Source organism: Mirounga angustirostris, unplaced genomic scaffold (genome assembly GCF_029215605.1).
Source record: "Mirounga angustirostris isolate CCGP_5_RB_7025 unplaced genomic scaffold, mMirAng1.0.hap1 SCAF_6, whole genome shotgun sequence".
Taxonomy (NCBI): Eukaryota; Metazoa; Chordata; class Mammalia; order Carnivora; family Phocidae; genus Mirounga; species Mirounga angustirostris.
Genome location: NW_026991714.1, coordinates 127,813,007 through 128,389,722, shown reverse-complemented (window position 1 = coordinate 128,389,722; position 576,716 = coordinate 127,813,007). Strand labels below are relative to the sequence as shown.

The window sequence follows — 576,716 nt, the reverse complement described above, 5'->3', positions numbered from 1 at the left end:
GCAGACACTCAACGACTGAGCCACTCAGGCTCCCCTCCAGTTTTCTTTTATTACAAATAAGATTATGATGAACATCTTTTTGTTTAAAGCATTTTAGTTTTTGCATTTTGGGTAAAGCTGAATTCTCTGGAGTGGTGTTTGTGGGTCAAAGGGTATAAACGTTATTAAGGCTATTGATAAGAGATTGCCAAATTGCCTCCTAAAAGGGCCGTGTACCAGTAATACTTTCCTTGATAACGTATAAGTGGCTGTTTCGCTGTACCTTTATCAACATTAAAATCTGTATTAATTGGATACATAAAAACAATATTGTTTTAATATGCTTATTTAAAGTGAAGTTGAACATTGTAGAAAAGTGTTAACTTTCCATATTTTCCCCCTTTAGGGGGGTGGGGGATTTGTTGACTATTTACTTTGCTCATGTTTCTTATTAGGGATGTTATTTTTTTTTAAAGATTTTATTTATTTATTTGACAGAGAGAGACAGCGAGAGCAGGAACACAAGCAGGGGGAGTGGGAGAGGGAGAAGCAGGCCTCCCGCTGAGCAGGGAGCCAAATGTGGGGCTTGATCCCAGGACCCTGGGATCACGACCCGAGCCAAAGGCAGACACTTAACGACTAAGCCACCCAGGCGCCCCAGGATGCTATTTTTTCTTATCAATTTGTATAAACATATACATTAAGCATAGTAATGGTTTTGTGTCTTTGGCTACAAATGTAATTTCCCATATGATTTGGCTTTAATGTAATCACTTTTTCAAAAATCACACAAAATACTCATTTTTAGGAAGTAAATTTCATCTGTATTCTACTTTGTACTATCCTCCATGGCTTTTTATGCTTTCAAAACCCTCTCCCAATCAGAGATGAAAAAATATTTTTTGTTAGGTTTATAATGTTTAAAAAGTCTTTCCTCTCAACCTATTAACTGCTTATTTAGAAATACTCTCCCAAACATATTTGTTATTGTGATGTGAGTAATGTTGAATATTCCAATGATCTAGAATTGTACCACCCAGTAGAAGTTTTTGTGATGATAGGAAAGTTCTATATGTTGTGCTGTCCTATTATGGTAGCCACTAACCACATGTGGTAGTTGAGCATTTGGTATGTGGCTAGTGCAACTGAAGAGTGAATTTTTAATTTAACTTTTTTTTTTAAAAGATTTTATTCATTTATTTGAGAGAGAGAGAGTGAGAGAGAGAGAGAGAACATGCAAACAGGCCAAGGGAAGGAGTAGAGGGAGAAGCAGACTCCCCACTGAGCAGGGAGCCCGATGTGGGACTTGATCCCAGGACTCTGGGATCATGACCTGAGCTGAAGGCAGATGCTTAACTGACTGAGCCACCGAGGCACCCTGATTTAACTTTAAAAAAAAATTTTTTTTTAAATATTTTTTTAAAGATTTTATTTGACACAGAGAGACAGAGCGAGAGAGGGAACACAAGCAGAGGCAGTGGGAGAGGGAGAAGCAGGCTTCCCGCTGAGCAGGGAGCCCAGTGCGGGGCTTGATCCCAGGACCCTGGGATCATGACCTGAGCCAAAGGCAGACGCTTAACCGACTGAGCCACCCAGGTGCCCCAACTTTTAATGTAAATAAAATTTAAGTTAATTATGAATTAAACCAAAATTTACTTTAAAAATTAATTTAAATTAAAAACAAATTTAAATAGATCTGAAGAGGGGCACGTAGGTGGCTCAGTTGGTTAAGCGTCTGAATCTTGATTTTGGCTTAGGTCATGGTCTCAGGGTTTTGAGATTGCGTCCTGCGTAGTGTTTCTCACTCAGTGCAGCATGTACTTGTCCCTCTCCCTCTGCTCCTCCCCTGCCCTCCCTCCAACTCTCTCTCAAATAAAATCTTTTTAAAAAAAAGATCTGAAGACTTAAGGTCTTTAATTTTGTATTTTGATATCCTACATTTGCAACATTGAATGGAGTAGTCTAATTCTGGTCCATTGATGTATGCTTTCCTCTGAGGAAAGATACTCAAGGGAATAGTATCTGTAATACCTAATCAACTGCTGACCTGTATGCAATTATAGCCCTCTTTTCCTGGTGATACAAGGAATTAGCACGGGCGCCTGGGTGGCTCAGTTGGTTAAACAACTGCCTTCGGCTCAGGTCATGATCCTGGAGTCCCTGGACCGAGTCCCGCATCGAGCTCCCTGCTCGGCAGGGAGCCTGCTTCTGCCTCTGACCCTCCCCCCTCTCATGTGCTCTCTGTCTCTCTCATTCTCTCTGTCTCAAATAAATAAATAAAATCTTAAAAAAAAAAAAAAAAAGGAATTAGCACAAGCATTGTGTGTGTGTGGAGGGGCAATTTATGCATCAGAAAGTTGAAGTTTCTTTCTTTTACATGTGTACAAATTCATCTCCAGCATCTTTAGTGGCCTTAGCAAAGCTGCCTTGCTAAAGAAAAGGGTATCTGTGGTGAGTTGCATCATACTTTTAGGCTTATCCCTGTTTTTCTCTGTTACAGACGCTGCATTCAGGTAGTACATAAACTACTTTGCTACCAGAAGAAGTGTAGAGTACGCCTGCATTACACCTGGCGGGAACTCTGGTCAGGTAACTTTCTCTTTTGAATTCATCTTCTTTTCCTAGATCTTTTATGAGCCCCTAAGCCTAGGCACAGATGAATTTTTTTAAAAGTTTTTAGTGTGTTTAGGATGCTTCTATTTTCATTTACACTTTTTGTCATTTCAGCCTTGTTCTTATCCAGACGTAGGCATGGCACATATCTATTCCATACTTCTTCTCAAATTTCTTCTCCCTGTATGTTTTTGTCAGCTGGTAGAAAACAATTGAACGTATCTTGAGCTCTAATGATTCTTGCTTTGAATAAGAGTGAGGTAGGAGGAATCAGTACAAACTTGGATTCTCCCTCAGTTCCATGTGGTAGCAGCATATGGACTATAGGGAGGCTTCTGTGTGTTTCCTCAAGATGAGTAATCTCTGGAGGAATGTCATAGGGAGAGGGGGTGGGGAGGGGGTGGAGAGATGGGGGGGAATCCTGTTCTTTGTGTTACATCTGGCATTATTGCTGTTTACAGACAGTGTCACTTTTACCACTCCCCCTGTGCCAGAGACAAAACCAGCAAATTACAGTGTTTACTTTTGTCTTTGTGTCCATTCGGTAGCCCAGTAAAGTCACAGCTACCCCTGCAGGCGGGAAGTGGTTCTTCTTTAAGGGTACAATTAATGCTGGCTTGCCACCCCTTTCTTTGTGTAACTAAATTGGAGGTTTCAGGAAAGCCAGGAGACATGCTCCCTGAGGCATTTGCTTGCTGATAGGTCCTGTGGCTTTGGTGACCTGATGGTACAATAAAGTCTTCTTTGGATGATTATAGTGTGAATGGTTGCCCCACCCGTGGAAGAGCTTCTCAGCACAGGAGGGTGTGTTAGTGTCAGAGGCTTCGTAGGAAACAGGCCACTAACCCCACCCCCTTCCATGGAATTCATCTCACTTGTTGTGACACATGGTTTCCTCCCAACCCAATTTGGCTTTCTAAATTTAGTCCTCTATAATGGGAAGTAGAGATCTTTAATTAATGGATTAGCAAGTTCTTTGCAGTTACTGCCTATGGTGGTGAAGGGTGGAACAGTAGAGTAACACTAAGTGGTAATAGTGGCACTTTGGTATTTTAGGAGAAGAGTGTGATTGTATGAGAGTTTGAGACTGAGGGGATGTCAGAAGATCTACAGAGATCAGAAGAGATTGAAATGACTAAAGTTAGTAGAATTTCCTAGGTAGGACCAATTCTTATTAATATACAGGACTATTGTGGTTGTCCATGAAGAGTTATATGATTGTTAGGTTCTAAAAATTTAGGATTAAAGAGAAAACACAAAAATGATACAAATCTGTGGATGGGGGTGCCTGGGTGGCTCAGTCGTTAAGCATCTGCCTTCGGCTCAGGTCATGATCCCAGGGTCCTGGGATCGAGCCCCGCATCAGGCTCCCTGCTCTGTGGGGAGCCTGCATCTCCCTCTCCCACTCCCCCTGCTTGTGTTCCCTCTCTCACTGTGTCAAATGTGTCACTCTGTCAAATGAATAAATCTTAAAAAAAAAAAACCAAATCTGTGGATGTTCGTTAATAGTTGTAGGACTTGATAACAAGTACAAATGGTTTATGTCTATAACTAGGATGAATTTACCCATTGTAGTACTAACGAGTTGGTGGTAATAGTTGTTTCTGCCTGCTTTTGATTCTCTTCTGGTTTGATTTTTTCTTGTATTCTTTTTTCTTTCCTTTCTATCCTAGCCATCCTGTCTCTGGTCCCTGGGATCTGTCTGGCTCTTCTCCCATCCTCATCACCTGTGGTCATCTTCCTCGTTGTTCTGTTGCATTGCCTTTTACCATTTACCCTGGTCTGTCTCCCTGGGGCCCAGGGCTTTCCATTACTCTCCTTCCTCCACTTTGTATCCTGTCCTTTGTGCTACTGTTGTCATATATCCTACTGGTACATATGTTAAAATCCCAAAATACATTGCCATCATTTTTGTTTAAAGAGTCAGTTATCTTTTAAAGAGGTTAAGGATGTCTTCTGTATTTATTTTTTCTTGATCTTAGCACTTCCCCATTCTGGCTAGGAAATTGTGAGGCAGGAGACCATTTTTATCCTATGTTGGTCAGTTGACTTTATGTCTTTGAGTACTTTCTGTCATGTGCAGCTCTGTTCGTAATTATGTGCTATTTCAGGACTGATTGACTGGCATCCTAAGCCTTGATAGGTAGAGAGGAGATGTATATGAGGATTCTTTGTGATGCTGGGATGACTTCTTGTTCCTGAGGCATAGGCATTTGTACTAGAGTTCTCTGCCAAGTGAGGTTAGGTCCTTTTCCTATATAGACTGGGTGAGTCTCCTGGAACCCTGGCTCCCTGTATTCATACACAGTGAGATGCCGAGCAGCAGGTGTTAAGGAAAGTTGCAAAATACTATACTACATCTGATGCATCAGAGCCCATAATAACGTATAATATTGCAATCAGTGAATATAAATGTGGTTATGGTGGATCCACCCACCCCTTGGCTGGCAGTATCCCTCATATGTTGGGATGCCCATGTTTTTACTCTTTGCCTTCTAGACTTAAGGATTTGCTGGAGGTGTATGAACCTCACCGTGGTAAATATGCTTATGTGTATAGATGCCCATACTATGCTGAGAACTTTAATTGAATTTTATTTATAAATAAAACTGGGAAGGCGTGTGTTGTTAGATTGGACACACAGAAGCCGTTGGGTGTCTAGGAAGCAGTTGGCTAGGACCCAAATGCCTTTTGTTGTTTGGAATGTGGGTGTGTAGTATCACTGCACTTCGAATGGTGATTTTTATTCCTGTGCTGTTTGACTGCAGTCACTCTTTGTTATTGGGGAGGTAACCAGAGGTCCCCCTACAAATTCCCATATGGAAATTCAGGTGTGCTCTTGTGGACGAGGATGAGGCAGCTGTATTAGTTGGGGGTTTAATCCTGCCTGCTCTGTTGGTTTTATAGATACAAGCCCTGACCTTCTCCCTGCTGCCATTGTCTATTTATATGGTGCCAGTCACCATAGTATCTGAGTATTTGGGGAAATATATTTAGGCTAACTTCAACTAAAATAGGGAAAGGAAGAAGGCCTGCCTCTCTCATTGCCCTCTTTTTAGCAATCACTATTTTTCACCAAGTTACGGAAAATTCAAAAGCTCTTCTCTGACCTCTAGGCTACCCAGATCTCCTGTTTTGGGTAAAAGATTAGGTCTTAAAACTATCCTCTATAGAGATAGAAAACTGGGTTTTAGGATAAGATCCTAGGAAATAGGTCTTTACCTTTGAGAATATAATGAAAGATACAATCTTTGTGTTCAGAAAAATGTCCATTTGCATATACATATTTTGCATATAATTTCAGAGAGTTCATGGACCCTCTGAAGCCATCCATGATCCTGTGTTAAGAATCCCTGTCTTGGGGCGCCTGGGTGGCTCAGTCGTTGAGTGTCTGCCTTCGGCTCAGGTCATGATCCCAGGGTCCTGGGATCGAGTTCCGCATTGGGCTCCCTGCTTGGCGGGGAGCCTGCTTCTCTCTCTCCCACTCCCCCTACTTGTGTTCCCTCTCTCGCTGTCTCTCTCTTTGTCAAATACATAAAATAAAATCTTAAAAAAAAAAAAAAAAAGAATCCCTGTCTTAATTTTAGGTTCCATGGCCTCCCAATTATTTCTGTTTTCACAGAACATCTTACTATCTATGTTAATATTTTTTCTTTATTTACTGATCATACTGTATTTCTCCTGGGAATTTTAGCTTCACAATCTTCTCTCTGAACTTCTTTGGGATAAGGAACACGTTGGTCACTATATTTTATTTCCTGTGTCTTCCTATGGCACTTGGGGTTTCTATTTTAGCATATTGCACTGTTTTGCTATGTGTGCATAAGTCTGCATAATGATTTATTTAAATATCTTTCTTTCCTCTTAAAGTTTTTGTAGGGCAGGGCCTTTGTTTTTATCATTGCTCTGTCTTCAGCACATACTTGGCTTATAACGGGCTCGGAAAACATTTGAATGAATAAATGGATAGCTGGACATGTAGAATTTCTATTATTGATGAATCAACATTCTCTTAAAGCAGTACAGTGCTGTGTTTGGGCCTCAAAACAATAACAACAATGAGAACAACAACAATGATGATAGAACCCAGGAGGATGTTTGTTGTCATGTTTCTGTTGAGCTGACTTTATCACTTTTTTATTTGAATTTTTTTTTTTTTTAAGATTTTATTTATTTATTTGAGAGATTATGACCCCAGCTGCAGGCAGACGCTTAACCGGCTGAGCCCCCCAGGCGCCCCTATTTGAACTATTGATGTGAAAGGGAGTGGCGGGTGATTTCTCTTTCCTTTGTCTGTTTCATCCTTACCTACAGATACATGCATTGCTTTTAACTAAGTAAAAATGGAAACTTTGATGGTTTCCAAGCCATTAACCAAAGAATGAGCAGAATGTTTAGAGAGAAGCATGTAGTTGTTAGAGAGGAAAAGACCTGAACAGAGCTTCATGGAGTCAGCTTATTTTACTTCCACTGCAGGCAGAAGGGGCACTGGGGAGGCAGCCTGCATTTAAATAGTGTAGCTTTCCACAGTCTGAAAACATGGGTCGATTTAAAGGCAGATTTATACTGACATTTTATATTCGACATTTATCTATGGATCACTGTCCTTCTTACCCTTTCACTTTGCCACATCCCTGGGTGATAAGTCATTATTTTTATCACCATTTGTTGGGGAAGGGAGTGGAGGTATAGGAGGGTAAGTGCCTTGCTAAGGATCATGGAACCAGATACTAAACAGAGTCATGATTAGAACTTAGAGTTCCTGACTCCTATGCTCAGACGCAGATCACTAAGGCAACATTTGCCTCCCTGCAGGAAGAAAGGCTCCCAAAGCCCCCAAAACAATCTGTTCAGCTTCACTGTGCTAGATAGCATCCAAAGCATTCACAGCTTTGTGAAAAAGAGAGAAATCGTACATGGCCTGACCTTTTAGATACCTACTGGGACAAATGGAAAACCCAGAGAGTCTCACAGCTTTGTGGATCCAGCTGGCTTTCTCATGACTAGCAGAAGCCTGTGACTTCATGGTTAGGTATACCTTGAGACTGAGAGCTTAGAGGCTTTCGTTGGCAGCTTGTTATATTGTAGTGTTGTCACACAGGACTGAAAATCTTCAAGGGAAAGACTGACCTGAGCCATAGATTGACCTGTGTGTTCTTTTTTTTTTTAAAGATTTTATTTATTTATTTATTTATTTGATACAGCGAGAGAGGGGGGAGTAGGAGAGGGAGAAGCAGGCCCCCCGCGGAGCAGGGAGCCCAATGTGGGGCTCGATCCCAGGACCCTGGGACCATGACCTGAGCCGAAGGCAGACGTTTAACTGACTGAGCCACCCAGGCGCCCCTGACCTGTGTGTTCTTGTATAAGTATAGCTTTGACAGCTTGGTGGTCAAGCTGTCCTGATTTAGGGACTATTCTTTGAACTTCTAATTGTGAGCTTTTTTTGTTGTTGTTGTTTAGTTTCATTTTTAAACTTTCAATTTTGATATAATTATAGACTCACAGGAAGTTGCAAAAATAGTATAGCAAGTTCTCGCACCCTTCACCCAGCTTCCTCCAGTGGTGACATCTTATATAACTCTACAATATTGCTTCTTTTAGTTTTGAAGAAGGTATAGGGAGGAGAGAAGGACACAGCAGTAAACAGCTAGAGTAGATGGGGAGAGGAATTTTGGCAGCTGCTGTTGCTATTTTGTTTTTAAAATTGCTTTTTAAATTGTTCTTCCTCTTTCCCCCAAATTTTCTCTGATGTAGGGGAATATGTTACAAGATGTATTCTAGGCTTGATGTGCCTAATTAAGACTGCTCTAGCTTCCATGTGCAAAAAGATGGGAGGCTTCTTTCTTCTGTGGATAATCAGTTTCTCTCAGAATGTTTTAATATAGGGTCATTAGAAGGCATTTTTGTGTTTCCATAATTTTGTTATGAAAGATTCTATACAGCAGTGTAGAAAGCCCTAGGACTGAAAAAGAATGCCAGAAGACTCTTTTTTCCTTCAAATCACCACATTTGGCTAAGTCTAAAATTTATACTATTTTGACTCTTTCTTTCATCCCCTCAGAAACTTGGCAGAAGCAAAAGATAGGAATTTCTAACAGGTTTAGCCTGTTAGAGGGAGAAAAAGATTCCCTCCAAAAAGCCCCTGAAAAGAGTGAGAAATCTCTGTTCTTTTCTCTGCACATGAAGTCACTTCCTATCCAGAGAAATGTCAACTCTCATAGGCCCATTAGCATCTTGTCAACTAAGACAGAGGAAGGAGTAGCTGTGCTTTTGTTGCTCTGTCGGTACTAGTTCTAAAGGAACATATTCGGTTTCATGAGGTGTCATTGTTCCCTGGATCTCCAGTGAGCAGGACAGGTCTTTTTATTGTTTTTCTCACATTTTGGCAGGAAGTAAAGTTCTTGATTCTACATCACATGCCTCCACTGAGATGTGGTCTCACTGACTATTAGATTTCTTAAAGGGTGACAATTTTGGCTCTCTCTTACCTGGGCAGTGTTGGAAAAAATAAGTAGGTGGTATAGGACCCTAGAAGGCACTGGCTTCTGAGCGTGGTTAGAGGCAGCTGCGCAGGAATAAGGTGTACGGGATCCTGCATTTCCCAGAGTCTGAGTTCCATATGAGAACTTTCACATAAGGGCTCATTTTCATGATAAAGAAGAGGGTAGGTGGTAACTGTGAGAATGGCAGTGTCCCCAGGTAAACAGGGAATTGGAGATAGTGGAGAACCTTATTTTCCCTTTAAAGCAGATATACTTCAACAGCAAGGAAAATGTAACACAGAACTTAACTTCCATTTGAAGAAAGAGTTTGTTCTTTTTTCCAATTCATCTAGAGGGGCGTGGAGCCTTCAGGCAATGCAGCCTGTTGATGTACTGACTTTTTTGTGTGTGTGTGTGGTAAAATACATATAATATTTACCATCTTAACTGTTTTTAAGTGTATAATTCACAAAACTGAGCACCTGGTGGCTCAGTCGGTTGAGCGACTGCCTTCAGCTCAGGTCATTATCCCAGGGTCCTGGGATCAAGTCCCACATCGGGCTCCCCGGGAGCCTGCTTCTCAACCTCTCCCACTCCCCCTGCTTGTGTTCCCTCTCTCGCTGTGTCTCTCTCTGTCAAATAAATAAATAAAATCTTAAAAAATAAAAAAAATATTTATCACATTGTTGTGCAGCCATCACCACCATCTCTGCCCATAACTCTCTTCATCTTGTAAAACAAAAACTCTTCACCTACTAAACGAGAACTCCCCATTCCTCCCTTTGCCAGCCTCTGGCAAGCCATGTTCCACTTTCTGTCTTTATGATTTTGACTACACTAAGCACCCCAAATGAGTGAAATCATAGAGTATTTGTCTTTTTACGGCTGGCTTATTTCACTTAATATAATGTTCTCAGGTTCAAGAAATCAGATTCTCTCTTCCGCAGAGTTTGCTTTTTTCTTTTTTTGTTAATTTTTTTTTTTTTTTAATTGTTATAGGCTGTCTCTGCCCATGTTCAGCCTGAGTGTAAACTTAGTGTCTTCTTTGCTCTCTTCTGAGCCTTTTCCTGGGCATGTGCAATCACTTTCTAATTTTCCCTGTATTTGCAATTGATTTTTGTTTTTTTAAAGGAGCCGCAACACGGGGCTTGAACTCATGACCCTGAGATCAAGACCTGAGCTGAGATCAAGAGTTAGATACTTAACTGACTGAGACACCCAGGCGCTCCTATGCAATTGTTTTTGAATGTTCTAGTCTTAATGTCTGCCTCCCAAAGGGAGAAAGACAAAAAATGAAGGTGGATAAAAGAGGGCACTTGGCCCTTTATTTTTTAAAGATTTTATTGATTTGAGAGAGAGCATGAGCACAAGAGTCGGGAGAGAGAAGCAGACTCCCCAGTGAGCAGGGAACCTGCTGTGGGGCTTGATCCCAAGACCCTGAGATCATGACCTGGAGGTTTAACCAGCTGAGCCACCCAGGCGCCCCATACCTGGTCCTTTAAATCTCGTGGATGTAACTTAACTGGATGGGGATGGGTTTGCCTCAGTGAGAGGAGGTGCAGCAACAATGGTGGCTTGCTTCTTTGTCTGCATCTCTGTAATCAGAAGCAGGAACCAGCTATCCAAGCACAGATCCCCAGTATTTGGGGGACAGGCTCCTTTTTGCCCACCTTACCTCCTAAGAGCTGTGTGCATGCTGCTTGCCACATGGCTGGGGGGGTGGGGTGGGGGATGTGTAGCTGCTACTGTGCTAAGAGCTGAAATTGACTGAAATTAACAAAAATTTACCATCCAAGTCTTCCCCTGGAAGTTGAAAACCTTTACCAGAGTTCCAAAATAGTTAATATCAGACAGATTCTGTCACTGCAATGATTGTCTGGGTAGGGAGAAAGATACCTGGTGCTTTCTACTCTGCTGTCTTCCCAGAATCCTCCCATCAGATGTACTAACTTTTGTGCTCTATTCACCTGGAGGGGCTCATAGCACACAACCAAAGCCATTTCATTTTCTTGTTTGATTCATTGGCCTCTTCAAGTGAGGTGCTTGGGTTTGCAGCCAGACAGATGCCTATATTCTGAGAGGCCACCTATGTATTTTAAAATTATTCTACTGGTAGGTGTTGGCTTCTAAGTTGTCCTGCGCCACTTTGCTGATTGACAGTGAGCCTGCTGATTGTTGGCAGTGTCCCTGGGTAATTGGTGATTTTGTCCAGGGATGCTGGAATTGGCTAGAGTTTATAGTGCCTCTCTGGTTTGGAAGGCATTGGCTTGTTATACTAGTGCTATTTCTAGCCTGTCCTTGGAGTTCCTCTGCCTTTCTTCTAAGCAAGTGAGATGCTAATATTTCTCTTCTATCAGTCACTGTGAAATTATCCATTTCCCCAAATGAGCGCATTTTGATTTGGATCTGTGGCATCTCATCCTAGCTCCATGCCAGGCCACAAAATAGGGCCTGGTTGAGTCTTGTCTTTGCTTTCTTTCTCTTTTTCTTTATAGTATGTTAGAGCTGTTGAAACAGACAGCTCTCTCTGACCTGATTCTTTGGAGACCATTTATTTGTGCTCTGCTAGAGGCTCTCTGTCTCCTTCCTGTTTTTAATATTATTTAAATGTCATTCACTTGGTTTTATAATTAACCCTTCCCTTTGCTTCTCTGAGGCAGACGTCTGAGCTACCACGTAATTGTGTCTTCCTGTAGTTGGCTTGTTCTTCTCTGCACCTGCTTTACCTCAGTGTCAGGGACAGGTTTTAGTCCTGGAGAAGTTCCCATATCCATTATTCATTCTACTCTTCTATGTGCAACACAATTTGCTGCTACTCTCTTTGAATTCAAAGCAGTTTAGGAAAAAATCTGGGGAAGTCCTCATTATGTGGGGTACATTGATGTTAGGGACAGCTCTGCAAACAAGGTTCTTTATGGGGTGAGGGAGACCCGTGTGAGGTGGCAGTATTCTTAGGTGGATGGCATGAAACTCTTCCCATTTGAGAAATAGATCAGCTGCCTCTGGGAATTCACTTGGGACTCAGGGAACCATCAAGGTGCCTATTCCTGGTTCAGCTTCCCAGAACCTGCACGCTATCTTATATTCCACATGCATCTGCATACAGAAGGCAGAACTTCTATGCACTGTTGCCATACTTGATGCGTAAGACTCCCCAAGGGAAGGTTAGGCCAAAGCTAAGTGTGAGACTGGTGCCTCTAATAGAGTCAAAAGAGGCAGCAGTTGCAGCCAATTTGTAGTTCCTGAAAAAGAGCCCAGAAACAAAATTTTCAAAGTGCCTGGTAGACTTTCCAATGAAGAAACAAGTGTGTATGGAGTACCCACTTCCCTACAACTTAACCATATTGCATTTATAATATAATACCTCAAATATCTCACTGACATAGCTTCTCTATTTTTTACTCAGTGTAGGTTAAGAGTATTTGGAGCCAGGTATCTGGAGCCTCACTTAATAGAGTTAGCAAAGATCAGGAGTCTAATCCAGGATACCTGAGGATTTCCTAGACTATTGTTGGTACTTAAGTATATTGGTGGCTTTGATTGTGAACTTTGATTATTATTCTGAAGGCTGCCACAGTGTCGTCTTGAAGGCTACTCAGGATTCATTTTTAATTTGCATTCCTGCCCAAGAGTCCGTGGCTCTCTTTTGATTGAGTATATTTGGCTCCTTTTCTTTAATCCATCAAAGAGGAAACATCTTTGCAGGTTTGGCCGTGCACTCCATGCTGTGTATACCGTGATGTACATTTTAGCTAGTCACTTAACACTGAGGTTATAGAAAGTTGGGATGGATGTTTGTGGGGCTCATGCTAGTGTTGGTAGAAAGAAAAACATTGACCTCTTGTTTGTTTTTAATTGGTAAAACATACATAACATAAAATTTAACCATTTTTTTTAAAAGATTTTATTTATTTATTTGAGAGAGAGAGAGAGAGTTAGAGAGACTGCACGAGAGGGGGTACGGTCAGAGGGAGAAGCAGACTCCCCACTGAGCAGGGAGCCTGATGCGGGACTCGATCCTGGGACTCCCAAGATCATGACCTGAGCCAAAGGCAATCTTTGCCGCTTGACCGACTGAGCCACCCAGGTGCCCCAAATTTAACCTTTTTTTTTTTTTTTAAGATTTTATTTATTTATTCATGAGAGACAGAGAGAGAGAGGCAGAGGGAGAAGCAGGCTCCCAAGGAGCAGGGAGCCCGATGTGGAACTCGATCCCAGGACCCTGGGATCATGACCTGAGCCGAAGGCAGACGCTTAACCATCTGAGCCACCCAGGCGCCCAAATTTAACCATTTTTAAATGTACAGTTCAGTGGCATTAAGTATATTCACATCATTGTTGTAAATTTTTCCACCTTCCATCTCCAGAATTTTTTCATCTTCCCAAACTGAAACTCTCTGTACCCAATAAACAATAACTCTACATTTCTCCTTCCCCGTGCTCCTGGCCACCACCATTCTACTTTCTGTCTCTGTGAATTGACTACTCTAGTCATATAAGTTGAATCATTCAGTATTTGTCTTTTTGTGACTGACTTTTTCTACTTCGCATACTGTCTTCATGATTCATCCATGTTGTAGTGTGTGTCCGAATTTCCTTCCTTTTTCAGGCTGAATATTATTCCATTGTTTGTATACACTGCATTTTGTTTATTGGATATTGGGTTGCTTCTTCCTTTTGACTATTGTGAATAATGCTGCTATGAGCATGGGTGTATAAATACTTGTTCGAGTCCTTCCTTTTCACCTCTTGTTTTTGAGAGTGTGGAGGTTAAAGTGTCCCAGGTCAGTGGGGTGAAATCCTCATATTCTTTTTTTTTTAAATCCTCATATTCTTATGAGAGAGATGCACTTGAACTTACAGGATTTTTTTCATTGGCCACTTTGATATATGAGGGCCTTATCAGTGGAGTTCTGACTAAAGTTATGGTTTGGATTGCAAATATAGGTGTTGACCCTAGATAGCTAGCTCCCCCACCCTCAACAAATGTTTCTTTAATTTAAATTTAGGAGGAACCAGTACAGTTGTATAGACCTTGGCAGGGGGAGTTCATGGACCTTCTTCCCAATATGTTGCCCTTAATGCAGTTTAGCTCCAACTAGCTATGTGGCTTTGAGTAACTTATTTAACCTTTCTGAGTTTCAATTTGGTCATCTGTAAATTGGGACCAATAATACCTTCTTCATTGGATAGTTAAGGGGATTTGATGAGAATAATGTACTTTAAGTGCTTTACATAATGCTTAGCATCTAGCAGGCACTTAATGTATGTTACCTCCCGGGGCGCCTGGGTGGCTCAGTTGGTTAAGCGTCTGCCTTCAGCTCAGGTCATGATCCCAGGGTCCTGGGGTCGAGCCCCGCATCGGGCTCCCTGCTCCGCGGGAAGCCTGCTTCTCCCTCTCCCACTCCCCCGCTTGTGTTCCCTCTCTCGCTGTCTCTCTCTCTCTCTCTGTCAAATAAATAAAATCTTTAAAAAGATATATATGTTACCTCCCTCGCCACTTATGGCCACTGTGTTTCTCCCTTTGAAAAGAGACGAGTGTAGTTTGGGGCAGGTGACTTCTGTAGTTAAGTCTCTTTTTTAAGGTGTTACATAGAGGGCAGTAGAAAAGAGGAAGGTTTGAGATACTTTGTGCGAGCTTCTGGCACAGTTAGTAACTTGTAGTTGTCAGTCAGCAAGAAGATATGATACATTCCTTTATATGGTATGTCTGTCTGGCATTGGCATTTTGGGGCAGCGCATTCCTGGGGCTATGGAGGATGGAAGCTGATGAGAATTGTCTGTTAAGGCCTGGAAGGTTTTGGCTATGAAGATTGTCTGCATCTAAAAGGATACTCTCTGCAATAAGCTCTGCCATTCTGTTTTGTGGGGATGAGCAGCCATTGCTCACCAAATGGGCAACACTATTTACACAGTGTTGAGTTACTATAACATAGGCCCTTCTTCTTTGGAAATATTTCAGACTAAGCATCAAGTCTTTGGTAAGGAGGGGCTTATATTAGCCTCTTCTCCCCTTATAAAAACTATTTAAAAATTGGAGGGGCGCCTGGGTGGCTCATCAGTTAAGCATCTGACTCTTGGTTTCCGCTCAGGTCATGATCTCAGGGTAGTGCGATTGAGCCTCCAGTTGTCAGGCTCCATGCTCAGCGGGGAGTCTGCTTGTCCCTCTCCCTCTGCTCTCCCCCCCAACTCTCTCTCTCTCCCTCTATCTCTAAAATAAAAAAGTCTTCAAAAAAATTGGAAACATGGTAAACCAAAAGGTTATATTTTTAAAAAAAGGACATCCTGCTCCCCTTATTTCCACAATGACTACAACATGTACTTGATACCAAACTCTTACAGACATATGACTAATTAACAGTGTTATGTTTATACAACCAACCTCTTATCTTTTATAGTTATCTTAACTCTTCTCTCTATGTAGTGCTACTTCTGTGACTATCTGTGGAACAGTTTGGCTGGTCATGTGCCCCGATGACTCGAAGTGGTGTCAGATTTCTAAAAATGTGTGTGTGTGTGTGTGTGTGTGTGTGTGTGTGTACGCGTGAATGTGGAGAGTGGTGAGCCAGAAGCCAGCCAGGATGAGCTCTGTACTACTTATGCGTTGGCACTGAGATCCTGAGTGCCAGTTCTCTAGTGTCCTTGACTTGCCCCTGTCTGATAAGAAGCTGTTCTCTTCTTCGGCCTGCAGTTAAATCCTATGCATAGCTCTATACCATAACAGCTTATGAATAAGCTTGGCTATTAATTATTTATACCAGTGTTTTTTGTCTTGTTTTGTTTCAGTTCTGATTTTGCATGAAGAAAGGGATCTTGGCTCTCTTTATTTTTTTTTTTTTAAGATTTATTTGTTTTAGAGAGAGGGCGAGTGAGAGCATGTGCGTGTGCACAAGCAGGGGGAGGGGCAAAGGGAGAGGGAGCGAGAATCTCCAGCAGACTCCCTGCTGAGTGGGGAGCCTGACACTGGCTCAATCTCACGATCCTGAGATCATGACCTGAGCTGAAATCAAGAGTTGGACACTTAACTGACTGAGCCACCCACGTGCCTTTGGCTCCAATCACATTCCATGTTCAGATCTTAGTTTTAAAGAGGACAAAGCTGAGCGAGGGGGATAGGAACAGTTTTAGTTGACAGTTACGTGCTGTTTCTCTCCTTCCCTCCCTCCCTCCCACCCATCCTCCCTCCCTCCTCCTTCTCTTTCCCTCACTCCCTCCCCCTTTCTCTCTTTCTTTCTTTCTCTTTCTTTCTTTCTTCTTTTCTTTTCTTTTCTTTTCTTTTCTTTTCTTTTCTTTTCTTTCTTTCTTTCTTTCTTTCTTTCTTTTCTTTTCTTTTCTTTTCTTTCTTTGATACTACAAAGGAGGCAGAAACAGAGAAAAGGGGAAAAAGGTGTGTGATAGGTGAGCTGTAGAGAAGAGCAACGAGAGCAGATACAGAGGCCCTACTGAGGCAGTTGATGCTGAGAGAAGCTACTTGGGAGTCTTTCCCAAGTTGCGAATGGGCAGTAGAAAGGTAATAACGAGGTATTAAGCACCTGTACTCTTTTTTTTTTTTTTTAAGATTTTTTAATTTATTTATTTGAGAGAGACAGAGAGAGAGGGAACACAAGCACGGGGAGTGGGAGAGGGAGAAGCAGACTCCCCACTGAGCAGAGAGCCCGATGTGGGGCTCGATCCCAGGACCCTGGGATCATGACCTGAGCCGAAGGCAGACGCTCAATGACTGAGCCACCCAGGCACCCCATGCACCTGTACTCTTAATAAGTAGCTCAGGACCAAGAGAAAGAGTGGACCAGATTCATGAAAATAACCTGGAATAGCCATTAGGTGGAGAAAGTTATAAACCAGAGTCAAGAGAAGTGTTGGGAACAGTGTAGTCAGCAAATCTAAGCACACCATTTATAGGTAAGCTTCCCTCCCTTTAACATTTAACTCCATCTGGCACCTTTATTTAATCTTAGTGGAATGGCAAAAGAATGCTAAACAGGAGACCAGGTTCTAGTCTCAGCTTAGTCACTAGGTACTTGGGGTGGTGGGGGGAAGAAGTGTTTTCTAATCCAAAAATGAAGGAACTGGATTATATGATCTCTAAAGTCCTTTCTAGTTCCAAAAATCAGCTATGCTGAAGCCTCACAGACTTAGAACTTCCAATACATCAGGTCAAAGGACAGCAGACCATGTATGTATAGTGATGTAGAGGACACCGAACAGTTGACAGAATGAGTGCAAAGTCAGGGTGATGATGAAGGATTTTCAAAAAGCACTATTCCATGGGATGTTGGGGCATTCCCTCTTGAGGAGGAATTGTGGTTCCTGATGTCAGAGGCTTGTGGGAGCCAATTTTGAGGTTGCTTTGTTCATTTTCTCTGCCTATTAAATTTCCTCTAGAGAATGACCACTTCCAGGTGAGAAAACTCTGGCCTTTTTTGGAGGTTGGGGTGGGGGGCGGAGTAGGGGTCTGCCTGAATTATCAGGGGTAGAATGCAGGTTCTCCCTGGCATTGACTCTCAGAGTATTGCAGTGCTGAATTCTCCTTCTCAAAACTGTTTGGCTTCACTGATGTCCGCGGTAGTTGGGACACAGGTTGCCTCTTGGCCTGTACCAGACTTGCTCTCTTCCTCCCCTTATATTTATCACTTTGTCATCCCTGACTCTGAATCCCAGAGATCAAAACTAGCTGTAGTCCAGCAGAGGAGCAATAAATCATCGCTCCCACTTCCTTTTCTCCAGGTTTTCTGCTCCTTAATTACCACATAACCACTGCTGAGGTTGCATCTTTGTGCTGCGTATGCTAGGGACAGAAGCCCTCATTGATGGGACGTGTGCAAAAGCTGCTTTGTCTCTCTCCAGCCATTATGTTTTGCTGTTCTACCCAGCGCCACGTGCTCTTACCCATCCTCTTCTCTTGTCTCCTGTGAGTTTTTAGAGTCTGATTGTCAGGTGATTTACCCATTAACAGGGCTTGCTAAGCTCTGGGGGTAGTGGGTAGAGTGGGCAGCCCTTAAATAACTCGGCAAGATGATCTTATTAAAGAGAGAGGTTTGGGCTGGGTTAGTCATTTTTATATGGATTTTCGCTAGTCCCCTTTATTCTCTGAGCTCCTGGTAGGAGTTAAGCAGGTCGTGTGATCAAGAATGGGCTCCTATGGAGCTTTTTTTGGGGTCTAGTCCAACAGTTTGCTTGTTAACAGATAACATCAAAAGGGCCAGCTGCCTGTCATTTGCCTTTCCATTATGAAACCTCAGAGAACTTGAGTCAGTGCAAGGGTGAAGAGTTCATAAACGAGGGTGCCTATGACCTTCATCTCTAGCAAGGCTTTTTTGCCATTTGAGGGGAAGAGTCAGGCTTTAGAAATAGAACGGAGACAGGCCCTTGTACTTTTCCTTGCCTGCTGTTTCTTTACTATACCTGTGATTTCAGAGGTTGAGAGTAAGGAGTGTTGTGTGGCAGGCAGCAAGTATCTGGAGAGTCTTACTCCTACTCATCATTCCCTGCTGTTTCAAATCAAAGCTCACATCTCTTCTCGAAGGGTAGTAAACTTCACACAAAGCTCAGCCAAATGGACTTCTTTGCCGGCAAAGCAGCAGATATGGTCTTAGAAAAGGAGAGGTCAAGTCTTTTTTTGTGTCTGTGGGAGTAGAGAAGGTTTAGGGGGAGAAGACAGAAGGACCACCAATTGGTTGCAGCTGCTGAACCCCTTCTTCATAGTTTCCCATCAAGTAGGGGAGGTAGGTACAGCGTCAGTAGTCATGATGGGCACAGAAGTAGGATTTACTTCATGGGTGTGGGTGAAAGAGAACAGGCAACTGATGATTTCTTTTATGCTTAATATTTATTTGCAAAAATGTCTTTATACCTACAGTGTTAAGCTAGGTATTTGGCAGTCAGTCTTTTAACTGAGGTTGCCTGGGTTTTAATCCTCATTAAGCATATCAGGGAGAAAGGGGACCTTTTCAGTAAATGTTGTCATGGTTGAGAGAGGAAAGGGTAAGCTGTACTTTTGTTTGAACAGTTAGGGGCTTTTTTTTCTCTTCATGAGCTCTCTTCCCATCTGGAGCTGAAGTACAATACAGTTGGCACATCTGGTGACCAGTTAGAATTGAAAGGTGCCCCTCTTAGCTATGATGTTTGAAACAAATGCATAGCTAAAACATTGTGAAATGACATGCCATTAGCCTAGGATGAGAGGGGGATCCTCATTTTGATCTATAAATTGAACAAATTTGGTGGGGAAATCACTGTGTGGGAGTAAACTTGGAATACTAAGAGGTCCTTTTTTTTTTTTTAAGATTTTATTTATTTATTTGACAGGGAGAGACACAACGAGAGAGGGAACACAAGCAGGGGGAGTGGGAGAGGGAGAAGCAGGCTTCCCGTGGAGCAGGGAGCCCGATGCGGGGCTCGATCCCAGGACCCTGGGATCATGACCTGAGCCGAAGGCAGATGCTTAACGACTGAGCCATCCAGGCGCCCCCCTGCTTTTTAAAAACATTTGTTTGTTTATTTTAGAGAGGGGGGGAGAGAGCAGAGGGAGAGAATCTCAAGCAGACTCCTCACTGAGCACAGAGCTGGATCCATCAGATCATGACCAGATCCAAACCCAAGAATCAGAAGCTTAACTGTCTGAGCCACCCAGGGGCCCCTGAGATGTCCTTTTTGTAGTCAGATTTCCAAGTTTAATTGCTATTAAAGAAGTGGCACAAAGAGGTCAAACTGGGTCTCCCTTGCAGCAGCTGGAGTCGTGGCAGGACAGATGTTTAGAAAGTTTCTTCCTCTCTTTGGCCAACTTTTAGTGGAAAGGAGAGGTGCCAAAACTGTAACCAGAGGAGGCATTATGCTTCCAGAAAAATCTCAAGGAACTGTATTGCAAGCAACAGTAGTAGCTGTTAGATTGGGCTCTAAAGGAAAGGGTAGAGAAATTCAACCAGTTAGTATGAAAGTTCAAGATCAAGTTCTTCTCTCAGAATATGGAAGCACCAAAGTAGTTCTAGATGATAAGGATTATTTCTTATTTAGAGATGGTGACATTCTCGGAAAGTATGTAGACTGAAAGAAATCATTATTGAAACGGCATTAAGTGAAGCTGCCCATTCCAGTGAAGTTGTGTAATCTTTCATCATGTAATTTTTGTGTCTCTCTTTTATGATAAACTAATAGTATTAAAAAAAAAAGTGGTACAAAGAAGTAGATTTTTAAAAACCTTCTAAGGACAGATAAACAGATATGTGCTTGGGAAGGTCATTGCTTGCTTTAGATATATCTACCTTACCTGCTTTTAAAAAATTCTTGGTAGCTGTGACTTACTTGTTCTAGCCCTATTTGGATTTCTTAAATCTATTTTCATTGTTTGATTTAAGTTTATTAATTACTCTTTGAATACCTTGTTGATGTCTTTTTTTTTTTTTTAAAGCCTTGATAAATTTGCTGAAGTTCCTTATGTCAAATGAGACTGTACTTCTGGCCAAACACAACATTTTTACATTAGCCCTTATGGTGAGTAACAAAAAAAAAATTTTTTTTTTTTTTTAAAGATTTTATTTATTTATTTGAGAGAGAGAATGAGATAGAGAGAGCATGAGAGGGGGAGGGGCAGAGGGAGAAGCAGACTCCCCGCTGAGCAGGGAGCCCGATGCAGGACTCGATCCCGGGACTCCGGGATCATGACCTGAGCCGAAGGCAGTCGCTTAACCAACTGAGCCACCCAGGTGCCCCCCAAAAAATATTTCTTAAGGGGAGTGGGAGGTATAGGCTTCTAGTTGTGGAAAGAATAAGTCATGGGGATAAAAGGTACAGCATAGGGAGTATAGTCAGTGGTGTTGTAATGGTGTTACATGGTGACAGACAGTAGTTCCACTTGTGGTGAGCATAGCATGATATATAGACTTGTTGAGTCACTATGTTATACACCTGAAACTAATGTAATGTGTGTCAATTGTACTTCAATTAAAAACATTTTTTTCCCCTTTTTCTGAAGCCATACCCTAAGATAGATAGGCCAGGTTGAAACAGGAGCTAGTATTCTGGGGACTAAGGCGTAGGGGGAGTGAGGCCTTTATTTTCCTTTTGGATTTGAATCTCTAGACTGGTGCTTCCCACTCTTCCTCTCTCACCTATGTCTTTGGCAAACTTGAGATTCTTTCTCTTTCATGAGAGTGTATTGTTTGGTAGGGACAGGTATGGGTCAGATCTCTGTGAGCCTTGGTCCCCGGTGAGAGACTGAACTACTAGGCTACTATAGTCTCTATGTTGGTGCAGAGCAAAGCCTCTGGAGGTGTCCCAGCCAGATGAATGGTTCCATCATGGCTGCACTTGGTTTCAGAGGGACATTATAGATGCCTATTTATCTGACTGGTTACTTGGGGTAGAAGGAGGACATTGTGCGTTTTGACTGTCTTCTCAGGTTGTTACCCAATGTGTTCATAAATGTTTAACATTTGAGGGGAAAAAGCCCTGATTTGTAGCATTTGTGGATTTCTGTGGTACAACTATTCCCATCATGGCCAATTTCAAGCTGACAATGTGACGTTGTTGAATGTAGAGCTGGGGAGATGAGCAATAACACACCATTATATGATATTCCCACCACACAGGTATAAGAAGTGTAAATTAATCTCAAGAACATAAATAATACTAAAAGATAGAAAATAATTAGGAAGTTTTAAGTTTGAGTATTACCTTCATTTTAATGTAATTTATTGAATTGTAAGTTTATATGTCAATTTGTAATAATGGCTTTTTTGTTAAACAACCAGCTCACAAAATTCCTGAAAATTTTAACAGTCAGCTCTTACAAGCCAATAAGAACAGGCTTCAGCATACTACTGACAATACCCTTCTGTGGTCTTCATAGCACGATGCCTGTGTATGGGCTTTTGCTTCTTTTTTATTTATTTATTTATTTAAAAAAATTTTTTTTTAATTTTATTTATTTATTTGACAGAGAGAGATACAGCAAGAGAGGGAACACAAGCAGGGGGAGTGGGAGAGGGAGAAGCAGGCTTCCTGCTGAGCAGGGAGCCCGATGCAGGGCTCGATCCCAGGACCCTGGGATCATGACCTGAGCCGAAGGCAGACGCTTAACCAACTGAGCCACCCAGGCACCCCTTTTGCTTCTTTTTTAGATTGTGAACCTATTTAATATGTTTATCACATATGGCGACACATTCCTGCCCACTCCCAGCAGCTATGATGAACTCTACTATGAGATTATCCGCATGCACCAGAGCTTTGACAACCTCTACTCTATGGGTAAGCTGTCTTTTCTTTTTACTCCCCTCCCCGCCATCAGCTGGAATTTTTGGCATGTAAGAGGAAAAGACTACAAAAGATTCTCTTCTAGTTGCTTGGTTCCCTGCTTGGCACAGAAATCTAGAAGTCTCTTCTCAGGCAATAGGAAGTTATATGTGGAGTTCTTTGATTTTGGGAACTCAAAATTCATCTCAGGACAAAGCTGGTTAGCAGCCCTATAGCCCTTATGTTTGTGAGAGAGAGAGAAAGTAGGTAGGCTTGTGGATTTAGTGACTGCCAGTGAGATGGGAGTGAAAGAGTGGGTGGAAATTGACAGCGGCAAATAGAAGAGCTTGGATCCCAAAGGAACATTGTGTGATTTGAGAAGGTACAGGATTTTAAAGAGTTTTAATGTACCTATGTATTTTTATCATAACCTACAAGAAGAAGTGGGCAGTAGATAAAAATCTCTCTTGCCATCCTTTTGGTGATTGGCTCAGTGAAAATTTACTTTGTGGCCATAGTAAATATAACTTATTTCTGAAAGAGGACATGTATTTCTGTAAATTTGAGGGAAGAGTCTACAAACCTACCTGGAATTTGAAAGGTCAGGAAGGGTTTCTGTAGATTCCACAGAAACAGAAAGCCCCTCACTAAAGCTTTAAAAAGAACAAACAGACCCTCACTTACTAGCTTTATTGAGGTAAAATTGATATATAATAAACTGCACTTGTTTAAAGTATGCAATTTTTGATGTTTTGACATACATCTATATATACGAAGCTTTCACTACACTCAAGATAATGAACATACCCGTCACCTACCAAAAGTTTCCTTTATCCCTTTATGTCCCTCCTACCACCTCTAACCACCTCTGTCCCTTGCTTTCTTTCTCTGGGCAACCACCAGTCTGCTTCCTGTCACTACAGATTAGTTTGCTTTATCCCTTTTGTTGGGACTATTTGTAAAAACTCTCTCCCATATCAGGTGCAAACTAGAGGGGATTTGGAACAAGTACTAGGAGAAAGAGTAGAAGCAAACAGTAGAAAAGAAGGATTGCCTAGGAGGACAAAATTTTTTTTTCTTTTTTTTTAATAAAGATTTTATTTATTTATTTGACAGAGAGAGACACAGCGAGAGAGGGAACACAAGCAGGGGGAGTGGGAGAGGGAGAAGCAGGCTTCCTGCCGAGCAGGGAGCCCGATGTGGGGCTCAATCCCAGGACCCTGGGACCATGACCTGACCGAAGGCAGATGCTTAACAACGGAGCCACCCAGGCGCCCCAACAGAATGTTTTTCTAATAGATTTTCTTTTTTAGAGCAGTAGAGAAAAACTTTTAAGAGCCACAGATAGCTTTGCTATGACATCTTAGGCAGTGGGAGTAGGGCATTGTATTAGTAGGATGTTTTTACCTGCAAGTATCAAAAAACTCTGACTTAAACTACCTTGAACAATAGGAAAATTATTTCACTTTGCAAGAATTCTAAGGAATGACACTTCCAGAAAGATGTGATCCGATGCTCAAGGACCCGGGTGTTTTCTGTTTCTCCACTTTCTTTCTAAGTATAATAGCTTTAGCCTCAGGTCAGCTCCCCTGAGAATAACAAGTTCCAGTTGTCATACCAAGACACATGGTCTTTTTTTAGGAGGTAGGAAGTCTTCCATGAGAACCCTTTAGCAGACTTCCTATTGCCAAATGTGCTCAGTGTTCCTAATGTGGTTTTGTGTTCACCCAGCTTTACCAATATCCTTGTTTTCGAGAATGTAGAATTTTCCAAGGGTGAAGAGCTGCCTCAGAGGCCTTAGCATCCATTAATAGATGAATAAAGATGTCTTTCAATGAGGAAAGGAAGGAGAGTTGGAGTGGGGGAGATATTTTATAGAAGCCTGACATACCTACTCAATTGGGCCATGTGCACATTCAAATGAGGTAAGCCCTTGTAGCTACAGCAACAAGATAAGAGAGGATATCTGGGCATGCTCAAATCTGCCAAGGCAATTAAAATGTGAACCAGGAGATCACAAATAGGAAAATGAAAAATTTCACTAAATGAAACACAACAAAGAGCATGTTACAGTGCTTTCCATTTTGTATAAAGTATGATGAAAAAACGGTTTTGTTTTGTTTTTTAAGATTTTATTTATGTGTTTGAGAGAGAGAGTTAGAGAGAGAGAGAACATGAGCAGGGGGTAGGGTCAGAGGGAGAAGCAGACTCCCCGCTAAGCAGGGAGCCCGATGGAGGACTTGTTCCCAGGACCCTGGGATCATGACCTGAGCCGAAGGCACATGCTTAACTGACTGAGCCACCCAGGCGCCCTAAAACATTTAGTTTTTTAAGTCAAGTTTTTTAAAGGTATAATTTACATGTGTGGTTTTTAATGTACAATTCTGAGTTTTGACAAATGTGTATAAAAGTATAATTATCACAAAAAATCAAGATATAAAAGAGTTTCATCATCCCAGAAATGTCTCTTGTGCTCTTATGAGGTCAACTCCTTCACTCACCCTAAACCCTCAGCAGCCACGAATCTGTTCCCTGGTCTCAGAGTTTTTCTTTTTCCTTTTTTTCATAGTTTTATTTAAAAAAAAAAAAAACCCCAAAGATGAGATTGTATAGTCTTTTGAGTCTGGCTTCTTTTACATAGTAATTTATTTGAAATTCATCCATGTTGATGCATGTATCAGTAGTTTATTCCTTTAAAAAAAAAAATTATTTATTTGAGAGAGAGCGAGAGAGAGCACAAGCAGGGAGCCTGATGCAGGACTTGATCCCAGAAAACTGGGATCATGACCTGAGCCAAAGGCACACACTTAAACGACTGAGCCACCCAGGCGCCCCTGTTTATTCCTTTTTATTGTGGAATAATATCCTGTTGTAGGACTATGCCAGCTTAGTTTATCCATTTCTCAGTTGAAGGACATTTGGGAGGTTTCCAGTTTTTAATGATTATGAATGAAGCCCCTGTGACCATCATTGTGCAGGGTTTTATGTGAACACAGGCTTTCATTTCACCCGGTTACATACCTGTGAATGGGTTTTTGGCTATCATGGTTAAGTATATGTTTCTTTCTTTTTCTTTTTTTTTTTAAGCATTCTTTTTTTTTTTTTTAAAGAGTTTATTTATTTATTTGAGACAGAGAGAATGACAGAGACAGAGAGCACATGAGAGGGGGGAGGGTCAGAGGGAGAAGCAGGCTCCCTGCCGAGCAGGGAGCCCGATGCAGGACTCGATCCCGGGACTCCAGGATCATGACCTGAGCTGAAGGCAGTCGCTTAACCAACTGAGCCACCCAGGTGCCCTAAGTATATGTTTCTTTCTTTTTTTTTTTTTTTTAAAGGTTTTATTTATTTATTTGACAGAGAGAGACATAGCGAGAGCAGGAACACAAGCCGGGGGAGCGGGAGAGGGAGAAGCAGGCTTCCCGCAGAGCAGGGAGCCCGATGTAGGACTCGATCCCAGGACCCTGGGATCATGACCTGAGCTGAAGGCAGACAATTAACGACTGAGCCACCCAGGCGCCCCTAAGTATATGTTTCTTATAAAGAAAAACACCAAACTGTTTTCCAAAGAGGTGTACTATTTTACATTCCCTTCAGCAATATATGAGTTGTAGTCCCTCCAGCCAGTGCTGGTTTGTTGGTTGGTTGGTTGGTTTTTGGCTTCTTACAGGTGTGTGGGAATATCTCATTATGGTTTTAATTTGTATTTCCCTAATGAGTAATGATGTTGAACATCTTCCTGTTCTTATTTGCCATCTTGTTTGGTTTTGAAGATCTTTTGCCCATTAAAAAAAATACTGCATACCCATGTTCATAGGAGCACTATTCACAATAGCCAAGAGATGAAAACAACCCAAATGTCCATTAATGGATGAATGTATATATGCAGCCTTGAAAAGGAAGGAAATCTGTTATATGCTACAGTGTGGATGAACGTTGAGAATATCATGCTAAGTGAATAAACCAGTCCACAAAAGGACAATATTGTATGGTCCCACTTACGTGAGGTACCTAAAATAGTCAAATTTGTAGATATAGGAAATGGAATGGTGATTACCAAGGGATGGGGGGAGGGTGCAAAGGGAGTTGTTTAATAGGTATAGAGCTTCAGTTCTGCAAGATAAAAAGGTTCTCGAGATCTGTTTTGCAACAATGTAAGCATACTTAACACTTTTGAATAATACACTTAAAAATGGCTAAGACAGTAAATTTTATGATTTTTTCTACCACACACAAACTAAACTCTAGACTTTATTTGGATTCTATTACTTTTTTTTAAAGATTTTATTTATTTATTTGACAGAGAGAGACACAGCAAGAGAGACACAGCAAGAGAGGGAACACAAACAGAGGGAGTGGGAAAGGGAGAAGCAGGCTTCCCATGGAGCGGGGAGCCCGATGTGGGGCTTGATTCCAGGACCCTGGGATCATGACCTGAGCCAAAGGCATACGCTTAACGACTGAGCCACCCAGGCGCCCCTGGATTCTATTAATTTTTCCTCTAATGTCCTTACTGTATTCCAGGATTCCATCTATTTTACATGTAGTTCTTTTTTTTTTTTTTTAATCTTTAATTTTTAATTTTAATTTTTTTTTTAAGATTTTATTTATTTATTTGAGAGAGAGAATGAGAGACAGAGAGCACGAGAGGGGAGAGGGTCAGAGGGAGAAGCAGACCCCCCGCCAAGCAGGGAGCCTGATGTGGGACTCGATCCCGGGACTCCAGGATCATGACCTGAGCCGAAGGCAGTTGCCTAACCAACTGAGCCACCCAGGCGCCCTAAAGATTTTATTTATTTATTTGAGACAGAGAGAATGAGAGAGAGCATGAGAGGGAGGAGGGCCAGAGGGAGAAGCAGACTCCCTGCCGAGCAGGGAGCCCGATGCGGGACTCGATCCCGGGACTCCAGGATCATGACCTGAGCCGAAGGCAGTCGCTTAACCAACTGAGCCACCCAGGCGCCCCTATTTTACATGTAGTTCTAATATCTCTTTAGTCTCTTCTTGTCTGACAGTTTCTTAGTGTTTGTTTTTCATGACCTTGACAGTTTTCAGGAGACTCTTCCTTAATTTTGGTCTGTCTTATGATTTACTCAGGGTTGGACTGGGGTTCTGGGTTTTCAGGAAGAATGCCACAAAGTCCAAGTGGCCTTTCCATAACATTTGGATGTTATGTTATCAACATGACTTATCACTGGCAATATTAACCTTTATCACTTGCTTAGGGTACTATTTGCAAAGTTTCTCCAGTGCAGAGTTGTGGTTTTTCCTCCCTTTTCATACTCTGTTCTTTGGAAGCAAGTCACTAAATACACTCAGCACTGAAGTTGGTAGTGGGGGTCGGGAGGTTAAGCTCCACTTCCTTGAGGGGAGAGTATCTACATAGATTATATTTAGAGTTCTCCTCTAAGGAGAATTGGTTGTTTTTTTGTTTGTTTGTTTGTTTTTTTTGAGATGTGAGGTTTCTTTGTATATTTTGCACAGTAGTCCTTTATCAGTTACGTGTTTTGCAAATATTTTCTCCCAGATTTTAGCTTGTATTTTCATTTTCTTTTTTTTTTTTTTTTTAAGATTTTGTTATTTGTTTGTCAGAGAGAGAGAGAGAGCACAGGAGCGGCAGGCAGAGGGAGAAGCAGGCTCCCCACTGAGCAAGGAGCCCGATGCAGGACTTGATCCCAGGACCCTGGGATCATGACCTGAGCTGAAGGCAGATGCTTAACCCGCTGAGCCACCCAGGCATCCCTGTATTTTCATTTTCTTAACAGTGTCTATTGAAGACATTTTTGTTTGTTTTTTCTTTTCTTTTAAATTTTATTTATTTATTTGAGAGAGAAAGCATGCATGAGCTTGAGCAGGGGGAGGAGTAGAGGAGAAGGGAGAGGGAGGGGAAAGAATCTTGAGTAGACTCCGCACTGAGCATGGAGCCTGATGTGGGGCTTGATCGCCTGAGATCATGACCTGAGCTGAAACCAAGAGTTGGACACTTAATGAACTGAGCCACCCAGGCACCCCATTTTATTTTTCAGTCTCATCCACCAATTAGGGAAAGATTTTTGTTATAATCCAGCTAGCAGATTTCCATTTTTCTTGGACTCAGTTGCAAACTCTTGAAGAAGTTTTTAATTTTGATAAATACAGTTTATTAATTTTTTCTTTTATGGGTTTGTGCTTTTCGTGTAGTATCTAAGAAATCTTTCTCTAACCCAAAGATAAAATGATTCTCTCTCTTTTTTCTAGAAGTTTTATAGTTTTAGTACCTGACATTTAGATCTGAGATTCAGTGCAAGTTAATTTCTCTATATACTTCTGGGTTTGGATTGGGGTTCATGCCTTGAATATGCATGTCCACTTGTTTCAGCACCATTTGTTGAAAGACTTTCTCCATGGGGGCACCTGGGTGGCTCAGTCGTTAAGTGTCTGCCTTCGGCTCAGGTCATGATCCCGGGGTCCTGGGATCGAGCCCCATGTTGGGCTCCCTTCTCTGCTGGAAGCCTGCTTCTCCCTCTCCCACTCCCCCTGCTTGTGTTCCCTCTCTGCCTGTCTCTCTGTCAAACAAATAAAATATTAAAAATAAATAAATAAAGACTTTATCCATTGAATTGATTCTGTCAAAAATCAAGTGACTTTACATATGTAAATATTCTGTGCTGTTGCTATATGTGTCTTTCCTTTCACAAATAACACTGACTTCTTGATTACTATAAAGTAAGTCTTGAAAGAGATAGTGTGAGTCCTTCAACTTTGTTCTTTTTTTTTTTTTTTAAAGGATTTTAAGTGGTTTTGTTTTAGAGAGAGAGTATGAGCGGGAGGAGGGGCAGAAGGAGAAGTAGAGAAGCAGATTCCTCACTGAGCGTGGATCCCGATGCGGAGCTTGATCTCACAATCCTGTGATCATGACCTGAGCTGAAATCAAGAGCTAGATGCCTAACTGATTGAGCCACCCAGGCACCCCAAGATTTTTTTTAAAGATTTTATTTTTAGGGGCGCCTGGGTGGCTCAGTTGGTTAAGCGTCTGCCTTCGGCTCAGGTCATGATCCCAGGGTCCTGGGATCAAGCCCCGCATTGGGCTCCCTGCTCAGCGGGAGGCCTGCTTCTCCTTCTCCCACTCCCCCTGCTTATGTTCCCTCTCTCGCTGTGTCTCTCTCTGTCAAATAAATAAATAGAATCTTTAAAAAAAAAAAAAAAGATTTTATTTTTAAGTAATCTTTTATACCCAGTGTGGGACTTGAACTCACAGCGCTGAGTTCAAGAGCCTCATGCTCCACTGACTGAGCCAGCCAAGTGCTCCTCAACTTTGTTCTTCTGTTTCAAAATTGTTTTGGCTGTCTTAGATACTTTTTCATATAAATTTAAGTGTGTTTTTGTTAAAACCCTACTGGAATTTTGATGAAGATTTTTTAAAATTTTGATTAAGATTATGATGAATCTAGGGGCGCTTGGGTGGTTCAGTTGGTTAAGTGTCTGCCTTGGGCTTGGATCATGATCTCAGGTCATGGGATTGAGCCCTGCTAGGCTCCTTGCTCAGCAGGGAGTATGCTTCTCCCTCTTCCTCTGCTCCTCCCCCTGCTTGTGCTCTCTCCCTCCATCTTTTTCTCTCTCTCTGTCAAATAAATATCTTTTAAAAAAAATATTATGAATCTATAGATCCTTTTGGGAAAAATTGACATCTTAGTAATACATCTTACAGCCTGTGAACATTTATTGATGTCTTCTTTGATTTTTTTTCATCAAACATACTGTACATATTGCACATATTTTATTAAATTTATCTCAACACATTTCGTGGAATTTGGTGCTATTGTAAATGTTATTTTTTAGAATTTCAATTTTTATTTGCTCATTGCTAATATATAGAAAGACTGTTGATTTCCGAATTTGTCATCTTGCTAAACTCACTTACTAGATTTAGTAGTTTGTAATCTTTTTAGAATTGTCTATGTAAATAGCTATGTAGTTTGGGAATAAAAAGAGTTTTATTCCTTTCATTCTAATCTGTATGCCATTTAATTCTTTTTCTTGTCTTATTTCACTGGTTAGGACCTCTAGTAGTATATTAAATCAGAGTGGTGAGAATGGATATACTTGCCTTTTTTCTAATCTTAAGATAATAAGGATTCAGTACTTCATTAAGTGTGACATTAGCTATAGGTTTTTTCATAGATGCCCTCAATCAGGCTGAAGAAATTCCCTTTTTTTTTTTTTTAATTTATTTATTCATGAGAGACAGAGAGAGAGAGAGAGAAAAGCCGGCTCCCAAGGAGCAGGGAGCCCGATGTGGGACTCGATCCCAGGACCCTGGGATCATGACCTGAGCCGAAGGCAGACGCTTAACCATCTGAGCCACCCAGGTGCCCAAGAAATTCCTTTTTGTTTCTAGTTTCCTGAGAGTTATTCTCATTAATGAATGTCAGATTCTGTTTTAAAATTTTAACGTCGGGGTGCCTGGATGGGTCAGTCAGTTAAGCGTCTGACTCTTGATTTTGGCTCAGGTCATGATCTCAGGGTCTTGGGATCAAGACCCACTGGGCTCCCTGGCCAGTGAGGAGTCTGCTTCTCCCTCTACCTCTGCCCCCCTCCCACTCATGCTCTCTCTGTCTCTCTCAAATAAATAAAGAAATAAATACATCTCTAAAAAAAATTTAGCATGGGGCACCTGGGTGGCTCAGTCAGTTGGGCATCCCACTCTTGGTTTGGGCTCAGGTCATGATCTCAGGGTTGTGAAGTCGAGCCCTGTGTTGGGCTCCAAGCTCAGTGTGGAGGTTCCTTGGGATTCTTTCCCCTCCTTCTGCCCCTACCCCCACTCACGTGCATGTTTTATCTTTTTTATATAAAATAAATAAATAAAATCTTAAAAATTTTAGCATTTATTGAGATGATAACATGGTTTTCCTACTCTAAACTGTTGATATAGTGATTAATTTTTGAATGTTGAACCAACCCCACATGATTGTAATTTATTATTATATAATTTTTTAATTTAAAAATTTATTTGAGAGAGAAAGGGTGCGTGAGAGAGCACATGCAGTGGAGGGAGAGGGAGAAGAAGACTCCCCTGCTGAGCAGGAAGCCTGAGCAAGGCTCGATCCTAGGATCCTGAGATCATGACCTGAGCCAAAGGCAGATGTTAACTAACTGAGCCATGCAGGCACCCGTATCTTTTTTTTAAACTTAGTATCATTTTTATGTGTTGCTGCATTTAATTTGCCCATATTCATGAAGGATATTGGTCTGTAATTTTATTTTCTTATAATGTCATTTTCTGGGTTTAGTATCAGGTAATGTTGACCTCATAAAATTCTCTCATCTATTTTCTGGAAGAATTTGTTTAGAAGTTTTTTTTTTTTTTTCCTAAATATTTGGTAGAATTTGTCAGGGAAGCGAACTGGGCCTGGAATTTACTTTCTTGGAAGGTTTTTAACTGTAAACCCAATTTCTTTAATAAATCTAAGACTATTTAAATTATCTATTTCTTCATAGTGACTTTTGGAAGGTTGTATCTTTCAAGGAATTTGTTTTATTTCATTCAATTATAAGTTTTATGGGCATATAGTTGTTTGTAATACTCATTTTTAAAAAAGATTTATTTATTTATTTGAGAGAGAAAGAGAGAGAGCACATGAGAGGGGGGAGGGTCAGAGGGAGAAGCAGACTCCCTGCTGAGCAGGGAGCCTGATGGAGGACTTGAGCCTGGGACTCCAAGATATGACCTGAGCTGAAGGCAGTCGCCGAACCAACTGAGCCACCCAGGCACCACTGTAATACTCATTTTTAATGTCTGTAGAGTCTTTTCTTTCTTTCATTTCTGATTTTGATAATTTGTGTCTTTTCTTTTTCTTGGTCAGGCTGGCTATATATTTTTCAGGTTTATTGATTTTTTTTTTTCAAAGAACTAGCCTTTGGTTTCATAGTGGTTTTTTGTTTGTTTGTTTTGTCTCTCTTGGTTTTTAGTTTTCTGTTTCATAGATTCCTGCTCTTAATTTCCTTCTTGTTGCTTCCTTTCAGTTTTGCTAGTTTCTTAAGATGAAAGTTTAGGTCATTCATATGAGACTTTTCTTTTTTCCTAATATAAATACTTAGTCCTATAAATTTCCCTATAAACACTACTTTAGTTGCATCTGAAACATTTTTATTTGTTGTGTTTATATTGTCATTCAAGTTCAACCCACTTTCTGATTTCCGTTGTGATTTCTTCTTTGACCTTTGGATTATTTAGGACTATTTTGTTTAATTTCCACATATTTGGGGAATTTTATTTTATTTTAATTTTTTTAAGGATTTTATTCATTTATTTGACAGAGAGAGAGCACAAGCAGGGGGAGCAGCAGAGGGAGAGGGAGGAGAATGCTCCCTGCTGAGCAGGCAGCCCAACACGGGGCTCAATCCTGGGACCCTAGGATCATGACCAAGCCCAGGGCAGACACTTAACCAACTGAGCCACCCAGGCACCCCAATTTGGGGATTTTTAAATTTTTTCAGATATCTTTCTGTTAGTAATATTTAGTTTAATTCTGTTTTGGTCAAAGGATATTCTTTATGTGATTTCAGTCCTTTGAAATTTATTGAGACTTGTTTTATGGCCCAGAATACAGTCCATCCTGGTAAATGACTCTTCTGCACTTGATTTTGCTCTTGAAGTAAACTGTTCTGTAAGTGTCACTTTGGTCAAGTTGTTTGATGTGGTCTCTGTTTTCACATATTTTTTTGTGTACTTGTTCTAAAGGGACAGAGAGGGCTGTTGCAATCTCTAACTGTAATTGTAGGTTTGTCTATTTTTTCAGTTCTTTCACTTTTTGGTTTATATATTTTATAGTTTTGCTGTCACATGTGTACACATTTAGGATTATCATATTTTGGTGAGTTAAACCTTTTATCATTGTGTAATGTCCCTCTTTATCTCTGGTAATATTCCTCGTTCTGAAGTGTGTTTGGTCTGATATTAATACAGCCATTGTGGTTTTTCTCTTTTTCCCCTCGTTTTTCAAAGATTTTATCTTTAATCTCTATACCCATTGTGGGGCTGAAGCCCACAACTCTGAGATCAAGAGTTGCATGTTATACCAACTGAGCCAGCCAGGCACCCCTGGTTTTTCTTTTTTGATTAGTGTCTCCATGTTTACCTTATTTATTTATTTTTATTTTATTTATTTATTTATTTATTTATTTATTTATTTATTTATTTATTTATTTATAAAGATTTTATTTATTTATTTGACAGAGAGAGACACAGCGAGAGCAGGAATACAAGCAGGGGGAGTGGGAGAGGGAGAAGCAGGCTTCCCGCGGAGCAGGGAGCCCGATGTGGGGCTCGACCCCAGGACTCTGGGACCATGACCTGAGCCGAAGGCAGACGCTTAACGACTGAACCACCCAGGCGCCCCTCCATGTTTACCTTTTTCTGTCCTTTTACTATTAACTTATCTATATTTTTATATTTAACATGGCTCTCTCTCTCTTTTTTTTTTTTTTAAGTAGGCTCCACACCCAGCATGCAGCCCACTGTGGGGCTTGAAACTCATGACCCTGAGATCAAGACCTGAGCTGAGATCAAGAGTTGGATGCTTAACTGACTGAGCTACCCAGGCCCTCCCAGTTTTCTATCACTTCAATAAAATATAAGAGTTTTCTACTAGATAGTGTTCTGTAATCACCAACCCTCACATTTACTTTGATGATATAGTTGTCGTATGTATTACATGTACGTACATTGAAAATTCTACCAGACAATGCTATAATTTTTCCTTGTGACTATCATCCTTATTCTAAAAATTTCAGAGAGAAAAATATATTTTTTTATATTTACATAGATATTTTCCATTTCTGTTGCTCTTTTTATTCCAGAAGATTCAAATTTCCTTCTGGTATTATTTTTCTCAGTCTTAAAAATTTTCTTTAGCAGTTCCTTTAGAGCAGGCCTCCTGGTGACAAGATTTAAAAATATTCTTTCATTTCTCAGGTATTTTTGCTGGATTTAGAATTTTGAGTTGATAGGTTCTTATCTTTAAGTATTTTGAAGATGTTATTTCCCTTTTTCTGGTCTCCATGGTTTCTGAAAATAAGTCTATGGTCATTTTAATCATTTTTTTCCTTGTTTGTAATATGTTGTTTTTCTCTAGGTTCTTTTAGGATTTTTTCCCTTATCTTTGGCTGTTAGCAGTTTGATTATGATTTGTCTAGGCATGGTTTTTCTGTGAGTTCATCCTGTTTGGGATTTGCTGAGCTTCTTGACTCTACTAAATTTGGGAGTTTTCGGCCATTCTTTTTTTAAATTTTTAAAAAAAATTTTAAAGATTTTATTTATTTATTTGACAGAGAGAGAGACAATGAGAGAGAGAACACAAGCAGGGGGAGTGGGAGAGGGAGAAGCAGGTTTCCCACTGAGCAGGGATCCTGATGTGGGGCTCAATCCCAGGACCCTGGGATCATGACCTGAGCTGAAGGCAGACGCTTAATGACTAAACCACCCAGGCGCCCCTGCAAAATTTTTTCTGCTCCAAGTTCTTTCTTCTTCCTTTTCTTGGACTACAATTACACAGATGTTAGGCTTTTTGATATTGTCCCTCTCTTCCCTGAAGCATTATTTGGTCTCTCCCATTTTTTTCTGTTCTTCTTATTTAGTAGTTTCTACTGTTCTATCTTTAGGTTCACTAACTCCTGTGAGAATAATTGAATAATTTTGGATTACATCTTGGACATTTTTAATGTTACGTTGTGTAGACTCAGGGTTCAATTATAATCCTCTGGAGATTTGTTTGTTTGGTTTTCGGAGGCAGTCAACGCAGATGGGGTTAGACTACAAGTTCTGCCTCACCTCTGTGGGTTGTGGTTCCAATACCAGTTTAGTTTTCAGAGCCTTTTCTGTGCTGCTTTGGATCTGGTCCATGCATGTACCACTCAAGGGTTAGTTGAGGCTTGGACTGTCGTTCAAAAATCCATTCAGGGGGCGCCTGGGTGGCTCATTCTGTTAAGGGTCTGACTCCTGGTTTTGGCTCAGGTCATGATCTCTGGGTCGTGGGATCAAGCTCCACGTCAGGCTTCTCACTCAGCGTGGAGTCTGCTTCAGATTCTTTCTCCCTCCCCCGTGTCCCTCCCTGCTCTCTTTCTCCCTCTCAAATAAATAAATAAATAAAATGTTTAAAACACACACACACACACACAAACCCCACCAAATATCCATTCAGGGGGTGCCTGGGTGGCTCAGTCGTTAAGCGTCTACCTTCTGTTCAGGTCATGATTGCAGGGTCCTGGGATCGAGCCCCGCATCTGGCTCCCTGCTCGGCGGGAAGCCTGCTTCCCCGTCTCCCACTCCTGCTTGTGGTCTGTCTCATGTTGTCTCTCTCTGTCAAAATAAATAAATAAAATCTTTAAAAAAAACCCAAACAAATATCCATTCAGTTCTTAAAGCCTTTGCTTTGCTGCTTATATCTTTGTTCCATATTTGCTCAGCTCAGGCATGAGCCTAAGAATTGTGCAACTATTATATGCAGAATTAGGGGAACACTTTCTCCTGGTTTGTCCAGGATTCTCTTTGTGTTCTCTGACCAGCAAAAGCCCCCTTTTCTGGTTTCTTTCTACAGAAAGGTGAGGTTTCTATTGAAGTTTTAGCCATCTACCTAGCTTCTCCACCATGCATCTCTGTGAAAGCCTGAAAGAAAAATAGGAGAAAAGATAACCTGAAACTCCTTTTGTGGGTGTTTCTCTAAGTTTTGACTCCCTTCTATAATCTGTCTGCTTATACTTAATTTTTAGGGCCCCCAGGTAGTTACTCTTTGAATTCAATACAGAACTTTTAGCTATAATCAGTAAGAGAGAGAGGCTATAGTGGTTTTACTCTGCCATGCTGGAAGTGGCAGCACACCTTCATTTTCCCCCCAGTTTTATTGAGAAATAATTGGCACACATCACTGTGAAGATTAAGGCATATAGAATGATGGTTTGATTTACATATATAGTGAAATGATTGCCACAGTAGGTTCAGCTAACATCCATCTTTTCACATAGATACAATAAAAAGAAAAAAGGAAGAAAGGAAAAAAAATTTTTCTCCTCATGATGAGAACTCTTAGGATTTTACTCTCTTTAATAGCTTTCCTGTATATCATACAGCAGTGTTAGCTAAATCCTCCTGTTGTAGGGTACATCCCTTATTTATCTTCTTTATTCTGTAACTGGAAGTTTGTATCTTTTGACCACCTTCCTCCATTCCCCCTCTCCCTACCCTCCGTCTCTGGTACCCCCAAATCTGATCTCTTTTTTTTATGGGTTTGTATTTGTTTTGTTTTTAGATTACACATATAAGTAAGATCATATAGTATTTGTCTTTCTCTGTGTCACTTATTTCACTTAGAATAATGTCTTTGGGGTCCATCTGTATTGTCACAAATAGGGTTTTCTCGTGTTTTATAGCTGAATAATATTCCATTGTATATATATGTCACAACTTCTTTATTCATTCATCCATTGATAGCGACTTAGATTGTTTCCATGTCTTGGCTCTTATGAATGATGCTGCTGTGAACATGGGGTTGCAGATATCTTTTCAAATTAGTGTTTTGGTTTTCTTTGGATAAATACCTAGAAGTGGAATTACTAGATCATATGGTAGTTTTTATTTTTAATTTTTAAAGATTCCTCATACTGTTCCCATGGTGGCTGCATTAATTTACATTCCTACCAACAGTGCATGAAGGTTCCCTTTTCTCCTCATCCTATCCTTGCCAATGCTTGTTATTTCTTGTCTTTTATTATTAGCCATTTTGACAGGTGAGGTGATATCTCATTGCGGTTTTGATTTGCATTTCCCTGATGAGTATGGTGTTGAACATCTTTTCACATGGCCATTAGCCATCTATATGTCTTCTTTGAAAAAATGTCTATTCAAGTCTTCCACTCATTATTTAATTAGATTGTTTTTTTGGTGTTGAGTTGTAGGAATTCGTTATATATTTTATATATTTTGGATATTAATTTGCAAATGTCTTCTCCCATTCAGTAGGTTTGTTTTGTTGATGTTTTCCTTCCTTCTCTATGCAAAAGCTTTTTATTTTAATGGAATCCCAGTTGTTTATTTTTCCTTTTTCCTCCTTTGCCTGAGGAGACAGATCCAAAAAAAAATACTGCTAAGATTGATGTCCGAGAGTCTGCTGCCTATATTTTCTTTTAGGAGTTCTGTGGTTTCAAGTTTTACATTTAGGTCTTTAATGCATTTTGAGTTTATTGTATATGGTATAAGGAAGTGGTCCAGTTTCTTTCTTTTTTTTTTTTTTTGCATATAGCTATCCAGTTTTCCCAACACCATTTATTGAAGAGACTGTCTCTTCTCCATTGTATATTCTTTTTTTTCTTTTTTCTTTTATTTATTTATTTGACAGAGAGAGACACAGCAAGAAAGGGAACACAAGCAGGGGGAGTGGGAGAGGGAGAAGCAGGCTTCCCGCGGAGCAGGGAGCCCGATGCAGGGCTCGATCCCAGGACCCTGGGATCATGACCTGAGCCGAAGGCAGTTGCTTAACAACTGAGCCACCCAGGCGCCCCTCCATTGTATATTCTTTTTTTTTTTTTTTTTTTTTTTTTAGACTTTATTTATTTGAGACAGAGAGAATGAGAGACAGAGAGCATGAGAGGGAGGAGGGTCAGAGGGAGAAGCAGACTCCCTGCTGAGCAGGGAGCCCGATGCGGGACTCGATCCCGGACTCCAGGATCATGACCTGAGCTGAAGGCAGTCGCTTAACCAACTGAGCCACCCAGGCGCCCCTCCATTGTATATTCTTGACTCCTTTGTCATAGATTAATATATGTGAGTTTATTTCTGGATTCTGTACTCTGTTTCATTGATCTATGTGTCTGTTTTTGTGCTAGTAACATGCTGTTTTGATTACTGTAGCTTTGTAGTATAGTTTGAAATCTGGAGGCATGATACCTCCAGGTTTGTTCTTCTTTCTCAAGATTGGTTTGGGTATTCAGAGTCTTTGGTTCCATACAAATTTTATGATTATTTGCTTTATTTCTGTGAAAAATGCTATTGGTATTTGGATAGGGATTGAACTGAATCTGTAGATTGCTTTGGGTAGTATGGACATTTTAACAATATTAATTCTTTCAATCCATGAGCATGGTATATCTTTCTATTTATTTATGTCATCTTCAATTTCTTTCACCAGTGTCTTATAGTTCTCAGAGTACAGGTCTTTCGCCTCTTAAGTTTTTTCCTAGGTATTTTATTCTTTTTGATGCAATTGTAAATGGGATTGTTTTCTTAATTTCTCTTTCTGATCATTGGGTACTAGTGAATGGAAACACAGATTTCTGTATATTAATTTTGTATCTTGCTGCTTTACTGAATTCATTTATCAGTTCTAATAGTTTTTTTGGTGGAGTCTTTAGTGTTTCTATAAATAGTATCATGTCATATGCAAATAGTGACAGCTTACTTCTTCCTCCCGATTTGGATGCCTCTTCTGTATTTTTAAATATGCTGTTAATCTCATTAATCTTAGTTCATTTTATCCAGTGTAGTGTGCATTTCAGAAGGTTTTTTCTTCCCTAGAAGTTCTGTTTGGACTTCTTTTTAATATGTCCATTTCTTTCCTCATTGTATTTGTATTTTCCTCAGTCTTCCTGAGAATATGGAGCATATTTACAGTAGTTGTTTTAATGTCCTTTTCTGCTAATTCTGCTAATTTTCCTCATGTTTGGATCTGTTTCTGTTGACTGGTTTTTCTCTTGCTTATTTGGTCATATTTTCCTGCTTTGAATGCCTGGTAAATTTTAAATTAGATTTTGGACATTGTGATTTTAATGTTGTGAGTGCTAGATTTTGTTATATTATTTTATATAGTTAAACTTTGTTCTAGAATGTGGTTACATTATTTGGAAATCAGTTTTATCCTTTCAGGTTTGTATTTAAGGGTTGTCAGGGGAGGTTGAGAGCCATCTTTAATGCTAATTTGGCCCCATTGCTAATGCATTATCCATCTGCAGACTCTGTCTGACAACCAGTGTATGAGTAGGTCTTTCTACTCTTGCTGGTGGAAAGACAAATTATTTTACTTGTGGAGCCCTCTGTGAGCTTAACAATTTCTTTTCCTTTCCAGTGGTTCTCTGTGCCCAGCCTTGAGTATTTTCCTCTTCTATATATGCACATCAGTATTCAGCAAAAGATGTAAGAGGACCCTTCTACAGACCTCCAGAGTTCCTTGTCAAACTCCCTCTTCTACAGTACTCTGTCTCACAAATTCTAGGTGCCTTGGCCTCTCCAAGTGTTGGTCTCTATGTCTTTGGCTTGGCAAGACTTCTGGGTTCTGTATAGTTTCCTCCTCCCTGTCCCACAGGCTAGAAACTTCTCCATGCAGTAAGCTGGGGTAATCGTAGGGCTCACCTTGTTTTTTTTCTTCAGGGATCACAGTTCTGTATGCCTGTTGTCCAACGTCTGGTAGTTGTTGTTTCATCTGTTTTGTCCAGGGTTCTGTCATTTAAGGTAGGAGGGTGAATTATGTTTTGTTCTTCTGTCATGGCTAGAAGAGGAAGGCTCACTGAAACATTTTTGATGAAGGCACACATTTAATATTCCTATGACATTAATTTATTGCAGTGAAGTCCACTGAATAGGAAGGCCCTCCAAAGGAAGGAACTGCCCTGAACCATAAATGATACCATATTTTGAACTGGGTTTTTTTTTTTTTTCATTAAAAAAGATAATCATAAATACTAAATAAAAAGAAAAATCAAGATGGAAAAAATAAATTTTACAGTTTCTCCTTTCTAGTGCTATGATTGTTTTCATAGTTGTGTATTAGCCTACACGTATGCATAGTTTTACATAGTTGTAATCATGTTATTCTTCTATTTTGTGGTTTTTTAAAACATATGTCATAAAATATTCTTTTTTTGTACTTTTCTTAAATCTTTTTTTTTTTTTTCAGTGTGGGCTTAGTTTATTTAACCATTCTTTTCATGGAAATTATGGTTGTTTCCAGTTTTTACTATTACTTATGTCTCTATTTAAAATGGGTGTGTAATATGTTACTTTTGTGAACTATAATTTACTACATAAATGATTACCTTAGCTTGAAGCTTTTAGGGCATTTTGAAATAATTTTGTGTTTAAATTTGGTAACAGAAAAGAATGTAAAAGCCTATGGCATTTTTAAAGGAAATGCAGTGATGAGGTCATCTGGTGCCTGTTCACTAAGGAACAGAGCTGACAGAATATTACAGAGAAATAATCATGGACAGAGTTAAATACCTCTCTGAGTTAAGGAGAGGAAAATTCAGCTCAATTCCATAAATGTTTTGGTCCCCACCCTCAGAGAATTTATGATCTAGTGGAGGATCTAGTGAAACACATTTAAGGAGTTTCACAGTTGAGTTGGAAAAGATATGTCTGACCTGCTTAAACAATTGTGTTCATCACATGATTAAATTTGTACATACACTTTAACTAAAGGACCTTTACTTGGAACTATACCAACTTCCCCAGCACTAAATCTTGTAAATTAGAAAAGCAGTGTTCTGATAATATGTTTTATTAAGGCTTCCATACTCTCTTTCATAAAATTGCATGAATTTATAAAAATGTGGTATTGCTAGAATGAGTTTTCTTTCCTGGTTACAGCCAGAGGCCTTCCCTCAGATTTAGCTGCTGCTGTTACTCTCCTTGCTAGAATAATGGGCTGGAGTAGCTAGTGATGGTACTCAGGTATAAAGTTCCTGGGCAAATTGGTTACACATTTCTTTTTTTTTTTTAAATAATAGTTTATTTTATTTTATTTTATTTTTATTTTTATTTTTTTAACATTTTATTTATTTATTTGACAGAGAGTGAGTTAGTGAGAGAGGGAACACAAGCAGGGGGAATGGGAGAGGGAGAAGCAGGCTTCCCGCTGAGCAGGGAGCCCGTTGGGGGGCTCGATCCCAGGACCCTGGGATCATGACCTGAGCCAAAGGCAGACGCTTAACCAACTGAGCCACCCAGGCGCCCCTGGTTACACATTTCTTAATGTTTGTTGGGCTCCACTTTCCTTCCTTTGGGAAAGTCTCAGATATATTCATTCATTTGTTTGGGAGACCATTTATTTAAATAATAATAGCTAATATATAACATTTACTACGTGCCAGACACTGATCTAAGGCTTTATATATATTAACTTATTTAATTTTCATAATAATCTTTTCATGTAAGTATTGCTATTATTGTCTTAGTAAATGGCAGGGGCAGGAACTGGACTCTGACGTTTGGCTTCAGGGTTCATACTCATAACCATTTACTGTAAGTACATGCTCTCGAGTCACATTCTCCAGGTTCAAAGTCTAGCTCAGTTACATACAACTGTTTGAATGACTTAGATCAATTACTTGTCTCCTCTGAGTCTGTTTCTTCATCTCTATGCTATCTTTCATATAACCTAACTTTGTTCGCTTCTTGGCACATAGTAAACTTGGCTCTTATTAACTATTCCTTCATTAAAAACATAAACTTGGGGTGCCCACCATGTGCTTGCTCTTCCAAGGAGCAGTTGTGCTGGTTTGTCTCTTTTTTGTAAAGTCGTATCAGTACTGTTTGTATGGTCCTGAAGCTCTTAGCTGATTGAGGATATTCTGTATTTCGATCATCTTTCCTCCTATTGGTAAGTGTGGAAAAGAGATAGAATGTGGTCAGAAAATGGAAGGCTTTTCCTGTTGATTCATGTTGCAGGTCACACAGTTAAGTCATAGGAGCTAAAACAGGTTACTCCTTGGTTGAAACATGACCATCCTCTATCTAGCAAGATTATTTGCCCTGTTTGACCCAGCTTAAATCTTTAGGAGAAAGGTAAGTATGGAGCAGGAGGGGATACTTATTCAGCCAGCCATTTCCACTAAATCAACCCTAGCCATTAGGGAAATGATAAATGTGGCAGCCAGATTAATCTTACCTTACCACTTCAGTGTAGATTTTAAATGAATGTAAAAACTAAGTATGGAAACCAGTTAGTAGGGAGTAGATGGAGGGGAACCCAAGGTAGAGGAGTATTTTGATAGAAAGGAAAAAAAGCTAGAGAAAAAAAATCCTGGTGAAGATAGTTGAGAATAAGCCCTTAATATTTTTCTCTGAGATGAGGAAGTTTTAAATGGAATGTTGGTATAGGCTCTGTTTGGTTATTCTAATAAAGCTATTCCAAGATGTATCTTTATTCCTCATATTTGTGTTTTATACGGGGGTCTAACAGATCTTTTTTCTTTTCTTCCTTACAGTCCTGAGGCTTTCTACCAATGCAGGCCAGTGGAAAGAAGCAGCTAGCAAGGTGACCCATGCATTAGTTAATATCAGGTAAGGAATGAGAGCTTACCTCTTTCAGCATTCCTTGGCTCATCCTGAGGTTTATTGTACCTTTCTGAGTGGAGTGTGTTGAACACTGCTATTTTAAGCCCTGATATCTGTAGGAGTGGAAGAAATGTCGTACTTGATCAAGAAAAGCAGGAGTGCATGAGACTTTCATATTGTCATATTGAAATAGCTCACAGTGCTGTTCTATGAATTTTCTTACCAAGAGATGGTTGCAAGCCCTTTGTTGCCAAAGTGTTTTTCTGTGTATAGGCCATCTGAAAACTTTTCTCTGAAAAATTTTTTTCTGCCATTCTCTGTGAGTTCAGGGAATGACTCATGGGGATCTGGAACTTTGACGTTTTGCTTTACATGGCTCTTTCTATTTGTGGTAAACAGAGGCAAATGGAGCTCATGGGGCTAAGTTATTTTAGGTTCCTTATGAAACAGCAAAGCAATTACAGAGTGTTATATGTATTGGATAAAATTGAGTCAGACATGGAGTTTGGCTTAGGGTCTTGAGGAAATACCACACACTCACAGGAGTGAGCTGTTTGTAAATGGAGAGAATGTGCTTTCAGTATCATGAAATCTCAAGCTGACTTTCCTTACATTCCTTGTTCCCTTTGTGCCTATCATTTCCCATTTTCTCAACAATTATTAAATTGTTCTTGCAAACAATTGAAAAATTAACACTTGAGTAGAAGAGGCAAACCCAACAGATGGGGAAACTTGATTTAGCTCCAGATGTAAGCCTTGCCAGACATTCCCAGTGATGGTAATGCACATCTACAAGTTGGTATAGATTCTAATGTGTGACAGCGCTGGGATTTAGTGTTTATTTCTGTATCTTTCTTTTCTTTTCCTTTCTTTTTAATATTTTTCTCTCCCTCTCCTTTTTTTAAAAAAAGTATAATGTCCTGTGGTGATTTACAGCGGTATTTGGCACATCTGGGAACAAAAGGAGAAGTGTGAAATGTGTGTGTTGGGAGAGCTGGAGTGAGGGGGCAAGGGGGTGAGATGTGCTAACAAGATTGCACTGAAGGTTGATCTGCCTTACCTGACCCCAGAGACATTTTGCTGCAAACACAGTTTTATAAATCTCACAAATGCTTATCTGTACCTAGCAAATAAACCAGATACTGTAGTGAGGCCTTATGATAAATAAAAAGAATCAGGAATTACAAACTGCCTTCTCCCAAATATCCCTTTGTGACCCAAGGGCAGTATGACAAATGTGGGTGGTTGAAAGAAGCTCCAGATTCTGGGCTAGAGTATGAAGTTCATATGGGTATAATTTATGTTGTGTTTATTTATTCATGTATTTACTTAGGCTTTCCAGGCAGCTCCTTTTCATCTGGGGCCTGTTTCCTTGATCACATTCCTTTATGCTTGCTTTATCTCCTACTTTGTTGCTTTCCCTTTCAGTGGCTTCTGGCTTGGCTGCTGTCCTTATTCTTCCCAAGGGTCGTCAAACAGCTGATTTAAGCGTTTGGCCTATGCTTTTTGTGAATAGCCCAGAAAGGACTGGGCTGAACTTTGAGCGGATGCCTATAACCATGACCTCTTTCTTCTCTTTGCAAGTCTCCATCAGGTCTCTACCTTCATTTCATTCCTCACATTTCTTTGATGAACCTGCTGCAGGGAATAATTAGATTATCTTCACTGTCACTAATGAATTAGACTTGGCGTTTATGTCAAAAGTATCAAAGATACAGTCAATTTTCTCAAGAGATTACAGGAAAAATGTGTTTGAATGTTGCTTACCACACTAAGGCCAGATCAGGGCAAAATAGTTGTGATGCCAAGCCAGCTAAAGTTTACTTTTTTTTCCTTTCTGACACTTATTTTCACTTAATAAGTGCTAAGCTTTGTGCTCTTTTATATACTGTCTTCTTCAGTATTCAAACTCTATAGAGTATATCACAAGCTTTTAAAAATACACTTTTTACCAGTGAGGAAACTGAGTCTTAAAGATATTGTGAATTGCAGAAAGTCCCACCGTTGTTGTTTGGCAAAGCTGAGAATCATTGGTCCTTTAACTCCCAAGTCCAGGGCTCAGGGCTCTTTCTTCTAAAGATTTTTTTATTTTTAAGTAATCTCTACTCTCAAGTTGGGGCTCAAATTCAGAACCCTAAGATCAAGAGCCACATGCTCCACCGACTGATCCAGCCAAGCACCCTGACTGAGCCAGCCCAGCACCCCAGGGCTGCTTCTTCTGTACCATAATGGCTCCCATAGAGTTGCATCAAAGGCTGCCATGGAGGTAAACAGAAAACTCAGCATGATGTGTTGAAAGGAACATGGAAATTTTAGTTAGAGAAGCTGGATTTAAAATTTTTGTCTCTACCACTTAATGTGTGACCTTGAGCAAGTTATTTAGCTCCTCTGGACCTCTTTCCACTGTTTATAAAATGAAGATCACGATGATATCAACTCTTTCACGGGGAAATAGTTGTGAGAACTATATAATGTATGTGAAAGCACTTAGTCAACTATAAAATATTGGCCTGAAGCATAATGTATTTAAGATTCATCTCTGTTGTAGTATGTCACAATTTCCTTCCTTTTTAAGGCCGATTAATATTCCGTTGTATGTATATGCCATGTTTTGTTATTCCATTCATCCATTGATGAAATCCCAAGTGGGTTGCTTCCACCCTTTGGTCGTTGTGTTTTGGTTATTTGTATATGGGTGTACAAATATCTGTCCAGTTCCTGCTTTCACTTCTCTTGGGCCTAAACCTAGAAGTGGAATTGGTGGATCATATGATAATTCTGTTTAATTTTTTTAGTAAATGCCATACTGCTTTTAGGATTAGCATTTTGAGCCTTCCTTAGAATGTTTCTTAAGTATGTCTTCATATATCCCTTCTATAAAACTTAAGATGTTATCCCTAACCTTGAAAGATGTTTTGCTTTTTTTGTAGGTAGATTTTGATGCTTTGAATGAGGATGGTGCAGGGAGTTTCTTTTCTCAGAGTTAGTATTCTCTTGGCTGAGGGTGAAAAAGTGGTATGCCTGTCTGCATTCCACTCCAGTGGTAATGAGTGCTGCCTTATGCTCCCTTGGTTTTTTTCTAAGAGCTTGTGTTGTACATCCATGACACTATTAACTTTGGGTGGTTTAGAAAACAAGAGACTGTGTCAGAAAATTGGACCCATGGGTCTCCCAGGGATACTATGGGATGTTTAACTATTGGCCACCAAGTTTATTAATAAGGATAGAGTATATAGAGGCTTAGAAGTAAAACTCTGAGGGCGCCTGGGTGGCTCAGTCGTTAAGCATCTGCCTTCAGCTTGGGTCATGGTCCCGGGGTCCTGGGATCGAGCCCCGCATCGGGCTCCCTGCTCAGCGGGAAGCCTGCTTCTCCCTCTCCCACTCCCCCTGCTTGTGTTCCCTCTCTCTCTATGTCTCTGTCTCTGTCAAATAAATAAGTAAAAATCTTAAAAAAAAACAAAGTAAATCTGTGATAGCATGCAACATTTACTTTTGTTGTTATAAAGATTATTTGTGCTAATCCCACAGCTGGAAAAGATTTCTAAGGCAGAGTGAACGAACTCTTAGCCACCTCTCCTGTAGTATGTTCTTTGATAACCATGGAAAAGGTTTGGGTTGCATATGAAATTTTCAGACATCTAACTAACAGCTGAGAGGGCCTCAAGGTGGTTTGGTAGTTGATGACAGCTACAAGTTATGTTTTTGGGATCTTCTGGAATGCAATACATCTAATGGCAACCCTAACATAGTATCTTACAGCCCGTGAAAGGCAGAAAGGCTGCAGACTTTAATGTTTTTTGGAGTTCAGATTGTGACAGTGAAAATTAAAAGTGCTTCCACATGCTTGGAGGCCTAAATTTGCTCAAGTGTCAGTCTGTTTGCTTTTCACTTGTCTTTCGTGGCTTAGTCATGCCAGCTCTTTAATTGTCAGAGTTATTTGTGTTTAAACAATTTGTCTCTCTCTTCCTGTTTGATCCTTCAGAGAGATTCTTAAAATGCAGCTGCTTAGAAACTGCTGTTTTTTAAATTGAAGTATAGTTGACATACAATGTTCTATCAATTTCAGGTGTACAGCATAGCGACTCAACAATTCTATTCATTGTGCAGTGCTCACCATGATGAGTGTAGTTACCATCTGTCACCATACATAGTTATTACAATATTATTGATTATATTCCCTGTGCTCTACTTTTCATCTTATTTTGTAACTGGACATTTGTACCTCTTAATCTGCTTCACCTATAACATCCATCCCTTTGCCCCCACCTGTCTGGTAACTACTGGTTTGTTCTCTGTATTTATTTTATTTTATTTTATTTTATTTTATTTTATTTTATTTTATTTTATTTTATTTTATTTTATTTTATTTTATCTTTGAAGATTTTATTTATTTATTTGACAGAGAGAGATAGCAAGAGCAGGAACATAAGCAGGGGGAGTGGGAGAGGGAGAAGCAGGCTTCCGGCTAAGCAGGGAGCCTGATGTGGGACTTGATCCCAGGACCTGACCATGACCTGAGCCGAAGGCAGACGCTCAACTGAGCCACCCAGGCACCCCTGTTATCTATATTTATGAGTTTGTTTTTGTTTGTTTGCTTGTTTGTTTTGGTTTTTAGATTTCATATGTAGGTGAAATCATATGGTATTCGTCTTTTTCTGTCTGACTTATTTCACTTAGCATATTACCCTCTAGGTTCATCTATGTTGTTGTGAATGGCAAGATCTCATTCCTTTTTATGGCTGAGTAATATTATATTCCATTGTGTGTGAATGTATATGTATATATACCACAAATTTATCCATTTATCTCTTGATGGACACTTGGGTTGCCTCTATATCTTGGCCAATGTAAATAATACTGCAGTAAATATTGGGGTGTGTATATCTTTTCAAATTAGAGTTTTTGAGAAACTATTCTTTTTTTAAGTAGCCGTCATGCCCAATGTGGGGCTTGAATTCATGACCCTGAGATTGAGAGTCACATGCTCTACTGACTGAGCTAGCCAGGTGCCCCGAAACTGCTGTTTTTATTGGAATACCTGATGTCATTAATGTACAGGGCCCTATATTTGTTCCTTCCCATAGGCGGGTTGTTCCTTTGTTTTGCCACAAGAAAAATAAAATATTACTGCTCTACCTTTAAAATTCTACTTTGTATAATTGTTAATTTAGCTGCCTTCACAGATCAGCTGGTCCACAAAGGAAAAATACTCTGAGGGGCCAAATGCAGGACTGGAAGGAAAGCATTTGGGAAGTTTTGCTTGGAGACTTATATGCTAAATATTTCCTGCCACCACTTAGCAGGTTACCCTAGTGAGGTCCTATACTTTAGGAAGATGTCTGCTATTAACCTAATTAGTCAAAAGAGAAAAAGAAAAATGTTAGACTAAAATCTGACCTTCATCTAACCAAACAACTTTCAAGGTAAGTAATTTGAAGCCCTTAATGAATCTGTTCAAGTTAACATCTTAATGCTTTTCACTTAATTAGCATTTTATTAGCACCAAGTTCACAATCCTATTCTCTGGTTGCTCACAGAAATAGTGGCTGAATCATTGCAAATAGGTTTTTTCCTGATCTGTAATTTTCTTAAGGTGGATAAAGTTTTAACTCTGTGATTAATATATTAAATTTTTCCTATATTAGGAATGCATTAAGCTAAAGTTTAGTTTTTCTTTGGCAATGACTTTTTATCCATTAGGCCCTCCAGGGCTGACAAGAATGACTTTTTAGATATTGCTGTGATTAGTGACAAGCTTGGGATTTGGAATGAGAATAAATGTCTTAATTGTTCACCTTGTGAGTTTGCCTCTTGTCCCTCTCTTTACTCCATGATCTTTTTGTTTCAGTGCTGAAGTAGTCCTTCCCCTACTTCCTGCTTGTGTGCTTATGTAGCTGTTTTCCTTCATCCTAAAAAATATCCCCTCAAAAAAAAAAAAAAAAAAAAAAAGAGGGGGAGGAGGAGGAGGAAAGCTTTAAATGTACACTCTGCTGGGGAGGCTGGGGAACAAGAATAGCTCTCAGCAGCCTCTAGATAGGGGGGTTCATTGGGCATAGCACCCTTTGGAGCAGGCTGCATATAGAATTCTGAATGTCATGGAGAAAAAGCCCACAGGCGGTAATCAGGGAGAGCACATTACTGTTGATGGCCAGAATTAGGGTTGGAAAGGGAATGTAAGGTCTCAGCTAGGCAGAGTCCCTCCAAATCCCCTTGCCCATGAACCTGTTTGGGCTACAGAATTTGCCTCTTAATCACAGTTCTTTAATCAGAATGGATATTGATGATGAGCTGAGAGGAGGAACAGTTTGACACCAGGCACTTCAGCTGAAGGATGCAATGTAGTCTAATGAAAAGTAAATATGGATCAAAGCAATCAAATGACAGGAGCAGAGGCATTGGGCTGTTGACTCTTGAATAGCAAGAAGTACATGAAAATAAGCTTCTAGACCAGTTGTCTGCTCAAAAGTGGCAGACAGGCAGGCTCAGATTATCCCCTGGGTTAGAATTTATCAGTAATGACCTTTCTTCTGGTAAACAGACCCTGCTGATCTCCCATTACAGAGAATGAAAAGCATTATGCAGATTAAAACAAAGCACCAAAATGAGGCTGCTATAATATTTCCCCAGTGACTGATAGCATTACATATTATTCTAATAATTGCTGTTCTCTAATCTCTTGAGACTACAGCTAGGAAAAAAAAACCAAACACTGAATCCCATGTGGTTAATCATCTGTTTTGCCCTAACTTGGTTTATGCTGCAAAGTGAGGTTTTGCATTAGGTCATAGCTGGGTTTGGTGAACTGCAGTACAGTAAAGAAGTCTTGGTTGAAGAAATTCAGGTATTTGTAATGGAATATTAAGATTTTTAGTTGGGGCTACTGTGATTTTAGGTGAGTATGACTTTAGTATATAAAAGCCCTCCTTCCCTCAATCTGAAATTCCCTTGGGGTCTTTTTCCGCTTTACTTTTTAAATTTTTTAAATTTATCATCATCATTTTTGTTTTTATTTTTTATTTTTTGTTGAACTCTTTTTTTTTTCATTTTTATTATTTTTAAAGATTTATTTATTGGAGAAAGAGAGCCCAAGAGAGTGTGGGAGTGGGAGGGGCAGGAGAGGGAGAGAGAATCTTGAGCAGATTCCCTGCTGAGCACGGAGCCCAACACAGGGCCTGATCTCACGACCCTGGTGCCCCTCACTTAGCCTTTTTTAAAGAAAATTGCAAGAAAATATGCATAACATAAAATTTACTATTTTAACCATTTTTAAGTCTACAGTTCTGTGGCATTAAGTACATCCACATTGTTGTGCAGCCATCACCGTGAGCCATCTTTTTCATATTCTTCAACTGAAATGAAACCGTAACTCCTCATTCCCTCCTCCTAGCCCCTGGCAATCGCCATTCCACTTTGTGTTTGTGAGTTTGACTACTCTAGGAACATATTTATAAGAGCAATTAAACAATATTTGTTGTTTTGTGCCTGGCTTATTTTACTTAGCATAATATCCTCAAGGTTCTTTCCATGTTGTATCATGTATCATAATTTCCTCCATTTTTTTTTTAAGTGATCTCTATACCCAGCATGGGGCTTGAACTCACAACCCCAAGATCAAGAGTCCCATGCTCCACTGACTGGGCCAGCTAGGTGCCCCCCCCCCCCCAACTTTTTAAAAGACTGAATAATACTCCATTGTATGTATACCACATTTTATTTATCCATTTATCCATTGATGGACCCTTGCATTGCTTCCACTTTTTAGCTATTGTGAATAATGCTTCTATGAACATGGGTGTACAAATCTTTGAGAACCTGCTTTTTCTTCCTTTGGGGATATACCCACAAGTGGAATTGCTGAATCATATGGTCATTTTATTTTTAATTTTTGGGGGGAATTACCATACCCTTTTCCATAACAGCTGCACCATTTTGTATTCCTACCAATGTTGTGCAAGGGTTCCAGTTTCTCCATACCCTGGATGACACTCGTTATTTTCTATTTTTTTTTATAATAGTTGTCCTGATGAGTATGAAATGCTATTGAATTGCAGTTTTGACTTGCATTTCCCTAATGACTAGTGGTATTAGTTATCTTTTTCATGTGCTTATTGGCTATTTGTCTATCTTCTTTGGAGCAATGTCTATTCCTGTCCTTTGCCAATTTTTAAATTGGGTTGTTTGGCTGTTTTGTTGTTGAATTTTAAGAATTCTTTATATATTCTGGATTCCAGCCTCTTATGAAATACATGGTTTGCAGATATTTTTTTCTGTGGATTGCCTTTTCATTCTGTTGATTGTGTCCTTTGATGCATAAAAGTTTTTAATTTTGGTGAAGTCCAGCTTATCTGTTTTTTTCTTTTGTTGACCATGCTTTTGGTGTCATATCCAAGCAATCATTGTCAATTCAAGTCCTGCAGCTTTCTCATGTTTCCTTCTAAGAAAAGGAATGTAAGAAAGCTCTTACATTTAGGTCTTTGATACATTTTAAGGGAAGTTTTATATATGGTGTAAGGTAAGGGTCCAACTTCATTTTTTTGCACGTGGCAATCCCCAGCACCCACTTTGCTTTTTTGAGATAACCACAGTTCTGATTTGTTAACTGAAATCAGGCTGAATTAACTGATGAGTGTAGAATTTGAGACTCCACATTTTTTCTGTATGTCCCTGTTCTGTTTGTTTTTTAGCTTTGTTCATTGCTCTGCTTGTTTAAGAGATGGCATAACATAGTGGTTAAGAGCAGGGACTCTATAGAGTTTGGTTCTCTGAGTTTGAGTCTAAGCTCTACCACTTACTTTGGACACGTTTTTTAACCACTCTTTGCTTCGAGTTTCCTCATGGAACCTGGGTCATTGCTGAGATGATTAAATGACAATATATGTAAAGGACTTGGAATAGTACCGGGCACACAGTCAGTCAGTACCTAGTACAGTCAGTTCTATGTAAATGTTCATTATTATCTTTTTTTTTTTTAAGATTTTATTTATTTATTTGAAAGCGAGAGAGATAGCGAGAGAGGGAACACAAGCAGGGGGAGTGGGAGAGGGAGAAGCAGGCTTTCCGCTGAGCAGGGAGCCCGATGTGGGGCTCAATCCCAGGACCCTGGGATCATTACCTGAGCCGAAGGCAGACGCTTAACGACTGAGCCACCCAGGTGCCCCTATTATCATCTTTTTTAAACAATTGTTCTTCCTATGCAAGTCTGGAGGTCTTACAGCCTTGGTTCTGATGATCTGCATGGGACTTCATTCTAGAAAGCAACTCCCTTCCATATCCAACTTTATTCAGTTCCCTTGGCTCTACTTATGTGGACCTAGAAGGGATCAGAAATACAGAATGATACTATTTGCAACCTGACATCAGGGGCAACACTGGAACTTAGGCTGTCAGCCTGCATCTTGGCATTATTGTTGGGAAAATAGTTCAGATGGGAAGAATTTATGTTTTCCATCGCTTCCAGCCCTTTGAGATGTTTGACCGTGAAACTTTGGCTTTATTATTTTATTACTCTGCCTTCTTGCCATTATTTTGGTAAAGGAGAATGTGCCCAAAAGGAATATGCATATAACTGAAAAGATACTAATCAGTGTTTTTTTGTTTTAAGATTTTATTTATTTATTTGAGAGAGAGAGAGTGCATGAGATGGGGGAGGGTCACAGGGCAGGCTCCCCACTGAGGCGGAGCCGGACATGGGGCTCAATCCCGGGACTCCCGGAATCATGACCTGAGCCGAAGGCAGACGCCCATCCGATTGAGCCACCCAGGTGCCCCACTAATCAATGTGTTTTTATCTCTGATTGGAGGGATTATAGGTGGTATTAATTTTTTTCTTACATTTTAAATTTATAAAACATTTGGCTGTGGATTTTTTTTTTAGATGCCCTTTATTTGGCTGAAAAAGGTCCCTTCTATTCCTAGTTTTTTAGTGTTTTTTTTTATCATGAAAAGGTGTTGGATTTTGTCAGTGTTTTTTCTGTGTCTATTGGGATGATCATGTGGTTTTTGTTTCTTATTCTATTGATACGGTTATATTACATTAATTGATTTTGAGATGTTAAACCAGCCCCACTTGGTTATGATGTATAATTCTTTTTATATGTTGCAGGTTTCAGATTGGTAGTATTTTGCTGAAGATTTTTGTGTCCTTATTCATCAGTGATATTGCTCTGTAGTTCTCTTTTCTTGTGGTCTTTGTCTGGTTTTGATATCAGGGTATTGGTAGCCTTATAGAATGAGTTGGGGAAGTGGTCCCCTCTCTTCAGTTTTTTTGAAAGACTATTTAGAGGATTGGTATTAATTCTTTAAATCTTTGTATAGTTCATCAGTGAAGCCATCAGAGGCTGGGCTTGTTTTCACAGGTAGTTTTTTAAAATAGTAATTGAAGAGGCGCCTGCTTGGGTGGCTTAGTCGGTTCAGCATCCAGCGCTTGATTTTGGCTCAGGTCGTGATCTCAGGCCTGCATCAGGCTCTATGCTGGGTGTAGAGCCTGCTTAAGATTCTCTGTCGCCCTCTCCCTCTGCCCCTCCCCCACGTTCTTTCTCTCTCTCAAAAAAAAATTAGTAATTAAATCTCTTTGCTTGTTATATAGCTATGTTCAGATTGTTGTTTCTTCTTGAGTCAGTTTCGGTAATTTTTGTCTTCCTAGGAATTTCTCCATTTCATCTAAGTTGTCTGTTGGCATACACTTTGTATTGCTTCTCTGGCAGTTCTTTCCTGGATTCTTAGCTTTGCGTAATTATACCTACAATGGAACCAGCGTCCTAAAGTCACCAAGATAAATCCTCCTACTCCAGCATCACATGATCTTCTCATTCTACTAGTTAACAAAAAATGTCCAAGGCCAGCCCAGCAGATCCTAATGAACCATACAGTATTGAATCCTGTGCACAGGGAATGTTTTTGGCATATAAAATTTCTAGAAGTTTAAAGGGCTTCCCCTTGGTGAGTTTGCCATGCTCCAGTGAGGTGGCCGTGGGCTCCAGTGCCCAATTTTTATTGTTGAATTGTCTCTGCCTTCATATCTGTCATGACATATCTTTTTTCATTCCTTTACTTTCAACCTATTTGTATCTTTGAATCTAAAATGTGCCTCTGATGGATGGCATATAGTTGGATCTTGGTTACTTTTATCTAGACTGGCAGTCTCTGCCTTTTGATTGTGTTATTTGTTCCATTCACATTTAATGTTGTTTTTGATATAACTGGACTTATGTCTGACATTTCACTTTTAGTTTGTTATGTGTCTCATGTTTTTTGTGTTCCCTCTGTACCTTCTTAACTGCTTTCTTTTGCATTAAATGAATATTTTCCAATGTAGCACTTTGATTTCTTTAATGATTTTTTTCACTATTTTTTTTAGTTGTTTCATTAGTGATTGCTGTAGGGCTTACCATATACATTTTAACTTACTGGAATTAGAAACTGTTTATATTTATACTAAATTCTGGTGAGATATAGAAATATCACTGTAGCTCTATCTAAATAACATACACATGCAACACTCACTATACTAAACTTTATTTGCCAAAAAGTACACTAAAAAGGAGAATTTCATGTATTTCCTGAGAAGGTAAGGATGCATTAGAAACAGGACCATAATTTTGTTCATTTTATCATGTCTGGAGCTAAGACTAGGTGTGAGTGGGGGAAAAGTCTGTATTTAGAGTTTAGATACATTTTGTTTGTGAGACATTTTCTCACATGTAGGTATTAAACACAGCATTCTAGATCCTGCTCCATTTTTTGGTGAGCTACTAACCTACAGCTAAAAATGTATAGAGAGCTCATTGGCTCTTGATGCTTGCATGTTGAACTTTATAACAAAGAAAGAGTATGGTACAAAAGTAACAGCACTAATTGGTAAACACTCGTTTTGGAGGTATATAGCTTTGAGAGAAGGACACAGTACTTTGATGTGGAATGGATAAAGGAGTTGTTAGGTGTGTGCATTTATGTCTGGAGTCAGTGTTCGTTTGTGGAAAATACTCTTTTAGATTTTTATTTTTTTAAATTTATTCATTTATTCAGTAATTTATTTATTCAGAGGGAGAGAGAGAAAGGCAGAGGCAGAGGGAGAAGCAGGCTCCCTGCAGAGCAGGGAACCCAATGCAGGGCTCGATCCAGAATCCTGGGATCATGACCTGAGGCGAAGGCAGACGCTTAACTGACTGAGCCACCCAGGCACCCCTGTGGAAAATATTCTTGTCCTGTGCCCCATCTTTTGCATCTCATTTTCTTCCACTAGTGTGGGTCTGCTGACTGTGCCTTATTTTTGTTGGCTCAGATAAGGGACTGTTTCTGGAGTGTGACTCCTAGGAGAAAAGAAGTCAACCTTGAATTCAGCCCTCTATCCTGAATCAAGCTACTAGACTGTAAAATAGAAGTACCTGTTTAGTGGGTTCCAGGTGCATGCTCTGAGAGTGTCACTTGAGGCCTTCCAGGTGTGGGCCCTCACCTTCTGTAAAGGCTAGGGTTTTATAGGATTGTTAATAGCCAACTGGAGGAAACTTGTAAGAGTGAGTTAGTTGGAAAAGATCTTATATATATATATATCTGGTGACCTTACTTTGAATGTTGTTTTAGGAAACAATTAGACAATCTTTTTACTTGTTAATTACATTGATATTTTTCTCTTTCTTAATGAATTATGTCCCGTACTTACTTGAACATATTGGAAGTGGTTTGGAGGGACTGTATTTGTGACTAAGCCAGTGATACCAGAGTAGCTGCTTCCTGGTGACTAGACGTAATTAAGAGTCCTGGGCCTTGAGGTAAGTTGAAAGGGCTTGATTCTTAGCAGACAGCTGCAGGTGAAATTGCTGAGAGCACTGGAGAAGAAATGTATGATTGTCAGTTTCCTCCAGAATGTTCTAGCTCTTGGTCCCATGTGTGTGAGTGAGTGACCCCCAGGGTAGGAGAGCAAATTCTCTCCTCAATTTTTAGGTTCACAGTCTAACAACATTCTTTGTTTCTCCAAATGTGTATCTACACAGCAAAGGCCTTTGGTTCGCACTTGTCCCACTAATAGTTAATTGGATCTCATACCTATAATTTTATGGTGTGGTAAATTAACTTTAGGTTTTAAACTTAGCATTGACTTTTTTATGGGTATCTGAGATGAGCCATCTGATGTAAGTCCTTTATTCTGCTAATCTTTTAGTTAGTAGGTCCTACCCTATGCTTTTTTCAGTTTTTTATTAGGTAAGCATCAAAAACCTGGGAAGAGAGAAATTCAGAGAAAGAATGAATGAGAGGAAGTGTGGTGTGTTTGTGTGAGGTTGCCTTGGGATCTTTTCTTTAGAAGCCTCTGGTTTTGGGGTGCCTGAGTGGCTCAGGTGGTTAAGCGTCCGACTCTTGATTTCAGCTGAGAAAACGATCTCAGGACCCTGAGATTGAGCTTCACATTGGGCTCCATGCTGAGCACGGAGTCTGCTTTGTCCTTCTCCCTCTGCTCCTTCCCCTCCTCGCTCTCTCAAATAAATAAATAAATAAAATCTTAAACAAACAAAAGAACCAGCAGCCTCTGGTCTTAGGAGCATTTTTTTATTCTTCTGTTTCTGTTACAGCTCCCTTGTCTTTATAGCTGTTTCTAAATGCTAGGAGTTGAGAACCAGAGGGGCAGTCAGGGTGACCTAGAATTGCTGCTCTGTCTTAGTAGGTCAGGAAGAAAGGTATTTGACTCATTTTATAGTAGGGCTATTGCGGTGGGAAGGGACTAGAGTCTAGCAGTCCAAAGCCTATTATTCCTGGGCTTTTGCTTTTTCCCAGCCAGCTCTTCTCATCCTCTGGATCTCTGGAGATGGCCTGCTTTTGCTGGTACAGCTGTCCTTGGTCCTTTAGGGACGTGCTTCTCCCTAATTATTATTGATCCCAAGGTAAGAAAAAGTTTCATTTTCACCTGAGGAATGGTTGGTTTCTTTTTTTCTTCTTCAAAAGGAACTCTTGCTAGAAAGTACAGACAGTTAATCATGACTTAGTTCACAAAATGCTGGTTTCTAATTGTAAATTTTATAAATCCTAGTCACAAATGGGATCAATAGGCATAATTTTAGGTCCCTAATTCCTTTTTTTCCATCCCATATCTAGGGCACTTAAAAAAGGAGTCTTTTTAAATTGTGGGCAATTCTTCATCTTATCCCTTAATTTTCCTTCTCCATTTTTTCTTTCCTAAAAGTCAGGCTGGAACTCTGGTCAATTAACTTAGGTATTCTAATCATGTAGAACACAGTAGATTGTTAATCTGCTAGTGCATTGAGGAAGCCATTACTATTGGGTAGTAATATACTATCCTGTCAGCAAACACAATAGGCATCTCTTCAGCGGATGAAACTTTAGTTTTCTTTGAATATTGTGAACAAAAACAGGAGTGCTGGGGTGGTAGGGATGGGGTGGCTGGGCAATAGACATTGGGAAGGGTATGTGCTATGGTGAGTACTGTGAATTGTGTAAGACTGTTGAATCACAGACCTGTACCTCTGAAACAAATAATACATTATATGTTAAAAGAAAAAGAAGAAGATAGTAGGAAGGGAAAAATGAAGAGTGGGAAATCGGAGGGGGAGACGAACCATGAGAGACTATGGACTCTGAGAAACAAACTGAGGGTTCTAGAGGGGAGGGGGATGGGGGGATGGGTTAGCCTGGTGATGGGTATTAAAGAGGGTACGTACTGAATGGAGCACTGGGTGTTATACGCAAACAATGAATCGTGGAACACTACATCAAAAACTAATGATGTATGGTGATTAACATAACATAATAAAATAAAGGGGAAAAAAAGAGGAGTGTTTTTGGCTCATAGGAACATAATCACTCTAAATTCTCAGATTTATACCAGAATGCCAGGTACCATACCTTCTCTTTTCTACTGGACTTTGATCTTGCAGATTAGCAGTGCCAGGATCACAGAACCTTGAAAGCTGAAAGAACTGAAGAGGCCATCTCCTCTGGTCTCCTTTCCAAAGCATAAATCTTACTTGTTGGGGTCATATCCAGCCTCTCCTTGAACACTTAGTGAAATAGTGCTTAATACTTTAGGCTATAGATTATTCAGTTTTTTAAATGATGAGAATTTTGGGGTACCTGGCAGGCTCATTTGGTGGAGCATGCAACTCTTAATCTCAGGGATGTTAAGTTCAAGACCCACATTGGGTGTAGAGATTACTTAAAAAAATAAAATCTTTAAAAAAATGATGAGAATCTATTCCTCATGTTGGAGTCTTCCTCTTTATAACCTGAACCTGTAGCTGCAACACCAAAAAAAAAAAAAAAATGTACTGTCTCTTCTACATACTGTCTTCTTCAAAGGGCTAAAATGTATACTCCTGCTCTTCTGTAGTATCCTTTCTTCCTTCAATTGTTCATCATATGTCATGGTTTTAAAATCTTTGGCATACTGTGATTGTCTTTTAGACATATTCTAACTTCTCAGTTTACCTCCTAAAGTATGGTGTTCGGGCATGCCTTGTACCAAATAAGCATTCAGTAAATGTTTATTGGATTGAATGACACCTAGTACTGGATCCGGATATGATCTGAGTAGTTTAGATTAGTAGGAGACTGTTAGCACCTGGGATCTGGACACATTTTATTTGCAGGCTCCATTGTGTTAGTTTTTCAGCAGCTGAATTGCATTGTTGGTCCATAACAAGCTTAGGTCCCACTAAAACCTTCAAATTTGCTTGAAGTGACCTGCTCTCAAGCTAACTCTTCTCCGCCCCCATCCTTAAATTATTAAGTTGGTAGTGGTGTTTTGAGTGGTGGTGGTTGTTTATTTGGTGTTTGTTTTAAAGATTTATTTATTTGAGAGAGAGAGCATGCATGCATGCACAGAGTGGGTAGAGGGGGAGGGGGAAGGACAAGCTGACTCCCTGTTGAGTGCAGAGCCCAATGCAGGGCTTGATTTCATGACTCTGAGATCATGACCTGAGCTGAAATCAAGAGTCAGACGCCAACACCTAACCAACTGAGTCACCCAGGTGCCCCTGTTTGTTTGTTTGCTTGTTTTAATGCTACCTGTTCATTATAGAAATTTTAAACAATGCAGAAAAGTGCAAAGAACAAAGTAAAGTAAAATCATCTAAAATCTTACCATTCAGAGCTACTACAACTGTGTTGGTGAATCTCTTGAACATCTCCAGTTGATCTTTTCTTTAAACTAACCTAAATGAAACTCTATCCTTATCAAATGTGTCTTGTTCATTGCAGCTCGTCATTCTAGCTTATCAGGATAATTTTTGAGTCCTGATTATGTCGTTCTATGTATTGGTTTTCTTTTGCAGCTTTGTATCGTCAGCACATTTGATAAATATGCCTTCTAAATTTTTGTCCAGATGCTTTGATCTAATCCTGACTCTACTGATTTGGTGGATGATCTGGGAATATTTTCTCCCCTTTCTGGGTTTTGGCTTGCTGCTCTTATATAAAATGGCCTCAAAGACTGGAAAAAAACCTCCTTAAGAATCAACTGCAAAGCTCTTTGTAAAAAATAAATTTGTGAAGAAAAAACTGTGGGTGGGGAATCATCAGCCAGGGCCAGACTAGAAAAATAAAATCCTTTTATAGAAAAATCAGGGACGACAACCTTCATAGAATGGTTCAAATCTTCCTCTGTCCTCCTACTCTCCTAAAATCCCGGGAGAGGGATTTACCAGTTGAAATAAAGAAATTAAATTAAATTTTTAAAAAAGGGAGGAGAAGAATAAGAAGGAAAAAAGATCGCAGCAAGCATTAGTTCTTCTTATATTGAGAAATTAGAACCTAACAGGTAGAGAACAATGAAGAGGCAGTTTGGAGTGAGGTCAGGTGGGAGGTAAAATTTACTGAGAAAGAAGATGCTCTTTACTGTTTTCTCTTTTAATTAGTAGTAAGTGTGGTGGTCACAGTAAAGGCTCTTCTGAGTTGGGGTCCGTGGGGAGAGAAAAGTGTGAAATTCACTGCTGCCTGTTATTTCTCCTCTAAACAAGCCTTGCCTTGTGCATTGCATTTCCCCGGGGTTCTTAAAGAAGGTGTGTGATCATCTAAAACTGAAACTGAGGCAGCATTTTAAGCTGGCAATTAATGACATGGTAAGAATTTTTAGCCTCAGTACATTAATTGTTAAATGAATTGTGTCTGCATTTTACTGTCATTTTACTGTGATACCAGCCTAATTATAAATATAGTTTTACATAGTGGAAGATAATAATAAGCAGAATTATGCACTCAGTGATCAGACTTCAGGAATTTCTAACACTGAAGAAAGTGTTCTTCTTAAATTGTCTCTTGCTGTTCTTTTTATGTAGGTTTTGATTAATTTTATCTCGATTATACATTTCTCCCTGGGGCCCAGATATTATGCATGCTTTAGCAAAGTGGGCTCCTATTGTAAGAAGTTTAATGAGATCTTTTGTTCTAATTGGTTTCTATGTAATTTCTTTTAAACCAATAACATGTGAGTGGGGTGTCAAACACAGGGTGTGATAATGCATTTTCACTGCCCTGTACACCAATGAACATTAATTTCTCTCTCATTTGACATTATTTTCATATGATGAAAATTCTCAATCTTAAAGAAGTTCCAGATACAGTTGGTTCTCACTGGTCTCTCCTCTCCTGCATTTATGTTGGTGACACCCCTGAAAAGGCAGCAGGATAACCTACCTATAGTTGTAACTCAGTCTGGGTAGAAGAGAGTGGAAGACTTCTGACCAGGGTTTTGACTGTACATCATCTTCCTTATGGGATAATTTACTAGATGGGATTCAGGTAGGGATGTATTAAAATCTGTTCCTTTTGCCCATTTAATTGGAATTAATTTCCTACTTAAAAAATATGAACTATTTGACAAATTCTAAAGAGTACTATATTAATGTATATTTATAATAAAGCTTGATCCTAAAATGAGTATCTGTGAGCTGCTCACTTTAATAAATAGAATGTTACCAACTTATTGAAAACCTATCTTTTTTTTTTAATTGTGGTATTAAATATAGTAAATGTGCAAAATCATAGACAAAATCAATTAGACAACTTTTTTTTTTTTTAAGATTTTATTTATTTATTTGACAGAGAAAGATACAGCGAGAGAGGGAACACAAGCAGGGGGAGTGGGAGAGGGAGAAGCAGGCTCCCTGCAGAGCGGGGAGCCTGATGTGGGACTTGATCCCAGGACCCTGGGATCATGACCTGAGCCGAAGGCAGTCGCTTAACCGACTGAGCCACCCAGGCACCCTAGACAACTTTTTACATATGTATATACCTATGTAATACCATCCAGGTCAAGACTTAGAACATTTCCATCACTGCAAAAAGTCCCTCATGACTCTCCTTTTCCCCAGAATTGTGCACTTTTCTGACTTCTCTGACCATAAATTAGTTTTTCCTGTTCTTGAGTTTCATATAAACAGAATCATATAATAGATCCTCTTTTGCACCTATCTTCTTGCACTCAATATAATGTTTTCGAAATTCATCCACTTTGTGTATATTAGTTCATTCCTTTTTTAAAAAATTTAAACACTTTTAAATTGTGGTAGGAAAGATATGAAATTTACCATCTTAACTGTAGGTATACAGTTTAGTAGTGTTAAGTGTATTCACATTGTTCTACAACAGATCTCCAGAGTTTTTTCATCTTGCAGAACTGAAACTGTATACCCATTAAACAACAGCTCCCCCCAGATCCCCCTCCCCCAAGTCCCTGGCAACCACCATTCTACTTTGTTTCTATGAATTTGACTACTTTAGATACCTCATATAATTGGAATCATATTTGTCTTTTTGTGACTGGTTTATTTCACTTAGCATAATGGCCTCAAAGTTCATGTTGGAGCATGTGACAGGATTCCCTTCCTTTTTAAGGATAAATAACATTCCATTATATGTATAAACCACATTCTGTTTATTTGTTTATCTCTTGGGCACTTGGGTTGTTCCACCTTTTGGCTTTTGTGAAAAATGCTGCTGTGAACATGGATGTGCAACTATCTAGTATCTAGTAGTTCATTCCTTTTTATTGCTGAGAGTATTTTATTATGTAAATAAACCACAGTTAATTTATTTGGTCTCCCCATTTCATCATCAGTTGGATTCTCTAAGCCTCTAGTCTAATCTTCTGTGCCTTTTTCTCTTTTGCTCTCTTCCCTGTGTTCATTCCCTTCACTGGCACCCTCAACACCTGAAGAATAAAATTTTTTTTTATTTATTTTTATTTTTTTTTTATTTTATTCTTATGTTAATCCCCATGAAGAATAAAATTTAAGCTCTGGGGGCGCCAGGGTGGCTCAGTCAGTTAAGCGTCTGCCTTGGCTCAGGTCATGATCTCAGGGTCCTGGTATCTGCCCGAATCGGGCTCCCTGCTCAGCAGGGAGTCTGCTTCTCCCTTTCCGTCTGCCCCCGACTCATGCTCGCTTTCTTTCTCTCTCTCAAATAAACAAATAAATAAATAAAATCTTTTAAAAAGATTTAAGCACGGGTGGCTCAGTCTTTAAGCGCCTGCCTTCGGCTTAGGTCATGATCCTAGGGTCCTGGGATTGAGCCCCGCATTGGGCTTCCCGCTCAGCAGGAAGCCTGCTTCTCCATCTCCCTCTGCCTGCTGCTCCCCCTGCTTGTGTTCTGTCTCTCTCTGTCAAATAAATAAAAATAAAAATCTTTAAAAAAAAATTTAAGCTCTGTATGGCATACAGTGCCATTCTTTTTTTTTTTTTTAAGGCTATTTATTTGAGAGAGAACACAAGCAGGGGGAGGGGCAGAGGGAGAGCAACAAGCAGACTCCCTGCTGAGTGGGGAGCCTGATGTGAGGCTCGATCCCAGGACCCTGAGATCATGACCTGAGCCGAAATCAGATGCTTAACCAACTGAGCCACCCAGGTGTCCCCAGTTCCATTCTTAATATGCTTTCTGGACTCTCTGTCTTCATCGCAGCTATGCCAGACCACCTAGAGTTCTCTGGACAAAACAGAGACACTCACAGTTCTCTGGACAAATTGTTTCATACTCCTGACCCTATATATACATACATACATTTTCTCCCTGACTTGGATGTTCTTCCCCAACTTGTCAGCTTACCTCCTGAAACAGTACACCTTGATTAATGCTTCATCCACAGAGCCAGGCCTAGCCATACTACAGTACTAACTATCTGCTTGCCTGTCTTCTTTACTAGGCTGGGAGCTCTTTGAAGACAGGCAGCATCCATGTCTAACTCAGTAACACAGTGCCTGTGTTCAGTAAACATCTGTTGAATATAGATCTACAGAGTTCCGCTTTCTTAGACAAGTGGGTGTTCAGGATACTGGCTGGGCCTGATCTGGAATGGGCTGGAAGTAATAGTACTTCAGTTACTGTTGGGCTGTTGGAGGGAGCCCATAGGACAATTCAGAGACCGCATTTCAGAGAATCACTGAACAGAAATGTCCGTTAGGCTCTCCAGAAGAGAAATGGACTGAAGGGCAGAGTGGAAGAGTTCAGAAACAAATTGTAGGTGTAAGCCAAGGATAATAGAGCAAAAAGGTTTGGAGAGGAGGGTAAGGTTACAATCTAGAGGAAAATGCCCTGGGCCAAATAGGATATCTACAACAGCTTTTCTCAAGTTGTGAGTACAGTCAGGATGAAGTGTGAAAAGCCTGACTTTCTCTGTACAGTTGAAGAAGTATTGAATGTTTCATGGGATCCAGCATTGGACGTCAAGCAGGTCAATAAAGAGAAAACCACTTGATGCAGCCAGCAAATGCCCGGGACTCTATCAGGTGTTTTAACTTGTAGGAGTTTGCTAAAAAAAAAAAAAAAGAGAGAGAGAGAGAGAGAGATCCCTTCAAGACTAGTACATAAAGGAAAAAAAAAAAGCCAGAGATGGGAATATTAAAGGAAAGACTTACAAGTGCCATGAACTTCCTTGGCAAAGAAAAGGGCAGTTCTTCTAGTCTCAAATATAGCCAAGCAGAGAGGGTGGCTGGGAAGGAGGAGATATGAAGATAGTTTCTTGGACTTTCTTAGCTAGTGTGTATCACTCTGTCTTTGAAAATTGAGGCCATTCAAAAAATCAGTCTGTTGGTATTCTTCAAACTGGTGAAGCTGTTGGGGCCTAGGGAAAATGACCATTGTGGTAGGAAGGGAGGGAGGGAGGGAGGATGGAAGGAAGGGAGGAAGGAAGGAGCCAAGATTTCTTTGAGTTAAATTTCACTGCATTGGTATGTACCCCCCCACACCCACCACCACCCTTTATTTGTTCTGAGATCAACAGCTCTGTTTCCCCCTGTTGTCAGTTATTGAGGATCCTGTCTTTGGGTTTTGGTAATATCTATGACCCATAATTGTCACTCCTAATGCTAAGTGTTTTTTTGTGTTTTTTTTATGAGTCATTTAGCAATTATTTACGGATTTCACTAAACTGACCTAGATTTAGAACTCTTGCAGTTAAGACCTCCATGCCTATTGACATGTACTTCAGCCCCATAACCCTTAGCTCTTTGGGTGCTCAGGGACTGTAATTTGATTTGAAAAGCTCAGTATTCATTTTCACCAGGAATCAGTGTTATACTAAAGCTGACAATTCATTGTCTCCTGGATAATTTTGAGTCTGGATAACAAATTACAGTTTGGGATCCATTACAGATGATAAATGTGACTTCCATAAAGGGAAATCCATTTGTTTTGCTTAGTGTTTCTGTGATTAATTACTTGCCAGATTAAATTGCTCCATAAAAATGCATAGTATTTTATTTGATTGCTCTTCATGGTGATTAATTAGGCCATACTGTTGCTTTGTATGTTAATTATGCTGACATTTTTTTTTCTCTTCTCTAGTTTAATTAATACAGCATATTTTTGAAAGATTGTTCTTCCTAAGATAGTATCCCACCCCAGAAACAAAGCCCTGTGTAGCTTTTAGGCTGGTATTAGAGGGTAATACCTCAAGGTTTCTGTGTGCCCTATCTTGATCCTTGTATGTATCTTTGATTTGCAGAAAGTACACTAACTGCAAATGAGTCAGTAAAAGCTCTGTTTGGTTTTCCTATAATTATTAAAGGTGAGATACTGAAGATTCTTGGCTCAGTTGAAAAGTGATTAAGAACATAGAAGAGAAGCTACTGGTGCAAGATGTAAAACAAGTGTAAAGCTAAATGGTAGTGTGTGGGGGAAGAAGGAGTTTGTTTCTTAGGATGCTGCAGGGTGCCAGTGAGGAAATCAGGCATATTTAACATTTTTATTAATGATCTATGGCTGAAAGTAAAAAACAACAACAACAACAAAACTGTTAATGACATTTGTAAGTGATACTGATTTGGAGATGTTTCCTGCACCCAGGAGGGCAGAGAAATTATATAGATGGACCAAGAAGAGAAGCATCAGAGAAATAGCATCACAGCTATTCTGTTGGGACAATGCATTATCTGCTTTACAGAAATAGTGTACCTAGAACCAGGCAGATATTTTCAAAAGTGGATCTTCCAGCAGCCCACTCCTAGATATTTACCCAAGTGAAATGAAAACTTGGATTGAACAAATGTTTACAGTGGCTTTATCCATACATTCTCTGAAAACTGGAAATGACCCAAATGACCCTCCACTGAGGATTATGAATAAACAAACTGTTGTCCACCCATATAGTGAAATACTACTTAGCAATAAAAAGGAAAGAACTGATGCATGCAACATGTATGGGTTCAGTTGCATTATGCAGTATGAAAGAAACTTGACACAAGGCTACATAGTGGGGTACCTGACTGGGTCAGTTGGTGGAACATGGGACCCTTGATCTTGGGATTGTGAGTTTGAGCCCCACATTGGGTGTAGAGATTACTTAAAAAAAAAAAAAGGCTACATAGTGTATGATTCCATATATATGACTTTCTGGAAATGGCAAAATTGTAGGGACAATTCAGATCAGATCAGCATGGATTGGGAGGAGGGGCAGAGAGGAACTTTTTGGGTGATGGAACTGTTCTGTATCTTGATTGCAGTGTTGATTACATGACTGTATGCATTTTTCAAAACTTGTAGGTTATACATTAAAAAGGGTAAATTTTACTAAATGCAAATTATACCTTAGTTTAAAAATTAGGGGGGAAAATGTCTTCACAAGGAAGAATAGGAAATTCCAACTTTTGACCATCACTACTGTACCTTATATGTGGCAACTTTTTTGAAAATATTTTGAGTAACAGGAGCTAGAATTGGAGGACTTGAATTTTCTTCATGGTGCTTCTAAATTCCAAGGGTTTTTATTTATTTTTGAGTGGAAGCAGAGGGAGGGTGGGTTGTGGTGGTTTTCCTTAGGTGTTAGTATTATATAAAAGAGGGTTGTTTTGAAAAGAAATCACAGGTAAGGAGCTCTTAGACCTTGTTGATAGCCGTCAGACATAGATAAGAGGATTTTTTTCCCCAGTTTATGGGTTGAATCCAGTTATTTGAGGTTGTGTGGATTTAGTTTTAGTTTTTATTTACTTGTTCTGTCTAGGCCCTCCCACTGTTGAATTGTTATAAGACCCAAATAGTGCCCAGAGATGTTTCTGTCCCAGAGCTAACCTCAGAGACAACTTCTATACCTCTCTGCTTTTGGACTGGAACAAAAAGCTTTGTCATGCTCCAGGTTTTATAAAGCAGGTTTGTACAATGTCAGGGAACTAGGGATAGGTGAACCACAAGTGCTAAATCATTGCTGATAACTGTTGTGTCTTTTTCCTCCCTTCCCCCCAAGTCTCCAGTGATACGAACTGTGTGTATAGTGCTTGCTTCTCATGTCCAACTTGGAGCACCTCCCTGAATGCCATACTAGTCAATATCTATTCAGTATCCCTAAAAATAGACCAGTGGGGAAAATGATATAGTGGTAGAAAGTATACAGTGCACTACTTGTAGCAGTAATACTCAGTCCAGCTCTGTGACTGCACCTTAGCGTGCTAACTGCTGAGTACCCCTGAGCAGATGTGTGGCCATCATTCTGGCCCAAATTGAGCAGATTACATTTAGCAAAGTGCTGATTCTGAGTGACTTGCCGAGCAAATGTCTCTGGGTCTTTCATTGTTTTCAGCTGAATGATTTTCAGCACTGGACCTGAAGGGGCTGCGTGGCCCCCAACCAAGACCCCATCTGTTAAAACTTTATATTGATTTGTATCTCTGTTTTAAAAAATCTGTTCCTTCTCCTCCTCTTAGTGTGATAAATAATGTAGATACACTAGATGAAGTCTGCTGTTGGAGCAGAACTCTAATCATTTTGCTTAGGGTTAAACTAAACTAATTTAATTAGAAATGGGACTTTCTCAAATAACCATCTATATCAAGTAGCTTATTGTTTTCTAATTCTGAGTTAGCATGTTCACCAGTACTTGCAGGGTGTAGCAAGTAGTGATTAAAACACTGTAATTAACCTGGTAAAAAAGGAAAACTTCTGGTAGGGAAAGAAATTATAAGATGACATATAAAATTTTTGACTGGATAAATAGATGATAATGAAACACTATGAGATAAAGTCTTATGTTAGCAGTGTATCATGTCTTTTTTTTTTAAGATTTTATTTATTTATTTGAGAGAGAGAATGAGAGAGCATGAGAGGGGGAGGGTTAGAGGGAGAAGCAGGCTCCCCACTGAGCAGGGAGCCCGATGCGGGACTCGATCCCGGGACTCCAGGATCATGACCTGAGCCGAAGGCAGTCGCTTAACCGACTGAGCCACCCAGGCGCCCCTGTATCATGTCTTATTACTGCATTTTTATGCCCATTGTGTCCAAAAAGGATGACGGCGTAGTTTACAGTAGACACATAGCGCTTCATCCAGGCGGGAAATGCAGGTCTATCTTAGCTAACTCTTAATTAGTCAGTAATTACTTATTATGTATTTCCTGTGTACCAACTCTGTGCCCTTAGCTCCTGACCTGCATTATATAGATGGTACCCTATGGCAAGACTTCATAGGGTAAAATGCCATTACAGTTAAGACTTTGGAAGGACATCTGAAGGCCCAGGTACAATCATGTTGTACTGAGATAGAATGTGACCAGGGTAGCTGTGCTCCCACTATAGCTCCTTTGAAAAGCTCCAAGAGATGACAGATGACTGCTTACCATCATTATTTGCTTCCAGACAGTTTCTGAAATGTTTCCTCCCTCCTGTGCAGTCATGAAAGTCACTCCAGGAAGGAAGAGTCCGCATTAAGCACTAAACCAAACAGGAGTGTTGAGCACATTTACCCACTGGAGTGTAGGGGCCTTTGACTTTGTTTAGTCAAGATGGATGTTCTTCCTTCTGTTTGACCTTTCAAGCGAGGGCTTTCTCCTAGAGCAAGGAAATCCCCTCCCCCACCTCTTGAGAATCCTTCCAGAGATAATATGTACATGTAGAAGTATGTTTTGTTTTAGGATTTTTGTTTGTTTATAGTCATTTGAGAAATGCAAAATTGACATCTAACCCTGATAAAAATTCCCAGCATACTAGGAATAGAAGAGAACTTCCTTAAGCTGATAAAGGACATCTATGAAAAACTTAAACAGCTATCATACTAAATGGTGAGAGACTGAATGCTTTTTCCCTAAGATCAGGAACGAAGTGGGGATGTCTGCTCTCACCACCTGTATTCAACATTGTGCTGGAGATTCTAGACAGTGCAGTTAGGCAAGAAAAAGAAACATAAGGCATCTAGATTGGAAAGGAAGACATAAAAGTGTCTTTATTCTCAGACAACATGATTGTCCAAGTAGAAAACCTGATGGACTTTACAAAAAGCTGCTAGAATGAGTGAGTTTAGTGAGGTGGTTTTCCCCTTGGTAGTAAATTCCAGAGATGAAGTTTGGTTGTAATTCTTCCTGCTAGTGTCAGCAGCAGTCCATCAAATACAGCATTTATTTATTCACTAAAGACTAGATATTTTGAAGAGAATTTCAACCTTTAGTGTTTTTAAGTTACCAGGGCCCCATCATTGTAATGATTTTTTACGTTCAAGTATAGACCACAGGAGGAGCAAGGGGAGCAGTAACGGGAAACATTTGCAGCAAGTTCTAAACAGCATGGTCCAATAGAAGTATATTATAAGCTGCATAGAACTTTATTTTCCAACAGGTGAAATTAATTTTAATAATATGTTATTTACCCAGTGTACTCCCAAATTATCTTTGCAACAAATAATATAAAAATTGTTACTGAGATATTTTATATTCTTAGTATGTTTTATATATTAAGTCTTTGAAATCAGGTGGATATTTTATACTTACAGCACATTTCAATTCAGATGATATATTTTCATTAGAAATATTTGATCTATATTTAGATTTCATATAATTTACAGTTGAAAAAGTAGAGTCATACACTCAAGTTATACCTGAGATAGAATGTGACCAGGATAGCTGTGCTCCCACTATACTTAAAAGTTTTCCAGTAACTGAACTGCATACCTAAAAATCGTTTCCCTTTAACATTTGCATCCACATTGGTAAAACTGATTCATCTTTTTTAGAATTTATTTGACTTCAAAGCTACATCTGTCCAGATTAAGGAAATTTGTTAACATCAAATTCAAAGAGGTATGGCATAAATTGTTGTGGCAGTTCTAAAGTTATCAATATCAACAAAGCATTTTCTAAAATTTTCTTGTAGTTTTTGCTACTAGCTAGTGCTGTCAGTTACAGTTAGAGACTTTGGCTCAGGTCATGATCTCAGGGTCTTGGGATCGAGCCCCTCTTAGGGCTCCTGGCTCAGGGCGGGGGAGTCTGCTTGTCTCTCTCCCTCAGCCTCTGCCCCTCCCCCCACTCGTGCTCTTTCTGTCTCTCAAATAAATAAAACATTCAAAAAAATGTATTATCATTGATCTTATGAAAAGTTTTTTTTTTTTAAAGATTTTATGTATTTATTTGAGTGAGACAGAGAAAGCACAAGTGGGGGAAGGGCAGAGAGAGAGAGCAGCAGACTCCCCGCTGAGCAGGGAGCCCGACATGGGGCTCAGTCCCAGGACCCTGAGATCATGACCTGAGCCGAAGTCAGATGCTTAACTGACTGAACCACCCAGGCACCCCTTATGAAAAGTTCCTACTTTAACATAAATACCTGGCCAGGTAGGTCACAAAATAAGCTTTTGCTTTTCTTGGAGCTTCAAATTTAACTCATTAATTTTAAAAAAAGTTTTTAATTATTGAATACTTGGCAAGCATTCCTTTGTTTCAAAAAGATCTTGGGGCGCCTGGGTGGCTCAGTTGGTTAAGCGACTGCCTTCGGCTCAGGTCATGATCCTGGAGTCCCTGGATCGAGTCCCGCATCGGGAGTCCCTGGATTGAGTCCCGCATCGGGCTCCCAGCTCGGCAGGGAGCCTGCTTCTGCCTCTGACCCTCCCCCCTCTCATGTGCTCTCTCTCTCATTCTCGCTCTCAAATAAATAAATAAAATCTTTAAAAAAAAAGATCTTGAGTTGAAAATAACAGTATAATAAATATTTTTTGTAAAACTTCTCACCTGAATCAATGAGCATCAGCAAAGAATTCAGGATGATTATAGTCATTGTCATTAAATTCTCTCAGCTGCTTCATAAACTGGCAATGTTCATAGCTTTTTTGCAGGTATATACTAAATGATTTTAGCAGCTGTATCCATGACATTTATAGAATCTGCTTCAGAAAACTGTGTACAAATATTTTTAATTTGTACCATGCTGTAGAATGAGTAGAGGGGAAACTTCAGTTTTGTTTTAAAATGACAGGGGCGCCTGGGTGGCTCAGTTGGTTAAGCATCTGACTCTGGCTCAGGTCGTGATCTCAGGGTCCTGGGATCGAGCCCCTCATTGGGTTCCCTGCTCAGTGGGGAGTCTGTTTGTCTCTCTGCCCCTTCCCCCATTTGTGCTCTCTCTCTCTCAAATAAATAAAATCTTCAAAAAAATAAAATAAAATGACAGTAAGTGCTGGACTTTTGACCTACATAGCTGGAGCACCATACATGTGATGGAATTTTTTTTTTTTTTTTAAGATTTTATTTATTTATTTGACAGAGAGACACAGCGAGAGAGGGAACATAAGCAGGGGGAGTGGGAGAGGGAGAAGCAGGCTCCCCGCAGAGTAGGGAGCCTGATGTGGGACTCGATCCCAGGACCCTGGGATCATGACCTGAGCCGAAGGCAGTCGCTTAACCGACTGAGCCACCCAGGCACCCGGAATTTTTTTTTTTAAATCTAGTCAAATTTGGGGTGCCTGGCTGGTTCAGTCAGTGAAGCATGCAACTCTTTTTTTTTTTTATTCTTATGTTAATCCCCATACATTACATCATTAGTTTTAGATGAAGTGTTCCATGATTCATTGTTTGTGCATAACACCCAGTGCTCCATGCAGAATGTGCCCTCCTCAATACCCACCACCAGGCTAACCCATCCTCCCACCCAGCATGCAACTCTTGATCTCAGGGCTGTAGGTTTGAGCCCCATATTGGGTGTAGAGATTACTTAAAAACTTTTTAAAAATTTGGGGCGCCTGGGTGGCTCAGTCGTTAAGTGTCTGCCTTCGGCTCAGGTCATGATCCCAGGGTCCTGGGATCGAGCCCCACATCGGGCTCCCTGCTCCGCAGGAAGCCTGCTTCTCCCTCTCCCACTCCCCCTGCTTGTGTTCCTGCTCTCGCTGTCTCTCTCTATGTCAAATAAATAAATCTTTAAAAAAAAAAAAAAACTTTTTAAAAATTTAATCAAATTCTTCATTGACAGATGTAGAAGATTAAAAAGTATTTATGCCAGGGCATCTGGGTGGCTCAGTGTTCAGCTCTTGATTTTGGCTCAGGTCATGCATGATCTCAGGGTTGTGAGATTGACCCCTGTGTTGGGCTCTGCCCTGGGTGTGGAGCCTGCTTAATATTCTCTCTCCTCCCCCCACCCCCCCGTCTCTCTCTCTCAAAAAAAAAAAAGTCTGTGCCATGAGTTCAGATTTTAAAATAGGTTGCAGATTGACTAGATTTCTTTGTGTATTTGGAAGTTCTTCGAGACAAAGTGTACCCAGAGTATTGATGTATTAATTGAGCAGTATCATCCAAATGTAAAGAAAAGTACTTGTAATTTTTTTTTTTTTTTAGTACTTGTAATTTAAAACATTTTGAATCAGTTGACCCTTGATATCATTAGAAATGTCTTATATCCTGCAGGCAAATTGCTTGGTGGTTTAATTGAAGATCTTTCACTTTTTATAAAATGGTTGTTTTTTAGTCTTTTCCTCTCCTCAGTAGAGGATGTAGAGACAAGGGGCAGAGACACAAGCATTCTCAGTTGAATGTCCATAGCTGAAGTAATTTCTTTTACCATCTCTCCATTTAAAAAATGGTATAGTGACCAAAGATACAAGCTCAGATCGTATTAAAAATTATTAAAATTGGGGTGCCTGGGTGGCTCAGTCGTTAAGCGTCTGCCTTTGGCTCAGGTCATGATCCCAGGGTCCTGGGATCGAGCCCCACATCAGGCTCCCTGCTCCGCGGGAGGCCTGTTTCTCCCTCTCCCACTCCCCCTGCTTGTGTTCTAGCTCTCGCTATCTCTCTGTCAAATAAATAAAAAAAAATTAAAATAAAAAAAATCTTTAATAAATAAATAAATAAAATAAAAATTATTAAAATTTTTTGGGACACCTGGGTGGCTCAGTCAGTTAAGCCTCTGCCTTTGGCTCAGATCATGATCCCAGCATCCTGGGATCAAGTCCCACATTGGGCTCCTTGCTTAGCGGGGAGCCTGCTTCTCCCTCTGTAGCACCCCCTGTTTGTTCTCTCTCCCCCCGGGCTGACAAAAAAAGAAAAAAAATCTAAAAAACAAATCATTAAAATTTTCTGTTGGACATTTAATTCTGATTTCAGACAACCTATTTTGCTAATTCATTTGTATTTTATTTAGTTAGTTTTTAAGATTTTATTTTATTTTTTTTAAGTAGGCTCCACACCCAGCATGGAGCCCAGTGCAGGGCTTGAATTCATAATCCTGAGATCAAGACCTGGGCTGAGATCAAGAGTTGAACACTTAACCGACTGAGCCATCCAGGCACCCCTAAGATTTTATTTTTAAGTATTCTCTCCAGCCAACATGGGGCTCAAACCTACAACCCTGAGATCAAGTCACATGCTCTACTGACTAAGCCAGCCAGGTGCCCCTATTGATTCATTTTTAATGTTTTCATGTTAAGAAGAAATTTCTGGGGTGCCTGGATGGCTCAGTTGGTTAAGCCATAGACTCTTGGTGTCAGCTCAGGTCCTTATCTCATGGATCATGAGATCCAGCCCCAAGACGGCCCCCTCACTCAGTTGGGGGCCCACTTGAAGATTCTCTCCCTCTGCCCCTCTCCCCACTCACCTGCTCACACGCATGTGCTCGCGTGCTCTCTCTTCCTCTCAAATCTTCAAAAAAAAAAATCTTACTTTGCATATATTTGCTGACATTTCTTAATAGTGTTTCCTTTATTATATTGAAAAGTGTTTTACACAACAAACACGTTTTTCATTTTGCCTTGCTGAAGCAAATTGCAGTTGCAATTCATCATGAAACTAGCAGTATACCTTCTTCCAGTCTCTCTCTCTCTCTTTTTTTTTTTTTTTTTTTACTGTTTCGACATAGTACTATCATCTGCATCTCCAGTCAATTCTGCATCAGTAGTATGCCTTCATTTTAAACTTAAAAAAACTGTTCCTGGGGGTGTCTGGGTTCCTTAGTTGGTTAAGCGTCTGCTTCAGCTCAGGTCATGATGCCAGGATCCTGGGATTGAGCCTGCACCCCCTCCAGTACCCCACCCCCGGTCGTGCTCCCTGCTGCTGGCTTCTCCCTCTCCTCCCTGTTTGTGCTCTCTCACTGTCTCTGCCTCTGCATTTGCAAAAAAAAAACTAGAAACAGGGGCGCCTGGGTGGCTCAGTTGGTTAAGCGACTGCCTTCAGCTCAGGTCATGATCCTGGAGTCCCAGGATCGAGTCCCACATCGGGCTCCCTGCTCAGCAAGGAGTCTGCTTCTCCCTCTGACCCTTCTCTCTCTCATGCTCTCTGTCTCTCATTCTCTCTCTCTCAAATAAATAAAATCTTAAAAAAAAAAAAACTAGAAACAATTTAATTACAATTTTTTTAAAGATTTTATTTATTTATTTGACAGAGAGATAGAGAGCACAAGTAGGCAGAGAGGCAGGCAGAGGGAGAGGGAGAAGCAGGCTCTCCACTGAGCAGGGAGCCCGACGTGGGGCTCGATCCCAGGACCCTGGGATCATCACCCGAGCTGAAGGCAGCTGCTTAACCGACTGAGCCACCCAGGCGCCCCTAATTACAATTTTAAAACATAAATATTTTACTCTAATTACCAATTCTGATTTTATGGTATCACCGTAACTCAGCGGTTCTCAACTGATATGATTTTGTCTTCCAGGGGATATTTGGCATGTTTCAGTATTCACCACTTGGGGAAGTGGGGGTAGTGCTACTGGCATCTGGTAGGTAGAGACCAGGGATGTTGCTAAACATTCTACAGTGCTCAGGACAGCCACCCTACTACAAATTATCCAGCCCCAAATATCAGTAGTGTCGAGGTTAAGAAACCCTGCTGTCTGCATAAAATATTAAATAAATACATTAAATTGTTTAATTCTTGCAGAGTAAGTCATTTGAACTGAATCAATCCATTAACATCAACTAGTTTGGTAATGTGTTTATTTGTAGTACTAGAAACAGCACACATGCCTGACATGCACTATAATAACAGCAATAATATTGTATACAGTGCAGTGATTAAAGTGAAATGTAGTCCTTCCTAAACAAAGCTGTATTTAATGGAATAATACTTTACACGGCTTTCGTTTTTTTTATTTAAATTAATTAAAATAAAAGTTCAGTTCCTCAGTTGCAGTAACCACATTTCAAGTGCTAAGTAGCCACATATGAATCTCCTAGAACAGTTCTAGACATGATGGGCTGACTAACACCCATCCTCACTCTGTAGGGCACGGGGTGGGGACAGTTGACTGCTTGCTCACCTTAGGGTTTGAAATGGGGCATTTTAACCTGGTTTCTGCAGCTGCTCTATAGCTCTACTTTCTTTCTAAAAATAGACCAGCACGGGGGCACCTGGGTGGCTCAGTCTGTTGAGTGTCCCAACTCTTGATTTTGGTTCAGGTCATGATCCTTGGGTTCTGGGATAGAGCCCTGTGCTGAGCTCTGTGCTCAGTGGGGAGTCTGCTTCTCCCTCTGCCTGCCACTCTCCCTGCTTGTGTGAGTCTCTCTCTTTCTGACAAATAAAATCTTTTCAAAAAAAGAGATTCTTTCTCCTCCCTCGCCGTCTGTCCCTCCTCCCATTCATGCACTCTTTCTCTCTCTCTCTCTCTCAAATAAATAAATAAATAAATCTTAAAAAAAGCAACCAACACATTGTTTTATTAGAATATAACTCCAGATTTTTTTTTTTAAGATTTTATTTATTTATTTGACAGAGAGAGACACCGCGAGAGAGGGAACACAAACGGGAGTGGGAGAGGGAGAAGCAGGCTTCCCGTGGAGCAGGGAGCCCGATGCGGGACTCGATCCCAGGACCCCGAGATCATGACCTGAGCTGAAGGCAGACACTTAATGACTGAGCCACCCAGGCGCCCCTAACTCCAGATTTTAACCCTGCATTTTCCAAGATCATTTATTGCTAGAAAATAGGCCTGACACTGGTGGTATAGTAGATTGCCAACTGTCCCTGTATCCTATGGATGAAACTTCTGGTTCACAACAATTATCCCATTTTCTGAACTTCTATTCACACTTTGTTGAAATTAGGCAGAGAATGGAGAAGTATTCATCATAACTTCTCAGTAAATACTTCCTCCTTGCTTAAAAAGCACTTTTCCATAGATCTGGAAGAGCAAGGAGTTCAAAACACAGCAAATTATAGAAATTCTCAAGTGTATCTGAGTAGGATGCACTCAGAGGGCTAAGGTTTTTTTTCTTTGTCAAACAGGATGTCAGGTTGTCTCCCCTTTGGTGATAACATTTCAAGCAGAGCTTGGTAGCTCTTTGAGGTCTAGTGTTAGGAAGCTGTCTTCTTTCATCCCTGCTTGTTCTACTTTAGGCCGAAGCCTTTAGTCTAGACAGGTGGAAAGTCAGATATAGAATTAATTTAAGGGCAGGGTACCTACCTTGTTTCTCGGGGCACATAACTGACTTTTCCCCCCCTGCAATAGAGAAACCATTGTTAACTAGTAGAAAGTGCTGTTTTATTTTTTTTCCTAACTGTTTTGACCCTACACATCTGATTCTGTGTAGCTCCCAGGGTAAACAAGCTTCACAGTTTTTATTCCCAGCATGGTCTTGCCTCTTGAACTCCATACCCTACCTAGAGGTTCCACAAGTACCTCAAACTTGACATTCCAAAGAATATGCCTTTGCCTTCCCTCCACATTTTAAGAACCATCTCCTATGTTTATCATCTCAGTTAATGATGTCGTTATCTGTTCAGTTCCTACAGTAAAAGTCTTAAGCTTGCTTTAGAGTCTTCTCTCTCCTTCACCCAGTCAGTAGGTTCTTTCACCTTCACCTCCTAAAAATTTTCAAGTAAATTCTTCTCCATTTATACAACCACCATTTTATTTAGTTCAAGGCCTCATAATGTCTCATATTATAAGAGCCTCCTAACTATTCTCTCTGCTTCTAGTCTTCCCCCCTATAGTGGCCACTATTCAGTGTATTCGGTCACTAGAGTTGAATTTCAGAAGCACAGGTTTTTACACTGCTCTTGAGAGTATGTTGGTACTATCACTCTGAGAGCAGGTTGGCAATATCCAATAAAGTCCACGTTACCCAAACCTTTTGACACAGTAATTTCATTCCTGGATGTATTTTCTTGAGGAACTTTCCTAAATGATCACAAGGATGTATAAATAAGAACACTTGTTAAGAATTATTTTTTAGGGGCGCCTGGGTAGCTCAGTTGTTAAGTGTCTGCCTTCGGCTCAGGTCATGATCCCGGGGTCCTGGGATCGAGCCCCACATCGGGCTCCCTGCTCAGCGGGGAGCCTGCTTCTCTCTCTCCCACTTCTCTGCTTGTGTTCCCTCTCTCGTTGTCTCTCTCTCTCTGTCAAATAAGTAAAATCTTTAAAAAAAAAAGAATTATTTTTTTAAAAATTTTTATTTATTTGAGGGGGGGATGGCAGGGGTAGGGGCAGAGGGAGAAGCAGAAGCAGACTCCCCGCTGAGCAGGGAGCCCGACACAGGGCTCAATCCCAGGACCCCAAGATCATGACCAGAGTTGATGGCAAACACCTGCTGAGCCACCCAGGTGCCCCAAAATCATCACATTTTAAATCTTGTGAGTTACCCATCTTTGATAGGATAATGTCCAAACTTCTTCATATGATACCTTGATCCTAGCCTACCTTTGTTACCTTATATACTGTCACTGTCCCTTCTATCCTAAGATCTGGCCAAATTAGACTTAGCCACAGAGTCTCAAATTTCATACCTCTGTGTCCTCGCACATGTTTTTACCTAGAATGTTTTCCCATTCCTCTTTTCACCTAACAAAATCCTGCTTATGCTTCAAAATCTACCCCAGATGTCACCTTCCTTGAAAGCTTCCTGGATTCTTTGAGGCCAAACGATTCACACCAGCATTGCCACAGGACTTCATACATTTCTCTTAGAGCACTTATCACACTGCAGTATGGCTTTTTTTTTTTTTAAGATTTTATTTATTTATTTGAGAGAGAGTGAGAGCATGAAAGGAGAGACGGTCAGAGGGAGAAGCAGACTCCCTGCTGAGCAGGGAGCCCGACACGGGATTTGATCCAGGGACTCCGGGATCATGACCTGAGCTGAAGGCAGTCTCTTAGCCAACTGAGCCACCCAGGCACCCCAGTATGGCTTTTCTTTTATTTTTTTTTCTTAAATTTTATTTTATTTTTTATTTAAATTCAATTAATTAACATATATATATTACTAGTCTCAGAGGTAGAATTTAGTGATTCATCAGTTGTATGTAACACCCAGTGCTCATTACACCAAGTGCCCCCCATGCACATCAGTGCCCATCACCCAGTTACCCCATCCTCCCACCCACCTCCCCTCCAGCAACCCTCAGTTTGTTTCCCATAGTTAAGAGTCTCTTGGGATGCCTGGGTGGCTCAGTCGGTTAAGCGTCTGCCTTCAGCTCAGGTCATGATCCCAGCATCCTGGGATCGAGTCCCACATCGGTCTCCTTGCTCAGTGGGGAGCCTGCTTCTCCTTCTGCCTGCCGCTCTCCCTGCTTGTACTCTTGCTGTCTCTCTCTCACTCTCTGGAAATAAATAAATAAAATCTTAAAAAAAAAAAAAGTCTCTTGTGGTTTGTCTCCCTCTCTGATTTCATCTTATTTTTCCTTCCATTCCCCTATGATCCTCTGTCTTATTTCTTAAATTCCAAGTATGAGTAAAATCATATAATTGTCTTTCTCTGATTGACTTATTTTCCTCAGCATAATACCCTCTAGTTCTATCCATGTCATTGCAAATGGTGATTTTTTTTTTTTTGTTTTGATGGCTCTATAGCTGTTTGTATATGTATGTCCATCACTAGATGGTGAGCTCCTAAGACAGAAACCAGGCTTTCCTTTGCTTCTGTAATCTCTGCCCCTAGCAGAGTGCACTATGGTAAATAAATGTTGGTTTAGTGAATAAATGAATGACTGGAATGAATGGTTTCATTTTCTAAGGCCTTATTGTCTCCCAGAAATATCAGCTGACTTGATAGGGAAGTGGATATTGAGATGCTTGGGAAGTGCTTATAAGGCTCTCCCTCTGATTGTTCTCCCCAGTTCTATCTGTGGAGCTCCATTATACAAGTCTGTTTCAGATCTTAACAGACAACAGGAAAGAGTGTCTTGGCAGCTCCTGAACTAACCCGGTATAGCCAGGAAGTATGCTTGGAATTGTTACCAGAGAGACAGACCCCTTTCTCAATGATGAGCTGAATTGTTTGTCCCAACGCAGTAGAATTTACTGACTTCTAGTTCCCTCCAGGGTAACAAGAGGACAGCCAAAAGGTTTTAATTATATGAAATGGGGCTTTGAGACAACTAAAACCACTTTGAAATGAATTATTGATAGCATTATGCATTGTTTTTCTTCCCTTTTTTTAAGTAACAAGTCAAGGCAATTAATGCTATTTTTTTTAATTAATGCTATTTTTATGTTGCAGATTCACTAAATTTTATTTTATTTTTAAAGATTTTATTTATTTATTTGACAGAGAGAGACACAGTGAGAGAGGGAACACAAGCAGAGGTAGCGGGAGAGAGAGAGGCAGGCTTCCCACTGAGCAGGGAGCCCGATGTGGGGCTCGATCCCAGCACCCTGGGATCATGACCTGAGCCAAAGGCAGACGCTTAACAACTGAGCCACTCAGGCGTCCCTGCAGATTCACTGAATTTTAAAGATGATTTTCAGGATGCCTTAAAAAAATCCTCTCATTGGCTGAGTGATGGGCTCCTGTTCTTTATGTAAGCTAGAGGCCCTGCTGAAAATCTGCATGTTCTCATGCCGTTTTACATGCCACTGTTCTAGGTGTTTGGATGCCTCGCTGCTCTTGGCAGTAAGGTGTCTTTTCAAGCTCTTCATGAGGTTAAAAGTTCTCTCGTGTATTTCTTAACGGAGGACCTTCCCAAATGTATATTATTGTCTTAAAAGCCAAGAGAACTAAGGAAACAGTTATAATTAACAGGCAGCTGCAAAGCAGAGCCATTTAGTCTCTTCAGTATGGTTTGGTGGCGATCAGAGAATAGAGGCTTCAGTGTGGCTCTGAGTGAAGCAGCTGCATCACCAGCTGGAGACTGACATACTGGAGAGGGTGGGCACACACAGCTGAGATCCATTCACTCCCATGTGAGACTGAAAGGCCTGCCTTCAACTTAGCTGCTTTATGCTTACACTTAGTTTAGCAGGAGAGGAGCTACAGAACCTGCCCATCTCCATGAGCATATTGGAGTCAGCACTGAGCAAAAAAGACCCCAGCAGGCAAAGGTCTCATGGCTTTCACAAAGGTATCCTACTGGAAAAGATTTAAAACAAGATCCTGGGAAGGGAAACTCTAACTTTTTTCTTTGGTTTACTGGGAAAAAATTTGGCTGTTTTTGAATGAATGAACCTAATTTAACTTACCTAGTAAGGTTTCTGTAGTCTGATTTAGTAAAAATTGGGTATTAGTCTCTATCCCTATAAGCATCCGTACCAGGACCATCTCACCTTTCCTTGCCAGATTAAATTAACATTTTAAGACTCCACTCACACACCATCTCCTTCAGACTACCTTTCCTAAGCCCCCAGGTTGGGCAAAATACCCTCCTCAGTGCTCCTGTGAGACCTTTTGTCTACTCTTTGTCTAGCCCTTAGCACATCATGAAATTATCTGTCTGTGGTATTTGTCTTTCCACTAATCTGTAAATTCCTTGCTATCTGGGATCAAATTTCATTCACCTCCCCCATTGCCTAGCATAGTACTTGCATGTAGTAGGTATTCAAATGTTTGTCATACAAACTGAACTATTGAGTCACAGGCAATGATAGCCAGCCCTTAGCTTCCGATACCATTGACCTTTTTTCTAGGGACAGAGTGTTCCTTCATTCTGTGGGAAAGCAATCAATTTGATGAGTAAGGGAGGAGGAGAAAAGAGAGACGTTCTCTTTCTAAAATGGTGCATATAGGATAAGCAAAGTTCTGTAATTGCTTTCAAATTAAATTTTGATAGTGTCACCTTTTCAGGAGGGGAAAATCTTACCACTATTTCTGGTATATTGGAGAGAAAACAGCTAATAACATCTTTGTGAGCATAAAACAATTATACCCAGCCTCCTGTAGAGACAATCTGCCAGAGCCAACCGCCTCACCCTCTCCATGCGGGCTTCATTTTCTTACTCCGGAATTTCATAGACTCTCCCCCAAAGACCGTCAACTCATTGCACTATTATGATGAATGTTTGGAGCTGGCTCTCACCCTGGCTCTCACTGCTTTACTAGCTATTACTGGAGGTGCTGTCAGAGAATCAGGCCCCAAATTTATCCTCCCATTAAGTCCTCTCCTGGGCAGCGCTGCTTGGGTCTGTGTAGTAGTCATCTAGTCTCCCCTGCTTCCCCCACTGCCTTTGAATGTAGGGAAGCTGCAGGCCCTGTTGCAAACAAAGAGCTGTGGTAGAAAGTAAGGTTGCAAATCATTTACTACCAGAGCTCTTTGTGCTCTTGTTCTGGGCCTAGAAAGAAGCTCAGACCTAGGAGTACCTGCTCGAGCATGGGCTTTGAGACCATCAATTTCAGCCCCAGCCCATTCCATCTCATTTCCTTAGTTGGCTGGTCCTGTCTCCCAAAAATGTCTTTCAGACCTTCTCTCTATAATGAGTTAGAGATTTATTGGTTTCTGAACATAGGGGCCTTACCTACTTAGCTGTCCACTTTTACCTACTCGTCTGATAGACACATGGCCTTTGATGAGTTTTGAAAATGCTATATGATTTTTGAATTTGTCCTCATAGGTACTCTTAGAGCCTTCCTCCTGTGAAGTTTCTGTCTGATAGAAGCTGTCTGGGTCTCTGACATGAGAGGCTGTCCTTTAGTCTGTTGGGGGCTTTCCTTTTGACTCTCATACTTACTTGCAGAAAGAAATAGGGCCAAAAGATGCACCAGGTGCGGGACACCTGGGTGGCTCAGTCGGTTAAGCGGCTGCCTTCAGCTCAGGTCCTGGGATCGAGCCCCGCATCAGGCTCCCTGCTCGGCGGGAAGCCTGCTTCTGCCCCTCCAACTCCCCCTGCTTGTGTTCCCTCTCTCACTGTGTCTCTCTCTCTGAAATAAATTTAAAAAAAAAAAAAAAAAAAGATGTACCAGGTGACATTTGTAAATCTTAGGATAATTGATAAATACTCATTTCCTCTAGCAAACAGTGAATTTTGTTCAATAATAGATACTGATTAGGTTGTTGAGAAAAATCTCGCTCTTCACCTTTGGCGTTGTCATGAATAAAGCTGATATTAAGGCTGCCATTAATATTGCAAAAGCAATATTCCTCAATAGCATTCCTTTTCCTGTGGAGAAAGTAGTTTGCAGTGATGTTTTAACTTTTTCCCTTTTCATTGAGGGAGATAATATCAACTTCACTTAAGCAGAATGGTTCAATACTTTGAGCGCTTGTTTATTCTTCCCTTACTTCTCGACTTACTAAACTATCTCATTCTCCTTACCTTACTAACCAGACTGCTACCTAGCTCCCCTGCTTTCTCCCACGCCTGTCTTCTCTTTCTCTTAGGGCTCTTTTTTTGTCCCACCACCTGCCACCACTATTTACATGCAGGCTTCTTAGCGGAAACCACTTGTGCTAGGGCCTCTCTGAAGGCAGCGTAAGTCACTACCAGAGCCAGTGAAAGCAGCCTGCTTTTTCAGAGCTGACAAGAAGTTGGTGAAGCTCTCCGTCACAGTGGGCCGGCGAACAAACAGGGCCGAGTAGCACCGCATCTCAGTGGTTAGCACCTGCAGGCTCAGAGCTGACAGTGCACTGTAGTAAGATTCATCTCTGTTCACTTAACTGATGTGGGCTTTATGGTAAATGTTCACTTGCTTAACTGCTTTGGCAGACTCGCTGATTGCCTTTCCTGAGGAGTTCTAAAAGGTCCCCCTGGGATGGAACATAAACCTCTTTCCATGTCTTTTAATTTCATTCTTTACTTGGAGTACTTGAAAACCGGTATGTGATCCATATGGCCACCATTCCCTCTCTCCCGTGAGTGAACATCAGGACCACTCCTTACTAGTATGGTGTCATATGGCCCACACTGGACCACTCAGAAATCTTGACAGCCTTCTTTCTCCTTTGTCCACCTGAAATTCCCCGTCCCTCCTTCCCCACCACTGAGGTATACAGACAGCTCTCCTAACTTAGGGATCCATGTGCCTCTTTTTCTCTAGTATGGGATCCACAGAATATTTCCCTCTCCCTTCAATCTAGCAGCGTGTGATCCACTAAAACAATTTCCCTCTGTTTTTGACGTGACAGGAAAAGAAGCCTAAATTAGTCAATTGCTGATTTTTTTGTCCTCCTCCTCCCTCTCTCCCTGTGCTTAAAAGTTAAGTATCTTATTGGGATGCCTGGCTGGCTGAGTCGGTAGAGCATGCGACTCTTGATCATGAGTCGTGAGTTCAAGCCCCACATTGGGTGTAGAGATTACTTAAAAATAAAATCTTCAAAAAAAGTTAAATATCTTATAATAAATTAATTGGGCTAATGGGAATGATGTGTAATTAAAATATTTCAGGATTTTGGCTCATGCCAGGTTTTGAAAAGTTCTTGAGTCACATTCAAGGAATTGGAACTTCCACCGTTAATTAAAATTACTTCACCATTAATTAGAATTAGATCACTTCTTGGGGTTTTGAGCTGACCCCCACTGCCTCAGAAGCCCTCCCAAGTATGTATTAGGATTTTCTTATGTCCTGAAGTGAGACAGAAAATCTGGTAGACCCTTTCACATGACCTCTTTTGTTCTTTTGTATTTACTAGATGTTTCTGAGAGTGTAGAGGGGCCTTACCTCTGGAGATAGGAAATCCAGGGCTAAAGTAATTGTAAAGGCTGTCAAGGGTTTGCATTCTTTATCCCCAGGAACTCTGCTGGCAACTCCTGGCCTGTAGCTCGAGATGGTGTAAGGGAATCTGAAGCACAGAGCAATGGGATCTGAGTAGAGATGGCTAATCTTGTAGATGTTTTGTCCCTCTGTTCATTTACTGAGAGAAAGGTTTAATAAAGAGCAGGCATTCTTAAGGGGAATGGATTAAGTGATGTCTTTTATGGAAATGTAGATGGTCCATTTTACTTAGTGGTTCCTTCAACTCCTGTGGTTCGTTCTTCTCCATTTACATTCATTCTGATTGTGGAAACAGTGGAAAGATGTCAGGCTGGTATCTAAAGCAGGATGGAATTCCATTCCTTTCTTACACCAGAGCTAGAGGAGATGATTTAGCCAAAGTGTAAAGCCCATGGCATCTTACTTTGCTTTAATCTATGGTTTGGGGCCACAGTAACTAGAAATTAGCTCATTTTTCAAGCAAAGTAGCTATAACCAATTGCTTAATTTCCAGCAGGTGATGAGGTGGAAACCTATATTGGGCAAAGTCATGCATCAAGGTAGAAAGCCCAAACTGCCAAAATGCGTAGTCATGTACACAGCTTCAGAAAATGAAGCAACTGCCCCTCAGGCGTGTGCATGTACATTTCATACACATTAACTCTTTCTTGTTTCCCTCCAGTTAATGAATTGTGAACCTTCATTTGTTTGGTGCCGAGGCTGAATGAAAATGTAGTCCAGTGGGTGAATAAGTTACCTGGTATGACACATGTGTTTCTCACCTAGAAATCAAGAGAAATGCTGAACTCATATCATTCCTTAGGTTGAACTGTGGGGGTTACTATGGTGTAGTCAATGATACACCTTTCCTGTTCCACTCCTTTCAACTAATAAATTTGTGTACATGAATAAATCAAGTTCTCTTTAGTAATAAAGTAGGCCAATTTACATAGTTGGATCTTTGGGTAAATCAAGCAACTAGATGCAATGGCCAGTAGCTCTTCCTTCCTTATGGTTGCCAAAATGCCTTCTCTAGTAGGGTTTAAATGACATGTTTGTGTCTCTGGTCCTGAAAAGAGTGGTCACAGGAACAGCAGTATAAGAAAGGGGATAATTGGCACAAAAGGGTTAAAGCCTAGCATGTAGGGGATGAGTTAGAGGAACAACCCTAACAGGTCAGTTGCTGAAGTTTTGACTAGATAGTTTCAAAAGGGAAAAGGTTAGAAGGTACTCTTATTTGAGGTTTTATTTTGCTTAATGTTAATCGGCAGAGTCTCTGAGGCTTGTAATGCACTGCCGTTAACAGGCATCAAGGGAAATTGTTTTTTGTTGTTGTTGAATTGGATGGGCTAAAGATTCATTGACTCCACGAGGAAGGAAGCTTATTACTGCATGAAATGGGAGTATGTGAGGCAATTCTGAAGGTGAAAAGAAAGGATAGTTTAAAATTAAATAACTTGGGTTGCCTGGCTGGCTCAGTTGGAGGAGTGTACAACGCTTGATCTTGGGGTCGTGAGTTTGAGCCCCACCTTGGGTGTAGAGATTACTTTAAAATAAATAAACTTTTAGGGGCGCCTGGGTGGCTCAGTTGTTAAGTGTCTGCCTTCGGCTCAGGTCATGATCCCAGGGTCCTGGGATCGAGCCCCGCATCGGGCTCCCTGCTCAGAGGAGAGCCTGCTTCTCCCTCTCCCGCTCCGCCTATTGTGTTCCCTCTCTCGCTGTGTCTCTCTCTGTCAAATAAATAAAATCTTTACCAAAAAATTAAAATAAATAAACTTTTAAATAACTCAACCTCAGATGAACCATTTTATCTGCTGCCACATACCACTCAGTCCTACCTTTACCCCTTCTCAGAAGCCAGTCTTTTACCTGTATGTTTGAAGATTTCTCAGGTAGAAGCAGTTATAAATATGATTTTCTTGTCTTTAATCCCAGATATTTGAGAATAAACTCTGTAGTATATTATATCTGGACTGCTTTTTTAGGTCTAGGAAAGGGGAAGCTGCTTGTATTAAAAAAAAAAAAAGTTCCCTTTCGGCAAAGTTAGATGGTATATATAGGAAAACACGGAGGAAAGCTTTGCAAAGGAAATCCAATAAGATGAAGAAACTGATACCAGAGAGCATGGTCTCTTGCACAAGGTCATACAATCTAGAAGTGGAAGAACCAGGATTTTAACTTGGATCTACTGCCCCTAAAGCCTTGCTTCTTATATATACCATGTTGTTCAGGGAAGCCGAGTATTTTAACTGGGCCTTTAAGGGAAAAGTAAGACTTATGCTTTATAGGAGTAAAGAAAATAGCATTCCATGTGAAGAAAACCATATAAGTAAAAGCATGATGTCCAGGTGTATGTGTTTGGCAAGTATTTGAAAATACAGGACTGTAGTGCTTATGAGTTTGGGGCTTGAGATCCAAATTTATTTTTATCAGGCTTCAGATATGTACCCCTAATCAGACTCTTTAATGTAAATCTGGTAGCCTTATAGGAATGATTTTAGAGTGAAACTTTTAAGAATATTCCCAGTGTGTACCATCTTGAGTATACCAGTCATGTTTCTTACTTCCTTGGAGTAAGAGCTACAGAAACTTCTCCTATAAACAGCCTTTGCCTGTTTTTCTCCTTTCTGCCTGAAGGATTTACAGGACAGCTTTTAGAGATAGGCTGCTTCCTTCAAATAGCTCAGTAAGGAAACAATCACCATGTTCTGGGTTTCTGGGTGAAACTATTATTTATTTATTGTTTCATAAAAGACCCTTAGATGCTTTTGTCTGTGGGAGATAGCTGGGGCTGTGAGAATTTGCATCTTTGGAAAATTTGCTTTAGATTTCCTCTGGATATGCGGAAGAATCTACATTTTCTATTAATCTACATTGTCTACATTGTTAAGGAAACATTCTCCTGTATTTCTTGGGTAAGTTGGGCATTAACTATGTGTCTCAGCCATCATCCACCCAGCACTAGGGAAAAGAAAGCTGCTTTGCAGAGTCATGAGTCAGAGAGAATAAGTTAAAAATGGACCAAGAAATCCCTAGCTAGTTTGTGGCTCAGCCTTGCTGTTCCATCTGTCCACTTCATTTTGCTTCAGTTTGTATAAGTGACCCCTGTCTTTGGCAATCAGAAGTTGGCAGTTGCATTAGAGAGTGGCCCAGATTCTTGCCCTTAAAGGTGCCTTGGGTACAGAGCTCTCTCTCCGTGGCTGGCTTTAGTTTCCCTTTACTATGACATTGTCTGTTTCTTTTGCCTTTCCCTTTTGGGACTTCCTGATTCAATGGCATTAGGAGACCCAGTAACAGAGTATAACACACTCCCCCATTCCTTCCCTGTCCCCCCATCCCAAACAAATAAAAACTTAGGCTTACTTTTAGAAAATATTAGATTAATAAGAAATGCCAGAAAGCTTTTCTCTTGTCTCCTGGTAAGACTTAAGAGGAAGAGAAAGCTTTACTGTCTTCAGTGACAACTTTAGTTCCTTCTTTGAAGGATAGCTGTTCATGTCTGAGCTACCTCTCCTCTTGGGATGGGGATAAAACATTTTTATTGTTATTTTCATACTTTTGGAGAATTAGCTGGTGATCATGGACCTCCTTACTTGTGGTGAGACTGTTTTGCTAAAGTCTTGGGAATATATTGGTGAGCAAAATAAATTTGGTCCCTGCTTTCATAGAGCATTTAGTTCGTTTGAATAAAGCTGGAGGAAAAAAAAAAAAAAGCTGGAGGTTTGGTTAGAAATTATATTCCCTTTTGCCACAAAGTTCTACTTCCAGATTCCTTTCCCTTTCCTTGAGCCTTATTTCTTTAAATCTTCTTCCTACTTTTTCTTTTGTCACTTCCACTTTTGGTATCTGAGGAAATCATTGCTTAACCCAAGGTCACAAAGATTTATGTGTTCTTCTAAGATTTGTACAGTTTTTAGATTGTACATTTAAATCTGTGATCCATTTTGTTAATTTTTGTGTATGGTGTGGGGTAGGGGATCAACTTCAATCTTTTGCATGTAGATATCCAGTTTTCCCAGCACTATTTCTTGAATAGACTATTCTTTTCCCATTTATCTTGCCACCTGCTGCCACATACCACTCAGTCCTAATTTTTTCATAATGGCTATGTTTTCTCATTCTTTGCCCACTCAGACCTTCTTCTTCTTCCTACTCCTCTTCTTCCTTTTAAGTCCCCTTTTCTAAAATACTTTTCAGCATAAAAGCTTTTGGCTGGCATAAACTAGGTTTTGTTTAAATACCTGAAAGGCTGTGATTAGATGAAAATCAACCTCAAGATGCAAATGAAAGGAAAAACAAACATCTCTTTCTTAGCCAGTATGTTGTTGCCCATCCTACTATCTTTTTCAGACATTGTCTCTTTTCAGTGTATGTGTGTCTTCTATATGGCACAGGCCACTCAGAAACCCCTGCAAGATCTTTATCTATTTAAGTCTCTCTTTCTCAGTAAAGGCTAAAGGGCCCAGCTCACTCTGCCTGGGAAACTGGTAAGCCATGTAGCTACATTTGTGGCATTTGTGACCGGAACTTTGAGGCATAGGAGCCTAAGGATCCTCTTCTAGGAGGAAAGGAAATAATAACCCACAATATAAAGGGTTTAAAGAGAGGAAGTCACCTACAGAATGAGAAGAAGACTTTATCCACTCTACTACTTTGCTAAAGATGGACTCTGGTTTGGAGTCTGCTTTGCCCAAATGGCCAGGGTCCTTTGGAGAGTAGAATATCTATGTGTTAGTCTTCTCAATTGCCGTAACAAAATATCATAGACTAGGTGGCTTAAAAAACAGATGTTTGTTTTCTCACAGTTCTGGAGGCCAAAAGTCCCAGATCAAGGTTCAGCAAGGTCAGTTTCTGGTGAGGACTTCCTTCCTGGCTTGTTGACAGCTGCCTCTGCCTTGTGTCCTCACATGGTGGAGGGAGGGAAGGGAGGGAGAGAAGGCGAGAGAGAGAGCAATTGCTATTTCTTCCTTGCTGGGACACTCAAATTTTAGACTTAAGCATTAGACAGTTGCTACCTGTTAGGTTTTGATCAGTAAAAGGAGAGAGCTACTGTTAGAATCTATGAGGAGACCCTCCCTCAAAAAATATTCAGAAGAGATGGTAGTAAATCCCTTTAGAGATGGTATCAGTGGGAAGGGAAGCCTAAAGAAAAGAGAGAGGCTCATCATCTATAAATCTGGTATGTCATCTTTTTCCCACTGAATACTAGTCAGGCATAAATCCTATTCTAGGACCTGGCCACGTGGGGCACTGTGGAATCATAACCCAGGTGAGCCCTAGTAGGCTGCAAAATTCCTGGGGAAGGAGCAGCTAAGTATTTCAGTCACTGCAAAGGCATGTGTCACTCAGTGTGGGCGGACTTAGCCTGGTTTCAGTGTTTTGTCACTCTTTGCTATCTCAGAACAAATTTCCATTTCAACAGTATGAAGTCCTGAGAACTTTAATAGGAAGTTTCCAAGCCCTCTCTGAAATTCCCTGCTAAAGAGACTGGAAGGAGAACAGCCAGTGTCAGACAATTTTTCTTACCTTTAGGCTTAGAGCCCTGCATCTAGCATCTCTAGTAGATCAGATTAGTACTCAGATTTTTAACTGTCCCAAAGAAACAGCAAGAAAAATAAAGCAGAGGCATATACCCTATGCCCTTTGTGTGTACTGGGTTATAGACTGCTAACTGGATTTAGACTGTTCCATCTGGCTTTTTAATCGCCTGCTGAGAACTGAGGCTCTGGGGGAGTGTCACAGGGGAGGTTGGAGGATGATTTTATCCTTATTCCAGATTCCCAGAATGGCATATCTTTCATACCCTCAAGATGAATATGCTCAAACAATATCAGCATATATGCCCTGCTAACATAGATCATCTATAGATCCAGCTGACACTTGACAGGTACAACTTTGAGAAGGGAAGGAAATAAGTATACTTTTTGAGGAGAATACTTTCCAGGCTTTTCCTTTCTCTCCCTCATTCCCTATCTCTTCCCTTCCTTCCTCTTCCCCTTCCCTCTCCTGTCTTCTTTCTTCCTTCTTTCTGTTTCTCCTTTGTCTTTTCCTTTTCTTGCTTCCTTGCTTTCTTTGCTAGTGTAAGAATTCCTCGGGTAGAAAGGGAACAGAATTACAGCATCCCCATCAATTTCATTCCCAGGAATTATTTCATTGTCCAGACCTCACCAGCTTCACTGGATTGCCACCTGGGCCCCCATGGCTGCTACTCGCCCACCCACACAGACACGAAAATACTTTGGAGTTCTCTGTTCTCCAAACCTAGGCAAACGAAAACAAACAACCCTAGTTCAGTTGAGTCAGGATTTTTTTTAAACATTTTTTCAAAAGAATTTTACTAAGAAATTTAAGGAAAATCCAAAAGAAAAAACCATTATAAAACCACGAAATGAATGTATTTACAGAGTTCATATTCTTTTTCCTAAAATAACTGAGGTCCAGTTGTAGATAGATTTGGTTACTGTATTTCTTTTTCTTGATCCTGTAGCTCTTAGATGCTAAACCCTATGACTCCTACTCTCCACTTAGTTAACTTTTACTTGGTACTGCTGCTAGGTTTGGGGGTATTCTCAGTGCCTCTCTAAACTTCCTCCCCTGTCTTCTTACTGGGTTTAGGCTCCTGGTTTTCCTTTTCTGCTCTTGTTGTCATCCCTGCCAATACCCTCAAACTTTACTTTCTGAATGAGAAAAATATTTGACCCCTACTTGGTCCAAATTCTTTCCCACTTTGGATTTAGACCAAATTACAACCTTAACTTGCAGATAACATCTCAGCCCTTCTTCGAAGTCTCTGCAAAAATAAGTTACCAGAATTTTCCTCTATTCCTGACCCATTACTATCCCGTTTGATGTATTCATTCTTTGAATATTTATTGCATACCAGCTGTGTGCCAGGCACTGTGCTAGATGTTTGACATTGCTTTATTATATAAATGTTGCAAGAATTCTCTAAGATTTAGTCACTCTTTCGACAAACATTTATTTTATGCCTACAATGTACTATTCCTGGGTACTGTACTAAGTGCTAAGGTAGGTGTTGTTCCCACTTTTTCCCTCTGAGACATGTAGTTTCCTAAAAATCCAAAATAACAAATGGTCAAACCATGATTTTTTTTTGAAGTTTGGCTTATACTTTTATTACCCATATTAAATGGTTCAAGAATTTTATATTATCAATGTTATATTAAAAGAAAACATTGATTTCTATTGCACTGCCACACATTCACATGTATGCACGTACACACCCACACATTTTAACAAACTTAATTTTGGAATAATTTTAGAATTACAGAAAAAGTGCAAAGATAATACACAGAGTTCTTGTATGCCCCTCAACCAGGTTTCCCTCATCTTACATTACCAAGGTACATTTATTCATCACTAAGAAACTGGCAATGATATATTACTATTAACTAAGCTCCATATTTTATTTGGATTTCACCAGTTTATTAATTTTCTCTTTCTGTTCCAGGGTCCAATTCAGGGTATCACACTGCATTTAGTTGTCATGTCTCCCCAGTATCCTCCGGTCTGTGACAATTTCTCAAGTACAGTTTTTCATGACCTTGACAGTCTTTTTTTTTTTTTTTTTTTTTAATGATCTTGACAATCCTAAGGAGTACTGGCCAGGTATTCTATAGAATGCCCCCAGTCTGGTTTTGTCACATGTTTTTCTCATGATGAGACTGAGGTTGTGGGTTTGGGAGTATATAACAGGTAAAGTGCCCTTTTCATAAGATCATACCAGGGGTTACATGACAGCTACATGAATCACTGGCAATGTTTGCATTAATCATTTGGCTAATAAGGTAGTATTTGCCAAGATTGTTTACAGTAAAGTTACTGTTTTTCCCTTTTACTACTCTGTTCTTTGGAAATAAGTCACTAAGTCTATCTAGCCTACCCTCAGTGGGAATGGGAACCAACTCCACCTCCTAAAGGGGAGAGTATCTGCATATATTATTTGGAATTATTCTGTTAGAAAGATTTTTCTCTTTTCCCCATTTATTTAATCAATTTTATATTAATATGGACTTAGATAAACTCTGATCTGAAACCTGTGCTTTTTCTGCTACACTAGACAAGAAATGACAAGGACCTACATATACACCAAACGCATTGGATTCAGAGAACTTTATTTCAGATTGCAGAGATTTTTGAAGAACTAGATTTGATAAGACTTGGTAACCTTGAATGTGAGGGTGATAGGAAGTGTTTGAAAATGACACTCAGATTTTGGTTTGAATGGCTGGAAATAAAATTTTGGTTTGAAATTATTAACTAACAAGTATGAAGATTGGTTCTAGGCTTTGATAAAACTCAGCTTCTTCAGAGATTGTATTTAGCCTATGTATTGGTCCAGCTTTACTGAGTGCCCTATTCTCCCAAGTCAGAGCAGAGCAAACGACTTTTCTTTCTTACTGAAACAGCAGGGCCCCCTAGTGGACAGCCCCCTGGGTCCTGTTTCTTGCCTGAAGGATGCTTGGTTTTGTTTTTTGTTTGGTTGAGATTTTTTTCCCCTTAGTTCATTTGCAGAGCAGAGACATTTGATTCTACTCTTGATCTAAAAAATTTTAAGCCCTACTTATTTCAGAGTTATCAGGTTCACCCCCATGTTCAATAAAAAGATAGTTACCCTCTGACAATCACTCCTATGCACTCATACTCTAAACTAGAGGGTACTCGATACTTGTTTTTAACTCATTTATCTGCCTCTTCCATCTGATGCCATATTAATGTTAATTCTTTTTTTCAGAGCCATCATCAATCACTTTAACCCCAAAATTGAATCCTATGCTGCTGTGAATCACATATCCCAACTGTCAGAGGAGCAGGTAAGCCACTGCCCTCCCCAGAGTGACCCCTAATAGTTGGTGGCTGGGATCAAGCAGTTGTCCTCTCTTTGACAGCAGAGGTATTCTGTGACTGAGCTGGTAGCAGGAACCAAGCTTCTAAGAGCAATTACTAAGGGATTTGTTGATAGTACTTTAAATAGAGTGATGGCTTCTGCTTTTGTGCCATATGAGGGGTTTGTTTAATTATATAGAAGATATGTAGGTGAAAATTTAGTGAATTATTATTTTAGAGTGGGTGATAGGCATTTCTTTTTTTAATTTTAGGCAGAGAGTCATTTTGATTTTTAAAAATAAGAAATGAGAACTTAGAAATGGATAAAACTGCCAATTAGAAAAACTCTGAGTTCAGCTCAATTTGATGCTGTTTGGCTTATTAAAATATGAGCCCTCATTGGGGTAGATTTTCCTTAGTAATTGAGTTCTATTTGCCTTGAACAATTATTTCTGAGCAGGTTTTTCTATGGTATGGACTGAGTTGGAGATGCAGATAGCGTTCTGTGTTTGTTTTCCTTGAGTCTGGCCTGATTTCCCCTTCTCCCAAAGTGCCTGCACTCAGTTCTGCATTATATAAAAGTACAGATGGGGGGTGCCTGGGTGGCTCAGTCGTTGGGCGGCTGCCTTCGGCTCAGGTCATGATCCCAGAGTCCTGGGATCGAGTCCCACATGGGGCTCCCTGCTCAGCGGGGAGCCTGCTTCTCCCTCTCCCACTCCCCCTGCTTGTGTTCCTGCTCTCGCTGTCAAATAAATAAATAAAATCTTAAAAAAAAAAAAAAAGTACAGATGGGGCATTAGCATGGCATGGGATTGAACTTGATGTTTCAGAATGAGACTCTTGAGTCCTGTTTTTAAAAGCACAAAATGAGGGCGCCTGGGTGGCTCAGTTGGTTAAGCGTCTACCTTCGGCTCAGGTCATGATCCCGGGGTCCTGGGATCGAGTCCCACATCGGGCTCCCTGCTCAGCGGGAGTCTGCTTCTCCCTCTTCCTCTGCCGCTCCACCCCCCACTTGTGCTCTCTCACTCTCAAATAAATAAATAAAATCTTAAAAAAAAAAGGCACAAAATGAGACATTCTGTTCACACAATCTCCTTTCTTTCGCACCCAACTCCCAAGATGGAGGGCCCGGGTAGTCATGAGTTGAGAGTTCAGGTATAAGTTCCAAACCAAAAAAACATACTCTGTTCTCCCTTTTTTGCCAGTGTATCAGTATAACCCTTCTCTGAGTCTTTTGCTGGTACAGCGTGCCAGCTCTGGTGTGAGCCTGTGTTCCAGTGTTTCTAAAAGCTCTTCAGCTCACTCAGTGAGGCAGCAGGCAGCCTTTTCCCTGACAGGCTTCTCAGTATTCCCACCAGTGGCTCTGTCCTCAGCCAGATGGATAGGACTCTATTAGTCTATCAGTTGTTCCCTTTGACATATTTGTTCTCTTTTGTGAGGCCAGCTGTGAGATTTCCATCCTCTTATTTAAACTGCTTTTGTAAATGGCTTTCATTTTCTTTTTTCCATGAGTACTGTGTTTTGATGCCACTGCTCTCTGTGAGGTGCTTCAGGATGCTACCTTTCTCCTGTTGGACCAGTTCAGATCAGTTTACTCTATCATTTTTATGCAAAAGAATTCGACATCTTGAGTTTTATACGGTGAAAGAAAGGGTGACTTTCCTACCACAGTGAGCTCTGGTTAGTCTAAAAGCTTTTAAAAAAAAAAAAAGGACACATTTTCCCTGTCAGCCACGTGCAGTATTCACCCCCAGCAGCTTGGGAAGGTCAGGCTGAAATCCTTCTCCAGCAGTAGCAGCCACAGGCCAATAATAAAAATCCATTCTGGCGCGTGAGGCAATCTGGAAAAGGATGATTAGCAAGCACGTGTCCTCACCCTCCTCCAACTTCTCTCAAAGTTAAATGAAGTGATGAAAGTGCCTCTCAAAAAGAGTCCACAAGCCAGAGATGAGGCGATTTCTGTGTGGAGGGAGAGTATACAGCCCTATTCAAGAATGGGGAAAGGATAGCAGCTCTCAAAGATTTACTTAGGGAATAAATAATTACATGCCTGCTGTTTACAAGGTGTGGTGCTGGGTAGTGGGGATAGTGGTGAATAATCTTAAGTGTAGTTCTTGATCTCACAGGGTTTTTGTACACTTAAGTATCTCTCATAGCAATCCTTTTCACTTAGGGAGTGGGGAAAGGGTGATACTATTCTGGGACCCTTTTCAAAACTGCCCTCAAAATAGTTGTTGCTTCTCTTCCCTAACTGACTTTGAAGGGCGCTAAATGACAGCATTACAGTGCACTTGGTTTTATTCTCAGCACTATCAGATTAGAAGTATTTGACTGCCTTGTTAATCTCCAACATGTGTTGGAGCACTTCTCTCCCTTCACTTATGAACATCAGTGCTAATATCACTTAATGTTAAGTGTATTCACAACTTCCCAAAGAGTTTTGGGATCCAGTAGGGCCCTGCAGTTGTTAGCAGCAAACTAAGTAGAAAGAAAAAATCAGGAACTCAATCCCCAAGTGGATTCTAAAGTACTCCTAAAATAAAACCTAAAGACCATGGATAGGTGTTAACTGGAATTTATAGCACTTTGCAAAACAGCAGACAAGAGAGGGCTCTTGCTAGGTCTGTGTGCCCAGCCAGCCATTTTGTTCTGGCAAGAGATTTGTGAATTTTTGAGTTCTGACAACACCCAGATATATTCCAGCCTCTGTCTGAGGCATTTCAAGGTGATGTTTGTAAATTCATTATTACTTCTTAAATGAAGTCCATTCTCTCACACACTGGAACTGTTTTTCAGATTTCCAGGAGATCCATAACATTTTTCTGTTACTTTCATTGGCTTCATGGAGGGCAAAGCCTTTTAATCAGTCAGTACCCTCAGTGTGACTGAATGGTTGTACATTATCTAGTATAATAAACTGCATGCATTTTTATATTTTATACACAGATGTCACATTTGTCCAAGGTTGATTGTGGAACTTGTTCATTTTTACCCCTTTTTTGTGTGTGGTAAAATATACATAAAATTTACCATTTTAGGGGTGCCTGGGTGACTCAGATGGTTAAGTGTCTGCCTTCGGCTCAGGTCATGATCCCTGGATCCTGGGATCGAGCCCCACATCGGGCTCCCTGCTCTGCGGGAAGCCTGCCTCTCCCTCTCCCTCTCCCACCCTCCCTGCTGTGTTCCCTCTCTTGCTATGTCTCTCTCTGTCAAATAAATAAAATCTTTAAAAAAAAAAAATTTTACCATTTTAACCATTTCCAAATGTAAAGTTAAGTGGCATTAAGTATATTCACATCGTTGTGTAACCATCACTACTATACATCTCCAGAACTTTTTCATTATTCCATACTGAAAGCCTATGCCCATTAAACAATAACTGCCCAATTCCCCCCCTCAACTTGAAGGTAACCACTGTTGTACTTTCTGTCTCTCTCTATATGTCCTTTTTTTTTTCTCTCTTAAATAGGGTCCATCTTGGGGCGCCTGGCTGGCTCAGTAGGAGGAGTATGTGACTCTTGATCTTGGGGTTATAGGTTCGAGTCCCACACTGACAAATAAATGAATAAAATCTTGAAAAGAAAATATATTTTCACTATAGTAAAATATTTAACGAAATAAATTATTTTAGATGTTATGCAAAATGAAAAAAAAAATTTTTAAGAAGGGGAGCTTGGGTAGCTCAGTCAGTGAAACATCTGACTTCCGCTCAGGTCATGATTTAAGGTCCTGGGATCAAGCCCTGCACAGTGCTCCGTGCTCAGCAGGGAGTCTGCTTGTCCCTCTACCCTTCCCTACCTCCTGTGTGTGCACACGCACATTCTCTCTCTCAAATAAAAAAATGACATACTGATTTACTTCAGCTCTAATTTCCTAATAGGTAAGAGAGGGCTTCATGGTAGAACTTTTACAGAAGATTTTCTAGAGCCCTGAATATCTAGAGTACATAGTCGCAATTTAGGATTCAAGTCAAAGCCTTCTCTGAGCACCTGATTGCTTAAGCTTTTAGTCACATTCATGACAAATTTTGTGACTTTGAAATATCCCATTGGAAAACAAATAAATGATTGGCCCACCTTGCCTTTTTTTTTTTTTTTTAAGATTTTATTTATTTATTAGAGAGAGAGTGCACAAGGAGCAGGGGGAGAGGGAGAAGCAGACTCCCTGCTGAGCAGGGAGCCTGAGGAGGGGCTCTATCCCCAGATGCTCAGATCATGACCTCAGCTGAAGGCAAAGACACTTAAGGGACTGAGCCACTGAGGCACCCCCCACTCTTGCTTTCTTTAGCCTTCATTCAGCTATTAGTATTTTCATTTAGTGCCTGCTCTGTGCTTCAGATTGTGCTAGGCATTTGAGGAATACAGAAGTATGATAAATGGCCTCTGTTCTCAAAAGGTGGAATAAATTCAAGAGATGGCTTAAGACAGTTTATTGATAGCTGACCAGTACTAGCAGTAGGATCTGTGAGCTCCTGTTAGAGGAAGATCTCTGTAGGTTGTGGTGGTCAAGAAAGGCCATATGGAAGAGAGAAGAATTGGGTGGACCTTCAAAGAGCAGGGATAGGGACTGGATAAATGAAGAGGCATAGATTGTAAAATGTACTCAAAGCCAGGACCTGAAAAAAGATAGAAAGAGGGGAGAAGAGTCCCAGAGTTTCTGTAAACCTTGTCCTTGCGTCACAGGGTACCCAGAGGCTGGCTGACTGAGAAATACAATTCAGGGGCGCCTGGGTGGCTCAGTCAGTTAATCATCTGCCTTCGCTCAGGTCATGATCCCAGGGTCCTGCTCCCTGCTCGGCGGGGAGCCTGCTTTTCCCTCTCCCTCTGCCTGCCCCTCCCCCTGTTTCTGTGCTTGCGCACTCTGTCTCTCTCTGTCAAATAAATAAATAAAATCTTTGGGGGGAAAAAAAGGAATACAGTTCAGTCATTTAAATTGTCATCACAACTTCCATAATCCCTGATGTACTGATTCTCATCTCTGTTCTAATTGTACTGCCTTTGAATCAATTCATGAGTGTTCATCAAAGGCCTAGGATGAACCAGCCACAGTGCTAGGCAGTGATGAGACCTAATGGGCAACCAAGCTTTTTTTAAAAATGCTGGTAAAAAAACACATAGCAAAATTTACCGCCTTAACCATTCATTTTTAAGTGTATAGTACAGTAGTGTTGACGTGTGCATGTTGTCGTGGTTGATCTCTAGAACTTTTTCATCTTGCAAAACTAAAGCCCTTTCGTTGAACAACTTACTTTTCCCCCTTCCTCCTCACCCCGGCAACCACTATTATACATCATTTTTCTGGGAGTGGGCAAACCTCTTTTGAAGCTGATGTACCTTTCAGCCAAGTGGTCCAGGAGCCTACTAAAAACTTCTCTACATATAGACTTAGGAATTTTCCAGGAGGATCAGCAAGGTGGTCTGCTAGCATCCCCATATATCACAGGACCATAGCACAGTGTAACCAGATTCTTAAGTTTTCTACTTTAGGAATTTTATGGAGGTTTACCCCCCATTATCTCTTTAAATCTCAACTCTCACTAGGGCTTTGGATTTTGGATTCAGAGGAGGCATGTATAATGTTGTATATTACAAGAGGTACCTTCAAAAGTATTATGACAAAGCAAAGAATCTAACTTATTTGTAGGAGTAGATTAAAGTAAATTAGGGAAACAAAAAATGCTTCGTATCTGAATGAGTGAAGGTTACATTGGAAGCTACTATATCTGTCTATTAGTAATCTTTCTAAACCTTTTGATTTTCTCCTGATCCTAAGATAAGAGCCATTACAAATAAATGCTAGGCATTTAGAAATCCTAATGAAATCTAGCTTTATTTTCCCACAGAGGAGTAAGATAGTAATAAGAGGAAAGCCCTAGTCCGTGGGGCAAACATTGTTAGGGGCTCTGGGTGGCACCCATTACTTGAGAACATCTAGGAGGAAGCACAGAAAGATCTCGGGGGAGATAATCCTAAGAGCTTCAGGGTTTATGAGGAAATGGAGCTTGATACTTCAGCTTTAGAGTTGGTGGCCCTTGGTGTGCTAGTATATGTTTAACAACTGCTGACAGAGGTGAGTGTTGGGAAGGGGGCTGATTTGTAGTGTTGGGTGTGAATGCTCCCACTATGGCTACCAATGTGAAGCCAAGTGGCTCTCACAATGCTTGAAAATTTAACTGTCAGCTGTCACAGGCCAAGCGTGTATGAGCCAGCTCCAGCACATCACTGGTTGTTGAGGTTGACTGGGAGAAAAGGGGGCTGTAAAGCTATGAGGCAGGGCTTTCTGAGCAGAGGTAAGTGTACCTTACTTTCCCCTTGGGAGCCACTGATAGAAAGTTCTCCCCAGGGCAGTTGAGACCTCTCAGTAGCCCACTCTGAGAGCCCCTGTGATGTTTTTTCATCTTAGAGCAGGGCCTTAACCACCATGCAAAGCAGCCTTAACAGAGACACATGCTGGAGATCTGAGATTTAGGATTCCTATGATAGCCATGACTCAGTTTCTTGTACATGGCATTGTGTTTTTCTACAACAAGCTGTAGTTTTGCACTGCCTCTCTATAACCCTGAGTGATGGTTGCTGTGCAAACTCCTCTTGAGTGTAAGCATGGGACACAGCATTGGCTGTGTGACCCTACCTTCTCTGTTGCCTTCATTTAGACTCCAGCTTTCTTTTTTTTTTTTTTTTTTTTTTTTTTTTTAAAGATTATTTATTTATTTGAGACAGAGAGAATGAGAGAGAGAGAGAGCACATGAGAGGGGGGAGGGTCAGAGGGAGAAGCAGGCTCCCTGCTGAGCAGAGAACCCGATGCGGGACTCGATCCAGGGACTCCAGGATCATGACCTGAGCCGAAGGCAGTCGCTTAACCAACTGAGCCACCCAGGCGCCCCAGACTCCAGCTTTCTTTCAGTTGACCTGTTTAGCAGAAAAAAGTTTGGTATGAGTTGTTCATTAAGTGGGTTCACTAAAGCAGGAAAGACAGAGGCAGAGGCAGAGGGATTTTCTTACAAGCTGTTTAACCTTGGAAATCAACTTTATGTTATATAGGACATCATGAGAAGGTCCACATAAGAGTGTAGGCTGATGGTATGCTGCTAGGATCAGGAGGTGGGCTGCACCGCCTAAGAAAGGAGAGATGATATCTTAGATTTTAAGAGGACATTAATAGATGAAAGGAACAGCTAATAGTTACTGATCTAGGCACTTTGACATAGGTTATTTACTTAAGCGATATATCAACCGTTTGGGGTAGGTGCAGTTATCATTTTTTTTTTTAAGGTTTTATTTATTTATTTTAACAGAGAGAGAGAGAGACAGCGAGAGAGGGAACACAAGCAGGGGGAATGGGAGAGGGAGAAGCAGGCTTCCTGCCGAGCAGGGAGCCTGATCATGACCTGAGCCGAAGGCAGACGCTTAACCGACTGAGCCACCCAGGCGCCCCGCAGTTATCATTTTATAGATGAGGATGCTAAAGAGGCTGAGTAGTTTGCCCATGGTCCTACAGCTGCTAGTGCAAAGCCATAACATGATCGTAGGTCTGTCTGACACTGAAGTCTGAGCTTCTTCCACTTCATCAGGCTGAGGCATGTGTGACAACCTGAGCTTGCCAGGTATTCTAAAGGAAGAGGGAGGCCAGGGATAGGAAGGTGGAAGGAGAAGCAGGAATGGTACAGATAACAGGGCTTATTCCTGGGGGATGGGGAAAAGGTCCTGGTTTGGGAAGAGACCATTCAGTTGAGGAAGTTAAGTACTGAACAGGGGCTTGGGGAGTTTGCCTGCCAGTTAGGCAGAAATGTCTAAGTAGAGGCTCCTGGCACATTATGATAACTTTATAAATGAGGAAAGAGTCTCTTTATTCCATCAAGCAGGTCTGCAAAGTTACTATGAGAAATAAAGTTTTTCCACACACCAAAGGAACATGGTGAGTTTAAAAAAAAAAAAAAAAGAGGGGCGCCTGGGTGGCTCAGTCGTTAAGCGTCTGCCTTCGGCTCAGGTCATGATCCCAGGGTCCTGGGATCGAGCCCCACATCGGGCTCCCTGCTCTGCGGGAAGCCTACTTCTCCCTCTCCCACTCCCCCTGCTTGTGTTCCCTTTCTCGCTGTGTCTCTCTGTCAAACAAATAAAATCTTAAAAAAAAAAAAAAAGATTTTATTTTAATAGATAATGTATTTATGTGGTCAAACTCTAAAAGGTGGCACACTGAATTTTAATTGTTTTTAAAGTAGTAGTTCCATTTTGCTGAAACAACAGCAACAAAACAAAGACTCAAAATCAATGTCCCACAGCCACGCTAGATGAATGCAGAGGTCACTGGTGAAGAGCTCAGCTTAATATTCATCTCTGCCACTGACAGCATTTTCTCTAATTAATTATGAATTTTGAACTGTGCATCACATGAACTTCTGGTCTTCCTCCGTCAGGCTTCATTGCCAGTGAAGCGTCATCGGCAGTGCACAGAGGAATAGTGTTGCAGCTTATAGGAATTCCAGTAGTTGTCAGCTTTCCCAGAGGTTATAGGAGACGGCAGCCCTTGCTTTCATGGTTTAATCTAAGAAGGATCCTTTGTTCCAATTATTAGATGAGAGTGTATAAGTAGGACTTCCCTCTTCAGTTTGTTTTTTAGCCACCTCCTTCATTCCAAATAGATCTTTGGGAACTTTTGTTTTATTTCCACTGCAACCGCTTCCTCGGGAGGTAGTTCAAAACTCTATAAGGTGTGCTAGAAAGAGGATGATTTGCCACTGTGCTAACATCAGAAGCCAAAAATGTTGCCATGCAAACTTTTATCTGTTATAGGCTGTGCTAATTGGAAATGTTTTTGCTAAATACCATAACAGCACTTTGACCTTTCACAGTGATACTGTGCAAAGGAAGTTGCAGTCTTAAAGATCACCCACTCAGCTAGAGGGAAACTGTGGGTAGCCCCCAACTGGGATTTCTGTTAAAAAATTCTTTTAGGGAGGGATAGATAAGTGAGGCCTGGCAGGGAGGCAGAGACCCATGTCACATTGCTGGTGAGCTAGGATTAGAGACAGTGTTTTCTCTCTCCCTCCCTGAGATGTGATGTTTCCAAACAAAGAAACCTCAGGTGGGGAGGACAGAGACACCCGCCTCTTGGTTTGAGCTGGGAGAAGTGTCCTGCCTACAATAAGCCACAGAGAAGGAGAAGGCCTGATGGATATTTGTGTCATGATTCCCCCACCCCCATTATCTTGGCTGCCTCTTAGTGTGATTGCATGCCTTGCTTGTGGAGGGTAAGGGCCTGGACACGTTGGATCTGTAATTAGTGCAAAGAAAAGCTTCACAAGGGCTACCTAGGGCATCAGCCAAATAAAGTCAGAGAGGTGGGGCAACTGCCCAGGGAAATTAAAGAGAGTCACTGTCACCACTCCTTTAACCAGCTGATGGCCTCTCACTAATCACCCACTGTGAGGTTCATTATCTGATCCACGTTACTGAAGGGCAGAGCCAGTCTGTCAGATCAATAAATCTCAGGGCAGTGGAAAGCCCTTTAGTAGCAGGCTTGAAAGACATGAATGGACTGGGAGAATTGGCCAACTTACATTGGTTCTGAAATTGAGTTTAGTCCTGAAGTATACAAGATGAAAATAGAGGGAAAAAAAGGGGAGGGGGAATGTCTACGTATCATATGCAGGATGGCTGTATAGAGGAAACAGTTACCTTTTAAAAGGCATCATCTTTTTTTTTTTTTAATCCTTAGAGATTTGTGTCTACCTTTTGGATCCTAGATTCCAAACAATTATATTGGATGACTGGGCCCTGGAGAGAGATTCAGGTTATCTTGGATAGAAAGTCACTGTAAGCACACCAGTGGAGGGAGGGGTGCTCACTCAGTAGAGTCTGATTTTGTTACCAGGTTGTTATTTGTTCTAATTCCTGGGCTTTTGGCTTGTTTTCATTGTTTCAGCCACTTTGGGCTAAAGTGTTTTGAAAAAGAACCAATTCTTACCTCTTAAGGAAGCTCTCAGAATCTCCTTGGTCTAAGAATTCTCTACTTCTGAGTGTCTTTGGTTAGTGCAGTAAGACAGGGAATGTATGCCCTCGCCTCAAGTTCCCCAGATTCATTTTTTTTTCAGTGCCAAAGTACAGAAGTATCTGCTGTGTGCCAAGCCAGGGGCTATAAAAATGTAAAATTCATGCATGCCCATGAAGACTTCACAGTATAAGAATCAGCATCACTGCTTTCTTGCTTAGACCTTTGCCTATGTTTCTCCTGTAGACCTCAGCTGATGTATGTGACATGCTTGCAGCAGCCCGACCTGACCCTTTAGAAACCTAAGATAAAACCTTCCCGGGGCGCCTGGGTGGCTCAGTTGGTTAAGCAAGCACCTGCCTTTGGCCGGAGTCATGATCCCAGGGTCATGGGGTCGAGCCCTGCGTCGGGCTCAGCAGGGAGCCTGCTTCTCCTTCTCCCTCTGCAGCTCCCTCTGCTTGTGCTCTCTCTCTCTTTCTGACAAATAAATAAATAAATAAAATCCTTAAAAATAAATTTTAAGAATCTTAAAAAAAAAAAGAAACTTAGATAATTGATTTTCTTATTTTCTTTTTATAAAAGATTTTATTTATTTGACAGACACAGCAAGAGAGGGAACACAAGCAGGGGGAGTGGGAGAGGGAGAAGCAGGCTTCCCGCTGAGCAGGGAGCCCAACGTGGGGCTCAATTCCAGGACCCTGGGATCATGACCTGAGCTGAAGGCAGACGCTTAACAACTGAGCCACCCAGGTGCCCCTGATTTTATTTTCTAATATAAAAATTTAATGTTATAAATTTCCCCTGTGTTAGCAACACCCCATAGATTTTGGTATGCTGTGTTTTCATTTTCATTCATTTCACAGTATTTTCTCATTTCTTTAGTGATATTTAGAACTGTGTTGTTTCATTTCCATTTTGGGGGATTTTTCATATAAATTTCTGTTATTAATTTCTTATTTTTTCCCTGGTAGATAGAAAATATGATTGATTGATTTCATTCCTTTTAAATTTACTGAGATTTGTTTTATGGTCTAGTATATGATTTATCTTGGTGAATGTTCTGTGTGCATTTTTTTAAAAATATTTTATTATTTATTTGACAGAGAGAGACACAGTGAGAGAGGGAACACAAGCAGCGGGGAGTGGGAGAGGGAGAAGCAGCCTTCCCCGCTGAGCAGGGAGCCTGACGTGGGGCTCGATCCCAGGACCCTGGTATCATGACCTGAGCCGAAGGCAGATGCCTAATGACTGAGCCACCCAGGCACCCCTTCTGTGTGCATTTTAAAAGAATATGTTCCCTCCTTAAAAAAGAATATGTACTCTCCTATTGAATAGAGTTTTCTATAAATGCCTTTAGGTCAGTTTGGTTAGTAATGTTTAAATTTCTCCCTTCACTGATTTTCTGTCTTAATTGTTTTATCAGTTATGAGTATCAAAACTTACAACTATAATAGTAGACTTTTTTATTTCTTCCTTCAGTTCTGTCAGTTTTGCTTCATCCAGAATTTTGAAGCTCTCTTATTAGGTACACACATATATATAATCATCTTTGTAATGAACGGACCCTTTTATCATTGTGGAAATTTCACTCTTCACTCCTGATAGTATTTCTTGTTTTTTTTTTAAAGATTTTATTTATTTATTTGACAGAGACATAGTAAGAGAGGGAACACAAGCAGGGGGAGTGGGAGAGGGAGAAGCAGGCTTCCTGAATTTCAGGGAGCCCGATGCACTCTATCCCAGGACCCTGGGACCATGACCTGAGCCGAAGGCAGACGCTTAACGACTGAGCCTCCCAGGCACACCGTATTCCGTGTTTTGAAGTCTCCTTTGTCAGATATTACTATAGCAATTCTATTTTCTCTAATTAGTGTCTTCAGAAGGCTATCTTTCTCCATCTTTTCACTTTCAATCTGTATCTTTATATTTTAGGTGAATTTCCTTTAGAAGATCCTTTGGATCTTAATTTTATGTTCAATCTGACAGTCTCTGTCTTTTGATTGAAGTGTTACATTTAATTTATCAATATGGCTGAGTTAAAATCTGCCATCTTGCCTTTTTTTTTTCCTTTTTCTCCCACCTGTTCTTTATTCATTTTTTTCTTTTCTGCCTTCTTTTGGATTAAGTGCGTGTCTTTTAGTATATTTTATGTTCACTACTGACTTTTTAGCTGTACCTCTTCACTTATTTTTAGTGGTTGCTCTTTAACTTACCACAGTGTACCTTCAAAATAATGTTATATGACTTCATGTAACATGTAATAACCTTGCAATCATTTATTTCTATTTGCTCCATCCTGTCCTTTGTACTAGTGTTGTCATACATTTTTCTTCTAGGTTTTATAAATTTTCTTCCAGGTTTTATAAATACATTGCTATTATTACTATTATTTCTTAAACAGGAGAAAACCAAATTTAATAGTGTACATAGGTACATGAGGGAGTGCACACAGACATGGGAATGCCCACATTGCTCTTATTTTTTGCTTTAAAGAGTCAATTACTTTTTTCCTCATTTTAAAATTTATGTAAAAGTACTTTATATTTATCCATGTATTTACCATTCCAGTGTCCATTCCTATTTATAGATCCAGATAATGTAACTTTCCTTCTGCCAGAAGGACTTCTTTTAACATCTCTTGTAGTGTAGGACTTTTGGCAACATATTCTCTCAGATTGTTTGAAAAGATCTGTATTTCGCCCTCATTTCTGAAAAATGTGTTTGCTGGATATAGAGTTCTAGCTTAACAGTAAATTTTGGGGGGCACAGATAGTATTTTGTTGTTTTCTGTTTATATAGTTTATGACAAGAAATGTGAATTCTGCTCTTTTTTTCCTCTCAATATAATGTATTCTTTCCCCTCTGGCTGCTTTTGATACTCTCTAACACTAATTTTCAGCAGTTTTATTATGTTGTGCTTTATATCTTCCATTTTGTTCCTTATTATGTTTATGGATGTTTTTAAATACTTGAACAAATTTATAATAGCTCTTTTTATTTTAGAGGGGGGCAGAGGGAGATGAAGAGAATTTCTTTTTTTTAAAGATTTTATTTATTTTATTTTATTTTTTTAAGATTTTATTTATTTATTTGACAGACACAGCGAGAGCGTGAACACAGCAAGCAGGGGGAGTGGGAGAGGGAGAAGCAGGCTTCCCGCGGAGCAGGGAGCCAGACGTGGGGCTCGATCCCAGGACCCTGGGATCACGACCTGAGCTGAAGGCAGATGCTTAACAACTGAGCCACCCAGGCGCCCCTAAAGATTTTATTTATTTTAGAGAGAGAGAGTGTGTGCACAAGTGCACAAGGGAGCAGGGGGAGGAGCAGAGGGGAAGGAGAGGAACAAGCGGACTCTGCTAAGCACTGAGCCTGACCTGGGACTTAATCTCAGGACCTGATCATGACCTGAGCTGAAATCAAGAGTCAGATGACCCACCCACTGAGCCATCCAGGCACCCCAGAGAGAGAGAATCTTAAGTAGGCTCCACGCTCAGCACATAGCTCAATACGGGGCCCAGTCTCACAACTCTGAGATCATGACCTGAGCCAAAATCAAGAGTCGGACTCTTAACCCACTGAGCTACCCAGACTACCCTATAAAAGCTCTTTAAATGTCCTTGCTTTTACTTCCAGTATCTCATTTCTGGGTCTCTTTCTTTTGACTAATGCTTCTTTTGGTTATGAGTCACATTTTCCTGTTTTTTACATGTCTGGTAATTTTTTATTGGATACTAGGCATTGTGAATGTTATGTAGTTGAGTGCTAGATTTTGTTGTCTTTATTAAATAGTGTTGGACTTTGTTCAGGAAGGGAGGTAAGTTCTTTCTGGAATAGCATGGTCCGTTGGAAACTTCCTTTTTTGTTGTTGTTGTGATCTTTTTTCCCCCCAGTTTTATTGAGATATGATTGACATACACCACTTAAAAGTTTAAGGTGTACAGCACAATGACATGACTTACGTATATTATGAAATGTTTACCACAGTAAGTTTAATCAACATCCAGCTCATATAGATACCAAAGAAAGGGCAAAAATGTTTTTTTTCCTTGTGATGAGAACTCTTAGGATTCATTCTTAACAACTTTCAAACAGGCGATACAGCAGTGTCAACTATAGTCAACATATTGTACATTACATGATCAGTCCTTATTTATTTTATAACTGGAAGTTTGTTCCTTTTGACCAAATTCATCCATGAAACTTCTTTTTAATCTTTGTTTGGGTAGGTTTAGAGTAGCCTTTACTCTAGGGCTAGTTTAGTTACACTTCTAAGGTGGGACCATTCTGGGGTCTTTTAGGAATGCTGTAGGTATACCATGGGTACTTTTCATTCTGGTTGGTCAAAATTCAAACACCTCTCAGTTCCGTGTGAGCTTACAGATTCTCTTTTTTGGTCTGATGTGGTTGAGTTACCCTATACATGCAATCCTTATTATCAGTGACAGATGCAGTGGGAACAGTATGCAAATTTCTGAAACTCTTTTCTTTGCCTCACCACCTCCTCTGGTAATCTGCCTCACAAGTTCTAGCCACCTCTGTCTCCCCAAACTCCAGGGTGTCCTTAGCCCTGCAAGACCTTCATGCTCATCTTATGTTTTCTTTCTCTCAGGATACCTGTCCTGCACTCCCTATTATCCAGTGTCTGAAGAGGGTTATGTCTTTCACAGTTCTCAATTACTCCATCATGAGTGAAAGTGGAAGTCGTGAACTACTTTAAAATATTACAATATACCTGGAGTTACTTAGCTGAATTTTTTAAATTTCACTCACTTTTCAGAGAACCTTCCCTTGTATTAACTATTCACATACATTGTCCCATTTTACTTCATTCTCTTTTTTCCTCTTTCAGTCAGTAGAAGGGAGTCTTGAATAGATAATGGAAACTATATATATAGTGAGCATTTTAATATTCTTTTTAAGATAATCCACTAAAAGATGTCACTTCCCTTTCCCCATTTTCCCCTTCTGTTCTTGGGCCGAGGTCCCAGCCTTACATTGATCATTTACGCAGGTTCACCCTCAAATCTCAAAACAACAAGGAGAACTGAAACATGAAGCTCCTGCCTAGCTGACATTTTGTCCTTTTAACTGTGTACTTGATCACTGTGTCCCTTTTAGGCCATGTCTAAATGGACAGGCTTTGCCCTGTTTAAGAGAAGGTTAAGCAGACAGTATCTGAAGGAAGTAAACAGTCTTCTCTGGGTACTAGTTAGCCTTGGAGCTCCTGAACCTAATTGTTTCTTCTCCTCATCTTCTGAGATGCAAATGTATTTAGGTAGAGTGTGCAAAGTGCTAAAAATAGCTCAGCAAGACTTTGAACCTGGCCATTCAAAGAACACTGGGTATATCTGCTTAGATTGTTTTGGACAGTTATCTATAATGAGTACCCTGCACAGTTGAGCTGAATTTGTGCAGTTGAAATTCATTGCTAAATTGAACACACCTCAAAAGGACATTTTAGAATGGGTCAAACCTGATTTGAGAAATTGAAGCTATAGATTATGTGTTTGAGAAGTAAAGTAATATTCTTTCCCACCTTTTTAACCCTTTGCTCATCTTTTGTGCAGGGCTTATTTTTTTCAGTATCAGGGCTGAGCCTAAGCAGTCTGCCCCTCAGGTGATGGGACCTGACAGAGCCTAAGCTGTCAGTGCCAGAGTCCCAGACCTGTCAGAGCTAATGGCCCTCCCGGTGGCTGCCATCTCAGGGGCCCTACTACACTGGTGGAAAATTTTGCACTCAGAAGTAACCGACACAGTAATGTAAAGTGGAGGAGATGGTGGACAAAATAAAAGAGATCTTGGATTTGTTAATTTTCCCTGTTTTAAAAGGTGTGACACTCTTTCAGCCGGGCCACTCATTCACTGGTCAGTTTTGCAGCTGATTCCAAACCACACTAAGCACTGCTGGCTCCACCCTGTATGTGCTTATATCTGTGGGTATGTCCTTCCAAGGTGGTTTATCTTGAGTCCCCATTTTGCTTGTTAGCTCCTTAAAGGCTGGACTTGGCTCTGAGGGCTTTAGAAGCCTACCAGAATGCTGGGTGTACTGTGATGGCCTAACTCTAATCTTGTTGTGTGACCTTGATGAGAAATTCCTTTCCTTTTTGGTTGGGCCTGAGTGTTACTAAATTAGTCCACAAGCATGTTGAATGTTTACTGTTTCTTAGGACTCTCTTAGGCATTGTGGAAAATCTATAATGTAACACTGGGTCTCTTCCTTTGGGGGGCTGAGAATCTAGCTGTGACATAGTCTCAGTAAGGAAATTAGTGGTAGTAGTGTGTTTGTTTCTCCAGGAGAGGACCTGCCACTCTGCACACATTCTTTCCTCCACAGGAAATCCCTCTTTGGGAAGGCTATGGAAGATACATCTGTTACAGAAAGTGGGGGAGGGGAAAGTTTGCTAATTTATGGCAAGGCTTGGAATTTCAGGTTCCAAAAAGCAGTTATTTCTAATATTATACTATATGTTATGGGGCACCTGGGTGGCTCAGTCAGTTGAACATCTGCCTTCGGCTCGGGCCATGAGCCCAGGGTCCTGGGATTGAGCCCCATGTCAGGCTCGAGCCTGCTTTTCCCTCTGCTGTGCTCTCTTAAATAAAATAAAATCTTAAAAAAAAAAAAAAAAAAGTGAAAGATTGTTAGAAAAAAAAATACTGTATGTTAATTAATTGAATTTAAATAAAAAAACCAAAAAGCAGTTATTCATGGAGTTATATTAAAATGAAAGAGAATCCTAATAATGTAAAGCACTCTGTGTGTCAAGTAGTATGATTGGCACTTTATATCTGTTGCCTTATCTAATCCTCACAACCACTTCTCTATGAAGAACATTATTATAATCCTCATTTTACAGATGAGGAAACTGAGGCTCACCCAGGCTAACCTGCTAGTAAGTGGTGGAGCTAGGATGAGTTCAGGCAGGCTAACTCTAGAGCCGTACTTTTTTTTTTTTTTTAATTCCAGTATAATTAACATACAGTGTTATTTTAGTTTCAGTTGTACACTATAGTGATTCAACAATTCCATGCATTACTCAGTGCTCATCAAGATAAATGTCCTCTAGGGCGCCTGGGTGGCTCAGTCGGTTGGGCATCTGTCTTCAGCTCAGGTCATGATCCTGGAGTCCTAGGATCGAGTGTCGCATTGGGCTCGCCACTCAGTGGGGATTCTGCTTCTCCCTTTGACCCTCCCCGTCTCCTGCTTTCTCTCTCTCGCACTCTCGTCTCTCAAATAAATGAATAAAATCTTAAAAAAAAAAAAAAGGTAATTGTCCTCTTAATCCCCTTCTATCTCACCCATCCCTGACCCACCTCTGCTCCAGCAACCACCAGTTTTTTCTCTCTAGTGAGGAGTCTGTTTTTTGGTTTGTCTCTCTTTTTTCCTTTAATCGTTTTTTTTCTTGTGTTTCTTAAATTCCACATGAGAGTGAAATACAGCCATACTTCTGACTATGTTCTTTTGAAAATTAGTAGCTATTGGTTGAAACTCTTTTTCAGGGCCCAAGTACAGCTAGACCCAGTAGTGATCCATCAAGGTCTTTACTTGGAGAACATCTTTGCAGTGCTTCTTGTTCAGCTAGTTCTGAACTTGGAAGAATAAATATGGATTAGGGAGGAGGAGGAATTGTCTTTTTGCTTCTTTATCACCTGAATTCCGCTTCCATGCAGTCCAGCACCGTACCAGTTACCTGTGGGATTGCCACTGAGAGGCTGCCCTTACACTGGTGAAATCGCAAGGTTAGGGACAGCCCTTTATTGCTTCTGGGAGAAGAGAAGCTTGTTCCTCCTCCACATCACCAGTTCTGGGGGAGGTCTGGTTTGGGAAGAGTAGAGGAAAGATGGGTGGCTACACAGATTAGGTCCTTTCAGAGAAAAAGGAAGGATCAGACCTGCAATTTCTCTTCAGTCTCTTGCCAGAATTTACAGAGCAATTCAGCCCTATAACAGATTCAGAGAAGGGAGCTAGGCAGTGCCTTGAGTAGGTCATTCTCATTTTTAGAGGAAAGGGTATCTTCCTTTGAGTTTCAGGAAGTTTACTCGGTAGAAGGAAAATGTTTTCAGACTTCCTGGCTGACTCAGTGTGTTCTTCCAGGGACAATGAGAGGAAGATCTCAGTCTGCATTTACCATAAAAACTGCCTGCAGCTACTTGGCCACTCCTCTACCCTCTAGCAATCCATTTGCCACTGACTGTTGTTGAAGGCCTACTCTGCTCAGCACTATTTCTTTAGAGATAGGACATTATGCTACAGCAATGAACAGTTTAGACAGGTGGCGTGGAGAGCAAACCTTTTTAGTCCAGTCTTTTTGGTTCTCTGGGCACCAGGATAGGTTTGTCCCAAAGGTGGAACCATTGCAAGGGATTAATTTCATTTCCCAACAACTTGCCATGGACCAAATTCTTTCATTATTTCTCTGTCATCAGCTCGTAGAATAAGCAGTACTTGGTCAGCTCTCTCAAACCCTGAGAGAGAGAAGCAAAGGCAATATGCAGAGTTACGCCTGGTGATGTTCTTGTTTGTGGTTTCAGAGCCTAATCTCTCAAGCTGTCTTTTCCCACCTTATGGAGAAAAAAATAGAGCCAAAAAAAATCATAGTCTCTAACTAGTGAATAAACATCTGAAATAGAGCAAATAGCCAGAGTCCAGTGGGAGAGATAGATGGAGATTATCATGAAAATCCTCTAAAAAGCCTTTATCATCTTTCCTCCTTACAATTACTCTATCTGTTTCAAATCATCCAGAGATTAATTTTTCTATGATAGGGGGGTTTGGCAGGGTAAAAGAGAAGCGCATGGAAGTGGGAATGGAGTAGTTACAGTCTCCTTCAGAGAATGGAAAATTGGCCTTGAGGTATGAGCATTCATTGTAGAATGTATTTAGGGGCCCCTGGGTGGCTCAGTCGGTGAATCCTGGGACTCTTGATCTCGGAGTCATGAGTTTGAGCCCTATGTTGGCCATAGAGCTTACTTTAAAAAGAGGGGGAGGGGTCACATTGTAGAAGGTATTCATTGAATCTTTTTTTTTTTTTTTTAAGATTTTATTTAGGGGCGCCTGGGTGGCTCAGTTGGTTAAGCGACTGCCTTCGGCTCAGGTCATGATCTCAGGGTCCTGAGGTCGAGCCCTACATTGGGCTCCCTGCTCAGCGGGAAGCCTGCTTCTCTCTTTCCCACTCCCTCTGCTTGTGTTCCCTCTCTCGCTGTCTCTCTCTCTGTCAAATAAATAAATAAAAATCATTGGGAAAAAAAAGATTTTATTTATTTATTTGAGAGACAGCAAGCATGAGTAGGGGGAGGGGGACCAGGAGAGGGAGAAGCAGACTCCCCACTGAGCAGGGAGGCTGAGCAGAGAGCCCAACACGGACTATATCCCAGGACCCTGAAATCATGACTTGAGCCAAAGGCAGACGCTTAATCGACTGAGCCACCTATTTGCCCCTCATTGAATCTTTTTAACACCCCGAGTCCCAAGCCTGGAGACCACCTGATGGCTGCAGCCAAAGAAGCCCATGAAAGATTAAAGACCTTTGTACTTCAAGCTTCTAAATGAGTACTAAATAATTAAAATAGCAACCCAGGGGCGCCTGGGTGGTGCAGTCGGTTGAGTGTCCGACTCTTAGTTTCGGCTCAGATCATGATTCTCAGGGTCCTGAGAGTGAGCCCTGTGTGGGCTCCATGCTCAGTGCAGTCTGCTTGAGAGTCTCTCTCCTTCTCCCTCTGCCCCTCATGCTTGTGTTCTCTCTCTCTTTCTAAAATAAAAATAAAAATAATAAAAATAAAATAGCAACCCAAACTAGATTTTGCTGATAATGAGTTTGGAGTGGTCTGTACAGTTTTGGTGGTAGTTGATACCAACTACAGCAGGGCTGAGCAGGATCTTCAGCTGCTGTTGGTGGAAACTGACAAGTCCTGGAGCCCTGAGGGACCTGGTAGTAATGAAAACTTAAGCATCAAACCAGGCTTTCACCAGATTACCTTTCCAGCTCTCTACAGATCATGCTTCCCACTTCTTAGGAGTGAGTTTGAATTCCTTGAATGTTTGTTCTCTGAAAAATTAAGCTTAGCCTGTAAACTAAGGAATGTGCCCCAGGTTAAACTAGCTTGCCAATATAGGAAGAGCACTGGATTGGGAGTCAGAAGACTTTCTTGTCTAATTCCAGCTTTGTGTTTTTGGGTACTTTACAATCTTCCTGGACATCTGTTTCTTCAACTGTGAAATGAGAGCCATGGATTAGGTAGGTGATTTCAAAGGTTCCTTCCAGAACTATTATTTCTATGGTTCTGTCCCCATAGTAACACTTTGGCAAAAAGAGGTACGGTTGCCTTTCATATCACTCTCCTTATATATTAGTGGGAGCTCCAGACCTTCCTGGCCACCATTTCACCACCTCATTCATCTTATTCGAATGCATCAAGTATTTCCTATTTCCAGTTCTCTTTTTGTTTCAATCTCATTCGCCGTCATTCATTGGCACCTTCTGTTGGCTAGATCTTATGATTTATATTTTTATGTTTATTTCATGTATTATCTCTAATCTTCATAATATTATTAAAAAATTGTATGATGACTGTTTTACTGATAAAAAAACTAAAGCTTAGACAGGTCAAGGTCATATAAGTGCTAGATGATGCTGCCAAGATATGAACCCAGGTTTCTCTAACTCTGTAGCCTCTTTCTATTACACCCCACTGCAAGCTTGATAGATTCCATGTTTATTTCCTCTTCTATAAGAAGTCTCTATTGTCATCTTGTGCTTTCATCCTCATTTGGCCGCCTGTCTAATAGGGAAAGCCGTATATGTTGCCCTGGCTGGACGTGGGCTGGTGGCAGCCTTATGTACTCTCCCCAAATAGGTTATACTGTAGATGTCAGTTCAGATTGAGAAGGTAATGAACCTAAGTTTGCTGTCATGTCACATCCTATTACTTATTTGTCTGCTAATTCTCCTTCTGGGAATTCAGTACATCAGAGATTTGAGACTAAGCAATTTTTTAGGGACAAGGCATAGACCTCTGACATCAAGATTGGATAGCCATTTGCCAGGAACTTTTCCATTGGTGATTCTCCTTTGCTGCTATTTTTAGGCTAGAAGTTACTTCCCATTTCAAAGGCTCTGCTAAAAAAAAATAAAATAAAAAATGGGGCACAGGCTACTGAATAGTCTGTGGGTAATGCCTATCATATGTGCTTGGGGAAAGGTGTGTGTGTCTGAAACCTCAGCAGTTTTGAACTAACTTTTTTTTTAAATAACAAAACAAACTTTTTGCCCTGGGATCTCTCTCCCTCCTGATCCTGACATGGCCAGGAGCCTGACAACTTGTATTATGCAAAACTGGCCTCTCTGGGCAGTTTTTCTTTAACCTGTATCCTCTTGCATTACACCAAGATTGTTAAGCAGTGGGTACTGGACACTCTTTGACTTCTTGCTAATGCATTGCCAGTTACACTCAGGATAGTGGGGTCATTATGGAAGCCTGCTTTCATATTGAATAGAGAAATTAGGTTTCTTCTTTACTAGAATCTGAATGAAGATGTGCAAGGCCCTATCTCCTGGCTTATGGTTAGAACTATCTGGAGATACCAGAAAGAACTTTTCATTGTAAAATTAGTAACCATTTACTGACTATTCCTTATGTGCCAGACATTGGACCACCATCTCGTATCATGCTTATATCAGCTTTATAAGCTTACAGTATAGGTAGTGTTATCCCCATTTTACAGATAAGAAAACTGAGGCTCAAAGAGATTAAGTAATGTGTATAAGTTTACAGAGCTCACTAGTGGTTGATATGGAACCAAAATTTATGTCTCTCTGACCTTAAAGCCTATGTCAGGCCCTTCTCTAGAGACCTCAGGAGGGGTTTAGGTCCCTACCCCACTCCCAGTTTGTTCTTCCCTCACCTGAGGCAGAGTATTTCAAGTCAAAGAAGAGGGTATATGATCTTTGAAACTGAGGCCATTTGTGTCTTCCACTTAAATCCAGAAGATGTTCCTTTGTGGTGAAGAATTATTTATACACATAGGTTCTTTGGCTTAGTTTGAAATAGGTGAGTACTTCCTGGGCTGTGAAGACAGTTCCTCTTGAGTCCCCAGAGCTGTCCAGGTAGCTGTGTAGCCAGTGGGATGATAATGTTTTTATCAGTTGTATGTTACTTTCAGGAATCAAAACGTTTATTCCCATGTCCTTTTAGGAAGGTGACTTCAAATTCCATTTTATAGGGATGCCTGAGTGGCTGAGTCGGTTGAGTGTCTGCCTTCAGCTCAGGTCATGATCCCGGAGTCCCGGGATCAAGTCCTGTATCAGGCTCCCTGCTCAGCCTGCTTCTCCTTCTGCCCCTCTCCCCACTCATGCTCTCTCTTTCTCTCTCAAATAAATAAATAAAAATCTAAAAAAGAAAATCCATTTTATAGAGAGAGACAGGCTGGGGCTCAAAGAGGTTAGGTAAATTGTCTGAGATCCGTAGTAAGAGTGGTATGTGCTATGGTGAGCACTGTGAATTTGTAAGACTGATGAATCACAGACCTGTATCCACATACATTATATGTTAATAAAAAAAGAGTGGGATTCCCAATTAAGTTCTCTCTCTTTTTTTTTTTAAGGTTTTATTTATTTATCTGAGAGAGAGAATGGGAGACAGAGAGCATGAGAGGGGGAGGGTCAGAGGGAGAAGCAGACTCCCCGCTGAGCAGGGAGCCTGACGTGGGACTCGATCCCAGGACTCCAGGATCATGACCTGAGCCGAAGGCAGTCGCTTAACCAACTGAGCCACCCAGGTGCCCCTAAGTTCTCTTTCTTAATATTAGGTCCTTTGCCAGGATCCAGGCTTCTGTCTACTGAGGGCCATATGTGGGGGTGTGAGGACTCCTCAGAGAGCCTATGGCTTGTTGATGTTTTTCTGCTTTTGGAGCTGCCTTGAGCTGAGGTGGTTCTAGGAAGCCCATAAGCCCAACAACCTGATGACAGAAGGTGGGCTTGCACTGGGGAGATAGAAGCCAGAGACTGCAAATTGTGGTAAAACCTAAGATACAGGCACTCTGGGAGATTGCCTTCTGCCTGAGTACTGCCCTTTGCCATGTCCCAGGCCAGTGTGGAATGTGAAGCCCAAATGGGTTATGTTCCTAGAGTCTGAAGCTACAGAAAGCAAAGTCCTAGAATAGGAAGGTAGCCCTACTGCTCCAGAGTCCCAAGTGGGCTAGGGCCCAGACCTGAACTTAGAATATCTTGTTCTCCTGGGAATTTAAGAGAGGTGAGTAGGGTGGGAGATGGAAGAGGCTGAGTGAACTGAAGGGCAGCTTACCTGTGGGGGAAAAAAGAAGAAAGGAAGTAAGACCTGGATAAGAGGAGAGCTGAGATCATGCACTAAGTCCAGCCAGGCCTCTGGTTTCCTTCCAAGGAACTGATAGCTCAAGGACCTTCTCTGCTTTCACCTCCCTTAAAGAAACTGAACTAAATTCTTCTTCTTCTTCTTTTTTTTTTTTAAAGATTTTATTTATTTATTTGACAGAGAGAGACACAGCGAGAGAGGGAACACAAGCAGGGGGAGTGGGAGAGGGAGAAGCAGGCTTCCTGCCGAGCAGGGAGTCCAATGCGGGGCTCCATCCCAGGACCCTGGGATCATGACCTGAGCCGAAAGCAGACGCTTAACAACTGAGCCACCCAGGCGCCCCTGAACTAAATTCTTCTGACAAAAGCCAAATTTGTTGGGAAATGAAAAATCCCTGTTCTGAGTGAGATCTTAGACCTTCCACTTGGCCGTGGCAAGAGGAGAAAGCCCAGGTGATCGGGGCAGCATGGCCTGAGGCCTGAGGCTCTCAGGATGTAGCGTCTCTCCTTTTTTTTTTTTAAAGATTCCACCCATTTATTTGATAAGAGAGACACAGCGAAAGAGGGAACACAAGCAGGGGGAGTGGGAGAGGGAGAAGCAGGCTTCCCGCTGAGCAGGGAGCCCGATGCGGGGGCTCAATCCCAGGACTCCGGGACCATGACCTGAGCCAAAGGCAGATGCGTAACGACTGAGCCACCCAGGCGCCCCAGGATGTAGCATCTCTTGACATGCTGCACCTTCTTCTCAGAATTGGCTTTAGCATGGTATTTGTCTTAACCTGATATCCCTTAGGGAAGACTGAGCCCAGGATGCTGGGTCATAGGCATTGCTGAGGCTGCCCAGAGTTCAGGGTTAGGGAATGCATGTATTATTCTGTTCTGTCTGGTTCCTAGGGGCCGGTTCCATCTTGGAGGAATTTTGCTTTTTTCAGGGTTTGAGACATTCACTTCTGGGCCAAGACCTTGGCTATAGATATTTCAGCTGCAAGCACAGCCCACATGCATGAAAGGGCTGGATTACTTTGTGGGTGACTGCCATTGCTGAGTACTGGTCCTCCTGCTGACAGAGCTGACAAATGGAATTAGAAGCAAAGGAGCCAGCCGATAATAGGGTCCGTGGGACATAGGCAGAGGGACCTTCAGGAGCTGAGTGTCTGGAGGAAAGGAGACTGAGCGTGGAGCCTAGGCCAGATCTTTGCCCTAGCTGTCCCTTCCCCCGCCAAACTTGAGGACACAGCCCTCCCTGTGTTCACCATCATTACTCTCCCCTCAGAAATTCTTGGCAGGCAGAAGTGTTTGCTACCAAGAGAAGTATGTCCTGGCACAAGACTGAATTGGTGAGAACAGCCTAGAGGTACTTTGTGCCCCTCAGGAGGCCATCTTCAAACCCTCTGACCAGTCCTGACTCTAGCTTATTCTCTTCACCCCTACCTTCTGTTAGAATTAAGCCTCACAATGGGACTCCTGAGTGGCTCAGTCGGTTGAGTGTCTGCCTTCTGCTCAGGTCATGATCCCAGGGTCTTGGGATCGAGTCCTGCATTGGGCTCCCTGCTCAGCGGGAAGCCTGCTTCTCCTTCTGCCTGCCACTCCCCCTGCTCGTGCTCTCTCTCTCTCTCTCTCTCCCTCTGGCAAATAAATAAATAAAATCTTTAAAAAAAAAAAAGAATTAAGCCTCACTCATTCCTCCCAAGTTCCTTACTGAGCTGGGAGCTCTCCATGACGTCATAGACTTCGCTCCCTAGTCAGATCCAGTTACAAAATAGCTAGCGCCCAGATTACCACAGTGAACAGTCTTTCCCTCTCCTGGTCTCTCCTTTCTGCCCAGCTCACTTCTATATTGATGTAGTGCCTTTCCCCCTAAGTGTCCTTGCCTTTAATTCATGGTCTTAACAACTGAAGTCACATCAGAACTTCCTTTTGGAACCACAGAGATCCAAGGTTCCTGGAGTCAGTGGAGGTCTGAATCCACCCCCCATAGAAAGTTAGAGAAAGGGGAGAGACCCCTCATCAGAACAAAAGATGCAGTCAGCTCTAGCTTAGTCAAGAAAGTGTCCCCGACATCCCAAGGCTGGAAGGCCCAAAAGTTCGATCCAGGCAATGGATGGGAAGACTGAGTTGGCATGGAGAGATGAAAACAAGTGGCAGATGGTGCTGAGGAACATCCCGGGACTGAAGAAATGTGGTTCCCAGAAAGGGAAAAAGGAGACATTGGCAAAGTCTTACTCAGCAACTGTGACAACCTGGCCAAAGAAAGCTGCAAGATATGGCTGAGAACACATTTATGGTATCAGGATGCTGCTGAGCTCAGACACTCACTGTTCTGTCACTTCTTCTTGTGCTCTTTTACCATAGCCAGAGTAAACAGCCTTGGTGGCCAGGAGGGATGGGTCAGGAAAAGCCAGGAAGAGAAGAGATTAGAAAATGGTCCCAGAGGGCGCCTGGGTGGCTCAGTTGGTTAAACCTCTGCCTTTGGCTCAGGTCATGATCCCAGGGTCCTGGGATCGAGCCCTACATCGGGCTCCCTGCTCAGAGGGAAGCCTGCTTCTCCCTCTCCCTCTGCTGTTCCCCCTGCTTGTGTGCTTGCTCGCTCTCTCTGTCAAATAAATAAATAAAATCTTCTTTAAAAAAATGGTCCCAGAAACTTGAGGAATTGCTGAGGCCAGACTTTTTTCTGGGTGATAAGTAGTGAGCATAGTCTGTGGAGGGACTGAATCCAACCCCCAAGGGCAGCATGAGGGGCGTGGGGCCCGAGTGACATAGGCTTTGAATGGCCTAAGTCCTGCCTGGCCCTTGACCTCCCCAGGTGCTCGAGGTAGTACGGGCCAACTATGACACGCTCACACTGAAGCTGCAGGATGGCCTGGATCAGCATGAACGCTACTCAGAGCAGCACAAGGAAGCTGCCTTCTTCAAAGAGCTGGTGAGTCTGCCCTGCCTCCATCTCTGCCTATGTCTCTTGAGGGCCCTTTCCCAGCCAGTGGGTTATACCGTGCAGCTGGGCATCTAGGGAACAACCACAGTTTGCCAAAGGCTGATGAAGTAAGACTTGAGGGGTCTGCTGAGATTGCGTGTGGAACTTCTCTTCCAAAGCAGCCCAGGACCAGGCAGTGAGAGAAGATACTCCCCAGGGTACTGGTGCCAGGGGGGCAAGGGTGAGGGTTAGGGTTCTCTGAGGCAGCATTGCCCGTCTATCTCTCTTCTGCAGCCACGGAGACAGCCCTTGAACAGCTCCAGCTGGGCCTGGGGTTGGATGTGTGTTCGCAATGGCAGCTCTGGCTCATTACTCCTTATCCTGTCCTCCAAGCAACTAATGAGAATCATTGATTCTTCTCCTCCTTATGCAACACTTCTTCCTAAATTCCTAACCGGCTTCTGGTCTGAGTGCCCTCCCAGTCTAGTTCTCCAGTCTTCACTCCCCATCCCCACCCCCCTTTCCAATCACTCAGCTGCCTGCAGCCCCCACCTGTGGCCACCTGGAGCCAGTGAGCATTTGCTCTGCCTCCTCCTCCACCCCCAGTCAACACTGCCACAGAACCCGGCTCTCCCTGTTGATGGTCTCTGTCGTGCCCTGTGCTCAGAGCTGCTCTCGGGAAAAGCTAGACCTGCCTGTCTCAGTCCTGCCACTCCACCCGCCTGGTTGTAAATGAACATTGTGGCTGGGGGCTGAGACCAGGACACGCCACACCTCTTTCCCATAGCTCAGCCCTCCTGCTGCTGGGGTAGAACGCGCCTCCTCCCCCTGCCGTGTTCGTGATGAAGGTGCGGGGTTGTAGATTATCTGTCTTGTACTAAACACAGTCCAGCTCTGACCCTGATGTGAGATGCCTGAGATTTTGGACTTGCCCAGGGTGAGGAAGATCTGCTCTGCAAGTGAGTGAGTTGGGAACAGGGGGAAGCCATTTATATAAAGAGAGCAGATTCGAGCATCTTTATGGGGTGCATGGCAAGTCTGAAGTTGATGTGGGGGTTTTACTAGGGGTGCAGATTTCACAAAGAGAGTAGGACATTGGAGATGAAAAGACTGTGGAGGAGAGAGTTAGGGGAGCTCTGTCTCAGGCCCTTTGGTACTAGGCACGCCTGACTCAGTTCTCCTTATAGCTATACCTCTGACACAGGGGAGCAAAGAGGGTCTGGTCTGACTTGGAGCTAATGGCCTTGAGCTGCCTGCTGGTTGCCATGCTGCCCTTTCCTCTGCCTCCTGCCTAATGACTTCATTACATTTCCCACAGCTAAGCAGAAATTGGAGGAAAGCTCCCTGGTCTTTGAGGCCCAGGGTAGATACGCATGCTTTTTCTCCTTTTTCCCCCACTTTGTCTCTCATGCACCATTCACTTCTGTTTCCCATGAACGATGCTCCTTCAAGAGTGCGATAGATTTCTCCTAGAACCCACTCAGAGAAGTCTGGCCCTTTGACTCCTTCTCCACAGGTCCTTTCCCCCACTGATATGGGCACCCTTCCTGCAAGGGTCTCAGTCTATGGGAAGAAAGCACGTGAGGGGAGCAGTGGGCACACACAGGGATATGCCCCAGTCATTTCTCTAAAGCAGGGGGGCTTCTTTGTGGTATGGAAAGAGTGCTGGACTGGGAGTTAAACCTGGGTCCTGCTTCCAAGCCTGGGGCTCACAAGCTGTATGACCCGCTTCCGGTCATTGGCCTCCTTGGATCGTACTCCTGCCATCTATGCCAGACAGGGGCTGCATCTCTAGGTGTTCTTTCCAACCCAGGAAAGTAGATAAACAGAGTGAGAAGATCAGAAATGCATTCTCTGGCATCATTTTCTCCTCCTCTGTCAGACCACTGACCAGACCAGTCCCCCTCTGCATGGCCAAGGCAAAGACAAAGGCCTGAGCTCACCCTCCTTCCCTGTCTGTGCTTACCTCTACTTCTTCAGGTCAGATGCTCTTCTCACATCCACTAAAGTTTCTATCTCTCAGCCCCTCTTCTTTCCTTCCACTTATACGTAACTGTTTGCTGATTTACCTGCAGAAATGATAGCTGTTAAGGTTCATCTCCTAAGAGAGAAACATGTAGCACTGCATCTTGGCTTTGTCCCTCAGGCGCTGCCCTCTGTTGTGTGTAACCAACTCTCTCCTCTGTTATCTCTCTGCCTATGCCCTCTCACCTTCCCCAACCTTTTCCCAGGTTCGATCCATTAGCACCAACGTCCGGAGAAACCTGGCCTTCCACACACTCAGCCAGGAAGTCCTGCTCAAGGAGTTCTCCACTATCTCCTGAGGCCACGCATATCTGAGCAGCTGCTGACTGCCCTTACCCATGAGGCTCCTGGGCTGCAGGGGGACTGAGGGGAGAGGGGCTGTCCCCAAGGTTGGAGAATAACACAGATACCGAGTTCTCTCGGTGAAGGCCGTGCTTCAGTGGAGCTTGGACAGCAGGGCCAGGAGGGGCAAACCAGGGATAATCTTATTTGGGGAGGGTTTGGGTGGGCACAGGGAGAAGCCTTCAAGAATATGGGGACTTCCAGCATGGGCTCCCTGGATACCCCCTCACATTTCCAATTGAGATTACAAATTGTGGCTGCTGACTAATTTTCAGGGGCTGTTGGGGGAAGTCTTAGAATGATACCAACATCCTGAGAGTCAGTGGTTCTCCAAGGCTTCTGAAAACAGACTCTCAAATGTAGATGGAGCCAGTTCTGCTTTCTTTGGGCCTGGGGCTGAGCTGGGCTTGAAATCTGTGTCCCCTTCCCCTGCAGGCACTCTGTTAGGACCCTTAGCTCAGCTCAAGGTAGGGTAGGAATGGAGGACCTTTTTTCTACTTTCTAAATCTGGGAGACTGGAGATTAGAATCTGCCCAATGCCCTGCTGTCCGGCCACCAATTTCTGGATTTGATTCTTGGCACCAGGAGTACCTGTTAGCTTCCCCTGCCTTCCAACCCATTGATTGGTCAGCACTATAGGGTCACAACGTTAGCTTCTAATTTTCAGTCTGGTTTAAACTGTCTTTAGGGTGTGTGTGTGAAATAAACATTGACAGGTTTTCTGGAGCCCTCAGGTGCCTACTTTGCTGGTTCCCTTTCCAGCAGCCTCCCCACCTTCCCAATCACCTTCTCCTCTGGGAGCCTCTCCTGCCTCTGCTGAGCTCCCCTCCACTGTTCCGCCCCCTCACCCGGCTGTTGTTTACAGCCAGCCTGCCTAAGAATTTCCTCTGGGGAGGAATCTGTTCCTGCTGGGGTCTGGTGCCTGGAAGGGAGAGAACCTGCTGGGGGCAGGGTGCCCTCCATCTGAAAGGGGCCAGGTGAGCATCATGGAGAGGCCATTCTGTCTGCCCATATTCAGGGTGGGGTCACAGGCGAGTCTTCTGGCCTTTGGGAAGTTGGCCCATGATTCCTCCTCTGGACAGCCTCCATTGGACTACTGTAGGCTTTCCCTACCCCTTGGCTGCTTTCAGAGTAGCTGCTCTGAGATTCCCCCCTTCTAAAGCACTTTCTAAAGCCCTTAGGCTGGCAGGGAACAAGCAGCACAAGAAGACTCTGGGAGTAAGTGCAGGAAACCAGCAGTGAGAGCAGGTCTGGGACCTCCCTGACTGCTATTCCTACTTAGCCTCAAAGCGCTTTAGGGTACTTGCCTTCCCTGGGAACCGGAGTTGTGGCTCCAACATGGAGCAGATACGCACGAGTTCCAGAGAACCCACCAGCCCGCGGCCGTACATAGACGCAGATTTCTGAGAGATCAGGGGCTGAGTCATCTGATCGCTAGATGGCGTAGCTCAGCCTGGGGCATGTAGTGTTCTCCACAGTTATAAACCCCGGAGGAGCTGGAGCTGGAAGCTGGTGGCAAGTTGAAGTTATTAAAAATTGATTTGTATGGTACGGTCTTTTTAGTGTCTTTTGTTCGTTTGCTTTTCTTCATCTCTGTTACTCTGACCTCATTTCTCAAAGACAGAGTTAAGGTAATCTCCCAGGTGCTGGTCCCGTCTGCCTGGGGGACCCCTGCCTACCCTCACTCTCCTCCTAAGTCTCCTGGCCCTAGTGGAAGCCAGTTAGGCTCAGAGAGGTATAGCCTCCCTTGCCTTTGCTGCTTATGGTCTCCTTTCCTATGAAATGAACAAGGACATGAAGCAGAGGCAAAGGACTCCTTGCCCTCCATTGTAAAAGTCCATCTCTTGGCCCATTTACATATATCTGTTCTAAGAACTCTGAACAGGAACCCCATCATCATCTAGAATTCACCCCCTAAAGGGGCTGCCCATGCTCTGTCCATGCCCCAATGTCTATGCCAGGTCTGTGGAGAACCCTCCAGAGCCAGGGGAGAGCCAGGAGCAGGGCATTGCTCCCAGAGAGAATCCTTTTAGCTGCTTGTCCCCGTCTCATGCCTGAACTCCTACCACAATTCCTGCTGAGTTAATTGAATCAAGTGCTTGGAAATTAAATCCAATTGAAGACATTAAATGTGCTGGGGTCACTTTAGCTGAAGCTTTCAGTCTCAGCAGGTCACTCCTCCAGAGGAGCAGTTGGGCAGGCAAGAGGATCACATGGGACATTGCCACCACATCATCCAGACCCACCAGACACTGTTCCCCGCCCCCCCCCCCCCCCGCCTTCCTTCTGGCGGGTTGGGGGCTCTTGTTCTAGTAGTCCAGTGAAGAGCCTGGGGAAGGTCAGACAAGTAGGCTCAGTCACTCAATAGCCATTCCTGGGAGAGCTGGAGGCAGCCCAGCTCAGTGATAGCCCTTGGCTTCAGAAAAGGAGCTAATCCAGGGGAAGGGGGCCTCATAACAAAAGCATTTCTTACCACTCTGTATCCTCACCTGGATCCCCCACACCATTCAGTGACTCCCCAAATCTTCTGGAAAACAGAAGGAATCTAGGACAGGGCAGGTCACAAGAGAGAAGGGCAGGAAAGTTGAAAGGGAAAAAGGAACAAAAGAATGAAGTCTTGAAAAACACCTGGTTCACTCTTTTCCTTTTCTTCCTGGTGGGCCAATGGGGGTCATTAGATCAGGGAAGAAGGTACCATCAGAGTGAATGTAGCCCAGAGACGGATCTTGCAGTGGCTGAGAGTTGGAGTCTTTCTGAGAGAAGAGAAAACTGTAGTCCACTGGCCTGAGATGAGCCTGTTAGAGGCTGGGCTGATCGTTGCTCTGCATCCCTAACCCCCTCCTAGCAGGGTGGGCACTGGCGGGGAGCCACAGAGACCCGTACATGGGAGGAGAACAATAGAGAAGATAGGGGTTGACATGGAGACTGACCTGAACAGGACACACAGACTTACCCTGGCTGGTGCTGATGGTGGGAGAAGGAGTGCCTAAGAGTTGGGGTGGGGGGGCACGGTTTCCTCACAGTGGGTCTTTTCTGGCCCTGCTCCCTCCTCCACCGCCAGGACCCATGGCTTCAGGTTTAGGGGGTAGTGTTGCTGGAGAACCAGTCTCCCTCCCCGCACTTCCCAGCTCACCCTTTCACCGGGTTCCTCCCCCGAGCTGCAAAGAGGAGGGGGCGGGGGGTAGGGGGAGCCAATCCCGGCAGCGCCAAAGGGGGGAGGCGGCGGTGACAGCCGCGGGGAGGGGGCGGGAGGAGAGAGGCGGCTTGGCTCTGGCTCCGTGCTTAGCTCCGCTCTGCCTCCGGCTCTGCGCTCACCTACTGCCCAAGCCTCCGGCTTCTGCCCCAGGACCCCCGGCGGGACCCCAGTCCATCCCAGACTCAGCCCCGGCTCAGACAGCGTGCAACGCCGCCAGGGGGCGCCGTGTGAGCGCCCTATCTTGGCCACCCGGCGCCCCCTCCCACGGCCCAGGCGGGACGGGACGGGGGCGCCGGGGGCCATGCGGGGCCAAGGCCGAAAGGAGAGTTTGTCCGATTCCCGAGACCTGGACGGATCCTATGACCAGCTCACAGGTGAGTCAGGGGCTCAAGGGTCGCGGGAGGGAGTGTAGATTCCATCCCCGCAGACCCTTAAGCCTATCTGACCCTGGCCAGGCCCTTACTCACACTCTACCCTATTCCCAGGCCCCCTCCAGGCTGTTCCGGGCGGCAGGACACCGGGGTGCAAAGCCTTGGGTCCCGTGGGGGGTGGGGGAGACAGGCGCGCAGGTGGGGAGAGGCAGCAGGTGTGGGCGTGTGTGACACAAAGCTAGGAGAGTGTCTGGAGTGGGAGGTGTTACGTGCGTGAGCGCCTGTCATTCTTTGTGTGTGTCTGTGTGTATATGTGTGTGCGCCTCCCTCAGCCGGTTGCCATGTGCCCTAGGCTTGGTGATAGGGTGAGTGTGATTTTGTTGGCTGTGCAACTGTATGATCTTGTCAGATGTTTGAGGTTGTGTAGGACTCTGTTGTACTAATGAAGTTGTTTTGACCATGTGTCTCTGTTGTATGTGCAACTCTGTGCTTTGAGTGTGTGATTCTGTATGCGGTGGCATGTGACAATCCGAATGTGTCAGGGCTTCACTTTATGGGGGTATGTGTCTTTGTAAGACTTTAATGACTGTGGCCCTCCTGGGGCAAGCATTTGTTAAAGCAGATTGTATTGTTTTGTGATTGTGAGACTATGCAGATTATATTGGCGGTTCATGCTGATTGTGTACTTTCATGTGGCAAGGTCTGCAGGGGGTTCTGTGAGTGTCTGTGACTCGTCTTACCCTTGCTTCCTCTCTGGTTTCCTGGTGTAGAAGGGGGCCTTTACCGCACACCACTGCTTCCCTATGTTTTCCACAAATAGCCCAGGTAGACTCAAGGAGGGACTCTAGTGTCTGCCCAGCCTGGCTCCCTGAACAGCACCAGCACCTGGCCCTTATGGGGAGGCTTTGGTTAGTGTTTGGGTCGTTGCCCCCTGCCCCCAAGAAAGTACTGAGATATCATTCTTTCAACTGAAGCTCCTTTAACCCTCAACAACCCTCTCAGAACTTCATCCAATCTGAAGGAAAACATTCCCTCTTGCTTCCCCTCCAGACCCAGAGATAGAAGCTCTTGGCCTGGAAGGTGCCGTGTGACCTTCCCAAACTACTTTGCTGCCCAGGCGTGCTCTGTCTCCCACAGTATGGAGTACATCTGCGCCCTCACATATTCCTGGGTTTGGTAGGCAGACCTACGTGTTTGTGTGGGTGACTGTGTCACCTTGTATACATTTCCATGTGTGTTTTCTGTCTCATTGTGCAGCCTGCCCAGGAACTCCAACAATGAATGGGCGGAGGGAAACTCTCTCCTGTCTCTGAAACAAGTTGGGCAGGTGGGGGGAGCCCATGATCCTTGTCTGTCCTGAGGGGAGTGAGGTTAAGTCTCTAGGATGGGGAAGAGAACTAGGATCTAACTGAGATGCTTGAGAAAGGGTATCCCCTACTCATTGACCCTGGGAAAGTCCTAGTTCCTATGCCGAGACTCCCAGAAGGGAGAGCCCTTTGGCTCAAGCAGGCCCCAGATGTGACCTAGATGTGGTTCAAACTGTGATGGAATCCAAAGGTCCAGCTCTGCCTTGACCTGTGTTCTCACCAACCCAGGATCCTTGGGAGTTTAAGGCCCCAAGGCACTCATGAGCACCACATTAGTCAGTGTTTGCTTCCTGCTTTAATTGATTCTCCCCTTTAGTGGAACCATCCCCTCCCCACTTGGCTATTTGAAAGAGAGACTGGGTGAAGGTGGGGAAGTACTTGTGTTGCAAGGTGCAGGAATGAGCTTTCTATTACTTTTGCTCTCTGGGTCTCACTTTTCTCATCTCTAAAATGGAGAATACTACGTCTTGCCTGTCTGCCTCCCAAGGGAAATAGGTCAAATGTTGACAAGTGTCAGGAATGGTGTTCATCATCAGCATCCCCACTGTAGATAGCTCCACACACGACTTGGAAAGTAGAAATAGCACTACCAGGAGCTCTCCTTTCGAAGGAGGGCTTATCTTACAGCAGGAGACAATTGTGGTTGGGACTCCCCCTGATAAGGCGATAAGGTGCTGGGTGCCTGGAGACGTCGGAGTTGAAGCCCGAAGGGGAGTCGTTGTCCGAGGTGCTGAAGAGCCTTCTGGACGGATGTACTGCCATGCCTTCCTAGTTCCCAAAGTTCCTTCCCTGTGCAGGCGGGATTCCTGGGATGGACATGGGGGTGGTCTTTGGCTTCCGTCATTCTGGTCCATTAGATTGACAGGGAGGGAGTCCTTAAGTCATCAAGGCATCCTGGGTATACACCCGATCATTTTCCTCCCCCACTCCTCCAGACTCAAAGCTGGGGGAGATTTTTTTTTTTTTATGGTGGGGGGTGGGGAGAATCTGAGCCCCACCCCGCCCAGATCTACCCCCTCTGGTCTTCCAAGCCTGGTAGGGCTACTTGGAAGTATGGCGTGGTGGGAAAAAGCAGCAATCAGTGGCAGTCCTGTCCAAGCCGGAAGCTGGGGGAAGATGAGGAGAGAGTTGGGATCTGGCTGGCCAAGGCCTGAACTCGGGTCCCTCTGCTCGTAAATATCGTTTCCCCAGTCTAGGGCGCCCCCATGTGGTCTTAGAGCAGCCATGCTTACGGAGCTGATTCCAAATGGGGATGTCGCCTCCAAATCAAGGGGCAAAATTTGCATGGAGTTTGGAGGTGACTCTCGCCTAAATCATAAATGTAGGATTTTTAGCCAAAAATACAGGATCCCGGTCGGAGGAGTGGAACTATGTCTCTCCTGTAGGCTGTCCCGGCAGTTTGAAGCCGTCAGTGGGTCCTGAAAGGGTTTACTTTGGGTACAGCCTGATAGGAGTCCTGGAAAGGGTCGGGGCTGGGACTGAGGGGAGGAGAGCTTTTCCTTCATGCATTTGGCTGGCAGTCAGCATATGATGGGAGAATGTGAACCCACTGGAGCAAGACAGAGGGACACAAAACCGAAAGTTATGAGAGAAAGGGATTTGGAACAGCCTCTTTTGCCACCCCACTACAATGTGCAGCTCCTCCTCCTTCCTCTTGCTCTCTCCCATTGGTTTAGGAAGTATGGAAGTGTGGGACGTTGCCATGACGACTATGTCCTCTTACCCCCCATGGCTTCTCCATGCCAAATTGGGAGGAGGAGGTGTGCGACAGGCAGAGAAGGAAGGGCTGCAGCGGGGCAATAAAGAGTAAGGTTCATTATCCCCTCCGCCAGCTCCTTTTTCACAACCCGTAGGTGCCTCCCCTCCCCACTAGAAATCCAGAAAACATTCCCAAAGAAGGCTGTGAGAGAGTCCGTCCTCCCCTCCCCCACCCCGCCCAGTCTAGGAACTTTGAGGACGGGTGCTTCAGATGACGGGGCCAGGGTACGTTTTCTCCCTTGCAGCCCAGAGGAGAGAGCGAGCGGAAGATTCTGGTCCTGCCCGTCCGGCCCTCCCGCGCCGCCCATGCAGGGCCCACTGGAGTGGGGGCGGAGACCCGACCTCCCCGGGCCTTGGGGGCGGAGCTTCGCCAGTGTGCTCTCAGCAGAACCATGAACCGATGCCCCCGCAGGTGCCGGAGCCCATTAGGGCAGGCAGCGAGATCCCTCTACCAGCTGGTGACTGGGTCGCTGTCGCCAGGTATGAGGAAGGGAGGAAGGGAGGAAGGGGCTGGACCCTTCAAAAAGTGAGTGAGGTGGGATAAGAACCTTACAGAGGTGGGGAGGGGAAGGGCCCCTCACAGAGATGGAGGGAGCAGGATCCCTCAAAGGAAAGGGTTTAAAGGGCAAGCTCCCTGACAGAGTGGAACTGGGGATAGGGTTTCTTATAGTGAAGGTGGAGGATAGGGGTCTTCAAAGAGGAGAGGATAGGGGGCATCATGGTCCCTCAAATGGTGGAGGAGGAGGCAGGGCTTCTCACTGAGGATAGAGGAGGGGGCCTTAAGCAGGTGGATGTAAGGGGCAAGGCCCCTTGCAAAAATAAGAGGAGGAAGCTTGCAGCAGAACAGGGAAAAGGCACAACCCTTTACTAAATTGCTTAGTTTAATGGGATCTTAAGATGCTTGGGGTCAGTGTCCAGAAGGGAAAAGTCCTGAGGTGGGACAGGACCAACATAAACTCAGCTAGTGAGTTCATGAATGATGGGATGAATAGACTTGCGTGGCATAAGGATTCTATGTCACCATTTTGTCTATCTCTGGGAGTCTGTACGAACAGGGTTATACATCACTCAGGTTGTAATCACTGGGTCTGTGCATCCTCGGGGTTGCCTATCTTTGGGATTCTGTGACACTGAAACTGCATGTACCTGGGGTTCTATGCTTTAGAGTTGGGTTGAGGGTTCCTGAGTCACACTGAGTTGTGTAGTCTTCACAAGATTGTACCTTGGTGTGGGATGTGTCGAATTTATGACATGTGGATTGTGGATATCATATCATGGTACTTCTGAAATTTACGCACACCTCCGCCTGGGTTGACTCAGGGCAGCCTGGGCAAGGCCCACAGAACCTAGCATCACCTCTCCACCCGGCCTGGAGAGACCAAAACCACCTAGCCCCGTGGCATTCTGGGATCTGTAGTTCTCTGGCTCTCTCCGTGGTAACCTCTTGAGCCTCTGGAGGCCTCTCCTTGCCATGTGTCCCCAGAAGGAGGGGAGTTGGGGCTGAGCTAGAGCCATGCTTGGCAGTCTCTTGGGGAGCATGCGTCCCTCAAGCCCCCTGCTTGGACCTGTCTCCAGTGACAGATGGCTGGAGCCCGGCAGGGCTAGCTCTCAATCATAACAGGAATGACTTCCAGGCCCCAAAATAGCCCCAAAGCCTAGGGAGTTCATTAATCACCTAATGCAGCTGGGGGCTGCCGTGTCTTCTGGCCTGGCTGGGGATGGAATGGGGCTGGGGAGCTGAGAGAAGAGCTCTGGGGTCTTCACTGGCTGGGGTCTTCACTGAGGGGTCAAGGACTGATGAAAGTGGTACAGCTACATAGGGTGGGTCCCCTCATAAGGCAGTATTATTCCAGGTTTGAACTGTGAGAGATAAACAACTAAATGTTAGGAGTATCTCTGCAGTGAGATTTGAGGGGCCGAAGGAGGGCCCACCTAATGCTTCAAGATAGTGTTCCCTTGAGCCCTCACTCTGCCTGAAGTGCTTCCATTAAGACTTCATTCCCTTGGGTGAAGAGCTAAGTGACACAGGGATGCTTAAGGACAGATCTGGGCAAGTTTCTCTTTGGGCCCTAGGACTTGAAAGGTCTCTCAGTGGGGAGGAAGGAGAGTCTGGAAAACAACTCACTCTTTCACTTACAGACCTTCCCACCAGGGCCCTGGTTGATTAAGAACCCCGAGTCCCTGTGAGGCTGGGTCAAGATCTCTGAATGTTGAGGGTGAGGGTGAGAGACAGAAGAGGAGGGTCCAGGGACAGGGCAACAGCCTACAAGGCTGTCAATCTATCTGTGAATCAGCAGCAGAGAACCAGAAGATGTGACTGTGCTGCCTCTTTCATTCCAGATAGTCTGGCTTGGCGTTCAAGGCTCTATGGAATCTGAGCCATTTTGGTCTTATCACTTACGGCTCTCCCAACACAAACTAAGCTACAGTCATCCAAGGTTCCTTGACCCCACACACATTGGAAGGACAGGCTGGCAGATCTTTGGTCCTGGTTTAAGTCTTGATCCATCCTTCTCCATCTGTGCTATCTTGGGAAAATCACTTCCCTGAGCCTCAATTCTTTCGTCTGCAAAATTGGTATACTACTACTCACTCTGACCATGTCAGCTGTAAACACAGGAGTAATAGACCCTACCTCTCAGGTTTATTATGAGGACTAAGTGAGATGATATATGTAAAGTGTCCAGGACACAAAATGTGCTCAATAAATGTGGACCCCTTTGTTAAGGGACACTGTTGACATTTAGCCATCTTTTAAGAACCAGCTCAAGAAATACCCTCTCCAAGTTTTCCCTGGCCTCCCAGTTAGAGAGCTTTTACAGTTAAATGAGCTTTTATAGCTCATTTCATGGCCTGCACAGAACAGTTCCTACCACATAGTAGGCACATAACAAATATTTTTTGAATGAATAGAAGCCTTATAGTTCTCTCAGTGGGCTGTCTCTCCCTACCCAATGGAAGCCAGAACCCTGTTTAGTTCACCTTTGTTCCACAGAGCCTGGCATTCAGTTTATATAAGTCCAATTTTTAAACATCTTTGCCCTTTAGGAGCTTGGAATCTAGTTGAGGAAACAGGACTGATCCAGAAAGATCTGGGTTCAAATATGCATCCTCTCATCTTAGCTAGGTGACCTCAAGCAAGTCTCTTTATCTCTATGGCCCTCGTTTACCTCATCAGTGAAATGGGCACAATACTATTCAGTCTACCTACCTCATAAGGTTGTCATGAGAAGCCATCAGGATAACAATGTTTGTGGAAATGCTTTGTTAATTAAGAGTTATAGAAATGTAAGGGGGAAGATGTTATGTTATTAATAATGTGCAAACACTTCACAGTTACTCTGTGCCAGGAGTTATTCTAACAGCTTTCCATGTATTAATTCATTTACTCCTCCCAGCAACCATATGAGGTGGCAAACAGGCACACAGAGGTTAAGAACTTGCCCAGTTAATGGCAACTGACAAAACCAGGATTTGAATCCAGGGAATCTGGCCCTCTGGCCCACACTATTCCCTACCATGCTATGCTGCCTCCTTTTACTATTCCCACTTAATAACATTACAGAATTCAGTGCTAAGTTTTGAAGGCCCAACATTGAGTTCACTAGAAATTCAGGTAGTTGGGAGCCTGCTGAGGACTGGAGGTCCTGTCAGGTAAGAACTAGAGAACAGAAGGAGAACAGAAAGGAAGGCATTCATAGCAGGAGCAAAGGCACAGAGATAGCACCGAGTTTGACGTGTTTGGGGGACAGTGAGGAGGCCAAAGTGGCTGGAAAGAAAGGAATCTGCTGATGAGGGTAGGGGGAATTAAATGCCAGGTATGGAATTTGGACAGTGATAGGGAGATATTTGCTGGTTGCATCTGTAAATCTGTAACCTCTAAGGAGTGAGAAGCCAAAAACAGTCCCTAGATTGACTTCTTCCTGGAGGAGGGTGGAGGGGCAAGCAGAGGACCAAGCCAGCCTGTGGCATACCCTTCTTCCCATGCTTTCCACACTTTCCACAGATGTTGTGGGGTGGGGGATGATGAAGGGGTAAAATAAGGTATGAGATGGACGCCTGACCCCCAGTGGTGGCCATGTAGAACTGCAGATCAGTGAACTTCAAATGAAGTCGTAGGGACAGTCCCATCCGGACTTTCACCCCACCGCTGGAGGTGAGACACACTCACCCCAGAGCTGGACAAGGGAGAGGGCTCCCTCTGGGGTCAGTCCCCCTAAACTGGGCCTCCTGAGTGGGCAAGCTGGCTAAGAAGGGAGCCAGTGTAGTGTGACGATTTAGAGCACAGGCTCAGCGTCAAACTGGGTTAAAACTGAGGCTCTGACTCTTACTGATCTTGGTGATTTTCTTAACTTCCTTTTGCCTTAGTCTTACCAGCTGTAATGTGGAGGTAACGATACTTCCTTCATAGGTTTATTATGAAAATTAAATGTGATCATGTCTGGGGGCACCTGTAGGGCTCAGTTGGAAGAACATGTGACCCTTGGTCTCGGGGTTGTAGGTTCGAGCCCCACGTTGGGTGTAGGGATTAGTTAAAAAATAAAATCTTAGAGGCACCTGGGTGGCTCAGTCATTAAGCATCTGCCTTTGGCTCAGGTCATGATCCCAGGGTCCTGGGGTCGAGCCCCACGTCGGGCTCCCTGCTCGGCGGAGAGCCTGCTTCTCCCTCTCCCTCTGCCTGCTGCTCTGCCTACTTGTGCTCTCTCTCTGTCAAATAAATAAATAAAATCTTAAATAAATAAATAAATAAAATTTTAAAAAATAAAATCTTTAAAAAAATGTGATAGAAGGGCACGTGATGTAATGCGCATTGGGTGTTATATGCAACTGATGAATCACTAAATTCTACCCCTGAAACTAATAATACACTATATGTTAACTAAATTGAATTTAAATTAAAAATTAAAAAAACCCTGATCATGTCCGTAAGCACACAGCGTGTGTTACCTAACACACAGTGTGTGCTCAGTCAGTGTTTGCCAGCACCGGCCGTAGTTCAGAGGCTCACTGGCTCTGCGAGCCGTCCCCCACCCACCCCTACAAACACGCACACCCACACAGGCACATACACACCACCACCACCACCACCACCACTGACAGAGAGCAGGGAAGATGGGGGAGGGGCTCCGGGAATGCTCCAGGGGGTGAGGGTAGGTGGTTTCCTTGGAGGGTTCAGATTTCCCTCCTCCTCTGGGCTTCTCCATCAGCTCCGTAACAGTTTTCAAGGAGCAGGCAAGGCTTTGGCAGATCCTGGCTGAGAGGAAGGGAGGAGCTCACTCTCTTCTCTCCCAAGGAATTTGAATCTGTGGGGCCCAGAGGTAGCTGCAATAAGTCCTCTCCCCAGGGGGTCATGATAAGGCTAAGCAGCCTTGTTCCTGCCCAGGCTATTGGACCTAATCCTCCTTCCCTTGGGCCTCAGTTTCCCCATCTGTGGCCTGTGGAAAGAGAGTGCTTCCCACCTCACAGTCTCCATGGCAACCACGATCGATGTTGGCGGTGTCCTCCTGGCTGGAGAGGTCACTGCCTTCCCCCGGCTTATATTCTCATACAGCTCCACGCAGATACAATTACACAATCACTGTAGACCCATACTCCTAATATAGGACACATCTGTACTATCAGTCTTCAGACCCACACCCACAGCCCTGCTAAACACGTACCCCTCATACCCTATACACACTCAAATACTCCAGGGCACGCACACACACATACCATGGACAGCCAGGTCACTTACCCATATAGACAAGACACACACCTAATAGACAACACACGATCATGTGTAAACCATGTGTAAACACACATAAGAGGAGAAACACCTACTCTCCCTACAGTCAGACACAGAAATGCACACAAGAAAACACTTATATTCTGCCACATACATCTATTTTTTTTTTAAAGATTTTATTTATTTATTTGAGAGAGAGAATGAGAGAGAGCACATGAGAGGGGGGAGAGTCAGAGGGAGAAGCAGACTCCCTGCCGAGCAGGGAGCCCGATGCGGGACTCGATCCCGGGACTCCAGGATCATGACCTGAGCCGAAGGCAGTCGCTTAACCAACTGAGCCACCCAGGCGCCCCTGCCACATACATCTATTACTTATACATGTGCAGCTCATAGTTTCCCTCATACACACACATACACTGCCCTTCCCTGCCCTCTCCCTCAGCATAGCTCCTCCCTCTGCCCCCTCCCTTTGGCAGAGTAGCCACAAGGTGTCTGGGGGAAGCTATCCTCAGGGACAGAGGCAGGTCACTGCCTTCCTCCTCTGGCCTGGCCTGTTCTGGCCCATATCCTTCTCGCCAAGGGCTCCTGAGATGCCAGTCTGTAGGCTGAACTGGCCCCGTAAAGAGGAAGAGGCCGTGGCTGGGAGGCATGTAGGGCAGAGGCGGGGTGAGGGGGCAGGGGAGGGAGGAGATGCTGGGAGGGAGAGGGGGAGGGAGGCTGCAGGCGGTCCCTACACGGGCTGGGGAGCCTGAGGGGGAGGTGGTGTGAGGAGGGCTGCCAGTGTGTCTGAGCCTCAGCTGGTGGGGGCCATGCCCCAGGCCCACGATGAACCTGGAAGGGCTGGAGATGGTTGCTGTGCTTGTGGTCCTCGCCCTGTTTGTCAAGGTCCTGGAGCAGTTTGGCCTTTTTGAGCCTGTCTCCTTGGAAGGTAACCCAGGTGTCTGGCTGGGTCTGGGCTGCTGACTGGAGGAGCAACCGCCCGCAGCGCTGGGGAGGGCGTCACTCTGCTTTTATGACTGGGGGCAGGGGTAAACATGTTAGTGATGGGACAGGGCTTCTGGGGGAGGTGTGGAGGGGAACAGGACATCTGAGAGAGCTAAAGAGGGAAATTCAAGGAGTGGGACTGGGGGAGGGGCTTCTAGGGGAGGTGAGGAGGGAATCTGGGGGTTGGGTGTCTGAGGGAGGTGAAGAGAGAGGGCCAGGGGCCAGGGTGTTTTGGGGGGGGTGATGAGGGGCACAGCATGGGAGAACTGGGGTATGGAGATGAGGGGTATCTATCGGGGACATGAGGAGAGGTCTGGAAACAGGCAGGGCTATCAGGAGTAGAGGAAGGAGGTTCCAGGGATCCTGAGATTAACACCAGACTTCGGGGGGGTCCCTTTGGGGCCAGGGGCCCACCGTGGCTCTGAAGACGTGTGTGACTTTCCACACTTCCATCCTTGCAGGTGTAGAGATACAGGGGTGTGACCATGTGTTCATCTGTGTGAAAAAGGACAAAGTGTGTGACTGGGTGAGCCTTTGTATGTGACAGGGATGTGATTTAATGTGTCAGAAGGAAAGGGTATGTGGCTTTGTGAGATGGTGAATATGACTGCCTGAGGGGGACAGGTTGTGTGGCTGGGCCCCTTTGGGTACTGGATTGTGTGTGTGGCTGTTCCCAGAGTTCCCTGAGGAAATACCAGCTCCATACTCAAGGCTTGGGATGGGGGTGGGTTCAGGAGGGACACAAGTGGGAACACTGTGAATGAGACATTTATAGATCAGCTCTGGCAGGAGGGTGAGGGGTAGAACAGATCAGGGACCTTGCTTCCCAGGCCCCCTTGCCCTCCCAGTTTGTCTCAGGATCTCCAGGTCCTGGGCATTGGAAATGAGAAATCACTTCTCCACATCACCCCAAAGTTGAGTGGAGAGAGTGATATTGGAGATACAGAGGGGAGCATGTTCTGCCTCCCCTGAGAGATTTGGCCTCTCCTTCCTCTTCACACCAAGAACTGTGCAGCTCCATAGCACAGCTATTCTCTAGTTCCACCAGGGACAGGAAAATAGGCAAGAACGGTGATAGGAGGGTTATAGGGTAGACACCGGGGAGAACTGAAAGTGGCTCTGGAGACAAGATGAAGGGCCAATGAATTGCCTGCTCTAGGGTTCAGTAAGAGCAGGAAACCCCCAACTTACCTTCCATCCTCTGCTGCATTTATCAGAGTGGGGTGGGTAGCAGGTTGGTCCTAGATGAACTAGGGTTCATCCAATCCTGAAACGATGAAGTCCATTTGGCTCTGACGTGCCGTGCCATGCCCTTTAGACTGTTTGGTGGGAAAAGGGGTCATCCAGGAAACCCAGGTGTTCTGTAGGCTGAAGGCAGCCCTTTCCCTTCCCACCTTTCAGAGGAGCCTAGAGGAAACGGAGTCCTGGGAGCAGGGAGGGGACCAGGGAAGGGGGGGAAGTGTGAAGACCGGGAGGTTGGGAGAGGCGGCGGTGCCGTCCCCCTCCCCCCGCCCTTCCCAGTCCAGCTGCGACCACACCACCGGAGGCCCCAGACGCAATCCGGCTTCGGGAAACCAGAGTCGGGGCTAATGGAGCCCTGGGCTGGGGGCCAGGCCGCCATCGATCCCCTGCTCGGTCCATGGTCTCCCTCCTACCTCTCCATAGCTCTGCGGGGGGAGGGGAAGAAAGGAAGTATCGGAGGGGGAGGCGTTGACTTTAAGCACTTACCTCCTGGGAGTAGGGCCGGGTCCTGAAGGGTGGAGCCTGGTGGGGGGGGCGGGGCCTGCGTGGGAGCTGGGATGCCCTAGTAACCTACAACCCAAGGAAGTTGGGCCCCTCCAGGAATGGACTGATCAGCGTGCTAGGGCCCTGTGGACTCTGGTCCTGGAGTCTGGAGGTGGGTGCTGCGGGAGACAGGCACACCAACGCAGAGCCCTCCCTGGGATGCAATTAGAGCTGTAGGACACAGGTGTAAATAAGGGGAAGTGAGGGGAGCTGTGGTCAGTGGCTCTGGATAGCCCCACATTACAAAAAATACTCATCTCCAAGGTCTGTTATTGCTTCAAAGTTTGCTATCATGTCACCTTCAAAAACATGAGAGGGGGCACACTTTTAGGGTGGGTGAGTTAGCTGATGAGGAACTTTGTTCCACTGGTAGGGAGATTCCAGGTGCTCTGGGATGAGGGGTTCTAGGAAGGAAAGGTGGGCAGAACAAACATGGGTTCTGTTGGTGATGTGCAGTCTTAGGTAACTGGGCACCTAAGTCACAATATGATATGGGTATGTGTCGTGGTGACCTTGATATGTGTCATAATGTTATAGGGTCACAGTATATTATAGTGTGCTTAACACACCGTGTCATGATGTCCCATGTGCTTTTGTATGGTTTGATCATGCTGCATGTAAGATGGCCTATGTGGGTCCTCATGTGTGTGTGTCGTTTTTCCTAGGCGACATTTGTATGTTTGTATCAAGGAATTCTATGTCAAAGTGTGTGTGTGCCTGCGTGTGTGTGCATGTGTTGGGCCTGCTTGATTAGGCCATTGGGTTTGAGTGAGTTGCTGGGTATCAAGCTGTCCTTGTATGGCATCCATCACTGTGATTTATCATTCTGTGTGTCACTGTACACGCTTGTCACTGTGTGCGTGAGAGAGAGAGAGAGAGAGACAGAGACAGAGAGGTGTTCCTACCCAGGCAGTCCTTGGGTTGGATGTCACCCTCAGACGTCCAGCTATAGCACCGGAGCCAAGGGCACTGGGTCAGCAGGCACTGAGGCCAGTGCCACCTCCCCTTGGTGGCCTCACTGTCCCCAACTGCGTCCCATTATACAAGATGCCTGAGTGGACTTTTTATGCCTGTGAAACCCACTGGGCTGCCCTCGCCCAGCCCCAGCTATTCTCACCATTCTCTTCCAGTCCTCTCCCAACACCCCTTCCCCTCAGGGTTGATTTGTGATGGTGGGGAGGGGAACGGAGGGATAGTAGAGGTTAATGTGCCTTCCTGGGGTCTTCTCTCTTCCCAGGCCACCCTCCAGGGCCCACTAAAAAAGCGCTGAAGCAGCGGTTCCTCAAGCTGCTGCCTTGCTGCGGGCCCCAGGCCCTGCCCTCAGTCAGTGAAAGCAAGTGCCTCTCCTGTGCTTCCGGGGGCGGGGCCCGTGTGTGTCGGGGTGTGGCCAGTGTGACAGAAGCGGGCCTGCGTGTGTGTGTGCGTGTGCGTGCGCGCGCGTGACCGGTGGGGGTGGGTGGGCGCCGGTAGGTGCCAGTGTGGGGAGGGCCTAGCTTCAGTGCCAGGAGCAAGCGGAATGTGGGGCGTGGCCAGTTTGGGGGCGGGGCCCAAGTGTCTGTGGGCGTCACGGCTCAGCAAAATGAGTGAGCCCCGGTGTTTGGGCGTGGCCAGTGTGGCAGGGCTGAGGCCTGAGACTATGTGGGTACGGCCAATGTGGCCGAGCAAGACCAGTCTGCTGTGAGGTCTGTGCGTGGCTTAGTGTCTGCGACTGTGGCCGCCCGCTTTGTCCTGGGGAATGTTTTGGGCCTGGAGATGCATGTCGTCCCTGCCCTGACTGGATGGATGCAGGTGCCTACGATGGATCCCGTCTTCCTCCAGATGCAGGACACTTGGGTTTTCTAGTCCCAGCCGGGCCCGAGTTGAGGGGCCTCACTTTGTCTCCAGGCCTGTTTCCTCAATTGGGCCTTGCCCTCCCCATAGGATCATACTGAATTTTGCAAGCCACAGAGACCCATTTTGTAGTTATTGGAGAGTGTCATTGTGTTTGATTCCACTGGGTCCCACATGGGGGTAGATTCGGGAAAATGACAGGCGTGAGCCCAAAAGCATGTGGGGGGGGGGTCTGTTTCGTGTGTGTCTGTGCTCGTTCATTATTTGTGCCTCTGCGCGTGGGGCTGGGTGTGTGTGCATTGTAACACGCAGGTCTGTGAGATTTGCTGTTGCGTGTGAGGGGCGAGGTGTGTGTCTGCAGTTGGCCGGGTCTTCCACTTTCTCGGTGACAGTTCGCTCCCTTCAGCATTAGCAGTCCCAGCTTCCCTCCGCCCCCACAGACCCCGCCCGCTGGACCCAGGTGACTTACTGTCCTGGTGGGGGCGGGGACGGGGGCCTTCGGGAGCGTGGGGTGGGGGCACTTGCCTGGGGACTGGATGTTGGGAGCCTGGGGCAGGACTGAGATGGGGCCAAGGGATGAAGCCTTAGCTAAGGTTTACTGGGAGCAGGATAGGGGTGGGGTCTGGATGGGCTTGGCTGGAGCTGGGCGGGGCATGGCTCGAGCATGGCTGGGATAGGCGGGGATTGGCTGGAGAGAAGGATCTGGGCGGGGCAAGTGTGGGGCTGGGCGGACCTGAGTGGGTCAGGGAAGGCCCGGAGCCTGGACCCTCAGACGCTTCCTCTTGAACCTATTCTTTCTACTCCTCCCTTCCCGGGATGAAGATGGGGCTGGGGGCCTTCCCCTTCAACGAGGGCCAAGGGCCCGGGGGCCAGCGATGAGTCGGACCCCTGGCTCCAGGGCCAGGCCTGCCCATGGGCCCAGCCACCTGATAGACCTGGAAGCCGACCAGCGTCTTCTCCTTGCCTTGATATCCTCAGACCGGGGTCCAAGGAACTGGCAGGCTGGTCTCTGGTGTTGGAGATGGGGAGGATGGGTGGGTCGGTGGTTTTGAAGAGGGTTCGTGGAGGCCGGGCCTGAGGCGCGGCTGTTCCCCCCTCCCCACACTGCCCCCCTGCAGACAGCGTGGAGGATGAGTTTGAACTGTCCACGGTGTGTCACCGGCCAGAGGGTCTGGAGCAGCTGCAGGAGCAAACCAAGTTCACACGCAAGGAATTGCAAGTCCTGTACCGGGGCTTCAAGAATGTGAGTGCAAAGCAAGGCCAAACTGGGTGAGGGGCCGGGCCTATCTCGGACTTCTAAGATTGGCCTGGATGCTTGAGGAATATGAGAGGGAAGGGGAGGAGGAGGGACCCCTCTTCCCCAGAGACCAAACTTCTAGCCCGAGGCTCCTGCCAATTTGAGGCAAGGTGGAGCCTGTAGACTGGCCTGCTGGTTAGTTCCATTTTTTTAAACTTGTGCACTGAGAAGTCTTGCTCTCCTTAAAAGAACTGCATGGTGAGCCCCCCGAAGACAGGAAGCTTTTCCTTCTCTGGGAGCCTCTGGCATGGAGTAGGTGGTGGTTAGTAGAAGGGGGTTTTGTTTCTGCACTCCATCTGGTTTCTAACTTTCCTCCTACCTCCCAGGAATGTCCCAGTGGAATTGTCAATGAGGAGAACTTCAAGCAGATTTACTCTCAGTTCTTTCCTCAAGGAGGTGAGAGGACAAGGCCTGAGAGGAAGCAGCTGTCCATCTCTAGGCTGAGTTGGGGAGAGGGTTCTGGAGGGGCTGGGAATGCCAAGTAATAAGAGGGGTTCGGGGAACCCCATAGAAGTAGGAAGTCCTCTCCCGTCTGGAAGCCAAACTTATCTACGCTTATCCTACAGACTCCAGCACATATGCCACTTTTCTCTTCAATGCCTTTGACACCAACCATGATGGCTCTGTCAGTTTTGAGGTGAGCTGGAGGAGGTGGGTCAGGGAGGCCTGCTTCTTGGGGCTTCAGGGCCAGGATCCACAAGCCAAACCCATATTGGGGATTGGGTAAAGGGTATCTGAAAATACAGTTCCCCCTTGTCTCCTTCCCAGGACTTTGTGGCTGGTTTGTCGGTGATTCTTCGGGGAACCATAGACGACAGACTAAACTGGGCCTTCAACTTGTATGACCTTAACAAAGATGGCTGCATCACCAAGGAGGTGTGGAGCAACTGAAGAGTTGGAGAGCTTTTATGTGTGGGGGGAGGTGCATAGGGCCCTAAGGAGGAAAATGTGACCCATGCATGCTTCACCAGCAAGGGGTGAGGTCTGCCCTAGGCTCTAGGCCTCCTGATTTGGAGGCTGGAGGCTCTGAGGAAGGATCCTTTTCTTTCTTGGCCTAACAGGAAATGCTTGATATCATGAAATCCATCTATGACATGATGGGCAAGTATACTTATCCTGCACTCCGAGAGGAGGCCCCAAGGGAGCACGTGGAGAGCTTCTTCCAGGTGCCTGGGACTGGGTAGGCTGGAGGGTCCTGGAGTGAAGGGAAGGAGGCAAGGTCCTGGCAGGGAACTTACCTGAATTCTGCCTGCCTCTCTCCTGTCATCCCTCCTGTTCTCTCTACCTGACTACCTTTTTGCAGAAGATGGACAGGAACAAGGATGGCGTGGTGACCATTGAGGAATTCATTGAGTCTTGCCAAAAGGTACAGACCCCTGCCCTCCACATTTCCATGATCTGGACTCAGGGTCCAATTCAGTGATGTAGGAGAAAGCTCCTTTGGGCAGAGTATCGTCTCCCTAACTTGCCCATACTCCCAACAGGAACTTGTCCTGTTCCTCCACAACTCGGGGAGGCCTGTCCCTTCCCTACTTCAGATCTCTCTGGGTGTCTCCTTCCTTGCCGCCTCTCTCTGTCTCTGAATGTCCCCATTTCAGGTGAATGTCCCTCTCTGTGTCCCTGCTAAGCTCTTTTTTATTTCTCTCTCTCTCTCTCCAATCTGCCTCTCCCCCACCATGGCTACAGGACGAGAACATCATGAGGTCCATGCAGCTCTTTGACAATGTCATCTAGCTCCCCAGGAAAGGGGGTCAGTTGTCCTGGGGGGACTATACTCTAGCCCTAGTCCAGGTGGAACTCACCCTTCTCTTCCCAGGTCTGTCCTCATCCTAGCTGGGCCCTGGGGGCTGTAGGAATCTAAGAGTCTGGGGATTCAGTGGTCCAGATTGCTGGAGCTAAAGGGGCCAGGGCATGGGCAGAGTGTATCTGTGGGGTGTTCCCAACTCCCAACAGCTCCCACCCCCTTCCTGCCTGACACTCAGTGCTGAGGGTACCCCCGCTATAGGAAATAAATGGTCTCCACCGTCCATCCCCACTCTAGAAACTACAACACTAGACAGAATGTCTCCGGCTATGGTGCTTTCCCTATCCCTGACCTCATATGCATTTCCTCTAAGATTTCCTTCTCAGAGAGTCTGTTCTGTCTATGGCACTGACTGGCCTTTCAGACCAGGGCCTTTGAGAGCCTTATAGGAGGAGGGACAAGAATGGAGAGGGAGAAATCTTAGGCCTGAGCCAGGTGGTTAGGTCATAGGTGGCTGGGGTAGAGTGCAGAAAGGCCTGGAGATTGTCAGTGACAGCTCAGGCATGCCAGACTATAGCTCTGAGCTCCATAGGTCTACCACCCCCAGGCTATCAGAATTTGGGTTCCAGGCCCTTCAGAAGACTCTGTCTCCTTCGAAATGCCCCAGAAATTTCCATACTCTCCTCAGTATTCCAGGAGAGCCTGGGATCCTGATGTCTGGCTCATGCCTGGAATTCCTTCCTCTCCTTCCTTCCTGTTTGTGTGGGTGGTGGCAGCAGCAGGGGAATATGGGTGGGAGATGTCCCAGCTGATACCTGCCAAAGTTTCAGGCTACCCTGTCTGAAGGCTACAACTTAAGTTTTTATTTGCCATTTCTTCTAGACTTGGAGGCATGGAGTGAGTCAGGGACCATCCAGTGGATGCCTTAGAAGAAAGGGGAAGGAGGGAGGCAGGCATAGCATCTGAACCCTGTGAGGGGGGGCATTCACTAGAATCTTTGATCTACCCAGGCTCTATTCCAACCCCCCACATAGTCTCCTCAATTCCTACTTAGGGTCTTCTTTTGCTCTATTCAGTCTACCCAGAGATGCCCCCGTACACACCTAGAAGGCAGGGACCACTCTTGCCATGCTGCCACCCTTTAATATACCTGCTCGTTCCATTTAGCTCACCCTCCCAGTCAGTCAGGATCTGAGGGGAAGGGCCCCGAGGGAGCCCCCTTTCCCATCAGAACACTGTTGACTGCTTTGCATTTTTGGCTCCTCTGTATATTTTGTAAAATAAAAAAATACACCAATCCAATAAAACACAATGGCTATGCACAGGCTGCTGTCTCTGCCTTTTTGTCCCTCCTGCTCCACACATACCTCACAACACTAATTCCTGTACCTACAGTAGCCTTTTAGATTCCAAAGAAAGTGCCTCTCTTTTTCATAGCATAGCCAACCCTTGGCAGGAGATTGAGACACAGGTTCTGGAAGGGTTGGAAACCTACCTGACCTCAGAGAGGTCCCCATGTGAATCTCTCTCCCACATCCTTAGAGGAGATGAGAGACAGGGTGTTAATATCCCAAAGATTATGCCAAACCAGCTGTCTTTTGGCTAGACATTCTTACAAGTTGAATCAAAAATTTCTAATTTACAGACATCTTAGTTAACCTCAAAGTGCTTTCTTTGGAGGGGGGATTCCCTTTAGTTTCTAAAGAAAGTTCCTTTGTGTAAACATCCCAACCTTGCCTCCAATATGGACATAGTTTGTGTCTATACTCCAGCCAAGAATGATGAGGGATCAGATGGGGTGGACCGAGGCACCATGGAGCAAGTGACACAAAGGGTAATAGAGACTTCCTATGTGGAATGGCTGCCTTTCTTTGTGCTGTTTCTGGAGAGGGGCCACCAGTGGTAGGTTCATCCCATCCTTTCTCTAGGGCACCATTATATGGTGACTAAGCTTCACCATCCATAGAAGGGGGAATCAGGCCTTCTCTTCCATCACTGTACACATTGACAAGGTCAACGGAGGAGTATGGTGTCCAAGAGAGAAAAACTTACTTTCACAAGCCATCATTTTGTCATCTGTGTTTCCTGCTCACATTATCACACAACTATCTGCTCCATAGGATTTCTTTGGGTCACAGCCCCTCTAAAGGATCTGATGGAAGTTATGGGCCCACTGTCCCTATATTTTTGTATCCCTGAAGCCCGGTCATGGACCTGAAGTTAAGAACCTGTGGTCTAGTCTTTTCTCTCAGCCTTCCATTGTACATAAAAGGAAACAGCCCCAAAGAGGGGAGAGGACCTGCTCAAGGTCACCTAGTGAGTTTATAGGAGGATTGAGACTAGACCCGGTCTCCCAAGTCTCTGTCCAGGTTGCCTTGGGACATAGTGAAGATTTGTGAGTGAAAGATGGATGCTATGCATATCATGCAGAGTCTAAACAATTGGCACTGTGACAGGCTCTCATGGTACCCTCTACTTGTCCTTTGTGGCACTTCTCCGTTTGTCACTATATATTTATTTGAGTGATTATCTTCTTTGATACACCATAAGCTCCTGAGGGCTCCCTGAATGCCTGGACTAGGTTTCTTGCCCCCACCCCCACCATCCTATCCTTGAGGCCTAGCATATAATAGGTATTCAATAATTATATAATTGTATGATTGGATGAATGAGCATGGTGATTGTGTGTATGTATCTCAGGTATGGAGATGGTCTCTATGTTTTAGGGTAGATTCAAGTTTAAGGGAAGTTGAAGTCTGAGGCTGAGTGAGGTGAGAAGTGTCCCAGAACCAGGGAACACAAATGGGATCCAGAAAAAAACAGCAGGTTGGCATTCTGATAATTTTTTTCTGGCCACTGGTTGGATTCTGAACGTTGTCAACTGCTCCTTCTCAAAACACTCTTTTCATGCCTTCTGGTATTTCATACTCTCCTGGTTTTCCTCTTACCTTTCTGGCCACTGCTTCTCCGCACCTGCTTGGAGACTCATCCTTTTCAACTGGAATTCTAAACGTTGAGCCCCATAGCTCAGACCTGAGTCCCTTCTCCGAATCACATCCAGTCCCATGGCTCTAAATGCCATCTATATGTAAGGGATTCCTAAATTTATATCCTCAGAATTCTCTTCTGAGCTTCAAAACCCATATATCCAATTGCCTATTTGACATATTCATGTGGACCTGTAATGGTCAAACTTAACGTTCATTTTTTTAAAAAGGTTTTTATTTATTTATTTGAGAGAGAAAGAGAACACAAGCACCGACTGAGCCACCCAGGTGCCCCATTTTAAAAAAATTTTTAGGGGCGCCTGCGTGGCTCAGTCGTTAAGTGTCTGCCTTTGGCTCAGGTCATGATCCTAGGGTCCTGGGATCGAGCCCCACATCGGGATCCCTGCTTGTCGGGAAGCCTGCTTCTCCCTCTCCCACTCGCGCTGCTTGTGTTCCCTCTCTCGCTGTGTCTCTCCTTCAAATAATATTAAAAAATTAGATATTATTTGACAGAGAGAGAAAAACTTAACATGTTCAAAATGGAGTTTTGATTCCTCCTTTTTCGGTGTTTCCATCTTAATAAATGACACCATCTACCTGGTTGCTCAGGTCTTTAGTAGTCTTCATTTTTTTCTCTCCCTCTACTCCTTTATTTTTTTATTATTATATTTTAAGTAATCTCTATGCCTAACATGGGGCTTGCACTCATGATTCCCAGGCTCTACCAACTGTGCCAGGTAGGCACCCCCTCCCTCTACTACTTTAATCAGTCACAATTCCACCACCAAAGGTGCACTGCCTGTCTCCACTGCTCTTTCCTAGGCCAAGCCATTATCATGGTTCACTCACAGATTCCTAGTTATTTTTCATCTGAAGTAGCCCTTCCTTGCTGTGGTTACTCTTTATCACATTACTTGATTTCCTCCCTTCATGGCACTTATTACAAACTGAGACACTGTGTATGTAATGAATTTATTATTGTATGTTTCTCTAATCAGAATTTAAACTGTGGGGCGCCTGGGTGGCTCAGTCGTTAAGCGTCTGCCTTCAGCTCAGGTCATGATCCCGGGGTCCTGGGATCGAGCCCTGCATCGGGCTCCCTGCTCCACGGGAAGCCTGCTTCTCCCTCTCCCACTCCCCCTGCTTGTGTTCCCTCTCTCGCTGTGTCTCTCTCTGTCAAATAAATAAATAAAATCTTTAAAAAAAAAAAAAAGAATTTAAACTGTGAGTGCAGAGCCCTATTTCATTCATTCCACAAGTATTTATCATGGGCCTACTAACCTCTGGTTCCTGTTGGAGATACTAGGGGGTAGAGGTGTGGTTTGGGGAGAGAGTGTGTGGCAGGAATTTCCCTTCAAGTTTGAAAGGTGCAGATATGGAAAGTGGATCTTGCCCAGGCCATGGACCCCAGAGTCTGGACAGTGGATGAAATAGCGGCTGCTGACTTGCTAGCAGTTGCCAAGCATGAGGCAAAGATGAAAGTGTCATGAGATTAAGGGCTGAGGTCAGCTGGAATGATAACCCCAAATCCTCCAAGGGACCACAATATCCACTGAAGCTGCTTATGGCCTCCAACTGGCATCACAAGAGGTCCCCTAAGAAAATGCTTGCCTCTAACCCCCATCTCAACACCCCAGGACTAAAAAGAAAGAGGGACTATAAGAGCCCCTGGAGCTACAAGTTGGGCTACCGCTGGAGTTGAAAATATTGACAATACTAAGTCTTAATGATCAGAATGAGACTGAGATGCTCATTTCACATTTACACCTCGCAAGCTGAAACAGATCTCTTAACCTACGTAAATGTAAATAATGTAAATAAAGTGCGTATGACGGGACTACAGGGAGTTCTGAGCACAAATGGCCGCAAGAGGACCCAAGTCCATCTAGGGCTCAGGGAAGGATTCCTTAAGGAAATGATGTTTATGCTAAGGCCCAAGGATTTCACACAGTTCACGCTCCCCATTCCCAAAGATGCCAGGCCTTTTCACCCCTCGCCACAATTGTACTCTGTTCCACCAGCCTGGAGTGCTCTCTTCGCTTCCCCTCTATTCAGTCTCACTCCTACTCGTCCTTACGTTCTAACTCAAAAGCAAAGCATGGCTGCCACCTCTCACCAAAGGAGGATTAAGTCAGTTCCTCCTCTGAGTTCCCGCAACACTTGGGTACACCATGTGGGGATTGTGCATGTACTTGCTTGTCTCCACCACCACACTGTGAGCTCATAGTGGCCCAAGAGCCCAGCAAGAGGCAAGCTCAATTGGTCTCTGCCGAACGAAGGATGAACTAATGACTTAATTTTTTTAAAGGGGTTAGCGCCAGGCTGGGGGTAGGGGAAAATGATTCAAGGCAGAGGGGTGAGCTGAGCTCCTTGGAATGTCATCTTCACAGAACCGATCCTGGGTCGGGCTGATGTGATGAGACAACCTATTAGAAGAATCTCAATAGAAAATAGGTCAGTTTCTTCCTATCTCTTTAAGAACTAGAGGCTTCGTTTCCGCGCCTGCGCATTGAGAGAGTAAACACCTCTTTTTCACCCCCCCATCCCTATTGCCCCAACCAGCTGCAGCCTCCTCCCATACTCCCCTTCTTCAGGAGAGGTAATGGTCCGTTCCAGGGCGCCCGGCTCGTTCTAGAGGTGGCGAACATAAATGGTACGCTCCACTACCTTCATTACCTTCCGCTTTTCTCGTATCCTCTGTTCTATTTCCCCCTACCAAATGAAGCTCAATAGGCTGGCCCAAAAGAAGGGGGGGAGTCGGGCTGAGGGGACCGGTCTGAGCCGGTCTCCGGCGCAGGCGCAGTGCGGATAAACAGGAAGCGGGCGGTGGAGGCAGCGGTGGAGGAGATCTAGGGGCTTCGGGGGGCAAACAGCGAAGAACTAAGATTATCCGGAGGCAGCAGAGGCTAACTGCGAACAAGAAAAGGAGGTTTGGCTATCTGCCTCCAGGGGACGAGAGGTCGCGGCCTCGCTCTCCGTTTAGGCTTCCGGCTCCCCAGCTTAGGCTGAGGCAGCGGCTGACAAAGGGCTCGCGCCGGTGCCGCCGCCCTTCTCATCCGGGCATTCGGGTCCCTGCGGAGAGGGAGGGGGAAGGGTAGAGGGGGAGGGGAAGGAGCAGGAAGGGCGCGCGCTTGGAGCCGAGGCCCTCTCCAGGGCTCCGGGCCGGCGGCCCAACGGACCGAGGCCGAGGAGGACCCGCAGAGGTGGCGGCGGCCGGGGGCAGGAGGATGGTGCAGAAGGAGAGCCAGGCGGCGCTGGAGGAGCGGGAGAGCGAGCTCAACTCCAACCCTGCCGCCTCCGCGGGGGCATCGTTGGAGCCGCCCGCAGCTCCGGCCCCTGGAGAAGACAACCCAGCCGGGGCCGGGGGAGCAGCGGTGGCCGGGGCGGCAGGAGGGGCTCGGAGGTTCCTGTGTGGCGTAGTGGAAGGTGAGCGCTCTGGCGCGGGCTGGGCGACAGCGTCCTCCGGTTCCGCCCCGGTACTAACATATTCTCTCCTCCTGAAGGGGATGCTTTAGGAGGCTCTAAAAGGGTGTCACTCCTTTGGCTCTGAAACCTGATCCTGCTTAGACGAGGGGAGAGGGGCGACGGTGGGCCAGTCTTTACTCACGCTCGCCTCTCCCCTCACGTTGTTCTGCAGCGTTGGATTCCCCGCTGCCTATTAACTGGCCGGCCCCCACCCGCCTTGGGCTGGAGCCAGGCCTGCTCCTGCGGAGGCGGCGGTGAGGAGCCTGGTGTTAGGCTCCGAGTTGTACGTCTTTGTACCTCGGGATCTTGTTCCCTAGGGTGGTCTCTTCAAATGATAAAACGTATGTAATGCTGCTGTCCTCACCCTTTGGAAAAAAAATCAGCCCACACAGATGTGCTTGTATTCCTGGAGTGAAGAGACGCACGGTCGGCCTAGGGTTTTACAAATTCTCCCTTTGCTTAGTTTTTTTGGTTTGTTTTTGTGTTTTGCTGGCCAGTCCCCACGCCCCCACCCTTTGGAGTTTCTTTAGCAGCCTAGAAAATTGTCCTTAGCCAACTGCTGTGCTTTGGCTCTGGGGGATGAAGCTTTGACTTTAATAGTGTCAGATACGGAATTTTAATTTAGGGCCTGCAGAAGAGGATTAAAAATGCCCTTCTGATTCTCCCTTCCCATTTCAAAAGATGCCGGCTTTTTTTTTTTTTTTTTTGCTTTTTTTTTTCTTTTTTTGGTCTTTGGGGAAAATGGTTTGAAGACTATCACAGTTTATGAATATAGTGGACAGATATTCAACTGAACATTATATGGAACCATGAGTTACTTGTGTTAATTGATTTTGCCTTGAATACAGAATGTATTTTACTTTTCTGAAGTCTTGGCTGTCTGCTTTATTAGTTGTCTCTAGTATATAATGGTGTGCATAGGGGTAATGCTGTATAAAAATCAGGAGAAATAGAAGGGTTGCCCTATTGGTTGACAGCTTCAGCTTTTCCAATGTTAGCATATATATTCATTTGAAGGATGGGTGGTGGTTGTGGTATTTTAGATAAAGTTTATAGGGGAGAACAGACTAATACGTAGTTACAGTAAGGAGTGAAATAATTCACAGGTTAAAGGTCTTGCAGAATTTGGGGGAAAGACAAAATGGAAAACTACTTATGTATTTGGAGTCAGTGTTTTTGAAAACATGATTGCTTTGTGTGACTTAATCTGTTGGTGTATTCATTGGGCTTGTTTCCGTGCAGGGAGAGTCTAGAAAAAGTATGTATTTTGTCATCACAGATCTTGGGGTGGAGGGTTGAGAAGAAGTGCTAGGGGATATAGAAATTTTAGAGCTAGACTAGAATGCAGCTAAGGAACTTGCCTGCTACCTCTTCAGTAATTACAGAGAAAATCTCGTTGTGGTTTAAATAAGTTGGTTTGTTTTTTTCAAAATAGTATTGAAAGGAACTACTCAGAATAGAGTTGTCTGTCATCTATTGTTCCTCCTTCCATATGTATTTTTTTCTTGGTGACTGAGCACCTGATTTTGGCGGGGGGGGGGGGTAGTTCTAAGTTGGTGCCATTCTTAAAAAATGAATGAAGAAAGGAAATAACTGTGGGTATTGGCAGGATTCCTTTTTAAAAAATTTCTTTTCCGGGGCGCCTGGGTGGCTCAGTTGGTTAAGCGACTGCCTTCGGCTCAGGTCATGATCCTGGAGTCCCGGGATCGAGTCCCGCATCGGGCTCCCTGCTCGGCAGGGAGTCTGCTTCTCCCTCTGACCCTCCTCCCTCTCATGCTCTCTGTCTCTCATTCTCTCTGTCTCAAATAAATAAATAAAATCTTTAAAAAAAAAAAAAAATTTCTTTTCCTTACACACCTTTGTTGGTGATAACTCATGTAATAGCGCTGTTTCCTCTTTGTGGTGACAGTTAACCGAAACCATGAACCTGACTCTCAGCAAAGTTAGGGTTTGTGAAGATAAAATGTTTCTTTTATATATTGAAGCAACTCTAAAGGAGTGTTTAATGCCTATTCCTTTAAGAGAAAAATGATAATGCCAAGTGTTGTAGGAAATCTAGAAAGACGTGTATAAAATTTACCTGATGGTTTAAATTACTTGTAAGCGGTAACGCTGAATTGTCAAGATTGAAAGTGCTGCAGTTTCATACATAGGTATGCAATGAATTTTTCTTTGGTTGTCATTGTTCTTATTTGTGACACAGAGTAACCATCCTGTGTAGAGATTGGAGTTTAATGCATTACAGAAATTTCAGTTTTAGGTAGTCTCTTAAGTAGACTGTGTGTGTGTGAAGAGTATTTTGGGTTCATGATATGATCTTAATCGTAGTACTCCTGAGAGGTTGTCTTTACCTCTTGCAGGTGATTAGACAGAGGTGGAAAATAAAGGTTAGGCAAGCTGTAGGGTGTGATTAGCACACGAGGGAGCTGCAAATACCAGGTTGGTGCTTATACCACTGCTTAAGTCATTCTTCTGCGGATTTGTTTCCTGCAATATGTGTTGGTACTGCTTTGCCCCCTTCTGGGACAGTGGAGCAAGTCACATTCTTGAATTTCCAGTTCCGACCTTTGCTCTGGAATTGAGACTACTTGAGATTCCTATTTGGGCCAGCTCCACTGTTGAACTTGTTGTGAATGTAGTTTAAGGCATTTTTGGACCCTTTTATTATATCAGGAACTTAAAAAAAAAAAGGTTATCATAAAATTAATTCAGTCAGATTTTTTTCTAATTCTCTTCCTGATTTTTTTTTTGCCCCTACATTTTTACTCTCCCACCGCCACTCTAAAGTCAGTTTAACTTCTCTCTCAGGTAGTAATTGTTACTATAAGCGGTTTGGGATTACTTTGCTTCCCCTTCCTCTGTTTTAAGATTGAGATCTTTTAAAAAGTTAGGTTTAGGGGCACCTAACCCTAACCGGGTCAGTCAGTAGAGCATCCAGTTCTTGGGTCATGAGTTCAAGCCCCACATTGGGTGTGGAGATTATTTAAAGAAAATAATGAAAAGTTAGTTTTAGGGGCGCCTGGTTGGCTCAGTCGAAGGAGCATGCGACTCATGTTGTTGGGGTTGTGAGTTCGAGCCCCACATTGGGTGTAGAGATGAAAAAAAAACACCTTAAATTAGATTTAAACATATTTGGTCTTTTTTGGCAGTGAAAAGAGATGATGTTATAGGTGTTTTAAAAATAGCTATTGTATAAGTAATAAGTGTTAATGGTAGAAAAATCAGAAAATTTACCTAAGCAAAAAGGGAGTAAAAGTCATTTTATAACATCACCATCCAAAGACACCTTAATGTTTTACTAAATAGCCTTCATATACTGGTATATTGTACACGCTTTTTTACAAAATGGGATTGTACTGTATGTTTTGTAATCTGCTTTTCTCAACAGTTTACCACATTTTGAAACTTGAAAATAATTTCATTCTTACTTTGAATCTAGGATTTTACGGAAGACCTTGGGTTATGGAACAGAGAAAAGAACTCTTTAGAAGGTAAATTTTTTACTTTCTGAAGGAGAGTCTTAAACCATTAACATTTCCTTTTGTTTGAAGAAAAACTAACACTGAGTAGGCCAGGTGCGTTTTGATGATTTCTCAGTTGCAGAAGTTAATTTTACCTTGGTCTTTTACCTCTTCTTCACCTATGCCAGGGGTTTTCAAAGTTTCTTGGGGAAACTGAATAGGTTTTGGGCTTCACCTGTGTCACTCGGAGCTGTTTTTATTTAAGACTTTAATATGTTGACATTTCTTGTAATAAAATTTTTTTACATTTCTACTGGATTACAAAAAGGTTAAAAGCTACAGCCCCAGAATATTATTAGCTGTTTAAGAGATGGAGATGTTCCAAGAAAAGGGAAATGTTGTGATTTATAGCCTATACTGTATTGTTGCCTATTTATACATATGTAATCTTCTTTCCCTTAAGGCTCCAGAAATGGGAATTAAATACATACTTGTATGCCCCAAAAGATGACTACAAACATAGGATGTTTTGGCGAGAGATGTATTCTGTGGAGGAAGCTGGTAATCTTTTTCTTTTTAATCCATAAATTCAGAATATGTTAAGAAAACAGCTATATTTCAGATGTAGTTATACAAAAATTTTATTAAGTATTTCATTTTCTCTTCGTAGGTAGTTTCCTTTTCGTCTTTCTGATAATTCTATGTGAGTTGTAGTGCAGATTGAAAGAGTAGCACTAACGATGCACAGCCATGGTGTGATTCATGGTTATGCCAGTCTGACTCCAACCTGTTCTGTAATCATAAATTGTACTTTTTAACTTCTGTCAGTGGTCTGAACGGTAGGCCACTGGACAAAAGGGTGCTGAAGCAGTAGGCCTAGGGCAAGGCAAGTGAGGCGCTTGCCTTGGGTGCAAAGTTTAAGGGACTCCAAAAAAATCAGTGGTCAAGATAAATAATATTTTAAGCAATTTTTAAACCAGAATTAATGCAAAAAAAAAAAATCCACGAACAAGATACCAAAATTTTAAGGAAAGACAGGATCCGTATTACTGATCTTTTTGCTTCAGACTCAAGTATGGCTTGGTCTTGACCACTTGATTACTTGTCTTATCTATATTTAAAATAAAGATCTCACCCTAGTCTAGGCTTATACTAAAGTGAAAAGCCATCACAAACTATCCTTGCTATGTGTCGTCTTATGTTGAGTTAAGTACATAAAATTTGTACATAAGATGGTACATCACAGAACCTCCTTCTAAATTAGATAAGTGGTACTTTTCTTTGGGGACTTGTAAATGGGGAAACATTTTTATACTTGGAATTAAATGGTATACACATGTAGCTAACAAGATACTTGGTTACAGAGTGTAGCCAAGGCACTGAAGGCAGAAAGTTTTCTTAAATTATGAAGAAGCAATTAAAACGTATTCCATCTCCATCTAGTGTTGTTGCTTACTACTCTATATAATTTAAGTGTGTGTTCAACTTAATTATTTTTTGGTGGTGCTGGTAATGAAATTTTATGTGATCAGTAATCAAAATATAGTCAAATGACTATCTTGAGATACCACTGAAAGTTATGTAAAGATACATCCTGTGATACATAGAATAGGATTTTATTTTACTTAGGAAAATTGTCTGTCACATTTTAAAAACTTAAAGGATAAGGATTGTTAAGGCCATCACTTAACCCTGGTTGTTAAGAACATGTTTTTCTTTTTTTCAATTATAAAGTAGTTATATGTAGATTTTTTTATTTAAGAGTGTCAGTTGTTCAGAAACTACAAAAACAGAAACCATCTCAAATACTGTAGGAAATAAAAATGGTTTATATTCAGTAAGAGAAGTGATGCTTAATTGAATATTTTTGAGAAATGGCAGTGAAAGGAAGAGAATGCTTATTGATTTTAGGGTGACATTAAGTCACATGAGGTTCGTGGCGTTTTATATGGCCTGTTGTCACATTGGACATGACAGTTTGTAAAACTTAAGGGACTTTTCCTTTCTTGAGCTATTGCAAACTGGAGAAAATTACCTCTTCTCTTTAGTTGAAAGGTGAAGGTTCTTTTAGTTTTCTGTGCTGCTTTCTAAAAACATGGACTCTTTTCTTTAGAGCAACTTATGACTCTCATCTCTGCTGCACGGGAATACGAGATAGAGTTCATCTATGCTATCTCACCTGGTTTGGATATTACCTTTTCTAACCCCAAGGAAGTATCTACATTGAAACGCAAACTGGACCAGGTAACTTCGTTACTTTCTCATTATTTGTCCCTAAATCAGTAAACACTGTTTTCTGAGTTGCTTTTATGAAGTTAAAGGGAAGGCAAACTTTGGGGTTCCTGGGTGGCTCAGTTCGTTGTGTCTGACTCTTGATCTCAGTTCATTCAGGTTTTGATCTCAGGGTCATGAGTTCAGGCCCCCTGTTGGGCTCTACACTGGACATGGAGCCTACTTAAAAAAAAAAAAAGAAACCAAATTTATTCTTCTTCTGTACAATTTTTTTACTTTAATGCTCTTCACAGAAGGATATTTTGTGAGTCAAGAGCGCTTTACTGGAGGTACCAGTGCTTCTCAGACTTTAGTTTGCATGAGAACTACCTTAAAAGAAATGCTTAGAAGTGATTCTTAAAAGAATGCTGATAGGGTCCATTTCCAGAGAGTCTTAAACTGACTTGGGGTGGGAATACGGACTTGGAGTGGGGACTTATCTCAGAATTCAGGTTGTCCAGAGTCACATTTTGAGAAACTCTGTATATTATTGGGTACTTGACTGAATTTGTGACCAGGGTTATAGAAACAGGGTTTTACCTGTTAAGACGTCAGTTTCATTTGTTGATATGGACAAGAGATATAATTCAGTCTGGAAATGGTTGGCTGGTTTCCCAAGATTAGAAGGAAAACAGACTAGGTAGACGTGTAAACTGATTAGAATCTAAGTTCTGCTTAACATAAAAGCTGCACATCTTGGGATGCCTGGGTGGCACAGTCTGTTAAGCAGCTGCCTTCGGCTCAGGTCATGATCCCAGGGTCCTGGGATTAAGTCCCTCATTGGGCTCCTTGCTCAGCGGGGAGCCTGCTTCTCCCTCTGCCTGCCACTCCCCCTGCTTGTGTGCATGCTTGTGCGCGCTCTCTCTCCTCTGACAAATAAATCTTGAAAAAGCTGCACATCTTTTCTGGTAAATTTGCTGATACATTACACATATAAATGTGTGCATGTTTCTTTAGGCAAAGGTTTACATTTTTTTAAAGACTTTTTTTTAGGGGCGCCTGGGTGGCTTAGTTCTTAAGTGTCTATCTTCGGCTCAGGTCATGATTCCAGGGTCCTGGGATCGAGCCCCACATTGGGCTCCCTGCTCGTAGGAAGCCTGCTTCTCCCTCTCCCACTCCCCCTGCTTGTGTTCCCTCTCTCGCTGTGTCTCTCTCTGTCAAATAAATAAAATCTTTAAAAAAAAAAAAGATTTTTTAGAATTTATTTTAGAGAGAGTGGGGGGAGGGGCAGAGGGAGAGGCAGAGAGAGTCCTAAGCAGACTCCACACTGATTGCAGAGCCTGCTTGGGGCTCCATCTCACAACCCTGAGATCACGACCTGAGCTGAAACCGAGTTGGAAGCTTAACCAACTGCACCACCCAGGCACCCCGGCACAGGTTTATATTATTGATGGCATTAAGATGATTAAAAATTAATGAGGTTAGGGTGCCTGGGTGGCTCAGTCGTTAAGTGTCTGCCTTTGGCTCGGGTCATGATCCCAGGGTCCTGGGATCGAGCCCCACATTGGGCTCCCTGCTCGTAGGAAGCCTGCATCTCCCGCTCCCACTCCCCCTGTTTGTATTCCCTCTCTCTCTGTGGGTCTCTCTCTGTCAAATAAATAAAATCTTAAAAAAAAAAAAAATTAATGAGGTTAAATTTCCATGAATATGCTTTTTTTTTTTTTAAGAGTGTGGTGGGGGCAGAGAAAGAGTGAGTTTTGTTGTTTGTTTGTTTGTTTGAGAAAGAATCTTGAGCAAGTTCCACGCCCAGCACAGAGCCTGATATGGGGGCTTGATCTCACAAACCTGAGATCATGACCTGAGCAGAAATCAAGAGTGGGCCGCCTAACTGAATGAGCCACCCAGGGTTTTTAAGAGGTTATTTTCCTGTTTGTTCAAATACTACTGCTGCGTTCCTTTAGATTCCTGGACTAGTTAGGTTTATGTGCAAAGATTAGTTAAGATCATTGTGTCTTTGGAACTAGAGCAGGCCTAGGTTTTCCGCCTCTTGAGTTCATTATTTGTGTGTTTGTATTTTTCTGTCTGTTTGGTCTTCTATAATTATCAGCCAAGGAGGTGTAGGATAGGCCATATTGTTGAAGCTTTATTGGAACATACTGCATTCAAACCCAAATGAAAGATGTTTCCTAAACTTGTCTAGCTGTTTAGCATAGAAAATATAAAAACAGGTTTGGCTTTGAACACCCTAAAGAAAATGTTTGATTTAGGTACAACTGTTAAGTGTCTGCTTTAATATTTGGAATCCTGTTTTTTATGTAAGCTCTATGCCCATTGTGGGGCTTGGAATTCAAGATCCCGAGATCAAGAGTTGCCTGCTCTACTGATCGAGCCAGACGCACCTTGTATTTTTACTCTAAAATGAGCTGCTAAAGGGATGCCTGGGTGGCGCTAGTTGGTTGAGCGCCGAACTCTTGGTTTCAGCTTGGGTCATGATCTTGGGGTCCTGAGATTGAGCCCCATTTCTGTGCTGGTCTCCCTGCTCAGCAAGGAGTCTGCTTGTTTCTCCCTCTCTCTGCCCCTTCCCCTGCTTGCGTGTGCATACGCGCGCTCTCTCAAATAAAGGAATAAATCTTTTTTAAAAATGAGCTACTAAAACATCTTGGTTTTTTTGTTGTTTTGTTTTACCTTTTCTAGGTTTCTCAGTTTGGGTGCAGGTCATTTGCCTTGCTTTTTGATGATATTGATCATAATATGTGTGCAGCAGACAAAGAGGTATTCAGTTCTTTCGCTCATGCCCAGGTCTCCATCACAAATGAAATTTATCAGTACCTAGGAGAACCAGAAACTTTCCTCTTCTGTCCCACAGGTATTGTATATAATAGCTTTATATTTAACTAGTCTTAAGATTTTTTTAGAATTTATTTTAGAGAGAGTGGGGGGAGGGGCAGAGGGAGAGGAAGAGAGAATCCTAAGCAGACTCCACACTGCTTGCAGAGCCTGCTTGGGGCTCCATCTCACAACCCTGAGATGGTTTCAAAGAATCCTGTATGGGTTTTACTGTGTTGTCCCCTCTCCCTTTGGTGGTGTATAAAGGTAGGAATTATTTTTCTAGAAGACGTTTCTCAAGGCCTTACACTAGAGAAATTTTAGGGACTAATAAATGGCAACTGAACAAGCAAAAGATTTCATGTATTTTTAGTGCTGGAAGTATCTGAACAGTACATTTTCAGGATTGAAGGAAGGATAGTATTATGAAAATGAAAAACTAGAAAAAAGCAAATTTACATTGCTTTTAACTTAGTCACTTCTCATTTCCTCCTACTTGTTCCTTTTTTCTGCCTGTGCATATCTGTATCCTTTTTCACTCTTCCCACTTCCATCTGGACTCTTATTTCCAGTAGTCAGCCTAGAAAACTTGCCAATTTTTCCTCCTTTCCCTCCCCTCTAGGTCCTTCCATTGAAAATATATTAGCCTCTCTTAGTTCCCTCTCAAAATTTGGCTTATAAGAAATTTCCCCCTGACTTGATTTCTTTTTCAGGAAGAGATAAATAAGTTCTAAGAAATTTTAGTCTGAGTTTATTTAACTTCGTGTGTATGTCTGTTTTCAAGTACTATGAACTGTGAACCTTATCTCAGTGGTCTGATACTACATGAGTACTCAAATAATGTTTAATAAGATTATGTGGGAAATACTTAATTCAGTGCAAATTACAGTTTACTTGCAGTTGAATACTAATAGCCATGGGCATAATGTTGCATTCTTTCTGTTATGATATTACCAATTTGTTCTGTTTGGCCTCTAATTGTTATTGAGAGATGTAGGCAGTTCAGAAGTATGTAGAAAATGCTAAAAATTCCAATTATTTCTTTAGTAAAATTGTGTTTTTAGTGACTGTAGGGTAATAAGGATTGGTCTGTATTATTTGAGGAAGAATATCAGATTTTATGAATTGAGTCACTTTTATTTTTTTGAGTTGATTCTTTAATGAACTACCCACTTCGGAATTTAGAATTGATAGACATTTTTCCCCCATTTAAAAACCCATGACCATTTTATTCCTGACTATTTTACTTAATTTTCCCTCCTACATTCAGAATATTGTGGCACTTTCTGTTACCCAAATGTGTCTCAGTCTCCTTATTTAAGGACTGTGGGTGAAAAGCTTCTACCTGGAATTGAGGTGCTTTGGACAGGTAAGTCTTTAAGATTTACACAGTAAAACTTTAGATAACTAGAACTTAAAAAAATTGGTTGTTCTGCTTAATTGGATACTTTTTGAAAACTGAGCCTGAACCAGAAAACTTTGTTGTTAAAATTATCTTTCTTTTATGAAGTATACATTCTTCATTTAGTATAAAAAACATCTCTGAGGATTTTGCAGTGAATCTGAGTATTGGTTGTTGATAAATAATAGGGAACTGGACTAAAGGATATTGATCTCAGCCTTAGGAGAGTATTTTATTTTATCAAATGAAAGCTATCATGATGGATTGTCAGCTAGTAATCACTGTGTTGTATTATAATGGAAAAAAATTGTTCACATGAAAATTTGTTTCTTAACGTATCAGTTTGAGGAAGCCAGCACAAATCTCTTATCTTTTTACTACTATTTCCATTTTTAATAATGTGATCTGAGGGAATTCCTGGGGGCGGTTGGGTAAAACTGAGTAAAAAGACATGTTGTGTTACTTTGAAAAGAAAAATTGTTAGAAAGTATATATATAACAAAATACAATAAAAAATTGAATGCAGTATATTTTGAAGAGTCATGTTTGAGGGTCTTTTAACAAATGGTCATCATTATTTCTAGGTCCCAAAGTTGTTTCTAAAGAAATTCCGGTGGAGTCCATTGAAGAGGTTTCTAAGATTATTAAGAGAGCTCCAGTAATCTGGGATAACATTCATGCTAATGATTATGATCAGAAGAGACTATTTCTGGGGCCATACAAAGGAAGATCCACAGAACTCATCCCACGGTTAAAAGGAGTCCTTACTAATCCAAATTGTGAATTTGAAGCCAACTATGTTGCTATCCACACCCTTGCCACCTGGTACAAATCAAACATGAATGGAGTGAGAAAAGATGTAGTGATGAGTAAGTAGACAACTTTAGGGGGAGAGGTGGCGTTAACTAGAGCTGTTGGCAAATATGTGTTCCTTTGTCGTCATAATTTAAGAGGTTTTTAGAGTGTGTTGTTTAGTCCTGTGAATGAGATATATATGTGATTAGAAGAAGGGCTGAGTGGCTTTGGACAAATTATTTAATAACTTCTTGGGCTCAGTTCTTTGCTTCCCCTTTTCCCCCAGTTCTTTGCTTTTTTTCTTTTTCCCCAGTTCTTTGCTTTTAAAATGTGACTTAGTCTTTGAAGTCTGAGTACTAGACAAGTAGTCTTTGAGTGTTCTTGTTATCCCTAGAATTATTCTGATTCAGTTTGTATTTTCTGGTGATTTTTATTAAATGGGATATTTAATTTAATTTATTTGAGAGAGAGAGCATGAGCACAAGCCTAGAGAGGAGCAGGCAGAGGGACAAGCAGACTCCTCTGCTGAGCAGGGAGCCTGATGTGGGACCCAAGACCCTGGGATCATGACCTGAGCCGAAGGCAGATGCTTAACCGACTGAGCCTTTCAGGCACCTCATATTTATTGACATTTAAACACATATTAAGATGTGGCAAGTGCACCTTCCTGGCACTAAGATGCAAAGAAGAAAGTAGTCCCCACTTTTGAAGAACATAGTCTGGTTTTGAATAAAGCATGTAGGCGACTGTGCTGTGGTTTGATAAATGCTGAGGTAGTTGTCTACAGAGTGCTGTGGGAATACAGAGGAGAGACTTTATTTCTGCTAAGCAGAAGTGGTGGTAAGAAACAGTCTCATAGAGGAGGGAGTACTTAAACTGCATCAAAGTATGCGTAAAGGTTGCTGGGCCTTAAAGTGTTGGTGGGCAAGAGATGAAAACACTGGACACTGAAAATTTGAAGTTACCTGAATTTTGGCCCATTTAGGAGGTGTGGAAATGTCATTATGATGCTTTGGGTGTGGTATGTAGTCGTATAGTTGTGTTTTTTCCTGAGTTCTGTACTACTACTTCAAAATCTGTTTATTGGGATAATACCTCCCATTAAGGCTCATTGTGGATCTCCCCATTAAAAAATAAAATAAAATTTTAGGCTATTCTGTATATATGGCACCTACCTCCTATATCTCTTTTTTCAAAGATTCCATTTATTTGAGAGAGAGCACAAGCAGGGGGAGCAGCAGGCAGAAGGAGAGGGGGAAGCAGGCTCCCCACTGAGCAGAAAGCCCACTGTGGGGCTCGATCCTAGGACACCGGGAATCATGACCTGAGCCAAAGGCAGATGCTTAACTGACTGAGCCACCCAGGCTCCCACCTCTACCTCCTACCTCTTTTAAGGCAGAGCATGAAGCACATTAAGGAGTAGTAGATAATTAGCCAAACTGGGCCATATGCAGGGAAATATGAAGGAAAGCTAAGAATAGGAGGGTTTTGGGTACTAAGCCAAAGAGTTCAGACCTTATTTATTTATTTATTTTTTAAGATTTTATTTATTTATTTGACAGAGAGAGGCACAGCGAGAGAGGGAACACAAGCAGGGGGAGTGGGAGAGGGAGAAGCAGGTTTCCCGCGGAGCAGGGAGCCTGACACAGGGCTCGATCCCAGGACCCCGGGATCACAACCTGAGCCAAAGGCAGACGCTTAAGGACTGAGCCACCCAGGCGCCCTCAGACCTTCTTTTTTCTAACACTATCCTGGTGCAGAGCTTCATTATGTGCTTATTATCTGTGCTCATATGTGGGTACTCTACTGATTTTTCTCTTCCCCCCTCAATACAGTTATTAATTTGCTTATTATTTTTTTGTAATGATTTGCCCATTAAGTTATAAGCTCTGAAGGGTTGGGAATGTTTTCTTTATGGAAATCATAGTGCCTTAAACCTCACATTCCCGATGATTGGTACTCAGTGAACATTTATGAATGACTTCCAGTGATTCTAAACTTAGTGTTCCGTATTTCAAGTGGGATGTTAACATGCAGCAATGCATTTAGATGACTTATAGGTGAAGTGGTTCAGTTAGGTTGTGTTTGCATTTTTATGTTTAAGTTTTGTTCTTTTTCCTATTCTTTGTTTCGCTAGTTGTACTGTAATAACTGGTGTTTTGCATTTGTTCCTCTTATCAGGAGGCTTTTGTAATCAAAACTGTTTTTTGTGTTCTTTCTCTTTTTTTTGCAGCCGACAGTGAAGACAGTACTGTATCGATCCAGATAAAGTTAGAAAATGAAGGTAGTGATGAAGATATTGAAACTGACGTGCTCTATAGTCCACAGATGGCCCTAAAGTTAGCTTTAACAGAATGGTTGCAGGAGTTTGGTGTACCTCATCAGTATAGCAGTAAGTTTGGCCCTTTTAAGGGAGTTAGATCATATGGTTGAGTCCTAAAGTAAAGAACATTTGATGTGCCTATCATAGGCCCACCAAACAAAATTTAGGAAGGGATCTAGAGAATAAGGTCTTTAAAATCTTAACTTTTGGTCTTAAGTAGGTTTTATCGTGATGGAATGCTGATTTGTTTTAAAAAGTCTTTTTTGGAATAATTGTTTTTAGATCTAGATCTTCAAAAGAGAAGATAACAATATGTGTTGGCATATATAGGGGATGTTTATCATGTTTCTTTTTTCCTCTCTTCCCTCCTTACCTCCCTGATGGTTTAGAGAAATTGCACTTTTTTTTTTTTTAAGATTTTATTTATTTGACAGAGAGAGAGCAAAGTAGGGGAAGCAGCAGGCAGAGGAAGAGGGAGAAGCAGACTCCCCACTGAGCAGGGAGCCCAATGCGGGGCTCAATCCCAGGATCCTGGGATCATGACCTGAGCCAAAGGCAGCCGCTTAACAACTGAGCCACCCAGGCGCCCCATATTGCACTTTTCTCAGGGCTAAGTATTTCTTGGAATCTCAAATTGAGGTTCCAGTTACAGATACGATAAAATATTTCTCAAAAGACAAATATCATATGATCTCACTGATATGACGAATTTGAGAAACAGGACATTTGAGAAACAGGACATCATAGGGGAAGGGAGGGAAAAATGAAACAAGACGAAACGGAGAGGGAGACAAACCATAAGAGACTCTTCTCTCAGGAAACAAACTGAGGGTTGCCGGAGTGGAGGGGGGTGGGAGGGATGGGGTGGCTGGGTGATGGGCATTGGGGAGGGTAAATACTACAGTGAGCACTGGGAATTGTGTAAGGCTGATGAATCACAGACCTGTACCCCTGAAACAAATAATACATTGTATATTAATAAAAAAAAATAAACATTTCTCTAGATCTGATTTGTTCTATTTCTAACTCTGATTATTTTTGTGGTAATTTATCTTTGTAGGTCGGCAGGTTGCACACAGTGGAGCTAAAGCAAGTGTAGTTGATGGGACTCCCTTAGTTGCAGCGCCCTCTTTAAATGCCACAACTGTAGTTACAACAGTTTATCAGGAGCCCATTATGAGCCAGGGAGCAGCCTTGAGTGGTGAGCCTTCCGCTTTGACCAAGGAAGAAGAAAAGAAACAGCCAGATGAGGAACCCATGGACATGGTAGTGGAAAAACAAGAAGAAACAGACCACAAGAATGACAATCAAATACTAACTGAAATTGTTGAAGCTAAAATGGCTGAGGAATTGAAACCAATGGACACAGATAAAGAGAGCATAGCTGAATCAAAATCCCCAGAAATGTCAATGCAGGAAGATTGCATTAGTGATATTGCCCCTATGCAGACTGATGAACAGACAAACAAGGAGCAGTTTGTGCCAGGTCCAAATGAAAAGCCTTTGTACACTGTGGAACCAGTGACTTTGGAGGATTTGCAGTTGCTTGCTGACCTATTCTATCTTCCTTATGAGCATGGACCCAAAGGAGCACAGATGTTAAGGGAGTTCCAGTGGCTTCGAGCAAATAGCAGTGTTGTCAGTGTCAATTGCAAAGGAAAAGACTCTGAAAAAGTGAGTATGCTTAATTTATCCTCTTCTCTATCCTGGGTGGGTCCCCATGCTGATGATATGGAGGAAGCCTTTAATGAGTGTAACTCTGAAAATTGACCACATCTTAGAATATGCTCTGTAAAGTGGATGTGGACTCTGCTGATTCTGGTGCATAGAGTTCCATAGTTTGACCTTAGAGTGAGGAATGAAGGAAAGTCATCACAGTTGATTATTTTAGAAATGTTTGTCAGTTTGGGGAGACACAGACTTACTGCGTATCTGAAGAGTTTAAGCCCAGTGATCCTTTAATGTTTAGGATATGTTGCAGGTACCTGATAATACAAACAGTTTATAATTATGTTTTAGGTTATTTTGTTTTTTCTTGCAGTTTTTTGAGTCATATTTTTATTGATCTTCAATAGATTGAAGAATGGCGGTCACGAGCAGCCAAGTTTGAGGAGATGTGCGGACTGGTGATGGGAATGTTCACTCGGCTCTCCAATTGTGCCAACAGGACAATCCTTTATGACATGTACTCCTATGTTTGGGATATCAAGAGTATAATGTCTATGGTGAAGTCTTTTGTACAGTGGTTAGGTAGGTGCACCAGGAATAATCTCTTCCTCAGATATATTGTCCCTTAAAAATGAAAAAAAAAAAAAAAAAGATTATCCCACAGGGAGAAAAATATTTAGGGAATTGACAGATTTCCAACTCTTTAAATTCTTTGCTTAGATTTCTTTCAAAGGTATAGCCATTGTTGGCAAACTTGAGATGCAAGTCTCCGTAAATACATCAAGCACATTGATTTTTCTCCCTTGGGCTAATTCAGCATAAATATCTTTAAAATGTGTTAGAAAAGTACTGACTTTAACTTGCTCTGACTGAATGCTTCCTGGATGGAACCCTGTATAGCACTTTTATCTGATTTGGAGATGAGACACTATGAATTGTGACTGTAAGCTCTCTGCTGCTTGCTGTGTCGTGGTAACATTAATTGCTGTGTTTAACAGAACAATTGCTGAAATGACCTAAGGGGCCTGGCAAGAGGAAGCTATCCTCCCAGCCCTGTGCGCATGCGAGCTTTAGTGGTAGGCTATTCTGGTGCTACTTGGTATTATTTCACATGGATTTTTCTTTATTCCTCTACCAAGTAATTGGTTTTAGCAGGGGATGAAAATTGCAATCTCCTGAAAATTCTCTCCTTAATTAAATGGACTTCTGTATGTCTCTTTTGAAAACTGATTTTTTTTTTTTTTTTTTTGGGAAATTCTGAACAAACTTGGTAAAAAGCACCAGCATGGCCAAGTTTCTCCAGGGACCTCATTTCATTTCCAGGTTTTCAATCCAGCTATAAGGAATATGTAATGGACTTACATACAGCACACAGCAGGCAGCAAGGCTAACTGACATGTCATAGTTTTCATAGTAGTCACAAATACTGTGATGGGTTACTTGGTCTTTGTTGTGAAACAGTTGTGTGAAACATTGTGAGCTTAGATTAAGAGTAGTAGCAATGAGATTTCTCACCTTCTGCCTATATACTTTTGGACTCTTTTTTTTTTTTTTTAAGATTTTATTTATTTGACAGAGAGACACAGTAAGAGAGGGAACACAAGCAGGGGAAGTGGGAGAGGAAGAAGTAGGCTCCCCGCGGAGCAGGGAGCCTGGTGCGGGGCTCGATCCCAGGACCCTGGGATCATGACCTGAGCCGAAGGCAGACGCTTAATGACTGGGCCACCCAGGCGCCCCTGGACTCTTAAATATTAAAAAAAAAATAATAGGTTTCCTTTGACACAACTAATTAGCAGTTAAAAGTAGTGTCTCTGTTAGTTTGAAAATAACCTTGAGTTTCTGTGTATTTAGCACAACAGCTAGAGAATTTTTACCTCTTGTTAAAAGGCTTCAAGCACCTCTTTTCTGTGATGTCTGTATTTAGGCTCAGGAAAAACCTCTATATTGGTTATTGGATGACAGCATTTGCCTTCCAGGCTTCTGGCCAGGGAGTTATAATTAAATCTCTTACAGGGATTTAAATCTTAATGTTTCCAGTGTGAAGTCTGGATTCTTGAGCTTGGGAAAGTATCATTTAAAACATTTGATATTGAACTTTTAATTCAAGAATTATTCAAAATTAAATTCTTGATTATATACAGTATTGTTTCTATTTCCTCTCAGGTTTTATTTCTGTACTGTGCAAATATGGGGCAGCTTTCCCAAATTGTGTAGATAGCTACTGTACGATCTAAAGGTCAGAGCATCTTAGAAGTTTTTGTTTTGTTTTTTTTTTATTTTATTTATTTATTTGAGTGAGAGAGAATGAGAGCACGAGAGGGAAGAGGGTCAGAGGGAGAAGCAGACTCCCTGCTGAGCAGGGAACCCGATGTGGGACTCCATCCCAGGACTCCAGGATTATGACTTGAGCCGAAGGCAGTCGCTTAACCAATTGAGCCACCCAGGTGCCCAGAAGTTTTAAATAATTATCTTGGCATCCGCATAGCTTTACAAAAAGCTCATGACAAGGAGAGTATTTTCATGGATCTATAGTAATTTCAGGGAGTTACTGGTTAGAACCCTTTGTTTTCCTCCTCTCTCCAGTCCAGCTGGCATTCAGTCCTTTAAAGAATGTGGCTATGCAGTACTTTTGATTACTAACGACTTCTATTATCTTCTTCCCCATTGTGTACAGATGGGAGAATCCTCAGCACAAGTGTCTACTGCTATTGGATGGACAGCGGCAGATGTTCACAGCGCGTCATGATTAATTAGTTTAAATTGAAAGGTTCTATCTGTGAGGTAGCTCAGATTTAAGGGCAGTAGGCATGAACTGAAGTCACGTTTGCGCAGCGACTGAGGCATTAACCATGTTTTCATTTACACAGCTCTTCGTACATGCAGCTTTTTATTGTAATAGTTGGAAGTGCTAGTTATGTTGTAGTCTCAAAGTGGGGGGTAGGGGAAATTGGCTGATCTTAAAGTTTGAGAGTATAGTATTTTTCTGCAGTGTAAATTTACACTGACCTATGGAATGGGGCACATTCTCTTAGCCTAAATTTTGACCCTATTTCATATTTATTTAACAAATTTACATATTATGTATGTTTTCTTAAAGCACCCCTACCCCTAAAAAATGACAAACCTGGATATAATCTCTTAATGGGCCTGAATTGTGAACAAAAAATTGGTTTGCTTTGGGACTGTCTGACTAGCACACTATATCTTGTACTGATGAGACTGTTAACTTGAACAGGAGGTAGAATGCTGTCTTCAAATGGAAAAGAACTATATTGCGCTGCTTTATCTTGTCAGAAGACTAGGCAGGTGATTTTGATTTGGCCTCCAAATATTTGCTTTCAATTATTTCTTGTTGTTAGTTTCCTTTATTGCCTCTGAAGTTGGTTAAGTGGTGACCTTAGTGCTGACTTCTGGACCTTACACCCTGCCACTCTGTGCATGTGTTCAGTGCACTGCAAAGATTATAATGGTCAGTCAGAAGAGCCAGATACTGTCATACTTTTCAGAAAAGTATGTTTTAGCTCTGGATAAATTAGGAGCATCAGTTGGCTCTCCTTAGCTCTTAGAATTTGTCTGACTGCTATTATTATTAGCCAAGTCTAAATTGGATTGTCCTTGTTAGAAAAAATAGTTTTAATTGTGTTTTGTTGTCAACTTACTGAACAATTTCTTTTGTTTATTCTGCTGACCTTAGTTTTCTGACAAGATTAATCCCCCCCCCCTTTTTCCCTTCCTTACCCTTCCTTATAATGTAAAATGTGACTTCAGACAGGTTTAATTCCTTCATGGGCTGTGATAATAAAATGTCTTAACCTATCTCCTTCATTTCACTTCATGATTACTGTAATTTCACTACAGAGCAAGCAGCTGGCTTGATTTTTTTTTTTTACAGCTGTATCTAGGGATATATAAACTTGACCCAAACAAACTTGAGACTGACTTCCAATAATTAGAGGGTAGAACTCTTTACAGTGATTATTCATTAATCAGAGAAAGAAACATTGGTATTGAAATTCCATTACAAATTAAAAAAAATTATTATCACAGCCTTGTTCTGAAACCCTGGATTATTATTGTTAGAGAGCTATTTCCACAAAGTGTTTGTTAGTGTGTTGGACGTTTGAGACCCCAGGAAATCCCCTTTCTCGTAACATTCTCCGCTTGGATCTGATCTCAACAGGGTGTCGTAGTCATTCTTCAGCACAGTTCTTAATTGGAGACCAAGAACCCTGGGCCTTTAGAGGTGGTCTAGCAGGAGAGTTCCAGGTATCAATATGAATTCACAACTGAATTGACATTTTCTTTGTTTTATGAGAAACCTTATGTTGCGCATCAGATGGCTGGAAGGATTGGTCTGCCGAAGGCTTTCTAGTCCCAAATTCAATTTAGTTACATAGCTGGATTTTAAATCAAATTTTCCTCCTCTTTCACAGTAATTTCTGAAGGAGATGCTGCCAATTCCCCCCGCGCCTGCGAAGCGCAGCGGCTCTAGGTATACACTTCACATTGTTTCTTTGCAGGTCGCACACCATTTTAATCTGCGCCCGCAATGCACAATGCGCGCATGCTTGTCTGCCAGTGGAAACTCCATGAGCAAAAAGGATGAATAATTATGCAAGTGAATGGTGAAAGGACTTTTGGATACTTTCCCAATTATTTTATAAATAAAACTTGTACTCTAAAGAACAGCCTGTTAATGAATTTGAACAAAATAAGAAGCTTTTTTGGTGTTGAAATTTGTTCATGGACTTTTCAGGTGCTCTACTTTTCTCCCCCCAACAGGTGCTCTGCTGCGCACAGCAAACTGAAGCGCATTGCTTTGGGAATAAAGCGTCTCCTGGACAGATAACCCTCTTCAGACCAAACCTCTCCTCCTGACATTCTGTTCTGCCATCTTTTAGTACAGAGATGGTCTATATAAGATTGGTTTTAAAAAAATAGATTTGTGATACTGGAATAGATTTTTTTTTTTTACTATAAATTTAAATCCCCATTAATATGCCACTAAAGCTATGTAACTCAGTTTGGGTAATTTCTATTCAGAAGCACCCCCTTCCCCCAGCAAAGAGGTGTTTATTTTAGTAAAGCATAGTACACCCCTCTTCTTTAGGTCTGCCTGCAGTAGCCAGTTAATGTTAAGTTGGTAATCTGCAGTGCACACCCATTTAAAGAAATGGAGATCTTCCCAACACTAATCCATCTTCTTTTTGTTTCTTCCCACAGCGTTTGCTGCCAATTGATGGGGCAAATGATCTCTTTTTTCAACCACCCCCACTGACTCCTACCTCCAAAGTTTATACTATCAGACCATATTTTCCTAAAGATGAGGTAATTGTCTGCCTACGCACTTGGTATATGGTTATGGTGCTCACTTACTACTTTTCCTTTGAACTCCCTGGTTAAAAGAATCAGTTGTGGTGCTCTCTTTGCAGCAAAATTGGAACGATCCAGAGACGATTAGCATGACCATGACCCTTGTGCAAGGATGACACACAAACTGTGAAGCGTTCCATATTTTTAATTTAATTAATTAATTAATTTATTTGTTTAAAGATTTTATTTATTTATTTGACAGAGAGAGACACAGCGAGAGAGGGAACACAAGCAGGGGGAGTGGGAGAGGGAGAAGCAGGCTTCCTGCAGAGGAGGGGGCCTGACGCGGGGCTCGATCCCAGGACTCTGGGATCATGACCTGAGCCGAAGGCAGACGCTTAGACTGAGCCACCCAGGCGCCCCTAATTTTATTTTTTTTTTAATTTTTAAAAGTTTTTATTTGTTAGAGAGCACGAGGGGGGGAACATCAGGAAGAAGCAGACTCCCTGCTTGAGCAGGGAGCCCGATGAGGGACTTGGTTTCAGGACTTCAGGATCATGACCTGAGCCGAAGGCAGTCTCCCAGCCAACTGAGCCGCCCAGGTGCCCTATGTTCCATATTTTTAAAGGAAAAAAAAAAAAGTAGTTCTGTGTCTTCAAAAAGGTACTTTAGGTAGAAAAGTTAACTAAAACATCAAACACAGGAGGGGTGATTTTTTTAAGATTTTATTTATTTATTTGAGAGAGAATGAGAGACAGAGAACATGAGAGGGAGGAGGGTCAGAGGGAGAAGCAGACTCCCCGCCGAGCAGGGAGCCCGATGCGGGACTCGATCCCAGGACTCCAGGATCATGACCTGAGCCGAAGGCAGTCGCTCAACCAACTGAGCCACCCAGGTGCCCAGGAGGGGTGATATTTAAGGAAGAACCTGATAAAGAACTTAGACTCATAACATCTTGAGCTAAGTCCTTTAAGTCCTCTGTATGAAAATCAGCTAAATTGTATTTAGAATTGGAGTTAATCAGTTTGTCCAAATGATACGTTGTCCTTGACTGATTTTCTCTATTAGTAATTCTGTAATTTTCAGTTGTGAAGTATCAATAGGCTGTTGATAATCAGCTTACAGGAAACAGCAAGTCTGTTTAAAGACTAACATGTTTAAAACATTTTGGACATACACAAAACAGAGACTCAACAGCATTATTTGCTGCATTTTGAATTCACTGCTTAACTACCTAAAACTATCCCCTGTGAAGCAATTCTCTGTGTTTCCCATAACCATACTGTTTTCTACTGATATTAACAAATACAATTCTGTAAATAAATATTTAACAAAGCAAGGTGATATTTATGACAGGCCAGGCATTTTGTTATTCCCTATCCTAGAAGTCTGGTCTAACTTACAAGTCTATTGTTAAATTCTGTTGCTGTATTTCTTGCTTTGTTGCTTAACTAGATTATATTTTCAGGCTTCCGTGTACAAGATTTGCAGAGAAATGTATGACGATGGAGTGGGTTTACCTTTTCAAAGTCAGCCTGACCTTATTGGAGACAAGTATGTGATGAAGTATTTGGATTTGTTGGATTTGGGAGTAGCATTTCATAGCCAGGTTTATCAGGTTGAGGGGAAGTGATGAGTAGAAATAAAGTTTCCTAGAAATCCCACTTTAGTTTTAATAAAATTTGAATATATTAAAGGGTATTTTCAGTTTCTTCTTACACCAGATGTAGTTTCCATAGATTGCCATTCAAGTACATTAGACCTACATCACTGAAGTCTAAAGTTTTGTGTTAGAAACTCATTCTGCCCTCTTTTTCTGAGCAGGTTAGTAGGAGGGCTGCTTTCCCTCAGCCTGGATTACTGTTTTGTCCTAGAAGATGAAGATGGCATATGTGGTTATGCCCTGGGCACTGTAGATGTGACCCCCTTCATTAAAAAATGTAAAATTTCCTGGATTCCCTTCATGCAGGAGAAGTATACCAAGCCAAATGGTGACAAAGAACTCTCTGAGGCTGAGGTAATAACAGGTTTAGAGATTATACTACAGTAATTTTTCTTAAGTGAAGTAAGCAGATATATCTTAAAATCTCAGTGCTTTCTAAATTTCCTGTAAGAAAGAATTCTTGCTGCTGATTCTTAAGTGTGATACTTTTTTTTATATCAGACTTTTTTTTTTTAAGAGATTTATAATTTATTTAGAGAGCATGTGTGAGCGGGGGGTGGGGGGAGAGCAGAGGGAGAGGGACAAGCAGAGCCTGTTCCCAGAGCGGAGCCTGACACAGGGCTGGATCCCATGACCCCTGAGATCTTGACCTGCGCCGAAATCAAGAATCAGATGCTTAACCAACTGAGCCACCCAGGCGCCCCCCACTTAAAAAAAAAAAAAAGATTTATTTATTTTAAGGGGTAAGGGCAGAAGGAGAGAATGACTCCCCACTGAGCATGGAGCCCATTGGTTGCAGGGGCCATGGGACAGTTGGGGCTCAATCCCATGATCTGAGTTGAAATCAAGAATCAGACACTTAACGGACTGACCCACCCAGGGGCCCCCTTAAGCATGGCATTTTCCATTGTTCCCTCAGCATGATGGAGTTTTTTTATTTGGAAGTATTATAATACTTTTCAAGTAAAAACAAAATACAGACAGAGAACCTTTTTTTTTTCCTCCCTGTTTTGAAGCACCAAACTTAAATGGTCTCTTTCTTGGGGACTCAGGGCAAGTTTAGGTAATTAAAATCTCTCATTTGCTTGGTTGTCAGGCTCACTTGCCTTCTCAGTAATGTATTTTTCATTGTAATAAAAAAACAATAGGGGTGAGCTGCTCTGAGAGTCTGTTTTCAGATACGAGCACTTTTTTTTTTTAAGTAAGTTCCAAGCCCAGCATGGAGCCCAGTGCAGGGCTTGCTCTCATAACCCTGGGATCAAGACCTGAGCAGAGATCAAGAGTCAGATGCTTAACCAACTGAGCCACCCAGGCGCCTCCAGATAGGAGTACTTGTCATACGTCAGCCCTGTCCCACCTTCACTGAATTTTTCCTCTACAGTTACAGATATACATCAGCATATATATATATTTAAAAATAGTTCCTTTTTGATAATGTTTATGCTCAATAAATACTTTTAGATACATATTTGGAACCTTCTTTTTGTGACATTTATCTTTTTTCTTCCATGTTGTTCCTCTTTTCCTTTTCTGAAATTCTTTACTTCTCTTCCCCATACAAATGTACTTATATTCTCTTACAGTTTATTACTACTTTTTACCTTCTGCCCCTAGCCAGATGGCTGTGTTAAAAGAGGGTGGTGTGGATGGCCTCACTTACTCGGAATTACATAGATATTATAACTACAGTGTACTGATGATTGAGCTGTTGATGTTTTACTGTTCTAAATCTGATAATTATAGTTTTCAGCATAGGAACATATAAAGAATAACCAGGGTGTCTACTACAACATTTTTTACATGCACATTTTGTGCAAGCAATACAAACTTAAATTTTTAAAAAATTTTAAATATTTTTAGATTTAGCAAAGATAATACAGAGTTTCTATATGCCCCTCACCCATTTTCTACATTTGTCCAAGTCTTAAGAAACCAACTTTAATGCATTATTATAAATTCCACATTTTATTCACCTCTTTTTCCACTAATGTCCTTTTTTTGTTCCAGGATCCAATCCAGGATACCATATTACCTTTAGACAAACTTTTAAAAACAAAAATGCTAGAGTTATAAGCTAATTAATTCTTCATGTGATAATTACATAATGACTGGAAGAGTTATTGAATGTTGTTCTCCTTTTCCTATTGCTGGGTTCTATAGTTGGGATATAGATACATAATGACTAGCTGCTAAAAGTCAAGAGATTCTTTCAAATTTTTACAGAAAATAATGTTGAGTTTCCATGAAGAGCAGGAAGTGTTGCCAGAAACTTTCCTTGCCAACTTCCCTTCTCTGATAAAGATGGATATTCACAAAAAAGTAACTGACCCAAGTGTAGCCAAAAGCATGATGGCTTGCCTCCTGTCTTCACTGAAGGCTAACGGTGAGTACGTTATTTGTGTAGTTGCTGGTGTTTGGGCTAAGTGGGGACAGGATAAAAAGTAAATTATGGTGAATTTACATTCCCTTCCCCACCATTTATGGTTTGGCTTCTGAATTATTAGTGGTGTGAGAATTGCATGTGTATTAATAATTGGAAAATGCTCTTTGTTACACTATAAATGCTTGTTTTGAGCTCCGTTGAAATGAGACATGAACACATTGAGGTTAAATTTATTTTGCCAGGAGACTCACTATGATAATTGAAAATTAAATGAACCTTGGGGAGAAACTTCATTTAGGAATGCAGAGTTGCCAATTTTTTTGAGTTTGTTGGTCAAATTCAACCTTCAGAAATAGTTTGCTTTATATTAGTGGTATGAAAACTTTTTCTGTAAAGGGCTGGATAATAAATACCCTAGACTTTAAATTATTTATTTATTTATAAAGAAGATAGGAAGGGAAAAAAGGGGGGGAAATAATTTATTTTATTTATTTATTTATTTTAAAGATTTTATTTATTTATTTTGACAGAGACACAACGAGAGCGGGAACACAAGCAGGGGGAGTGGGAGAGGGAGAAGCAGGCTCCCTGCCAAGCAGGGAGCCCGGGATCATGACCTGAGCCAAAGGCAGATGCTTAATGGCTGAGTACACTCTATGTCCAGTGTAGGGCTTGAACTCAAAGTCACATGCTCTACCTAGTGAGCCAGCCAGATGCCCCTATATAATATATTCGTTTTTTACACAACCTTTAAGAAGTGTAAAAAACTATTTTTAGTTCTTGTCCAATACAAAAATGGACGGCTTGTTTGAGACCAATCCTTAGAGGGTTGTTGATACATGGGAATGCACTTATTTGCATCTTTGTATCATTTGAGTCAGTGGTGTCCCCTTTGTGGAATAATTTAAACAACTCTGAAGATAGCATAATTCTCAGTGTTGTGCTTTGGACAGAATCACGCAGGTATATGAGGTATGTCTTAGAATATACAACATACTCTGATTATATTGGCTTGTGACGTAGGCTGGAATGGCCTTTGCCCTTCGAAGGTACTTTGTATTAAAAACATTAAACAGGAGCGCCTGGGTGGCTCAGTTGTTAAGCATCTGCCTTCGGCTCAGGTCGTGATCCCAGGGTCCTGGGATCGGGCCCCGCATCAGGCTCCCTGCTCCACGGGAAGCCTGCTTCTCCCTTTCCCACTTTGCCCTGCTTGTGTTCCCTCTCTCACTGTGTCTCTCTCTGTCAAATAAATAAATAAAATCTTAAAAAAAAAAAAAAAAATTAAACAGAGGTATTCTTTGCCTTGCTCCATGTATTTTATTTTGAGGTTTCTTAGCCTTTTCCTCAAAAGATTTTCTTTCTGAGGAAGAGTTTCACTGACAGTTGAATTTTTTTTACATTGAGATATTTTTGACAGTTAAGCATTGTATATATTTAAAGTGTACAATTTGATGATTTGAAATCGTGAATAATCACATTCAAGCTAGTTTAACATATCCATCACTGAAGATAGTTGCCACTGCAGTATTTGGTATTGATAAATATTAATATTCATTGAATATTAATATGAATTTTAAAAATTGTGTTATGAAATTTAGGAGCTGTTACAGACAAGTTCTACTATCATCTATTTGAAATATATTAAAAATTCATCACAATTCCTAGCCATGATTCGAACTGACCTTTACATTTTTGAATATTTGTTTTATTTCTAGGCTCCCGCGGGGCTTTCTGTGAAGTGAGACCAGATGATAAAAGAATTCTGGAATTTTACAGCAAGTTAGGCTGTTTTGAAATTGCAAAAATGGAAGGATTTCCAAAGGATGTGGTTATACTTGGTCGGAGCCTGTGACATTTGTTGGCACTTTGAACTGTCCAAAAGTCTCTTAACTTCACCTGGTGGGTGGTGGTTGGGGTCTTCATACAGTTGAGCCTCTGGAGTGGCAACAAATCAGCCAATTGGGATTGGAAACGAAGACTGTGTAAAACTCACCAATCACACTTTGAGATTACTCACTGGTTGGAAGATAGTATTGATGCAAATCCTGTTTGAAACAGATGTGGGCCTCCTTTCTGGGTCTTGTGTTAGGTGCCAAGACCTCTATATGGGCTTATAGGGAGGGGGTCTTCAATAAATGTAGTCAGCACTGTGTTCTGCATCCAGTGTGGTTGCATTTCTCATCTAATAAGAGTAATCAAAATCATTTGTCATCCTCTTTGGCTTATTGAATGAAATGTCTTTCATTCTTTGGGGACATGTCAGAAATGAGAAAGATTTAGTAGGTTTCAGAGGCTTCAGGGTAGAGATTCCAAGTGGGATGATTGTTGGCATAGTTTTAAGCTTATGAATAAATGATTTTAATTTGGGGCAGTTTTTCTGCTCTTTGTAAAGCCATGGCCAATTGTCTCTTGTAGTGACCATTGGTTCAGGCATGTTGTGCTTTTGTAGGGACAATTGTGCAGTTGTTTGTGGCAAAAGCTTAAAAATGGCAAACTTGTAAATTTTTGTATATAAACTAGTTGTAACCTGACTTTTGTGTTCACTGTTTTTGTAATTTTTTTTTCTTTTGAAAATGAAAGGGTGTGGTTCAGGATGGCACTTTGAATAATGTAAATCAGTGGAAGATGGATTTTCTTTACTTTTCCCTTTGTTTTGTTTGTTTTTTGGGGTTTTTTTGTTTTTGTTTTTTTTTAGAAGTTGTATTATTTTTGAAGTGCCTCCCACCTAGGGCTAGGCCATGACCACTTTGGGTACGAGAGCCTAACTTCATGGGACTCAATCTGTTGCAAGGTGCAGTCACTTCTGGAAATTAACCTCGATGCAGGTCAGCATGTGAAATGTTAGTTTTGACATCTGTCAAGTAGGGTTCAGGGACTGATTGGTCCCATATGCCCTGAGATCAGTGTCCTTTAATGTCAAGACCTGTTACAACTGGTTTTATTAAATCAGAGTCTTTAATTCTTGCATGTTTGTATCTAATTTTTAAAAGAAACAATGAGCACACTTTAACCAATGACTTATGGTTACCCTTTTCTTTTTCCTTTAACCACAGATTCTGAAAGCTCCATGTATTTTGATTTAGATTTGGTGTTTTTAGGGGTTCTGAGCATGAGGCTAGCAGGTAATCTCTGCAGGATTCATTTTTTCATCATGACTGGCTGGCTTTTCCATGGATTCAGAACAGTATTTTGTTATCTTGCTTCCCTGCAGTTTTGTTAAATCGGCTGTTTTACTTTGATCTGAGGTGGGAGGGGCAAGGAGAAGGAAACCTGAAACATTTTCCTTCATGAAGTTCCTTCAGTGTGGGCTTGGAACCTTATCTTAAAGCATTGTACCTAGTGGTATCTAGTGACTTTCAACCAGGGCCTGTGAGTGTGCACTGAATTTGTAAGATGAAGGGAGGGGAAGAAGGAGACCTCTTCATTTTCAGGGTAGAAACCTTTAACTGATAGAAGGGTATGATGTTGGAAAGCTGGAACCAAGTTTGCATTTTCAAGGGCTAGGGGGAAGGGAAGATCTCTACAAAATACTGTTTAAAACAGCTTAGTGCCATTTGGTTGTCTCTTTTAAGTACATGTTGTACACTAGTAGACAGTTCTAGCATTTATCTGGAGGATTTCAGGGTCAACCTATGGAATCAGGATTTTTAGCAAGTTTGCTTGTGGTTTTATCTTGGCTTTATAATAATCATTTGGCTGGTCTTCTGGTCATAGATGCTAACTATGAAACAGATGTCCAGGCCTATACTTTCATCACTCTAGGATGGTAAAGTGCTACGCTCTCTTCTATGGTTATGAATATTTATTAAGGTTGGAATGACATTTCATTGATTGTTTAGATCACAGCTCAGTTCCTGTAGAAAACGAACTGTAAAACTATCTGAAGACCATGCAAGAGGCAAAATAAAACTTGAAGTGAACGTGTGTGGTGGTGTACTGTGTAAACCTACTTCTTGTTTCTGCCTGGTACCTTTTCTCCTGCCTTTCATGCCTCATCTATAAGCACGTATTCTCCACAGCTGTTCCAAGTTAGGGGCTGCATCTTCCCATTCTCATCTTCAGCAAAAACACTTCCTTCCAGATTTCCCTCAAGGCAAGCAAGGTAAAAGATGAAAGTAGACTAGTCTTGGCCAAGCCACTCTCTTTCCCACAATTAACAGCCTGGGCGTGAGTTAGGGCAGCTAGTTTGAATGAGTTCCCTTAATCTAGTGGGATAAGGAGTACAGTTTCAGTTTATCAGATTGGTCAAAAGGTGAATGATGGGGGTTGGAGAGTTGCCCTGCCCAAACTATGTGACAGGAGTCTAAGGTGGAAGGATGTTTGGGTTGATTCGTAATAAGCTCCAAAACGTGCCTGCCAGGAGTAGCATCCCCAAATCTGATGTGATATCCTTTGCTAGCAAGCTCCAGCATCAAGGCAGCATCTGAAGCTTAATAAAGCTATGCCTTCTGGATAGTAAACTTAAGGTTGTTAGAGCAGGAAGCATACTAGGAAGAGGACCGAGTAGTTCAAATAGAAAATACCTGTAGCTGAAGTCTTTCAGGATCCTCGGCTCTCCTGGAGCAAAGGCAAATAGCATGATTCCTTTGCTTTCATAAGAAAAGCGCTGCCCTGAAATTCGCCTTTACAAGGGGAGTTGGAAGTGTTTACACTTTTGTATCTATTCTCCCTTTAACGAAAGCTTACCTGGATCGGGGGAGTGGAGACAGCAGAGGGTGAGAGGAACTAGAGAAAATGGAGGCAGGAGCCACCTTCGGGAGCCGTGGTCATGGAAGTAAGCAAGGGTATTAACATTAAAAAGAAAAATCCATGCTTCTGTGATGTTACTCCCCGCAGTCCCGACACAACAGTCTGACCAGAGGCCGGACTGGCTCCCCAGGACCGGTTGTGCCCCGGTCCCTTCTCTCTCAAACGCCAGCGGCTCCTTTAATGGGCGGGGCCGGAGCCAGCGACGAGTCCCTCCGCTTTGTACGTGTCGGGGGCGGAGTTCCCAGACGGCCCTTGCAGCATGGCCGCCGGCGCCGCCGCCGCCTTAGCGTTCCTGAGTCAGGAGAGCCGAGCCCGGGCCGGAGGGATCGGGGGTCTGCGGGTCCCGGCTCCGGTCACGATGGACAGTTTTTTCTTCGGTATTGAAGAAAGGAGGGGATGAAGGTGGTGCTGGGGCGGTCGGACAGGGCTGAACAGGAATGCAACGTGGGTGAACACGACGTGGGTGGGGGCGAAGGGGGCCCCCCCGCACGCTGCAGCCCAAGCGGAAGGGGGCGGTGCGACCCCTTCTCCTTATGTGCAGGGAGGGGCCCAGGGCCGAGTGCCCCAGGTGTTCCTAAGAAGTGGGCCCGTAAATGGCCGGTCTGACCTTGGCTACACGTGACAGAGGTTTGGTGGAACGCTCAGACACACACTGTTACCTCTTACAGGCTGTGAGCTCTCCGGCCACACCCGCTCTTTCACCTTCAAGGTAGAAGAAGAAGATGATTCGGAGCATGTGCTGGCTTTGACCATGGTGAGGGGCGGGGAAGGGTGGTGAATAGTTGGTCCAGAGCAGGCAACTCGGGGGCCTCCACCTGTCCCCCCAATCCCTTTTACTGGGAGTCACCTCTTCCTGACCCCCACATGGGCGATTCCCTGGCTAGGTGATCCGGGGACCACTGGGGCGGGGCAAGTTCTAGGGTAGATGCTTCCACTTGTGGTGTCAACCCTTGTTTGGGGAGACCCAGAGGCCCTGTGTACCCTTCCCAGCTCTGCCTCACTGAGGGGGCCAAAGATGAGTGTAATGTGATAGAAGTCGTGGCCAGGAATCATGACCACCAGGAGATTGCAGTCCCTGTAGCCAACCTCAAGTTGTCCTGCCAACCCATGGTGAGTTCCCCTGCCATGCTGGGTGATGGAGGTGGGGGGTAGGGCTAGGGGTGGGGGTGAGGAATTGAGGACTCAAGGACTAACTCATCAGGAGGTTGGGCAGGCCAGGCCTTCATCCTTGTCTTCCTTCCAGCTCAGTTTGGATGACTTCCAGCTCCAGCCACCTGTAACCTTCCGCCTAAAGTCAGGTTCTGGCCCTGTGCGGATCACTGGGAGGCACCAGATTGGTGAGAGCCCTCTCCTTTGCCTCTAGTGGATTCTCCATCAGGTCTCCCCCACTGCTTCACACTCCTGCCCCATCCCAGACTTATCTCCTAGTGCAGGTCCCATACAGGCTATACCCTCCACTTTCTGTCCTACTCGAGCCTACCTCCTGCATGAAACCTGTCCCAACTTCTCCACCTCCATTAATGTGGTCTCCTTTAGCTCTCTGTCATCTTAGTATCTGAGGTTCTTCCCACCTAGATCATAAGCTCTGGGAGGTCAGGGTCCCTGCAAGCCTGGCACCACAGGGCATGAATAAATGACATATGGTATGAAGGGGGTCTGGCTTGAACCTCCTCTTTCTTTACTGCTTACATTTCCACCAGTTACTATAAGCAATGACGTTTCTGAGGAAGAAGAGAGTGAAGAAGAAGGTAGTGAGGAGGAGGAAGCTGAGTTGTGCCCCATCCTGCCTGCCAAGAAGCAGGGGGGTAGGCCCTAGCCTCCTTGGTGAGTTGGGGGAAGGGGTCCAGCAAGGTCTGGGATGAAGTAGGACAAGCAGGTGAAGGCCTAGATGCTGACCCCTTGTTTGCTCTTCTCAGGTCAGCTAGCTACATGTGCCATGCACCATGTTCCTGTACAAGTTTCAAGAAATTTAAATGTGTCTTCTCCGTTGAAGAGGATGGGTGGGTGGGTGGGGTCTTGGGCTGGTGCTAGGAGAGAGGGTGGTCCTATCCCTCATAGAGCCCTGGTATTTTTCTAATCTTATGCCCTACCTGGGACTTCCCTTTTCTCCAGGATTGGGAGGAACTCTGAACTTCTGTCCTCACCCTCTCTCCCCACTTGCCTATGAGATTGGAGATCAGCATCTGAAGCTCAGGACTGCACATTTTTAATACTTTTTACATTTTTGGATAAAGGTTGAAATAAAGTGATATGGAGTTTTTTGCAACTCATTTGTGTGGCTTCTTTACCTGCTGGTGTGGCATTCCCCTAGGGACCACCAGGTGGCACTGTGGCAGCATCGAGGGTGGCCCTGGGCCTGGGGAGGGTGAAGAAATGTGGGATCCTGCTATCCCTAGGACCCCGGGGGCAGGCCAGGCCTGGGCCCCAACTGCCTTGCTAAAAGAGGACCTCCCAACACCAAGCCCATTCCCAGTCCCTACAGGTGGGGGAGGGCCATCCCAGGAGGTTATCAGCATCCAAACAAGGGGCTTGGGCCTCTGTCAGCACTCAGGCTGATGGGCAGGGGGGCAGATAAGGGGGCTTAAGCAGTCCAAGGAATGTGCATCCCTAGATCCACGAAGGGGCTCAGGCCCTGAGAGGGCCTGTGAGGGGTAGGGCAGAAGCCAGTCTTTACTCCTCCTTCCAGTCTTATGGGCTGTCTCTGAGCGGGTCTGGGCCCTTAGAAACCTGATTCCGGGGGCCAGATGGAGGGGGCTGGCCAGATTGGGTGACAGGGAAACCAGAATCCGGGTGGCCTGGCATATGGGGGCAGAGAGGGGCTCCTGGGATTCAGCCTCCTGGGCTAAGGGGTTCCTGATTCCCAGCACATTGCCTGGTCTGGGGGTCTCTGGTGCCCGTAATCAGGTGTTCTGAGGTTTGACTGCTCCTAAGCCAGGAAGAGAAAGGGAAGTACCTGGTGTGAGCATTCGTGTGTATGTGACCAACTCTGGGGTCAGCAGTTCAGCAGCTGTGTTGATGTGGGGTGGGGGGCGCGTATTTCAGTGTCCCACATACAAACAAACAAACAAGAGGTTAACTCCTGAGACAGCCTGGGGCCAGACATGCTGAGGATGGACAAAGTACAGTGCCTGGTGGGGTGTGGGGTGGTAGGGCCAGGCCCACTCCCTCCCACACTGGCTGCTGGGCAAATGAGTGAACAAGTGGGAGGGGTCCCTAGGTAACCCGAAGAGGCTGGTATTGGGGCAGGTAAGGTAAACTTTGGGGAGTGTCCCACAACACGGAAAAGCATTCCCACTTCAACACACATCCCTGGAGTAGGTTCCCCCCTCCCCGTGGTGAGGAGCTCTAACTTCCCTTTTCTCTCAAGTTGAGGATAAAGGAAGATGATATCTCTCTGTGTTGCAGTGATCGGGGTCGCAGGCCCCTTTCTCCTCTCCAGGAGGGCTTTGCTGAAGTGCTTCCATCGGGAACGAGAGTGGTGGGCCGACCAGGCTCCAGACCATTCACCTTCCTGTGGCAGGGGTCCCGAGGGAGGGGGGAATTGCAGCTAGCGCCCTCTGGTGGGCGAGATTGAAACCGCCTTTGGCCGTGGGCTCCCCACGCCGCCTTGCAGGGGGGGCTACGTGAGTGATCTCGCCCGTGAGTGGCCTGGGGTGCCGAAGTTTAGGCTGAAAGCGAGGAGTACGTCACTGAGGCTGACTGTATTGGTTCTTTGATTGCTTGCTTGCTTGATTGATTCGTTCGCTAGAAGAGCTCTTGTTAGAGCCCTTCTCTTCTTCCTCTCACCCATAACCTCCAGAGGCCTCGGCACGTGCTTGGTTGGGGGCGCGGGAGACTGGCTGAGTGCAGCGAAAAGTCATCTCTGGGGGAAGCCTCCCCAACCCACCCATCTACGCCCTGTGCGTGGCCCAGCTCGGACAGTTACCCCCTGCGAAGCCGCTGAGCGCTCATTGTAAGCCTTGACTGTTTGCTGGGTGGCTCTCCCCGCGACCCAGGCAGGCGCCGAGCGCGCTCCTGCCCGCAGTAGGGGCCCAATCCACATCTTCCCCTTCTTGCAGGACTTTCCCGGCCCGAAGGGGCGCCCGGCCGACAGAGCCGCGAACTGTTTTTTCTCCCTCTCCGCCCCGCCTCTCGGTGCCCGTTCTGTCGGCTCAGCGCACAGTAGGAGCACTGCCAATTCGCTTTGGCCGGGAGCACTGAGGGATGAAGGCGTCCGCCGGGGTTTGCAGACTGCTGGAGGACGGGCAGGCCTGTATTCGGGGGGCGAGGGAGACGACTCCCAGGCAGCGGCCCCAAGTGCTTAACGTAGTCTCGGCGATTTGCATTTGAACAGTCGGTGGAGAGTCGGCGGCGCTTTGAACGCCAGGCGCCGGAGGCGCACAGGGGAGCTCTCGGCAGTCCGGGCGGCCCCGCGCCGGCTGGTGTGGATGTGAGGGGCCCAGGGTGGGCCGGGGGCGAGGGATGCGTTCGGAAAGAGGCTGAAGGTGTGTGTTTGGGTCCCTGCGAGGGCGTGTTTGCGGAGAGGGGCTGTTTGTGTTGGCGAGGAGTGTGTGTGTTTGCAGGAGGCGAGGGCGAGGGTGAGGGTGTGTGTGTGTGTGTGTGTGTGTGTGTGTGCGCGTGTGTTTGCGGAGTGTGGGGGCGGCCGGGAAAGGTGGCCGGGCTGTCACTCAGCGATCAGGTTGACAGGCGCTCCCTCATCAGGGCTGGGGAGCTCTGATTGCAGATTCGAGGAAACAAAATAGCAATTGTAATTACGGGGCTTTGATAAGATAAAGGAAGGAGCGAGCTGGCCGGGAAGGGAGCAAGCGAGGGAGGGAGAGAGTGGCTTGCTGGGGCCCCGACGGAATATTTGCATCTGTCACTCACCGGGCGTGCCCGGGCGGTGCCGGCGCCCTACGTGAGGGTGTCCCCATCTGCTCCCTCCCCCCTCCCCCCACACCCCCACCACAAGACATAGACTTTTGGGGAGATGAGAAGAATCTCTAAAACTGATGAGGGTTCATTTCGGGGGAAGTTGTCAAAATGTAAAGGAATTCTGTCCTATAGAAAGGCCCCTTGATAGAGGTTAAAGTGTATACTAAAACCTTGACCTCCACACTTTTAGGTCCCAGGACGTCCATCTCTTCTGGGGAGTGGGTTAAGATCATTGAGGCTCAGCTCAGGGACTTCAGAACCAGGGTTGTGGGAGCTCCAGAACCAGGGTTGGACCTGAGTCAGATGCTCTCTGGCCTCCACCCCCACCCCAGGGAAGGGCTGGTGCCCAGAGTGACTCCAGTTGTAGCTCCAAGACTATGCACGCTGAGCATGGGCTAGACTGCCCTGACTCCGGCCTGGGTCCTGCTCCACGCTGTTCTCATCAGACTGTTTACAGAGGGCTGAGTCCCCAGTGGGGAGAAGGCCCTTCCCACCCTCTGCTCTCCATCTCTCCATTCACTCATTCATTCATGCACACAAATAAACATTTTCAGGGGCCTACTATGTGCAGGGCATGCGTTTAAGATGGTGAGCATCCTGCCTGATTGCAGCAGTACAACTGGGGGGTGGAGATTCGGCAAGCAGCCTGCAGGCCTCTAAGACAGAGGACAGTAAGGAAAAGAGCTGGTTTGGGCTGTGGGCACCAGAGCCCACCTCACCTGTCTCCCTTCTAATGGGCTCACCTCTTAGTGGGGTTGAGAGGAGACAGTGCAAGTCCAGCCTTTAGCAAATACGAGTGCTCAATAAATAGTGGTGCTTATGATTATTATCCGAAGGCAAGTCTTCCTGGGGAAGCCACTCCTGGGCTGAGGTCTAAAGTCTCAGCCAGTTTCTTCATTGTTCATTCATCAAATGCCAACTGCAGAACAACCCTGCCCAGGCCAGTGCCATGAGCTGCAAGTTCCGATCTAAAAGACGTGGTCCTTGCCTGGAGGTCTGTGTGTGCAAGAGCCAGAAGAGTGAACAGACTCCTGGAGCGGGGGGTGGGGGGACACGGGACAGGAAGGCTCAGGGAGTCTCCTTCTCTGAGGAGGGATGAAGTCTTGAGACAAGTCCTCTGACTGTTCTCCCATCTATGCATTGCTCAGTGTTGGCATTATGGCTGGGAGTAGGAACAGGTGGGGCATCGGGACAGGTGAAGCACGGAGAGAGGGAAGGTAGGCAGAACTTGATTGTACTGCTGGGCAAGGACCTGCCTACTGCCCCTGGCCTAATAGCTTCCCGGGACCACCCCAACCCCTCCAGTCCAACCCCCAAGGACATGGGGTGCCAGTGGGGCAGGGGAGGTCGTGGGTGGATGCAGCAGCTGGGTAGGGCATCATTGGCTCAAGCTGCTCCTCAGAAATGTCAGTCCCAGGGCGTCTCTGCCCACCCAAGCTGCTGCCAAAGAAGCACCATGGCTCAGGGTTTCCAGAAGCCTCTGGGGGGGAGCAATGAGGGGCTGGGAGAGGCCTGGACACTACTTCCTTCAGGGACCCCCCCCATGCTTGACACAAAGCACCAGTCCACGTCTAGTCCAGTAGGTGTGTAAATGCCTCAGTGCACAAATACTGAGGCTCAGAGAGGGAAAGGCAGGGCGGCCTGGATCTGAGTCTCTTCTCCAGGAAAAGCAGCTCACAGTCGTTATTTTTGCCCCCTCCGCCTGCTGCTCTGGGAGGGCGGCAGCGACTATAGGTCCTGCCAGGGACCCACAAGGGTGGCTCATGGTGCCTCTCAAGCTTCAGGTTAGTGTGTGGGGGACGGACGCAGGAGTGAAGGTGATAGTAAGGGAGGGGACATTCCTCGCTCTCAGGGTCTTTTTGGAGACGGGGCGAGACAGAAGAGACCCGCAGCAAGGGTTACTCAGCAGAAAGGCGGGGGTGGGGGTTCGGGTCCCCGTCGCAGGGAGCGCACAGCCATTCCCTCCCGCGTCAGCGGCCACTTCCAGGGGACACACAGGGCCGAAGCACACAGTAGGTGGCTCAGAGACCCGCCGCCTAGTCTGAGGCATAAGCGGACCCGGCCCCACGGTGGAGACTTGGCACCTTCCGACCCCGGCGCACCCGCGGTCCAAGAAGCCCAAGCCCGAGGCGCCCCCCCACCCCCCATCCCCGCGGGTCCAGACCCCTAGAGCGCGCAAGGGGTCAGCCCCGGGATGGGGGGGAGGCGTCCCCACCGGCCGCCCCCCGCCCCTCCCGCCGTCCTCAGACCCCTCCCCTAGCCCAGACCCCCAATCCCAGACCCGCCGGCCGCCCCGCCCCGGTCCGCCCCGCCCCCGCCCCGGGCTGCGTCCGGGCCCCAGCTCCCAGCCGGGGGCTGCGGGCTCCGGCCGCCCGCCCCGCGCTCCCCCCTCGCGCCCGGTGCGGCGCCCCCCGCCCCTACCCCTCCCCCTCCCTTCCCACCTACCCACCCACCCTGCCGGCCCGTTACCCTCCCGCCCGCTCCGGCTCCTGAGCAGCCAGCGGCCACCGGCTCCGGCAGCGGCGCAGAGCCACTCGGCACGGCGCGGCGCGGCGAGCTCGACATTCCACGGGACCCGCGGAGCCGCGTCCGGACCGCCGCCCGCCGCCCGCGCGCCAGCCTTCCTCGGCCGCCGCCGCCCTCGGCTCGTCCGTCGCGGCCGCCCGCGGGCCGGCGCGATCCCGCCGGGGTTCTCGGTGCTCCCCGGGCCGCGCGCCATGGGCAGCCCCCGCTCGGCGCTGAGCTGCCTGTGAGTACGGCCGCAGCCCCCGCGTCCCCGCCGGGCCCGCGCCGCCGCGCCCTCTCCGCTCACCCCGCGCCCTCTCTCTCCCGCCCGCTTTTGTCTCCCACAGGCTGTTGCACTTGCTGGTTCTCTGCCTCCAAGCCCAGGTAAGGCGCACTGCGCGGCGGCGGGGCCCGGGCGGGCCGGCGGGGGCCGCCGGCTGGCAAGGTCGGGCAGGGGCCCGAGGACCGACCCTGCGGCCAGCGCGGCAGGGCTGGAAGGAACCTTAGGATTCCAGCCCCGCACTTGCCCTAGGAGGGAGCTAGGGAACAGAGAGGGAGCGCCCCGCCTAAGGTCACACAGCTGGTGTGCGGCGAGGCTCGAACCCAAGGTTTCGGACTCCAGCGCTGCCTCCCGCGCATCCTAGCCACCCCTAACCTGGGGTGGATAGGGAGCTCGAGGGGCAGCCACACCTGGCTGCCGAGGAAGGGGGGAGCTGGGGCCTGGGAGCGTTCGTTGTCAGAAGTCCCGGTGACCGCCGCAGGGACTCTCTCCGCGGCTCTCTGGGGAGACTTGTGGCGGGTCTGGCCGAAAGATCAGGTGCCTAGGCTCTCTGCGCTCTCAACATTTGCTCCGTAAATTTGTCTTTATAAATGTCAGGGGTCGGGCAGCGCTGTCTCCCTACTTACAAGCGCCCTGCTTTTCTAGGAAGGCGTGGTGGTGCGTGGGGGTTGGGGGGGGGGCGGCGGCGCTGGGCAGGGAGCTTGCTTCCCTGATCCTGGCCAGGAGTCCCAGGGTGTTTCCCAACAGGTAGGTCCAGATCGTTCCATCCTTGCTAGGCTGGGTCTGCCCGACTTTCCTGGGTTGGGTGTTGTGGCCCGAGCTGGCATGTTGGGGGGACCACCCAGCCCCTGCCGGCGGCCTGGGGTAGTGGAGGCGCGTGCAGGGCGATGGGGGCCACTCGGGCCCCTGGGCAGAGTAGCATTATAATGGCGTGTTGTGTATTTTTCAATTTCCTAAAGGTAACTGTTCAGTCCTCACCTAATTTTACACAGCATGTGAGGGAGCAGAGCCTGGTGACGGATCAGCTCAGCCGCCGCCTCATCCGGACCTACCAGCTCTACAGCCGCACCAGCGGGAAGCACGTGCAGGTCCTGGCCAACAAGCGCATCAACGCCATGGCAGAAGACGGGGACCCCTTCGGTAAGGCGAGCTGCACCGGGCAGGGTGAAGGTAGACTGTAGAACATGCCCTCCTTCCCCTGGCTGGCCTGCCCTGCCCGGACCCGCCCGCCCCATCTGTGCCGGCCAGAGGCCTCTCCAGCTCAGAGGGAAGGAGTTAAGGCAAAAAAGCATCTTGGGGGTCAGCTGGAGACGAGAGGGCTAGGAAGGGGACCCCGGGGAGTACTTGGCCCACAGGTACCCCTTCCCTGCCCAGCAAATGAATGAATCCAGGAGTCTCCCTTTCCACCTCCACCATTCACACACCCCTCCCCAGGTGCAGGTGGAGACAGAGGGTTCTGCAGGAGGGGCCACAGGTTTAAGGGAAGCGCTTGAAAGAGGATATGTCACCAGGGTCCAGAAAAGGAGAGTTGGGAAAGAGAAGGGAGAAAAATCCTCACCCCACCCCCAGCCCTTCCAGCTTGTACAGGGGGTGCCACAAACCTTTAAATATTTTGATCAGAAGGGCCAACTGCACATAGGCACTGGGCTTGGGAAGGGGCCCTTTCCACTCCACTGACCCAGGAACCCAGGTGGTGGTCGGAACCGGGCTCCTGACTCCTCATGGGGTGGTGAGTCCAGGGAGCTACTGCAGGGCAGAGAGGCTGAGGACTGATTGATTTCTAAAACATTCAATATTCCTGCCTTGAAACCAGGCCAATTTCCAGAGTCCTGGACGTACCAAGAGAAAAGCAAGCCCTCTGGGCGGCTGGTGTTGTTTTTAGAGAGCGATTATTGTGAGTTTAAAAACCTTTAAATAATGACCAAGTTAAACAAGCATGAAAGGAGAGGGGAAGACTCTATTAAAATGTAATAAAAAGGTGAGGCATTTTAAGAGCTAAGAAGAAAAATGAAGAACGATATAAAACAGAAAAAGAACGAGCCTTTTTTCAGATGTGGAGTTTGAAAGGAGTTGCAAGTCTGTAAACGTTAAAAAAGAGGTTCAAGATTGTTCTCTATGAATCTCTGGAGAGACCCCCGCGTCTGGCAGAGCGATTAAAACTCTTCTTACTTTCACCTTTTTTAACATTTCCTGAATACTTTCTCCTCTTCTCGAGCCAGTTTGGGGGATCGAGTATGTCTCACTGCATTTTTTCTGCATCGACGTAGCTGACTTCCCTTCAAAGCTGGAGAAGGAGACATAATTTTCCCGGGATAAATCTGTCACTGGGGTGGAAGAATAGGTTTGAAAATGTTAAGCTTTCCAAAAGGCTGTTCGGGAAAGCCGCCGCAAACTGCGGCCCCAGCTCCTCAGCTCCATCCAGGAAGGGGAGTGGGGGCTCTCAGTGGAGAGGGTGGGGGGCAGCCTGCCCGGTGGCCGAGCTCCCCCGCTGGGCTGGCAGGGCCAGCCTGCCGTCCCTTTGTCCCTCCAAACTGGCTGCTTGCTGCCCTTCTCAGCTTCCAAGGAAAGGGAACGAATGCTTAGCTCCTCCTGGGTTTACTCCACTGGAGCAAATGGTCCAGCATCCTTGGGTTTTGGGGAGGGAAGAAGAGGCTACGCTGGCCATGGCGGAGCTCATCTTCAGACCTCAGAAGTCTGATGCCCACTTCTGTCCTTACAAGTGTAGGAAGCTTTCCAGGTTCCCTGATCCCTGCCTGCCAGGCAGGAGTGGGAGCTGGAGGGCCCACGAGCAGAGGCGTAGGGTGTGCAGCTGGGACAGTATGAGTCTGGGGGAGAATAGCAGAGAGGTCCGAGTTGCTTCCCTGCGGGTCCCAGGAAGGAAGAGAGGGATTGTTCCAGCCCCGTCTGCCCCATTTGGCCGGAATCCTCAGAGTGGGATCCTCTCGCCCCTTCTCCCGTCAGTGTCCCTCCTGGCCCTAGCAGCAGTGACTCCTTGCTCTGGAAGGCAGATCAGGAGAGGGATGAGCAGACTGGCTGGGTCCAAGAGGAGGTGGGTGGGAGGGGAGGTGACAGCTGCATTTCCCTGGCTGACTTGGAGCCAGACTGGAGAGTTGGCCATTGGGTCCCAGCTCTGTGCTTATGTGAAGGGGTGGGGGGCAGTCACAGGCTGGGCAGTGAGGGCTGCCTTGCTGACCTTGGTACCCATCCCCCCCATTAATTTTGGGGACAAAGAAGGCGCTGCCTTGTTAGTGCAGGCTGGGAGACAGCTCTGGGAGTTCCAGAACTGCTTTCTCAAGGAGGGAAAAGGAGTAGAGAGGACAGGAGACCCAGCCCCTCCTGTCCTATTCCCAACAGCTAAGTCAGCCCTCATTCCCTTCTTGGGCACAGCCTCCAAGGGAGGAATTACACAGGGACGAGACAGGGACCAGGACTTCTGTGGCAAGTTGGCTGTCTGAGGGGAGGGCACAGGGGAAGAAGGCACAGAATTCAGCTCCCTGTCTCATCAGCTTTCCAGACAGAGAGGCAAGCATGCCTGATTTTCTCCCCTCCTCACCCACAGAAAGTGTTTGGTCACCAGGGTGAGAAGCCCAGCTGTGATGGGGGTTGAGAGAGAAAAGACTATTTGAGTCATTGCTTTCTGGACACTGGGGCTGGGGACAGTGGTGACTGGGAAGCGTGGAGAAGAGCAGAAGCCTCCTGGCTGGGGTCTGAGGTTCTGGGGAAGCAGCTGGTAGTGCTCAGGCTGCGTGTGTAGGGAGAGTGGTCCGCATGCCCGTCAGAGCAGGGGTGGGGGTGGGGGGCCAAGGCTGTGAGTTAGAACCCGAGGTGTCAGAAACAGGAGAGAGTGCTTTTAGGTTTCGCCTCAGAACTCGTGTCACTGCTGCACCCCAGAAGTTTCTAGTGGTCTGTGAGGCATGTGCACATACTGCTTTGAGTTTGAAGGATTCCCAGGGATCTTCTGATGAGAGTAGAACTCTAGTCATGAAGCCTTGACGTAGAAGTCAGTACTGTCCGGTTTTAGACGAGGGTCTGTTCAGCTTGATGGCTCTAAGATTCCTCTGCAGAATCCGGTTTGTGCTTCCTGAAATCGTCCATCCCCCCGTGTACCGCCAGCTGAGGGGCCTGAGGCCCAGGAAGGGGACGTGATCCTTCCCAATGTCGCGCAGCATATCGGCAGCTGGGCTGGGGCTGGAGCCCACGTCTTGGGTTCCTGCTCTTGGAGCAGTTGCTACTGGGATGTGACAGGTCTGAGGCTCAGCTGGGGTGAAGATGTGGTACAGTGGGGGTCAGGGCGCTTCCAATAACCATCCCCCCACCTTCCCTGACAGCAAAGCTCATTGTGGAGACAGATACCTTTGGGAGCCGTGTTCGAGTCCGAGGAGCGGAGACTGGCCTCTACATCTGCATGAATAAGAAGGGGAAGCTGATCGCCAAGGTGAGGCCCCAGAAGGAATGGAGGGTCCCTGGGGCCTGGGGAGGGGGCTGGGCTGGCAGAGCTCCTCCAGGATCCCAGAGAGACACAGGGCCACCTTGGGGTTACCTAATGACTGGGTGGGGGTGGGGGAGGTGAGAGAGAAGGAAACTGCTTGAGAGATGAAAAGCTATAAAGGCCAAGGAGGAAGAAGGCAGGCTAGGGAAGGGGCTGGTGGGGGGGTTGGTAAATTCCATATATCTTTTTAACAAATCGCCAAATTGCTTTGCTATTATGTCCAATTACATGGTACCAGCATTTGGAATGTTCGGTAAGCCGCAGGCCCAGCCCCTCAGCCGAGCTCTGAAATGGCCCCATTAGTCACGGCTCTTCTCCAGCCTCGAGCTCCCTGCTTCCTGGGCTCCGCGTCTCCCCGAAGGCCTCCCCTCCCCCATGGGGTGGCTGCCCTGGGGCCCCTGGGGTCCTGAAGGGCGGGGTGGGGTGGGGGGGTGGGAGGGATGTGTGGTGCAGCTGGGGAAACGGGTGCGAGCCGCTCGGCCAGACTGGTGGGCAGGAGGCCAGGGCAGGCAGGGTCTGGGCCCCCTCTCTGGCCCTCTGTGTTGGGGCCCAGCCCCTCCGGAGACAGCCATGTGTCACTGCTGCCCGGGAGGACAGGAAGTTGCCGGGTGGGCTGCGGCTTGTGAGGGATTAGAGAGCGGGTGCCCGGGCGGGGGTGGGGCCGTCGCTCGTGCCCACCCTGCCATCTGCTGGGGCGCCCACCTGCTGTCTGGGGCCGCCTGCCCTCTGCCTCTGCTGGGGTGGGGGTGGGGGTGGGCTGGGGGTGCGGCTCGGGCCCCAGCCCAGTAACGCCCGCGTCTGGCCCCACTACCTGCAGAGCAACGGCAAGGGCAAGGACTGCGTGTTCACGGAGATCGTGCTGGAGAACAACTACACGGCCCTGCAGAACGCCAAGTACGAAGGCTGGTACATGGCCTTCACACGCAAGGGCCGGCCCCGCAAGGGCTCCAAGACGCGGCAGCACCAGCGCGAGGTCCACTTCATGAAGCGGCTGCCCCGCGGCCACCACACCACGGAGCAGAGCCTGCGCTTCGAGTTCCTCAACTACCCGCCCTTCACGCGCAGCCTGCGCGGCAGCCAGAGGACTTGGGCCCCGGAGCCCCGGTAGGCGCGGCCGCCCTCCCCGCCGCGCGGCGCCGCTGCTCGCGGGGGAGCACAGAGAAACTCCGGGAGCCGAGGTCCGCGCTGCTGAAGGCTGGGGAGGAGCCGGGGGAGCCCCGGGTTCTAGCCTTTGATAATTGTTTGCCGTTGGGTTTTTTGTTGTTGTTGTTTTGTTTTGTTTTTTTAAACAAAAGAGAGGCTCTATTTTTGTATTCCATTTGGCTGTGGCGTCTGTCTTCTTCACTTTCGGGAAGGCCGGCAGTGGCCTAGACTGGGATTCTGGCGGGGTTCCCTCCGGGTCGGGGGGCTTTTCCAGGCCAGCAGAGGTGCTCCTGAGATCCCGGCGCCTGCAGGACAAGCTGGCTGGGCAGCCGGGAGCCCACTGCCCCCCACACCCAGGCGGGGGCAGGGAGGAAAGGGTGGGGACTTAGAGCAGGTTTTTTAAGGCTGGGTGTGGGGAGGGGGTGGATGTGTTTTAGTTGTTATTAAATGACTGAAATATTTATTTAACTTGCGTATTAAAAATGTGTTGAAGAGCAAGTCCTGTGGGGGTCAGCCCCTCCCCCTTCCCCAGCTGCCAGGGCGGCCCTAACCCTAACCAGTTCCCACTGGAGCCTCCCTCCAGCCTGACTTAGGACCTGTGCCTGTCATTGTTATGGAGGGGCTCTCCTGATGGGACAGAAGCAGGGAAAGGGGCAAGAAGAGGCTCTTAGCTGGTCCTGGGAGCTCTCAGACCAGGACCTCCTCGCTCCTTGGGGGAGTCATTGCCAACACTTCCCCTAGCCACCTCTAGGGCAGAAAAGAGGGCTCTGCTCGGACCAGAGCTGCTTTCATGGTTTCAGTGAATCTTTATTTTTATTTTTTAAATATTGTATTTATTTATTTGTCCGGGGGGGGGGGCAGGGAGTGGAAGGGAGAGGGAGAGGGAGAAGCAGGCCCCTGCTGAGTGAGGAGCCTGATGTGGGACTCGACCCCAGGACCCCGGGATCATGGCCTGAGCCGAAGGCAGATGCTTAACCGACTCAGCCGCCCAAGCGCCCCTCAATGAATCTTTAAAAAGTGCCTCTGTGTGTGTGTCTAGATCTGTGCGGAGGGCAGGCTGGAGATGCCAGAGCTGGTGCTTTCTGAGTATCAGGCTCCAGCGGATGAAAGAAAAGCAGCTGCCAGGGCCCAAGGTGGGGTTACGCTGGAGGGCAGACCGCCAAGACTGGTGCTGGTGACTGAGACACGGAGCGGTGCTGACTTTTGAAGCTCTGGTTAGAGAGCTGTGAGCGGAAGTTGCTGAGCTTAGGTGCTGCAGCAGGGCCCAGGGACCATGACCCTGGGAGAGGCTGCCGACCCTGGAGAGATGGGGCCCAGAGGGAGAGGAGCTGGGCAGGGGACCAGGAGGGAAGTTCACGGGTGGAGAGCAGGACTCAGACTCTGGCCCCGGAGGAGAAGCAACAGCTCATGGGTCAGAAGGACTGGCCCAAGACGGACCTGCTGTGGAGGAAGGAAGCCCAGGCCGCGCTAGGGCGATGATGGAGCAGGTCACGGTGTGGGCACAAGGGCTGGCCTGTGGTGGGCAGAGAGCTGTGTGTTTGGATGTGGACTGGAGAGCCAGGCATCACAGCACATCGAGGGACAGCCCAAGCCCAGAGGCAGCAGGTCTCCTGAGGGCAGAGCTGGCCCCGTCTTCATAACTGAGGCCTCCCATTCTGGCCGTTTCTGCTGCCTTCTTTTGACAGCGCAGCTACCGGGCCAATCCAGAAACCTCTTCCCTCTGGGCCTCTGTTCCTCGGCACTTCCTTGGAGTGGGGGGCACCCCAAGGCTTCCTAACCACGTGGGCCTCTCAGAGCTGAAGCCGCAGGTTCCAGGGTCATGCCATCCAGGTGGACCAGGAGCTCCATGACTCAAGGGGAAGCCTTGGAGGAGAGAGGCTGGGGATACTCTGGGCTCTGGCCATGCCACCTCCTCTGGCTTGCTATGGGGGTGAGGGGCTCTGGAGAGAGGAGGTGTCTCCCAGGTGCATAGACACAGGGGATGTGGGGAGGGGCTCTAGACATCTCTGTTCCAGCTCCCCCAGCTCTTAGTGCCTCCTCCTCTGCTCCATCTCCTCCACTCCCCCTTTAATTAATTCTGGGTGAGCAGCCTGGCTTTATTGTGCAAGGAGCTCGGGTCTCACTGTGGGAAAAGTCACACCTTCTGAGCAGCTTCTGATGCCATGCAAATGAAGAGACCGTCCAGGAAACGCTTTCATCTGCACGGCCGCCTGTCCAGCCCCCAGCCCAGTAATTGCCCACATTTCATTTGTTTGAGAGCAATTCCTGGGGGAAGCCATAGGGTAGGAGGGAGTCTGGGGTGGGGGTGGAATGTCAGGCTCTCCCTGCCTGTGATCCTGGCCACGGAGTGGCGGCTGGTCACCGGCTAGGCCAAAGCCATTCCTGCAGCCCCCCGGGGCCAGGGACGCTCGAGTTCTCTGGCGTGGTGGATGGAACTGTGCCGTGGTGGCCGTGAGGGAGAAGCGGTGGGCTGTCCGCAGAGCCAGACCTGCCTTACAGAGAGGAGGGAGATGCCTGGTGGTGGTGGCTGGGGGCAGCGGAGAGGTGGCTGGGAGGTGGGGGTCCTCGAGGCTGCCCAGGGCTTTGGGAAGGGCTGACTTCTGGCAGGACCCCGGGCCGGGGACCCATGCGAGCAGAGCCCAGAGCGGTGGGGCCAGGCTGGGCTAGAGCACCCACCACCTTGTTTATCTTTGCCTTGCCGCCTCCATAGAGCCCTCGCTAATGGGGTTTTACAGCCCACTCAAGCTGCAACTGGCCAAGAATCAATCATTACCGGCACTTAGTGGTTTGATAGTTAACAGCCTGAACTGAAGCCAAACTGGTTGTTAACTGTGATAACAACTGATTTCAAGGGGTTATTGCCGGCCCAATATGCTCAGTCCATTTATTTCGGGGAAAACAAGCAGGGAGCCGTGGCAAGGCCCAGAAAAGGGAGGAAGACTGGGCTCTTCTCAGCCAAAAGGTCTGCCACTCTGCCCTAGAGTGGGCGCTGGCTGTGAGGGCCCTGGGGGCCACCTGAGGCCTGTGGCAGGCTTGACCTCCCAGGACTCCCTGAGGACCTGCCTGCAAGCCCAGGGGACCCACACAGAAGGCCTTCTCTTTAGTGCTTACCTCATCCTGATCCCCCCTCCTTTTCTTCTAGCAGTACTGCCCATGAGACCTTCACTGGGACCGACCCGCCATGAGGAGGAAGCAGGCCTAGTGGCCAGGCCTCTGCTCGTCCCCACCCAGAAGGTGGGGCTGGACCCCCTCACTCATCCCTCCCTCCCCCAGGCCTCCCAGAACCCTGCCAACTCCAAACTAGAACCTTGTCTTCCATTTCAAGGCCAGCGAAGACTCCACCCAAGCCTTGATGAGAAAGAATGAATGAGGGCTCTCTCCTCTCACTCCACCAGGTTCTGTCCAACCCTTCCTTCTACCCTAGCCGAATGACAGAAGGGGAGGCTGTGCACAAGCATCATTCTAGAATGCTGCTGCAGCGAAAGACCTCAGGAGTTCTTCAGCATCTATAGCTAGACAGCCTAGGGCCCGCCCGGAAGACACATTTCTAGCTAGTACTAGAAATCAGGTGTTAATTTCCAGACCAAGGCTGCCTCTTGAGGATTGTAGGTCTTTCCCTAATTCCATTCATTCATTTGATATTTATTGAGTGCCTATCGTGGGCCAGGCTCTATTCGGGGCAGAGGGACAAGCAGGAAATGAGACAAAAGCCCTGTCATTATGGAGCTCATATTCTGGGCGGGGGGAGGGGGTGCAGAGCAAATGGTATATAGTATGGCAGACACTGAGAACCACATTGGGAAAAATGCAGAGAACGGAATGAGTGTAAAAGGAGGGTAGGGTTGTAGCAATTTTAAATAGGGTGCTCCGAGAAGGCTTCACTCAAATCTTAATGTTTAAGCAGGCACCTGACCAAGGTGAGGCTTTCAGGTATCTGGGGAGGGGCCATCCAGGTGGAGGGAAGAGCAGATGCAAAGCTTTCTGCATTTAGGGGAAGAGGAAGGAGGCCAGTGAGGTTGAAGCAAAGAAGGGAGGATAGGGGTGTGTTGGGGGGGAGGGGCGTGGAGAAGGCTAGAGGCTGAGGTGAGGCCAGAGAAGTAGAAGGGGTGGTGGTGGAGGGCAGATCACATAGGGCCACTGAAAAGACTTTAGTTTTGATTCTGAATGAGATGGCAGACCATCGGGGGTCTTTGAGCAGTAGAGTGACATGCTCTGAATGAAGTTTTAACAAGATTACTTTGGCTGCTGTGTGGAGAACAGGCAGCTGGGGGCGGGGGGGAAGGCAAGGGAGACCAGTTACGAAGTTATTGCAGTAATCTAGGCTAGAGATAATAGCGGATTGGAGGCAGTGAGAAGAGATTGGGATTTGGGGCAGTTTTTACAAGTGGGGATGGCAAGATTTGCTGATGGATTTGAATATGGGCTGTGAGAGAGAGGGGTTGAGGGGTCTCCAGGGGTTTTGGCCTGAGCCACTGAAAGGATGGAGGGGTCATTTGCTGACACAAAGAAGATTCCAGAAGGGGCAGATTTTGAGGGGAAGAGTAGGAGTTTAGTTTTGGATACATTACATCTCAGCTGACTAAAGAAATATGCAGGGGGAGACGGTGAGTGAGCAGTTGTGCATGAGTCTGGAATTCTGGGGAGGGGTCTAGTGTTGAAGATACAGCTTTGGGAGTATTTGGCGCACAGGTGATTTTTAAAGCAGGAGATGGAATGGGTTCCCTCGGGAGTGAGCATAGCGAGAGAAGAGAGGAGCCCCAAGCCTGAGCCCTGGCGCACTCCAAACATGCAGAGGTCAGGGCGGAGGGGGAGCCTGGGGGGAGAATGAGAAAGTGTGGCCCATGAGGTAGGTGGGAGGAAAACCAAGACAGTGTGGCATCCTGATGATATAGGACCAAGACAACAATTTCTGGGCCCGAAGATTTCAGTGTCCTACTCCCCAGCCAACACCAGGGCCAAAAGGAAGTAGCCGACAAGTAGGGTTGGTTTGACCTGGGAGTCTCCTGAGCTCTTCTTTCAGCCTCTCCTGGCCTCTCATCATGCTGCCTTTACCTCCAGAGCCTAACTCAACTCCAGTCCACTTACTCTTTGACTTCTCCACCACCCTCACCCTGCTCTAAGCCGTCATCAGCTCGTGTCTGGCTTTATGGCAACAGCTCCTAACTGCGCTCCCTGATTCCTCTCGTATCCCCCGACAATCCTTTCTGTGCTCAGTAGTCAGAATTTACAAAACACAAATCTCATCTTTTCATTCCCACCTTATCTAGAATTGAACTCAGACTCCTTTCCGTGGCCCACACGGTCCCTGGCTTGCTCTGCCCCGGCTGTCCATCTAACCTTAGGGCTTAACCACTTAACCACTGGGGTCACACCTCCTTCCAGCTTCTCAAACCAGGCTGGCATCTGCCCCAGGGCCTTTGCACATGTTCCCTCTGCTTGCAATGCTGTTCTTCTCGAACTTGCAGGACTGACTGCTCATTCTGTAGATCTCTGCTATAACTCTCTGCTTTATTTCTTTTTTTTTTTAGATTCATTTATTTATTTATTTATTTGAGAGAGAGAGAGAGAGAGCATGAGATGGGGGAGGGTCAGAGGGAGAAGCAGACTCCCCGCCGAGCAGGGAGCCCGATGCGGGACTCGATTCCGGGACTCCAGGATCATGACCTGAGCTGAAGGCAGTCGCTTAACCAACTGAGCCACCCAGGCGCCCCTCTGCTTTATTTCTTTATTATCTTTATCCCTATCTGATATTATCTTGTTTCTTATTTGCTTGCTTTTGGTCTGTCTGTCCCCCTCCCACCCCCAGGAGAGCAGGGACTTGACTTGCTCACTGATGCATATCTAGTGCCTGAACCGGTGCCTGGCATGTCGTGGGTTTTCAGTAAACGTTGGTGGGAGCAATCAACTGATAAAGTGAGAGGAGACTGGGAGGCTGTTGAATGGACATGCAGGTCGGGCGTTCTCTGTATCCAGGGTTGGGTCAGCCTTGAAATGCCTGAAGGTCAAGGAGACTTGAGGGTGCCTGGGATGGGTGACCCCTGGAGCCCATCCAGACATGCACAATCTTACTAAAAGGAAATCCAGGGCTGTCCGACACAGGCTCATCCCCAATTTCCTCAAGCTGCAATGTCTGTTTCCAAAACTTGGTCAAATGAGCATCTAAGCAGGGCCTGGTGGGATGGATATACCAGAACCACCTCAAATTCTGCTTCCTTCCCTACCCCTGGATGTCCACAGTAACCAGGGGACTTCAAAGGAGAGAGTGAAGGGGAATTAAGAGCCAGAGAGTGGAGGAGAGATGACGAGTAAGTAGCGAGACAGATGGGGAGCTGGCAGGGACTCTGGGGGGTCCCCACGTCCCATGGAACTGTGGAGGGTTGGGCCAGTAAGGTCCTTTTGGTTGCCCTGCTTCCCCATCTGGGTCTCTTGCTGACCCTCAAGAGCTCACTGTCCATCTGGGCAGGCCCCAGAGCTGACCCTCATGCGTGACCCCCTCCTACTGGCTGGCAGATGCTGAGAAGGGCTCCAGCTCAGTCCTGCAGCCTGTCACCTACCCTTAAGATTTTTTTTTTTTTTTTTTGACAGAGAGAGAGACAGTGAGAGAGGGAACACAAGCAGGAGGAGTGGGAGAGGGAGAAGCAGGCTTCCCGCGGAGCAGGGAGCCTGATGCGGGGTTCAATCCCAGGACCCTGGGACCATGACCTGAGCTGAAGGCAGACGCTTAACGACTGAGCCACCCAGGCACCCCCTGTCACCCCCCTTAGCCCCTCTCTCTGGGAAACGAGTTCAGGCTTCTGGACCAGTCTGGGAGCTGCATTTCTTCTCCCTTTCTTCCCAGGTTGTGGAGGTGGAGGGAGGACGTGGTGAAGGGGAGAGTCAGGGCATTAGCCCACACCAACCGACGTCTGTAGCTTTGCAGTGGGCGATGAAGGCCCCAGTCATGAAGAATCAGCTGGGCCCTGGCTGTGGCCTGGTTGGAGCTACTCAGAACAAGGGGCCCAAACTAGACACTGCTGTGAGGAGGTAAGGAGAAGCCTGGACAGAGCTCTTCATGGTTTGCAGCTCCCACTCCCTCGAGCCCAGAGAACCAGAAAATGCCTGGGCCTGAGGCTTGGGAGTGGCAGAATAGCAAGCCCTCGAGGAGCCAGGGCACGGGGCTCTGAGGGGGACCTGCGACATTTAACATTTCAACTTGACAAACATCAACTCTTGCTAAATCTTTCTTCACAGAGAAATGCCCCTGTCCCATCACAACCTATGCTGGGCCATCGCACGCCCTCCCACCTCATTGTCCTGCCCAGTCTCTCCCTGGGCTTTCTGGACACCCTCCCCTCCCTGCCTCCTGCAACCCTCAGTAATGAGGAACAAACTCATAAAACATTCATTGTGGGTAATACACCATGTAGGATCCGCCTGATCTCAGGTCTGATAGGAGAGCCGTCTCAGTAGGATGCTGGGTCTTTGGCTTCCCAGGGTTTGGGCTGACTTCCCCACCTTGGGCTCAAGTTCCAGCCACTTCCATTAAGCCAGGCCTGATCCTCCCTTGTAGAAGGGAGGGTGGGAGGGTCCTGGGGAGAGGTGTTAGCAGCCCAGGGAGGGAGAGGTGGCTTCTAGGGGTGCTCCTAAGTGAGGCATGACTGGCAGCTGGAAGACAAGGTGAGCTGTGACCAAAAGGCTGAAGCCAGAGGCGTGTGCTGAGAGCAGGGAGGGGAACAGGGTCAGAGCCTAAGCACTCAGCGGTGTCTGGAATGGCTGTTTTTGCCCCGGGGAGCCTGGTGAGGCGGGATTGTGTGAGGGACAGAAGGAATGGCCTTGGTGGTGTGCCTCTGTGTGGGGGCACTTCCATCACATCAGTGGGGCAGGTAGAGAGAGGGGAGAGAAGGGACCCTGATTGCCCATCCCCCGCTCCTGGCCAGGCCTAAGCAAATCAGGGATTTTGAAAAATGGCTACAGCAGCCCCTGGAGATCAGCTGGGGCTCCGTGTGACGTCAGGAGTCGGGGCTTCGGAGTCAGACAGAACTAACCTTGCATCCTGGCTCTGGAGCTCCCTAAATGTGTAAACTGCAAGCCACCTCACTGCTCTGAGCTGGAAGAATGGGAGGAGAGAGGAGTGAAGAGAACATGGAGGATCAGCATTCAAGGCTTTCTACCTTTCTTCTCAGCCAATGGCAAGCTTTTCCTTTCCCCAGGGCCTTGAACTGACACATGCCAAGCCTACCGGACACCTCCTCTGTGCCGGACATTAAAGCAAGTATTAAGAGGCAACAGTGAGCAAATCGGATAGACCCCCGACTCCCAGAGCTTCCCTTCCAATGCAGATGGCCAGAGCTGGCAGGTCATTTCTGATGAGGTGTGGAAAAGGCTGAGACAGCTGAGGAGCAGGGGGTGTGCAAGGAGAGAGGGGTCCCGGGGAGGAGGGCACATGGCTCAGAGTTGAGGCCATGCTGGCTAAGAGGCAGCCCGGTGGGAGCGGGGACCCCGGGCTGCTCCTGGTGGAATTTGGCTCAGCTCAGCTCAGCCCCGACTCGGTTCAGGGCACACCGGAGGTGGAGTTGCTGGAGATAAAGGGGTAGACAAAGCAAGGTCCCGGCCTTCAGGCTGCACCCCTTGCATTGGGGTTCACAGACTAATGGCGTGGGCAAGATATGCGTTAGCACCACGCACTCCGCTTGGCTGGATCGTGAAAGGGATCCCAGAGAAGATGAGTCAAGAGGAGCAGCTGTGAAATCCTCAGGGAAATTCATCTTTCCTGAACCTTAATTTCCTCATCGAGAAGGTAAAAGGTTTGAACCAGAGTATTTGTTTTCAAAAAAAAAAAAAAAAAAAAAAATTAGCAGCAGAACCTAATTTCCTGAGGAAAACCTGGTCAGAAGTCTATTTCATAGAAGAGACGTATACAATATTTGCTTCAGTCCGCTGAGGGATTGGCGTCCCCTCAGTTTCTTCCTTCACGCCTGACATTTCAGCTGGGGCAGGTGGTGAAGAAGATGGAGGGTCCGAGCTCTTTAGGGTTCTCTGGGGCATTCGGGGGGAAGATGCTGGCAAGGACCCTCCAGGGAGGAAGGGCCGGTTGGGCTCCAGGCCTTCTGTCCGGGGCCGCCCCCTTGGCCCCGCCGCGGCCGGGAAGGTGCCTCCAGGAGGAGCAGCTGAGCCCGCTCCCTCCTCAGAGCACCTGGACCAGCGGGGCTGTTCCCACAGCCTCTGAGAGGCTCCCGTCTCTTCCTGCACTGACCACTCACACCCAGGTATTATCCCAACCAGAAACTTCCATTCGGAACAAAGCTCCCAGGAATGAAACCTGAGCTGTCACTGAGAGGCTCCCAGGCTAACTGGGAAGTGGCTGGGAAAGGGAGGGAAAGCTTGCAAAGCACTGGGAGCCTCAGGGAGGCCATGAAACCTGAAGACAAACGACCAGCCAGTGGACTGGTGCTGTGGGGCTGCCACTGCCTTCTGCAGGACCAGAGATCGGGGCTGAGCCGAGTGGGAAACGGTGGGGGGGGAGTGGACGCCCAGGCTTTTCGAGGGGAGAGTAATTGGTGCACCTGCGGCTAGGGCCAATATCCCCTGTGAGGCCCTCAGGGTTGGCCTGCAGTCACTCAAGCTGCCCCCCCTTCCCCTCTCCCCCCCAATCCCCTCCCAGCTGCTTCCACTTACTCCAGTGGGGCTGCTGGACCCGTCAGTGACGGGCCGCCAGCTCACCCAAGGGAGGGGAGAGAGGGTCACAGCCACAGTTACCATTTGTCAAGCGCCCATTTGTCAAGGCGTGCTGCCCATGTTATTTCTAACCCTCAGGACAGCCCTGCAAGTTGGGCACTACTAGCCCCATTTTACAGATGGGGAAACGGAGGCTAAATGCTGTAAGTAATCTGCCCCCAGAGATAGAGCTATTTAGTGGTTGACCTCGGATCTGAACCAAGGGCTTTTGGACTCGGAAGTACTAAAGCAACTTCTGCCACACCATACTCTTCAGTCTTAAACTCCCTCATTGAGCCCAAGAACCTTAGTTTTTTTTTTTTTTTTTTTTTAATAAACTCTCTCAGGGCAGCTGGGTGGCTCAGTTGGTTGAATGCCCGACTCTTGATTTCAGCTCAGGTCTGAACGCAGGGTCATGGGATCGAGCCCTGTGCTGGGCTCCGAGCTGGGCATGGAGCCTGCTTAAGATTCTCTCTGGGGCGCCTGGGTGGCTCAGTCGTTAAGCGTCTGCCTTCGGCTCAGGTCATGATCCCAGGGTCCTGGGATCGAGCCCCGCATCAGGCTCCCGGCTCAGCGGGAAGCCTGCTTCTCCCTCTCCCACTCCCCCTGCTTGTGTTCCCTCTCTCAATGTATGTCTCTCTCTGTCAAATAAATAAATAAAATCTTAAAAAAAAAAGTCTTTCTCTCCGCCCCCCCCCCCCCCCCCCCCCCCCGCCCAGTAAAATGAACTCTCTCTTCCCCTTCATGTCATGGTATGACACAAAGAAAGTGCTGTGAGTGGTCCTTTCTCTAGCTTGGGTCCTGTGGCCATGTGAAAGCGACTCACTTCTCTGGGGTGAGGTGTCCTTATTTGTAAAATAGGATTCATTATAGTGCCTAGTTAGAAGTGGGGGGGCCAAAGATAACACATGTAAAATACTTATTTTTTATTTTTTTTTAAGATTTTATTTATTCACTTGAGACACAGAGATACAGAGAGAGAGAGCATGAGCAGGGAGAGAGGCAGAAGCAGGCTCTGTGCTGAGCCAGGAGCCCAATGTGGGGCTCGATCCCAGGACCCCGGGAACACGACCCAAGCCATCTGGGTTAACCATCCGAGCCACCCAGGCGCCCCACACATGGAAAGTACTTAGAAAGTGCTGGGCACAGAGGAAACACTCACTAAATGCTATTGTTCTTGTTGGAGGAGTTCTTTTCCCCCTTTGCCTGGGCAGCCCTGAGGAAGAAGCCCCGCAGCAGCCTGGGTGGATTATCCTCCACCCCTCCCGGCCTGCCTCTAGGGATTCCGATGTAGGTTAGAAGGCACCTCAGAGGGCTAAGGCCTTTCAGGTATTCTGGGAGCCAACAGGGACACTTCTGCTCCCACCTGCAGAGCAGCTCCATGCCCTCCAGTGGCTGAGCCCCCAGATCTTCCACATAAATGAGGCACTTAGCTGAGCTACTACTCGTTTGCCCTGTGTGGTTCTGAACGCTGCTGTGAGTCCCAATCCAGCAAAACACTCCGTTTCTGAGGATCCTGGGAATGAAGCCGACCGGGGCAAAGGGAAGGCAGTTGGACTGGGTCCCAGGAACCCAGCTGTTGTCTAGGTGTGGGACTCCCTGTGGTACTGCCGAGTGGCAGGCAGCTTTGGACTCTGAGAAGGAGTACATTTGCCATGCTAAAGGCCAGGAGCGGAGCCAGAGGCTGCGGTCTTGCTGACGAGCCTTTCTCCTGCAGCCTCCCGAGCTCAGGCTTCCCTGACGACTGTCCCCTGGGCCAGCACAGAGGGCACCAAGGGCTGGTTCTACCCCACAGGTAGAGAGAGACCCTCGCTGGTCCCTGCTCAATTCCTCAACATCTGGGCATCTCAAGGCCTGGCTTGTGGCTGCCGTTAGTGACTGGGCTTAGGCTAAGAAGTCTTTTTTTTTTTTTTAAGATTTTATTTATAGGGCGCCTGGGTGGCTCAGTTGGTTAAGCAACTGCCTTCGGCTCAGGTCATGATCCTGGAGTTCCTGGATCGAGTCCCACATCGGGCTCCCTGTTCGGCAGGGAGTCTGCTTCTCCCTCTGACCCTCCCCCCTCTCATGTGCTTTCTCTCATTCTCTCTCTCTCTCTCAAATAAATAAAATCTAAAAAAAAAAGATTTTATTTATATATTTGAGAGAGAGGGAGAGGGAGCACAAGTCGGGTGAGGGGCAGAGGAGAAGCAGACTCCCCGCTGGGCAGGGAACCCAATGAGGAGCTTGATCCTAGGCCCCTGCGATCATGACCTGAGCAGAAGCCAGATGCTTAACAGACTGAGCCACTCAGGCGCCCCCAGAAGTCCACTTTTGTGATGCCCGTGAGTGAGCCTGGGCAGGCAGCAGAAGGTGGCGACTTTGAGAATGGGTAGTGGGGCTGGCCAGGAGGGTGCTTCCCGGCTTGGGGACGGGCTCCATGTGGAATGTGGGGCTTAGAAATGCTTCTCTCTGCTGCGGTGCACTAAGCCCTAGGTTCCACTCCACTTCTCATCTGCAGAGAGAGCCGTGGTTTTGTTCCTGTCCCCGGGGAGTTCACACTCTAGTAAGAGAAACTGTATATACAAATGATGGCTGGATGTCAAGTAGGCAATTACAAATGGGTGTGCTTTTCAATTTTATTCCAACTATTCAGTGCAGATGAGTCAGATAGTATCATTACCTTTTAAAGATAAGAAAATCAAGGCATAAATGCAATATCAATATTGATACTGAGCCCATACTCATAAATGATTTAAGTTAAATGCTTAGGTATCAAGCGTGCAGTGTGTGTGTCTATGTGTTGTGAGCGCTTGTGTGTGTCTGTAGTAAGTTCACATAAATATTCTTTAGTGAGCGCTTTATGTTTCAGGCACTGTGTTTATATACTTTATTTCAATTATTCCTTCTGTTGACCTAATAACTCTGTGTGTTAAGCATCAATATTCCAGATTTGCAGAGAAGGACCTTTGGGTTCAGCAGGGTGAAATAATGTCTCTAAACCACTCAGCTGGCAAGTGGCTGAGCCAGGACTAGAAGCTGGATCTGAGGACTCTAGACTTTCCACTCTGCAAAGCACGCTGATGACTAATAATGCAGAGCAGAATGTCACGGAAAAGGTGACCTAAGACAGGTATCAGCTTGGTGCTAGGGAATTTCTAGGAGGGAAGAGTTCCCACCTGGTGGAAGGGAGGAAGCACTGAGGAACAGAGACCTACCGGCCCAAGGTCACACAGCCCGTTCATTAGGCGTTAGAGGTAAAATTCCGGTGTCTAGACTCCAAGGTCAATACTGGTTTTGAATGCTACCGACAACAAGAACTCTGAGAGGAACTCACCTCAGCCCTGTTTTGTTAAAGAAAAAATTCCGCAGTCTTTGCAAGTCCCTCAAAACCTGTGTGAAATTTGGCTGAACTGAAAGCTCATAGCAGAGTGGAGAGGAATCTGACCTCTCCTTTCTGGTGGGTCGGGATCTACTGCCCTGCCCCAAAGATTGGGACTCATTTGCACTCTTTCCACTACAGAGTAGCCAGAACAAAAATTTCTAAACAAAGCCAAGGACTTTTTCAAGTCACCTGCATGCTAAAAAATCTCCACTCTTTCCCCATGCCCACTGGATAAAATTCAAATTCCTCAACATGAGGCCCTTCACAATCTGGCCACAACTTTCCCAGCTTCTCTCCTTCCACTTTTGTGGGAGATTCTAGTGATACAGATCTTTTTACTGTTTCCCAAATACTCCGTGCTCTTCCATGCATTTGTCTTTTCATGTACTGTTCCCTCTACCTAGACGAACCTCTACCCCCCTTTCAAAATCTAAATTGTCTCCTCCCCATTGTGTCTCCCAGGCAATCCTCTGTGGTGTGGTCTCATACATTATTCTGTTTATAACACCGAGTTACGACAATTTATTGAGAACTATAATTCTTCATATGGTCTTGGAATATAGCAGGTGCTTCATTAATTTTGGTGAATGAATGAATGAAGTCCCATCTGCTGGCTTAGTGCTTGGTCTTGCCATTATGGGGCAAATAAGAGGGCTGCAGACATGACCAACCATCTCTAGAGTCTGGGATCCTTCAAACACCAGAAGCAGTTTTAGAAAGGAAAATAAAAACAATAGCTAGCATTTATTAAGTGCTTACTATCTACCGTGGACTATGCTAAGTCCTTCATACGTCTCATCTCATTTTACCCTTATGATGATGATACTCTAGTAGCTTGTTATCCCTAGGAGGATTTTATCCCCTAAATAAGTGGTTATTCTCATTTTACGATTGAAGAAACTGAGGTTTGGAAAAGTGAAGGAACATTTTCCCTCCAGTTACGCAGCCAGGATTTAAATCCAGAGCTGCCGGCCTTTAAAACCCAAGTTCTTAACTTCCAAGCTTTTCCGCCTCTGACTCTTCCAAGTGTGAACTTCTACTGTATGGGGGGGGGACCGGATCCCATTGCTCCTCCTGTCTACTTAGAAACGCCACTGGCATGAGGGTTCGGAGCTGCGTGGCATAGGGACCAGGGTTACACAGGTGGCTGTAAGGGATCAGAAGCTCCAGCCTGAAGTCTGTGCTCAGAGAGACCTTGACATGCGCCCTCGGGGGAGGGCGGTCACTAATCATTTAGTTATGACTGCTCCCACCATCCCTGGGATGGCCTAGGCTGACAGCTAAAGCAAAAAATTAGAAAACAAAACAAAACAAAAAACCGATTTAGGATTGACTGGGGTTTCCCTCTTCAGGTTATAGGCACTTTGTTAGAAAAATAAAACCCCTCAATGGAAGCTCAAAAGGACTTCACTTCGAGGACTGAATCTGGGTTCTAGCCTGGCTTTTGTTACTAACCAGCTGTGTGACCTTGGTCAAGGGGTTTAACCTTATAAGCCTTCATGAGTGTGCAGAAAAATGGGCAAGAACACAATGCACTTGGGGAGGAAAGATCCAGATGACATCCAGAGAATGGGAGTCGGAGTTGGAGTACAGGTCCCCCCTGGGAAAGAAGCTCTAGAGCTATTGGTGCTGGTGTCCCATGCTGGACATGAGAGGCCGTTTACCAGCAGGAACCATGGGGAATGGGAGAGAAAACCAAAGACAAAGAAGGCATTCCTTTTTCCTTGAGTGGGGCCATCACAGTCCCTCTGGAAAGTCAAGCTGTGGGTGGGCATCTAGAAAATCCCAAGCTTCAGGAGGGACTAACTCCCCTTCTTCGGGCCTCCCGGTACCCAAAACATTCTTCTGTCTCAAATGCACTTCCTCGGCAACCTGCTCGGTAGCCAGTGAACTGGAGTGAAGGAAACTTGACTTCTTCGTCTCTGTTCCTCAGCCCCTATGCTGACTGCCTGGCACAGTAGGTACCTCGTCGAATTAGTGAATGAATGGATGAATGGATAAATCCCAGGTGAGTAAGAAGAGGTTCAATGTCACAGAGTAAACTTTTATCATTTATTTATTTATTTTAAAGATTTCATTTATTTTTTGACAGAGAGAGAGACAGCGAGAGAGGGAACACAAGCAGGGGGAGTGGGAGAGGGAGAAGAAGGCTTCCCACTGAGCAGAGACCCCGATGTGGGGCTCAATCCCAGGACCCCGGGATCATGACCCGAGCCGAAGGCAGATGCTTAAGACTGAGCCACCCAGGCGCCCCGCAGAGTAAACTTTTAAAGTTCATTACAAAAGAGGAGTTACATGGGGCGCTTGGGTGGCTCAGTCGTTAAGCGTCTGCCTTCGGCTCAGGTCGTGATCCCAGGGTCCTGGGATCGAGCCCCGCATCGAGCCCCGCATCGGGCTCCCTGCTCCGCGGGAAGCCTGCTTCTCCCTCTCCTACTCCCCCTGCTTGTGTTCCCTCTCTCGCTATGTCTCTTTCTGTCAAATAAATAAATAAATAAATAAATAAATAAATAAATAAATAAATAAATAAAGAGGAGTTACATTCAAGAAGAAATAGAATCTCAAATGGCTTGGGGGATTTAGGAGCTAGGAACACCAATCCACGTGGTCCCTGGGACCACTAGTGGCCACAGAATCCTTGCTTGGGTAGACTCTAGGCCATACGTCCTCATTTATACATATTTCCCAGAGTAATTATTAATACTTCAAGGGTGTCCTGATCCTGGCTTGGACGACAAACTTTCTTTTTTTTAAAAAAGATTTTATTTATTTATTTGACAGAGAGAGACACAGCGAGAGAGGGAACACAAGCAGGGGGAGTGGGAGAGGGAGAAGCAGGCTCCCCGTGGAGCAGGGAGCCCAATGCGGGGCTCGATCCCAGGACCCTGGGATCATGACCCGAGCCGAAGGCAGATGCTGAATGACTGAGCCACCCAGGCGCCCCGACAAACTTTCTTTTTTAAGTGGCATTTCCCCCCATCTTTTCTTTTTTCTTTTTCGTTGAGATTCACATAGCACAAACTTTTCCCCTTTAAATTGTACAATTCAGTGGTTTTCAGTATATCATTGTCACTGTCTAATTCCAGAACATTTTTATCATGCCTGTTAACAGTCACTCTCCATCCCCTCCCCTCCCAGACCCTGGAAACTACTAATCTCCTTTCTGTCCCCGTGGATTTACCTATTCTGGACATTTCATATGTTTGGATTCATATAATATGTGGCCTTTTGTGTCAGCTTCTTTTACTTAGCATAATGTTTTCAAGGTGCATCCATGTTGTAACATGAATTAGTACTTGGACAATAAATTATTTGGCCACTATACATATAGCTGTTGATATTGTAGCTGTTGCATTGTGGATGCTCCCCTGGGGTCAAAGAGGAACTGAGGTGGTGGAGGAGTCTGGCTAAGATTCTCTTGCTGGAGGAGCCGTTCTTTGACTTAAGGCAAAGAAACCCTGATGGGGGATAAAAGAGAGCCAAACCTCATTTAGGATGTTAGACTCTTGAGTTGGCATTTTTATTGGCTTTGAGGTCCTTGACTCCCTGATAGTAGTTACAGAGAAATGACCACAGTCTAATCTATAGCCAGCTTTTTGGACAAAAGCAGAACTTAGTGAAATAAAAATGAACCAGGTGGGGCAACTGGGTGGCTCAGTCATTAAGCATCTGCCTTTGGCTCAGGTCATGATCCCAGGGTCCTGGGATCAAGTGCCACGTCGGGCTCCCTGCTCAGCGGGAAGCCTGCTTCTCCCTCTCCCACTCCCTCTGCTTGTGGTCCCTCTCTCGCTGTGTCTCTCTCTATCAAACAAACAAATAAAATCTTAAAAAAAAATGAATCAGGGGAGCAATGAACAATAGACTCTAGATTTGAGAGCTTGCTCAGCCACTGGCTTTGCGTGGTATCGACTCAGTCCCCTCATTTCTCGTCTCTGCAAAATGAGCACAGTGACAGTAAGGAAAACCCCAACACTATTAGGTTTTAAGACATTTCCCAGAATCTTCTAGTGGGTTTTCGGGGCTGTTATGTAGATGTGTAATGCTAAGATCCACACACTCAGGGCAGGCTGGACCTTTTGAAAAGAATATATAGCTCACAGAACTGTCCCAATCATTTGGGTAGTTTGTGTGCTAGGCAGTTAGGCCCAACTAGTTTGGGAATCTCTCACACTCTTTTAATGGCACAGGGTTAATGATGAGGAAATGTTATGGATGTTCCTGCGGATACATGTCTACGGTCTCACTTCCTCTACAGCATTGAGTTACTGGGGCCAAGGGCCAATTTTAATACGATTCTGTCTCTTCTGCACTACCCAACACAGGGTCCTACACACGTAGGGGCCCCGTGTGTCCTGGAAGGAAAGCAAGGGAAGGCTAAGCAAGTAATATTTGTTAGTGTGGAAGTATTTCCTCATATTTGGGAGACTGATTCGCAATCTGCCCAAGACTCGGGGGTCAGGGTGAGGGGCCCTGTAGTTCCACCTGAGGTGCCGATCAGAAACCATCACGAGGGGCCACTGGTCTACCTAGCAGGAGGCAGGCCACCGAGCAGCAAGGGCTGTGAGTTGGTAGAACCAGGGAGGCTGTCCTCAGGGGAAAACTGAGGAGAGCAGGGCATGCGAGCCAGGCCTGCTGCGCTGAAAGCAGCAGACGGGTAATTTCCAAATGACCATTTCAAAGGAAGGTTGAATTTCTCCGAGATAAGAGGGAGAGCAGAGAGCATGCCTATATCTTCTAACCCCCTGAGCGAGCGGCCGTGATAACAGCTGTGGGGTTGGAAACCTAATGCTGATGAAAGAGTTAAAGGATGGCCGTGGGCAGCTATCGGTGACATGGCTAGGAATTGAGCATGCTCCTGGAGCGCGGCTGGGGACTGGTGGTACTCCATGAATAGAGGCCACTCTCAGGGAGTTTTTCCTGGAACAGAATGGGGTCAGGGAGCCGCTTGGGGAACAATGGTTGCCACCGACTAGCTGAATTTCTTACAATCACACACCATACCCCCTGATCAAATAGCTCCTTTGTCCGGCTGATATAAAAACATGTCATACAATGATGATTTGGAAGAATGACACGGGTTTGCCTTTCACAGAGATCAGAAGGGCTTGTTGTGCAGCAGGGGGAAAAACATCAGAGTCAAGGAAAACCTGGAGAATAAAAGGAGCAAATGGAAACAGACAGCAACAATAAGAAAGGGCTGGGTTGCTCGAAAGGCAGACAAGGGCTTGGTTACCAGCAGGGAGAGCGAGCACTCAGGCAGCTCAAGGAGGGAAGAGCCCAGCTGGCTGCTGTAGCCGGCTTCACAGCGCCCCCTTGAAACTCTTGGGAAGGTCAAAGAATTAAAGAAACACAACCTGGAGGAAGAGGCGGTCGAAGGTGGTTGGTGGACGCAGGGCTGTGTGCCCAGACCAGAGGGAATGAATGCAGAGGGACCTGAGAGATTATCCTACCCGCACTGTTATTTTACAGATGGGGAAGCAGATCTGGGGAAGGACGGTGTCTTCACCATTTCCTTGGGTTGTCTAGACTCAGGACTTGTGCAGCGGCTTCTCCTATTTCCCTGACTTTGGAGAGGGACATGCAAGAGCTTCTCAGGCATTCTCTGTTCAGAGAATGGAAGAGACAAGCTTTAGGGGTTGAACTGGGACTCTCGCCTACACCAGTGATTTCTTATATAATGGAACTCAGGCAAGGCAGTGCATTTCCGTGTGGCTCTATTTCCCTATCTATAAAAGGGGGGCCCTCCTGAAGTCAGCCAGCCATTAGTTCAGCCATCATTTATTAAATGCCTTCTGTGCATCTCACTCTAGATGAGAGCACTGGAGAGAGAAGGAATGGAGAACCTCATTAAAAGATAAGCCACAGTCACTGGACCTGGTTAGGCAAATGCTGTCTAGATAGACAGCGTGGACACCAAACACTGCCTCTCAGCTGAGACCTGTAATTGAGGTGGGCAGGTTTCCTGTCTGTTGCAGGTAGGTCAGACTGAGACTTTGTTGTTCAAAGAAAAGAAGGCTCATATAGCAAGATTCCTGCAGCTCCCAGTCATCAAGTAGTTTTACAAAGAAAATGACAATTGTCAATGTCACTAATTAACATTCGTCTTCAGTGCAGCAACTGTAAGTGGATCTGAAGCCTTTATATTAGATTTCCCTAGAACTATGTGGGGTTAAAAAGCAAGAGTATTTTATGTTAATATATTCTCTTTCATTCCCAGATTCTGAAATCCTTTACCAACAGATAGCTAGTTCTCAGTGCTACCCCTGTGGGGAATGTGGAAAAGGCCACTCTCCCCGTTCCCCAGCTGGGAGGTCTGGGTCACAGAAGGGTTCGAACCCCTGCAGTGGGGGATGGAAACCAAGACCGTCACCCTCTCATTCACTGTTCCTGCTTTGGACTACAGAGCAAGGCAGTGGAAAGTGAAACTGGAGGCTAAGCCAACAGTGGACCTGGTATACCTCTGAATTTTAAAAATTTATTGGATTTGAATTTTTTATTGGATTTGTTTAAATAGATAATACATATACCTGGTTCCTCAGAAGGTACAAAGGAGTAGAAAGTAAGTCTCCCCACAACCTCTGTCTCCATGCACACCATTCCCCATCCTGGAGAAGACCAGTGACCAGTGTCTTACGAGCTATTCTATGCCTTTATAAACATCTACATAAAATATTTTTCCTTTCTCACACATGATATATATAAACTATTCTGTACATACAGACCATGTTAAAATGAATATGAAATTAAGAGATAATCAGTGCTCTGTGAATGCAAAGGTTGTCACAGGGTCCTGGGGAGGAGGCCCAGCACTCTCAAATTAAACTGCTGGCTTTCTGGGCCCCAGAGAAAGGTACCCATAACATCAGAGGTGGGTACAGGAGTTCCTCTGAGCTTCCTAGAGAGAACTACCCCAAAATGTGGGTAGTCGTGGTCTCACAATGGTTTTCCACATAAACAATGGGAAGTTAGCTCGAGTTTAAAAATAAGAGGTCAGGGGCATCTGGCCCCAGAGTGTTCTCCTAGCAGAGTCTCCGCCCTCAGGTAGGAACTGAGAGCCCTTTGATGTGATGCATTCCGTGGGGGGTTTAGGGCTGATATTTTGAGTGCTCATTGTGTCAGGCTCTTAAAAAGTGATAAGCACTTTTTACATGTTATGTTGCTTAACCCTCGTCATTTTATCATCTCCGTTGTACCTCTGAGGAGATGGAGGTTTAACTAATACATGGCAGAGCTAGGAAAACTTGACCTTAAGTCTGTGTTCTACCTTCCCACTTACTCCCATGGGGTTCTGACCAATATCTGTACCTGAAGAATCAAATCCAAACTCCTCAGCCGGGACTTGAAGACCTTCTCCCATCTGTACACAGTTCTTTCCTAGGTTTATCTCCTCGCTCCTTGTCAGGCACTGCTTGCTTGAGTCGCACCAGATCACTCGCTGTTACTGGGTCTCGCATTCCCAGGCCTTTGCTCGGGCCATTCCTTCCACATGGGATCCTCTCTCCGCTCTGCCTGGCAAACTGCCAATGTGATTTTTCTAAAACTCAATCTGTCTTACCTTGCTGTTTAAAACCTCTCCATGTCTCCTCACCACCTAATGTGATCGAGATCAATGTCTTAACTTTAAACAGAGGATCTTCATATTCTAGGTCCCACTGACATCCAGGCTCGCCTTTCCCACTTCCACCTCCTACTTTTTTTTTTTTAAGATTTTATTTATTTATTTTTGAGAGAGAGAGAGAGCACAAACTGGTGGGCGGGGAGAGGAGGGGCAGAAGGAGAAGCAGACTCCCTGCCAAGCAGGGATCCTGATATGGAGCTCGGTCCCAGGACCCTGGGATCATGACCTGAGAGGAAGGTAGACGCCTAACTGACTGAGCCACCCAGGCGCCCTTCCACCTCCTACTTAAAAATGTTCCATGCCTGTGATCTGCTTATGGTTCCCTAAACATTTTGGGCACTCTGTTCTAGGTCTTTGCATATAAAATATTCTTCCCACCCTCCCCTTTACTTGGCTAATTCCTACTTGTCCTTCTGATCATTGCTTGGGCCTTTTTAGTCTCCTTCCAAGAAATCCGTCCCTCCCCCACTCCCAGTATATATGTTTTAAAATATCTTCTTTCTATACTGAGCTCCTCAAGGTCAGTTAATGTCTGGCTCCTCAAAGCCTCACGTGGGGCCTGGCACCCAGGCGGTCTCAAGAAATAAGTGATGATTGGAAGAACCAATGAATGGATGGAAGAATGAGCTAGAATTTAAAGTCCCTGAGTGGGGCCTAGGTACACAGTCTGACCTTAGACCTTTCCTTTTTTGTCAGCTCTTCCCTGATAGTCTTACAATTACTCCTATTATTTGGAACCTCTTCACTGCAACATGACCTTGTTTATGTGAATTTACCTCTTTGAGACTCAGTTTCCTCAAATGTAACATAAGAAGGTGGGAGCATATGATCCCTACTGTCCCTTCCAGATCAAATGTTACGTGAATCCATGCGGCTTGCAGAGAAGGAATTTTCCAAGCACCGTGTGCTTGTGTGTGGGGAGACTCCCAGTGCTGCTGGTGGTTGCATGAGATTTTCAGAGACTCTAGCTTAATTCTTTAACTCAGGGTAGTTGGCAAACTATGGCCGATGGGCCAAATCTCTTTCACTGCCTTATTTTGTAGGGCCCACAAACTAAGAATATTTTTTACATTTTTAAATGCTCAGAGAAAAAATAAAAAGAATATTTCATGACATGTGAAAATTATGTGGGATTCAAATTTCAGGATCCGTAAATAAAGTTGTATTAGAATGCATCTTTGATTATTTGTTTGTGCATTGTCCATAGCTGCTTTCATACAACAACAGCAGAGTTGAGTAGTTGCAACAGAGATTGTATGGCCCTCAAGTCCTAAAATATTTACCATCTGGCCTTTTACAGAAAACATTTGCCAATCCCTGTGCTGACTCAAGAATTCTCAATGGCTTCCCACTAATCTCTAACAGCTCTGTCCAATAGAAATATAATGGGAGTTGCATACGTAATTTAAAACTTTCTAGTAGCCATGTTAAAAAATAAAATAACTTTAAAAAGTTATTTTAAAAAGTAAGACTAACAATATATTTTATTTAACATGATAGAGAAAAATATCATTTCAACACACAATCAATACAAAAATTAATGAAATTTTACATTCTTTTTTTATACTAAAATTTCAAAATCTGGTGTGTGTTTTGTGCCTACAGAACACCTCAAATTGGACTAGCCACATTTTGAGAACTTGGTAACCACATATGGCTAGAGGCTACTATATTTGACAACTCGGGGCTGTCAATCAAATTCAAACTCTGACATGAAGTTCTAGGTCCTGCATTCTTTGGCCTTAGTTTCACTCTTACCTACTTCCTTAGGGGCACCTGGGTGGCTCAGTCGTTAAGCCTCTGCCTTCGGCTCAGGTCATGATCCTGGGGTCCTGGGATCGAGCCCCACATTGAGCCCAGCATCAGGCTCCCTGCTCCACGGGAAGCCTGTTTCTCCCTCTCCCACTCCCCCTGCTTGTGTTCCCTTGCTTGCTGTGTCTCTTTCTGTCAAATAAATATATAAAATCTTAAAAACCAAAAAAACCCCAAAAAACTTCCTTAAATGCCAGCCACATGGATCCATTCTAGGCCCCTTAAATTAGATACAATCTTTCTCACCTCTGCTTCTTTGCTCACTCCTTCCTTCCTTCCCTCCCTCACTTGCTTCCTTTCCTCCCTCCCTCCCTCGCCCCCCTTTTCTTCTTTCACAACTTTATTCAGATGCAATTCACATTCTATACAATTCATCCATCTAAAATGTACAATTCAATGGTTTTCAGTATATTCTGAGTTGTACATCATCACTACAATCAATTTTAGAACATTTCATCTCCCTAAAAAGAAACTCCATTACCTTTAACAGTCATCCTCATTCCCCAAGTCTCCCAGGCCTGGCAACCACGGATCTATTTTCTGTCTCTGAATTTTGCTGGTCATTTTATACAAATGGAATCATACAATGTATAGTATTTTGTGACTGGCTTCTCTTAGCATGTTTTCAAGGTTCATCCTTGTTGGAGTGTGTAACACTACTTCATTCTTTTTTATTGCTGAGTAATATTCCATTGCTCCTTCCTTTGTGCTATGCTCTCTTCCTCTAAGACCTTCTTTCAAGAGACTGAACCCCAGGGCCCCAACAAAAACCCAAGAAGGTAAAGAAAAATCTGCCCTTCTTAGTCTACAATGTTTAAGATCAAACAGAAGACCTGTTTAGATTTTATAGAGGATAAAAGGAGATAAAGACTTTTTAAAATCATTACCTTTGTAACGAAATCCATCTTTAAAAAACCCCCAAAACCCCACAAACCACAACATGGCCCAAAGAGAAACCTTTGGATCAAACTGTTGATGACTCTAGAATAGTATACTGGGTGAGCCCATTCGGTGCACCAATAAACTGAACATGGCAACCCAGCCTCAGCTTAGAGATCCCCACAGCACAGGTTAGAAGGCAAGTTCCAACTTGCCTCCATCAGACTCTCTTGCTGAGCTGCTTAGCCATGCTCCATGCTTTCACAGCAAGACAAAACAAACCACAAATACCTACTAAACTCCAACCCTTGTTCTTTCAGCTTTTGGATTATGCTCCAGGTGATCCTTTTTTTTAAAAGATTTACTTATTTTTTTTTTAAAAGATTTTATTTATTTATTTGAGAGAGAGAATGACATAGAGATAGCATGAGAGGGGGGAGGATCAGAGGGAGAAGCAGACTCCCTGCTGAGCAGAGAGCCTGATGTGGGACTCGATCCCGGGACTCCAGGATCATGACCTGAGCCGAAGGCAGTCGCTTAACCAACTGAACCACCCAGGCGCCCCTAAAGATTTACTTATTTTAGAGAGAGAAAGGGAGAGAGAGTAGGGGGAGGGGCAGAGGCAGAGAATCTTCAAGTAGATTCCCACTGAGCGTGGAGCCCAGCTGGGCTGGATTCCATGACCCATGAGATCATGATCTGAGCCAAATCAAGAGTCTGGTGCCCAACCTACTGAGCTACCCAGGGGACCTGGATTATAATCCAGGTGATTCTGACTCTTGAAGTTCCCACTATTATCCTCTCTCCACCTTCTCTGGCTTAAGCCCATGCTGGGCCATGGCTCCATCTTTCCTTCTCCTCTCCTGATTTCTTCTTTCCTATTGCTCCCCCTTAACTCTTCCCTTTCCTCCCCTCGCTCCCTCCCTTTTTAGTCTCTTCTCCTTTGATCTTCCTCCTATTCAGAAACTCTTCTCTCCTTTTCCACATCAGCTTCCTCCTTCCCTTGCCTCCCTGCACTGTCATCACTTTACCTCTTCCCTGTCTTTTCTCTCAGGGTGTCCCACATAAGTAGGTGGAGCTGGGGCGTCCTTGGGCTCATCCCACAGGACACAGCCAAGGATCCAGGAATCAGACCCAAGAATGAAATTCCGCTACATCACTTAAGGTAGCGGAACTATGAGCTAGGTTCCTCAGCCTCCCTTACAGTATTAAAGGTTATGAAGTTGCATAGAGTGAGCCTTGTCTTTTTTCCAACCCGCACTGGAGAGTAGGAGACGCTTGTGCACAGGTCCCAGAAGCACCAGTCACCTCTGCGATCTTTCCTTCACACCTTCTCCTCATCTTGGTGCCTCCCGTGCCCCAACACTCATTCTTTCTCTCTACTTCGGGGGAGGGGGCGCCCTTACGCTGTCTCCCCATCTTTGCTCTTCTCCCACCCTTTCCCCAGATGTACTCCTCTCGCGACCCCTTCCCACTTTCCCACCTCTCTTCCGGTCCCTCCTCAAGCGAGAGCCACTCGGTGCAAGCATTGCTGGCACCCGCGCCACTTCAGGTCACGTGGCCCTCTGGGCCCAGGGGCCTCCGGGCAACAGAGAGACGCGGCTCACCCGACTGCCTTCTGATTGGCTGGGCCTCTCAGACGGGCTTCCCTAGCGCCACTGCCTGTCTCTGCGCAGGCGCGCCCCAGTCACGTGGCCCAGTCCTTGTAGGCGAGGGATCAGTACTGCTGTGGGTGAGCTCGGGGTGAGTTTATTAAAAAACTTCTAAGTTTTCCATGTTATTCTAGTCGCTGGTGCTTGCTAAAGAAACTCGAAGGTACATAAAAGTGGAAATAGGCAATTTCTTTTGTGCCATGCTGCCACTCCCTATCTTAGTGTCTAGGTGGGAATGTGAGCTACATATGTATTGTTAAAACGTTGGAATCCTGCTGTAACAGTAATAGAAGGAAGTAGTGATGGTAGATAAAGTTTATTGATATTTTCTATGTGGACGATGCTAAGTGCTCTTTACACTTAGCTACCATTATTCTCAGTTACAGGTGAGAAACTGAGCAATTTGCCCTAGGTCTTAGAGTTACTAAATAAGTAGTAGTAACAGGATTTAAATCCGAGTCTGACTCCAGAGCCCTTGTACAGCCTCTCCCCGGTGTGGGGTGCTTTTTACATGCAGTGTCTGTTCTCCCTCTGATTTGGGAACAATTCCCCTGTTGTTAACTCTTATCATTTTATGGCCTCTGTGCAACATCCCCTGTTGGTATATTTGGGAGAAGAGAAACGGCAAGCGGGGACTGGGCTAACTCCTTTGGAAAGGCCTATCAGGCCTGACGGAGAGCCAGCTATCCTAAGCTGTCAACAAGGATACCAAGGGCTGGACCACGTAGAGGCTGCCTCTGAGGGTGAGAGGTTCTTCCTGGGAGTTAGTGATCCTGTAGCCACAGCTGCATATGCGCAATAATAATAAGAGTGAGGGCATGGGCTTGATGCCAGGCAATTTATAGACATTATTTCAGTCACCCCTCACAATAACTCTGCAAGGTGGATGAAATGACTTGCCCAAAGCCAGTGTTGTTAGGACTCGAACCCAGGCCTATCTGATGCTAGAATCTGGGTATTTCCATCTTGCCCTTTGCTTTTCTGTGAAAATGTAACGGTTACTAAGAGTGAGTCTCTGTTAGGTGCCTGGTACTCTGCTGGGATCTGTCCATGTATTGTTATCTCACTAAATCTGCACAGTAATCCTGTCAGAAAGATAAGATGATTTCCCTTCTACAAATGAGGAAGCTGAGGTTCAGAAAAGTTCTGTAAGGTACTCAAGATTGTATAACCTATCAGAAGGAGGAACAGTATTCACACGCTTACTGATTGACTCCTAAGCTTAATGCCCTCTGTTTGCTGCCCCATGCCAGGGCAAAGTTTTTATCTGGATTGAGGGTTTAGACCAGAGCTGGGTTCGACCTGGGAAGACACTTGTTTAGGGAACAGGTAAGAGCTCAGATCTGTCTGAAATTTCTTCAGAGCCCCAGGTTCTTCCTGTGACATCCACTATGGGGTGAACCAGAGCAAGGCCGCGAGAGGAGACAGTTGTTCCTCTTTCTATGAGGGCGTCACAAGGAAACTCTGATATTTCCATTGTTGTGCTTTAGTCCCTCCATCCTGTGCATCTAGGTCCTGCTGAGCCTTTGGTTCTCTTGATTTTGTTTAAAAGAAAAATATCCCATGCCACAGATTCACAGGGGTGGAAAGAACTTTGAAGGAGAGTTATCAGTACAGCCTTCCATTTGATGGCTTCTCTGTGCCCCAGTTTCTTCCTCTGTTTCTCAGGATTTCACAAGGTCTTGGGTAGGAGAGGTAAAATAATGGATGTGGTAGCATTAGAACTGGAATAAATAGCTTTTGGTTCTAAACACTTTGATTTTTTTTTAAGATTTATTTATTTGAGAGAGAGAGAGAGAGAGCAAGCCAGGGGAGGGGTAGAGGCAGAGGGAGAGAGAGAATCTCAAGCAAACTCCCCGCTGAGTGCAGAGCCTGACTTGGAGATTGATCCCACGACCCAAGATTACTACTGGAGCTGAAATCAAGTCAGATGCTCAACCAGCTGAGCCACCAGGCACCCCAGTTCTGAGCACTTTACATCAGCAGTTTTCAAAGTATGGTCTGGGGACCTCTGTAAGTTCCTAAGATCCTTTCACAGTTCTGCAAGGCCAAACTATTATTATAATAATATTAAGATGTTGTTTGCCTTTTTCACTCTCAATCTCTCGCAAATATATAGTGGAATTTTCCAGAAGCTACAGAATATGAAGCTCCTGGAAAAGCTTCATTCATTGCATTCAGATTGTTGTATTTATTGCAACAGACTGAATGAAGAAGCAAATATGAGAGTCATGTCATCTATGAAGCCAGAAATAAGACAGATTTGCGAAAGTACAAAACAACCTTACTCCTCTTTGTAATTCATCTTTCCCTACACCCCATCCCCAGGCAACCACTGATCTACTTTCTCTTACCATAGATTGGTTTGTGTTTTCTATAATTTTATGTACATGGATCCATACAGTAAATACTCTTTTTTTTTTTTTTAAAGTAGGCTCCACACCTGGCCTGGAGCCCAATATAGGGCTTGAACTCACAACCCTGAGATTAAGACTGAGCTGAGATCAAGAGTTGGATCCTTAACCGACTGAGCCACCCAGGAGCCCTGTAAGTACCTCTTTTTGTCCGGCTTCTTTCACTTCTGCAGAGTGATTTTGAGATTCATCCATGTTATTGTGCTGGGGATGAGATTTGAACTCTGGTTCTGCCACTTATTAACTGCATGACTTTGGAGGAATCACTTGTCTTTTCTTCAGAGAGGAGACAGTATAACTCCTATCTTGCATAGTTGTGAAGATAAAATGAGTCAATATAAGTAAATAAAACAGTTCAGTTCCTGGTACTTACTGGGCGCTTGATAAATAGTAGTTATTTTTGAATATATGATTGAGATAGGAATTAAGGAGGGTAACTAGTACAGCATGGGGATGGGGAGAATCTTGTTTAGACTAATTTGATTCATAGCTCAGGTTTAACTGTTTGTTAAACGTTTCTCACTTGCACACCCCAAACCTCCACACACGCCAACCTAACCAGGAAATTTTTCTTCAGTGAGGGCTGGGGACATGGAAATTTGTAGCTTTGAAAGTCCTGCCAATTTGGAGTTACCCTGTTGGAAAAAAACAAAATCCCACTAGGCTGCTTTGAAAATGGAAAAGGTGTATTCTTTCTTCATCCTCGTTGATTCCAAGTCCAACTGGCCAGGTTTACTCATACTTGGAATGAAAACTCCATGTCTGGGGATGGTGTGGACTTCAGAAGGTTCTTGGCCAGAGGAAGTGGGAGATTGAGGTTTTCTGTGTGACTCGTTGCAGCTGAGCCTGGGTTGGGACAGAAGTGTTCAACTGAGGAGTTTCTCAGAGAATCCACGCGGGATCCCCTGCTTCTCTGCCTTTCTAAGCACTGAGGGCAACGGGGACCTGTTATAATCATGTTGTGTTTGCTACTGACAACTGAGGCTTCTTGTATCCTCATGCTGCTGGGAGGTAACTGCTTTTTCCTAAGCCTGAAGACACAGCCTGAGAGAAAAAGAACACAAAGAGGACAAGAGAAGAGAGAAGGAGAGAGGAGGGAGGGTGAGAGAGCGCTGAATTGATCGCTGTCTGTTCAGGTCTAGCTGGAAAACACAATGAAGTGAAAAGGCTTCGTGGTTGGTATGCTTTTCTTCATTTTTTTTCCCCAGTGTTTGAAGTGGGGAGGGAGGGATGGGAAAACAGAAAGGAAGAGGTGGAGGATTGGCAAGGCCTGAGCAGAAGCAGCACGAAGCCTTCAGGACTAGGGAGGAGAAAGTAACTTGGGGATTCTGGGACCCTCTTGGGTCACCCCCTTACTGGCCAATCCCTTCCTTCCTCAAGAGGCTGTGGCTCAGGGTGGTGCTGCTGGTACTGCATTTGGAGTGAAGAAAAGCCGAGGAGCTGAAGGCGGCGCATCCCTGCCCTAGAGGAAAAACACCATATAATTTTTCTTCCAGTTGAGTGTGGGATAGGTGTTGATGTTGGTTTTATTTTTTTTCCAGTATAGAGTATTTTGCAAACTTTTATTTTAATATTTTGTACCCAGCACTATTGTAAGTGCTTTACAGGCCTTATCTCAGTTAATTCTTAGAACCACGTTGCGAGGTGTGGTTTCTATTATTAACTCCATTTTATAGATTAAGAAACAGAAGCTTAGAAAGGTTGAGTAAAGAACCTAAAGTAACTGGTAATCGGCAGAACCAGGCTTCCATCCTCAGGTCTGTCTGAACTCCGCTCGGAGCCTGCATTCTTAAGTCTTGCACTATGCATACATTTTGATACAGTCTCTTAAATAGCTCAGGGTTTACTGTTACTGGGAGGAAAGGAGGAAGAGAGACATGTTAAAGCCACTATGATACAGTGTAGTTACAACGGGCCCTACTAGTGAGTTGAAATAAATGCCTTTGGAGGCCAAGGAAGAGAATACTTACTACTTCTACAGGCCTGGATTGATGGGTTTAAGGAAGTCTTTTTACTTCTTCTTTTTTTTTTTTTTAACATGACTTTTTAAAAGGTTAAAAGCGAAAGCTACAGAGCTTACTGCCTGGCATCAAACCCAACTCTGGCACTTATTAGCACTGTAACCTTGTTTAAGTTACTTACAACCTCTCTGAGATTCAATTCTTCATCTATAAGATGAAGATGCATTTATTCAACAAATGTTTACTGAGAGCTGTTTTGTCTCAGGCACTGTTCTAAGCAACAGAGAGATATTGGTGGACAAGATAGAAAAGGCCCGATAATCCCAGAGTTTAACATTCCAGTTGGAATAATAATAATACCTACCTCACGGGGCTAATGGGTCTGGAACATCTATTTCTTTTTTTTTTTTTTTTTAATTTTATTTTTTTAAATTTTATTATTTTTTATATGTTTTATTTATTCATTCATGAGAGTCAGAGAGAGAGAGAGGCAGAGGCAGAGGGAGAAGCAGGCTCCCCGCCTAGCAGGGAGCCCGATGCGGGACTCGATCCCAGGACTCTAGGATCATGACCTGAGCCGAAGGCAGATGCTTAACCATCTGAGCCAGCCAGGCGCCCCTGGAACATCTATATCTTACCTCAACTCAAGCTCCATTTCCAGAGAAGTCTTCCCTGACCTGCCTGACCAGGTCACTTTCCCTAGGCCTGTGGACCTATCCTTTATAACACTAGGCATCATTGTAAGTTGTTCAATTCTTTGGCCAAAGTCTGTAAATTCCTTGAGGGCAGGTGCAGTGTCTGATTTCTTGTTTTATTTTGTTTTTAGCTCAGCAGTGACTGGTTCATGTTAGGCTTTCATCAGATACTTGTTGAATGAATAAATGAAATGAGATAATGTATGTAAAGGACTTGGTGTGTGGACTTGGCACAGTCAGCACTCAATGAAATAGCTTCTGTTATGACTTGACACTTATCCTTCTTGATTGGAAAACTGAAACAAGCCCCATCCATACCTACCTGCCTTTGACATCTACTGCTGTGTCATGGACTCTGTTGGTTGATCCTTAACTGCCATTCTCCCTTTCTTTCCTGTTGGCAGACCCTGGATTTTGTGTGGTTGTTCACCCTTCCCCCGAGACTAGTAAGTGGCACAACTAGGATCTGAATCTAAGCAGTAGGCTCTGTAGCCTGAACTTTTAACTTTATTTTTTTTTTAAAGTTTTTTTTTTTTTAAAGATTTTATTTATTTGACAGAGAGAGACACAGTGAGAGAGGGAACACAAGCAGGGGGAGTGGGAGAGGGAGAAGCAGGCTTCCTGCTGAGCAGGAAGCCCGATGCAGGGCTCGATCCCAGGACCCTGGGAACATGACCTGAGCCGAAGGCAGACGCTTAACAACTGAGCCACCCAGGCACCCCTAAGCTTTTAACTTTTTTTTTTTTAAAGATTTATTTATTTATTTATTTGAGAGCGAGAATGAGAGAGAGAGAGAGAGAGAGCATGAGAGGGGGAGGGTCAGAGGGAGAAGCAGACTCCCTGCCGAGCAGAGAGCCCGATGCGGGACTCAATCCCGGGACTCCAGGATCATAACCTGAGCCGAAGGCAGTCACTTGACCAACTGAACCACCCAGGCGCCCCAGCTTTTAACTTTAAAAAAGGTCACAGGCTGGTAAATATTTGCAAATCATATATCTGATAAGGAATTAATATCTAAAATATATAAAGAACTTCTACAACTCAACAACAACAAAAAATGGCCTAATAAAAAAACTGGGGAAAGGACTTGAATAGACATCTTTCCAAAGATATACAAATGACCAATAAATGTGTGGAAGATGCTCAACATCACTATTTGTTAAGGAAAAGCAAATCAAAACCACAATGGGATACTACTTCATACCAATTAGGATGGCTACTATATAAAAACACCAAAAAACCCCTAAACCAGGGATGTGAAGAGGTTGGAACCCTTGTGTACCATGGGTGGGAATGTAAATGGTGCAGCTGCTTTGGAAAACAGCATGGCAGTTCCTCAAAAAATAAAAAATATTAGACCCAGAAATTCCCCTTCTGGATATATGCCTGTCAGAATTGAAAGTAGGGTCTCAAAGAGGTATTTATACACCCATGTTCATAGCAGCGTTATTTGCAATAGCTGAAAGGTGGAAGAACCTAAGTGTACTGATGGATGATGGATAAGTAAAATTTGACATATACATTCAGGGGGAATATGGTTAGCCTTAAAAAGGAAGGAAATTCTGACACATACTGCAATATGGATGAACCTTGAGGACATTATGTTGAGTGAAACAAGCCAGACACAGAAGGACAAATATTGCATGATTCCACTTACATGAAATATCTAGAGTAGTCAAATACATAGAGACAGAAAGTAGAATGGTGGTTACCAGGAGTTGGGAGAAAGAAGAATGGGGAGTTATGGATTAATAGGTACAGAGTTTCAGTTTTATAAGATGAAAAGAGTTCTGTGGATGGATGGTGGTATATACAACAAAGTGGATGTACTTAATGCCACTGACATTTGAAAATGGTGAAGGGGCGCCTGGGTGGCTCAGTCGTTAAACATCTGCCTTTGGCTCAGGTCATGTTCCCAGGGTCCTGGGATCGAGCCCCGCATCAGGCTCCCAGCTCAGCAGGAAGCCTGCTTCTCCCTCTCCCACTCCCCCTGCTTGTGTTCCCTCTCTAGCTGTCTTTCTCTATCAAATAAATAAATAAATAAATCTTTAAAAAAGAAAAAGAAAAAATGGTGAAGATGGTCAGTTTTTAAAAAAATACTTTATTTGGGGCACCTGGGTGGCTCAGTCGTTAAGCATCTGCCTTCAGCTCAGGTCATGATCCCAGGGTCCTGGGATTGAGCCCCGCATCGGGCTCCCTGCTCAGCAGGAAGCCTGCTTCTCCCTCTCCCACTCCCTCTGCTTGTGTTCCCTCTTTCGCTATATCTCTCTCTGTCAAATAAATAAAATCTTCATAAAAATTTTTTTTTTATTTATTTGAGAGAGAGAGAGCATGCGGGAGAGAAACACAAGCAGACTCTGCACTGAGCATGGAGCCCGATGTGGGGCTCTCGATCTTATGACTGAGATCGTGACCTGAGTCGAAATCAAGAGTCGGATGCCCAGCTGACTGAGCCACTCAGGCGCTCCTAAACATGGTCAATTTTCTGTTATTTGTATTCTACCACAATTTAAAAAAACTTGATTGACAATTTTTTTCAGTTCAAAAAAATAAATTAGTATGGGAATTATCTTTTAATATAGCTAATATATATGTGTATATGTGTATGTATACATATATATTTATATAAAGTCACATATTAAAAATAAAAGTAGAAGGATTTTCTTAACCTCATCATCCCAGGTGTGCAGGCCCACTAGTCATGACCATCCCATTGGTCTTACTGGTGACTTGTGTACTGGTGGGTATGTGATGAGATTCTGGCTGATGGGACATGAGGGCAAGTCTGCTGGAGGGGTTCTGAGAAAAGTTTTTTTTTAAAGATTTTATTTATTTGATAGAGGGAGACACAGCAGAGAGGGACCACAAGCAGGGGGAGTGTGAGAGGGAGAAGCAGGCTTCCCGTGGAGCAGGGAGCCCGATGCGGGGCTCAATCCCAGGACCCTGGGATCCTGACCTGAACCGAAGGCAGATGCTTAACGACTGAGCCACCCAGGCACCCCAGAAAAGTTTTTACATTGATAAAAAGAGTGCACAGGAAGATAGGGCCTGTCTTCTGCTAGGTCTTCTCTTGTCCAGAAGAGAGTCCTAGAACTGTAGCAGCAGTCTTGAACCATGGAGGGTGCTAATGGAGTCTATGTTGATATTATGAGGATGTCAGAATTGAAAAACAAGTCATGACACAGTGACACAATGATGACACAATGATGACATCATTGAATTATAAATTAAACCTGGGCCCTCCTTCCTCCAGACTTTTTTTTTCCTAGTCAATATATAAATTTGTATTTGTCTCAGAAATATTATAAACGGGTTTTTGTTTTTTATAATTGTTAATTTGGGTTTTTTTACATTTACTTTTTATTTTTTTAAGATTTTATTTATTTATTTGACAGAGAGACAGCGAGAGAGGGAATACAAGCAGGGGGAGTGGGAGAGGGAGAAGCAGGCTTCCCGTGGAGCAATAAGCCCGATGCAAGGCTCCATCCGAGGACCTTGGGATCCTGGTGACCTGAGCTGAAAGCTTAATGACTGAGCCACCCAGGCACCCCTACAATTACTTTTTTAAAAAAATTTAATTAACTTATACTGTGTTACCAGTTTCAGAGGTAGAGTTCAGTGATTCATCAGTCTTACTTAATACCCAGTGCTCATTACATCACATGCCCTCCTTAATGTCCATCACCCAGTTACCCCATCCTCCCAAACCCCCCTCCCCACTAGCAACCCTAAGTTTGTTTCCTATGATTAAGAGTCTCATGATTTGTCTCCCTCTCTGATTTTGTCTTGTTGTATTTTTCACTCCCTTCCCCTATGATCCCTATTTTGTTTCTTAAATTCCACATATGAGTGAGATCATATGATAATTATCTTTCTTTCTTTGACATATTTTGCTTAGCATAATACCCTCTAGTTCCATCCACATCATTGCCAATGGCAAGCTTTCATTTTTTTTTTTTTTTAAAGATTTTACTTACCTATTTGACACAGCAAGAGAGGGAACACAAGAGACACAGCAAGAGAGGGAACACAAGCAGGGGGAATGGGAGAGGGAGAAGTAGGCTTCCTGCGGAGCAGGGAGCCCGATGCGGGGCTCGATCCCAGGACCCTGGGATCATGATCTGACCTGAAGGCAGATGCTTAACCGACTGAGCCACCCAGGCGCCCCTGTACCACATCTTCTTCATCCATTCATTTGTTGATGGACATCTGGACTGTTTCCATAGTTTGGCTATTATGGACATTGCTGCCATAAACATTGGGGTGAGGTCCCCCTCTGAATCACTACATTTGTATCTTTGGGGTAAATACCCAGTAGTGCAATTGCTGGGTTGTAGGGTAGCTCTATTTTCAACTTTTTGAGGAACCTCCATACTGTTTTCCAGAGTGGCTGCACGAGCTTGCATTCCCACCAACAGTGTAGGAGGGCTCCCCTTGCTCCGCATCCCCGCCAACATCTGTCATTTCCTGACTTGTTAATTTTAGTCATTCTGACCTATGTGAGGTGGTATCTCATTGTGGTTTTGATTTGTATTTCCCTGATGCTGAGTGATGTTGAGCATTTTTTCGTGTCTGTTGGCCATTTGTAGGTCTTCTTTTTTCCTCCAAACTTCATAGGAGATTACAAATGTTCTTTATTGTTCAAGCCATTTTGAATTGGGTTTTCTGTTACATGTGGCCAAAGACGTCCTAATAGATACAGAATATCATAAAATCAGGACTAGGATTCTCTGGCAGTCAGAATGCTTTTCCTTTGTGCAGCTTCCCCAAGTCAGAGTAAATCACATTTTCTTCTCCCAAGGAAACACTGTTGCTTTGACAGCAAAAAGTAGACAGGATTCCCAGTGTGAGGCTGGGAGTTTGTGGGGCTATGGCTGCACACTGCTCCGATCTCCCTTCAAGGAAGAACTCACCATGTGGCTGCCCTTTTCAGCCAAACCCGTGCTCTTCACAGGCACCCCATGCTAAGCATGGTGGGGTTGCCTGAGCATGGTGGGAGTGCTGGGGCCTGGCCATTTCTGCCTGTGAAGGACTCCTCTTAACCAGCATTCTTTCCTCCAGACCCTTTCCTTGCCCAATCTGGCTTCTCCCCTCTTTTATCTTTCCCAGGTGTTACCGCCCCCTACGCCAGTCAGCTTGCATGCCTCACTGTGTCTCAGTACTCACTTCCAGGAGGACCCAGTTGACAGAGTTGAACATAGTAATGACTCCTTTTGAAGGATTTGTGCAGCCTGGTCTGAAAATAGTAGGCCTGCTTGTTCCTTGTTGTCATTCTCTATTCTTTTTTTTTTTTTTTTTAAGATTTATTTATTAGAGAGAGTGAGAAAGAGAGAGTGTGTTTGTGGGAGGAGAGGCAGAGGGAGAGAATCTCAAGCTGACTCCCTGCTGAGGGTGAGCCTGATGCAGAGCTCTATCCCATGATCCTGAGATCATGACCTAGGCTGAAACCAAGACCCAGATGCTCAACTGACTGCGCCGCCTAGGCACCCGTGTATCATTCTAAACATATTCCTAGTACCTTGAATAACTGATCAGCAGACATTCAGTAATTGAGTAAATGTTAAGTGCTATTCATGCTAGCACTCCTGGAGGCCTTGCATTCCTTATCTCGTTTAATCCTCAAGGAAGTCCTATGAGATGGGCATAAGTAGCCTTATTTACCAGATTGAGTAAAACTGAGTCTTGAAACGTTAGGTGATATATTCCAAGGTCACATAATCAGAAAGTGACAGATCTCATTTTATTCAGATCTCGCTGTCGCCCTCTCAGAGAGCCCTGCTTTCCTGTCTAAAACACCTCCCCTACCTTCATTGTTCTCAACTCCTCTGCCCACTGTACCACTCTTGACACTATCTGTTTATGTGCTTATTGTCTGTCTCTCTCTCCGAAAGGGAAACTTTCCAGGGCAGTGGTCCTGACTTACTTAGTGCTGTATCCTCAGAACCTAGAACAGTGTCTGGCACTGAGCAGTGCTGAACTAGTCACTGAATGGATGCATAAAGGAAACCAAGCTCATCTTTAGGTCATGTTTATATTCATTGTTTTAAATAATAATACACCCTATTATTTGAATAATACTACAGTTTACCAAGTGTTTCCACTGTGTTCTCCTTTGGTCCTTGCAGAAGTCTTTGAGGAAGGACTGACACCGTTGCTCCTTCTGGAGGGTCTTCTCACACTAGCTGGTCTTTCTGCCTCCACTTCTTTGCCTACATCACTCTATGCTTCCTTTGTTACTTCCTTAAGGAGGCTGGCTGTGGTCTTACAGCCCAGGTTAAGAACCCGTGTTACATGCTCTTGGGGCGCCTGGGTGGCTCAGTCGTTAAGCGTCTGCCTTTGGCTCAGGTCAGGATCCCAGGGTCCTGGGATCGAGCCCCGCATCAGGCTCCCTGCTCCGTGGGAAGCCTGTTTCTCCCTCTCCCACTCCCCCTGCTTGTGTTCCCTCTCTTGCTGTGCGTCTCTCTCTGTCTAATAAATAAAATCTTAAAAAAACCCAAAAGAACCTGTGTTACATGCTCTCTTCATACCTTATGAGTCTCTTGCAGGCCTTATCACAATGGTAGTTAAAGAATCATGTAATTGGGCGCCTGGGTGGCTCAGTTGGTTAAGCAACTGCCTTCGGCTCAGGTCATGATCCTGGAGTCCCTGGATCGAGTCCCGCATCGGGTTCCCTGCTCGGCAGGGAGTCTGCTTCTCCCTCTGACCCTCTCCCGTCTCATGTGCTTGCTCTCTCTCATTCTCTCTTTGTCAAATAATAAATAAAATCTTAAAAAAAAAAAAAAAAGAATCATGTAATTATTGTATGACTGGATCCCCTACTAGCCAAGGCTCCATGAAGACAGGCCCTTGCTGTGCCTGTATAGGTCATAAACCTTTGTGCCTGACACACCGTGGTGCTCATCATATACGTATATGTATATGAATATGCATGTATAATTATTCACGCATATGTCTAAAAGGAATTATTTCCACTCAGTAGATGGGGAAGTCAAAATCCTATGTTCTAGGTTGTGGACTGGAAAACATTTTTGTTTGTTACTCATGTAAGAAATTTATTGTCCATCATGACCCCAGGAAACACACATCCACACACCCATACAATAGAGCTTATAGTTATTATGGACTAAGCACTGATATTTTTGTATTCTTTTCAACTTGACTTCATAAAAAAATGTGTCATTCCTATTTATTTCATTGATTTCATGACCAGCTGATGTCTGAACAACCTTGGCCTAAGTGATTTGCTCAAGGTCATCTGATTAGTATAGTGGTGGGATCAGAAAAATAATTCAGTATTCTCATACCTACTATACTCTGGTGGATTTCTTGCCCTAAGGCAAAACTATCACACAGTCTTGTGTCAGTTTTGATAACCAAAGAACCAATTTATTCTTCTGCTTTTCAGCCATAATTAAAGCAATGCCATCTCACCACCTGTAGGCATTTCAGTTTGGTTAGTCCAGATACCTTGGCTCTCTGCAATGCAGCCTTCCAGAAGGTTCCTTCTAGAAACTCTAAAGGGAAAGACTTAGCCTTAATGGGTGCACACCTATACTTGATGGAATTCTCATCTGAATACACCAAACATTAACATATGGGCAAAGGCACATGGCATATTAAATGATTTACTGGGGTCAAAGATCAAGTCAATGGCAGGCCTACAGTTAGCCTGCCACACATCCTCAGAGTCTGCTGGCTGACACAAGGAAGCCTGGGCTAGGCAGCGTGGTCGGCCTGGACCTGGTCAGCCGTCAGCCAGTTAATCTACAACGGCACCTTCTTTTCCTACCAGAGGGAGGTTTGCCTTGAACTCCTGGGAGACCTGCCTTCTTGGAATCTAGATTTTTCTGCTTCAGAGTCTAGTTTGGCTGGTGTTGGATGCAGAAGCTAGAGAAAGCTGAAAGTTGTTTATTTGTTCTTTTATTCCTGGATTTATAATTTGACCTAATATACTGTATGTCTGTACATGTGTTGATCTCAAAAAAATGTTTGAGCTTGCCTGCTTCTCAGGCCATGTTGGCAGGCAGCTGCTAAAGCCATCAGCGATGTTTGCTTCCAGTCACAAAAGAAAACATTCTCTATTTGGGGCTATGTTGTTGTTTTTTTTTCCTTTCCTGATTTAAAAGGGGAAATAATGGTTCCCAGTAGAGATGTGGGGCTGCCCCATCCCCTTCTAGAGCTAAGAATGACTAAGAACCTTTTTCGGCACACCTGGTTCAGCGTCTTTCTAATATTCATGCTCTTTTTCTCTCCCCATGGAAGAATTCTTAGGGGATTTGGTTTGGAATTGTTTGAGCAATTGGGCAGGTTTCTTGCCCTTCCCTGGGGATAGAGTTTATGGCTCAACATCTCCCTCAAATTCTGGTGTGGTGTTAGCTAAGAAAGAGTCAGGTTATGTCCCATTCGCAGGTGCACTGCTGACACAGCTGCTGATGGGACCAAGAAAACACGAGTCATTCTAACCTCTGCCCAGAACCTTTGAAAGAATGCACAAGCCCTGACCTTGCTTTGGAGAGACCATCTGGGGAAAACTTCATTTCCCCAAAATATATATGAAATTGAGAGTTGCTCTGGGTGGGAAGTAGGGAAAACCATATGGCAAATGTGGGGTTTGCATATGCAAATATCTGTTTCGGAGAAAACGATTTAATGTGGTAAGTACACTCTTGAAAGACTGACCTGTACCCTGGGGAAGAACATGGGAGGAGTTGGAGGTAAAGAGGAGTGAAGAACAGAGAAACCAGACAATAGCTGGGAAACAGGACACAGGCAGCATGATTTGCTGGAGGTTGGAGATGCCTTTGGAATCGGCAGACCAAAGCTCAGTAATCAGCTGGAAGCAGGAGAGGTGGGAAGGGTTGAAAACGAGGAATGGAAACCTCCAGGGAAAGTGTGGCTGCCTAAATAAAAGAGGCTTGGAGGAAAAAAAAAAGGACTCAACAAACCGTGCCTCAGAGGAATCCAGCGATGGTTAGAATTGCAGGACAGCTTGGACTGTAAGCTGAAGATGCTGTCTGGGCCACTACATGGAAGATCTCAAGAACCCCAGGATTTCTGACGAAAGGACGTAGTCAAGTTGAAATTGCTAATCACCTGAATGCGTGACTCTAAGAAACAAGACTTTTAAATGGTATCTTTTTCAAAATTTCAGATTCCAGTTGTTTATTGCTGGCATATAGGCAAGTGATTGACCTTCATATCCTGACCTTCTTTTTTTTTTTTTTTTTAAAGATTTTATTTATTTATTTGAAAGAGAGAGAGCACAAGCAGGGGGAGTGGGAGAGGGAGAAGCAGGCTTCCCACTGAGCAGGGAGCCCGATGCGGGGCTTGATCCCAGGACCCTGAGATCATGACCTGAGCTGAAGGCAGACGCTTAACCGACTGAGCCACCCAGGTGCCCCATATCCTGACCTTCTAACCCAGACTCTCTTCCCATTTATCTAGGCCTTTTATGTCTTTCATTGGTATTGTTTAGTTTTCTAGATGTAGATCCTGTTCATGTTTAGTTAGATTATACCTGGTATTTGTTTTTTTGGATGCTATTATAAATGGTTTTTAAAATTTCAAATCTGAATTGCTCACTGCTGGTCTTCAGGAGAGCACAAGAAACTAGAATTTATCTTCTTACTGCCATTTTGAGCTTGTTCCCAAAGACACTCTGAGCGAGAGGAAACTGGGGCATGATGGGTCAATAATCACAGCTGTCTCTGCCCCACCTTTCCCCCCTTCCTCACTCTGTAAATATTTGTTTATTTCATTTGGCTGAGTTGATGTTAGGCTAAAGAGCAGCTGGGGGGGGAAGAGGTGCTGTTGAGGAGTAAGGGACAATGTCTAAGTCTCAAGGTTAAGATCTTTGGAGGAACAGTGTTTGAACTCAGTGTTTGAGACAGAATGGTGGTTGTGGGAAAACTAGCGGTTACAGCTGCATGAGAGAGGGCTTCACCAAGTGATGTGGGTAAAGATGAAGGCATATTGTGCCTGGGGTTCCATGTGAGTGTGCCAAAATAGCATTTAAGTTGAGATATAACTCCTGCTTTTGGCCCAGAGTAATTAGAGCATAAGCAAGCCATTGCTGTGCTCATGTTTATGCTAATGTTTGTCTCAGAAATCAACAAGATAGAGAACAGGACTAGTTCCTGTACAACTTGGGGCTTGTTATGGATTCTAGTCTTGTTGGTTGTGAGAAAGTGGGGCTTGTGGTGGAAACTGGGTTGAGAAAAATGTGAGAAGACTCTTTACCCCACCTTTTTATCCCCCAGGGCCTAGCAAGTAGTTCTCAATAATGTATATTGTATATTGAACAAATATGGAGGCAGCTCAGCAAAGTTGACTTTAGTGCCCAAGTGTCCAAGGTGGGGCAAGGAAGAAATGAGTTTAAGCAACTATTACCCACAGAATCTGGGGTAACAGCTAAGTCAAGATTTATGTGGCTTCCAGGGTTTTTTTTGTTTTGTTTTTTACTGGGACAACAGGTAGACCAACATCCTAGACAGACAAGCTGTTGCTTACTCAGTGACCAAGGTAGCTGAGAAACATGGCTCTGCTTTGGGTTGCCTGCGAACCATCTGTGGTTTCATATCTTCCCTAAATCTGAAGAATGTCTGCTGAACTGTCAGCAGATGAGATATGTAGCTGAGGAGGCTGCTGGGGTGCTAGAGGACCATGTAGTGCTAGCACCTCTTAGCATCTGTTCTAATCAGGATCACTTATGATTCCCGAGAGCTGTGGTTAAAGAGTTGTGCCCTTTGCTGGAGGGACCCTAATTCATGGAGGGTGACTGCAGGGGAAGAATCCCCAGGAGCCAGAGCCAAGGCCTTGGAGCAGAAGCCCCTGAGTCTTGAGGGGTGTGGGTAGAAAATCACCAAAGAAGGTCAGGAGTATAGTGGGGGAACCATTTCTAAGAGGGCTGCTTCGGGTTGCAATTAATTGATATAGTGGAAAAGATACTTTTACCTTTCCACTGTAAGCCCAGCTTTCATTCTGGGTCGCAAGGAAATAATTTACACAAGGTTCTCACCTGGAACATTTCGTTGAGCACTTGCATATCATGTATGTTTCTTTCATGCCTCTGAAAACACTAAAGAAGTTTAAGAACACCACCATCTTTTTCTTAGGCAAGGACCTAAAATTTAATGATAATATTACTTCACAGAGGGACCAATGTTCATTAACAGTCAAATATGGAGAGAGGTTTTATTATGTGAGACCAAGAGCATGAGCTTTGCAAGCAGTAGATCTGAGTTCAGTTTTCAGTTTTGCCATACCCTAGCTTTGTGGCCTTGGACAAATCGCTCAAACTTTCTAAGTCCGTAAGAAATAGGGGTAGTAGTAACAATATCCATTCCGTTGACTTTACAGGCTACTGCTGTAAGCAAGGAAGTGCTATACATTAATTATGATTTGTATTGGGGCAAAATTGGAATCGGAAGTGCTATACATTAATGATTTTTATTGGGGCAAAATTGGAATCCGTGCTCCCTGAAAATTATGCCAGGAGAGAGTCTATTTAGAAGGACTGATACGGGCCTACTGATACAGCAGGTCATGAAGGGCAGGGTAACTGAAAAGGGTCAGTCAACAAATATTTATTTACCGTGTACTATATGTAAAATGTTCTTGATACAGAGGGAGAAAAGTGGGGTGGAGGAAAGAGGTAGGTAGTAGGTAGTAGGCATGGTTTCTGTCCTTTGGAGAACAAAGACATGGTGAAAGTATGGCCAATACCAGGTAGTCTAGACAATTGCCAAATGAATAGTCTAGTCGGGGAGTACTAGGGATTTTCATGGGTGGGCTTTCAAGGGGGCCAAAACATGAGTTTGTTTTGATGACTAGGTAGGATTCCGATGAGAAAGGACTTTTCCAGAAAGAACAGGTGGGACCAAAGGCTGAGAGTCCAGGAAAAATAAGACATTCATGTCACTCCTCATTGTATTAACTTCTTTTACATGCTGTTGTCCAGTATAACATGTACATGATAATCCCGCAAATTAGGCTTTGTCATCCCTATTTTACAGATGAGGACACTGAGGCTCATCGAGATTAAATATTTTGCCCAAGGTCATCTACTAAAGAAATGGCAGAAGCAGGGTTCAAAATCAGGTTGTTGAAGTCTAAGCCCAAAAGTCTTTCCACAGTATGTGCTGCTTGCTGGGGATATAGTAAATAGGTCAGTTTGCATGGAATGGAAGATTTCATGCTGGAGCAATAAGGATGGAGAGAGGTCCTGGGAAACCAGACTCTTGAGTGCTAGGCAAAGGGGTTCATTTTGACTACAAAGCCGATGGGTGGCAGAGGTCTCTGAGTAGCAGAGTGATAGAACTAAAGTTTGTCCAGGATTTCCAAGTCCAAGGCTATGTGGGGGCATAGGCTGTACCAACTACTACTTGGACAGAAAGGAGGAAGAAAGCTCCCTCCTTTATTCCTGGATGATTCCTCCTCTTGAATTTACTTTCTCTGTTGTGTTATTCCTGGGTTTTCTTAAATACTTATGCAATTTCCACCCCAGAGAGAGCATCATATTACAGTAAGGGGCAGAGTGAAAGAGATTCAGATTGGTCCTGGATCCACTAGTGAGCTCCAGTGATGAAAATGCTCATAACACCCGAGTACCCCTGAACCAAGCCTTCCAAGTAAGAGGCTTCTACTACATTCTTTTCCTAAGCTGAAGGTTTCCACATAGGTCAATGGTGAAAGGCGAATTGCTGGAGGGCTAACAGACAATACCCACTCTTTACATTGTGTGAGCGAATTTCTCAACTGATTAAGTAGTAGTTTGCTTGGGGTCTTTAAGTGTGTAGCCTCCAATCCCTCTTTTTAATTGAATTTTAAATTGGATGTTGATCTTCAAAGCTTAAAAAATGTACATGCTCTATGACCCAGCAATATCACTGTTAAGAATTTATAAGCAAATTTAAAGCAAAGTCAAGAATGCGAATATGGAGTACTCTTTATAATGCCAAAAAATTGGAAACACTTAAGTTTCTAGTAATAGGGAATTGGTTGAGTAAATTATGGTACATCTTAGTGGGATGCTACTCAGGCATTAAAATGATATTGTTGAAGAATATTTAATGGCAAAGAAAAATATCAAGGTTATATTAAGTTACAGTTGAGGCTAATTTTTAATTTTTTTTTTAATTTTTAATTTTTAAAAAGTATAGATCTCTTCACACTTATTAGGATGACTATTATTAAAAACAACAGCAACAGCAAAACCACGCAGGGGCACTTGGGTGGCTCATTTGGTTGGGCATCTGCCTTCGGTTCAGGTCATGATCCTAGAGGGGTGCCTCCCTGCTCAGCAGGGAGCCTGCTTCTCTCTCTCCCTCTCCCTCTGCCCCTTCATCCTGCCCCCGCTTGTGCTCTCTCTCAAATAAATAAAGTCTTAAAAAAAAGAAAAAAACCCAGAAAACAAGTTGTTGGTGTGGATGTGGAGGAATTGGAACCCTTGTGCATTGCTGGTGGGAATGCAAACTGGTACAGCCAAGTGTGGAAAACAGTATGGAGGCTTCTCCAAAAATTAAACATAGAATTACCATTTAATCCAGCAATTCCACTTCTGGGTATATACACAGAAGAACTGAAAGTGGAGATTCAAACAGCTATTTGTACACCAGTGTTCATAGCTGCATTATTTGTAATAGCCAAAAGGTGGAAATAAACCAAGTGTCTATTGGTAGATGAATGAATAAACAAAACGTGCTGTATACATATAGTGGAAATTATTCGGCCTTTAAAAGAAATGAAATTCTGACCTATACTACAACATGGATAAGTGAAATAAACCAGATACAAAAGGACAAATAACTGTATGATTCCACTTATGTGAGGTACCTGCATAGTCAAACACACAGTGACAGAAAGTAGAACAGTGGTTGCTAGAGGCTGGGGAGGGGGAAATGGGGAGCTATTGTTTGTTGGGTACAGAGTTCCAGTTTGGGAAGATGAAAAAGTTCTCCAGATGGATGGTGGTGATGATTGCACAACAATTTGAATGTAGTTAATGGCACTCAACTGTACACTTAAAAATGGTTAAAATGGTAAATAATAAATAATAAAACAATAAAATAATTTTTAGAAAAGTATATATACAAAAGACTATATGGAAGGCTGGGTAGCAGATTATAGGTGATTTTATTTATTTTTACTTACCTTCAGTTTGACTTTAAAAATCATTAAGTTTTTAAAAATTATTTTTAATTATATGAGAATTACATATATACATCCTCCTTGTAAAAGAGTAAAACATTACAGATAAGATTAAAATCCCTTTAGATCACCTCCCTCGAGCCCATACATACGTGTACCTGACATATATATAGGGTTGTTTTATACGTGTCATTTTCGTAGTATAATTTGTCAGCTTTTTTTCACTCAACACCATTTCTTAGATATGTTTCCATGTCACTCTTTTCCAGTTTCACTCTTTCAAATCATTACATATTATTCCATAGATGAACATGTTTATTTAGCTAGTTGCCCATTGATAGACATTTAGGTTGTTTAATTGTAGTTTTTGCTATTATAAACAATGTTGGGTGTACGCAATTTATGTTTTTTAAGTTGATTCTGATAAAGTGTGTTACACTTATAAAGAGCAAGTATTTTAGGGGTGTCTGGGTGGCGCAGTAGGTTAAGCATTGGACTGTTGATTTCGGCTCAGGTCATGATCTTGGGGTTGTGAGATCAAGTCCCACGTCGGGCTCCATGCTGAGCGGGCTGTCTGCCTGAGATGCTCTCTGTCTCCCTCCCTCTGCCCCCTTCCCCTCATTTGCGCACATGCTGTCTCTCTTTCTCTCAAGTAAATAAATCTTTATAAAGAGCAAGTATTTTAAAATAGTAAAATATCTATTATTTTAATTTGAGCTGGAATGAAGGCTGTGACTTTATTATTTTTATTTTTTTATTTTATATTTTATTTTTTTTAAAGATTTTATTTATTTATTTGACAGAGACATAGCGAGAGAGGGAACACAAGCAGGGGGACTGGTAGAGGGAGAAGCAGGCTTCCCGCTGAGCAGGGAGCCCGTTGCGGGGCTCGATCCCAGGACTCATGACCTGAGCTGAAGGCAGACGCTTTACAACTGAGCCACCCAGGCGCCCCTGAAGGCAGTGACTTTAATTCAGTGTGTGCACCCATATTTCTAGAGACCAGGGTGGCCCAAGATGCACATATAGCCTTTCCTTGTCGATGTGTTAGGAAACTTGGCCTCCTTTTTTTTTTTCCTCACAGAATTCAGAATATTATAAATCCATCAACTCCCCAAGTTTCAGGATCCATATGAAAACCATAAAGACCAGTGACTGCTACAGATAGGCATTGAATCCCATTCCTTCTAAAACCTCAAATCAGAGGAACTGAGTCCCGGGGAGAGACTTCTCAGCCTACAGAGGGGAGGCAGTAACGTGAGATACAGCCACCCGTGTGGCACATCAGAATTCTCCAGTGGAGCTGAGATCATTTGATTCCTTGGATATGCAACCACATTAGCTCCTGTCACCACTGGATCTTCAGCTCCCACCCTTATACTTGGGATGCTGGAGACGATGGAATTAATGAGGAAATCAGCAAATTCCTAGCACCTTCTGCTTAGTACCATGTCATCTTTAACCGAAGGTGCAACTGAGTGTAAAATAAGTAAAGTTCTTGCATTTGCTAAAATGAATTACAACACAAAGGCTCTCCAGTTAAAAAAAAAAAAAAGAAGAAGAAGAAAAAGAAAAAAGGAAAAGAAAGAAACTCCCCTCCCTCTAGCCTCCCCTCAAGCCTCTAATCTCATCTGTGAAAAAGAACTGTACTTTACTGTCCACAAAACAGTCTATTTTCAAAGTGAGAGGAGAATTGCTGCGCGAGGAGAGCCATCAGTGACTGGGGTTCATGAATTCCTGCTTGTTTATAGAAAGCAGTGACTAAGGATAGACACTTTGAAACCACCTGTGAAAGAATTAAAGACCAAGGGGGGCGAAACCTCCATCACAAACAGAATCTCACTGATCAAGTGTGAAAGAAAGGGAAGAAAGAAAAAGCCAAGTAGATCTTTGCAGGCAACCACTAGATGGACATAGAATTCAAAAACATTCTTTAGTGAGATCAAGGATGGCAGGCTTTGAAGCCTGGAGGGCTGGCGAGTCTCAGAACCGGCCTGGCCGTGGCAATCCCCGCACTGACGCGCCCACAGTCTTGCACTTGCTGGAGTAAAGCATTTAAATTGGAACAATGTCAAATTTCACAGCTATCTTATGTCCAGTGACCTTACGGGACCCCGGGGAAAGACAGATAAAAAATGATTGTTCTCAACACGTTCCTGAAAGCGAAGAAGTCACACAGGCAACCTCGAGAAACAACTTTTTCAAAATGCAAACACCCACAAATTCTTGCTTGCCGGATGGCAAGCAAATTGTGCTTATTTATTTATTTGTTTATTTATTCTTTTTCCTGAGGACTCCTATTCCTTATAGAACACATGCAAAGATCAAGTTCCATCACAATGGCACATAAATTTGTGAGGATAGTGTTATTGTGGGAAAAGAGGAGGTAACAACTCTTTTGAATTATTTAATCAATTTGAAACAAGTTTTATTGTTGTTACAAAGAAAGTGAGACATAAGTTCTGTCTGATAGAAAAGCCCTCTGTATGTTATGTGAAAGGATAATTTGAGGACAAAGATGAGATCTCAAACCTCTGCTGTGTTTTTAGATGAGAATTTCAATGACCCTTCACATCCCCTAACTATGCCTAAGTGAATCATCTTAGCTTAATGGTTTTTTTTTTCTTTTAAAGGAAATAGATGTTACAGATGTAGCTAAAATTTCCTTTCACCACTACCCTCAATCTCATTTCCCACCTTCCTTCCCAGAGGCGGCCATTACCATGAGTTTAAGATGTATAGTTCTGTTCTCTTTTTTGTACTTTTACATACATATATATGTTCCCTCAAGAGTTAAGATACTGTTTTTTGTGTTAATTTTTTTTCATAAATGGCATCATACTGTATATATTGCTTCAAATTTATTTATTTTGCTATTACATTCAGCTTTATGCTTTTCCCACCTAGCCAGATAAATGTTTCATTCCTTTTGGGGATTTAATGTTTTAAAGGAAGAAAGCAAGGAGGAAGAAAAGTTTATTCACACCAGAACAGTTACATGTACCTATATGTTTCTGCCTGTCTCAATTTAGGAGACTAACGTCAGGAGGACTTCTTGGAGGAAGGGCAACCTAAATTCAGTTTTTAAAAGAGATGAAAAAATGCTAAGTGACAAAGAATGTCATAGGGCATTTTAGAGATACCCTTTAAAATAATGTCCTAAACTAGTAATTGTGAGGTTTGCTATATGGTCTTTCCTTCACTATTTGGAATATAGGTTCTATGTTTTTTTGTTTGTTTTTTACATTTGGCTAGATGAAGGTTTCACTGGGAAAGATATTTAAAAAGGGATACTATACTAATCAAGTAGGGATTTACTAAAACCAGACCACTCCAGAAATTCTACAAAACACTATCATTTAAATCCAACAGGTGGACACACATACCAATTACAAATGAAAGAATCTTTGATTAATGGGAGTCGTTGGTGTGTGCTGAATAAAATCCATTCAAAATCCAAAATGTATTTGTAGTGTGAGGTGAAGATACGGAGGTCACAAGTGAGTGCTGCTTATGTTAGTAGCTTTAATTTTACCCTGTTGGAGCCCCTGTGTACAAAACTTGAGAAAGCAAGACCTTGATTTGCTCAGGTTTCCCTGAGGAGGGGCCGCAGAATCCTTGAAGCATGATTTGAAAAAGATGGATAAGATATTCCACCCAAAATTCAACATCACCTTTAATCTTGCCCTCTCCTCCTCTAATCCCTAGGTAATGTTTTGTGCTTCTTTTGCAGGAAAGCAATTTTGTTAATCACTTTAGCACCAATTCTTGCATCCCTGGCAATACTCAGAACTGCCTCCATCCAAGTCTTTGATGTGGGAAAGAAACACACACACTCTTTCACATGTAATCTGAAAACAATTCACCTCTTGCCAATGAATGCACAGCACTCCACTTTAATAGAGAGCAAGTTTCTGTGGAGGTTTCTAATCCTTTCTGCCAAAGAAGAGAAGAGAGAGAATCACTCAGGTAGCCCAACCTCATTCAGGAGTTAAAATCACTTGGAATGTTTTGTGGTGGGTTGGGAGCTTTTTAAAAAATATTACTTGCTGAAGATTACTGCTCTCAGGGGAAATCAAAACAACTCAAGATTTAAAAAAATTAATAAATAAAAAAAATAAAAAAAATAAAGATTCCCCATCCCCAACTCAAACAGGATATTCTTCTCAACTCAGATAACTCTTGATCTAAGTGTATTACAAGAAACCTGCTTTAATCCCTCAAAGCAATGGTGTTATAGATAAGTAGCAGTAACTCAGGTGGCTTAAATTCCAGAAATGTACAAAAGATTTGGTTGGAAACAAAACTAAAGAAGAAAGGAAGCTCAATCTGCATTGCTGTGACTTGAAGAGGTAAATTTAGGGCAGTAAAAATGCAAAGAATGACCCCTAAAAAAGAAATAGCCATAAAGTTCAGAATTGTCTTAATGGTCTTATCGGCTGCTTACAGCGTGTGTCTGAATGTGTGTGTGCTTTTGGGTGTGTTTGTGTAAGTGTTTGAAGACAGTGAAATTGTTTTACTGATTTCAGGATCTGCTGGAGTTCATTTGAAAACTTATTTATACATTTTACCGTGATGCTACAACATTCTGAAGCTATTTCACAAATGATTTTCTTCCTCCTTTTATAATTTGTAGTTGAGTTCCAGTATTTTCTTCCTGCTCGGTCCTTTTTCCTAACATATCACTGCTGACTTAAAATGCAATGAGATGGACTTGATGCTTTTTCCTTCTGTGAGTAATCACCATATTTTCACAGTCTGGGTATTCATTTTGATCTACTTTCTGACATCCCAGTTAACAGATCGCAAAATCCCCCTCCCCCTTGTCAACTGTAGCTCTCTATAACAAAATAATGACAATTTATTTCATTATGGCCTCTTCCGTTTACCCAAAATGTGCTTGAAAATGCCCTTTCACTTTTTAAAGTGTGCCCCCTTTTGAGAGGTAAAGCTTGTGATATGCTAGGTGATACCTATAAATAGTTAATAGTTAAAAATTCAGAAGGTGTAAAATAGCATGCTACCCAGGTCCCCTCCTTAGAAGCAAACATTGGTACTAGATTTTTGTGTAACTCTCCAGAGATTTTTGGCATACAAAAGCCAAAGCACACAAATGTAGTTTTCCCCGCAAATGGCAATATATTCTACACACTCTTCTGTATCTTGCTTTTTTCACTCAGTGTATATTAGAGATCGTTCTGTAACAATACGTATGATCTTCCTCATTCTTTTTCTTTTAAATTTTAAATCGATCTTCCTCATTCTTTTTCACAGTTGCTTAGTATCCTATTCTACAGATGTTCCATGATTTATTTAAACAGTTTGGAATACATTTGTTCCAAATGCTTCTATTCTCTGTCAGTGGCTTGTTTCTTCACAGGTGGTATCTGTAACTCTGTCCCTGGTACTGTAAATAAGTGACTGAGTTGAAACGTGGAGGGCTCTTGAACAAATTTTCAAATTTATTTTCTAAACATTTAAAAACTTTAAAAAAAAATACCCAAAGGGGTATGGGTATATAGTTTTCAAAAAAAAAATAGCGTTATGGAAGTTGTGTGACGCCAAGACTTTGAATGATTTTTTGAATTATTTCCTCTCAGTATCATCATGGATCCCACCAGGATTGTGTCATGACCTAACTGCTTAAACATTTAAAATTCCATTTTTCATGGATTTTCCTATATGTGTTAACATAAGATTCTGTATTGAGAATTTCCTTCCAATAGCTGATACGAACTTTGATTCTCTTAACCTATGAAATATTATTAAATGTTGCTTCATACACCTTTAATTAAAAACCAGTTCGACATGCTATCTCATACATGACTAAGGACTCAAATCAGAGAAATCGGAACTTCTAGTTGACCTCAACTCTTTTGGGAGAGCGAGACAAGCTGTGGGGCCTGCCCATTGTGATTCCTCTCCTATTATTGAGTGGTCTAAGTGATGAAGATCTTGGGAGGTTATAGATTAGATCCCCTGAAGCAGGAAGAGGTCCAGGCTAGCCCCTGGGTTGTGCCACACATCCGCCAAGATTGGTCATGCTTAAAGCATGCATGAGGACCTGGGCAAAAATTTCTCTCATGGTTGCTCCACAGCACTTGGAAGCCCACACCCTTGCCAAGTGAGGATTTGAACTCTTAACTCAGCCTGACCAGGGCTAATATCTATGTGATTATTGTTTGGTTCTACTGTCAGACCAAGTTCAGTTTCAGCTTTTTAATGTGTTCGTTTTGGCTCCTGATTTATGAGCTTCTATTGCAGAGAGAAGTTTAGCTTTTCTTAGCTCACTCTTTTACTGAGAGACTCTTCTGGCAGAAAGCCTGTCATCTGTTGTAAAGGAGAGCTGGTGTTGACTTGAAGCAACAGAGTTGGTGGTCCAGTAGCCATTGTCCTGTGTTAGGAGCAGGTGGTCTCACTAAGCTCCATGTGTTTGGAAACTTCTCTGACCAGTGCTTGCACTGCTAAAGGAAGAAGAGCTCAAGCTGTACTCCTTGTTTTCCAGGTCAATATACTGAACCTGGGAAAATCCCCAGGGGCTAGCTTGGACCTCTTCCTGCTTTTCTCTCCATGGTGGATTTTAAATATTGGGGATTTTCCTCATTCATCTCTGCATTTGTGTTCGAAACAGCTGCTATAGAAAAGAGAATAGGCACATTATATAGAATATATAATTTTTAAGGAGCAGTGACACAGGATCTCAAAGGATAACAGTGCAGTTTTAGTACAAAGGCCATAACTGCTCTTGATGTAGTATATGAGAGTGTGTGTATATATCCATTTTTTTTTTTACCAAAGTAAAAACCAAAAAAATTAAATAAGACTTATCCTTATTCCATTTACATCCAAACTTTTGTTCATGTTTAACAATTGAACACAACCCACCATCTATTCAAAATAATGTAATTGAAACTCCAGAAGAGTTGCTTTTTGTGTTTCTCTCTCTCTCTCTTTTTAAGAGAGGGAGAGTAGGGGAGAGGGGTAGAGGGAGAGGAAGAGAGAGAATCTTAAGCAGACTCCAAGCAGGATACAGGACTCAATCTCATAACCCTGAGATCATGACCTGAGCCGAAATCAAGAGTTGGACACTTAACCGACTGAGCCACCCAGGTGCCCCTGTATTTTTCTCATTTTTAACAGACTCTAAACCTAGGACAAGATAAATTATATCCTGCGGTTTCATTCAGTGTAATGAATGTCTCAGATGAAAAAAATTAGTTGAAGTTAGGCATTCTTAAATAGTAATAATAATTATAGAATCAGATATAAGAATTTTATATTTGACCTGGCACTTTCTTCCAGAACTACTAAAGATACTTAATTTTTTTCCTAGAGCTTAATTATCACTCTTTTCTTGGAAGAGAACTCGTAAGATCATATGTGCATGTATTCTATGTTTTTTTTAAAAAAATATTTATTTATTTCAGAGAGAGAGAGGGAGCAGGGGAAGGGCAGAGGGAGAGAGAATCCCAAGCAGACTCCCCGCTGAGTGCAGAGCCGCAGGTGGGGCTCAATTTCACAACCCTGAGATCCCGACCTCAGCCAAAACCAGGAGTCGGTGCTTAACCGACTGCGCCAGTTAGATGCCCTGCATGTATTCTATCTTAATGATAACCTTATTTTTATTTGTCTATGTATGTTTGTATGGATATTTGTTTATAAGTGTATATTTATTTATTTAAAGAAATCCCCAGTTGATCATGAAAATTTCACAAGATTTTGTGGTTTCCTTCATCTTTAAGTTTTATATCTTTCATCATCTTGTGCCAAATGAGTCTTCCTACTGACAGAGATTAGAAAAATCACAAATTCTGATGCCACATGGCAACACAGGAATTTATCTTATCCTAATGCTGATTTTCTGTAAAAGTCAAAATGCTAAAACTTTAAGAAAAAACTTTTATTCTGTAGAACAGATTTAGATTTACAGAAAAATTGTGATACCAGTATAGAGAGTTCCCATATACTCCCATTATCAACATCTTACAGTAGTATCATGCACTTGTAACGATTAATGGACCAATCAGAATTCCTCAGTTTTTACCTAACGTCCTTTTTCTTTTTTGCTCCAGGATAGCCCATTACATTTAGCTGTCATGTCTCCTTGGGTCTCATACTTCCCTTGTTTTTGATGATCTTGACATTTTTGAGGAGCACTAGTCAGGTAGTTTGTAGAATGTCTGCCAACTGGGGTTTGTCTGATTTTTTTTTTTCATTGGTAGACTGGGATTACAGGTTTTGGGGAGGAAGGCCACAGAGGTAAAGTACAATTTTCATCACAATATATCAAGGGTACCTACTATCAACATGACTTATCACTGTTGATGTTGGCCTTGATACCTGGCTGAAATAGTGTTTGTCAGCTTTCTCCACTGTAAAGTTACTCTCCCCCATCTTTTCGTATTGTACTCTTTAGAAGGAATCACTATGTGCAGCCCTTACTTTAGGAGTGGGGGTGGGTGAGAGTTATGCTCTGCCTTAGTGAAGATGAAGTATAACACAAATTATTAGGAATTCTTCTGCATGGGTGATATGTAAAATGAACTTTAATATTAAAATGAACTAATACTAAAATATTAAAATGAACTAATTTAATTATTTCTGACATTTAGATATAAATACTTCTTTTTTTTTTTTAAAGATTTTATTTATTTATTTGAGACAGAGAGAATGAGAGAGAGAGAGCACATGAGAGGGGGGAGGGTCAGAGGGAGAAGCAGGCTCCCCGCCAAGCAGGGAGCCCGATGCGGGACTCGATCCAGGGACTCCAGGATCATGACCTGAGCCGAAGGCAGTCGCTTAACCAACTGAGCCACCCAGGCGCCCTAGATATAAATACTTCTTAAGATTTTTCAAGAACTGATTATTTATGTAATACATGTTCACTGCAGAAGACTTAGAAAAATGCAGAAAAGTGTAAAGCAACAGCAGAAAGAACTACCCATGATTCTACTTCTCATTAAGTATCCATTTCTAGCATTTGGTCATATTTCCTTCTGGTTTTTTTTTTCTGCATAAAGTAACTATTTTTAAACAGTACTTTATTATTTATTTTTATTTAAGTTCAATTTAGTTAACATGTAGTGTATTATTAGTTTCAGGGGTAGAATTTAGTGATTCATCAGTTGCATGTAACACCCAATGTTCATTACATCAAGTCCTCTCTTTAATGCCCATCACCCAATTACCTTAAAATTGTTTCCTATGAAATAAAAATCTTTTATCTTTGAATATGACAAAGACGTTGGAATCATAAAAAACAGAAGATCTTGGTGGTATGTCTAACATGATGAATATAAACTACCAACCTTATGATAGTTTCTGAAAACAAAACTTCAGACTCCGTCCTTCAACTTGTGAGATGCTCACATGTTTTTAGATACAGTATTTACAGTGTTCACTGTTAGGCCCCTTATTTCTTCTCTTTTCTAATACTCTAACTTGTTCTTTATTTTACTAATGCATGATACACATTTTAAATGGAATAAATAAAGTTTAACGAAACTTAGGTGACTAGTTAAAAATTCTGGTAATAATCTAGGCTTCAGATCTCCAACTTTCTTGTTGCATGGTGTGTTTGGACTCATGACAACTGTTTTTCTTTTTGAGAGACTTTATTGATCTTGTAAAAGTGATACATGCTTCTTATTTTAAAAAGTCAAGGAATACAGAAAAGTACAAGGTAAAATCCAAAAATTTATTACCTAGAAATAACCATTATTTTTTAAAAAAAATTTTATTTGAGGGGCGCCTCAGTTAAGTGTCTGACTCTTGATGTCAGCTCAGGTCTCGATCTCAGGATTGTGAGTTCAAGCCCTGTGTTGGGCTTCATGCTGGGCCTGGAGCTTACTTTAAAAAAAATTTTTTTTTCATTTGAGTATAGTTGACCACAATGTTATATTAATTTCAGGTGTACAACATACTGATTCAACTTCTTTATATGTTATGCTATGCTTACACAAGAGTAACTACCATCTGTCAGCATACAACGCTATTACAATATCATTGGCTTTATTCCCTATGCTGTGCCTTTTATTCCTGTGATGTGACCTTACTCATTCCATAACTGGAAGCCTGTGTCTCCCACTCTCCTTCACCCATTTTGCCCAACCCCCTACCCCTCCCCTTTGGCAACCACCAGCTTGTTCTCTGTATTTATAGGTCTGATTCTACTTTTTGTTTATTCATTTGTTTTGTTTTTTAGATTTCACATGAGTGAAATCATATGGTATTTGTCTTTCTCAGTCTGATTTATTTCACTTAGCATATTACCCTCTAGGGCCATCCATACTGTTGCAAATGGCATAATGTTATCCTTTTTACGGCTACATAATATTCCAGCATGTGTATGTGTGTGTGTGTGTTTGTATACATATACCACATCTTCCCTATCCATCTTGTACTGATAGACACTTAGGTTGTTTCTGTATTTTGGCTATTGTAAATAATGCTGCAATAATATAGCAGTACATATATCTTTTCAAATTAGTATTTTGTTTCCTTTGGGTTAAATACCCAGTAATGGAATTATTGGATCATATGGCATAGAAAGAACCATTATTAACATCGTTTCACAAAATCTCCCTTTGTATATTTACAAATAGGGATAAATTTACAAAAAAGGCTTATATAATATGTACCGTACATATATGGTTATTTATATATTTTTATTTATTTATTTTTAAAAATTTTATTTTTTTACTTGAGAGAGAGCGCAGAGGGTGAGTGAGAGGGAGAAGCAGACTCCCCGCTAAGCAGAGAGCATGACATGGGGCTCAGTCCCAGGACCCCAAGATCATGACCCAAGCCAAAGGCAGATGCCTAACCAACTGAGCCAACCAGGCACCCCCATGTATTGTCATTTAAATTTAACAGAGGGAGTTGAAGCTGAAGCAAATTATTAAACTTCAGTTAAATGTTCTTTTGCAAGATAGATTAGTTCCTACAAGTCCCTTTAAAGTTTTGCAAAAAGATTATGAATAGCACTAAGAGGCTGGAGGTCTACATAGTTAACGCTTAAAAAGTATTGGAGATAAGAAAGGAGCTACTTTAACTGCTTAGAAGCAGCTTTTATTTAGATACCAGAACTGCTTGAGGTAAAGTATAATATTATTAAGTGTGTCTTTATTAGTTGCAGGGAATCTCAGAGGACCCTGAATTGAGTGTCCTATTCCATTCTCTGCTGTGTATGGCAAAGGCATGGTTCAGAGTACAGCTTTGGGGTTAGACTGCCAGTTAGGAACCATGTGGCCACAGGCCTCAGTCTCATCTCCTGCAAAAAACTGGGTTAATAGTATCTTCCTCATGTGATTGTTGATAGGAATAGGATAATACATGGAAAGCTCTTATAATACTGCTGGATTAATAGTGTTTAAGCTATTACTATTATACAAGTATAATGGTGAGCATCTGAACCAGTATATGCCATTGAAAACTGTCATTCACAAAATCATCTCTTTCTAATTCATCTCAGAATGATCCCCCTGTTAAATCTGCCTACTCCTAAAGTTAAAGGCTGGGGCCCTGAGTGTTTGACCAGTGGGTACATGGGCTCCTGTCTGAGACTGCCGCCTGTGTTTATAAGAATGGACAGAACAGGGGCGCCTGGGTGGCTCAGTTGGTTAAGCGACTGCCTTCGGCTCAGGTCATGATCCTGGATTCCCGGGATCGAGTCCCGCATCGGGCTCCCTGCGCGGCAGGGAGTCTGCTTCTCCCTCTGACCCTCCTCCCTCTCATGCTCTGTCTCTCAAATAAATAAATAAAATCTTAAAAAAAAAAAAAAAGAATGGACAGAACACACAATTCTAGTGTTGTTTACAATCCTAAGCATACATAATTACCTATAACAGCAATAGTCACTACTATGCACATCACTTACATGGACATACACAAAGAACTTTATTTCTATACTTAAAAATCCTCCTTAAAAGTAAATAATATTAGTGTTTCTAAATACCGAGTATGAAATTCATATTGAATTTTAAGTTTTAATATATTTTCAGCTTCATGTTTTTGGCTAAGTTTAAAGTAGTCTAATGCTCTCAGTTTATTAATATGCAAATTTAAATTTTTAATAAAAAGCTTTATAAAAATAAATTTCACCCCCTACATTATTATTTTTTTTAAAGATTTTATTTATTTATTTGACAGAGAGAGACACAGCGAGAGAGGGAACACAAGCAGAGGGAGTGGGAGAGGGAGAAGCAGGCTTCCCGCGGAGCAAGGAGCCTGATGCGGGGCTCGATCCCAGGACCCTGGGATCATGACCTGAGCCAAAGGCAGACGGTTAACGACGGAGCCACCCAAGCGCCCCCCCTACATTATTTTATTATGATTGCTTCCTGAATTTGAACTTGAAGAGAGTTGATGACTTTTCTTAAAAATATTCTAAAGTCCACTCTACTCTATCTCCCTTTTGGGGAGCTATTAATATATTTATTTTCTTGACAGTAAAATGCTATTCAGGTACTCTATGAAGATATACATTTACTTTCATTATAAACCCATCTTTCAGCCATAATTGTTTTTTTTTTTCCTTTTTAAGTATTTTCGCCCAAAAAAGAATTTTGAGAGTAATAATTCTAGCTGCTTCTCTGAGCTAAGACTATAGTTTTGGGTTTCTTTTCATGCTCAGGACTTTAGGGACACACATAACCACCAAGTAACAGAATAAATGCCAATTTTCCATTTTGGCTTTGCCTTTCTACATAGTGAGTAGGCTTTTTTTTTTTTTTTTTGGTAAATCATTAAACCATAAATTCTAGTTCAAACAGTTCACTTGATTTCTAGTTTGGGTGTGAAAGAGGGTGATTTGATGTTTTAAATGATGGTTTGGTTTCTCCATCAATTAAGGTAACAGGGTAAAGAGTAAGTTACATTTCTGTGACTTTACACTGACTTGATTTATGTTGGGTTAATTAAATAATTTTTTGTGTCTTCAAGTTCTCCAGTAAAAACTAGGTCATGTGCATAAACTCAGCTTTACTCTGTAGAGGAATGGTTAAAAAATAGTCAAAGAGTAAGAAATTACATGAGTAAGAAAAACATGTCTAACACAGTCTGAACACAAAATGTAGGAACCATATGCTGTATTCATCTCTGTCTTCCTTCCACAGTGGCTCATGGTACACAAATGTAGCAAAATTAAATAATGTTGAGTTGATGACCTTACCTCAATTTGTAGTATTCCTACCTCAAACCTTCTAACGGTATGATACCTATGAATAAATTTCTTTATAATGATCTTTAAGAGATGGTCCAAATTCTTTAGTTTTACTGAAATGTCATATCAAATATTGTTTTTATTTAAGTAAACCACTGGCTGGAGTTTGGAAACCTTTTTCTAATCAAAGCCTTTGTTGTTTTTTTTTTTGTAAGGGTATTTTTTGTAACAGGATTTGACCTGTAACTATTATTGAGAATTTTCTTAAAGGAGTTCAAAGCATTTTACAGGGATCATCTCATTTATCCCTCGAAAGTAAGGCAGAGGCATTATCTCCACTATAAACTGAGAACACTAAAAGGCCAAGATAGGTGGGGTTTTTTGTTGTTGTTTTGCTAAGATCAAAAAGTAATTCTAGGGCAAAGCCAGGTTCTGGTCTGACCTTGTTACATGATGCTTCTGCAGCACCATAATGCAATGTAGTAGCTTTCTTAGGTCTCCCCTTGGCTCTCCTAGGTATTGAATAATTTCCAGAGTTGATTTCTCATTCATTCTTGCTCCCTAAAAATGGGTCTTCAGATGTAAATATAAAATAAAACCCTCAAACAGGACTTGGGGTACAGGCTACACAGGGTTAGTCATCTTCCTCCCATCTTACTGCCTAGTCCAGTGCTATGTATAGAAAAATAATTGGGGCCATAAATGCAAGTCACATGTGTAATTTAATTTTTATTTTTTAAAAAGATTTTATTTATTTATTTGACAGACAGGAAGAGGGAACACAAGCAGGGGGAGCAGGAGCAGGAGAGGGAGAAGCAGGTTCCCCACTGAGCAGGGAGCCCAACTCAGGGCTCGATCCCAAGACCCTGGGATCATGACCTGAGCTGAAGGCAAATGCTTAACAACTGAGGTGCCCCTTATTTTATTTTTAAAGATTTTATTTATCTAGAGAGTGAGAGCATGGGCAAGCAGTGGGGGGAGGGGGGGTGCAGAGGGAGAGAATCTCAAGCAGACTCCCTGCTGAGCACAGAGCCTGATGGAGGCTCAGTCTCACAACCCTGAGATAATGACCTGAGCCCAAATCAAGAGTCCAAGAGTCCATGCTCAACTGACTGAGCCACTCGGGGGCCTCTATAAATTACCTAGTAGTTACATTAAAATATATTTTATTTACCCATTGTATCAAAAATCTTTATCACTTCATGTAATATGGAAGTATTAAGATAATTAACATGCTTTTTCTTGTATAAGTCTTCAAAATCTGTTGTGTATTTCAAATGCCCAATAGCTACAATGTGACTAGCGGGATGTGTTGGACAGCATGTCTGGACTTCAGTAGGGTTTTCTTAGCTCTCCCTTCAGATCGGTGCCCTTGTGAATGGAATGGGTGGTGTGGGGGAAGGACTCCTGGGTGACCCTGGAGAATCCATTTGCACTTGTGTGGTAACTAGTAAGAAGCCTTAGGTTTTGCCATTTCCTGATAACATCACTGGTAGTTATGGATTCAGGATTTAGAGGACTGCAGCCTCCCCAAATGTCTAAAATACCAGCTCACTGTCGGGACCGGGTTCCTACCCTGTGGGAGGACCTGGGCTAAGGAAAGTGCCAAGTTCCAGGGCTGCGGTTTCATGGGGCCCTGGGAGGTGGCCTGTGGAAAGGAGGCATCACCCACGGAGAGGAGGGTTTCTAGAGAGGGAAGGCCACCCAAGTGGATGCTTCTTGAGGGCAGAGGCACTACTAGGTAGATTCCTGGAAGGCGGAAGCTCTTCTTGGGGCCTTCGCCGCCCCGCAGCCGGCCTCACATGCCAGACGAATGAATGCATGTGCTTCCACCCGGCGCTCCCGGCGGCCCTGCCGATGGGGGAGGGGGTCTGCTCCCTGGCCTGGCCCGCACCCCGCAGCGGCTCCAGGGCCGCGGGTGTGAGGGGCGGGCCCAGGTCTTGGCCCGCGCCGCCCCATGTGACCCGGTCCGACATGGTGTCGCCTCCTCCCGCGGCGGCGGTGGCGGCGGCTCGGCTGTGTTTCGGGCCGGGCCTGCGGCCGCTCATGGGCAGCCAGGGCCACCCGGGGCCGCCCGGGAACAGCGGGCCGGGCGAGGGCGAGGGCGGGGAGGCGAGGAAACTGCAGGGAGGGAGGGTCGCGAGGGGGAAGCGAAGAAAGGGGAAGGGGAAGGGAAAAGCGGGAGCAGGACAGGGCGGAAGAGGAAGCGGGGCGGAAGGGAAGCCGGGGCTGCAGAAAGCGAAGGAGGCAGCGGCGCTGGGGGCCGAGGCGGGAGCCAGGGCAGGCCCAGGGGAGGAAGGAGAGGGAGGCGGAAGCGTGGAGGAAGGGGCGAGAAGGATCGTGCTGGGCGATGAGGGGAGCGCAGGGGCGGGGAAGGAGGCCAGAGGAAGAGGTGCTGGGAAAAAGGAGGAATGGAGGGTCAGGCCTGGGCGGCGGGAGGACGCGAGGCCGGGGAGAGCGCAGGGACGAGGGGGTCAGGCGTGGGGCTGCATCGCGGGGGCTGGGGCGGCGGGGGTGGCCATGGCGGTAGCCGCCGAGGAGGCGGCGGCGGCGGCCCGGGAGCCGGCCGGCCGCCCCGCTGCGGGGCCGGCGCTCTTGCGCCTGCCGGAGGAGCTGCTGCTGCTCATCTGCTCCTACCTGGACATGCGGGCCCTCGGCCGCCTGGCGCAGGTGTGCCGCTGGCTGCGGCGCTTCACCAGCTGCGACCTGCTCTGGCGCCGGATAGCCCGGGCCTCGCTCAACTCCGGCTTCACGCGGCTCGGCACCGACCTGTAAGCGCCCGCTCACCCGCCCGCTCCCTGCCCCGGGCCGGCCCGCGTCCCGGGAAAGGGCGGGGCGCCGCGGCCTGGTCGGCCCGGGGTTGTGTCGCACCCCGAATGCGAGGCCCAGACCCGGCCTCGGCGGGGACCCCTCCCCGAGCGCCCCTCTCCTGTCGGAGGTCCCCCTCCGAGAAAGCCTCCCATGAGCATCCCTCAGTCGGTACCCTCCTTGGGCGGCTTCTCACAATTAGCCATCTTAAGCACTGCCTTCAGACGGTGACTGGCCAGGTGCCTCAGCCCCCCAGGAGCCAGGGTGGTCTGAGGCTTCGGACGCCTCCTCCGGTTCAGGTGTAGGACCCATATCCACTATGTAGTCTATCAGAACGTTTTTATGGGTATTCATCCGCTCACCCTCTTCTGAAGGTTGTTAAGCTGCAGGGCTCAGGTGAAATCGAATATGGAGAAAAGGGCTCAGACCTGAAAAGAAGGCTCCTGGTCCAAGTGTCAACTGTAGTTTGACTTGATACAGGCAGAACGACACAAAAAAGGGTGCCTGCTTATGGCAGGGGACTGGATTAGGTCTAGGTGGTATAGAAAGGCGTGGTATTGCAGTTTGGCCTGTTTTGGGTAGGATCTGAGACCTGTGCATGGAAAACTGACTTGAACGATTTGAGCTGTTAAATAGGAAAGGGGGGAAAAAAAAGAATTGGGTGAGTAAAAGCTTTTAGATTGCACCTAAAATTCCATCCAATTTGGGTTTTAAAAAAGGTAATTCTAAAACAGTATAACAACATTAAAGAGTTTTTTAAAACATAAAACGCTATAATACCATTACCTTTAGACAACTATTCACTATTTAAAATTACTTTTCAGTTGTATACTTTTTCCCCCCTCCCAGTTGCTGTTTTACTGATCCTGACAGAATAGGTGCATAATAAATGTTTGTAAACTCTACCATAATGAGATTAAAAACATTCTTCTAATATTAAACTTTCATGTTGTGTCTAGATTTTTGCTATTATGGATAACAGTGAAACAAAGCATTTTTGGGTAACAGCTTTTGATATATGTCACATACCACATATATGCCTTTTTATTTTTATTTTTTTGAGTGATTTTCTTTTTTAAATTTTTTATTAACATAATGTATGATTTGTTTCAGGAGTACAGGTCTGTGATTCATCAGTCTTACACAATTCACAGCGCTCACCATAGCACATACCCTCCCCAGTGTCCATCACCAGCTACCCCATCCCTACCACCCCCCCTCCACTCCAGCAACCCTCAGTTTGTTTCCTGAGATTAAGAGTCTCTTATGGTTTGTTTCCCCCTCTGGTTTTGTCTTGTTTCATTTTTCCCTCCCTTCCTCTATGATCCTCTGTCTTGTTTCTCAAATTCCTGGTATCAGTGAGATCAACATACGCCTTTTTAAGATTTTTTTTTTTTTAATTTTTATTTATTTGAGAGGGAGAGAATGAGAGAGAGCACATGAGAAGGGGGAGGGTCAGAGGGAGAAGTAGACTCCCTGCTGAGCAGGGAGCCCGATGCGGGACTCGATCCCAGGACTCCAGGATCATGACCTGAACTGAAGGCAGTCGCTTAACCAACTGAGCCACCCAGGCGCTCAACATACGCCTTTTTAAATTAGTTCCTTAGGATAAATGCTCAAGATTGGCTTTATTGGATCAAAGGTTATGGTTTGTAAAATTGTACTAAGTTACTGTGGCACCAGCAAAGAATGATTAAGCCAGTTGCATATGAAAATTTAAAAATCTGTTTTAGTTGGGCATATGATTGTATCCCAAAGTTTTATTTTTTTGCCTTTTTTTTTTACCACTGACCCCAATAAATATTTTCCCATGTGTTTGTTTCACCTGTGAGATTGTCTATACCTAGTCTTTGCCCATTTATTATTGGGATTTTGATGTTTTTCTCATATATTTGGAATCCTGTGGGTCATAGATATTAGGGTCTCATCTGTCATCTTTGATGCAAATATTTTCCCCAGTCCTTTTTACTTTACTGTTTTTAGCCTATAGAAGTTTTACACTTAAATATATCAGAATCTGTCAGTCTTTTGTGATTTTTTTTCTTTTTTTACCCCAAAACTGAGAAATTTACAATTTCTCCACAGACCTGATGAATCTTCTTTTTGATATTCTGCTGGTTTTCTTATATTTGATTTTTTAAAATAACACTTTCATCAATATCAGTTTTGTTCTGGTGCAAGGGTGAATTTAACTTTTTTTTTTCCTAAGTGGCTACCTAGTTATCACTGTACCTTTTGTTAAATAATTCTTCTCTTTCCCTTTGTTTTAGAAAGCTTATGTTGCCAATTATTAAGTTTATGTGTGTGTATAGACACACACACACGTATGTATGCACATCTGAACTCCATTTTGTTCCATAGATATATTTTTCCATTTTTCTACTGTTTTAAATATTGTTTTTTGGTAGAGTCTGGTATTGATTAGGGTTAGATTTATCCTTGTTGTGTGTGTGTGTGTCAGGTCTCCACTCCCATTCAACTCCCCAGCAGAAAAAGATACTGTGCCTTTTCAAAAGTTTCTGTGGTTTTCACTGTAAAGTTTCTCTCTCTATATATAGTCAAATTTATTCCTAAGTATTCCTGTATGTGTTATGCATTTTGTTTTTATTGTGAATGCAGTCTCTTTTTCAGTATGTTTTTCAGCTGGGTGTTACTAATGGTGATGTACAAGATTACTATAAGCTTTTGTAAATTTTGAACCTGATTATTTTGCTTAACTTATATTCTAGTATGATTTTGTCTAGTTATCTAGTCAGGTTTGTTATCTAGTATGATGATAATGATTCTTTGGGATCTTTTGGCATGCAGTCTTGTTACCTTCATTTCTTATAAGAAAAATTCTTTCAAAGGACCTATCAGTTGACCTTTAAGGGAAGTTGGCTAAAGTGACTGAAACCCAAGCCAGCTAAGGCAAAGCTTGGCTTTCTTTCCTTATAGAGATTGAATGAATGAATTGATGTTTATTTTTCTTTCCTTTTCAAATGCTCTAAAAGAGAGATAATGGGAATGAGTGTTCGTTCTGTGAGCAAAAACAACAAAATGAAAATGAGTTTGTAGTATAAAGTGCTTTGAGACTGTTAAGTGATACGGCTTTATTATTTATTAGCCATGTGTGTTTTGATTTCTTGCCCATGTCCTAGGATGGGCTATCTCCGACCTTCTAGGGAAGTTGTTTTACCACAGCATTTGATAAAGAGCAGGGTCACTGCTCATGTTTTCTGAGTTGAGGGGAGAAGTTATGTGTGTTACAGCAGGTGGAGAGAATGTTTACCAGTGTGGTCTGTTTCTGGACAGCTGCAGAGACGTGATAAGCCACCAAGAGAGGTGGTTGTCATCCTGGAGGGAGACAGCATACACCCAGTCCTCGTAGGGCATCAGAGAGCCTGGGCCCAAAGTATGAGACTGTGGCTGCTCGGATAGTGGCAGGGCTGTAGTGTATGGTTTGGGCTAATTAACTGCAGACTGGACAGTGGGATGTTTTTATGAGCACAACACAAAAGTTCATTTTATCAGAAGTTACACAGCCTCACTGGACCTGAGTTTTATCATCTATAAAGAGTGGGAAAGACCTACCCAGTAAAATGAGGCTTAAATGTGCAATTGTGTACAGAGTTAAGCACATAGTAGGAATTCAATAAATTGTTGTAAAATGGAACTTTTTAATTGCTTGGCTTGTCTAGTCAGTTTGTATTTAGCAAAAGAGATGGTTTGAATTGGAGGTGCTGCCGAAAGACAGGAGGTGGGGGAAAACACACACACACACACACACAGGGCGCTTAGTTTCTCTCACCTGTCCTGAATGCTTTTGGAAGCATGACAACAGAACCTGTGGGTCTAGGATCTGCACTCCCTGCTATAAGATCCTCTTGATTCTCAAAAACACGAACTGCTAAGGTTTACTGACCTTCCGGCCCAGGGCAAGTCCCTTTCAGTTTGGCTGTTCCTAACTGATCATAGCTTTGTTGAGTAAGATGAACTGCTTTGGTTCCTTGTGATTTGTTAATGGTCTTATACTTGTGCTTGAAGGCATTTTGGCCACTTTTAAAAACCACAAACAAATAACTTGCTTCCCTTTAGGCCTCTGGCCTAAACAGTGAACATGGGTAGGTAGCTGAGCTTTTAAAAAAAAAAAAAAAAGTGAACACAAAGACAGTTTGAGTCAGTCATCTGGTTTAAAATCAGTTTTCTTTGAAGGTTTTATGAAGCCTGGGGGGAATAGAAATATCTTTAATATAAAAATCAAGGAAATGTTTCATATAGCGGTCTTTTAAGTTTTCTCTGAAGAGTAGGGGGGAAACTAACATGGTTCAGTCTTCAGGAACAAAACAGTGAAATTTAACCCTCCCAGTTTATAATGAAGGCTAAATGCAAGAAGTAGACAGACAATATGACAGGTGGAAGAGCAGAGGTGCTATCTGTAAGTTCTAATACTGGAAATGAACAAGGGCAAAGAACAGAATACAGTATACCTGTATATATAATCTAAGGGTTTTTTTAAAGATACTTCTGCCAGTCTCATGTTAATTCCTCCCAAATTAAGTCCTGTGTTTTCAAACTTCAATTTTATTTTAACCATCCTTTGAGCAATACCTGGGTGCTCCTTTGCATTTACTTGTGGTAGATTTGCCTAGAATTAACAATAGGTGTTTAGGAAGTAAGGCTCTGAGGTGTTTGCCCTGGCATGTACATTCATTCCTCAGCCAGGGTCTTGCAGGCTTGGAGCTCTTTGAGGCTGGGGAGCAGGGTATCTATTTCAGTGATGATTAACGTCCAGAGTAGTGAGATGGACACAGATAAGCAGAGTGTGTTTGTTTGTTTTAAAATGATTATACCTAAGAGCATTTTTTTGGCCCAGAAAGCATAAAGTTTCCTTTCCTAACTCTGACCTGGAGAAGGCATTGCTGCCTGGTTGCATTTAAGGTCTGAACAGTGATTTTCAGAAAACAATTAGCAACTTAAAGTAGCTTAGGCTCTCTCCTTCGCCTTTCTGCCTAACCCAGGAAGGGGAGTCACTTATTTGTTCTCTAATTGATTGAAAAGTTTCATAGGTGGGTGTATTTCTCTTTAGCTGTTATGAAAAGGCCTTATTTTTAATCGTTTTGTGAGTTAATAAACGTTGAGTTCAATTTACAAGCTTAAAATAAATAATACACCTGTGGAAGCAGGAAATGGCCCAGTGTAGCTAGTGCCTCCAGATCCAAACTGGGAGAATGGAAGAGGCCTTTTCCTCCAAGACTGTGAGAATATAGAGCTGTTTATATCATCTCCAGTCTTGTAAAACTTGAGTAGTAGAGGATGAATTTCCTAACATTCAAGGCAGAAACATGGAGGAAACCCAGAGTCTTCACAGTCTGTAAGATGAGCAACTCCTGTTGAGATGAGATCTCTGAAAATATTTCAGTGCTCTATACTTTGAATTTTCTGTGCTAGCACCTTCGAAGACCTTGTAAAGATAGTGAGCTGCTGAAATCAAACTCACAGTGAAGTTACTGCGGAACCATACAGATTAAAAAAAATTTTTTTTTTGAGTGTTTGCCATAGAAAAGAATTATCTTTGTGTGATAACGTAACCTTACCTCTGGGTTGACCCTGGCATTGGACTAGTTTCTGGTTCTGACTCATAACCGTGGAACAGGGAGTATTTATTTATTTATTTATAATTTTTTTTTTAAGATTTTTATTTATTTTTTGGTCAGAGAGAGAGGGGACACAAGCAGAGGGAGCCAGAGACGGAGAAGCGGGCTCCCCCCTGAGCAAGGAGCCTGATGCGGGACTTGATCCTAGGACCCTGGGATCATGACCTGAGCCGAAGGCAGCCACTTAACCGACTGAGCCACCCAGGCGTCCCAGAACAGGCAGTATTTCGGTAGATTCTTCTTAAGGCCAGTAAATTTTGAAAATTTAAGATGAGATAAGCTGTTTGAAAAAGTGAGGATAGTCAAGTTTTCAATTTTCAGTGAAAATTGGGATCCCCCTCACTCTGATCTACAGAAACAGATTTTGTCTAAGCTCCAGAATTTATTTCAGGTGCATCAACCATCAGACCAGGTTGAGAATCCAAAGATTTGGTTTCTTCTTCCTTTTCTTTGGGAAGATTTTATTTATTTGACAGAGAGAAAGAGAGAGAGAGCGCATAAGCAGTGGGGAGCGGCAGGCCTCAGAGGGAGAGGGAGAAACAGGCTCCCCCGCTGAGCAGGGAGCCAGACACGGGACTCAATCCCAGGTCCTGGGATCATGACCTGAGCGGAAGGCAGGCGCTTACCCGACTGAGCCACCCGGGCACCCCAGATTTGGTCTATTCTTGAGGAAAGACTTTTCTATTCAGCAGTCTTGCTCAGATTTGAACAGAATTCAGATGGAAATCCAGTTGTAGTCAATGGAAATTAGGTGGTAGTGCTAAGTAAGAATATGTTTGTGAATTCTGAATCATGTGACCGCTTGAACTGGATCTAAAGCCAAGGATGAGACTATCTGGAGAAAGAATTTATCTTTTGTTAGAGATTTAGCTGCCTTGTGTCAGCTCTGAGTCAGTTCTCCATTAGACCCAAACCATCCTCCTTGCCCTCCCTAGAAGTCTGGGCCACCCAATGGGCCGTGGGCTGCCCCTCTTTAGCCCACAATTAATTGCCAGTACATTCTTTCTTCTTCTCCTTCTTTTTGGTATTTGACATGAGCTCAAATTGCTGAGAAAGGTGACAACTGTGAAATGAAGACAGGGCTTAGAGACACCTTAAAAAATACATGCAAAGGCCACTAAATGACAAGAGCAGACCGCCAGGCTCTTTCAAAACATCGCCACGTCTGTTGACTTTCCATTCCTTGTCTGCAGCACAAAATTGGAGGTCAAAGAATCATAGGAGTTAGAGATGGAAAAGACATTTGGGGTCAGCCAGTTCATCCCTCCACCTTCATCTGCCCCTGATTCCGAATCATTCCTTACATTATATTTTCTCCCTCAGCTCTTGTACAGTTTTCACGGTCTTCACTCAACCTCGGCTGTCACCTTTGGGGAATGATGCTGGAGGCTTCATCCAGTTTCTCCTCAGCAAAGAGAGATATTGCCTCTGCCCCCAGTTGACATTCATGAACTTCTTTGTTGGTGGTCTCAGCTGAGAGACTGAAGACTAGCTGGAAGTCTCTCTGCTGCCTGGCATGGGGCTTTTCTAACAGAACTGAAGCACATTTAGTGTCTGATGATGTTGGGGAAGGGTAAAGGGCTGGGATACGGTGTAGTCATTGCTGAATTTCTTCCTAGACTTTTGTTTTTCAAGGCTCTTCACCTGAAAGGAGGTTGTGGTGTGTGTGTGTGTGTGTGTGTGTACAAGGCATGTGGTATTGGGGAGGGGGACAGTGACAAGGAGATTACACTGAATAGGAGTTTGGTAAAAATCCAAACTTGGAAATTGATGGGTTAAGCAAACAAAAGATACTAGTCCTGTGAAGTAGTAGGGGACTATTTCAAGAAACGCATGTTAGGGAAGACACAGAATGGGGCGTACTGTACACAACTTTCAGCTTACAGTCAAGTTGAGGACATCAGATGGGTGGAGGCAAGTATTTTGGACTAGGGGATGCTGTTGTTTTTGGGGTCTCTCCTTTAAGAAAGTAGGGAAAGACAAGTCTTACGTTCACTGGATGCATGGTTTGGCAGGGGGAATGGTCATTTTAAGAGGCAGCTTTGGAAGGTTACCCCCAGCTCCCCATCTTGCTCCAGCAGCTGTTGGGAGCAGTCTGAAGGGGGTATTATGTTTCTTCTGGTAACTCTGCCAAGAATGAGAGGAAATCCACAATCTGTGGGCTTTCTGGGGGGAATGGGGATGGGGTGGCAGGTGATGGGACAGGGAAATTAAATTGTTTTATGGTAAATATGTTGAGATACTTTTCCTGGAAAGCTATTTCACCAGAAAGAATGATATTTCCCCTGCTCGCGAGCTTGTAATGGGTTCTTTCTCTGCAGAGAAGGGGAAATAGTTTTCTTCCAGTACATCTTTTTCTTTCTTTCCTGTAGCTCCAACTTTGACCTCCCATGTTTCTTTAAATTTTTTTTTAGAAAGTCCATATTCAAAAGGTGAGTCAAGATTCAGGTACAGGTGCTGTGTGAGCCTAAGAGAGTCCTCTCTTTAGAAGTGAGTTACTAAAGAAGAATCTGTCATTTATCCGGTATCTTGGCTGCAGTTTGACTTTATCATAATGGCCTCAAAACTGGAGATGTAAAAACTTTCTGGGTGGCGTCTGGTTCATGTTCTTTCCATCCCTTCATCCAGGCTGGAACGGCACCAGGGATTTTTGAAGCCTGGCTACTTGGGCTGAGAACCTGTTTTAGTGATTAATATGGAAAACAGTTGCAAGATTAAAAACAATAAAAAACAACCCTGAGAAGCAGAGAGGGTAATTATTCCTTACATTTCAGATGGGGAGCCCAGGGAAAAGTCATTTTCAAGGTATGAGAACAAAGTCCACTTGTGAAGCTGTTAGTACCTAATTCATGACTCACTGAGCAGATGGTCTGTTCACAAAAAATAGTGGCATCTTTCTTGCTGTTGTTTATGCTCAGAAACTGCTAGATCAGCCTTTCTGAAAGTTGTACTGTGGGGTTCGTGAAAAACTGATTCTGTGATCAAATGAGTGTAGGAAGTGCTGTGTTCCACATTGCCTCTCTTGGAGGTTCACAGTGCCCATTGGTAAATTAAAGACACTGAGAAGTCCTGCGATCGAGAGACCTGTTTTATTTTGTTTCAGCTAGCATTGTCTAAAGTGTTTGAGCATAAATTTTCCCCCCTGCTAATATCTCTTAACATCTTGGAGAACATACATGGGTCAAGTGCCCTGCAAATACAGAACTTGACCAATAGTAGGAGGAAATGAATGTGAGTGTGAACATAACCCTAAATCCTATACTCAGGGTTATGAATTAGGGTTATGCCTACTGCTTCTGAAACTTCTTTGGACAGCTTTGACATGTGGTACCACATTAAGGTAATTTATCTGCTCAAGTTCCTTCCCTCGAGCTTCTCTGGCGTAAGAATTTGGAGGCTTTGGTTGAATTCCTAAAGGTGTGGTCTATTATACATTTTTAGGAAGGGACTTTGGATCTAGAAGGTAGTGTGTCTAGGCTCCTGAAAAGCTACAAGTATTGTTGGAAGTGTGACTTGCCAAAGGGAGAACTATACTTTTGAGGACTTACTTAAGCAGTTCCTAAGCGGTATCTATCAAAATACCTATTATGCTGGGCCCGGGGTTCTCCCCTTTTGTGTCTAAGACATACTTTTGTATGCTGTTAGAATTTTTGGTAGTACACGAAAGGATTAAAAGGTAAATTTTTTTAAAAAATCAAGCTTTAGAAAGTTGAAGAACCTGTATATTTATTTATTCACCATGTGGTATGTTACTGTTCTAGTAGAACTGTTTACTGCCCTGATCTTGTTCTCTTATATCCTCTCATATACCTTCCTCCGAACATACAATCTTCATCTTATTTGTAGCAAATTGGGCCAGGGGCCACATTGTGGCTCTGTGGTTTGTCTGAAGTCTTCACGAAAGTTGGTGGATCTTTAGTTGAATGAAAATCAATTCTATAAATTGTTTAAAGTTTGATGGCCCAGTTATTCAGGGTTCCTGGTATACCACTGCTCTGCAGCATGCTGGCTGGGATGTACTTTTAGAAGTACTGAGAGGTTAATATTTGATCCTGTGGAATTTATGACTGTACTGGACAAACCATAAAGCTGCAAAAAGTTAACAGTGCCTCAGTTTGTGTTAGGTTCAGCCCAGGGGTTCACATGAGAGGGAGCAGACTGTTTGTAGGACTTAGGAAAGTAGAGGCATAAGCTGGATCTTGAAGAATGGGTGAATTTGACTAGTGCCCAGAAGAGGGAAGCAAGCGTTTGTCAGGGACAAGGTAGGCTGGTGCTGGCAATTTAGGAGAAGGTACGGAGGTAGGGATGAATGTAGAAGAGAGGGGCTTGGCTGGAGTTTGCTTGCATGGGGTGGGACCATGGGAGGTAAGGTTGGATGAGCAAGGTGAGGCCTTGCAAGGGACAGGTGCGTCTGCTGCCTCACCTTGTGCATGGTCCTATCATCACTGTAGGGAGCAGTCTCATTTCACTCGCTGGTGGGGCTATTCCCCTGTTTCCTGGCCAGAAGGGTAAGCAATTTAACACAATATAATGATTTTTCATTGATTGAAAAAAATCTTAATTGGGGCGCCTGGGTGGCTCAGTGAGTTGAGTGTCCGACTCTTTGATTTCAGCTCAGGTCATGATCTCAGGGTCATGGGATTGAGCCTCATGTTGGGCTCTGTCTTGGGTGTGGAGCCTGCTTAGGATTCTCTCTCTTCCTCTCTGCTCCTCCCTCACCTTCTGCTGGTTCTCTCCCTCTTGATCGTAAATAAATAAATAAATAAATAATAAATAAAAGTTTTAAAAAATCTTAATTATAGACCTCTGCTGCTGAGGCTGTTGGAGGATTTAGTCTGATGCAGGTGTAGACGAAGAGTGAGAGGTTTCCTTGGGCTGTGTAAATACCATGCACTGACAGCTGCACCTCCACACTTGCCCGAGCCTTTTACCCTGGGGGTTAGCATTTTAAAGAGACCCCTCAGGAGTTCTGGCCGCTAACTGCCTCCTCCCCAGCTGGGAACTGTTGACAAGACTCTAACTAGTGATGTTTGTACCATCAAAGACTCGATTTTGTGGTTTAAGAAGAATAAAATTGACTACATTAAAAAAATACATTAAAGGGGCACCTGGGTGGCTCAGTCGGTTAAGCGTCTGCCTTCGGCTCAGGTCATGATCCCAGAATCCTGGAATCGAGCCCCGCATCAGGCTCCCTGCTTCGCAGGAAACCTGCTTCTCCCTCTCCTACTCCCCCTGCTTGTGTTCCCTCTCTTGCTGTGTCTCTATAAATAAATAAAATCTTAAAAAAAAAAAAATTAAAGCCAAATTCTTAGTATTGGTAGAAGGTAGGGTAGGTATAGGCAATACAAGGGACAGTCTTTCTGGAAAGCAAGATCAAATAAAGAGGCAGTGTTAAAATTCCAAGCCCCGAGCATCATTTTGCATAGCCCTGTCGCCCCTCCTTAGCCCAGTGCACCCTGAGATGCCCTTGTTCTCCATTTGTGGACGGGATCCCCTCCTTTGCCGAATTCCCAAATCAGCAGGGAGCTATGCTTATGGAAGTCATGCCAGTCATGCAGGGAGGCGGCATCCACAGCATCAAGGGGAACCGAACTGCAAGATGGGGCAGGAAGGGAAACTGAGTTGTGATCCAGGAGTTTACTGGTCTTAGAGACCATGCAAGTTTAAGTCCTCTCTGAGATACCTGCACTTCCTGCTCCTTCACTCTGAGGCATTTTTATTCAGACTTATTTGCTTTGAGTTTGGGGGGTGAGGGAGGAGAGCTGAAATGAAAGGGGACTCTAGATAACTGCCTAGATTAATTTCCGTCCCTCTGGACTCACTGGTTGCCAAGATTTGAAGGGGCCCCGTAGCGTACCATGGATGCATGTTGTGTTGTTTTTGTTTGAACTAGGTCTTGCGCCCAGGAATGCAGTCAAACTGTAATAGTGACTAAGTGCCGGAAAGCTGAGAGGGAGGGGGCCCAAGTGGAAAATGAGCCTGAGGCAAGAGAAGGCAGGCTGGGAAAATGGAAGTTCCACCAGGCCCACCAGGCCGGTTGGAGATTCCTGCCCGCATTAACAGCCCTGTGAGAGGTTTATTTACAGGGCACTAATCATTTTGGGGGGAGCACACCCACTTTAAACCAGCAAGTGTGTTGGAGAAACAGCCAACCAGAGAGCATTTCAAAGATGGGAACAAGGGTCCTTATTGAATTCCAAGGGGCATCTGCTCCTATCTTCTTAGGCACGTCTGCTGCCTTGTTCTACCAACCCCTTTGACTAGACTGTGACAGGTCCCAAGGGGGGGGGCGGGTACCTGTTTTCAGAGAAAGATTATTTTATTCCTTCTGATTTTTCAGGTGCTGAAGCTAATAAGAATATACGTATGATTTTGCCACCAGCTAGGGAAACTAACCATCAAAGATGATGGAGTAGACAAAAGGGATGAAAAAGCTGAGTTGTTAAGCTGCTTTTAACAAAGTGGTACTATTTCTCAAGTCAAAGCCAAAGGGAGTGGCTTTAAAAAGTCGAAATTTGATTTGAAGGGCCAGAGCCAAGTATCGTGAGGATGGCGTTGCTTGTGGGAGAGGACGCCTGCACCTGCTGTTTGGTAGCAGTTTCTAAAGTTCAACTTTGGAAGTTTCTTGCTGATCAGGCCCGCAGGGCAGTGCTTTGACCCTTAGTAAAGTGTCAGCAAAGGGCAGTTAAATGATCGGAGAGATGAGAGAAGTGTTGTCCTTAACCCAGTTCAGGAAATATGTTGATTCTTTCCCCCATACTTCCTTCCTGCTGTGATGTAGAATATTCAATTTTTGTTCACCTCCACCTCTTAGCTTGGACCTAACTCCAGAGGAAAGGTGAGCTACGGAGGATGCCTTCTTTTATACCTGGGAGGGATTTGCAGATAAGATTTGACACGGAGTCTAATCTTTCTCATTAAGAGTTCAGTTCTTTGGTCCATCCTGTTAACTGTCTTTTGCTGTGCTTAGTTCTCTCTCCATCTGGTAGCGAGGCTTGCTCTCTATCAGTGTGAAACCGGGGACCGCATTCACCCAGTGGACGAATCAGTAATATATTTTAGCTTTACTGTGTATACACCCAAATCCTTATCATTCAGCCTGAAAGAGGACTAATGTTTGACATTAGAACAATTTCTAATAATTGTAGTTAAATTAGAAGAAAAATGAATGGTTATTGGATTAGCTTCAGGGATGACACCATTAATCGATATTAACTATTACCTATATTTATCTTTATGTAAGAAGAATAAACCTTTTTTGTACTTACACTGTACTTTAGAGAAGTCAGGTAACCAGAATTTTATAATTAGGAAGAGGCAGAACTGGGATTCAGATCCCAGTTTCCTAAGTGTGCATTCTGGGCTTTTCCCACAACTTCACTGAATTTACTATGTAGTTAAAGGTAAATCGAGAGACCTATCAACAATTATGTGAGAGAGATATGTAGAAATGTGTAAGATCTATAAACTCACTTCCAAAGTACCATCTATTTACTTCTTCTGACGTGTTTATGGAGATGTAATTTTATGTAGCATCTCTTCACTTCTACCTTTATAAATTTGATTTCATTTTAAAATTACCATTGCTTGCTACGGTCATTTCCAAAATGTTTGGCAGTTCCACATTTGTCATTTCTAGCGGCAGTGTATTACATTGCATGAGTATACTGTTCTCCCCCACAGACAAACATTTGGGCTATTTCCAGGTTTTAGCTCACATATATCGCCGCAACTATAAATATCTTTGTAAAAAATATATTTTTCTTTTGAATTATTTCTTTGTGATTTAGTGCCAAAAATGGGAATGCTGGGTCAGAAGCTGTCATATAACAATTCTCGACGGAATTCCTTCCTGAGAAGCTGTACTGGTGTGCTACCTGCTGCCTGCGATATATAACCAAACACAAAGCTGGCTATCAAACCAAAGCCAGTTTCTGTTTTTTCCCACCTAGTAATAGATGTGAGGTGGCACTTTAATAATTGTTTTAGTATGCATGTCTGTATTAATGATGTGGGATGTTTCCCCAGTGTTTAGTTATGTGGACACCGTGTGACTGTTCTTATCTGCTGTTGGTTGTAGATAAGGGGGTATTGGAGACAGGGTGTTATTCTGGTAGATTTCTATCAGTCCCTTAAAAGTTTTAGAGATAAAACTTGTACCTATAGTATTGTTAATTTTCCCCTGCTGTTGACTCTGTTTTCATTTTAATCTCTTTTTTCTTTTGTGCAGCATTTAAAATTGAAACACTTTAAAATCTTCTAGTCAAAAAAAATATTTTAAATTCACTCTCATTTTGGGGGGATTTATTATATTGGGTTATGAGATACCGTCTAAATCAGTTTTTTCCTCCATTGATACCCAGTTTTGTCACCAGCATTAATAATAATTTATTATTTTAATGAGTATTTTCCTCTTCACCCAAATATTACAGTGTAGAGAAATTGGAAAATACATAAAAACACAAAGAAAATAAAAACACACGAAGTTGGCTATCCACAGTTAACGATTTTGTTTTTTTACTTTTAATTGTTCATTTTATAAATATTGCATTGGTCTGACCATTCCTTCACTGTCCTATAGCGTCCCCAATAAGTGAGGGGGGGTGGGACCTAGTTTACGATTTTAGAGTATTTACTTCCCATGTTCTTTCTAAGGCATGTATATTCCTCTTCCCTCCCTTCTTCCTCATAAACTTGGGAACATGCTACATAAACCCAACAACACTAATGAAGTAGTGATTTCTTTCTTTACTTTAAAATTTTACTTTGTTTGTTATATATTAAGTTCATATCAGTTTGGGTCATTTCTGGCTTTCTCTTTTTAAATTGAAGTGTCAGCTAGTTTGCTTATCGCTTATTTCCAAGGTCTTCTAATTGGATAAAATACAGGAAGTATAATTGCACTATCAACAAACACATTGATACTTAATATGCATAGGTATTGGGTAAATGGAAAACAGTTCCTGGCACATCATAAACACCATATTAAATGTTAAATAAATTATCTTTGGAATTATGATCCAGAGAGATTAAAACATTCTACGTCATTTTAAAAATAGTATTCAGTTGGGTTAACTAAACTCTACTCACTATGTTGAAAGATTTTCCATAGTAAAATTGAAATAAAAATGTATTTTGGGGGCGCCTGGCTGGCTCAGTCAGTAGAACATGTGATCCTTGATCTCAGGGTCATGAGTTCAAGCCCCACATTGGGCATGGAGCCTACTTAAAAAAAAAAAAAATCTATTTTGGGTTGATCTTCTAGCCAGAAAATTAAAATAAGCAACCCCTTCCTGAACATTTACTCTCTTTAAAGGGTTTCAGAAGATTGACATGAAGTCATGGATATGTAAAAATTTTTTAAGTGTCCACATGGATAAAATGCTATAAAAAGAATAATAAATTGGAACAAAATTGACAATACAGATTATATAAAGAGGCTTTACACACTCACAAGAAAAAGACCAAAGTCCTCATAGCAACAGGGACAAAGGGTATGAACAAGCATTTCCCAGAAGAAATGCTAATGGCTTTCAAACATATGACCAGATATTCAGTCTTATCCATAATTAGAAAAAATACTGTACACATTTAAACAACAGGAAGGAAACTTTTTTTTTTTTAATTAAGATTTTATTTATTTATTTAACTGACACAGAGAGAGAGCTAGAGAAAGAACACAAGCAGGGGGAGTGGGAGAGGGAGAAGCAGGCTTCCCACCAAGCAGGGAGCCCGGTAGGGGGCTCGATCCCAGGACCCTGGAACCATGACCCAAGCTGAAGGCAGCCACTTACCCAACTGAGCCACCCAGGTGCCCCAGGAAGGAAACTTTTTAAAAAAGATTTTTATTTATTTGAGAGAGAGAGATAGAGAGAGTGGAGGGAAGGGCAGAGGGAGAGAATCTTCAAGCAGACTGCCCACTGAGCACAGAGCCTGACACAGGACTCGATCCCACAACCCTGAGATCATGACCTGAGCCGAAGGCAGACACTTAACCGACTGAGCCACCCAGGCGCCCCTAAAACCATCCTTTCTAACCTGTATCTGTTGTAATCTTGAAAGCAGGACTTGATTGCTGACTTTTAGCAAAGGGTAGTAAATGTGAAGGTATAGCAGAGACTGGAAGAAATGCATGTCTCTCTTTTTTTCTCAATAGACCTGGTAGTTATTACTCTGTTCCAAGCAGTGTACCTTTATTGTCCAATGGAGCAGGCCAGGGAAACACAGGGGAGCTATGGGGCTTAAGGTGAAGTTTTCAAATTCTTGCCCATAATTGCAAAATTCTGTCCAAAGGTACATTTTCAGAGGGGCTTTGTGGTCTTCTCCCTGTCCCCTACCACTCCAACCCAGTCACAAACTATGCCATTCCTGTTGCTGGTGCGCTCCCTTCTCTCTTACTGCTCTAACTTTCCTCACCCAGAAAGTACTATTGACACTCCCAACATTTTCTTAATTGAAAAATTCAAAACAGAAAAGTTGAATGAAATGTACCATGAACGCTCATATGCCCACAACCTAGATTCTATAGTTAACATTTCACTGTATTTGCTTTATCATGCATTTCAAAGTGAGTTGTGGATATCAGTACACTTCACTTGTAAACACTTCAGCATGCATGCATATAATTGGTATATATTAGTTTATGGGCTTTTTTGTTTAAGAAAAATTTCTATACAGTGAAATGCTCAAATCTTAAGTATATCATTTGGTGCATTTTTTTTTTCCATTTGGTACATTTTTTTTCATTTGATGCATTTTTGACTAAAGCTACATACCCGTGTAACCCAAATCCCCTTAAGATTTAGATATAGAATGTTACTCCAGAAAGTTTCTGCATGTTCCTTCCCAGTCAATCCCCTTCCCAGTGATAGGATTCCCAGTGGTAATCACTGTTCTGATTCTTCCATTATAGATTAATTCTCCTTCTCAAACTTCACATGAACAGAATCATACAACATGAACTCTTGTGTAATGTTTCTTTCTTTCTTTCTTTTTTTTTTTTTAAGGATTTATTTATTTATTTGACAGAGAGTGAGAGAGCACAAGTAGGCAGAGCGACAGGCAGAGGAAGAGGGAGAAGCAGGCTCTCCCCTGAGCAGGGAGCCCGATGCGGGGCTCGATCTCAGGACCCTGGGATCATGACCTGAGCCGAAGGCAGCCGCTCAACCAACTGAGCCACCCAGGCGCCCCATGTGTAACGTTTCTTTCATTCAGCATAATGTTTTTGAGATTCACCAACATTACTGTGTATATCAGTAGTTGTTTCCTTTTTATTGCCGAGTAGCATTTCATTGGATGAATATATACCAAAGGGTGTATGCCCATTCTCCTCTTGATGGCTGCCTGGGCTGTTTTCAACTTTTGGCTGTTAATGACTAAAGTTCCTATGAACATTCTTGTGCAAGTCTGTTTGTGGACATATGCTTTCTCTTGGGTAATTGCTAAGTCATAGAGTAGGTATATGTTTAGATTTATAATAGACTTCCAGACATTTCTCCAAATTGGGTGTACCATTTTGCTTTCCCACCAAGATTGTAACAGAGTTTTTACTGGCCTTCAAAAAATATATATTCATATACATATGTATATAAATGTGTGTGTGTATATATATTTGTGCATATAATTGAGTGTTATATATTAGTTTATATATATACAAACACAATTACAGGTATAAAATTACATATACATATATAAATGCATATATAATATATACATATGCATACAATTATACATATGTATTTATAATTTCTTCATATTTTCTGGATATAAGCCATTTGTCAAGTATACATTTTGTGAACATTTTCCCCCAGACTGTGGTATGTATATTAATTTTGGTGAGCAAAAATTTAAAATTTTGGTAATGTCTCATTTATTAGACTTTTCTTTTATGCTATTGCCTTTTGTATTTTAAGAGACCTTTGCTTAGCCCCCAAGTTGCAGAGATATTTTGATATATTTTCTTCTATCAGCTTTATAGTTTTAGATGTTATGTTTAAATTTATTTTGAATTAACTTTTCTGTTTGGTATGAGATAGGAGTCAGAGTTTGTGTTTTTCCTTAGGGATAGCCAGTGGTTCCAACTCTCTGTTATCCTTTCTCCATTAGATTGCTTGGGCATCGCCACAGACTCTGTAATGGACAGGCTGTTCTCCTTGGCTTTCTTGGTTATCCTAGGGTGGAGAGAGAAAGTTATTCCTTTCTGGTGTCCTAACCCCATCACTTATATCTAGACGTATTCTAGATACTCCTGAGTTCTGACTTAAGCCTGTGGAATTTTCTCTGGTTGGCAATGAGTTGTCGTGACTGGGTTATCTGTTCTGTCTGAACACAGGATGGCCAGTGTCCCGGTGAAGGAACGGGTGAAGGTGTCTCAGAACTGGAGGTTGGGGCGCTGCCGAGAGGGGATCCTGCTGAAATGGAGATGCAGGTAAGTAGCCTCTTGACTCTTAAAGCTACCTGGGACAGAAAAGCATGCTGGGAGGTAAAAAGTCTGGTCCTAGCTAGAGTGGATATGTGCCTCTCCTGAGGTGTGGCAAAGGGGGCATCGGAGGGACTTTTTTTTTTTTTACATTTGTAAAAATTACCAAAAAATGTACTTTAACAAATTCCACATTTTTATGATTATAAAAATAACACGTTTATTCTATTGAAAAAATAGAAGCATTTAAAGAGGAAATAAAACTTCCGTATAATGCTACCACTCAGAGGTAACCACTGTTAATGTACCTCATCAAAAGAAATAAATGAAGCCAGCATTTCAAACCATCTTGTTTTACAGTTATTTTTCTTTAAATCTACTCTATGGAGTTATGCCTTCACTTCCTTCACTCCATTAGCCCTCTGCCCAACCTTATTAAGAAGGCAAAATAGGACCTAAAGGCTTGGCTATAGATGTTACAGGAGGTAGAGTTCAGAACTGCGAGGAAATTTAGACAGTGGCTTTGGATTGCTAATGCCGCAAATTTTATGCTTCACCGATGCTACGTTATTTCATAGTTATCATTTGACTCCCTACCAAAGAAGTGCTCCTTGTTGATTGGTTGGAATGGATAAGGAACGTCATGTTCCTCATTCCAGGTTGACCTGCAGACAGGCTTCTTCATCTGAAGACCCCTTCGGTCTTGCTGGTGTCCAGTTTCTGCTGCTTTCATGGGTGGTGGTTGCTGTGAGTTATGCGGGGGTCCTGGTGGTAGTAAAGAAACTACTAGGGAGAAAGACTGATTTTTATGGTAAAAAAAACTTTACCCTCTGCCTCCTGCTTTTACCTTTTAATACCAGAAAGTGGAGTTTATTTCTGTATCAAGGTTTTGTCCCTGACGTCTTTTTTGGGGATGGTTTTCAAAGCAGTTTGGCAAATAAACACACAAAGCAGTTACCAGGCTGCCCCAGGATTCTCCACTGTTCACCTGGCATGAACCTGGTTTCTTGTCCTAGGCAAATGGCTGTTTACCAGATGGCTCTAAACACATGCATTCCAACCACCCCACTTGACTGTGCCACAAACCTGTGCAAGGGGATTTTGAAGGGGGAAGTGTATAATGAGTGAGAATGTAGGCAACTCTACACATGTTCTGTAGAATATATGCACACACTTGTAAAAACCCCCTGAGCAGAAACTCAGCTACTACAAAGGCCAAGCTGCATTTAATGGCCCGTCAAGTCAATTTGCAGAACTTTTCCACATTCCCATGACGCTTGTATTAAGGAGTGTGGGGAAGAAACACGGCCCAGTTTGCTCAGACAGGCTTGGCAGTGGGAGATGGTGTCTCTGTAAATGCAGATGAATCAGCTGTCCCTATGCTTTGCTTGGGATCTGGTAGCTCCAGAACTCCTACATAGAGTAGGACAGGCTGCTGGGATGTCTACCTTGGGAGCTTAGTCGCCACCAGAGAGCCTGGGGTCTGGCAGAGTCTGTCTGCCTTTCTCTTCTTTTCTTTTTTCTTTATTCTTTTTCTGTCTATTTCTCTTCTTCTGTGTCCCTCCCTCCCTCCCTTCCTCCCTTCCTTCCTTTCTTTTTCTTTCCTTATTTTAAAAAGATTTTATTTATTTGTGTGTGAGAGAGAGAAAGAGCACAAGAGGAGGAGCAGAGGGAGAGGGACAAGCAGACTCCATGCTGAGTGGAGCCTGTCTCGGGCTTGATCTCAAGACCCTGAGATCGTGACCTGAGTTGAAATCAAGAGTTGGTCGCTTAACTGACTGAGCCATGCAGGCGCCCCTGGCAGAGTCTTCTTTCTTAAGGCTCATTCCGTGCCGTGGGACTGGCCTGTGGCTTCTAACCTTTCTTCCTCCTGCCATACTATAGAGGGAATCTTTAACTATTTGTGGATTTCTCTTATCAGCTGCCTAGGAGAGCTGATTATTTCTCTGGAGCCCCCATATTGTAGTGGACTGCTGCGGAGCTGTGTTTTCCCATTGCCCCACTTACCCTCTAATACAGAAACGCAGATATCCCGTGTGAGGATCTAGATAGCTAACTAGTACATTAGCATCCTTTCCTAAGTGGCCATATTCCTTTCACTTATAAATAGCCCCTTTGCATAGTGGGATAAGGGAATAGGGCTTCTTGGGGCTCACTCTTCTCTTTTCTCCATCTGCTCTGTTGGAGGAAGAGGTAGAAGTATGTGTGGGAGTCTTGGAACCTCGAAACTTATCACTTAACACTTCAAATCAGGGAGGATGCAGAATGAAAGAAAATCACTTCATCTGGGTGGAGGTTTTTTTTTTTTTTAAGATTTTATTTATTTATTTAGAGAGAGAGCACAAGCAGGGGAAGCAGCAGGCAGGGGAGAAGCAGGCTTCCCGAGGAGCAAGGAGCCCGATGTGGGACTCGATCCCAGGACCCTGGGATCATGACCTGAGTGGAAGGCATATAATGGACTGAGCCACCCAGGCTCCCTGGAAGGTTTCTTTTTTAACCCTCTCTGCGCCCCAGTCATTGAATTTGCTGAGATCTGCCTACCCCCAAGAAGTCTACGCTGCCAGTAATTCGAGTCTTAAGCATTCTCCAATTAAGAGTGATATTTAATTGGTCTTGTAGTTCTGACTTTCTTTCATGAAGTCCAGAACTTTCAAAACAAAGTTTTACTTCTGGAAGTGTCTCCTCCCTTTGCTCTTTTCTTCCTTACACTTTGTATTCTGTCAGAGACATGCACACCAGAAAGCTCTGTCTCTCTGGTTTTCTTTTTTTTTCTTTTTTTTAAGATTATATTTATTTATTTGACAGAGAGAGAGACAGTGAGAGAGGGAACACAAACAGGGGGAGTTGGAGAGGGAGAAGCAGGCTCCCCACGGAGCAAGGAGCCCGATGTGGGACTTGATCCCAGGACCCTGGGATCATGACCTGAGCTGAAGGCAGTCGCTTAACCGACTGAGCCACCCAGGCGCCCAGGTTTTCTAAGGGTGGCCTAAGGGTAGGTAGTTTTACAGGAGATTGGGGAGGTAACGGCTGAGCCGTACAAGTTATTCTTGCTAAGTTGGGGATCAGTCAGCCTCTCCAAAGATCGGAGTCCGTTTTCATACTGTATCTCGTTGATTCTTAAATTGTGTTTTACATCTCTGCAGTCAGATGCCCTGGATGCAGCTAGAAGGTGATTCTCTGTACATATCCCAGGCTAATTTCATCCTGGCCTATCAGTTCCGCCCAGATGGTGCCAGCTTGAACCGTCGGCCCCTGGGAGTCTTTGCTGGGCATGATGAGGACGTTTGCCACTTTGTGCTGGCCAACTCGCACATTATCAGTGCAGGAGGGTAAGTGCTGCAGGAGTCTCCTTCTACTTCTTCCTTCGCATTCTTCAGGGAACTTCTGCTTGCCTGCCTCTTGACTTTTCTTTCTCAACTCCAAAGGGATGAGGAGGGAGACCATAGGAAGAGGGAGTGTTTTTGTTTTTGTTTTTGTTTTTCCATATGAAGCAGAGAGATTTACCAAAGGCACTATTAATAGGGTTAGCTGGAGAAGGAAAACAGGAAGAGCCTTTAATGAAAAGTGAAGCTGGTTTTGATACTCTCATAGGGGAAATTTGTTTTGTCTCTCAGCTCTGTTCAGCCCCAAGTGTACTGAAGAAGTAGAGGTGTCTCAAAGCTCAGCGCCTTGTTGAGCTGAATTGCCTAAAACAGCAAATTTGGACATCACTGGAGACTCAGGCTGCTTCTGTAGCCTTGTTCTCTTCCGACAGAGAGAATAATTGGCTATTGGGGGTGGTCTCCCTATTTCTCTCCTAGAGATGGGAAGATTGGCGTTCATAAGATTCATAGCACCTTCACTGTCAAGTACTCGGCTCATGAACAGGAGGTGAACTGTGTGGATTGCAGAGGGGGCATCATTGTGAGTGGCTCTAGGGACAGGACGGCCAAGGTGAGTGGTCTCCTCCTTACGTATGGTTATTCCCTCCTGTCTATAGGGAGTGGGGTGGGAGAGGGTGGATAGGGCCTTGAGTCTTGGGATTGGCTGAGGGCGCTGGGTGGGGGCGGGAGGGGACGACACGATAAAGGACTCACTTATGTGCTTCTGGCATGCAGTTTGCGGTGCCAGACTATGTCCCTGCCAGCTGGCCTGAGAAAGGAGTGGACAGTGGCTGGGAAGCTTGCCACTCACTTGAAATGTGAGGGCCTGGCCAGCTTTTCCTCCCTGCGCTGAATTTCCTCAAGTTTGTGGGCTGAGTTCTGACCCCAATATTTTATTTTAAAATCTCCCTCCTTTTGCTTGCTCTCTGTTTAGGGAGGTTAATTTTTCACCACCGTGTTTATAAGCAATCAGGCTGATAATTAAAATGTGTTTTTACTGCTTCTCTGGAGAGTGATGTGGTCAGCAAGCAGTAGAAAGACAAGGAGGGAAAGGCGTTTCGGTGCGTCATTGCCGAACTGCCTGGGCTACAGTCAGTCATCTGCCAACAGAATGAGGCCGATAAGTAGTGTGACCCCTGCTTTAGGGACTCTGCTCATCCATGTTTGAGTCAAACAGGCCTCCACCCATGAGACAGAGAAGAATGTCTTTCTCCCTCCCTGTGTCCAGCAGCCCTAGGCAGGGCCCGCACACATCTGGTCCTTTGGGGCTGCTGTGGGAACTTCGCTGACAATTCAGTCGAGGTGTAGGAAGCCCGATAGTATCTTACTTGCCTGTTTTCCGGCATCTGGAGACTTCATAGTGCCAACAGGAGCAAAATGCCTCTTCGTGTCAGCAAATAGGCTGCTAAGACACCTAGGGAGGGTCTCCGGAGAGGAAAGTTGCAGTTTTTACTCATTAACTTTTCTGACTCCATGTACCCTCTGGTGATTATCCCTTCATATAAAAATGCCACCAATTTATATAAAAAGGGCAACATATGTTCCTTTTTACTTCTGGAAGTTTCTCCTCCCTTTGCTCTTTTCTTCCTTACACTTTGTATTCTGTCAGAGACATGCACCCAGCACAGGAAGCCTGAGAAAAGCCCAGAAAATCTTTGGAACCAACTTGGAAACTGAATTTCCTATTGCCTGTTTCCCGTTTCCCCTACCCTATACTTACTTCAGGTTTCTGATTGGTCACTGTAGTTGTACCATTCCTTGCAAACAGACTGGCCTTAACCTGCTGTACTCCTCAGAAACAATTTGCATAGAAATCTTTTTGGCAGTGTGACCTAAAAATATTCCCATCTCCTTCTGGCATCTTCCTGTCATGGCTTCAAGTCTCCCCTGGCCCCTCCTTTTCAGTGACATCCCTTTCTTCTATCCTCTTTTCTGTGGTCGGACACCCAGAGCAGTTTAAAACTAAGCTTTTTGACCAAAGGTAGCAATTCAGGGGGATGGACTGCTTGTAGTCAAAGGATAGTAATCCCAATATTTGGGATATTGGGTTAGTTTCATGTTTTAAGTACCGACTCAACCCTATTTGGTGGATTCAGTTCTTTTTAAGCATTAAAGTAGGTACTTTCTAATTACAAAATTGTCACCGCAGTTCATCCTGTTTCCTTTGAGGATTTCTTTTAAGTCAGTGACAGAATCCCCCCTCCCCCGCCCGGTTCTTCAACTCCAGAAAGCTGGCCTGCTGTTTTGGGGCTCCCCAGTGACCTCCAGGCCAGCTCATCTTTGCAGATTTCTGGACGCTGCTTCTGCTCCCTCTCCGTTGCTGTCTTTGCCTCTAGCTGCCTTCAGCTTCCTGACCTGTTTCTACATTACCCAGTGCTAATCTTGTATAACCAGCCCTCCATTTCTTTTTGGTGGCATCTGCGGTCCCATAGCTGCTTCTATAGGCTTCTAATACACCCCAACCTACATGAGAACTTAGTCGTGTTTGCCTGTAAATATCTATAGCCTGTTTGTTGGGAGTTCCCCCAAATACGTACTGTGTTTTAGGAAAGAGATTTGTTTTATTGGGGTGAAAGGAACTAAAACATTTTCTTTGTAAGACTTCTGAGTTAGGAACTGATTAGAGCTAAGCCCGGAGTGGCTGCTTAGTTTGGATTGCCCCTCCATCCTGATATGTGATAGGACTGTAGGAATGTTCTCAGTGGGCCTGGGCTGGTCCTGACCATTCTTTCGTTGTCTCCCTTAGTTCTCTATTCTTCCATTTATTCTTAAAAGTACCTACTGTATGCAAGGCATAGTGTACAAGGCACTGGGGCTCTTCAAAGGTGAGGAAGAGCCAGCCTCTCCTCTTGAGGCGAGCTCAGACATGCCTGCAGTGGCTCTGAAGCTGATGAGAAGTGGCCGGGACTGTGAAGTGTGCAAGGCTCTAGGGAGAGGGCCAGAAAGTTCACAGGGTGGAGAGATCACATCTGGCTTGAAAGGGGAGACTTTATGAAGGAAGGAACATTTGAACTTGTTGTTTTTTTCTTCTTTTAGTTATTTTTCAATGCAGAGGTTTGCTTGTTTATATATAAGTAACCAGGCACGATGCTAAGCACCTTACAATTGTTCATTTTCTCCTTTTCTCCTTTAGGAGAATTGTTTCCCCACAAATTATGCTCATAATATATTTTGGATATCCAATATACCCTACTGTATCTACTTTATTTTATAAGGTTTTCTATTATTATTATATATTTAAGTGTCATCTTCAATGGCTTAATGAGTAATAAGACCCACTGTTATTGAATGCTGGATACCTGCCAGATGCTGGGTTACTATGTTTGGTGCTTTACGCATTTCTTGACTTTTCTGCAGCCCTCAAAAGATAGGTATTATTTTCCATTGTACATATGAAGAAACTGAGGCTAAGAAGTCCTGAAACATCCTTAAGATCAGAGATAATAAATAACAACTGGGTTCAGACCCACATGTGTCTGACTCCAAAGCCCACGCCTGCCCTATCTGCTCTTCCTGCAGCCGTAGGCTGCTGGGAATATTTTTACCATATAGGTTTCTCTTCGTTTTAGAATTACTATCTTTGGGTAGAGTCTCAGCAATAGAATTACTGGGTGTGAGGCTTTGGTCATTTTAAGAGTCTTGATACATATCGTCAACTGCTTTTTGAAAGGACTATATAAATGTCCACTTCTACTGAGTTATATCTTTTGCAGGGATGGGTTTGTTTTGGATTTGACTGCTGAGGGTGAAGATGTGTGATCAGCACGTTGTTGTCACCTCCCCTCCCTCGGGCGTCATGACACTTGGGTTCCTGCTAGGGCAGCGCTTCCCCAACGTCATGCTCAGCACCAGCAGCAAGCCTCCTGAGGCCCTCCTGGAGACCAGACACCTTGTCCTGTGGTTTGCACAGTGTCAGAATCCACCAGCCCCTTCCGTGGGGGGGGGGGGGGGGGGCACTGGTGAGTTCAGGACTGGAACTGTCCCCATAGATTTTATAATCAGAGGGCTTTAGTGTCTCCTCACCCTCCGACCTGCGTTCTAGAGAGTTGGCATCTGAGAAAAGGCAAACCTCTCCTCCGGGCTGGGACTGTGTGAAAGAAGGCATTAGAAGTGCATTTAGTTACAGGCAAAGTGGCATGGCTGTAGATCCAGAAGGGTAAGCCAGAATCCTGGCATTCCAGGAAAGTTGTGGTATTTACCTTTGTTTTCTGCCCCTCCTTGTTCAGGATCTTCTTAAGTTTATTTTCTTTTCCCTATATTGGAAGGAACTCACACCCTCCTCCCCCTGTCATGCATACACAAAATCTTAAAACACTTTCTCCTTTTATAGGGAAGACATGTCATGTGACCCTAAGAAGGCAAGACCACCCCCACTCCGTCACCTGCCCCTTAAACTCAAGGAATGTCTCCTGAAAGTTCTTCCATCTAAGGTCCTGACTGGCTTTTGTGTGTTCCCCCTTATAGCACTGCAGGGACCTTGAGAGGTCAGTGATCCATCTGGCAGCCTCAGGATCCCTCCTTGGCCACTGTCTGGGACAGCCCTGTACATTCAAGGCTTCCTTTCTGTTTGGTTAGAGGCTTATTTCCCCGAGTGTGTCATCTGGGGTTGGGTGAGGTGAGGGGGGCCTTGTGCTTAATGGGAGATTTCTAAATGCACTGGCTGCTGAGGGCTCCCTGAGTGTTGATTAGAGCTAAGCCTGGAGTGGCTGCTAATGTACATTCCTGACTGATAGGGACCAGATAACGTGCTCCAAGCAATATTTTTAACCTGTAGGAGATATGGAAGCTTAAAAGAGTTAAGCTTTTCTGCTACTTTTGGTGACACTAGGTGCTAAATTCCCTGCTGACATGAATAGCACTGGATCCTGGGCATTATCAACAAACAAACAACAACACACCACCTTCGTGCTTTGAAGCTGCTCTTCTTCTTCTTCCATTCTTTCCTTCCCTTGTGTCTTTCTTTTTACTCCTCTCTCTTAATTCTGCTCTAATTCCATCGTTGTTCCCCCATACTGGGCCTTGATCATCCTCCTCCCTACCGCCCAAAGAAAAATCTGGTTGAGAGATAGGAAAAAGGAAAACCCACAAACACAAGGAAGTCACTAAGAGAGGTGAGTTCCACCTGCTCACCCTGCTGAGTCAAGGCTCAGCTGAAGAGTGTGGAGCTTCTGATTCCCTGATACAAGATTGGGTGGTAAAGAAGGGCTCTCAGGTGGATGTTAAGGAGGGCAGTTCGGACTGGGAGTCAGGTGGGTGAGCCAGAGGCTGGGGAGGCTTCTCTGCTCATTCTCTGAACTCGGCATATGCAGGACAGAAAGGAGTCTCCGTTCCCCTCCCCCACCTCCCAGGACACTCACCCCGCATCTCAGTCCCTGGCAGTGCCAACGAGAGCGTCTCCTCTCCTGTTTCCAGGTTTGGCCTTTGGCGTCAGGTCGGCTGGGGCAGTGCTTACATACCATCCAGACTGAAGACCGAGTCTGGTCCATTGCAATCAGCCCAGTACTAAGGTAAGGGAGACGTTTTGGGGTATGGTTTTGTCCTGTATAATAATGCTTTTATTTTCTGAGGTTGGGTGGGCTAGGAAATCCTCCTCCTGTATATTCTAGGTTGCTTTGAGCCTGTCTTCTGGAGATTTTGAAAATCCTCCAGAGGCTTGAAGTCTGTGGCTCACTTCATATGTGTGTGGGGTAGAGACAACATTCCAGAGGTTAACTTCCTAGGCATCTACTCCAGAAATATGAGGGGAAAAAATACCATTAAAATGTGACTGAGGCCAGCTGTTACAAGAGTGCCCCTTCTGGAGCCTATGCCCTCCGGGGTTACTTCCAAAGCAGAGGCCTGTTAGCACCCCGGGGAAGTTACTGCACCAGCCAGCCTGCTCTCACAACCCACATCTGGTTTGTTCCCCTTGGAAAATGTCTTCTGGAGTATCCCTTACAGACCTGAGTCATCAGGAGAGGCGTGGGGCCCATGTCCAATTGGGGACAGGTATGTGGCATAGGGTGATAATTGTAGCAGAAGTGCCAAATTTCTGATGGCAGCTTTACTTTACTCTTTGACCTCTTTTTCTCTAGCTTTACCAGTAAACAAGTGAGCTCTGCATCCTGATTTCTGCTTTCTAGGCTTTCTTGAACCAAGGCAGAGCCTCTCTCCTCCCCAGCAGGGTACATAGACTCTCTCCTGCACCTGCTCTATCAGAGTGTTTGTTTTTCTAGGGTCTTCCCTCACTTCCTTCATCCCTCACTCCTCACCTAAGTGATCAGTGGGCAAGCTGTAGGGCTGCCACCCTCCAACATGGGGTTTAAGTCAGTCACTAGTTTTACGAGAGTTGATTCCCCCCACCAACTCAGCCCCCTTCAGCCTCCCTCTCCTCACCCCATGGAGCCTGCACCCCTCCTGCCCCCTTCTACAACTCCCTTTAAAATTTTTTTCTTTCTAAAGAATTAGAGCCGATTAGCCACGTCATTAATTCTTCAATTTGACGGCTGATATAGCAGGACCTGAAACACATTGCTGACCCCAGAGAATGGAGACCCCGTTCCTTAGCATATTGACGATGGGAGAAGTTAATTAAAATTCCACAGAGCGGAGGTGTCGGCTAACCTATAAACCTGTCGCTGTTCAGAACAAATCATTCTAGCAATCCTAGGAAAGAGGGAAGGAAAGACCAGCAGGGAGTAGAGAGGCCTAAGTGTGTGGGAGCGGACGGTGGAGAACAGAGCCATCGGACACGGTCCCCTCCACAGTGTTTTTCCACTGCTGCCCCTTTTAAAGCCAGTTGGCCAGGCTTGGGGGTCTGTGGGCTGGATGTGTGTAAGGATTGAAGGAAGGCAGAAGAGCCTGTGGGAGGTGGCAGGTGGGCTGGTGACTATCCAGTGGACATCTGCTGGCTTCAGGAGACTGGGATGGACTGGGCTGGGGCCGGTGGTAGAGGGAAGCTCTTCAGGGCTGGAGATTTAGGCCAAAGAACACAGCCAGCTTCAACTAGCACCCCATCCCTTGCTCCAGCCATCTCTCTGGAATGTGTCCGGCTCCCCCGTAACAGAATAGAGCATGACAACTGTTGAAGATCGTTTCAGTAAAAGAGGTTGAGCTCAGAGTCTGCCTCGGCATTGAGAAGCACTTCAGAACACAGTACACTGGGTTTTGTTTTGGCCACGACTTGCAGGCCGGCTTTGAGGAAGGACCTAGCTTTCTGACAGCACCAGTACTAACCTACAGTGGCCCCGGTGTGTGTGTATTAGTCCTTTGCCCTGTGCCAGACCCTTTGCTAAGTCCTGGATGTGCCTCATTTTCGGTGAAAACCTGGGTCTTTTGTTCTCTTCTCATTCTCCTTCAGAGTCTCCTTGTCCTCTTGGTGTATTTCCTTGGCCCTAAGATGACTCTCTCAGTCACTGTTGACTGGCTTTTCAGCTCCTGAACCACAGTTGTTTGAGATGACCTTTTCCCCAGCTCAACAGATGATGTTGTGGACTCTTTGAAAATACTTTGCATTGGGGATCCTGGCTTTATTAGATGCCCAGGGTGGATGCTGCTACTCTCTCCCCCGTTTTCTCTCTGACCCTGAAGTGTCCTGGCTAGGGCGGTTTCATCCCATTATTAGATCCATTTCTTCCCTCCGTGTCCATGAGTTTGAACCTGTCAATGAATGCTTCCATTTTCCCAACCTGGGGAGACCCTGCCTCCTGGCCTCAGGGTCTGTTCTGGAAGACTGAGGTTCTGCTTTGCCACCATCAGCAGGGTGGCCTCAGGTAAGTCATTCCCTTCTCTGAGCCTGTTTCCTCATTTTTTCAATGTGGATACTGCTTCCTTTATAGACCTCACTAGATGATTGTGAGGATGACCTGAGATGATAAGAAAATACTCGGCAGGGATGCCTGAGTGGCTCAGTCACTTAAGCGTCTGCCTTCAGCTCGGGTCATGATCCGCGGGTCTTGGGATCGAGCCCCATATCGGGCTCCTCGCTCAGCGGGGAGCCTGCTTCTTCCTCTGCCACTCTGCCTGCTTGTGTGTGCGTGCGCTCTCTCTCTCTGGCAAATAAATAAATAAAATCTTAAAGAAAAAGAAAATACTTGGCAAAGCTAAAAGGGCTATCTTATCATGTCAAACAGAATCTCTCCTCTCCTGGGTGGCATTTGTTCAGAGGCTTTAGTTGCTCTCATGTCTCCAGCTTGGCTGGGGGCTTCTGTCCCTCCTGGAGCTACGCTGCTCGTCTGCAGTCTTCTTGAGATGCGGGACCCTCAGCAGGAATCTTTCGTCCCCCACCCCACCCCATGTGTTCCTGCCCTCGCTGGCTGTCTTCTGTTCCCCTCCCTGCCACCTACCCTGTTGAGTACGGTCATCGGTGTGCATGTGGTCACTACTGGCATGTGGCCGTGAACCCCTCACAAAGAACGTGAGGGGAGGTGGGCAGCAGCTACCCTCTGGGGCCGGTATTCCTGGTTGACCCGATGACTTCCCAGTCTCTCACTGCTCCCTCATCCCTTTAGAAGGATCCTGAACGGGTAGGAGACGTGCCACATCCCTTTTCTCAATTAATCTCTCTTCCATTGAAAACAGTTTGTCAGAGCTCTGCATCGTATTTATCTATGATGCTGGGGCTTTGCTGCCGCCTTTTCTTAGGTGTGTGCTTAGACACTTGTAAGAAACATGAAACCTCAAGCCTCAGGCTTTATTTGAGGTGCTCGTGACTGGGGGAAAGCCAGTATTCTGTCCTGTGTCCAAATGTCACCTTTCCTTCCTCCCGTGACCTTGAGTTCTTGATTGGTAAACAGCTGTGGAGGGTGATATTTAATACGAGGTCTGGGCTTAGAGCGGTGTTTAGGTGCTCGAAACCACAGAAGGAAAACCAGTAGTCTCCACAGGAGGGTGGCAGACAAGGACCTTTTTCTCTACTTCTTGTGTGCCCTCCTGCCCGTCTTCTTGCCCTGACACCAGGGATCCTGTTTTTAAGATTCCTGACTTACTGGTGAAGCCTTTCTTCCAGAGAGGGGGCCCGGCCTGGAGTTGTTTGATGAGGGAAAGGAGGACAGGCTGAGATGGAAGAGAGGGGAGTTATGGGAGGCTCACCTGGGGCATAAGGGCGTATGTCCAGGTATGCTTGTGTAGCTCACACACAACCTCCTGAGGTCACGCTGGATTCTGAGCACTTTTCCAGGAGTAACACAGAAAAGCAGAATTTTTAAAATGTGCAATAAGTTGTATTGCCATTTAAAAACTATTTCCAGCTGAATAAATTTAGCAAATAAGCGTGAGGAAATAAGGAACTGCTAAACACTCCTTCCTTCCCTCGACTTTCCATCTCTTCCCTTCCTTCTTCCTCCCCGCTCCCCACGTATTGACCGAACCCTTGGTACATGGAGGCTCCTGTGAGGATTTTATTCCGTGGTGAGGTGAGATGGGCGCATAACTGTAATGGCTGCCAGGTGATACTAAGTGCCCGAAACTCCGCCCTCTCCAGCAGAGGGAGAAAGTGAGGCTCGGGGAAGACTGACGCAGGGCACACGTGGTGTGGGACAGAAGAGGTGGCTGTTTGAGCTCAGGTCTCTAGCCTAGAGCCGCGTCCTGTGGTGCTGAGTGACGACCACGAGGCAGGCCCCAGGTCACTGCCGTGCCTTCATCCACCAGCATGATGGACAGTAGCTGTGACCCTTGAAAGACTCTTGGGGCCTGAGGAACATTCTCTCTTCCTAGAGGCCCGAGTTGAGGTGGAGGGGTGGGGGAGAGCACTACATGCCTGAGGCCTGGGCTCACTCAGGCGGCTGAGTGCTCGCACCATCCCGGGAGTGTGAATGCTTATCCATCTTTGGTTTGCAGAGGGTTGGGGGCCTGGGGCCCTGGGGGGTGAAATGAATGCGGAGACCCAGTTGCCCTATTTGCCTGCTAGGGGAAGAGTGAGGAGTCCACAGCTCCTCCTTCCTCTGCAGACACCATATTTATTGCCCTCCGAGAACAAGGAGGTGCTCAGCAGACTCCTTTCTCCATCTCCGAACAACACTTGCTATCGTGTGAGTGAGTGTGGTCAGGAAGGCTTCCCAGGACACTTGGGTTTTAATCCCTTCTCTCTTGTTTCTGTCATTAGGGAAATATATGAGTGGTATAGGTGTAGAAAATTGACTTAGCTGTTATTAAATATACAATATAATTTTGTGTAACTTTGCTTACTGTGGTGGCCTGTTTGTTTTTGGGGGGAATAGTCCAAGTCTGCATGAAATGTACCGATTCAAATTTGTAAAGTGAGTTGTGGCCTCTGGGGGGTTTTGATGGAGGAGCTGCTCCTGCTTGCTTCAATTCTCCCAGAGGTGAGGGAGAGTCTGGAAGGAAAGCAATCACTGTGTACTGTTTGGGGAGGGGGTGGGTTTCTGGGGAGAGCAGGGTGTTTGTTCCAGTGGCTACAGGGTTTACTGTGTGGTGTGTGTGTGGTAAACGCATATTCACCAGCCTGTTGAAATACACCTTTCTTTAGTGAAAGGTAATTGCATCTGGAGTTTTCTCTGACAGAGAGGTTTGAAATATTGGAAAAAGAGACAGCCAGCTTTCAGTTTGGATTCTTTTGGTTCCCAGTGGCTCAGCAATCCTGTGGCCCTGGACTGCATAACTCTGAGCTTTTAGGGGAAAATGAGTCGAAAGTAACAGTTGTGCCTCTGAGTTTTGCTCTTTCTGGTTGGTGATGAGGAGCTGGGCTGTGAAAACGCTAACCTCGATAACCTGAGGAGAGACTCTGATGGCTGACTTTGTCGTGGTTTACATTGTGGCTTGGCCTGTGGCCAACTCGGTCTCTCTGTCCTGCCTTCCCAGGGCCGGGGCAGAGGGAAGCTTCCTCTGGGGCCCATCTAGGGAAAGGAGACCTTCCCTAAGCAAGGAGTGGCTCGGTGTCCTCCTTTGCCAGGCTACAGAGCACACAGGAGGGAGCCGCCTGCGTGTGGTGGTCCTGGATGAGAGAGTCAGAGGCACAAAGACACCGCGGAGGGGCCAGGGGCGGGCATGGCTAGAAGAGGGGGCATGACACCTGGAGAAAGATGGAGCTCTGGGTAATGCTAGATGGGCCTCCTGGTCCAGCCTGAAATGACTGTAAATTGAAAAAGGATCAGTGTAGGGATACAACTGAAACAGAGTCTGGTCCTGCCGAATCTCAGTGCAGTACCCTGGAGTTCCCTGCCTGTGCTAAGCCAAGCCTCTCCGGTGGGTGCACGTGTATCCATCAGTAGCAAAGATGAGATGCCACAGGGGTGGGTTTCACTTCCTCAAGACCCTGGATTTCTGCCACTGCCCAGGGCGGGATGGGCACAGGGAAGCTCATGTGCTGAGCTGCTGGCCTAAGACCAGCAACCCAACCAGCTCTGGCTGGCCCAGAACCCATTTGTGGGAGCCACTTCTTCCCTGGCCAGCAAGGTTGGCTCAGTGGTCAAGAGCGGACTTAAATAAAACATCACAAATAGAAGCAGAAGCCGCTGCAGAAGATAGGGTACTGCAGATGCAGTCGTGCCCTGAGACCCTGCCTGTCCTGACAGGGAGACATGGCCATCCCTCAGTCTTGGTCACAGTCTTTCTCCATCTCCACGTGGCTGTCTATCTGTCTCCCTCCCCCACTCTGTGTCTTGATACTTAAGCAGTGTTACGTGCTAGACCCTGGGGAAGCCACCGTGAACTAGACAGCGTCGTGTGACAGGGACCAGTCCAACGGGTAATATGGTGTGCTGAGTTCCCAGCTGGGGGAATAGCACACTGGAGGGACTGGCCTGCCTCCCGCTCTCCCGCCGCCTGCCCCTCCTGGCTCCAGTCCCTGCCTACACTGGCAGGCGGTTTCTTCTCTCTCCTCATCAGGAAGAGAGCACGTCCTTTCTCTGCCGGACCCTGACTTTTCTGGGTGGTGTGTGCAGTGTGCCTGTGTTTGTCCACCTTTGATCACTGTTCTGCCAACACATAATTTAGCAATCCACATCCCCAGGTGGAAGCATGGAGTTAATGTTAAAATTAGTTGGCGGGTTTTTTTACACACACACACACACACACACACACACACTAAACTTCAGTGGGTGATGAGGCAGAGAGGGAGGCGGGAGGGTGAAGGGGAGCCATAAATTCTGGGCCTGGTGTAGCTGTTCTCTGAGCAGCCGGGAAGCCTCTGATGTCTCCACAGCACTTTCATTAACATTTAAATTAAGGGTTTGTTTTCCAGTCTGTTTTATAGGCAGGGACCTTTCATGGCCTGTCACATGCACTCCCCACCCCTCCACCCCCAGCAGTGTGTAATTGTAACCACTGCTCTATCCTCACTGGGTTGCAGCTGGAGTTCAAAGGGAATTCCTGGAGCTGGAGTTCTGGAGGTACAAGGTGTAACAGTCAGGATGTGGGTGTTCCCTCTAACACGAAGGTGCTGTGTAGGAGCCCTTTCTCCTCTTGTCTGACCTGTGCTTTCCTCTGCTCTTTCAAGGGACACACACTCCAATCTGACTCTGACCCCTTCCCACCCTTCCTTCCCTGGGGCCATGGGATATGTGGGAAAGACTGCACCCGTGAGTGTCTGCTCCTTATATCACAAGTGAGGGCCTGGGACAGATGTTCTAAGATACAGATCTTCATGCTTATCTTCCTCCTTTTGATTTTTTTTTTTTTTTTTTTTTGAGCCTCAGGAATACTTCTTCCTACTCTCCTCAGAGAAACAACAATATAAAAGAGATTGCCATCTGAGAAGAATTTATAATAGGGCCCTTTGGTCCTGAAAACTGCGTTCTAGCATTGACAGATATGTGTACACACACCGTACGTAGTTGCTCGCTCTGAGGGTACGCATGTTTGAAATAGCTTACTGATCTAGGAGCTCATTTGAGACCTGTTCTCTGGCATTCAGAGGAAGCTCTTCTATGCCCTCACAGGGAGAATTGTTTCTAAGGTTCCTTTCATAAGGTATACCTGGCAGCATTTGGGGGTGTTTTGAAAAAGACATGCCTGCTCTGGTCTCTGTCCTCCCCATCAGTATCCTGTTGATGTGTAGATGACAAGAATGTGTCCCAGACACCCCAAAGCATCTCATTAGTTCATAGCCTCAGGGCTGAGCTCACCCACGGCTGGTCTCCAGCTCGAGTGCCCCTCTGGACAGTGAAGAGAGGAGCATTGGTGCCTTTCTGTCTTTCTGTCCAGAGGCTGAGAATTTTCTTTCTCTCAGAGCCCTGACTTCACTGCTTGAGTTGCCGTAATCTTCCTCCTTTCTCCGTGAATCCACGCAAGCCATCCGTGACTTATCTGCAGGACTCAAGGTGGCTGAGTGTCCTGCTGTCCTGCTCCAGGTAGCCTAGTCAACAGGTGGCCACCCTCATGCCCCGGAGTCCTGCCTGAGAGGAGTGCGGGAGTTGCTGGGGCGACCCGCGTGCAGGTGCTGCTGGGCTCGGATTGCAGCCTGGCGTCCAGGCCCCTTCTGGTGGTGATTAATCTGGGACACGGGCCGACAGAGGCCCAGCCAGGGCAGCTTTGGTCCCTCACTGTGAAGACCTTTGGCTCGGATGCTGAGCTGATCTCTGTAGCCTGCTTCGGCTTGAGTTTGATCTGTCAAGGCTAAAGAGGAACCTGATGGCAGGGCGGAAACTTCTAGCCCTGTCTGACTTACGGCACTGATCCGTTCCAGTGGCTCTGTCATGATAATACTCATATATTTAAGAAGATTTCCCCACCTGTTCGCTGTAACACTCAGATCCGTCAAAAGAGGCATCCTCATGAAATATCTGTGATTTTAGTTTCTTGGGGCAATGGAGCTCACACTTGCAAGTGGACTGGGGGGTGGGGTAAGGTTTGTACTGGGCCCAAGTGAATAAGGCAATGATGAGATGTGGCTGGATCAGTAGCATGTGTATGTTTGTGCATTCGGGGGTGATGTCAGGGGTGGAAGGGTTCCCCCCATCCTCCTGCTGTGAGTAGCTGGCTCTTGGGCCATCTGGGACAGATTTTGGTACTTCAGTTTGTAGTCAAGTCTTAAGTTCCTTGTTTTCATTTCAAACCAAGTATTTTGAAAAGGTGTCCCTCTCTCCCCCACCACCTTTCCATTTCCCAGAGTCCTGGTCCCTGGGCTCTCCAGCTGGCAGTCCACAGTGTCTGAGCTCAGGGCGGTCACACATGGCCCTGCTGGGTCATGGGTTTAAGACCCAAGAATGGGATTTCTGCTGCCCATGACCGTTTCTGGGTGTGAGTGAGTTCCATTATTATAGTAGTTCTGTTTGGGAGGTTAGGAGCTGGGGACCTAAGAGCTGGGACAAGAAAGATAGACCCCGTCACGTAGAGCAGCCATGGAATAGGTTGACTATAGGGGAACTGTCTGTAAAGATGCTCAGAAAGCCTGTGTCGACTCTGAATTTTGCTGTGCTGACTAGAGCTTCTCCATAGGATGATGGTAAAGGATGCTTTATGCCTCAGCAAGCCGACCACTGTGTTCTCTTCCTTCAGACCGATTCTAAAAGAACCCTGGCTGTGTGGCTTGGACATCTGCTAATCCTTGTGCCTCTCTAGCAGTTTCTTGAACAGGACTCTTTCGAAGTTTCCAGATTTTAACCTTAGCGGGGAGGGGTTTTTATTTCCTGTCTTGTGTGAATTCTCTTGCCTGTGTGCTGCAGATGAGACCCCTCTGCCTCGGGAGTGCCCTACCAAGATGACTACCCAAGATCCTTGCCCCCTTCCCCCCTTGGCCTTGCTTCTTTCTCTGGCTAGGGCGGTTTCAGAGGGGCTAGTTTGTGACCTGGTCTGTAGTACCCTGTCCGATTGACTTGGCTCAGACAGAAGGTGCTGGCAAGACAGGGAAGAGTGGAGGAAGGAGGAGGGAGGGGGGTATGTGCATGCAGAAGCCCATGGTAATTGCAAAGGGAATATTAATCCAAGAGCTGCTGGCCCAGGAAATTGCTTTCTGCAGAAGCTTTCCTTTTTCATAGTTTGCAATGCAAATTTAAAACATGAATAGTGCACAAAAAAGTAAAGGAGGGGGCAGATGGAGTGCCAGTTGCGATGTGATAACCTCCAAAATCTTGAGCAGGGTCCTAATTTGCAAAAGAGAATTTCAAGTCATGGGGGAGAATCTTTTAGGAGATTAAAATAATTATAAATCATATTTTGCTGTGACCCCCCCCCACGCACACATAGACACACCTATATCTTTTCCATGTTCTTTTTTTTTTTTTTTTAAAGATTTTATTTATTTGACATTGAGAGAGACAGTGAGAGAGGGAACACAAGCAGGGGAAGTGGGGGAGGGAGAAGCAGACTCCCCGCTGAGCAGGGAGCTTGATGCGGGGGCTCTATCCCAGTACACTGGGATCATGACCTGAGCTGAAGGCAGACGCTTAATGACCTAGCCACCCAGGTGCCCCTCTTTTCCATGTTCTTGTGTTCAGACTTGTCTCTGGCCCTGCTCAGCTTACATTGCTCTCCACCTCTGGTTCTTCCTACAGCAAATCCATAATCCAGCTTCTAGAACAATGGTCATGTGCTCATGGTATAATATTTGATCCTCACAGCAGGTTGGACAGCGGCCCCATCTAAAGTTGGTGCACTTCAGTGTGCGCCCTGGCCCTGGGGACGGGAGCCTTGTCGGTGTGCAGGCTGAAGAACCCGTGTCTTGAAGGCAAGAGCTTGCCCACCTGGAGAAGGCATTAAAGCCAAGGCTCCCATCCTCTGCTTTCTCTGACCCTCTCCACACTGTGGGTAGGCTTGATGAAGTCTACCGTGGGGTTACTGGATTTTTTTCCTCTGATTTCCCATGCTTCATCTGCCGCATCTAGAGAGCATGTGTGGCTTTCTGCTTCCAGGCTGCAGATCCTTGATGTCTGGTTGCTTCTGGATGCTCTGGTGATGTTGGAGGTGGGGATAGGCAGGGGATGACCACTACTTTCATGATGCTGGCAGAGCAACCAGTTGGTCAGGTGGGAGGTTTGAGACTGGCTTTTTTCTAGGAGCTGAGCTAGACAGGAAGACACGAAGACAGGCGAGAGGCAAGAGCTTTTCAAGTGCAAGTATGCCCCAGTATTAGAGCCACCGTGCAGCTGTGGGGTTGCTTCCGTCCCATTCTGTATGGCTGTCTTGCATATGTGACAAACACTGGCTGAACAGATAGGGAAGGGAAAGCTGAGCTGTTTGGTGTAAAGTGAAATGTATGTACCCTTTCTGCCTGTGGCCACCAGGAGTCTTCCTTCTTCTTCATTGGGGAATTTTGAGAGAGATTAGCTCCAGACTTGCCCTGGGTGTGTCCTGTGGTGCCTGGGCCAAACTCTGGAGTCTCAGGAGCACACTCCCCCTATAGGATGCTTCCAGATTCAATCGGCCACTGCTTATTAGCACATGCTCCTCACTCTGAACTTGCTGCACCATGGCCTTCAGGGACTGCAGAGAGAATTCAGCTCCGAGCACATGACCCTCCTGTCTCTTTCTCCTGAGGACTCTCTTGTAGGGTGTTTCTCTTTCTCCTGTTACTTTCTCCCTGTCGCGGCTGTAGCTTTAGCTGTCGTGGCCAAGCCTGGGCCTCTTTTCTCTGAACAAGTCAGTGAGTGGACTGGGGCCCTACGGTGAAGGACCCAAGAGAAGGGTCAGCTGGATGTGGGGTGCGATCTGTAACATTTGGCCAAGAGAGAGGGACGCATGGGTTAATGTGTTCACAACACCCTACTTTCGTGGCCATCTTGACTCTTACTAGTATCCAGGGTGAGCTGTGGTTGAGAATAAAAACAAAAAATTAGCAGGAAAAAAAATACAGATTATTCAAAGGATTCTTCCACTTGTTAAAGGTCTGTGGCCAGGAAAATCCTTTGCAGGCGGGTAAGGGTGGATCCAGGAATAAGAGGGAAAGTTAGAGTTTTAAAATTTCATTACTTTGGCAGTGAGTACCCAAATAAAAACATGAAAACCTTTTGACACATAAATTCCACATCTAGGAATTTATCCTGAGACAACAACCAGACAAGTGTGCAAGATGCATGCATAAAGACTTACGTTAAGAACACATAAATATCCAGTAATAGGGGTCTGGCCAAATATTTTATGGTATGTTCACCCGGTAGAAGCCCAGCTCACCACTGAAAGGATGATGAGACCTGTATTTATTGACTCCAAAAGATGTCCTAGCCTTTTATTAAATGAAAAAAAGGCCACAAAATAGTATAATAGTTATTTGACTATCTCTTCAGAGTTATTTCTTATTAGGGGATTTCTGTTGACCTTTCCTGTTTTTTTGTTTTTTGTTTTTTTTGTATTTAAATGTTTTTGTAATGAGCACAAACATAAAGGGCATTTAAATATCCATTTCAGCACTGGGCAACTATAGAAAGAATCCGTCCTTTTTTCTTTACATAGTTATTTAAATTAAGGTTGCACAGACCTACATTTAGCTTTTTTTTTAAACAGTTGTGTGAAAGTATAATTTACATACCATAAAATTTGCCCATTTTAAGAGACAATTTAAGTATACGATTCCATGATTTTCGGTCAATTTACAGAGTTGTACAGCCATCACCACAGTTCAGTTTAGAATATTTCTATCACCCTGAGAAAGTCCTTCTTTACTTTTACTTTTACAGCATTAAACTTGGTTTCATGCTTGGGACCTTTTGTGGGGAAAGAAATTAGCTAAAATATTGGTATTTTTTAAAAAGGTAATGTAAACTCAGAACTATGTGATGTATGTCTGAGTGCCTGCCTTACGGCTGTTTTGAGAATGCTGCTATGTGCAATGTCACATGGGGAGTATGAAGCCCAAGAGACAGCTTTTACTACCCAGGAGCTTGTAGTCCCGTTGGGAAAATAGGGTATGTACTCAGACAACAATTCATCCCAGTCTGTGTAGAGTGTAGATGTAGAGAGTGTGAGTGCCATCAACTGCCAGGGTTCTTGACAGGAAATCGGAGGAAAACAGTAGCCTTTTAGTGAAACTGGGGGGGGGGGGGGGTGCACTTTCTGGGTGACATGGAATTTGAAGTGGGACTTAAGGGTGGCTCTATTTACATTATAGGAGGGAACTTGTGGCACAGGGACCAGGGGAACAAAGACCTGGTAAGGGATGGGGAAGCTCATTTGTAAGTCTGGGGGTTCACGGGAGACCAATTTGGCTGGCTGGGGTGGAGAGCTTACGTAAGGAGTGGTGGGCAGTGAGGCTGGAGGAGACATTTGGGGCAGGGTTTCGGAGGCTTTGAGGAGCAGTGGACTTTAACCTGAGGATGCAAGGGGCCCTTTGGAAGATTTGTGACCAGATTGAATCAGTTACAGGATTAATGTGGCTGCCCAGTATGTAGGATGCTTTGGAGGGGGGAGGGACTGAGGCCATTGGGATATTTTTCCAGGAGTTTGGTTTGTGAGCAATAAGGGCCTGGGCTCCCAGGGAGAGTGGGAAGACGGCCCTGGATTTAGGAATAACTTGGTGGTCGCGGTTGCACGTGACAGGGCGGGAAGGGACCCACATGAGTTCTTCCCTGAGCCTGAGAGCTGAAGGGGGCCTGGTTTTGACCAAGCCAAGTTCTGTCCCCAACCTGTTGGTTTGAGGAGGTAATGGGACAGTCAGGTAGCTGTGACCAGCGACAGCCAGGGATGGTGGCCTGGAGCTCAGTCATGGCATGGAGAAAACAGCTGAAATACCACAAGGGATTTGCACCAAGGGAAAGTGCAGAGAAATCAAGCCAGCCGGGCAAGGGGAAACCAAGAGGCCGAAGGTACCATCAGAAAGGCAGGAAAGCTAGGAGCTGGGGGAGAGAGGCGCATCCCAGTGAGTCGACAGTGGACAACTTACATAAATTAATATATCCTCCCCATTCTATGGGACACATAGGATAGATATGGTAAAAATGTATAACCTTGATATCGATGCACGGATATTTGCAAGCGCTTTATTCTCCTTGCTTGATTTAAGCATTTCGTACTTTCCAAACTACAGTAAATTCCAAGTTTTGCTTTCTCTCAGGTTCTTTCCTCTGGCTCTTGTTCTCTTCTCCTTTCTTCCCTGTTTTGGTTTCCCTCGAGGGCGGCCTACGTCGGGCTTGGTAATTTTTCCCTCAGTTCGGTTTTAGAGGGTCAGCAGCTGAGCTAGATGTGCTAAGTGACAAAGTGAGGGAGTGTCCTTTCCGGTTTTCTCCCATGTTTGCTCCGTGCATGATGCTGTTCGGGGCAAAGGGAGAGGCCGACTGAGGAGAAGGTGAAAAACCAACTGACCACTTCACCGTTGGGAGCAGTTTGGCATCCGAGCCACAGGGGCTGCCCAGGCCCTGGGCTTGCTTGGGCAGCTATGCCTGTCTGAAATCTTTCTTTAAAGGGAATTAAATAGAAACTTTCAAATTCTCCTCAGGTTCTTCACGGTAGTAATTCCATGGGGCTTGTCATTTGTGTTTGAAGCTGCTGGTGAGGAGGGCGGAGTGAGGAGAAGCGAGGGGGTGGAGCTGGGAAGCAGAAAAGAAATCAGAGAGAGAAATTTTATTGAGGGAGAGTTTGCTGGGTTTATGGGAGGGAATCTCTCCCCTCCTCCCCATTCGGATTTGAAAGGGCCGGTGAATCTTTGATTAGGTGCAGGTCAAAAGAATTTACACATTGTGACCTTAATAACTAGAGGTGATTGGCAGGCGGGCTGTGGGGAGGGGGCCGCGGGTCCCTTTCATCTCACTTAGCACAGAGGAGAGACAATGGGCCCGCCGATTTTCCTTGTTGTCCCTTGTTTGAAAAGGTCTGGTGTCTCTACTAGGTACCTGTGACATGGGGGTCTTGATTGGGGTCTCATAAAGGCCCCTGTCAGTATGTCCAAAGGCCAAGAGTACAAAAGCAAGCAGTGGGTGGGGGTCTCAGCTGACCACTGAAGAAGGGAGGGGAGGGCCCGGGAGGCAGTGGAGGGAGAAGCAACCCCCGATGGGAGCCCTTATAGAAGGAGGGGAGGAGGGGGGCAGAGAAGGGCCATTTTTGTCCCTAACTCATCAAGCACATCTGCAGAATTGTCCAGGCTGCTGCCTCCCGGTTTCAAAAGAAAAAAATGATCGTTTGATAAACCGTCCCCGATTCACCACTTTCTCACAAGGGTGGGAGACCCAGCCCTGACCTCTGTATGATTTCACATCAGGACCAGGCTTTCTTTCCCCCACCCCCAAATTGCTAGAGAAACTTTGAAATGTATCCTGTGGCTTTCTCTCTCCCTTCTTCAAGCCCCCCACCCCCATTTCCCACCCTCTCCACCCCACTGGCCTCTGTTTTCTCCCTGGGCGCTCCAGAGTGTAGGCGAGTAATTAGTCCCCTCTTTCTGGGGCACAATGAAGCCAGGGTGTTTGGCGGGCCCCTTCCCACCGCTTACAGAGCCGGGGGCCTGGGGGGAAGGACCAGGTGGTATGTGCAGTGTGTTCCAGGCCTGGACAATCGCTGGGGCACAGGGCCGGGGGCTGAGGGACCAGTGTGCTCCTGCTTCTCGAAGGAATGTGCAGAGGCGCGTGCATTCATGGTCCCCACACAATGCTTGCATTTTTTCTAGCGGAGGCATCTTCCCGGTGAAAAGGCTGCCCAGCCCGGAGCCCGGGCGGGAGCTTGCCACCGCGACGGCGTTCTTTCCCACCCTGCGCTTAGTGGCTTGGAGCTAACATGGGAGACCAACAGGCCGCGTCTCCTGAGAGCCCGATCTTTGTATCCGATGTGTGCTCCCCCTCTGCCCTGTCAGTTTTGTGTGTTCACGGAGTGTTGATTTTAATGCGGGCCTGTGTCGGGCTGAGAGGCCAGGCTGGGGGGCCTTGGGTCTTTGTCTTGCAGGGCCTCTTCTTCTTGGAGGGTCTTCGGCCCTGGAGGCAAGTGGCAGATTTGAGAGCTAGGGTGAGATGCCAACTCTGGCTGGCAGAGGGTTCCCCCATCCATGCGTCTGTCACAGACCACCGTGGGGTGCCTAGAAAGCCAGAGCACCTTGGGATGCTCCAGCACACGCTCGCCTGCCCCCCCCCCGCCCCGCTTGAGGGGGGCAGTTCCTTCTACCGTGTAGGGCTGCCAGCTTGAAATGAGTTACACCCCCCTTGTGACTGAGTCTGGCAGAAGCACAGATTGTGAGCCTCGGGGAGTCAGGGCAGGGCCTTGTCTGCAGGGGTTTGGGGAGGTGGGGACAAGCAGGAGGGGCGCGAGGAGGCACAAGTCTGCTGTAGACGACTACCCAGCAATTGGTAAGGGTCAGAAGAGAATAGGACCAGACAGAGAAGAGGCCAGCGTCTGGGAGAATGTTGGCAAATTGCAAATGCTCCTCTCCAGCACTTGAGGGAAGAGTCCCTTAGAACGTCGGGACGGATGGGAGGTGTATTCCCCAGTGAGGAGAACTACAGCCCCTCACAGGTACAACCACTGCGGACTGTCCGATGGGAAGTCTTCTGTCTTTACCATTCATCTCTGTGCGTCAGGAGTTGGGGGAAAGGGTCTTTACCCATTCTGAGCCCCTGGTCTTGCCGAGAGAAGATGTGTATGCGTGCCTCTAGGAGGGGGAGACTGGGAGCATCAGCCTTGATGTGGCCTGCTCTACTCCTGGGGCGGGGGAAACTCAGGGACCCCTCTGAGTCAGGGAGCCAATGCGTGAGGACCTCCCCACCCACCACCATGGCCAGGCCTTGGCCCTGGCATCTGGTGTGGTGCTAGAGGCTTTTGGCTGAGGAGTCCAGTGTTTAGAAAGGGACGGTGTCCTCACTTCCATACGGATCAGAAGGCAGAGATGTGGGCTGGCCCCTGAGATGAGGTGGCCCTGGGGAGGCATCCCGCCAAGGTTCCCCAAGCACAGCGTCTCCTCTGTGCTGCTGCTGGCGCCCTTCAGACTGTCTCGGGGACTGGTGCCAGCGCCCCTGCCGGCCTGACGAGGGGGAAGCAGCTGGAACCTCAGGGCCTGCGAGGGGCCTGAGTCCCAGAGGGGCCCACCAGCAAGGAGCAGCTCCTACTTTGGGCCACTGCAGGGCAGAGAACATTTCCTTCTTTGAGAAATAGGCAGTCCTGGCAATACCTGCCCCCTCCCTTTTTCCTTTTACTGTTCTTTTCCCTTAACTTTTCCAAATGCTGTTTCTCCCCTCCCTTCTCTTCCATTTTGTGGACAGCTCATAAGGAGCCTAAAAGAGACACAGCTTATGTGTATGGATGTGATAATGGAGGGCGGGGTATGAGGGATGGTCAGGTGGGGGCACCAAGATTGTCAAAAACACCGTTGTCTCCTTCCCCTACCTCCTCGGGCTGTCCTGCCAATGCCTTGCTCGGAGGGCACAACACATCACAACCTTTTAAATGCAAACTTGATGGAGGAAAGAGGTAGAAATGTGGAAAAGAATTAGTTCTAGCTATAGGGGGTGTGCAGCAGGAGAAAATGAGCATTTCCTGCTAGCTGGGGTGCAGGGCATTTCATTATTAAGCTTCATTACAAGGGGGAAGAGTGCAGTCTGCCGCTCTGGGGATCCTCGGGCTGTTTTTCTCCCTTCAAAAGTACAGTTGTGTTTAGGTTGGGGGAAGAGGTGGGAATTGCTATTGGTAACTTCACGGAGCACCCGGGGATTTAAAGCCAAGTTCCCGGAGCAAGGTAGGAGAGAGAGGTGGACAGTGGGAGGGTGCTTAGAGGCCTCCCTCATTCTGTGACAATAAGGAAGTGAAAAAGCCCTGGTGAACGTGGGGACCTCACCTCTGGAACTAAGATTGAGGAATTTGGAATGTTAAGAAAAATGTCGATTAGAAACCCTGCCTTCCTGGGAGACCTGATACCTGACTACTTTGACTTTTGAATTCCAAGTCCAAAATGGTGGAATTCCGATGCAGTGCAGTGGTCTGACACAGCTGTTCTGGGGTGCACAGGACCTTGTCCTCTGGGGCCAGGGAAGGGCTGCCTTCAACTGGGCCTGGTGGGGGATGCATGTTAACTTCCGTCCAGGCCGAAGGGCGGCTTGGTCCTGTCCGTGGAAGATGATGTGATCAGTCAGGTGAGCTTGGCTTTACGGTTCTGACTCCTTTTCCTGCCACTGCTGCTCCAGGGCTCTTGTCCAAAGTATAATCCGTCCCAAGAGAATTCTGATCTGGAGTGCTTGCTCAAAGAAGTGACTTGTCTAGGTTTTGCCGAGTCATTTGGATTATCTGGTGTTCAGTGTTCTCAGGGAAGCTGAGAGAAGATACGTTTTGTCATGGGAGAATTTCTTCCCATGGCCGTGGTACCAAGTGCAGGGGTACAAAATCTCATTTAGAATCCGTGCTAGTTGTGACTTCATCAGAGACCTGGAGGTTTTGCTTTCTCCCAAACTATCCTTTGCTTTTACCACAAGTCTCTGCTTCGCTCAGCCTCCCTGAGGACTTTCAGTACACAGGCTGTCTTCTGGGGCTGGTAGACCTAATTCCTTATGGAGGCCTAGTCCCTTCGTTCAGTGGCCTGGGACTTCCCCCGTGACTGGGTGAACTTGGGACTTAGGAGCTCACCTATAGGAGGTGCTATTTCCTCCCCCCACTCCCACTTCCCTCCATTTCTGCCCCCTCCCAAAGAGGAAAAGTATCCTTCTGCACTTCCCACTTCCCAAAGAAGAGGAGACTCAGATCAATGATCTGAGGAGCTGAGTAATAGGTAGCCAGCACTGCTTTTTGATTTGCAGGTGAAGGATCTCAGCCTTTGCATTCCCGGCTCTGTGTGTATCTGTCCCCTGTCTCTGAGCCCATGCATCTGAAAGTGTGTGTCAGGGTAGCAAGAAGATTCCTTGGTCTCTGGGTGCCCCACCCCCACCCCAAACAAGAGCTCTTCTGAGATGATACACATGGGTTCCTCTGCCTTTCGCTTTCCTGACTTGTGTTGATGTCCCTGCTTCTCCTGGGACAGCATCACCTCAAGAAGGCACCTCAGCATAAGTGAGTGCCCACGTGTGTGGCTTCCTTTGTTTTCTTTTCCCTGGAGCATGAAGGGAGGGCTGGGAATCTGGTCATGGAGTTTTTGGCAGCCCCTGTGTTGCCTGAAGTTCTCTTGTCCCTCTAGCTTATCTCTTGCCCAGGCTTCTCCTTGGGATTTCTCTTCTCTGTGAATTTTCCTCCTACTGGTGGCAGCAGGCAAGGAAATGTTTTCTGGAAGAAGCTGTGCTCTTCTCAAGCGAGTCCCGGCAGGTGGCCCACTGTGGGCGTGTGGGAGAATGCCGAACCTGAGCCGAGAAGGCAGGAGCCGAGGAGTTGGCAGAGGGCCGAGGCCTGTGCGGGATGCAGCTGACCTGAGGCTTCCGAGCAGTTGATCATCAGGGTCGAAACTCTTTGGCTTTTCCACAGAAGGAGCAGAATGTTGGGAGGGGGGTGGGAAGTTGGTTTTCTCTGTCAGCTGCTAACAGTGTCCAGTATTTGGCACGGGCACCGAGTGGCAATGAAAGCCTGAGTGAGGGGGGCACCCGGCCAGTAAATCAGGAACCCAAACCACTGTCAAGTGTGTTTGCAAATTTGTGACACTTGTTTTCATTCTTCTTAAAGATTTGTATCCCATCCCATGTGGCTTAGTGGGAAAGATAGGAAACTTCTAATCAAAGGAGCTTTTTGGTATCCTCATGTTTTTTCAAAGAGAAAAATCAATGCTTTTTATAGTTGGTGATTTCAAAAATGCATGATAAAATCATGCCACCAGAAAATATCTGTTTTAGAGCAAGCATTGGGGAGGGTGGCATGTGGGGTTTGGGCTAAACTTGAGGAAATGGGTGGACTGCGCAGGGAGCTGCTTAGGGAGGGGCTCCCAGGTCCAGTGTCTTCTAAATGGCCTCTGTGAAAACCTCTCCTGTGCCAGAGAGCTGAGGGAATAGTCCTTCCACTCATCCTCTAAGGTGGCAGGACCAGGAAAGGTCTGGAGTTCGTGTTCAGAGGCCCAGGGGAAGGGAGCTAACCAGAGGTAGAATGACCTGTGGGTGAGGACTCTCATCCTAGAGATAATGAAGGAAACAAATAAGTTATGGTCTCCATTGGCATCTCCTCCGCACATTGTAGGGGGCCCTGCCTGAGGCTGGGGCCAGGAGGACCTGATTCTTGGGAAGACGTAGACTCTGGCAGCCCCTGGTGTGAAGCTTCCATTTGAAAGCCGTGCATATTTGTGATGGGCAGGACTGCATGGGTATGTGTGGACCTGGGGAGCTTGAGGTCCTAGAGTTTTATGCTAGGACTGAAGCCATATTTGTGCCCCATCTCTAACCACCCCTACCAAGAGGTAAAAACAAAACAAATGACAACCCAAAAACTCCCCTCCAGGCCTCTTGGGACCAACTCTGGCTCCACTGGGACTTGAAGTCTCAGAAGGAGGGATGCTAGATATTAGGTGCTGTGGGATCCCTGTTGGCTATTTATGATCTGAATCCTGGGTTTGAAATTAATTGGATTGCAGAAACAACTTTTATTATTTTTTCAAACCAACTAAATACCCCAAAACCAAAATTTAAAACTCCCAAACCTTTCATCCTTTTCCCTTTCCTTGTGGCTTTATTTGCTGGGTAGTGAAAAGTGCTTTCCCCAGCCTCCTTTGGGTTGCCATGCTGAACAAAGTGAGAAACCCAGGGAAGGAGGAAGCTGGTGCCAAAAGGTCTGGCTGTTGCCCCCCAGCTCTGCGTCCCCTGGCCTGCCCCAGCCGCCCCACCATCTGGGCCGCAGCCCAAACAAGCAAAGGCGCCTTGACCAACAACAAGCCCTAGCTTTGTTGTGCCTGTGGGGGAACTGCTTTCTGGAGCCCAGGGATCTCCTCTGAGAACCACCTGTGCCTCCCGGCCTCCTGCCTGGCCTGGGCCTTCTGGCACCCGGGGCCCCCACATTCCAGCCAGCAGGCTGATGGCAGAGTGAGGGACGAGAGAGGATGAAGGGGGCCGTGGTCAGTTTAAAGGGGGCACAGATTCCATTCTGCCCCTTCAGGGCCCCTGGTTGGCTCGGAATTTCCTGTGGCCCTGGCCAGGTTAAATTTGTCCTGTCTGTCATCAGCACTGACAGTAGCTTTCTGAAGTGGTCTACAGAATGGGGGCCGTGAGCCCAAGGTCTCCCCTCTTGCCTAGTTCTTGGTGCTTCAGGAGCGGAGTGATGTAGGTTCCCTTTGCAGGCTCCTTCTTGCTGGGGAGTCCCCAGTGTGTCTGTGCTGCGTGGCCAGCGGGGAGGACAGTGATGGCAGCTAAATGCCGAGCGCTGTGCTGAGCACTTTATGGTTCCTTTAATCCTCCGAGACAGGTACTGTCTTCACCCCCTGTTTACAAGGAGGGAAACTGAGGCCCAAGAGAGCTTCATGAACATGCTTGAAGTCAAATCTGGTAATTGAGGCACTCGGGTTGAGCCCTTACATCTGATTCCAGAGTTCTTGCTTTCTAGCTATTGTGCGACCCTGCCTTCCCTGCCTTGGGAGCAGGGGGCCTGAGCCCCCTTTGGGATTAGAACTTGTGGATGGTCTTGAATTTCTTCTGATTTTTTTTTTTTTAATGTTAATTGAAGATTTGACTCTCTGGCTGGACCTTAAGCTGCCTCAGGGCAGGCGTCTGTGAGGTTTTTTTTCCTGATCCCCCTGGCACCCGTAGCACGGGGCTGGCTTGGGTGCACTTGGGTCCTTGTGGAAGGAATGAGGCCCCCTGTCCGCCTCCAGTTCAGGAATGACCCAGGCAAGGCCTTGTTCTATGAGAGGGGCGGTCAGTCCCAGAGCAAGAGCTCTCATCTGAGGACAGAGGGTGGCCTGGGTAGGTGGGACCCGGGACTGATGAGGGACAGTAGAAGATGGGGGACAGAAGCCAGGCCAGATGCGACTGGAGTCAGGCCAGCTGTTGGGAGCAACAGGCTGCTTGTCCCCTGCTGGTGGTTGGTCTGCACTGCTCCCAGAGGGAAGAGGCCGTTTCAGGAATAGCGGGGTGTGAGGGGAGGGTCTGCTTTCATGTGTCTGAACTGTGGCTGTTTGGACTAGCCACCCTTTGCTTTGTAGACTCTTCTGTAGAGAATCACTTTGAACCTCTCTTGCCAGGGCTTGAGGGCGGGAATGGTAGGTAGTTCCAAGCAGCGAGGCTGGGGAAGACCAGGGTGTCAGTAGCATGAGCTATTGTAATAGTACTCGGGGCTAGATCTCAGTGCTGGGTGAACGGGCACATTTGACCTGACCACCTCCTCTAAGCCACAGGCCGCCCGGCTCCAGCTGCCCCCAGCCACAGTTGTCCCTGGACACAGTTCACCTGGGCTCTCGGACTCCATCGTGTATGGCCAGGACGGCCGGTGCGGGCCTGGTCCCGCTTCTCTTGGTGGGTCTGAGGGCAGCCGGGAGGCGGGGCTGCAGAGAGTGGCATGTGCGGTGGGCAGTTCAGCTTTGTTCTTTTTCCTCAGCCCTGGGTTCTGCTGGATTGGAGTGTTAGTAGTGGAGTAGCCCTGGAGACGATCTGCTTCGGTTTGCGGACAGGGCTCTGAAGGTCTGCGTCAAAGGCAAGAGGGTTGGAGGCCACACAGGCGGGCTCCCTGCATCCCCTACTTCTGCTTACATGGAAGAGCCCCCCGCCCCATTTCCAGTTTTATAAATCTGTCAGAGATGGTAGCTCTCACGAGTATTCTGTCGCCTTTTTAACAAGTTACAAAACATGTTCTGTTTCCTATTTTACAGACGAGAAGTGTGAGGCCCCAGGAGGTTATAGGCTTGCCCAAGGTGAGGTAGTTTGTGAGCAGCTGAGCCGGCACTGGACGCTGGCCTCCTGCATCCCAGCTCCTGGTCCTTCCCGGGTGCTGTGTGCCTGCGTGCCTGGGTGCCTGCGCTGGCCTGGGTCCTGGGTATTCTCGCCTGGCAATGATCTCAACTCCTCATTCTCTCTCTCACCCATGCACAGCTCATGTATCAACCAGGCTGTCTGTTTCTGGTTCTCAGTTTTTCATTCTTTGAAGAACTGCTTCTTTCTCTCCTGGGTCTAGGATCAGGGCTCTCCTAAGGGCTGGTCGTGAGAGGCTGGCAGACCTGTTTGCTGCTGGCCTAGTGGTTATTTCCACTGCCGGAGCCCACATTTCTGGCCTTTGGACACCTCAGCGCTGACCCCAGATAAGCCCTTTGCTGCCTGTCATGCTGGGCCTCTCTAGCCTTAAGCCGCCCTGAGCAGAGGGCTGTTTTTCCTCTGCTTAGCTGGGCGGGAGGGGCGGCGCTGGCAGCAACAGCAGACATAAGTGTTCCAGAGGCCCTGGGTCTTCCTGTCTCGGCCCCCAGGAGAGTCTCCTTCCCTAAAGCTTCCCGACTCGGAGGTGTCCGTGAAGGCCCAAATGTAATGTGAGCTCCAGCCCCAGGGCCTCTGGGGACAGCTGGACAGACACAGCACTGTGGCCCTCGGGTCCCCCTGGTCCTGCCCCAGCTCTGTCCACCACCTTTCCCTATTCTTTGCGTCATAAATGCAGGCTGTGGTACTAGGTACAAGTCAACAGTCTCGTCTTGCGTGCCTCCACCTCCCAGAACGCTAGCTGTCTGGGGCCACTGGCCCTGCCTGGAAGACTCGGATTGGGTGGGTGATGATGTAGGTCCCTCGCCCAGGCCCCACTCCCGGCTGCCCCCACCAGCTCTGGTCTGGCTCACCATGGGGCCCAATTCAGAGGCCTCTTTTGTTTGACTTGCACAGAGCAGCCTGGCTCACCATTCCCACATGCCGAACTTTCCCTACCATTCACTGGGAAGGCTGAAAAGACCTCAGCTAATTGCGTTGGGCTGAAAATTACCACTTCCCTGCGTTCCCCTGCTGCTGAGGACATTTGTGTCAGTGCTGTATTTAGGGGGAACAAAGGCCCCCTGTGGGGAGAGCCCAGGTACGAGTGTGGGATGGGGGGAATAATTGCAGTCTCTCCAGGTGAAAGCCCCTGTTAAACTTCAGTAAGTCAGTTAGGCTGGGGGGGAGGGCAGAGACCCCCATGATAAACTGTTCCCACCAAGCAATTAAAGAAAATCATCTTAGCTTTGAGGAGAGAAACTGCTTATTAGAAATTTTGTGGGTCTCCCCCCTTCCCTACCCCTGCCCCTCCCTTGGGATGAAACAACAAAACGCCTTCCTCAATAGAAGTGTTTCTCCTCCTACTACTCATTGTGTGGCCTGAAAGCACTTACCGGGCAGGAGGGCAGAGGGAGGGACAGAGACAGGCTGAAGGGGGCAGAAAATGGCAGGGGCTTAACACCTGGGCTGACTAAACATCACAACTTTGGGTAGAGACTCCTGTGGGCACAGCGCTTACACAGGTTGTGTGGCAGGGTATCTATGGGTGGGACATGAGTGTGTCCACTGACCTGCTGTCCCGTCCTCATCAGGAGTGGAAACATCAAGCTGTGGCGGTGGGTGTGTCTGTGCGATTATGTGTGTGGCATCCTGGGTGCCGCCTTACCGAAGGGAGCAAACACAGGCTGTGTGTGTGCGTGCGCGCATGTGCACTTACATGTGTCTTCTCAGCAGAGGGTGGCAAGGCCAAGACAACCCAGCTGGGCCTGCACCTCTTTCCAAGGCTGTGACTGGGCCCATGTTCTCTCTCCTCCCAGGAGCCAAATACCAGCACCTGGGAGGTGAGCCATGACATAGCTTTCCACCTTGGACAGTCCGGCTGCTGAGCTGAATGGCCAGCAGCCACCTACTGGGCCTGGGCTAGGAATGGGCTGGAGGGGAGTGATGGACGGACATGCTAATCTCCATAGTGTTCTGCCCCACATTGCTTGGGTGGGGGTGAGGTGTGGAGACTCAGCAGGAAAGAAATCAGCGGCCTGGCACATACTTTCTTGGTATCTGACTTGGCTAATAGAGCATACGGTGGGAGTCTCCAGTTGGCAAACCGCCCCCCCCCCCAATCTCTGATGGGAAGCACAAGGTGGAAAGACAAGGTGATCTGATCTTATCTGGGGAAGATGGGAGGGAGGGAGGTAGACTTTTCTATCAGGATCTATCATTTGGTAATTTATAGGTGCATATGCACGTGTGTACCCCCAGATCACAGGTAGCATAGGTACCACACCCCGCCCTGCCCCAAATCTTGGTACTTCAGGGGAGGGCCTGGTGGCGCTGATGGTGGGCATGGCACCGAGTCAGGTACTGTCCTGGCCTCAGCGCTTCCCTGTGGCTCATGATTATTATTATTGGAACATTATTCCAATGTTCCAAAGAGGTGAAATTAAACATCGAGGGGTTGACTTTTCCCAGAAAACAAATATGCCAAGTTATTTGCCTACCAAGGGGCCTTAGGAGGTAGAATTTGGTGCCTACAGGCTGGCAGTGGGGAGGTGAGGGCTGTTGACAAAGTCCTGAGCCGGAGTGGGGAGGGGAGGCTTTAGGGAGAGCAGGGGCTGGTTGGAATTTGGGGGGCTCAGGGAGGGTGTGGAATAGCTCAGAGAAACAGGAATTGGGGCGCTGTTCACTGTGACAGGCTTCACACAGTGGCTACCTATAAGGACATGGGTCTTCAGAGGAACATGTCACGTTTTGTTTCAGATTTTTTTATATAGATAGACTAGGTAGACACACATCAGCACATTCACGTGTCTATTTACGGACTATATGGTGATGTATTTATAAAGTTTTTATACGACATATGATATCATTTATTATTTTATGCTCCAGAATGTGGTTTTCCGTGAATGGGCCTTGGTTTCTTCATACCTGGTTTCTGATTTATGACTTTAGGTGGCTTCCTGACCTAGGTCCAGATTCATTAAAAAGAACAAGTGGGGGGCGCCTGGGTGGCTCAGTTGTTGAGCGTCTGCCTTCGGCTCAGGTCATGATCTTAGCATCCTGGGATCGAGCCCTGCACTGGGCTCCCTGCTCGGCGGGAAGCCTGCTTCTCCCTCTCCCACTTCCCCTGCTTGTGTTCCCTCTCTTGCTGTGTCTCTCTCTGTCGAATAAATAAGATCTTTAAAAAAAAAAAAAACGAGTGGGTTTTTGGGGACTGTTTGAAGTATGTGTGGAGTTCGTTTTTTTTTTTTTTTTTTTAAGATTTTATTTATTTGAGAGAGAACGAGCACACAAGCAGGGGGAGTGGCAGAGGGAGTGGGAGAAGCAGGCTCCCCCCCTGAGCAAGGAGCCCTATGTGGGGCTTGATCCCAGGACCCTGGGATCATGATCTGAGCTGAAGGCAGGTGCTTTTAACCGACTGAGCCACCCAGGCACCCCTTTGCTTTTTGTTTTTTAAGAAAAAGTTGTACCTGCGATGTGTGGGTTTCCTGCTTGGTCCCTCCTGCATTTGGTGTGTCCCTTTAGAGGGATCCAGCAGTGGAATTGAGTTTGCGCATATGGCCAGATCTGTTTTCCCCTTGTGTTGGGAGCTGTTAGTACTGAGTCAGGGTGGGAAGAGAGAAAAGGAGCTGTGGTAAAGGGGTTGCTTGGGGTTACAAAGTTTTACTTTCGTGTTTATATGTGTGTATTTTCAAATTTTTAATCTTGAAAACTCTCAAACACACACAAAGAGAACATAGAATCAACTTCCACGTTCTCATCTCCATCTTACCAGTTGTTCTGTGTGCATCTGTAATTCAGGTCTGATCGATGCTGGGACCCCCATCTTTAAATGAGCCACGCCCTCAGGGAGCTAGCGCTCCAGGGATCCAGGTGCTGGCCCGGGAGAGGTGCCTTGTGGGTGCTGGCCAAACTTGTACTCAGTCTGTCAGGAAGGATCCAAGAGGCCAAATCTCCTAAGATCAGGGCTTTCTGCCTTCAAAAGGATGATCTAGTCTTTCAAGCACATCTTCATTATCTATTCTTTTTAAAAAAAAATTTTTTTTTAAAGTAAGCTCTATGCCCAGTGGGGCTTGAACTCACCACCCCAAGATCAAAAGTCGTGTGCTCTTTTCGACTGAGCCAGCAAGACGCCTTTATTATCTGATCTTGTCCACCCTTTGCTGGGAGTGGGAGAGTAGACTTTTTCCTGGCCCTCTCCTTGGGCCTCAGGGTATGAGAACACTTCATCCCCTTTCGAAGTTACAGTCCAGCCTATGCTGTCCTGCTTTATCTGCTCTCGTGGTAGACACACCAGCTATTGACTTCATGGTTGTGGTGTCCTTAGCCAGGCCTCACGGTGTGCAGTAGGTGCCTGGCAAAGCCTGTTGTGCATCTGTCAGTGAGAAACAGTCAGATGGGGGAGAAGCTCAATAGCTACTGAACAGAGGCTCTGTGGTGGTCAGGACACAGTGGTTGTAAGTGACAGAAACCAAGTCCACATGAACTTAAATAAAGCTGGGAATGTTTGGCTCATGAAATCCAAGGGTAAAGCTGAGCCACCAAGCCAAAGGAGGAGCACAAATACAGCTGGGCTCAGGAGTGGCTGGACCCAGACAGAGGCCACAGTGCTGCCAGGACTTTATCCTTTTGGGGTACTCATCTTTGTTTCTTCCTCGACCTCTGCACCTTTCTTTCCCCAGCTTACCAGCTTGTTCTGGAGGCTACCAAGAGCCCCTGAATTTGGCAACTCATAGTTGAAGTCATGGAGAGTGACTGGCTTCCCCAAAATCCCAGGGCAGAGACTCATTGGCCCAGCTTGGGTCAGCTGCCTACCCCTCGATCCATTAACTGTGGCCAAGGAGGAAGTCTCTCAGGAATCACCCATATGGAGGGAGATTGTAGGGCAGACAGAACAATTGTGTCTATTTTCATAAAGGCCAAATTACTCCATGACATCTGGCCCTAAAGTGTCTATGTGAATGGCATTAGTATGTGGATGGTGACCAAGCTCAGAGCCTTGACCACTAGCTCTCAAACCAAGAGTCTGGAGAGAACTGTTAAACTATAGCCTCTTGCTTCCTCTTCCTCACTTTCACATTTTTTTAAAAAAGATTTTATTTATTTATTTGAGAGAGAGACACAGATAGTGGGCCGGGAGGAGAAGGAGAGCAGGCTCCCTGCTGAGCAGGGAGCACGATGTGGGGCTCGATCCCAGAACCCCAGGATCATGACCCCAGCCAAAGGCAGATGCCTAACGGACTGAGCCACCCAGGCGCCCCTCACTTTATTACTAATTTGCTGATGAGAGATTCCTCCTCTCTAAGCTGTTAATAGAGTCCTTACAAAAACCTGCCGCTTTCCTAACATGACCTGCACAGGGGAAAGGACCTGGCTGTGGATATGTGAGCTTAGACAAATGAACAGTGAGTGGCCCAGTGTCGTGCCAGTGGGGCAGAGAGAGAGAGTCTGGGATGACAGACTCTGACCTGGCTGAGCCTCCTACAGAGGGCAGCGACTAGCAGGAGGCCTGAATGATGCTCAAGGAGTACAGTTTACCTTGCAGAATAGGATAGAAGACAGACTCCTGCCTGTCCTCTCCTGTGCCAGGGTCAGGAGGGCAGGAACAAAGTTCAGATCAGATTCCTGCTGCTGCTAACTGATCTGGAAACGAGGGGGATTCTTAGAACTTCGCCTTCCTGGAAAGCCCTGCAACGGAAGTCTGGCGGGAAAGGACTTCAGTTGCCTTTTCTACCATCCCCTGCTTCCCACTGCCCCCTGTAATGTAGGCCTCGGTCTGTGTGGCCAAAGCAAGGACTCTGGGGCCCTTTCGTCCCGTTAGAAGGAGCGGACACGAGGTACTGGTTGGGTTTGCACACCACGGTCTGCTGCTGGCCCTCCTCTACAATGGAGCCCTTCTTTCTCGAGGGACAGGCTTCCCCTCCTGTGTACACAGACACCTCTCGTTGCTTCTTGTCATGGGCTGTACTTCTGAAGCCCTGCCGTGCATACTTCATGATGCCTAGCAGGCCCTACTGGCCGGTCGGCCTCCACAACACCCCCTTCCCTCTCCTCAACTCCCCGCCCCCCCCGCCCCCCCGCCGCCAGCTTTCAGGATGATGGTGGAACATGCCACAGCAGTCAGACAAGGTTGAGAAGTGGAGAGCTTCTCCTGCCCTTCTCCCAGCTTGTTTGGGTGAAAGGGAAGTGGTCCCGGGATGTGGATGGTGGCGGTGAATCTATAGGTCAACATTCACACCCTCTGCTTGCGTGTTTTTAGTTGGCTGGGTGTCACTGTGGGACTCTCTTTCATCGGTGTGTCACTAGGGCTTCTCTTACTTTAAGCCTTGCTAGAGTTACGAGGCCATTGGAGGAGGAAAGGCCACTCAGTCTTGTGGCGGATCATGTGTATGGGCTCTCCTGACCTTTGTTTCATCAGAAAGCACCTCTTTCTAGAAGGTCGATTGTGCTTTGATGCTTGTCACATGAATATGACATTGGTGCTTCTCACATGGATGCTTATGGAATATTGAGAATAAAAAGGAGAGCCAGGTCCATCTCTAGGGAGTCCATTGCTGGGCCTAAATATGACAGCAGGTCACGGATGTAAGGCCTCAGGATCGTGGATCACAGATTTTTCTTTGACCTGACCTCATGTCTCTTCTCTGTTGGTGTTATAAGTACTTAATGCCCCTGCCCAAATCTGGATTAACTCTGAATTTCGAGGTCCCTCTGTGGTTTGTTAATGTGAGTATGTTTAGAAAGAATCAGATTATATATATATAATTTAAGATTTTATGTATTTATTTGACAGACAGCGAGAGAGGGAACACAATCGGGGAGTGGGAGAGGGAAAAACAGGCTTCCCGCGGAGCAGGGAGCCCAATGCGGGGCTCAATCCCAGGACCCTGGGATCATGACCTGAGCCGAAGGCAGACGCTTAACAACTGAGCCACCCAGGTGCCCCAAGAATCAGATTTTAAAATAAACGTGTTAAGTTTATGTCCGGCTTATCTGAGCAGTTCTCCAGGTGAGCTGTGCTCTCCTCTTTGTTTGTTTGTGAAGCCCCAGTTGATCCTAATGGTTTTCATCCTCCCACCTCATGCCCCTCTTCAAATGCCAGCCACTCATGTTCATCAGCAAACCTGAAAAAACACCAGAGCTTGTCTGGCCTCAGTGCAGATGGTCAGGTGTTTTTCTAGGAGAGATCCTTAGAAGAGACTTGCTGGATTGAGGGATGAGTGCATTTGAAAGTTTTTAGATGCTGCCAGTTGCCCTCCAGTTGGACAGTATCAGAATATATACACCCACAAACAATGTACATAAGTAGCTATTTCCTCTTAGACTTACCAGTACTGGGTAATATCAGGTGGGTTTTGTTTTTTTTTTTAAGATTTAAAACAAATTTTTTTTAAGATTTTACTTATTTATTTGAGAGAGAGAGACAGATAGTGACAGAGATTGTGAGAGAGAGCACAAGTGGGGAGGAGAGGGAGAAGCAGGCTCCCGCCGAACAGGGAGCCTTACGTAAGGGACTCAGTCCCGGGACCCCAGGATCATGACCTGAGCCGAAAGCAGACGCTTAACCGACTGAGCCGCCCAGGCGCCCCAAGATTTATTTATTTTAGAGAGAGTGTGTGTGCATGAGTGTGAGCGAGCAGGGGGGAGGGGCAGTGGGAGAAGCAGACTCCTTGCTGAGCAGGGAGTGAGATGTGGGGCTCTATCCCAGGACCCTGAGATCACAACCTGAGCTGAAACCAAGAGTCGGTCACTTAATTGACCGAGTCACCCAGGTGTTTTGTTTTTTGAAAATTTTGTTTTTAAGAAAATTTTTGCTTCTCTCAGGTAAAAAAATGATCTAATTTTGGGAGTGGTTATAGAAGTGTGATTATGAGCTGGCCTTAAGCATGCCTGGCTGAGGTCAAGTCCTGAATCCTTCCACGTACTAGTTGTGTGACCTTGGTGAATTATGTAACCTCTCTATTCTTCAATTTCCTCATCTGTGAAAGGGGAATGACACTGGCAGTTAATACCTCATAATAACTTAAAAAAAACACACCTTTTTCTTATGGAAATTTCAAAATATATAGCAGTAGAATAATTGCCAATTCTTGGTCAATCCTTCTGTTTCAGTACGCCCCACACACTATCCCTTCTGTAGTTTTGTGAAGCAAACATCATATAAATAAACATTTCAGTGTGTATTCTGAAAGATGGTGATGCTTTAAAACTTTAACTACCATACTGTTTTCATATCTGGAAACTATCATCAAATAAGTAGGAGTATCTTAAGGGTTAAATGAACGAATATACATATATAATGAGCTTAGAACAGTGCCTGGTATGCAGTAAAATACTCTAGAAGCGAATGTAGCCATTGTCACTGTTGGTCTAACTTGTAATTCTTTGATTACTAGAAGGTTTACATCATGTTCCTTGGCCATGTGTATTTTTTTCATAAATTATTAAAAATTTTTGCTCACTGGGGCAGGGGCTCCCTGCTTGCTCAGCGGGAAGCCTGCTTCTCCCTCTCCTGCTCCCCCTGCTTGTGTTCCCTCTCTCGCTGTCTCTCTCAAGTGAATACATAAAATCTTTTAAAAATATATATTTTTTGCTCCTTAATCTATCTTTTCCCCTTGTGACTTATAAGATTTCTTGATATGGGGGTGCCTGGGTGGCTCAGTTAGTTGGGTGTCTGCCTTTGGCTTGGCTCATGATCCCAGAGTCTTGGGATTGAACTCCACATCGGGCTCCTTGCTCAGCAGGGAGTCTGCTGCTCCCTCTGCCCCTCACCCCGCCCACTCTCTCTCGCTTTCAAATAAATAAATAAAATCTTTAAAAAAAAAGATTTCTTGATATGTCCTGCATATGAACGTTTGGGTTTTTTTTAAAGATTTTATTTATTTATTTGACAGAGAGAGAGATAGCGAGATCAGGAACACAAGCAGGGGGAGTGGGAGAGGGAGAAGCAGGCTTCCCGCGGAGCAGGGAGCCTGATGCGGGACTCGATCCCAGGACCCTGGGATCATGACCTGAGCCAAAGGCAGACGCTTAACAACTGAGCCACCCAGGCGCCCTGAACGTTTTGATTATTATATATATTTGGTAATTCCTTTCAGCCGACGTTGATAGTGTCTTCTGTCATGTGGAAGTTTGGTTGTTTGGAGAAGAGTTCTGTCCTCTTTACCTTTATGGACTCAGAGTTCTGTTTCTCCTTAAGAATGTCTTTCCCACTCCAAGATTGTAAAAGTATCTTCCTACATTTTCTTCTAATACTTTTATGGTCTTTCATGTAGTTTTTGAAAAGTTTTCTCCCCTTAATCCAGCTGGAATTGAGGTCTGCTCTGAGGTAGTGCTCTAATATTATTTTTTTTCCAAACGTGTATTTTGTGGTGTCTCTACCCTTTACTGATTGGTTCAGTCTGTCTTGACTGTCTTTAAAAGCCATGTTTAGGGGGTTGCCTGGGTGGCTTAGTCAGTTAAGCGACTGTCTTCAGCTCAGGTGATTATTCCCCGGTCCTGGGATTGAGCCCCATATCAGGCTCCCTGCTCTGCCAGGGAGGAGGGGGGTGCTGCTTCTCCCTCTGCCGGCCCCTCCCCCTGTTTGTGCGTGCACATGCTCTCTCTCAAAGAAATAAAATCTTAAAAAAAAAAAAAAAACCAAAAACCATGTTTAGGATTTACTAATTCCTTACAAATACATGGGTATAACTTTGGATTCTTACTCTAATCCATTGACCTATTCCAGCATGAACATTATACTGCAGCATTAGAGTATGTTTGATATCTGGTAGAACAACTTCTTTCTTGGGGCGCCTGGCTGGCTCAGTCAGTGGAGCATGTGACTCTTGATCTCAGAGTTGTGAGTTCAAGCCCCCCACTGGGAATAGAGATTACTTAAAAAAATATTTTTTTTAAGATGTATTTATTTTAGGGACGCCTGGGTGGCTCAGTCGGTTAAGCATCTGCCTTCGGCTCAGGTCATGATCCCAGGGTCCTGGGATCAAGTCCTGCGTTGGGCTCCCTGCTCCGCGGGGAGCCTGCTTCTCCCTCTGCCTCTGCCTCTCTCTCTCTCTCTCTCTCTCTCTCTCATGAATAAATAAATAAAATCTTTAAAAAAAATTTATTTTAGAGAGAGTGAGTGTGCGCAAGTTGGAGGGGCAGAGGGGGAGAGAGAGAGAGAGAATCTCAGGTAGAGAGATTCCACTAAGAGCAGAGACTGAGGCAGGCCTTGATCCAGCAACCGTGAGGTCATGACCTGAGCCAAAGACACCCAACCAACTGAGCCACCAGGTGCCCCCAAAATAAAATCTTAAAAAAAAAAAACAACAAACAAAAACACAAACCTTCACTGGAATATAGTGCCATTTCTTCCTCTTGGGATCAGGTGGGGCAGTTCTTGTGTTTAGAGGCCATGCAGGTGGACCCCTTCTTTAAAAAATATTTCTTGATTATTCTTGTGCATTTCCACTTCCAGATGAATTTTAGAATCAATTGATTAAGTAAAAAATCTTGTTTGGATGGGACTATTGAATTTATTGATTAATTAAGGAAGAAGTGACAGTTTTATTTTATTTGTTTTTGAGAAGTGACAGTTTTAGATCTTGAGACTTGCCTATCCGGGAACATGGTATATCTTTCTGCATATTCAGCAATTCTGTGACCTTCAGTAAAGCTTTATAGTTTTGTTTTATTTTTTTTAATATGCGCCTGTCTTGTTTTCTGTTGGTGGTGGTTTAGGGTTTTTGTTAGGTTTATTCTTGGCTATTTTACAACTTTTAAATTCTTTTTTTGTGAATGGATTTCTAGTTACATTTTGGTTGGTGATTGCTGGTGTATAATAATAGCTGGTGTCTGCAGGTATTTGCTGTGTTCCACATACCACTTAAGTAGCCTATCTCCTATCATTTTTACAACAAGCCATGCCTAAGCTATATTATTTCTATCTCACAGATAAAGAAGCTGGTTATCAGAGAAATTAAATACCTCGTCCAAGTTCATGTACTTACTAGCTGGTAGAGCCAGGAGCCCCGAGGCTGTGTGCACAGCATGCTAACCCTGCTATTCACTATAATAGTTTATTCAGTTTTGGATCTTCTCAGTAGGCAATTATATTGTCTGCAAATAATGACCATTTTGATCTCGTGCCATGCCTCTTATTGGGCACACAGTTGTGTGAGTCTTACGTCATCATTTCTCAGTCAGTCCGACCCAGCCAGCTTTGCTTCACTGGAACATAGTGCCATTTCTTCCTCTTGGGATCGGGTGGAGCAGTTCTTGTGTTTAGAGGCCATGCAGGTGGAAAATAGAGCATAGAAGCCCTTCTCCGTGCAGCCCCCAACACATCTTGTTTAATTCATAGATTGTACAGTGACTTCTTGTTTTTGGTGTCCTTAATTTTTCCTGTTACTCTGCTCTTCCATTGTAACAGGTTTGTGAGTTCCTACTTTTTTTTTTTTTTAAAGATTTTATTTATTTATTTGAGAGAGAGAGAATGAGAGAAAGCACGTGAGAGGGGGGAGGGTCAGAGGGAGAAGCAGACTCCCTGCCGAGCAGGGAGCCCGATGCAGGACTCGATCCAGGGACTCCAGGATCATGACCTGAGCCGAAGGCAGTCGCTTAACCAACTGAGCCACCCAGGTGCCCCGTGAGTTCCTACTTCTTGAGTGGAATGTGTGCATTTGGGAAGAGCTACCTCAAGATTCCTCTTCTCTAACCTGGGCCAGGATCTTGCATCCTTTTTCGGGCTGAGTTTTTTACATTGGTTAAAATGGAAAATGACCACGTGTGTTTCTTTGGAGGCATTTTCCAGCTGTAGGACTGCCCTCATCCATGGAGTGGTGGCAAACTTTTTTGTTGGTCCTTGTTTGTTAGGGTTGCAGTGGGAATGTGAACACTGGAACCCAGCCTCTGGTCACTCTTGTCTAGAGCCTGACCTTCAAGGTGACCACTTATACCATCCTGTCTTGATGCACTTGAACTAAGAGAGGCTGGGGGGGGGGGGGGGCGGTGTGTGGGTGTGTGTGTGTGGGTGTGACTGAGCCTCCCCCGGCTGTTGGAGTCAGGAGTTGCTCTTGCTTGCAAATGGCTTGTGCCTAGTTGGGAGACAGAGGCCAGTGGAGCCCCTCACTTCTGATCTGGGCTCCCTGACTAACCTTGGGCTACTGGTCAGTCCCAAAGCTTCAGTCCAAGGTGTACCGGGGCCCCTGTTGCTGCCACCTGCTCTAGCAGGAGGCTCTCTATTGGGTCTACCTGCTCTTGGCCACGAGTCAGTAGACAGGAGTCCGGTTATGTTGTGTTTTCCCTTACAAGGCATAAATACAGTTTTCTCTTTAAAAATTAGTGCCTGCTCATTACAGAAGATTTGGAAAATTTAAAAGAAAGAATTGCTAATTACTCTGCTGCCCAAACATAATCACTGAGCATCTTAGCATGTTTCTTTCCACTCTTTCCTTTTCTATGCACAGGCTTTAAAAAAAGCAGTTGTTATTAAGGCTGTTTGTCCTGTACTTTTTTTCTTATAATAGTGTCCTGAGCATCTTGCCTGTACTGCTTGGGAGCATCATTTTAAATGACTGTGTAATATTCCATTAAGTAGATGGACCATCATTTACTTAACGTCTTTTTGGTCTTGACCCCTTGGAGGACTCCTTTCTCTGTTAACACATTTTGGTTCAGTAACCCATGAAGTTGGCTAAACTCCCTTTTGGATTGATATTTTCTGTCTCTGCCATTTCTTTGAGATAATGTGAAACGGACCTTCTTTTTATTTGCCTTAAGCTTGGCGCATTCAAGCTTCAGATAGGCCTCTTGGTCTCATTACCCTTTGGTTTGATGAACACAGTTGTATTTACTGTCCCCTCCCTGGTCCTACAGCTTTGGTTCTGGGCACCCCCCAGCCCTTACAGGCAGGTGCTCCTGTGGACGGTAGGCCCCCCAGTGAGCTCCTGCCCCATCACCGATGTGCCTCTCAGCCTTGTGGTCCGTGTACAGCATTCAGGAGGAGGTTTCCCCAGCTGCAGTGTGGGATGTTTGCCCAAAAGAGAACAACATTTCTTTGCCTCTCTCCCTTTTTTTTTTTTTTTCCTTTCCAGACACATACATTTCCCTTCCCGTTGGGTGGCCCAGGGTGCCCCATTGGCTGGATCTGGGGAGCTGGCTGCCTTACACTTCCACGGCCCCGGCCTGTGTCTCTCCCTTCTCCCCTTCCTGACTTCCCTTGCCCTCGTGCTCCCACCCCGCGGGCCCTCCCTCGCCGTGCTGTCACGGCGCTCCTGCTCCCGGCTGCCCTGGCCCAGCCCGTTTCGGTGACCTCCGCGCTGCATTCCTGCTCGGGGACCGAGCCGTCGTAATGATGGTGGTGGCACAGGTTAGCAGATGGCGGCCGCAGCAATGAGACCTGACATGTTCTAATGACTCCCTCCTTCCCAGCCTTGGAGCAGCCGGGGTTTCCTTGAGGCATTTTCGGAGGGGGCCACGGGAACTCGGGGGGACCCCAGGTGCCGATGGGGCCCGTGACCTTTGCCGCTATAATATCAGTGTTTCACAAGCAGGGCGGTTCAGGAGCCCACTTGCAGCCCATCAAAAATTGATTTAATTGCAATTTTTCCTCCAATTAGGAGCACTGGAGCCTGACTAATTGGAGTAATAGAGAGTAATAAGGCTCAGATAAAAAGCCTTCCTCGGCGGCCTTTGTATCTCGTGTCAGTGCCTGTCAGAGGTCAGAGAGCTTGCATATTCTATTAGGCAGCCCGGCCTTCATTTGTACAAATTAGTTTACCCAACAGTAATTAAAATGCCAATGCGGGTTGAAGAGAACTGAATACACTTGATGGGCATGTTGGTGACTGATGTGACAGCTCTGGTGGCCTCCCTTGCCAAAGTGTGTCAGGCGCGGCTCAGAGGCGGCCGGGGCCCGGGCCGGCTGGGTGGCTCCGGGCCAGCCACAGGGCGCAGCTGCGAAGCACGCCCCTCTGCCGCCGGGCCGCTCGGCCGCCCCTTTCTTCTTCCAGGTGGAGCCGTTGGTTCAGTTGTCCGTTTGTTCATCCGACAAGCGCTCGAGGTCTCAGGCGGTGTCTGGCATCATGCGAGGTGCGGCGAGAGAAGGCACCGGGCCAGGCCCTGGCTCAGATCCCGGCTCTGCTCGTGGCTCCTTGTGGGAGCCATGGGCCTCAGGTTTCTGGCCTGTAAAATAGGGCCAGTGGTATCTGCTGCACCGGGTTATGAGGATTGGATGGGATGAGGTTTTTGAAACCCTTCCTCAGAACCTAGCACATAGCAAGTGCTCAGCAAATGACGAGTGTCATTAAGCGGCCCTAAAGGAGGGGCGCCTGGGCAGCTCCGTGGGTTAAGCGACTGCCTTCGGCTCAAATCATGATCCCGGGGTCCTGGGATCAAGCCCCACGTCGGGCTCCCTGCTCAACGGGGAGCCTGCTTCTCCCTCTGCCAGCCGCTCCCCCTGCTTGTGCTCGCTCTCTCTGTCAAAGAAATAAAATCTTTAAAAAAAAAAAAAAAAAAAAAAGAGGCCCTAAAGGAGCCTACCTTCTTCCCGGCCTGCTCATGCCTGAGTAATTTCCCTTCTTCCCTCCTCCTCTCTTCTGGTTCTTGTTGTTTTCCATTCCTCAATTTGAGTACCAGAACCCCTGATGCTCCTGGGGTCTTTCTCTGATGTGGGGGCTCCTGCATCATCTTCTTGGGCCAGAGGATGATCTCTGTGATGCCAGGTTTGCTTGAGCTGGGACCAGGGGGCCAGGAAGGTAGGTCAGGAATCTGGACAAGGTCTGGGGCAAGATGGGACATGGGAGGAGCCTAGCTTCCTATAGGGGCTTTCTCATCTGAAGAGAGTAGAGTTTATAGAATCAGAATGACTTTTATTTATTTTTTAAAAGATTTTATTTATTTGAGAGAGCAAGAGAGAGATTGAGAGCATAAGTGGGGAGAGGCAGAGGAGAAACAGACTCCCCACTGAGCGGGGCTCGATCCCAGGACCCTGAGATCATGACCTGAGCCAAAGGCGGATGCTTAACCGACTGAGCCACCCAGGTGCCCCAGAATCAGAATGACTTTTAGACCCTCAAGCTGAGAGAGTGTGTGTGCTTGTACAAGAATGTGTGTGTTTGGACATTAATGTGTAGGTACTGTTGGTACTTCTCATCTATAATCTGGTTGGGGTGCTTATGAGGGATTTCACTTCCCCAACGATGTGGGACTGTGGCATGTGTCCTTCAGGTCTGAGTCTGGTGATGTGGGAGTTATTTAGGAAGCAGAGGGACCTCTTCACAGCTCCTAGGTCTAGCTTCCCCGGCCTTGTCGGCTGTGAGCTCCACAGGGCCCTTTCGGTCCAATTCCACAGACTTGGACCAAGTACCTCTTCTAGGCCAGGCCCTGTGCCGGGCACCAGAGGACACAGGAGCCGCTAGATGGTCCATGATCTCAAAGGGAAGATGGGGAGATAACCCCCAAAATACCATGTGTCCCCTGAGGGTAAGATAAAGCCTGGTAGGGACTCGGAAGAAGGCTGGTCAAGTCCCCTGGGGAGCCAGCAGCTTCTGCTTCAGCATGGGTTTGCCGTCCCTGTCCCTAGGACACCCCTAAGAACAAGATGGGACTGAGGGCAAAAGCCATTTGACTCTTCTTATCGTTCTGAGGAGAGCTGGCTTTTTCCGTAACTTCAGACGGTTCAGAAGTTGAGATGATAGCAAAGACCTTTTAACAGGTCAGAGCCCCGGAGTAGTCTCTTGGGAGGCACCATCGAAGGGGTAGTGCGTATGTCCGTTTAGGGTGCCTCCGAGCATTTGTTGGGAACTTCGGGCACGCAGGGCGCAGGGCCGGGCATGGTGAGGGCGTGGACCATCTGCTGGCCGACGAAGGTGGACTGCTGCCCGTGGAGGCCGCGAGATGGCCTCGTGGAGGCTGAGCTCATGGGGGCAGGAGGCCTCCTGCAAGGCGCACATCCCACCCCACTGGCTCCTAAGGTTGGGAGCACCTTATCCAGTGCGGCTCTGGGGAGGGGAGCAAGTGTGCAGAGGGAGTTGATGAAAATCCCTGGGAGCCTGGCTGGCACTTCGTTTTCCCTTCTTGAACGGTGGGAACCATAGCTTCTATCTGGTGAACTTACCGTGTGGTGGGAAGCATCCTTCGGGCGTCCCAGGACTGCGAGTTCCGTCTTCTCTTGTGCTCCACATGTCTCCTACGCTTGGGCAAGACTGCACGTGGGCACACCCTTCTCATCTCCTGACCCTGGATGTGGCTGGTCTGTGGCTTTTGCTTGATGCCTCCTGAAGTCCATGGAAAGTGGAGGGTGAGGCAGGGAGCGAGTGTGGCCGCAAGCAGGGAGGAATAGTGGGAGGTGTGCAGGGCCGTGTCTGCAGCCAGCTTCACCCCCATGAGTCCTGGCGGTCCCCATGGTTTGGGCGTGAGGCCCGGTGTGTGTCCCCAGCGGAACCTGGCTCCCAGGCTGCTTGACTGCTGCTTACGGGGCTTGTACCGAGTGTTAAATTGGATTACACGCTCAGGTCCCCCTGTGTGCCGGGTGGGGGTCGGGGGGGGCTCTCTACTTTCCTTCGTTCTCTTCCTCCCTGCACCACAGGGTTGGGCAAGGGAAGAGGGCGGCTTTTGGAAAGCAACGTTTCTGGGTGCTGTGTCCAGGTGATCATGACAGGCCTTTGTGTGGCGTGAAGGTGAGAGGCACTCCTGCCGGTGGCAGATGGACGGGGCCGGGGTGGGGGTGGGGGGCAGGAATAGAGAGGGACGGGGGTCCCAGGAGAAGGCGCTTGTGGCCCCACCCCAGCCTTCTGGGAGCTGTTGGGAGTGGCAGATTCAGGTTCAGGGGCTTCCTCCCCTTCCCCTCATCTCAGCTTACCTCGTCACTAGTTAGGACTGTGGCCGGTCAGAGGCCTGCCGCAGGCCTCCCTGGAATGTCTGTGCATCCTCGCTGGCGCCCCTCACCTGGCCTGCACCCCTCACCTGGCCTGCACGCCTCGAAAGTCTGAAGGGCCCAATTGCCCGCTCGAATGCTTTCCAAGTGGCTATTATGTTTCCATCCCAAGGTAATTGGCTTTACCAGTTATTAATGGATTACCCTCAAGAGAAAAATGTGGAGGGAAGGGAGGTGAGGACAACCTCTCCTGGCTTTGTAATTCGGGGCTTCCGTGTCCAGTGGCTGGGAGTCACTCGGGGCAGGACAGAGTGGCTGCTTTGGCTGCCATTCCAGTGGAGTGGTTGCTGGCACTCCCGGGACTCGGGAGGAAGGCGGGATGATGGAGCATGTCCCAGGAGGAAGTCTTGGCTTGAGGCATGGAAGCCCCAGGATGGCTCATGTGGCCTTTTTTATCAGCTCAGGGTTGAAAAACAGACACCTGCCGTGCAATTTGGATTGTCCATCAGTGGCTTGGCCAATGCCTGCCCCCATCAGCAACTGCAGGCCACCTCCCCCACCCCACCCCCCGCCGCCCCCTCCAAAGCCTCTGTCTTCTTCAGAGCCCTCGCTACAGAACTGTGTCTGCCCGCTGACCTGCTTAGGACCAGAGAGCCACAGGTGCTGGGCAGGGCCAGGGCGGATGGGCCAACGGGTCATTAGTCTGTCTAGCCCCCTCCCCCCAGTGCCCGACCTGTAGGGACAAGGCCCTTATCCAGCCCCAGGGCTCCTGAGTGACACAACTGCTTTCAGCTCTCCTGCTCTGGGTTAGGGGTTCCAGCTGGAGTTCCAGCTGGGGTTCCCGCCAGCATCCCTCCCCACCCAGCAAGTCCTCCACCAAGGTGTGGTCTGGCACCCAGGTCCCAGGTGCAGCCCTGGGACTCCACCAGCCTGGCTCACGGCGCAGAGCTTGCCCACCTGCCTTGTGCCTCCACCTAAAAATGGAGCTGCACATGGCATGTGTTGAACTTTTTAGGGGTTTAAGAGTTACTCTGGGGAAGTAGTGTCGCTGTGCTCTGAACTCCGCCGCCTGCCACCCCCCACTCCACGGCAGCGGCGCCCCCGCCCCCTCGCCCCGGCCCTTCGCCCGCTCTCCTCCCGGCCTCGTGCACCAGCCCACCTGCAGTTACTGGCCTTTGACGGTTCGCTCTGCGCAGTTCGGTGCCGTTACGTCTGCCCTGGGTTTGCGGCCCGTTACCTAGCTCTTACCGCCTTCAGCAGTGCCCCCCAACCACCCTGACCTCTGACCAGGGCCTCTTCTTCCCCTCCCCAACAGCCTGTTCCCGGGGGGCCTTTTCTGCAGCCTGACAGGCCTGCCCTCTCTTGGCCTGAGGGTTGCACATGTAGAGATGTGGTGTTCTGGCGGGCAGAGACCACAGGACCTTTCTGAGCGGCGAGCTCCCCTGTCCTTTCACCTGTGGGGGTCCCTGGGGGGTTGTAGACCTCCCCGCACTTCCAGTCGTCTTCCTGCAGCTTCTCCGACACGCCCCCCCCCCCAAACCTTCCCTTGTCCTGGCTCCACTCCGTGATCCCCGGAGAACGAGCACTGCACTTGGAGCTCTGTCGCCGTCCCCACCACAGGTTCTGACAAGCCCGTCCTGACTCTGCTCTCCTTTTGTTTGGCAGCTCTTTTGTGACAGGGACGGCTTGTTGTGGGCACTTCTCACCCCTGAGAATCTGGGACCTCAACAGGTAAGAGATTCCTGAGCCCCTGTGGCTTCCCATGGGGGTGGGGCTGGAGCAGCCAGGGAGGCACAGCAAAGACCGTCCGGCCCACCTGCCCCGTTGGCCGCCAGGTGGCCCAGGAGGAGGCTGGGAAGCACCGGGCCCACGACCCACTGACCACCTCCAAGGTGCATGCGCTCTCCTGGCCTCGTTAGAGTTAGCTTGGGAAACTGTTGGAAGGAATTTGTAATAGGTAAATAATTTCACTTAGAAATTAGGATAACAGCAACCATTTGGATTTGTGATACTTTTTCTCTAAGGAGTGTCTGATTATGTGGCTACATAAAATCCCATCTATCCTAAAATAAAGATTTCGGAAGTGACCTACAGATCCATAAAAAGAATTATCCAGAACAGTTAAAATACATCCAGGTTTTATTCACAGTTCTCTGCCTTGGCAGGCTTGACACATTCCCGTCGGATTATCTACCATTCTGATGAGCTTTTGTCTTGTTTTTTTAGCTTTTTATTTTGAAATAATTATAGATTCATAAGAAGTTCCCAAAATAGGACAGCAAGGTACCTGTGTAACATTAGATAATATATAGGATAATACATAATACAAATCAGAACCAGGAAATCGACATTGGTATAATCCACAGAACTTTATTTAGATTGTCGTCATTTCTGTGTGTGTGCGTGTGTGTGTAGTTCTGTGCAATTTTATCCCATGTGTAGATTCACATTACTGTTACCACAGTTAGGATACGGAACTGTTGGAACCGTCACTTGCCCCGTCACAGTCACACCGTCTACCTGCCATCCCCTCTGGCACTCCCTCTTGTCCCTAACATCTGGCAACCACTATGTGTTCTCCGTCTCTATAATTGTATCAGTTTGAAAGCATTATATAAGTGGAGTAATGTACGTAACCTTTTGAGATTTGCTTCCCCCCAGCGTAAGCGTCGTGAGAGCATACAGTAGTTGCGCCGAGAGGGCTTTACCCGAGGTTGCTCGGTAGTGGTCCCTGGTGGGGACGCACCACAGCACTCGCCCATTGAGCAGCACTCCCCCACTAAGGACACTGGGTTATTTTCAGTTTTTTGACTATTGCAGATTAAGTTGTCATGAACATTTGTGTATAAGTGTTCGTGTGGACCTAGGTTTTCGTTTCTCTGGGATTAATGCCCCAAACTCTTTGAGTATCTGTACCATTTTATAATCCAACCCTGGTGTAGGGGAGATCTAGTTCCTTCACATCCTCAACAGCATTTGGAACGATCATTGTTTCTTATCTTAGCTATTCTCATAGGTGTGGTGTCTGGTGGCTTTAATTGGAATTTCCTTAATAGTTAATGATGATGAACATCTTTTTATGTGCTTTTTTTGCCTTCTGTGTATTCTCTTTGGTAAAATCTCTGCTCAGGTCTTTTGCCCATTTTCTAATTGAAGAGGTTGCTTTTTCACTGTGGAGTTTTGAGAGTTCTTTGTATGTTCTAGATGTGAGTCCTTTGTCAGACATGAGGTTTGCCTATACCTTTTAAGTCTGGAGCTTGTCTTTTTATCCTCTTGACAGGATAAAAGACCAAAGTTTTAAATTTTGATGACGTCCAAATTATTGACTTTTTCTTTTTGTGCTCTTGGCGTGAAGTCTGAGAAGTCTTCCCCTAGCCCCAGGCCCCCACGTTGTGGTTTGCAGTGCCGTGATTTACAGGAGCCGTGAGGGGGCGCTCTGCCCGCCTGTCTCCTGCCTCAGCCGCTCTAGCACATCTCCTCCTCTCTCCATCTCCCCAGGAAAGTATTAGCCATATCTTTTTGTTTTCCTGAAATATCTGTCGTATTGTATTTCCAAAAGATTTTTTTTTTAAAGATTTTATTAGAGAGAGAGGCAGAGGGAGAGGGAGAAGCAGACTCCCTGCTGAGCAGGGACACCCCCACCCCCCCGCCCCGCCATGTGGGACTCGATCCCAGGACCCTGAGATCATGACCTGAGCCAAAGGCAGATGCTCAACCTACTGAGCCCCCCAGGCGCCCCTCCAAAAGATTTTTTTTTTAAACACATGAGATGTTTTCATTAAGTATGTTTTTCTTTACAACATTCTCTGGTGGTCATCCAACCAGAGGGATAGGAGACTCCCAGCTTCCCCAGATACCACATTACATCTTTGGATAGCTCTGAGAGTTCTCATGTCTGTCCTTCATCAAGGGTTGATCTGCTTCCAGGAGCTGTGATCCTGGATAAGAAGCAAGTTGAATTGTGCCTCTGAAGACAGGCCTTTAAATATCTGAAAATTTTGGTCCTGCTCCTCCAGCGTCTTCTTTTTTTTTTTTAGATTTTATTTATTTATTTGACAGAGAAAGAGACAGCGAGAGAGGGAACACAAGCAGGGGGAGTGGGAGAGGAGAAGCAGGCTTCCTGCTGAGCAGGGAGCCGGATGTGGGGCTTGATCCCAGGACGCTGGGATCATGACCTGAGCCAAAGGCAGACGCCTAACGATTGAGCCACCCAGGCACCCGCATCTTCTCTTTATCAGGCCAGAAGTCTGAGGACCTTTAATTGTTGCTCATAAACATCAGTAAAGGTGCTTTTGGCTAAAAGTAATGAGGACCTAATTCAAAGTGGCTCAAACAATAAAGGGGTTATTATTATCTTGAATGACAAGGAGTCCATCCAGGAGTTGGGTGGTTCACTGCTTCCAGGATTGATGGGTTCGGCAGCTCAGTGAAAGCTTGAGAGCCCATCTCAGCTTTCTGCTTTGCCACCTCAAAGTGGGTTTTGCCTTTACTTATCCTCAGGCTTGTTCACAAAAGCTCTACCAACCCATAAGGCAATACCCAAAGGGAAGAAGGAAGGAAGAGGACATGTCCCTGCCTGGGGTCTCTTTTTAAGATGGGGAAACCTTTTAGAGGAGCCTCCAAGCAGACTTTTCATATTTAGTGAGCCACAAGTATGTTCCGGTACTCACCCCAAACCAAACCGTGGCAAGGGAAATGGAATGAGCAGTCCAGATTGACCTGGGCCTGGGGAAGAGCCCAGCTTCCCCTACACGCACACAGGCAGTGGGGGAGGTGGGTGGGCACAGAATCCGCTCTTGGTCAGCAAGAAAGAAAGAGAGCAATAGCTGGGTGGGTGACCTGCAGTGGGTGACCTGCGGTGTTGGTCTCATACTTGTTTTAGGACATTCTCACCTGAAAGTTTCTCCAGTTTATCTGATTGCATCCCTCTTTTTTTTTTTTTTTTAAAGGATTTTATTTACTTATTTGACAGAGACACAGCAAGAGAGGGAACACAAGCAGGGGGAGTGGGAGAGGGAGAAGTAGGCTTCCCGCAGAGCAGGGAGTCCGATGCGGGGCTCGATCCCAGGACCCTGGGATCAGGACCTGAGCCGAAGGCAGACGCTTAACGACTGAGCCACCCAGGCACCCCATATATCTTTTTTTTTTTTAAGATTTTATTTATTTATTTGACAGAGAGAGACACAGCGAGACCAGGAACACAAGCAGGGGGAGTGGGAGAGGGAGAAGCAGGCTTCCCACCAAGCAGGGAGCCCGATGCGGGGCTTGATCCCAGGACCCCGGGATCATGACCTGAGCCGAAGGCAGATGCTTAACGACTGAGCCACCCAGGCGCCCCTGGTTGCATCCTTCTTGAAGTGGGATGTTCCCAGCTGAGTCATGAACACACCGGGCGTGAGCTGATGAGTGGCAGGTGCTATATCATCTTCCTTGTTCTAGATGTTTGGCTTTTGTTAACATAGCCGATGGTCGCATCATACTGTTGCCAGCACAGTGGAAACTTCCAAGGCTTCCTTTGTTCTGTAGCCTCTGGGATGTTGGAGTGCCTGCAGTCTGTGAAGGTGGTTCCCGTGGCTTACCCTGCCAAACTCCTGCCACTGGCAACTTCTTGCTTCTGCATGGGACGCAGGCAGAAGGAACCCCTCCTCTGGTGTGTGCTGGGGAGCCTGTGAGGGCTACAGAGGGAGCACAGGCTGCTGGTCAGACAGACTTGGGTTCTAGAACTGACACTGCTGCTGATTAGCTCTGTGATAAGGGGGCCTCTCTGGGCCTCGGCTTCCACATTTGTAAATGAGATTTAATTATCTCTGCTTAACAGAACTAGTATGAAGAAGGCATTATTTTGAAAAAGTGCCCATACAGTACCTGTCTCCTTCACCCCCTCCCTCCCTCACCCGCGGCTGCCTTCCGCCTTAGGACCTTAGAGTTTGCAGAGGCTCAGCTTTTTAATTCTCCAAATACCTGTGGCCTCATGACCACTAGAGGAGGAGCGGTCCTGCTGACCTCGTGGCATAGAGAAGGCTCCTGACGGTCCGTGAGGCTGCAGGCCACAAGAGAAGTGTGGCTGCTGGAAGTCCGTCTCAGTCCCCCTCCCTGGCCTGGGCTCAGGATGGCGAATGAGCCGGAGGGCAGGGGGTGCATCACTGTGGCCCACTCTTCTCTCTGAGGTCAAGTCATCTTGGAGGGCCTCTTCTGCCTGTGGTCTCCTCTGTGGGGGCTACTCCTGGGCACAGATTTATGGTCAGGATGTACTTACAAGGCACCAACTCCTCGAATAGCACTCCCTTATGAAATCCCTAGTCCTCCTAAACCCCAAACCCTGGGTCTTTCCAGAACCCAGGAAGAACCCAGGAGAAACCGCCCTGCTCCCTTTGGGCGGCCCATGGCAGGGCCGCCCGGGGCAACAGGTGGTGGTGTCTCCTCTCTGGCCCTCAGACCCCCCAGGCCTCGTTGAAACATCCGTCCCGTTCGCAGGGAAGCCTGGAAGCCTGAGTGGTGCCGGGCTCGAAGGAAAGATGGCCTGCTGGAGGCTTCTGCTTCTGGTGGGAGGAAGCGGATGGACAGGGTGACTGTCTGTAGCTGTCTTTCCCAGAGAAGCCCAAGCAGATAATAAAGCCATGTAGAAAATAGGATTAAGGTAATGAACAGGCAGGACAGAGTTTGATCTTTCAATAATGCCAAAGCCTGAGTGACAGGCCAATCTGGAAGGTGGAGCGGCGCTGCTGGCAGGACTTGGTGGCGGGCGCTGTGCGGGGCTGGGCGGATTCCTCGCTTTTAACCTGTCACTGCTGAAACCTGAGGAGCGCCGGGATTTTCTCTTTTATGTGTGTGCTGGGACTTGGGGGGAAGGAGTGCTGGAGGGGCAGTCTTGCTCGGAGCATCACCCCTCTGGGCCGCCGTCAGGAGGACGGTGGGGGCTGGGACACACCTGGGGGGTGTGGGGGCCCTGCTGGGCGCGTTTTCTCCCTGCTGTCTCTCGGGGACCCGCTGTCAGGTCACTTAGGCTACTTCTCTTCTTTGAAGGGTGCCCAGGGACCCCTTCAAAATCACCATGGCTCCCTGAGCCCTTCGTTCCATCAAGACTCCTGGAGACTGTTGTCCCTACGGGCTGGGGGGGGGGGGGGGGCTGCCGGCTGGGCTGCACAGGGTGGAGGGTAGCTGTGGGCATACACCGTTGCCTAGATGGCAAGAGTGTGGCCGTCTCTCTCTCTCCCTTCTTCCTTTTCTGCCTTTCTTTCCCCTGGAGTTGGAAACCATGGGCAGGGCCCCAAGACAGGGCGTTTCTAACCTGTCTAAAGCAGGCAGAGAGAAAGATGGAGTCCTTTACCCAACCTGGAGGTGCCAGAGTGTTCCTGCTTCCAAGGGTAGATGGTCTTCAGGTCCAGTTGCAGCCCCCCAAGGACTCCATCTTGACAGAGTGCCAACAGCCAACCACTGAAGCATCATCCCTCACTAGACCCCATAGTCCCATCAGACCCTAAGGAACTGGGCCCAGACCGTCCCGTTCTGAGCCTGGGGTCTGAAGGAATCCAGGCCCATCTTATGTCCTCTGTGTGCATTTGGGCAGGAACCTCAGCTAGGTCCCAGGGAAGGTGCTGTCTGTGTGGTATTCCTCCCAGCTGCTGAAAGGCCTGGGAGGTCAGACTGGCCAGACATCATATACAGCCCTCCTCCCGGGCTTGCTCTCACCATGGGTTCCTCATTTCTGCCACGGGCATTTGAGCTGGATCTAGCAGTGGTGCATGTGGGCAACAGGATGGAGAGGCCTGTGGTCCCGGACCTGCAGGGATCCTAGTGGGTACAGCCACAGCCCTGAGCCAGCCGGGGGGGAACTGGGAAGGGAATAGGGGTGGGCTTAGGTGACCTGGCTACTCCTAGGGCATTGCCGGTTCAAGTCCTAGGTGTGTGACTGTATGTGGGCCCCGGCACGCATCCCCTCTTCTCCCCTTCCAGCCGAGGTCATCCTGGTTTCCCATTACTCTTCCATTTCTATCCTAAAGCCCCGGAGTCTCCTCTTTCTCACCAAAGTTGCGGCAGATAGGCTTCTCACACATTCCGACAGGTGCTCTCTGTTTTCCCCTCCGAGCCTCTGCTCTGGCTGCCCCCTGGGCCTGGATTGCGCCCTCTCCATCCTGCTTACTCTTCGGTGCACCGCCTCCACAAAGCCTTCCCTGATCCTAGCCCCCGTGGCTGGAGTCGGTAACCCTTAGAGCACTCACGGGGCCGCCTTGTCAGCCACCGGGGAGGAGGGACCCCGGGGGGGAGCACAGGAGATGCCTATCAGAGCATTCTAGTGGCCTTTTGAAAGGCGAGGGGTGCCTGGCTGCAGCCCCTTCCGGCGGCCTGCGGAAGGGAGCCGTGTCCCGAGCACAGAGCGGGCCCACCGGCCCAGGTGTGGCTCTGTCTCTGCCTCCGCCTTCGCCTCCACCCCGGGCGGCCCGGCCCTCAGTCAGGGTGATTGGGGAACTGCCCTCTTTAAAGGACCTGTCTTCTCCTTTGAAAGTATTACTGACAGATTTTTTCATTTTCTTTTTTCTTTACCTCTTTAAGGAAACCTGTAATTTCTTTCTTTCTTTCTCCCCCCTTGCCTTTTTCTTTCTTGTCCCCTCTGTCCCCCTGAACTCTTTGAAATTGGCTCTCTGCCTGCTGACACCAAACTGATACTTTGCGTTTCACTTCTCCTTATCCCTTTATGGCAACAGATGTTGAAATTTTGTATCCTTTTATCTGCCCGGCTGCCCCTTCCTGTAATTACGGGCCCCTTGTTAGCAGTACAAAGTGGGCTGCCCGGCTGCCTGGCCTTTGAGCCATTGTGTCTGAACACGTGTGCGCGGGCGGGCGCGGGGGGCCGTGCACGCGCGCACACATGCAGGGGAGAGGCCGTGGGCTCGGGCAGGGCCCTTCCCGCTCGCCTGCTGGGGCCAAGGCAGGCGAAGCTTCCATGGGCCTCTCCTTGTCACCACCACTCTGGTGGTAACATTTGGGACATCCCATGCCTCCTTGATGCCCGCCCTCCCCACCAGAGGGCCAGACAGGACGAGCTCCTCCCTGCTGAGAAGCCTGGTGACTCCCTGCCCCCCCCCGAGTTGGTGCCCCCTGAGCAGTGTGCACCCGAGGGCCGTCACGGCCTGAGAGCCAGATCCCGGGCAGACCGGAGTGCCTGCCAGCTGCAAACATGGCGCCGGTGCCCTGGCTCTGCACGCCTGCTGGGGCGGGTCCTTCAGCTGGGCCATCCCCGCGCTCCTGTCATGGCCTGTCCCACTTCTGGCACTCCCTGGGGAACCACTCCATGCCCACAGGCCGAAATGTTCTCTGATCTGTCCTCTTACGGTAAAACTTTCATTTCTCTTCGGGGACCCACCCGCTCACCCCTTGTATTGTTAGCTGGATACATGACAGACTCCCTCCTTCCCTGGACTGAGAACTCCTGGAGGACAGGGAGAGCTCCTTCAGAGCCGTCCCTGACATCTCCCTGCAGTTCCTACTAAAGCACAATGCCTGGTATATAGAAGGTGCTCATTAAATGATTGTTGCTCAAAGAAGGGAAGAGCGGGAAGGAGAGGGGTGGGAAAGAGGAAAAACCTGCCCTCCTGAGTGACCGTGTCTGGCCCAGTTTGTACCTTCAGGTCCTCTGTCCCCGGGAGCCGACCTGCGGGAAGGTGAACTGTGTGTCACTCTTCCATCCTTGCCGTCCCCTGAAAGCCACTGTTGCGTCTTAGGGTCACACATACATGCCAGGCGGAGGAGCAAGAACTTCTAGGATCTCCAGGGAACATCCTCTGTCCCGAGCACAGACCAGGCCCCGCCGAGGATGGGAACCCCGTGTGTTAACAGTGGCTGTTAAGGGGTGTGGGGGCCACAGGTATTCGTAGGTGCAGGCCGGGAGGTGGGACGGGGATCTGGCTTCTCCTAGCTCGGGGCCCTCTAGCACAGGGGGACTTCCTGCAGGCTGTGGCTTGTGTCGGGAGCAGAGGCAGGCCGGGCAGGGAGGCAGGTGGAGGCTGGGATGAGCGGACTCGGGACAGGGTGGCCACTGGCTTGCAGCTCGGCAAGGCCCAGAGCAGGAGAGGGAGGGGCCCTCCCAACTGGGACGTCTGGGTCTTCAGGGCCAACACCTACCTCCAGTTAGCTGTCCCTAGATGTCCCCTAAAGATGGTGATGGAGGGGTCCTTGTCTTACTAGATTTCCTTCTGTCAGGAAGCTCCTCCCTGGGCTCCCTCTTCCCTTGAGCTGGAATCGCTGTGCAGCAGGGTGGGAGCCCCGGTTCCCTCACCTGCTCACCCCAAGTCCCTGCGCTGAGGCCGCCCTCTGCTTGTTCTTCCCGCCCAGGTACTCTGGGGCCTCCCGGAGAACGCGGCACGCAGCCCGGCCTCCTTCAGGCTGCCCTCCCTGGCCTGCGCTCGTTCATCAAGCTCACAGGGGTGGCCCCATCTGTCTTTATCTTTCCCTGGGTGGAAAGAGAATTGCTGGAGTCAGGCTCGGGAGAGGCTGGGGTGTGGAGGCGCCCCCCCCCACCCAGCCCCCAGTGGCTCCTGGAGGCCCAGGCTTTGTGTGCAGGAGTTGTAAGGGAATGGACTTTTTGTCTGGCCCTCGGTAGTGACAGAGCCGGCCCTTGCTGCCGTCTTGGCCCGGGACTCTGAGGGGCAGTCCTGTTCCCACACAAGTTGTGCGACAGCCAAGGCTCTGCACCCCCCCTCGCGCCCCCCACGGTGAGAGGCCGAGAAGCATTCTTGACATTCTTTCCAGAGAAAAGGGGTGAAACGTCTGAATTTGGGGGTCACCATGTTATACAAATTGCAATCTAATCGTTTTTACAAGAACACACTTGCAGGAAGAAAAGGAGCCCGAGAGGAGGGGCTGAGGAGACAGACAGCCTGTTTTGTCCCCCTTTCCCCCAAAGTTTGAGGCTATTGTTGGGCCGATCTTGCTCCCTTCCCCAGAGCTGTTGAGCTAGAGTTTTCTAGTTAAATTGGTCTTGGGGTGGGGGCCATGAAGGGCCCACGGTGCCATTTCTGTTTGTTTTCCCAAATCAAAGCCCCAGCAGGGCTCCCATGGCGGCGCTGGGCCACTGTTCGGAGAGACGGGCCCTTTCCCAGAGCCAGCTGGGTCCGCGGAGGCCCTGGACTTCACCTCCCGGGCACCGCACAGCAGAGTTGTGAGGGTCCCAGGCCCAGAGGCAAAAGAAATTGTATCTTTTTATTGGCCCATTTGAAGTGTGTGTGGCCGTTTCAGAGAATTGGAGCACCGGGCAGCCGCAGAAAGAAACTTTTCTGTCTCGGGCCAGGCTGGGCCAGCGGACAAGGGGCTGCGGGACTTGGGCTGGCCTCAGGGAGGCTGGTGCTCACTCTGGCCCTCAGGTTTCCCCCGGCGGGCAGGGTTCTGTTTCTTGTCGCAGACACTGGCAGGACCCTTTCCAGGGGTGGCTTGGATGCTGGGACGGGGGCCCAGCGTGGCAACTTGGTCTGGGTATCGCCCTGATGCTGCCGGTCCCGACGCCGCTGCCCCTGTCCAGCCCCCGGGTGCCCGGCTGTCTTTCCCTCTGAGCCCTGGGACCGGGGGTGGGCAGGCAGAGCCATGCTGGGCTTCACGCCCCCAACCCCCACCGCCTTTCATCTTCTATTTCAAACAAACATGAAATTACTTCTGCAGATTAAAGGGGAGAGCTCCTCAGTCATTCCTGAAGGCCTCACTAATGGAAGGGGCAGGGCCCCCAAATCTGGAAGGAGGGAGAACTGTGGAGCCAAACAGCCCCCTACCCGGGTGTGCACAAATGTCCAGAAGTAGCTGTAAAAGAGAGGTGGGTGGGGGGCGGCACGGACTCCTTTTAGGACTCTGGCCTGCCCGGGGTGGGTCAGTCATGGCTGGTGGCCCTTCCTGGGAGCCAAGGTCAGTGATCTCTAGGAGATGCTGATCTGTGGGTGGTAGCCTTCTGCCTGATCCCTCTCAGGGTCCCCCACCACAGAGGCTTACCTTCTACCTCAGACAGAAAGAGGAATATCTCCCCAAGGAGGCTGGGGGCCAGGGTGCTGACTTAGGGCCTGACCTCCCACTGACCGCAACAGTGTCCCTTGCTGGGGGTCACCTCATTGCCCAGGGCTCGAGGGGAAAGGTAGAAGGGAACCCCAGGCTGCCTCTTCTATTCCTTCAGCTTCTGGGGAAGATGGTGGCTGCACTGGGGAGGAGGGATGTTGAGGGTCAGAGTCCGTGTGAGCTGGAAGGCCTGGGACTGAAGTCTGCTTTCACTTGGGGCTGGTAGCATCTGCCTCAGCCCTTTGGTGAACACTGCTTGTGAGATTGTGGCGTCCTCCCTCCCACTGCCGGGGCCCTTTACCTGGGTGTCCTTGGGAAGTGTTCATGGCCTTGCTTCTCCTGTCCTGCCAGGGAAGAGAGCCCAGCATCTCTTGGGTGAAAGTGCTGGATCAGGCCTGGAGGGTGCCCCTCTTCTCCTTCATCCCCCCACCCCCCGCCCCGGTCATTCTGCAGAAACTCCCTGCTTCTCCCCGTTCCCTAGCCACAGGGATTAGCGGGTGCACTTGATGTTGAGGGGTAGTTGCTAGGGCCAGAAGGCCCCCCTACATGGTTGCTAAGGGTCTGGCATCAGGGCGAGGGGTCTGCCCACTGCCGCGGTCACGGAGGGAATTACACAGTCACAAAGAAATTGTTCTTCTCAGTAATCTGCTCTCGGCCACCGGGAGGGGCGAGGCTGGGGGAGCACGCTGGAGCCCAGCAGGCTGGGGGCTGTGATCACACAGGCGTGCTAGCCCCGGGCTGGGGGCCAGCCGGGCCAGGAACACCGGGGACCGGCCCGCTAAGCTGCTTTCTCAGCGATTTTTCTCCCCAGACACAAAGGTGTTTACTTGTTTTAACATCTCCTGGGACTCCCCTTCTCCCTTTGTGTGGTCTTTATCCCCAATGAGGTTTGAGCCCCAGATTACAGGCAGGAATTAAGGCATTGGACTCAGGCAGCTCAGAACTGCATGACCTGCAGGATCAAGAACTATAAAGTAACCAAGTGTGTGTGTGCGCACGGGAGGGGGGCCGGCCCGTCCGTGAGGCCCATGCTTCCTCCCCGAGGGGCAGTGGCCAGGCAGCGAGCAGCTGTGATGCAGGCAGGGGCTGCGGGCCGATGGTGGCCTTTAGCTGCGGGAGGGGCAGCACGGCGACTGGGGTGACAGGGTGGGCATCCTGGGCCATTTCTTCCCTTGGCTCCTTCCTAAGGGAGCCTGATCTTAGCTTGGGCGGGGGGGGGGGGCGGGGAGCTGCGTTTCCCCAGGGACTGAGGCCATTAGGTTAAAAGCTGGTGTGGGGACCGAGGCGGACAGTCTCTCATCCTCTGCCCCTTTGTTCTCTCCCCAGTGGGCAGCTAATGATGCACCTGGGCAGTGACTTCCCCCCAGGGGCTGGGGTGTTGGATGTCATGTATGAGTCCCCGTCCACACTCTTGTCCTGTGGCTATGACACCTACGTTCGCTACTGGGACCTCCGAGCCAGCGTCCGGTGAGTGTGCGGCAGTCCCGGGCCCTCCAGCTGGAGGCTAGGAGTGGCAGCCAGCAGGGTCAGGTCAAGCTTGGGCTCCCCGTCGGCGGCCCTGGTCCCATGGCCTGGGAGACCGTAGCCACCAGGCGCTGATTAAGAGCCCGGGGAGTCGTCAGGGTCCTATCCCTCAGCATCCTGCCTTTCTTTCTGCCCTGCCGCCCAAGTCCTGTGACACACAGCCAGCAGTATGAAGCACAGACGAGGAGGGCCTCATCGGGCCTGGGGTTCGGGCATTGGCGAGAAGGAGCCCTTTCCAGAGGCGGCTTTCCCCGAATTAAGTCTGGCTTCGAAAGAGTCCGGTGATTCAGCTTCTGTCTCCCGGCCAGAATGGATTTCTAAGGCCCCTGTGGAAGCTGGGGTGGAGGGCACCCTGACCCTCCCTCTGATGGCCGATTCCCGGACAGGAAGTGTGTCATGGAGTGGGAGGAGCCCCACGACAGCACCCTGTACTGCCTGCAGACCGATGGGAACCACCTGCTGGCTACTGGGTCCTCCTACTACGGGGTCGTGCGGCTGTGGGACCGGCGCCAGAGGGCCTGCCTCCACGTAAGCGCACCGCACACCTCACACCCCCTTATTAGGGGCTGGATCTGGGAGCGGGGGTGCCTGGAGAAGGCGGGGGAGTCTGCGCTGGGCCCAGGCAGCTGAGGTTAGGGCTCCGCCCTCGGTTGCAGGCCTTCCCGCTGACCTCGACCCCGCTCAGCAGCCCTGTGTACTGCCTGCGCTTCACCACCAAGCATCTCTATGCCGCGCTCTCCTACAACCTCCACGTCCTGGACTTCCAGAACCCGTGACGGGGCCACCCCGGCCTGCGGGCCAGGGAAGCCAGCTACTCAGGGACCTCTCCGCCTGGAGGGTGCAGGGATGCCTCCGCCCCCGCCGTGCCTGTGCTCCTAGACCTGTCACCACAGTGCTTGGGCACCGTCAGGTAAAGGCTGCTGACTCCCGGGAATTTGGGGGTGCCCCCCCCAAGGAACTAATTGGAGAGAAGGGATCTGCTGCTTTGAGGGAATGGCTGAGCCTGGCCGGGCCTTGCTTCCCTGTTGGCCAGAGCAAGGATCTGGTCTGGACAGGCCTGCCCTGTACCTCGCCCCTTCTTAGAGCCATGATAGCTTAGAGTGAGGTGAGGGGCTCCAGCCATCCCAGTTGGTCCCTTTCTGCCCCTTCCTTGGAAGGAGGGGTGAGGCTGCCAATCCTCTGCTGTGGCCCCTACCTCCTCAGTCCCCACCCTTGACCAAGCTCTTGGGGCTCATTCCTGAGGCACTGTGGCCTGGTCTTGCTTTGAACCTGAGGAAGGACAAAGGGAGGCTAGCAGTTTTGAGTGAGTCCTAAGCCAGCCCAGTCTCAGGCCGGCTGCTAAGACATGCTACCATGTTCATTTTTGTAAAAATAAAGCTTGATTGTTCACAGATCCAGTTCCTCTCTGGCTGGGGAGTCCTGGGAGGCCCTAAGAGGGGACCGACATCTTCAAACATGAGGATGGGCATGTTGGGGAAAGGGTAAGACCAGCCTCATGGCTCAGTGTCCCAAAGACCAAACCTCTCATTACCACTCACCCCTTTGCCCCGGTGGTGGGTGGGTGTCACCTGTGGGGTAGAGGACTGTGGAAGGGCTCTGCGCTGTTGGGGAGCTAAGCTACTCCCCATCTGCAGTAACCCTTCTTCACACTACTCTAACACACCCACACTCTTTGCAATGATACAACCCTCCTTCTGCCTTTACATCCACAATGTCTTAATCTCCTGGGCTGCTTTTAAGGTTTCTGTATTTCAAAACCTTCTTTACCTTACCTCCCCTTACTGTGGGGAGCTCATCTGGGCCCTTCTGAAAGCTAAGACCAGGGTCTCTGCCAGCCTAGTGTCCCTCTGAATTTATGCAAACAGGATGGGGAAGATGCACCCCCCGCTAGCGCTAGGCTCAGGGCTTCCCTTTATGTGAAAGGCTTGTTGAAGCCTTTGATGTTGAAGGTCCCTGAGGAGGAGAGAAGGGAATGTCCTCACCAGCACCCTCCCTGGTGACAGCATAGAGGGTGGACAAAAGGGCAGCCCCTCAACAGTGACTCAGAATGACTTTACTTGGGAGATCAGACCATGATATGGGGGCTAGGAGCACCCCCAAGGCCCAGTTCTCACAGAGCCTGGATAGCTCATGGAAGAGAGGACATACCCCTGCACCAGAAAGGGGGTGGCCCAAGCCACAAAGTCCAGAAGAGCCTCACCCACCCGCCATGCTGCCGGAAGGGCAGGCTCAGGGATGCTCTGCTACTGGGTCTTACAGTCCCCGTCACTGCTGTGGGCCGTCTTCACTTTCTTTAGCTCCTTCTGAAGCTCTGACTCAGCCGCCAGGACCTCCTTTGGCTTCTGGTACTGTGGATGGAACCAGGAAGAGCACATCATTCAGCCACATCTCCCCTCCCTACATACACACTCCGGGCCTCCTCTGATCCCATTATTTGAAAATGAGGAAACTGATGCCTGCAAGGCTGAATGATTTGCTCAAGGTCACATGACTGGATAGGAGCCTTCCACCAGAATCCCAGGCCTGTGATTTCCATCCCTCCATGTCACCCTCTGTCTTCTTCCAGCTGTGACTTCTAAGATCAGCTGAGCCCCCCCACCCTGAAGGAGAGGTGCCTGTTCTCTAGCAAGCACAGGCCAGGTGTTGGGGCTGGAACCGGGGACTCCTATGGGATGGGAAATGGCAGGGAAAGGAGGAGTGTCTCCCTGATTCAGTGGCCAAGAAGTCTGGGTAAATCTTACAGAGATGATCAGGGTGCAGTTGGCATGAGCAAAGCTCAGCGAGGACTCATCCAGAGGTAGCTGGTATCTGTCTAGGTCAGGAATGGAGAACTTCTTGTAGTACCTGTGGGAACACCAAGAGGTCATCGGCACATCCAGCAAAGTGACCCCCAGCAACTGGGCAGCAGGCCCTCTGGTGCCAACTTTCTACACTGTTCTTCCACACTTTCCACAGAGCCAAAGAGGAAGAAGGGAAGCCAGTTAGAACATCAGTATGAATGAAAGGCGTTTTGGCGAAGCCAGCAGTGGAAGGGCAGGACCCGTCATGGTTCCTTGATTAGACCAGGGATTAGAGTGACTCCTGGCCTCCGCTCTACCCCAAGAACACGGGAACATGTATGCTAACAAGGGACAGAATAAATCTGGCTAGGGCTGTTCCCCAAAGCTGGGGACCAAGAGTTGCCATTTACATGCAACTTTCTCTGAAGGCCCCAGCTACTTTTTCCCTCTCTTGGGGTCTTTCAAGGCCCTGTGGGCCTGACTCCTCTTGTAGGCCAGAGAGAAGTACATCCACAAAGAGAAATCTAGGAGGACAAACCACATGACTCATCTCAGAAGCTGGATCTCTGGACTACTTTGCTGGCCCTGAAACGTCCCCCCTCCATTTTCACACACAATCCCTATCATCTGTAAGGGCCAGTCCAGAGATTAATGATCCTTTTTAGTAAAAACAAACCCAAAAAACCCAGAGAGCAATACCTAGCCCAGATGTATACAACTGGACTTCATTCTACAGGAAATCTGACCTTTACCGAAGCGGGAGGTAACGGGTCTCGCCTGGCTTCATGGCCAGCTGTCCGTGGAGTCGGGACCCAGCTCCTTGCTCCCGGTCAGGTGCTTGTCACCAAGAGCGCCTCCTCTAGCAGCAGGCCTGTGTGGCGTCTAACCTGGTGCAAGTGGAGCCCGGGGCCTCAGCCAGTGGCCAGCAGACCTGCTCCCCAGGCCTGGCATCCCCCCTGCCGCTGTGGGGCTGTGGGCTGGGAAGGGAAATGCTGCGGGCAGGTACACACAAATTCCAGTCAGGGGCCTGGAGCGGACGGGGCTTTGACTACTTCAGAGGGGCCTGGGCCTGGTGGTGACAGCTACTCCGGGTCCACTTCAAAAGCCCCGCTGCCCCAGGGACTCAGAGTTGACATCAATGCAGCACTTCTGCCCTGCTCTCCTATCCAAATCCCCGGGAGTTCAGCGGAGGCGCTCAGGGCCCCTCTCCTCCCAGGTTCTCCGCTCCCCGCCAAGGTGCTGGGACCCACAGCAGGAGAAGAATGTTTACTTAAAGGCTGACAGTTCAAAAGGAGTGGGGGCTGGGGGATCCTAATGGCACCACAAGCTTGCTTTATTTCCCAAAGCTCTGCCCCAGGGAAAGGCGATCCATCTGCCTGCAAAACCGGGGTGGAATGCGGCCTCATCCTCCTCCTAGCTGGCCAGGCTGAGGGCTCTTCCTGGGGCCCTTGGGCTGGCCAGCAAAGGTGGCAGACACTGATAATAGGGGGGAGTCAAAGGTTAAACAGCAGAGATTAGATGAACACAAAGGCTTGTTAGGAAGTGTTAACATCTTCCCTGCAAATATACACAAGCAGCAGAACTGGGAGAGAAGCAGCCCGGGCACGCGCGCAGCCTAGCCGACGCAGCGGGGCCTGCGTGAGCCTCACCGTGCAGAGCGTGGGGCCATCGTTTCTGCCTGCCTGGCTTGTGCTCCACGTGGGACAGGGACACGCCTGGGTACCCTCAGAGGGGTGCCGGCTGGGGCACTGGGACTGAAAAGAGAAACCCAGGGGGCTTGGCCTCCGCCCACACCTGTCACTAGGAGGCGAGGGGGATGGAGGCAGAGTGAGTGTGGATGCTCTTTGTCTTGAGTCTGTTCTAATGGATTTAGTTTACTGGCTGAGGTTACACAACTTTGATGGGCAGTGTTCAAGGGAGTCTGGGACATCTGCTTCCCCTCCTCAGGGGTGCAGCCCAGCCCCTTCTCACCTCCGTCCCCTGGCCTTGGGGTTCACCCTGCGAGGAACCACACTTGACTTTCTCACTGGCACCTGGACTAGAGAGGGACACACTGTGCTTCTGGAAAAGAACACTCAGCCTCAGGCAACCCTGAGGGGGCAGCAAACACGTCTTTAGGCATCAACTGTGTCCTAGGCCTTGAGCTATGAGCTGGGGATTTAAAGATGAAGAAGAAAGAAGGCCCTATCTCTGCCTGAGGAGAGCTTGTGTTTCTGCTGAAAGCTAGGCCCTCATAGTGCAGCGGTTCCTGGGCTTTTGGCAGACACGTGACACTCCCCTGTTCCCATCTCCTACTACTGTTCTCAGCCTCAGTCACACAATGAAAGGGGATGTTTGTTAATGCTTAGTGGGGCCAGGCACTGCTCCACACACATCGAATCCTCAAAGCAACCCCCTCAGGCTGGTTGCTTTTATTATCCTCTTTCACAAAAGAGAAAACGGAGATACAGATAGGTATCTTGCTGGAGTCACAAAACTGGTCACTGGAGAAGCCCTTATTACAAGTAGTAATACCCCAAATCTCCTGACCCTCCATCTCTCCACACACACTCCTCCAAGTAACAGACCCCTGGTCTAGGTTCCCTGCTGTCCAAGGACGGAGCAGATATGGGGGGATCTCCCTTAGGATCCAATGACCCTGCAGGTCCTCCAGGTACTCTAACACAGTGGCTTTCCTTTCTGAAGGTCAGAAGTTTTCGAAAGACATGGGGAAGCAAAGGCTCTCAGGACAACTCTGGTCCTGGCCTGTGACCCTGGGCAGGCCACTTCACTTCTGGGCCCCGGTTTCTTCCTCCAGATGCCTTCCTCCAATAAAGGAGCTGAATGAACTTTAGTCACCGAACTAGATGAACGAGATGAACTTTAAGTCACTGTCAAAGGGACCAGAAGAGGCCAACTCTGTACCTCCCCCCAAACTGTGCTGAAAGGATGGCTCCTTCACTTGGGCTACTTCAGAAATGACCCACAGTCATACACAGAAATGACCCCACTGCTCTCTGCTGTATCCTCTTCCCAATTTCCAGTTGTTTCCCAACCTATTCTTTGCAGTGAACTGAGAAAGAACACAAGAGGCCAGGCCTCTGGAGACAGACTCGGAGGAGAGGCTGAAAAGCAGAAGCAGGGCCATTGTGGAGAGTTACACGGGCCGTGCCCCACACACAGCTCCGGGGCGCCCTGCACACCCGCACACGGGTTTGGCAAGACTGGGCCTGAGGAGCCTCTAGCCAGTCCCGCCCTTAGAAAAGCAGTAGGCAAACCTTCCTTCTTTCTTAAACATCACAGCTCCAGGCAAGCCGATCATCCCTGCCTACAGCAGCCCTTCCTGGACTCACAATGCACATTCACCAAAGAGAAACTTGTTTAATCCAGTTCCCTAAATTTATTTGACCACGGAATCCTTTTTTTCTAGTGATGCCTATTAACACCTCCCAGTGTTAATGTTACCAGTGTCTAATCAGCCAAGTTCTAATTTCCAAAGAATTGCTGAAGACATGCTTCAGGCCAGCCATTGTCCCGGACGTTTGTATACATATGATTTCATCAAATTGCCCAAACAGTCTGTGAGGTGGGTATGAGTATTCTCCTGTGTGAGGAAGCCTTGCCCAAAATACTACAGTTAGTACGTGGCAGAGGTCAGATTTAAGCCAACCCCTTCCCACTCCAGTGCCCTTGTCCATTCCACTTAATGGCTGCCAGCTTCTAGTCTGAGGCTAAGAATCTTCTTTCTGCACACTCTTATCAGGAACAGGCAGTACCACACTGGGATCCTGGAAAAGCACTTTCTTCCCTGATTCATCCCCTCACTAATACATGAGGCCAAGGACATGATACATTGGAATCAATCCTTTCCAGAAAAGTGACCAACCCAGTCCTTCAGGGACAAGGCAGGTATGGACAAGGAACATTGGCTTTTACTAGTAACCACATTCCAGAATATTAGAACTCAGGCAGGCACAGAACTAGCAGGTAATGGAAGAAGGCAAATCAGAGATGCCATGGTGTGGATACTGCAGATGTCCGGGCAGCTAGACTGTCGCTAACTTTCCCTTTGCAAGTCAGCTCATCACACTGACTTTACAGACACATTTATATAATCATTACGATATAACACAAGAATGAAAATATGTACCCTGCCCAACACTGGATGGTGTGACGATTTTTTTTTTCAAGATTTTATTTGACAGAGAGACCGCGAGAGAGGGAACACAAGCAGGGGGAGTGGGAGAGGGAGAAGCAGGCTTCCCGCTGAGCAGGGAGCCTGATGCGGGGCTCGATCCCAGGACCCTGGGATCATGACCTGAGCCGAAGGCAGACGCTAATGACTGAGCCACCCAGGCGCCCCAGAAAACAGATTTTTAACGTACCCTGAAAAAAAAACAGTATCCTGCTCAAAAGAATAACCACTGAGTTGTTTAATTAGTGGTAGTAAAGGTATAAGACACATTACTGCCCCTGGTAGGAGATGAAAATGCCACTAGGCTCAAGAAAGAGCCGGTTAAAGGTTTAGTGGCCTTTTTCTCCTACCCCTGGGCAGAGGGACCCGAGGAAGGCTGGGCTGAGCCAGGCAGGGCCACTGGACCAGAGGCTCAGTGCGGGCTCCGAAGCGGGCACTCACATACTCCTCTCCCCTCTGTGGGGATCCAGCCCCGGCCCTGTCCCGTCTAGGGGCATTACTTCCATCCCACCTGGCCTCACCCATCAGTTCAAAAATGTCTCCAGCTGCCTCGAGCGCAGGAGTGGGCTTCTAGCCATGTTGCTCCTGGCCAACAGCGCCGCCTACAGCTGGGTATGTGCAGCAGATGGGACCCAGAGGATCTGCCCGCAGATGAATTTTTTGGTGAGCTAGCTGGCCTCTCTCCTCTCACTCCCCAGTAATCACATTTCTGCCTGATATCTGTATTCGACAGTGACCTCTGGGGGACAAAAGGGAGGCAGCAGCCAGCTCTACAAACTGCTAGGCTGCAGATTCAAGTGCTATCAGAAGCACTTTTGTTCCCAGTTTGGACCCAGGGCCTCTTACGCCAGGGAATGCTTGCTGAAGCACAGAATTTGTTTTCCTAAAGGCAATTTCTCTGTTGTCTGAAATTGCTAAATTCCACTTTAGGCGCTGACTCCCATTAATGATGAGAACAATAACAGGAATAAACTGCCTTTTATCTGAGGGCTTCAAAGTGCTTTATAAACGCAAACCCTTATTATTATGACTTTATAGACAAGGCCCACTGCAGGGGCTGCTGGCTACATGAAGAGCAATAATCTTGAAATTAATTCATTCATCTCCACCCCTTCCCCATCCCCTTAACCCTGCCGAAGTGAGAGAGTATGGGGGTCATAAGCAGAGGGCAGAACCCAAGGCTGCGCCGGGGGAGCCTGGGAGCTGTGCAGCTTTCCTGTGGGCCTCGCGGACCTGAGGGAGCTGGGAGGGGAGGCGGCACCACACCCCCCAAGGAGCCGGACAAGGAGCTGGGTCCTCCTGACTGCATGAAACGGATGGATGGCGGCACCTCTGGCCCAAGCTCAGCACCCACAAGGCATGTTGGGTGGCTCCAGTGTGTGGACCAGTCACTCATAAAACCTTCCATCTTAATACCTCAACTGTATTTCATGGGAGTTGGTCCTATACTGCAATTCCTCTGGCCCAGGTCAAGACCAGCTCATTAACACGGTTCTCCTGTGATCAGTCAGAGCTCTGGAAATCTAAATGCATTTCCAAGATGGTCAGCCCAGAAACAGCCCTGCCTGGACCACATCTCCTCCTTGGCCACCTTCTGTTCCCTCTCCCCTTGCCTGCCCCCAGCAGAACAGTAGGAGAGAAATAAAGGGAAGTTAGGTGCCCCTTCTGAAACAGAACGCAAGAGACTTCCAGGAGGCCAAAGTACCTGCCTATTGCCCGTCAGCCCCGGGCGGGATAAGGTTGGCTAACCCCAGACCAGTACTTTAAGTCCTCTAACTGCCACCTCAGCTGGGTGTGCCCTCTAGGCCACGGCTCCCTGACAGCCCCGACAGTGATGTCACCAGGCCAAGTTCACCATGGACTGGATCCAGCCAGGGGGTCAAGGTAATAATCAAGGAACCACCTACGATCACAAGTTAATGGCCAGGTGATTCCTCGTCCCCTCATTCAACAAATATTTGTTGAACCCCAGTATGTGCCAGTTACCGGACCAGACATTCCTTGTTCCAATTTCCCGCCCTGAGGGAGCTGATTACATTATTCAAGCTGGTCCTGCGGAGAGGAAGCCCTCCCACAGGCCGGCAGGTGCCCATCATGCCACTTACTTTTTGTTGGTTGTTCGGACAACGATGCAGCGCTCCTTCTGGTCCACACAGACACTGTAGACATCCTTAGGGTAGGGGAGGTTTCGAATCCGCCACTGGAAGCTCATCTTGGTGTCCTTGCGCATGAAGATGGGCTGCAGAAGGCAAATCCAACTTAGGACCACTCTTGGTGAGGGCCAGCAAGGGATGGCTTCCTGCTCTGCAAAGCTCTACCCGGGGCCCACAACAGGAGACCCTCAGCTCTTCCCACAGCTCCCCCCTGACAATGCTGTTGCTGTGACATTCCAGGCCTGGAGCCCTTGTCCTGGGATGACCAAGCCAAGCATTCATTCATTCATTCATTCATTCATTCAAGGATGACCATACCCAAGTATAGGTATTCATTCAGGCAAACACTTCCAGAACTCTGTGCCCAGGTGGGCATGGGAGACAAGGTGGTGAATAAGACATGGTGTCTGCCCTCCAGGCCCACTCCCACCACCCCCTCCTCGACACCTAACAGATAGACATACATTGGCATTGTCTTCCTTGATGAATTCAGACCCCAGGCTCCCTGCTCCTGGGAGTGCTGGCTCTCCCACCTCAATCTGCCATTGGCCCAAGGCTCCCAAGGCACTTTTCACTCGCCACTTTCTCACTGGGGAGAGAAGGAAGCAACGGGATTACTGGGAAGGAAGGGACTCTGCTCTTCCTGCTGAATCACATTAGATGATGGGAAGGGGAGAGAAGTGGGCGGGGCATGGCCTTTACACCAGCTCTGTCCATGTGAGCAGGACCTCCCAGCTGCCGAAAGCCCAACGCCCAGCAGAGCACTCCGATACTGGATAACCTGGAAAGCCCGTATCACGGGTACCCAAACCAAAGGGATTGAACAAAGCTCTGAAAGGAATCGAGTGGAGTTAAGAATCCTCCAGGTGTGATTTCAAGCAAGGGAGAGATGTGCTGGTTAGGAAAAGGGGAGCTACTGGTAACGGGGAACATTTGGATCCCAACAGGTATGAACTGAGATGCATTTTTTTCTGTCTACAAATGTGTAAGGGAAAAATAAATTAAGAAGATGAAAGCTGACAGGCAGATTTGTCTCATGATTTGTAAAGTCCAAATACAGAAATTCACTCATTTCAGGTATACCTGGCTTAGAACAGCCCCAGAATTGTATTTAAACAAAATGTTAGGCACATACCAGATTTTAAATGCATTATTTATAGAAGATCTCATGTGAGTATTTTTTGTAGAGTAGGATCATTCTTTTAAAATGCAAACAATTGTCTCTATTTTACCTTGGTTTACAACCCACATGTTTACGGAAGTTTTTTTTCCCCCCAAGTAAGGTGCATTCGGTATGGCAATTGTAAGTGAAAAAACCAGTTCAGTGGACATTATCTGAGGACCCCTGCCAGGATTCTGGGAACCCCAGTCATCCATGTCCCCCATCACAGCAGGGGATCCTTCCCTGCCCCCCACCCCCAGCTGTAACCCCAGGGCTTCTCTCTCTCCCTGCAGCATCCGCGTCCTCTAGGAGGGCAGCCTAAGTGCCACCAAAGGCCAGCAGCCTTCCTGAAGCCCTTGTAAGCAGCTACAAGGTCAGAAAGTGCCTGGTGCGCCGAGGCTGCTCCCGGCCCCTCCTCTTTCTGGGCTGGGGGGTGAGACCTGGAGCCGGAGTCTCAGGATGGGTTTCTTCGAGACCTTTGGAGCTGCTGTGCCAAACCCAAACACCCTCCCTGCTCCAAGTAAGGCACGCAAGCTGAACACAAAAGTGTGCTGTAAAATTAGAATTTTCCCTTGAATATGTGCTTTTATAAGGTCTGCTGCATTCTGCAGTGTGATTTTATTATGTCTTAGGGCCAAAAATTCTCCCTAGAAACACATTTCCAAGTTTATAATGAAAATTAATAAGGAAGAGTAAAAACTTGGAAATATGCTTTACAGGCAACTTTTTTTTCACAAATACTTCTACTCTCTTAAGTGAATGGACTGTGACTGGGAGTATATCCAAATCTATTCGTGTAATACCTCGCTTAACTGGAGGCCAGCCTTCTGGCTCTTTCACCACCCTTTTTTAAAAAAAAAAAAAAAACACCTTGGGATTAAATTCTTTGCTAGAATGTAGAAGAAAGTCTCCCTGGGATGCCTGGGTGGCTCAGTCAGTTAAGCGTCTGCCTTCAGCTCAGGTCATGATCCCAGTGTCCTGGGATCGAGTCCCACATCGGCCTCCTTGCTCAGCAAGGGGCCTGCTTCTCCCTCTGCCTGCCTCTGTCTCTCTGATAAATAAATTAAAAAATCTTAAAAAATATATATATATATTTTTAAAAAGTATATTTAAAAAAAAAGTCTCCCTACTCATTCCATTATAAGATCCAATAAACGGTTTTGGTGAAGTCCTTGTTATTTTCCCCATGTATATGGGCATGAATGCACACGTGCAAATACTCACTTTGTCTTGTCTTTCTTGTCCTGTCTTTGTTCCTAACTCAAGGACAGTTCCTGCAGCAACAGAGGGCTGTTTCCACCTGCTGTCACTCTGATTTGATTATATGTTAAACCCAAACTGGTGTGTGGAGGGTAGCTCCCTGGGACGCTGTCGCATCCTCGAGGCTGAGCCAGGGCCAGTCCTTGGAAAGGAGCCTCTCAATGACCCTAAGGGGTCTGATGGGGAGTATGTGAAGGAGACAGTGCCTGGGGGCTTCTTCCTGAGTCAGCGGGAAGCAGGCTGATGTCCTTGACTGCTGAAAGGAAGCCCCATCTTTCAGGTGGGCTGGAAAGTGGAGGTCCTACAGGCTCTTTCCCCAAAGCTCCAAGCCATGGCCTGCTTCCAGTGTGGATAATTACATTCCCCTTTCCTAAATACTCCCTGCAGCTTAAACTGGATGCAGGATTCTTCTTTTCTGCCCTAAAACACTGCAACATTGCTCTGTGGCTATTAAACAGCTGCCGCATCCCATCCCTGAGGAGGCGGAAGGGAATCGAGTGGGTCATTTATAAAGCCGGTGAAGTGCTTGGGGATGAAAGTGCTCAATATCCTCCAAATGCAGCCTGGGGTGGTTAGGCTGGCGGTCAAATACCAAAGCAGATTAAGCCGGTAATCCAAGGTAATCCGAATGTAACAATGGGGGATGGCCTGCCCTTCAGCCTCTGCGCCCCCCCCCCCCCCCCCCCCCGACATGCTGTGTCCTTCTGGGGCTGGTTTGATGTTCCGATCATTGTTATAGGGCCCTTCAGGTTTTCCCCCTATGACTACATACAGCACTCATTGTGCGGGGTGGGAACGAATAGCATTAGACTGTTGAAAAAAAATATGACACCACTATGCTTATTAACACTGACTGGAAGAACTCCATGCTACACAGATGCACCAGTGGCAAATTACTTTCTGGGTTTCTCTAACAGAAAACCAGTTTAGCCAATTATCAAATTTGTATAGTTAGCTGGAAAAATGGAAACGATTCCCATTTGTGGCCATCACAACCCTGTCCGTATTTTACTTCAGAGAGTGCTCGAGCTCAAGTTAGTTCAGGCCCTGAGATTGTTTATACTTAAAAATTAATAATTTTGCAAGGGCAGCTGGTGGGGGTAGGGTGGAGTGGTTGGAGATGGGTAAGAGAAGGACCAGCTGTTCAAAGGGTCCAGTGGTTTGCGTGGGGTGTTCCTGTCTGCCCATCTCTGTCCTGCTCCCACCAGCCCCTTCTCAGTCATTCTGGGGGGAACAAAGTTTAAGAAGAAGAAGAGAGAGCAGGATTAAATATTCTCAACTCCCAATAGTATGTTGCTGTGCATTACAGCATGGACTCTTAACCAGGCAGACTCAGACTTAAATCCTAACTCAGAAACTAACCAGCTATGGAATTCTGAGCAAGGTGCTTAACCTCTTAGAGCTTCCATTTTTTTTTTACTGTAAAAGGGGACAACAGTGCATACCTCATCAGGCTGTAATGAGGATGATTCAGTGAGATAACTCATATAAAGCACTTAGCACAATGCCTAAAAAAAGTTATGGTATTAATATCATTATTAGGTAAAGTTTAGCCAGTGTTCTATCAATCTCCATTTCTGCTTTTAAGAAAAAAAGGAGTTTGTAGGCCCTTGTCTATTCCCCACCTGCCAAGAGAAGTGACAGGTTAATGTGGGATGCTACAGAGGAAGGTACCAAAACTTGTTTTTCATTTTAATTTCATATCCAAGCACAACGAAGAGGCTGGGGGTTATCTGTTTGCTTGTTTTTATGGCCACAGCAGCTCTAGGTGGGTTATTTGCTCTGAATGGAGGAGAGAGGTGGTGCTGGGGGCTGCGGGAAGGAACTGGCCTGGCAATGGTGGTGCTTAGCCCACGTGACCTCTGCTTTTATAAGCTCGCCCCTGTTAGGCATTCCAAGGCTGTCACCCCCTGGGAGCGCTATAAATTACAATGCATTGTGAGGATATTACTACTGTATTGGTTTCCAACAAATCAGTGTCATATGCTAAACACATCAAGATTTTTAATAGCACCAGACTAAACCAATTGGGACTGGAACCCAAGCAGCTCATAATAAGGAGGGATCAACACTTCACTCTGCGACTGAACATGCGCAGGACACACATTTTAAGACTGGAGACTAAGAAAATGCAAACCAGTGTAATCCGTGTTGTTGGTTCTAGACATTTATGAGCTGTCAGAAAAAGGGAAAAAGAAATTCCCTTGCCAATACTACCTGTCGATCAGGCCCACGAAGAAATTAAAGTCAAGAATAATGACAAGAAAATAACCCAAGCCATGATTCCACCATTGGATTTAGCATTTCAGGTGGAACTTAATAAAGACACCAACTCCCACTGCTGAGAGCCCCAGGCCCTGGGTCAAATCAGCAGCCACCTAGCTCTGGGAAGTCCGTTAATGCTGATGTGCATACCTGGGCACAGAGGATGGACAAATCAAGTAATTCCCAGAAATCTGAGCTGGAGCCCCTATTCATGAGACTAGTGTTAGAGGAAAAGAGCTGCAGGAAAGAAAACAACAATGTTGCAAAATCCCCATTTCTACTCACGACCCCCTCTGATTCAGACATTTTCCAAGGCAAGGGTCAAATTTAACAGTGCAGCCTCTGAGCCTGGACCAGTACCTGCTGCGGCTGTGGCTTCAGAAAACAAACAAACACACAAACAAGCAAGCAAAACAACTGCAGTTAAAGCCTGCCCTTAACTCTACCCACTCAGCCTGGAGTAGAGGCCCACTTCCAATTCTGCCTTCTCTCCACAGTTCTTTTTTTTTTTTAAGATTTTATTTATTTATTTGACAGAGACACAGCGAGAGAGGGAACACAAGCAGGGGGAGTGGGAGAGGGAGAAGCAGGCTTCCCGCTGAGCAGGGAGCCTGATGCGGGGCTCGATCCCAGGACCCCAGGATCATGACCTGAGCTGAAGGCAGATGCGTAACGACTGAGCCCCCAGGCACCCCTCTCTCTGTAGTTCTATCCCAGCAGTTTCCCTACAGAAGACTTTCTCACACACTCACTGATCTAGGGGTCTGGTAGAGTTTACCCCTCAAGCGGCCGCCCACTCCACCCCTGGTGGCCAGCCCTGACCTCACATTATTCTCAGGAACAATCTTGCCTTGAAGGCCTCAGTCTCCCCTGGCTTCCACCTTTGGTGCTCAGTTCCTCCCGCAAGCCTCAGGCTAGAACTGCTTACCCGTGCTTTAGGACACCCCAAGTGTTCCTATGGGCCCAGTGGAAGCCCCTGTCACTTACCAAGTAGTTCGCCTGTCTTCTCATCATATTCTTCGGCCATTTCCTTTCCATCTGGGAACAAATAGTGCACCTTCCTTCTCCCTACGCACAAAGCAGAGTGCCTTACCTTCACGCCTCTTCTTACCTTGCGCCTTGCACATCAAGGGATCTACCTGGGAAATACCAACAGCCTTGGGCTTGGGCATGAGAAACCCTCCCATGAACTCCTTACCAATCATTGCCCACCGCTACTTTAAGACAAGTCCCAGGACGCCTTTCCTTTCTGCAGCTTTCTCTGAACGTGCCTTTGCTCTGCTGTTCCCTCTACCAGCAAAGCTCCATAATTCTTCTCATCTGTTGAACTCCTTGCCCTTCAAAACCCAGCTCAAATGTCACTCCACTGGGAAGTCTTTAGCCACCCTGGCAAAATTCATCACTTCCTTATTTGTTTGGGCCTCCCTAGTGCTTTATTCATATCCATAGTGGAGCATTTATCATATAGTATAGTACTTTTTTTAAAGAGCATCCTCTCTCCAGGAACAGTGCTGTATTTATCTTTGTCTCCCCAGTTCCTAAAACCAAGCCTATGTGCTCAGGATAATGAACTGGGTTTCCTGACCAAGCACTCCATCTAGCCACATCATTGCTGTGCCTTCTGCACGTCTCTAGGCCATTCCTAGCACACAGCCACATGTTAGTCCTCTTATGTTTTCTTCATGGCACTTACCTCTGTTACGATTTGTGATTCTTTGATTATCCCCTGTCTCTATTAGATAGGAGGGATTTTATCCTGCTTGCCTATGGTTTCCCTAACACCAAGCATAGTACCTGGCATATGTCAGGAGCTCAACTAAGTATTAATTGAAAGAATGAACATTGATTCAACTTTCATTGAAAGAATGCAAGAATCCAGGGGAGTTTTCTAGCCCAACTCTTCCACCTATATATTATAATCGTATTTTTTTTAAAGTGACTGTGTAATTTCCCCTATTTTTACAAATGGGTGAGTTGACATAGATAGGCTCCTCAGTGAGCCTAATAACAGGGACAGGTACCCAACCTACACTTGATAAATAAGAGCTCCAAGGAGCAGCTAAAGGAGTCACTACCTAAAATTTGCAACTGTATCTGATCTACCAAGACTTTTTCCCATTTAATTCATTCCCCTGGACACAGTTTCCTCGAGTCATTCCTAATTTGTATTCTAGGGAAACTCATCTCCAAATTTGCAGGGCTTCTCAGCACCCTAAATCATTTGGATGGCTAATAGAGCTGGAAGGGGTTTTCCTGTCAGGAGTGGGATAAAAGGTGCTGCCTGTGAGTAGCTGAAGGTTTCTGGCCTGACCCTCTTCTCCCCCTGGAGTCCATCTTGAGTCCAGGCAGGATGCAGTGCTTACTACTGGCCAGGCATTTTATGTGTTTCATTGAATTGAATTCTCAAAATAATCCTATCTGCCCCCATTACTTGTATTTTACAAATGAGGGAAACTGAGGCTTAAAGGTCATGTAACTTGTCCAAGCTCATAAAGCTATGAAAGGACAAACCCAGACTTAAGCTCATTTGAGGCCAAATTCCATGCTCTAATAACCATACTAGGATAATGTCTATAGCTTTAAATATTTGTAAGGTTGAACACTGTTCCAAAGGTTTATTGGTCATGTTTCTAGTCAATTATTACCTGTTTAGACCTTAGCATATTTTATTTGGGTATTCATCTTTTTCTTACTAATCTGATTGACCTTTATGATATTAACCATTTAATTTTTATATAGTCAACGATTTTTTCCTTTGTGGTTACTACCCAGGAGTTGTGCTCAGAATTTCCTCCCTTACCCGAAGATTATATAATAATTATCTGTACTTTATTCTAATACATATTTACTCTATAGGTATATATGTAAATGTATATATGCGAATAAACAATTTTTTTTTAAAGATTTTATTTATTTATTAGAGGGAGAGACAGTGAGAGAGGGAACACAAGCAGGGGGAGTGGGAGAAGGAGAAGCAGGCTTCCCGCGGAGCAGGGAGCCTGATGTGGGGCTCGATCCCAGGACCCTGGGATCATGACCTGAGCCAAAGGCAGACGCTTAACGACTGAGCCACCCAGGTGCCCCGATAATAAACAATTTTATTAGTATACTTTGGTAAAACAAAATACATGTATGAGTGTACATGCATGGAAGAAATATGGAAGTTTATGCATGAAAATATAAATTATGGGGGTGCCTGGGTGGCTTAGTCAGTTGAGCATCCAATTCTTGTTTCCGTCTCAGGTCATGATCTCGGGGTTGTGGGGTTGTGGGATGGAGCGCTGCGCTGGGCTCTGCAGGGAGTCTGCTGGAGATTCTCTCCCTCTGCCCCTCCCTCCATTCGTTCTTTCTCTCTCTAAAATACTAAATAAAAATCTTTTTTTTTTTTTTTAAAGATTTTATTTATTTATTTGACAGAAAGAGACACAGCGAGAGAGGGAACACGAGCGGGGAGTGGGAGAGGGAGAAGCAGGCTTCCCTCAGAGCAGGGAGCCCGATGCGGAGCTCAATCCCAGGACCCCGGGACCATGACCTGAGCCGAAGGCAGACGCTTAACGACTGAGCCACCCAGGCACCCCATTTTTTTTTTTAAGATTTTTATTTAGGGAGCTTCTCCTGCTCCCTCTGCCATACCCCGTTTGTGCTCTAATAAAGAAAATATTTTTTAAAAAGTAAATTATGATTATCTCTAGATGGTAGTTGATGGGTGATTTTACTTATTTTTCATATTTCCATAACGAGCATAAATTCTTTCTGGAAAAAATTTGGAGTATTGGGTTCTTATTACCAATAGCAGTGCTTTTTCGTGGGAGGGAGGTAACATCCTCCTCACAGCCACACATCCATCAGGAGGGTAAATCTATAGGAGAGGTTTGACAAGACGTATCCATACACTTAACATTATTATTGTTTATTATTATTTGGTTTGGGGAAAAAAGACCAACAACATTGTTTTGTGATGCTACTAACAAATAAACCTAACAAAATCCTAGATGATGAAATATTTGTTTAGATACCATCCTGTGACCAAAGGAAGTGAAAGCAGGGACTTGAATATTTGTACCCCCATGTTCACAGCAGGATTATTCACAATAGCTAAACAAATGGAAGCAACCCAAGTGTCCATCAACAGATGAATGGATAAACACAATGTGATGTATGCATACAAACAGTGGAATACTATTTAGCCTTGATACATACAACACAGATGGACACTGAAGTGAAATAAGTGGATGGTAAGTGAAATAAGCCAGTCACTAAAGGACAAATATTGTATGACTCCACTTAGGTGGTTACATTCCTGCCGTAATCAAATTCATAAAGACAGAAAGTAGAATTATAGTTGCCAGAGGCTGAGAATGGGGGAGTTAGTGTTTAACAGGTACAGAGTTTCAGCTGAAGATGAAGAAGTGCTGGAGATGGATGGTGGTGATGGCTGCACAACAATGTGAATATACTTCATGCCACAGAACTGCATCCTTAAACATGGTTAGAATGGTAAATTCTAGGGGCGCCTGGGTGGCTCAGTTGGTTGGGCGACGACTGCCTTTGGCTCAGGTCATGATCCTTGGGGTCCCAGGATCTAGTCCCACATTGGGCTCCCTGCTTGGCGGGGAGTCTGCTTCTCCCTCTGACCCTCCCCCCTCTCATGCTCTCTCTCTCACATAAATAAATAAAATCTTAAAAAAAAAAAAAGGTAAATTCTAGGTTATCTTTTTTTTTTTTAGATTTTATTTATTTATTTGACAGAGAGAGACATAGTGAGAGAGGGAACACAAGCAGGGGGAGTGGGAGAGGGAGAAGCAGGCTTCCCCGCGGTGCAGGGAGCCCGATGTGGGGCTCGATCCCAGGACCCTGGGATCACGACCTGAGCCGAAGGCAGATGCTTAACGACTGAGCCACCCAGGCGCCCCTAGGTTATCTATTTTTTACAATAAAACCAGAAACCACAGTCCTGAGAAAATGTCCAAAATCTTTAGCTTGGCAAAGGAGATCACAGCATACCCCAATTTATCCAAAATCCCTCTTCATTTCCCACCATTTCTCCTCACTGCTCCTTGAGAAAAGAGAACTTTTATTCACCCTTGCATCCTAGCACCTGACATAGTGTGGGGGACTGTTTGACTGGGGGAACGCTTAAGCCTCACTAAAATGTTGTTATTCCCGGGCGCCTGGGTGGCTCAGTCGGTTGAGCGACTGCCTTCGGCTCAGGTCATGATCCTGGAGTCCCTGGATCGAGTCCCACATCGGGCTCCCTGCTGGGCGGGGAGTCTGCTTCTCCCTCTGACCCTTTCATGCTCTATCTCATTCTCTGTCTCAAATAAATAAATAAAATCTTAAAAAATAAATAAATAAATAAAATAAAATGTTGTTATTCCCCTAGTAATCAGCCATATACTTCCACAAATCCATACCTCTCTTTACATGTGGGTCATTCCCTCTTCCACACTTAGCAAACCGTATTAATTCTTTAGGACCCATAAACATCACCTTTTCTGGCAGATCTTCTTTCAAAGGGACGATCATTCCCACCTTCGTGCCCTCATACACTTTATAGAAGATTCCAACCTCTACTTAACACACACTCTTATTCATTTACATATCTTTTTTTCCCCCCTCTCTGCTCTAGTACACAGCCTAGTACATAGTAAAAGCCTCCTTAAATGCTGCGTGAACGAATGAACAAATGAACAGGTGATTTTAATTTCCGTGCTTCCCTGATTGGCCTCTGCCTGTGGATGTGCGCCTCCAGCTGGTCTACAAGCTACAGAAATTTAGACCTAATTCATCTGGCTGCCAAGGGGGGGGCAAGGAAAGGACCCCTGCAGCACTGGGGGTCCTACATCCGTCAATCCTAGGGTGAGACAAAATCAGGACTCCCTACCCCCTATGCCCACCTTTTCCAAGCACAGGGCTGGGACCCTTGCTGTTTTCCCTACAGACCCCAGGGAACATTTAGAAGTTCACTTACAAACATTACAGCTGGAAAGGACATCAGCTCACTTTACAGATGAGGAAGATAAGGCCCAAGCAAGTAAAGGGGCTAACTATGACTTAATGGCAGAGTAGTAACTAGAGCCCAGGTCTCCCGCCTCTTCATGACGCCAGGCTGCGTTCAGCAACAGAACCCTACTGACTGGACGAGGGGCTAGGGCTGGTCTAAAACCCTCTTTCATTTGTTTCCTCTTCTGTAAAATGGGGTGGAAAATTAACAGCCTCTTGGGACAGCTCTCGGGAGCAAATGACATAACGAATATGAAAGGAGTTAATATTTATTAGTAACAGAACTCAGAGCGGGGCGAAGTGGTGTAGAGGAAACTAGGAGGTATCCAGAGACGCGTGTTCCAGTCACGTCATCTCTCCGGGCCTCAGTTTCCTCATCTGCCAATACAGGACTGGGCCTAGTCTGGCAGCCGCGGCCCTTCCAGCTTGGCCGTCCCAGGCTCGGAGGCCCTTCGCGGAGGCGCCAGCGCGGAGGGCTGCACCCTGGGGGAAAGGACTAGGGAGCTCGTGGGGGCCTCGAGTTACCGTCCTGCAGCAGCGCCGTCTTCTCGGCGGTCCGCAGACTCTCCAACCAGCCGGTGACCGCCATCTTCCCTCTGCCCAGCCGTGCGACCGGCCGCTGCCATGGCAACCATTCCGCCTACGGTCACTTCCGGCCGACCCGGAAGGTGTTCTGGGCATTTGCCCCCTCCCCCCCACTTCCCACCGGCCACGCCCTTCGTCCGCTCTCATTGGCTGCCCTGGTAAGTGGTTTACTCGTGCCCACCCGCGGGTGACCCGAGGGGCCTGAAGTTGACCGCCCCCCCCCCCCCCCCCGGCTGACCGAATCGCCGCGGCGGGGAGGGGCCCCTAGGGCAGGGTCCGGACACTCCAGCCCTCCTCCGGTCCCCAGCTGGGAGTCGCTGGCGCGCGCCAGCTGCGAACGCGGCGGGGGCCCCACAGCTGCCGGTTGTCTTCACCCCCAGCTGTGAGGCCGAGACTCCCCCAGGCTCGGAAGGCGCCCCACACCTGCTGCGGCTATGCTCCATCTCCCCGCAGCCGCGGGGCTGAGCACTCCCGTGACAAGAGGCCCGCCACCGGGGCAGGTGTAGAGCGTTCCCCCACCTCCCGAACCCCCGCCACCACCAGGGTTTCCTCTGCCGGTCTGTGATGGGATAAAGATCATGTGGGGTCTATATGTAGAGGCCTCTCAGTCCTTCAATTGTCTTGGGAGCCCAAGCCCTTTCTAAAGATGTAGCTCCATTTCCTAGCCTGGCATCCCCTTTTGGTAAAGCCCTTTCAAAGTGGGCTGCAGCAGGGCAGACACTGCACTGAATCTTTAGAGCAACCCCTCTGGGGAGTATCATTTTGTACCCCTCAAGAGTTCCCCAGTAGTCCCATTCTTCCCCTTATTTCCCCCAGTACTCTGACTTTGAAAGGCTGGTAAGTGCTATGCTAAACTGCTGAAGTTCAGTTGGGTTTTGGGAGACCCCCAGGGACTGAGCTACTGCCCCCAAAGCCTGGTCATTAGAGACGCCCACCTCCATAGGCAAAGGGTTGGGTAACCTCAATTCTGGGTTTCTACATGACAGTTGCCCTGATCAAACCTAAAACCCTAAGGCAGTGATCTGGCCGTACCTCAATGGACCCTGGGGGCATCTTGAAGGCATTTCCCAAGCGGAGGAAAATTCATGCCAATCCATCATCAAAAGCACTTACAAAGATTACCAAGCAAGAAGGTGGAGAAGAAGCAGGAGGTGAGCAGATCCACCCTCAGAACCCTCACGTACTTGAACCCTCAAGCTTCCTATATTGTTTATGTCTAGAATCAGATATTAGAGCTGGTTCTGCCAGTCCATGGCCTGCAGGTTGGTTTGTATCTTCATTGCACTAGGCTTGGGCCCCAGTCTTTGACAGGCCACTTGCTGTGTTCTTTTCTACCCCACCCCTAGACCTCCATCAATCAGAAAATACTCTCTGGTCCCTAAGGAAATGACTAGCAGAAGCCTTTGTTCTCCAGGAGGTTGCCTGAAGAGGGATGGAGGGGGTGGGAGACTCAGGTTCCCAGAGCTACATTATTTTGCAGCCAAGCTGACAAATAACAGCTCACGTGGCGGGTAGGGGAGGGGAGTAGTTCTTACACGATGAGGCCTGTAATGGCAAGTCATATGTGCCTTATGCCTTGTGCAGAGGTAGGTGTCTATTAATACTTGAAAGAATAAATGATCAAAGGAAGCAATATACAGGATACCTACAATGTGCTCCAGCAGTGTTTAACTGTTCTAGGTTACATGAGGGAACAGGACATATTGAAATCCTTGCCCCTTACATCGGGTGATGGTTCATGGGGAAATTAACTGTATGCTTGCATCAGAATCCCCAGAAGGCTGGCTCTCTGGATGGAAGGAAAATGATCGTTTGGGGGCACAGGACTGTAAAGGGTTCGTTTGGATCATATCTGACAGTTATGACAATAGGCATCTGGATGTCCCCTCCACAGAGTGGTTGAGCTCCCTTCGGGCCCATGTTGTGCCCAGTGGCATTGGGCGAGCCCGGGCAGAACTCTTTGAGAAGCAAATTATCAAGCATGGTGGCCAGATATGCGCTGCCCAGGCCCCAGGGGTCACTCACATTGTGGTGGATGAAGGCATGGACTGTGAGCGAGCCCTCCGCCTCCTTCGACTGACCCAGCTACCCCAGGGTGTTCAGCTGGTAAAGTCGGCCTGGCTGAGCCTGTGCCTGCAGGAGAAAAGGCTAGTGGACACAGCAGGATTCAGCATCTGCATCCCCAACAGGTGAGCTGGCCTCTGTCTTTCCTCAAGTGCTTCCTGGCAGCATCTTGAGCTTTCTTCTTGGATTATTAAAAAAATAACTTTCATTGTCTTAATTGGACACATTAGAAAACCAAGATTTCAGAATAGAGGATTGGGAGCAGAGGAAGGGCCAGGCCTTTGGGTGTTAAACTTGCCATCACCATCCCTGCAGGTGCCTGGACCAACCACAGCTCAGCAAGGCAGACCAAGACTTTTCTGTGCCTCCTGGAGCCCGTGAGGCTGTGCTCAGGACAGCCCTTTCTCCTTCCCGTCCTCCCACCAGGCCTGTATCTCCTCCCCGGAGGACAGAGGAGGCCCTGAGCACCCAAGCCCAGGTCAGGAGCCTCCCAGCCCTCAGAGCTCCCTTCCCCTGGGAACTAGGTCACAGAAACAGGGAGGGCCTGGTGGTTGTTCAGAAGGTCCCAGGCCCCTGACAGAGGAAGGATCTCTTTATTGTGAAGCCATTTGGCTCTGCCCAACACTCATCATGCCTGCATTTGCCCAGGCCCACAGCTACCACACACCACTGGGGATTCTAGGGCTGGGCACTGGGGGAAGCCAAAATGAACATGGCCCCACAGTTAAGGAGACCCAGGTCTGATGCAGGAGACCCAGCCTCATTCCTGGGTCTGACTAGGAGACTCAGCCCCCACCTTTGAGGGGCTCTCCTGGGGGCCGCTGGGGGCATGAATTTCTCGTCTCTTCTCTTTCCTTACCTCAAGCCTGGCATTGATGATGAAACCAGTGACGAGGAAGAGACCCAGGTTAGCGCAGCTGATCTGGAAGCCTTTATCAGCGGCCACTACTCCACCCTCCTTGAGGGAGATGGTGAGCCTAGTCCAGCCCCTAAGGGCCTGGATAAGTGGGTCTGTGCACAGCCTTCGAGCCAGAAGGCGATCAACCACAACCCCCACCTCACAGAGAAGCTGGAAGTGCTGGCGAAAGCCTACAGTGTTCAGGGAGACAAGTGGAGGGCCCTGGGCTATGCCAAGGCCATCAATGCCCTCAAGAGCTTCCACAAGCCTGTCACCTCCTACCAGGTACCTGGGGGCCAGGGCAGGGGATGCGGGGAGATGGGGGGCTTTCTGTTTACTGGGCACCAGTCACAAGTGGGGATCAGGTGGAGTGCTTAAGATTTTATGATGTCAGAGACTTGCACAAAAGAAATAAAATGGAGAGATGGATTGAAAGCAGATTGATAGAACCTTGATAATTATAGAAGCTGCTGACGGGTAATGGGGGTTCATTATACTGTTCTCTCTACTATGGGAATTTTTCCCATAGTAAAAAGTTTTTAAAAAGTTTACTCTGGAGGCCAACAGACCAGGGTTTGAATTCTGGTTCCCATCATTCATTAACTGTGTGATTCTAGGCAAGTTACTTAAACTCTTTAAGCAATGAAAAGGAACTAAGACTAGTGAGAGACTCAGGTGCTCCTGGAGGACCAAATGCCATGCTCCCTGCAGTGCGGGACCTGATCCGCAGAAAGGCTTCAGTGAATGCCCCGCTCTCACTGTTGCCATGACAGTGGTGACTAGTGTGGTCACTGCTGCCTTTTCTCTACTTGCTGTGCTGATCTCCATTCCTCTGAGAACCAAAAGACAAGTGACCCAGCCCATCCCATCCAAACTTCTCATCTTCATTTGTGCCCAGGCTTTACACCAGCTGCTAACGGGCCAAGCTGGCTTTTATTCAGATATCTGCTAAAGGAGTCTGCTAACCCACCGCTGGCTCTACACCTCCCATCTTCTCACTCTGCTTTTCCTGCCTCTGCCTCCCCCTACCCCCAGGAGGCCTTCGGTATCCCCGGGATTGGAAAGCGGATGGCCGAGAAAATCGCAGAAATCCTGGACAGCGGGCATCTGCGGAAGCTGGACCATATCAGTGAGAGTGTGCCTGTCTTGGAGCTCTTCTCCAACATCTGGGGAGCTGGAACCAAAACTGCCCAGATGTGGTACCAACAGGTCACACCATGTCCCAGCACCCACTTCGGTTTTACTTTCTCAGAGGTCCTGCCCCCTAGTTTTCATACCCTGTGCTCTGATGGGAATGAACCAGGACTAGAGGGAGACCACTTTTCAAGGGGACTAGGGCTCATGTAGACCCCTCTCTTGCTCCCAGAACTGCCCTGTTGCCTGATAGCCTCAAGGAATTAATCAAGGAGGCAGAGAGACAGGAAGTGTGTTTCTCTGTCTCCCAGACTAGCAAGGGCCTTCCTGAGAAGATCAGGCCTCAAGGCTGAGTATCCAGATCAATGGTTCCCCAACCTGGTGATGCCCAGAATCCCCCAGACCAACGGACTTATGAACCAGTATTTTAGGGTTGTGGCAGAGCTGGATTGGGGTGTGTCTCCCATGCTCCCTACCTTTCTTGAGTCCCGCTGATTACAGATCCAACCACTCCTGGGGTTGATCCTGCCTCAGGCCTTCCTTGGAATCTGGGGGTGATGGAAGCCTTGTGTATGTGCTCGTTCACTGCCTCTCCATTGGTCTTGGCTGCTCATAGCCTCCTCATCTGGCTTGTTTTTTCCAGGGTTTCCGGACCCTAGAAGACATCCGCAACCAGGCCTCCCTGACTACCCAGCAGGCCATTGGCCTGAAGCATTATGATGACTTCCTGGAACGCATACCCCGGGAGGAGGCTACAGAGATTGAGCAGACAGTAAGCAGTTGTCCCAGAGCAGTGAGGAGAGCCAGGCCTTGCTATAAGGTCAGGACCTGGTTCGAAGTCAAGAACACCTGATCCCTCAGCTGGGGAGCCAGGTGGAGGAAGCTGTGAGACAGAGGTTGGGACCAGTGGGGATAGGGCCAGCTGAGACTGAAGCTGGAAGTGTGGGTGGCTGTGGTAGGGAAGGGCTGTAACAGCAGGCCTCTGGATTAGGGTAGAGTAAGCATTGGTTTAGATGCTAGCATGGCGTTAGGGCTGGATTAGAGGCGGATTACTGTCAGAACTACTTGAGGATATTGCGGTTTGAACTGGATTAGGTCAGGGTGGGTCAGGACAGAGGTTCTTAATGTTCTTTGATTCACAGACTTTTCTGAGAACCCAATGAAAACTATGGACTCTTTGTCTCCAAAATTTGTGCAGATGTACAAAGTTTTCTATTTCCAGATGTGCAGACCCTCTGAAGGATCCCCCCTCCACCCAGCCCCCTACAACCTGAGGCTGGTTCAGGGTTTGGGTTAGAGTTGGTGTAGAAGCACAGTGCCAGTATGATTAGGTTTGGGGTCAGAGGAAAGCTTAGGTTGAGTTGAATTAAGGTTAGGCCTGAATTAAGAGTAGGGTTTTCTTAGTACTGGATGCTTTTAGTTAAGATTTGTTGTTGCCCTAAAAATAAGATTTGGCCAACATTAGGGTTTGATTTAAAGTTGGGTTAGGGATTAAATTCCTATAAAACCTAGATTAGAAAGAGACTAGTGTATATTTGGGGTTAGATATATAATTTGTTCAGTTGGTGTCAGGATTAGGGGCTGGTTGCTGTGGACAAGGTTTGCTACTTTGGAATCAGGTTTTGATAAGTAGGACTGTATGGAGACCCTGGCCCACCTTAGTTGAAATCAGCCTCCAGCTCTACTCCAGGCCTCCAGCCTCCACGCTCTACTTTATGGGACTATGAGCTGGCACAGGATGGATGAACAGGCCCTTTTGTCCATCCATCACCAGGCCTTGGTGCTAGTGATGACACTGTCACTCAGCCACGGTGTCCAGGCACGGAGAATGTCCCGGTGAGCCTCCAGCCCCCAGCCCATTGGAAGGGGCTTCCCACATGGCATTGAAGGGCTCTAGCTTTAGTTTTTGATGGGATTACTCATCCTAGGTCTCCTCCCATCCTCTTGGGAGGCTCAAGAAGGGAGTGAGGGGATTAGCAGAGCCTGGCCTGTCAGGAGAATTGAGGTGTCCTGGCCAAAGTATCCAGGGTCCCAGAAATCTCAGTGTCCTGGGGTAAAGGCGTGGAGGCCATCTGCATACGAAAGGCTTCCATGTCGCTGGGGTAGAGGCTAATGGGCTTATTTCCCTCAGTGAGGGATGATCCTTCAGCTGACAGCCCCCTCTTTCTTGGCTCCCTCTCCAAGCACCAAGCCTCCTTCCTCCAAGTAAGGGTGTGAGCACTGGCTCAGAATTGCCTCCCTCTTCGCTTTTTTTTTTCTTTTCTTTTATTGTAGGTACAGTTGTATTTCTGGGCTCCATTTCCCCCTAGACCTGGCCTGGGGCACCCTGCTAGCCACCTGCTCAGGCCTCAAGCCCCAACTCACACACTCTGCCTTTAGCTCTAGATCCATACCTGGGGCTGCTGAGACCTGGCAGAGGGCTTCCAGGCATCTGGCCCTTTGTCCTAAGTGGACAGACCTGGGCACATGGGTCGGGGCAGGGGCAGAGAGAAGGGGTGTCTCTCTGCTCTTAAAGAACCCTAGGAGGAAAGATCAGTGCCTTCCCTCAGAATCCGAGTATACGCCTCTTAGCTCGCTCTTCAGGCTGAGTCTGGTGGTGGGAACACATTTTCTTTTCCATCCTAGTGAAGCTGGAGAACTGCCATTCCCCAGGGTAGATTGCTGGCTCTGCTCCTTGAGGCTTTCCCTCACTTGTATCACACCTCTGGGGATTGGCTCGGGCATCAGCTGGACATGTGGGCTCCTAAGTCAGGGAAGTCTCTCGTGCTGCCCTGGGAGAGGAACTCCATGCAGGGCTTGAGGCCCACAGGCCCTCCTTGCTGCCCCCTGCCTCCCCTCCCCCCCGCTCTTTCCCAGGTCCGGGAAGCAGCTCAGGTCTTCAACCCCAGGCTGCTGTGTGTGGCATGTGGTTCTTACCGCCGGGGGAAGGCAACCTGTGGTGATGTGGACGTGCTGCTCACTCACCCGGATGGCCGGTCTCACCAGGGCATCTTCAGTCCTCTCCTCGACAGCCTTCGGCACCAAGGTATAAGCTCTGTCTCTGGGTGAGTGGGCTGGCCAGGGCAGTGCAGGGAGGGCGACCCCTGGGAGGGAGAGGCTCAGAGTCGCAAGCTCTAGGCAGGAAGCAGGGGAGGGCTGCTTTGTGAGAATACCACCTCTCCCTCGAGGCCAGAGCCATTGCAGGGAAGAGACAAAACAGCCCACCACTCCTCCCCTCAGTAATAGGTGCTCACTACTGCCTGCAGGTCGAGGTTCATCTCACCTGCCTGTGACACTGCAGGGGGACATGAGGAGGAATGACTATGCATGGTTTAAAGAGGCAGGCCCAGAGAGGGCAAGGTCAGCCAGCAACGAAATTTGTGAGCTGGGAATGGAGGACCCAGGGATGAACAGGAGAGACCTGGGAGGACGGGGCAGCCCGGGCCTGGCTCCCTGCCCTCCCAGCGGCCTTCTGATGTTGCGCCAGGGTTCCTGACAGATGACCTGGTGAGCCAGGAGGAGAACGGCCAGCAGCAGAAGTATTTGGGGGTGTGCCAGCTACCCGGGCCGGGGCGGCGGCACCGACGACTGGACATCATCATTGTGCCCTACAGCGAGTTTGCCTGTGCCCTGCTCTACTTCACTGGCTCTGCCCACTTCAACCGCTCCATGCGGGCTCTGGCCAAGACCAAGGGCATGAGCTTGTCGGAGCATGCCCTCAGCACCTCTGTGGTCCGAGACACCCAAGGCCTCAAGGTGGGGCCTGGTCGAGTGCTGCCCACCCCCACTGAGAAGGATGTCTTCAGGCTTTTAGGCCTACCCTACCGAGAACCAGCTGAGCGGGACTGGTGACCCACGGCTGGGGGGAAGGAGGCGCCAAGCTGGACTGGCTGCCCCACCTGGCCATCCAGTACTTGGCTCCAGCCTTAGTAGGCTGAACCTCACCACTTCAGCCACCTGGGCCTGAGGGAAGGGGCCAGCCTGGCTCCCAGGCTCGGCTTGGCCTGGCCCTCTTCTCAACAGGAGCAGACTGCTGTCCTTCTACCTCACCAGTGCCCCTGGTAGAGTTTTGTACACGGCCCCTTGACCCATTTTAAGCAAGAACAGGTGCTGGTGTGAAGCCAGCTTCCTGTGCTGAAGGCCCATGACACCCCTCTTCCCTACCCAAGGAGGGTTTGGCTGCTGGGGGCGGGGCGGGGGCTGCAGGGGAAGGGGCAAACAGCTGTGGCTGAGCATCACCTAAGACCCTTTGGAGCAAGAGAATGCGCTACTCCACATGGACTCCTATGCGGCCCGCTTCCTCTGCAGCTGGAGGTGTGGGGAGGGGGCAACCGAGGCTCGGTAAGGACAGCATTTGAAGGCCCAGGGGCCCAGTAAAGTGCACTTGACATTCCGACTCCCTAGTGTCTGTGAGCGGCTGCAGTCCCTGCCTGCCTTCCACCCGGGTGGGGATGGAGATGGGAGCTGAATGGGGGCCCAGAAAGACAACTGCTCTCTAGACGGGCTGGCCTGAGTCAGCTCCTGAGCTCAGAAGGGGGCAGGGGTGGGTGGGTAAGAGAATTCATGGAGTCAGGCATTAGGAGCGCCTGTCTCCCCATCAGCAGCTCTTGTGGGCCCTGCCCTAGAACAGGCTATCGGGATATAAACAGAGGTGACAAGACTCATTAGGAACAACTAAATGGTGACTTGTGTGCCACCAACAGGGCTGAGGCAGTCAGAGAAGGTTGCCTAGAGGAGGGGAGGGGCAGGCTGGCAGGGAAATTGCCTGTCTGGGGACAACTAAAGACCGTGCTTTAGATAGAATGCTTCTGCCGAAGTCAGGAGGAGGCCAGACACGGAGGACTGGGAGTCAGGCTAAGGGGCTTAGTTTGATAGAACAGATAGGAGCAAGCCCAGCTGGCGGGACCAGGATGGTGCTCGGAGGTTGGCCCTTGCAGGATGGCATCGGGCATACCAGCTATGAAGAATAATGGGCATAAGGCAGGAGAAGGTGGCTGTGTTGGAGGAGCCTGGAGAGGCCTGATGGCATGGGGCGTTTGGTGACTTCAGAGATGGACTCAAGCTGGAGCATGCCGGCTGGGAGGCAGGACTGGAGGGTAGGTGCTGAGTCCTGCCTCTCTGTCAGTAATGAGAGTCCCAGAGCTGGCCTTTGTTGGCCTGATCTTAGTCAGGGGCTCCTGGCAGCCTCAGAATAGGCACCCTAGTTCAGAACCCTGAAGTCCCAACCCTGGGGCCCCACCTACATGGGTCATGCCAGGAAGGAATCCAAAGCTCATGGAGTCTGGGGGACCCTTACACAGCCTGGTACCAACCAGAGACAGTCAATCAAAGGCTCAGAACTTCTGTGAGAGGTGAGTTCCTCAGAGCTTCCACTCCCAAGGAGGCATGGCTGACTGGCACCTGGAATGAATAAGCTGGGTAAGTTCCTGGGCCCCCAAGGCTGCTTCTGGCCCCCGCTCACAAGCTCTGCCAGTTCTATTCTGGACTGGACCCCCAGTGTCTGCCATCATTCCCAGCAAGGGTCAGAGTTGGCAGATACCCAAGCCTGGAGTGTCCAGGTCCAAATGTGGAAGTTGCTTCTCTCCTTTTGCTTCTCTCTTCGGGGCCCTGGCCTGCTCAGCAGCCTTTCCAGGCCCAGAGGAATAGGGCCTCCAGGGCTACAAGAGGGAACCAATGGGTCATGGGGTAACTTGGCCAATTAATCCCTTCCCACACACAGGAAGTCCCCAGAACCAGAGAGAAGGACAGTGCTGACTTCTGTGTCTGAAAACAGGGACCTGACCCCATTCCTGGCATCTCCTCCTCCTCCTCCTCCTCCTCCCAGGAGATTCAGAATTCCAGACATTACCTTCAAACCATGTAAACTTATGGTTCCACCTTCTGGCAAGGACAACAGGAAATCGGGATAGAAAGGGAGCATGCCCACACCTTCCAGAGAGACCCATTCTGGAGGTGGTATCCTCTTGGTTGCTCAATCTGACACAGGAGCCCAGGAGAAGAGCTGACGGAGGGATTTCTATCTTGAGAAAGGCTGCCCAGTTTGGGGTAGTTCTCCAAGTCCAAACTAAGCAAAGAGTGTGTTGGAAGGTTCTCCAGGTACTTCAGAGTCTGGACTTGGTTTCTGAGTAAGCTTGCTGCCCAGTGTCCCATTCTGCTGGAAACCTGGTGGGAACTGGCATCCTGTCTAGCAACTGAGTACCCCAAAACTACCACCCAGTCACCATGTGGTTCTGAGGAGGAGAAGGGCCCACAAGCCTGCTTTCTGCCCCAAACCCAGCTGTTATCACTCTATGAGCCAAAGTTGTCCCTGGCCAGACCACATGAATGGTAGGCAGAATAATGGTCCCCCAGAGATGTCCACATCCTGATCCTTAGAACCTGTAAATATGTGACCTTGCTTGGCAAAAGACATTGCACATGTGATTAAGGTTAAGGATTTTGAGATGAGATTATCCTGTGGACCCAATCTAATTATGAGTCCTTAAAAGTGGAAAACCTACACAGAGAGATGTGACAACAGGAGGAAGGTCAGACCGATATGATGTTTCTGATTTTGAAGATAGAGAAAGGGGGCCACCAACCAAGGGATGTGGGTGGCATCTAGAAACTGGAAGAGGCAAGGAAACAGATTCTATTCAAGAGCCTCCATAAAGGAACGCAGCCCTGCCAACGCCTCAGTTTTATTCCAGTGAGACCTGTGTCAGACTTCTAAACAGTAGTACTGTGTGGGCATAACTTCGTGTTGTTTTAAGCCACAAGTCTGTTACTGCGACATTAGGGAACCAGTAAACTGGCTGTGTCTTGGTCTCCTTTTATAGTGAGTGGAGGGACCTGCTGTGAGGCAGAGGAGGTCCCCCCACGATTGCAGCTGGGGTGTGGGGAAGGGTGGGAGCCTCATATGCCTGGAGTAGGGGAGGGTCATGTGGTGGGCAAGGCCCTGGGTCCCAGCCCTCTCCAGCTGGCTGCCACTTGGTCAGTGTGAGCCTCCCTTAATTTCAGTTTCCCTCTGACACTTTGTGCCCAAGATACAGACCTCTCTAGACTGCTCTGCCCCAACCCCGCCAAGCTGGGAGCCTCATCTTTTCCCAGGGGCTGGGGGAATGACATTGATCTTGACCCCAGACTTGCACTGAAAGTGGAACAAGAAAAGGCCACACTCTTCTCCTGGGTTCTGGCTGCTCATGGGAGAGTAGGTGTGGGCACAGGGCCAGGAGCCTCCTGGCCTGGAGTGGACATGGCAAGGTGGGCAAGTCCAGCTATGTCCTACTCTCCAGGTTTTAAGGGCTGGGAATGGAAACCCCAGGCCCTTTGTCTTGCTTCTGCAGGAGAGTTACAGGATTCCTGTCCCTTTAAATGGGGTGGGCTGGGGCACCCAGTTGGTTAAGTGTCTGCCTTCAGCTCAGGTCATGATCCCAGGGTCCTGGGATCGAGCCCTGCATCGGGCTCCCTGCTCAGTGGAGAGTCTGCTTCTCCCTCTCCCTCTGCATCTCTCCCTGCTTGTGCTTTCTCTCTCTCAAATAAAATCCTTAAAAATGAATGAATGAATGAATGAATGAGATGGGCTGCCTTTTGCCAGGACTAGGGACTACAACATGGAGAAGACATTGGCCTCACTTTCTTCACTCCTCAGGAGAGCCCCTTCCAGCCCCTCCCACCATCCCAGAGATCAGCCTCACTGGGAGCTACAGCGGCTGGCGCACCTGCTGCTCCCTATAGCCTCCGCAGACACCTACGCGCTGCCCTGGGCCTGAGGCCCAGCCTCAAGACCTTTAGCCCCTGTCCACTCTGCCCTTCAGCTCAGGCACCAGCCAGCTAGTTTTCTAGAACCCCCAAGCCACCGCGCAGCCCTGCTTCTGAGCTCTCGAACAGGGGGCCCCTCAGGGCTAATTGGCCTCATAAATTGTAAAAGCTGGCCTGAGACTCTGGGCCAAACCTCACCCCATCGTCTGAACCGGGGCCTCCCCAAGCCCTGGTCGTCCGCACTGGAGGTCAGTGCAGAAGCTGAGCCCCAGCGAAAGACCCAGAGGGAACATTCCTGAAGAAGGGCCTGAAGATGAGAGGACCCAGGGGTTGGAGGAGTGTGGGGGAGGGCTCTGAGGATGCCATGGAGGACATCTCCCGAATCCAGCGGCACCACATAAGGGGGCCACTGCTCGCTGCTTGAGTGGCTGTGGAACCTCACCTGGCCCGTGGCTCTGCAGGACTCTGGTCTGGCCCAGACCAAGCAGGCCCATGACCCTAGACACGGTGGTCCTGCCGCAGCAAGACACCCTCACCCGCTGGGCTCCGGTCCTCAGCTGAGCTGTCACTGTGCCTTTCGACTGCACGTTCATTTGTCTGTGTGTCTAATGTGCATTCCGGGCCGAGTGTGTGCGCTGTGCGGTCAGGATTTTGTATCTGTACGTGTGGGCAGCCCCACATAGGAGTCCGTGCGCACATTGATCCAGACTCCGTGGGCACATTGATCCGGAGTCCGTGCGCACATTGATCCAGACTCCGTGGGCACATTGATCCAGACTCCGTGCGCACATTGATCCAGACTCCGTGGGCATGCCCCTACGTTGTCAAGGGCCTGGGCAGGGCCTGGGGGCCGGAAGGGCGGTCCCTGGAGTCCCCGGCAGCGCTGGGCAGGGACTGCAGAAGGTGGAGCCCTGGCTGGCTCCGGACTCTGGGTCCTCATGTCCGTGGAGGCGGCCGCAGGGCGGGCCGCCTGCGTCAGCCTTGAGCGGCCATCAATAGCGCGCGGTTAATTAATTTGATGGGAACAGCAGGGACCGCCGTTTGCATTTAGTGAAGTTCCAGGAACTTCCAACCTCATCTTCATAATTGGCCTCATAAATTGTAAGAAAGAGAGAGATCAGCAAAGCGGGAGGGAGGAGGGGCTGCCCGTCCGTCCTTATTTAATTTTATTGCTGAAATTCATCTTTTTAGCCTCCTCCGGAATCGGCTCTCCCTGCCGGATTTGCCTAATCATGATAAATTAATATTCATTTCCCCGCCTCTTACCCAGCTCCCGCGCTTGGATGGAGTTGGGGAGGGTCTCCTTCCAGCCCCTTGGCCAGGCCTTGGTGGGAGCCCTGAAGGGGACCTTTTGTGAAGAAAAGAAAGTGGAGCCTGGGGAGAGCTGGAGGGGAGCCAGGGAGAAGAGGCGGCTCTGTTACGGTGGGGAGGTGTGTGTGTGTGGGGGGGCTCCAGGGGGATTGACTGGGGCTCCCGGAGGAGCGGCTCCTGAGGCCCCCTGCCGGTTCTGGGGCAGGAACAACCCAGACGGTCCAGGGTGTGAGGCTCAACTACCCCTGCCCAGCTAGGGTTAGGTGGGAGGGGCAGGAAAAGTCTGAGAAGGCCCTTTTGGAGACCCAGAGGCCCAGACTGGGGGCAGACAGGATGGATTCAGGAGATGGATTTTGAAGGCTAGTTCCAGTTGAGAAGTCGGGGGAGGAGGGGGGTCGGCTGCGTGCCTGACCTGTCTTTGCCCCACACCCCTGCTGATGCTTGGTGCAGGCCACCTTGCCCTGGGCAGACTCCAGTGGGGACCTGGCCTCCTCTGTGGGGCCTCACAGGTGCCCATGGGCTCTGGCCAGCTGGGTGGCTGGACCTCGGACACTGGCTACCTTGGCTAGGCCATGTGATTGCCCAGGTTACTGCTCTTCCTTGGTGAGGCCCTTTTCCGAGGCCTGCAGCAAGGTGGCTGGGAGGATAATGCAGGCCTGCTCTTCTCAGTGGGGCCCCACAGTCCAAAGGGGCAGAATTCTCTATCTTCTTGAATCACAATTAGTATGTGAAACTGGGAGGGATTTAGACTGTACCCAGCTCTTTGCCCTATCCTACAGACAAGGAAACAGGACCAGAGATGGGAGGTGACTGGTCCAGCCAGGGCTCACAGAAGTCACGGGGATGGGACTAGGATAGAGGGATGCTTTCACCCCCTCTCTGGAGGCTGGGTGTGGTGGGCAGGATTCAAAGGAAACCCTCAGTGACCTTTACCCCTCTCTCTTGAGTGTGGCTGGAGCCTTCAACTATGATGAGGTATTATTCCCATGGTTATGTTACCTTATATGGCAAAAGGGAGATGATCCGGGTGGGCCTAGTCTAATCGCAGGAGCCCTTTAAAAGCAGAGTTTTCTCTGGCTAGTAGTGAAGGGGCAGTCAGATTCGAAGCATGGGGAGGAGTCAACACACCTTTGCTGGCTCTGAAGATGGAGGGGGCTGCATGCAAGGACCAGGAAGAGTCCAGCGGACAGCCAGCAAGGAAATGGGGGACCTTAGTCCTACAACCACAAGGAACTGAATTCTGCCAACAGCGAAAAGGAGCAAAGAAGCTGATCTTCCCCAGAGCTTCCAGGTGAGAACCCAGCCTAGCCAACACCTTGATTTCAGCCTTGTGGGACTATAAGCAGAGAATCCAGCTGAGCCTTCCTAGACTTCTGGCCTAAAGAACTGAGAAAATTAATGGATTTTGTTTTTAGGGGCTAAATTTGTGATGATTTGTTATGCAGCAATAGAAAACTAATACACAGACTTAGGGGAAAGGTGTCTTAGGAGGCTTCTATGATGAGAAGGAGGGAGATGAAGTTGGAAGAAGTCTGGGGCTCTATCCTCATGCTATTTCCCTTCCCCGGTATTCCCACCGGGCAACAATGGACTAGAGCTGCTCCCCAGCTGCCAAAGTCCTCAACATTCCATCTATTATTTTACCTGGGACCCAACCCTTATAAGCATTTAAATCTGTGACTCCTGCCAGGTGAAGACTGGACCCCCAAGTTATGAGGAGCAGGGATTCACCTCTCACAGGAAAGGGTCCTTGACAGGAGGAATTTCTATGGAATTGGCTCAGGCAGAGCCTTCTAGGATGCAGGTAGAAGCAGGCTGATAATTCAGTATTCTTGCAAACCAGAGATTCCCTCCCTATCCCAAACCAGAGTTTTAAAAAATATTTATTCAGGGGCGCCTGGGTGGCTCAGATGGTTGAGCGTCTGCCTTCGGCTCAGGTCATGATCCCAGGGTCCTGGGATCGAGCCCCGCATCGGGCTCCTGGCTCAGCGGGGAGCCTGCTTCTCCCTCTCCCTCTGCATCTCTCCCTGCTCATGCTCTCTCTCTCTTTGCATCTCTGTGTCTCAAATGAGTAAATAAAATCTTAAAATAAAATAAAATAAATATTTATTCATGGAGACTGGGTGGGTGCTGGAAGGAGATATTTTTGATTCCTAACTGGAAGGCACGACCTTCTCTGTAGGTTGGAGAAGACCAGTTGACATTTTGCAAGTTATGGCAAGAGTCTCCAGTGAGGAGACCTAGGTTAGCTGCACCGTATTTCTGGTTTATTTTAGGAAGATTTTAGCGGTGTTTATTGGTTAAGCCTGGCCAGTCCCCCTCTAACCTAGGTCTGCATGTGGATTATATCCTGTAACTTTCCCAACAGCCCCCCGGGTCGTTGTATTTCCTCATTTTGCAGATGAGGAAAGTGAGGCCCAGAGCGGTGTGTTCACTTGTGCTAAGTCACACAGCACGTGAGGAACAGAGCTGGGTTTTAGCTTTGATCTCTGTGACCCAGAAAGCCCAGTTGGTTTCCCTAGCTCCTCTCTAGCCAGATCCCACTGGGCTTTCTTTCTAACCTCTCTCTCTCCTTCTCCCACAGATCTAAAGCAAAGAGACCTAAGTCGTCAGTCTGTGGAGAGTGCTAATACTGTGAAGGACATAGTCCCTGCCCTGAAACCTGGGGTTTTGAATCAGCAAATGCCCACTTGCCCTGAGATGGGAGTCCCTGACCTCTAACCTCCATTAGGGAATTAGTGGTGTGGGGGGCACAGACTCTAAGCTCCAACCCGGGGGAAAGCAGGGGTCCTGGCTCTATAGCTCACATATATCCCTATACATGCCTGACAGATGGCCCCCACCCATGTCCCTGCACATACCCGACTCCTCCCTTTCAGCCCCACACATGCCTGACTTGATCTCACATGGGTTCCACACAGGGCCTGATGGGTGCCCAGCCTGGCCTGAGAGGCCCCCCCTTCCCCCAGCTCGACTTCCCCTGAGGGAATCACTGTGACCTTGGGCTCAATGATGCATGGGAACACTTTGACAAGGGCCTCTGGTCAGGCCACCCTACCTACCTGCCAGGCCACAAATCCACTGGAAAGGAATCACCCCCTGGCCTGTCCTTCTTCCCGCCCCCCCCACCGCAAGATGCCTAACTGGGAGACAGCCCAGGACCCTTAGTGTCTGACCCCAGGAGAGAGGACCCTAGAGGCCATGCCCTTCCTCCTCCCATGACAGAGAACAGTCCCAGAGCTCTGGGCAGCTCCAGCTTCTCATCTCAGGGGCCAAGGACTGCAACCCCCACCTCAGAGATTCTGAAAGCCAAGGTTCCCCACCCCTCACCTTGAGGGCCTCCATGACCCTCCCCCACCCAAGGGCCTATGGAAGCTGCAGGACCAAGTGAAGTAGGAGGGCTCCAGCAAGATGCCCTGGAGAAGCCCTACTTGCTGCCCAGTCTGTAGTATGCAACCATGTAGCTTCACGGTCTCTACTGTGAAGTACAGACTCGGACCACAGATGCTCCTCCGGAGTCTGGCTCCAAAGGCAAGAGGAAAGCTCTCTCTTCTCCATGCTTCAAGTTCTATTTTTCCGGACCTCACTCCCTCCACCCGGTAGGAACAGACAATCAGGCTTCTCTGGGATCTGGAATGGGAGCAGCTGTTCCGACGCAGGGGGATGGCGAGACAGAGGAATGCTCCAGGGGTCAACTTCAAGGACAGGGGCATCGCCGCAAATGGGTATCCTGCCGGCGGGCCTTGGGGTGGGCTGGGCCGCTACTGCCAGGTGTATAGGGCGGGGGACGGGGCCCGTATTGAGGCCAATGGGCGCGTTTCCCCGAACACGCCAGCAGAGGGCGCGCGAGGACCAACGAAGAGGACACGCGAAGAAGCCGGGCAGTGTGCGAAGGCCAGGATGGGGGTGTGGCAGAGAGGGCGCCAGGTACCGGGAGGAACCGCCCAGCGGAGCTACTCCGGGGTCGGGACAGGAGAGGAGGAGGATAGGGCTGGATGGGTCCAGAATGCGCTGCCTCCACGCAGCCCCTCGCTCCTCCTCCGGAGGCGGCCACTGGGGATGTGGCCTAGCGCCACTCCTTGGGTGGGTAGACCCTCCCCATCACCCGGCAGGGAGACCGGGTGACCTTGGACTGGTGACCTGGTGACCTTGATGCTGAATCGGGTGGGACCCTTTGCCCCGACTCACCTCTGGTCCGGATTCTCTGCCTCAGTTTCCCCCTGCGTGAGTTCTGTCCTTGCTCCTGGAAGCTCTAAACTGGGAGACCAGGTGGGGTGAGACGACCCAGTAAGAGGGTACCAGTTAGACCAGTACCTCCCCACTCCTTTCCATCCCCCTTCCGTCCCCAACCTTGTACTCTGGGCTTGAGGGAAAATAGAAAAAGATGGGGAGAGGAGAAAAGAGTGAGTGATGGAGGAAGAGGTGGTGCTGGAGGAGCAAATGGAAGGGAAGAGTGAAGTGGGAGGGCAGTGGTGGTGAGGGTGAGTATGAAGAGGGGCCTAGCCTCTCTGCGGAAGCCCTCCCAGGGCTTGGGCAATCTGTGAGTCTCCGGACGGGTGGCACTGGGGGTTGAGCTCTCCACTGCATCCTGGGAATCATCACTCTGCCTGGAGCCCCGCTCCAGCCGCCAAGATTTATAGCTGGGCCAGGCCCAGCGACCTTGGACGGATAACTAATGACGGGTCAATAACGCTACAGAAAAAGTGAACTGGTAAGGGAGGAGGGACGAGGCCCATTAGCCGGCATTTTCTTTCTAATCCTGGTGCCTCTCACTGCAGTCTCCTTGCTGAGGGTTTCCCTGAGGGCCTGTTGATAGGTCTGAAAGGTGATGGTTAACACAGCTAAAATAGGAACCAGAACATACTGCAGAGACCCAAAGTGGGTCCCATGACAGTGAGGGAGACAGGTGCCCGGGCCTGGAAATCCTTCCCACTCCCCGCATTCTGTAGACAGGAGAAAGTCACATGTTGGGGAGCTGAAGTTAGCAGGTCAGTTCCTGTCAGGCAGAAGGCAGGGCGCCCTGGGAGAGAAATAGGGAGGAACCCTGGTGCCCCCCAATCCCCTCCATCTCCTCCACCTAGCTCCCTCCCCTTGCCCATATATTTGGAGGTGTCCTTTGTCTCCCCTCACCTAAGTTACCCAAAGTCAGAGTGTTTACTTTAGTCTGGGGGCACCTAATATTTGGCCTGTGTCCCTGCTTGCAGGTGGGCTGGGGAGGCAGGGAGGGGCCTGAGTCTCAACTCCTAGGTCATCTGATTTCTATTGATAGTGGACCAAATTCCTCCCAGTCTGGCAACTCCTCTCCCCTTCTTTGGGGTCACTGAGTCATCCTCTGGGTCCTCAGTCTGACACCCCAGGAACCCCAGAGTTGAGGGGAAGGAAACAACTCTCTCAATACCTGACCTCATAGATCTCCCCTAATAATCTCTGTGGGCTGTACAAATGCTTTTCCACCTTATAGTCCCATTTTATGGATGAGGAAGTTGAAGCTCAGAGGCATAGTCAGCAGAGAGGAGCTGAGACTTGAATTCAGATCCTCTGGCTCCATATCATAGCCTCTTCCCTACCCTGTCATCCCAGGGTCCTGGGCTCCTCTCCCATCAACTCATCCCGAACTCCTGCCCTGCTTTGTCTGCAAAGGAGACACCCAATGAAGGGACCACTGAGGCAAGGGTGTTCTTTTGCCAAAGTAGACACAGGGTAACAGAACAACCCTGGACAAAGTATAGGGGGGTGGCAATGGGATGAGAGAAACATATTTGGGCTGCATGTACCCCTCATGTTGTGTGTGTACATACGTGGACTCGTGTGTGCTCATTCACACTTATTCCTTCAACAAACAGGTATTGAGTGGCAACCATGTGCCATGCCCTGGGGATATAGGGGCAGCACTTGGGAGCTTATATTCTAGCAAAGGGAGTACATAGGTCTGTCTATGACGTGTGGTAGTGAATCAATTCCCTGCAGAGTAGAAGCAAGCATGAGCAGAGACATATGCAAGGAACCAACTCCCCCTCTGGCGATAGAGACACTAAATCTTCACCCATCAGCTCAACCCCTCAATCCACATCCAGACTCCCAATGTACCAAACCTGCTCCTTATACTGTCTTACTCAATCAGCTTGGAAACCTAAGAGATCCCTGGCTCCAGGACTGGCTACATAATTTTAAGGGCCCATGGCCAAATGAAAATTCAGACTCTTTATTATAAAATTATAAAGAATTTCTTTTTTTTTTTTTAAGATTTTATTTATTTATTTGAGAGAGAGAGAATGAGAGACAGAGAGCATGAGAGGGAGGAGGGTCAGAGGGAGAAGCAGACTCCCTGCCGAGCAAGGAGCCTGATGCGGGACTCGATCCCAGGACTCCAGGATCATGACCTGAGCCGAAGGCAGTCGCTTAACCAACTGGACCACCCAGGAGCCCCATAAATTATAAAGAATTTCAAGACAGCATTAAACCAAGCTGCTGCCCTTCTAAATGCAGGGCCCCCTGGTACTGCGTAATTCATATGCCTGTAAAGTTGGCCCTGTCTGGCACTTCCCCATTCATTGACCTTCTGGTCCTCTCCTTTTTTTAAGATTTTATTTATTTATTTAAGAGAGAGAGAGTGCATGTGCATCCACAAGGGTGGGGGCCGGAAGGAGCTGAGGGAGAGGGAGAAGACTCCCTGCCCCCGCTGAGCAGGGAGCCCGAGGCAGGGCTTGATCCCAGGACCCTGAGATCAGGACCTGAGCCGACGGCAGATGGTAAACCAACTGAGCCACCCAGCGCCCTCCTTATTTTTTTAAGTTTATTATTATTATTTTTAGTAATCTCTACACCCAACGTGGGGCTTGAACTCATGACCCCAGAGATCAAGAGTTGCATCCTCTTTGGACTAAGCCAGCCAGGTGCCCTGGTTCTCTCCTTTTCTATGTCTGGTGCTGGCTCAGGCCTTGCTGGTCACTCATGCGGGCCTGCTCCAGCCTCCTCGCTGGCCCTCTAGCCTCCAGCCTCTTCCCAGCTCTGGCATCCTGGCCCTAATCTATGTGATAAGTCTCATTCCCACACACTCACCCAGTGCCATTCGCTTGGACTCTTGGCCCCTTAGACTCCTTGGCCCCAAACACTCCATACAGGTTCCCATTTTCATACCCCCTTTTTTTTTTTTTTAGCAGAATTCAGTTCCTTTTGAGAATTTATTCTTCCTTTAGGCACCTCCTCCAGGAAGACTTTTCTGATTTTTCTGTTGGAAATCTCACATTACAGCTAGGTACTTGGGTCAAAGCACAAATCATCTTCTGCCTTCACTCATAGCCATTTGCTCCTTCTAGTAGACTTAAAATTCTGGAAGACAGGGGTGATGTTATATTTATCATTTTAACTCCACAGTACCTGGCTGACATGTAGGCGCTCAGTTAATATTTGTTGATACAGCTGTGTGTATGTGTGTGTGTGTGTTTGGAAGCCCTGAATCGTGTGCACAGAGCTGTGTAGGGCTGTGTCCACAAACAAGCATATCTGCCTATGTGATACCAACTTCATATCCATGCATGTACAGGCATGTTGGGAGCATACATGTGCACAGACACTAAGTGTTGTTTCTGTAGCGATGTGTACTAATCGCAGGTGCATGGGTATGCAAGCTCTGTGTGCATGGATTTATGTTGGTGGGTGTGTACCTAGATATGGGTGGCAGATGTATGCCCATGCATGGCACAGAACACGTGTCTGTGGTCCCGTGAGGTGGGGGTTGTGCCTGGACAGGAGCTGCAGGTGCACCGTGCAAGGACACAGGCGGCTGGCGCGTGTGCGGGCCATGTGTGTGCACAGCTGCATGTCCTGGCCGCAGGCAGGCCTGCCGCCCAGTGCGCCCAGCGCTCCCGCTGAGCTCACCGCTTTGTTCCTACGCCGCGGGCGGCCGCGTGGGCTCCGGGCTCCTGGCTCCTGGGCCTGGGCGTCTCTCGGCCCTGCCGTGATTGGCGGCCGCGTGGGCAGCTCCGGCTCCCTCCAGGGTGGGCGGAGCCGGATCGGCTCCGTTACCGGTGCAGGGGGTAAGGGTGGGGGTGGGGGTGGGCGCCAGGCCATCCATCTTCTGTTATTACAGCGTAATGGGGCTGCTCGGGCGCCCGCCCATTTGTCATCGGCCTCGTTCGCTGATAACGGGCATTTGTCATCACTTTCCTCTGCGCCAATGTCATCAGCGCCGCTGACAGGCGGGGCGGGGGGCGGGGGGAGTGTCGTGTGCATGAGCACAGGCGCGCACACATGCGCGTGGGCCTGCTGGACACAAGCTCTTGCACAAACAGGCACACGGAACCCGGGGGGGGGGCACACTGAACCTGGGGGGACACATGCCCCTGTGTGTGGATCAAAGCTCCCCAGAGACAGACACACATGCAGACACACACTCAGAACAGCCTCATCTGTCAAGCAGCTATTCCCAGCTGGAGATCTCTTCCCCAGTAGAGGAGACGTGTGCTGGGGGAGGGGCTGGTTTGTGGTTAATGGCAGCTTGAGTGCAGGTGGCCCTCTGCCAACTCCCTGTGTGCACACATGTAACATCAGCCACCAACATTTACTGAGCCCCTTGCAGGCTCTACAGGCTTGTGTGTGATTGTGTGTTCTATTGGCAGAGTGTGACAGCGCAGGGACAGCCACATGGCCTCTCAGACACAAGGACTTTGGGCAAGTCTCCAGGGCTGGATGGTGGGGTCATGGGCTGGTGGAGGTGGTGTTTGGTGGTGGGATGGTGGATGGTGGGATGATGGGTGCTGGTCCCCATGATGCCTTCTTCCCAACCCTCCAGAGACAGTGTAGCCTGGGAGTTACCCTTCCACTCCTGGCCCTACTCAGGCTCTGAACCTAGGCTGATTTGCAGCAAGAGGGACTCAGCAAAGACTCCAGGAAGAACTTCCTGTCTGGATCGGGTGCAAAGCAGTTTGGGGTAGGCATGACACTGGTAGCTAAGAGGGGAGCTTGGAAGGGAGAGATCTCTTGCCCATATCCTATGCCCTCTGGACTGACTCAGGTCCCAGCCCAACTGGGACAAGGATGATGTGTTCCTGGTGCTGCCCTCTGGCATATTCACTTCAGAATGGTGTAGGGGACTCCACTAGCCCTCATCAGGGAGGGAGACAGCTCCCTCCCCAATCATTCTGGTCCCTAGTTGTCTGACACATACTAGGTGCTCAATAAGTAACTGTTAAATGAATAAATGATTGAAGATAGAGTATGTGGAGGTGGGGAGTCTCCCTAGTCCCTCCCTGAGTGGCCACCAGCCACTAATGGCCCAGATCTCATCTCCTGCCCACCCCCCTCCCGCTCCTTTCCTCACTCCTTTGTAGCCCCCCCCAAACTCCTGTTCTCCCCCAGCTTCTCCCTCCTGGGCTGAGGGGGAGGGGGTGGGGGCAAGGGCCCCCGGCAGAGCAGGGCTTGCTTGTTCCTTGTAAATGAAGACCATAATTAACATTAAATTAAGGTAATACAAATGAAGGCAACATAGAGGCTGACAAGATGAGCGTTTGGGGAGGCAGTGGGGAGAAGTGATTCATATTTTTAATTTACTGTACGGATGGGCCGTGTGGCTGGGGAGCGGGCGGCTCGAGTGGAGGGGGTGTCGCCCCGCGATGTTTGCTGGGCTCTGAGCAAGCACACAATGACTATTAAACTCAACTGTCCATATAATGGGACAGATTCGACATGACGCCCACTGGAGCACCAGGAGCCTGGCTGACCAGGCTGTAAATCCTGCCCACACAGTGCCTGCCTGTCCACCTGCTGACCTAGCCTGGCTTGGCCCAGGCCTGGGTCTGGTGGGCACAATCCCCAAGGGGCCTGAGAGGGGCCTTTGACCTGGGCAATCATAGGGGCCAAAAGGGTGCAGGTTCCTGGCCCTGGCTGAGCTCAGGGTTGAGTCAGGGGCACTGGCAGGTCACATCTTGATCATGCTGGGGGTGAGGTGGGCCCTGGTAATATCCTCTCAGCACAGGACCTTGGTGTCAGGATGGGGCTGGAGCTCTGTGGCCCCACAAATGGTCTGATCCAGGAAATGAAGACACTGGTGTCCTCTTCCAAAGGGGAGCTGATTGTTGTCTGCATTATCACCATCACAGCCCATTTACCAAGCACCTACTACTATGCACTGACCCCCACTTCTGACTCATTAACTGGTTCCTCACACCGTCCTATAAGATACTATCCCCATTTTACATATGGATTAACTGGGGCTGAGAGATAGGGAGTAACTTGGTCACAGAGCGTGCAAGTAAGTGTCCCCTGCCCCTTCCCATGCCTCCAAACCCCAGAGCTTGGGGCTACCCCTGGATCTTGTAAACTCTGTACACAGAATGAGGGCCGGCATCTCATGCGGCCCTCACCCACTGGACCCTAAGCCTTAGACACAGAGCTCTCTGGGAACGTGGGTGTGGGTGCACTTGCTCCACCCTCCCTCCAGTCAGGAGAAAGGTGCCAACAAATCCCAGGCAGGCAGGGAGGGATCCCTGCTTACTCACTCTGCAAACAGAGCCTAAAGATGCTCGTCCCTGGGATGAGAGACGCAAGTGTAATTTAGGTTTTGATATTATGAAAGTCTCGCTGCTCTAAAACAGCAGGGCACTCGGTGCCTCATTAATAAAGGATAAACTTGGAGTCTATTTACAAGGCGCTTTTTGGGGTTATTTACTCTCCAATATACATATGTAATGTTGCGCATACTTACCGCTAGGTACTGCGCATCTTTCCAGCCTGGGTCTTGGAGTTACCCTGGGGAGGGGGGATCTCTGCAGGGTGGAAAGGGTCACTGGGGAAGAGGGACTGCACAGGGAGCCACCCCTGGGAGTAGGGAGGCTCTGTGGAAGATGACAAGGCCCCATGGAGGGAGGGAAGTCATAGAATTTTAGAGTTGGAAGGTAGAAGGGGTAGAGGGTGGACTCCACCTGTCTCCCCTCCCCCTCTCCCCCCTTCCTGAGGCTCAGCACCCTTAAAGATAAGGTAGGCGAGGCTTCCCTGCTGGGCCCCCAGGCTCTCCCTCCCAGCCCCTCCCTCTCTGTATGAGGCCAGGACATGGTGGCCTCTCTCACCAGGGCTCCTACTCTGACCAGATTCTGACCACACTGGGGAAGAGCCCCTGTAGTTGTGAAAGGTGGTCAGCCAATTCCTATATCACAAGCATGTCCTGTGCAACTGCTGTGCACCTTATCTTACACCAACCTGATCACAGCCCTGCCGCTCCCCCCACTGTGCCCAACAGTGCCTGCAGTGGGCATGGCCTTCCTCAAACCAAGATGGAGGCCACCTGTTTGCCCCGGGTGCCAGGAGGCAGCCACAGCAGAGATGGGTTCCCTGCAGCGGCTGCCACCTTAGCCTGGACTCTACCATATGTGCAGCGGCTAAGTGAATCTGCAGACATCTTATGAAATAGGGCACTGGTTTCGTCTTCATTTTATAAATGAGTAAACTGAGACATAGGTTAGGGAACTCACCCAATGTCATATAGCCAGAAGGTGCCAGGCTGAAATTTTAACCCATATTAGGGTTCTTATTCCTTGCAAGGCCTCCTCAAGGGTCCTTGGGCCTTAACTGCCCATCCTGGTCCCTCTGCAAAGCCTAGGCTCCGACCAGCCTATGGCACATAATGAGGAGCTCTAAGCCCCGCTCTCCCAGAACACATCTCCACTCACTGCCTAATGTTCATTCACTTAGTCATTGAGCATCCACCACATGCAGACTTGGGCCTGGACCTACCACCTGGGTTAGTGTAAGCTTATGGCAGTGGAGGCCTTGGTTGGTTGGTTAATGCACAGGAGAGCTTAGAGATAGGACTGCCTGCCCATATATCCCACAGCTTAGAGTTGGAAGGCTTTCTGTGCTTGTCAGCCCTGTGGATGAAGAATGTGTGGCCCAGGGCCCAGCCGGGGGATGGGGGGTGGCGGAGATGGGCAACAGAGCACCGCCCCCTCCCCAACCTGGCCAGTTTGGACCAAGGAGATATCTGGTGGCCTTGCCTTTTTGTAGGGAGCCCTGGGTGGAGGTATCAGGGTCTCACCAGTCCCTTGGGAGTCCCCATGGGTCTTAAAGGACATAATCACTATTGGGATGGAGCTCATGGCTGCTCTGGGCCTCAGGTTCTCGTATTCTTCCCAACCCCTGAGTCGGGGGAGAGCTGACCTGCAGGGTGCCGGACAGAGGGAGGATGGCAAGCAGGAGGATCTGATCCATCATTGTTGGTGAACAATGAGCCGTCACCACCCTAATTAAAGATGTAATTACAGCAAATACATTCCAGGCTGAGAATGAATGACGGATGGCAGGAAGGCACCTTGTAACCAGCACCCAGGACATGCTGCCCCCCAAAGCTCCCTACTCCAAGCTAGGGAACTGTCCTCGCAGCAGCGGCCCCCAGCCAGGGACAGGATGTCCTGGTGCCTCCTGACAGGACAGCGACAGGCAGGCAGAGATTGAGGCTGGGGCGGAAGGGCCAGGCAGGTGCCAGGGGCTGGGGTCTTGTTGGAGGACTGAAGGTGGAAGGCGGCCAAGAGGCCAGCATGAGGGGGACTGGGCTGGTGTGCGGCAGGCAAGGGAGCAGGGCCAGTGAAGAGTGGGTATCTCTGTGAGAGTATCACCAGAGCACAAAACAGGATTTCAGGGCCTACCAGCTTGGGGGTAATCGGGCCCCTGCAAAGGCCAGAGGGACCCATGGCCATTGACCCTTGGCCCTAGAGAGTGAATGCAGGGGGTAGGCCAAGGGGACTCACCTTGTATAGGGTAACCATAGTGGGGGATCTGGTGGGCCATTCTGGCTTTCAGGCCTGGCCCAGGTGTCAGAGGGTGGGGGTACTATCCTGAGGCCTGAGTTGTCCTTATCTGGGGTCAGGGTACAGGGCAGAGGACTGGCCACATGAAGAGGAGAGAGGGGGACTCCTCCCGGTGACTCCCTCCTTCAGGAGGATAGGCTTCCAACTACCCCCTCCACCTGCCCAGGGCCACCTCAAAAGTTGTGGGCACTGGCTGTCTGGGAGGCCGGGGCTCAGGATGACTTCTCTACTTGGGATCTGAGGGGGCATCTGGATTCCAAGACCTGTTTGCCCTGGTCCCCCACCCTCACTTAGCCTCAGGGAACAGGAAACACGGAGCACAGGGTCAGGTCACTCCGAGGCCAGCCTGAGCTGTGACCATCCTAGGGCCAAGGCATGAAGGCCTGCCTGGATGGGGAGCTCGATGGCCCCAGCCTCCTGGCTGTCTGCTGTGGTAGCCCCTGGCCAGGGTCCCTCAGGGCGTATGGGCTGACCCCAGGGGAGAGAGAGCTGGGGGTGGGAAGGGTGGGGAGACCAGGCAGGCAGGCAGAGGGGAGGGAGGGAAGGCCACTGACAGCAGAACAAATGCTTGTAATTTTATAACCAATCTCAGCGTGTCCGTGGGGGGCCGTTTGCGCCTCCACTCAGGACCAATCAGCCTGACAGAGCTATGAGTCTGCCTGAGTGAATGTGAGCAGCTTCCCCCCCCAACACCACTTACTGCAATCTCATTACCCACCCAGCCCAAGACTGGCCAGAGCTGAAGGGAGGCAGGGAAGGGGGATCCAGCCCACACTGGAGCGGAGCCAGGCCTGGGCCTGGGGCCAGGAGGGCAGGTGGGCGGCCTTGGAGGTCCAGTGGCTCAGGGGGAGGAGGACGGGAGGCAGGCTCAGGAAACGTTTACTGAGAACCCACTGGTGGCTGAGCACGTAGGATATGGACAGGGCACAAACCCTGCCCTCAAGGGGCTTGCAGTCCGCTGGGAGCAGATGGAAAGATTAGAGGGATGGGGCCTGGTGAAGGTGGAGATGGAGAAGTGACCCGAAGGTGAGGAGGGGCAGAGCCCTAGAACAGAGCCGGCACTGGGCATGGGGCAGGAAGGTGGGGGTAAGGAAATCAAGGGAGAAGGAACCAGAGGAACCTCAGCAGTGCACGCGGAGCCCCAGCAGAGAGGTACAGGGCATGGGAGAGAAACGCCCATCTGGGAAGAGAGGAGGGCAGCCAGGAGGAGCTGGCTGGGCAGTGGTGGATATTAAAAGACGGCCTTGCTGGATATCTGGCTCTGGGGATGGCTATGTGCCCATTAGTCTCTCTAATTGTCAAAAATCTAATTTAGTGTCTGGAGCCCGGGCCGGCCTCGGGTTAAATGGAGGGAGGCAGGCCTAGCCATAAATCTGCCCTCCCAGTCGGGGCTGGTGCTAATTCTACAGTTAAGTGAGGGGGTGAGGAGCGCAGCAGGACGGGACAGGGAGGGTTCTGGAGAGGGGCTAACTCCGACCCTGCATGCCAGCCTCCTGTGCTAAGTCATAGCCAGACCCTCCTCTCTTACTGGAGGAAGGGGACTTCCCTGGGCTCATGTGGACCACGCAGAAGAAGTGCCTCCATGTGTGATGAGCTCAGGACAAGAGTCCTCTCAGGGTCTTTTGTGGCTGGGATTGTAAACCCATCAGCCCCTCCTCCTCGCAGGCCCACTCTGGGGCTGTGTGGGCTCAGCTCCTGCAAAGTGATCGGTGGGAAGATTATATATACTTCCTAATAACATAGTGAGCCTTTGGTGAGGAAGGGGGCATGGGGATTCACACCACATGATCAAGTGACTGGTCATCCTGTTCACCAAACAATAGCCTCAGTGATGGGGACCTGTGGGCCATTCCTCAGTGGGGAGAACAAACACAAACCCTTGAGTGGCCTAGCCTCTCCTTCCCTGGGTCATTCCAAACTAGGTGCATGGACAGACTGGCAGCCGGACTGCGGCAGTCCCCGGGGGCCTCGTGTGTCCTTAGGCAGGGGAAGGCTCGGTAATGACCTCACTCCCCTCAGAGCTGCTAATTGAAAGCAAGGGGTGTGGCAGGCGCAGCAGGAAACGTTGGGGGACTGAGGGTTCCCTAAGAGGCTCTGCTTCCATGGGGGGAGGAAAACAATTTCTCCTGGCTTTGGCTCCATCTCACCAGGCACCCACCTGGCCTCTCCTGCTGCTAATGAAGTGCCTTTAATTAGCAGCCTAATAAAATGCTCTTAATTGGCAAGAGCCAATCAGGAAGAAGAGAGGTCTCCTCCCTTAGTCATTGCCGATGGTGGTGCAGCTCTAGGTTTCAAGGGGAGAGGGATTCCAGGCCAGCCTCGCTTTAGTGACTTCAGGGCCTTACACTGGTTTGAAGGTGAGACCCATAAAACCCAGGCCCGGCCTATGCTCAATTCTGGGCTCAGGAGACCGGCTGGTGAGTGACAACTGAGTAGATGCCAGTGGCCCGGGGGGTGGTCCTCTGCTGACTCCTCCCTTCCTGTCCTTAGTTGTTAGGGAGGAGACTCTACTGTGGTCTCAGGCAATGTGAGGAGGCCCCCTTTCTTGCTACTCAGGTTCCCCACCTGCAAAATGCCAGGTGTACCTGAGGCTCTGATGTGCCTTCAGTTCAAGTAGGGTAGTTCTGCAGTAGGGCCCTGACATCTAACAGTCTGAGAGAGCTCCGATGACCACAGTGTCAGTCCAGGTATGACAGGCACTGAGACCACGGGGTGACAGATCCAAGGAGTCTGGTCAAGCAGGGAGGAGCACTACCACTGAGAGCCCACAGATGGAAAATAAGAGGGAGTAGAGGGGGGTCTGTCTATGCTGATAACCTTGTACCCATCTTCCAAGGTTTGGCCAAGGTTTGGTTTAAGTAGGGAAGGGGGTGGGTTCACCTGGAGTAGCAGTGTTTTCCCTCAGATGGTCAATGCACCCTTCATTAAAAAAAATTTTTTTGGGGGGGGGACACCTGGGTGGGTCAGTCGGTTAAGCGTCTGCCTTTAGCTCAGGTCCTGATTCCAGGGTCCTGGAATCAAGCCCCACATCGGGCTCCCTGCTCAGCTGGGGAGCCTGCTTCTCCCTCTCCCTCTGCCTGTTGCTCCCCTCTGCTTGTGTTCTCTATCTCTCTGTGTGTCAAATAAAATCTTAAAAAAAAAATTTTTTTTTTTTTTTTTAATCTCTACACCAAACATGAGGCTCCAACTTAAAACCCTGAGATCAAGAGTCACATGCTCTGCCTACTGAGCCAGCCAAGCACCCTGCTCCCTTCATTTTTGTAGCTTGTTGGGAGTTTCTCTGGAAATTGCTTCTGAATGTGAGCTCACCTTTCCAGAAACTGACAAAATGGGATACAGGGGTAACCCATCTCAGTCACAGAGGAGTCAGAGGAAAATCTAAGTTCTGGGCCCCGGCTGGGTTGTGGCAGGCTGAGGCTATAGTGACCAGTTCCCAAATTACCCATCACTTTGGCTTTGGTTTAATTCAACATGGAACATTAGTTGTCTTCCAGGGGCCCCAGATTTTTTCACACCATTTGGCCCTCACTTCTCTAAATGTTTTCTCACGTCAGATTATCTTAAAAGATATCTATGCACTCCCTCAATTGATATATTGAAACTCATTGTCCTCTTGATGTTGGGGCAAAGAGACAAGACACTTAGAAAACTCACTTTAATCTTATATTTGTAATTTAAGTTACTTTTTTCTCAACAGTTAAAAAAAAAACAAAAACCAGAACACACTATTTTACCATGATCCTAGGTTCTGAACATACTGGTACCTTGACTACACATCACGAAAACATAACCACAAAAGTCAAAGCAGTCAGTACTTAAGAGTCTAGAGAACAGAGAGCTGAGCCAACTGAAAGCTCTCAGGGAAGCTCACACTCGTTGCCAGGCCTGCCCCATAGCTGGAGTCCAGCGAACATTCCTCACAACAGTCTGGGTGGGCTTAGGTGATCACTGATTTGGGAAGGTGGTAGTTTCCTTGGTACCCAAAGGTCTAACCCTCCTTGTTGGTCTTTTCCTTCAGTGTCCAAGAAGAGAAAGGGATAGAGGGGAAGGGACACTTTATAATGCCATTCACCACACTGATCCTTAAACACACACAGAGCCAACCATGAGCTGAGAGAGCTGGGTAGACTGGAGAGCATATGTTTTAGAGGTCATCGGCCTCCAGGAAATTTTGGATCATAGGTACTCAACTTCCAACAGAAGAGGTTTCCAGATATCAATGCTTTAAGTTCCACCAGAAATCAGGCAGCCATAATTGTGCTTTTTTGGTTTTGCTCCTCAGTTCCAAGTATTCCGAAGTCACAAATTAACTACAGATAAAAACAGCAGAAGCAAAACTCAGCTTTATTACCCTAAGAGATGGCTATCTTTCTGGCACTGATTGCGTTGAGCCAATGGTAAAGTAAGGGGCTCTGCTCTGTCAGTGATCAGCTATGTGGATGAAGCCCAGGGAGATGAACTCTGCCTTCAGGCTTTGGGTGTGCTGGTTACAAGTGAGAGTTATTCTAGGAGGGAAAAGGAATGCAAGGAGAAGCAAGGGCACCTTTTCATGTTCTCCGGGCTCTTGGAAAGTCTGTTCAGCTCACCCAAATAGGGAAGATCAGAAATGTGGATTAAACTCACATGGTAAACCTGATCATCAAAGAGCTGTGATGGTCACAGGTGGTGGGTATCTAAGCATCCCTTTTTCCACTAGGAAGTACCTTTCGATTCCTCCCGAATTAAGCTTGGAGCCTAGGCTCTCACGCCTGCACTATTCTGGGTTGGACTGCTCGCACTTCAGGCAGGAAGGTATTATCATCTAAAATAAATGGAAGATGCCAAGAAGGTCAACAATACCAAGGTATCTAATCTACTTCTAGGAAAGAAAAAAAATACCCTAATTATTTCCAATATCCCCTACCCCCCTCCACCCCAAGCCCTTGGTTTCCACATACAATCAAGTGCTAAGTAAGGAGTAGACCAACCACAGCTGTTCCGACCAATGGGTACCAGGAGACGGCAGAGGAGAAGAGTGCATATTTTCTTCTCTTCAGCTTATGACTTTACAAAAGAAAAATAAGAAGGATTTTTCTTACTCAAGCAGAAAACAGAATGATTTAGGGGTCCCAGGTTTGGTTTTTTTTTCCAGTTCAGAAACAAGTTATGAGGGCCAGACTTTATTACTTGTCAATAGAGTTCCAGAGAGTCCTGTCTCTGAAGTTTCTGGTGAAGAGTCACCAGAAAAAATCTTGCCAAGGGACAAGTGTAAAAGGCCTCCATTCACAATTCATGTCCACTTTCAAACGGCACATAAGAAAGGAAAAGGATGTTCTCAGCAGTGAAAATACACACATGTGCAGCAAGGCATGCTGGTTTTGTCCAAGCAGCCCAGGTGTGACTGGAGAGCTCCTGAGTGCCCAGAGAGTTCCAGGGTGCAGGCGCAGGTGCGTGCACACGCTCCTTGCGTGCCCGCCTTTGAAGGGGCTTCCTCCCATCTTTAAGAAACGCCTCTTTCAGGCCCACACTGGAATTTTAGTGAGAAGAGACTAATCTACAATGGAGACATGCCATTTCAGAGCCAACAGACTCCTTCAGCTCCTTTTCTACCATTCCTTTCAATGTATTGAGACTTTCTTTGTTTCTCTTTTCTTTTTAAAAAGGTCAAACTTTACATTTATTCTAGCCCAGTTGGGGATTAGTGATAATCAATTCCGACCGAAATCATGCAGAGATGGTAAGTGGGGTTTACCTTCTCTGGAAATGAACTTCTACTTACCTGATTATTTCTTCTACAATGAACTGGTAAATGACCCCCAGAGCTGAGAAATGAGACTGACTCAGTTTTTCAGACCACTTAACTTCATTCCCATTTCCATCAGCAGCAAAGGACAACTTGGAAAACATGCTCAATGGAGCTAATGGCTCCAGACTGCAGGGTCCACCCTTGATCTCATTTATGATGTACTGGACAAGCTTCAAAACAATCTTAGAAATAATCTACCTTCAACTGAACCTAGATGGGAGAGCAAAACCCCGGGCACCAATGAATATTCAACAGCTCCCACTTTTAAATAGCAGCATATAACAGAAGGGCTATTAAAGTTATGGCTATTGGACAATATTTTCAAACAGCTTGAAATCCACGCCCCTTTAATGCCTGACCTGTGTGTTACTCAGGGCTGATGGCCCTCTGTCTCACCTGTAGCAAAATCCTTAACCAATCAAAAAGCCAAAAATAGTCAACACAATAGACAAGGAACTCTGATGACAGCTAAATAGAAAACATTTCTCTGTAGCATTTGGGTGGGTGGGAAGGGACTTATACTCAGAAAATATTTCCCAGGCAATGACATATTACACTGGGAAATATTTTCTGAATATAACCTGGAACCAAAAGCTTAAAAGCTCTCCTGAAGCCGGAAAGGAAAAGCATATATGCATAACTTGCCCCTCAATACATAACAACAACATTCAGTCACATCAGAAGGGAAGGGTGAAGATGGCTTTCTCTCCCTCTCCCCCTTGCTTAACTAAAGGTGGTCTGGCTCTGAGGTCATCTGCAACTGGCTTCCATTCTGATGTTTTTACAGCAGCTGGCTAAAATGGGGCTTTCTTTTACTCAACTGCTTTGCTTAGGAACAGAAACAACAGGCCTGACTAGCTGCTCAGCTTCCAAGGGAAACTAGAGACTGCAGTGTGGCCTTGAACCTGTAATGGGTGTGCCCACACCACACGAGAGGGCTGATGCAGCCCCGTGCCTCCCCCGGGAAACAAGCTGGGCACATGCTGGTAGTATTCCGTGTTCCCAAGTTGGGGTGGCACACCCGCCCTGCCCGACACTTATACAGCTGCCTTTTAAGTGGCCAGGTTGGCCTGGCCCTTGCTGAGGTCCATTTGTTTATGTTGCTTACCAACTTCCAGAGAAATTTTATTGGCTGGGGAGAGTGGAGAGTTAAATAAGGCCGGAGGAGGAAGAAAAGAAAAGCGAAGGCAATTTCTGCCCCATTAGTAAACCCTGTGTGCCAAACTTCACCCTGATCCTCTTTCCGGCAGCTTTGCCCTTTTGTAAATACCAGGTTTGGGAAAAGCAGGAGGAAGGTTCTGCAGTGCAAGGTTGAGATGATTAGCTTGCTTTCTGAGAGATGATATTTACTGTTCTAAATGAGAAAGAAATCCACTTTTACCTCTGACCACCTCTCAACTACTCTGATTGTGGTCTTGGCAAAGACACAGGAGCTGGGTGTCCACAGACCCTGACGAGCAAATCAGAGATGTGAACCATTATGTGGACTGCACCCAGCGACTGGCTCTGGCCATTTCAAACCTTTCTTTAGGCTGAGCCTTACCAGTGATTTAAGATGAAGTACAATGCTTTTTATTACACATCTAATTGTTAATGAGAGGAAATGCAATCAGCAACTCCTTTGCACACTCTACATGGAATCGAGGAGACTGCTGAGTCCAGAAAAGATGTGGCCATTGATGGAGCCCAGGCGATTTCTGCCCCCACCCCCACCTTTTTAAACGGACAGGGGGTGCTGTTAGGAGAGAGAGAAGAGTTGCAAATATGATGAGAGTACCTTCTAAGAACCCACTGCTGCCCCACAGGGTCACTTGCAGCAAAAGCCTGGGTTTGAAATTTCAACTGGACAGCATTTAGCTCTTCCAAGTGTGGCATTTTCTCTGATTTGCCTCATGTTAACTGAGAACCTCTCTTCATACTCTTTCTTCTCAGGTGCAGCAGAGAAACAGGTTGAAGGAGAGTGGGGGAAAAGGGAGGAAGGACAGAAACAGAAAAAGATGAAAGGAAAGAGGCCCAGATCTTCCAGTGTGTATTTTTGTTTTCTTTCTTTCTCGCCCCAAAGGCCATACAGACAGCTGTCTTCTCCTAACCACAGTGGGGCTGGGCTGATCCTGCCAGGTGCTGGGCATTCCTGGAGTTCACAGGGAGAAAATGGGTGCTGTCTGGCTTGAAGCTGTACCCCCTGTCCCCTAGAAGTTGGTCTCCAAGAAGGCTATATAGGGAAACTAGTTCTTCTGCTTAATGGCAAAGCAAGAGAGATTCTGGCAAAACACTAAATATATTTATAAGTCATCTTTGTCTGGAACCAAATGAGGAAAAACAGGTGCAGAGAGGAAAGGAGGGGAGGTGAGGTGAGGTTTAAAAGTTCCAATCATTCACAAAAGATAAAAGACATCTTCTGATAGCAGCACGGAAGCAGTCAGCTGTGCTGAGTAGACCATCCTGGGTCGACTGCAGACCAACTGTGTCCCAACAGGAGTCTCAAAGCCCCGTTCCTCGGCTAGTCCGGGGAAGTGGGTAGTAGTTTGATTGTTACTGTTGTTGCTCATCCTGGTATTGGCAGATATGTTAAATACCGCAACTTTAATGAGTCCTGTGTGAAAACAGAGCACAGAGTCATTAGTCCCTTTCCCTACATTTCTCACTTGTTCTAAGAGGAGAAGAATATTAACTTAGCTGTCAAATGGGAGAAAGGCTCAGAGGTCCTTCCTAACACCTGCTCTCTGCCCAGGCCAAGCAGGAGCTTCTGTCAAGGGCTACACAGGCTGCGTGGGGACACGGTGGGGCTCACGGACATGCTCAGGGCCGCAGCGCTTGTGCAGTGTGACTCTGACGTACGAGTGACTCCGGCAGGTATATCATCAAGGTCTCACCTGCTCCCTGTGATGGTGGAGTAGGTGAGGCCAGCTCTGAGGTTCTGGCCCTGAGCGGCCAGAAGCATAGTTGTGCCACCAGCAGAAGGGGGGCAGCTGGGTGAAGCTGTCCAGCCTCCTGGCTGGAGGGCCCTGGCAGAGTGGATGAGGGTAAAGTCTGATTGTTAGAAGTGTGCACCAGACATGCTCCTTGTAACTTCAAGGACAGGTGTGTAGGTGGTGGCTGGTAATGTGGCCTGGAGATTAAGACAGAGGTTGGGACTAGAGATACAAATTTGAGGGTCACCTACAATGAGATGAGAGCTGAAGCCTCGGGAAGAGAAACAGCAGCCAAAACAGGAAGCTTTGATAAGGAAAAAAAGTCCGAGACACACTCTTAGGGGATGTCTGTTTCAGAGGTGAGAGGAGAAAGGAGACCAACAATAGAAAGCCAGGAAGAATATTAAAAATGGCAAAATGCCATAGTAATCTAATGAAAATTTTGTCAAAAGGAGGGGATAGATACATGACGATTACAGTATTACTAACGATGACCACTTTTTACTGAGGGCTTGTTCTGTGCTAGGCACTGTGCTAAGCACTAAGAATTTTACATAGGACATTTCAGTGCAATCCTCACAACAGCTCTGTGAGGTAGGGATTGCAATCCATCTTACTAATATGGAATCTAAGGCTCTGGAAGTTGCTTGCCCAGGGGTACACATCTAGGATTCTCACCTGCCTGGGTAAACTGGCTGAGGGATAGGAACGGTGTGTCCTCTGTGAGAACAGTGAGCACTGAAGTGAGTCCAGCAGGGCATGGACCACCCCACTTAGAACCACTACAAAAAGATACGCAGAAAAGTGTACTAAATCTGTACTTCGGCCATTGAACTAAGGTAAGTGTGGGAAATAAGAAATCATAATGACAGTACATTCCCCAGTAGTGCAGTTTCCCCAACCCAATGATAACCTCATTAATGGATTTGAACTGCTTGACGCTGGGTGTGATCTGAATATACCATTACATAGATAAAGATGAAATGTGGGATGTTCTCCTTCCTCAGAGGGAGGTTGGAGACTTGAGTGGGAGAATAAATGGAGTTGTCACCAACTCCGAACTACTATCAAGGTCTTTTTTGGAGGGGGTGGGGAGTGGGGATGAGGATAAAAAAGCCATGTTTTATAATCCAATGACACTGACAAGGCTGTGAGAAGTCAGCCAAGAGCTGTCACCAAGAAATTTTCTACTCACACATTATTTACTTGGTTTAAAGGGTCTCTTATTATAGGAACTGGTTTGATCTGGGAACTACAAAGTCACTGGCCTTATGGCTTACTCTCAGCTTTGAAACTGATTCAAATCTCATTTTATTTTCTTAACAATCCTATTAGATAACTGGGGCAGAAATTATTCATTCAAATCTAGATCAAGAATCATCTAGAATTGAGGCTAGCTACCTTGATGAAAGACAGTGTCCAGTGCAGCCCCAGCCCTGTCTCATGTTGTTGCTTCGCCTGCTTTATAGGAATTGGAGAGAGAAAGGGTACGAGAAGGCTCCATGAGCTAGCAACAGCCAATATTCCATCTCCTACCCACGGTGCTATTTACACAATTCTTTTTCATACCTGGGCAAGTATGAGGTCACTGTATGATTATTTATCTGGAGATGTAGGTGTATGTTCGAGAAGGGGAGCGGGGGGGTTCAGCTTGGGCAGCTGGGTCGTTTAGGAAGTCCCAGATGAGGATTGTGTCATCATGTGAACTACTGACAATCTGGAATTCATCAAACTGGAGTCGGAAAACTCTTCCAGAATGCTCCTAAAGCAGCAGAAACAAAAACTTTTGAACTACTCAAAATCAAAAGGACACAAATTCAGCAACATGTCAAAAGAAGTCTATGGAAAGACTAAGTGTATGATGATAATCTCTAATATTTAGCTGTTTCAAGAACACAGAAAAAAAGCAATTTGGATTAAAGGCAGAATGGAGAAAGTCCAATATTGGGCAGTTGATTTTGTACAATCAAAGGTATATTCACTAGAGCTGAGCCATGTCAAACAATATGCTAGTTTCTCACTGCTAACTCTCCTTGGTTTAGGCTGAATGAGAACATTTCTCAGTACCTCCCTGGCCTTATTCTCTTTCTGTATTTGTTGGATTCTTCTACAGTCAGAGGCCAAGGATTGATGAGCAATAATACAAGGTGGGCTGGTAAATGTTTATCAACTAATTCTCCCCAATTTGTAAAAGCATTCACATATTTTTGTGGTGTAAAAATTCCTACAGTGGTTAATTTCAAGCTACCCATGTGAGGTCAACAAGCTTGCAAAACTCATGACAATTTGACAACTGTCTCTCATTAGCAGGTGAAGCTGCTCTAGCGCACACTGGCAGTAACTACCACCTTGGTCAAGATGTAGACTATTTCCAGCATCCTGGGAAGTGCCCTCATGCTCCTTACTTCTCAATACTACTTCTACCCCAATGCTTTCATCATCAATTCATTTTTTCTGTTCCTAAATTTCATATAAATACACTCATACAGCATGTATTCTTTTGTGCCCGGTTTCTCTTACTCAACAGTGCAAGATGCATCTTCGTTACTGCATGTAATGTTCTTCTCTAAAATTACTGGTTGCCATTCCATAATACGAACACACTACATTTTATCTTTTCTCCTACGGTGGACGTATGGGTTGACTGTAGTTTTGGCTATTTAATAAAGCTGCTATGAACATTTATGTCCATGTTTTTTGAAGGATATATGCTCTCATTTCATCTAGTAGAGCTGCGGGGCCATGGAGTAGGTATATGTTTAGCTTTAGTATGTACAGGGAAACAGTTTTATTTTTTTTTCAGTTTTACAAAAGCTGTGCTAATTTATACTCCCACCAGCAATGTATCAGAGTTCCAGTTGCTCCACATCTTTACCAACAAACTGATACTATCAATCTTTTAAATTTTAGACATTTTGATATGTTACTGGAGTTTCAATTTGCATTTTTCTTTATGAAGTTAGGAAGTTCCCCCTCTATTCCTAGCTTGTTGAGAGTTTTTATTACGAATTGACACTGGATTTTGCATGTACTGATATAACAATGTGATTTTTCTTCTTTAGCTTTTTGATGTGATGGATTAGATAGCTGAATTTTTGAATACTAAACCAGTTCTGTCTACCTGGAATAAATGCCACTTGGTCATGGTGTGTGTATACACACACACACAGACACACACACATATATTATACATCGTTGGATTCAATTTGCTAATATTTTGATGAGGGTTTTATTTTTAAGAGTTACTTCATTTTCCTGGCATACTGCTACCTTTTAAGTAAGTATAGAAATTTTCTTTACTGTGAAATCACTAAATATAAGGACAGTGACAAGACTACACTTAGATTTTAAGAAAAGTGTTTAAAATATTACCAAAAAATCCTGCATAATACTCATATTAGTCATACAACTGTGTTTGCCTATTTTAAAAATATTTTAATTTATATTATGGAAAAGACCACATAAAATTTATGTTTATCCATTGTTAAGTGTACAGTTCAGTTTTTTTTTTTTTAAGGTTTTATTTATTTATTTGAGAGAGAGAGAGAGACAGCTAGAGAGGGAACACAAGCAAGGGGAGGGGGAGAAGGAGAAGCAGGCTCCTGGCCGAGCAGGGAGCCCGATGTGGGGCTCGATCCCAGGACCCTGGGACCATGACCTGAGCCGAAGGCAGACGCTTAACAACTGAGCCATCTAGGCGCCCCTACAGTTCAGTGTTGTTAAGTACATTCACACTGTTGTACAATCAATCTCCAAAACTTTTTCATCTTGCAAAACTGAAATTCTAAACCCATTAAACAACAACTCCCTATTTCTCTCTGCCCCCAACCCCTGGCAACCACCACTCTACTTTCTGGGTTTGACCACTGTAGATACTTCATGTAAGTGGAATAGTACAGTATTTGTCTTTTGTGACTGGCTTGTTTCACTTAACATAATGTCCTCAAGTATTATCCATGTTGGAACATATGACAGTATTTCCCTTCTTCTTAAGGCCGAATAATATTCTACTGTACGTATATACCACATTTTGTTCATTCATTCATCTCCTGATGAACACTTGGGTTGCTTCCACCTCTTGGCTACTGTGAATAATATTGATATGAGTATGGGTATGCAATTAACACTTTGAGATCCTGTTTTCAATTCTTTGGGATATACACTTAGAAGTGAGGGTGCTTTACGGGCGCCTGGGTGGCTCAGATGGCTAAGCGTCTGCCTTCGGCTCAGGTCATGATCCCAGGGTCCTGGGATCAAGTCCCACATCGGGCTCCCTGCTCCTTGGGAGCCTGTTTCTCCCTCTGCTTCTCTCTCTCTCTCTCTCTGTCTCTCATGAATAAATAAATAAAATCTTTAAAACAACAACAGAGAAGTGAGGGTGCTTTATCTTTAATATTTTGAGAAACCCCATACTGCTTTCCGTAGAGGTTGCACTATTTTACTTTCTTTACAAGAAGTAAATGAGCTCATAGATTATCATCTGTGTTCTTGAGACATATGATCTGCACTTTTCTTGTAATACCTTTTTTTGCTTTTGGTATGAGGGTAATGCTGGCTTCATAGAATGCGTTAGGAAGTATTCACTCTGCTTCTATCTTCTGTAAAAGATTGTGAAGAATTGGTATAATTTCTTCCTTAAACATTTGGTAGAATTCACCAGTGAACCCATCTGGGCCTGGTGCTTTCTGTTTTGTAATGTTATTAATTATGGATTCAATTTCTTTAATAGGCATAGGCCCATTCAGATTGTCTACTTCTTCCCATGTGAGTTGTAGAAGATTATATCTTTCAAGGAATTGATCCATTTCATCTAGGTTATCAAATTTGGGGGCATAGAGTTGTTCATAGTATTCCTTGATTACTATCCTTTTAATGTTCACGGGATCCAAAGAGATGTAAAATTGGGTTTAACATTTGGATGCACATAAAAGTGGTTAACAAAATCCATTCCTAACTCTCAGCAATCTAGGAATATAAAGAAGCTTCCTAATCCCCTGATAATGGGTATCTACAAAAAATCTACAGCTGACATGTATCTATATATATGTATATACAAAATGGTGAAAGACCAACTGTCTGTTCCCAAGATAAGGGCATCCACTCTTACCAATTCTTTGAACTTTGGATTGTAAGTCTTAGTCAGTACAATAAAACAAGAAAGAGAAATGAAAGGTACACATATTGCAAAAGAAGTAACAGTGTATTTCTATATGCTTGTAATACACAGCTCAGAAATTAAAAATTTTAAAAGCCCCCAAAATTAAAATATCATTTACAATAGCACTAAAAATATGAAATATGTAGGGATAAATATGACAAAAGATGTGTCAAACCTTTACACTGAAGGCTATGAAACATTGTTGAGAAATTTAAAGACCTAAACAAATGGAGAGAGATACTGTGTTCATGGACCAGAAGACAGTGTTGTTAATTCTCTCCAAACTGAGCTAGATTCATCAAAATCCCAGTGAAAATCTCATCTTTTTTTTTTTTTTTGGTTGTTAAAATTGGCAGATTCTAAAATTCACATGAAAATTCAAAGGACCCAAAAAACTTTGGAAAAGGAATGAAGTTGAAGGACTTACACTTCAAGAGTTAATAAAAAGCTGCAGTAACCAAGAAAGTATGATACTAGCATCATGACAAACAAAAAGATCAATGGAACTCAATAGGTCCATAAGTAGACCCACATAATAGAGTCAATTGATTTTTGACAAAGCTGCAAAAGGCAATTCAGAGGAAAAAGGATAGTCTTTTGAATTAAATAGTGCTGGAATAATTGGATATCTGTATGAACTTTGATCCATACCTGTACCATCTATAAAAACGGACTCAAAATAATCACAGGCCAAAATGTAAAGCCTAAAACTATAAAAATTCTAGAAGAAAACACAGGGGAAGATCTTTGCGACTTTGGATTTTTAAAGATTTTTTTTTTTTTTTTAGATACAACTGCAAATGACATAATCCATAATAGAAAAAGTTGATACATTGGACTTAACAAAAATTAAGAATTTCCAAAAGGTGCTCATAAAAGAATGAAAAACCAAAACATGGACTGGGAGAATATGTTTGTGAATCACTTATCTCAAAAAGGGCTTGTATTATCCTGAATATGTAAAAGAAATCTTAAAACTCAGTAAGAAACCCAACCAATTAAAGTAGCAAAAGATTCAAACAGATAACTTCACCGAAGTAGATATACAGATGGCAAATAAAAGCAAGAGAAGATGCTCAACATTATTAACGTTAGGTACATGCAAATTAAAATCATAATGAGATACCGTGACACACTATTAGAATGACTCAAACTAAGTATTAGTGAGGACGTGGAGTAACTGGAACTCTCATGCACTGTCACATGATACAACTGCTTTGGAAAACAGTTTGGCAGTTTCTAAAAATATGAAACATACACTTAACTGTTCTGCTTCTATGAATTACCCCAGAGAAATGAAAGCATATGTTCATTTCATTCTACACAAATGTTTATAAAAACTTTATTTATAATAGCCCCAAATTAGAAACAACCCAAATTTTCATCAACCAGCAAAAGGATAAATAAAGTATGGTATAACCATACAATGGAGTACCTAACTCAGCAATTTTTAAAAAGAAATGAACTATTGATATAAATCAGAATCTCAAAATAATTATGCTTAGTGAAAAGAGACAAAAAAGAGTAAATACTGTACTGTATGATTCCGTTTATAAAACCTAGAAAATACAACCTAATCAATATTGACAGAAAGCAGATCAGTGGTTGCCTGGGGATTGGAGTAGCAGGAAGTGGGGTGGGATGGGAAGGAGAGATTACAGAGGGGGCATGAAGATATGTTCATTATCTTGGTTGAAGTAGATGGTTTCACTGGTATGTACATGTATCAAAATTTATTGAGTTGTACACATTAAATATGTCCCCTATATTGTATATCGATTTTATCTCAGTAAGTCGGTTTTTAAAACTTAAGACAACTCAATAAATAAATGAGGACAAGATTTGAACAGATACTTCATAAAAGAAAAGCAAATAAAAAGATGTTCTACACCATTAATTATCACAGAAATGCAAATTAAAACTACAACCACTACACACCCACTCAAATGGCTATGATTTTTAAAAACTGACAATACTGAGTGCTATCAAGGATGTGGAAAAATGGAAAAATGGGACTCTTATACATTCCATCAGTGGAAATACAAAATGGTTTGCATTTGTGAACTCCCAAAATGCCACTCTGGGAAACAGCTTGGTAGTTTCTTTTAAATATAAACACAAACTTATCATAGGATCCAGAAATTGCACTCCTAGGTATTTACCTAAGAGGAAAGACAACAGTATGTATACACAAAAATCTGTACGGGAATGTTTTCAGCATCACTCCAAACTGGAAGCATTCCAAATGTCCTTCAACTGGTAAGCAAATAAACAAACTGGCACAACCACACAATGGAATACTACTCAGCAATACAAAAGAACAAAGTACGAACACAGGTAACAACATGAATGAATCTCAACTGAAGTGAAAAAAGCCAAATGCAAAAAGCTACATACTATATGATTTACTTCACAGGACATTCATAAGATAGCAAAAGCATTGGGAAGAAATCAGATAACTGCTAGGGGTGGGGGAAGAGGGGATTGATACGAAGGGGCATCATTTTTGGGGTGATGGAAATGTTCTAGATCTTGACTGAGGTGTTTATACACTGCAGAATTCAGAAAAAATACACTGAAAAAAGGTAAATTTTGCTGTATGTAAATTATACCTCGCTTGGATGTAGACTAATTGTAGATGAATGAAAGTACACATTTTAAAAAACGTGTGTGAAACACGCAGGTAAAGCAGGTCTGGTGCTGCAAGAATGAGCTTTAAATCCAAAAAGGAAGACAAAGAAACATCTCTCCTCTCTCTTCCCCAGAGCAGAGACCGCCAGATGTTGAGAGTTAGGATTCAGAACACTGGGCTTCACATGTTAGCTCTCCTCTTTTTCCTGAGTTGTGCTCCCTGGTGCCCCGCCTCATCTGCTTTTTCGAAGGGCAGCAGCTTTTAACCTCAGGCCATTTTCTCACGCGGGCGGTTGGTGAACACCATGATAAAGAATTTAGTGCTTTCAAAGGTGACTTTCCTCCTTTTGAGTCACTTCTTTCCTCAAATGTCAAGATGTTCTCGGCAAGGGGGTATGTGAGGAATAGAAGACATGGGATTCACGTGGCTGGAGGCAGCACGCCTTGAATAGGCTGCAGAGCCAGGGGGCTGAGCGGGGGCTCCCACAGGCTCCCACAGCACTTTTTGCAGGCACAGGTGTGCAGGTCCTCAGCTTCTGGACAGGTTCCAATTTGAGTAATTATGTTCTCGTCCCCTAAGTAACCCCTACTGTTTCTGGTAGATACAGAATTCTTACTCACTTCCTGTACTAAACTGTGGTGTGGAGTTGCTGTGCAGCCGTTAAACAGCTGCCACGTTCCTCTCCATATACAGTCTCTAACGCACTTTTGGATGAAAGGCGCTACATAAACATATTTTATTGTCATGTATTGGTTGCCTTTCCACTTAGTAGTAGGTTTTGTGAGCTTCTAACTATCAAATCCAGATCTGTATTCCACAGCACATCAATGTTCAATTTCTTCTCCTTCCTGTCCCCCAACCCCCTCTAAACAACGAGGCTCTTACCACAAGGGTCCGTAGACAGAGAGTCCCTGCAGGAGCACGGGGGTCCAGAGCAGCTACAAGATCCCACACTTTAATTTTTCTAAAGATCAAAAAGGGGACAAAAATCTTAATTAAAAGCAAAATTAAGGGACCACAGGAAGAAAAGCAAAAAGTCATGGCAATAAATATGTACGGTGAATGTGATTTATACGATAAATGCAGCTCACAGGAATATACAAAAACTTTTTTGTTTTGGAGACTTGGTTCTTGCATTCATTCTTGGGTAGAGGTTATTGGTCTTAACAGGGGAAAATGTACAGGTTTAACCTAAAAAACGAGAAATAGGTTAGCTTTAACCAAGCTGAAGATAGTGAATGGTAAAGTTACACCATATTTTGGGGCCAGGAAGAGATCTTATACATTAGACCTCTTAATGATATAAGAGGTCACTTAGACCGAGAAACCTGTAATTCTGAGGCATCTTATTTCCGGTCAATTCTAAGAATGGCCCACGTAACATGTACCAGAGGACTGGAGCCCACTGAAGAACTATGTAGTTTATACAAGCAGATGTTCATATTTTGATTTAAATAAGAAAAGTTTAGCCCTTCTAAAAATCAAATATAGGGTCATGTCTCCTCAAGGTAAATAACAGACAAAATCCAAGAAAGGTGGGAACAGATCAAAACCAGGGCAATCAGAAAATATAACGTAGCTGGAATATGTCCTCACACCCTGAACAATTTCCCAAGGGTGGAACAGTGATGGCTGACTCAAAGCAGAGGGAGTGGTCTATTCCTGCTGCGTAAGTTGTCTTCATCACTATAGCCAGCTCCAAAACTAAGGTAATGTTGTAAGGTAGTTTCTGGTATTTAAAAAGCTGTCAGTATGTGAACTACAGCCTTCCACCCCCCACGTCAGGCACCCTGACAGGAAGAAATGAGAAAGAGGCCTTCATAAGTGAATAATACACTTTTGTACGAGTTTACTAAGTGTTTAGCAGTGCTGGACATGGGATCCATTCACAACATGAATGGATTCTAAAACCACTGGAAATTAGACCAAAGAAAATAAAGATTACTAAACTTGTTGTCACCGAAATGCTAGGAGAAGTGAAGACAAGAGCGCTACACTTTTAGGAATTACTCAAAGAGATCCATATTCAAGGGCCTACCACACTATGCCCCAAAGATACTGCCTCCAATATTTCAGTTTTATTAGTAAGCCATTATTTTACACACATATCCTGGTATACTGGGTTTTCCCAGTTCTTTGCTTTATACGGTAAAACAGACAAGTATATAACCAAATAACTAAAATGTTAATGAAAATCATGAGCAAATAAATGATTGGGAAGAACATTTTAGAAAAGTAAACAAAGGAGAGGTGAATACATAGATTAGACACAAGAAATATTGTATCAGATGCTTTCTGTGAAATCCATAATCTTTCAGAGTCAGGGAAATACTATATTTAATCATCCTCAGCGAGGAGAGATCAAGATGTACATTTTTTTTTTAAAACCTGTTAGCCAACTCACCCATCGTAGGCCCCACTGACAATCCTCTTGTTATCGAATCGAATACAGCGCACCAGTTCCTCGTGACCTTCTAAGACTCGTAAACATGCACCACATTCTATGTCCCATAATCTGGAAGAGAAAATTGAGTCAAGTGAATTTTCATGTATTCTTTTCTAAGCTTGGCATGTTATAATAATATACTTTGTATGTCTTTAAAAAATTCACAAAAATAAAATCAATCAACATTCATACAAAAATGTGGTTGATCTCCTTTCTGTTGTATAATTCAGGCAGACAAATGTATGACTGAAGTTCATATGAAGTATATATTTTCAAAGCACAAGGCTTTATATAATCCTGTAACCAGGGTCTCCAGGGTATAAGAAGGATGAATTCAATGTACCCAGTTGCCTATGAAGGAAATGACCAAGCCAAGAAAAGTAATGCTTCCTGAAATCACCAATAAGAACGAGATGCAGAGTGCCAGTGATATCCTGTCCTCACAAAGCATGTGCACCTCTGTTACTAAGGACACTCTCTGTTTTCACCCACTGTCCAGGACAGTCTTTCTCTATAACGGAAACAAAAAGCAAGTTCTCAAAAACATTTATATACTAACTTAAAAAACTGGGGTTGCCTGGCTGGCTCAGTCAGAAGAACATGAGACTCTTGATCTCAGGGTTGTGAGTTTGTGAGCCCCATGATGGATACAGAGATTACTTAAAAAAATAAAATCTTAAAACTGTATGCTTTCAGGGGCACCTGGGTGGCTCAGTCGTTAAGCGTCTGCCTTCGGCTCAGGTCATGATCCCAGGGTCCTGGGATCGAGTCCTGCATCGGGCTCCCTGCTCCGCGGGAAGCCTGCTTCTCCCTCTCCAACTCCCCCTGCTTGCTTCCCTCTCTCGCTATCTCTCTCTCTAAAAAAAAAAACACAAAAAACTGCATGCTTTCAGACAAATCCAAATGAAATGACAATTTCCTTCGATATAACAATAGTTCTGTTGTTTTTTTAAATGGACTTTTCACCCTCTTAGTACTTTTTGAAGGAAGGGAGAGGATTGACAGATCTCCCAAATTCTATTCATATCTCTGTCATTCATCTTTGTGAAGGGAAACACCAAAAAGTAATTCGATCTACGGACTCTTCATAATTTCAAAGACTGGTAACTCCCTGGATAATTACATAATGCGAAGAAAACAAAAGTACACAAATTCTAGTAGGGAAACAAATCTTTTTTCTCTTTTTCTTCTTCTTTTTATTTTTAAGAACACTGGTGGAGAGAAAACACAGTTGGCTATTTATTAGCACTTTCCAACTGTACACAGGAGGAATTTAAAGAGGAGGGCCTTCAACCTCCATCTACTTATCACTCTTGTCCACGTCTTCATTCAAGCAGTACCTTTAAAACAGGTCTATCTGGTAATAAAACTATTACAGGAAGGAAACACATCAACAAAAGGCTTTGCTGTGCTTTCTTTCTGCTTGGGGCAAACTTTTTTTTTGGCAAACTTTTGACCTATAAGAAGCTACAGAAAGGAAAAACATTTGGGGCACCTGGCTAGCTCAGTCGAAGGAGCGTGTGACTCTTGATCTTGGGGTTGTAAGTTGGAGCCCCATGTTGGGGGTAGAGATTACTTAAAAATAAAAATCTTAAAAAAAAGAAAAAGAAAAGAAAAACATTTTATTATAAATATAACACACTCGAAGGTAACACACCCAGACTTCTGTGCGCTAATAATGAATGGCAGGGTAACAGTGATCCCTTCTGGGTAAGAGCACCTGCTGCTCACCTGATAGTGTTGTCAGATGAGCCACTCACGACCAGCCTGTCTCTGTACTGCAAACAGGCAATGCCGCGTTTGTGTCCATTTAAGGTCCTTACAAATTCACAAGTACTTGTGTTCCATACCTGAAAAGGAAATAGCATTTGGCAGTTGATTTGGTGTTTTTACTACTAAGATCTATGGCATTTGGAGTCTTGGGGAAGCAGAAAATAGCACTGAGCCAACAGGGCGAAGTCGACTTCTCAAACCACACCAAAAAGAGAGAGGGAAAAAAAGGGACAAGTTTAATTCACAATAACAAAGGGCTAATTTATAGCTGGCTGATATCACATGAGAATTCCTCAAATTGATTTACTCTTATGTGGTTAGTCTGGTTTGCAGACAAATTTTCTTGAAGCTAAATTTACCCCTACCCTTCTCATACTCACCATTATTTACAGGAATAAGATACCTAACTAAGATTTTCACACGGCTTATCTCACTCGTGGCCTTTTTACACATAGACTAGTGTCTGAATTAAATATTAAATTACTCTACACTGACATTTAAATATGAAATTTCCTTTGATCGGATTTTCACATGAACTCCCTTACTCTATGTTGGGGACTTACTGAAAAATGCCTCATTACCTTTATAGTCCTATCTCCAGATGCAGAAACGATGTACTTGTCATCAAAGTCTACAACATTGACAGCAGCTCGATGTCCGACGAGCACCCTCCGGAGGGTGATGTCAGTTGGGGAGGCCATATCCCATACAGCAATGGAACGGTCTTTGGAGCAAGTCACCATCATGCCATTATTGAAACGCAAGTGCAGAACTGCTTCACAATGGTGAATCAAAGTGTTTAGCATTTCACCTGTATTTACATCCCACACCCTGGAACAAACAACATTAAAAAGGTTATCTGAGGTTTCGAGGGTGCTCCTGGCTATAATCCTATTTGACCACCACATTCCCCACACATCCCGCCCCATTTTCATAATTAGTATTACACTCTACTCTCTAGCAGCTTTGAGGCTGAGGTGAGGTGAAGAGTTCTGATGGACCATGGGGAAGTGATAGACAGAGGGCTGGACTAGGAGAGCAGGAAAAGGAAGGGATAGGATGCTGCCAATGTGAAACCCTTAAGACACACTACTTGAAATCTGGGTGAGTTATGGGGAGTAGGAATGAAGATGCAACCACCATCACCTACTAACTGGGCCCAGACTTCAAGATTATTACAAAACTTCTGACATTCAGTCTGATACCTTTAATGAGATACATTTTAAAGCAGGCATCTGATCAGTAAGAGTAGCATTAGTGTCCCACGAGTAGCCCTCAGGAAGCAGAACTGACACAGGCCAAGAAACTTCTGTAACAGACTTAGTACTACGGATTTGAGCCTAATAACCCTGGATCTTCGATTTCACCATACCGGCCAGGTGCAAGATGAACTATACTCTTAAGTCTGAGGCCCTATTTCTGTGCCTTGAATGGGGGGTAGAGATCAAGAATAGCCATCCTGTTGTAAATGGGGACTTAAAGCAGCAGGGTGTGGGACGTTTGGATAGCTTGAGAATTTTGTGTGATGATATATTTAACTTTGATTACTCTCTTTTTGTATATTTACTTTGATTTTCATAACACATTTTATTTCCTTTTCCAACTTAACCCCATCTTTTAGAAAATCATTTTGTCCCTTATCCTATAAATGATGTTAGTCTCTACAATGTTTTAGCTTCCTTGAGGCACTCCACAGCATCAAGAAATGTTAAATGTCGGTAACTGTAAGAACTGAGTTTGCTATGCCTTTAAGTCAAAAGATAAGAAACAGGAACAGCCTTTTCTATTCACAGAGGATAATTTCGAATGGTAAACATTTAACTTCAGAGAATCTAACAACGCAGTTAACTGCCTTTTTTTGTATATATTTTTTTAAGTTACTTTTGATGCATTATGTTTTCTAAATCCTTTAGCTTAAGGCAAAACTCCTAACAGAGGTTTCCAGCAGTGCTGCTGGTACCCAGAACTCAAGCTACACTGGACTCCAGCAGCATAATGGCTGTGTCATCAAATCACTAACGCCTCTGGAAACTGAAGGCCCCTCCCTGAGTAAAGCTTGCAATTAAAAACTGCAGGGGACAGCAGGGGAGGGGCTGGCAAAGAGAGAGCATTGCTCACCTGTACACATTTTAAAGGAGATAATGCATGTCTATACCGCAGTTGTAACCACCTGAAAGGAGGCTTTATTCCATTCACATCATTCCTCTGTGAGTTGGTTTTTGTAAAGAATGCAAGGTTTATCAAGTTTCTATAATGGATGATTCCCCCAAATTAAAATAGAATACATAGTTTCTTCAGTGTGCAAAAATGTAAACTTGCCTTAATCATTCCTAAATCAAGGTTTCTAGGTGGACACAATGATGTGGAGAGCTGATGGTTTATTCTTCTTTAGTTATGAAGTTTCAGAACTGTGTTCATGCAGTTATATACAAAATTACTATCTATGACTAAGAACAGAGCAGATCTGATTTTCCAGAGTTCGAAAGATCATTGGAAATTTTCTACCTGACCGTGGAATCCGATGATCCAGTTATGATCACCCTCTCATCATACTGGAGACACAGGACAGAACCCGTGTGGCCTGTGAGAATTCGCTTGCATTCCAACGTGCTTTTATCCCAGATCTAGGACGGCAAACAAGATCCTTTTGATCAATGTGATAATGGGGTGCTGCTGAGACTTGTTGGCTTTATTATGTGTTTAATTCTCCAAAAGAATCAAAGCCCAGAGCAATGTGGAATGCATTCTTTCCTACAGGTATAGCTAAGCACTATATATATGTGCCTTCAATACTAATGCAGACTTTATCCTTTTCATTAAGGAACAGGGGTAGCCCTATAATTATGTGAGGCTCAAAGGAGGAACAGCACATTCAGTGTACTTTAGACAGAGTTTAACCCTAGGACTATCTATCTGTACATGCTTCTGGCGGGAAGCAGGTAACTGTCCTTTGATTCTGGCTTTGGGACTGGAAACAACCTAAAACTCTCATTTACTTTCTGGAAATAATGCTTAGAGATGATGTTTGGACTGCCTTATTAATGTGGACACCCTTGTTCATTCAGCTACCTTCCCATAACTAAACAGACCTCACCTTGATTGTGTTGTCTCGAAGGCCGCTTACTATCTTTTGATCATCATACTGTAAACAGTAAACTCCTTTGCTTGTTTCACTTCGACAGTGGATTCTCTGTAAACTATGTCTTCCACATCTCCAGTTAGATTCTATTGTCTGAGGAGAAGGAACGGTAAAGAGGAAGTAATTAGGAAAGGACTAGGACTAAATTCTTATCTGACTTTCATGGCAACCAATGACAAATGCTCAATGCTTCACTCTATTAAATATATAGACCTTAAGGCAAACTAAAAATGTTTTTAAAAAGCCACTATTTAAAATTATGTAACATTTTCCCATTTGCAAAGTTATTAAAGATTTATTTTCTAGAGCTCTGCTGCATATAACTCATTCAATTAAATGATAAACTGGTGGAAAGAGGGCAACAGAGGGCAAGCTATGAACTACATAAGGTTATGTGCTCAGTGCTCCTCATACATATGTGGTGGCCATTTCTACTAGTGAACTTCCAGGAAGGCTCAATTCAGAAGATATCTGAATATCACATTATAAGTGCAACTTCAACAGTCTCACTGCTATTGCATGAAGATATCATCTTCTCTCTCTCATTTACCTACCAGTAAACAATCTTTACAAGCTTTAGAATTTTTTGCCTGGCAATTCACTATATTTTACCTACCCTATTTACTTAGAAGAAATTTATTTTTAACCTACATTAATAAACCTTAATGGGTTTGCTGTAACAATGCTGTAACTGAAGAATGCTGATGATTCTCTAGTATTTGGCAAATACTCAAATATACATAGATTCTTACCTCAATGTCTTGTATAATTTTAGGATAAAGTGCTCTATAAAAAGAGTTGGGAGGAGCATTCCCATCAGGAGGTTTGTTTTTGAATAAATACTGTCCCCTAAAAAACAACAAATATTTCCCAATAAAAATCATAGTATTATACATTTACAAGGAGCTTCATAGTACTTCAAAGTGTTTTCACAGTTACCATTCCATATAATATCTATAACTAGCCTGGAAAGGCACGAAGCTAAGCCTGACTTCAGGAGTCCCATGTCAATGAATCACTTTCTGGGTTCTGAGGAACTAGGTCAACACTGATTGTCAACACGATGATTTGCAATGTAGCCATCACAGTATAATGTTATAAGGTCACCAAACAGAATACGTATAATCAGAATTTATCAACTGGTCTTTCAAACCTCTATAACACATAGATTCATTGGTCTTATCTTTTGAAAATTTTGTTGGTGATGGTAACTACTATCTCTGAACTGGGCACACGCCCCACAGTTTTTGTTTTTGTTTTTTTCCACTGAGTAAAGCTGTGCCAGCGTCAGTGGAGCCTAGCATCGTGGCAGGGAGAATGCCTCTGTCGTGGAGATCATTTTTTCTAGACTTCACTTACATGGGGTAAGGTGTGGTGGCAGCTCAGGCACCCAGGCTGCTCGTGATCGGTATAGCTATGCTTTAAAAGGAAAAATTCAGTTCATTTCGACAGAAGACAAAGGGAACACAGGAGTGTCCAGCAGCGGGTACAGAAGAAGACAAAGATGCCTAAGAGCACTGTGCTATCAGATCTAAGGCATGACACTCTTCCACAGGTGTGTCCCTGGCTATGCACAGACATACACTTATTTATTGCCTCTCCTTGATTCCAGTGAGCAACATTTGTTAGTATCTCCTTCCTTATGACAGCACATCTCTGGAATACTCATATCCCAAGCTAGATCTTTGCTACAAAAAAAAAATCAGTAAATGGCAATCACTTCCTGCTGGGTAAAAAATTTAATTCCTCATCCTGAAGTTAAGAACCCACCAAACACGGTGTGGAAGCTAGTAAACTCCACTATGGGTGTACTAACTGCTGTTCTCACTGGCACTGTGCCTTGCAAAGTGGAGATAGGCAGAAATGCCTCTGAGTGTAATCCTGGCACCAGAGAAATCATGTTTTCTCTGGGCCAGTCATCCACTCCTCCCTCTATAGCTCCATTACAATATAATTAATTGTTCAGTGTCTCCAGGAATGCTTTTCCCCTGCCCTCTTCCTACTATACACCTTGAAAATTAGTTGAGGAAATTTCCTATCAGGAAGGTAGCTGGCTTTCACTTCTGTGTTAATACAGGAAGGGAAATCTACAATGGAGAAGCTAAAATAATAGTTTTTAAAAGGGGGCTAATAGGAGCAAGAAACATGATACCCCAACATAAAGGGCAAACAAGACACATTATGAAATAATTCTAGGTTACAAGTACACTTCCCTGAACAATCTTATTCTGTAAACACACTGCAAGCAAACAACAGATTCGGGATGAAGAAATTTTAAGTCTGGTTAATAATTACAACTTCCTAATTTCAATTCCAACATCCTTTCATGAGGTGAGAATCACTACATTTATTTTGCAGATAAAGAAATCAAATGTCAGGGAGATTAGGTAACCTGTTCAAGGTCACATAGCCAGCGAGACACTGGAATTTGAATCTGACTTTAGAGCCTACACTCTTAACTACTTTACTGTCTCCAGGGGCCACCATCCTTCATAGATTCCTGTCCCCCTTTTAATCTCTGGCAATTGAATACAGGCATCCCAGGATTTTCTTCATACATAACGAAACTATCTCTACATCCCAAGAAAAGAGAAAACTCTGATCTCATTTTTTACCTCAGTGTATTTTTCATGCCTTGCCAAGTATCTAAATTTCTTTCAAGTTAAAGGTGCTACAAAAAAAGGTGGCAAGGTGTTGAAAACTGGTTTTTCAGTCTAGATCTGTGTTGTAAGTCAAAAGCTTTTATGATGGAAGCTCTCCGACAACAGGGACCACTTCTATATGAAATGCCTAGTACCTTTGAGAATGTGAGTACATGATAAATGCTAAATATTAAATTTAGAATGTTACCATAAAATGTGATCTGCTGATTAAGAAAATGGGCTTCCCCAAGTGATCTTTTATTATACTTTTAAGAGTTACCATTACTGAACAGAGAGAGCACACTCAATGTTGTTATTCAAGACAGAAAATGACAGAGTTCATGTCATGAACTGTCAAATTCATCTAGATATAAAATACAACAGTGGAGTAGAAGTTAAGCCCAAAGCTTCATTAGAGAACTAGATTTACTTATTTATTTTTGGTTGGAGGAGATGGAAAAAACTTTCAAAGCCAGCATTTGGGGAAAGGTATAACAGAAAGACTTTATTGACACAGTAGGCTTAGTAAAACAATCTGAAAGAAGATGAGAAAGTGATCATAGATTAAATTTTTTAAAAAGTGGGGGAGGACACTAACACAAGAAGAAAGGCAACATTTAAAAATAGAAGCAGCCACAGAAAGTCAAGGGGATATTAGAGGAGGTCTTCATGGTGTGGACAAATACTTGTAATTTCACGGGGCTCTATCAAGCCAAGATGACAAATGTGGCCAAAGACAAAGGAATATGGTCTGAACTCCGAAAGATACTCAAAAGAACAGGAATGGGTTCCTGTGGTTGAACAGACAGCAGAGAGAGTGATAATTAATACTGGATCCTAGATTATTCCTCAGCCATCCCTTCACATACCCCTTTAAAAGGCCAAAAGGCCATCTTTTCAATGATCTTCCTTCCTTTCTTTGTAACTAACATAACAGATCTTGCTATTTACTGCCACCCCCAAGCAAAACTGTGGAGCCTACGCTTATCTTTGGCATTTTCACATGCATCTGCCTTCTTCTTGCCTTCAAAAAAAGAAATCAGTAAACTCCCAATGTCTGATAAAGGTTTACTGTTATTTACACTCCAAATGGGAGCAAAGGATATTTTAACAGGGAAGAAAACCATTATCAGCACTATGGGAGTGAATAATCTCTGTGATAGAGATTTCAGGCCAGGAGTTCCAATTTGGAGGAGAGTCTCTTTTCTTTTCTTTTTTTCCCATGAGGGGTAGTGGAATATTCCTAGCTATCCTAAAATTCTCCTATGTCATCAACTGCTCTATATCTAAGGCTGGTCCTGACATGCTTAGCAAAATGATGGACTTTGAATCCCATACAACTATATACTTTTTTGCTTTTTTATACTATAAAGAGTTTATTTCCAAAGTATGAAGTAAGTTATGAAAAGGCTTCGGGTTTTTCTATATAGTGAAGTGAGAATAAGAAAAAACATATTTGGGAAGAGTAACACTTTGCTTTCATTTATTCATTTTTATATAGCCAAAGAATTGCCTGACATTTGCTTCCTTTAACTGAATTTGAGAGAAATTTTAAAGTCTTCCTAATAGCCAGAATGACAAAAATTTCTTGAAGCATTTGGTATAATACTTAGAGGTCATTATGTTTATTATATATTAATGAATTTCAAAGATGCAACAACAACAAAAAAGAAGCCAACCATATTTTAATGAAAATTGCTAAGAAAAGCTGATCCTCTTTTCTTAACTGTTTTGTATCTCTTTATGGTCCAAGATAAATAATTGATAAAATTAATTGCCTAAGATATCCCTTAGCACACATATGCCTACTGGTGCATATCTATCAGCTAAAATACTTAATATGTCACCTTTATTTTACTTATGAAATATTCACACCTGACTTTCTTATAGTGACATTCTAGAGACATCCTCTGAAAGTACATATAGAAGGCATCTTCCACAAGTTCGAATGAAATGGTACCTTTATGTTAAAAGAACAACAAAATTGGTTAAGTCTCTTAGGCTGCTAACTATATAATGCCTTAAGGAATTTGGGATTAAGCAGTATAATCTTGAGAAAATATGGGTCTTATGAAGGAAACAGTGATATACACTAGGATCCCACATTTCACTCTTTCTGATGGCTAGAGTTCTTATTCTAGTTGAGTGTAAAAATAATTTTGATTACAAAGGTGAGAAAACACCACAGGCATGGATTAAAGACAAGAAATCTTCTGAAGGAGAAAATACTTATTTGTTCAGGATTGTTTCAGGCATCTGATGGCTTCTGTGTGATTTGAAGTCACCTGTCTTACAAACTGCCTATCAGACCTTTGTCAGGACACTAGTTTCTGCCCAGAGAACAGAATGCTCTAAATGGAAGTCAGTTTTTGGGTGCCTGGGTGGCTCAGTTGGTTAAGCGACTGCCTTCGGCTCAGGTCATGATCCTGGAGTCCCAGGATCGAGTCCCGCATCGGGCTCCCTGCTCAGCAGGGAGTCTGCTTCTCTCTCTGACCCTCCCCCCTCTCATGTGCTCTCTCTCTCTCATTCTCTCTCTCTCTCTCAAATAAATAAATAAATAAAATCTTTAAAAAAATAATAATAAATGGAAGTCAGTTTTTAATAATTTTTGCAAAGCAGTATTAACACATTATTATGTCACTTATCAATGATTGGTCAGAAGAAAAACAGCTAAGTACATGTACAAATATTTTACATTTTGTGCTATAAACCAGCTGAATCATTATATTAAATGATAAGCAGTCTCACTGGTTCCCAGTGTTATTCCAATGATTCTGAATGGCCAGGTCCTGAAGCTCATCTATAATAGCAAGAAAGTTAAAAGGCTCACCACCCTCTTCGTTCTGCCAGGCCTCTCCACAGAGAATCTGTCCTGACCATTCTCTCAATGAGCTTCTTCCATAACATGCCATCAGATGTCACTCGGTACCATTCCTTACATACAAGTTCAGCAGCACATAGTGATTTGGCATCCAGGTATGACAGAATGTTCTCAGCAATGTGATCCAAACCCCGAGCTGTTGGGGGGTGGAGGCCAAGAAGAAGAATATAGGTGGTGAATGATTTTTCACAAAAGGTCCTTGAAAACAGAACAGCATTTATTCTGCTCTGAAGGCACATCATTGTCCCTAGTGTGGTCCGGTTTCTTTTTCAAACAGAAACTTGGGTAAAATGAGTGTCAATAATTTTTCCATAAGGTTACAGAAATGAACAGTATTTTCCATCTTCCTTTAGATAAGGAAGTTAAAGCTAACAACCAGCAAACCCCCCAAGACATTAAAAATAAAAAGGATTCCAGAAAACAATTCACATCTATCTATATGGATTTCAGCACTAGGGGATGTTCTATGGATGGCATCTCAAAGTCTGTGATTCAGACCCCCCCAAATCTCTATATTAGGTCCATTTCTCATTCTGTTTCTATTACTGCTGCAGTTCCAAAGCTGTTCAGTAAAAGAAATATCCTTTAAATGTACTGGAGGAGAGGCACTAAGTCAGAATGTGCTGGGTTATAGAATTTTGGGCATGCAGAAAGGAGAGAAGAAGGAAATACAGATTGGTATAGGAATATCCCGAGAGGAAAGACAGAGAGGTATGTTTAAGTTCAAGTATGAGTTTAATTTCAGATGTTTAAAACAACTATATTTGACAGTAGTTGCTGCTATAAAACCTAAATGACAGTTGACCAAAAAAACAAAACCAAACAAAACAAAACTCCAGGCCAATAAATAACTTGGTTAGCATTTCAGAGACCGTTTTGTAGGATGCACAGAGGAAAACAGTGGAAGTAGATCTTGGGCTGCCTAAACTGGATGCCCTTCCCAATTAAAATACTCTACCACCCAAATCTCTACTGAGGCCTCAGAGGACTAGATCCTATAAAATAGGATGATCATACTAATAAAGCTTTTGGCTGCTGTTCTAATTCACAAGTGAGACAAACACACTCAAAGTTATTTCTCTTTCAGGTTACATATCAGAGGTTTGCTAAAGACTTAAATAGTGCAGAAGGATTCCTTCATACTCCGACTCCCTGAGGCACAAACTTAACAAATAGGAAAGAGAATACCACATTTCATTTTGTGCCTTTCCCTTGAATCACACAAAGACACACTTGGACGCCATTAGCAACAATCCAAATGTGCTTAAACATTATTCTAATTATAAAATTGTATGGATAGCAGTCACATTTTTCAGCAGATTTGGAAAAGAAAGCATTAAATGGATTTTGTTTGGCTGGCATCACATGTTCATATTTAAGCATAAGCAGATGGAGGCATCCATCACCTAATTCTTATTAAAGGAAAATGACTATAAGCCAATTAAAGATATAATAATTAGTTCTTCATGCAAAAAACAGTGATGGTACAATTCCTGCATGTTTAAATTGAAACTTTCTACACCATCAGAAGTTTCCAAAATCCACTCCTGTGTTTTTAATGGCTATCATCAAATTGTTCCTGATCTTTCACTGTCCCTACAGTAAGTCTTTGGAAGTAATTTCACCTAACACTCCAAACAAACCCATTACATTAATGGATTATAGGCATTTCTGGACGTAGTTTGGTTTACTAAATGTAGCCAGATGGTGTAGGTTTGTAAGTTAAAATGGCCATAAAACATTAGACTGATGATTTAATACCTTATAAAGTGGTCAGCAGATACACACCAGGGATCAGGATTAGGCAAAGGATGCACAGGTCTAATCAACTCCTGTTCAATTCTTAGTGGTGGTATATGCTTGAGATAGTAGCATGTCTCGGAAATTGGGGAGAGCACAGTAATGAGGTACACACAGATTGTTCACACAATGAAAACTGTTTGCCTATGGCTCAAACAAAATCCAATGAGTGAAAAAGGGGCAGAAGTCTATTCTATTTAACAAAAAATATAGGTAAAAATTTAGCTTTAAAATGGTTATTTCTAAGCTATAAATAGGTATTTCTTTTGTTTTAAAGGGTGATTTAAATTCCAATTTTGGAAAAACAAATTAAAAAAAAGATAATTGGCAAAGATTAAGCAAAGTAGTAATACACAGTTTTGCAGAGGGTTGGTATATTTTTCATAGAGGACAGTTTGGCACAAGTATTAAATCTTGAAACTGTTCATAATTCTTTAATATAGGAATCCCACTTCTGTTATTTTTTCCTAGGATGCCCAAAAGATCAGTGAGTAAGAATGTCCACCACAGCAAAGTTTATAGTAAGAAAAATATTTTGAACTACCTAAATGTTCAAAAAAGGGGTTAAATAATATGAGCTTTGGCCATCAGAAAGAATATGTAATACTATAAATAATTATGTTTTAAAAGAACTCTTAGGAAAATACATTAAGAGAACATAGTAAGAAAAAAATGCTACAAAAACATACGATCCCAGCTTTAGAAGGAAATATACACAACTAGAAAAAATAGTAAGGCCAAAATATTAATAGCACATTAGCAGCTCTCTCTGAATGGTGGGGTTCTGGGAAATTTCATTTTTATATTTTAAACTGTTTTGAATTCCCTAAATTTCCTATAACTTCTGTAATCAGGAAACTGAAAAAAAAAAAAAAAAACCAAGATATGATATTTTATAGATTCATTCATCTTTGTACTCTATTTTCTTCTTTTTTTGAGAGATAGAATGCTAGCAAGCCAGTGTGGGGGAGGGACGGGGGAGAGAGAGAGAATTGAGCCCAAGGCAGGGCTTGATCTCCCGACCCTGAGATCATGACCTGAGCAGAAATCAAGAATCAGACGCTTAACCTGACTGAGCCACCCAAGCACCCCTGCACTGTATTTTCTTCTAAAATAAACTTTTTTTTTTAAGATTTTATTTATTTATTTGAGACAGAGAGAATGAGAGAGATAGAGCACACGAGAGGGGGGAGGGTCAGAGGGAGAAGCAGGCTCCCCGCCGAGCAGGGAGCCTGATGCGGGACTCGATCCAGGGACTCCAGGATCATGACCTGAGCCGAAAGCAGTTGCTTAACCAACTGAGCCACCCAGGCGCCCTAAAATAAACTTTTAACAAAGAGGACAACCTTATGTTTTCTTGAGATAGCATTTGCCCCCAATACTGATGTCTACATAGTGTCCTAGGATCACCATATTGAGCATTCAGTAAAACCACATCATCCTCCCCCCACCCACAAAAGTACTTTAAGTGTGTGTGCGCATGTGTGTATTTATTTATTTTATTTATTTTATTATATTATGTTAGTCACCATACAATACATCATTAGTTTTTGATGCAGTGACCCACGCTTCATTGTTTTCATATAACACCCAGTGCTCCATGCAGTATGTGCCCTCCTTAATACCCATCACCAGGCTAACCCATCCCACGCATGTGTGTATTTAAACATATATATAGTTTACGAGAGCTATTTGGTTACTGAGAACAGTGAGACTGCAAAGCCAGGAGTTTACATATTTAATGTCATAAGACTCCTGAGATATTTTTCTTTCTAAAATACTCAATGAAAAATGTTTCCTATTCAGTCCTATAATTTAAATATTCTGTTGATAAATTCCCATAGAAATCTAAATCCAGGGCACCTGGGTGGCTCAGTTGGTTAAGTGACTGCCTTCAGCTCAGGTCATGATCCTGGAGTCCCAGGATCGAGTCCCACATTGGGCTCCCTGCTCGGTGGGGAGTCTGCTTCTCCCTCTTACCCTCCCCCTCTCATGAGCTCTCTCTCTCTCTCCCAAATAAATAAATAAAATCTTAAAAAAAAAAAAGAAATCAAATCCAAGTATATAAGTTAGCATATCTTAAAAACTAAGACATATTATTGAGTAACACTTCAGAAAATATATCATTTGCATCTCTGAATGGGTTAAGAACAGGATGACTAGAAGGGCATGAGATATGGAGAAGACAGTGGAAAGAGGAGTCTCTAATTCCAGAGTGTGACCTGGGGTATTTATACCTCAAGAAGGTACGATTAAAGGACTCAGTTTATAAAAATCAAGCCAATAAAGACTTTTAAAAAGAGAGATGAAGATCCAGTTCCATTACCATTGTAACATGTTTTCCAGGCAAATTAATGGCCCACAAATACCCGTAGACATACCTGGCAAAGCAGTTATGAAATCCCTCTGCAACATAGGTTTAAGATACGAGTTTATGTGCCCATGTTGGTAATGACACATTTGGGATATAAGATGTTCCACAAATTCCACTTGATCGGACTCTGACCACTGCTCAAAATATTTGACACACAGTTCCTTTTCCTTCTCATAGCTTGCTGAGAGTTTTCGTTGCTTGGGCACAATCATACTGGAAGTGCCATTGGCAAGTTTTGTCTGTAGAAGGAGTGGATTAAAAGAAACAAAAAACAGTAACTATCGAAAATGAGGGAAATAAATACTTTTCTGATCTGGCATGCTATGTTACGTCTGTATGTTGGAGCTCACTCTGTTACTCATTAAAATGAATTGGATTTTTGTGAACAGCGATTACATGGAAAGCCACACAAAGACCACAGTAAATTGGTAAATCAGGAATAATGCTGGACAACTAGGCGTCCATTTCTAAAAGTTCACAAGAAGATATTATTTGGACATCTACACATGAAAACTGAAAGCTGAAAGCAGGTTATTATTACTAGCAAGTGAAAAAGCTAATTTGCTTTTTCTTGTATACACGAGTTATTGGACATTTATACAATTACTTACTCACAACTTCTTTTTTAATATAAGAAACCTTCCATGCAAAGAAAGGCTGATGAATAATTTGAGACTCTAGTACCTTTGGAGATAAAGCTTTACTGTAACATTTATATGCTCAATCTACCCTTTTCCTTCTAAAAAAGAAATCAAAATTACATGCCATAAAATCTTTTTATTAATTAGTTCATTCAGTAAATATCAATTGGACACCTACAATGTGTCAAACACTGTCCTAGGTGCTAGGAATACAACACTGAACAAAAGTAATGGTCTCTATCATCAGGCACTTATACTGTAGTGTGTACAGCAAGATCAAACCATTAAACAAATAAATGGAAAATACAATGTGGATAGTGCTATTAAGAAAAATAAGGAGATAGAAAAAAATGTACGGGTTATTGTAGTAGGCAAAATTCTAAGATGATTGCCCCCAAGATTCTTGGCTCCTGGTGTACACATACCTTCTCTCAGCTATGCAAACAAACACATAGGTACTGCTTTGATTTAATTAAGGTGCCAAATCAGCTGACCTTAAGATAGGGAGATTACTGTGATGAGCCCTTTAAAAGCAGAGAGTCTGCTCCAACTGGTTGCTGAAGAAGAAGGGGGACCACATGGAAAAGGATGTGGTCAGACTCTGGGAGCTGCCAGAGCTGCCAGATGACAGCCAGTAAGGAAATGGGGACCTCAATCCTACAAAGGCAAGGAACTAAATTCTGGCAACAATGATCTGAGAAGAGGATTTTCCCTCAGAGCCTCCAGATGTGAATTCAGCCTGGTCACCATCTTCATTTCAGCCTTGTGATACTAGGAGCAGAGGACCCCCAGCCATGCTGTGCCAGAATTCTGACCTAGAAAACTCTTGAGCTGATGAATGGGTGCTATTTTAACCTGGTAATTTGTTATGTAGCAATTAAAAAAGCACAAAAAAACTAATATAATTATTTAAGTCTGAGGGGTCAGAGATAGTTTCTCTAAAGAGATGACATTTAATCTGAGACATGAATGAAATGAGGGAACTAGACATTTTGTCACATGGGGGGAAGAAAGGTCTAGGGCAAGGGGAATTTGAGGGCAAAGGTCCTGGGTGGCAGTCTGTCTGGCATTTTCAAGGAACAGGCAAGAGGCCCAGGGTGGTTTGAAACAAGTGAACAAGGAGAAGTAAAGTTGGAGTAGTCCAAGCCAGATCATCCAGGTCATTTAGGTAGCGGTAGCTAATCTCCAATGATGGCTTGAAACAATTCCATCCCTCCCTGAACATGAATGCTGTTCCTCCCATGAAAAGGTAGAGTTTTATCTTAGCTTTTGAATCTGGGCTTTGGCTAACAGAATGTGGAGAAAGTGACATTCTAGGACTCCTGAGCCCAGGCAGCTTCTGCTTACTTCTTCTAAGAGCCCTGAGCCACCATGTAAGAGATTCAGGATACCCTGCCGGAGAGGGAAGTTGGGAAGATGGGAAGCTATGCAGAGAGAGGGGTCACATGGAGAATCACCTAGAAGCCTGAGAGTAACATGATCTGACACCTTCTAAAAGGATCACTACTGTGTGGAGAACAGACTGTAGGGGGCATGAATGGAAATAAGGAGACTAATTAAGAGACTACTTCACAGTAGTCCATGGAAGAGAACAATCTTTTGGACTTGAGGGGTTGCTATAGAGGTGGTAAGAAATAACTGGGACTCAATGTATATTTTGAAGGCAGAGCAAACTGAATTTGCTGACAGACTGGATATGGGGTATGAGGAAAAAAAAAAAAAAAAGAAGACAAGGATCATATGCAAGTTTGAAGGCGGGGACACTAGGAGAAGATCCAGAAATCAACTGAAACTTTTGCTGCTCTGAAGAAAGTTGGCTTTCTTTAGAGGATATCACAAAGTGGTACAACTGGGTACTTTTCAAAGTAATTTGATAGATCTTCGGCATATTTGCCTGAGGCAATCCCAGTTTGGCAGGGAGGCCAATGTTACTATAAAGCTTATACCTGCCTGGACATATTTAATGTACCATAAAACTATCAAATTTGGATAATCAACTTCTGCTATTTAGGGCATAGGCTGGCTTAATTTCTAAATGTTAAATCCTGCATATAGGCTTCTTTACAAATGATTCCCGATACACGTCTGAAAGTATATTTTCAAGAATGGCATAAAAAAACTGACACCTGTAAAGAGCAAGCCCTGGTGGGGCGCCTGGGTGGCTCAGTCGTTAAGCGTCTGCCTTCGGCTCAGGTCATGATTCCAGGGTCTTGGGATCGAGTCCCACATCGGGCTCCCTGCTCCGCGGGAGGTCTGCTTCTCCCTCTCCCACTCCCCCCTGCTTGTGTTCCCTCTCTTGCTATCTCTCTCTCTGTCAAATAAATAAATAAAATCTTTAAAAAAAAAAAAAAAGAGCAAGCCCTGGTGTATGGAGTTGGATGTTTTCTAGCATAAATGCCATTGTTGTCTATGATATAGACTAAAAATGATTAATAAGAACCTTGTTGGATACAGGCCTTGGGGGGCTTTAGAGCTGCCTTTTGTGTAGGTTATTTGTTTGCATTTCAGAAAAAGAAAACTTTTGAAATATGAAGTAAGATTTAGTGAGCTAATGAATGGGGGTAGGTGTACAAGCTTCACCAGATGCCACCTCTCATCTCAACAACCCAAACCTCCCACTCCATCATCTTTTATAAATTTGTCCTTTTGTCTTTTAAAAGGTAGAAATGGACCGGAGTTGGATGCTACCCAGGGTACTGTTTTCCAGAAATGCCAGTAACAGAGAACAATAATCAGCATGGTAATGAAATGATTCTATTTATAACCTTCAAGAAACCAGATGTTTCTATAATCACAGGGAGTCATGCTTTGATCAGTAGTTATCAGACTAGTAACAGAAAAAAATGCCTAAGGATTTTACAAGTTTGATTATCCCACTGCAGGAGCTAAAGTTCAGTCAGGACTTTACTTTATATATATATATAAAAGATTTTATTTATTTGAGAGAAAACGAGAGTGAGAGAGATCACAGAGGGAGAGGGAGAGGGAGAAGCAGGCTTCCCTCTCAGCAGGGAGCCCAATGCAGGACTCGATCCTAGGACCCTGAGATCACGAAGACTGATGCCCAACCAACTGAGCCACCCAGGCTCCCCAGGATTTTCTTATATTTCCAATGATCAAATCATAAATGGGACCTAAAACGTTTGGCTATTAGAAATGAAGTATAAACTGAGAGTTCATGAATTTACCAACTGTCTAGGCTACTCCAGCTGGTATTGCATTTTAGTTACTACCCCAAAACAGAGTATTTCTCTGTGAGGTAGAAAGACACACACCTCAGATCCATCATCACTTTGAACGAGTTACTTACTCTTACCACTACACCACACTGTATTAAGAGCTTTGGTCCTACAATACAAAGACCTGGTTTCAAATTCTAGCTCCTCAATTTACTAGCTGTGTGTCATGGCATAAACAACTTGATTTTTTTCCCCTGAGTCTCTGTTTCCCTCATCTGCCAAATTACAGGATATATTCCATTGGGTTTTTGTGAGGATCAAATAAAATAATCTAAGAAAACCATGCTTAGCTCACCACTTGGCACACAGTAAAATGCTCAATAAATCAACACTCTTAATGAACTTCTGACACTTCTGGAGTTGGACTTTCCCTCTCCTTTTGAAAATACATCCTTCTTTCTCACTGTGTAATATATATTTTTCTGTTTTAATTTTCATTGCAGTATAATGCACATAAAATGCATAATCTCAAGTGTATAGCTAGATAAATTTTCAGAATATAACTAGCACCTAGAACACGAAACAGAGTGCCATGAGCCTTATGAGCCCTGCCTTGAGCTCCTTTTATTGGGTCACTAGCCCCACCAAGGGTAAGCACTTCACTTACTTCATTTTTGTAAAAAATGTACTTTTTTTTTTTTTTAAAGATTTTATTTATTTATTTTGACAGAGACAGAGACAGCGAGAGAGGGAACACAAGCAGGGGGGAATGGAAGAGGGTGAAGCAGGCTTCCCGCTGAGCAGAGAGCCCGATGTGGGGCTCGATCCCAGGACCCTGGGATCATGACCTGAGCCGAAGGCAGACGCTTAACGACTGAGCCACCCAGGCGCCCCAAAAATGTACTTTTTAAAACTGTTTGCCTATACAGTTTACAGTAGCATTTAAAAAAATATGGGTGCCTGGGTGGCTCAGTTGGTTAAGCAACTGCCTTCAGCTCAGGTCATGATCCTGGAGTCCCTGGATCGAGTCCCTGGATCGAGTCCCGCATCGGGCTCCCTGCTCGGCAGGGAGTCTGCTTCTCCCTCTGACCCTCCCCCCTCTCACGTGCTCTCTCTCTCAAATAAATAAATAAAATCTTAAAAAAAATTGAAATAAAAAATAAAAAAAAATGTAATACTTGGGAATAAACTTAACATATGTGTTAATACCTGTAACTGAAAACAACAAAACAGTGCTGAGGGAAATTTAAAAAGACCTAAATAAATGGAGAGAGATACTATGTTCACAAATGGGACTCAACATGGTTAAGATATTCATTCTTTCCAATCGATCCACTGAGAAGAGTCAGTGCAGTATCAATGGAATTCCAGCAAGCAAACTAACAAGCAGATTCTAAAATTTGAATGGAAATGCAACGGACCTAAATGTTAGCCAAGCGATCTTGCAAAATAAAAACAAAGATGGAAGACTCACACCACTGAATTTCAAGACTTAACAATAAAGCAATAGTAATCAAGATAGAGTGACTTTGGTGTAAGGACAAACATGTAGATCAATGAAACAGAATACAGACTCCACAAAGAGACTTACATATGGCCAGCTGATTTTTGAGAAAGGTGCTAAGGTAATCCAGTAATGAAAAAATGATCTTTTCAAAAGATGATGTTGAAACATCTGGATACTCATATAGTACTATCAACCATGTACAAAAGTTAACTTAAGTGGATTCTGGACTTATGTGTAGGAGCTAAAACAGAATGTCTAGAAGCAAGCATAAGAGAAAATCTTGGTACTCTTGAGACAGGCAAACATTTCATACACAGGGCACAAGAGCACAGACTTTTTTTTTAAGGAAAAAAATAGATAAATTAGCATCTGGCAAAATTTTAAACTCCTGATTTCTAAAAGAAATAGTTAAAATAAAAATACAAACCACAAACTGGGAGAAAACATTTGCAATATATACATTTGACAAAGGATTTGTATCCAGAATATATAAAGAACTCCTAGAACTTGGTAATAAGAAAATAACCTTAGTCTTTTTTTTTTTTAATGAGCCAAAGATTTGAATAGACATTTCACAAGAAAAGAATCATGGATGTCCAATAAGCCCATGGAAAGATGTTCAACATCATTAGTTACTAGGGAAATGCAAATTAAAATCACAATGAGGGGTGCCTGGGTGGCTCAGTCATTAAGCGTCTGCCTTTGGCTCAGGTCATGGTCCCAGGGTCCTGGAATCGAGCCCCGCATCGGGCTCCCTGCTCCGCGGGAAGTCTGCTTCTCCCTCTCCCACTCTCCCTGCTTGTGTTCCCTCTCTCCCTGTCTCTCTCTCTGTTAAATAAGTAAATAAACTCTTTAAAAAAAAAAAATCACAATGAGATACCACTACACGCAAGAATGGCTAAAATGAAAAAGACTGAACAAACCATGTACTGGCAAGGATGAGGAGCAATTGGGTCTCTCATACATTGCTGGCAGTAATGATTAAAGATACAACTACTTTAGAACACAGGGAGCAGGTTCTTATAAAATTGAACACATACTTATCATATGACCCAGCAATTCCTCTCCTACAAAATGAAAACATTTTTACACAAAGATTTGTATATAACTGTTCATAGCTGCTTTATTTAGAATAGTCCCAAGCTGAAAAAAAATCTCAATGTCCAGCAAGAGTTGATAAGAAAAAAAAAAGAGTTGATAAGCAAATTGAGATCTATCTGTAAAACTGAATAGTATTCAGCAATAAAAGGAATGAACCACAGATACATAAAATCACAAGTATGAATCTCAAACACACGCTGAACAAAAGAAGTCAGGTACCAAAAACTCATACTTTACAACTCTACTTATATGAAACTCTAGGAACAACAAATCTAATTTATAATGATAAAAACAGATCAGTGACTGACTGGGACTGGATGTGGGGATCGGACTGACTGAGTAAGGGTGCAAGGGAAGTTTCTGGGGCAATAAACATGTTCTATAGCTTGACTGTTACACAGCTGTATGTATACATTTGCCAAAACTCATCAAACTGTATACTTAAAATGGGTGTAATTTTACTGTATGTAAATTATATTTTAATAAAATTGAAACTTCTAAGGATAGAGTATTCCTAAGGATAAATGTCACTGCAATATTAATTTCATTTGTAACTAAGATATTACATTTATAGAGAGCTCAGGAGATAAAGGTCTTTGTTATCAAGCCTCTTCCCTCAATCATTCTCCCAAACAGATTTTTCTACTAATGGCTAAAGTAAAAGTAGCAAAATTTCAATTTCAGAACCTTTGAAAATCCACAAGGGCACAGTGAAAAGTTCCATTATTAAAAAATCAAAAGGTTGTATATTAGAGTGTATGGGAGAAAGGGTAATGGTTACTGGTGGCAACAGAATTGATTTGGTTTTCCCAACAAAAGCTTGATGACTCAACCACTACGGTTCAAATGTCTAGGAAAGCGGACAAACCACCTCAGTTTAATGGTAACACTAACTTTCTGCCACCCCTGCACAGCTCTTCTGCTTTTCTGTTTACAATGAACAGTTAGCTCCAAAGGAAAGAAAAGAAGAAGCTGTCAGGTGACAGGTACATAAAACGAAAGGACTTAAGTATTTATACGGCTGTCCTCAGCTTAGTCCTCAAAGGCTAAAGGCTAACATTTCCCACCCCCCACCCCTGAAAAGTATTACAAGCACCACTTTCAAAATTACCATGACTTTCTTTGAAGCTGGGCCAGGAGGGGAAAATACAGACTTCAACTAGCCTAACCACCACCACTGCAATATCAAGGGTGCTCACTTTGCTAACTGTATTGTGTGTAGGTTGGAAGATGCAGCATGGACTGGCTGAACCTGATCATGAATTGACAGATGTTTCCAGTCGGCAATCAAACCCTGCTTCAACCAGAGGGAAGGGTGTGGTAAGTAGAGAAAGAAAAATGTTCCAGACACAGGACACCCTTTGGAACTGGGGATGTAAGGGCTAGATAGAGTAATATTTATGACTAGAGAGAGGCAAATGATATTTAAGGATTCTCTCTGGCCATAAGAAGGGCTTTGAGAAGGGGGCTTGAAATAGTAAATGGGGATTAAGGAGTGCACCTGCTGTGATGAACACTGGATGATCAAAATAAAAGCTTTTAAAAAAGGGCTTTGAGGAAAGACTCAGGCATTGAAACCCATTGTAGGGGAAAGGGGATATAATGCTTAAGATGATGAATGAGTCTAAGAATAAAATGGGCAAGGGTTGTACTGGGGATAAGGCTGTAGCCTAGGCGGGATAGCATAAGAACTTCGACTAAGGCTGGAACCTTAGAGTTATCGATCAACCAACATCCATTTACTGAGTTACTCCTCTGTCTGGGTACTTTTCTAGGTGCTATTGAAATTGTAGCACCACAGTTTCTTTACCTTCTCTAGAGAGGAGTGGAGGGAGAATATATAATAAATGCGTTAACTTCAGAAACCAATAAACATTGTCAAGAAAACGAAATGAGGTAACATAAAAAAGGGAGGGAATAGTACAGCCTACTGTAACTGAGGTGGTCATGAAATGACACAGAAGGAGTTAACACTGGAGCTGAGATCTGAATAATAAGGGTCAGTCTCCTGAAGATCTGGGAATAGGCCCCCAGACATGAAGGAGTCAAAGGTGTGTTCAAGTGAAAGACAGAAAGAATGCTAGTATGGCTGGGGCAGAGTGAATGTCGGGAAATGAGGTTAGTGAGGTGGCCTGGGGCCAGATCACAAAGGCTTTCTGGGCCACAGTAAGGAGTCTGGATTTCATCCTAAGTGTAAAGGAGAACCCCTGGAGGTTCTGAAGGAGTCAAGTATGACATCATCTGATTTATCCTTTAGAAATATTTATACTAGCTGCCATATAGAGAATGCTGAGGGGATAACAAGAGCAGGGGGCATGAACACAGGAAGACCAATTAGCAGGGCGATAAAATAATCCAGGCAAGAGGTGATCATGGCCATGATTAGAAGAGGCAGATTAGGAAGTATTTGGAAGAAAGATATTTTATCCTCAAGAGAGGAAGGAGGACCTGTTGAGAATACTAAGTTTGGGTTATAATACACATTTATTTCAGTATAATAATTTACTTCTTCAATAGGGCTGATCCTTCAAATATTTAATCTGGTTATTAACCTGGAAGGGGAGAGAACCAGGGTTCTTGTTCCTATGGCCAGAAGAAACAAGATAAAACACTCAAGAGCTTTGAGGGGGGGTAAAGGGAGGATTTTTAAAAAGTCTATACTATACCCTCTATTGGCTGTTGCCAGGTTTTAGTTAAATAAGAATCTAAAAGCACTGATTACATTTTTTCTTACTGTTTTTCCTTGATTTCTTTGTAAAAATCTCTCTTCCAGAAGTTCAACATTGTCTTGGCTAAATTAAAAAGAGATGGTATTGTCTGCATTTTGATTAGGACCAAAAGAGGTAAGTAAGCACACAGAGGGATGGGGCCATGGTGATGGCAGAGAGATCCACAACAGCTCTAGAGCTCCCAAAGAGCTAGGACAGAAACAAAAAAGGAACCCAGAAAGGTTAAGGCCCACTGGCATTTGGGTATCTTTTATTTAACAGGGGTTTTCAAGAAAAACTGAAAGGATCTGGCCATAAATTGAACGTGCAGAATGAGAGGAAATGAGTGCTCAAAAGTGGGATCACAGCTTTTACTGTTCTAATTTTCAGTTAAAAAACCTTTATAACTTTCAGCGACCAAAGAAGTAGTCCATTATCCCATTCTCTTTTGGGGGGCGTGGGGAGGGTGGAGTGAGAGTGCAAATGAAAAGAAAATGGTGGCTCTACATATAGAATGGGACATACGTTTCAACAGAAGTAAACATCACATTTCTCGGTGGGATTATTATATTAATATTTTAACAGCTTCTACTAAATATGATTACATATTAGGTGAACTCATAAATATGTCAGATCTGATTAGTGAACATGGAAGACAGGAAGGGGCAGATTTGTCAGCAGAAGGAAAGTTCACATTATGAATCTGGGTTCTAATAACCAACAAGAAAAAGCCTGCAATCACTTCAATTCTTTCAAATAAAACTCACTAGAAACAAGCTCACAAATAACCCAGTAAATATGGTTATTTTAGACTGGACACTTGCCTTTTTTTTTTTTTTTACTAATTATAGAAAAAGCCATATAAAAAATTCACCAAAATCAAAACAAAGCCATTTTGATTATTTCCAGGTTTCTGGGGCAGTTAAAGAGATAAGATAGTCACTTAACACTGTTAGGTTTCAAAACTGGGGCTCTCGTTTCTGTAGTGGGTTCCCTCATGCAACTTCATAGCTGCCAGGGCAATAGGTTCTTTTGTTCCAAACCAAGAAATTCACAGCAGCTTAATTTACTGCTGTATTATTATAGCTACTAACTACACACACCTCCAAGGCTGGTAAACCCACTGATGTAGGCAGTGCCACCTTAAAAGGATTTTTGGATGGGTCTTAGTGATGGGGGGAAAAAAAGGACATGTTTAATTATAAGAAATGATTGAAATAGGCACAGACATACCCCGGGTGCCTCTGCACTGCAGCAAGCTCTAAACTTGTTATCGTTAATGGTTTAAATTTCACTGTGCTAATCATTTCAGGACACAAGCCTTTCTTGATAATCTAATGAATTATTCCAACATCCTTCAGCAAAAAAAAAAATCCTCCATGACAGCACTAATTACAAGACGTTTTCCCAGAGCTTATGTAAAATATGACAGAGCAGCAGCTTAGGGAATTGCAGAAAACTGCTTCTAATTTCCACTGAGAAACTGACAAACACCTCTCTTTCATCTCTCCCAGCTCTCAAGTAAGATTTAACTTTCTCATTTAGTTAATTACCGAGTGAGGATCATCATTTCCCCGGATCGGAGCGGCACAGAGCCTTTATCGTGTTAACTTGTGAACTTGATCGATGGCTGCTGCTAAAACTTAATAACTTCACCCTCTGGCAAATTGTAAGATAAATATAATAGGAGAAACTCTGACAGTAAAAACCTGCCAGAAATGAGCGCTGTGTTTATGTTTCTTTGCAGGCAGCAAAAAAACAACCGACAGCTTATTACTGGTTGCGTGTTACTTATATTTAAAAGACTCCAGGCAGTTAACTTCCTACGTACTGTTAAAACTTTGCTCACAAGATGAGGAAAAATGGGAAAAAGCACCAGTAATGCAGACTTGGGGAAGTGAGGAAAAAAGAAGAAAAGGGAAAAACAAAAAAACAAGCCAAACGAACAGGGAGAACGGCAAGACAAGAGAACAAATATACTGTGTAAACGCTTTTAAAATGTTATGTTTATCATATAAAATGTCCAACCTGCATAAATAGGCATAAAATTCTTAAAAAGAAAAAAGAATTCAGGACTTCTAAGACAATGTATGAACTATATCTAGGAGCAAAGCAAGAGAATTTTGCTCACTCACATGTTTTCAATGACCGTAAGTCCATGCCTGAAGAATTCAATTAACTGCATAATTTCTAGATCTCTTTTCAAAAACCCCTGCAGCTAGAAAACCATTCACGAACTACACCATTTAACCCTTTCTTAAATGAGCACACTATAGCTAGGAAATGCGTTAACTTTGTCTCAAATAGTCCATCTAATCTTATGTTCACCTGCCACACTTCAGCTAGCCAATGAGAAGGAAATAGTCTGGAAGTTTTTCTTTTGGTCAAGCTTGAATCTGAACTTGGAATTGTAACACTTAACTATAACAGAGTTGATATCACAGCCTAGTACAGCATGAATTTTATGCCTTTTATAACCAACAGCACCACGGGCAGTAAACAAGGTCCAATAATGAGGCATAACAAAAATAGAATGGCTGCTCACTAATACCAGTTCCCTCTAACCCCTAAAACTGGTAACAGAGCTGAAAACAAATCCATGTACAAATCACCAAGTCTGTCACACTGACAACCCTCACAGTATAGAAGATTGCAAAAAAAAAAAAAAAAAAAAAAAAAGAACTAAAATTTTGGGGAGGGCAGAGAAAGGCAGAAAAGGTCTTGTAGGACTTTGAGTTAAGTCTAACTCGTGAGACTGTATTTAACATCCATCAAGTGCTATGATAGAGCCAATAGCTGAAGGCTTCATGCTGCTGTCCAAGGGGCCACAGTTTTGAAAGTTAAAAGGATTTGGAAAACTAAACTTTAAAATAGCAAACCAAATGCATACTCGCTAGAGGGTCAAATCTGATTCTTCATTTTGTTTTGTTTTTCTTTTCATTAAATAAGGATCTAGTGGGGTCAAGCAGAGAAAGACTGATTTGTTTTTAAAAAACAGCATTTATGATAGACACACTTGTGACAATATGAAAACCATAGAAGCACAAAAAACATAAAAATTGCCCATTATTTCTACAATCAACAAATTAAGAACTTACATTTTGGTGGGTATATATCTTTCTAGTCTTAAATATATATATATATACCAGTCAATTATTTGATGTATAGGGTAGGAGGATGTTTCTGTGCCATCTAGAGGACTTTTTTTGGTCTATAACATCAAATTAATCAGAGCAGGCAAAATTTATCTCCTTTGCTTCAGAGAAGTCAAGATCTGATCCTGGAGGATAGAGAATTACAGATCACTGTGACTGTGGAGAGGAGGAGAGAGAAAAGGAGGGAGAAGAGGAAAAAGGAGACAGGAGGGGGGAAGGCTGGAGGAAAGGGAAGGGGGGAAAGAGAGAAGTATCGTGAGAGAAGGGGGAGAGGGAGGAGGAGAGGAGAGAAGGAAAAGGAATGACAAAAGTGCCTGGGGATAGGGGAAAGGAGAAGAATTGGGCGCTTGGGAGGGGCGGGGAGGGACCTGAAAGAGCTGGGAGAGATAAGCAGGGGTAGGGAGAGATGGGAAGGGGGAGAACAATGAGGGGCTAGGGAAGAGATGGGGAGGTATGTAGAGAGGGAGAGAGATGAGAGGGACAAGAATAACAAAGGACCTAGCATTGCCAAGTTCACCTGCAATATGCTCATTGGACAAACAGGTCCTCTCCCACACAATAAACAATGAACATCAAGAGGGAGAGGAGATGAAAAACCATTTTCCTAAACCACTACTTAATGTTTCAGGCAGAGTAATAAAGTTTAATTGTCTGGAATCTGGTTGCTCTTTCTGTAAACTTTCTCAGATAGAGGTTGCTCATCTGGATGTTAAATAATGTTAATATTACCAAAATAAAATTTCCGTGATGGAGAAAGTTTAAACTAAGAGTCTTCTCCCCAACTTCCCCCTCACATCCTCCCTTTATTTTAGCATTAGAAAGTTAAGTCCTACCATAAATAATGGGGAATGGATGGAAGCATTGGCTGCCAGAGGAAAACAGACACACACACAGCACAATTAAAAAGTGTACATGGGGAAAATATAGCCAGTTTTAAATAAGGAAAGAAAAAAGGTGCCCTCCACCTCTTTGTGCTCTAATCCTTACATTTTTGTGTCCAATAAAAAGGTCTCAATGACTTGGTAAAACTTGCTCCTGAAGAAAGCCTTTGAGAAGGTATATCTAAAACCTGGATTAGGAAAATACAAGGGTTTTTTTTTTTTTGGATAGGATCTTAAGAAGCCAACTCAGCTTTCCAGAAGAAATGCAACTCTTTCCAAATGCTTGTTAATGCATGTTAAATGCAGCAAGAAATAATCCTATGAGGCAGCAGCACAGGCCTCTCTTAGCTGCAGTGAATGAAGTAAATGACTTGTAACTTCTGGAAGTCTTGGTTATCTGCAGGTAAAACTTTAATAACCCTTGGAGCATCAAGGGACTAAAGACATTTCTCTCTGGAATACGTGGGTAATTGTTTTCTTAATTTATCCAGGAGAAGCTTAGTTTGGATGCAGCACCTGTTTTTTTAGCAGAGCTGATCAAAATAACTTGCTCAGATGCACATAAGTTAGTTGAGTTCAGACTAAATTTCAAAATGCAGTTATGTAAAGTGAACAGTTTTTCTAAAATGAACTTTTGGCCCTTCCTCTTTTTAATGACAATAAAGTTCCAGGTCAATGACTGAGACTAAATGTAAAAGACCAGGACTGCTTTGTACAGATGGATAAATACATTTTCTACAGCCAAAAGTGTTTTACATGAGCACCAAGACCACAAGTGCCCCACTGAAGCTAGTTCAAATGTCATTTTGAAGGAATTTATGTTTATGTAATGGAATATCCTAAAAAATGACACCATAATTTGGCACTGCTTCTATCCCAGCTCTACCATATACTCAGTGTGTGTCTTGGGTAAATTACTTAACAGATCTATCTGTGCCTCAATTTCCTCATTTGTAAAAAGGTGATTCTTATAGTACTTACCTGGAGGGGTTAATGTTAGGATTAAAAATAATACATGTAAAGACATTCAGGAGAGTACCTGGCACATAGTAAGGACATGGGCTGTCATTAGCTTTTATTTATTTATTTATTTTTTTCATCATTATGCTTTTAATAACTAGAGAGGACTGTAATACACTTAGTTGCTGATTATAATTAGCATTTAATGCTTTATCAAATACAATCTTCTTTGCTTTTATAATTATTTCCAGAAACCTTCACTTTCACATTAGATTTTAAACTCTGAAGGTTACAAATTATGACATAAGCCCTTTATATCTATGTAACAGCAGCTCAAAAATATTTGGTAAACTGAATTTTTAATCCAAACTAATTCAAAGAGTAGATACTGCTTTTTGAGAGTACAACAGTAAAACATATTTGGAGTCCCCTTGTCTCACCAACAAGGATGCGACTATCAGTACTGACGCTTTGTCTATAAGTTAGCTAACGTGGCAATCTTTAATCCACTGTTCTCTAAGTTTCATTTCAATGTTTCTGTGTAGTAAAATATGTAAAATATTACTATGCAAAAACCGAAGACTCAAAGTAAGACTGAAGTTCCAAAAGGAATGATGATTATCATTGATTGATTTTTCCATTAAATTTAACACTTGGGAGAGAAAGAGAAGAGCAAAAGGAAGACATCGAAGTAAGTTCTACAATATGGAATAAAAGACATGTGCACATTTTTTTTTCATTTTCAATCTTTCAGAGCAATTGCCAAAACATTCCCGTAACACTCCAATTTAGTGAGGGAAGAGCAATAAGGAAATCATTAGAATGGTAAGAAGACTTTCAATACATTATTCTAATTTCTAAAATCCACTTTACTGGTTTCTACCAAAGAGCTAACATCCTGTGTACAGAGCACATTTTGCTTCCTTCAGACTTTGTACTTTGTTTTAGTGATCAGCAAAGACAGAGCTGTGCTGAAACCAGACTGAAATTCCAGCTGTCATCAGCACCCACCTTCCTCTCTCTCAAAAACTGGCAGAAAGGGGCGCCTGGGTGGTTCAGTAGGTTAAGCGACCAACTCTTAATTTTGGCTGAGGTCATGATCTCAGGGTCGTGAGACTGAGCCCAGTATTGGGCTCTGCGCTGGGCGTGGAGCCTGCTTAGGATTCTCTCTCTCCCCTTCCCTCTGCCCCTCACTTCTCCCCCTCAAAAAAAAAACCCAACCAACCAAACAACAACAACAACAAAAAAACTGGCAGAAAAACTATTCCCATGTGATTTTGTTTCAAGGTTATTTAACTTCCCCACCAAGGGCAATATTTGTGGGCCAGAGACTGTAGATTTTTGATGTTTCTGAAGAAAGAGGGTCACAAATTTTTTTTTTTTCAGAATAGGACAAACTTCCACCGGGGATTTTGTGTGTGTATTTGTTTGGGGTGGAGGTGGGAGATGAAATCAGTAAGAAATGAAAATCAAGAAGACAGTTACTTCATAATGTCTATGCACTTGATTTAGAAATAGAAATCATATCCTTTCTTTGCAGAACTTGGCCTTTCTTAAAGCATGAAATGGTTTCTATAAAGATATTTCCTGGTTTACTACCCAACTTTTTAACTTCACCTGGGTGTAGCTTAAGCTCACATGGAACACTATAAATATGAACCTCAAGGGTACCAACTTTTTCTCATGAAATTTTTGTGTCAAATGGTCTGAAGTTACTCTATGTTTAGTTTCTGTTTAAGGAATACATACTGAATGTTGGTACTCTGGAAACAAACCATCATGAAAAGTTTTCTTATAGTAGACAGACATAAACAGGCCCACAGCAATAGTGAAGCAACATGATGGACCAGCCTTATCACTTAGTAGCTATGTGATCATGGGCACATTTCTACTGTCCTGGGACCACATCTGTAAAATGAGTGGGTGGATGGGATAATCTGAGGCTCAGTCTGGCTTTTATATTTTGAGTCTATATGATTCAGTTCCATGGTAAATAGAGCTGAGTAAGTAAATTTAAAAATAAAGATTCATTTCTCATATTTTTTAAAAAAGATTTTATTTATTTATTTGACAGAGAGAGAGACAGTGAGAGGGAACACAAGCAGGGGTAGTGGGAGAGGGAGAAGCAGTCTTCCTGCTGAGCAGGGAGCCCGATACGGAGCTCGATCCCAGGACCCTGGGATCATGACCTGAGCCGAAGGCAGACGCTTAACGCCTGAGCCACCCAGGCGCCCCATTCCTCATATTTTCTTACTCGAAAACTAAATTTAGAATTTAAGTATGCCCCTCAAGTGAAAAGAAATATTTTCCTAATATTATTTGGACAAGCAATATATTCCAGAACTCGAAGAATAAGTCAACCTTTTCTAAAATGATTGAATTTTTAATGTAAAGAAATGCTATCATTCTGAGTGACAGGTACACAGGTAACATTATTATTCTATCACTTTTCTACATGCTAAAATATTCCACAATTAAGAAATTAACACTTTAAAAGTGATTAACCTTTCTTAGGGCTGACACTAAAGACTGACCTAATAATGTCATCTTGAAGTTTTCTGTGTCTTTTTTTTTTTTTTAAGATTTTATTTATTTATTTATTTGAGAGAGAGACAATGAGAGACAGAGAGCATGAGAGGGAGGAGGGTCAGAGGGAGAAGCAGACTCCCTGCCGAGCAGGGAGCCCGATGCGGAACTCGATCCCGGGACTCCAGGATCATGACCTGAGCCGAAGGCAGTCGCTTAACCAACTGAGCCACCCAGGCGCCCGAAGTTTTCTGTGTCTTAATATTAACTTATTTCTTTCATATTTACTCTCATTTCTTCCATCCACCTCTCTTCATAGTTCCCAGTATTTAAGGTTTTCTAGAAAAATGTCCATAAATGAACGTATCTCTCTATCAAAAACTCCTTCATGGGTTAGCAAAAAATTGTATCAATTTAATACACCAACTTGTCTTATTTAGGGCCAAATCAAAATAGTAGGGCTACATGAAGAGTCTACCAATAGATATGAAAAACCTACTGGGATCTTCTTAATGCTTTATCAAGGTTATAGTGCTCATGATCAGATGGCTATTGTTCTCTACCAGTTTAATTTTCAGCATTATAGCCCATAGCTCGCTGTATCTTAGAGATCTTTTTCTTTCAGATTCCAAAGGCCATCAAGTGTCCTCAAGGTCAAGGTGGCATATTTAGCTACTGTAACAAAAAAATGAATATGGAAAAGAACTGAGCCTTAATTTCCATTTGAAAGATTAAGTTTCACTGGAAATTACGAACAGAATTTGTAGCACATCTTCCATGGTGATAGTATTTTTCGATGGTGATCAATCTAACAGGCCTACACTGTATATTAAGTAAGGCTGCAAGAGTGGGCTGGTATCAGAATGGACATGGACCAAAAGAGTAGCGGTGACAATGTGGGGTGAAGCTGGGAAAAAGACAGATTCAAGACATTTTGGTAAATACATTCTTAGGGATAACAGCAAGGAGCCTGGGTATTACTTAAGGACTAAGTAAAACAACTTACTATTTTAAAGGTAGTGTTAGACAAGCCTTGTGTCAGCAATGTACAAACTGTGTACATAGGCTTGAATGAGCTGGTTACCCAGCTTGAGGTGAAAGCCTCAAGTTTTTTCACCTGCAAAGGGGAACAAATACTACCACCTATTTCCCAGGGTTGTTAAAAGAAATAACAGGAGATTATGTATAAACTGCTAAGCATATACAGTGTGGCACACAAACACTCAATAAAGGTAGCTGTTATTGTTTGCTAGTACATAAAAGCCATCTAGGCAATGCAGGCTGCATCAGGATCTGCCCACCAAACTCTGAAGCTAAAGTTTTGGGTTTTTTTCCCCAAAGATTTTTTTTTTTTTTTTAAAGATTTTATTTATTTGAGAGAGAGAGAGAGAATGAGAGAGAGCACGAGACGGAAGAGGGTCAGAGGGAGAAGCAGACCCCCTGCCAAGCAGGGAGCCCGATGCGGGACTCGATCCCGGGACTCCAGGATCATGACCTGAGCCGAAGGCAGTCGCTTAACCAACTGAGCCACCCAGGTGCCCCTCCCCAAAGATTTTTAAAAATTTATTTATTTGACAGAGAGAGACACAGCGAGAGAGGGAACACAAACAGGGGGAGTGGGAGAGGGAGAAGCAGGCTTCCCGCAAAGCAGGGAGCCCGGTGCGGGGCTGGATCCCAGGACCCCGGGATCATGACCTGAGCCGAAGGCAGACGCTTAACGACTGAGCCACCCAGGCGCCCCTGAAGCTAAAGTTTTAACTGAAACTCCATATCACATTCCTTAGGAAAAGAAATTATGAATTGGAATATTTTAAACTATGCTAACTTGTTTGGCCACCATTAGTTGATATGATCAGGGACAGAACTGTGAGGAAAGAATGAAAATTTAAGATGTGATTAGACTGTAAGTGCAGCCCAGTAGAGCCAGGCTCAAAGGCTCTGGGTGAAATCAGAGGAAACTACAACTTCAGGAATTTTTGTGTGCACTGAGTTATCTCATTTAAACAAATATATTAAAGACTTTCTGTGTGTGTTATACTAGGTGATGCAAACAGAGGGTAAACACTGACAAGCTGATTCTAAAATGTATATGGAAATGCAAATGGCCAATAAACATCAAGGTAATACTGAAGAATAACAACAAAGCTGGAGGGCTTACTCTCAGAGTTCAAGAACTGACAAAGACCTATAACATAGGAACACCTGGGTGGCTCAGTCGTTAAGCATCTGCCTTTGGCTCAGGTCATGATCCCAGGGTCCTGGGATCGAGTCCCACGTCGGGCTCCTTGCTCAGCGGGGAGCCTGCTTCTCCCTCTGCCTGCCTCTCTCTCTGACAAATAAAATCTTTTTTTTTTTTTTTAAACCCTTTATTTATTTATTTTGACAGAGAGAAAGAGATAGTGAAGAGAGGGAACACAAGCAGGGGGAGGGGGAGAGGGAGAAGCAGGCCTCCCGCGGAGCAGGGAGCCCGACGCAGGGCTTGATCCCAGGACTCCGGGATCATGACCTGAGCTGAAGGCAATAAAATCTTTTTTTTTTTTTTAAAGGACCTATACATATATGGTCATGTAATTTATGACAAAGGAAACAGTGCAGTACAGAGGGAAATACACATTTTAATAAATAGTGCTGGATCAACTGATTATCACATAACAACAAAAAAGAACTCTTACCTCTACCTAATACCAAAACACACAAAAATCAAATGGATTGTACATCCAAATGTAAAAGGTAAAACAATAAAAATTTTAGAAGAAAACAATATCTTTGTGACAGTGGGGTAGGCACAGATTTAAGTAGATTGTAAAAATTCTAACTATATATGGCAAAGACTGATAAAGTGGACTATACTAAAATTAAGAATCTCTGTTCATCATAGACAACATTAACGAAAGTGCAAAGACAAAGCACAGAATAGGAGAAAAAATTTGCAACACATATATCATATCAAAGGATTTTGTATCCAGAATTTATATAAATCATTAAGAAAAATACATAAAACTCAATAGAAAAATGGGCTGAAAACCTGAACAGGCACTTCACATCTAAGTGGGTCAATCAACATATAAAGAGGCTCAATTTTAACTTTTAAGGGAAATTTAAATTTAAAAACACAATATGACAGTGTGTATATACTTAACACTACAGAACTGTACACCTAAAAATGGTTAAGATGGTTGGGGTGCCTGGGTGGCTTTGTCGGTTAAGCGTCTGCCTTCGGCTCAGGTCAATCCCAGGATCCTACAATTGAGTACTGCGTTGGGATCCCTGCTCAGCAGGGAGCCTGCTTCTCCCTCTCCTCCCCGCTTATGCTCTCTCTTGCTATGTCTCTCTCCCTCAAATAAATAAATAAAATCTTTTTTTAAAAAATGGTTAAGATGGTAAATTTTATGTTTTTTAACCACAATTAAAAAAAGAAAAAAAAGAAAGAAACCCGCAGCGTGATTCTGCTATACACCGTCAGAATGCTACGATGAAAAAGCAAAATACCAAGTGTTGGCTAGTGAGGAAACGGAACAATGGAACTTTCATTCACTACTGTCAGGAGTATAAATTGGTACACCAGTTTAGAAATTCCAATTCCCCTCCTAGATACATACCCAATAGGATGCATGTATTCATTGTACATGTTTACCAACAAATATACACAAATTTTTTTTGTAGTTATCAAAATCTGAAGGCAACCCAAATGTTCATCTACAGCAAAATGGATAAATTTGGTATATTTATATAAGGAAACACGACACATCAATGAAATTTTAAAAATTAGAACTATATGCAATGTGACTCTTAAAAAACATTATGTTGGGTGAAATAAGTCAGACAGTAAAGAATATGTGTTGTATGATTCCATTTATACGAGGTTTAAAAACAGGCAAAAATAATAGAATGATGTTAGAAGTGAGGATAATGTTACCCTTGGGAGGGGAGTGACAAAGAGGACAGGAATGGGCTTCTGGTAAGGTTCTTTTTCTTTCCTTCTTTTTCTTAAAAAACAAACAAAAACTCCGTGATTACGCAGGTGTGTTCACTTTATGAAAATTCACAGAGCCAAATTCAGGGTCTCCTGAATACTGTGTTAGAAAGGAGATGATTATATTCATAGAAAGAGGGATAAGGGTGAATTAAGTCCTGTTTGATTGCATACAGACAGTCCTAACTCTTATTTTCTAATATAAAGGAAACAGGGAGTTCTAATAAAGATTTAAATTTCTGCCACGTAACAGCCTTAGCCTCTATCTTCACTTGCGACCCTATGGCCACATACAGACAATTGTTCCCACATGCCACAACTCTGAACAAGGTTAGAGCTCCCTCTAGCACTTTTAACTTAGGAAACACCACAGGCCCTTCCAGAGCTGACACAGTTTGGCGCTGCCCACGGTTAAATGCAATATGGCGATTTTTATTTTTAATTTGCTTTAATTGTTGCTATGATATGAATAATTAATAGGCTGCCTAAGCCAGTTTTGTAAAGTTCACAATACAGAAAGCCAGGAGAGAAATATCTACTTAGAAAGGAGGCTTAAAAATGGTTATAACTGCTATAATATTAGGGAATTCAGAATATTTATTCATGATTTGTGGCAACATTATGTCTTACCAACAAAGAAACATGCTACCAAGCACTTCCCACTAAAAAATTCTTCTGGTCTTCACTTATCTTTCCCTCCATGGCTGCATAACCGTTGTATCTATAGTACCATATAAGAGCAAAGTAGGTCAGTGGTAGGTGAAACTTGCTCTTCAATGGAGAAGAGAAAGGTTTGGTTGTAAACACTTAACCTAGTTCCATCTATTCTAAAACCAGTATTTATTAGCATTAAATAACTCCCTGGCCAATAGAGACCTATTCAAATTGAAGCCTGTACTCTTTTCCCATGCTTGTAAACTCCCTTCTTCACTGACACCTTAACCACCGGAAATTATATCAGTGCTTCCACTCAGCAATGTCTATTTCACTTTTAAATATTGCCAGAAAGTATAATTTAGATATGATGTTGTAATTCTACGCAATCCAGACAGAATGTGAGCAGGCTCTAAAAGTTCAATGATTATGATACACACAACCATCTGGGAATGCAGCCAGAAATGAAAGGGACTTCATTTGTCATTATTGGATTTCAAATCTTCCCCACCCTGAAAGAAACACTGCTTTCCAACACTCTTGTTAAAATACAAATATAAAACCAGCTAATAAAAAGTTCCTTGAATCAAGGAGGGAGGATGAAAGAATGAAAAAAGAAGAGAATGTAAAGAGTCACCTTAAAAGTAAATTCATTTTAGTGAAGACTGTTAGTGTTATTCATTACTCTGCATTCTAAAATTAAGAAACAAATTTTTTTAGTGATAATATGAACAAACATTTCTTATCAACCTTTTTTTTTTCTTTTCAAGCTTACGGATTCCTAAAAAAGTGTGTCCATAAATAAAGGAGACTTTACCAATTTCCAAGGAAATTTTTACCATTTTGTTTTTCAGCATTCTGAATAGAAATTAATACAAGTCAGTAGGATGTTCTCTCTCACGCTCTGGTTACACACAAGCAGCTTTCTGCAATGATAGTACACAATGGACATCATCAGTCCTGGATCTTTCCTGCACATACCACAAAGCCATGATGCCACATCACCAATTAGTTTGGTTTTGCATCACATCTGCTGGTCACATGAATACAGCCACATGCATTCCAAGGGCAGCTCAAACTAGGGGTGAAATATTGTCTGAAAACAGTTCTTCATTAACCTACTGAGAGCCTCAGTCATGACTTGTGTTTTTCCTAAGACAGGATTCACTATTGCTTCTCTTTCAATTCACCCAGTCTCTGTTGGGAGCTGTATATCATGAACTGGGACAAGAATGACAGATCTAAATTAACATGACAGAAAAGCTATTTGATGCTGCCTCTTGGTTTCTCCACTTTCTTTTGTGGCATCCAAAGGCTTCAGAACCCTGGCATTAATTAAGCAACAGTTTTTTTTTGTTTTGTTTTGTTTTGTTTTTAAAGATTTTATTTATTTATTTGAGACAGAGAGCACATGAGAGGGGGAAGGGTCAGAGGGAGAAGCAGGCTCCCTGCCGAGCAGGGAGCCCGATGCGGGACTCGATCCAGGGACTCCAGGATCATGACCTGAGCCGAAGGCAGTCGCTTAACCAACTGAGCCACCCAGGCGCCCCTAAGCAACAGTTTTATTACACACAATCAAAGCCTGCAAAGAAAAACCTAACAGACAGCAAGAGGAGATTACAAGGTTCAATTAACAGTTTTACTTTTTTGCGGTTGCTAATTGAGGTATTTTTAATTTTTATCATCTCACTGGAATGCTGAAAAGGAAAAACACTGTAAGTGCAAGAGAAGATTACAAACTAAAATGTATTACTATATCTTAATTTTATACAGCCAATGTTCATACTTCTGTGTTTTCCAAATCCTGGCTACTTGTTAGTAAATTGTTAACATTTAATAGGCACCACAGAGAACTTTATTTAGATTAACCCCCTACCCCAACACACACACACACACACACACACACAAACCCTAATTTCTATGTACTAAAATTCACAAACCACAGTGGTTGAAAGTACATGGCTATGGGGCCAGTATGGGTTCAAATTCCAGTTCTGCAACATAACTTGGGCAAGTTGCTTGATCTCTCTAATTTATTTGTATGCAAAACGGGGTTGAATGCTTCATGAGACTGTTGCGAGGATTTAAGTTAAGAGTGTAATACCCTTAACCCAGCGTTTGGCACATTGTAAATATTCAATAAATAATGGTGCAAAAGGCTATCAAATTTGATAACACAATCTTAATACTTCAAAAAATATATTTTACAATTTTTTTTGTTTGGAAGTCAATTAGACTCACCAAATAGAATTTGAGAATGGACCTTCTGCAAGTGAACATTAGTTCCATTCAAACTCTTTTGAATTTACTTTTGCATACCATTTGCCTTTTATAAAGAACCTGTTTTACACATTTTCAACTGAGGGGAAGCAGGAAGTACATAACAATCTAAGTCTCACACTTCTGAAGTTTCAAGAGCACTAAATAATACTATTAATTGGCAATCCACAGCAACCTAAAGAGTATACAAAAAAGTTAGTTATAAAAAGCTCTCACTTAGAATTTACCCTTATTGCATGTTCTCATGTTATAATGCTGAGATAATGGCTCCTACGTAAGTGTCCCAGTCTAGATGTAATCGTTTACATGACTCAGTACCCAAACCTTTCAAAAACATCCTATATTCACAAAACTGTTATCACCTCAAATGGAATCTATTGCAATGTGGATACATGTGGTGCCTGTTACCTGCTCCTTAATGTTCATAACAAAATATAAAGGATAGCTATATTTCTTGGACTTAATTTCAGAACCCACCTCTTCCTTAAATATCACCCAGAGAAAAAGTTAATAAAAACTCCACCAACCTATCAATTTTAAGGTCAAAAATGACACTATACTAATCCTACAAAAAACACATAAAGCAAGATTCAAGGAAACTGATTTTTTTTTTTCCCCCAAAAGTTCCCTAATAAACTGTCAGGTTCTAAGCATTCCAATCACAAGAATAACAGAAAACAGACAAAAAAGAACCTCACACATAGATGTAAATAAAGCCACTCTTTAGGTTGCCCATTAATCCACAAGTGGCATATTCATCTTATTTACAGTATTATACCCCCTACCATGATATTCCATTACAGAGTCACGCTACACACTCCATAGTTAACACTGTAGGAACCATCTCTTTTTAAACACGTTTTTCTCTGTATATTTCCCTTCTGGCTTGCTCTTAGGTTTAAAAAACAAAACAAAACTTTACAATTAAATTCCTTATGCTATTAGATATTCCAAGAAAATGTCTATAAAGAAATGATGTCTGACATATAAAATATAATTACATTTAGTTCACTCTTCTAGAAATATTTCAACATTCCTGTTTGTCATAGTCTTAGTGCTCCATGTGAGCCAAGTATTTCTTACATATTTTTACAAGTCTGAGCATGAAATTTATGTCAACCATAACTATCAAAAACTTCTATTCTTTCCATTAGAGAATATGCAGGGAGATTCTATGTGTGTGTACGTGCTAATAGTCATGTCTGTTTGCTTTTTGTTTTCATTTGCTTTCAATGTTTCTTTATAATGACTCACTCCTCTCCCAAGCTGCTTCTCTCCTCTCTGAAACAGAGGATTTTAAGGTCCAACTATTAATTCTGATATCCTTACCACATCTTTGCAATCACCAATCTATCTAGATGCATGTAAACAAATATAAAAATATTTACTGAAGTGTTTTCATGCTTGGAAGCCTTAAGGGAAACTTTTTTTTAATTGACAAAATTAATAACCAATCTTAATCAGGAAAAATAAAGTTTTGGTATAAAAGAACTGCCAATATATACTTACAATGTAAATCCTGACACAGACAATAGGATGAGATCTGTATTCCAAAACAACTTCTAAAACAATTAGGAAGGTGTGAGTCACCACCTTGAGCTGGCTGTATTGGACTCATGCTGTCCCACTCATTTTATATGTAGAACATGGAGCATGGAGCCATGAGGTCATCTTAGATACTTTAAAGACCTATGTTGATAAGGTAGGTGATTATTATTGAGTAAGCATTTGAAGTTACATAGCAGAATTACTGACTAGGTAGCCTAGAATAGAGATAGTTAAGTTTTCTGCATACAGTATTTGGCTCAGTTCAGTCAGACCAACATATCTTACAAGCAATAAAGGAGAGATGAAGAAATAACATTTGTTAGATGTCAAAAGTGTTACAGAAATCAAATGGAAAAAAGCTATAGGTGCTTTGTAGTGTGAAGCCAAGTATAATGGTAGGAGAGATCTATAGGGCCTCCAAATACTATTTGAAAGGCAAGCTGGTGTAGTACAGAAAGGACCCTAAAGTCAGAGAGATTGGAGTTCAAAACTTGACACTACAACTTAGGGATGTGAAAACTTGGGAAAAGGCTTAACTTCTCTAAGTTTCAGATTCCTTATCTATAAAATAGGGGATATGCATCCATCTTATCAGGTTCACATAAGGTCTGAAATAGATAACACAGCTAGCACTATAGAGCCTAAACATCAGGCTTAATAAATATTAACATATTCTTGGAGCACCTGAGTGGCTCAGTCGGTTAAGCAAGCGTCTGCCTTCAGCTCAGGTCATGATGGAGGCTTGTGTCAGGTTCCCTGCTGAACGGGGGCCTGCTTTTCCCTCTCCCTCTGCCGCTCCCCCTGCTTGTGCTCTCTTGCTCTCTGTCAAACAAATAAATAGGATCTTAAAAGAAAGAAAGAAAGAAATAGATAACACAGCCAGCACTGTAGTGCCTAAACATAGGGCTTAGTAAATATTAACATATTCTCTCTCCTCCTCAAACTCTTGAGGAGTACAAAGTAGAAGGGAAAAAAAAAAAAAAAGGTCTTCTATCCTGAAGATACAGGAGTAAAAAATGGCCATTTTCCAATTCTTTTTTTTAAGATTTTATTTATTTGAGAGAAAGTGAGACAGCATGAGTGGGGGAGGAGGTAGAGGGAGAAGCAGACTACCCACTGGGCAGGGAGCCCCAACATGGGGCTTGATCCCAGGATCATGACCTGAGCCAAAAGCTGATGCTTAACCTACTGAGCCACCCAGGCACCCCTTCCAATTTTTTATATAGGAACGTATCGCTAAACTAAAAATCAGGGGGATGGGGAACTTAGAAAGGACTGTAACAGCATCAGAGATTCAACTGGTCCTATACATAAGAACTTTAAATAAAGGTGTATTAGGTGAGCTCCAAAGGACTAGACTAATGAAAATTTCTCTAAAGTGAACCCTATTCATGAGATTTGGGATTAGTAGAATTTAAGGTGACTTGGTAATTCTAGCTCTGTTAGGAAACAAAAAGGAGTTTCTTGGTCATTCAGCTAGTTAGACATTCTGTAATTACTAATATATACAAAAAAAAGATGCCCTCAAAAAAGAGACTTTTAATGTCAATGCTACCTAGAGCAATCTACACATTCAATGCAATCCCCATCAAAATACCATCCACTTTTTTCAAAGAAATGGAACAAATAATCCTAAAATTTGTATGGAACCAGAAAAGACCCCGCATAGCCAGAGGAATATTGAAAAAGAAAAGCAAAGCCGGTGGCATCACAATTCCGGACTTCAAGCTCTATTACAAAGCTGTCATCATCAAGACAGCATGGTACTGGCACAAAAACAGACACATCGATCAATGGAACAGAATAGAGAGCCCAGAAATGGACCCTCAACTCTATGGTCAACTAATCTTCGACAAAGCGGGAAAGAATGTCCAATGGAACAAAGACAGTCTCTTCAACAAATGGTGTTGGGAAAATTGGATAGACACATGCAGAAGAATGAAACTGGACCACTTCCTTACACCACACACAAAAATAGACTCCAAATGGTTGAAAGACCTCAATGTGAGACAGGAGTCCATCAAAATCCTAAAGGAGAACACAGGCAACAACCTCTTTGACCTCAGCCGAAGCAACTTCTTCCTAGAAACATCGCCAAAGGCAAGGGAAGCAAGGGCAAAAATGAACTATTGGGACTTCATCAAGATAAGAAGCTTTTGCAAAGCAAAGGAAACAGTTAACAAAACCAAAAGACAACCGACAGAATGGGAGAAGATATTTGCAAATGACATATCAGATAAAGGGCTAGTATCCAAAATCTATAAAGAACTCATCAAACTCAACACCCAAAGAACAAAGAATCCAATTAAGAAATGGGCAGAAGACATGAACAGACATTTTTCCAAAGAAGACATCCAAATGGCCAACAGACACATGAAAAAGTGCTCAATATCGCTCGGCATCAGGGAAATCCAAATCAAAACCTCAATGAGATATCACCTCACACCAGTCAGAATGGCTAAAATGAACAAGTCAGGAAACGACAGATGTTGGCGGGGATGCGGAGAAAGGGGAACCCTCCTACACTGTTGGTGGGAATGCAAGCTGGTGCAGCCACTCTGGAAAACTGTATGGAGGTTCCTCAAAAAGTTGAAAATAGAGCTACCATATGATCCAGCAATTGCACTACTGGGTATTTACCCCAAAGATACAAAAGTAGGGATCCGAAGGGCTACGTGCACCCCGATGTTTATAGCAGCAATGTCCACAATAGCCAAACTGTGGAAAGAGCCAAGATGTCCATCGACAGATGAATGGATAAAGAAGATGTGGTATATATATACAATGGAATATTATGCAGCCATCAAAAGGAATGAGATCTTGCCATTTGCAACGACGTGGATGGAACTGGAGGGTATTATGTTGAGTGAAATAAGTCAAACAGAGAAAGACATGTATCATATGATCTCACTGATATGAGGAATTCTTAATCGCAGGAAACAAACTGAGTGTTGTTGGAGTGGGGGGTGGGGTGGGAGGGATGGGGGGACTGGGTGATAGACACTGGGGAGTGTATGTGCTCTGGTAAGCGCTGTGAATTGTGCAAGACTGTTGAATCTCAGATCTGTACCTCTGAAACAAATAATGCAATATATGTTAAGAAAAAAAAAAAAGAAGAAGAAGAAGAAGGTAGCGGGAGGGGAAGAATGAAGCGGGGGAAATCGGAGGGGTAGACGAACCATGAGAGACGATGGACTCTGAAAAACAAACAGGGTTCTAGAGGGGAGGGGGGTGGGAGGATGGGTTAGCCTGGTGGTGGGTATTTAGGAGGGCACATTCTGCATGGAGCACTGGGTGTTGTGCACAAACAATGAATCATGGAACACTTCATCTAAAACTAATGTTGTAATGTAAGGGGATTAACATAAGAATAAAAAAAAAAAAAAAAAAAAAAAAAAAAAAAGAGACTTTTATTTAACACTGACCTTGCAGAGCAAATCTTACTGGAAAAGAACTCTAACAACAAAGAACAAATATTGGCAAGATCACTAGGTCAGATGGAAATCCAGAATCATAGGAAAAAAAGGAAAAAGACTAATTTTATTTTATAGAAAGTTGGTATAGAGTAGAATAGTCATGTAAATTCATAGCTCATTTGCCTTACAAGCTGAAGTCATGACACAAGAGTAAGATTTTACATATATGGATCCTGAGCTCATGCGTACTGAAAGGCTCAAAAGGAGAGCTCAAGTTACACAAGCTTTGTAAGTGATCTATTTACACCATATGACTAAGAACGCATCCATGGACAGCTTATGAGCCCAGGCTTCTGTCAAACTAGGAGAGAGGAAAATGAACAGGCACAAAAATTCATAAAAGCTGTAAGTATAAAAATCTCTCTTCCAGATTAAGCAATGTAGAAAAGTATCACCCAAAATTCTACAAGTGGGCTTTAAAATATTAATATGCACAGTAGCACCATTCTCTTAGAGTGTGTGTGTGTGGGCGGGGGGGATGTCCTAGAGACTATTTAATATTAAGTCACTGATCCTAAAATACTGAAGATGATATTTTCAGGAAAAGCTTGCTATCAATCAAAAAACCAAATCAAACCAAAAATCAGGTTTCTGACAGAATTCCAAAATGTATACTAAAGATTTTGGGGGGGAAGGGGGTGGGAGATGGGTACTACAGGGAAGTGAAGTGACTTTATTCTATAGGTTTTGCATAGGGGTATAATATCAAGGACTTACTTTCTATAAATATAGCATCTTAGGGCTGTAAGGCTAGAATCTCCATTAGTTATAAATAAAATGAAAAAAGTTCTATTAACTATTAACTATAACTATGACACCTAACCTCAATATTTCATACTATACTTTAGGCTCTTTACTGTTAATTCTGCACTCAGATGGGTACCTGATAACTGGTTTTTATGTGTTTGTACTTTATGTTTTTTAATTTTTTTAAAAAATATTTTATTTATTTGAGAGAGTGAGCAAACAAGAAAGCACAAGCAGGGGGAGAGGGAGAAACAGATGTCCCTGCTGAGCAGGAAGCCCAACCTGAGGCTCGATCCCAGGACTCTGGGATCATGACCTGAGCAGAAGGCAGACACTTAACAGACTGAGGCGCCCAGGCGCCCCTATGTATTAGTACTTTAAATAAATGCCTAAGTCAATTAACTGTTAATATAAAAAAACCCACAAATTTATTTTATAGTCTTTGGAAGATAACTGGATTCATTTACATATCATACATTATATTCTTGCTTTTACACTAAGCAATTAAGCTTAAGGTATAAAGATTAAAATACTGAAAACCTCATACCTTTCCCAAAGCTAAAGCCTGTCAAAGTAGGCCTAGAAAACAGGCACTGATATGGCAGGGAAAATCTGGCTCATTAATATCTTCCATAGCTTTATACCACATTTTCCAATATTACAGGGATAATTAACAAGGTTTCAATTTTAGTATAACTGAGCTTTAAATGAATGAATCAGCCTTTAGTCTCAGTCACTGCATAGATTCCACCCCCCTTCCTCCTATAAACACCATACTTCATTGATATTCAATTCTCAATTATATAAATTGAAATAGCACAGCCCTCAACACTGAGAAGTCAATGGCAGGGGGAAAAACAGTTATTTTCCTAATAAACAGAACCAGGAAAGGAACACAATTTAAATATGCCTTAGCTTACTGCCTGGACTTTGCACCTCTTGTAAATAACTCCAAGTGACAAAAGTGCTCCAAACCAGAAAACTCTCATGCTACTTGCAAGAAAAACTCTATAAATTGGAGGGATTGGGTGGTGGGAGGTCGACCAGAAAGACCTTCTTAAAATTTGATTTCTTTGCTTCCTTGATTAGAAAAAAATAAAAAATTAAAACCCAATGTGCAATGCCAAAGAAAGTATACTGGTAATCAAAACCTAAATGACCCCTGACAGAATTACAGCCTATAGATCACTAATACATCAACTACATTTGTGACTAATTACTTTGCAAAGTAGGCAGTAAAGTCTGTAAACCAGCTCTCGAGTGGAAACATAATGCCTGTATATAGCAACAAAAATATGATGTAAAACCCACAGATTTTTTTCTTTCTTCCCCCTTTCAGGAATTGTGCCTGGCACTGTGCAGCTGTGGTGCTGCCTTCATCATTCCCTGCGTTTCCAATCTTGCTAATTAAAAGGTTGATCACAGAACAATGCTCTTCTCATTAATTTCAGTGTTCTGATTGGGCAGGATCCCTGCTTACCCCACCTGATCTTTTCACACTGCTGAAGTTAATGTGACAGGAGCCCGAAGATGGATTACCTGCTGCCATATTGCCCATCGCCTCCAATCAGGAGCTATCTGTGTAAACTGATTGTTCTAATTTGCTCTCATTATTTTTACAATATCAGGAGAAAATAACGCACACAGCTCACTGTCAAAGCCATGAAAATCAGCCATTAGTTAAACCCAGACACTGAGTGGCTTTATTAGAGGCACTGCAGTTTATTGATGTAGCTCCAGTCAAACAAGGCAGCATTTGCTTCAGTAGAAGGAAGTGTTTATACTGAAAGTAAATATTTAGTGTAATAATACCCACAGCAACATGATATTTTGAATAATCCTGTTCTTATTTCAGAAGCTTTGTTTTGACACAAATTAACAACAATGAAGAGTTGGGTTGGCATAAGAAAGTAGGTAACATTTAATACACACTCAGTAGCATGAAAATCTGTCTATTAACACAAATCTAGGAGCACTCCTCACCTCCTATACCTTGTATAAATAAACTCTATACTGTGACTACAAACGCTAATCAATCAATCAATAATGGAGGTTCTATTCTGCTCCACACAACAACAAATATTTTTCCAAAACAGAAATTTTATGACTTAGGAATCAAAATTATTTCTATAATGATCATACAGGTATGGTTTTAAATAAGAAAAACTGTATTCTTGTACAATGTAAACATTCAACAAGAAAGATGACTAACCCTAGTATCACAGACATTCACAATATATTGTGGAATAGAAAATAAGCAATGTTGTGAAGCCAGCTAAGCAAACAAGCTAGGTTTTAAATCCTTCAGTAAGAGACGGTTTCTTAAAGCGGAAGGCAGAACTCTACAGAAAGGTTTGATAGTCAATGAGATAATTAAAAGATTTATTCTGTGCACAAAGAAAATATATTTTCCTGTTGTAAAGAAAATGCTAAACACTAGAAGAAAACAGATTTAAACTTGGCATTTCTAGTCTTGTCTGGCTATGAGCATTTTGTAAAAATGTTAGCTGAATGCTGCCTGAACAGCATTTTGGGGGACTGGAGAAGGGGAGTATAAATAATATAAACTGATGCTTTTTAAAAAAGAAATTTAGTCCGCATACTCTTCCCCCTTCTCCCCCTTTAGTATTGAAGGAAACATGGCTTCCTCCTGTTTTCTTTCTACACTAACACTCCTAGGTAACGTGAAGGCAAGAGTATGCCCTTCTTGCTGCTCCCCTTTTAATGGCCACTTTTCTTTTTCTAAGAAACGTGTGCCATGCTTTTCTCCTTAAAATTCCTGCACTAAAAGACTGCACCATACTGCACTCCACAAAACGTGCTGATGGCGCCAATTACAAGCCCCCAGCCGAACGCTCCAGCCCCCACCATTCGGGCAGATTTATGCGGACTCTTGCCGACGTTATTACAAGTCAGAGTTTATTGGGAAATTGTTACATTATGCGGAGTGTCTAACAAATTGCTTATGCTGCTATAATTGGATTACAACAGCCGCTTGCTCCCACCGGTAAGATTAGGCAAGTAGGACTCCTGCCGATCTCTGAGCGTTAGCAGTAATTTTATTTGCCTTGCCTCTCTCTTTCCTAACAACATGCCTCTCTCCCTGCCAGCTGTCTGCTGAAAAGGCACAGGCTTGTTCCTTGGCCCTAACAATGCAATTACAGCCCCGCAGATCGCACTGTTTGTGCATTAAGTACAGAGCCAAAACGAGGCGAATTGATCGTTTGACTTTTGGAGAAGCCATGTGATCTCTCGATGCGGGTGATCCGACATGCATCAGCAGGCAATACTGCAGTCAATTCTTGATGAAGAACTTTCTTCCTTCACCCCTCTCTCTCCCAACCTTTCCTTTTTCACTGAGGAAAACACTGACTGGGCTCATCTGCTAATCTGGACCAATCCACAAAGACAAACTTAATCTTATTAGCTCCCTGGCTAGAGAGAAATGTGAATAGGTCCTAGCGTCTTGAAGTGCCTCAGTCAGATATATCAGTGGTTCTCAGCAGTTGAACCACTGCTGCTATCTTAAAAAAAAGGTTCATAAAGAGTTCACTGAGGAAAAAAAGTTTACAGAAACATTGCAGTTCAAAAGAACTACAGAAAGTTTCAGGTTCTGGCAAATAAAACTGCCTTGGAAAGGCTTTGTTTGAAGCTCTGTCTATATTCAAGGGCCCATCAAGAATCAGCATGGAAACCCGTGTCTGCCTTTCTCTGAAGGTCTGCTCTGCCGGAAGATGCTGGCGGCCAACACGTAGAATCAATGCAGCTGGCTTCAGGCTTAACACAGCCAGTCTGATCCCCACTTGTGGCAAAGTTTTACACATATTTTGTTGACAGCTTTCTGCTTCTTGTTTCTTTCTCCAGTGTGTTTAGCAATGAGCGCAGGTAGTAAGGAGACTGTGTAAGCAGTTCTCTCACTCAAGGGCATAATTCATGAAGATGCTCACTGGGGTCTGGACTTCTTTTTTTCTTTTGCAATTAACTCTCTTGAAATGGTTGAAAATGATCCTAAATTTTACCAAATTAATTCAGACCAGGATTCCTGTTCACACTTTCCTCTCCAACGGCATATGCTACTTAGGGTTCCTGAAGATGATTATACAACAAATGTGCAGTCGATCTGCTGATCCACTTTGGTATCCCAGTCTGTATTCCTAAATATCATGCACATCTAGAAGGTTTTATGTTCCTGCATCCTTAACCTGACAAACACATAAACTCTTGTTTATAACAATGGTCCCTGAGTATTACCTCAAAGTGAGCTGGGAAAAGTCACTTTACTAGTATTTCTCAGAACCTCTCTATAACTCCCATTAACACTCATTAAAATCACATGACCCATTTGAAAATGAAAGAAAAAAATAGTACTATCTGAATTTTATTCCTGCCTTTTTGAAATAGCAATATGGTAATGTGTAACATGTTATATTCCAGAGTTTTTCCAACCTCACTGGCCTCGACGATATGGTTAAATCTTAACATATTCTCCACAAAGCTAATGTTTAGACCCGAAAGAGAGGCCTGTGCAAAGAATGGCCCATTTGACATGCTACTTGTGGAACAGTGTATTAAAGAAGCCTGTTAACATGTAGTTTAAAACTCAAAAGAAACTCTGAACAGCTGAAATGCCTTATAAATAGCGCAGACCCAGAGGAAGTGCAAACGTCTGCATTGTGAATTGTAGATCTTAATTACCGACAATGGCTGGTACAGCAAGTAGCACGAAAAAAAAGTGAAACCGTTGCACTGTTCATGGTTGGCAATAATTCTTCAGGAAAATATTTACTATCAATCAGTTATGAGAAAAGGGACTCTGTGCTCGTAAAACAGCACGTTGCTTCTCATACCAGGACCATTTTGCTTCAGCATAATCTGAATTTAAACAGCTTGTTTCCTGCGGATATAATTTTGGAAATAAATAAAACAAGTCTTCTATCAAAATCTGGAGTGAGTGGAAAGGAACATCACGTTTTTCTGTCTCAGTCAGTTGCAAACAGATTATGAGTCTCAAGTAAAAAACAATCATAACAAACAACCACAATACAGAACATCTACAAAGGACTACTGAAGAGGTTTATTTTCCAAACATAAAGAGGCAGAACTTCTCCCACCTGGGCAGGAATCTAGGTGGATGTGTTCAAACAACTTAATTTTAATTCTGTGCATGCATGTGTAAAAAGTAAATTAGGAAAAACCTGAAACCAAAATTTTCGGTAATATTTAAATAAAAGTCAGCAAAGAGATAACATAAAAAAATTAATGCTCTTCATTTTTCTAGTTAGTTTTCTTCAATTAAAAAAGATCATGAAGGTTGACAATTAGGTGCAATGTGATTATTGATTTTAAAGACTAAGTTGGCAGTCAATAATGACTATCCATTTAAAGCTACAATAAATACAGAGCTCATCATGTTCCAAACAAATCTCATGAACTACAGGGCTATAATTAGTAAGAAGGAAGGCTTTGGACAAAAATAAAAGACATTTCAATGCCTCCAAATATTAGTTGGACTAAGTTACACTGATAAAACGACCCATCCTTCATTTTTATTTTTAAATCCTTTCTTAGGTCTCGTTCTTCAAGTTGGAGATTCAGAAGATTATTATTAACCTAGAGTGGCTGTAGTTTGTTTTACCACTTTGTTTTCTTATATTCTAAAGAGTACAAATGGGCCCCTCTTCATAGATCTATTATAAAACATTTATGGAAGGTATTTCTGGCAAAGAAGAGTCACATACTACATACTACAAGGTCTGAACGTAACAACTTTGCTGTTTTTCAGGGAATGACTGGTATTAATGTCTTCTCTAAACCTCATAATAAACAATATTCAATAATTATAATGACTATCTCCACCAAATCAAAGTCACTCTGAATTAGCTCCTTTGAACTAGGGGACAAAAATGTTGTTATCACTATGTTATAGTTGCTCTCACATGGAGATGGTTGGATATTCAAGGCCACTTTGGAGCACAATCTGAATCAACAACAGACACTTGTATCAAGTGAAAAGCTACTGCAGCCATATCAAGTGTAGCAGATGAAACTATTCAGTTAAGGGCTAAAGGTGAAGAGCAGGAAACAGGGACAAGCTTGCAGACCTACAAAAATAATGGCAAGTCATTACCTTTCAAAGGTCAAGCAATAAATGAGGCAAGTAGAAACAGCACAGAATCATGAGATACATATAACACATGTAAATAGAAAAGGGAAAACTTGTTCTCTATTCTCATGTTATTGATACTTCACTGGAGGCTGTTAAAAGAAAGAAAATTTTTTAGCTACATGTTTTTATTTGCCATTGACCAATGGCAAATACACTACAGCTCAAATCTGAAGCAATGAACCAGAAGCCAGGATGTGGGCCAATAAAAGGAACCAGAAAGTTAGGTGGGTTCCAATAGGAAAGGACAGAAATCATTATTAAATTAGGGTATTGAAGGAGATGATGAAAGGATATAGGTGTCAGAATAATGTTAAAATAAGCAAGAATGGGATGAGAGGGTCACCATCTGGGAGCAAAAGAAACAGACAGATGAGCAGCAATGAACAAACTTATTTCCTCACCCAAGAGCACAGAAGAAATTATGCCATTGTGCCAGATGCCAGAAGATTTCTAACCATGCACCACTGAAGTAGAGGGTGGGAGAAAAACAAAACAAAACACATCATACAGACACACACCAACATGACTATAGCTTAGAGATCCTGGCTTACAAAGTATGGAGAAAACAAAAGGAACAGATGCTCACTTGGCCAGCTCTCAATGAAACTCATTAAAATTGTCACCCTGTCCTTGGATCGGTGCTCATGCTAAGATTTTACCTTGTTTAGCCAGAAGTCACCCACTTGTGATGAAACTGAGCAACGTGGCGAAAAAGGAGAAAGATTATTTTTAAAGGCCGAAATAACTGATTCCCCCATTTCAATGTACAAATGCTGGATACAAAATTGGGTCAATTAGCACTTGCTGGTTGTGACTTAATGACTGAAAAAATAAATATATGTAATTTATTATTTTCATATTTTACAGCAAATTACTAAGACACTAAGAGACACTTAACTATCTTTTTAAATTATAATTTTAAATAAATTGACATTCCTTATATGGTTCATTTTTTTTTTTAGATTTTATTTATTTATTTATTTGACAGAGAGAGATAGAGAGAGACAGCAAGAGAGGGAACACAAGCACGGGGAGTGGGAGAGGGAGAAGCAGGCTTCCTGCTGAGCAGGGAGCCCGATGCAGGGCTCGATCCCAGGACCCTGGGACCATGACCTGAGCCAAAGGTAGACGCTTAACGACTGAGCCACCCAGGCGCCCCTATATGGTTCATTTCTAATGGTTATAGTTTGTATGATACTTTCAGTTGATTAAGCAGATTCAGTGACTACTGCATGTTTTAAGAAATAAAATAAAAATAATAAGAAATGTTGCCGTCCTTTGATTTTTGTAGCAAAGGATGGAGACTACCTGATGACCAGCTCCAACTCTAATAATAACAGTAAGTAACTGAGAGCCCTAGTGTATAATAAAATAGACTAAACTAAAGTAGTTAAAGTTGGGAATGTTCTAACAGTGACAAAACCCTGAACAGTTATTAAGGCAGTAATTTTGCATATATGCAAGGTAAAAGTCTAGAGATAGAGCCCCTACTGGAATTTTACTTACTCTTGGAATAATCAAAGTTGCTGTTATCTAAATTTAGGTCAAAGTTCCTGTGTAATCAGAGATACTTGGAAGATTAGAGCCATAGTTAATACAATTATTAGACCATAAGGTCTCTAATATGTGGTTACTTTTGTATCTATAGATATGCACGTTTTATACATGAGAAAAGGTAGCTCATATGCATGATAAAACACACCTGTCCACTCAGATCAAAATCACCAAAAGCAATATTTCTATCATTGACCACTTAATAAATAATAATAGCGATAAAATAATTGGATTTTCTATAGCATACTTCACAATCCTTGCAATGGTTACTCTATATTAATCGCATTTAAAACCCATGAACCAGCTTATAAAAATAATTGTATATTTTCTTTCACAAATCTTACTTATTTGTAATAATCTAGTGTTTTAGGGTCAAGTAACTAGTGTCAAATAACAAATGCGAATTAGATGGAAGTGTGACTGGAATGCATAACCAAAAAATTCTTTTGCAACTGAAGAGATGGAGACTCCAACTTACAGTCTGCTTTGAAAATGATGCCTGCTGTATTCCTTTCTAAATATGAAATCCTGTGATAATCTTTAATAGCAATACTGAGTGAAGATGTTTATAGATAAAGCATTGTTACAATGTGGTACAGTAATATTGATGAGTAGTCTTACTTACTTTGGCCACACAATTTTCAGTCTTCATAGCAGTGCTTGCTAGACATACTGTTTCTTGGTTTAAGCAGAGTCTGGCACAGCTGTTATAAGTCTGTAAAGAGAATTTTTTGGAAACAGGTTTAAATATTAAAATGCGGTCACATACAGTTTTCAAATTCTGTCCTATTCTCAAAATCAACACACGAAAAGACTTATATATAAATTTCCAGATTTATGGGAACTGGAAACAAGGTAGGCAGGTGGAAGAAAAGAAAATGAGAGCCCACAAGAGCCACTGATGAGCTCATGAACAAGAATGTAAGCAGCAGTGGTCTTACTGTATGTATGGAAGGTAGGGGTGCTATTCAAAAATGTGCAAAGGACTTGAACAGACATTTATCCAAAGAAGATATACAAATGGCCAACAAGCACATGACAAGATGCTCAACATCACTAATCATTTCAGAAATGCAAATCAAATCCACAATGAGATACCACTTCATACCCACTAGGATGATTACTGTTAAAAAACAGAAAACAGGGGTGCCTGGGTGGCTCAGTCATTAAGCGTCTGCCTTCTCTCTCTGTCAAATAAATAAATAAAATCTTTAAAAAATAAAAAATAAAAACCAGAAAACAGCAAGTGTTGGCAAGGATGTGGAGAAACTGGAACCACTGTGCACTGCTGGTGGGAATGTATATATATACACAGCTGTGGAAAACAGAACGGTGGTGGTTCCTCAACAAATTAAAATTGGAATTACCATATGATCCAACAATGCCACTTCTGGGTATATACCCAAAAGAAATGAAAGCAGAATCTTGAAAAGGTTTATGTATATCCATGTTCCTAGCAGCATTATTCACAATTGCCAAAACATGGAAGCAACCCAAGTATCCACTGACAGATGAAGGGACACACAAAATGTGGCATATACATCAAATGGAATAGTATTCAGCCTTAAAAAGAAAGGAAATTCTGACTTATACTATGATATGGATGAACCTTGAGGACATTATGGTAGGTGAAATAAGCCAGTCACAAAAAGATAAATACTGATAAAAAGATAAATAAATGATTCCACTTGTATGAAATACTTAGAGGAGGCAAAATCAGAGAGACAGAAAGTGGAACGATGGTTGCCAGAGCTGGAAGACGAAATAGGATGTTATTGTTTAATGGGTACAGGGCTTCAGTTTAATAAAATGAAAAGAGTTCTGGGGATGGATGGTGATGACAGTTATATAACAATGTGAATGTATTTAATCCACTGAACTGTACATTTAAAAATGGTTAAGACGGTAAATGTTATGTTACATGTATTTTACCACAATTAAAAAATTGGTTATACTTTATGGTAAGCAAACATTATTAATAATTGGCCAATATAGTAAAACAATGTTGTTTTTTAATTTTATTTTATTATGTTATATTAATCACCATACATTACATCATTAGTTTTTGATGTAGTGTTCCATGATTCATTGTTTGGGTATAACACCCAGTGCTCCATTCAATACGTGCCCTCTTTAATACCCATCACCAGGCTAACCCATCCACCCACCCCCCTCCCCTCTGTTTTTAAGTTTTCACTGACGGTATAAATCATGATTCTCAAAGTTTAGCATGCATCAGAATCATTAGGAGGGCTTGTTAAAAACAGATTGTTGGAGCACCTGGGTGACTCAAGTCAGTTGGGCAACCGACTCTTGATTTTGGCTGGGGTCATGATCTCGGCATCATGGAATGGAGCCCCACATCAGGCCCTGTGCTTGGCATGAAGTCTGCTTGGGATTCTCTCTCCCTCTGCCCCTCCCCCCATTCGCTCACTCTCTCTAAAATTAAATAAATAAATAAATAAATAAATAAATAAATAAAATCTGGGGGGAAAAGAAAACCAAACCCAAACGCACAAATTGTTAGGTCCCACCCCCAGGCTTCTGAGAATTTGCTTTTATAACAAGTTCCTAGTTGATATTAATGCTGTTGGTTTAGGAACACTCTTTGAGAACTACTATGTTGGAGAACTATATGTCTTGGAATTAAAGAGAAAAATCTTAAGACATAGGCAATCTCTCATAACCAACAATAGGAAAGAATCCATTTTTTAAAATTCTAGATTACAGAGTAGTTGCAAAATGAGTTTCTGTATACCCTTCCCCCCAGCTTCCCCTTATGTTAATGACTTACATAACCACAGAACACTTATCAAAACTAAGTAATTAAGTTGGTACAATATAAAGAATTTCTTTTGAGTTTCACCAATTTTCCCCCTACTATCCTTTTTCTGGTCAGAATCTAACCCAAGATGCTACACTGAATTTAGTTATCATGTCTCTTTAGTTGCCTCTAATCTGTGACAATTTCTCAGTCTTGTCTTTTAGGACCATGACACTTCTGAAGTGTACTGATTAGTCTATATAATTTCTCTCAATTTGGCCTTGTCTCATGTTTTCTCATGATCAGATGGAGGTTATACATTATTGGGAAGAATACCACAAAGGTGATGTACCCTTCTCAATGCATCAAGTCAGGAGGCATGTTATTAAGTATTTCTAGTGATGGTAAACTTTATCATATGCCTATGATCATACCTGCCAAGATTCTCCATTATGAGTTTGTTATTTTTCCTTTAGGGATTACAAAATATATTGGGAGAAATATTCTGAGATGATGAAAATACTTCGTTTCTATTTCAACTTTTGCCTGCTAATTTTAGCATCCATTGGTGGATCTTGCCTATGGTAATTTTTACTGTGGTGTTCTGATGGTGATTTTTAAATTTCCCTTTTTCCTTCCACATTTATTTTATTTTTTTAAAGATTTTATTTATTTATTAGAGAGAGAGAGAGAGAGAGAAACAGCATGAGAGGGGAGAGGGTCAGAGGGAGAAGCAGGCTCCCCGCTGAGCCGGGAGCCCAATGTGGGACTCGATCCCAGGACTCCGGGATCATGACCTGAGCCGAAGGCAGTCACTTAACCAACTGAGCCACCCAGGCACTCTCCTTCCACATTTATTAAATGGAATTTTTTTCTGTGACAAAAAGCTATGATTTCTCCTATTTACTTATGTCAGCAGTGGATTCATAGATGTTTTAAACTATTCATTTTTGGTCAATTATCATTCTTTGGAAAGATGTAGGTAAAAAAATTTAAGAAAATGGAGAAAAAGTATTATAAAATTGGTTTTCCATTCAAATTAAACTTTAAAAAATTTATATCCACTTAACTGTTTTATTCTTATATAATTTAAGTTGAAATTATTTCAAAACCTATTTTAAAGATTTTATTTATTTATTTGTCAGAGAGAGAGAGCATGCACAAGCAGGGAGAGGGGCAGGCAGAGGGAGAAGCAGACTCCCTGCTGAGCAGGGAGCCCGATGCAGGACTTGATCCCAGAACTCTGGGATCATGACCTGAGCCAAAGGCAGATGCTTAACCGACTGAGCCACCCAGGTATCCCCAAACATACTTTAAAGGAATAAATTGGATCATCTGACCTTTGTGTATAGCAGCTACTGGTGCATGTATCTTCTGGGGTCAGGTTCAGTACTTCTTTTGCAACTACTAATACCACAAACATTTATTATTCATGTATAGACAACATAAAAGTTTTTGGTTTTTTTTTTTAAGATTTTATTTATTTATTTGCGAGAGAGAATGAGAGACAGAGAGAGCGAGAGGGAGGAGGGTCAGAGGGAGAAGCAGACTCCCGGCTGAGCAGGGAGCCCGATGCGGGACTCGATCCCGGGACTCCAGGATCATGACCTGAGCCAAAGGCAGTCGCTTAACCGACTGGGCCACCCAGGCGCCCAACATAAAAGTTTTTAAGTAAGGGGCACCTGGGTGGCTCAGTCGTTAAGCGTCTGCCTTCGGCTCAGGTCATGATCCCAGAGTCCTGGGATTGAGCCCCGCATCAGGCTCCCTGCTCGGCGGGAAGCCTGCTTCTCCCTCTCCCACTCCCCCTGCTTGTGTTCCCTCTCTCGCTGTCTCTCTCTGTCAAATAAATAAAATCTTTAAAAAAAAAAAAGTTTTTAAGTAAAACTTCCTATCATTTAAGAGACATTTACGAATTGATTCATATATACTGAATAACATAAAAAATGTAAGCCAAAGAGTTCAAGTTCCAATAATGCCAGAGATGCTTACATGGGATTAACCCTCATAAGATAACAATTATAAACCATGGGAAAAAAAATTTAGTAATAACTACTTAAAGGCACTGGAGAATGACCTAAACTAGTAAAATGGGGGAGAAGAGTAGACTGACCTTCAAGGGGAGAAACACGCAGGGTAACATCCATGTTTATGTGCTTTCTCCCCTGAGGGTACTCACCAATCTACTTGATGCAGGGTGACTTAAAATTCAATTAGAAAGCCAGTTTATTGGCTTGATATGCCAAAGGATGGAGTTCAGGGCTACCATAGTGGCTGGAGATTAAAAAATCATAGAAAACAGACCCATAGGGGAGGCTCAATTCTCCTCTAATCCATGGCTAATCCCCAAACTACACATATGAATGGGAGACTATAAGGATTCCAATGGAAAATAACAGAAGACTGGAAGACTGGAGCAGGGATTGCAGCTGTTGCCCATGAGGGGAGACAGAATTTAGAATCTGATTCCTACTAAATTAGAGGAACTTAACAGGCATTTCAAACTTTTGCTGAAAACTTGAAATGACCCTGTATTGAGAGTAAACAGTAAGTCTTAGGAGTAAAGGCTCTACCTTAGGACCAGGGGAAAAATCAAAACATAAGTGCCCTAACAAATATAAACCAACACTCTGTGAATTTACAGTGATCAGTCAGTAAGTTAATCAGTAGAAGATAAAAGAATCCAGAGTCTCTGCAATGAGTTATTTATAATGTCCACTATATAATAAAAAACTGCTAGATATAAGCAGCAGATAAATGGAACCCATAGTCAAGAGAAAAAAGAACGAGTAGAAAATGGCCCTGAGATTATCTAGTATGGGAATCAGTATATAAAGTCTTTATAGAAGCTATAATAAATATATTCAACATCTTAAATGAAAGATACAATCATAATGGATAAACAGATGGAAATTTTCACCAGAAAAATGAAAACCTAAAATGAACCAGATAGAAATTCTACAACTGGAAAGTATATTATCTGAAATTTAAAATTTACTGGATGGGCTTAAAAGCAGATTGGAGATGGCAGAAGAAAGGTCAATGAAATAAAGATGGATCAACTAAAATTATCTAAACTGAAGGATAGAGAGAGTAAAAGAAAAAAAAATGAACAGAGGCTCAGTTATCTGGGGTAAGTGTTAATGATCTAACATATGTGTAAACTGGAGACCCAGAAGAGAAGTGAGAATGCAGCACAAAAAAAGTTCTAAGAATAGTGATCAAATAGTTCTCAAATTTGGTGAACACTGCTGGCTTACTGATCTGAGATCAGCAAACTCTACGGAGATTAAATACAAAGATAACAAGAACTAGGCACAAACAGTCAAAACTGCTGAAAAACAGTAACAAAGACAAAAACCTTGAAAGAGCCTAAGAAAAAAGAGATGCTCCATACATGAGAGCCAACAATATAAATAAAAGCAGACGTAAAGTTTCACCATAAACAACGAAGGCTAGAACACAAGAAACAACATGTTTAAAGTGCTAAAAGAAAAAAAAAATCTCAAACCAGGTTTCTTACTATAAGAAAAGAGAATTATAAATACGAAAAGGGAGTGATCCAGAACAAACTCTGTGGCACTGAATTAGAATTAGAGGTACCAATATAAATTCATGGTTTTCAAAATATATCCATATAGATGTAAAATATAAGTTAATGTTTAAATCTTGGCTTCTAAATACCATTTTACACTGAAAGGAACCATAGCTCTCTGGAGAAATGGCTGATTCCAGGATTGGATAGGGAAAATATAAGATGAACCTGGAGACACACAGGGAATGACAGAGATATGTCAAAGGGGTACAGATGCCAACCTAAAGGGGCTCTCGTTAGCCCAATATAGAATAATCTGAGTATTAAAATAAAAAATATGAACAGATTACAACCTGTTGAGTAAAAGAGGGCACATTTCCTGGGTGGCTCAGTTGTTAAGCAGCTGCCTTCGGCTCAGGTCATGATCCCAGGGTCCTGGGATCGAGCCCTACATCAGGCTCCCTGCTCAATGGGGAGCCTGCTTCTCCCTCTCCCACTCCCCCTGCTTGTGTTCCCTCTTTCGCTGTCTCTCTCTTTCTCTGTCAAATAAATAAATAAAATCTTTAAAAAATAATAACAAAATAAAATAAAATAGGGTACATTTCTTGAAAGACCCAAATTACCGAAGCTGACACAGTAAGAGAAAACCTGAATAGCTCTGTATCTATTAAAGAAACAAATTGTAAGTGAAAATTATTCCACATAAATTAAAAAACAAAATCTTCCCCAAAAAGAAAACCTCTAGCCCAGATGGTTTCATTGGTGAATTCCATTAAATATTAGGGAAGAAATAACACCAGGACCATACACAAACACTTTCAGAAAATAGAGGCGATGGGAAAACTTCTCATCTCATTTTATGAAGGCAGCATAACTCTGACACCAAAACCTGACAAAGACATTAGAAAGAAAACTACAGGGGTGCCTGGGTGGCTCAGCTGGCTAAGTGTTCAACTCCTGATCTCAGATCAGGTCTTGATCTCAGGGATGTGAGTTCAAACCCCGCACTGGGCTCCATGCTGTGTGTGGAGCCTACAGGAAGGAATGAAGGAAGGAAGGAAGGAAGGAAGGAAGGAAGGAAGGAAGGAAGGAAGGAAGGAAGGAAGGAAGGAAGGAAGGAAGGAAGGAAGGAAGGAAGGAAGGAAGGGAGAAAAGGGGAGGGGGAGAGGGAAGGTAAAGGGAGGGGCAGGAAGAGGAGAGTGAGGAAGGAAAGAAGGAAGAAAACTACAAACCAATATCTCCCATGAACACAATGACAATAACAACAATAAAACAAAATCTCAGCAAGCTAGAAATAAAAGGGAACTTTCTTAATCCCATTAATGACATCTAAAAGAATTTCAACTAACATCATACTTAGTGGTGAAAGACAGTCCCTCTGAGACTGGGAACAAGGCAAAGAGGTTCTCTTACCACATCTATTCAACATTATATTGGAGGCCATTGCCATTGAAATAAAGCAAAAAAAGGAAACAAAAGGCAAATAACTTGGAAAATAAGAAATAAAATTGTCTTTATTCATAAATGACAGGAAACAAGGTCAAGAGTCAAAAATCAAATGAAAACATTTACAACAGCATTGAAAAATATTAAATAGGAATAAATCTGTGTAAGAAATGTACACTGGGGGCGCCTGGGTGGCTCAGTCGGTTAAGCGACTGCCTTCGGCTCAGGTCATGATCCTGGAGTCCTGGGATCGAGTCCCGCATCGGGCTCCCTGCTCAGCGGGGAGCCTGCTTCTCCCTCTGGCCCTCCCCCCTCTCATGAGCTCTCTCTCTCTCTCATTCTGTCTCAAATAAATAAATAAAATCTTTAAAAAAAAAAAAAAGAAATGTACACTGAAAACTAAGAAATAATGCTTAGAAAAATTTAAAAAGAACAAAATTAAATGGAGATATATACCATGTTTATAAACTGGAAGACTTAATATTATTGTGAGGTTAATTCTACTCAAATGAATATACACATGCATGTGTATATGTGTGTGTATCCCAAAATATATACAAATATATATATAAAATACATATAAAACCCCCAGACTTCTTAAAAGAAATTGCTAATGATTCTAAAATTTATATAGAAATGCAAAGTATCTATGATAGCCAAAACAATATTAAAATTAAGAATATTAAAGACTCACATTACTTGATTTCAAGACTTACTAAAGCTACAATGATCAAGACAGTGTAGTATTTGGTGCATTATTTACACATAACAGAAGAGAATACACTGCTGATACACACTTCTAAAAAGAAAGAAGACTTGAGCTTGTCTTCCATGTGGGGTTTAAAGAAGGGGTTGGTCAATGCCTCAGATGCTGTTACCCTTTGCTCTGCATCCAGCAGCAGCCTCTTCTCTAGGAGGTTCAGGAACAGACTATACTTGTACAGCCAACTGATTTTTGACAAAAGCACTCATGTAATTCAATGGGGAAAAGGAAAGTCTTTTCAACAATGGTATCAAAGCAACTGAATAAAAAAGTATGGGGAAAATAATGAACACCACACATAAGAATTAATTTGAGATGGATCACAGACTTAAGGGTAAAAGCTAAAACTTACAAACCCTCTAGAAGAAAACCTAGAGTATCTGTACAATCATGAGGTAAGGACTGATAGACTGGGCTTCATTCAAAAATTAGAACTTCTCATCAAAACACACCGTGAATAAATAGGCAAGCCACAGCTTGTGAGAAAATATTCAGAACACATATCTCACAAAGAGCCTGTATCTAGAACTCAATACAGTTGAGTTCTAGAACTCAATAAGACAGACAATGCAATTTTTTTAAATGGCAAAAAACTTAAACAGATACTTCACAAAAGACAATACCTGAATAGCTCATAAGCACATCAAAAAGTATTCAACACGTGTTCACCAAAAAAGCTTTATATAAGAACATCCATAGCAACTACATTTATAAAAATGCAAGTAGCTTAGGTGTCCATCAAAAGAATGGAAAACAAACTACAGTATATTTATTCAACAGAATATACAATAAAAGAGAATACATTACTGATACACACAGCAGTATAGATGGATCGCATAAACATTACACCCAAAGCCAGACCCCAAAATCTATTATTCTATTACATGAAATTCTAGAAAAGGTGAAACTAAGCTATGACAGTAAGTTGATCAATGTTTGATTCGTTGGCAATGGGAAAAGTGGCTGGGAAGAAGACCCAGGAAACTTTCTTGGGTAATAAAAATGTTCTACAGCTTGATGAGGATGTGGTTACACAGGCAGACAGACTTACAAATTCATTGACTTATACAATTAATATCTATGCAGTTCATCATATGAAAAATTTACTTCAATAAAAATATAAAGGTATGCAGTTAGTATTTTTGGGGAAAAAGAACTAAAGGTTTGTCTAATTAATTAATAAAAATATTACGCTATTTTCTGGGGGAAAAATAGTCATGGCAGGTTAGAAAACTAATTTGTTTCCCTCCAAAATTCCTTTTCCCTCAGAAGTGATTACAAGACACTCAGGGGAATATTAGATAGATTTGGAAACCATTTCTAGACCTATAAGTGTTTCTAGGGTAAGGATATACATAAGCTTTTATTTTCTAGCCATTCCATCTGTAAAATGGGTATATGATCTTGCTTACCCCCCAAGGAAGTCACATAGATTAGTAAATTAAAATTTGTCACAGTCCTAAGATCACTCTGGAATAAAAAGGTTAAAAAATTCAGTATTTTACATCCAATATTTTACTATTGTAAGACTCCTTCCAGGCTAAAATTAAACTAGTGAGTATAATTGCCACTGGCAAGATAGGCTCTGTCCCCATGCAACATTTGAAAAGGTAGCTTACATTGCTGAACCAGAAGCAAAGAGTTTTGCGTTGGAGTACTTCAATACGTTTTTATATTGCATATAAAGCACATAAACATAAACCAGTAAGATGCCTTGCTGAAAACTACCTTCTTTGTGAAAGCAGGCTGTAATTCTGAACAAGTTTTCAATTTTCACAGTGCTGCTAGGGTAAAACATTTTAAAGAGTTTAATTTTTTACAATGGATTCAATGACATAGGATTATCTAACAAAGTAATGGCTAATCAATAGAAGGTTTAGTTGTCAGGTAAAACATATAACACACTAAAAGGGATTGATTGCCAGACTTCTCCTTATTTACTAGAAGGTATATATTTAAAATGACACAAACTTGTTACCAAGCTGCATTCTTTTAACCTTGCAAAAAGCTGCTTAAGAAATCTGTTCAGCAGCCCTATAGCAAAACAAGATAGAGTATAATGAAAATGGCTAGTGATTGGGGGGCAGGAAGGGGGGCGGGGAAGACAGGGACCTTCAGATATATGGTAACATCAAATCAAGTCCCCAGCAAGAATATGGGATAGAAGGGCGCCTGGGTGGCTCAGATGGTTAAGCGTCTGCCTTCGGCTCAGGTCATGATCCCAGGGTCCTGGGATCGAGTCCCACATCGGGCTCCCGGCTCAGCGGGGAGCCTGCTTCTCCCTCTGACCCTCTCCCCTCTCATGCTGTTTCTCTCTCGCTCGCTCTCTAAAAAATAAATAAATAAAATCTTTAAAAAAAAAAAGAATATGGGATAGAAAAAGCAAACTACCAGGCGACATCTAGGGAAGCTGGAACTGGGCTTTAAAAATGCCACACTAATCCTACCCAATCTCGTTCAATGGATGCAATGCTGTATTCTGATCTCATTCCAAGTTACTCTTAGGGCAGATTTTTAAAAGACTCATACAAAAGGGCACAATAGGCATCCCCCCCACCCATCTTTTTGTTTTTCTTAAAATGGTAGATCCACATTAAGCACTGAACACAAAATGAACTGGGTCCATATGGACTTCGACCAGCATATAAGCTGGTAAATTATAAAATAAATTTATAATTTATTCACAATATCTCAAGTCTCTATATGAAAATACACTACTTTATGGTCATTGCAACCCGGGAGTTCAATAATATTTTTTCTACTAAGTCAGTGATTACACAATTTATCAAAGAATGATTACACTGAAATAAAAATAAAACAAAACACCAACCCCCTATACAGTCTTCCTTCCTCAAAGTAATTTTAAGAAAGCTGGTTATTAAATTGCTTCTTTTTGAAGAAAGGTTTTTGTAGCTAGACACAAATTGCCAAACCATGTTTTTTTAAAAAAAAGTTATTAGACTCTGAAGGATTCAGCCAAAGTGGGAAGTTAAGTAAACAAATCACTTCATCAGACTTGGAAAGATCACTTTTGTCTTACTTAAGAGACCTACATTAATTACCTTTAAGGTCTTTTACATGGACTATTTAAAATAAGTACAATTTATTTATTTATTTCAAATGAGGTGCTTCTTCCAAAGTATTAAATAATGTCTACAAATGCAAAAGCATTTTTATAAATAGGTAATTAAAACAGATGACTAAAATTAAGTCAAGCTGCAAAACATTACCCAGGATGCACTGTGATTTTTTTTTTTTTTTTTTTAATAAACATCTCAGGCAATTTTTTTCCATCCAAAGCCCAAAACACTTCGGGGGGTGGGGGGGGAGGAGAGGTAGAAAGTTTCATAGGGAAAAAAAACACACATATATAATGAAATAATGCCAAACCCCAAACTAAAGTATTTACAAGATAGTCCCTTAAGCATAGTTTGTCATATTGCAATTACACCTCGCCTACTGCCAAATCAAAATGCTTACTATTGCCACTAGAGGGAGAAATGTCTTAACACAAAGCAACGGCAGATAGGGAATGGGTTTTCTTGAGCAATTATCAGAACAAAGCTCCCCTGGCTGTGTGTACCTTCTAATTACTCAATACAATTAAAATGACTAACCTAAAACAAATAGAAAAAAAAAAAAACTTGCCTAGCTAATATCAGGGACTTCATTAAACCTTTTCCCCTCATCAATCAAATCAGAAAGAAGGGAATGCCATCATATACAAACATTATAGAGCTATTAAAGGAAATAAATTCAGTGAGTTTCTTCTTTTTTTTTTCTAAAGGAAGAAAAGAAGTGGCTCTCTTGAAAAAAGAAATGTCGTGGTATTTACCCATCCGGATGCTGCCTGAAAACAAATTGTCCTCCAAAGAGCAGAAATACAGTATGTTTTCTCTCAGTTCACTGGCTTATGAATGACTTTTTGTTGTTGTTGTTGTTTTGTTAATACACACTATAATGTCATTTTCTGTGTCAGTGATGTGCTTTTTCCTCCTATTCATCCAACTGTATAAAGGAGCTATGCCAATCAGACCTCCATGCTTATATGGGGCTGTTTAAGTTCTTCACGGCTGTTTTTTATGGATCTACTCTAAGGTAATATTTAGAACAACATAGGAATTTAGGGGCATGGTGGTAGGAAAGGAAAACATCTACTTTTTCCTTCTAAAAGGCTTATGTAGTTCCCTTTATAAGGCCCAGTCATTAACAGAAGATGACAACAGAGTCATTTTTCTTTCAGCTGACAATTGTGACATTTTTCCAGCAGCGTGCAAGGTGTTGAAAACCTGGCAGCTGTTACCTCCTGGGATGAAGATACTTTTTTATCCTCCCTTGACAGTTTAACTCAGTGGGTCAGCACCTTTAAAGACTGCAAAGTATCCTTGAAGAGGATGGAAGCTTGAATTACGGCTCCCTCCCTAATCAATGTAAACCCTCACTGCAGGTGAAGTCTCCATCTATAGAGGTGCACGGGGGAGGAAAATGTAATGCCCTGAGCCAGATGGTTTTTATCTTGTTTTTAAAGAATAAAGGAACAAGCTAACAAGGGAGACAGCTACTTTGTTAGCTTCTTGGCCTCTCTCATGGCTTTGCATCCCCAGGGTTCCAGCTACACAAGAGAAAGAATACAGAAAAACGTAAACACTTAAAGAAATATAACTAGAGGGCTGGCATCATGCTGCTTTCAAAGAGTTGAGAGAGCTCTACTCAATGCTTTATTTATCACTGCCCACGTTCTCAGGATGGTAAGTGGACACATAGACAAAGGGAATGGGGGATGGGGGAAGGATTAGACAGAGGTCACAATTTACTCAATTACAGAGAAAGGCAGGGCTGACAGATCCTATTAGCACCAATGTGAAGGAAAGAAGGAGTTGCATGTTGTAAGGCTACATTTTCAAAAAGTAATGAGTACTTTCCTGTATCCTCCCAGGCCTTTGCCCTTGTTTGCAGATATGAATAAAAGCTCTGAAAACAGTTGCTATGGTTTCCTTGGCTTCACATTTTAGGAACAAAAAGTAGAAAGAAAATTGTAGCTGCTGTGTACATTCTTTAAACAAAAGTTCACACTTTACTTAATGCGCAGAGGTAAGATGATTATTCCCAAATTCAGAGACTTAAAAGGATACATTGCTTCTCTTTCCCCACCAACTCTCCTGCCTTCTGATATTGGAAATGAAATGGAAAGACAGGTATACAAGATGGCTTGGTGACACAGGGCGTAGTGTCTCCTGACTTTCTCCTTCAATATTTTCGTTTTCTGCTAACGTCTTTGTCAGGTTTTGGAATTATGGTTATGGTGCCCTCATAATACAGTCAGGAAATGTTCTTTCCTTCTCTATTTTCTGAGTTTGTACAAGAGTAAGTTATTTATTCCTTAAATATTTGATAGAATTGACCAGCGAAACCATTTGGGGGCCTTTTGATAATGTGATTTCTTTAATAGACATCAGGCTATTCAAATTTATTTCACCTCGCATTGGTTTCAGAAAAGCTGTATTTTTCAAGGAATTTGTCCATTTCATCTAAGTTGCCAAAACTGTGGTTTAAAGTTGTTCATAATATCCTCTCATTATCCTTTAAATGTCTGTAAGAATTGTAGTGATGACCCTTCATTCAGCTCCTCCAATGATTAAATAACTCAAAGTTACCACACAGTGGTTATAGTCTATCATCACCTGTGAACTTAAGAACAATATACGTAAACTATAAAATCAGTTTAAAACAATACTAAACTTGTTAACTGAGTGTTTTAAAATCAACAGTGAAAGAGTTCCTGAAATCCCATTAGAAATACCTGCAAAAGAATTTCAAGGGATTGGCCTACATGATGCAAATCCTACTTACATCAACACTAGGTAAAACACTAGGCAGCCTTGACATCTTTTTATCTGTACAACTTGACTAAAGTAGGGGGGTGGGTGGGGAGCAAATGGCACTTCATTATTGTCATGCAACAGGGAAAAGAGGGAGTTTAAACAGCTTATATATTATGTCCTACATTTAAAAAATCAGCAGTGGGGTAATCAAGTTCAGGGCAATCTTGGACAGCTGCCCTGTGACCCGCTTCTATTGACCCCTGCTATTCATCACTCTTCCCTAAGATTGAGAGGGCAAGCTCCTAGGGAGTGACCACCACAATAGACAGACACAAGCCAACAGTAATCTGGTTCGAGCAAAAAACCAGATGGCACTGCAATAAATTTACAAATCTGCATTCATGGGGCTGTTAAAACACCCAGAAGCTAAAAGATTCAGAGGGCCCCAGGAGGATCTCCTACTTCCCTGTTTCTAAAGGCCATTTCTCTTTCCAAGAACACTGAGTTCATGCTCTTCATAAAGAGAATAGAGATAAAGCCCTTTACAAAAGAGAGGAGGGGAAAAAGCCTCATGACCTAATTAATCTCCAGAGCTTGGATCTCAACACTGAATGACAGATACTAGAAAAATCATTTTGGAGCATTAGGAGGAAAGACAAAAACAAAACCAAAATGGTTGTTATATTAAAGTGGAGAGGGTGAAGTGAATCTGCTAAAAAGCAATGAAAAAGCCACAGCATATCTCTTTCAAATACTGCACACAACTGATCTTGCAAGTAGAAAATGATTCAATAATGTTTGCATTTATTTTTAAAATGAATCAGATTAGTCCCATGTGTGACCTGCTGGTCCATCTGTATGTGCTGGACTTAATAGGCACGATTCTCTCTCTTGCTTCAGTTTGAAGTATGAGAGAGATAAATTTAGTTTAATTTTCAACAGATCAGCCTATCCATTTTCCAAATGGACCATCTGGATCAGCCTATTAAAATTAATTTATAACTTTGCAGAGTGAAAATTCGTTTGTTAGCTTAAATAAAGTTGCCAAAACTTTTTGTCGCGTCATTGTTTTCTGACAGTTGTTTCTGTATAGTGGGCAGAGTCTTTCCACATCTAAATTTATCTTACTCAATACTGTTCTATTTATTTAGATTTATATATCAGGTGTTTGTCTCCAAATAGTTAAAGTTGTAACTATGCAGTTTCAATTATTAATCATTCAGGTTTTTTATAAAAGCTTCCTGAATGGATTCAGTTCTATTTACTAAACAATTATTTTTATCAAAAAGGAAAAGTGCCCATCCCCAAATTTTTACCATATAGTAAATAAAAAATGAGTATATCACAGCGTCAAGTACTTTTTCCCTATAATAACACTGTTATATGAACTGGAATCAGAAGGCAGAAGTAGAAATGCTTGAGCAACATTGAGATCTGGGTTTTAAATCACTGACGAGCTAATAAGCAAGTCATTCAACCTCCCTCAGTCTCCATTTTCTTCATCTATAATCGGAAGCCCTATCTTCCAACTTTGTAGGGTGATTGTGAGGATGGAATGAAACAAATAGCAGGTTTGTGGTGGGCACTAAACAAATATTAGACCTCTTTTTTTTTTCCTAAGAATGCTGTAAGTGTAAGTAAATTGAAATTATTTTGGCTACTGCTGGTGCTCATCTTATCCAAAAGTGAAGAGGTGGTATACCTATTCTCTGGCAACACTGTAAGAACTTGTTTTTGTTGCTAGTGGGAGACAGAAGATGTTAGAGGTTGCTGAAGGCAGTGAAAAGAGCAAAATTTTTAAGCAAATGTTTTTGGACATTTTAATTTTTAAAAAGAGAGCACCATGGAATTAACTTTCAAAGTAAAATGTGTTACCTTTGGGGAGTGGCGTACAGTGAGGAAAAAAATTTTTTTAACGTTATCATCAATAATGGCCTTTACTTTTAGAAAAGGCAAACAAATACTGCTCAGACTAAAAGGAGCTACCTTCACTAGAGGCTGATCCCTTCTGATTGTTAATTTTTAAAAAATGTATTAAGAATCTCACAAGGAAAATAAGATTTAAAGCCAACTATTCTACTATTTGCACTTAAGCATTTCAAGTTATTTTTCCTGAACAAGAAAACTTTTCTTTGATGTTGTTTTCACTAAACGTAAGCAATCGACCTGTCCTGTACTTGTACACCTAGGATATTTTTAAATGACTGGGAAAACAATGTTACCGGATTGAAATTGATGGCTATAGCCACCTCAACTTCAGAGTACTTTTAATTTAAGCTCCAGTGCTTATCGAATGGCAAATTGAGGGTTTCCTGTCTTTTGTTTTGTTGTTGGTAGTTTTTTATTTTAAGACAGACTGAATTTCATACCTGTCTAAGTGAATTCTTCTCTGGTATTATCTTCCTAGGGGGTTCGCCATTATTACAGTCTTCTCTCTCTGAGGAATTCTGTGAAAGAAAGTAAGCTTTAATTCAGTTCTCATTATCTTCAATCTTATTCTGTGGGAGTAAACTGAATTACATTTCTAATTCTGTAAGCTAGAATACCATGTATATTTCTGCATTTATTCATTTGAAGATTTATATACATACAGACATACACTTATGTAGAGGAAAACATATGCCCATGTATATAAATAAATGTAAGTAGGGACCTAGGTGGAAAGTATTTCATCTGTATTTAAGCACTGCCCAGCAGATCACAGTCATCAGAAATCTGGTTTATTGCTCTTTGAAAACGCAGGTTGACACTGGACACAAGAAAGCTCCAGTTTATACTTAGCTGGCAGTAACTTAAACCATGATTATTACCTTCTCTTTTAAATAATTAGTTTTAAACTATAGTAAATGTTTGGTCACTAGAAATTCTCAAAGTCTGGATCCTAAAATAAATAGTTCTTTCTCTTCTTCCTCTTCTCAGATTTGATTTTCTTTTATTAAAAATAACATAGTACTTAGTTCAAAACAACATCATTTCATCAATGGTTTAAAATTAGAGTCCATTCTTGCCACTATCACCTCAAACGGCAGCTAGAAGACCATAAATGTCAATGGGATTTTTTAAATACTTAAGAAAAGGGGAAAAAACAACAATCCACTTGAAAGCGACTTCAGAATTCTAAATATCAACAGAGTAATAAAATAGCAACCCATGGGATGGGAGAAAATATTTGCAAATTACGTATCTGATGGAGGATTAATATCCAGAATATATAGGGGTGCCTGGGTGGCTCAGTTGGTTAAGCAGCTGACTCTTGATTTCAGCTTAGGTCATGATTTTGGGGTCCTGGGAGGAGTTCCACATTGGGCTCTGCGCTCAGCAGGGAGTCTGCTTTAGGATTCTCTTTCTCCCCCTCCCTTTGCCCCTCCCCTCCAATTCATGTGCGCACGCGTGCACACTCTCTCTAAAATAACCTTTTTTTTTTTAAATCCAGAATATAGAGAGGTTGTAAAACTAAACAAACAAAAAACCCCAAGCAAACCAATTCAAAAATGCACAAAGGACTTGGATAGACATTTTTCTAAAGAAGATACACAAATGGCCAACAAGCACATGAAAAGATGTTCAACATCACTAATCATTTCAGGAATGTAAATCAGAACTACACAGAGACACCACATCACATTCATTAAGAAGGCTCTATCAAAAACAGACAAAAACTAAAATATATATTGGCAAGGATGTTGAGAAATTGGAACTATTATGCACTGTTAGTGGGAATATAAAAGGATACAGCTGCTGTGGAAAACAGTATGGTGGTTCCTCAAAAATTAAAAACAGGATTATCATATGATCCAACAATTCCACTTCTGGATATATACTCAAAAGAACTGAAAGCAGAATCTCAAGAGACAATTTGTACACCTGTGTTCAGAGCAGCATTAACCACAATAGCTAAAACATGGAAGCAACCCAAGTGTCCAGTGACTGATGGAGGGATAAATAAAATGTGGTGTAATACATCAATGGAACAGTATTCAGCCTTAAAAAGTAAGGAAATTCTGGTACATACTACAACATGGATGAACCTTGAGGACATTATGCTAAGTGAAATAAGCCAGTCACAAAAAGATAATTACTATATCAATCCACTTATATGAGATACTTAAAAGTAGTCAAAATCATACAGAAAGCAGAATGGTGGTTGCCAGGGGCTGGGAGAAGTAGGGGAATGGGGAATTATTGTTTAATGGGTATAGAGTTTCAGTTTTACAAGATGGAAAGTTATGGAAACGGACAGGGGTGATGGCTGCAAAATATTATGAGTATATTTAATACCACTGAACCGTACACTTAAAAAATGGTTAAGATGATAAATTTTATGTTATATGTACTTTTAAATGCTAAAATTAAGTGTTTTATGTAATACAAACTTAAGTCAGTACTGAATTATAAACTTAAAACTTGCAAGTAACTATTCCCCAGACCATGAAGTTCCACCCTCCTTTAAATAAAATATCATTTATAATCCAAACTGGTTTAATTCAATGTAAAGTCCTATATTTCAACATTAATTATGTTTTGTTAAAATGTCATCATAATAAACTTGGAAGCCTATTTTGGTAGAAGTTTGTAATAGTGAAGTTGTTATAAATCACTTTTACTCTATAGGTGACTGGGGTGAAACAAAATTGATGGTAAACTATGTACTAAATTACATAGTAAAAATAGTAACGTGAATGTAATAGAATGAGCAGCATCTAGTCCATATCCACAATTTTCTTCCTCCTGACCCTCTATTTTATCTGATTTAGATGAGGAGCTGTTGAGTGGTTATCACTAAATTTCTGTTGTTACCTTAAAATAGAGGTAGGGACATTAACAAGTTATGATATCAGGAGCAAGGAGTAAGGTACCCTTCTAACAGTGAAGAGGAGAGCCAGAAAGCCGGCAAAAAAGCAAATAGGAGATGAATAGTTCACAGTCTTGAGGGTGGAGGGAAATGATGAAACACCCTTGTATAACTAAGTGGTCACCTCAGCGGTTCTCAAAGCCTGTGTGTTCTCCAACATCACCCAGGAGAGCTCAGCAGCACAGTTATCCCTCTTATCTTTATCATGATGCATCCCAATAAGCAATGTTCATTAACTGTCTGGGTCATCAAACTAAATCATATCCAGTAACTTCTATTTAAGGGTAACCACTTGATAAAAGCAAGACTCATGCCACAAATTAGTGGGTTAAAGTTAAACAAGTAACAGGATAGTTACATAATCTTAAAATACGGCTCCATGAGATATTTAATAATTACAAAAGGAAAAACAATAACCTCACAGTAGAGACATATGGTAGACACCACCTTAACATTATGTGCCTCTTAGGCGCCTGGGTGGCTCAGTTGGTTAAGGGACTGCCTTTGGCTCAAGTCATGATCCCGGGATCCTGGGATCAAGCCCCGCATCGGGCTCCCTGCTCAGTGGGGAGTCTGCTTCTCCCTCTACCCTTCCCCCTGCTTGTGATCACTTTTTTTTTCTCTCTCTCTCTCAAATAAAATCTTAAAATAAAAAAAAAACAAATAAAACATTATGTGCCTCTTGATATGATGTACGAGAAGAACACATTATTACTTTTGAGGTAGCCTTGCCCAAAACACATAATCTCAATCTGATCATAAGAAAACATTAGACTAACCCAAATTGAAGGATAGTCTAAAAAATTACTAGTCTGTACTTAACAAATAATGTCAGCGTCATGAAATACAAAGAAAGACTAAGGATCTGTTTCAGGTGAAAGGAAACTAAAGAGACATGACAACTGAATGCAACCTGTGATCTGAGATTATTTTGGGGGGTTAAAGCAAAATCGATGGTAAACTTCTCTATACAGAATTATATACTGAAAAACAGTGATCTGCACCTAACAAGATGAGTAGTGCCTCTCTAGCCCATACCCACAATTTTCTTGCTCCTGATCCTCAATTTCATTTGATTTTGACAGGTAACTATTGGGTGGGCATCATGACATAATGGTATAAAGGACATTATTGGAACAAATGGGAAAATCTGAATAAGTTCTATAGATGATCTAGTAACACTGTATCGATGTTAATTTCCTGATTGTTTCCCCACTTTTAAAACTTATATATAGAAAAATTCACTTGTTTTGGTGTACAATTATATGAGTTTTGGCAAAAAGCATACAGTTATGTAACTACCACCATAATCAAGATGTAAAGCAGTTCATCATTTCCCAAATTCTCTTACACTGCCCCTTTACAGTCAACCCCTTTCCCTCATAATCACAGATTTTTTTCTCAATAATTTTCGTTTCCAAAATGTCATAAAATGGAATCATATAGTATATAATTTTTTAAGTCTTTTTCTACCTAGCTTAATACATTGGAGGTTCATTTGTGTTGTTGCATATATCAGTAGTCATTTCCTTTTTTTAAAAAAATCTTTTATTTACTTATTTTAAAGAGAGCAGTGTGCACAGGGGAAGGGAGACGGACAAACAGACTCCACACTGAGCCCAGAGCCCGACGTGGGGCTCAATCTCACAACCCTGAGATCATGACTTGGGCCAAAATCAAGAGTTGGATGCTTAACTGACTGAGCCACCCAGGCGCCCCAGTAGTCCTTTCCTTTTTATTGCCAAGTAGTATCACTATATAGATGTACCACCATTTGTTTATACATTCAATTTCCTCATTTCGATAATTTGTACTATGGTTATTTAAAAGAATGTCCTTGTTTTTAGGAAACGTAGAATGAAACACTTACGTTGGTAAAAGGACATTATGTCTGTAACTTGCAAATGGTTCAGAAAAAAATAAGTAAATGGATGTGAGCATATATATGTACGTATAAATAGAGCAAATGTGGTAACATGTTATCATACAGAGAATTTGTGTGAAGAGTATAAGGGGATTCTTTGCACTATTCTTTCAACAGTTCTGTAAATCTGAAATCATGTAAAAATAAAAATTAACAAGTAAAATAGATGAAACCTAGAAGAAAATATCTTAAAAAATGGAAAAATAGAAGTCAGATAAATGAAAAATAAATTTTGGGGGAAAATTCCCTTGAATATAAATAATAAAAGTTATATTCTACTACTTAACCCTGAGCCAATTAGAAAAACCTGACTGCTTCAAACAACTCATTTGTAACACTCAGATTGAACATTTCATTATAGTAAGTACATCTGCAGAATGTATTTGTAGTCCTGGAGTAACAATATGATATAAATAGTAGCTTCATATTAAAATATTTCTGAAAAAGATACTACATAATTTGTTACCTTTCACATTCATGCAAATATTTCTCTCTTCGCCCAGCATTTACTAGTTTAGAATTAAAAGAGGCAGACTAAAAGTCTGGCTGACAACTTTGAATTGTAACTTCAAACTGGAAGCATTTGGGTGTAACACCTATAGACATAGTAACAGACGTTTGGATAGGAAAAAGTCAGTAAAGTGAAATAATGCTGAAGCTTGTGCATTAGATCTCAGGGATGTATTTTGGATAAAATGTTTCCAGAAGTAACCTGGGGGTGAATAAAAAAGACAAAGAAATCACCTCAAAGAAAGTTATTTAGATGATAAATTTAAATAAACTGTCTCAAAATCAACATATCCAAGTTTAAAGCACTCTTTTACCATTCTTACCCATCCTAGGCCACCTCCTTCCCTCCCAACTTTTCTTTCCATCCCAAACTTAAATCCTCAGCAGATTTTTATTCATCCTCCCCCCCCCCACCTTTTTTTCTTGGAATGTATCTAACCAATTTTCCTTTCAGTCATCTATTTTAAGAGATCTAACCCTGGGTTTGTATTTCCATAACGTCTACTCTAGTCTTGACCACCAACACCTATTACGAGTGCTATTACTACTGAGATAGGCTTCTGATACCCTTGCCTAAATCCGTATCTGAGCCATTCTATACACTACTGTCAGAACCATGTTCTAAAAAGACATTTACCTCACCCTACCCCACACCCTGCCCAAAACCCTTTTATAGCTCTCTGTCACCTACAGGATTAAGTCCAAACTTCTTAGTATAGCAACCACAATCTGGCTGTTTTACCTTTCCATCAGTCTCTGGAACCACTTACATGACATTATTTTATCATTCTCCAACGTATGAAAAGCGCTCTCTTATCCCTGTGCTTTTGCTAATTCTATTCCCTCAATGTGTAATAGACTCCTTTCCTGGGGCACCTGAGTGGCTCAGTCAGTTAAGCATCCGGACTCTTGGTTTCGGCTCAGGTGGTGATCTCAGGGTCCTGAGACTGGGCCCCCATGAGACTGGGCCCCACGTCAGGTTCCATGCTCAGAGGGGAGTCTGCTTAAGATTCTCTCTCTCTCCCTCTGCCCCTCCCCCTGCTTGCTCGTTCTCTCTAATAAATAAATAAATTTTTTTTAAGATTTTATTTATTTATTTGAGAGAGAGAGAATGAGAGAGAGCAAGCACATGAGATGGCGGAGGGTCAGAGGGAGAAGCAGACTCCCCGCCGAGCAGGGAGCCCGATGCGGGACTCGATCCAGGGACTCCAGGATCATGACCTGAGCCGAAGGCAGTCACTTAACCAACTGAGCCACCCAGGTGCCCTAAATAAATAAATCTTAAAAAAAAAAAAAAAATAGACTCCATTCCTGATCTCTTCATCATTACAATCCTGATTCAAAAGTCAACTAAAATGATACCTTCTCTGAGAAGCCTATGCATATCCGTTCTTCTCCCTACTCTCGCCCCCACTAACCCCAAGTTGGAACTGATTACTCTGAATTAGCACTTTATTTCTATTTTGGCACTTATGCTTTATATCTCCCTTTATTGTATCTCTCTATGAACAAGCTTCCCACTCCTACCCCACACTATAAAATTCTTTCTGGGCGGGGCCAGTTTCTTTTTCATCTTCATTTTCCAATGGCTCAGCAAAAGTTTGAGAACATAATTACGGAGTTTTTAAGTGTTTGTTCGACTGAATGCTATTGCCAGATTAATCTTTCTTAAATACCACTAATGTCATGGTGGTCTTTCTCCCTCAAAAACTTTTTGTGACCCTTTCTTTCTATGAAATCATATATGAAGTTCTAGGTCTGGACTCCAAGACCTTCCAGAATTTTCTGCTGTATTACATCAAGTTATTTCCATCAGCAAACATTTTCTGCCCTAGTTTAAGCAAGTCTCTTCATAGTCTTATAAACATGTGACATAATCTCAACATTTTCAGGCTGGAAGGACCCTTAATTTTAGTGTCATTCCCTCAACAATTATAAAAACACAAGAAAAAAATCTAATCTATTCAAGTCCCACCCATTCTTGAAATGAATTTCAAATGTCATATTCTCTAAGAAACCATACAACTATTCCATCTTTCTCTACTGGAAATTCCTTAACATTATCTTGGCCCACACAATTTAGCACTTAATTGGATAAATGTTTGCATGTTACTCTCAACTACCCAGTAACATTGAAAGCTTTTTGGGTGAAGTCTTTGTGGCTCCCTCTACTTTGCAACACATTACATAATATATGGATAAGTGCTCAATAAATAATTGAAGCCCTATACTCACACTGTCCAGCTAGCTTTAAAAAAGGTTTTCAAAGCAGAAAACCTTCAAAGTGATAACCCAACTACAGTCCTACTATCTTATCACTTATCATGCCAGTATGACAACTTAAGAGTTAGTAAGCTCCTGCTCCAAACAGAGTTTTTGCAAATAATGTTTTAATGAAACTCAGCCACCTCCACTCATTTGCCTTTTATCTATGGCAACCTGCATATTACAACGGCAAAGGTGAGTAATCATGACAGAGATTCTATGGCCCACAAAGCCTCAAATGTTTATTGTCTGGTCCTTTACAGTTAAAGTTTGCCAACCCTTGATTAAGAAAGAAAAGTTCTTCTGTAGATAAGCAAAGCATCCCTGATTCTTCAGAGCTGGGTTTTTTGGTTTTTTGTTTGTTTGTTTTAGTGTCTAAAACAAGAAGTAGACAGATTTTGATGATAGCACACAGCAGGTTTATGGCTAGGGCAATATTCTCCATGACCTAGTAAGTGGCTTATTTACTGTTTTCAGTTATCTATTTGAACACACAACTCCTGATGACATGGATAATCAAGAGTTGATTATATAATCAAATGAAAAACTAAACTAATTTACACAGTGATGAAAAGTCAAGCCACTCATAATGACTTATCATAATCTTTGAATAAGCATCTTGCTCAAGGTTGGATAGTGCCACAGAGCCTGAGCCTGTCTGAATAGCCATCTGTTATAAACAAAACAGTCAGCTCCAACACTAGAAGTAACATTTTCCACCGATACTACATTCCTCACTGAGAAAATTCAAAGGATTCTGGAACCAGGAAAGTTATATTAATGAAGTGGGTAAGTTGTGGTGAATTATAACTCTTGACTTTGAACACATTTAAAAAATGGAGTCATTTGATCATCATCATGTAGAATGACAACCACATGAAGAAAAAAAAAATCTAGAGACCAATTTCTAATAGTTGCAAACATCATACAGTAGGCATGACTGGTAAATTAGTAATTGAATTAATCTTTTTTCCATTAAGTTATTATATCATTTGAAGCTAATTATAGCCTCCAAATACATATGATTTGCAATTCTCAAAAATAGGAATAATTATTCTTTTACAAGGTTAAAGGTAATTTAACTACATGGATAAAAATAATTTAAACTCTTCAGTGAAAGATGACATAAATAAAACACTCTGTGTGTCTAAACAAATTCTAATTAATCCTTCTAGGATACAATGGGAACAAACATAGGTCATTTAAGTTCAGAAGCTGACTGAAGAATCCTATTCAAGGACCAGTTTTAGGGAGGACCTGAAGTGTCCTCATAAGATAATATTCTCTGGCATGTTTTCATGCACACTGCTTCTCTAGCACGTTTATCATTTGACATACTCGATTAAACCACAACCACATCAAAGCCTCCCTATCCTGCTAAACTTCAACAAGATCTACCAGTTAAAGCTTTCAAGAAGTGGTATTTTCTAGCAATCTACCAATCCAAGCACAGTGCTAGAAACCAGATGTAAGGGAAAGCACTCTCAGACAACCAAACACACAGGACTTCCATTAGTACTGCCTTACGTTCTAGGACAGAAGTAAAACAAAAAACGAACACCAACTAGATTTTTTTCTCCTGCTACACTGTCCGACACTAATTATAAAACATTACAGATGCAGCCTTTCTCAAAATGCAAAGGGACTGTGTGTATTTGCAAAGAGCAACTATTTTTTATGCTTCCAAATTCTTAATCCTGTTTGGAGCTGTCAGTGGGGGTTAATGGAAGCCTTGGATAGGAGAATTCCAATCTGGTTGGCAGATGGATAGGTTGGTTATAGCTGCATAACTATGTCTTGCCTGCAGGCACAATTCAGAACACTGTTAAAGCAATATAAAGTCTCTGTCAAGCTGAACCATTTGGATCAGTAGCAAGGAGAAATAATAATAAAAAAGAAGTTCATTTCTGGGCCTTGTGCATTTATGCTAGTATGCAGAAACTGATTAATTGTCATAGTGTGCTGGTCTTCTATACTTCAGATTTCTACTTCTGGAGTAGATTTTGCATGCTAATATAATCATTCTCCCTCTTGAGACATTAGCAAATAATCAAATGAAAAACAGGATCATAATTTACTGAGATTCGAGCAATTCTCTATGCAAATTTGACTTGTTATTGCTGCTGCCTCGTTAATCTGAATGCCTTTGACAAACTCCTTTGATTTATGAACTCGTGACAACTCCAATGTGTATATATTTTGCTAGATTGACATTATCATTAAGAGTGGGTGGACTGAGCTCACATGAATGGCTGATTTTATTCGCTGGTGTCTGCTGCTCAACAGCTGAGCATCTCCTCCTCACAAAGCCCCTGAGCGTCAGGCTCTTCCCATCTTCCCATCCATTCATCATCTCGATGTTAATTGGCCCAGGCTTTAAGCAAATTTTCAACACGATTTAAAGGCACGATGACACTGATTACTGACCCTCTGCCATACGGTGCCTATTGATTAACCTGACAGAGATGATGAGCTTGAGGGAAACTAGGTGTGTGGGGACCTCAGGGGGAAAAATATATTGTCTATGCAGGCAAACACTTGTCATTACCTCACAAGCCAGAATTTGCACTGCACACATTCTTAAAACACACTACTGCTTTAACACCTACAGCTAACACAGAAAGTGCTTTCTGTATTCAGAGATATTACAGATATGTCATGTCAAAGCACATGACACATTCGGTATTTAGAAGAACTCCCTAGATAGATGGCTGCCTTTCAACCAATTATACTTGTGCTAGCTGATGTATACATTTTAGGTTAAATTCAAAGGAAGTGCTGGGTGGCTTGGTAGTGTTATATCAGAAAAGAATTAGAAGAGGAAAACAAACTAGGTTCTTAAAGATAGAGAAAGGAAGAAAGGAAGGAGTAAAACTGCTGTCATTCCACCACTACTATAATAAGCTGATATTCTATCACTATTAAAATAAGAGATACTCTAAAAAAGGAAGAAAACAGCAACCCGATTTTACAAATTTTGTTTTCTGTTCTTTAAATACTGCTACCCTGATCCCAACTGTCAAAGTATTCCTGGCACAGAAATTACCAATAACTGAGTATTTCAAAATAAAGCTAAGTAATATTTAAGTCTAACAAACATACCAAATTCTTGCTTGCCCATTTTCAGCAGCTGCTATACAAACTGCTCTACTCAGGGAAATTGTTCAGGAGATCTTAATTTCTCAGGATATTCCTGAGAAAACTAAATGCTTCATTATTTGAGGGAAAAAAAGTCCGTAATTAACAGTTATTGAGCTCACACAACAGTAACAAAATCTGCTTTAAAATATTGCGACATCTACAAATGTACACAAGCAAAGTTATGCGGCACACCATCAGGGATCAGACAAAAACCACCTTTAGATAGGGAAGGTGCTTATTTAAGACAAAGCTAACAAAATATGCTCCCTCTGGCCACGCATATCACCTTGTTTACTTACGAGTCCTGGGGGGGCAGCCAATATACAATTTTAAACACGGAGATTTTGCAGCAGCACTAACAGTTATTTCAAAGCTAAAATGACAGAAAACGGAACAACAGCCCAGCTGTAGTCTCTATGACAGTGACATGAGCTGGTAATGTAAGAGATCAAATGTTTTTCAAGTCAAACAGCACTGGTGCCTGTTATACTGGAACATGTAGCTTACTCCCTAAAAGCCTGCCTCCTGCTCTTTTAAGATAAACAAGCTCAACTAAGCACTGAGATGCTCTGATAAGAAGGATGGAAGAGACGGAGCTGCACCAGGGAGTGACAAGGCAAGGGCATGAAGGAGCAGCAAACGTGCTTTTGTTAACTTTCAAGTTATAGAATGTATCGTGATACAGCAGTTTAATACTTCACCGTTAAAAGTATAGCTATAGGAGTACAAATTTCTGTCAATACATATGGGGATTAAAAAAAAAAAAGCTAAAACAGTTACCTGTTTTATGAATAGGAGAGGTATCGCACAGCGTTTGAACACATTCAGCTTTGTGACTTAATCAAAGGTTTGAACATCAATTTAGGAATGACTGTGAGTATATAAAAGAGTTTGTAATTATGTTAATATGCTCCACATCAGAAGTCACAGTCTATTTAAACTCTAAAGGTTTTTTATTTGAAAGGCTTGATTCAAAAACAAAAAACTTCATACCTTGTCCTTTCAAGTAGATTTTTTTTTTTTACATTTTATTCTGCTTAACATCCCAGTGAGGTCAACAAACCACATCTATTTGTAACAATGTGGCTTAGTATTTTAAAAATCCCAAGAGGCTTGCTAGGGGGCATTTATATACTACTGTAGATTGTTTTGCTTGAGAGAACTAAGGCAACTATCATTCATTCAGGAAAAAAAACACAAGGAGTTTCAAGCATATGCTTTCACTGTTTAAAATACAATTGGCAATGCACAAAGTAGCCAAACAAGCATGGTAAAATAAACAAAAATTCACCAGGGAGATCTGGGATTAAAAGTCACAGTAATAAAAAACCAAACTCACGTATCATGTGAACAAAAGTGTAACTAGCTTAATTTGCCTCTCTTACCTTTAAATCTACATGAATCTTAATGTTTTTTGTTTTCTTTTTCAAGATATTACCTTTATGATTAGGTGTTTAGGACAGAGCCTTTCACAATTTTCTTTCCTGCCTTATTTATACAATATTTCATCCAGAGATCCTCTGCATATAGTTTGTGTGAATTAAGAGGCAAACATTTGCTTCTACTAATAAGGACATCTGGTTATTTTTGTAACTCAAAGACATCTGCATTCTGTAGGTCTTTTTGATTTCTCAAAACGGGGTTGAGAACTATAGAACCCCTTAGGATGTATGCCAAAATCCTTTCTCTCTGCAGATTAGTTATTCCTGTCATCCTTGTTCCTGATCTTTTTCTGCTAAATGACTTTCGTCACCTTGGATATCTTCCCTGCTTTGGTGTTCCCATTTTATTACAATTCAACAATGTCATGAAAAAAATTAAAGCCTCTCTACCTATTGTGGAGTAAAAATGAAATCATTCTACATAAGTAAGTAAATGTCTGAAAACCAGACTGGACTAGGTTAAGATTTGTGTTTAGGTGTGTATTTCAATTGTGAACTGTCCCTTGTCTAATCACTCTCCTTTTTTTTTTTTTATTAAAAAAAATTACTATTTTGTGGGCTTATTATCCTCTGGACTTTCCCACTAATTATACAAAACCTTCATGAATTTTCAGGTCTTTAAAATTACAAATATCATCTCCTCTTACATAGACTTATATAGACTTTTGGTTCCCAACGGTGGAAAAACAGTCCAACATAGGCCTTGAAGGATATGCATTAAAGAACTGCAACGTATCAATAAGAAATCAAATATCACACTTTTTTTTTTTTTATATACCTTGCTCTCTTCTTAAAATGCCAAAGAGACTAACTATACTCCTTATTCAGGATACTTGAGTTTAAGCTGTAACTTTTGCTTTTACTGTAAATTTGGCTTTCTCATTTTCTGCTCATCTCCACTACAGAGGCTTAAAAAACTACAATGAGGGAAAATAACGTTTTTCAACAGAAAACAGCTAATATCATTTACACTGACTACATTCTCATAGCCTCTAAGTAGCCGGATACCAAAGTAGTACTGGCCTGAGAGATTGAAAATTTAAGTAAGAGGGCTGCTATTTCTGGAGGGTCGAGGGTTATAAATACCAATTCACGTCTTCAATTTTTCATTTGTTAATATTACCAAACAACAAAATGAAAATAAAACCAACACAGATGAACGTGGAAGTTCTACCAGGAGTAGTTTAACAAATTTACTTGGAAAGATGGCTAATTTTACTGCTCCAGGAATAAACAACCTGTAGGTTTGCTGTAGTTGCTTTAACAATGCTCTTTGATGTATAACAAATTTAAAAATAGTTTTCTTTTTCTCCAATAGAAGATTTGTTTTTTAGAACAACACAAATGGTTTCTACTTAAAAGATATGTTTATGTGTTATTCTAACAAAATTATTTCTCTTAAGCCTACGGTCTTAAATTATTGGAATGCTAGAGAATGGTTATATACGTTAAATCTTCCATTTTGCTAAGTATACAGAATTTTGTTTATGCATTCCTGACAAATCCTACAAATAATTTATGTCATTCCTTTCCACACTATAACTGTTCTTAATCTAAAGAATCACAAGAAATCTATATTTCCTTTTCTCAGAATTACCTGAAAAGTCACTACAATTTTAAAAAGTTTTACTATCATTTAGCAGAAGTAAAGTTTTCTTTGGAAATAGTAATGATCCTTTGTTGACGAAAGAAAAACAAGTGAGAAACATTAATCCAAATGTGTTCCAGAACTATTCAATCTTGGCTCAGCATCTCAATTTTAAAGTGACCTTTTGGGGCGCCTGGGTGGCTCAGTTGGTTAAGCGACTGCCTTCAGCTCAGGTCATGATCCTGGAGTCCCGGGATCGAGTCCCGCATCGGGCTCCCAGCTCAGCAGGGAGTCTGCTTCTCCCTCTGACCCTCCTCCCTCTCATGCTCTCTGTCTCTCATTCTCTCTCTCTCAAATAAATAAATAAAATCTTTAAAAAAAAAAAAAAAGATTCTCTCTCTCCCTCTGCCCCTCCCCTGTCCTAAAAAAATAAGTAAGTAAATAAATAAATAGGTACTGTTTCAAAGACCAAAAATAAATAAATAAAGTGACCTTTTAATTTAAATAATCATGCTAAAATGATAAAAATAATGATTAGCCAAGTTAAGTTGGCTAATTTAATTTAGTTAAAATTAATTAAAATCAATGATTTTTTAAAAATCTGTTATTAGTATCATCAATAGCATATTGTGTTATGGATAAAAAAATGCTTTACCAATTTCAGAGTTTTGTAATGGATGACTGGTTTGACAGAGATCAAACATTAGTTTTAATACCACAGTACTTGCTCTTGCAGCACAGAACCTGTGAACACCACAATAGCCAACTCTGGTGTTAAAGTTGGTTTTACCACAATTCCTTCTTGTGGAAACCAATGTACCTCTTGCTCTTGCAATGAAGTAAATGAAGGAATAGTTGACCTCAAAACCAGTTGCCTATCACTGACTGCAGTACAAAAGGCATTCTGGGTAGTGGTCGGTAAAGAAAGCATAGCCATTTCTAAATGCCACTAGTTCCCAGCATCTCTTTTCCTTCTGAGTGGAATGAAGCCTGCAAGCACTGACTGGTGGGTCATTCGACCCACGAGGGCCTGGAAAGGTTTCAAGAATAACAGAGGTCATGTAATTGCCAAAAGAGCATTAGCCACTCAATCATAATGGATAATTAAATGACCTACATGATTCCTGAAATAGCTGCTCTATATTTGGTCTATTACTTGCGTCCCTCAAGATGAGCTACTCGTCTGGTCTGCCTTGACCCGCAGAAGTCCAACCTGCGCCTGAAAACTAGCTGCATGCTTCTATTGCTTTGTAAATCCGCCCCCCACCCCCCGCACCTCCAAGTAGTCATGCCCCACACTATGCTTTCAAGAGGACACACATAAAAAAAATCAATCTTGTATCCTTCTCCCTATTGTGCTCTCTGGAATACAAATGACTAAAGCAAAGAAAAAAAAAATTAGTAAATTCCTGGTTTAGATCTTTAGGGGATAGAAGGAAGAAACATAAGAACCACAAAGAAGGAAAGTCATGATAACATTTTTTTTAAAGTTTTGCTCAATACGCCTCCAAAGAATTTTACATTTGATTATAAAGCTAGTCAGGGCAGCAAGTCATTAAAACTCCAATTGCCTGGACTGCATTTTTGATGGTGTGGGCTATTAGAATCTTTCCTGGCCTAGTTTTTTAGTCCATACAGAAAGTAAACTGCCTCTCAACAAAATGAAATATACCAGGAACCAATTGTTTATATAATAGAAGTAGCAAAAGGAACAAGAATCTCTATACTTCACATTTTCATCTTTCTATAAATAGTTCGACAATCTCACTATAATACTTGATCAAAAATATAACCAAATAGAAGCAAACAGCATGAAATGGCAAAAATGTACAGAAGTATATGCTTCTTTAGGAGAAAAAGGTCTGCCTGTGGCCTTGGAGTAGCTGCATATCAAGCAAACACAACAGAAAGAGGCAAGAGACAAGTAACCAAAGACAACTACACAATAATGGCAAGGAACAAGGCATGTGAGGGACAAAAGAGCTCACATTTAGAATACCTTGGAGGCTAGTAGGATTTTTCTGTTTCCACAGGAAATTATGTAGCTTGAGGCTACTGACTACCCTGATCTCTTACTAGTACATGAATGGCTTATTAAACCTAGAACGTATCTGTTTTAGTTAACTTCTGGGCAGGGAGGGGGCTAGAAGGGGGAAAGAGAACAAAATGTACTTAAACGCTGAATTTTTTCTCCAGGCTGAATGCCTTTCATCCAATAAGACATTCAAAGCAGTGACCCAGCAAATGGATTGAAAAAGCAATCTTCCGTCCCAGTGCCACATTACCATTCCTATTCAGTATTCTCCATGAGATATCTCAATCAGCTGTGTGTAAGTGACAACGCAGCCCATTGCTGGGTTAATTAAACATTTGACTTTAACACCCTCCCCGTCATTAAGCAAATAAAAACAGATAATTCAAACTGCACTTCATCCTCAGGGTACACAACACACATGTCAAAATTAAGAGAGTCCAAGGCCTCTGGGGAATTCTATTGGGGCTATAATCAGCTTAAATCTTATCTGGTTTATCAATTATTCTATTGATTAAACCAAACCGGTTATATACAACTCCTCTGCCACATGGGATTGATGTCAACAGAGCAAGAAAATAACTCCAGGAGGTTCCAAACTGATTTAAAAAGAGACCAACAGACAGACCAATAATAGTCGATTATTACATACCAGTGATCCATACACTGAAAAGTTGATTCTTAGTTTCAGGCGGGTGAAGTGAACTGTTTCCAATCACTGTGTCCCCTTTGCTATACCTCAGAGTTGGCTTGACTAAATTTATGTCTTGGAAGATCAACATATTTTCTGATTTAAACAGAAGCTACCATACTCAGCAACTGAAATATTTTATAGATACTAACCCTAAACTGTAACACAATCTCAAGGAAAACTAACATTTTTTCTCTTCTTCTTACCTGTCTGCATGTGACCAGAAACACACAGGGATGAAAGTGGACATACTTGAAAGTTCATTCTCCTAAAAATATGCAATCATCCAACTATTCCAGTGTCCCCAAACACCATATTTTTGAAAAAGAGAGATTCTAAGAAATCAGAAAGACCTTACCATAGCTACAAAGACGTGACTCCTTTTATTAATTCCAAAGGTAAACATCTTCAAAGCCACTAGTAAGAACGATGAAAATACAGAGCTGTATCTTTAAATGAACAACATACCAAGTTTCTACTGGATTTTTAAAAACACAATTTAGATACTCCCCTGCTCAATTCATTGTGTAATATCCTTCAAATGTCCAGAATCCTTATCACAAGGCCATGCCCTCCTGTATATGAGAAAAGCAGTAATAAAACCTACTGGCAAAAAGGAGGGGTGGGGGAAGAGACTATGATACACCTGATATCTGTACACTCGTACCTATGCTCTTCAGAAACAAAATTTGTTTACTGCTATGTTGGCACCACATGTGCAATCAACCATAATTTAACTTATCTCCTTCAGATTTTTTGTTTTCAGGCAGACTAAGTAAGAAACCTGCATTAGCATGCTGTATTCTACACTCACCACTAGAAATACTGAGGGTGCTATTTGTAATTGTATTCTTTTTAAGAGGTTTGTTCTCTGCAGCTGTTTTCTGCTTGCAGTGTATTTTGTGTAATCAGCACATCATCATAAATACATTGGCTGTTCCCCTGAGGGTAGCTGTCAGTGTTTAATTTACAGAACAACCTGGCCAATGTGAATTTTAACACTATAGCACTATGGCAAGGAGTTACCACACTCTGTGAAAAACAGGTTTCTATGAATTTTTATATCAAGGGCTGGTCCCAGGACAATTTAGGTGCTAGAAATAGACTGTTTAAAGAAGCATTTTATACCTTGTATGCAATGCACTCTTTCCCATTTACAGCCTTAGAAGAAGCCCTGAACAAACTACCAAACCACAAGTGGGCACTACCAATTCTGGAGACAAGGACTGAAAATCTATGATCTACCAGCAGGAGGCACTGTAATAAATGTTACCCATCTCTTTAAGCTACACATAAAACTACCAAAAACAATACTGACCCCTTAGAAAGTGTCTAAAGGCAGAAGGAAAAGCCATTTAAGAGACAGACTAGTCTGAAATATGCATATCACTCTTTTTGCTGAGATGAGTTATATGTGATATGAACATTAGTATACAGCTTCCTTAGGACTGCTGCTAAGCCATTAAGCTCAATGAATGGGAAAAACACATTAAACTAATGGTTATTCAGTTGTAGTCCCCCCAAATTATATGCACAGTACCTGGTATATAGGTTCTCAATAAATGTCTAATACATAACTATAAGCTCCTTGAGGACAGGGTCTGACTCTTAATTTATGCCCAATACTTTGTACAGTACCTGGCACACAGAAGGTTCTCTATATATGAATTAAATGGAATTGTGGCTAGTTGTGAATGGCAATGTTGTTTGTAAAGCTTTAGATCTATATGATGTCAAAGGCATTCTCTAAATCAGTAAAATGCCCTTAAAGCCTATATAGAGTGCGTATCAGATATTTCAGTCATTTCCATCAAAGCCATTTATACAAAAAAACCTAAGTAGCTCAATCTTACAATAAAAAACAAACTTGCCTACAAAATATTGGATTATTTCAGACTTATTTTAATAAAAATTATATAGAAGAGATTAAAACTTTTATAAAACTTTGTTTCTTTCATACAATAAAATTAAAAGATCATTTTAAATGCTCAGAAAGGTAACCGATAGCACTTCTCTATTAGTGAAGTGGTATTACATGCACGCATACACATTCTATAAATCAAGTGATTACGCATATGTATTTTTCTGTGAAGGGCTATTTTACAAGTCAGAATGCTTAAACTGGATCAAATCAATTCATGCTGAGTTCTCCTCAGTGTGTTTGCTTTTAAAGTTGTACAGAATTATACGTTCATGATATTTTACAAAAAGCATTAAATTGTAACTAACAGATTCTTTTTTTAGAAAAGGAAGAGAATTACCTACTTCACTTCTGAGAATTTCAAACTTGCCCAAATTTGTGGTAAAGTTAAATTTTAAAAGATTAGCTAGAGCAACAGAGATTTGTAGAACTTGCTCTGATACTGCTGTAATTAAAGTGTTTTTCCTATAACAACTTTTAAAATTTTATAAAGCATACTCATGTATAGCAAATTTGTTAATACTCTTAAATTGACTGATCTCAGTATTTTCACAACCATAAGAAATTTTATTTAAGAACCCAAACCCTATAACATTCTTCCCTTCTGTGATGCTAAGACATTTCAAAAAAGTAATTCCTTTTTACATTTGTGTCATATGAAAGGCAAAATAAGAAAGAACATGATCCATTAACTCAGTACATTTGGATTTGTTTTCACCCATTACATTAGAGGTTAGAAGCTTTAAATTCAGTTGAATATTGACAACTTAATACTTCTCAAAAATTTTTGTGCCTAATAAAACCTATCTTTTTAATGGAGAAATTAATCACTTTCTTTCTTCTTAGATTTAGAATTACAAAAACACATCCTGAGACCTTTTGAACTAAACTGCATGGGGTTAGACTGAGGTCACACCAGATCAGGAGACTGCATGATCTCTTCCCTGGAGACCATGTAGTAGTTCCATAGGCTGCCGTTAGATAGCAGCACAGTACACACCATCAGTCATTGTCCCACAGCCTCTCCCGTTAAGGGATGTGTGTGTATGTGTGCGCGCGTGCGCGTCCCGCGCGCACACACTCTAATTCAATTAGTGCAGTCGGCAACTCCAGAAAAGAGTAATTCAATTAGTGCATTGTGGAGCTCTACAGTACCTCTAAGCAGATGTTCACCATCTTCAGGAACTAGAGCTAGGTTTAAAATACCTATACCAGATATGCCACCACATTATGTCATTTTTCAAAGTGCTCACATATGCTTTTCTGGCTTCAAAGAAAAGGTGAGGAAACAAACCCAGGCTAAGTTCCTAGAGATTTTTCTATCCCCTACACCAAAGAAGGATTTCGGTTTTAGGCTGCAGTAATTAAATTACATAATCCAAATTATGTTCAAAACAAGATGTTTCCCTGTACACTACACTATTACACACTTTTGCAGCACTGACTCTAGTTACGAATGCCACATTGTAATAAGGACACTGTCAAGGTGGAATGCGCTGACAAGGAAGGACAACAGAATGATAATGCCCTCCACCAAAATAAGAGGTTATAAAAATGGCAGAAATGAATACTGATATTTTCCAAAGAAATACTAAAAGAACCAGGAATATTCACCCTGAAAACAGAAAATATAAGCAACATGATAGCTATCCTCAAACATATAAATATATGAACATGAAAACAATTACTCTATATTACTCTGAAAGGCAGAATTCTAATCACTAAATGAACAAAAGTTTGACTCCTTCTTGTGAGAACACTTTGAATCAACAGTGAAAAAGAAAACAAGATGCCTCAACAAGTTAGGCTTGGCAGTGATCAAGGAGAGATTATATGACCCCGTGCCAAATATTTCATAAAGGATTCCTAATATGCAACCAAATGGCTTTTTATATCTCTCCCAATACTGAAATTCTAAGGTTCTATGAATACACTGATTTTTGCTCTTAAGGCAAGCCTGGACTTTAGGTAATAAAGCTAATCATTATTATGGAGGTGTGGCTGTATAAAAGCCGTGGGCTCAGGCATTTTCACAGTAACTGATGCATTAATAATACACCAAGAGAAGAAATTTTATAGTTTCTCTGTGTTAAGATTTAGAAGATTTCATAAATGTACATATTTATAGCCTTATTTCTTTGATAAGCACTTGCACACCTCTTATTCTTCCAAGATTGAAAAGAATGGTTTGTTTTTATTCATCCTCAAGAAATCAGACAATGAGAAATCAATTTCTCTTAACAACGATTTCTGAACTCCCCCGCCCCAACTGAGTCAAGATGGTGGGTTCTCGGGGTTCTCCTAGGTTAAATGGAAATCTACATCAATATTTATGCTTTAAAAATAGAGAGCAATACTTAAAACAATAACTAAATCTCAATATTCCTCCCTTTGGTCTTGCACTGTATTTTGTTAAGTGAGGACCTAATTCTGGATACCAGGGAGCAGGGCAGTATTTTACAAATATTATCTCCTCTCTTTCAGCATGACCTCAAAGGAGGTAATTAAAAATGTCAAAAATGATGACCACCATTTTTCCAGTGCATTTCACTATGTATTTATGATAGAGACTAGCTCTCCTGCCTTTCACATTTGCAAAGAGAGAGAGCTAAGCTAAACAGCTGTCCTTTAAAAACATCAATAGTGTTAAAATAACAACCATCAATAGTGTTAATTCAAGTACTTTCAACACAAACCCCTACTTTTTCATTCTCCAGAAGAATTATAAAAGGTCATTCTCACTTAAAACTTTACTGGCAAGGTCTATGCCCCCCAAAATGGATTAAGATAATAGCATACATCTACTGACAGTGCTGCTTTCTCAGGAAGAAAAATCTTAAAAATATAAAATATTTGTTGTTTTAAGATATATTGCAACTGAATACAAACAGCAACAGAAAACACATTCTACTACTAGAAAATATTTACCAAGAATCTATGGTTTGGCTTTTTCAACAAAGATTTTCTATTAAAAATAGAAATTTGTACTAATACAAACATAATGGTTCCCCCACATGACCTATTCATCAACCTTACTATAAATACGAATTTTGCACATTTAAAAAAAGTTCTTTTTCTTGCTAAAATTTTAAGTCTTTCATAATGAGCCACTTCCCAAAGACACTGGATAATTACAGCAATTAATAACATAGCCGAATTAATTTTGATGTGACTGACAATACTGTTATATAGGAGGCTATCTATATAGTAGACTATCAGTTTAACAAACTATGTTAATCCATCTTTTCTCTTTACCCACCACTGCTTTCCCAACCTACCGCCTCCACAGAAACCGAGCAGAGACCTAAACTGATTCTTCCTTACAACAGAGTGTTCCATAAACCCCCAGATTAATGAACTAACCCAACTTCAGTCTCCTTTTGCCCATGCCTCACAGCCTGCACTTATGTTCCAGTGTTAAGTTCATTTGGCTCCATCAGCACCACTTCTCTTTAACATTGTCCCTTCTCATGCATTTAAGGCAACTACTTCCAACCCTATCAATGAGAGCAGACAAATGGGGGAGAAAGGAATGAACTGCAAACACCTCAAACAAGAAAGGTTGCTTAAAAAACCAAGTGTCACATTCTGACAGTCAATATTTCATAGCCAATACAAGGAATGTGCAACGACACTGCAACTTTAAATCTTTTCCTCCTATGTCAGTCTCTCTTTCTCTCATTGTAATGCCAAAGGGAACAGCAATCAGAGTGGAGATGTTCAACGTGATAGAGGTCAGGACACCATCGGATCAACGTACCAGAAACACGACCTTGTTTATTTTTTTTTCCACAGTATTATTGTTTACAGGGTGCTTTGCTCGTGTACCTTGTGGTTCTTAGCTAAAAGATGAAATTACAGCCCAGGATGAAGCGCTCAGGCACACATCCAATTTGTGTTTCCATCTCAGAAAACAAAAAGCTTCTAAGGCCCTCAGGCTGCCATTCAAACTTGGAGGCTGACATTTTTAACAGCATGAACCAGAGACTGGCAGAGAGAATGATATAATGCATTTCTGACTTGTCAATCAAAGACCTCACCTCTGCTGTCTTGTAAACAGTTGGGGGCCATCTAACTACATTCATAAACCTAGGGAGAGCTTACTGCCAGCTGGGGTGCTGGAGCCACATGCTCTGGCTTCTATTCACCAAAATCACGATTCAGTTTTATAATCTCACTGTAAATAGTCCGTAGGCACATTTCCAGGACTACTGGAATAGAACCAGAGTAGGGAATACAAAAGAGATTCTGGTCAAATACTGCATTATTTTCAAGCTGTTGGAATCCTGTACCCATTTTATCCTCATTTTACCAATTCCCCCCAAAGGACTGCACTATGCTGCAACTGAAATGCTTAAAAAAATTAATGGCCTTCCAACTTGAAAATCTAGGGGAAATATACAAATATCATACTAGAAATTTCCCTTATGTTTTATTACCAGTAAAGAAACGGGCACTCACCTAAAAACATGGCTCATGCAAAGGGTAGAAACTGCAATGAACAAAAGCAACTGTATTTTAGTGAAACTAATCATGTGTTTTCTTTCAAATACAAAACTTTACATACTACACAAAAGCTTTGTATTTACTAGTTTGAAGTAGTGCACTATATGTATTTGTGTGTGTGTGTGTGTGTGTGTGTGAAACATGCAAACATAAAATGAGTACTTATCCCTCTACTCTTTCCCTTCTGTTTATGACCTCTAACACACACACAAAAAATAAGATCAAACCAGGCTAAGATTTGAACTTTTGCTAAAGGATCATATACGAAAATGCATATACTCTTTCTTAATGTCAATTTTACAGGGCACAGAATTCCAATTTAATTCATATCAAGACACAGATACTAGGTTTGCAACAAAGGTCTTGAGGATTTGAATGGTACACCTGAGAACTTTAAAAGGCAGATGACAGATAACCCAGCAGGGGGAAAGTACACTGCAACATGCCGTTTCATAATGACGTACTGTATCTTAGACCCAAATAACTATTTCAAAATATAATAGACTTGGTCTCCAGAGGACTGGGCCAGAGAATATATAAAAGCTCAAAGCTACTCAACATCACTCTCAGGAAAAACAAAACTCATGGGTATCACCTCCCAACAGTAAAGTATTACAATTCTTAGAGGCCTATGCAGCTAAACAAGTGAAAAAAATTTTCCCCAATAAGGCTGTCACAAATAACCTGGGTTTCTCTCTTTGTGAAAAATGACAAAGAAGTTTCCTAAATGCTGCCTATCTACCAAGATTGCACATCTTGACAGTCCACATAAAATACTAAGTCTAGAAACTAACACAAGGAAGGACAGCAAGACAGCAAAGCACTACCACACAAAGCAGAACAATAGTGAAAGATGGTACAAATGGCTGTGGCAGTCACAAAACAACCAACATTGACTCCTGAATAGCACAAAAAGAACACCTATGATACTCCGGCCTCAACTCAGCACAAAGATGGAAGTAACGAGAAGGTAATCTTGGAATATAAAGAAAGTAATATGTACCTCAGAAGATCCAGGTCAGTCTTAACTGCCACAGCAAGAATTGGTCTGATAAGGACAGTGCATCCACAGAGGCTCCCATCACCCTTAAAGTTTTCATCAATTCCATTTTTCCAGTCTGTGCTTCCTACCCTGGGGCAACCCCAGGCCCCTTGGGGTACCTGTACTCTTCCTCTGGCCATTAGGGGTCATGTTGAACTTAAAGCAATTAGGGAAAATCCAACATTATTAACATAAAAGCTAAGCCCTCATTATGGAGTGAAGAGTTTAACTTTTCAGAAAGACCTGGGATCGAGCCCCGCATCTGGCTCCCTGCTCAGCAGGGAATCTGCTTCTCCCTCTGCCCCTCTCCCCTGCTCATGTTCTCTCTCTCTCAAATAAATAAATAACAATGAATAAAAAAATTTTAAAAAGAATGATTAGGAAAGAATTTTAAGGAAATCTGATTGTCTCACAATAATTTGGTTTACTCTAAACATTAGATGATAATGCACATCAGCCTGTAAATGAACATTACCAGCATCAGAGACATGTGAAAATACTCAGCAATGGAGCAATCTATTATTACAAAACTTGAAATAATTAGTGTAATTAAATAATCTAAGTGGGCATTTTGAAAGATAAATCGGTCCTAATGATTCCTCCAAGAAATACTACTTCCAGGATAAGGTAAAATGCAGCAAATTCAGTTCATCTCTCCTTTTCTTAGTGAAATTCGTATAAACAAACATTGAAAGGGTAGAAGCTGAACAATAAATTCCAATGCTAGCTAAAATGGTTTTTTAAAATCTATAATTATACTTTCTTTTTAAGAAGTGATCATCAGGGGACGCCTGGGTGCCTCAGATGGTTAAGCGTCTGCCTTCGGCTCAGGTCATGATCCCGGGGTCCTGGGATCGAGTCCCGCATTGGGCTCCCTGCTCGGTGGGGAGCCTGCTTCTCCCTCTCCCTCTGCTGCTCCCCCTGCTTGTGCTCTCTTGCTCTGTCAAATAAATAGATAAAATCTTTAAAAATAATAAGAAGAAAGAAAGAAAGAAAGAAGTGATCGTCAGGGGTGCCTGGGTGGCTCAGTTGGTTAAGCGTCTGCCTTCGGCTCAGGTCATGGTCCCAGGGTCCTGGGATCCCCCAGCATCGGGCTCTCTGCTCATCAGGGAGCCTGCTTCTCCCTTTCCTCCCTGCTCATGCGCTCTCTATCTCTGTCGCTATCTCTATCTCTCTCAAATAAATAAAATGTTAAAAAAAAAAAAAAAGAAGTGATCTTCAATGATAGATTTCCAACATTTTGCACATGTACTTTAATTTTGTGCCTAATCAAGCCTAAAGGGTCACTTTCAGTATGCTTAATGAATTCCATCTTTTCTCTAGACTGTTGTTTATCACTACTATCATCATTTTAATTTTCCCAGTGTCTATTCTTTCATAGAATAAGGGTAAAATGCAATAAAATAGTCAAATAATTGCACAAACACACGCTGTTGTGAAGATAAAGATGTCGACATCATTGAAACTGAACTGTTAACTGGCTGGCAGTGCCACTATTTAAGAGCTTGAAATGTGCACTTGGTCATCAACAAGAGTCCAAATTCAGCACACAAAATCCAATTCAGAGGGGATCATCATAGTGTGAGCTGTATGACAGCCAAATGTGTAAAATTTGAGGACTACCCATATATCAGATTCAGCATGTTTTCATTTTTTCCATGTAAATGCACTGTGGTCTTTGGAATGTTTAATTATCATGACTTCTTTCTGAATACACAACAGTTGTGTGTATCTATGTGTGGTACCATCAGCAATTCAATGCTTTCTCTCCTCCTGCTCTATATATGTTGACAGTTTTCTTCAAATTATTTAAGTCCATTCATTTGTTCAGCAAAAATTCATAAAGTACATACTTTGTATCAAACAGTGTACTTGCCACTGGAAATATAAAATGAACAAAACATAGTCCTCCTCTCAAGAAACTTAAGTCTAGTGAGGGAACAAATGAAATAGTGTATCAGTGCTATGACAGAGATATCTATTGCATGCCCTGGGTACAGATGCTCTAATGAGGTTAAGGGGGAGGGTGAAAAGATCAGCGAGGACCTTTATCCTAGAGGTAAAACTACCTGAGTTGAATCACAGAGATTATTAAGTAGCCAGGTAGATAAATGTGGAAGGTAGGGGGTTAGGGAGAATAGGTGTTTTCTGTAGGGTTCTCCAGGTAGGGAGAACAGAATTTGCAAAGACACAGATACATAAGAGAACACAGCACCTTTAGAGAACTGTAAATCTGAAATGGCTAAGAATTACATGAGAGGAAAGTGGTGGCAAACCACTCAATTACATGAATGGTAAACCAAGTTCAAACTATGTTCAATTTACAAACATGTGAGCAACTGCCATGAGATAAAGAAGATGGAAATCAATGAAAGTGACTGATGAATGTAGAATTTGGACAAGAACAGGACATAGTTAAAATTCAAAAGTGTTAGCTTCAATAAAGTGGTAATATCTAGGAGGACACTTAAAATATTCCTTCTTTCTTCTTGTCTGTATTTTCTACAATACTAAAATTTTAATTTTTATATAATTTTATGCTTAAATGGAATAGAAAGTATTTTAAAACTGAACTACAGGGGCGCCTGGGTGGCTCAGTCGTTAAGTGCCTGCCTTCGGCTCAGGTCATGATCCCAGGGTCCTGGGATCGAGCCCCGCATCGGGCTCCCTGCTCCGTGGGAAGCCTGCTTCTTCCTCTCCCACTCCCCCTGCTTGTGTTCCTTCTCTCGCTGTGTCTCTGTCAAATAAATAAATAAAATCTTTAAAAATAAATAAATAAATAAAAATAAAACTGAACTACATTTGCCCAGACATGCCTGTGTGTGTACCTGCATGCACAAATGGATGTCATTCCAGATTAAAGGAAACTAACATGATGATTATCTTAAAGTGCAAGAATCATGGGTGATACTTTCTTGTTTATAGATTTACCAAATAATTGATATATTCTACAATAAACAATAAAATAGTTTTATAAGCAGGGGAAAATGTGTGTTCCCCGCATCCCCCCCCCCCCACACAAAATAAAGGCATTTTTTTATCTGCCCCTATATGTGAACTAATGTAAAAGCTGTAACTGGGATAAACATAGGTCAAATGTCAACATATGCACAAAAAAGAACTAAATTTTTTATTGTAGAGAAATTATGCTGTACTGAGATTGTTCATATACACTGGGGGGGGGGGGCGGGCATCACCTAGGGCTTGATAAGCATTTCTGTCACGGGAAAATTTTCCTTAATGATATTGTTTTCTGATAAGATTTGAATATTAGTTTATAGTGAGTGTGATAAGACATGCTGCCCTAAAACTTCAAATGTAAAATGAAGACTTCCATATATACATTCTGAATAATCCTTAATTTTCCTAGTACTGTTCCATTTTAACATTTCACTTAGCAGATGGTAAGGTTTAATAGACCTCTATTTTTTTTTTAAAGATTTTATTTATTTATTTGACAGAGACACAGCGAGAGAGGGAACACAAGCAGGGGGGAGTGGGAGAGGGAGAAGCAGGCTTCCCGCTGAGCAAGGAGACCGATGTGGGGCTCAATCCCAAGACCCTGGGATCATGACCTGAGCCGAAGGCAGACGCTTAACAACTGAGCCACCCAGGCGCCCTGACCTCTAAATATTCTTAAACAATAAAATACACTGTCTCTCCTAAAGTCAACCCCCAACAATTTTAACCTTTGACAAGGGACCCTTGTTAATATTAAAATATTACATGGTTCATTTAGCTCAAGATTTCCCTAAAAAACTACAGCTATACTTGACACCTAAAATATTCTAAGGTCATATAAATCTAGTTATATTCTTACTGTTAGAATTTCTCTTCTTTCAATGTCTAAAGAAAATAAAGAATCTTAATTACTCAGCTATTTTTAAGTACTTTCTCTCTACTGCTCATTCTCATTTAATATCATAGACAATAAGATCACCACTTGCTGAGGATCAGCAAATGATTCCACAAAATACATCCACTGTTAATCAACAGAAATCCTCTTAATCACCCATATACTTTCCAGGACAAACCAATGGAATGATGAAATTGAAAATATGTTCAAATTAACTATGTCCTCATAGAATCTATTTAAACAATATTTTCAGCATCTTTTCTGTCACTAGCTTAAAATGTATGGTGTGAAATGTTAATAATCAAACCATCCCAATATTGCCATTTCCATCCGAGTTACTGATGATAATCCAACAGACTCAATAATGATTCTAAGGCTCTTCTTTTTCTATTGTCATAGAATTTTGACTTTGAAGGTACTTCAAATTTACTAAAGGACTGCAATGATTTCAAAGAAAAAAATACCATGAAGCTATTACCAGCTCACATCCTTAAACATATTTGGCAATATTACTAAATGAGTATTCTTTCTGGGATAACTACTTTGAAGATATACTTGACTGTCTCTCTTCTTTAAGTTTTTATTTTAATTCCAGTTAGTTATCATACAGTGTAATATTAGTTTCAGGTATACAATATAGTGATTCAACACTTCCATACAACACCCAGTGCTCATCACAGCAAGTACCCTCCTTAATCCCCATCACTTGTTTCACCCACCACCCCCCAACCTCCCCTATGGTAACCAGTTTGTTCTCTATAGTTAGAAGTCTGTTTCTTGGTTTGCTTCTCTCTCTCCCTCTTTTTTTCCCTTTGCTCATTTATTCTGTTTCTTAAATTCCATATGAGTGAAAGCATATGTATTTGTCTTTCTCTGACTTACTTTGCTTAGCATAATACTCTCTAGTTCCATCCATGTTGCTGCAAATGACAAGATTTCACTCTTTTTTATGGTTGAGTAATATTCCATTGTATATGTATACCACATCTTCTTTATCCATTCATCAGTCGATGGGACACTTGACTATTTCCATTTGATTGTCTCTTTTTAAGTTAAAAATACACTTTGTTTTATGACCCAGCAATTCCATTCTTAGGCATTTACCAAGAGAAATAAAAACAGATGTCCACAAAAGGACTTGTACAAACTGTATAGAGTAGCTTTATTCATAGTAGTCAAAAAAATGGAAACAAGCCAAATGTCTATTAATGGACAAATGGATAAATTGTGGCACAGTAATACAATGGAACATATTCAGCAATAAAAAAGAATAAATTACTGATAAACATAACTAAATGGACAAATCTCAAAAACATATTGATCAAAAGAAAAAAGACACAAAAGAATCTATGCTATATGAGTTTATTTATATGAAGTTGAAGAATAGGCAAAACTAATCTTTGGTGGCAAATCAGAATAGTCACTGCATAGTACTTTTACATCTTTCTAGTTTGGATTTAATTTTATTCACCTATTTAGATTTTTGTTAATGTAAAATTTACACTCAGTGAAATACACAGATCTAAAGTGTACTCTCAGATGAGTTTGACAAATCTATACATTTATGTAACCTCATTCTCAAGATACAGAACATTTTCATAATCTGAGAAAGTTCCTTTCACTGCAGTCTGCTGAACCCAGAGTCACAATGATTTTTTTCTCCCTCATTTTTTCCTATCAGTTTTGTAATTTTAGCTCATATTAGGCCTATGATCCAATCTGAGTTAGTTTTTGTATATGGTGCTATGTAACAGTTGAGGTTCATTATTTTGCACATAGATGTCCAATTGTTCCAACATGATCTGTTGAAAAGATTGAGACCAATGCATTTTAATGTAACAGAGCACAAAAAGTTTACTGATATGGTTTCAGATTCTATACTGTAATAATCTTTAAGAAATTACAACTAACTGAAAAGGGTATTAAAGTACCTCTTACATTTCTGTGTGGTTGGATATTCTCCATATATTCAAAACACTACATCACAACAGATTGAATGCAGAAACAGAAATGAGAATCCAGCTGTCGTTTATTAATCCAGACATTAGAGAGATTTATAAAAAATGTAATACAATGCTAGTCTTAATTTTTTTAGAAAGGTTATTTTTAATAAAATATTTTATTTGTACGGTTTTTTTTTAAGAATTTATTTATTTAGGGCGCCTGGGTGGCTCAGTTGGTTAAGCGACTGCCTTCGGCTCAGGTCATGATCCTGGAGTCCCGGGATCGAGTCCCACATCGGGCTCCCCTGCTCAGCAGGGAGTCTGCTTCTCCCTCTGACCTTCCCCCCTCTCATGTGCTCTCTCTCTCACTCTCTCAAATAAATGAATAAATAAAATCTTAAAAAAAAAAAAAGAATTTATTTATTTATATGAGAAAGAGGGAGAGTGAGAAGGAATAGCAGACTCCCCGCTGAGCAGAGAGCCCGATGTGGGACTGGATCCCAGGACTCTGGGATCATGACCTGAGCCGAAGGCAGATGCTTAACCAACTGAGCCACCCAGGTGCCCTAAAATATTTTATTTGTATTAGCATGTGATAGGGCTTTTTTTTAAAAAATATTTTATTCATTTATTCATGAGAGACAGAGAGAGAAAGAGAAAGGCAAAGGCAGAGAGAGAAGCAGGCTCCCCGTGAAGCAAGGAGTCTGATGCAGGACTTGATCCCAGGACCCTGGGATCACGACCTGAGCGGAAGGCACTTAACCAACTGAGCCACCCAGGTGCCCCAGAATGGGTTTATTATAGTTACTTTAAATGAAGTAATAAATTAATACTTAAATTTTTCCTCAGTTCTAATTTCAAATAGTAAATATCAATAGATATAACCCATATAAATAAAAGCACTTTGGTGTCCTCAATAATTTTTAAGAATGCAAAGGAGTACCAGACCAAAACCAAACTGCCACCATCTCTCTCTTCAATTACTGAAATTGTCCTTAAAATAGCTAGAGTAGGGCGCCTGGGTGGCTCAGTCGTTAAGCGTCTGCCTTCGGCTCAGGTCATGATCCCAGGGTCCTGGGATCGAGTTCCACATTGGGCTCCCTGCTCTGCGGGAAACCTGCTTCTCCCTCTCCCACTCCCCCTGCTTGTGTTCCTACTCTCGCTATGTCTCTATCAAAAAAATAAATAAAATCTTTAAAAAAAAAAACTAAAAAAAAAAAATAGCTAGAGTAATACATCTAAATGCAAATCTGGGGGTGCCTGGGTGGCTCAGTCAGTTAAGCATCTACCTTCTGCTCATGTCATGACCTCGGGGTCCTGGGATGGAGCCCCGCATCATGGGGGAGTCTGCTTCTCCCTCTCCCTCTGCCCCTCCCACCTCCACTCATGTGTATGCTCTCTCTCTCTCTAATAAATAAATAAATAAATTTTTACCAATAATAAGAAAAATTAATGCAAATCTGATCAGGCCAAACTTGTATTTAAGTCCTTTCAACAGCTTACTGTTCTTAGCATCAAGGCTAAGATGACCCACAAATCATTTCTGCATGATCAAGCTTCCCAGTCTTTCCTAGCTCCATTCTCCTCCTTCTCTGAAATAATAGTCTTTTTTCAGTAGAGTCATTAAATGCACCAAGCTCCACCTGTCCCCAGGGTCTTCGCATTGCCTCTTCCTTAGGCCTGAAATGTTTCCCCCTCCTCCCTTTTGCCTAGTTAATTCCTACTCATCCTCAAGACCTTAACTCAAACATTACCTGATCTTCCTTACCCTCACCCTCGGATTAGATCACGTTCCTCATTTATATATTCTTATGGCTCTCTGCACATTTCTCTCATAGGATTTTTCAGTTTGGGAGTTTATACTCTGGGGGTTATGTGATTTAATAGAAATATAATAATTATACATATAACCATTTGCCTATGCGTCATATGCATTTTTCTAAGATCAATAGTTCTCTTCAAATTCTCAAAGGAGTCCATGACCCCTGTGTAGTGAAGAACTAACCTTACCCAGCGATAGGTCTGGCCTCTGCCTTTGGCTACTGGGAGGTGGTATCTAGGCCTCGGGAACTTCTTTACCTAAGAGGGTGTCTTTCTTTGCCTGAGGATTTTGGCCACTGGACAAATGTGACTTACAGTGGAGGCTTTGAGCCATACTTTATCAGTTCCAATCCTGAGAGGAAATGGAGACTGAAAGCATTAGTGTGACCTACAGAAGGGGCTAGATACTAACAGTCAGCCATGCAAGCAGTTTGTAATTGGGCCCCCGAAAAATTCTAGACACAAAAGACTTGGGTAAATTCCCCTCATTGGCAATACCTTGTGTATACTGTCATATACTATGGCCAGGTCATGAATCCATGGGGAGATGATGAAGTTCTAAGTTTGGTCCCCTTGAGAATCTGCCCATGTGTCTCTTTCTTGTGGCTAATTTTAACCTGCATTCTTGCCCTGTACTAAATTGTAAGTATAATAGCTTTCAGTGAGTTCTGTGAGTCCTTTCTAGTGAATTATCAAACATGAATGTGGTCATGGGGGCTCCTAGACTTGCAACTGGTGTCTGAAATGAGGGCGGTCTTCCAGTGACTATTCTCTTAGACTTTGTGGTTTGGCTAAACTTATTACAACCTCCAAAAGATTAAAAACCCACAGGTTAGTCCATGAGCTCCTCAACAGCAGAAACTTTATCAATATGACATGTAGCAAAAGTTTAAATACTTGAAATAAATGGATACTGTCAGGATAGCACTATTCTCTAACAACAACAGCAATAATATGAATGATGATGAAGATGGTAACCACAGCAGCCATTTACTGCATGCCTTTACTGTAGTCCCCATGTACAGATGGGGAACATAAGGATGAGGGTGAAATGACTTGCTCAAGATCATACTAGTGACAAAGACAGTATGTAAGCCGTGATTTAACTAATGTTAGAAGCCTATGCACTTTCATATATTGTATCTCCTAAGACAAGCAAAGGAAGTTTAATATTATGTTTTACAAAGGACATATAGAAATATCTAGCATTATCACCACTAAAACAGTATCATTAAGGACCAGCAATTGTTAGCACAGTTCAGGAATGGAGAATACTTAACTTCCTCTCTTTTAACTAAGACTTTAGTCATAAGCATTCTGATGCTTGCTTACAGCTTGCATTTGAAATTCTTCTAAATAGAGTAAAAACTACATAGGTTAAAAACAAACAAAAAGCTAACTTGTGTATTACTATTAAATGTGAAACACAAACTGCAAATACCTGAGGTGAACAGATAACATTTCTGCCAAGAAAATCAGCATATATAGTACCCTAATCTGTAAGATATGGACATCAAGCTCTTTCTTACATGTTTCTCTACAAATGTTCCATTCTCTCTATAGATTTCTCTCACAGCCTAGATTGTCCTAATAGCCTCTAAGAAAGGCTAAAGGAACTAGAATCTGTCAGTTCATGCAAGACCAGCTGGATTGTTTCAAGCTGAATATTGTACTCAAGGTCTTAAAAGGCCTTTCCACCTTGAAACTAGACCTGTTAATTAAGAGATAATTAAATACAGATCTTACCCCAAAATATATAGAGGAGTATAATAACCAGGAGACACTCTGAATTAGAGTACTTTTTATTTTTAATAATCATAAGAAAAACACAAGAAGGTGTCAAGGCAACTGGTTGTAATTAATTAATTACATTAATTGGCTTTATGTAAGTCCAGAGCAAACATTACATAATAAATGCTATTGGTTGAAATTACTTTAAAATTCACTATCATACTTGTACTAGATATGAAAACCAACAGTCAACTTGTGCTGTATCAATTCTGGCAAACCAATCACAGTAATAAAAATGTCTTAAGAGTGGATCAGTCTGGGTCTACATTAAAAATGAATCGTTAAAGGAGTACTGAGTGATGTGAAATACAGGCAATATGAAGGAGAGAAAGTGAACATAAGTAGAGCATAGGAAAGAAGGAGGACACACGAATGAAATCAGACACACACACTAATGCCCGCAAATAACCCACAGAGACAGAGAAAGTACCTGGAAAGCTGTGAGTGCGCCAGTCCCTGGGTTATACAGGCATCGCAGCGAAGGCATGCTGTCCGCCAGGCTGGAGCAGCCCAGCCACAGAGACCTGGGCATAGAGCACTGCAGAGAGAGGACAACTATGAGATGGGACAGTATGAGACAGGATGGCACAGATTACAGGAATTTTCAAGGCTTGACTGAATGCAATATTCCAGTTGCAGCTGGCCTTTATGACAGAAACATATTCAAGAAACATACTACTTACTATTTCTAACCCCGGAGAGAACCTTGAAAGGGGCGCTAGTGGCCAAAAGGCAAGCGGAAAGAAAGGAGGTTATAGGTAAAAAAAACAAATAGTAAAAAATTTTTGTCTCTGTTCTTTTATGTATGAGTCTAAAGGAAATCTACTTCTTAATCCAACTAATCAATTCTTTTCCTCTGTGCACCTCATCTCCCATAAATTCACCACAGGGTGAAATACTGTAAAGACTAAACAGAAAAAGAACACTTCATGGTAATTTCCTTATTAGGAATGGTATATTAGAAAACAAAATACAACAGGAAAGTTGTTTTTTTTTTTTTTAGAAGGTGGCGAGAAGGAAAAGAGAAAGTATTATACCCCCACAGCTTTGACAGCAGCCAACTCTGCACGGTTTGCGTACGTTTTATGTATCTTGTCAGTCTGCTATTCATTAACCAAAATGCATAGTTACCATAGCAGCTGCCTCTTCCATCTTTCCAGATGGATTGGGGGGTGGGGTGGGGGGAGGACAACCCAAACAGAAGGGAAAACAACCACAATGAAAGAAAGAGAGACAAGGACAGAAAAAGAGAAAGAGAAAAAGAACCCAAAAAAGTTGCTGGTATTAAAATCTTCTAAATAAAAAGGTATGTGTGAGTATAAAAATACATATAATGTATTCAGTAGCAAAAAGGGTAGAAATGATGATTTCTAGTAATACTAATTAAATAGTATTAGTGTTATTGCTTCCATAGTCTTATAAAACACTGTATCCTTTAGAAGAATTTTTACATTCTTCAAGTTTCTCTAAATGTATCCCAGGCTGAGATTTGGTCCATCAACAATCTAACAGTACTAAAAAAACTAAATACCTGATCATAGCACATATAAAAACAGCAATACATATTTTAAAATACAGCAGTGAATACACATAGTATTAAACTGGAAATTTTAAGTCTTAAAGTATTGAATATCATCATGGGACTTTTTATTCTTAAAATATTCTAGTTATAGAAATTAGTATTAGGAAACAAAATATGGTATCCACTGGTCACACTCTCTATAACTGATGTAAGAATAGTGTGCTACGGGCGCCTGGGTGGCTCAGTCGGTTAAGCAACTGCCTTCGGCTCAGGTCATGATCCTGGAGTCCCGGGATCGAGTCCCGCATCAGGCTCCCTGCTCGGCAGGGGGTCTGCTTCCCCCTCTGACCCTTCCCCTCTCATGCTCTCTGTCTCCCATTCTCTCAGATAAATAAATAAAATCTTTAAAAAAAAAAAAGAATACTGTGCTACAAAGGACTCCAAAAAAATAAAGATTTTTGTCTAGATCCTGCTTTGAGGTCATTATTTTCTCATTTTATAGTTAAGGTGACTAATGCCCAAGAAAAATCAAAGTTTTTATTCATGATCATGAATTCAGAATGTAGAGAAGTAGGAACTGGAATGCTGTCCTATTGCTTCTTAAGTACAGAACTCTTCTTCCTGCCTCCATCCATCCCTAGGTCATGTGGAGACATCAGACTTCAAAGAAGGGTATTTGCTAAAGACATCACTGGATAACACACCAACCACAACAGCTACACTGCTTTGAACTATTAAAACAATCTCCTAACTTTGTTCACTGTTTCCAATATTTCTTCACCTCAAGCTATAATTCATTTTACAAACAGCAGCTAAATAGAATAACTGTGTTCACCTTACTATCACGTCACTCTCACCAATAATTCATAATGGCTCCCTTTATCTATTGCATGAAATCCAAGCACTCTATTGATCTGATCTTTCCCAACCGCCTACATTAACTCACCTTCTCTGTCCTTCCAATTGGCCCTGGCTCTCTAGCTAATAACTAACTTGATGTTTTGTTCAAATACCCATCTTAGTCCCATCCTGTGAACTTATAATTTCCTTCTCCCTTTCACCCTGCCAATGTACATCTCTTATTTACTCCAACTTTCCTTAGAACTTTTTATACTAATTTCAGTCTTATCCAGTAGTTCTCAGGAAGAGAGATTCTCATGTTGTCAGAAGGCAACAAGGAGAAGAAAAAGGGAGAGCAGGACAAAAAAGTTTTTCCTTAAGAATCACTGTTCTCCTATTACTGCTCTACACTGGAAGCATCAAGTTCTTCACTAAAATAATTTTTATAAGTAAATGATGTTAAAAATGTCTAAGTCTAATGTTTTTAGTCATTCATCCAACAAGTATTTATTTATTTATATGTATATATACATTTTCCTTGTACTGTTCTAGGCATGAGGGACAGAACAATGAACGAGAGACAAAAATCCATTCTAGTGACATTCTCTCAAACTTAAATTCTTCTATGTTTAAAATCGTTAATGTAAAAAAACACAACAACTTGTTGTTAGTGAGTTTCTCTCATGGTTAATGAGAGACACTGCATATTATTAAGCAGTTGGTTAAAGTTCTGTGGATGCCAAGCATAAGAAAGTCTCATTCTGAAGGTGGGACTGAATTTCAGAAAAGTAGTAGATTGAGAAAAAGTGAAAATAAATAAAAAGAGAGAATGAAAAAAAAGAAGAGGAAAAAGGGAATGGTAGAAAGAAAAAGCAGCAGGCACTGGAAGACAGCTTCACTTCTCCCCTTCCCTTCAGAAGAGGTAGATGGCTCATGCACTTTTAGCCATACTGAAGCCACCTACAGGATCTCTTTCTTTATATTAAATATGCGTATTTGTGAACACTCCTTGGTAAGTTTTTAAGGCATTCCTCTTTGAAATGTTTCATCTCCTTCATTCTATATTAGATCCTGTGTTATTGTTGCAGTATGTCCTTGATTAATTATGACTTTCTTTACTATTAGTCATTTTAATGCTCTTCCTTACTCATTTATTCCTTTCCTCCACCAAACTCCTAGGAATTTGAAAGGACTTACCCTATCCCCTTAAACTAAAATTTCAAAATAAAATTATAATCAATAATGAGCCACAAACACCCAGGAAAGCCACTGGATATATTGGTATGATTTCTAAAATAGCATTAACTTGCAAACACCACACAGAGGATGCATTTTCGATTATTACAAGACAATTGGTGTGGGTATGAAAACTGCACTTGCATATAGTCAGATCTGCACATTATCATAAGATTTTATATATTATAGCTCAATTTAAAAACCAATTTTCAAATTGGTTTGTATTGTAACAATTAATCTTACCCATACTGGTAAATGCCACTTAAAAACACTGAGAAAAAATATAATCACAAAATTAATGGAATAGGCTGTAACTTCTACTCTACCTCCTTCCCTTCTACACATTTAGGAGCATTTTCTAAAGGAAGGGGAAAATCAAAAGAAATTTGGGCAAGAAGTAACAGGGTGGAAAGGAGTGTCATTTTGGTTACTATTCTTATATATTCTATATATTTCAGGGCCATCCTGACTCATCAATTGCTGACAAAGATCTAAGACTTTTTCTGTCCTCCCATGTTTAAGATGTAATCCCCTTTAAAACGTACCTTTAAAAACCTGAAAAGCACAAATCGTTTTCTACTTAAAGTTTAGGCTGCAAAATATTTAAATTTCTAAGGTTTTTTCTCTACACTTAAAAAATGTTTAATTAGGGCGCCTGGGTGGCTCAGTTGGTTGGGCGACTGCCTTCGGCTCAGGTCATGATCCCGTTGTCCTGGGATCGAGTCCCACATCGGGCTCCCAGCTCGGCGGAGAGCCTGCTTCTCCCTCTGACCCTATCCCCTCTCATGCTGTTTCTCTCTCTCTCTCTCTCAAATAAATAAATAAATAAAATCTTAAAAAAAAATGTTTAATTAAAAAAAAAGCAGGTCCTAAACTAAACTGCAATCTAGCAAATGTATTCTCACATTTAAATACTTAACTTCTACTAACTGTTAAAGGACTGTGAATAACCTATTCCTTAAATGTTTCTCCTGCACTATCTCAAAAGCTACAACAAAGTTTGGATCACACATGTGCCTTCATCCTGTCTACACAGCACATATCTGTCTTGTCAGCTCATTCCCACTTGACCTCACTCCAACTAACTCTACTTTGCAAAATCAAAGAAAGTTGGAAGACTATAATAATTTATTACAACTGAAGTTTGTTATCCAATTGAATAAGTTTACTAGCTTTTGAGAAGCACACACAACATTTTTAAAAAATGCTTGAACATGCTTTCTACTACAGGGAAGAATCAGAAAGAGATTGAAATGTTGCAACAAAGGGTCTCTCCAGTGCTTCAAGAATATACTATCTAGTGCCCTTCAGGTTCAACAGCACAAATTAATTTTCACAGAGAACAGTGAAAACCTCAACTCCTCCCCCTACTTGGCTGCTGGGAGAAAAGTCACAGTTCCTCTTCACTGATAGAGGGCCCTGCAGACAAAGGGCTGGCCTCAGCATTTATTACATGAAAGCTGAATGACAAAATCTCCTAAACTCAGGTCCCTGTTGGTCAACTTCTAGGAGTAATAGAAGCTATAATAATCAACAAGAAAAAGATTGCTGCATTGAGAGTTTGTGTATCCTTAAGCCATGGAATAGAAGAATTCCCTTTTTACTACTATATCAACTAAAAAGTCAGTCCAAGAGAACTACAGTATTCCACAGGCCATGTAATACATTCAGACTCTACCTATACAAATTCAATGATTGCCTCTTAAGAATCCCAATTTAGTTCAACGACTTCAAAAATGAAACTCTCACCTGTCAGATAGGATAGTCATGTCTGCCTAGCCTTACTGCACAAGATTGTGGTAAAATTAAAATAAGAATGCAAAGGAAAAAAAAAAAGTAAAGTGATGTCATTACTAAGGCTTCCATGAATGTCACTTGTATTTGAAAATGTTCTGGAAGCCATTATGAACTGCAGACCATAGAATCAGTAAAGTCAACCGTCAATCAAATACTTATTCTTTACCAGAATGGATACACATGGAGTACAAAGAGAGGAGAACCAAAATTTATCAGGCATAAACTGTGCTAGACCCTCTAAATACATTATTCATTTAATGATTACAAACCCTGTCAAAGAGTTATTAATATTTTCACTTTAACAGTAAACTCAAGTTCAGAACAGTTACAGTGACTATATGGCCATAACAGAAGACCCCAATGTGTTTGTTTCCCCTAAACCCAAAGACTCACCCTACAAAGACCTGCTCTCAAGTACTCTTTCTTAGGGAGATTAATTAACCAACACAAACAGTAACTGCAAGGAAAATACAATAACATACTAAATTGTATTTGACAGTAGCTGCTATATAAGTTTAATTAAAATTTAGAAAAGTTCAGACACAGGCTTTAATTTTATTGTAGCACTTGTTACTATATGTAAATTAATTACATATTTGTCTCTTCTACCAGACTGTATTCCTCAGAGGTATGAGTCATATCTTATCTTTTTATTATCTCCAGTATCTGGTCATAGTAGATACTCAATAAATGTGAGCTTAATGATGAGAGATCACTTACAGCTACACACCAAAAAGAAGGAAGCAATTTTTACTTATGGAATAGGTAAAAATACTGATAAGATAATAATGGTTACTTTACTAAGACCAATCTTACCAGACTGGAAGGTCTTACTGGAACAGTATTAGATAAAGCTCTTTTCACAATTATCTTACTGCAAAACAATCTAGCATGGGGCGCCTGGGTGGCTCAGTTGGTTAAGCGACTGCCTTCGGCTCAGGTCATGATCCTGGAGTCCTGGGATCGAGTCCCACATCAGGCTCCCTGCTCAGCAGGGAGTCTGCTTCTCCCTCTGACCCTCCTCCCTCTCATGCTCTCTGTCTCTCATTCTCTCTCTCACAAATAAATAAAATCTTAAAAAAAAAAAAAAAAAAACAACAATCTAGCATGGTAAATAAGATCCAAAGAGGTTAAATAAATTAACAAAAGTTGATAGGCACCCTAGCAAGCAGTAAAGATGGGATTCAAAACTAGATATTCTGGGTACCTAGGACAGTGCCCCATAAAAATGGCACTTAAAAAGGACTTAATAGGACTTAACTAACTATAAGGAAAGAAGGAGGATGAGTCAGAAATAACCATGAGTTTTCAAACTTGAATGACTAGAAGGATGGCGGTAACACTGATAGACACAGCGGAAGGAAAGTGAGCTAGATAAGCTCAGAAATCCTTAATATGACATAATATACCTCTGGTATATGAGTAAAAATTTGGAATGAAAGCTTGGCTATAAATCTGTAAGAATTATATAGATATGGGAATCACTGATTTCTGTGTAAGTTGTGATGTGCTAGGTTAAAAGCATTTGCTGTAAAAATACTAGTGAGGGGCACCTGGGTGGCTCAGTCGGTTAAGCATCTGCCTTCGGCTCAGGTCATGATCCCAGGGTCCTGGGATCGAGCCCCACATCGGGCTCCCTGCTCGGCAGGAGGCCTGCTTCTCCCTCTCCCGCTCCCCCTGCTTGTGTTCCCTCTCTCGCTGTCTCTCTCTCTGTCAAATAAATAAATAAAATCTTAAAAAAAAAAAAATTAGTGAGTTTTTTTTTTTAAATAAAATTTGATTCCTCTTCCCTTGTCTCCTTTCCTACTTGAAGAATTCAATTTGACACTTAATAGTGAGTACAGGCTAACCAGGCATCAAGCTGAGTGGTAGACGTGGTTGCAGTGGCCTAATACATGCTTTTGGAGTCCAAAGGATATGAGAAAGGTGTCCCTGAGGTGGAAGAGGCCTGGCATAGAGCTTCAGAGCCCAAGCTGGGTGAGGGAAAAAAATCTGCACAAGAGGGTGGCCTGACATGGGGTACTACAGCCCTAGTGGAATGAGGAAGGCTTCCACATGGGGGACCAGAATGGCAGTGAGCAGTATGATGAGGAATGTGATGGGGCAGGGCAGTGCAGGGGGGCAGGGCAGCTAGGGTTCCCAAACTGAGCAGAAGACATTCACTGAGAGTGAAGGGATGGATACTGGCCCAGCACTGAGTTTCAGACCCAGTGGGATAAGCAGGGTGGAGGGGCAATGACCCAATACAGTGTTTCAGACCCAGTGGGAGAAGAGCCCAATGCAAATAGTGGGAAACCAAAGGGGTAAGGAAAGCATCCACACAGAGTATGGGGCAGGGAATAAAGAGCCCTCTAACAGCAATAGGAGAGGAGCTATATAGGAGGATGGATCAAATAAGAAGATAGATCAAATACTGAGGATAGTAAGAGCAAGATTTCTCCTAATCAAAAAAGAGTTACAAATACAGTAAGGAAGAAAAATAGAATGAATCCTATGCTACTGAACTAGAATTGAAGAAATTATTGTGAGCTCAAAGCTTACAATACATAGAGAAATTTCTAGGTAAATGATATATGTATATGTGTACCCAAATACAGGTTTCCCTTGCCATCCAAAAGTAGAGTGTTCCTGGGGCGCCTGGGTGGCTCAGTAGGTTAAGCATCCGACTCTTGGTTTCAGCTCAGGTCGTGATCTCATGGATCGTGGGGAACCCCATGTCAAGCTCCCCACTCAGCAGGGAGTCTGCTTGAAGATTCTCTCCTGCTGCCACTCCCCCACTAGCACGAGCATGTGCACATGCTCTCTCGCTGAAATAGATAAATGAATCTTTAAAAAAAGAGAGAAAAGTACAGTGTTCCTATGAAAACTTTCAAAATCCAAAATGGCATAAAGCAAGGAAGGAATTGCCATTAATTTGTATGGAAACATTTTTTAGTGTTCCCAGACCCAAAAAATAACCTCTCTTAACGACTTTCTGATACCTTAGGACACATCTTGCTAATGGACACACCAAATAAAGGGAGATAAAGCACAGATGTTCACAGACACAGTTCAAACTATGGAGCCTTGATGCTGGGATGTGAGTGTGGTTCCCAGAGGAGCTTGGCGGTGCCACTCTCACTGCTCAGGGTGTATGCTGCCTCTACGCATAACAAACACTGAATGCTATTTTCACTTTTCTCCTTTTTTCATGAAAGTGAAAATCCCCTTCAGATTTCTTCTGGGTAGTGAAAACAGGTACTAAAGCAGGTCTTTTGTAAAAGCAAAGTGGTATAAAACAGGGGATACGTGTACACAAAAACAGACCCCCAGCTCTATCAATTGAGAAGACCCACTAACAAGTAACAAGCTAACAGCAATGAATACATTTAATGATCCTAAATATCACTCTCTAAACTGCTTAGAACAATGGCTGATTCCAGGACTTGGGCAAGGAAAAGTTTAAGATGAGCATAGAACATGTTCTTGTGGTACTCAAAGGGTGATGGAGACATGGCAAGATGACACACAGGCCAGCATGAAAGGCGCTCACAGGCTAAATTTGGGACAAATTGAACATCAAAATAAATAATGACAATAATGGATTATAACTGTGGTAGGCAAACTTTAACATGGCCCCCAATGATCCCCACCTCCTGGCATTCATAATCCTTGTATAATCCCATCCCCTTGAGTGTGGGACAGCCTAATACCTTCTAAGTAACATTGTAACTTCTATCTTGCTAACGGACACTATTGCCTTCTCGGCATGGATATTTTAATGAAGTAAGTAGTCCATGTGGCAAGGAACTGAGGGTGGTCTCCAGCCTACAGCCAGCTAGGAATTGAGGCTCTCAGTCCAGTGACCCTTGAAGAAAGAAATTCTGCCAAAAAAACATGTAAGCTTGGAAGTGGATTTTTCCTCAATCAAGTCTTCAAATGAGACCTCAGTGCTGGCCAACACCTTGACTACAGCCTTACAAGAGATGTTGCAGGAGAGGACCCAGGTCAGCCATGCCCAGACTCCTGACCCAAAGAAACTGCAAGATAATAAATGTGTGTTGCATGTTATTATTAGCCACTAAATCTGTGGTATTTGGTATGCAGCAAAAGATAACTAATAAAATAAGCCAATGAGTAAAACAGAAACCCATGACTCTATTAGTAATAGAATAAACTAAAAGTTTGATGAGGAACATGATACTTGAATAGTCTCAAAATACCTCCCCACATAAATACTTATTACAAATGAGAAAACAGTAACTTTGCAGTGGAAAAACCTGGCTGACATCTTAAGCAAGTGGTCAGCATTAATATCACCAATAATGAAATAAATTAAAATCATATGCCATCTGATAGAATACAGTAAGAACAACACAGCATCACCTCTATGATATTCTGCCAAAGATAGATAACCTGTATCTAATCATAAGAAAACGTCAGAAAAATCCAAACTGAAAAGCAATCTACAAAATAATTGGCCTATAAACCTCAAAAATGTCAGTGTCATCAAAGTCAAAGAAGGACTGAAGAACTATCCCATACTGAAAGAGACTAAAGAGATATGACAACTAAATGCTACATATGATTCTGAACTAGATCCTTTTGCTTTATTATAAAGGACATTGAGATTGCTAGAAAAACCTGGATAGGGTCTATAGATTAGTTGACAGTCATGTAACAATATTAATTTCCTTATTTTGATGGTTATTAACAGGTTATGTAGGAGAATGCCCTTGTTTGTAGAAAATACACATCAAAGAATTCAGGAGTGATGAAAAATCATGTCTGTACCTTACTCTCAAATGATTTCTGGCAAAATGTTATTTGCATTTTACTTGCAACTTTTCTGTGAGCTTGAAAATGTTTTTAAAATAATATGAAATTTTAATTAATGAAAATAATACTGGGATTTTGCTTCAGCTATGGTGTATTAATTTTATCAGACTAAATTTTATGCAGAAAAAAACAACTATAAAAGCTGAATAAAATACAAAAAGCTATTTGAAGGCATCAAAGAACAACTAATGCAGCCAAGACTTTAGGAGCCAAAATTTTAGGCAGAATGGAAATGTACTGTGGTGAACCTGACATTCTATATACAATTTCCCCCTGGGCATTTGCTGACGTTTGGGCCTATATTTTGCGTGCAAAGAGTCAGATTTGAAAAACCAGATTTAAAGCATACTTCAGCAATCTCATGGTGCTAAGTTGCCAAAAACTGGCATACAGAGCCCATCAAGGACAAGATGCCCTGGTTAAAAAAAAAAAAAGTCAGGCTTTCAGTTGACACCATGAAAAGGCACCAGAAATAAAGCAGCCTCAATCAAACCAAAGGGATATGTCCATGAAAAGGATAGTAAACCTTCTTAAGGAAGCTATCATTTAGAGTCTCCATCATTTTTATTTCTTTAAATGTTTAGCATTCAATACAAATTACCAAGAATTCAAAGAAAAGGGATCATCTCTTTCTCAAATAAATAAGATCTTTAAAAAGAAGAAATGAATGAAATATAACTTCCAGGGAAAAAAAGGTACAATGTCTAAAATGGTAATTTCATGACATGGGATTAACAGCTGTAGAAGAAAAGATTAGTGAACTTGAAGAAACAGCAATATGCCAAATAAAGCACTAAGGAAAAAAACTGAAAAACCTGAACATCTCAATGACCTGTGGAAATGATCAAGCAATCCAACATATGTATAATTGATGTCCCATAAAGAAAATTGGGGCAGGGGTACCTGGGTGGCTCAGTTGGTTAAGTGTCTGCCCTCAGGTTGGGTCATGATCCTGGGATCCTGGGATCGAGCCCTACACTGGACTCCCTGCTATTGGGGAGTGTGCTTCTTTCTCCCCCTCTGCCCCTCCCCCTGCTCATGAGCTTGCCCTCTCTCTCTCAAATAAATAAAATCTTTAAAAAAAAAATGGGGGAGTTGGGGGGGGAAGGAAGCATAAAATATATTTGGAAAAGGATACTAGATACAATCTATTGGTGAGGATGTGGAGGAAAAGGAACCCTCAGGCACTGTTGGTGGGAATGCAAATTGGTGCAGCCACTGTGGAAAACAGTATGGATGTTCCTCAAAAAATTTAAAATAGAATTACCATATGATCCAGTAATTCCACTACTGGGTGTTTGCCCCCCAAAAAACAAAACCACTAATCCAAAAAGAGATATACACCCCTATGTTTACTGCAGCATTATATACAATAGCCAAGATACAGAAGCAATCCAAGTGTCCACTGACAGATGCATGGATAAAAAAGATGCAGTATATACATACCATGGAATATTACACAGCCATAAAAAAGAATGAAATCTTGCCATTTGTAACAACATGGATGGACCTAGACAGTATGATGTTGAAGGAAACAAGTCAAAGAAAGACAAATACCATAAGATATCACTCATATGTGGAATTAAAGAAACAAAATAAATGAATAAACAAAAAAAAGGAGACAAACAAAAAAGCAGACTGACTCTTAAATACAGGGAACGAACTGGTGGCTGCCAGAGGGGAGATGGGTAGGAGAATGGGTGAAACAGATAAAGGGAATTAAGAGTACACTCATCTTGATGAGTGTGGAGAAATGTATAGAATTTAGAATCATTATACTGTACACCTGAAGCTAATATAACACTGTATGTTAATTACACTTCAATTAAATATATATATATATATATATATATGAGGGCGACTGGGTGGCTTAGTTAAGTGTCTGCCTTCAACTCAGGTCATGATTTCAGGGTCCTGGGATCAAGTCCCACATCTGGCTCCCTGCTCAGCAAGAAGTCTGTTTCTCCCTCTCCCTCTTCCCCCCACCTTCCACTTATGTGTATGAGCATGCCCTCTCTAACAAATATTTAAATAAAATCTTTAAAAAAAATTTTTTAAATATATGAAAAGTGCCAGGCTGCCTGGGTGGCTCAGTCGGTTAAGCATCTGGCTTCGGCTCAGGTCACGATTCCAGGGTCCTGGGAACGAATCCCGCATCGGGCTCCTTGCTCAGTGAGGAACCTGCTTCTCCCTCTGCCTGCGGCTCCCCCGCTCCCCCTGCTTGTGCTCTCTCTCTGATAAATAAATAAATAAAATCTTTAAAAAAAAAAATATATATATATATATGAAAAGTGCCAGAAATATTAACTATGTGGATGGGACTGGAGGAGATTATGCTAAGTGAAATAAGTCAAGCAGAGAAAGTCAATTATCATATGGTTTCACTTATTTGTGGAACATAAGGAATAGCATGGAGGACATTAGGAGAAGGAAGGGAAAAATGAAGGGGGGGGGAAATCGGAGGGAGAGATGAACCATGAGAGACTATGGACTCTGAGAAACAAACTGAGGGTTTTAGAGGGGAGGGGGTGGGGGGATTGGTTAGCCCGGTGATGGGTATCAAGGAGGGCACGTACTGCATGGAGCACTGGGTGTTATACGAAAACAATGGATCGTGGATCACCACATCAAAAACTAATGATGTATTGTATGGTGACTAACATAACATAATAAAATTAAAAAAAAAAGAATCTCCCCACCCCTGGCCAAGATCACACAGGGTCCTGAAGGTACCAGGAGGCAGCGTGTCTCTGGCGATCCCGAGAAGGAAGTCTTTCTACCGCAGAGGGATGTGCTCCAAACCTCGCTACTGGTCAGAATCACCTGAGGAACTTTAAAAATGCAGATTCCTTAGCCTGACTCCCAGAGATGCAGGAAGTCTGAGGTGGTGCCCCTGAGGCCAGCTTTGGGGAAGCCCAGACCAGAAACCACCCCCCCCCCAATGGCTATCTCCATGTCTGGCCACAACCTGGACTAAACAGGCCATTCCAGCCCTGGATCCCCACAAAGCCTACTGCCCTTTTCCTTTGGGAGTCTCTGCCCCCACCCCACCCCCCACCTCCCTCCTAGAGCTCTGTGAGAGCCACCTCCTGAGGCAGTCCTGCCTACATTTTACATAAAAACAGAACAGGCACTGGATCATGCAGCTGGAGCCCGGCTCACCTACATGGCCACATGCCTCCCCAGCTGGTGCTAGCTAGAAGAATCTAGCCTGGAGGCCTGCCTCCTCCCACTGGGTCCCTCTCCATCCTCCCTCCTCCTCCCTCCACTGTCCTCCCCAACCTCCCACTAGGCCAAGGGGAGGGAAAACTCTGAAGTGTGAATTTCTGATTAGAAACCAACTTCTGCTTAAAAAAAAAAAAAAAATCTGTGGCTAACATATGTCTACTGGACAGTGCAAGTTCAAACACTGACAGACTGTTAGACTAAAAGACACAACTATAAATCAATGTATACCGATAAAAGTAAAAGCTTGAAAAGGGTATCACAAAAGGTTATCATAAGGAAGCTGAAGTGGCTTTACTAACATCAAAGTACACTTCTGAACAAGGAATATTAACAGGGATAAAGAGAACCATTTCGTAATGATAAAGAGGCCAATTAATCAAGAAGTCTTGGGACACCTGGGTGGCTCAGTTGGTTAAGCGACTGCCTTCGGCTCAGGTCATGACCCCAGGGTCCGGGGATCGAGACCCGCATCGGGCTCCTTGCTCAGCAGGGAGCCTGCTTCTCCCTCTGCCTGCTCTGCCTGCTGTTCCCCCTGCTTGTGCTCTGACAAATAAATAAATAAAATAAAAATAAAAAAGAAATCAAGAAGTCTTAAAAGTATCTGTACTATTAACAAAATTTCAAAATATAACAAGCAAAATACACAGAACTAAAAAGATAATACACGAATCTACTTACATAGTTTGAGGTTTTAATACCCCTCCCTCAGCTACCGGATAGAATAAGCAAAAAAGAATTGAAGAGCACAATTAATGAACTGGGACCTAATGACTTTTCTAGAACACTGTACCCAACAACTATAGTTGTTTCTAAGCACACTTGCTACAAAAATAAAACTTAAGATGGACCATGAAGCAAGTATCAACAGATTTCAAAGGACTGAACTTGCAGAGAGTATGATATTTACTAGCTATAAAACGGTATTAAAAAGATAACTAAGGGCGCCTGGGTGGCTCAGTTGGTTGAGCAACTGCCTTCAGCTCAGGTCATGATCCTGGAGTCCCAGGATCGAGTCCCGCATCGGGCTCCCTGCTCAGCAGGGAGTCTGCTTCTCCCTCTGGCCCTCCCCCCTCTCATGTGCTCTCTCTCTCCTCTCATCCTCTCTCTCAAATAAATAAATAAAATCTTTAAAAAAAAAAAAAGATAACTAAAAGGGATTCTGGCTCCAGTTAAAATGAAATAAGCACACTCCCTTCTCTATCTCCCATTGAATGCGGTTACTAAAAATGGACAGACTGTATGGTGCAGCTATTTGACGACTCTAAAAAGTAAACAGCAGTAGGCAGATTAGGGAAGAAGACTTCAACATAACACCAAACCAACAATGAATTTACCTTTTTTTATTTTAATTCCTCTAATAACCATCAGCCTAGACTACAGCATGAAACCCAAAAGTAGACATCAGTTTCTTCTGGCAAAGATAGATCCAGGAGAAGCCCTCTAGTTTTGGCCCAAGGAGTGTAAAGCGGTATCCAACACTCAGAGAAAATGGTGGAAAACTTCCATCTTTCTTTAAAGTTCTCTCTACTGCCTCCAAGCAAGTGCATGATGAAAGCCACTGTAGAAAAAGGAGCCCATGGGAGCCTAAAACTCTGAAGTAAGGAGACTCTCTTTGATCAGAGGAGCTGTAATCCTAAAAGGCTGAGGTGAAACCTCATTGCTGCTTTTCCCTCTTCATCCTTCTATCACTTAGCCCCAGATACAGTGCATATTCAGGTTGCAAAGCAGGTTAAATAAAACTCCAGCTTTCTGGCTGGAGGACTGAAATAGGGAGTCTTAGGGAACTAGATAGTACTGGGGAGATCATGGAGAGGAAGAAGCTCAGGAAAGCAAGCCCATAAGTGGTTCGTGAACTCCTGTGCTCACCCGCAAGCTTCATATATGTGGATATGACCCAAAGCAGCAAGCTATAGACTTTGAGAACTGAACTGCATGATAGACTATCATCCAGATCACAGACTGGCCACTGACTAACATACACATAGAATAGACTTCAATAGCACTGCAAAGGCTTTAAAAATGAAATACACTTTGAAATCACACTCCCACATAAGGCTGTTTAAACTTGTAGGCTGACTTCAACTGGGTTGTGAGAGCCTGATAAAACAAAAACATCTACATTTTCAGTAAGATTTAACAAAATTCAGAGTCTTATAATATTAAAAAATGTCCAGGATACAACCCCAAAACTACTTGGTACAAAAGAAAAAAAAAGAGGCAAAATCTCAATTTATATCAACAGATGCCAACTCTAAACTGACACAATTGTTGGAATTACCTTTAGAGACAAAGACTTCAACTAGTATAAAAATATTCCAATACTAAGAGCAAACACTCCTGAAAGAAATATAAAGATAGAAAGTCTCAGCAAAGAAATAACAGATACACCATAGAACCAAATGGAAATCTAGGAACTGAAAATAATTGAAATTCCAAAACTTACTGAATGAACTCAATAGCAGAACGGAGATTACAGACTAATACTCCTTATGAACATACAGGTAAAAATCCTACACAAAATACTTGCAAAAGAAATCCAGGAACATATAAAAAGTTTATGTATCATGACCAAAGGGGATTTACCCCAGGAATGCAAGTGTGGCTACCCAGATTCCTAAAGGCGTTCTATCTAATGCCTGGCTCTCTGTGGTACCTGACTGCACATCTTGCCATTTAGTTCCATGAGTTATCTATGTACCCTAAATAGTTGCCCCTTTTTCCTTAAAGGGAGAATGATACAATCTGTTACTTGAAACCAAAAATACTTGATGAACACAGAAATACAATTCTTTTATTTATTTTTTTTTTAAGATTTTATTTATTTGACAGAGACACACAGCGAGAGAGGGAATACAAGCAGGGGGAGTGGGAGAGGGAGAAGCAGGCTTCCCGCGGAGCAGGGAGCCCAACTTGGGGCTCAATCCCAGATCATGACCTGAGCAGAGAGCAGACGCTTAACGACTGAGCCACCCAGGCACCCCCAGAAATACAATTCTAAAATGAGTATTATACTCAGAGTAGACACCAGGGGATGCTACTAAGTCCAACAATGACATCAATGCCTGAAAAATTTTTTTTTAAATTTAAGCCTTCCAAAATGAAACTGGATTAACTTTATGAGAACAAACCAGTCCTGCCTTTAAGAGGATTATAATCTAGTGAATAATTAGATTTAAAGGTTTGGCCACCATGTTAATATTTATAAACACTGGAAAACATTAAATAAATTAGAATTCAAATGTAAAATATTATTTGTTTGATACCATTATTGTTAAACCATATAAACTCACACTGTTTTTACAATCTCTGGATGCCTAGCCCACTGCTGTACAAATAAGCGTTCAAGAAATCCCTGGTGAAGGGAGCCTGCTTCTCCCTCTGCCTGCCGCTCCCTCCTGCTTGTGCTCTCTCTCTCTGATAAATAAATAAAATCTTAAAAAAAAAAAAAAAAGAAAGAAATCCCTGGTGACATGAACTGTTGAATTATCATGACAACTGAGAGGAGATGTGACACTGACCCAGGAGATAACACATCAGGCTCTGGTGCAGATTTATCCTCAAACCAATTTTAAGTTCTTGAGCAGTTCACTTAAATTTCTATGCACCTCAGCTTCTCCACTGGTAAAATGGAGTAGATTAAAATATTTCTGACAGTACCCTGCAGCAATAAAATTCCATAATTCTGTGATTTAAGCCCATATACACCACTTCTAATATGGATTTCTTTTTTTTTTTAATAAGGATTTTTCTTAGGAATTATTACTTCCACCACAAAATCTGGACTAAAGGGTTCAAAATCCCTTTAAACAGTAAGGTGAAGGGTGAGGTAAGAAAGTATCTCCTGATGCTTCTTTAGAACTGTTAAAATTCAAACTTGGAAGCTTTCCAACATAAATTGTATTCATTATTATTTATTAATATGCAATTAATCAAATATAACACTCTAATAACTAGAATTTTGGCTGCTTTCTAAAATAAATTTTATTCATTATTATCTATTAAGTATGCAATTAGTCAAATATAACACTGATAAACTAGAATTTTGAACAAACAAATGCTTTAAAATTCTAATAACTATGTATAAGCAGTAAATTATTCTTACTTGAATTTCTACTGCTGTGTAGCGCAGGGTTACTAAGTACATAATTACATAAGAGAATCACCCTACTTCCAAAGGAGCCATTCCAGTGAATTGTGTAAATAATATGCTTTAAAAAAACATAACCTCCTCACATATGAATTTAGATTTGCCAGATATGGAGTAGCTGTGTACCTGTGAGACTAGAACATTGTCTTTAAAAGGCCTTCCTAATTATGAATTTACCAGAGAGACTAGAATGACCCAAAGCAAATTAATACATAGACTTCTTTTCATAACTTTCTATAAAGCATTGTCACTAGTCTGTTTCAGTAAACAAAACAAATGATCTTAAAAGTCACTGGCTTGAGAGAATAAGACTATAACCAAATTTTTCTAACACTGACATTCTGGTTTTCTTAATTACCAAATATTTGTGTTTCTCTCATTTGTATCAATATAACAAATTCTAAATATTTGGTCTACAGGTGATCTTACCGTGAGACTGTTTAACTTGAAATAAGAACAATTTTCTTTTTTAAAGAAATCACATAAAATATTCAGCATTAGCAGGCAGCAGGGTATCATAATACCTAGATGCCACATGCTTTCTGTACTGAAAAAGTCATTTTTAATACTCATCTACAGGAAATCAACAAACTTAGTAAACAAATTTATGCATGCAGCCAGGTGGTATCTTTATTCTCCCCATAACAGAACAAAAAGTAAGGATGTTCACTTACATTTTCTTTGCTACATTATTAAAAATCACCTTATGCTAAGTAAGGAGAATTCCTGTTTTGGGGTTTTTTTTTTTTAAGATTTTATTTTATTTATTTGAGAGAGAGAGAATGAGAGACAGAGAGCACGAGAGGGGGGAGGGTCAGAGGGAGAAGCAGACTCCCCGCCGAGCAGGGAGCCCGATGTGGGACTTGATCCCGGGACTCCAGGATCATGACCTGAGCCGAAGGCAGTCGCCCAACCAACCGAGCCACCCAGGCGCCCGAGAATTCCTGTATTTTTGTAGTGCTCATTTACTCAGTAAAACTGCAATTATCTCAGATTAGGTTTTACAAACTCAATCTCCTCTACCTGTACTTAAGACCTTTTAAATCATGCCACAAAGAAATTATTTGGTTATACTAGAATTCCATTGAATTAATCAAGTTAAATCCCATTGTAATAAACTCTTGAGACTGTCCAAATTATTTTTTTGCCCTAGAATGTATTGCATTAAATATTATTATTTGAAGTAACGAGGCCACCAGCTGAGCCCTAGGAATCATGAGGTTAACATTTTTGATGATGTGGGGTTGGCCTATACATAAATTTCAAATGAATGCAGTGCTCACTGGAAGGATTAGGCTTTATATATTTCTGAGAGAGAAGGAGGGAAGAATAGGGGAGAGGAAAGGTAGGGGACGGGAAAAGAAAGTAGGAAAAAAAGGAAAGAAAAAGCTTGGTTGTAACTAGAGAAGTAAAGAGAAGTTGAAGCAGTCTGCCATCTTGAAGAAAAGCATTTGTAATCACTTCCTGTCCAGTATGGATTTACACATTTGTTCACAGGAGTTGCTATGACTCAACAGAGGCTGGTGCCATGTTAATAATCCATGTATTAAGGCAGGCTGGCTGCCATATGAGCAATCAGAGCTCTTCGCCCTCACTTCACAGGCAAAAAGAGCAAAAGAAACCACAGAGTAAAATCCTTTGATTGGGAGGTCAAGGGAGAGGAGACAAACCCTCACACTTCAAGATTATCCCCCCTCTCTACAGATGTGTTTGCGGTAACAATGAGTTCAAAAGGAGAACTATCTGGAGCTTTCTTCTTAGCTGAGAGGGAATCTCTGCTCATGAAAAGGGTCCCCGGATATCAAACAGTATTTCAATGGCTGCAAACCAAGTATCCCAACCCTCTTGGGTACTCCTTAATTTAACTTTTGTGTAGGAGTAGAAAAAAGAAAATTACTTGCTCATTAGAAAGAGAGTAAATGCCTACATAAATAAATGGAACCATATTACATCTGATTTCCTGGGCACCACAGACCAGCAGAAAAGAAACTTGCTTTCAGCAGTGTATTTTTTTTTTTTTAAAGATTTTATTCTTATTTACTTGACAGAGAGAAACACAGCAAGAGAAGGAACACAAGCAGGGGGAGTGGGAGAGGGAGAAGTAGGCTTCCCGCGGAGCAGGGAGCCTGATGTGGGACTCGATCCCAGGACCCTGGGATCATGACCTGAGCCAAAGGCAGACGCTTAACGACTGAGCCACCCGGGCCCCCCTTCAGCAGTGTGTTTACACTGCTATTTGCAAATGGCTGGCTGATTGGCAGCTACAATATATGAAAATAAATAACCATTTCAAAGATCAAGTGTCATGTTCCCTGGTAAGTAACAAAAATGAACATTATCTACCTTCCCCATCCTGTTTATAGAATTTAGCAGGAGAATAGGTTTATTGGCTATTTGATTGCTTGATATGTTATGAGGACATTTTCCATGATGGTGTGGTTATTATTTAGGTTAGATCAAAAATTCTTCTCCTTTCTCTCAGGACATCAGTATTAAGAATTACATATTCACAAGAAGGGTCCAAAATGAGTATTTTCTGAAGCAAGTGAAATGTGACAAGAAATTGTGAAATGGGGAGTGATGAATATATCTAATAATTTTTTTTCTTCCAGGAAAATAAAGTACCTGATCTTCCAATCCAATTTATCACAAGCCAAGATGCAAACTAGTAAATCTCAAATGCATAACCGGATGGTACTGCCCACCTTTAGACACCAATCTAAAAATCAGTTCATCAGATTTTATTTATTTTTTTTTCATCAGATTTTAATGGAAAACATTTATACATATTTACAAAGTAACCTTTAAAAATGTCTGTTCTAAGGTAAGTTAGGAGAAAGGGCGATTCAAATCCATGTGTTACCTCCCAGTCATGCTACAGTATCTAGGCACAACGGGATATGGGCACTTATGCTCCATTTTCACTTTCAAACTCCTTTAAGAAATGTTAGCTAATTTGTTGATGGAGTCTCTGAAGGGTTTGCTGTGTATTTGACCACTTAATAGCTGAAGTCTGATTTAAGTTACATGAGTCATATATGACCTACTACCATTAAATAACAGCAGAAAGGGATAAGTATTTTACAAAACTTTCAAAACAAACACTAAACCCTCTAGCTCTTTTTCCCTGCCATCTTTTTCTGTTTTTTAAAAAGAGGTTTCTTGGGCATACTTGGTGGCTCAGTCAGTTAAGCATCTGCCTTCAGCTCAGGTCATGATCTCAGGGTCCTGGGATTGAGCCCCGCGTACATCTGGCTCCCAGCTCAGCAGGAAGTCTGCTTCTCCCTCGCCCTCTCCCCCTACTTGTGTTCTGTCTCTCTCTCAAATTAATAAATAAAATCTTAAAATAAATAAAACAAAATAAAATAAAATAAAATGAGGTTTCTTCCCTATGCCTACATGAAGGAACAGATTTTGATTAGTCAGGCAAAACTGGGCAATGCTTAAAGTGAAGAGCTTATCTATGAAAACTAATATTTAAGCAAATTAACATTAATATTTGAATTGTGACTGAAAATATTCAATAGATTACTTATGGTCAGTCAATATTCTCTCTCACAACTGACTTATGTTCACGCCACAACATAAGAACATAAATATAAAAACCTCTAAAAAGGGCAAAGGGTAATGGCATTCACGTGTACTCAGGCTCAGGTAGTACTCGACAATTTGCAATTCCATGTAGACAAAAATATGGGAATTTCGACACTGCAGTTTTTAGATAAGCCCCTCAGTTTTACGGGTATTTATAGTATGTGTCCAGTCTTGCAGAACTCCATCTTCTTCCACCTCATTTGTAACATAAACTGCTCTTAAACCACTTCAGTATATTATTACTGAGATACTTCTTTTACACAGTACCTACCAAGCAGCAGATCAATACTCTAATACAGAGATGCCGATTCCATTACCACAAGAACCTGTGTGGGCAGCCAGATGCTGAACAAAGAGCACAGCTTTCCTCAGGTTTATTCCTTACATGTCTCCACTCTACCAGGATGAAATATTTTGCTATGGTGGGCAACTAGAAGTTCGAAAGAAATAATGGCATTTAAAATAACAATTAAGAAGCGTTGATTACAGAGAAAGTTCGAAAGATATAGCTAAAATAAATTTCTCCACACCTACAGGATGCTTATCATTTATCATCAAACCGTCTGTTCATCTACAATCATAATGCTGCACTTGATGCTTTACAAACTGCCAAAACATTAGGTGTTTATGTTACAGTTCAACACAAGACTAAAATGATATGGAAAGGGATTATGGAAAAGAATGGAAATAAAGCATTGGGTGAGAAATGGGGGTGGAGAGGAGGAAATAGGAGAAAAGGAAAACATTTTACTGTTCAAAGCCATTTCATTAACAAAATTTTGACTTCAACTTCTTTCTAAATTTGTTACCAAAAAATCTTTATTCACAAGCTTTTCATATAGTTATTACATTTATCTTCCTTCATACCATCATTATGATCCAAGGCAATAAAACAGAGTTGAAATATGATTAGAAAGGACAGGTATTTGTCTACATGCAGTGGTACTAGCAACATGTGGCACCAGAGGGATTTAACTTTTGTCCAAAACCAATTCTCGCTGTCTTTCTTCCACTATTTACTTCCAACGGACTAATGCTGCAATACATCCTTTCTAGACCAGCTTTAATCATTTTCACAACTATGGTTGCTATGACAACAGGATGCAGCTTATCTGTGCTGTTTTCATTTTCCCCATTTGAGTTGCCATAACAACACAATTATTCTGCCTTTTCTCCAATATGTGACAACTTTATTTTAGGATTGTAATCTTAAGGACACAGATTTCCCCATGAAGAAAGTGAATAATAGAATTTATAAGAATTTTATTTAAATAATACCCAATTTAAAAATCTTTTGAGGGAAGAGTTATTTTGATAGGGACTTTCATCATACAAAAACAAACAACATTAAAAATCCTGGTATCTGCCGAAATCTAAAGACTATCTGCCATTAGTAGTGGCTGATTTTTGTACAGACTTCCACAAAAAAACAGCAATACCATCATGATTATGAGCTGTGGGAAAACGTCCATTAATACCTATCCCAAGTAGAACAATCAAGAATGAAGATAGTTCTACACCACATACTTCGCTGTGGTAATCAACATCACTTGTTATGAATATAACAGCTTGCTGTAGTGGACTTTATACCAAGAAAACTACACTTAAAAATCTTTACCTTTTATCGAAGGTTTTCCATGATAGTAGAATCCTGCAGAAGTTTATACAGTTCAAATTCTCTTATAGTATAAATTGAATATTTATAAAAACTCAAATTCATACAAAAGATCAAAGAAAAGCATTTATTATTCTAAACCAACAGTATAAAATTTTAAAAGTATTTTGGCTACTGGGCCACCATCTCCATTACTAGGACCATCATGTTGGGACATGAAAGTGTGTTTTTAAAAAACTCAATTGTTATAACCTTTTGTTGTACCAGTATTTGCTGTAACAGGACTTTGTATATGCAAAAGGTTATCTTAATTTAATAGCTTATATCACTAAGTTCAGATCTTTTAGCCCTTTGATCAGCTGTCAAAGATACAGCAAAAATTTCTCCCACAGCATAAATATCCATGAATATATATACATATTTATTGCTTACAAACAAAACATGGAAATGTTACTATTTAAGGAGAAAATATGCAAATGTTACTAAATTCCCCTTTAGTTCCCTATAGGCATATAAAAGATTATTTATAATATTATAGTATTTTAACAGGATAGAACTTTTTCACATATTAATGTAACAAGACACATTTTAATGTTAATCACAGCTGAGATAATTTAATAAATTTTATAGTTTGCAATGATCTGAAAAATATGATTTATTTAACCAAACCTGAAGACCAAAAGAAAAATTAGTCTTTCATAGGACAATCACTTTCTTAAGTTCATTTTTCAAAGAAAAAAATCCACTCATTATCCAAACTCTGAAATAACAATTTAACAATTTGGTTTTAGCCTTTTTTAAAAAGACTATGGGGGATGAGTCTGCAAATGTTAAGAGCAAAAATGACTGGCTCAAGATCTTTCCTTTAGAATCCTTTCCACATTGGAAAATGAGGAACTCCAAGACAATGATAATGAAAATAAAGCCACTGGAGCACATAGGGTGGTTACAGGAGAGGTTGAGGGAGGGGTAGCAACAGCACAGAAGGTGCTGAGAAATGGAGAGGCTAGCACAAACTAGATTCCAATCCTAGGCAAACTGGATAGACCCTCATATGAAAATTAAACCAGCAAACTGGGCTAAAATCATATATGAAACCCCATCTCTCTCCAACCCTTTCTTCTTTCTTTCTTTTGTTGTATTGGTAGGGAACCGCAAGAAAATCCTCCTCTGAAAAGCCTACATTGCCCTAAGGAAGCACTACCTTGCAGTGACTTCTAAATTAGCCAGTAGGTCGTAGGCTGTAAGCAAGATGACATAATTTTATTATACTGCAATAATGTGAGTTTAAGTGCTAATGCTGTTCGAATTACGTGTCTCAAAACGATTTTTGTGATGCACTCTGGCAGGATCAGTGAATTATTTGTGCATGTGTGGCCTGGCATTCTTGGTAAAAGCTATGACTCATCCAGAATATCCCTTAAAAGAAAGCCTCTAGCTGCATCTCCAGGTCAGTCGGCTGTGAGCTGACATGCATGCAGATCTGTGCTACTGCTGTTACACCTGCGGGAACTCACTGGTGGAATTGCTATTCCTACCCTGATCTGACATGTCTAGCCATGTACTCCATAGGGACTTACAGGCTACTGGGACAAGCCCCTACCACTCTTCTCAGGAATGTGTTATACCCTGTCAAGAGTGGTAAGAATTTTAACCCTTACTCTTTCTGAACTAGGGCCTTCCTTATTTCTCCTCTCTGCTTCTAAGGTAAGAGGTGGTTTGCTTTTGTTTTACTCATAACTAAGTCTATGATCTCTATGTGTTTTGTGGAAAGGCGATTAGAAGAATCTGCTTTTAGCTTTACCTTTGATACTAGGTAATTGAGTCTAAATTTAAACAGACAAATCCAAGTAACTTGCTATCTAGATAACTTGCTAAACAGGAATAAACTAGTGTCCCTTATTAGAAGCAAAATGGAATCCACAAGCCAGGCCAGCTGCTTGCTGCAAAAAAGTACAAAAGCGTAAGAATTTCATATATTATGTGTAAGAGATCTATATGTACTCCCATGCTCCAAGATACAATGCAGTGATTTCTAAAGTTCTTCCAAATAGAATTGAGATGAAAGTATCTCCCTTTGTCCAGCTAAACAATGTCCATATTCCAGAAAATCTTTAGTTACTAAAGCCTTGGAATGAAGGAAGACCTAGATACAAATTCCTAGGCTTACAGTTAGTCTTATAAAGACATACTATTCCGTATAAGAAGTCTGTATTACACTGGTGATGCTTGTTCTAAGGATTATTTTTCTCATTCAAGTGCCTTTCAATGATGTATGAAATTTGAAGAGAACGTGAGAAAAGACAAAGAACTCAATTCTGCTACAATTAGGCTAGTTGTGTTAGGCCAATTATTTTCCAAAGTGAGGTGTGCACATGCCAGGGTGTAGGCAAGATGATCCTTTGGGATGCAGGGAGGGAAAAGTAGACTTTTATTCAAATTAATTTAGCTTAAAAAAGAAATCAGGGGTGCCTGGATGGCTCAGTCGGTTAAGCATCTGCCTTTGGCTCAGGTCATGATCTCAGGGTCCCGGGGTTCAAGCCCCGACTTGGGCTCCCTGTTCAGTGGGCAGTCTGCTTCTCCCTCTGCCTCTCCCTCTGCCCCTCCCCCTGCTTGTGCTTGTGCTCTCTCTCTCTCTCAAATAAATAAATAAAATCTTAAAAAAAAAGAAATTAATGTTTTCTGATTTTTATAATATAGATTGACACTGGTTCCCTCATTTGATCTGATGTTAGATGGTCAAATGTCACTTGTGAACCAAGTGATTCAAAGGAAGACTGGGAGTCCATAACACAAAGGGGTTGGCAAGAGCACCCTCCAACAACTATTCATTCTCTTTTGGCATACTGCAAAAAACTGTAGTGTGCCCAGGATTTAAGAACATAATCTAGTTTTAAATAAACTGTCAAGTAATGCTTCTCTAATTCCTTGCAGAAGCCCTTCATTAGTCATTTTACAAGGTAAAAATACTACACTAGCCATACATGAAAAAAATGAGCCAAAGACAACATCAAAGCAACCATCTAAAATATGAATTTATGTATATTATTTATATGCATGTATATACACTATTTATAATTTATATTCATAAAGTATATATAATGTAGATACCCTGCCGTAAGTGTATAAACTGTGCCTTGATATAGTAGCTAATGAAAGTAATGCAGACATACACTTTGCAATTTGTAATGTAACAAATCAAATAAAAATACTTAGGATGGGTACTCAAAATTATTTTCTGGTTAGGAGGCCATTGTTCTAGATAGCAAGTTACTTGGATTTATTTATTTTTAATTGAGATATAATTGACATATAACACTGTGTAAGTTTAAGGTCTACAAAATATTGATGAGAATTTTTATATTGCAATATGATTGCCATTGTAGTATTAGCTAACACTTCTACCTCATAACTATCAATTCCCACATAATTATCATTTCTTCTAGCGGCAAGAACAATTAAGATCACTTGGATTTATTTTTAAAAGAATTTAGCAAATTAAAGCACATGCCAACCTTGCCATTTTTTATAGAGTCCCTGAATCAGCTCCAACTTACACACCTGGTGAACAAGAAGGAGTACTTTGTGATGCCTGAACTAGGAGGGCTGAAATCATTCTAAGAAACAAAGGTAATTTTCCATTTGGTATTAGTCATAACAATTGACTCAGGGATAATATATGTGGACAGTACTATATTTTAGTATTATAAATTCCATTTGCTAGTAAATTAGGTCTCTAGTTTGAAAGACTAGATGTTGCAAATGATTAGACAGTCTCTAGTTCCAAAGGGTATTCTCTTTATACATTCCAAAATAATAAATTTCAAAAAAGTAGTTCTCCCACTTGAATATACTTCTAATCCAAAAATATGTTTCAAGGGCTTCCAATTACATGATTTTCCAAAGGTAACCTAAGTCCTCAAGTGTTGTAATATTTTAATCATGGCAGGAGCTGTAGTTGCCATACAGGATAAATAGTAACTTCTACAAGTTTGTTTTTTTTTTTTTTAAGATTTTATTTATTTATTTATTTATTTGAGAGAGAGAGAATGAGAGAGAGCACATGAGAGGGGGGAGGGTCAGAGGGAGAAGCAGACTCCCTGCCGAGCAGGGAGCCCGATGCGGGACTCGGTCCAGGGACTCCAGGATCATGACCTGAGCCGAAGGCAGTCGCTTAACCAACTGAGCCACCCAGGCACCCTGTTTGTTTGTTTTTTTTAAGATTTTATTTATTTGAGAGAGAAGGAGTATGCGAGCGAGAGAGCACAAGCAGGGGGTAGCAGCAGAGGGAGAGGGAGAAGCAGACTCCCCACTGAGCAGGGAGCTGATGCCGGGCTCCATCTCAGGACCCTGAGATCATGACCTAAGCCGAAAGCAGTCACTTAACCAACTGAGACACCCAGGCGCCCCTACAAGTTGTTTTAAAATATAAATCAGATTGTAGGCCATATCAAGAAATGCTGGTTATATACAGACTAGTTTCAGGGAAAGTTCTTCAGGCAAAATGCTCATAAAAACTTTAATAATCAAGGGGTGCCTGGGTGGCTCAGTTGGTTGGGCAGCTGCCTGCGGCTCAGGTTGTGGTCCCAGCAAGCCCCACATGGGCGCCCTGCAAGGTGGGGAGTCTGCTTCTCCCTCCCCCTGCTCTTGTAACCGCTTGCGCATGCGCGTTCTTTTTTCCTCTCTCTCCCTCGCAAACAAAATTTTTAAAAAACTTTAATCTTGATTATTAGAGTAAAATTTCTAAATATGATGTAGAACCATTAATATTTATCTCCTTTCACACAAGCATCAAAATACACCTTTGAATTACCCACATGACTTCAAAAGTATAAAATTAATATTTCTACCTGGTGTGATCACTTGAAAAATGTTTGGAAGCTGCTAGGGACAGAAAAATTAGAAAAGTGTTAGTATATTAATCGTTACAAGTGTTTTTTAAAAAATAAATAAATGAGGGTTGCCTAGGTGGCTCAGTCATTAAGCGTCTGCCTTCGGCTCAGGTCATGATCCCGGGGGTCCTGGGATCGAGCCCCTCATCGGGCTCCCTGCTCGGCAGGAAGCCTGCTTCTCCCTCTCCCACTGCCCCTGCTTGTGTTCCTTCTCTCGCTGTGTCTCTGTCAAATAAATAAATAAAGTCTTAAAAAAAAAATTAAACTAATAAATAAATGGAAGCATAAAAAGTGGTCATGTAGGGTGACAGGATTTTTAAATTTTTACTTTCTCAAATTTGTTCTAATGTCTTTTGAAAAAAAGTAAAAAAGCTCATTTATCAAAAGTTATATGGGACATCAAAATCGAAACGATATTAAGGTATTTTTTTAATATAGCACTTTTTTTTAAGATTTTATTTATTTATTTGAGAGAGAGAATGAGATAGAGAGAGCGTGGGGGGGGGGAGGGTCAGAGGGCGAAGCAGGCTCCCCGCCGAGCAGGGAGCCCGACGCGGAACTCGATCCCGGGACTCCAGGATCATGACCTGATCCGAAGGCAGTGGCTTAACCCACTGAGCCACCCAGGCGCCCCAATATTGGGTATTTACAATATAGACTTTTTTTTTTTTTTAAAGATTTTACTTATTTATTTGCCAGGGAGAGACACAGCGAGAGAGGGAACACAAGCAGGGGGAGTGGGAGTGGGAGAAGCAGGCTTCCCACTGAGCAGGGAGCCCGATGTGGGGCTCGATCCCAGAACACTGGGATCATGACCTGAGCCAAAGGCAGACGCCTAACGACTGAGCCACCCAGGTGCCGCTATAAATAGACTTCTTGAGGTAGGATGGGCTATTTATCATTACCCCCATTTTACAATATGAGAAATATGGAAGGTAAATGATTTCATAAATATTTATTTGCTGCCTATCATGTGCCATACACTGAGAAATACTGGTGAGCAAAACAAAACTTTACCCTCATAGAGTTTCTTTCCTTTATTTTTTTTTTTTTAAGATTTTACTTATTTGAGAGAGAGCGAGAACACGAGTGGGGGGAGGAGCAGAGGGAGAGGGAGAAGCACACTCCCCTGCTGAGCAGGGAGCCTGACTTGGGACTCAATCCCAGGACCCTGGGATCATGACCTAAGCTGAAGGCAGACGCTTAACCGAATGAGCCACCCAGGTGCCCCGAGAATATGTTAATATTTAGTAAGCCTTATGTTTGGCAAAAGGCCAATGTAACTAGAATAGTGAAAGAGGTAGGTAGGAAAGGACCAGATCTGCCTGGCAGAACAAAAGTCAGTCTTATCATGCATGGCCTAAGTGCAAAGGAAAGACAAAAAGTTTTACATTTAGATTTTTGAAAGATCACTATGACTCCTTATGGAAATTGGATTTAATGATTATAATAGTTAGAAAAGTATTATAAATTAAAAGCAATGGGTGCCCGGCTGGCTCAGTCAGTAGAACATTCGACTCCTGATCTCAGGGTTATGAGTTTGAGCCCCATGTTGGGTGTAGGGATTACTTAAAAATAAAATCTTAGGAAAAAAAGGGGGGGGGCGGCGCCTGGGTGGCTCAGTCATTAAGCGTCTGCCTTCAGCTCAGGTCATGATCCCAGGGTCCTGGGATCGAGCCCCGCATCGGGCTCCCTGCTCCACGGGGAGCCTGCTTCTCCCTCTCCCACTCCCCCTGCTTGTGTTCCCTCTCTCGCTGTGTCTCTCTGTCAAATAAATAAATAAAGTCTTTAAAAAGAAAAAAGCAAGCAAGCAATAATAACCTATAGTAAGTGACGGTAGTAGACGCAGAGAGAAGTGGAAGATTTTGAGATATCTTTTAGAAGTAAAACAGATAAAATGTAATAAGGGATTGAATATTAGAGAAAGGAAAAGTGAGGAGTGAAGGGTGATCCCAGGTTTCAGGCTTCAGTAACTGGGTAAATGGTGCTAAATGGACTAGCCAAAAAATAAATAAATAAAAATAAATCAAGATTTCTTTTTTTTTATATAGTAAGTTTGAAATCACTATGCAACATTCAAGTGGATAGTAAGTTAAATATATAAACCTAGGGGTCAGAGTAAAAAGAGGAGTTGGAGATCACTGGCACACTAGGAGTCATCAGCACAAATGGTATAGTAGTCCCCTTTAGCCACAGTGAAAACATTCCAAGACCTTCAGTACATGCCTGAAACCCTATCTATACCAAGCTTTCTCCTATACATACATACCTTTGATCAAGTTTCATTTATAAATTAGGCACAGTAAAAGGTTAACAATAATAATAAAATAGAGGGCGCCTGGGTGGCTCAGTTGGTTAAGCGACTGCCTTTGGCTCGGGTCATGATCCTGGAGTCCCGGGATCGAGTCCCGCATCGGGCTCCCTGCTCGGCAGGGAGTCTGCTTCTCCCTCTGACCCTCCTCCCTCTTATGTTCTCTGTCTCTCATTCTCTCTGTCTCAAATAAATAAATAAAATCTTTAAAAAAAAATAAAATAAAATAGACCAATTATAACATACTATAATAAGAGTTATGTGACTGTGTTCTCTCTCTCAAAACACTTGTACTGTACTCACCCTTCTTGTGATAATGTAAGATGACAAAATGGGTATGTGATGAGATGAAGTGAGGTGAATAATGTAGGCATTCTGAGGTATTGCTGGGCTACTACTGACCTTCTGACAATATGTCAGAAGGAGAAACTGACCACAGGTAACTGAAACTGTGGAAAGCCAAGGAAACAAATGAAATCACCCAGGAAGAAACTATGACAGGAAACGGAAGAGGACCCAGGACTAAGGGCTACGAAACTCTAGCATATAGATTTATCTAAGGGTCAAATGCTTATTAAATGATCTAACTCAACAAACAAAATGCTCTTTCATTAAATCCCACTGCTATTAACATTAAAAAAAAAAAAAAAAAAGCCTTTTTCCCTAGCCAGTGGTTCTCAAAATTTAGTATTTAACCCATTGTGTCTTCTAGGTGAGTCCCAGAAAAACTATTTATAAAATCTAGCAAAATAATAAGAAGAAAAAGTGGTGGCCTCTGGGAAGGAAAACTGAATAAGAAGATGGGGTGCCTGGGTGATTCAGTCGGTTAAGCTGATGCCTTCGGCTCAGGTCATGATCCCAGGGTCCTGGGATCGAGTACCGCATTGGGCTCCTTGCTCAGCAGGGAGCCTGCTTCTCCCCTGCCTGCTGCTCCCCCTGCTTGTGCTTGCTCTTTGTCTCTCTCTTGCTCGCCCTCTCTGTGTCAAATAACTAAATAAAATCTTAAAAAAAAAATTTTTTTTGCTATATATCCTTTCTACTTTTTGAATTCTGTACTATATGTTTCACATATCCAAAAATAAACATTTTAAAAATAACTCCATATTTTGGCTTCCATCAATAATGAACTCAAACCCTAGTGGGTTTATTACTATTTGCCTTTATGTTGTTGTTGCTGAACCTGACATGTTATCTGTAAAATATTTATGAAAGTATAAAAAGTCACAAGTAGCCAAGACTGTTTTGAAGAAACACAAGGTATGAGAACTTAACTACCATATATCATGGCTTATTATAAAGCTATGTAAATAAGGTTGTATGGTACTGACACAGGGATAAATAAAGAGAACAACAGAACAGAATAATGAGTCCAAAAACAAATCAATGCATGTAAGGACATGAATTATGGGGGAGGGAACACTGCAGATCAGTGCAGAAAACATATTCTTCCAATACATGATGCTGGGAGGCTTTAGAAATCCATATGGAAAAAAAAAAATGAAATGGAATCCCTTCCTCACATCAAACCCAAGAAACGATTCTAAACAGACTAAAGTTCTAAATATACAAGGCAAAACTATAATGTTTCTAGTAGAAAATAGGAGATTATGCTCATGACTGTAGAAAAGGTTTTCTTAAGTCAAAGAAGCACTAACACACATACACACACACACGCACACGCACACACATACACATTCCCTTCAATTCACCTATCAATCACACTCACATCCAGTGGAAGAAACACAAACAAGCAAAAGAAGTCAAAAGAGCACCAACTAGGTTTAGATTAGGGAAATGAGGGTTCTAATCCAGGCTGTCATCAATTGTTAACTTGGGGCAAGTCAAATGACCTCTTTGGGTCTTAGTTTGCTAGTTTTTAAAAGGAAGGAGCCATACTTTATGATCCAAACAAGGTCTTTGCCCAAAGTGATCTAAAATGATCATGAACCACAACTTCTTGAAAGAGCTAACGAGGTGGACAGCATTCCCAATGTTGATACCTTAAGAGAATGAAGAAAAAGAGAAAATGATAAATGTTTCCCAGTCCTCTCAGGACTGTAGGGTATAAATAACTGAACATGATGACAGTGTTTAAGGTTGACCTTAATAGAAAAGTGTATTCCAAATGCTCTTAAATGTAAAGTGCACTCACTGGGGTAAACTGCCCTTGCTGGGCATTTGTTTGGTCATACTATATTTCTTTAATAAAACTGATAAAAACAGAAAGATCCTGGAAATATCAGTAGGCTAGCAATCAAAGGCTTTAAGTGTGTCTCTCCATATATCCCTGACAAGTAAAATTCCATCATCATAGACAGGGATAAATTATGGCTGCTTGCCTTTGTGGCTAAGGGAATGAGAAAATTAAGAAAGGATGTTCCCGTAGGATTTTTGATAACCACCAGCCAAGTCATTTCTGTACCATTTTTCCTAACACTACCAAATAACAAATTCAACATTTCATTAGCTTCTCAAAATGACATTTTATGATAAAGCTCAGATCTGATAGTCATACTCTTATTAAAACAGTCAAAACTAGTTATATTGAAATAATTATCAACCACAAAAGGTTTTTCATTAAAATACATTATGTAATAACATTAAAATAAGACTCGATCAGGGGGTCTTAATCAAGGATCCAGAAAGAGGATTCATCAATCCCTGAACCTCTTAAAATTGTGCACAGAACATATGTGCATGTGCATATCTAGGGAGAGTATCTCATGACAAACAAAAGACTTTTTGTGAGGTCCATGAATAAAAAAAGTTATGAAACCTTTAATTAGATGATACCTCCAGACTCTTAAAGCCTATGACCCCACACAAATTTGGTGACATTTTAGTAAGGCAAATAACTGACCCACTTATTAAGGAAATAGAATTTTGCTTCCTTCTGATTCATTGCTCTTTTTCTCTTAATCCAAGTACAACAAAAATCAGTCTCACTTTAAAATAAATAAAAATAAAAACTAAACCAAATTTTTAAAAATAAAAATTAAAAAATTGGGGGGCATCTGTCTACCTCAGGGGGAAGAACATGCAACTCTTAACCTCAGGATCATGAGTTCAAGCCCCATGTTTGGTGTGGAGCCTACTCAAAAAACGTGAAGAAAGTAAATAAAAATTTAAAACTTCATGTCTTCAATTATTAAAAATTCAGTTCAATAATGTCCTATTTCAAAATCTTCAGTTTACCTCCTTACTTTTAAGCCTCTCTAAACACTCAAATTTTAACTACAATATATTCCATTTCTCAGCAAGAAAGACAATCTATTCTTTGGTCTTTTCTACCAAGCATCACTCTCTCTAGGTCCTGAGTAGATTTTCGCATTAATTGAAAACAAGATCTCACTCTTTCCTACTGCTTTACATAATTAATTGGAACTGTTAGTCCAAATTCATCAATCCCTGAGCCCTTGAAAAAAGCTATTAGTCAAATCCTAGTCTGGCCAAAATATGGTGACTGATTCCCACTCTCACTTCATAAATACATACTTAAAAAAACACACACACAAAACTTACTAATGAGAACTATAATTTATCACCAACTACTCATAAGAAATTATAGCTCTGCTGACTGGCAAGTAATTTGCAAAAGCAGATCAGTTTAGCTGCATAAAATAAATATCCACCTGCACATACTAGCACTAATCAGGGCGTGAAATTAAACTTTTTATTCGGAAGGAAATAACTGCTTCAAAGCTGGGATTTAGTCTGGGAAGCAAATATTAAGGTCATCCTTTTCTCTCTGATGTTTATAGTATTTCTAATGTGGGAAGCAAGGGGGGAGAGCTGACTGACCAAATTCTGTAAAAGCGAAAATATCTCTATGACATAACAAATATTCCACTTGCTTTACTAATTACACAAAACCAAATTGCTGAAATGTATGCAGAGATCACTTAAGAACTGTAAGCCCAAAGAGACCACTACAGACATCTAATTCAGTCAAAACTAAGGGATCAGTGTTTCATTAAGTGAAATAAAGAAAATTCAACAAATATAAATGCCACAGTAAGTTTTTAAATAGCCTATAGTCATTTTCATTATAACACGGGTCAATTCAGGATTAGCCAGGTTAATGAGATCCTATTCAATAATAGTAGTAGCCAATTATAGCCAATAGAAGCCAATTCCCACAATTTTTCCAACACTGATCAAAATAACTAATAGAAGGCGCCTCGGTTGGTTAAACATCTGCCTTCAGCTCAGGTCATGATCCCAGGGTCCTGGGATCGAGTCCCGCATTGGGCTCCCTGCTCAGCAAGGAGTCTGCTTCTCCTTCTGCCCCTCCCCCTGCTTGTACTCTCTCTCTCAAATAAATAAAATCTTAAAAAAAAAATTAACTAATACAAACTTCCTCCTGAAACCAATATTATCCTATATGTAAACTAACTAGAATTGAAATAAACTTGAAACAAAAAAATTAACTAATACAAACTTCCAACTTATTCCACTATTCTATATCTACACTACTCTCATGTCTACCAGAAAAACCTAACAAATAGAAAAGAGCCCAAATTATCATGAGCAAAATGCTGGCTTGATTGGCCTATACAAGCCACCATGGGTACTCCACCTGCGCCCCACAGCCAGCAGCAGCATCTGGAAACTAGAAATGCAAATTTTCAGGCCCCACCTCAGGCCTACTGAATGGAAAATACAAATCCTCCAGGAAATTCTGATGCAGTTTTTACTACCATAAGCCCTTAAAAACTGAACCTAATTCTTTATGCAGCTTTAGACTTTTCCATTAAAGATAAAAATTATAAAACACGTAACTTGCAAATTAGAATGTAAGACGTACATTTAATTAGTCTAAGTTCAAAAACAAAACTAAAAGAAAGTAAAAATGATGAAGTCTACACAATAACTTCCCCAAATATGAAACAGTCACCATTTCAGTCATGCAGAAAGAAAAAATGATTTGGAACAGCATAAAAATAAATGGGCTAATTTTACAACTACCGCAGAAGGATCATCATCAATGGATGCTAAAACTACTGGGAGAAACAATGCTGGGAAACAAGATATTTACAGTTTCCAAATTTCACTCCATTAGGCACCAATTAATTACAAATACATCTTAACAGTGGAAAAATTTGGTAAATACAAACTTAAGAAAATGATCAAACTTAATATCACCAATAAAGGAACAAATTGCCATGATGTACCTTCTCATGGAATGCACTGAGAAAGAAATCACAACATGCATTCCTGCCAAAATTTCTTTAACCTGAATCTAAATCATGAAGAAATAATCAGACAAATTCAAATGAGAGACACTGTGTAAAACTAGCCTGGACTCTTCAAAAATGTCAATTCCATGAAAAGGAAAAAAAAAAGGCTAGGGAACTGTTGTAAATTAAAGGAGACCAAAGAGACATAACTATATATAACGTTGACTGGATCCCACAAAAAAACCCCAGAGTTTAGAAGCAGCAGCTCTGAAGGACATTCCTGGGACAATTAGGGAAATATGAATATGAACCATATATTGAATAATAAGATGTTATCACTGTTAAATTTCCTGAGCGAGATTTTACTGTGGTTATGAAAGACAGTGCTCTTATTCTTAGGAAATATATGCAGAAGGTGAAATATGAAGATTGCCTGCAACTCTCAAATGATGTAAAAATAAAAGTACAGCTATATATAGAGAAAAAACCCACTGGGGCAAAATGGCTAATCCAGGTAAAGAGTGTATGAGTGATCATTATGCTTTTCTCACTATTTTTCTATAGGTTTGAAAAAAGATTGATACCATTCTTACCCCTCTTCAAAACCATATTCCTCCAACAGTATGATCTTGAGGAAGTAACTTAACCTCTCTGTGCCTCAGTTCCCACATTTGTAAATCAGGGATAATAACAATACATACCTAATAAGGTGAGAGGATCAAATGAGTTAATGTATGTCAAGTACCTAGAATCCGCATGATACATACTGAGATTTAAGTGTCTGCTGCCATTATTACTGAGGTTATTTTATGATAACAGCATTATTTTATGACTCCTACTACAACCAACACAAGGTCAGAGAGATAAAGAATCACAGCTTGGATGTTCACAGTTCTATAGAATTTCCAAAATATTTCCTCTACCTATAGTTTAAGTTAGTCTTCACAACAGCTCTTCGAAGTAGGAAGAGTATTGTTATCTCTGCTTTCCAGATGAGGAAAATGAGACTCAGAGAAGTTAAGCAACTTGCCCAGTGTTTTATGACTTCTAAAAAGTAGTGTGAGAGGGGAACCAGGTCTTGTTTCCACTATAGTACAATGTAAAATTTACATCTAAACTGATTACAAGATATTTAAAAGAAAACCCACTAAGAAAACAGGTAAAACTCCTGTACTGTCAGTTAATAGACAAAAGAAGTTATCACTAGTCCATTCAGCAAAACAGATGTCACTTTGCAGAGCTTTGATATTTTTCTTAAATACCCTTGAAAACAAGGATCAAAAAATATGAACTCTTATAAAAAGGGATTTATTGTATTTTTACAGCTTATTACATACCTTGTAACAATCATTTTGTTAAATGTGAATGTCAGTTTTATTTTCGGTCCCTTTTTTCCTGGCTATTTACAAGCTTTGTAAGAATTGTTCCTTAATTAAGTCTAAACATAGTTTTATATAAATGGATTCCTGGAAATAAAACGTTCAGACTTAAGAAATGATTGTTAGAGAGACTGTAACAGGCCGTAAAAAAAGAATGCCACTTTAAACAAAGATTTCTCATTTTAATTAAAAAGATAATCATCAGAACATTCCTACACTTAACAGAACCATTTAAAGAAGCTTCTTTGAAAAAAAAATATGTAGCATCTTATGCAGCCTTTCATGTATAATTTATAATATATTTAAAATCAAAGTCTCAGTTGATCCTATAAGTATGAATCCTTATATACTATGCCTACACTTGAATGATACATTGAAAAGAGAAACAGGTCCAAATGAAATAAACATCATTTCCAATTCTTTTTAACATGAACCCTTTCAAAGATTATGAGTATTTTCCCATAAATATTGGTAAAACACATTTAAGAATACTTAAGAAACACTTTTTAACTATGGACCCCGGGAAACAATCTGAGGGTTTCAGAGGAGAGGAGGGCTGGGGGAGGGGGTAACAGGGTGATGGGTATTGAGGAAAGCACGTGCTGTGATAAGCACTGGGTGTTATACGTTAACTAATGAATCACTGTACACTACATCAAAAACTAATGATGTACTCTACAGTGGCTAACTGATCATAATAAAAAACAAAAACAAAAACACTTTTTTAACATGACCATATATGAACACAACAAGGATCATATAGTTTATTGATGCAGTCAGTGTATGTCAGCTAAAGGTGTGGGGTAAAGGGATATTCAGAACACTACCATACAGTGTTCTGACACGTACCTGCATACAGAATTTCTAGTCTCAAATTCTAAGAGAACCTGAAGCAATCATTCTGATTTTCAAACGGCCAAACCTGGATATCACTGGAGGGTGTGAAAAATCTTTACAAGTATGATTTGATAAGCAGGATTCTTTTCAATTAATTCATTTGGCTAACTTTTAAATTGTCATTCTCGGGATGCCTGGGTGGCTCAGTTGGTTGGGCATCCCACTCTTGATTTCAGCTCAGGTCATGATCTCGGAGTCGTGGGACTGAGCCCCACATTGGGCTCTGTGCTCAGCAGGGAGTATGCTTGAGATTCTCTCCCTCTGCTCACACACACACACATTCTCGCTCTCTCTCTCAAATTAATTAATTAATTAATTAATTAATAGGAGCGCCTGGGTGGCTCAATCAGTTAAGAGTCCAACTCTTAATTTCGGCTCAGGTCATGATCTCAGGGTCATGACATTGCGCCTCTGGCGGGCTCCCCACTGGGCATGGAACCTGCTTAAGATTCTCCCTCTCCCTCTGCCTCTCCCCATCCAATGCACATGTGTGCTCTCTCTCAAAATAAACAAACAAAACAAAACAAATAAATAAATCTTTTTAAAAACCTGTCCATTCTTAACTCAAATCTCATATAAAATTTGTAAACTTAGGCAAGAGTCCAAGAGAGAATGAAGTAGATCTTATAAGCTGTCATTATAATTAACTGCAATTTGAAAAACAGATGCATCAATGTTCTTCTACTTAAGTCACCTTTTCTAAATTACACTAGAGTCACTACTTGACAGTCTATTTCTGCAGCAATATATCACTGGAAACTGCTTCAAAGTGGACTACCTTTTTCCAAGAAAACAAGTTATAATCAGGAGGTAACAAAGAAAGTACTCACATGCCTAACAACATCAAAACAAAGAGCCAATAACTAAACTTCTACAGGCACTAAAAGTAAGGAAATTACATTCCAGCTTCAAGAAACAGAATACCATACCAATGATCAGTAAGCACTTGTCCAAAGTGTAAAAAAAAAAAAAAAGTTCTTCCATATTTATTCATTAAACAAATTTGACCTCAAGTTAATAACCAACTAAAATAAACACTTAACATTTAATTAGCAATCATTTGGTTTGCTTCTTATAATATAGACTGCTGCTTGGGATGATTTATAAAAAAGGGAGAAGAAACAGGAGAGGGTCAAATATTATTACTCAAGGGAGTAATTTTAAATTTTAAATTATTTCCCTGAATAAGCAAGTTATTCAAAATCATACCACTGACCTATGCTACCAGTATGAGGAGATCGGTGAATGTTGATCATGATGACCACAAGTGTTTCTCACTTATGTTGCTTTATTTTAAAAAATTATAGATTGACCAGATATTTTTATTTTTCATTTGCTTATCTCCTTAGTTTATTAAAACCCACCAAGTGTTCTATATAAGACCAAAGGCCACCAGAAAAAAATGCTCTCATTCTCACTGTCACAGGGCTTACTTGAGACTTTATAGATAGGTTTCAGAGTACCCCACTCTTTTTTTTTTTTTAAAGATTTATTTATTTGAGAGAGCGAGAATGAGAGAGAGAGAGAGAGTACATGAGAGGGGGGAGGGTCAGAGGGAGAAGCAGACTCCCTGCTGAGCAGGGAGGGAGCCCGATGCGGGACTCGATCCCGGGACTCCAGGATCACGACCCGAGCCGAAGGCAGTCACTTAACCAACTGAGCCACCCAGGCGCCCCTACCCCACTCTTAATTAAGAACCATAAACATTTATTAGCACAAACTCCTTTTTAAAATATTCACAGAATATCTTTCATAGAATGCTAAATTTAAGGCATATTCAGATGACCATTCCTGATTCTTCTGATGATGACTATCTTTTGTGTTTGATCCTAACAGAGGCATTCATTAGGGAAATGCAAATTAAAACCACAATACTCTATTACTATACACCTATCTAAGTGGCTAAAATAAAAAACAGTGAGCAACCAGAACTTTCATACATTGCTGTGTGGATGCAAAATGGTATAGCCACAGATGCAGTAGGGGAGGGGGAGTAAGAGGTACAATCTTCCAGTTATAAAATAAAAAGGGCAAAGGGACGTAATGTACAGCATAGGGAATATAGTCACTAATACTGTAACAACTTTGTATTGTGACAGACTGCAATTAGACTTGTTGTGGTGACCATACTGTAATTTATGTAAAAAATGACTATGTTGTACACTTGAAACTAATATAATATTGTATGTCAACTATTCTTCAATTTAAAAAAATGGTACAGTCACTCTTGGAAATAGTTTAGTAGTTTCTTATAAAGTTAAACATATGCTTACCATATGACCTAGCAATTCCCCTCCTGGGTAACTTACGTTACAGAAATAAAAATTTACATTCACACAAAACCTATACACAAGTATATACAGCAGCCCTATTTATAGTCACCAAAAACCAGAAACAACCCACATGTCATTCAACAGGTGAATGGATAAACAAAATGTGGTACAATCCATACAATGGAATACTAAGCAATAAAAAGGAATGGGATAGTGATATATGCAACAGCTTGGACGAATCTATCTCAAGGGCATTGTGCTCAGTGAAAGAAGCCAAAAGCAAAAGATTACATATTGTATGATTCCATTTGTATGACATTCAAAAAAGATAAAACTAAAATAAGGAAGAATAAATCAGTTCCTAGAAGTTAGAGATGGGGTGGGGGAAATACAGTACAAGGGAGTTTGGGGAGGGGTAATGGAACTGTTCTGTATCCTGATTGTGGTGGTAGTTACATCAATCTATACATGTATTAAAATTCTGAGACCTATACACTAAAAAACCCTCAATTTTACTGGATGTTAATAAAAAATTTTTGAACTTGCACACAGCAGGCATGAATAAATATATGCTTAAAAAGTAAAATGGAATAGGTGTGGAATGCCTATTCAATAAACCTTGAAAGTCTGCGTGAATTATTCTGTTAGATTTTTGTTGTAAAAGTACCACCACTATCATATCCTTATGGCCTAGAAAGCATCATAACATTTACCTCATTCAATTGTATCAAATTATGTCTTCCTCTGTTTTAAAGATACTGTGGGGGATGGTGATGACGATCCAAGGGATGGAGATAAAAAGACCTTTTCAGAGAGAATTTCTAACTATCAAGACGGACTGTGGCTGTGTGCCTGTCACTTGAAGTCAGTATTAGTACCAGAGACTAATCTTTCCTCATAAATTTCCCTCCCATTTAGTTATGCCTTATTGCTCTGAGCAACACTTCAGTGATACCTCAAAATTCTTTCGCTCCTTGACATTACTTCTACTTAAGAGCTCTATAAAACAACTGGTGTGGGGCACCTGGGTGGCTCAGCTGGTTAAACACCTGACTCTTGATTTCGGCTTAGGTCACGATCTCAGTGTGGTGAGATCAAGCCCTGCGTCGGGCTCCCTGCTCAGCTGGGGGTCTGCTGGAGATTCTGTCTCTCCCTCTCCTTCTGCCCCTCCTTCAACTCGTGCGCCCATACTCTCTCTCGCTTTCTAAAATAAATGAATCCTTAAAAACAAAAAACAACTGGTGGGGCAGTCCGCTGTCATTTATTTTCAAATATGTGATAGGGTCATAATATATTAACAATTACAATGAAAATATTAACAACTGTCATATTAATAATTAACAAGTAACATCAGAACTATCCACAACATCTTCATAGCACCAGAAGGAACTACAAGTTGTACTATGATGTAATTTTAACATATATGTCCATATTTGGGGATGTTGCTATTGTTTTTCTACTAGATACACCTCTTATGGATGGCATATCTTGCTTGTTTTTCTGCCCCCATAGCTCACCAATTTCTCCAGCTGCGAAAAGCCCCCAGAAGTAAATTCTTTTTAGAAACCTACTACTAATCCATTAGAATTCTAAGAGATTCCAAGCCTCTGCCATGAGGTTTGTATCATTCTGCCTTCACTCTTTTCCCCCCAGCTTTACTGAGATATAATTGGCATATAAAAGTGTGCAAGTTTAAGGTTTACGATATGTTGATTTAATATACATATATTGTATTACAAAATGATCAGTACCTGCCTTCACTCCTGATTCCAGTTAGCTCAGTTCCTTCCTGCAATGTTCCCTACATACAAGGCTTCACCTTTTACTTTGGTTCTAGCCACAATATTCCCTCTTTGTTGGTACACTGGCCAGGATGCAGTGGACTAGACATTTTGTCAAACCTAATTTGAGAAATACCTGTATTGGAAACACGGAGATGCTTGTTAAACATGCAGATTCTTGAGACCTACTAAATTAACTAGAGGGAGGGGAGCTGAGAATCTGCACTGTATTTTAACATTCTCTCCAATTAATTCTTATGCGTAGTAAAGTGTAGGACAATTGCAGCAGGCACTAATGAGTACAGGTTGAATGAATAAATGAACTGAATTAAGGAATTCTTTAGTTCCTTGCTGGGTATGACAGTTTGACTTCTGATCCCAGACTTTAATCAGGGTCCTTGTTACTTGTTTTCAGCACTTACTGAGGCTGTCTGCCTATCTGGATACCCCCAGAATATCTGCACCCAGATTCCTTATCACTATTCTCCTCCTGAAAGAATATCCTGCCCTTGCTAAACTTCCCTGAGTCCACAAATCTGGTTGAGTTGCCAACAGATGCCATGTTCCATCTGCCTAGCTAAATTTCCTCTCCTTAACTCCTAGCCACATCCAAGCACTTAGCCTACCTCAGCTAGCATGAAAAGCCTCTGTAGCTTTGTGCTTCCTTATCTGGCTTATCTTGATAAAACAGTGTCCCCAGTATGAGACAGTGATCATGAAATTACTCAAAAACCAAACACAATGTTTAGAAGAATCCTGACCTTTCTATCACATAGGAAGTGCAGTTGAGTGGTCCAGAGAACTTCAATTTGGCTCACTCTCTATGTGGATAAATCTTTCTCTTTTAACCTGTTCTTATGGATACTTTTATATACACAGAAAAGTATGGAATGGTATATAATGAATTCCCATCACTCAGCTTTCCACCTTCCAAATTCCAAGGCAAATCCCAAATATTATATCATTATGCCCATTTTTATCTATACGAATATATCTTAAATTCAGTCTCCTTGTTAAAATTAGGGACTATTCCAACATCTTTACCCACCAAATACTCATTTCCCTATACTATGACAACCTTCCCTTTAGCTAATTGCCCTGAATCATGCCTGACACCTTTTTTATTCTTCTTTTTCTTTATTTCTCCTATTCTCCTCCAGGCAAACCTTATTCATTCTATCTTAAGAATATTCCTTAAATGTCTTTCCTTCTTTCCATACTTACTGCCCTGGCTCAAGCCCACATGACTTCTTGCCTGGACTATTATACAGCCTTTAAGTGGCCTCTCTGTCTCTGTCTATTCCCTCCTCCCTAGTCCAATCCACTCTAAGTGAAAGACTACAGTGGTCTTTAATCTTTGTTGTTATTGCCCTCAGTGGGAATCAGATTCACATGTAGATTCACTTTCAGAAAAAAGTACTTGTATGCGTTTATATCTTGAATGGGGCCATGGACCTCAGATTTAAAACCTTTGCACTACCAGCAAATAGAAGTTTAAATTTAAATAGAAATTTAAATAGAAAATTAAATTTTAAAAATAGCTTCCAAAAAGAACCAGCATCTAAAAACACCAAATAACTACATATAAATCTAAGAAAAATGTACAAAGACCTCTACACAGAGAAATTAAAGAAAGATTATTAATCTTTTCAGTGACACTGGATCGACTGGATTTAAAAAACAAAAACTGAATTCTGTCCTCTACCTCACACCAAACATTAATTAATTCCAGATGGACTATAGATCTAAATGTAAAAGGTAAAACAATAAAGCTTGTCAGGGTCTTAAATAGATATCTGTAGATTTGTGTTCATAGCATTATTCACAATTGCCAAAAGGTGGAAGGATCCCAAGTGTCTGGCAAGAGGTTAATGGACAAACAAAATGTGATGTTTAAATATGACAGAGTATTATTCAGCCTCAAAAAGGAAGGAAATTCTGACATGTTACAACATGAATGAACCTTGAGAACATTGTGCTAAGAAAAATAAGCCATTCACAAAAAGACAAATACTATATGATTCCACTTATGAGGTATCTAGAGTAGCCAAATTCATAGAAACAAAGTAGAATGGTGGTTGTCAGGGGCTTGGGGGGTGCAGCGCGGGGAGGGAAATGGAGAGTTGTTTAACAGGTATAGAGTTTGAGTTTTGCAAGATAAAAAATGTGTACTCAGTTTAGTTAGGGCCAAGCAAACTAGATGTCTACACAAGATAGGGTGGTAGAATCAGCAGTGATCTACTGCAGGAGGTCAGAGCCCTAGCAGGATAAAAAGAATGTCCATACAGGAATATGGCAGCCTTGGCAGTCCTGCACAGGGTGCTGGAGTCCAAATGGACTGAGAAGAGCAACCTAGTGCAAGGTATTAGATCCTGAAGTGAGAAAGATGTTCAAACAGGGAGCAGGGGCAGCAGCCTTGATATGGGATTCTGGAGCCTGGGTAAGGTGAGGATGGCATCCATGTGGTAGATGTCAGGAACAGCAGCAATAGGAGAGACTGGTCACATACAGGGAAATTGATTAATAAAATATGCTGAAGATAATGAGAACCAAGTTACTGTCAGAAAATGGAGTTATAATTACAGAAAGGAGGGGTGCCTGGGAGGCTCAGTCGTTAAGCGTCTGCCTTCGGCTCAGGTCATGATCCCAGGGTCCTGGGATCGAGCCCCGCATCGGGCTCCCTGCTCTGTGGGAAGCCTGCTTCTCCCTCTCCCGCTCCCCCTGCTTGTGTTCCCTCTCTCGCTGTGTCTCTCTCTGTCAAATAAATAAAAAATCTTAAAAAAAAAAAAAAATCACGTGTCACCTGATAGGAGGCAAGGAGTAAAACTACAGCATCACTTCTGTGGTATTTCTGCCAAAAATACATAACCTGGATCCAATCATGAGGAAAAATAAGATAAACCCAAATTAAGACCATTCTACAAAATGGCTTGTAATGTTCAAAAGTGCCATAGTCATGAGAGTCAAAGAAAAACTAATGAACTGTTCTACATTGAAGGAGACTAAAGAGACATGACAACTAAATTCGATGCATGATTCTGGGTTGGATCCTTTTGCTATAAAGAACATTACTGGAACAACCGGCAAAGTTTGAAAGGGGTCTGGGGTTGGATATGTAATTGTACTGTATGCTAATTTCTGAACTTTGATGGTTGTATTATTGTTATATAGAATGTCCTCTATTTGTAGAAAATGCACACTGAAACATTTAATGACGTGAGAACTTACACTCAAATGATTCAGGAAAAAATAACATTTGTGTCTTACTTACTTACTCTTCTCTAATTCCGAGATTAATTCAAAATAAAATGTTAAGAGAAAGGACTGCACTGGTGGTTACCAAACACTAAAAATAAAGATACTGATATTATGGGCGGGGGGGGGGGAATGGGGGGGAGGTGTGGGTGTGTGTGTATGTGTTTATCAATATACACACTCCAATTAGGTGTAACTATTTTCTCTCAAGAAAGACTATTAGTTTTCCATGGCTGCTGTAACAAATTACCACATAGTGGCTTAAAACAACATCAATTTATTATTTTATAGTTCTGTAGTTCAGAAGTCTGAAATGGTTCTCATCACTGAGACAAAAATCAAGGTTGTTGGTGGGACTGTGTTCTGTTCTGGAGGCTCTAGCTTGTCCTTTCAAGCTTCTAGAGGCTGTTCACACTCCTCAGCTCATGTCTCTCTTCTCCCGTCTTCAGAGGCGGCAACAGTGGATTGAGTTCCCACATGGCATCACTCTGACCTGTTCTTCTACCTTCCTCTTACATGTTTAGGGTCTCTTAGATTAACACTGGGCCCAACACAAATAATCCAGGATACTTCCCTATTTTAAAGTCAGCTGATTTGCAACCTTAATTCTGTTACCTTAATTCCCCATGTAATTTAACATATTCACAGGTACTTGGGATTGGTGGGGCAGGGGTTGCTTACTCTGCCTACCCCAGAGTGTCCTTTATTCTGAGATTCTATCCTTGCTACTTTTGTGGCATTAGAAAGCTTTTTCTTTCTTTTATAAATGATGGTGCTAATTGCAATCATTCTTTTTAAACTACTGGTATGTAGAGGAAAAAAAAACCTTGCTAATCCTGTGAATACTATGTAAGTAGTACAAAACCTTGTGACATGTTTTACTGATCCCTCAAATGAAAAAGTCTGAAACAAAACATTCTTTCCTACAAAGACACCATACCCTTGATGAAAGATTTGTATTTTTCAGAATATAAGGAACAAATCAATTAAAAAGGGCAGACAAGGGGCGCCTGGGTGGCTCAGATGGTTAAGCGTCTGCCTTCGGCTCAGGTCATGATTCCAGGGTCCTGGGATCAAGCCCTATGTTGGGCTCCTGGCTTAGCGGGGAGCCTGCTTCTCCCTCTCCCTCTGCCTCCCCCCTGCTCATGCTTGCTCTCTCTCTGTATCTCTGTCTCAAATGAATAAATAAAATCTTTAAAAATAAATAAATAAATAAATAATAAAAAATTTAAAAAAAGGGCAGACAATCCAATTTTTTAAAAAATGAGCAAGGCTTCCAAGGCTTAAACTGACACTTCACAATAGAGTATATTTAAAGAGCTAATACAGGTCATGATCTCAGGGTTTTAAGATGGAGCCCTGCATCCAGGGGCAGAGCCTGCTTAGGGTTCTCTCTCCCTCCACCCCACCCCCTCTCGCTCTCGCTCTCAAATAATTAAATAAATAGCCAATAAACCTAAAAAGGTGCTTGATTACAATGGTCCCTAAGGAAACGCAAATTAAAGCAGTGAGACAGTGAGATGATACTGTCTTCATCTACTAGTCTGGACTGAACTGAAAAAGACAGACAATATCAAGTGAGTGTGACAAGAACATGCAGCAACTGGAACTCTCATATGCTGCTGTAGGAAGTGTAAAATGGAAAACAGTTTCATGGTACCTATTAAAGCTGAACATTCTCATACTCTATGACCTAGCAATCCTACTCCTAGATATATACCCAACAGATATGTACATATGTTCAAGAAGAGAAATGTACAAGATTTTTTTTTAAAGATTTTATTTATTTATTTGAGAGAGAGAGAATGAGAGAGAGCACATGAGAGGGGGGAGGGTCAGAGGGAGAAGCAGACTCCCCGTCGAGCAGGAAGCCCGATGTGGGACTCGATCCAGGGACTCCAGGATCATGACCTGAGCCGAAGGCAGTCGCTTAACCAACTGAGCCACCCAGGCGCCCGAGAAATGTACAAGATTATTCATAAGAGCACAATTCACAGTAGCCAAAAACTGGAAATAACCCAAATGTCCATCAATAATAGAATGGCTAAAAATATGAAGTACATTCACACATTGGAATACTACACAGCAATGAGAATGAGAATGAACGTATTACACCCCACACAACCTGAACGTATCATCTTACAAACAATGTGGAACAAAAGAAGCCAGACACTGAAGCACATATACTGGAATGGTTCCATATATTCCATATATACACAGGCTAAATACAAATAAAAGTAAAACCAACCTATAAATATTAGATAATGCTTACACAGAAGTGATCACTAGGTAAAATTTTAATGAGCTATATACTTAAGATTTGTACACCTTTTGTATAATTACTTCTCTAAAAAGCTTACATAGACAGATATATCCACAAAGTACACTAGAATATTATTTTTCAACACAAACTGGATTCAGTCCAAACTCCCTGGTCCTCAGTCTTTCTTTTCTTTCTTGTTTGCTATGCACCTTATGTTCAAGTCATATCTATCTACTCAACCTGTGCCTGCCTATCTCTTGATTTTCTGGCCTTTACCCAAACTACTCCCTCTTCCTGGAACTGCCCACGTCAAAAACAAGTCTATCAAAACCTATCTATTCTACAAAATCCAATATGAAGTTTTCTTCTTCCACAAAGTATCCGAAGATCTCTTCAGTTAAAACTGACGTCCCTTCTGATAACTTCTATAGCACTTTTGCCTCTATTTTGGCACTTACTGGTGTGCCTTAAGAAATACTATAAATTCCATGGGGTACCTGGCTCAGTTGTTAAGCATCTGCTCGGGTCATGATCCTGCGGTCCTGGCGTCCTGGGATGGAGCCCCACATCGGGCTTCCTGCTCAGCGGGAAGCCTGCTTCTCCCTCTCCCACTCCCCCCTGCTTGTGTTCCCCCTCTGGCTGTGTCTCTCTCTGTCAAATAAATAAATAAAATCTTTTAAAAAATATTAAAAAACCTATAAATTCCTATCTTCTCGATAGATTGTGAAGTTCTGGGGGAGACAGAAGTTTTACTTAATTTTGTATCTTCATTCCCTCCTGCCCCCATAACCACCTCCCTCTACATATAACATGATGTTTTGCAACTTAGTTTATGTTCACATTTTTATCAAATCACATTGCATGCCAACTCATGGCCTCATTTTCAGTTGTCAACCCACTGATTTTGCCAAGTACTATTTAAAAGGAAAATGCAGTGCTCCAGCACAATCTAGGAACATACAGTCCTAAATTTCCAATGAAAATTTTGGATACATATAGGAGTTTAATGACATAAATAATCAATTAACACATTATACATGGCAATTTATGATTTAAAATGAACTGTGAAGGGGAAAAAAAGAGAACCTTTTCAAGTAGGTAAGACTAACAATTGCCCATTTCTCAGTTAAGAAAATGATCTTGGTCTACACTGCAGTCCATGATCAAATGCAGGTCTTCATTTGGGGTCCTTATTTTATAAATATATGCACTCAGTATACTAAATTTAAATTTTTCGGACTAAAAACAATACAGATTCACTGTTGAAAATCTAGAAAACATTAAAGAATCCAAAGAAAAGAAAAATCACCAAAAATCATGCTTTTGTGTGTGTTTACTAGCACATTTTCAGATGCTGTTAAATATTTTGAAATATTATCCATAATCCAGCAATTCACAAATTATCACATTAATAGATTAGCATTAATGTATTAGTTCCTGAGTACAAGGATTTGTGCATCTGTGTTCCAAAAGTATTACCCATGTGCTATATAATTCCTGGATGTCTGTTTCCATGACTTTTCAGTGAAAGCCTGAACGTCCCCCAGACATCTGAAAATATCAGTACCATATCTTTGGAGCCTCAAATTTAGGTGTAGAGAAGGGATTTAAGAGCTCTAAACCTGCTACCAAGGGAGTTGTTAGAGCATTATGTATGACCTTGATTCAAATTCTGTACAAACACCATTGGAATGACATCAACTTTATCCTTCGCAAGGATAGAAGAATAGCTTGTAATACTCATGAACTTTTCAGGGCATCACTGTGGATTAATGTCAAGAATCTAATTGTTTCTTTATGCCTTTTTAAAATTTTACATAACATGATGCAAAGATACCTGCTATATTAAGTAGTGGTTCTAAAAGTATCCAGCCCAAGGGTGTTGTTCAGTAACCAAAGTGAGAAAGTGCTAGTCAGGATAGCACAACAATGAGCAGAATGAAAGCACAACAGCTGTCATAGTAAGCATTTCATCATTCTTCTATAAATCAAGTATACTAGATTATATTATAGACAATTGTTACTATAGTACATTATACAAGTTACTCCCTCCCCAACGCCTTCTACGGGCAGAGTATACTTTCCTGCCCTTTTGACTCTGGGCTTGCCCATTGACTTGCTTTGGTTAACGGAATACTGGCAGGTGTGACAGGACCGATGACTGAAAGGTACTTGAATAATTGGACTTGCTCTCTTGTGCCTTTGCTGTAGCTACAAGAGCTTCACGTGTAAGTCACCATTTCTTTAGTCTGAGTCCCAGAATATCATATGTACCAGTCCTTAGTGAGCAGCCAAGTCCAGAGTCACCCAAATAAGCCCAGTCTATACCATCCAATACTCAGCAAATCCACATATTCATGAGAATAAATGTCTGTCATTGTATGCCACGATATTTTGTGGGTTCTATTACTCAGCAATAGCTGACTGATACAATGATACTGTGACAACTATAAAGTCTTACTCCATTTCCTCAATAAGTCAAATGATTAGAAAATCTACATATAAGTCTGAACAATAACACTTCCACTCCAGCCATCATGTGACTAGCAAAGAAATATGCCATCATATTCCATTGTTTCTCTGCTCTTCAAGGATTAAATATAATATAAGTCAGGGTACTGGGTCAGACTGCATGGGTCTGATGTCAGACTCCTTGCTAACAGAGTGACTTTGTACAAGTTACTTATTCTCTCTGGACTCAGTCTCCTTATCTGAAAATGGGAGTAACAATAGTACTGAATCTATTACTGGAAGGATTAAATGAAGTAATATATGTAAAGGATTTAGGGGCACCAGGCTGTCTCAGTCACAAGAGCATGCAACTCTTGATCTCGGGGGTCATGAGTTCAAGGCCCACATTGAGTGTAGGGATTAAAAAAAAAAAAAAAACTTAAAAAAAAGAATTTAGAATAGCACATAGTAAATACTAAATAAATGACAGCTGTTAGCTATTCATGGCTAACTATATTTTAAAGAAACAAAAATTTAAAAAACACAACTCTCCCAATTCTACTATGGTTATCCCTTTATTGACAGTCAGGACAGGTAAGAGCACAAGCTTGGCAATAAGAAGGGAGGTATATCCTGAAGGGAGAGCCAAATCTCAGGAAGGAGCAAGACTTTAGAAGGAAATCCCAACTCAGAAGGTTCATCTTAGGCAGGAAGGAACCCTCTCTGGGCTCTGTGGCTTTTGCTCCCTTGCTTCCCATTCCCACCCTGGCCACACAGGAAGGCAATCCAAGAACTATGGCGGGAGTGTCCCAGAGTATCCCAGACTTCACAGTCTGAAGTCAACATTACCCTCAGTATTTATTCCACTCGTTATCTCTGAGCCTCCTGTAAAATGTTCTAGCTCTGTCTCAGTCAGGCTTTAGGAAAGTAAAGGGAATTATCAAGAGATTCCCAAAGTACAAGGTGAATCTTGTGGAATACTAGTCAAAACGGTAAGAGCCAGTGAAACTTTCCCATATTTTTTTCCCCTCCTCCACTTCCAGTTTACAGATGCTGGATTGACTACTGAGGAAAGAAGCAGTTTTCTTTAGAGTGACCAACTTGTTAAACATTGGTAAATATTTTCTACATCATCCTCAATGAATTATTATACATACTTAGCACTTTCCATGCTATATTAAAATATTGCTAGAACATAGATAGGATTTGGGGCACCTGGGTGGCTCAGTCAGTTAAGTGTCTGCCTTCAGCTCAGGTCATGATCCGGGGTCCTGGGATCAAGCCCCCGCATCAGGCTCCCTGCTCAGACTCCTTGCTCAGCAGGGAGCCTGCTTCTCCCTCTCCCTCTGCCCCTCCCCCCATTCATGCTCTCATGCGTGTGTGCGTGCGTACATTCTCTCTCAAATAAAATCTTTAAAAAAAAGTAGAAGGGATTTTAAAATACTTCAATAGCACAAAGATTTTTTTTCTTTCTTCATTCTCTTTTTTATTGTAATGGCATTTACCATAAAATAATTTTTTCTACACGTGCTCAAGATCTTACATATGTCCCATCTCCCTTTAGCAAGGGAAAAAATTCTCTGCTTCCTTTCTTTCAGGATTTAAACACTATACAAATAATATAGAATAATAAGTGGTCTCTTTTGAAAGTTCATTTTCTAATTTAGCAATAAAAAATTTCTGACAATCATTCAAAGTAGAATTTTCTCTACATCTAATAATTCACTTCCAATAATATGTACATCTATTACAAACATAAGTTTTAAAAATTAGCACAAAGAGGGGCGCCTGGGTGGCTCAGTTGGTTAAGCGACTGCCTTCGGCTCAGGTCATGATCCTGGAGTCCCGGGATCCAGTCCCGCATCGGGCTCCCGGCTCAGCAGGGAGCCTGCTTCTCCCTCTGACCCTCTCCCCTCTCGTGCTGTTTCTCTCTCTCTCTCTCTCTCAAATAAATAAATAAAATCTTTTAAAAAAAAATAAATAAACTTCAAATTCATCCCTCAACTCATCTTTCTATCCCCCATATAGATTTTTTTTTAAATGTGCTTATAAAAATGGTGCCTACATTCCCTCAATCATTTTCATTTCTCTTCTCAGATCCTCTTCCAGTTCCCATTTATCTTTTCTGAATTTTAATTTTGTTGACCAAGGAAGTATTAGTTAAGAAGGTACTTGAGGACCTGCTAAAACTAAATGAAATATTAGCATACAGGTTACTTAATGTGAACTACTGCTTTAATATCATTTGTTTCTGGAAGTTAAACATTCCCCTTAAACTATTTTTCATAAGTATCCAAGGGTAAACTTAAAATCTAGACTATGTATGAACTATGGTCAACTACGAATTAGCAGTCTTGTTAATAAGATTTTATTTTAAAATTCGTAATCAGGGGCGCCTGGGTGGCTCAGTTGGTTAAGCGACTGCCTTCGGCTCAGGTCATGATCCTGGAGTCCCGGGATCGAGTCCCGCATCGGATCGAGTCCCGCATCGGGCTCCCTGCTCAGCAGGGAGTCTGCTTCTCCCTCTGACCCTCCTCCCTCTCATGCTCTCTGCCTCTCATTCTCTCTCTTAAATAAATAAATAAAATCTTTAAAAAAAAATTCGTAATCAAAGCACTACATTAATGTTGTAATAAGCAAAATTCATGAAAGACAATATCTATTTCATATTAGCATTTGAAATACATTTTACATTTTCTTTTTTTTTTTTTCATTTTACATTTTCTTAAACCATGGAAATCAGGGCATCCGTACAAAAACTGCCATTCACAATTTGCAATTGAGGAAAGAAGTAAGGCCAAAACAAAGCCAAATACTAAACAAAAATCTCAATTTGATTAAAAGGATCATTCCTCCATGTTGTACTGTGCACTAATTACTTGATGCACGCACAAATAAAGTATCTTCCTATCTCAAAACTGACTGAGTAAAGACATATGTTATAGTAGGGTAAATGGGACCAAAGGCAAGTTGTAACTTACTCAGATTCATAATAAGACTGTGACTGAGCTAAAAAACACAAAATCTCTAACTCTCCATTCTCTGCTTTAGTTACTAAGAAGTCCTTCTTGGTGACCCTCTTCCAGTTGGCCTTTTTCTCAAGCAGTAGCCAAAATAGCAGGCAAGGTCAAAAATGAAAGTTACTAAAATTAAAGAAAAAATTGGCTTCTCCCTATGGAAAGTGACTCAACATTTAATAATGTGTGGTGCACTAAAAGCTGCAAGCTACTACATGGCCATCTCCAGGTCCACTTTAACTCAATCAGGAGACCACTATCGAAACATTAACTCACTGGTACAAAGTGGAGATCAAGTAGTTGAGAATGTTCCTAGGCTGAGGTCTAATGGGGAGTAAAGAAGATGATCTCATAATGTCTCTTTATGATCTATAAATCACATTATTCCATAAATTTGACATAAGTGTCAAGATTAGGACTCAGTCAATCTCTAAGTAGGAAAACAAAAACAAGCAGCTGCCAATTTTCTGACTTAAATCTAGAAGCTGGCATACAGGTTATTTAGCATAGAGATGATTCAATGTAAAATAATGTAAAATATCAAGCAACTTCTTCTTACTTCTAAAGTTCAAAAAAATTTAGTATTTTAGAATTTCAACATTGGCAGAAACTCAAGAACCTTCTTCAGGCCTAATGGGATTTTGTTAATGATATATTCAAACTTCAGTTAGGTGTTTTTGAAAGCACTAGTACAAAATAAAGTTTTAGTAAATTTGACCAGTCTCTGAAGATGTATTCTTATAAATGGGGCAGTTTAAAGCCAAATTTCAGTTAGGATAGTGTGCATATTTATTTAATTTGTTTTGGTATTTCAGGCAAAAACAAAGTAACAACCATCAAAGAAATGAGATTTGGAGCGACAGGTTACAATTACTTCCGAAAAAGCAACACTCCACTGCAAATAATGTCAATATCCCTAAAGCCACCTGTTAAAATAGCAGTCTATGCATTCCATCATTCTTTAGCTGTAACCACAAAGTCTGGTTTTACCCCTAGGATATACAAGAAGCATCAGATTAAAAGCATCAAATACCAGCCTATACAAATTTGCCGAACAAGTGCAGCAAAAGAAAAGCAGATACAAAGTTAAAGAACTAGGCTCCAAAGGATTTAAACACACCCAACAAATTCCAATCCAAGTTCATACTGTACTTCAACCTAAAGCTGACAAGTAACCACCAATTCTGACATCTCCTATTCCCCACTAGTTAGATCTCCCCTTTATCTCCTGAATTTCTCCACTGATCTCATCACTTCTTAGGAGTCTTGCTATTGTAATCTCCATGGCCTTTCCTTTCTCAGAAAGTGATACAGCACCAGGCCCCATATTTTACTTTCTTTACAATTTAGCACTATGTTTTGTTTTACCCTATTAGATATTAATTTTTCCCCCAATCTCCTGTACCCATGTTTCCCTGATGGATCAACCTCTTGCTTTTTATCACTTCGTGCTCGCTACAATATTTAGCCTCTCCTTTCAAAGTAGAGTATGTATCCCTTTTTCTGACATTTGTAATTCTGGCTCACCATCAACACCCCCTTCCTTCCCTAGAGACTATCACCATAATCCTAGGTCTCCATCCCTAGCCCTTCTCCTCCTAAGTAAGGCCTCTTCCTTTGCAGAGTTTGTCAACATTAGTTTGGCCAAACTGGGATTGTACCCTGAAGGCAAAGGCTATCTCCCCTCCTCCCCACCCCACCCCCACATTCTACAGAACTACAAGTCTCCCACCTGCCCTGGCTTTCTCTCTTCCACCCTTAGATCCATCTGCATCCCGCCTTGCCCGTTCCCCCCCGCCCCCCACCTTATATCTCTCCTTCCACTATCCCGCGCTCCCCTTCCCCACTCCTGAACGCACCTCCTCTGCTGGGCCTTACCCGTAACCCTGACACCGAGAAGGCCCTGCCAGCAACCTCACGGCGTCTCTCCTCTGGGCTTCCTCCGCTCTTCAGTAACTGTCCCCACGCCCCTTTCCCTCCAGGGCCCCGCGCGCCGCCCAGAGCCCCCTCCCCGATTAAGCTCCCGCTGTCACTTGACCTCTCATCCACAAGATGGCGGAGCTGTTGCCCCCACCCCCGGGTCCTCTCCGCAACCCCCTCCCTCCTCCCTAGAGCTCCCGTCCGGTCCCTTCAGCTGCCCCCGCCGCCAGCCTCGGCCCAGGATCCCGCTGCCCCCTCCTCCGGCGGGCAGGCGGCCCAGGCCCGAGCCTCAGCGACGTCGCCAACGCCACCGCCTCCACCGCTCCCCGGCCTGCGCCTTCTCCTCACCATAAACTTGAGCGCTTTTTCCTGCAGCACCGCCTCCGCTGGGTCCATAATCACCGGGGGCCACTGGGTCTGCACTCCGCCGGGGCCGCCCCCTTGGTGCCAGGCCGCAGCCAACGCAGCGCCCGGATCCGCCTCCTCTTCCTTCCCCCCGCCCTCTCTTACCTCTCAGGCACCGGCAGGGGGCCAGGGAGGGAGGACCCGCTGTTCGGTGCACATGCGTGAGCCCACTGGCTCATGGGATTTGTAGTGCTGGGGTTCCCGCGGCAAAAAGTGAGGCCTAGACGCGAACCGCAACTCCCGCGGTTCACTGCGGCACGGTCGCTGCGGCCGAAAGCCGAATCTAGACGACTCGCCATCAAGTAGAGAAAATCGGCTGATGGGAATCGTAGTTTACAGCCTCTATGGATGGGAAACGGGAGGGGGCACGGGTGTCTCCGTGGTTACCGAGCGACGCTAGTGGCTGCTTGCCTGGTATTTGATATCAAGATGGCGAGCATTGCCATCCATTTCCAAATACTGGAAAAAACTGTGAGAGGACTCAGAGGTCCTGGCATCACCTCACAGACCAATGCAGAATTTCAAGGTCCTCCTAACCTATCACCCCACACTGCTCCTGAAGACCTTATTCTATCCCCACAAAAAGTCAGGGCCAGAGAGAACTCACCTCAGGAAATTCTTGGGTGTTTTGTGCTCAGAAGGTATGGCCTGGTAATGCTAACCCTCGGACTGAAGCCTTGTATTAAGGGTCAAAAAGTGGGATATAACGGCCTTCAATGGTGGGATATAACGGCCATCCACCATATAAATCTCTAAGTATTTAGTTTGGCCTTGAAAGGGACAGTACGATTTTATTTTGGAGATTGGATCTACCCTACTCTCTCAATACCAGGGTTGGGCTAAAAGTGACAGGCTAGTAGAGAATATCCAAATTGATAAAATAAGTGAATTAGGGAAATGCCTTTTCACTTACAGGAAAAATTTCCATTGTAAACTGTTTTATTCATCTGTTCAACGAACAGTAAGCACATAACTGTGTCCAGACATCATCCTAAGAAATGGGGATTCATTGGTGAACATGACAGACCCAAGCTTGTGGAGCTCACATTTCTAGTATGTTGATACTTTGTTCTAGTCATCTTTATGTCCACAGAACTCAGCACAATACCTAATACCTAATAGGCTTTCACTTAATAAAAAAGTTTTACTCTTGAATTAAAAAAAGTTCTATGCAAGTGCAAAATGGAGAAGGCTGCAAATTCATACACATGAAAACTACCTGGAAGTTTCCATAGGACTAAGGCGGTATGTGACACAGTTGCCAAATATGCTAAAGGAGTTCTAGGCAGCTTGAAGAGTAGTGTCTGGGGAATAGGGGCTTATGGTCTTTGTTTTGAAACAGTCAGACCACACCTGGAATACTTTGTTCAGTTATGGGCACCATGTCCAACAGACATGGTATGCAGGAGCATAGCCAAGGCCAGGATGACCATGGGAGAAAATATTGGTAGATGCTTCCTCTAAGAAAAAGAGCATGTAGGAATAACATGACAACTAAATTCAAGTGTTTGAAAGTATTGAAAGGCATATGTAGATAGCATATGACAATAATAACAGCTACCGCTTTACTAGCTCTTTTGTGCCGGGCATGCACTAGGAATTTTTTATTCATAATCTCTAACATGGGGTGCCTGGGTGGCTCAGTCAGTTAAGCATCTGCCTTTGGCTCAGGTCATCATCCTGGGGTCCTGGGATCGAGCCTCTTCTCAGCAGGGAACCTGCTTCCTCCTCTACCCTCCCCCCTGCTTGTGCTCTCTCCCTTTCTCTCAAATAAATAAGATCTTTTAAAAAAACTTACATAGGGGCGCCTGGGTGGCTCAGTCGTTAAGCGTCTGCCTTCAGCTCAGGTCATGATCCCAGGGTCCTGGGATCGAGCCCCGCATCGGGCTCCCTACTCAGTGGGGAGCCTGCTTCTCCCTCTCCCACTCCCCCTGCTTGTGTTCCCTCTCTCGCTGTGTCTCTGTCAAATAAATAAAATCTTAAAAAAAATAAAAATAAAATAAAAATTAAAAACTTACATAATCTCTAATATACATAATAATCTCTAATATTCATAGTAACTCTGTAAAATAGGCATTATTATCCCTAATTTACAGAAGAGACTGATAGAAGATAAATAAGTTGCGCCAGTCATACAGCAAATTATATTGTCAGAATTCTAACCCAAGTCTGCTTGACTCAAAGGCATGTGCTATTTTCACTGAACCACAGTTCTGTGGTATAGGACTCAGACTCAGAGCTCTCTAGTAATCAGAGCTGTACTGACAAAGGAATGGATCACCCCATTCCTGAAAAGATATAGAGGCGAGAGGACTATCTGTCTTGAGTAATGTCTAGAGGGTTTCAGTTTGGGTGGGAGGGTAAGATCTTTTAAACCCTAAGATTCTATTCTGTTGAGAAGTCATTCATTTGACTTTGTTATCCATAGAGGAGTATGAAAACACTGCTGAATGAGGCCGGCAGTTAGTGATGGTCCTCACTTTGTCCAGCCATATAGAGGTAAGGATTAGTAAAACAAATCCAAGGAGTTTTTGTTTGAAAGCCCAACCAGCCAGACAGTTCATATGCATATGGATTGAAAGTGAGCTGGCAGGGACTGGGTACAGAAAGGGTAAATCCTCTTTTTTGAAAATTGACTCCTTATGGTCAGTCAACCTGAGAAATCCAAGTATAAACTGCCTTGATTCTGAAGCTTCTCATACCCAACATAGTTTAGGAAAGGTCACTGGATTGGATGTTAAGAAGTCTGGTTCTAGCCCATCCTTTCTCCAGTTCATTGGTTGATTGGGCAATTAACTGAACCTCTGATCCTCTCTCTTGCCATCTGGAAAACAAAGATCTGCCAACTCTAAAATGGATACATATAGGGCGCCTGGGTGGCTCAGTTGGTTAAGCGACTGCCTTCGGCTCAGGTCATGATCCTGGAATCCCTGGATCGAGTCCCGCATCCGGGCTCCCTGCTTGGCAGGGAGTATGCTTCTCCCTCTGACCCTCCCCCCTCTCATGTGCTCTCTCTCTCTCTCTCATTCTCTCTCTCAAATAAATAAATAAATAAAACCTTTAAAAATAAATAAATAAAATGGATACATTTATGAGCCTTTTTTTTTTTAAGATTTTATATTTATTTGACAGAGAGAGACAGTGCGAGAGAGAATACAAGCAGGGGGAGTGGGAGAGGGAGAAGCAGGCTCCCCGCTGAGCAGGGAGGCCGATGCGGGGCTCGATCCCAGGACCCTGGGATCACGACCCGAGCCAAAGGTAGACGCTTAACGACTAAGCCCCCCAGGTGCCTCAATGAGCCTGTTTATGGTACAGTTGCTCAAGGAGAACACTGAATCATTTTACTGAAAAATTGGATTTCCAGTATGAGAAATCACAGATACTACTGGACTTAATTTCTACCCCAACCTCCTGGTTTAAGACCTCAGGGTACTCTTTGACTCACCCTTATCTATTAGTGTCTGTATTCAGCCAGTAATCTATCAAAATGTCTCTTCCAGCCTCTACCTCCAATGCTAGTCTGTTCCTGACTATCACCATCTTTTCTGTCTACTTCCCTATATTTACCTCCAAACCAGTTCTCTTGACTCCAGGCTCTCATTCCACCTCCTCTGATACTTTTATTTTTTTAAGATTTTATTTATTTATTTGACAGAGAGAGCACAAGTAGGCAGAGCAGTAGACAGAGAGAGAGGGAGAAGCAGGCTCCCGGCTGAGCAGAGAGCCTATGCAGGGCTTGGGATCATGACCTGCGCTGAAGGCAGACATGCTTAACCGACTGAGCCACCCAGGCGCCCCTGATACTGTCTTTTAGACTTCACTTACATCACAATTCTTCCCTGCTCAATCCTTGTTTGGCTCTCTTATCTCCGTTATCTTTTTTTAAATTCCTTTATCTGGCTTTCCAGAATTTCACAATCTTATGCAGTCCCCTCTCCCACCTTACTTCCCACTTTGCATTGGTATGTCCCTCTGCTCCAATCAGACATTTCTCCTACACACCTGCTCAGCATACTCCTGCCTCCTGGCCTTAGCTAGAAGTCTTCCCTTTCTCCCTCTTTCCTACTCATCTTTCAAGGTCTGACTTAAATCTCAAAAACAAATAGTTGTCTAGGGTCACCTGGGTGGCTCATAGTCGGTTAAGCACCAGACTCTTGGTATCAATTCAGGTCTTGATCTCAGGGTTATGAGTTCAAGCTCCACGCTGGGTTTGGAGCCTACTAAAAAAAAAAAAAAAGTTGTCTAGTTAATTATTCTCTTTTAGTACATGGCTTGTTCCCTTTTCCCTTCCCCGTAGACAGTTTTTACCTTTTTGTTTGTATAATTCTTGCAAAATAGTTATTCATGTGCTACAATTTTAATTCTATTAAATATTGTTTATATATCTCATTATATATTATGTAATAATGTTTTATATATCCCATTATGTTTCATACTTTTTTCACCCATTGCCTATGGTTTTAAGACCCATTCATGTGGCTATGTGCACATCTAATCTGTTGCTTCCAAATGCTGCGTAGTAGCTTGATGATGTGTATGCCCCATGTTTACCTATCCACTCTCCCAGTAAAACCTACAGTTCCCAATCACCCCCAATAATGCTGCAGCAGTCAGCCTCCTACATACCCCCTGAGTAAGAATATCTTCAGGAATACGTATCTAAGATCATACTTGCTGGTTCACAGGCTATTAAGGACACTTAATTAGACATGTAGTGCCAAACTGAAGTACAGAAAGACCAGAACAGTCTACACTTCCACCACACTATTCCACCACACTTGGCATTATCCAGCTTTCTACTTTTTTTTTTTTTTTTTTGGTCCAGTCTATACATTCTACCTTCTTTAAAAAAGCCCACAACGGGAATGCCTTTTGATTTTGGTTCAGGTCATGATCTCAAGGTCATGTTGGCTCCGTCCTGGGTGTGCAGCCTGCTTAAGATTCTTTCTCTCCTTCTCCATCTGCTCTTCCCACCCCTTCATGCTCCCTCTCTAAAAAAAAAGAAAGAAAAGAAAGAAAGCCCACAAGGATTATGCCCTTCTTTAAGCAAACTGCTCTGCTTTTCTAATCTTTATCCCCATAATGTGTGATTATAACACATAGCAGGCTGGAGCCAGAAATAGTCCATATATGCCTTCACTTTTTTTCTCATTCCATGGCATTCCCTTCTACTATACCCAATAGGGGTCTCAGCCCTGAATGCACTTAAGAGTCATTTGAGGGGTGGGGTGTCTGAATGGCTCAGTTGAGTGTCTGACTCTGGATCTCAGCTGAGGGGCTTTATTTATTTATTTATTTATTTATTTATTTATTTATTTATTTATTTTTTATAGGTAGGCTGCACACCCAGTGTGGAGCCCAATGCAGGGCTTGAACTCACAACCCTGAGCTCAAGACCTGTGCTCTGGATCTCAGCTGAGGGGCTTTCTTTCTTTCTCTCTCTCTCTCTGTCTTTCTTCTTTCTTTCCTTTCTTTCCTTCTTAGTAGGCTGCATGTCCAGTGTGGCGCCCAATGCAGGGCTTGAACTCACAACCCTGAGCTCAAGACCTGTGCTGAGGGGTGCCTGGGTGGCTCAGTCGATTAAGCCTCCGACTTGTGGTTTCAGCTCAGGTCATGATCTCAGGGTCATGAGATAGAGGCCCATACTGGGCTCCATGCTCTGCGCAGAGTCTGCTTGAGATTCTCTCCCTCTCCGTCCCCTCTTCCCCTCCTCTCACTCGAGCACATGTGCTCTCTCTCTCAAATTAATTCATTAAATCTTAAAAAAAAAAATAAAGAACTGAGCTGAGATCAAGAGTCAGCCGTTTAACCAACTGAGCCACCCAGGTGCCCCGGCTGGTGAGGTGCTTTAAAACAAATATTAATGTCGAGGCTCTTCCCCAGGTACCTTGGCAATGGTAATTGTAAAAGGTCCCCAGGTGGTTCTAATCTGTAGCCAGATTTGAGAGCACTGCTTGGAGTTTAGATGCCCAGTGCCTTCTTGCTGACCTCTGGCTACCCAGAGTTCCCCTCGATGCCTAACTTGTCTTCAAAACTCTAGAATTACTTCTCCTCCCACCCCATAACCCTCTGTTTTCCAAGGATAGCCAATCAAAACTCAAGGTTGACTGGAAACAAAGTGATTAACTGAATAAAAGCCTGTCAATTATTTGATATCTGATTGGCTTAACCCTAGGGTCAAGACGTCCAGTGGAGGTGGGAAAGATTATTTGTATTTCAGTTGGCAGGAGAGACACTGTCTTAGTTGTGACCTAAAGAACTTCCCCCTTCCCCTCACATCCTTGTTCTCATAAAAGGTCAAGAGTCAGTGACTTCTGAGTTTGTTGACCCCACTGGGGTTCTATATTCTTGTACTTACGTGGAAGGAGTCACTGTTAAGAGTGATCCAGATTTGGTTCCCTCCACAACTGTTATCACTGTCACAGTCCTAGGTCATCCTTATCTAGACAGAGCAATTAGTCCCCTTCATGGCAGGTCTGAGGAGTGGGGATGGGGTGGGATGGCAGTGGGGCCATCAGAAAGTGTTCCAGGCAAAGGTAACTGCATTCTGAGAACCAAAACAAGGCCAGGTGACTTTGGCAGAAGAGTGGCACTGGATGAGACTATAGAGGACAATAGCATCAGACTCTCTAGGCAAGCTATTATTCAGCCAGCACATTCTGGTCAGGTGAACCAGCTGACATCCGTTCAAACTGAGGTCATTACCTATGCCCTACCAGCTATAAAATATTTTGACTTTCACCCCAGTTTATAGGTCACATTAAGGAATTTGGACTTTATCCTGAGGGCTGTAAGAAACTACCGAAGAATTTTAAGCAGGGCTGCAGCATGGTCAGATTTGTACTTTTAGAAAATCATTTACAGCTGGAGGCTGGGAAAAGGATTATGAATTTGCTGAAATCTTCCTGGGAGAGATGATGGAGGCCTGGTGAGGGAGATGATGAGAACAGAAAGAAGTAAATAGATCCCAGAGATATTGAGGAGATACAATCTGTAGGACTTGGTGATTGATTGGCTATGTCATGGATGATGTCAAAGGGATGTGTCAAAGATGACTTCTAGGTATCTGGCCCAGGAAACAGGATGAATGAGGAGTGCCATTATTTGAGACAAGGAACACAATAGAAGGAACAGGGGGTAGGAGGATAATCAGTTCTTTTTTGGACATATTGCTTTAAGGTGCCTGTAAGACTTACACGTGGTTCAGGACGTTGAGGAGGCAGTTGAATATTTGGGACTGAGGCTGAAGAAAGAGGCCTGGGCTGCAGATCGGGATCTTCAGCATATACCAGTGACTCCAGCACCTCCCCCACCCCCAGCCCCGAAAGAATGACATCACCCAGGGCAAGTGTAAGCAGTGTAAAGAGTAGCAGGTCTAGGACAGAGTCCTGAAGAACCTTGAGATTTGCAGGATGAGCAGAAGAGGAGCTGGCCAAAGAGCCCAAGAAGGGACCAGAGAGGCAGGAGGAAAAACCAGCGAGTGTGGATCTTGTTGGTGGGAGGCAGATACCATACTGCAGTGAGCCGAGTGGCTCTCAAGGGAAGGAGCGAAGAGATAGCACAATGGTTAGAGGTAGAAGTTGAGGGTCTAGAGACAGTGTTCATTGTTTTATTTAAAAGAAGAGAGACTTGGATCATCCAGTAGCGGCGGCCAGCAAGGAGACGAGGGCACTGCGGCACAAGGCCATGCCTTTCTTTGATGTGCAGGAAAGGCTGGGCCTTAACTTAGATCATTGGATGACAATCCAAAGTGCCGAGCAGCCTCACAAGATTCCAGGTCGATGCCATGCTTTTGAGAAAGAATGGATAGAATGTGCACATGGAATCGGTGGTACCCGTGCAGAGAAAGAGTGCAAGATAGAATTTGATGATTTCGTAGAATGTCTGCTTCAGCAGAAAACGATGAAACGTCTGAGTGACATCAGGAGGCAGCGAGATAAACTAATAAAGGAAGGGAAGTACAAACCTCCACCTCACCACTTGGGCAAGGAGAATCCTAGGCCCCGAGCAGAGCTGCTGCTGATGGCTGGAGGCTGATTTTCATGTTCTCTCTTCTCCACTGGAAAGTTCATTTGCTGAAAACCTTTTTGTGAAAGTGTCTAAAAATAAAGGATTGCTCTATCCTGTTTAATAAATAAATAAATAAATAAATAAATAAATAAATAAATAAATAAATAAATAAATGAAGAGAGACTTTAGTTCAAAGGAAACTGAAAAGGTATGACAACTAAATGTAATGACTGATCCCTGATTGGACCATCGACGAACACGCACACATACACTGAAACACAAAAGAGAAAACAGCTGTACAAGACGCTAGCGGGACAGTCAGGGAAAACGGAATGTAGGCTGTATATTAGATAATAGTATAATATCAGTGTTAAATTTCCTGGGTGTGAGAATTTTATTGTAAGAATCAGAAAATGTCCCGGTCCTTAGGATATACGCTAAAGTATTTAGGATGAAATGTTATGATGTCTGCAACTAAATCTCAGATGGTTTAGGGAAAAAAGAAGTGTGTGTGTGTGTGTGTGTGTGTGTGTGTGTGCAGAGAGAGAGAGGAGGGAGGGAGAGAACTAAAGCAAATGTGGCAAAAAGTAATTTGTGGATCTAGGTGAAGGGTTATGGGTTTTTGCTGTACTCTTCCTGCAACTCTCCTGAAGGTTTGAAATTTCCGAAAATAAAAACTTAGGGAATGAAATGGGCACCTGGGTGGCTCAGTCAACTAAGTATCTGACTCTTGATTTTGGCACACTGAGTGTGGAACCTGTTTAAGATTCTCTCTCTCTCTCTCTCTGCCCCCCACCTGCTCGCGTGTGCACACACCTACCCTTTCTCTCTCTCTAAAAAAAAAAAAAATAATAATAATAAAATAAAAACTTAGGGAATAAAAAGAAGTGAGACTTGAGCATATTTAAATGCTGATGGAAAGGACCCATTAGAGAGAAAAGTTGAAGGTAAAAGACAAAGAGAAGGGATAATGATGGAGCTAGGTCCTGAGCAGATAAGACAGAATAACATTGGGATGGAGGGATTAGCCTACCGTGACAGAAAGGAGGAGAGTATAGGCGCAAAATCAGGTTGGGTATAGAGCTGGAGGAGACAGATTAAGGAAGCCTCCTTCTGATGGATATTGAAATAGGCAACTAGCAATCTTTGCCACATAAGGAAATGAGATTTTTGCATTTCCTGCTCTTCTAGATTTTGTAATCCCCTTTTTTCATTCATTAGCACAATCAAAAAGTAGCTTTTCTTGGATTAGATGAATGCTATTCTAGACCAGTGGTTCTCAACTGGGGGCAATTTTGTTCCCTAAAGGATATTTAGCAATATTTGTGCTCCAAGCCTGGACAGCAGGAGGATGCTTTGGAGGACACAGGATACCTGACCCTTTTTAAGGATACATTCTACAGGGGCGCCTGGTTGGCTCAGTCGTTAAGCGTCTGCCTTCGGCTCAGGTCATGATCCCAGGGTCTTGGGATCAAGCCCCGCATCGAGCCCCGCATCGGGCTCCCTGCTCGGCAGGAAGCCTGCTTCTCCCTCTCCCACTCCCTCTGCTTGTGTTCCTGCTCTCACGCTCTCGCTCTCTCTCTCTCTCTGTCAAATACATAAATAAAATCTTTAAAAAAAAAAAAGGATACATTCTACAAGTCCAATAAAACAGTTCTGCTGTATCTCATTGGTAACTGTGACTTTGGGCAAGTTACTTGACCTCTCCATGCCTTAATCAGTAAAATGGGGACCACGGGGCGCCTGGGTGGCTCAGTTGGTTAAGTGACTGCCTTCGGCTCAGGTCATGATCCTGGAGTCCCGGGATCGAGTCCCGCATCGGGCTCCCTGCTCAGCAGGAAGTCTGCTTCTCCCTCTGACCCTCCCCCCTCTCATGCTCTCTCTATCTCATTCTCTCTCTCAAATAAATAAATAAAATCTTTTTTAAAAAAATAAATAAATAATAAAATGGGGACCACAATAGTTCTTATCTCATTGGGCTGCTCTGAGCATTCATAGAAAGTCCTTAGAACATTACCTGGCAATAATATGTACTCAGTAAGTGTTAACAACGAATAGGTCTAAATTTTGCATAATTTGCTTATATAGTATGATCAAGATAGGCTCAATTTATTTGTACCTTCTCCTTCCTGAACAAGTTAGTCTTAAAACCATTACATAGGGCAGAACAAGGTTGATGTCTATGCTGAGAGATAGTCTCGCATGGGGTGCTGGAGTGCACGTGGTATGGTAAAGGCATCTATGTGGAGGAAGAAGCTAACATCAGTGATGGAAGATTGGCTACATATATACATACATACGTTCTCTAGCTCTGCCTACTGAGAGGGCCTTGGAGTAGCAATACCCAATAAAAATGAGTACATATAGCATCCAGATCTTAGCTTCTAAATGCCATTCTCCACTAAAAGAAATCAATACTCCTTGGAGAAATGGCTGATTCCAGGGCTAGGACAAGGAAAGCACAAGATGAGCCCAGAACGTTTTCTGCCAGAACACAAGGAAGTGCTCAAAGAATAGTGGAGATATGTCAAAAGGACACATCATTTCATAGTATTCCCTCTCCGAATGCTTAATGCTTTGAAAAAGAAAAGGGTAAGTTCACAGTGGAGAAGCCTGGCAGACAAAAGTTCGATCAAGTGCTCAAAGTGAACCTCAGAATGGGGCAAATTGCAATTGTGTGCCCCAGATAGAATGCAAAGAGAAGAAAACAGATGTGGTGGTTACCTATAACTCCAATAATTCTTGCCTCCTGGTATTCACATCCCTCCTATACTAAATAGAGCTGACTTGTGTAACCAATAAAGTATTCCAGAAATGATGGAGGGTGACTCCCAAGGCTAGGTTATAAAAAGCTCTTGTGTTTTCTGCCTTACTCACTTGAATCACTTGCTCTGGGGGAAATAAGCTGCTATGTTGTGAGGACGGAGGGAACGGAAGGCTTCTGCCGAGAATCAGCTCCAAACAGCCAGTAATGTGAGTGAGCCATCACGGAGAGGATCCGATAGCCCCAGTTAAGCCTTCAGATGACTACAAGCCCAGCCAACATCTTGACTCCAACATCATGAGACACTAGATAGAAGACTCAGCTAGAGCTGTTCCTAAATTCCTGACCCATGTAAGATAAAGTTTGTTGTTGTTCTAAGCTCTTAAGTTTGGGGGTTGTTATACAGCAGGATATAACTAATATAGATCCTCCCCCAAATAGTGCAACACCAGCACCTAAATACAGTGATAGTATCTCATTTATTAACAGCAGTATCCAAATCAGAAACCCTTGTCTTAAACAGACAAAAAGTATTCACTTTCATTATAAAAAGATACTTTAGGGGGCGCCTGGGTGGCTCAGTCGGTTAGGCGGCTGCCTTCGGCTCAGGTCGTGATCCCAGGGTCCTGGGATCGAGCCCCACATCGGGCTCCCTGCTCGGTGGAGAGCCTGCTTCTCCCTCTCCCTCTGTCTGCCGCTCTGCCTACTTGTGCTCTCTCTCTCTCTGTTAAATAAATAAATAAAAATCTTAAAAAAAAAAAAAAGATACTTTATATATTTGCTGCATATTGTTCTCAGTTTGGGAGTTAATCAGCTTTTTGTACTGACAAAGTTATCTTTCCCATGATCTCTTTGCTTAGATCTGTTAGACGTTGACCAATAGTATTTACTGCACTTCATTTTGTAGCTTTCAGCGGAAGTTTAGACAGGCAGGTTTCTCCTTCACTGACCTTTGTCCAGATCCCATGATTTCCTTTATCTGGCTGCTGTCATCTCCCAAACATTTACACTATCAGAAGCTATTTTTCATTAGATTCCCCCCCCCCCCCCCAAAAAATGCCATTTGAGAAACAAGTGATCAGGGCCAGGATTAGTTCTGTCAGTGAGTATTAAACACTCCCTATATCTTTATCACTCTGTAGATAGATAGATAAGAGGTGGGCCCTGCCTTCAAGAAGTTTTCTGTTTTGTAAAGGAAACAAAACATAAAAATATATACTAGCCAGGGATCTCTTGGTAACAGTATGGGCCTGTATCAGTCAGGGTCCTGGCACATAAAAACTTGATTAATTTGAGGAGGGCTTAATTAAGGGCCTATTTTTCCAAGGTGTGGACAGAATTTAGGGATAGCTGCAACAGCAGGGACCCTACCACTCCTAGGTCTGAAGGGATGAGGGGAGGGAGTGGTTAACAAGACACTGAGAAGCTAGCTTTGGAGTACGACTATTGACAATAGCTGTGGCCTTCACAAGGGGATGCAGGCCTCCCAGCGACTCAACACAGAGGGGTATGGAATGATTCATACCTTAGCATCACTCTCCTCCCACCCTCTAATCTTCTTATATCTCCTGTTGGCCAAACAGGAGCCAGAGGGCAAGATGCAGTTCATGGAGGTTGTTTCCTAGGGTCCAAGGAGGGTGGGAAAGGATGGAGAAGGTCCCTGGAAGAAAGGGCAAATGGAAGATTTCCACATGGGACTACTTTAGGGGCGGATGAGATCGAGGATCTGGACAGGGCGGATCATTCAGGGAAGCCCCAGGAAAAGACCCAGGGGGACTTTCGGCCAGAAGGAACTTCCACATGGGGCACATCAGTCAGTAGGCTGACAGAGAACAGCCCAGACGGCCAGGCTGTCGGCCTCAGAGAGATCTGGGAGCATACTAGGACAGAAGGTAGGGGAAAGGCAGAATTGTAATGTCAGGAAATGGCCCCTTAAATCAAATACAGTGTCCTCCACATATGAAGAGACAATTTTTGAGAGGAACAATTCTGAGGAGGGGTGGGAGTGTGGAGGAGGATGCCAGGACAGCTTTACGAAAAGGTCTGGCCTCCCTGTCCCGAAATTTGTGTCTTCTTGGGGTTCTCCCACACTCCTCCCTTCTACCGCCACTGCACCTGGATCCTAAAAGCCCTTTTCTCACTAGCCCAAATGCAAATAAAACCCATTTGACTTGGTTTGTCCTTTCCACAGCTATAATAGGCTGACATTTAAAATTAAAACGAAACAAAACACATTACTTCCGAAGCAATAACAAAGCAACCGAGAAAAAGAAAACACCCAGAAGTAAACACACACACAAAGGGGGAAAAGGCATAGTGTATGAGTGTGTGTATTTAACTTTCAATTATGTAAACTTTCAAACATATACAAAGGTCAGGAGAAGAACATAATGAACTCTTTCTACTCATTACTCAGCTTCCAAAAATACTGACTTACTGAAAGTGGACTTTACCTCCATTTTGACCTCAAACTTTCTGACATCTTCTTTCCGGCTTATCTCTCAACTCAGGCATAAAAACCCTACAGGCAAAGCACGTGACCGGAACTGAAACTTCCCCCCTCAAGCCATCAGAACTGCCCTGAGTCAGCAAGACCCTACCCGTGATTGACCCTAAGGTAATGATTGACCTGGCCTTTACTGCCCACCTGCGTGTACCCACCAACCTTTGTCCCGCATTTTCCTTATATAAACCCCGCAGTATTTTCAGCACTTTGGAGACAGTCTTTGAGACGTTAGTCCACTCTTCCCGGGTTTGGCCTCACTGAAATAAATCCCTTTCTTGTTTCCCTACTGCTCATCTCTCTGCCTTTGGATTTTGTCAGCAGCTGAACCTGGTCTGCTTGGGAGCTCTTGCCCCCCCTGCAGCCCGGCTACATTATGGCCACTTTGATTTCATGTGTACCCCCAACCCACTTCTTTCCTCTGTCCCCTGGATTATATTGATGCAAATCTCAGATATATCGTTGTAGCCGTGAAAATGTCAATAGCTTGCAGTATATAAGGTCATGAAGTTCAGTCCTGATTTCTGATCTCAAGGCTTTCCTGAGACTAGAACTCCTTTATCCTGAACTAGTATCATTCTAACATAGTTATTAAATGGTTACATGACTGAGTGCTATTTTCTAGTCCCTGTCAAAATAACTGTTGCAAAACATGTCCCAGCTGTCAGAGAACGACCTATCTCAACTTTACCCCCAGTGTCTTGGTTCCCCCTGCTGGTTCCAGCGCTGGCCCGAGGGTCCGCCTCGTTCACAGCAGAGCCCTGGAGAAACTCCGTCCTGGCTCAGGCTGAGCAGTCCAGGCTTGCTGGACCAGGGCAAGGAGATGCATATCATGTACTTTGCCCGGGTACCAACTCCCACTGGGACTCAGTGAATGTTCCATGGATTGCCGATAATGGTGGTGACAAGGACCTGACCAAATCCTGTCAAGGACTCGGGCCCAGAGAGGACTTAACAAAGATTTATTTACCAAAATTGAGCTTTGAGGATGTAACTTGAATCTAAGTATGGCAGATTAGTTTTTTGTTGTTTGGATGAATTTACCTTCTCCAGAAGATGGGGAATTTAACAGAAGGAGATGCTCTATCACATCACACTGGAGGTGTGCGACTGGTTGTACAGCTGGGCTTTTGTTATGAGGGCTCGCCTCCCAACATTCTCTCCAATTCAGTCACCCGTCAGGGAATCTGACTGAGGGAGTCCCTCGGAGAAGGGGTCAGGCCCTGGAAGAAAGGGTGGAAAGAGGATCTGAGGATGGGCTGGGGGTGGAGGTGGAAAGGGAAAGAAGAGGCAAGTAGAAGGACATGCTCTGCCTCCCTCTGGGGTCAGAGGACATGTTGGCCCCACAGTGCCTTGGGCAGGAAGAGAAGCCAGATGACGGAGCCGTTCAGCCGCTCTGGAATCTTCAGGTATCCTTGTGGTTGTAAAATATTTTTATTCAAGTCATCAGAACTAGGTGAGAACTTGAATGGTTCACAGCCAAACCCTGCAGGGCACAGACCGCGCTGCCCTCTCCCTTCAATCCCGGGGTATGTCTCCGTGGAGCGTTACCTCAGGAACAAAGCAGTTAGCTGCTAAAACCACCCATGAGACTTCTTGATTCCAAACCTCTGAGCACCTGAGCAGAACTCCTCTGTGACTCTCCCAGTGATAAATGTGAGAAGCCAGAGGAAGGAGGCAACTCAAAGACTTCCTCTGGACTTAGTTTGGGGACAACTCCATCGAAGATGGACTGGCGGTTGATTCCAAAGACTAGGTGGATAAATCCTATCCAAACATTTCTGGGACCAAAAAAAAAAAAAAAAAAAATCAAAGTGCAAGTCCAGAAGGAGATGCTCTATCACATCACACTGGAGGAGGAGTGTGTTAAGTTCCTGTGTCCAGATCCTGGCACATGATAAATTCTCCTTCAATAATAACAGTGATCCTTATTCCCTTATTCTTTCCCCCTTCTCTACACCACTAAGCAGCTGGGGTTTGTGTTGAACCTTTATTATGCCAAGAGAAAGTCATACATTGTTCTGTGTAGAAGAGGCACACAGGGTAGAGAGGTTCTGGTGGGAAAGAAGAGATTCTGAAGGTGGGAGGAGGGGCTGAAGAAAGGCCATCAAAGTCAGAGGACAAAGGAAAGAATTTCTCTCTTGAGCTAAGGTATATCCCACCTCAGAGCCTTTGCCCTTGCTGTTCATACTCTCCCCTAAGCCGCTCTCCTGTGCTGACTGGTCCTCCTCACTGGGCAGTTAGTCCCTTCAGAGCATTCATCATAATAGATAATTATTGTTTGCTTACTTGTGTTTCATTTGTCTCCCCCATGAGACTTAAGCGCCCCAAAAGCAGGACGCAAGTGTATCTTGTTCAACATTTTCTACCCAGCACCTAATGTGGTAGGTGCTAATGAGTATTTGTGAAAGGAAAGAACAGAAGGGAAGAAAGGAGAAAGATTTTGATGGGGGAGAAGCTTCTACAAGGAGAGGTCTTTAAGCAGTGCCATATAGTGGAATTTCCCTTTTTTGCTGTCCCTTTAAGAGATTAAGACTTAAATTACTCTTCAGTGCTATTTAGAGTCAAATTTGTATTTAAAAAAAGAGAGAGACTTCATGCTGGCTACACGGGTATATTCACTTTGAAAAAATTCATTGAGCTGTAACCTTATTATTCTGTGCACTTTTCTGTACATATATTACACTTAAATAAAAATTACATTAGAATGGGAGAGAGAGAGGAGAGAAAGACGCCATACCAGGCCCAGGTGTGTAAAACTTAAATCCAGGTGCGGAGTGGAGGGGAAGGCAGAGGTGAGGGCGAGGACTGGGGTGAAGTAGAACGAACACAGGAGAACACAGCTGGTGAGCATGAAAGACATACATGGAGAGACTGGGGAGAGGCAAGGTGAGGGCCGCCTAGGGTCAGACTGGTGGCCTGGATGCCATGGTGAGGGGTTTGGGTCTGGTTAGAAACTATTGGAGGCCCGTGTTCACAGTCTATACTGACGGTTTCCCAGGTTTGGATGCATAATCATCTGGAGAACTTGTTAAACAGCAGAACTGTGAGACCTATATCCAGAGACTCTGATCAAGAAGGTTGGGTGGGGATCATGAATCTGCATTTTAGCAAGCTTCCCAGAGGGTTTAAAGATTGTTCTCTGGTCCTAATTTGAGAAACACAGGACAGTCCCTCACTCTCACATTGGGCCCAGGATCCTGGGTTCTTGTCAGATTTTGTTGATTCTGATGAAGAGCAAACATAGTATCAAAATGAGCATAACTCTGAGGCTAGATGCCCTATTTCTAGCTTAGATCAGAATTTAGATCCTGCTGGAGAAGGACACTTTTTTGGTATTTACAATCATTTGGCAGTTTTCATGGGTTTTGGGGTTAACACCACAGGCTCTAGAACCAAAACCTGGGTTCAATCCCTGGAACTATTATTTAACTTCTCGAAGTTTCTTCAACTGTAAAATGGGGATAGAGAATGGGATCGACTTCACAGGTGATGGGGATTAAGTAAATTACCAAGTAGAAGCACTTAACCCAGATCCTGGCACATGATAAATTCTCCCTCAATAACAACAATGATCCTTATTCCCTTTGCAGTCCTCCTCTCCCAACCCTTCCTCCTGCGGTCTTCTTCTCCAACACTGAGTAATAGACACAACTGGAAAAGACAGGGCCCCAAATATCTTGCAGGCTCCTGCCCTCACTAGTGCCAGGGCGGCCAGGCAGGGAGAAGTCTGGTCTCCACAGACCTCTAGCAGCATCTGTGTGGGAGAGCTTTCCCACTGACACTCTTGGTCTTACCTGCCCCCTCTCCATTTTATTAGTGCTAGGTCTAATTTATTTTAGGCCCTGGATTTTTTATTCCAAATTAGTTAATGAGTTGATATAGTTCTGCCTCATGAGAATATACCTCCTGGATTTTCTCGAGCAGGAGACTGAGAAATCAGTGAAACCAGGAAAATTCTCCAGAGGTGGCAGCAGGGCAAGAGCCAAGCTTATCTTTTTTATTGTCCTTCAGGAGCACGGCCAGCGCCCATTCCTCATCACGCCTCCACCCATCCAGCTCGAGTGCCAGGGGCCCAGCATGCTGGAACTCATAGGCTGGACTTCGCAAGCAGGCGATGGCTGGACTTGAGAACAACCCTCCTTCCCGTGGCAGGGCTTCAGCTAGCAGATCTGGCAGTTTATTTGTCAATATTATTTGTTGTTAGCTTAATTGTAGGAAAATTGAAAAGTGTAATGCATAGCCATGAAACCCTTAAGGCTGGTTAATCCTTTTGGAATTGTAACCAACGTAATTTTTATTAGCTGACCCCATCTTGATTATAATACGCAGAGCCCTGGAAAAGTTGCTGAAGGCTCCACGTCATGGTGTGCACAGGGAGTAGACAGGCTCCATCATTTGCATTTTCTGCCAATGAGAGAGAAAGGGCAGAGGGAGCTGGATTGAAAGAACTGGGTTTGAGATGTCAGTGGGGAAAGGAGAGCAGTCTAAGGGAGAGACACAGAAATGATCCTGGCAATCCCTTGAGGGGTGGGGCTAGGCTAAGCCCGGTTAGGTCTTCTGCCTTATCTGCTGGAGGCGCTCAGGCCCAGCAGTGCGAGGCCATGAGAACATTCGAGTAAGGGCTATGGCTCCGAATGAGGAGGAAACAGAGACAAATCCAAAAGGCCATCAGCACTGATTTATTTATGATTGTTTGAAGAGTCCTTCTTCAGTGTTGAAGGTCAAGTATGGTGGCGTCAAGAATTGGAATGGTGGGCGCCTGGGTGGCTCAGTCGGTTAAGCGACTGCCTTCGGCTCAGGTCATGATCCTGGAGTCCCGGGATCGAGTCCCGCATCGGGCTCCCTGCTCGGCAGGGAGCCTGCTTCTCCCTCTGGCCCTCTTCCCTCTCATGCTCTCTGTCTCTCATTCTCTCTGTCTCAAATAAATGAATAAAATCTTAAAAAAAAAAAAATTAAAAAAAAAAAAAAGAATTGGAATGGTACCGGGTGCCTGAGTGGCGCGGTTGGTTAAGCATCTGCCTTTGGCTCAGATCATGATCCCAGGGTCCCGGGATTGAGCCCCGCATCAAGTCCTGAATCGAGTCCCCCATCGCATTGGGCTCCCTGCTCAGTGGGGAGTCTGCTTCTCTCTCTCCCTCTGCTTCTCCCCCCTTGCTCGTGCGCACGTGTGCGCACGCTCTCTCTCTCAGTCTCTCTCAAATAAATAAATAAAATCTTAAAAAAAAAAGAATTGGAATGGTATCTACAACTGAGAATTTGAAATGTGTAGAGGATGAGGCTAAGAGTCTCTGGTCCCTCTCTGGACTTTGATTTTCTGTGTCAGAGAAGGGGGAACAGACAGTCTCATCCATTCGACGGCCCCTTCTCAGCTCTGACATTTGAGGAGATCTCCCTTTTGGCTTTGGCATCTCCAGCGAAGGAAGGAGCTTTGCATTCTCTTAGGTACCTCTAAATACCCAGGCTAGCAATGATCCCCTTCCAACAAGTTAAGTTGGGGGCCAGAAACCCTGGGACTCTACTGACACTTGACTGATGCTCTTGACCCCCAACCATACAGTAAATGATCCAGCAACCTATTCTAGACAAATGGGGAGCCTAGAGGCAGCACATGGGCATTTTTTCCCTTGGCCCTTTTATGAATATAAATATTTAGTGCATGGTGTTTTGCAGAATTAAATCTCTGAGCCTAGATTAGCCTGGTAATATCATTCTGCAGACACCAGGGACGAGCTACCTGTGACCGCTGTGTGTCTTCTCATTCGAGGATGCCTGTCATGACTTGATGCACTTGCATGTGCCGGGGCAATCATTAATTGCATATGAAACAGTTGGTGTTGGGCTTTAAGGGAAGCTGATTGGGTCAGTCACTGAGTGTTTGGCTCAGTGATCTACAGCTGGCTCTTTGCTCCTGCACTCCTGCTTTCTTTCCAAAGCATTCTTACTCAGTGTTTTTGGGACCCCCTGAGGAAGAGGCTGTGAAACATAGGGGGTTTTAATCTGTGTTTTCCTTTGGGCATTATAGCTTTAATTTTAATATTTTGGATAATAAAGGATGATTTTAAATTAAATTTGCGAGACTGCCATCTGTGATTGTTTGGACTTTTTCCTCCTCTCTGGCGGGTTTTTTTACTCAATTCTTTCTGAACGTTAGTAAGAGCGGGTTGAGGGTAGGTGAGCCCAAAGAACTTAGAGAAATAGGGAAAGGCTTTGATCCTTGGCCTCTGGCCCTGGGGGGTGGTCGGAAAAGCTTGGTGCATTGCATCAAAATCACAAAAGTTAACTGTGATATAACTGCAGCCTTCTGTCCTCTCCTCTTGATCTGACTTTGAGAAAGTAATTTGCCAGAGCTGTGCCTCAGTTTGCCCATCTGTTAAATAAAGAAGTGATTTCCCCCACTGAGTTACCATTATAGTTTTGAGACAGTTCTTCATCTGAGAACAGCTCCTAGGACCCAGTCATTATCACTATCTACCGAAGGCTAAAAGGGTCTGAGGGCTTCCTTGTGTTTCCGTAACTAGAGTTAAATTCAAGAAATCTCTAGAAATATGTTCTTAATCTTGTCAGTGAAATCCAGGAAGAAGAATTTTCTACCCTTCCGACGGAAGGGAGGACACATTTACCGTCCCCACCACAGACCACGACATTAATGAGTCAGACAGCACCACTGAACACACATATGCTGAGCAAATGCCAGAAAAAAATGAAAAAGCACCTGCCAGGGGAGTGGTTGGTATGATGAGTGGGTTGGCTAGGGAAGATGGGATGGGGGGTGGGGCAAAGCAAGTAACTCCTTTTTTAACGGAAGGTGGCTTCCTGGAGGGGTCACATTTTGCATTTGGGGGAAGAGAGAGAGTGTGAGGAGCAGGGCAGGGAGAGTATTCCAGGCAGAGCACGTGGGCCATGTGAGCAGAAGCCTTACACAGAGGAGAGTGCAGTGATCAGAGCCTGAGATGTGAAGGGGGTGAGGGGAAGGAGATAGAGCAGGGGAGGGAAATAAACCGGAGGCTGAGGAAAACTACCTTAAGTGCTCTCTGGAGTGAAAATGGGGTATAAACAAATTAGCAGGAAGTTGCTAGAAGCCCCAAGTTGTGTGTAGGGCAGAGGCTTTGTTAGCCTCCGAGTGGTTTCCTTTACATCTGTTCCTTCCCCACTGTCTCCCCTCTTTCACCCCAAACTCTGCTTTTATCAGATCCAGGTGGGGCTCCTGGCCACTTCCCTACACAGAGACGGGCCCAAATCACTGCTGCACGGGGCACAAGGCAAAGGTTCATGAAAGGAACTTGAAGGTCAGGGAGGCAATAACCATGGCTCTGAGCAGGATGGAAGCTCAGTAAACAAGTATTTATCATGTTTTTAAGACATCACATGAGCATCCTTTGTCCCACATCACGCCTAGACTAAGAGATCAGCTTGGAATCTCAATCAATCTGTCTCTCTCTCTCTCTCACACACACACACACACACATTCTCTCCCACCTCCTCTTCCTCTCTTCTCTCCAAAAGCCCTGCTTCTCCTAAACACAACCTTGGTATCCCCCCAATAGTAGAAAACAACCCCAACAAGTGCCTATGAAAAAAGCCTTTAAGACTCATGAATATTTAGCTCGTCCTCATGTAAAATATATGACTTTGTGTAAGGATCAGGCGAACGAGGTGCATGATTTTTTTCTGATTTATGGGCCTGGAGACGGATTATTCATAGCAGAGCAGCTGTGTGGAAAGATTCATCCGCTGCAAAATGTGATTGTACATCAGGCAGTGTGTGGGAACGGAGCTATGACTAATGGCTGCTTTACATATAAATGAGAAGGTTTGTGCTAGGAACTGTAAAAAAATACAATCACTCAGCTGACGGGCCGGCTCCTTATCGTGGGTGCAGGAGAGGGACCTCAGGAAAGGCAGGCAAATGAATGCCTTGCCCTGAAAAGCCAAGGCGGGGTTAAGAGTCAGGGAGCAGGACAGGGGATGGAAAGAATTGGGAGAAGCAGCCAACTCTCCCGATCTGGCCTGGCCGTACTCAGTCTCTGTATTTGTAACTCCATCTCCCAGGCCCTGCTGTGACCTCTGAGAGCCTGTCAGGGCAGAGATGTGGCCCTATGGAAGTAGCTGCGTCACCAATACATCCAGGGGTGGTGACCCGGTCCCGAACTCTCCAGAGCTTGGCGTTAGGCTGCTGAAGATTCAGGTCCATTTCAGAAGTCAGCACAAGATTCATCTTGGTAAACCTCAGAAGAGAAAAATTGTGCAAATCTGAGATTTTCCCCTGCCACTCCTCACGTCTCCCTTGCTTTCCCCTGTTCATCTCTCTCCTCTCTTGTAGCTGAGACAGGCTGTCTAGACACTGCAGATGTGGACAGATGTTGGGTCTGTAATTTATAACAACGGCCTCCAGAAGGCAATTCCAATTTGTTTCGGTAAGGCTTTGAGTTACAGGCAGAAAAAATATCCTGTAAATACTGTTGACTTACATGGTAAGTACACCAAGGGTTTACTTAGTGAACAACCACTAACTACAGCATAATTACATATCCCTGCAGATTACCAGAGAATTTAATGACACTGAGCAGGTAATGACCACCAAACCGAGTTTCTGGTTTTAGGGGGGGCCTGGAGAGCAAGGGAGTTGAGCCATACTTAACAGGAATTTATGCCTGTTTCTTCAAGTCATCAATTAGTCTCCATTTTGAGGGCCTTTCAGTGTTATCTACATGGTAGACATCCCTTCGCTATCAGACTGAACGCCAAGCAGGTTGGATCCTCTTTGTTGCTTTCCACTGATAGAGTTTTAAACCGTGTGGTATCTGGAGGTCCCCCCAAAGCCCTCAGACAAGCCAGGAGGCGGGGAAATTACCTTTGCTGCTCTCACAGGGCTCATGCACTAAGCAGCAAGGCCGAGCTGCACTGACCCACTCTCTCTCCTGATGGCCGATGACCACACGGCTGTCCAGGCCACCAGTGAAGGGGACTGGCCCACCCAAGAGCAAGCTAATCTTCATGCGGACTATATTCTGATCGGGTAATTATAATGGAAAATGGAAAGGCGAATTTCTAGAATAGTGTTTCAAGAAATTCAGGAAGCTTCCTACTATCATCTGGGGAGGTGTGTGTGTGTAGGGGGAGCAGGAGGCTAATATCAAAGCCAATGCATGGAGAAGTTTGGTAATCTGGCCATGATTAGTCTATTGGTAGCAGAAGCCAAATTTGCACTTGGGATCTGCCATCCCTGAGAACTCTGACCAGCTGGCCCCCCTGGGCTTAGGGGATCAGAGTTGGCCAGCAGCTGGGGAGCTCAGGCTTCCCTGGGCATATAGGGTTGCAGCTGAAATAGACCTCAGGGTATCATTTATGTCAGTCTGGGGGAAGGGGAAAGAGGAGTGGGAATAAAGGGGGTAGGAAAATGTGGAAATCAAATGAACACATTCGCAGGGGTGGATTCCAATTTTTAATCCGCCACCAACTTCTTCTAGTTTATCTGTTCCACAGAATCTTCCTCCCCCCTCTTGCCTGTCCAAAGACAGGCAAACAAAACTTAATACACCCCTAGGAACAGACCCTTGGATTTTCATGGACCATGAAAGGAAAGCCCGATGCAGTTTAAGGACAGATAACGTCTAGAGAATCTGGATTCTGTGTGATGGTTGCTGTGTTCTCCCCTTCTCATTCTTCCCCTGCCCTGGCCCTGCTTTCTATCCATCCAACTTCAATGATATCTTGCTTTACCTGAAGAAGTGCATCTGGTTTAGAATATCAGCTCCTGGCAGAGCCACAAAACTGATCACTAACTAGGAGGCTAAGCTATGTGGGCCAAAGGAAAGGGGTTAGGAGTTTCAGGTGTCATGACTGAAACTTCTCTTCTCTGGAGGGCACTGGCCAGGAGGTCTGGCCGTAGGTCCTGCCCAGGAGAAAATGTGTCAGCTGCAGAAGAATGGGTTTAGGAAACAATTTGTGTCTTAGGAGTTTAAGGTTTTGGATGCAATGTCTAAAGAGACTCTAGAGACTTCTTTTATGGAGACTTTAAAAATATGAGTGACTCCTACTTGCCAGGGGTGCGTGAGATTTTTGTCCTACTGAGAGATATAGATGAAAATGGCCTGGAGCCCTCTAAACCCAGGAGATCCTTGTAAGTACACCAAGCCTCACACAGCTCCTTGGCAGGATGGGATAGGGATATTTGAACTTCCAGCCCTAAGAGGGCTGTGGAAAGAAGGAGGGACGCCCTCTGGTCAGGGAGGACAAATGAGCTATAATAATGTTAATATCTGACATGAATTGAGAGATTACCATGTGCCAGGCATATATTTTCTCCTTGATGATACATCTATGCATTAGCTCTTTGAGAAAGAAAACATTACCCACTGCCAGGGAGCAGAACTTCCTCAAAAAAAGAGGAAGCACATAACACACAATCCCACTGTGTGGCTTGCCAGCATTAGCTGGAGGGTTACATAATTTCTAGGGTGGAGGATAAAAGCAAGAGGAAAAGTCAGCTATGGAGACGTATATCCAAAGATGTCTGTGGGGAGGGGACTTCATGGTGCAGGCTCAGGGGTCTGCATACTTGGAAAGTAGGTATCATGAGACATGAGAGAGCTAGTGAAAGAACAGGATCACTGACCCACGTGTATACCTCCATGAACACATGTCCACACACAACATGTACACATAGATACATGTCATCTGGTGAGTAAACATCTCTGAATTCATGAGAAAGGATCACATAGCTTAGTCAAAAGGGACATATTACAAGCCATGGTTGATTCTATACACACAGGAATAATGTTGCATCTCCCACAAAGATCTCCCCAAACTTCTTAATAAGCTAACACCAGCCCAGGGTGTTAGAGGAAGGGCAGGGCAGGACTGGGAAGTGTTCGCTTGATGGGCATCTCCCCAGAGAGATTCAGGTCTGGTCTTCTCTAAACCGAATCTTCCTGCTGGCCAGGCCTGGAACCTGAGGTGTCCTGTGTCTGGGGGAAGGTATGGGTGGACAGACTAGGGTCTGGGTCAGGTGGGAGCATGGGTCTAGAGTCCAACTTCAGTTTATTTCTCCAGTACACGCCAGACCCTGAGAGTCCAAAAATAATTGCCTTAAATACATAGTAGAAAGACCGGGGGCTTTGGAGCCAGAAAGCCTAGGTTTGATTCCTTTTTTACCTACTACTATCTCATTCATTCATTAATTCATTCAATAAATATTTACTGAGTATCCATTGTGTGCCAAGTGCGTGACCTTTTTCGGGCAAGCTATTTAAACTCAATTGGCTTCGGGGCGCCTGGGTGGCTCAGTTGGGTAAGCAGTTAAACGCGTCTGCCTTGGACTCAGGTCATGATCCTGGGGTCCCACTTCAGGTTCCTTGCTCAGCGGGGAGTCTGCTTCTCCCTCTCCCTCTGCCCCTCCACCCTGCTTGTGCTGTCTCTATCATGCGTGCTCTCGTTCTCGCTCTCAAATAAATAAAATCTTAAAAAAAAAACTCAACTGGCTTCAGTTTCCTCATCTATAAAACAGGGATAATAATACCTAGGTGTTACGGTTATTGCAAGGATTATATGAGAAGAGGTGCTTGGCACATAGTTGATTCCCAATATATGCTCCTTATTAGCACTAGTAGAAGAATTCCAATTATGCCCCCCCTTTTAAAAGATTTTATTTATTTGAAAGAGAAAGAGAGTGAGAGGGAGAACATGAGCAGGGGGAGGGGGAGAAGCAGACTCCCCGCTGAGCAAGGAGCCTAATGTGGGGCTCTATCCCAGGACCCTGGAATCATGACCTGAGCCGGAGGCAGTCTCTTAACCAACTGAGCCACCCAGGGGTCCCCAATTATGCCCCATTAATAAAGTCTCTTTTGCTGTTTTCCACCCCACTGGTGGCCGAGCTCTGTCTGGGGGAAGTATGGAAGAATTTTATACGGCCCCAGATGAGCCACTTCTCATAGGTGACTTTCACAGGACAGGTTTAGCACCAGGGGGATCTGACTTGCTTGTCTGCCTCCCTCCCTGGACTGTGAGCCCCTCAGGGGAAGGGGCTGTGTCTTCACTTGTTTAGCATGTGGCCACAGGGCCTGCAACAATGCCTGGCCCATTGGAGACATTCAGTAGATGGTTGCTGACTCAATGAAAGAAGGAAGGAGCAGGATTTCTTTCTATTCTTTTTTTTTTTTTTTTTTAAGATTTTATTTATTTGAGAGAAAGCGAAAGCGAGAGAGATCACAGAGGGAGAGGGAGAAGCAGACTCCCCGCTGAGTGGAGAGCCTGACGTGGGGCTCGATCCCAGGACCCTGAGATCACAACCAAGCCGAAGGCAGATGCTTAACCAATTGAGCCACCCAGGCACCCCAGGAGCAGGGTTTCTATCCCTGTAGTGGTTGTGAAGGCCCCTCATTTCTTCATTCAACACGGTGGCCTCAGTACTGTACCAGGTGTTGGAGATACAATGGTGAGCAGAATAGACACAGTCCCCACCCTCATGGAGCTCAGAGGCCACGGGGAGAATAGAGATTGTAATCAAAGAGTGGTACAAAAACCAGGATCTTACCAGGTGCGACCTGTGTAGCAAGAGGAAGTACATGATGCTAAGAAAGCAAATCAAGGAAGAAAGAGCCAAGCGCCGGCAGGCACAGGGGCCTTCCTCCAGGATGCAACATTCCAGCTGACACCCGAAGTGGGAGTAGGAGTTAAGGCCATGCTGGGGTGGTGCTGCCGCCCCCGACAGGAGCCTTCCACGGAGTGGCGACCTCATGTGCACGGCCCCAGCGGCTGGTTAGAACACGGCACATTCAGACAACAGGAAGAGGCCAGTAGGGCTGGAGTGCGGCTTGCACCTCAGAGTGTGGAGCAAAGATGTTGGAGTCATGGGTTCCAGGCTTCATCTTAAGAGCAAGGGGACACCAGAGCTGGGTTTCAAGTTGAGGGACGGCAGGAGGGACATGATCACCGCCGGCCCCGTTGAGGGGGCAAGTCGGCACGTGCGGAGACCGCAGTCGGCGGGCTGGGGGTGGGGGGTGGATTGAGTCAGCCAGGCAACAGAAGGCAGTGGCCTTGGACTGAGGAGATGAAGAGAGAAAGGGCAGGGGAGGAAAACACTCTGAAGTGGAGGCGTCGGGGCTCCCTGACGGTGGGTCCTGCAGGTGAGGGGGCGGTGGGTGGAGCCAGGGGCAAGTCCCGGGTCTGCGAAACTTGCTCCTTGCATCTGTCTGCTCCTTGTTCACTTCCAGAAACGCCCTCCTCTCTTTTCCACCCAAGAGTTTTGTCCTGATAGCCTTTGGAGGTGGATG

The 576,716-nt window shown here is 43.8% G+C and overlaps 12 protein-coding genes, 2 long non-coding RNA genes and 1 other non-coding gene across 49 annotated transcripts in view; 12 read left to right on the top strand and 3 right to left on the bottom strand.

Annotated features, from left to right (window-relative positions):
• Positions 1–122,076, top strand: part of ARMH3 (armadillo like helical domain containing 3) — a 181,025-nt gene extending 58,949 nt beyond the window's left edge. For 2 of the 3 annotated variants that reach the window (XM_045878674.3, XM_064595200.1), the window contains exons 20-26: positions 2,480–2,568; positions 20,482–20,564; positions 22,193–22,319; positions 42,531–42,606; positions 91,847–91,925; positions 118,051–118,167; positions 120,390–122,076. In XM_045878674.3, coding sequence (XP_045734630.2) covers positions 2,480–2,568; positions 20,482–20,564; positions 22,193–22,319; positions 42,531–42,606; positions 91,847–91,925; positions 118,051–118,167; positions 120,390–120,482 — 664 coding nt within the window. In that variant the 3' untranslated portion in view covers positions 120,483–122,076. The remainder of the gene's footprint in view (positions 1–2,479; positions 2,569–20,481; positions 20,565–22,192; positions 22,320–42,530; positions 42,607–91,846; positions 91,926–118,050; positions 118,168–120,389) is intronic. The other variant, XM_064595201.1, reaches the window with a different exon arrangement.
• Positions 17,463–20,467, top strand: LOC129045857 (10 kDa heat shock protein, mitochondrial-like). Its single transcript, XM_054507785.2, has 2 exons — positions 17,463–17,476; positions 19,764–20,467. Exons 1-2 carry the CDS (start codon positions 17,463–17,465, stop codon positions 20,119–20,121), a joined length of 372 nt encoding a protein of 123 aa, XP_054363760.1. The 3' UTR covers positions 20,122–20,467.
• On the bottom strand, positions 51,878–53,409 carry LOC123845605 (cytochrome c oxidase assembly protein COX20, mitochondrial-like). The gene is made up of 2 exons (XM_064593558.1): positions 53,281–53,409; positions 51,878–51,910 (listed from the first exon to the last, which is right to left on the bottom strand). Exons 1-2 carry the CDS (start codon positions 53,407–53,409, stop codon positions 51,878–51,880), a joined length of 162 nt encoding a protein of 53 aa, XP_064449628.1.
• A 128-nt stretch (positions 122,077–122,204) lies between the features above and the next one.
• Positions 122,205–141,904, top strand: KCNIP2 (potassium voltage-gated channel interacting protein 2). Of its 5 annotated transcripts, XM_045878671.3 has the most exons (10): positions 122,205–124,095; positions 136,949–137,044; positions 137,903–138,001; positions 138,660–138,784; positions 139,165–139,234; positions 139,405–139,475; positions 139,607–139,714; positions 139,900–140,004; positions 140,142–140,204; positions 140,525–141,904. In XM_045878671.3, exons 1-10 carry the CDS (start codon positions 124,023–124,025, stop codon positions 140,570–140,572), a joined length of 858 nt encoding a protein of 285 aa, XP_045734627.1. In that variant the 5' UTR covers positions 122,205–124,022; the 3' UTR covers positions 140,573–141,904. The 5 variants fall into 5 exon arrangements, with proteins under 5 accessions (XP_045734627.1, XP_064451273.1, XP_064451272.1 ...); XM_064595203.1 differs by lacking the exons at positions 136,949–137,044; positions 137,903–138,001; XM_045878673.3 differs by lacking the exons at positions 122,205–124,095; positions 136,949–137,044; positions 137,903–138,001 and adding an exon at positions 124,118–127,697.
• A 4,452-nt stretch (positions 141,905–146,356) lies between these two features.
• Positions 146,357–175,003, top strand: OGA (O-GlcNAcase). 3 transcript variants are annotated; one of them, XM_064595198.1, is made up of 16 exons: positions 146,358–146,995; positions 150,474–150,525; positions 150,959–151,056; positions 152,609–152,739; positions 155,401–155,572; positions 156,803–156,901; positions 157,519–157,803; positions 159,963–160,013; positions 161,113–161,726; positions 162,128–162,302; positions 165,901–165,986; positions 166,944–167,048; positions 168,502–168,587; positions 168,858–169,050; positions 170,920–171,079; positions 172,795–175,003. In XM_064595198.1, exons 1-16 carry the CDS (start codon positions 146,797–146,799, stop codon positions 172,929–172,931), a joined length of 2,643 nt encoding a protein of 880 aa, XP_064451268.1. In that variant the 5' UTR covers positions 146,358–146,796; the 3' UTR covers positions 172,932–175,003. The 3 variants fall into 3 exon arrangements, 2 of the variants coding, with proteins under 2 accessions (XP_064451268.1, XP_045734626.1); XM_045878670.3 differs by having other exon boundaries at positions 159,963–160,121; XR_010412556.1 differs by lacking the exon at positions 168,502–168,587 and having other exon boundaries at positions 146,357–146,995; positions 159,963–160,121.
• On the top strand, positions 167,131–167,239 carry LOC123847229 (U6 spliceosomal RNA). Its single transcript, XR_006791475.1, has one exon. It is a non-coding gene; the product is annotated as a U6 spliceosomal RNA (small nuclear RNA).
• Positions 175,004–176,046: 1,043 nt separating the features above from the next.
• NPM3 (nucleophosmin/nucleoplasmin 3) lies at positions 176,047–178,094 on the top strand. 3 transcript variants are annotated; one of them, XM_045876288.3, is made up of 6 exons: positions 176,047–176,205; positions 176,497–176,582; positions 176,819–176,938; positions 177,072–177,165; positions 177,529–177,652; positions 177,941–178,094. In XM_045876288.3, the coding sequence occupies exons 1-5, from the start codon at positions 176,088–176,090 to the stop codon at positions 177,642–177,644; spliced, it is 534 nt and encodes a 177-aa protein (XP_045732244.1). In that variant the 5' UTR covers positions 176,047–176,087; the 3' UTR covers positions 177,645–177,652; positions 177,941–178,094. The 3 variants fall into 3 exon arrangements, with proteins under 3 accessions (XP_045732244.1, XP_064451274.1, XP_054364324.1); XM_064595204.1 differs by having other exon boundaries at positions 177,745–178,094; XM_054508349.2 differs by lacking the exon at positions 177,529–177,652.
• Positions 178,095–184,338: 6,244 nt separating this feature from the next.
• Positions 184,339–189,312, top strand: FGF8 (fibroblast growth factor 8). The gene is made up of 3 exons (XM_045876286.2): positions 184,339–184,667; positions 187,856–187,962; positions 188,834–189,312. Exons 1-3 carry the CDS (start codon positions 184,415–184,417, stop codon positions 189,122–189,124), a joined length of 651 nt encoding a protein of 216 aa, XP_045732242.2. The 5' UTR covers positions 184,339–184,414; the 3' UTR covers positions 189,125–189,312.
• Positions 189,313–248,406: 59,094 nt separating this feature from the next.
• FBXW4 (F-box and WD repeat domain containing 4) lies at positions 248,407–341,266 on the top strand. Of its 6 annotated transcripts, XR_008506390.2 has the most exons (11): positions 248,407–249,322; positions 267,327–267,422; positions 270,557–270,742; positions 271,214–271,346; positions 276,188–276,282; positions 316,901–316,966; positions 328,592–328,732; positions 329,176–329,317; positions 329,446–329,699; positions 330,182–330,270; positions 334,255–341,266. XR_008506390.2 is itself a non-coding variant. In XM_064595187.1 (10 exons), the coding sequence occupies exons 1-10, from the start codon at positions 249,072–249,074 to the stop codon at positions 329,563–329,565; spliced, it is 1,287 nt and encodes a 428-aa protein (XP_064451257.1). In that variant the 5' UTR covers positions 249,041–249,071; the 3' UTR covers positions 329,566–330,182. The 6 variants fall into 6 exon arrangements, 4 of the variants coding, with proteins under 4 accessions (XP_045734622.2, XP_064451259.1, XP_064451258.1 ...); XR_006791367.3 differs by having other exon boundaries at positions 330,182–341,266; XM_064595187.1 differs by lacking the exon at positions 334,255–341,266 and adding an exon at positions 259,447–259,503 and having other exon boundaries at positions 249,041–249,322; positions 329,446–330,182.
• On the bottom strand, positions 330,824–349,242 carry DPCD (deleted in primary ciliary dyskinesia homolog (mouse)). Of its 4 annotated transcripts, none has more exons than XM_045878668.3 (6): positions 349,112–349,242; positions 343,571–343,651; positions 338,361–338,485; positions 337,849–337,982; positions 331,531–331,633; positions 330,824–331,137 (listed from the first exon to the last, which is right to left on the bottom strand). In XM_045878668.3, the coding sequence occupies exons 1-6, from the start codon at positions 349,173–349,175 to the stop codon at positions 331,033–331,035; spliced, it is 612 nt and encodes a 203-aa protein (XP_045734624.1). In that variant the 5' UTR covers positions 349,176–349,242; the 3' UTR covers positions 330,824–331,032. The 4 variants fall into 4 exon arrangements, with proteins under 4 accessions (XP_045734624.1, XP_064451266.1, XP_045734625.1 ...); XM_064595196.1 differs by lacking the exon at positions 343,571–343,651 and adding an exon at positions 343,695–343,718 and having other exon boundaries at positions 349,112–349,215; XM_045878669.3 differs by lacking the exon at positions 343,571–343,651 and having other exon boundaries at positions 349,112–349,239.
• Positions 349,190–357,726, top strand: POLL (DNA polymerase lambda). 7 transcript variants are annotated; one of them, XM_064595190.1, is made up of 9 exons: positions 349,190–349,329; positions 350,158–350,322; positions 351,066–351,360; positions 351,551–351,713; positions 352,101–352,418; positions 353,169–353,387; positions 353,911–354,087; positions 356,124–356,292; positions 356,734–357,716. In XM_064595190.1, exons 2-9 carry the CDS (start codon positions 350,208–350,210, stop codon positions 357,096–357,098), a joined length of 1,821 nt encoding a protein of 606 aa, XP_064451260.1. In that variant the 5' UTR covers positions 349,190–349,329; positions 350,158–350,207; the 3' UTR covers positions 357,099–357,716. The 7 variants fall into 7 exon arrangements, with proteins under 7 accessions (XP_064451260.1, XP_064451263.1, XP_045734616.1 ...); XM_064595193.1 differs by having other exon boundaries at positions 353,169–353,342; positions 356,734–357,707; XM_045878660.3 differs by having other exon boundaries at positions 353,911–354,039; positions 356,734–357,707.
• Positions 357,727–375,760: 18,034 nt separating this feature from the next.
• BTRC (beta-transducin repeat containing E3 ubiquitin protein ligase) lies at positions 375,761–564,504 on the bottom strand. 11 transcript variants are annotated; one of them, XM_054508347.2, is made up of 15 exons: positions 564,487–564,504; positions 495,775–495,882; positions 462,389–462,466; positions 446,318–446,407; positions 408,644–408,875; positions 404,412–404,598; positions 399,692–399,788; positions 398,895–399,032; positions 398,306–398,424; positions 396,382–396,631; positions 395,759–395,877; positions 393,986–394,096; positions 392,467–392,545; positions 385,361–385,553; positions 375,761–383,472 (listed from the first exon to the last, which is right to left on the bottom strand). In XM_054508347.2, the coding sequence occupies exons 2-14, from the start codon at positions 495,874–495,876 to the stop codon at positions 385,392–385,394; spliced, it is 1,764 nt and encodes a 587-aa protein (XP_054364322.1). In that variant the 5' UTR covers positions 495,877–495,882; positions 564,487–564,504; the 3' UTR covers positions 375,761–383,472; positions 385,361–385,391. The 11 variants fall into 11 exon arrangements, 9 of the variants coding, with proteins under 9 accessions (XP_054364322.1, XP_045734605.1, XP_064451254.1 ...); XM_045878649.3 differs by lacking the exon at positions 564,487–564,504 and adding an exon at positions 550,109–550,262; XR_010412555.1 differs by lacking the exons at positions 385,361–385,553; positions 564,487–564,504 and adding an exon at positions 550,109–550,262 and having other exon boundaries at positions 392,467–392,772.
• Positions 437,413–439,402, top strand: LOC123846782 (uncharacterized). The gene is made up of 2 exons (XR_006791366.2): positions 437,413–437,570; positions 439,312–439,402. It is a non-coding gene; the product is annotated as an uncharacterized LOC123846782 (long non-coding RNA).
• Positions 519,635–526,191, top strand: LOC135364796 (uncharacterized). Its single transcript, XR_010412553.1, has 3 exons — positions 519,635–519,848; positions 521,674–521,771; positions 526,057–526,191. It is a non-coding gene; the product is annotated as an uncharacterized LOC135364796 (long non-coding RNA).
• Positions 557,852–558,202, top strand: LOC123846781 (NADH dehydrogenase [ubiquinone] iron-sulfur protein 5-like). The gene has a single exon (XM_045878656.3). The coding sequence runs from the start codon at positions 557,852–557,854 to the stop codon at positions 558,200–558,202; it is 351 nt and encodes a 116-aa protein (XP_045734612.1).
• Positions 564,505–576,716: the final 12,212 nt, after the last annotated feature.

Coding starts and splice junctions, on each gene's coding strand:
- LOC123845605 (XM_064593558.1), bottom strand. CDS start 53,409: ATGAGAAGATCATGTGATGCTGGAGTAGGAGGATTTATCTTGGTGACT. Junction 51,911..53,280: donor CCAGAGAAGCAATACAAAGT/GTATGCCAACAG, acceptor GATCCCTTCTAG/GTCCACATAAGTAGAGCCAA.
- KCNIP2 (XM_045878671.3), top strand. CDS start 124,023: ATGCGGGGCCAAGGCCGAAAGGAGAGTTTGTCCGATTCCCGAGACCTG. Junction 138,785..139,164: donor TGTACCGGGGCTTCAAGAAT/GTGAGTGCAAAG, acceptor CCTACCTCCCAG/GAATGTCCCAGTGGAATTGT. Junction 139,235..139,404: donor TCAGTTCTTTCCTCAAGGAG/GTGAGAGGACAA, acceptor CTTATCCTACAG/ACTCCAGCACATATGCCACT.
- OGA (XM_045878670.3), top strand. CDS start 146,797: ATGGTGCAGAAGGAGAGCCAGGCGGCGCTGGAGGAGCGGGAGAGCGAG. Junction 150,526..150,958: donor AGAAAAGAACTCTTTAGAAG/GTAAATTTTTTA, acceptor CTTTCCCTTAAG/GCTCCAGAAATGGGAATTAA. Junction 152,740..155,400: donor TGAAACGCAAACTGGACCAG/GTAACTTCGTTA, acceptor TACCTTTTCTAG/GTTTCTCAGTTTGGGTGCAG.
- NPM3 (XM_045876288.3), top strand. CDS start 176,088: ATGGCCGCCGGCGCCGCCGCCGCCTTAGCGTTCCTGAGTCAGGAGAGC. Junction 176,206..176,496: donor GATGGACAGTTTTTTCTTCG/GTATTGAAGAAA, acceptor TACCTCTTACAG/GCTGTGAGCTCTCCGGCCAC. Junction 176,583..176,818: donor ATGTGCTGGCTTTGACCATG/GTGAGGGGCGGG, acceptor TACCCTTCCCAG/CTCTGCCTCACTGAGGGGGC.
- FGF8 (XM_045876286.2), top strand. CDS start 184,415: ATGGGGGCCACTCGGGCCCCTGGGCAGAGTAGCATTATAATGGCGTGT. Junction 184,668..187,855: donor AGAAGACGGGGACCCCTTCG/GTAAGGCGAGCT, acceptor CTTCCCTGACAG/CAAAGCTCATTGTGGAGACA. Junction 187,963..188,833: donor AGGGGAAGCTGATCGCCAAG/GTGAGGCCCCAG, acceptor CACTACCTGCAG/AGCAACGGCAAGGGCAAGGA.
- FBXW4 (XM_045878666.3), top strand. CDS start 248,409: ATGGGGGAGGGGGTCTGCTCCCTGGCCTGGCCCGCACCCCGCAGCGGC. Junction 276,283..316,900: donor GCAATCAGCCCAGTACTAAG/GTAAGGGAGACG, acceptor TTTGTTTGGCAG/CTCTTTTGTGACAGGGACGG. Junction 328,733..329,175: donor GACCTCCGAGCCAGCGTCCG/GTGAGTGTGCGG, acceptor ATTCCCGGACAG/GAAGTGTGTCATGGAGTGGG.
- DPCD (XM_045878668.3), bottom strand. CDS start 349,175: ATGGCGGTCACCGGCTGGTTGGAGAGTCTGCGGACCGCCGAGAAGACG. Junction 337,983..338,360: donor TCAAGGAAGACAATGCCAAT/GTATGTCTATCT, acceptor TGCCTTCTGCAG/CCCATCTTCATGCGCAAGGA. Junction 331,634..337,848: donor GTCCGAACAACCAACAAAAA/GTAAGTGGCATG, acceptor GTGTTCCCACAG/GTACTACAAGAAGTTCTCCA.
- POLL (XM_064595192.1), top strand. CDS start 350,208: ATGGACCCTGGGGGCATCTTGAAGGCATTTCCCAAGCGGAGGAAAATT. Junction 350,323..351,065: donor AGGTGGAGAAGAAGCAGGAG/GTGAGCAGATCC, acceptor TCCCCTCCACAG/AGTGGTTGAGCTCCCTTCGG. Junction 356,293..356,733: donor CGACAGCCTTCGGCACCAAG/GTATAAGCTCTG, acceptor ATGTTGCGCCAG/GGTTCCTGACAGATGACCTG.
- BTRC (XM_045878649.3), bottom strand. CDS start 550,156: ATGGACCCAGCGGAGGCGGTGCTGCAGGAAAAAGCGCTCAAGTTTATG. Junction 495,883..550,108: donor AAAAAGCGCTCAAGTTTATG/GTGAGGAGAAGG, acceptor CTCTCTCTGCAG/TGCTCTATGCCCAGGTCTCT. Junction 392,546..393,985: donor GTCAGTGGGGCCTACGATGG/GTGAGTTGGCTA, acceptor TTTGATCTTTAG/AAAAATTAAAGTGTGGGATC.
- LOC123846781 (XM_045878656.3), top strand. CDS start 557,852: ATGCCTTTCTTTGATGTGCAGGAAAGGCTGGGCCTTAACTTAGATCAT.